The sequence below is a fragment of the Microcaecilia unicolor genome, chromosome 8, assembly GCF_901765095.1.
Source record: "Microcaecilia unicolor chromosome 8, aMicUni1.1, whole genome shotgun sequence".
NCBI lineage: Eukaryota > Metazoa > Chordata > Amphibia > Gymnophiona > Siphonopidae > Microcaecilia > Microcaecilia unicolor.
The window spans coordinates 27381913-27958628 of record NC_044038.1 but is presented as its reverse complement, the minus strand read 5'-3'; the positions used below and the strand labels follow the sequence as shown (position 1 = coordinate 27958628).

Genomic DNA, 576716 nt, shown 5'->3' with positions numbered 1-576716 from the left:
CCCTCGCTTCTAAACTAGGTAAGATCGTGCTCCGGGGGAGGGTGCGCGCTGGAGGAGGGGTGTGCGCTGAAGGGGGGGGCGCCGTGCTGCACCCGGGGGGGGTGCAGCGGCGACCCGCCCCGGGTGTCAGCCGCCCTCGCTACGGCACTGCCTTCACCCATAAGATTATTGTAGTGGCATACAGTTGGGGGTAGTGGGTTTTGGGTAGGTTTTGAAGGACTCAGCAGACAAGATAAGGGAGCAACGGTGAGATGTGTACCTGGAGCATTTATTTGAAAATCCAATGCAGTGCCCTCTAGGAGCCTCACTGCTCTCCTGGGATGTCTGGGGGACCAATCAAGTAAATATGCTGGTCCCTCTTACATCCCAACAGCTTGATTTTCTACGTTTTTAATTTCAATGAGTTGTTGTTTTTTTTAAATGGTCCAAAAAAAGAATACAAAGCGTAAAACCTTGTTTCGAAATAGTATTTTTGAAAAAAAATAGATGTTTCCTTTTTTCAAAAATGACCTCTCCCATTTGGATTGTGGACATTTTGTGCAAAACGTCCAAAGTCAAACTTAGGATCTCATATTGAAAATGCCCCCCTTTGTCTCCTTAGGTCATCAGAAACTATCACTGTAACTGAAGACTGCATGGTTCTTGCCGTTTGTAAATATGTTTTCTAATTATTTTGTAAATAATGGTTAATGTAAATAGTGGTTAGGGTGGTGGACTTTGGTCCTGGGGAACTGAGTTCGATTCCCGGCACAGGCAGCTCCTTGTGACTCTGGGCAAGTCACTTAACCCTCCATTGCCCCATGTAAGCCACACTGAGCCTACCATGAGTGGGAAAGCGCGGGGTACAAATATAACAAAAAAAAAAATACATTCAACGAAAGACTCAAATGACACATGAATGAGGAATAAGGAGAAATGCTGTGTGTTTATGCTACATGTTTAAGGATCCTTTTACTAAGGTGCGCTAACAGATTTAGGGCTTTTTTTTTATTAAACCACCCTAGTGATTCCCAGCGCGGCAAATGCAACACAGCCCAGAATTGGCTTTGTCACATTACCGTGCGGGAATCACTAGTGTGGTTTAGTAAAAAGGGCCCCGAGTGTGCACTTACGATTAGCTTGCGCTAAATGTTAAGAAGTCCATTTTATACTTATGGGCTTCTTAGCTTTTAGCGCATGCTAATCATTAGCTATATTCCCTTGATCAGATCAGTGCACAGCCACACTCCAGACAACTAATCACAAGTTAGTACAATTAAAACAAAATCTTTTTGATCTTCACCTCCTTCCCCCTACCTTTTACCCAGGAGGGTATTCCACCTCTAGCTACCAAAACATATATTATATATATATATATATATATATATATATATATATATATATATATATATATACAGAGTGAGGCAAAAAAAAAGTTTTGTGCTGTTTTCTCAGCAACCAATTGGAATTTCAAAATGAAATTAAACAGCTTTATTTCTTGTTACTATCTACATTTATGTGCCATGTGGAATGAGATTATAAACACGGTGAGGTTACAGACTTTTTAGCATGACCACACGGCGATTTTTGCGCATTCAAAAATGTTTTCACTGTAAAACTACCAGCCTACCATAGGGGACCAATTGACAAGGCTAAGAATTTCCCAAAGCGATGGAAGGCTTGGGCTGAAGCTTGGGGTGGCACCTTTGAGCACTCACAGTGACTGCAAAATTCTGACACATTGTTAACTGTATCATTTGAATGATGTCGTTTTACTGTGTTTTAGCTCAAACATTTTTAAAGTGCAAAAACTGCTAAGTAGTAACGTTGAAATGTCAGTAATATCAACATAGTTTAGGTAAGTATGACTACAAAAATATATACAATTTCTCATTGAAATTCAAAATGGTTGCTGAGAAAACAGCAAAAAATCGTAGGGGGGGTTACTTTTTTTGCCTCACCCTGTACATATATACAGGTATAAACATCTATATTTATAGACTGAGGCAAAAACAAGTCTATCAACTGTCTTGCAGATTAGGAACCTGGGATGAATCATGTGCATGTGACATGTATGGAAGCACGCTGGACTTTCTGGTATTGGTGTATAAAATGTCACTTCCTGTTCGGTACTATTACATTTTCCTGAACATTTTAAATATAAAAAAAAATCTCACAACTTATTTTGTGGATCGTTATTCCCATGTGTACCCACACCACAAACAATGTACTTCATTTAGCTGTGCAATAATGAAAGAAGCTTCCAAGTCAGGGTGTACTCACAGCTTTCAAAATGCCATTCCTGGGCTCAAACAGCAGAACAGTTGAGTGGTGGGAAGGAAAGGCAGGTGTTTCATTCTCATCCGCAGGTCTTTTATTCTCATAGAAAGTAACTACTTTTGTGGCTAGGGCGTCATCTGTTGCGCTGTAGGCAGGCATAACCCCTAAAAATCTAGAGGGGAGAAATGGTTCATTTGGCTTTGCCTATAATAATTCACTTCAGTTGTCACCTGTCAGTCACAGGATCTGCTTACTCAAGCCCAGACTAGACATCTGAGATACATTTTGGAATGTTGGCTACTAGGAGCCTGAGTAAGCTGCCATTATCCAGTTCCGGGAAGGACCTTTTAAGCCAGTCCTGGATTTCTGACAGTCCCACCTGGTGCATTATGGGATCTGTGGCACTGATTTCAATGAGTGGAATCAAGGACTATAAACTGCTTTGAGATGTAAGTTAAAAGGTAAGACTAGACAAAAAAAAAATAAGTCTCACTCCTGGAGCTGGGTAACTTGGCAGCTCTTAAGTGGTCTCCCTATCTTCCATTCAAAGCAGCTAGTAACTTTTAAGTTTATTTTCCTATTCTCTTTCTACCCATCTCTGGGAGCTGAGGGTTAGGCGATTACAACCCTCAAGCCCACCGTGATCTTTCTAGCCCTAAGGCCCTTTTTTAGTAGAATACTGCAAAATCTGCAAATGTGATTTCCTCCAACTACCTCTGGTATGCAGTTTGGAGACAGTTAAGTGACGTGCAGCTTTTGCAGTATGTTTGAGACACATAGGGAGGATGTCAGGTCCCACATATTTATCAGCTCAGCCTCTCTTCTGCCTAACCCTTACCCGCCGTAGGTGGCCACTGGCACGATGGTCCGAACTGGCTGGATAATTCCTCCTGTTCCCCCGGAAAAATTGATCAAAGCTGTTTTCAGCAGTGGGATTAAAGCTGTGCAAGTTAAAAACTTCTTCACTACCTCCGCCTCTAGGAAAGGGGGCCGATCGCTCATGATTGCCAGTTATGCACCTGTACTGGCCCGTGTCTGACTCTAGAGTCGGGAAATTACTTTCTGCCCGTCCGCTACTCCGAGCTCTCTAACGACCCAACCCTCCCACAGGCTGAGCTCAGCCTCCCGTAGTGTGGTGAGCAGAGCCCCCCCTGCTGGTCGGACTTTGCTACTATCCTTCAGTGGGTGCCAGCTCTCCTGCTGAGCAAAATTTTTGAGATTTCTTCCAGGAATCTTAAGAACTTAAGTATTGCCACACTGGGGCCCACCGAAGGTCCATCAAGCCCAGCATCCTGTTTCCAATAGTGGCCAATCCAGGTTACAAGTACCTGGCAAGGTCCCAAAACAGTACAATACATTTTATCAGGGGCAGATTGACCATTCAGGCAACCCGGACAGTGCCCGAGCGCCCAGAGGCTGTGCCCAGATGCCCGCCTGCACACTACAGCTCCTCACCGGTCTACCTTCCTGAGCCCTAATGCCAAGCCCCCTCCCCTGCCCATCTTCAAGTCTTGCTTAAACCCACCTCTTCAATGCTGCATTCGGCACATAACTCTTACCATTCACTAAATCCAGACTGCCCCATTTGACCGCCCCTATCGGACTGTCCGTCACTTGTCTCTTAGATTGTACGCTCTGAGCAGGACCGTCCCTCTATGTTAAATTGTACAGCGCTGCGTAACCCTAGTAGTGCTTTAGAAATGTTAAGTAGTATTAGTAATGTTGCTGTTGATCTAGTGGCCTCTGCAGGGGGAACATGTTTTTTTTTCCTACCCGTTGTGCTGCCGCTATTCCCCCTGCCTGGCACCACCGTACTTTAAAAATGGCAGCCGAGACTCCCTGCGGAAGTCTTCGCAAGGACTGTTGAGACTAGCGAGACTACCACGAGTTGTCTCAGCCACCATTTTGAAAACACAGCAGCCCCAGCAGGCGGGGGAACAGCGGCAGCATAGTGGGCAGGAAAGAACATGCTTCCCCCCCCCCCCCAGCAGAGACCACTAGACCAACAGGGCCCTTCAGGTAAGACCAGGGCAACGGGGGAATCGGCTGCGGCAGTAGGGGGCAGCAGCGCGACAGGAGGGGGTGTCGAGCAGCGGTTGGGCAGGGGGACCAGACCACTCTCAGAGCCCAGGGGCCAAGACCACTCTCAGTACATGGCAAATCCATGTGCCAATACTACCGCAGGGCCACTTTTACCACAGCTTGATAAAAGGGGTCCTTAGGTTGATCTTTTCGGAATACAACAGCCAGCCCGGTGGGATTTAAAGCATTTTTGAAAGAGCAGTCTTGATGGCAAAGTGTGTCATCTTGCAGTTGTGGTTGGTTGCGGATCGCCCAACCATATCCCACTGGAGGTCAGCAATGATTCAAGCCTGTGCGCTAGAGAAGAAAGGAATAAGGGACCTGGCCTCCAAGCGAGGTGAACAGTTTTGTGACATTTGGTCTCCATTTTGGGACTCTCTCACTCCAGTAGCAAGAAGCAAGATATTGAATTGTTAAAGTAAGGTTGGGAGGGTAGGGTGGGGGGGGGGGAAGGGGAGAAAGGGGGGGGGGGGTTTAGTTGAGACAAAATGGTTAAAAAAGTCAAGCAACTCAAACACTGTACTTGTTTATTGTTTATTCTGAGATTGATGTATATGGATACAGTTTGGATTGCAATAAATAAGAATTTATTTTTAAAAAAAAGGGGTCCTTAGGGGTCGTTGCAGTGCAGCTGATATTTGATTTTCCTGCTCAGGAGGGCCCTTTTACTAAGCTGTGGTAAGCACTACAGTGCACAGGACAGTAAAAAACACAAAGGGCTTTTCAAGAGCGTTTCAAGTGTGCTTTATTGGTGACCCAACATGGGCCGTGTTTTTCAGTGTAAAATACGCCTGCTTTCAGGGATCAATTCCACCAACCAAAACTATGTGCTTAGGTGGTGACTTTTTTGGCATGATCTTACAGAGTCCTGTTCTGTTCCTATTCACTGGTTTTAAACTTTTCAGTTTTCTCAGTAGAGTGGATCACCATTGTGCTTTGCTACCGCATATGTATCCTGTGTCACCCACCTGAGCATGTAGTTTTGGTTGGTGGAATTAATCCCTGAGGCAGGCGTTTTTTTTACTCTGAAACACGGGCTGTTTTGGGTTACCAATAAAGCACGCTTGTCCCACTCTTGAAAAGCCCTTTGTGCTTTTTTTTTTTTTTACTGTTTTTGTTGTGTATGTTGATACCACAGGACAGCTCAGGCGTCCTGCTGTGACTGTCAAATTGGTCCATACTAAAAATTATTTTTATTTTTTGCCCTGGAACAGGAAGTAACTGCAGAGGGAGCAGGGAACCAGCGGAGCCGACAGCTGCGCAGCTGCTCCCAGCACCCCAGCAGGTAGGAAGAATGCACCTAGTGGGGGAGGGGCTTGGAGGTGATGCACTGGGTAGGGGATGCTGCACCGGGGGGTGTGTCATGGTGCACCCAGGGGGATGGATGACGCTGCATGGGGGAGAGGGTGCGCAGCGGCGATCCGCCCTGGGTGGCAGCCGACCAAGGAACGCCACTGGTTGAAACGAATTTCATGAGTTATGCTCCATAGGTTTTTTTCCATCTGTTGAATGTCATGCCTGTTCAGGTCACCGTTTTTAGGGAATTCCCCACAACAACTCCAGAGTTTCTTTCCTAAAAGGACCAAACTAGAGTTCCTTACTACTGGCTATCCTTCAGCCTATTTATTATGAATAAGACTGCCAACTGGATCCAGATTCAAAGGCAGGGTTGATCCAGTCCTGGGTTTACCCTGGTGCTTGTAGGGACTTGTAGTCTTGCTTTTCTTAGAGAAGGCATTGGGGAAATCAGAACTACAAGTCCCTGCATACAACGGGGTAAACCCAGGACTGGCTCTATCCTGTCCTATAAATCGGGATCCAGTTGGCAGCCTTAATTACGAAGTGAGGCATTGAACTTCTGGCAAGTTTGATTACTATTTGAAATATTTTGGGAATCTTACATTAGAAACGAGTAACCCTTCATGAACCCTTCTTAAAACGCAACTAAATGTAATATATTCTTTGTTTTGAGGGATTTTGTTTTGGTTTGTTCAGCATAGAAAATGGGCATAATAATGGGTGCATTTTCCCCGCCGAGACAGAGGGAGGCGCTGATAAGTCTGGAGATTGCCGAGAGGCGCCCAGGAAAGAGTTAATACACCACCGCCCGGTGCATGCTGGGTAAGGAACTGGCTGCCGTCATTTTGTTTTCTAGGAGAGCTGGGGAGGATGAAGCTGATCTGCGGCTTCCGCTTTCTTTCGGTGAGTCCCCGGTTGTTTCTTGTCTGTGTTGGGGGAAGGGTGGGATCCTGTAGTAGTGACAGTGGGGGGGACCAGGCTTGCTTTATCCGTGGAGTTTCCTTGTCGAGGAGGGGGGGGCTGGCTGAATAGGCCTGGCTTTGGCTCTTCTCCTTTTACCCCAGGTATTGGGGGAGGGGGACATGGGGCCCCTGCCCTCATCACCGATCTCCCCTCGGCCCCTGTCACCCCTCTCCGGCCTGGTGTCTCCCAGACTTTCCCTGCTCAGGTGGTTCCGGCGGGACTGGTCGCTGAAGGTCATTATCACATCTCTCCCCATGTTATAGCTTTAGATTGCTTGAAATAAACTCTGGCCGTTACTGGTTTTAAAAGTCCGATTATTTAATGTGTGTTTAGCTGTAACCTCGTTTGTATGGTTGTTTTCTCGGTAATTAGTGTGGTTGAAATTGCTTGACATTGAACTGATATGCTATGCTGCTGTGCAGTATTCTGCTTCTGAAAGGAGCTGGTTTTTATCTTCGAGTGTTTTTTTTTTTTTTTTATTAAAAAGTTTTTATATACAGCCAATTGCTAAAATAGCATTAAGGCAGCAGTTTACAAACATAAGCACAAAAAAGTTAGGAAGTGCAAGAGTAAAAAAAAAAAAAAAATATATATATATATATATATATATATATATATATACATTCTCTAGTTTTCTTGTGGATTTATGATCACAGTGCTTGTGCTGGACATAATACTGCCAGATTTGCAGCTAACCAGCATCTATAACCGCCCTGCAGGATCTCTTCAAAGTTGGCACTGTCAGCGCAAATGGTAAAATATACCAAAGTTCAAAGCCAATTATTAAAAAAGAGTCTGCCTGAATCAGCTTGTGAACTGTATCATCTGAAAGAGAAAATTGTGTTCTACAACACTATGTTTTTGTTTTGCAATGCCACCATTAAGTAGGAAGTGACGTCACGGACAATCGATTGCTGCTTGATCTTTTAGCTCCGAAGCGTCCTCTCTAACAAATAAGCTGCATTAGCGATCATCTGCCCTGAATTGTGCTCTTCCCTCCTTTGGTGCTTGTAGCGGGTCTCGGGTGTTGATTTGGAGTGTCGGCAGGCGATCATGTCAGCGGCGCAGAAGGAGGTTGAGAAGCTGCAGGCTCAGTCTGCTGGTAAGCCCACGAGGCGCCATGTTTCCTCGGCTCGACTTTCTCACTCGGACTCTGACTCGGCTAGGTCTCTAACAGAAGCATGCTCAGTACCTCCAACCCGGGGTCTCTCTAAGGAGCTCAAGAAGTGCCTATCGGAAATCCGGGACAAAATAAAGACATCTAAGGAGGAAATACTGGAGCGAATGGATGCTATAAGTGTGGGCCTGCAGGAGCTGGGGGGGCCGCATGGAGGACTTTGAGGCTCGCATGGACGGGCATGAAGAACAGCTGAGTGGGGCTGAGGCTTGTCTCACGCAGATGCTGGCTTCCTATGATGACTTGCAGCATAAAATTGATGACTTAGAAAATCGTGGTCGTCGAAATAATCTCCGCCTCCGCGGTGTCCCTGAATCGGGAGACAAAGAGGATGTAGCTACCGTGGTGAGATCAATTTGTGGGAAATGGCGATTGAATGGGCACACAGGGCCTTGGGGAAACCTGTGGACAACCGCCCCCGGGACATTATAGTTTGTTTCGCTTCTTTTGGTTAAAGAGCAAGTGCTGCAACAAGCGCGTCAGGTTTCCTTTGTGGAATATAATGAAGCTAAAGTGGCGGTGTTCCAAGATTTGTCTCAGTAAACTCTGACTCAGAGGCGTGCTATGAAACCAGCTCTGGAAGTGTTGGTAAAGAATAAAATCCCATATCGCCGGGCTTTCCCATTTGCACTTTGTTTTACAGTGGAGGGGAAGCTGCATCGGAGTCGGCTGTTATCAGATGTTTGGAAGATATTGCATGGGGCTAGTCTGACGACCACTGCAGTCCCACCAGTCATCATGGGATCGACTGCAAGGGCTAAGCTTCAGAAGTGGAAGAGATGTGCCAGCAAGACCAAGAATGCTCAGGGAGCGGCCTGAATTGACTACGTATTTGGACAGGCTGTACATTTTCATTTGTGTTGGGTCTGTTAGTGCTGCCCTGAATCCTTTTAGGGGGGCGGTTTTAGCTATGTATGGCTGTTATTTGCTAAAGGGTTGGGAGTGGGAATTTTGGGGTGTGCGGATGGTGTAGGAGGGGAGCTAGTTGGGGACATGGAAGCGGGGAGGGAGTGGTCTGTTAGGATGGGGGACGAGTATGTTTGCATGGGGTGCGGTTGGGGTGTAGATTGGGTAGTGCTCGGGTTATGTGGGATTCTTCCTCCAGTGTTCCCAGTCAGTGGTATCACATAGCTACTGCCTGGTGGTATATGAGGTGGGGGATGTTTCTACTATGGGGGGCTGGTGGGGGGGTGTTTTTTTTTTTTTCTCCCTCTTCATCAGGTTTGGGTTTGCATTGGTTTCCCTGTTTTATTAGAGTTAACAAGCTAGTATTTAGAAGAATAAATGAGTGCTGATTTACACTTTTTGTCATATGTTAAGGGTCTGAACTCTCCTCAAAAGCGTCAAAAGATATTTAAGGAATTGTTGTTCCATAAACCACATGTGGTAGTTCTTCAAGAGACTCCATTTAAACCATATGGGCAAGGGATCTGATTCTTGACAGGACCAGCATTTGTAGTCAAGACTCTTGGTAATCCTGGCTACTCTAGCAGGTGTCCAATAGGCTCTGTGGAAAAGAAAATAAGAGGATTGGGATATCGCTGCCGATTTAGTAGGACGCATCGAGTGGACCCAAAAAGTGTACCAGTCAAACTCAGACGCATCCAGACTTAGATCCCTTTCCCAAGATAACCGTAAGGGAGCAACAGCATCGACACACGAATCCTGAAGTTTTTTATGAAGGACAGATGCTTTCTTCTTTGCAGCTACAATTTTGAGACAGAGGGCAACAAAATCAGAAGGAGTAGTGAGAAGGGAATTAGAGACCTGAAAGGTCGAGAGAAAAGTAGAGAGATCCTTCCACACGGGAGGGGCCAGTAAAGAAACATCATATAGTGCTTTGTAATGTCTCTCATTTCATTTAATAAAGACTTCTATAAATTATTTAAAAAAAATCCTGGGAGCATGCAATTCAGAAAAGCAGGTAAAGAAAAACAAAAAATTATTTAAAAAAAAGTTTTGTACAGAACAAATAGAGCATACTTTCTGGGATGTGTGCATCTAGATCTTTTCAGAATATAATGACATAAAATAGTATCTTAATGATTTTTAGAGTGGTTGGAAAATTTATGTGCCTAATTTTGTGTTCCCATTGGAGCACAACTGGAGAAAACCCTTGACAAATCAATCCCTGTGAAAGGTTAATAGGAAATGCATGCAGTTCTTTATTTAGTATGCTGGCATTGCTTTAACGTTGCTAGAGCACGGTGCCAAATTGAAATCCTAAAGCAAACAATCCCCAAACTTCTGAAGGTGTCTTATTTCATAGTCTGGTGTTACTTTACAAGGTTTCTCTGGTCTTGGCTTTATTTTTCCCCCCCAGATGATGGTTTTATAGCTCAGTTTAGTTTAAAGATGAGAGTCCAGTAGAGCACATTTAAGATCCAGGCAGGACATCTATCTTGCACCTAGAACCTCTCCTACTACTTAAGGTCTTTGTCTTTCACTTTGCAATTTCACCTTCCCCTTCCTCCTCCTCTTGGCTTCCAATTCAGTAGAACCAGCCTCGGGTTTTATCTCCTAGCTCCCTCCTTCTTGGAAGACTATGATTAGCTATGGGTTTTAACTCCTAGCTTTGGCTGTAGAAGTCATTCCCATGAAATACGCTATTAATTGGATTTACAATCTCTTGTTCTAGCGGAGGTGGTATTCTGCAAAAGCTGCTCCCAAACATGCAGCAGCAGAGCGAGGAAGACTACAGCCTGAGGAGCTCGAGGTGAGGAAACTAATGCTTCTTTAATATATGTGAAATGTTACTTGACTTTTCTCTCTAACACACCACTCTACTGATTAGTCACTGTCATGGATTACAAAGATCAGGAGAATAGATGATGCTGCTGTCTTCTGAAAGAATTGTCCTGAGTTTCCAGGTGTGTTTTGCTGAGCACCAATTAAATATGTAAATATAATTTGGTACCACTGAACTGAATATACAGCAGCCTTGCACCTTAAATTATATTTGGTTTTTCCAAAATGGTGAAATCATTTGTTATATTTCATTACCTGATCATTAGGGGATTGAGTTACGCATAAGCTGCTTAAACACACTTTAGTAAAAGGGACCCTTGTTCTGTGACAGGAATCCACACCTCAAAAAATTCATGCCTCAATAAATTATAGACTAACCGATTTATTGAGGCATGAGGTTTTTTGCGGTCTGGATTCCTGCTATAGACTGAGGGTCCCTTTTACTGAAGTGCGTTTAAGCAGTTTATGCATAATTCAGCCTCCTAATGATCAAGTATTGAAATACAGCATAAATAATTTCACCATTTTAGGAACGTCAAATATTATTATTATTTATAGCATTTGTATCCCACATTATCCCACCTTTTTGCAGACTCAATGTGGCTTACAATTCATCGTGGATGCTGAACATAGAAAAGAATTTACATTTGGTTTTACAACAGGTATTGGTGCATGGTGGAGAGATACATAGTGATGGAAGTAGAAAAGAATAGACATTTGTGTTAGCAGATATTTTGTGTGTATGATGGTGAGATACTTGATAGTGTTAATATTATGGGCATTAGGTACATGATAGTGAGAGCAAAAGGCATTAGAGAACGTTCCTTCATCTCTTAAAGAATGTAGAGTTACGCGTGTTGTCCATTGTGATATATTTTGTCGAAGAGATACGTTTTCAGGAGTTTGCGGAAATTGGTCATTTCGTAGACCGTTATTAGATTTCGTGGCAGTGTGTTCCAAAGCTGTGTGCTTGTATAAGAGAAGGTTGATGCATGCACTGATTTGTATTTCACACCTTTACAATTGGGAGGATGAAGGTTGAGGAATGTGCGGGAAGACTTTTTTACATTTCTGGGTGGTAATTCTATTAGGTCTGACATGTAGGCTGGGGCGTCACCATAGATGATTTTATGGACCAAGGTACAGAGTTTGAACGTGATACGTTCTTTGAGCGGGAGCCAGTGTAGTTTTTCTCGAAGGGGTGTTGCGCTTTCGTATTTTGGTTTGCCGAATATAAGTCTGGCTGCCGTGCTCTGGGCTGTCTGGAGTTTTTTTGAGTATTTGCTCTTTGCAGCCGGCATAGAGTGAGTTGCAATAGTCAAGGTGACTAAGTACCAATGATTGTACCAGGTAGCGGAAGACACTCCTTGGGAAAATGGTCTGACACTTTTTAGTTTCAACATTGAATGGAACATCTTTTTAGTTATGTTTTTTGCGTGGTTCTCAAGTGTTAGATGTCGATCAATGGTGACTCCAAGGATTTTCAGGGTGCCTGAGACTGGTAGACTTAAGTTGGGTGTGTTGATGGTGGTGAAATCCTTTTTGTTGTATTGCTAGGTGAGAACTAAGCATTGGGTTTTTTCAGCGTTTAGTTTCAGTCGGAATGCATCTGCCCAGGAGTTCATTACGTGTAGACTTTGGTTGATTTCATCGGAAATTTCTCTTAGATCGCGTTTGAACGGGATAAAGATTGTCACATCATCAGCATATATATATGGATTTAGATTCTGATTCGATAGGAGCTTAGCCAAGGACGTCATCATTAAGTTGAATATAATTTAAGAAAATATATCAATATATATAATATATAAATATAATTTAAGAAAATAGGTTCTGTGTTTAAAAGTATGTTCATCCTGTAAAGGACAGTTGAGCAAAAAACTTGTAAGCCTTTTTTTATAAGCCATTGAGGTCCCCTTAAGTGTACCCAAGCAAATAGGTTTTTATCGCTGAATGTTCTAAAATATTTTATTTATTGTGTGAAGTAAAATAGTATTGATTATTTTATTTAATACAGATCACAAAATTACCAAACGGTTTGGTGATTGCTTCGTTGGAAAACTATTCTCCAGTTTCGAAGGTTGCTGTGTTTGTTAAAGCAGGTAGCAGATATGAGACCAGCAGCAATCTGGGTATCAACCACGTGCTCCGCCTTTCTTCAAGTTTGGTACGTACCTTTTATTGTCTGAGTTCTGAGTTGCAAAGAGGGTAAAACCTTCACTTGTTAAACTAATTGTAGGTACTCTTTTTCCCTCCCTCCCCCCTCCAAGTCCCATAGCAGCTCTTTTGCTGTTTACCCTGACAAAATAGCCTTGTAATAAAATAGCCATTGACAAAATGGCCCTGAACAAAATAGCCCATCACAAAAATAAAAAGTCTACTAAAAATATATATATACTACATTGTTTATGGTAAAAAGAGGACTATTCTGTCACTTAAGGCACTTTAGGAAACTCCCAGTATAATAGTCTAGGGCAAGTCTAGCAATACACTATCAACGGATCTAAAGAATTAGTTCCTAATCTGGTCATTCTAGCAGTGGTCCTGAAGCCAGCAGCCAGGCACAAGACTCCTTTTAGAACCCTGTATTAAAGGGATCTAATCCTGGTCAGTACCAAGGGCTGTGAATAATATCTCTACAACAACCTAGACACTAGTCATACCAACTAGAAAGACCTGATTTGAGGACTATAGGGCACTTTAGGAAACTTGTGACAGCATAATAGACTAGGGCAAGTCTTGTTCTTCCACTGAGTTAACCCAAAACAAAAAAAAAAAAACAGTTAAGTCAGGAAACAAATGTCTGTCTTTGGAAAAGCTCTGTTGGGGCTTCTCCCACCCCCTAACCACAGGAAAATCTCCTCACACGGAAGTGCAGCAGAAAGAACAAATTAAAAATAGGTACATAGGCCATTTTGTCGGGAACCATTATGTGGGCGGGAGGGGGGGGCCGTTCGTCAGAGAATATTATGTCGGGGGGGGGGGGGGGGTCGTTAGGATTTTTTTTTTCTCAGCGGTATTTTGTCTAGGGGCTTTTTTGACCAGGTACCAATTGTACCCTGCACTACACACTACTATGTTGGGAGATGGTGAAGTCTGCCCTTGCAGTAACATTTGACCGTGAACTTGCATGCTTACAAGAAGCTGGAGGACCTGTGATGCTCTGCTGAAGGGGCACACTGAAGGAGTAGGGAATGGGACTTGATATACCGCCTTTCTGTGGTTTTTGTAACTATATTCAAAGCGGTTTACATAGTATATACGGGTACTTATTTGTACCTGGGGCAATGGAGGGTTAAGTGACTTGCCCAGAGTCACAAGGAACAGCGGTGGAAATCGAACTCAGTTCCCCAGGATCAAAGTCCACTGCACTAACCACTAGGCTACTCCTCCACTAACAACATTCTACGTCGAAGCCTGCTCTTGCAGATCAGTAATTCAGATGCACAGGCGTCTGTTTCTGTGAGTCTGACGTCCTGCACATATGTGCAGGACGTCACACTCACAGAAACAGAAGCCTGCACGGCCGCGTTGCTGATCTGCAAGGGCAGGCTTTTACATGGAATGTTGCTAGTGGAATAGCAAAATTTCATGTAGAATCTCAAATTGTAGCAACAGAATCTCAATAGTAGCAACATTCCATCTAGAGTCTCCAGTAGTAGCAACATTCCATGTAGAATCTCAAATAGGGAAAGGGAAGTGGGACTTGATATACCGCCTTTCTGTGGTTTTTGTAACTACATTCAAAGCGGTTTACATAGTATATACAGGTACTTATTTGTACCTGGGGCAATGGAGGGCTAAGTGACTGGCCCAGAGTCACAAGGAACTGCGGTGGGAATCGAACCCAGTTCCCCAGGATCAGAGTCTGCTGCACTAACCACTAGGCTACTCTTCCACTCCTGTTTGCTCACTCCTTTGTGCGATCGTCTGTGTAACTATCTGGGTGATACCGTGTTCATAATGAAGTTTTTGCTTAGTTTATTTGTATCAGGAGTTTAATATTGGTTGTAGATATTTGGGGATGAAATTTAGCAATTTTGTTTTGTATCGTGGATGTCCTGGAGATCAAATGAAACAGTTGATCCCAGTTATTACATGGTATGGACACTATGGTGGTTCTAAACCCATTTTTGAATCGTGTGTCGCAGGGGACCATCTGTCCGTGTCCTAGTGGGGAAAGATGTTACCTCCATAAGGGAGATTGAGATTAATGTAGTTAGGATGTTAGTTAGCCTTGACAATTGATTTATAAGGAACAAAATTGATTTTCTAGTAAATGGTGTACTTGTGTGGAATGTTTGATTTGTTTACCATTATTGAGACCTGGCTAAAGGATTTTGATGCCGCAATCCTTATTCGGTTAGGCCCCTCTGGTTATAAAGTTTGCCATCAAGGGGGTGCAGGGTGGGGGTGAATTATGTTTATTTAAAGAGGAATTGCAGCTACATTGTATAGAAGTGAGTTTTCTGAATACACCGAAGTTATTCTATTAGATGATGGGCATTGGGGTATTTGTGTACTTTGTATTCCCCTTTCCCTTAGCCCTTTATTATGATCTCTCTAAAATGGTGGTTGTGGGTAATTTTAAAATTCATTGGGAGTGTCTGCTGTCTTGTTTTGCCAATGATCAACTCCTCTACCTACATTGAAGGCAAAATGTTGGATCCTATTTTTGTAAATGAAAAAGTAGGGGAGGACCAATTAAAAAAATAAATAAATGGGAAAAAAAACAACTTAAAAATAAATAATAAAAAGGAACCTGGGAGTCAAGGAATGACAAACACAAAATTTATTGCAATAAAAACTAGACCGTCAAGTCTGTATAAAAACAGTTCAGAAGGTGACTCCTATTTTTGGTCCACCCTCAATAAGTACTAATTTATGTATCTTCTTAGCTAACTCTCCTGTTCCTTGGTCAGACCACCATTTACTGACTTTATTTTCACCTTTGTGGATTAGGGCTTAGAGGAATCATGAATTGTATGCTAAGAGAGCAGTACTAGATTAAAAAGAACTGAATGCAAACTGCCCATTCAGGTCTGAAGTGACTTAGATATAGATGAGCTTGTTCATCTTTGAAGTTTAAGTTCCGCCCCAGAGGTCATAGACATTAACTATAATGTGCCTCAAGTTGATGTTTCTGAACAAGCTCCATGATTTACTAGGACAGTGGCAGAAAAAAAAGCATAACTTATGCAACTTAGAGCTTGGTATAAAGTGGAAACACTGAAAGCACATCAGCAGTTTTTACATTGTGTGGAAGAATGTGGGCTTTTGATTGAAGGTGCTAAGAGAAATATTTTTTTCTCAAAGAGGATTCAAAACTCTTAGTCTAATCCCTGTGAGCTCTTTCGTTATGTGCAGGAATTACGAACTGTGCCGCAGTCTTCATGAAAGACTTCTTCACAGGGCTGTTGTAGAATTGTTTGCGCAAATGGTCGAGGAAATTCTTCTCTTCCCCCCCCCCCCCCCCCCCCCCCCCCCCCCCCCCCCCGAAGCTGATGATAATGAAGCTCCACTCACAATTGCCACCTCATTAAGAATTTATTGTCCAACATGCTCAGTGAATAATGTTATTTGATATACCTTCTTTCCATCAAATCGGGCTAGATCTATACCATTCTTCTATGGTTTATGTCAAGGTTTCACTTTTATAGAATGGACAGTCTCTTGAATTATGCACATTTCATTGTTGGTTTAATCATGAATGTGACTGTTGGGCAGACTGGAGGGACCATTCAGGTCTTTATCTGCCATCATTTACTATTTAAATTTGACTTTTGTTTTACTGATTTATATTTGATGCTTTTGGCTTTGTGATTCTATCTGAAGGTTTTTGTTTTTTTCCTTGCCCATTGGTTTTTATTACTTACATTTTTATGTTTTGTCTGATGTATTGTTTGTCCATTGTTACCAACAGACGTTTAGATAAGTAGGATACAATTATAATGAAATAAATTTTGAACGTAAGAATAACAATACTGGGTCAGACCAGTGGTCCATCTAGCCCAGTATCCTGTTTCCAACAGTGACCAGTCCTGGCAGCAACCCAAATAGTAGCAACACTCCATGCTACCAATCCCAGGGCAAGCAGTGGCTTTCCCATGTCTGTCTCAATAGCAGACTATGGACTTTTACTCCAGGAACTCGTCCAAACCTTTTTTGTAAACCCAGATACGCTAACCGCTGTTATCACATCTTCCGGCAATAAGTTCCAGAGTAACTATTTGCTGAGTGAAAAAATATTTCTTCCTGTTTGTTTTTAACTTCGAGTGTCATTGTACTTTTTGCAAGAGTAAAAAATGAGTTCACTTTTATCCGTTCTACACTACTCCTCAATCGTATCTCCCATCGTCTGTCTCTTTTTTTTTTTTTTTTTTATCATTTTGGTCGCTCTTCTTTGAACCTGTTCTAATTCCATTATATCTTTTTTGAGATAACGGCGACCACAACTGAATGTAATATTCAAGGTGAGGTTGCAGCATGGAGCAATACGGAGGCACTATAGTATTCTTGGTCTTATTTACCATCCCTTTCCTAATAATTCCTAGCATCCTGTTTGCTTTTTTGGCTGCCGCCACACAGTGAGCAGAAGACTTCAACATATTGTCTACAATGACACCTAGATCTTTTTCTAGGGTGCTGACTCCCAAGATGTTCCCTAGCATCAAGTAACTATGATTTAGCTTATTATTCCCAATGTGCATCACTTTGCATTTGTCCACCTTAAGGGCCCTTTTACTAAGGTGCACTAATGATTAGCATGTGGTACATGACAAAACTCCCATAGGAATATAATAGGCTTCTTATTTAGCACGCAGTAAATCCATTAGCACACCTTAGTAAAAGGACCCCTAAATTTCATCTGCCATTTGGATGCCCAGCCTTCCAGTTTCCTAAGGTCTTCCTGCAATTTTTCACAGTCCACATTCATTTTAACAGCTTTAGTTTTGTGTCATCTGCAAATTTAATCACCTCACTTGTCATTCTGATTTGCAGATCATTTGTAAATGTTAAATAGCACCAATCCCAGTACAGATCCCTGAAGCACTCCACTATTTACCCTCCTCCACTGAGAAAAATGGCTATTTAACCCAAACCTCTGTTTTCTGTCCAATAATCAGTTCCTATCCCGTGAATCTTTCTTTAATTTTCTCAGGAGCCTCTCCTGAGGAACTTTGTCAAAAGCTTTATGAAAATCTAGATCCACTACATCAGCTGGTTCAACATTATCGACATGTGAAGGAAATTGGTGAGGCAAGACATCCCTTTGCTGAATCCATTCTGACTGATCTAAAACTTTGCTGGGTATAAGTGCTAATGTTCCGTGCAGAACATACAGGATATTTTTCTTTAAAATATACTGTGTTCTGAATTTTATTCTTATTTGAAATCCGTGGCGAGCAAATTGTATGTAGCTGGAAACAAATTATGCCTTCTGGGAGGTAATAGGCATATATATTTTTTTGTCGGAGGGGAATGGGAGGAAAATTAAAACAATAGATGTGTGATATAAGTCTGTATGCTGCAGCATTTTGTTTTTGAATCTGACACAACCACTACATTTTTATCTTGCATACTACTTAACATTTCTAGAGCGCTACTAGGGTTACGCAGCGCTGTACAATTTAACAAAGAGAGACAGTCTCTGAGCAAAGAGCTTACAATCTAATAGATAAGAGTGAGACAAATATAGGACAATCAAGCCATTGTGACATCACTGATGAGGTTGGCTCTTAGGCATTGGTGGAATGAGGCATTATGACATCACAATCTCAGCTCTGGTTAAATCACTGCTATATGTAATACTACTACTACTACTTAACATTTCTAGAGCGCTACTAGGGTTACGCAGCGCTGTACAATTTAACAAAGAGAGACAGTCCCTGCTCAAAGAGCTTACAATCTAATAGAAGAAAATGTTCTTGAGCATGAGTGCCATTACCTTGGTGTTCCCTCATGTGACAGTTAAGTGCTTCAAATGTTTTTCAGTTTTATCCTTTCAGCTGACATACTTTGTATTTAGGTAAGGTTTCAAATAATATATGAAGGGTTGACCCCACGACTCAGGCCATCGCACAGTGCAGCATAGTGCAGGAAATGTTCAAACCAAATGTACAGTGGGGTTTGCAGGGATGTGCCCTGGAGGTTTGACCTGAACGGTGGTGATGGAGAAAAGTTGTTGGTCTCTACTGTGGCCCCTCATTCCTCAGTGTAAATGAGACTCTTTGAGTCACCTCAATTTGCCATCTGGGACAAAAGATTTAAAAAAGTAGTGAAAACTTAGGGAGAAAATAACACATTCTGTGTTTATTTTTTATATGTGATTTTTTTTTTTTTTACTATTTTGTTACCTTTGGAAAATGTGTGGAAACATGGGTGATGAAAAGCCTTTAATTTGTATATATTAATCGAATACATGAATTAATATAATTTGTCTTAACATTTTGTAGACTACAAAGGGAGCATCTTCCTTCAAGATTATCCGGGGCATTGAAGCTGTTGGTGGTAGCCTCAGGTGTGCAATACAGTTTTGTTTTTAAATCAATGAATCATGTGTACTAATGTTACAATCTAGGATGTAATTCAGTGAGTAATGGGAAGCCTGTTTTCAAAAATGGTATCCTATAATCCCATCTTTTTGCACTGTGGATAAGCTAACTTGCAGACGCCAGATACTAAGGTCTGAATGCCTTTGGAGAGCGAATTGCAATATACCACCAGAGAATGTACTAAAGAGCTTTTTGAGATGCTGATTGTATCAAATGGATGGTTTTCAACTTAAATAAATTAAAAGATAACTGAAAACATATGGGCCGTAAATAATAGGTCTGGATCAATGAGCACACTTAATATCAAAGAATTCATTTTGAGTAGTAGATATTGTCAACAGATTTCAGAGTTTTAACCTCCAGAGTGCCACTGTCCCGTAGCAGTAGGCATTGCCATGCTTCTTCACCACTAGTGGACAATACAGTTTCCATAGGACAGTGGCATGAGATCTGTTGACAGTAATATCTAATGGCTTTATATGTTATCACACTTGGTTACATTTTATTATTCCCAATCATGGTTCAGTCATTAGGTTTCACAGTACATAGCAGCTGTTAAGAAAGCTACACAATTCAGTTACTAGGTTTCACAGTTGCATGAAATGAAATGCACAATTGAATCACTAAGAGCTAGCCCTGTAGGGATAGGGGTATGGTCGCACTGGATGTGTACATGGTGGAGAAAGTAGGTAGATATTCCTTATGTAATTTCCAGTGTGTATGTCTATGATAAGGAGAGTGTAAAGACAATTTGAATGGAGCAAATTCCTTAATTGCAATGTTTTTTATAAATGCATTGGTCCATTTTTATTTTATTTATTTACTAGCCGTTGAGCCCGTAAAAACGGGCTGGTATTGGGGTTTTCCTTCCTTCCCCCTCCCTCCCCATGAGGTCGCCGCCGCCGCCATCCCTCCACCCGGCCCGGGCCCTCTCTCTCTCCGCTACTAAACTTACACATCCATTCGCCGGAACGCAGCAAGCACATCAGCTGAGCTGCCGTCGGCCCTTCCTTCTCTGCCTGTGTCCCGCCCTCCTGTGACGTAACGTCAGCGAGGGCGGGACACAGGCAGGGAAGGAAGGGCCGACGGCAGCTCAGCTGATGTGCGTGCTGCGTTCCGGCGAATGGATGTGTAAGTTTAGTAGCGGAGAGAGGGCCGGGTGGGGGGGGGGGGTAACGGTAGCGGCGACCTCGGGTGGGCGGGTGGGGGGGAGCGGTATCAACCTCGGCGGCGCAGTAGAGACTTCCCTCTCTGTCCCGCCCTCATCATCACGTATTGACGCGGGGGCGGGACAGAAAGGGAAGTCTCTACTGCGCATTTGCGAGTGAGTCGGTCACTCGCCATTTATATGTTTGATTTTGTGTGGGGGGGGTCTTATTTCTCTGGAACCCCCAGTCTGATGTAGCTCTCATTTTAGCACCTGATGTTTTTCACTAGTTTTAAGCTCAATCCAGATGTTTTGAGAGGGGGGCATTGATAACCTTATTTATAATTTTTTTTTTTAATATCCAGTTGATTGGAAAGAAAAAATATTATATTAACCAGTCTCCTTTTGCAGTGTGACGTCTACAAGGGAAAGCATGATTTACAGTGTGGAATGTCTGCGTGACCATATGTAAGTATATTGCTGAATAGCTTAGTGTGTGCAGACATTATGATCTCAATCATTTTGCCTGATCAGATACTCAACCCCGTCAGTATTCTTGGGATTACCCTCACTGATCATAATACTCAAGCCAGGATAAAATTGAAAGTGTTTCCATAGTAGCCTCCACTCAATAAATCCAACTTGTGATTAGCAGCAGGGCTTATGATCATGATTTCTAAAACGGGTCTTAATTTGTGTTTGCACAGTACTTAACAGTTACTGCTGTAGTAGAATGTAGATACCTAGCACACCCTACAGCTGCTTTGTTACACAGGCAGTGATGAGTTAAACCACAATTTCCTTTGTATCTTCCTCATCATAGTCTCATGGAAAGATTTTTCATTATACCTTAGAATTCAGTGTTTGGAATCAATTATAAAACTGATTTGTTTTGTTTTGTTTTTTTTTATTTCTTTTTGCTAAATTCAGATAATTGCATTCATGTACTCCCTTTTACAGGGATACTGTCATGGAATATCTGATTAACGTCACCACAGCCCCTGAATTCAGGCCTTGGGAAGTGTCTGACATTCAATCAAAATTAAAGCATGATAAAACAGTAGCCTTTCAGAATCTACAAGTTGGTAAGATATTACCTACACCAAAGTTGTAATTTTGATGAGTGAATCTTGAAACAGAAGTTCTTGCTTTTTTATAAATAAGTTTAACAATATCTAGACTATATTGCTGGGGAAGACCTTATTTTTGATTTTTTTGCATTATGTTGTGGTTTTTTTTTTTTTTACCTTTTTAAGCTTGACTTTGTCCTTTCGTACCCATGTCACAATCAACCTATTTCCCCCACTGGGTTCTGCAACTAGTTTTCAGGTGACAAATTTTGGGTTTCCTGACACCTGGGAATTTTTCTGCTACTGCCTAGAATTGAGTCTTAGTGGCACTTCAGATGGCATGCTTTTCCTTTTTTTTGGACACTAATATCTATAACAGTAGATATTCTAAGGGAATGTATAGAACAATACGTGATTAAGAAAGCTTAAGGGTTGCTTGAGTAATTTAATAGCTAAGCTATAAAGCACAAAAATGCAAAATTGTACATTTGAGGTGCAGAAATCGGAGGGAGAAGTACGTGATAGAGATGAGATGCTGGTACGCACTAAGCAGTAAACAGACTTCAGGATGATGAATCATGCTTTTTCGATATCTGAATAACGTAAAGAAGTAAACTTTTTTTTTTTAGAGAAAAGGAAATTGTAGAACAAAAAGTCACAATAGAGGGAGTACCATTAGAAACTATTCATGCAAAGAGTGGCGGAAGCATGGATTAGCCTCACAAGGAAGGTGATGGAGACAAAAACAGTAGTTGAATTCAAGGAGGTGTTAAATAGAAAGATGGTGATAAACTCTGGGGCCTGAAGTCATGCAATGGGGTATAAATTGGGCATATACAGTAGGCCTTGCGTCCTTATCTGTTACCACATTCTGTTTCTGTGATCTCCGTATAGAGCATTCACTTTGTCTAATGATTTAACTGTAGCAATGCCTACAGCATGACTCTTGCTGTCTGTCATATATGATTTTGAAATGAGGTTTAAAGTTTATTAATTTGACTGCCTTTTCATCTGTTAAAACAAATAGCAAAGCAGTTTACAAGAAAAAATACCTTTAGAGTACACTGAAGGCAGCCATTATATTGTAGGCAGGGTTTCAGTGTGTGGGAGGTAATACATAGAAGTAAAATAAAACAAAAGAAAATAAGATGATACCTTTTTTATTGAACTAACTTAATACATTTTTTCATTAGCTTTCAAAGGTAACGCCTTCTTCAGATCAGAAATTCAGAAATAAGCAAATTACTTTATTAGGATTTATATCAAAATGTATCTGTGAAACATAAAAGCATTCTAATGACAGTCTCATGGGGAAAGGTAGGAGGGGGGGGGGGAGGGAAACAGGGAGAGATGTACGGGTGATCAAAGGACGGTTTATAATGTGATAGGAACCCTAGATCTTAAATCTTGTGTGACGGCTATCAAAATATTTCATCATTTTAACTTCAAAGGTTTTATGTTCCTGGATGGTTTTGAAATTTCCTTTTAGTTTTCTCGCCATAGTCATTCCTGCAGTGCCCTGGTCTGGCAAAATGCTGATTAGTACTGTAGTGTTTAATATGGTGCCCATGTAAATTTGGCCTGTCTCTCCAACATAGCATTCTTCTTCAAGTTTTTGCATTGAATAATATACACTATATTTGAAGATGAGCATGTGTAGGATCCCCGTATGCTGAATGTTTTTCCCATGTGAGTTACTGTGGGGTCGTATGATATGTGTTGGCTTGATGTATTGCAGGGATGTGTGCCATTCTCTTTTTCAGTTCCTACTGATCTGTTTGTGAGGAAAACATTTTCTAGCAAATTATTCCTACCTCTTTGAACTGTTCTTGCTACATTTTGTTTCTATAGAAAGTATTTGTTGCCGTGAATAAAGACGTATGGTTTGAATATTTTTCAGGGTGAGATTTATTCCTCCCAGTGCAGCAAATCTGCCGCTGCTCTTTAGGGATGAAAGAATCCCATCCAAGGCTGCTTCTGGTTTATTTACCTCATTTATCGAAACTCCTTAATTAATTGATCTTAGTCTTCAATCTGCTACATTTTTTTTCTGTAGAAACTAATTGTTTTTTTGCCATGAATAAAGTTGTATGGTTGCTCTGTTGATCTACTCGGTCATCAATCAGCTACATTTTTTTAAAGGTGTGAATAAACATGGATAAAGGGGAACCTGTTGATGTAGTGTGTTTAGATTTTCAGAAAACTTTTAACAGAGGCCCTCATGAGAGACTGCTGAGGACATTAAAAAGCCATGGGATAGGAGGCAAATATTCTGTTGTGGATTTGGAACTGGTTAAAAGATAGAATACAGAGAATAGGGTTAAATGGACATTTGTAGATGGTATTGGATATGCAATTTTATTAATTCCTGGTCATCTGGCTATACTTAAATGATTAATTGGATGGAACGACTCTCATATTAGGAAACGCTAAAGAGGTTAGGACTCTTCAGCTTGGAGAAGAGACACAAGGGGAAGGAGGGGTATTGAAGAGGTCTACAAAGTCCAGAGAGGAGCGGAATGGGTAAATACGAATCGATTTGTTTTACTCTTTCAAAAAGTACAGAGACTAGGGGACATACCATGAACTTGGTAATTCTTTTAAAACAAATAGGAGACAATATTTTTTTCACTCAACACCGCTTGGAATTCATTGCCAGAGGATGTGGTAAAAGCAGTTAGCTGGGTTTTAAAAAGGTTTGGACAAATTTCTGGAGGTCAAGTCCATAAACTATTATTAAGGTCGACCTGGGGATTCTACTGTTTATTCCTAAGGGTAGGTGGCATAGAATCTTTTTACGGGATTCTGCTAGATACTTGTAACCTGGCATGGCCACTGTTAGAAGCAGGATACTGGTCTAGATGGACCCTTGGTCTGACCCTTTATGGCCATTCTTATATCTTATGTCAATCTTCAGCAGTTTTCTGGTTATATGTATGTAGAGCAGAATTTGATTCTATACCAAAAATCATCTGGAAAAGTGTATGTGTTCTTTCAGCTGTTTATTCCTGTGCTTTCAGTCCCCGTTTCACTGTTCTCATTTTGTTTTTCATATGTGAATGAGTGAACACAGGACAGCTATGGTGCTTGTCAATTGTTCTAGACTTCATGTGCTAATAGAGAGTTATTATCTAAAATTGTAGTTTAAGAAATAGCATTTATAATTTGTACAAATGTGTTGTTTTCAAAGTAATTGTATATACACATTTTGAAGGGCAATTAATGATCTATTCACCATTGTTAGTGAGCAAGAAACTGTTTTCTAAGCCCATTTATTTTTCTTTTATTAACCTTATAGGTGTTCTTGAGAATCTTCATGCAGCAGCTTACCGCAACACGCTTGCTAACTCCATATATTCCCCTGATTTCATGATTGGAAAATTCACTCCGGAGCAGGTAGAAATTCAGTTTTTAATCTGTGCTTTCAACTAGAAAGAGCACTTTGATATTCCGCTACTGTAATTTCGCTGAAGCAAATATACAGTCACAGAGGTGTATCTGGACTTCGGCGGGAGGGGGGGCCAGAGCCAGAGTGAGAGGGCACATTTTAGCCCCCCCCCCCCCCCGCCAACGTCGCCTACCTTTGCTGGCGGGGGACCCCAACCCCCACCAGCCGAGGTCCTTCCGTTGCAAAGCTGGCGGGGGACCCCAACCCCCGCCAGCCGAGGTCCTCCCTTCCGTTGCAGCAAAGCTTCCTTCAGTTTCAAATTCTGAGTCCAACGTCATGCACGTTGTACGTGCAGGACGTCAGACTCAGAACAGGAAGCTTTGCTGCAACGGAAGAGAGGACCGCGACTGGCGGGGGTTGGGGTCCCCCGCCAGCAAAGCTAGGCGACGGCGGGAGGGTGGGTGGAGAGGGTCATCAGCAGGGGTTCCAGGGCCCCGTGGCCCCACGCAGATACGCCCCTGTATAGTCGGCATTATGTTATGTATGTTACAATCAAATAGTGCGCATGCTTTTTCGCATCACTGCAATATTTTTCTTAGCTCTTTCAAAAGTCAGGTTGTCTTTGATTATAAGCACACCATGAAAAGAAATAAAATCAATAGTACATCACACATGTGTCCCTTTTATCAGCGGGCGGTAAGGCTGCCACTAGGGTAGCGCACGGCAAATCGGCCCTTTTTGCCTGCTGCAGTAAAAGGTGGGCTCGGCGTGCGGCAATCCCATGTACCATCGCGAGCTGCCTTTTACCACCACTTGTTAAAAGGGCCCCATAGAGATGATTAAAAATGTATTTTAAAACTACTATTGTCGGTAGCCCTGTTATAAGGGAATAAATGTTTTGAAATATTCACTAGCACATAATATTATGTACATAGTCTTAAATGCATTTTTTTATTTTAATATAGCTACATCAGTTTGTACAGAACAACTTTACAAGTCCTAGAATGGCGCTGGTAGGGCTGGGTATGTATTCATTAAGCATACACTTCTCATTATATATAATGGTCTGTGAGAGAGAGTTTTCTATAGTCAAGAGAATTATATATTTTATATTTTCCTCATATATAAAATATCCGCTGTTAAAGTAGTTGTGAACTACTTCAGAATAAACTATCATGTTATCTTCCTATGGGCTACCCAGACAAGAAAACAGTGACAGCCCAAGAAAGGAAGCCTGAACTGCAAATCCCACAAGGATACTTTATTATGGAATCTGAAAAATGTTAGTCCTGATGACCCACATTGTGTAAAGAAATCTGTTACCTGATGTGGCCACATTTTGGCAAAATGTTCATGCCAAGTGCAAACAGCCAAACAGACTTTTAAGTCTTTGTGTTACCCAAGTTGCTGATGGACACATTATTAATTTACATTTGGCTGTTTCCACTCAAGAGTTTTGGATCCCTGAGGCAGGCTTGTGCCAAAACGTGGCCACATCGGATTAGAGACTTCTATACAGTGTAAACCATCAGGATTATTTCATTTTTTTAAAACTCTGTAATTAAGTATCTTTGTGGAACTCTTGTAGTTCAGATTTCCTTTCCTGGGTTTGACTCTGTGGCCCCAGGACACAGGTTTGAATGTGTGTGTGTTGGGGGGGGGGGGGGGGGTGGGTTCTTTCTCCTTCCCTATTAAGTTATTTAAGTCTTCTGTGAGATATTTCATATTTTAGGTGTGGAACATCCTGTCCTAAAGCAGATTGGGGAGCAATTTCTGAATATTCGAGGTGGTGCTGGTTCTGTTGGTGAAAAGGCCAAGTATCGTGGAGGTAAATCGAGAAGCAGGGCTGCTATTTTTTTTTTAATTGTTCTTTTTTGTTATACTATTCATTTCCTCCCAACATCTTCATAGACTTTTCAGACAAGTGGTTTTTACTTTACATGACATTTGAGAGTGTAAGACTGAACACTGCAGAATTCCAAATAGTAATGGAACAGATTACATCTAATACTTATATGCTGTGAATAACCAAAAAAATGGATCAATGTGGCTAAATAGGACATAATCCTAGAATTACAGCATATTAAAAAACCTAAACAATAATATCCTAGTAACCTCAAGCAACAATGTCCAGAATAATCGTTAATGCAAGAAGAATACATGCAGATATCAAGACGGTGCCAACTTTTGAACTAGACAGGTTTTCAGAACTTTCCGAAAAATTACGTAATTGAATTGATGGCTGATGGAATTCAGTAATTTATTCCACCACTTGGCTGCTTGATAGGTAAAGGAAGTTTGTAATACAGTTTTATATTTAACACCTAGAAGTGAAAGGAATTGTAAGGTCAAATAATGTTGTGAACTGGATGCATAATTTTTAGCTAGTAACAAAATCAGTGGTAACATATACCAATTCAGCAAGCAAATATACTTGATGTGATATATGCAGCAGGCATTATGCTTCTTTTTCAAGGAAAACGAGAGAGAATGGTAGAATGCTCCTGAGCATTTTACTTTTGATATAACAGTAATTCTTACATCCCATTTCACTGGTAGAAATGTGGTTGGCTTTGTCTGCTGAATAACATTTGACATAGTAACATTCCTCTTCCTAGTTAGGTTAAAGAAAAATGTAGGAATAATCTTAGCAGCTAGCTCGTTTAAGCATCCAGACCCATTTTTATTGAAATGACAATGAATTCTCCTTTTGTGCTGTTGTTTTCTTTTCAGCTGAACTGCGCACACAAAATGGTGATAACCTGGTCCATGCTGCTATTGTAGCTGAAGGCGTTTCAACAGGAAGTGACGAGGCCTATGCTTTTAGCATCCTTCAGCATGTTCTAGGTGCAGGACCTTTCATTAAGAGAGGGAGTGGTGTTGGCAGCAAACTGGTACAGAGTGTAGCCAAAGCAACTAGTCAGCCTTTTGACGTAAGTTGCTGGATTTGCTCAAGGTCTTGTCTGTTGTGCCATCACACAAATAGTATGGAGAAAATTAAGCAATGCTTTTCTTGCATCCCATCATAAATTCTGGCAAGTTCTATAATATATTTAAACAGGCCAAGCCAATCCTAGGGCAGAATGATTTGAAGAATACTGGTTTTAGTGGCTACATTGTGCTTTTCCCAAGACTAATTTGCTAATTTGATAAAGCGCCTTTTACCCAAAGGTCAAGTATTTGGAAACTCCCATTTTAAAAATAAAATCCCTGTGGACTTTGGAGCATGGTCTGTTGTCCATTAAAAGTTCTGTTATCTGAAAATTGGTTGCCTTTGTATGCTACATTTATGTGGGAAAATATCCATAGCCTCAAATGTTTTTTGGTTTTTTTTTTTTTTTAAATCAGGAAAACTCCCACTATCTGGAACAAGCTTGGTCCCATCTATTCTGGATAATAGCGATTGTACTGTACCCATATTTTCCCTTTTGCTATTCAGCTCTGTATTTAATGTAGCCCAAAATCTGGGCTCAGCTGTGCTTCAGTTTCAGCTGAGAATGCCAGTGTATTTTTGGCTGAAATTGACCCCCCCCCCCCCCCCCACATGAGAACATTCTTCCCCCCCACATACACGTCCTCAAGCCTACCGTTAGAAGCGCTGGTGGTCTAGTTGCCTCTTCAGGCCGGGAGCCATCCCCAGTTGCTACTGCCCATGCTGGTTGTATAGTCAAAGTGGCTGCCACAACTTCCTGCAGCAATCTTGGCAGCCATTTTGAGATCGGAAGAACCAGCATGGGCAGAAGCAACTCTGGATCACTCCTGCCCTGAAGAGGCCAGTAAACCACCATGGCTTCCTAAGGTGGGGGGGGGGGGGGGGGGGGGAATGATGATTTTGGTGACACCTAAAACCCCTGTTTCAGTAGCCAAATTTAATAATCTGATTTTGTAGAGTGCATAACATTTGGAGAGTTATAAAATACCTGTGCAAACATAAGTCCCGCTGGTCCAGAATACAGTAGGTTCTTTTGAGTTGTTTACTCTTTATGAAACTTTGTAGTATGCTTGCAAATGAAAGTAGAATGTGATAGCACACAATTCAGAATTGCCTGCTCCAGTTTAGGGTTTTTTTTTCTAATGTTCATAAGACATTTATGTTGCATTTTATAGGTTTCAGCGTTCAATACTAATTATTCTGATTCAGGACTTTTTGGCATTTACACCATATCACAGTCTGCAGCTGCTGGCGATGTAAGTTACTGATTATAACTCACTGTGTGCTTTTTTTTTTTTTTTTTTTTTTTAATTATTGTCATAAACTGAATTCATACACTATCCAGTGCATTTTGAATTTGGATGTTAGCGTATGTTTTTGCAATTTTCAATAGCTTGTATAAATAGTCAAAATTTTTGCTATCATGAATCTGATTTCCTAGCACAGTGTTTGCTTTATAATGTTACTAGTAAAAAAAGGCCCGTTTCTGACACAAATGAAACGGGCGCTAGCAAGGTTTTCCTCGGAGTGTGTATGTTTGAGAGAGTGTGTGTGAGAGAGAGTGAGACTGGGTGCGAGTGTGTCTGTGAGAGAGAGAGAGAGTGTGTGTGAGCATGAGAGTGTGTTCGTCCCCTCCCTCCCTCACTGCCTCTGAGTTCCAGGGTCGTCCCCTCCCTGCCTCTCTCCGAGTTTCAGGGTCCCCTCCCTCCCCTGCATTCATCCATATGCAGGCAATGTCCTCTGTGTCCTGCCCCCTCCATCCATCCATGTGCAGCATCTCTCCCCTGCCTCCTCCACCTCCCTCCGAGTTCCAGGCCCCCCTCCAAGTTCCAGTGTCCCCCTCCCTCCCAGTTCCAGGGTCCCATGGAACTGGGAGGGAGGGGGGACGGAGAACGTTGGAGGAGTGACGTCAACAGGTGGTTACGATCCCAGTGAGACACATTGGAATGTTGGAGGAGCAAATTATTATATTAGATTTGAACTTGCACAGTATTATAGTAAATGATGATGGCAGATAAAGAACAAAATACTCTATCCAGGGTGCCTTGTTGAGAATTGCCCATTTTGGGTAAATTTACACATAGACTCTGATATAGTCCATATCACCCCTTCTCCCTATCTTTTACCTGAGTACTCAACACTTCTATCATTGCCTTTCATATATGTTGCAAGCATACCCAGAATCGTTACAGTGATGGTCGCTTCCACCTCTAGCATTAGGCTCCTTCAGGCCTTGCCATCCCCAGATTTGCTTCCTGCAAAACCAATATTTGAACCAACACCAGTCCCTTTTTCAAATGTCCCCACAGCCTTGAAGGTTAGTGATATAAAAATCCAGTCTTCCCATGCACTTTGAAGTTTGGGTTTTAACCATGATCCCAATATGCTAGTTAGCTCAGTCTTATCGGAAGCTCGATAACTGCATAAGCATCACCGTACCGGGACAGACCAAAGGTCTGTCAAGCCCAGCATCCTGTTTCCAACGGTAGCCAATCCAGGACAAGAATACCAGAGAGTTACACAGTGAGTGAATAAATATTTTCTTTGATTTAGTTTAAATTTACTAAGTAGCTTCATTGCATGCCCCCTAGTCCTTGTATTCTTGGAAAGAGTAAGCAAGCAATTCACGTCTACCACTCTATTCAGTATTTTATAGACGTCTATCATATCTCCCCTTATCTTTCTCTTCTCCAGCTGTCTTAGCCTTTCCTTATCTGTCTCTTCTCCAACTGTCTTTAGCCTTTACTCATTGGGAAGGGGGGAGAGAATCCCATCCATCCCCTTTATAATTTTGGTAAACCTTCTCTGTACCTTTTCTAATTATGCTATATCTTTTTTTAGATGCCATAACCAGAATTATACACAGTATTCGAGGTTCAGTCACACCATGGAGCGATACAGAAGCATTATGATTTTCTGTTTTATTCCCCATTCTTTTCCTAATCTTGATGTTTTGTTTGCTTTCATGGCCACTGCTCTACACTGAGGAGAGGATTTCAACATATCATCAGTAATACCTAGATCCTTTTCCTGGATGGTGACCCCTAATGTGGAACCCTACATGATGTATTTATAGTTTAGATTTGTGACAGAACAGTGTGTGTTGAGCCTGTAAAACTGCCTTATTTCCTGAAGTGTATTTCTTCTAGTAGCCAGCAGGTGGTGCATGTTTTATGTTAAAGCTGTTATAGAAAAGTGAATGCTCCCTCCTTAGTTTCACTCAGTGAGGAAGTGATCTACAGTACTGTGAGCAGTATTCTTTTAAAACTTGTTGTTTTGGGCTGGGATTGGCCCAGGAGCTCATTTTCATTTGGATTTTAATGGCTTTTTCACCAGTCTTAGCCCGGGAGAAGAGAGAGACGGATATCTTTGCTGAGGCCCTGTGAACAGTTGTATTTGATAATCTGTAAGCAGCATATTTCATGATCTCTCCAAATACTTTTTAGAAAGTAAACAAATGTTTAGTTAGTGTTATATTTGATCATATTTCAGTTACCTGTTATTGTTTGCTGATTGCACTTTTTCTGTTTGTTCGATTTTTCAGACAATAAATAATTTTCAGTTTGTTGACTCTGCCTGTTTGGACTGATAAAGAATCCTGGTGGTTTGTGTGTTCGGTCTGTGAATGCTTTCTGGGAACTGTGGTACCACTGGGAGTGTGGCTCCAGTAACCTAGAAATCACGGGGGATAATTTGAGAGTGGGAGACTCGCCCAGAGGCGGTTGTGACCCAGTCGGTGGGAGGAAGGTGCTAGTGTAGAGCATAAGCGGCAGGTGTAAGCAGACCTGAGCTGTGGATAGACCCTTTAAATGGCCGCAGAGTAACCCCAGGGTTTCTTGACAGGATTCCTCTTTCCTATATGCATCGGTTTGCACTTGCTCACATTAAATGTCATCTGCTGTTTGGACAGTTTTAGTCTCCTAAGGTTCTCTTTCAGTTACTCACAATTCTCTTGTGATTTAACAGCCTTGAATAACTTTGTGTTGTCACCAAATTTGATCACCACCTCGCTCGTTATTTCTGTTTACAGGTAATTTTATAAATATGCTAAAAATCAGCGGTCCCATCACCGATCCAAGGAACCCCACTATTTACCCTTCTCTACTGATAATATTGACCGTTTAATCCTACTTTTTATTTTCTATTTCTTAACCAGTTTTTAATCCACAGTAGGATACTGCCTCCTATCCCATGACTGCTTAATTTCCTCAAGAGTTGTTCATGACACATTTTGTCAAATGCTTTCTGAAAATCCAGATATACAACATCAGTTGGCTCACCTTCATCCAAATATTTATTCACCCCTTTGAAAAAACATAGCAGGTTAGTGAGGCAAGAATTCCCTTGGCTAAATCCATGTTGACTTTGTCCCATTAAGCCATGCCTCTGTGTATAATTGTTCTTTATAATTGTCTCTTATTTTGCCCAGAACCAACATCAGGCTCACAGGTCTGTAATTTAAATTTGTCATTATGTTGGCCACCCTCCATTCTTCAGGTACCACATTTGATTTTAAGGATAAACTACAAATTACTGAATAATAGATGAGCAGTTTATTTTTGTGTTTTATAAATACTCTCAAGAATATGCCACCCAGTCCAGGTGATTTTCTACTCTTTAGTTTGTCAGTTTGCCATATTAAATCCTCCAGGTCTACAGAGATTTGTTTTAGTTCTTGCGACTTATCACCAGTAAATATTATTTGTGGCATGGGTATCTCCCCTACATCTCCGAGAAGAACAAAGCGAAGAATTCATTTAGTCTCTCCGCTTTGGCCTTGTCCTCCTTGAGTGCCCCTTTTACCCTCTGATCATCTAGTGGTCCAATTGATTCTGTTATCAGATTCTTGCTTCGAATGTACCTTAAAAAAGTTTTTTACACTTATACCGCTGCCATTATCGTTTTAGATCACCATTAGATATTTAAAACCAAAGATTTCTTTTTAAGTAAATGTGTGTATATTGGACATTGCTTGTCCTTTTATTCTAAGGGTTGTATTTATTCTAAGGCTTGTATTTACATAATTGTCTCTCAGAAGTATGTTTGTGTACTGTCATCAGTTTATACAGCACTGTTAAAAGATAACTCAGAAAATTTCTTACCATATTTGGTTTAGCTTAGAAAGCAAATAACTTGAGGAAGGTGATATGGAAATCATTTGAATTTGTGAAATGGCCTCCCATTGGAGGTGGTGGAGATGAAAACTGTATCCAAATTCAAGAAAACTTGGAATAAGAACATAGGATCTCAAAGAAAGGATAGTAAATGGCATGGATAGACAGATTGAACAAGCCATATGGTCTTTATCTGCCTTCATTTTTCTATGGTAAGAGAATTGCATTGGTGTACCCAGATTTTGCAGTTCTTTGCATTAACCACACTACATAGCCCTCCAAAAAAAGTCTTGATGTAGAGGAACTAAGATTACTGTTTAAGAGGGGGAGAATACCAAACTGCGTTGTGCATGATTCCCCAAACAAGGATATCTGTTCCCATTAAACTTGATCCTGTTGGTATATGCTTCTGGTCTGGTATAAAGGTGAAGCCCAGCAATCTGTAGAACCTCATGGAAAAGAAAAATAACTACAGCTACTGTTTTAGGTCATCAAGGCTGCTCTGAACCAAATCCAGACAATTGCCCAGGGCAACATCACAGAGGCTGATGTCACAAGAGCCAAGTAAGTTCAAGTGTTATGAATTCATTTGTCGATGGTAAATTGATGATTGTTGTTCCATATACAGTGGAAACAAGTTCAAATCTTGAAAAATTATATTTGCATTTTATATATTTAGATGGCAGCACCTCATCCCTCTCTTAGGCTTGTGCTATTCAATATGTTTTCATACACGTACAAATCATTTGCTTTAAAGCTTAGAAAGCATAAGTGTGGACCTTTAGAGACTGGAGAGAGAAATATAATTTCTGTAAGACTAAAATACTAGTTACTGTAGCCATTTTTATTGAACTGTAGAGCCCAGCTGAAAACAAGATACTTGATGTCACTTGAAACTTCAGATGGATTCGTAGATGAAATTGGCTCTCAAGTATTGACGTCTGGAACTTATACATCACCTACTGCTGCGTGTCAAAAGATTGACTCTGTAGCCACAGCTGACATTGTAAAAGTAAGTGAAGAAGACATTAAAACACAGTTTGTACTTGTTCATAATGGAAGCATTTTGGGGGCATAATTTTGTCTATGGAAAGCTGTTGAGTGAATTTGATGCTTTACCTTCAAATAAGCAGTGCTAACATTTATAGCAAAGGTTATTTCCTTAGTATTAAATTCTCTTACCTTTAGTTCCTTAATAAGCTGAGAATAAGGGTTTTATCAAGTAAAGGAAGTAATTTTAGAATAGTTGTGCAGCATCTGCACATTCAAATGGCAGCATTTACATATTTGTAAATATCAGTTATTAATATGCTGCTATTTATGTGTTGTAGATGCTGTGGGGCAGATGGATTTTAAGGGAGAGTGGTTTGGGAAGGCCTAAAAAAAGGATTATATACACTGATAGATACTGTAACGTGGTTAAGGGGATTGCACCTCTTTAACTGCCGTCTTCTGTCCTAATCAGATACAAAGCACACACGCACAGACACAAACATGTACAGTGCAGTCCGCTTAAGTGCAAGGGTCTGGGACCAAAGAAATACATGCAGTTAACCGGAGAGTGCACTTAACCGTTGTGACCCAAAAAAGAAGCTTGGCATCTGATAAAATATGTACAGTACTGTTTATTATACGTTCAGTATACAGTCTCCGTTAACTGGCATTAGGCTTACTTGAAGTAATCAGTCATAGTCCTCTCTACACTCTTGTGTCTGTGAGTTTGATAGACTACGTTTGCCAGACGGTAAAAACTGTCATAGCACTGACATCCAGTGGCCTCCAGATAGGCCCGCACGGTGTTGAGACTCTCCAGCGCTCTTGCAAAAGTGACAGGAGGTTGTTGAATTTCGTCAGCATATGCCTCACTGCTCATTTCATTGTCTGTTTCATCATCAGTCGTTGCTGCGTGTAGGCGCGTATCTCGACATCAGTGCTGTCTTCAGCTGTTTGTAGATCGTAATCAACAGCTACGTAGTGATGAAACTCCTCTTCAGTAACACCGGCTGGGATGTCAATAGCCTGTTCATATGACGCGTTTGCAACAGCTGCATCTGTTTCATCCCTCTCCACATCCCTAACAAAGCTTGCCCGCTTGTAGCAGTTCACAATGGTTGCCTGTGTAACATGATTCCAGGCTTCTTTCTGCATATGTAGGGAATCCAACAGTGATTGATTACGAGCCAGTTCAACAGCACGTTTATCCTTGCCAGTCTGGTCATCCATAACGCTCATCAGACGACGTAGCACAAGAGCCCGATAATGTTTTTTGAAATTGGCTATTATGCCCTGATCCATAGGTTGGATCAGAGAGGTAGTGTTTGGTGGCAGGAAGACCACCTTGACGTTACACAGCCTGACATCCTCACTGTGTGCAGCACAATTATCACAGTGCAACAAAATCTGACGCTTTTGTGCCCGCTTTCTAGTGTCTAACTTCTTTAGCCACTGCTTCCAAATTTCCCCAGTCATCCATGAATTTGCATTAGCCTCATATGACACAGGAAGTCGCTTAACATTCTTGAAGCAATGGGGCTGTTTGCTCATTCCAATGACGAGTGGTTCCAACTTCTCACTCCCATCCACATTGCAGCAACTACTTCCTGTAGTTTCGGCTTGTTTGAATGCAAGTGTTCCATCAGGAATCGCTTGCCAGTAGAGTCCATTTTCATCAGCATTGAAAATGTCACGAGGTGCAAACTCGTTCAAGATGGTAGGAAGAACTGAAACAACCCAATTTTCAGCACCAAAGTCTTGTTTTTCACCATGCTGTTTCTTGAATTTTATGTTGTTCCTCTCCTGCCATCTTTCCAACCATCCAACAGTGGCTTTGAATTCAGTTAGTCCAAGACTTTCAGCTAGCTGATTAGCTTTCTCCATAAGCAGTGGACCACTGACAGGAAACTGTCTGCTCCTGACTTGAGAAAACCACTGAAGAAGAACATCTTCTAACTCAGCTTTTCCCGCCCGTTTTCATTTCTGGTGTGGATTTGTATTGTTTTGCCAGTCTTTCAGAAGCTTGTCTTTCTGCTTCAAGACACGTGAAATTTGACTGGGATTGACACCATATTCTATAGCAATAGATGCTTGACTTTGTTTTCTAATTTTTTAAAGAACTTCTATTCGTTCAGCCAGTGTAAAAGTCTTACAGTTGCACAACGACGACTCCTCCAGTGTACACTCTAACAACTTTCTTTTGCTTCTGCCTGTGGCAGTTAACCAACGAGATTTTAAATTTACTGCCCCTTTGTCACACGCCAATCGGCTTCCATATTCCGTGCATGCGCTTATGCAGAGTCTTTCCTGCAGAGAAGCGGTCTTAAACCATGCATATAAGCGAATCTTGCACTTATCAGTGGTGTGCTAAACTGAAGTTTGTCCCCATAGAAATTGATGGTGCCAAAAACGGGACCGAAGTACGGCATGCAGTTAAACAGAGCATGCCCTTATCCGACGTGAAAAATGGAGTGCACTGTATATCCGACACATGAGTGCACAGACGCACACAAACATGTACAACCCCATACATACCCACTAACCATCCCCTCCCACCACACACACACAGAGGTTGGAAAGAATTTCATGAGCCATGCTCTGTTTGCTTTCAAATAAGTACCTGTATATACTATGTAAACCGCTTTGAAAGTAGTTGCAGAAAACCCCCACAGAAAGGCGGTATATCAAGTCCCATTCCCTTTCCCCAGTTATTCAAGTCTCTGTGCCTTACAGTTTTATCACATACCAAGTTTTTGTCCCACTCCTTTAATGGAGAATTGTTTTGCTCCCAGACAGATGGATAGACGTTCCCACCCCACCCCCCCTTTTTTTTTTTTAATAATTCTTTCCAACTTCCATTGGGTTGGAAAGAATAGAAAACTATTTCACTCAGCTAATTGGTTCCTCTTGTACATGCAGTCTTGTGAAACCCGTCTCTTAACAGATGTAAAGCCCCATGTGTTGCCACTCAATTTTTTTAATGTGTTTCTTTGTGAAATCACTTCTCCCATTGTACGGACCAATAAATACACTTGTATGTGCTGATGTTCTTTTACATATTTGTGTTCAGCAGAGGCACTTGTAAAATACTGAAGGAACTGAAAATCCGGACCTGGACGTCCTGTGCAAAATGGGGCTTAGAATGTTTGATGTATTTTGTGTTGCCACTGTGCATATGTGGGGTAGGCAAACAGCTAATAATAAATTCCACAAACATTTTTGTGTATGCCTGATTTTGAGATCCTGCTGATTTGGTTTATTGCTGATGATACAATCACTAAAACATACTGGTTCATTATTTTCTCTCTCCTATTCCTTGTGTACCACTGTTTTGATTGTGAAATGGAAATCTAAGAGACAGATGTAATTTGATCACATGTTCTAATATGTAACTTGTGTTTTTCAGGCTGCAAAGATGTTTTGGATTGGCAAGAAATCGATGGCAGTCAGTGGGAACCTAGGGCAAACACCATTTTTGGATGAACTCTAATCCTGGCATAAGATTTGAAAATTAAAAAAAAAGTTGATCACAAGAGCTTTAATATAAGTCTTTACATTGTTACCTAGCAATGTGTATGCCTGTTTTTTATTTATGAAGTCAGGTGCTTCAGAACGTTCAACCAATTTAGATATAATTCTGGCCTTGCTCAACAGTAATAAAATGTTCTGTCACACCCTTTGATTTATCTGTGATTGGTTGTAACTACTGTACCATGGTCATATTTGCTTAATGTGAAATATGAAAATGTTAAGAGTAAACTGTACTTCAGAATTATACTAAGGCACCCACACCCCCCCCCCCCCCACTACATAGGTCTTCGCAGCACCCCCCCATGGGTCTTCTTTCCCTGTAACCCCCTTCTCTCACACCAGCACACCGCTACCTTCCTTCCTGCAGGTCCAGGATCGCTGCCGCTTCCTTCTCCTTCCCCTGCCACCGCTGCAATGCTTGTAGCTTATATTTTTGGGTCTTCCCAATCTGCTGTGTCTGGCGCTCTCTGATGCGACTTCCTGTTGCAAGGGCCGGACACAGCAGAGGGAAGTCTCCGCAGTGCCTGTGTGAATCTCGGATGACCCAAAAAATATAAGCTGCAAGCTCGGCAGCAGGGGAAGAAGCAGGAAGCGGCAGATGCCGGATCTGCAGGAGGAGAATGTAGGGAGCGATGCACCACGGCACCCCTGAGAGTTTGCTGCGGTGTACTAGGGTGCCACGGTGCATAGTATGGGAACCGCTGTACTAAGGGGTAAATAGGTGATTTGACTTTGAGCACCATCTAATGACCAATTAGAATGAGATACACGCATATTTTTACTCCTGGGAGAATTCTGCGCAAAAAAAACCCCCATTCTAAATTCTGTGCTCAATATTTGAAAAATCTCCACACTTTATTTGTAACTTTCTTGTGCAGAATTCCCCATTTTAAGGGCTGGTATCTCTTCTCCCCCCCCCCCCCCCCCCCCCTCAGGCACACATATCCCCCAACCACCTTTTTCTAGTCCTCCACCCCAAGGCGCACACTACCCCATCCACCTTGCTTCAGCCCCCCCCCCCCCCCCCCCATGGTATACACCTCCTCTTTCTCCTCCTCAGCTGTTTTGGTCCGACTGTTCCTTTGAGCCATGTGGGCCTCTGTCCAGTTGTGTGCCTTAAAGGAACCACTGGGAACCAAGATGGTAGAGAAGGCAGAAGCAGCCTGATGTGCATCTCCTCTCTTGCTGCACTGTAGTGGTGCGAGTGCAGGGAGGGAGGGAGGCAGCCAGCCAGAAAACAGAGCATATTCAGCAGACTGTACTGAATTTTGTGCAGTCTACCAAGGAGGAGAATTCACAAATTCTTGTGCAGTATCACATAATTCCCCCAGGAGTACATATTGTATCTGTTACTAGCCTCACTGGTTTTCACTAGTGTGTTGGATAGACATTCCAGACACTGGAGTATCATTTGACAAATTAGCAATTGCCCTAGAATGAAAAAAATAAAAAGTTCAGTGTTTCTGGACACTTGCTATGCCTTTGTAGAATTGAACAGTAATGGTACTGTTGTATTAATAATTAGTATTCATTTCTCTAGAGGGAGCATAATGTAGGAGTTATCCAGAAGAACTGTAAGTGGCAGTGATGACTGTATATCAAGACTAGCATTCATACCAAATGTGGAACTTACTTGTTGAACCAAGAAGTAAATATTAACCTGCACAAATGTATTTGGAAAGATTTGGAGATTTATATACCAAGGATTTGTGTAAGTATTAGAATGAGCAGGGGCCAACTTTGTAAATAATACCTTGTACTATTAAGAAGTGAAATTGCTTATAAGAATAATTCACTCTGTCCAGCACTGCTAAACTATATTTTGGTCAGGGAGCTCTGGAGTAATTGGTGTAATAGTAGTCTTGTTAAGCAGAGTTCTTCAGAGGCTGGTTTGTTTTTTGGGGGGTTTTTTCCCCTCCCTAAACTTAGAAGAACAGCTCTTGGTACAAGCCATTATTGCAAAAGTGGAATTAAAGAAATATACTAGCCATCATACACATATTAAGTCCTTGAAAGTATAGAAATATTGACGTTTCAGATGCCACTGATTAAAATAATATCAGTATATACAGAGCAAGTATGTTAACTAATTTAGAAGTCATTGCTAATCATCCATATTGTGAAGCGAGCTATCTGATGAGGATTTATTTAAAGCCGTAGAACAGTCTTCCAGCCAAAACATGTCGGAGAAAGAAGATGATGATGTTGATGCTATATCATCCCTCACCATAGTCCAATAGGGGGAGGTACATCTAAGGCAGAATCTATCAAAGTCAATAGTACAATCTGTTTTCAAAATCCTGTGAATTATAACGTCACATCCAATATCTGAACCCACAGTCAGCACTCTGATACTTTTTTTAAACGCATGCCATGCTTTGGATATTGGGGGGAGCTCCATGGAAGAGTCATTCCAAAAAGATTTGGCAGCCATGAATTGTCTAAAATTTGTATCAAAGTTTAACTCATCATCATTGTCGTCATCTTCGTCGTCGTCGTCACTGCTTGTCCTGTCTGTTTCGTCTGCCTCTGCTGTGATAACTGAGGGGCTGAAAAATACAAAGCTACTCTTAGTAGCAGCTATTTCTGATATGGTTATAAACAACTAAAATATTTTCTTTAAATTGCTGTATCTTCCAAACAAACATGTTTTAGACTAACATTAGAATGATCCAGACTTTGAGCTGTTGAATCACTTTGGTTTTGAATCCTTGTCACAACCCATAGGGTATATCTATAACATCCCTAGCTGATTCAAGGAGTGAAAAACCCAGCTCCGGAATCAACCTGGGGATTTTCTGTATTGCAGTGCATAGCACTTGCCACCTGAGCCTGGGTTAAACTAAGCACGTTTTAAGGGTATGCTTATATCTACAGTAAAACATTTGATTATAAACTGGATTCAGCTCTGGGACTTTTATTCTGCAAAATTCATGTGCTTCATTATATTCAGAATGCCTATCATGGCACACCTGAGTGGTTTACAGAATAGCATATGTACATAATCGTAAGATCTAATGATTTTAAAACAAAGAAAACATAATTCTGAAAATCTATGAGAGCATTATTAAGATCAACAAAAGTACTAATTATATAATAATATTATTTAAAAGCTCTCTTGAATAAATAAGTCTTTCATTTTAATATGGAGATTAATCTTTAATCTTATATAAGGGGATAAATACTAGAAGGTATTTGACACACAGCACTTTTTTCCTTGAAGCTGGAAACTACAATATGTGGCCCAGTACTATGGAGATTTACTGTTGTGCACCACAATTAGGGTTTCTGATTATAGGTGTTTATTTCATAGCTAATTTGGGGTTCTTTCAGGGTACAAAAATTGGTGTTTATGTGTATTAATGCAACAGATACTATTGTGCACCTTTCTGGTGAAAACAGATATGTACATTTGTGTCATTTAAAAAATTGCCAGTGCAGTGGGTCCGGGAATAGGAATGGGAAACCAACGCATAGCACACACCTCTGGTTCTACTACTACTCCTACTTATGATTTCTGTAGCACTACTAGATGTACGCAGCGCTGTACACTTGAACATGAAGAGACAGTCCCTGCTCAACAGAGCTTACAATCTAATTAGGACAGACAAACAGGACAAATAAGAGATAAGGGAATTGCTGAGGTGGGGATGATAGGGGTACTGAACAAGTGAGTATGGGTTAGGAGTTAAAAGCAACATCAAAAAGGTGGGCTTTTAGCCTAGATTTGAAGATGGCCAGAGATCAAATGTGGCAGAGGGAGGAGAGGGACCCATCCACCTTGGGTGTAACACCCCCAAGCCTAGGCCCCTGGGAACCTGTCCTTAGTGCAGCTGCTGTTAGCTGTAACTTCCTCTTTTTTTTTTTTTTTTTTTTAATACCTGCGAGGACTAAAACCAAGAAAACAAAGGAGAAAAGGGGAAAACTGCTCGAGCCACCTCCCAAAATTCTGAACTTATGGCCTACCTACAATGAGCTGGGCTGCACAGGCATCTACAGTCTGTGGGAGACTGAAACATGCTGCCTGGTACTGGGCTGCACAGAGTTACTTATAGGCTCCCTTTCAGGTTTGTGTTTCTCAGTCACCATCTGCTGGTAGGTGTGCATAACCCACTTGTCTGAACTGGTCTGGAGGAACTAAAGGAAAGAAAATTAGCAGGTAAAACCTAATATCTCTGGGTGAATCTCATGATAAAAAGGAGATAATATACAGCTATGTTGGGTACAAAACCCTACATTTACATTGAGAGTGTTCACAAACAGTGCATGCCTTAAACTGGAAGAAAGGCATACTATCGTAGGAAAGTTGTAAAAAGCAGCAGGCATAAATTTAAGAGCAGAGAACCAGCGAGCTGACACCCCCCCCCAGCGCGTGCACCCGGGGTGGACCGCCCTACTGCCCCCCCCCCCCTCCCACGCCACTGTTGAAAAGTGCTTTAGTGGTACAGAATAAGGTACACATTTGCAACATCTTTACTGTCATACAGCTTTCAAATTACAGACTGGCCTCAACGATATTACAAATGTGATGTAAGAATAGGAAAACTCCTCCATGACCACTAGGGAACCCTATAAGAGCCCATGTGTATGCAGAAATTGTACATCCTAAGAGCTGACGGTAGCATAGTAAATGATGACAGATAAAACCTGAACAGTCCATCCAGTCTACGTAACAGTCACACTCATCAATTAATGATTAAATAAACAATATTATATACTTGAACATGGTCTGTCTTTGGTATCTCTGAAACACAGACTGTAGAACATCCTTATGTTCCATGTACTGGATTTGCCATCGAAGGCCACTCCAGCCTATCAGAATCCGTCTTGTCATGTGGGGGACACGGACTGTAAAAGTCTGCCCAGCACTGTACTCGGGTTCCAGCTACTGAAGTTGCCATTGAAGCCCTTTACAGCCCATCCTAAACCGGATTGCCAGATACGGGACTCAGACCATACAAGTCTGTCCAGCACGGCCTTAGTTCATCACAGCCAGAGTCACCATCTAAGTGTCACTTGACACATCCACACACATGCAGCCATTTAAAGTTTTGGGGGGTTTTATACCATCATTTTCTAGTTAGAGATCCTCTGTGTTCATTCCATGCCCTTTTGAATTCCATCACCATTTGTTTCTCCACCACCTCCCTCAGGAGGACATTCCAGGCTTTGGCCACCGTCTCTGTGAAAAATAATTTCCTGATATTACTCCTAAGTCTACTATCCTGCAACCTCAGTTCATGTCCTCTAATTTTATCATTTCCCCTTCTCTGGAAGAGATTTGTTTCTATACTAATACCTTTCAACTATTTAAATGTCTGTATCATATCTCCCCTGTCCCTTCTTTCCTCAAAAGTATACATATTCATGTCTTTCAGTCTCTTCTCATATGTCTTTTGGTGAAAGCCAACAACTAAATGTTGTTTGGGAAAATGTGGGATATAACTGTCTAAATAAATAAATATTGTTTTTGTCACGTTCCTCTGGACTGCTTCTATTCTTTTTACATCCTTAGTAAGATACAGCCTGCATCTTTAAAGAAATGGGTTATGTACTACAATCAGGCTTCTAGGCAACATTAACTGCAGGCGTAGGCCCAAGTACTCGATCCTGAGAATCCATCAGCACATGTAGGGAAAGAAGTAAGAGCCAGACCAGAAAGTAAAAACCAGTGTTAAAGCATAAATACAGTAGAAAATACAAAGTTACTTCAGCAGGTAAAAGTAGATTGAAATGTGACAGAGAAATGTTTTCAAGAAGAACTAAACCTAAAGATGAGAGAATTGCAATACAGGGTTGTAGACATAGACAAGTGTTGCCTCGGGTACAAAATTAGTATCTGTATATAATATGTTATCAATAGAAATCAAACAAAATAAAACATGGAAAAGAAAATAAGATGATACCTTTTTTATTGGACATAACTTAATACATTTCTTGATTAGCTTTCGAAGGTTGCCCTTCTTCCTCAGATCGGAAATAAGCAAATGTGCTAGAAGAGGGTACTGCACTCCCAAACACCTAACTCTGAGCTGCCTCTATCTGTGGAACTACTTTTCTTATGTCTGCAATGAACTGATCCCACTTAAGCTTCTACCTTCTCTCCACTGATACAGCTCATGAAACTACAGGGTTCCTTTGTGCTTATGAACATCTAACTGTGAGTAATCATCTATGTTATTCAATAAAAGAACAAGAGATTTAGGTGTGTTGATGTGCTAGGGGTTTATACTTCAAGATATTGAGACTTACAGCTAAATAACTCTTAAGAAACAGCTATACAAGTCTCGAGAGACTTGTATATAATATGTAAACTGCTTTGTAACCACAGAAAGGCAGTATATCAAGTCCCATCCCCTTTCTCTTTTTTTTGTGAGTCACTGAAACATTACAATTAGTGGGGTATGAATTATATTAAATAAATACACAAATGTGGATTATGTAGCACCGGGATATGACCTTCTGATATCAGAAGCCCCGTGCACAGAAAGGCACAAGAAGGTAGCGCATCTCATCGCTAGAAACTATCTTAACGTAACAGTGCTATATCAGAAGAACAGTTGGCTTCCAGCCCTAAGAGAATTGTGGACAATGAAGAAGTTGTGATTGCTTGGTACATTCCCATCCCCACCAATTACACAAAATAAAAAAACAGAGAGCGAGACAAAGCGAAGAAAAGCTTGAAGCAAGAAAACCAGCCATAGTGGTAAAGGAGAAACTCAAAAGAATAAAAGTGTCAGTAGCAGCTGACTCTTCTGCACAACCAACAGTAAAAAGTTCCTTAAGTACTACTACTTAACATTTCTAAAGCGCTACTAGGGTTACGCAGCGCTGTACAATTTAACATAAAAGGACAGTCCCTGCTCAAAGAGCTTACAATCTAAAGGACAAGTGAATAGTCAGTTCGATAGGGGCAGTCAAATTGGGGCAGTCCGGATATCCTGAAGGTAAGAGTTAGGTGCCCAAGGCAGCATTGAAGAGGTGGGCTTTAAGCAAAGACTTGAAGATGGGCAGGGAGGGGGGCTTGACGTAAGGGCTCAGGAAGGTTGTTCCAGGCATAGGGTGAGGTGAGGCAGAATGGGCGGAGCCTGGAGTTGGCAGTGGTGGAGAAAGGTACTGAGAGGAGGGATTTGTCCTGTGAACGGAGGTTTCGGGTGGGAACATAAGGGGAGATGAGGGTAGAGAGGTAGTGAGGGGCAGCAGACTCAGTACATTTGTAGGTAAGAAGGAGAAGCTCGAACTGAATGCGGTACCAAAAAACTACAATCGGAGACCAAGAAAATGTGGTAGAAAACGACATCCCAATCGTATTAAGCACCAGCAGTCCGATTAAGGACAGCTTCCAAGCGGATCTTGCTCTATCGCCTACATATATTACACTCAATGAACTCCACCAAGAGGAACTATTTGTCACAATGCAACTGCTTGAGATTTTAGTTATACTTTATTAATTTGCTTAACTGCCTTTTGATACAAAATATCAAAAATATAAGCAGGTTCACAGAAAAAAGGGAGAAGTACAATACAAAGACAGTACACTGAGCAGGGTTACTAATAGGCACAGAAAATGAAAACAGAAATTATGTGACTGTTAATTATTGCACTGCAAATGCTGAAGCCAGATTACACATAATTTAATAAAGAAAAACAAGAATGAAATAAATTATAGCAATAATCAGAGCTGAAATAAAAATTAATACAGCAAAAGAAATAGGACAGTCCGCAGGAAGCTCCAGATTAACCCTCAAAGGCTGGATAGAGAAGCATAGTTTTAAAACCAGTCTTAAACCTTATACTGAACATCCTGAGACGGGAACAGAGGTCCAGAAAAGAGGGGGGGGGGGCAAGAAACTACAAAATTAATCCAGGTTGGAGAGGGAATGGCCAATCTATTATGCTGGGATGATCTTAACCACACCCCCAAAGGGTACGGGAAGAGGTCAAACAAGGTATGGAGAAGGGTCTTGAAACCTGAGGCAATTTATTGAAACTTTCTAGACTGTGAAGACAGTTATAGTAACATAGTAGATGACGGCAGAAAAAGACCTGCATGGTCCATCCAGTCTGCCCAAGACAAACTCATATGTGTATACCTTACCTTGAATTTGTACCTGTTCTTTTCAGGGCACAGACCATATAAGTCTGCCCAGCAGTATTTCCCGCCTCCCTACCACCAGCCCCGCCTCCCGATCTTGACTAAGCTCCTGAGGATCCATTCCTTCTGCACTGGATTCCTCTATGCATATCCCACGCATGTTTGAACTCCGTTACCGTTTTCATCTCCACCACCTCCTGCGGGTAATCTAACTGCCCTGCTACTATAATTTTAGCAATATGTTAGAAGTTAGTACTGTTAGTAGCTATCAGTAGTCACCAGAAGACATGTGGTTTAGGGACATAAGAGTAGCCACACTGGGTCAGACCAATGGTCCATCTAGCTCCTGTTTTCCAAACAGTGGCCAAGCCAGGTCACAAGTCCCTGGCAGAAACCCAATTAGCAGCAACATTCCATGCTACCAATCCTGGAACAAGCTGTTGTTTTTTTTAATTACTGTAATTTTTTTTTTTTTTGTTACATTTGTACCCCATGCTTTCTCACTCATGGCAGGCTCAATGCGGCTTACATGGGGCAATGGAGGGTTAAGTGACTTACCCAGAGTCATAAGGAGCTGCCTGTGCCTGAAGTGGGAATTGAACTCAGTTCCTCAGGACCAAAGTCCACCATCCTAACCACTCCTCCACTGTTGCTACTATTTGAGATTCTACATGGAATGTTGCTATTCCACTAGCAACATTCCATGTAGAAGTCGGCCCTTGCAGATCACCAATGTGGCCGCGCAGGCTTCTACATGGAATGTTGCTAGTGGAATAGCAACATTCCATGTAGAATGTCCAATAGTAGCAACATTCCATGTAGCATCTCCAATAGTATCTATTTTATTTTTTGTTACATTTGTACCCTGCGCTTTCCCACTCATGGCAGTCTCAATGCGGCTTACATGGGGCAATGGAGGGTTAAGTGACTTGCCCAGAGTCACAAGGAGCTGCCTGTGCCTGAAGTGGGAATCAAACTCAGTTCCTCAGGACCAAAGTCCACCACCCTAACCACTAGGCCACTCCTCCACTGTTGCTACTATTTGAGATTCTACATGGAATGTTGCTAATCCACTAGCAACATTCCATGTAGAAGTCGGCCCTTGCAGATCACCAATGTGGCCGTGCAGGCTTCTACATGGAATGTTGCTAGTGGAATAGCAACATTCCACGTAGAATCTCCAATAGTAGCAATGTTCCATGTAGAATCTCCAATAGTAGCAACATTCCATGTAGAATCTCCAATAGTATCTATTTTATTTTTGTTACATTTGTACCCTGCGCTTTCCCACTCATGCCAGGCTCAATGCGTCTTACTTGGGGCAATGGAGGGTTAAGTGACTTGCCCAGAGTCACAAGGAGCTGCCTGTGCCTGAAGTGGGAATTGAACTCAGTTCCTCAGTTCCCCAGGACCAAAGTCCACCACCCTAACCACTAGGCCACTCCTCCTCTCTGTTTTATTTGTGGGTCTTCCAGCAGTATAATGTAAGAAGCTACAGATAGTGCAGAAGATTAGTATTGGGGAGAAATAAGTAGGAAAGTGCTAAGCCTTTGAGTAAATTACATTGGCTTCCAAAGAAGGAGACAGCTATGTTTAAGTTGTTAACTTAGATTTTTAAGGTCTTGTACTATCAGAAACCCAGGTACTTAAAGAAGAAACAAGTCCTACGAACCCAACTGATCTCGGGGGGGAGGGGGGGGTAGGATTTGTTGGAAGTCCCAGGATTAGAAAAAATAAGGAAAGTAGGAAGGCAGTCTAAGGCCTTTAGGGTTATTCGAGCAGAATTACAGAAAAAAAATTGCCTACTGATTTGATTGGAATCTAGCCTTATGGCAATTAGAACAAAATTTAAAATGTAATTGTTCCCCCGTGTATAACAATTGGTTATATTGATTATGATTTATTCTGTAGTATTTGGCTCTATCTGTTGATTATTCTTTTTTCCTGCTTTTTATTATATTTGTACCATTTTGAGTGATATTTTGTGACCAGGGATATGGTATAAAAATTACAATAAATGCATCAAGTATTTAGAATTATCTGAAAAAAATCTTGAATTTCGTGCTATAAGAGGAGACGTCAATGCTGGTCCACTAGAAGGAGTGGCACTTTTCAAGCACTGTACAAAGATGTAATAGTTGTAGTAGTCAAGCCTGAGTGGCACATATTAACATGGTAGATGACGGCAGATAAAGACCTGTATGGTCCATCCGGTCTGCCCTGAATTTTTTGGCCCAAACATGAGTTGTGCATCAATACAAACACCAAATATGGTAACTGCTTCCTTGAGCCAAATGGGGATGCCTACGATGACTGCTGAAAGAGAGGGGAAAACTTCTAGTAAACTGATTGCTTCCGATTTTTGAGGGTTTAACTTGCATTTGTTAGATGACAGCCTTCCACTTATGATGGATGAGGAGTCTAATGGTTAGAGCATCAGGCTGAAAACCAGGGAAGTCCAGTTCAAATCCCACTGCTGTTCCTTGTGATCTTGAGCAAGTCACTTAACCTTCCATTGCCTCGGGTAGGGCGATTGTGAGCCCTCCAGGGACAGATAAACTATTGTACCTGAATGTATACCACTTCAATAGCTTTCAGGCTTGTAAGCAGTATATAAATAATAATTAAAATAAATACTGCATGTAGATATTAATTCAAAATTAGAGGCTGATCAAATTTCGGTATTGGCTTCAACACCAAAACAGGCCTGAAATTCATGTTTCAGTTTCACTCAAAAATACCAGTGCATTTGTGACTGAAACCAAAACTGTGGTGCACAGCCCCCTCTCCCTTCCTCCCGACCAGAAAGAGTCCCCATCCCAGACCCACCCCTCAACAGCAGTCCCCTTCCCAGGCCTACCGTGTCATTGGTGGCTAGTGGGGGCAAGATCAATCCCCACTTGTTCCTGCCCATGCCGGCTCCTGTGTCAAAATGGCTTCCGGACCTCCCGTGGCAATCTTACGAGATTGCCACTGGACGTCACAGCAGCCATTTTGAGACTGGAGCCAGCATGGGCAGGAGCTTAAACAGAGCAGGGGCTAGAACATCACAAGTCAATTAATAAAATTCAGAGAGATTAGAGTTCACATTCACATCCAGTATAACCTGGTTTATGAGTGAGGTTAATACATGTCATGGTATACAGAAACCTAGCTCATTTGGAGATCTCACCCTCATATGATCTTTGCCACTGAGTGTTAATACTTCAGGGCTGTGGTATTTATCTAGTACTAGTAAAAAAAGGCCCGTTTCTGACACAAATGAAACAGGCGCTAGCAAGGTTTTCCTCGGAGTGTGTATGTTTTAGAGAGTGGGTGTGTGAGAGTGACTGTGCGAGTGTGTGTGTGTGTGACAGAGAGTGAGACTGGGTGTGAGTGTGTCTGTGAGAGACAGTGTGCGTGTGAGAATGACAATGTGTGCAAGTGCGTATGTGAGAGACAGTGAGTGTGAGAGAGAGAGAGAGAGAGTGTTTCACACAGATACAGTGTGTGTGAGAGACAGTGAGTGTGAGAGTATGTGTGCGATACACAGACTCTTTGTGATACTGAGAGTGTATGAGACCGAGAGTGAGAATTATTATATAGGATTATAGGTCAACTGACCAAGTTTTCAGCAGGAAGTTCTGCATACGTCACTAAGTGGACATCTATTAAGTGTTACTGCCCATAGGAGCCAACTTTTCAAAATTATTGGGGGTGCTAAGCCCAATGGAAATAACCCCTCCCTGGACACATACAAGGAATTTTCTCAATATTGGGGGTGCTCAAGCACCCACAGCACCCACAGAGTCGGCTCCAATGTTACTGCCCATTACGTCATTGCAATGAACACTGCACTAGACAATGTTTTTGAACAATAATTATTCTCAGAATGTAAACCATATTTTGATTGTATTCAGGGGTGTGCTGGTAAATTTTTAACAGGCTCTTTCTCCGGACGTAGCCAGCTCTGCAGTTGGAAGGGCCAGGGGTGGCCGGGGGGGGGGGGGGGGTGGGAAGCAACACTTGCCTCTCTCTCCTCCCTCCCTTCGTGCGGGCACGCTAGGCATACCTTTGTTGGCAGCCAATAAATGGACTGCCACCACTCCCAACGTCTTGCTTTGAGCAGCATGCTGGAACTTCTCTCACATGCTGGAGAAGTCCCAGCCTGCTGCCCAGAACTAGAAACAAGGAGCGGGGAGCAGCAGTAGTCTATTTACTTGGCTGGCAGGGCTCAGCATCCCCACCAGCAAAGTAAAAGAGAATTCAGCAGGGGGCCCAAGCCCACATTTTGGGAGCCAGTTGTTAAAGTAGCCATGGAGGGCCCTACTTTAACAACCGGCTCCCAAAATTCTTAAAAACTTAACAACCGGCTCTTGCGAGCCTGTGAGAGCCTGCTCCAGCACACCACTGATTGTATTTCTCCTGGTTGAACTACTGAAGAATATAAACCAAAATATAACAGGATAGCTTATTTATATATCACTTACTCTCTAGGAGCTGTAAGAAATTTTATTTCAGGAACTAAATCGACATTTTGCCATTCTGGGGGTACATCAACAAGATCTCTGTAAACCATTATTTGCAGTTCAGTTCCAATGGGAATACCTTGCAAAAGCTTTCTGATTTCTCGGAGTGAGTATCCCAGGACATTAGCATGGCCAATCTTTATCAGAATATCCCCTGGAAGAAGAGTGGATTGCAGAGTTAACCAGCCATGTCAGAAAACATACAGTATTAAATATCTAGTTTCAAAAATCAGAAGATGGATTTTGTTTTCCTAACATAAATGAATTATTTTAAGTTATATGGTAGTCTTTATAAGTTGTGAAACATTTTCGAGGATCTCCAGTAAAACAGACCTCTCAGAGAATGTAGTAAAAGCAGTTAGCTTAATTGGGTTTTAAAAAGGTTTGGATAGCTTCCTAAAAGAAAAGTCCATAAGCTATTATTAAAATGGACGTGGGAAAAATCCATTTTATCTCTAGGATAAGCAGCATAAAATGTATTGTACTGTTTTGGGATCTTGCCAGCTACTTGTGACCTGGATTGGTCACTGTTGGAAACAGGATCTTTGGTCTGTCCTAGTATGGCAATATTTATGTTCTTATGTTAGGAACATGCTTACACTCCAAATAAAAGTTTTGCATACTTAGAACACATTAAGGGCCAGATTCAGTAAATGGTGATCAAAATGAGGTGCTCTGAGCTCAGAGCCCTTTATAGAATAGTGCTTAGCGTGGATTCCAGTGTCCAACTTAGGGCACAAGGACTTACACCTGCTGAAACCTGGTGTAAATCCTGGTGCACAAGTTGAGTGTGTAACCCTGGTATTCTATAACACTGCACTTAAATATGTGTAATGTGCCTGACCTACCCATGCCCCTCCCATGACCACGCCCCCTTTTGGTTTGTGCATGAGACACTTTGGATGTGCAGTGTTATTGAATAGCATGTAGGCAGATGCATGCATAAATTCAAATTAGTACCACTTCACTCCAATAATTGGTTGTTAGTGCTTAATTGGCTAATTAGTTGATGCGTGCATCTGGGTTCCCCGCGCCCAAATTCGGGTGACCTATATAGAAACTGGGGGTAGGTCTTTATCTCAGAAGGTACTGCTCTGATAAGTGGTTTTCAAACTCCTACTGCTAAGACCATGCTCAAATATTCCTCTATACAAGTCACAGAAGGAGTAAATAAGCCATTTTGCTTTATAAATTTAAAGCCCTTTTTACCAAGCTGCGGTAAAAGGGGGCCTGCGGTAGTGTCAGCTCACGTTTTTGATGCGCGCTGAGGCCTCCTTTTACCACAGCTAGTAAAAGGCTGTTTTTATTTCTTTTAAAGGAAATAGCCCTGCACTTATCACAGGGATTGGTGTGTGGCCATTTCTGGGGGGAGCCCTTACTGTCATCTATTTAGGTGATGGTAAAGGCTCCTGCAGTAACCAGGCAATTACCGCTGGGTAAGCCCCAATGCTAAGAAAATACAAAATATTTTTGTAGCCCCGGAAATGGGAACTACCACCAGGCTCCTGCAGTAGCCCGGCAGTAGTTCTGAATTGGCATGTGGCAAGCACTTTCTAAAAGGGCCCCTTAGAGAGAGAAGCTGGCTAATGTACAGTTCTAGTCATATGCACGAAAGCTTTTGAACTGTTTACTCAATTATGCAGCTTCTAGTTGGTAGTTACCTGAAATGGAAAGGGAACTGGTGTCATGCTATATTGCACTGATCTCTGATATGCTGCCCAGCGCAGTGCCTAATCATTAGTACATCCATTAATATGGCACCATAGCAGCACTGGAGACCAGCCATACAGCCTAAAATAACATAGTCTTAACTATTGTGTTGCCTGAGTTTATAGATAGGGAGGTCAAATGTTTCAAGGAGAGGTATGTGGTAGGTAGCACAACCCAGTTGAAAAATAGGCGTTTGACTTATTCTGGCTTCCCTTGTCAACTAATTAAAATATATTTGCCATAGTTCTCTGCAAATAAATGATGTTGTGTTCTATTTTCATCAGGGTTTACATCATTGTGTTAAGATAAACACATAGGTAAACAATATTCTATGAAAGGTTTACCTTACGCTGCTTTATAAGAGATGGTTTCCAACTCATAGCTGTATGCAAAGCAATATACTTCCACGCTCAGATAAAACACCAAGGTAAAGGCGCAAGTAACCTTTAGTCTTGAAATTAGCAATGGTTCAGGAAAATGTGAAAAGAACAGACAATGCCTCTCTTTTGACAAAGTCATTATCCAAATTCAAGTTGGGAGAATAAGGACCTCAGAAATGTTTTAATATAGTTATCAGGCTTGGAATGAAAACAAGTACACTTGATATATAGCACTCATTCAAATAAGTGGAAGGTTTTTTTTTACCTGGTTTTAGCCTCCCATTCCTTGCTGCAGAACCTTTCTCGACCAGATTTGTTATTTGGACATAGGGTCCATTTTTAATGATAACTAATCCTAAGCCTTTGGATCCCATGCGAAGGTTAGTCTTTAATGTAGCACTTAGGGTGTGTTCAGAAGTCTTTTCCTCACTAGACAATACTCCTTTGACAGAAACAAAAATGTGATCACATTAATTTGTAACCAAAGGTGGTGTTTCTAAACCTACATTAACATAGATTGGAGGGGAGGTGCTGTCTGAGCAGGGACCTGTTACAACATGTCTCTTATCTCCCAGCTGATGTTTGCTGCTGAAACATATTTCCCTGGGACCATATTCAGCATGCATCAAGCATTATTCAAGTGACATTTTTTTGTTCTGTTAGTAGAGAGGTGTGGTAGCCATGTTAGTCCACTCTTGAAGGTTATCAATAGAAATCAAACAAAATAAAACATGGAAAAGAAAATAAGATGATACCTTTTTTATTGGACATAACTTAATACATTTCTTGATTAGCTTTCGAAGGTTGCCCTTCTTCCTCAGATGGGAAATAAGCAAATGAAGTAGCAGATAGTATATATGAGAGAAACATCAAAGCATTACTTTGACTGTCTGACAGAGTGGGAGGGTGGGGGTATGCATGGGGACATCAAAGCATTTCATTGATATTCTAACAGAATGGGTGTTGGTAGGTGAGAGGAGGGTAATAAACAGAGAAATAAACAGAGAAATACAGCTTTATGTTTTATAATGAGTTAGAAAACCCAGATCCTTATTAAGTCCTGTTTGTTGGGTGTCAAAATATTCAATCATTCTTATTTCAAAGGTCTTACGTTCCTGTATTGTTTTAAAATTACCTTTCAGTATTCTTACTGTGAAATCACTGGTGCAGTGTTCTGGTCCTGTGAAATGTTGCACCTACCAACACCCATTCTGTTAAAATATCAATGAAATGCTTTGATGTCCCCATGCATACCCCCACCCTCCCACTGTCATACAGTCAAAGTAATGCTTTGATGTTTCTCTCATATATACTATCTGCTACCTCATTTGCTTATTTCCCATCTGAGCAAGAAGGGCAACCTTTGTTCTGTTAGAAACAGACCTTATCCCCTTTATTGCAATTTTCTGCTGTGGTGCTTGTAGTTTCAGGACACATTTATTTATTTTTAAAAAAACTTGATACACTGCTGTTCAAACTGGTGTACAAAAAGAAGACTCAGAGAGGAGTCAGAGGTAAAGAAAGAGAGAAAAGGAAAGTTAAAACGAAGAAAGACAGAAAGTTGTAGTCTGATATTAAATACCTGTTGAAAAAGCCAGGTTTTCAGGAATTTTGCTTTTAAACAAAAAAAGAAGGTTCGGACCTTAATTCCAAAGGTAACATGTTCTGGAATTTTGGTGCAGTGTATGAAAATGTCTCTCTAGTAATTTCCAAACTTACAACAGTGGGAGAAGGGAGATGTAATAATGCTTGCTGAGAAGAATGGAGGGTACATGATGGATGATATGCCTGTTTGAAATGTGAAATGTAATCAGGAGCAGAGGATTGTAAACCTTTATGTACCATTAGCAGTTTAAATTTAATACATGCAGAGACGGGTAACCAATGCTCAGCTTTGAGGACAGGTGTCACATGATCAAACTTATGTGAGTTATGTAGATGTTTAACTGCGGCGGACTGTACAAGTTAAAGTCGTTTAAGAGATGTTAACGGAAGACCTGAAAAGGGAGTGTTACAAAAATCTAAATGAGTGATAACCAGAGACAAGATAAGTAGACCTAAGCGGTTTACAATTTCATTTTGCAGGTACTGGGTCTGTCCCTAGTGGGTTCACAACCCACGTTGTAGTACTGTTGTACCTGGGGCAACGGAGGGTTAAGGGCCCCTTTACCGAGCTGTGGCAAAAGGGGGCCTGCGCTGGCGTCATGCACCGAGACTCCTTTTTACCACATTGGGTAAAAGGTAGGTCTTTCTTTTCTTCAGGAAATGGCCAAGCGACAAATAAAGCACTTGCCGTGCGGCCATTTCAGGGGGGGGGGGGCAGCCCTTACCGCCACCATTCAGGTGGCGGTAAGGGCTCTCACATTAGCCCAGCAGTAACCGGGCAGTGTGCAGCACTGCCTGATTACCACCTGATACACACCGGTGCTGGGGGCGGGAACTACCGCAGGGCTGCTGCAGTAGCCCGGCGGTACTTTCTTTTAGCAAGCAGTAAAAGGGGCCCTCAAAGAAGTAACGTTTATTCCTCTGAAACAGTTTTAAACATAAACGTCACCACCTGCTGGCTAAACTAGAGAAACACACTTCGAGAAATATTCAATACAATTTACAGGCTTAAAACACACTGTCCTGTCAGAACCTGAATCGGGGGAATTAGCGATCACCAAAATCTACAGATTAACATGGTAAAGCGCCATCTTTCACTCTGAGGGCTCAAGGTTTGATGAGTCTCTTTAAAATATATATATTTTTTCAAACCATAGGGCAACATTTTTGCAAATAACCTAACAAATACAACAAGGAGCATGTTTTTCCAAAAATGTTGGTTTGGAATTACCACAGTATTTCTTTACCCATTTCTTTCTCAGTGTTGATTTAGAGGGTGGGTTTTTGCTTTTCCCTTTTGCTCTTTTTCAGTAGTGGTTTTATACCACGTTGCTGACCTGGAACTTTTTGAGTTTGATTTATTTTTCCCATTGTAATTGTAGTGGAAGATGGAATGCCCTGTTCTCTACAACAACACATATCTATCTTTCCTCCCATGGCAAATGCATATCCAACTTGTGCACCTGTGATATACAAGCTTTTTCATGTTTCTGTGCTTTCAGATTGCCAACAGCAACTTGCACCCCTTGAATGCAAAGAGAATAATAATGAGTCTGTTTTACTGTTTGGAACATTTTTTTCAACCGTTCTTTCAGAGCCATTTTGCTTAGCACATCTGCTTGGAACATCTTCAGAGACATTCCATATAAGACATTCTCTTGGGACTTCTGTATACAGACACCTGTGCCAAGACCTGCACCAGACGTGCAGATGGGGTCTTGTGATTTCAGAGCCAGTGTTTGTAATCCTCCATTACTCCAGCAATTCCCTGGACACTAACCGGAGTGAGGGTACAAGCTGCTTCCTGTGTCTCTGTTGCTCTCTGATTATCCTCGGATGAAAAACAGCTGTGTTTGATTGCTATGATTCCCAGATTTATCAATTGTAGATAATTTATTTATTTATTTATTTGTTGCTTATATCCCACATTTTCCCACTCGTGCAGGCTCAATGTGGCTTACAGTAAGTTAAAATAAAAGTACAAACTTAAAGGTTATGCAAGCATCTAACAGAGTGAACTAGATAGGGAAGGGGACAAGGATACATTAATCAACATTGCAAGTTGAGGGGTAAGTCTTAGCAAAGAGGAATGTCTTTAACAACTTCTTAAAAAGGCCATGGTCTTCTTGAGTTTTAAGGTGATGAGGTAACATATTCCAGTCTTTGGGACTCCAGTAACGGAAGGACGAGGCAAAGAGCTAAGTATATAATTATACCAGTTCTGAGATGTCTGAGTGAGATTGTTTGCACCTAGCTGGGGAACAGTAGGCTGGTGCCCAACCTGCCTCAAGTAAAGTTTAATAAAAACAAATGAGTTAGGCCTAGCGCCTCAAGCCCCTACCCTGTACACCCCAGCTGTTTTTAGAGAATCATAGTTAATATTAGTTGAAAATTAGCATTCCACATATGCCCTACATTTCCTGTAAAATGGGTAGTTATATATATATATATATATATATATATATATATATATATATATATATAGGTGTTGTTTGTGTGAGTGGGGGGGAGGGAGGACAGAGAATTTGTAGTTCTGATTCCCTATTATTATTATTTATTGCATTTGTATCCCACATTTTCCCACCTCTTTGCAGGCTCAATGTGGCTTACAATACATCATGGATAGTGGAAATAAGAAGAGAATAGACATTTGATATTACAGAAGGATTTTGGGTTGCATGGTAATGGAATACATGATAGTAAAATAACAGAAGGCATTATTAAACATTTCTGGATATGTGTGGGGAGTTTCACATGTGTTGATCTTTGTGGTATATCTTGTCAAAGAGATGGGTCTTCAGTAGTTTGCGGAAGTTGGTCAGTTCATAGATCGCTTTTAGGTTGCATGGCAGCGCGTTCCAGAATTCGTGCTCATATAGGAAAAGGTTGATGCGTGCATTAATTTGTACATGCTTTGAACGTGATGCGTTCTTTGAGTGGGAGCCAGTGTAGCTTCTCTCGTAGGGGTTTTGCACTTTGTTCAGTCCTGAGCAATTTTGCAATAAAATCTTTTTCTGTTGCACTTTATCTCTGCCTGAAAGTGAAATTGCCCAACAACCTGTTTACTTGGTTATTTAACATAGTAACATAGTAGATGACGGCAGAAAAAGACCTGCATGGTCCATCCAGTCTGCCCAACAAGATAAACTCATATGTGCTACTATTTATGTATATCGTATCTTGATTTGTATCTGCCATTGTCAGGGCACAGACTGTATAAGTCTGCCTAGCACTAGCCCCACCTCCCAACCACCAGCCCCGCCTCCCCCGCCAGCTCTACCACTACTACTACTCAACATTTCCAAAGCGCTACCAGACTCACGCAGCCCTATACTGCCACCCCATCTCGGCTAAGCTTCTGAGGATCCCTTCCTTCTGAACAGGATTCCTTTATGTTTATCCCACGCACATATAAATATAAAGTATGCACCAGGAAATCCACACAGCAAATTGAAATTAAATCTCCACATCCGACACTTTTCCTGTGAGCAAAAGCACAGCCGCTCTGAAACAGCGCGTAGATAGAGCATTGGCGGAGGAGTAGCCTAGTGGTTAGTGTAGTGGACTTTGATCCTGGGGAACCTCCCCCTCAAAAAAAAAAAAAAAAAGCATCTACCCTCCCCCATCAGAATCCTTTTGAAGCCTCTGCTATGTCCTGGAATTTGATGTAGCTAGGACACCAGAAGGCAAACACTGTACAAGCCTTTTCTCTTTTGGGAAGTAGAATAAAAATGACCTAACGCATTGCTTCTTAACCCTCTCCTGAAGGTACACCTAGCCAGTTGGGTTTTCTGGATTATCATAATGAATAAGCATGAGAGAGATTTGCATACCATAGGTCTCCAATATATGTACATTTCAGGCATATAGGGCTAGATTCTATATATGGCACTGAAAAAATATATGCCTAAGAGTATTCTATAAACCACCTCAAGTGGAGTGCCAGCGGCCGATCCAAGATGGCATCTATATCAATCAAAAAATTATCAATGCTTTGAACCTAAACAGATTTCCTGATTTCTAACGAGATAGAGAATGTAAATGTGATAGTCCAGTAACAGAACGAAACACTGTATAAGATAGCTAGGAGGAAGATAAATTTATTTAAAAGTATTTTTCTTTTTCCTTTCTTGGATCGATATTTCATAATAATTTAGGACGAAAAGGATTAAGATATATTTCGACTTTGTTAAAAGTATTTTGATTAATGTAACATTTATTTTAGTTTCCAATATTATATTGTTTTGTGCTGTATAATAATATAACAATAAAGAAATAAATAATAAACCACCTAAAGTTAGGTGCAGTTTATAGAATACACCTAGGGCCTGTCTGTGTGACTAAATCTAGTCGCAAAAAATTACACTTGGTGTAAATGCCAATGCCTAAGTTGGGCGCAGAACGGGTGTATTCTATAACAGCGCACATAATTTTTAGAAATGCCCACGATCCGCCCATGGCTATGCCCTCTTTTTGCCCAGCGTGCATTAGAATGTATGCACATCACTATATAGAATAAGCTTAGCAAATTGTGCGTGTAAATTCTAATTCAAGCCAATTAAAGTCAATAATTGCTTGTTGATTGGTAATTATCAGCGCTGATTGGCTTGTTAAGATAATCAAGTCGCGCTATATAGAACCTGGGGATTAGTCCTTGAGGCAGTCCTGAAACCCCAACCAGCTGGGTATGCCTGCAGGAAAGAATTGAGGTTTACTGATCAAACAACAGAACCATACCGAGTCAGAATTGCGCCTTGTGCAACATGCCCCCGCCCCTCACAGCCAAGGATAGGAAACAATGGCTAGGGAGCTATTATGGTGCCCTGCCTTCATTATGCCCGGTGCGGCTACACTGCTTGCACAGCCCTCGGTATGGTGCTGTCAAATACAATGAAAATCACTTTTGTTTTAAAAATCCTGCAAAGTAAGTTGTTAGCAGTGAGGTTCAAGCCAGTCATTACACCTCATTGAGGGGTCCTTTTACTAAGCCGCAGTAAAAAGTGGCCCGCGGTAGTGTAGGCGCGTGTATTGGGTGCGCGCCGGGCCAGTTTTTACCGCATCTACAAAAAAATGTGTGTGTATTTTTTTTTTTTAATGGGATGGGAAAAGGGCCTGTGGTAAAAATGAAACTAGCACGCGCGCAAAACCAGCCTGAGCCATTAACGCCACCCATTAATCTAGCGGTAAAGGCTCATGTGCTATATGCACGGTGACCGGTTGGCACGTGCGAAGTGCCGATTGCCGCTGGAACCGGCGTGCTTAGAAGGAAATAAATAAATATTTCATCCAAGTGTTACGGGTGTGCACCAAATCTGAAATTACCGCCAGGTGGGTGTGCTGGCCTGGCGGTAGTTTCATTTTGGCGCGCACTGCGCATGCATAGAGCCTACCGTGGGCTTAGTAAAACGGCCCCTAAGGCAGGCAATCTTGGAGGGCCACAAACCACTCTAGTTGTCAAGATGTATGAAACGTACTTGCAAGCAATGAGGGCAGTGTGTGCAAATATCTCATGACTGTTCATTAAGGATATCCAGAAAACATGACTGGTTTATGGCCCTCGGAGATTGCAGTTTGACATCCCTGCATAAAGGGGATCGTTTAATTATAAGGTGTATATAGATGCCCATTATTTGTCGCAAGGCCTATTGCATGAAATGGGTCCTGCAGCAAATAATGAGCTTGAATGGCACTGATACATGCTGAAATGACCCTGTATATTTTACAGCTTGAATTAGATTTCGTAAGGTAGCTTAAACCGGTGGTTCTTCAACCCAGTCCTCAAGACACACTCAGCCACTCAGGATATCCACACTGAATATGCATGAAATAGATGTGCATACAATGGAGATAGTGGATGCACATTTACCCTACATTTGTTATCTGAGCATTGCTTTGGTACTAGCGTCTCTCTTCTGCTTTCCTCAGCTCCCTCCTGGGTCTCCTATCCTTCTTCTCTATGTCCACCATCCATCTTTCCTGTGTGTCCCTATTGTGCTATCCAGAGTCTCCCCTCTGTGTCCCTGTCCCTATCCTCCCCCCATGTTCAGCATCTTTCCTATGTGTCCCTATCTTACTCCATGCCCCTATCCCTTCCCTTGTGTCCAGTATTGCTTTTCTGAGTCCTTGTCCCTATGCTCCATCTACTGCCAGCATCTCTTCTGTGACCCTGCCCTCCCCATGTCCAGATTCTTTCCTCTCATATCCCTTTCTCCTGCACCTCCACTTTTGACCCCCCTACCCTCTGTGGTCTGGCATCACACACACTCTCTCTCTCCTGCCCACAGGAAATTACATCAGAGGCAGAACACACCAAAGAGCTGGGGCAGACGCAGGCTGTTTCAGTTGTTGTCTCTGCTGGTGATCTGTGGTGCATTTTGAGGATTGAGGAGAAGGGGGAGATGGGGTTACAGAGATGCTGGGCCTGAGCACAGGGCGGACTGAGGACCATAGAAAGAGAGGAATGCCAGAGCTGTATGGGAGGTGAGGTGTGAGGGAGGGTTCACCACTGCAGGCGGCCCTGAGCATTTTGTGTGGCTCACTCAATGGTAGCTACGCCACTGCAAAGGGAGTAATTTTAAAGGGATTTTTGCTTGGGTGGATATGGGTAAACATTATATACACACCTGGTTGCAGCTGGGCTTCAGCAGAGTTTGCACTTCTGTGTGTATTTTATAAAATAGGAAATTTGTGTATGCCTGAGAGAATGTGTAGTTGCCAGTGGATACCTCCTATGGGTATGTTAAAAAAGGGAACTCATGAGAATAGGTGTATTTTCAAAAGTGGGAGAACTTATTTACATACCCTATTAGCTATGGGACTTTTTAAAAAATAATTATCCTTAAAGTAACAAAGAAGGTGACTATTACCTTTACAAGACTAGATTGTTTCTTGTAAATTAGGACACATGCACTGCATAGTTCCCCTGAAGATAAAATATGAATATAATCCTTGTGCTAAAGATAAAAAGAGGTTTTAAATCAGTGATTCCCAAACCGCGTTCCATGAACTCTCTTCAGGGGCTCCTCCAGAAATTAGATTGTAGAAACTGTCTGTATGAACATATATATGTTTACATGAACCGAGGGTTCCTCGTGTATGAAAAAAATATATATTTTATGAGCTCTGCCATAGGGAAAAGTTTGGGAATCGCTGGATTAGATGTTCATCAACCAGTTTATTGAGAGCTTTCCACTTCCTAGTCTTAAAGCGGTAGAAGCAAGCTGGTTGAATCATCTTAGCCTGCCCTGGGCTTATGTTTGTAATAACGGATCTATAAGTTCGATTTCTGTACGTAATTGTTCATTTAAAACTGCATCAGGTATATAAACTTTAAGAATTAAAGAGCAACCAGAGGGATGAAGCTCTCTTCAAAAGCTCTACCTGGAGCAAGGTCAGAACTAGTGGAGGCAGCTGAGGCTGCATCTGTTTCCTCCTCCCGGGTCGATCCACGAAGCTGCTCGTCGTCGTTACCTCCTGACATAGGGTCAGTAGTTTGGGAAACCACAGCCCACGCTGGGCTGTGAAGAAATCAATTCGTCTCATCTGTCTCCAAACAGAAATAACAGTTTAGAACTTCCGGGCCTGTTAGATTCTTACAGCGAAACCAAACTCATCAGCTGACTGACCCTGGCAATAAGACCTTATTAAACGTCCTTGAACAGAGCCAGTTTCCGGGCCCTGGTCCTAGATGGTAGTAGCCTGTTTCTTCACTAGCTGACCTTTCTCTCGTGTTGGCTCCAAAAGCCTTAGGTTGTCTTGTTTAGTTCTGAAATCATTTTTGCTGCTTACGAAGTGGGGGGGGGGGGGGGACCAGATCTAGCTTTAAATTATTCTTAAATTGTTCAGACACTAACACCCCTCAACAGTGTTCAAAAATGATCTTGCACAATGGAACGGACGATATTTAACAGTTCCTAGAGGCCTCTCGCTTCATCAGACAAAATGACTTGCATTTTCTTCTTTCTTTATAAGATCTCCTTAAGAGGAGAGCGATGCACATTTCAGGCATAAAACACACACACAGCACAAATGGCTTCAGTTACTGTTCAGAGCCAGCTGTAGGAGGAGCTGTGACAGCTGAGTATGACAACAAACAGTACAACGTGCTCTAAAAGTCAAGAGGAGCTTTGTGGAACTGAAACCTCACTGCGTCTTCGTTTTTTTCCAAGGAGACGAGGCAAAAGATAAAAAACGGATCCTCGGGAAACTTTTAAAAGTTCATTTTTTTGGCAGTCGTTTAGATATGGACATTTTACATCTATCCTCCGATTTTTTTTGTGTTGTTTTCTCTGTTGCTGGTATTTAACGCTGGAGATGATTGATTAATTCTCTGTTTCCACTCCCCCGCGCGCCACCATACAGTGCTTGGATCGGGAAGATTCCGGGGATCCCGCAGATCTGGCTTTTACACCGTCCCAGGAGACGAGAACAGAGAAGGCAAGAAGAGAAATATGGGAAATCGAAATGGAAGGAAATGCATAAGTCTGGTTTCCCTGGAGAGAGGGGATTACCACCCCCTCCCCATGCTTGGCTCTCCTTCACCCACCTCCCTACTCATTTGTTCCCAGTCCATTAACTATGCAGGGAAACTGAGTCGATTAGGAAATGCATGTGGCCAGAGGCTAAACATTTATCTGGAAGTTCTCCCGGGACTGGATTTGCCTTATAGCTGGCCAGGGAGGGTTATTAAAGCTCCTTGTGTCTGACTGACGCGCCCAGCTGCACCAGTTTGAATGAACGCGCAAAGTTCTACCGCGCGCGCCGCCGGGGCTCGGCTGAACCACGCAGGCGCACTAGCCTTTTAAAGGCCGCCGACACTTCCAGCTGGAGGAAGGGGAATTCGCAAGCGCTTGGGAGGGAGAGGTAGAGGGGGTCGAGCAGGAAAGAAGAAGAAAAAAAAAAAAAGCGAGGTGTTTCCTTCCGGAGCCCTGTCCGATTCGGAATTTCACTTCCGGAACAGCGTTCCGGCGCTTTCCGGCCCGATCTCAGCCAAGAGATTCGTACACTGGAAAGCCCAGGAGGGGCTTTTACCCCTCCAGCCGCCCTGGCCCCCGTAGAGCCCCGTGGCGGGAGTGCTCGCTAGCCGCAGGGTACGAGGGATTATGGATAAACTGACCATCATTTCAGGATGTCTCTTTCTGGCAGCCGATATTTTCGCGATAGCCAGTATCGCCAACCCAGACTGGATCAATACTGGGGAATCTGCGGGTAAGGGATTCGCTTTATTTTGTACGTTTTCCCTTCCCCTCCAGGCAATCCCGAGGAACGGTGCAAAGAGCAGTTTAACTGGGCCCCTGTGTGTTAAAGAGCAACTTAGTCTGTAAAGGTTCTTTTTGCAGAGATGCAAGCAAATGTCATGGGTGGCTGCTGTGAGCTGTTGTGTGTCTTCCGTTGTAAGTGGATGTCCTGATGTTTTTGTGCTTTCTTTTTATTACCCTGTGTATTAGCAGCATCGTTATTATTATTTGTGGTAGTAGGCGCCACGTTCTGCTCGTTATATTAGAGGCACTCCAGGCAGTAGCCGTCATTTAAGTCTTCTAGGAAAGATCAGATGCAAATAAGGGGTTCTGATGTAGCTGCACGGGGAAACGTGTATCCCTAGTTGATTCTCCCGTTTTGATGATGGGAATATGATAGGTTTGTCGTGTAGTTGCTTGAATGTCAATTTAGATAACTTTAAAGTGCTTTTGCTTTAGAAATGCTTGGTCTTCTAAATGCTTTTCAGATTATGTGGGCTGGTGCTGAGCATATATGGAGGAAGAGATTACAGTCAAGCACCTAATAAAAGTGCAGTTGCCTTGTACGTGTAACTACGTGACTTATGGATCCGTACAATTCTTTTTTCATGTCTTTTGAGGGGGCGTATTTTTAAGGTAGCTAAAGTAGTTTCAAGTTCAAATTCCTGAAAATTAAAGCCATGGACAAATGCACTGGACACCAACTATAGGCACAGAATTATTTTAAAGTAATAAACTACTTGGCTTGTTCATATGATGATAGTTCACCTGAACCATGGTTTATATGAAGGGACTCTTTTCGAACGTGTAATGTTACTTTGATTATTGTTAATGAAATGGTTTGACTCTGTGGTTGCAGCCAAAGTAGTTTACATATTATATACAGTACTTATTTGTACCTGGAGCAATGGAGGGTTAAGTGACTTGTGCAGAATCACAAAGAACTGCTGAGGGAATCAAGCCTGGTTCCCAGGCCACTGCACTGACCATTAGGTTACTCCTCCACTCCTAAATAGCTAGTTAAGTCAATAGAATCTAATGCAAACATACAGAAAATGTATTTGATCTTTGAAGATTAGATGGACTTTTACAATAGGAAAATTGTACTGTTAATCTACAGATTTATTTAAGCTACAATTTTCTCATGTACTTAATGCATGATTCATAATGTACCTTGCCACACTTAAAAAAAAAAAAAATATATATATATATATATATATATATATATATGTAATGTTTCAGATCTGATGCAGTGAAGTAACTGAATGGCCAGAGTGATTTTTTTTAAATGATTCTGTGTTCATTGGATTAGGACAACATTATTCCAAATTGGGAACCAAGTAAATGGAGAATGGGCCCTTTGTCTCCTGCTGTTTCCACTTTGTCATGCTGCTTGTGGCAAGTAACTGGGTGCTTTTAATGAGATGCAGCCTTGCAAAGAGTGGGAAGTACTGACCTCTCATTTGTGAAGAGAAATGTGATTTGTTTTCTTATTTTTCAGGGAAGATAACATAAACTTTCTGTTAAAAACACTGAATGGTTATGAAGGGATAGAAAGTATTTAACATGTATAAGTATTTTGTTAATTAAGTTAATATTTGCTTGAAGTTGATTTTGGTCCATTTGTAATTTTAGCTAGGACAACAGGTAAAAATGTTTGGCCATTCGCTGTCTGTTTGCAGTACTCTTGTGCATCCTTTTTTCTGCAGATAACATTAACACGAAAGATACAGATTGGCATTATTTTCTAATCGTTCTAGGAATTTCCTTTGAGAATGCAGGGTTGAAACTAATCCGATCCATTTTACAAATGGCAGTATTTAGTGTCAAAGCTTCTTTGATTCCCGCTGCTGTGTTGCATATGGACATGGTGACATAAGCAGCGATTGTTTGTTCATTTACTATCTGCTACAGTAGCATTGAATATTGTAAGGTAACGAACACCATACATGGATATGCCCACTGTGTCGTTGTGTTTAGTAATTTTTCCTGATACTTTGGGTGCTAACTGTATTCGCACAGCAAACTGTACACACAGAAGTGCAGCTTTTCTTTTTCCTACCTTGTCAATTCCTTTTTGTACTAGTCATCGCAGGTATTCATAATCACCACCACCATTAATTCATCTACTTTTCAGGATTACTTGAAGATCTTGTCCTTTTGCACTCTGCTTCTGGTACTGGTATCTCAATTTGGGTTGTACAAAATTTACTTATTGTACACTTATTTGAACGTACTATATCTTTTTGCTCTGTCTGTGACATTTAGTTACAAGAGGAGAGCTCTCATGAGCAAACAGACAAAAGAAAACCTACCTGCTAGCAGAGGAACCACTGAGGTCCAGAAAGTAGGATTCCCTTGCCCCCAAAGTAGAACAGCTGATGGGATTCATCAGGAGCTACCAGTAGTCAAATGAGAGGTGGAGCTGCTTAACGGGGCCTGGAGAACCACAGCAAATATGTCTGCTGCCCCATCCCCTGTGTACATTCCTGTTCACTTCCCCAATATCTTAAAAAAAAAAAAAAAGTATAGCGGAATTAGAAAAGGTTCAAAGAAGAGCGACCAAAATGATAGAAGGGATGGAACTGCTCCCATATGAGGAAAGGATAGGGCTCTTCAGCTTGGAAAAGAGATGACTGAGGGGGAGATATGATTGAGGTTTACAAAATCCTGAGTGGTATGGAGCGGGTGGAGGTGAATCGATTTTTCACTCATTCAAAAAATACGAAGACCAGGGGACACTCAATGAAATTGCATGGAAATACTTTTAAAACAAGTAGGAGGAAATATTTTTTTCTCTCAAAGAATAGTTAAGCTCTGGAAATTTGTTGCCGGAGGATGTGGAAACAGCAGTTAGAGTATCTGGGTTTAAAAAAGGTTTGGGATTGGTACCATGGAATGGTACTACTAATTGGGTTTCTGCCAGCTACTTGTGACCTGGCTTGACCACTGCTGGAAGCAAGATACTGGGCTAGATGGACCTTTGGTCTGACCCAGTATGGCTATCCTTATGTTCTTATGTACATACAATCCTTCCTGCCACACTCAGAGCAGCTGCAAGATGTACACATGCACATGGAGCACATCTAAACACAGACTCGCATATACTTACACATTCTTACTTATTGCTCTGATCCTTCTATAGAGAAATAAAATTTACTGCAAAAGAATACAATTTAACTTTTAACATGTGGGCTCCTGGAATTCCTGTTACAGAAGGAGACCCCAGTTCGTCTCTAGTTTTTCCCTTCCTTTCTTGACAGCTAGGAATCCTCCGCCAATCCCAGGTTTTGTTGAATTTGGTTATGTTTGCTTCTACTGAAGACTTCATGAACCCACCGCCCTTGAGTCAGATTTGATCTTGAAGCACAAGGGTATGGCCATGTTTTCACCACGCCTAGCTTGACAACACTGGGTTCTGGTATCTGTCTCTTAAATACAAAGTTCCTATCTTAAAACGGTCAGTACTTCATACTGATAAGCCAGAAGCCGGTCTCTGTATCTAATTGTCTTGTTCTTATTTTTATTATTAGTGACATTTATATCCCACATTATCCCAAACAAGTGTGAGTTCAGTGTGGCTTACAATAAACAGTATTGGAGACATAACAAAGAATAATGCATAAGAAAGTGATTTGTTGTAAGAATCCAATTTTACAATACAGTATCATAAAGATACTGGGATAACTATGGATGTTTAACATTTAGAAAATCTATTATGAATGAGAAATTGTACATGAAGCAGAGAGAAAGTTCATGGTAAATAGAGTAATAACCAATTCAGGTAATTAATTGTTTGAGATATGGTTGTTTGAATAGATTTTGCGGAATCTAGTATATTCCTGTATATTTCTTATTTTGGGTGGCAAGGAGTTCCACCATTTGGTTCCTTGGTAAATGAAGTGTGCAGAGTGGACAGTTTTGCAGATCTCTTTTTTGCAATTTGGGAGGTGTAGTCTGAGAGAGTTTATTTGAGGTAAGCTTATTAATGGTACAAATATAATTAATTGTTTCATATGTACCCACTCAAACTCTTCTCAGGATTCGTTGCATGTTATACATTTTGCCATCTGCTTTGAGAGCTTGAAGTCTTAGCACTTCTTTATGGAACTCCCTGCTTTCGTCTCTATATCAGGAGCCCTCTTTTTCCATCTTTACAAAGGCACCTTTTTTTTTCCAACTGGCATTGACCGAGAGGTGAAACCTGCACTGACCCATTGACCCCCCTATATTTGCATGCATTGCCTTCTTGGTATGTAAATCTCTCATGCATATTCATTGCAAATATTGACTGTGCCCCAAAGACTGGGTGAGAACCACTTCTCTATGCTCTAGCTCCAAGGGTGATCAAACTTTTGTTTTTACGTCAACTTTTTTTCAATTTTTGGATTTTTAGCATGCCTTTCCACAAATGTTGCCCAAGGCTGGTTACTGCATTATTTGTATAACTAGTAAAAAAGGCCCGTTTCTGGAACGAATGAAACGGGCGCTAGCAAGGTTTTCCTGGGAGTGTGTATGTTTGAGAGAGAGAGCCAGAGTGACTGTGCGGGTGTGTGACAGAGTGAGACTGTCTGTGTGACAGTGTGTGTGTGAAAATGAGAGTGTGTGACAGGGCCCCTCACCCCGTTCCCTCCCCTCCTTTTCCTCCTCCTTCCCACACTTTGGGTTCCTTAAGGCTTTCAAAAGTCTATGTACCCCCGTGGCCCTAACGCCCAGTATCCGGATACCCCACCGCTTTCCTCCTCACCCCTCCCCCAAGATGTAATACTTTCACGTCCTTCATTTTTTTGTAAAAAAGTGTCCTATCTACCCTGTGTAGAAATGCTCGGCATTCAGATTGTGTTCCTGTCGTAAATTTTCATTTCTTTCATTCATTCAGAACTTGTCCCCCCCCCCCCCCCCCCCCCCCCGAACACTTTTGGTTCTTTCAGCCTTTTAAAACTCTCCTATGTACCCTGTGTGCTAATGGCCAGCATTGAGATTGTTTTCCTGTCCCAAATTTGAATATGTCTTTCAGTCGTTCAGAACTCCCCCCCCCCCCCCCATTTAACACTTTCAGTTCCTTCAGTCTTTTAAAACTCTCCTATCTACCCTGTGTCCTAATGGCCAGCATTCAGATTGTTTTCCTTTCCCAAATGTTCATGTCTTTCAGTGGTTCCGAACTCCCCCCTCCCCCCATTTAACACTTTCCGTTCCTTCAGTCTTTTAAAACTCTCCTATCTACCCTGTGTCCTAATGGCCAGCACTCAGATTGTTTTCCTTTCCCAAATGTTCATGTCTTTCAGTGGTTCCGAACTCCCCCCCTCCCCCCATTTAACACTTTCCGTTCCTTCAGTCTTTTAAAACTCTCCTATCTACCCTGTGTCCTAATGGCCAGCACTCAGATTGTTTTGCTTTGCCAAATTGTCTGTCACTGATGTCACTGAGGTCAGTTGTGCCTGCCTAGCAGACCACTTCTGGCAGGCACGGTCCCAAGCACATCCTGTTGGAGGTGAGAATTATTATATAGGAAGGATGTAAACTCTTTTAGAAGAGTTTTAATTCTTATTAGGCAATGTGAAGATAAAACAACTTACCCAAGATACGGATGACTTTTCACTGGTTCCCAGCCCCTGGCACAAACACCAGGCCAAGCTTTGTCCCTTTTCCCTAACCACTATGCCAGTCATTATCTAAAATGATTGCCACTAGAAGACTCAGTGGGTATGAGTTTGGAGAATTGCTTCCACCCAAGTTGGGCACATATTTTATCACTCTGAGCTCATTCTTCAATCATGGGATTAAAACTTCCATCCCCGGTTTCACCCTGTTCCATGTGAGCTAGTTTGGTTATCTCGGTATTTTGGCGTATGTCCGTTTCATATTGCATCCAGTTGACTTGCCTACATTCTCTGAGTGTGTGTGTGTTTTTGCCTTGTTAAAAGCATCAAGCAATTATCAGCACTAATTGGCATTCATGTGTGCAACTTTCAAAGCGTATTCTGTAAAGTGGTGCGTGGAAATTCTAAAGTGTGGCTCATAAAAGGGGTGTGGCCATGGGAGGGTCATGGGCATTCCTAAAAATTGAATGTACTGTTACAGACTATGCCTGATCCACGCCTAAATTAGGTGCGGGCATTTACATCCACTTTTAGGTGGTATAAATGGTTGCTACTAAATTTTAATCACGGGGACAGGAACTATGCGTATTCTATAAACCGTGCCTAACTTTAGGTGAGGTTTACAGAATAGCACTAAGTGAAGCTTTTTTTTGTCACCAATTTTTTTTAGGCGCCATTTATAGAGTTTATGTGCAAGTACTTCTTAGGGGCCAATGATCAGCGCTGATTAGCTTGTTAAGCAATTAAGTTGCACGCAAATCTGCTACGCGTGCTGATTTGTGCATGCAACTTTAGTCACCATTTATAGAATCTCGGAAATATATGTAAACCACTTTGTACCACAATATCAAATCTATGACCCTTTGCCTTTATCCTTTCAAATGTTGCACGGTGATTTGCTTGCTTTTCGCATTGTCCTAGTATGGCACCAGCCTGCATTAACTGCTCTGGCAAACAGACAATGTTGAAGCTGTAATATTGCTTTCTAGGCTGCAGGACAAAGCAAATTTGCCAGCATGATTCATTTATGAACTTTTTTAAGCATTTTATTAAAGGATATTCTATTTTGGGAGCCAGTTACAAATTAATTTACAATGCCGATGTTGGAACGTTGTAGAGAATGCTCTGTGCAGAGTGGTAATAATGGGAGATTATGGGACTAACTTTTATAAACAAATAATTCAACACGAGACAGTCATAAAGGCAAAAAGGAACCAGAGCTGTAACTTCATTGCCTAATAATATGATACAGTCTGAAGTATCTGTGCACAATTTAGGTTTTTCCTTTGTTTCATGTGGTCATCTTAGGTGCTTGAGATCCACTGCAGAATGATCTGTTCAATTTATTTGATATAGTGCCTATATATGTGAAAATCTAAGTGGTTTACATCCATGTTTCCCAAGTCCAGTCCTGAAGTACCCCTTGCCAGTCAGGCTTTCAAGATATCCACAATGAATATGCATAAGGGATTTGCATGCAGTAGGCATTGTATGCAAATCAATATCATGCATATTCATGGTATACATCCTGAAAACCTGATTTGGCAAGTTGATACTCCAGGACTGACTTGGGAAACACTGGTTTACATAATAAAATATTATTATTATTATTTAGCATTTGTAAAGCACTACAAGACGCACGCAGCGCTGAACACCTGACACAGAGAGACAGTCCCTGCTCAAAAGAGTTTACAATCTAAAAAAATACAGACAGACAAGGGCGAGGGAAGTACTGGGTGAGAAGGAGCAAGGGGAGGGCAATTGAGTAGTGGCTAGGAGCTAAAAGCAGTGGTGAAAAGGTGGGTTTTCAGCATAGATTTGAAAACAGGTAGAGATGGAGCTAAATAAAATAAATATTATAGCGAGGCAATGAATAGTACCACAACAAATCAAACATGAATGGACACAAGATGGCAAAAGGGAATAGAAAAGATTACAACCAAATAGGAGAGATGGGGAGGAAAGCATATGGCATTTGGATATTTGCATGCACCCCATCCCTCTTTAGTTAGTCTGTTTATTTTCAGTTAAGTACATAAGTAATGCCATACTGGGAAAAGACCAAGGGTCCATCGAGCCCAGCATCCTGTCCATGACACAAATATTCTGACTGTTTGTAGATAAACCCCTTTAAATATGGGCAGTAAGGAACTTGGGCAAAACTAAAGTCATTTCAATATGGACAACATGCTAGACCTGACGTCTTTGTTTTGATATATGCAAATTCAAAATGTAAAGCAAGGAAACTTCATACTGTCCCTGCGATATATAAAAGAGTAAGGTGCTAGAAAGCAGCATTTTCCATAGACATGGTGGGAGTCATCTTATGAAATCAAAGGGAATTAAAGCTGAACAGGAGGGCGAGAACTCCCCTTTTCCTTAAAGGGTAGAGGACACCTGGAACAGACCTCTCTACTAGAGGCTGTGGAAGACAAAATGATGCCAGAATTCAAGCTAGCATAGAATCTGCTGGAGAGAGGGAGAGGACCACATATTAAGACCCGAAAGAGCACATTGTGTAGATAAGAATGGGAAGACTTAGTAGGTGAAATGAACCTGTTCTGACAACATCTTCTATGTAAACCTACTTGATCTTTAGATGCTCGCGTCATATATCCACATTCCTTTCTATAGGGGGTTCAGGTTTAGTATTTTCAGTCTTTCTTTGTATGGCATATAGTGCAGGCATTGCACTATTTTGGTGGCCTTGCTTGGAATGCCAACATTTTTATTTATTTGTTGCATTTGTATCCCACATTTTCCCACCTTTTTGCAGGCTCAATGTGGCTTACATTATGCCGTAATGGCAATCGCCATTTCCAGAATGAGAAATACAAAGTGGTATTGCATTAAAGTTCATAAATGATAGAGTAAGTAACAGTACTCAAGGGCCGGGGTCAACAAACTTACTAATGACACCTCCAGTTAAGCTCCAAGGTATAGCTTTCTCACCATTTTCTAAAAATATTTTTTGGAACTTCCCTGACATGAAGAGGATTGTATGAGTGACTTGCTTGCTCTCTTCAAACTGCTCAGCCATCTGTATCCTGACCTGAAACTACTCTGATAATCTGGAAATAAAATAACCAATCGTAACATTATTAGCTGCAAATCTAAATGTCCGCAGTTCAACTCTAGTCTGTCTTTTAGGTATAGACCGCTGGATTCTATATAGGTTGCCCAAAGTTGAATGCACAATTTTGGGTGTGAATTGCAGAACCGCACATATACTAATTTAACCAATTAGGCGATAAAACTCAATTATTGGTATTAACTAGCAATTTGCAGTAATTAGGAGTTATGCGGAGATCTGCCCAACGCATCATTCCATAATATCTGTGCCTAAACTTCATAGCGTGCATCTCCAAAGGGGGTGTGGCTATGGGAGGAGCTTGAGTGGGTTTGGGGCATTCCCAGGATTTAGGTGTGATGTTAAAATACCTAGATTTTGCAAACCTAACTGCCATCCAATGGGCTTGAGGATTTATAAAGCCTTTGGCAGGCGTAACTGCTCACACCCAAAGTTAGGCACAAAACCCAGCTTCTATATAGCGTAACTTAAACTGCGTACGTGGATTTGCACATGCAATTTAATTAGTTAAGCCAATCTGCTCAATTGCCGTTTAACAAGCAATTATTGACCCTAATTGACATTAATTAGAATGTATGTGCAGAACTGTCTAAACGTATTATGTAACATGATGCAAGCAAATTCTATGTGGAGGAGTAGCCTAGTGGTTAGTGCAGTGGACTTTGATCCTGGGGAACTGAGTTCGATTCCCACTGCAACTCCTTGTGACTCTGGGCAAGTCACTTAACCCTCCATTGCCCCTGGTACAAAATAAATACCTGAATGTATGTAAACCGCTTTGAATGTAGTTGCAAAAACCTCAGAAAGACAGCATATCAAGTCCCATTTCCCTTTCCCTATTGGAGATTCTACATGGAATGTTGCTACTATTGGAGATTCTGTTGCTACTGTTTGAGATTCTACATGGAATGTTTCTGTTCCCCTAGCAACATTCCAGGTAGAAGCCTGCCCTTGCAGATCAGCAACGCGGCCGCGCAGGCTTCTGTTTCTGTGAGTCTGACGTCCTGCACATACGTGCAGGACGTCAGACTCACAGAAACAGAAGCCTGCGCGGCCGCGTTGCTGATCTGCAAGGGCAGGCTTCTACCTGGAATGTTGCTAATGGAGGAATAGCCTAGTGGTTAGTGCAGTGTACTTTGATTCTGGAGAACTGGGTTCAGTTCCCACTGCAGCTCCTTGTGACTCTGGGCAAGTCACTTAACCCAGGAGAATCGGTGAGAATACCAACACTTGTATATTTATTTAAAAATAAAAATTAAAAAATGGCAATGTACATTAAAATGACCCGACACGGCCGTGTTTCGGCCAAAAGGCCTGCCTCAGGGGTCTTTACGACCTTGTTAGATGTAACTCGGAATGTATACTTCAAGGGAACTGTCGAGACACAATCCTCTTAGGTCTCCTCTCTTCAAAAGGGTATATATAAGATATATAATAAAAAGCAAAACGGGCTTGTAATACTCCTCTCCGAAGAGCTGTCTACAATTGCGAGTTACATCTAACAAGGTCGTAAAGACCCCTGAGGCAGGCCTTTTGGCCGAAACACGGCCGTGTCGGGTCATTTTAATGTACATTGCCATTTTTTAATTTTTATTTTTAAATAAATATACAAGTGTTGGTATTCTCACCGATTCTCCTCACTTTTTGTTTTATATCCCACGGTTCCGTGAGGGTTTTCACCTCCTTTTTTTGTTTTTACAAGTCACTTAACCCTCCATTGCCCCTGGTACAAAATAAGTACCTGAATATATGTAAACTGCTTTGAATGTAGTTGCAAAAACCTCAGAAAGACAGCATATCAAGTCCCATTTCCCTTTCCCTATTGGAGATTCTACATGGAATGTTGCTACTATTGGAGATTCTGTTGCTACTGTTTGAGATTCTACATGGAATGTTGCTGTTCCACTAGCAACATTCCATGTAGAAGCCTGCCCTTGCAGATCAGCAACGCGGCCGCGTTGCTGATCTGCAAGGGCAGGCTTCTACCTGGAATGTTGCTAATGGAGGAGTAGCCTAGTGGTTAGTGCAGTGTACTTTGATTCTGGAGAACTGGGTTCAGTTCCCACTGCAGCTCCTTGTGACTCTGGGCAAGTCACTTAACCCTCCATTGTCTCTGGTACAAAATAAGTACCTGAATATATGTAATCTGCTTTGAATGTAGTTGCAAAAACCTCAGAAAGGCCGTATGTCAAGTCCCATTTCCCCCCCCAAAGTCACATAGTTGAAAAGGGGGCATGAGCAGGTCACTCACATTTCTAAAATCTATGCACGTTGTTAGAATACACCCAGTCTGCACCTAATTTAGGTGTCTGTATTTACACCAAGTTTTACCTGTGACTAAATTTTGTTGTGTGGATGTGCGCTCAACGTTTTCTATAATCCGCACGGATATTTAGGCGTTTATTTTTGTGTCTGTTTTTCAGACGCCATATATAGAATCTAGTCCAAAATGCACGGTAGTATTCTATAAAGGTCGTTCTGCGCAGAGCACCCTTAGTGCACATTATTTTGGTGCTTCCCGCGGAGAGCGCGCTTTACACAATACTAGCTCAGTGCAGATTATTTTGGTGCCTTTCTTTGGGCGCCATTTACAGACTGTAGCCCTTAGTGTGGATTGCCATCTGCCCACTAACTTGTGCCTTTTATTGGCCACTTTTTGAGTAGAGTACAACCACTGATTCCTGTTGACAGAAAGCAACACAGGGAGGAAGGCAGCACCCACAGAGGTGTGAAGAAGGTGGGTCAAAATAGAACAAGGACAGAGAAAACAAAATGGCCGATGCAGAACCCAACCGCGAGCTTAGCTGCGGAGTCACTTCGATTTGAACATGCCGAGTGATAATGTTTGGGTGTGGGAAGACACAGTGCAGGTCGGGAGCTAATTAATATGTTCCGTGCAATGCTGAGAGTATGCTGGCCACTTTTGATGCATGCACAACGTGAGAATTTTTTTCACCAGATCCAGGGCTGTGTGGAAGATTTTGTAGAGAGGATTTCTTGTCCATTTTTTTCACATTTAAGTGCTGGTCTTGTCTTGCTTTGCAAGCAGAAGGAAGCCTGTGCAAGTTTTAAAACACAGATGGTAATCAACAAACATATGCACATGTCCAAACAAAACCACAAGTGTCAGCAAACATTGATGTCTGCTCTTCTTCTGTACCTGAATATGAACCTTTCAAAAATTTAAAGTGCAAACAATTTATGCAAGGCTCATATTTAGGTGCAGAAGAAGAACAGGTGCCAATGTGTGCTAACACTTTTTCAGTTTTGGATCAGACATGAACGCAAGAAGCTGCGCTTACGCAAAATCTGTTGCACATGTGTCCGACATATTCTCCCCCCCCCCCCCCCCCCCCCCATTTGCCACAGGATTTCAGTGTATAAAAGTTGCCTATAACTGACTTCATTCTGTAGTATTAGGCTCACGGTGGAAGACACACACTGGGACATCTGTGTATAGCTCTACTATGAGCTTTCCTGCTTGAGCCTGAAAAAGAGAAAGGAATAGGCAAAACAGTTATACTGACTTCTCAGCAATAGATGTCCGAGAGGTTTCAGTCCTGCATGGTCACTTTAGTAGGGCACCCTAGTAGGAATTTTATAGATCTGTGTCAAATAGCCGATTAAAATCAACATCACGGTTGGAGTGGATGAGTGGCCTAGTGGTTAGGGTGGTGGACTTTGGTCCTGGGGAACTGAGGAACTGAGTTCGATTCCCACTTCAGGCACAGGCAGCTCCTTGTGACTCTGGACAAGTCACTTAACCCTCTATTGCCCCATGTAAGCCGCATTGAGCCTGCCATGAGTGGGAAAGCGCAGGGTACAAATGTAACAAAAATAAAATAGATACTATGGAGATTCTACATGGAATATTGCTACTATTGGAGATTCTACATGGAATGTTGCTACTATTGGAGATTCTAGGTGGAATGTTGCTACTATTGGAGATTCTACGTGGAATGTTGCTATTCCACTAGCAACATTCCATGTAGAAGGCTGCGCAGGCTTCTGTTTCTGTGAGACTCACAGAAGCAGAAGCCTGCGCGGCCACATTGGTGATCTGCAAGGGCCGACTTCTACATGGAATGTTGCTAGTGGAATAGCAACATTCCATGTAGAATCTCAAATAGTAGCAACAGTGGAGGAGTGGTCTAGTGGTTAGGGTGGTGGACTTTGGTCCTGAGGAACTGAGTTCGATTCCCACTTCAGGCACAGGCAGCTCCTTGTGACTCTGGGCAAGTCACTTAACCCTCCATTGCCCCATGTAAGCCGCATTGAGCCTGCCATGAGTGGGAAAGCGCGGGGTACAAATGTAACAAAAAATTTAAAAAGTCTGTGTGTGGGAGGGACGGACCGTGTCACACCACAGTTTGTCAATCTTCTCAAGCTCAAGGGACCTAGTGTTACAACACAATCTCCATCTGTATCTGGCTGTTTGCACTTTGGGGGAACTGTTTGCTCCCTGTCCCACAAAAACATCTGCTGCTGCATTCTCCATTGTCAGCTCCATCTCCACACCCCCCCCCCCAACTCCAGAACAGCTTGCACTCAGTGCTCCTGATATATATCCTCGTGTCTCCTTATTCACTTCCTGCTGGCCCATCACATTCCAAAGACTGTCAATGGGGGAAGCTACGCACCAACCTCTCAACCCTTTCAGAACTTGCCTGGGAGTTCAAACACAGCTTTCTTCCATCCATGCCCCCACAAGCCTCCCTTTCTTATTCCCTTCAGAAATGTTTCTGTTGCGGAAGCAGCCTTAAAAACCTTCAAACCCCATTATTGAGGACCAGAAGTTTCATTAGGTACCAAACACTTTGTATCTTGTTTGCTGGAGCAGATCTTTGTATTTATGCAGTTCCTAAATGGCAGATGACGTTTAATGTGAGCAAGTGCAAGGTGATGCATGTGGGAAAAAAGAACCCGAATTATAGCTACGTCATGCAAGGTTCCATGTTAATAGTTACGGACCAAGAAAGGGATCTGGTTGTCATCGTCGAAAATACGCTGAAACCTTCTGCTCAGTGTGCTGCTGCGACTAGGAAAGCGAATAGAATGTTGGGTATTATTAGGAAAGGTATGGCAAACAGGTGTGAGGATGTTATAATGCCATTGTATCGCTCCATGGTGCGACCGCACCTTGAGTCGCCGCATCTCAAGAAAGATATAGTAGAATTGGAAAAGGTGCAGCGAAGGGCGACTAAAATGATAGCGGGGATGGGACGACTTCCCTATGAAGAAAGATTAAGGAGGCTAGGGCTATTCAGCTTGGAGAAGAGACGGCTGAGGGGAGACATGATAGAGGTATATAAAATAATGAGTGGAATGGAACAGGTGGATGTGAAGCGTCTGTTCACACTTTCCAAAAATACTAGGACTAGGGGGCATGCAATGAAACTACAGTGTAGTAAATTTTAAACCGTAGAAAATTTTTCTTCACCCAACGTATAATTAAACTCTGGAATTCGTTGCCGGAGAAAGTGGTGAAGGCGGTTAGCTTATCAGAGTTTAAAAGGGGTTGGACGGTTTCCTAAAGGACAAGTCCATAAACCGCTACTAAATGGACTGGAGAAAAATCCACAATTCCAGGAATAACATGTATAGAATGTTTGTACGTTTGGGAAGCTTGCCAGGTGCCCTTGGCTGGGCTCGATGGACCCTTGGTCTTTTCCCAGTGTGGCATTACTTATGTACTTATGTACTTCAGTTTCTTTAAGGTTGGGGGCCACCTGTACCTTACTGCTTAGGCATAGAAGACCTAGCTTGTGGAGTACCAATCTTATAATATGTTGATGCTCAGGGAAGTAAAATAGAACTTGGGGTTCACCTTTCACTCACCATTTCTGGGTCTCTCAGTGGCCCCTTTCTCTTTCATATGGCAAGACTCTGGAGTTCTAAATATTCTGAAATTGCTCCTGCTGTCTCTGTTCTGGTCTTCTGCCCTGCAATGAAGAAGCTCCACATATACCACACCTTTGTCTAAAGTCGCACCATTATAACATACATTTGATTACAACACAGTAGCGATTATGGCTCCTGGAACTTTTGTACCTTTTGCTAGATTCTACTCTAAGCCTAGTATAAAATACACGGTTGGTGTGCGGTTCTGGCTCATAGCTCTTGAAAATGGCAAGCGGTTCATTGAAGTAAAAATCATATACATTGGAAGAGAAACTGTTCTGCCCCCATATTCACAGAGGCAGGTTGCATGTTTGTATACAGTTCAGTGCTTGTACCTTTAAGAGATGAAAGTGTGCCCTTGGACTACAAATCTATGCAATTTTGTAGTTCTTTCTGATGGGCTCCTTCTGGCTTGGCCACTGTTTGGAAACAGGATACTGGGCTAGATGGACCATTGGTCTGACCCAGTATGTTCTGTGTCAATGCATCGGGCAACCACAAACTTATACCTCTTAGCACTGGGAAGTACCAAAAACCTAATTGTTTCCACCGTGCTAACAAGTTCGTTACCTTTTTTTGTATAACATTTCCAGAAATTCATGGATGATGGCTTAAATTTTCCAGGACTGGTTCCATAATGATTTTGTTCCTTCTGTTCGAAAACGTTTGCAGGCTAGGCATCTGGAAGAGAAAGCAATACTGCTGTTGGATAACTGTCCTTCCCACTCTCCACCCGAAAGTCTGATATCACAGGATGGCAAAGTTAAGGTTGAATATCTGTCCAAAAATACAACGTCCAGGATCCAGCCATTGGACCAAGGGGTCATTTACATATTTAAGCAGCGCTATCAATGAGAGTTAGTACACAAAACAGCAACTTATATGTTCCCGGCTTTCTGAAAAGTTTATCTGTAAAGGACTTCTTTTACATTCCGCAGCCCCTCCTTACCTCTCTACCCTCATCTCCTACCCGTTCCTACCCGTAACCTCCGCTCTCTAGACAAATCCCTCCTTTCAGTACCCTTCTCCACCACCGCCAACTCCAGGCTCCGCCCTTTCTGCCTCGCCTCACCTCAAGCGTGGAACAAACTCCCTGAGCACATACGCCAAGCCCCCTCCCTGCCCATCTTCAAATCACTGCTCAAAGCCCACCTCTTCAATGTCGCCTTTGGCACCTAACCACCACACCTATACTCAGAAATCTAGACTACACCAACTTGACATTTTGTCCTTTAGATTGTAAGCTCACCTGAGCAGGGACCGTCCTTCTTTGTTAAATTGTACAGCGCTGCGTAACCCTAGTAGCGCTCTAGAAATGTTAAGTAGTAGTAGTAGTACATTGGTGCTGACGCACTGAGTCTAATAAGCCCAGAAACAATAAACTGTTGCTGGATGGCGGGTCTTTCAGAGGCATTTGGCTGAGCAGCACATGAAGTAAACAATTCAGATGACGGCAATGATTTTGAAGGGTTTTCAGAAGAGGAGTTAAGAAAGCCTGATGTTTATTTATTTATTACTAGCCGTTAAGCCCGTAAAAACGGGCGAGTATTGCAGCCCTCCTCTTTCCCTTGGCCTGCCCCCCTCCCCCCATGTCCAGCAACCCTCCTCTGTTCCCTTCTCTCACCCCAAGTCCAGCAACCATGGCCTCTCCCCCCTCCCCTCATTTCCAGCTACCCTCATTGCCGCCGCTCCCTCCCCCTGCCGTGCCGGGCCCCCTGCACTGACCTGACAGCGCCTCTCACCGCCATGTGAAAGCGCTACAGGCAGCAGCAGATCGCTCTGCTGCTGCCTGCAGCGCTTCCACACGGACGTGAGAGGCGCTGTCAGGTCAGTACAGGGGGGCCCGATACGGTGGGGGGGGGAGGGTGGAGGTTGTTTCATGCGATGTTCTTTTCAAGGCGGCGGCCTCCGACAATTCGACTCCGTTTCCCTCTCTGTTCCGCCCTCTGACGTCTTGACGCGAGGGCAGATCAGAGAGGGAAGTCTGTACTGCGCATTTGCAAGTGAGTATGGTCACTTGCCGTTTGTATGTTTGATGCAGGGGCGTATCTGGAATCCGGCGGTAGGGGGGGCCACAGCCAGAGAGGGGGGGCACATTTTTGCCTCCCTCCCCCCCCCCCCCCGCCGCCGCCGCCGCCTCTCTCCACCCCCTCCCCGCCGTCAACCCTCCCCCGCTACTTACTTTTGCTGGCGCCGAGGTCCAACCCGCAATCTCCGTTTTTCGTCTTCCTCCGTGGCCATGCTTCCAGGAAGTAACGCTGCAGTGCTGATTCGTTGAATCCAGTTCGACGTCTGACGTCAGACGCCGAACTGGATTCAACGAATCAGCACTGCAGCATTACTTCCTGGAAGCATGGCCACGGAGGAAGACGAAAAACGGAGATTGCGGGTCGGACCTCGGCGCCAGCAAAAGTAAGCAGCGGGGGAGGGTTGACGGCGGGGAGGGGGGCCAGGGCGAAATCTGCGGGGGCCCAGGCCCCTGTGGCCCCACGCAGATACGCCCCTGGTTTGATGGCATTTATATCCCACACTTTCCCGCCCATGGGCAGGCTCAATGTGGCTTACATTAGTTCAAAAAAACTATGTAAGCCACATTGAGCCTGCAAATAGGTGGGAAAATGTGGGATACAAATGCAATGAATAATAAAATAATAATCTGCCTACACTACCTCCACTGTGTGAAAATCTCACTATGGTTATCCTGAAAACTTGACTGGCTAAGTTTGCTCCACATCAGTGATTGTTTAGCTCTATATAGAGAGTTAGGTGATATTTGAAACATTTAACAAGCGTTTTTCTGGCTTCTGATGGATAATAATAATCTTGTTACTTCTTGGGGATTTTTTCCCCAAAACTTCTAAAATTCAGCAATTCTGTAAAAATAATGTAACATAATCACTTTCAGGCATAATGAATGAAACTACAATGCAAAAAAAATGTGTTTTCTCAAAAGATGCTGGATTTTTTTTTCCTTTTTAAAGAAGAATTCCTCCTTGACTACTGTAATAATGCAAAGTAATAAGAACTTTATTAATCCACAGAGGCCAAGGAACGCTTCAAGTTGCAGACATTGTCCAGATTTTTGCAGTGGTCAATACTTGTGGTAACATGGTGGTGTCTGTAGCTTTTGCCAACACAGCAGGTTCAAGAAATTGGTGATTCTGATAGCTCAGAGCTCTCCTCGGGCCAAATTTTAAAATCCACCAAAACCAGAAGCCATAAACATATGGCAGCCAGTATACCACTTACAGCCATATTCGTCACCTCTACTTTCTCTCCCCCACCCCCAGACACACACCCGGTCTGCATGTTCAGTTTGTCTTTATCAATTTTGGTTCTCAGCCAGTTAGCTGTCCCCAAACCAGTCAGTCAGCTGGTCTGCTTCCCTTTTTTCTCATCCAGCCAGCCTGCCTTCCCTCACTCCAAGGCAACAATTAAACTGCACCTCCCTTTTAAGCAGGTAACCAGTTCTGTTCAAATCCCACCCAAGCTGCCAGTCAGCCTGCCTGCCTCCCCACTCCATCCAACTAAATTGCTGGTTTGCTTCTCTCTCTCCCTCCCCCCCCCCCCCGCCCCCAAACAAGTGGCAACCAGCCAGCCATTTCTCGCCCAAAAGCAAACAGCTGTTTGCTCCCACTGAATTTGGCCTGCTGCCCAGCTCAGCAAAAGTAGAAGTGATGGGGCTCCTTAGCAGTTAGTTGCTGTATGGCAACAGTCTTCCGCAGCACCCAGAACAGCCCATATGTTCAGGTACCATTTCTCTTTTGGTGTGTTTTTGAGCCGTGCAGTGTCTGTACGCTGGCACCAAGCTCTCATTCTCACTCTCACAAGAGTGTACAGGCAATACAAGACTCAAACCGGGAGCCTGCTGGAAGACTACAGCCACAGAGCAACACAAAAACAACTAACCTGATTTTTTTTTTTTTTTTTTTGATTCAGGCAGATGGCCAAATTCTGCGGGAGATTGTAGAATTTGCACAAAATTTCTTTACAACTGCGTAGAGGAGTGTGGTAGCCGTGTTAGTCCACTCTTAAGGTTATCAATAGAAATCAAACAAAATAAAACATGGAAAAGAAAATAAGATGATACCTTTTTTATTGGACATAATACATTTCTTGATTAGCTTTCGAAGGTTGCTTCTTGTATATAGATGTTTGTGTACAGCCATCACTGAATGAGACCGTGGTGTCCAAAAAATTGACTTTTTCTGGGGAGTAGTCAATTTTGAATCTGATTGTAGGATGGTATGTATTGAAGGCAGAATAAAATTGTTTCAGAGTTTCTTCACCCTCCGTCCAAATCATAAAAATGTCATCGAACCTTAACAAGGATCTGGGGTTCTTAGCCCATTATAAACCATAAAGCTGTATGTCTCTGTTGATCACCCCATCCCTCACCTATCCACACCCATCCTGTTAGAATATCAATGATATGCTTTGATGTCCCCATGCATACCTCCTACCCACCCCCATCCTCCCACCCTGTCAGACTGTCATAGTAATGCTTGAATGTTTTCACTTATATACACTGTCAGCTAGCACATTTGCTTATTTCCGATCTGACGAAGAAGGGCAACCTTCGAAAGCTAATCAAGAAATGTATTAAGTTATGTCCAAGAAAAAAGGTATCATCTTATTTTCTTTTCCATGTTTTATTTTGTTTGATTTCTATTGATAACCTTTACAACTGCGCAAATCAGAATTCTCCCAGGAGTAATCCTGTATATAGGGAATCCAATTTAAAGCAAAACAAATTCCCCTTGAGCCTGGTATGGGTTTTCCCTTCCCCCTTCTTCATCTGCTTCTGTTTAAAAAAAAAAAAAAAAAATCTCCAGAAGGTTGGAAAGTTGTTTTAGGTTCACAGGGCTGTTTTGGGTAGCTGTAGTGGTTTTCCTCCCCCCCCCCCCCCCCCCCCCCCTCCCCAGCCTTATTAAGGTGTAAAAATGTGTGACAACATGCCATTAAAGGCCTTCTGTAGCCTAAACCGGTCATTAAGGGGTACTTTTCATAAAGGAATTGCTACATGTTAAACCTGTTCTATACTTGGAAAAAAGCCTTTTTTAATTTATTTTTTTCTTACCTAATGGTGTATTTATTCTGAGGGCATGATTTGGGCAGAGTTGTGAAGTATATGCACACTTATACCGGTTCCATAACTGCTGTAACATAGTAGATGATGGCACAAAAAGACCTGCACGGTCCATCCAGTCTGCCCAACAAGATAAACTCATATTTGCTGCTTTTTGTGTATACCCTACTTTGATTTGTACCTGTGCTCTTCAGGGCATAGACCGTATAAGTCTGCCCAGCACTATCCCCGCCTCCCAACTACCTGCCCTCATCCCAACCACCGGCTATGGCAAAGACCGTATAAGTCTGTCCAGCACTATCCCTGCCTCCCAACCACCAGTCCCGCTTCCCACCACCGGCTCTGGCACAGACCGTATAAGTCTGCCCAGCACTATCCCCGCCTCCCAACCACCAGCCCTGCCTCCCGATCTTGACTAAGCTCCTGAGGATCCATTCCTTCGGCACAGGATTCCTTTATGCTTATCCCACGCATGTTTGAATTCCGTTACCGTTTTCATTTCCACCACCTCCCGCGGGAGGGCATTCCAAGCATCCACTACTCTCTCCGTGAAAAAATACTTCCTGACATTTTCCTTGAGTCTGCCCCCCTTCAATCTCATTTCATGTCCTCTCGTTCTACCATCTTCCCATCTCCGGAAAAGGTTCGTTTGCGGATTAATACTTTTCAAATATTTGAACGTCTGTATCATATCACCCCTGTTTCTCCTTTCCTCCAGAGTATACATGTTTAGTTCTGCAAGTCTCTCCTCATACATCTTGTAACGCAAATCCCATACCATTCTCATAGCTTTTCTTTGCACTGCTTCAATTCTTTTTACATCCTTAACAAGATAAGGCCTCCAAAACTGAACACAATACTCCAGGTGGGGCCTCACCAACGACTTATACAGGGGCATGAACACCCCCTTTCTTCTGCTGGTCACACCTCTCTCTATACAGCCTAACAACCTTCTAGCTACGGCCACTGCCTTGTCACACTGTTTCGTCGCCTTCAAATCCTCAGATACTATCACCCCAAGATCCCTCTCTCCGCCCGTACCTATCAGACTCTCCCCGCCTAACACATGTGCATCAGCATTTGTGCACCAAAAGAGCTGGATCTGATAGCTTATTATTATTATTATTAGCATTTGTATAGTGCTACCAGACGCACGTAGCGCTGAACATCTGACACAAAGAGACAGTCCCTGCTCAAAAGAGCTTACAATCTAAACAATACAGACAGACAAGACAGATACCGGGGATGAAAGTAATGAGTAATGGATGAGAAGGAAGGAAGGGACAAGGGAGGGCAATTGAGTAGTAGGTAGGAGTTAAAAGCAGCAGTGAAAATGTGGGTTTTCAGCATAGATTTGAAAACAGGTAGAAATGGAGCTAAACGTATAGGTTCAGGAAGTCTATTCCAGGCATAAGGTGCCGCGAGAGAAAAGGAATGAAGCCTGGAGTTAGCTTAAGTTGCCTTCATAAAATACAAATGACACACACAGTCCCCCAGAGTCAAAATTTAAAATAAGATTATAGATGGACCATCAGATGTGGGATATATTCCTGCAATAAAATCACAGGCTTATCTTCACAAAGATATCATCAGTCCAGAAACTATAACAGTTTATTTTCTTCTGCATAGCCTTCACCATTTATATCCCTGAAATGATCAAAAATCAATTTCAGCACAAAAATTAAAAACATTCATCAAAGTAGAATCCCAGAGCCTAAAATGTCTCCAATTATAGCTCTTCAGTAAAGTTCTGCAGTGTGATACTTTCCATTAAGAAGTCACATGTCATCCTTTACTTCTTTGGTGTTCCTGGATTCCACGTAGACGTTCTCCTGCTTTGACTTTTTGGACTTCAACTGCAGTACCACAAAATGACAGGTGGCACAGTGGCCATTTTGGATCCCCAGCGCCTTCCTGGGCGGCAGTAGAGGAGCTTTGCTGTTGCCTGGGTGTCACTAGACCGCACGAGAAGCATCCAGTAGGTGCCCGGGGGGGGGGGGGGGGGGGGGGAAGAGTCAGGCAGTTGTGGGGGGTGGGCTGCCTTCTCTTTAAGAGGCCAGTTTGGAAGTGGGGGCAACAGATGCATTATGATGGGAGAGGGAGCATGCAATAGGGGCTGAGATGTTATGTTTGTGGAGCAGGGAGGGGAGTCACTGCTGTGATATGGGAAGGGACAGGGCAGCAGGGGAGAGTGTTCCACTGTAGTAAGGTCATATTCTACGGTTTCCTTGGGCCTGTACTGTATTATATACAGTGACTGCTCAAGTGCTCCTGTGCTATCTTGTCTCTTCATGTAATTATCTGACTGCCCTGTGCGGTAGATACAGAACACACCCCCTGCAATTTACCACATGGGTTTTGCACGCATGTTTTAATGCACAGTAGAAAAAGAGCCCTATGTGCATTATTTTGGCTGGAAAAATATCCACTATCAAAGTAACAATCTGCAAGGATGGACGTATGTAACATGTAGGCACACTAATGCAATCTACTGTAAGCATTCTTAGGGCCTTCATTTGGGTTGAACAGGTGCTGACTTTACCACATGCACATGACACACATTTACTTCTGTCTCTGAGCAGATGTAAACGCTTGCTGGAGCATTTGTGCACTGTTGCAGGTACTTCTGGGAGATTTTTTTAAAAATAGAAGTTCATTGGCACTTGCATTTCCCTTATTAAATGGATACTTGCTTCTTCTCTGACAACTGGTACAAAGTTTTCAAAACTGCTCCCTTTTGGGTTGCATTTAGGCTTCCATGTGGAAAAAGTACAAAAAAAAGCAGGGATTTCTGGCATTGTAAGAATTGAAAAAAATCCACAGGAAAATATTGAGGAAGTGACATCTTCTCCCAGAAGGGGTTATGAGAGAAGACTAGCCCTGTGGCTTGGGGTGTGGAATGGGAGGACCCAGACTCTGAATGGTCCCTATCTCAGATCGTGGATATGTGCCAGAGGTAGTGCTCTCAGCTCTGGGAAGAGAAGAGGGCGGCTGCTGCTACTGTGGTGGCCCTGTTGAGTGCCGAAAGTGTGTCCCTTGGGTCAGTGAGGATGCTTTGAGCTCCCCAGCATGCCATCTGAGGTAGGCTAAAGGACAGACATTTGAGGGAAGAAAACAGGAATAAGTGCTCTCTTTTTGTCAAAAGGATTTTTTTTTTTTTAGTTTCTAAATTAAGAATTGGCAAATGTTTCAGAGATCTTTAAAAACATTTTTTTTGTTTAACCCTTCCTAGAAGTTGTTGGAAATTTTAAATCTTTGAGCAAAAGACAAAAGGGTGAATTAGCACAAATGTGACAGGTGGAAGCAGTGGTGCCAGTCATCAAGGCTTCTGCCCTTATGTACCATTTATATAATTTTTATAAACAGGGTTTTGAAAAAACTAATCCACTCAGATAGTAGAAGCATTTCAGGGCCTGGTTGCAGGAGCAGGGGAAGGCAGCTAAAGGGTCTTTATCCTTGATAGGTACCCCAAAAGGCTAAAGAAGGCATCTTTTGATTCTTACCAGGGCCTGGGAAGGGGGAGAGAAAGAAGTAAGATTTGATGAGGCATATGGAAAGGAGAGAGGGCTGCTTTTAGGTAGAGGAAAGTGAGGGCTATACCAAGGTAGAGTATGGGGTATATAGTAGCCTTGTACTCATGCTGATGCTAAATCCATTCCCTAACCCCCCCCCCCCCCCAAAAAAAAAAAAAACAACTGAAGGATGTGGAAGGCAGAAGTACGTGGCAAGTCTTTCATCCCTGTCAAGCAAGTCATGGAGGAATTTTAGAATCTTAGTTCATAATTTACAACATTAAAAAAAATACTGTTCATTTCACCTTATCGTAAACCTAGGACCTTGGGACTGAGAAAGATCTGTGATTTTAAAAACTGGAATTTAAATCTCACTTGGGTGTGCCCATGCAGGAGGAAGATTGGGAGGGGGTTTTCAGGAAATTAACTTACGAATTGTGCAAGCAAAATGACTTGTAGGCTGCTTTCTATGTATGTATTTATTTGACCTGAAATTTAAATCTCACCCTTCCTTAGCGTCCCTCTGGACCGGCTCAAAATGACTGTTGGGTTATTCACACCTATCAGCAGGTGGAGACTGAGAAGACTGGTTTTGAGGCAGCCAATAAGAGCTGTGCTCAGCCCCCTAGAAACCTCAGTATTCTCAGTCTCCAGCAGGTGGTGGATGTGGTGAGCCCACTTGTTTGTCAGTAAAGCATTCCCCATGGTTTACAATGGCAGACTGCTCTTTTAGGGAATTAATGGGTTGCCTTGGCCTCTGGAGAAAAGAAGCTGCTTGTCCCAGGAAGGACTGTTGACTATTCAGTCTTGAGCCACTATGAAACGGGGTTAACAATAGTGCATTAAATACCCTCTGTGATGTCCAACATCAGGAAATAATTGTTATTAATAAGCCATCCCTGGACTTTTAAATCTCTGTAGGCTGGTTTTTCTGTTAGATAAAAGCAGGCAACTCATCCCATTTCATATCTTGCACTGATCAGCCCTAATCTGGGGGTGGAAGAGGCGAGGTGCTGCTTTCTCAGCAGAAGCCGCACAGATCAATGCAGTGTTTCTGAAAGATGACTTATGCTAAAAATATTCTTTTTGTTAAAATGATGATTTGCTTTCTTTCTCTGTAAATTAATCTTGCATAGCTGGCTTGAAAAGGCTTTTTATCTTGCACCTTCCTCCCTCCTGCCTCATTTATAAAAGCTTGTTTAGTGAGGCACTGCTTGACCCAGAGATACTGAGAAACACAAAGAAGTGAGAAAGGAAGGTAAAAGATAAAAGTAATGGGTGTGGGTTGAAATTTCTGCCTAATGCCAGCCAGACTGTGCTGCCGAACTTCATCATGTGCTCTGATATTGTGTGCACAAACAATGCTTGTCAAGGGGTCTTTGCTTACTATTGATTTATTTATAAGGCTTCTATTCTTAGGCGATCATAACTTATTTTCTGGCTAATAAGCAGTGCTTTGAAGGCACAGAAAATTGTATTTGTCAGTGTGTTCATATCGCAGGTAGTACCAGCTATAGGAAACAACGACAAATCAATCAATCGTATTGCCCAATCAAAACCGAGAGGCAGGCGGAACAGCCATGGTCACAATTAACCGCCATTAGCATATTCAATTTATCTTCCAGATCTTGAACAGATGCAGGTGTTGAATTTAAGTTTATCTTATTTTTCTCCTACCTGTTATGACTCATTTGAAGTGCGTAAACATTTACAGCGATTTTTTTTTTTGGTCACTCAGATTAAAAGTCCACTTTGCTGATTCTGAAGTAGTAAACCAAGGGGTGGTAATTTTACCACAAATGAAATCTACATGGATGCCTCCTGGTGGCTTAGATCCTGTTTTTGAAGCTTTTGAGCAGTTAGTTTTACAGGATGCTATGTATTTATTTATTTATTTATTATTACATTTGTATCCTGCGCTTTCCCACTCAAAGCAGGTTCAATGCGGCTTACACAGTAATAGGGAATACAGAATATTGTAGAGAGAGTAAAAATTAAGTATAACAGAGTAGTAGAATAGATAAGTGGGTAGAGATAGGCAATGGAGAAGCTTCAAACCGCTCAAAATACAGCAGCCAGATTGGAAAAGCGAAATACGAAAGCGTCAAACCCGTAAGAGAAAAACTGCACTGGCTCCCATTAAAAGAACGTATTGCGTTCAGAGTTTGCACCCTGGTCCACAAAATCGTTCACGGGGAAGCACCGACCTACATGTCAGATCTTATAGACTTGTCTACTAGGAACGCAAAAAGATCAGCACGCTCATTCCTCAGTCTCCACTGCCCCAACTGTAAAGGATTAAAATATAAATCCACATACACAACCAGTTTCTCCTACATTTGCACGCAACTATGGAACGCATTACCGAAGGCCATAAAAACAACGCAAGATTTAACTATCTTCCGAAGTCTACTGAAAACTGATCTATTCAAGAAGGTATACCAATAACATTCATCCTCAATACTAAATAATGAGACTACACATGAACAAGAAAAATCGAACTCTTATCACTTGACTGACTAACCTCTTTCACTTTAACCCTTATGTTGAATATGGTTTCTCTACAGTCGTTACAATGTATGTTACAATCCTATCTTTCACGCAGGAATCAATATGCACTACCACAATGTACTCTTCTTTACCATGTATGTATGCACCTTAATGCAACGACTTTTGTACTCTGTTACCCGGAAATGGCAATCGCCATTACGGCAAATGTAAGCCACATTGAGCCTGCAAATCGGTGGGAAAATGTGGGATACAAATGCTACTAATAATAATTAAGGTGGGAGATAATTAGAGCAACAGAATGACGTACCATATTTTAATTTAACAAAAAGATAGATACATAAAGAATTACAACAGGATCCTACTTTGCTGATCAAACGTGCAGACAAAGGGGGAGGAGTGGTATTAATGGATTGGCAGATGTACATTACAGAAGCATATATATTGACTTAGGGACAGTTGTGAGAGGTTCTGATTAAAGCTATCCAAGATGGAATTATTTCAATAAGGGAATGTAAATACCTTTATAGATCATTTCCCACTGTTCCCTGCATATATTTTGTGCCAAAAGTTACATAAATCTTTGCTTAATCCCCCTTGCTGACCAATAGTGGGGGTTATTGGTTCTTTAATGGACCCTCTATCTTGGTATATAGATGCCGATTTATAACTGTTGGTGTCTAAAATTAGTTCTTATTTTCGAGACACTACACATTTTTATTACAGGATTTCCAACTGCTGTCTACACAGTCTGATATAATGATTACAATGGATTTTAACATCACAGATGCCTTCAGAGTCATACACGCTAATTTGAACAAGTTATCTTTATCTGCAGAAAAAAAATGTATTTTTGATAATTGTTAGATTTTGTGTTGCAGAAAAATTATTTTCAATTTATGGATGAATTTTATTTGCAGATAAAAGGCACGGCAATGGGCTCTACAGTTGCTCCATCATTGGCTTACCTATTTATGGATGATTTTGAAAAAACACTTATTCTTCTTGGGGGGGGGGGGGGGGGGTTCAACACACATTTTGATCTGGAAGAGATTTATTGATGACATTTTCTTTGTATATTTTTTATTTTTGTTACATTTGTACCCTGCGCTTTCCCACTCATAGCAGTTCAATGCGGCTTACATATTATATAGGTACTTATTTGTACCTGGGACAATAGAGGGTTAAGTGACTTGCCCAGAGTCACAAGGAGCTGCTTGTGCCTGCAGTGGGAATCCAACCCAGTTCCCCAGGACCAAAGTCCACCACGCTAACCACTAGGCCACTCCTCCACTATAGACCGCCGAGCTGGAACGATTACAACAATTTTTACTATGGATCAACACCTGTGACCCAAATATTTAATTTACAGCACACTATGATGTTAAATCAATATCATTTTTGGATATAACTGTCCAATTTCAGAATGGACAATTTGGATCTACCATTTTTAGGAAACCCACAGACTGTAACTCTTTGCTGCATTACCATAGTTATTATCCAAGACAAGGGATAATATCCCACGGTTAAGAAGGCTTTGCTCCTCTATAATAGATTATGAATATCAAGCAGGTTTAATGAGTCAAAAATGTAGAGACTATAAGTATCCAGTTTGTTAAAAAAAAAAAAAGCTTACAAGGGGGCACTATATGCGGAATGACAATAGTTATTAAATGGTAGTCCAAATGATAAAACAACTAGAATCACGTGTGTTATTCCATATTTCACAAAACTTTTTAATGTGTAAAGAATTATATAAAAACATTGGACTGTATTGCAGTATATTCCAGTTTTACAGCAACCACTCCATTTGCCTATAGGAGACATTTGGCAGATATACTAATTCATTCTCATCTGCAAGATCCTGCACAGCATACACCACGGGATTATGGACATTATGCTTGTGGTCATTGCACTTACTGTGATTATGTATGGTGCACTGATAAGGTTCCTATACCACATAGTGACATTGTCTATTATTTAAATAGTAGAACAAATTGTGAGACAGTACAGGTGGTGTACTGTGTTAAATGGAAAACCCAAAAAAAGAAGAAAGAGGTCCAATACTTCCACAAACCAAACCAGAGAGACAAAACACACAAGAGTGGAAGAACGGCAAAATCCAAAAAGACCAGTCCAGAAGACACGGAAGCAAGAGCACCAAGGTAAAGTTTATTGGGACCCTACACGGTCTGTGTTTCGGCTATAAAGCCTTCATCAGGGGTCTAAAAACATAAAATCAAATAGTTTAAACATAGAAGTCATAATGCATCACACACATAAATACATAAATGTACAATTCATTGAAAACAAAATTATAAAAAATATATAATTGTATAATATATTGCACAGGACATATAATATGAATTGCCTAAAATATTATGAATTTGCATAGAAATATTATAAAAGATGTAAAATTATATGTGTGTGTGTGTGTATATATATATATATATATATATATATATATATATATATATATATATATATATATATATATATATATATATATATATATATACATACATACATAGACATGTAAAAGCTTAAAAACTTATAGCATCCATACCACATGCATTTCATATATGTGGTAAATTAAAAATGTATACTATGAAAATATAAATATATGTACATATATAGCCTCATACACGAATACGTTATGCAATTTCAAATGGAATAAAAACAGAAAATATTTCACAATTTTACATACCAATAATTTGACGTATACAGATTGGCTTCTTAATCTCTCAAAATGAGCAACGCATAAACTGCAAATGGAAATAAAAATGAAAAAGTGATAATAAGTAAAAAATAATGTGATAAAATGCAATCCTTGATGGTTTTACAGTGACATAGTGTCAGGCTTCTCTCGGAAGCTCAGGGTTTGTGAGCCCTTGGACCACTGCCGTGGAGCGGCAGTGGCAGGTAAAACCACCCCCAAACCAGAGGCAAGGCAGAACAGGACTGGAACCCCGGATTGGAGTTGCAGCAGAGGCAAACAAGCTTGGAAAGGCAGAGCAGGAACAGCTAGACTTCACCTGCGCTTGACTGCTGTTCCCCATGAGTTGAGCCCCTGGGTGAAGGCAGGACTTACAGGACAGGGCAGGAACTGGATACCAACAGGAAACACACAACAGAGTCAGGACTAAAAGCTGCCAGGCAGCCACTAAGACAGAAACACAGACACAAGACAAGGAAATGCAGACCAGAAACAAGACTAGGAACTAAGCAATAAAACCAAAGCTAACTACACACAAACAAACTAGAACCAGGCAAGAAACTCAGACTAGAACTGGACTAGGCAGAAGTGCACAGAGCACTCCCACATACCAGGGACCTTAGACGATGCAAAGGCAAACACAGAAGTTTCCAGGTGGCTAATAAAGCCCATCAGCAGCTGAAGTTTAGCTGCAGGAATCACAAGGCAGCTATGAGTGCTGTTCAGGCACAAACAAGAAAAGCAAGTCTGGCAGCCTGGAAGATCCAGACCGGACCAGACTGGGCTGAAGTCTGGAACGTGTGACAATTCTTAGTAGCCACCGGTTCAGGCCACCAGAGGGCGAGGTGAGCACAGACAAGGAAACAGTCACCACCGTGACACATAGAGAGGAGCCAAACATGATTGAGGGCTGAACGCAAAGACAAAAAGACAGAAGGAGGCAGCGTGCAGTATAAGTTCTGAGTGACATGAGATAAAACTCAGCGGTGTAACAAAGACACTGTTCTAAAACGCCAGAACCTTAAAATCGCCGCCAGAAAAGAAGGAACTCTCATGAAAGACAGTACTTACCAGCTTGGTGCAGTCGGCAAACCACAATGTGAAAGTCGACACGCAAAGATAAGATCCGTGTAACCGTCAAAGATTTAAAACAAAAACCATAATGACGTAAGCAACGTGATGATGAAACAAGTAAAACTTTATCTTGGTGCTCTTGCTTCCGTGTCTTCTGGACTGGTCTTTTTGGATTTTAGTGTTCTTCCACTCTTTTGTGTTTTGTCGTACTGTGTTAAATGCCCATGTCAAAAATACTATATAGGACAAACTAAAAGAAAAATTTAACTATAGAGTAGCCCAGCATCTCTGTAATATACGACCGGGCAAAATAGAAACTCCTATGGTACAACATTGGCATGCCCTGGGACATACGATAAATGATTTTAAAATTGTTATATTACAGCATGTGAATTTATAGAGAGGAGGAGTCGTTTCTTAAGTTTCAATTCAAAAGGAACAACTATTCATTTGTGACTGGAAAACGGCTCGTCCAAGCGGTCTCTACAAAGAAGTGGATTGGACAAATTGGAACACAGAAACATAGTCAACACACAGTCATAGAAAGAATAATAAAATTATAGTAACATCATGTAAAGTTGAAAACTGGCCCCGTTTCAAACAAGAGGAACATAAGGATGGGAAAGGACTAAGACAATGCATCAGGAGTAATGTCAGGAAGTATTTTTTCACAGAGAGGGTAGTGGATACGTGGAATGCCCTCCCGCGGGAGGTGGTGGAGATGAAAACGGCAATGTAATTCAAACATGCGTGGGATAAACACAAAGGAATCCTGTTTAGAAGGAATGGATCTATGGAATCTTAGCGGACATTGGGTGGCGATGCCGGTATTTGGAGAATAAAACCGGTGCAGGGCGGACTTCGACGGTCTGTGCCCTGAGAAAGGCAGGGACAAATCAAACTCGGATGTACATAAAAAGTATTACATACCATGTAAAATGAGTTTATCTAGTTGGGCAGACTGGATGGACCATTCAGGTCTTTATCTGCCGTCATTTACTATATTAGCTGTTATGACAATAAGCCAAATGCTTTCTCAAATATGTTTTCAAGGTGGACTTTACATTTTAACTAAAGAGAATTTTTACAGATTTACTCCGCCCTCACAGTGTAAATTGGACTGTAGCCATCACAAAGACCCATTTGTGCTTCAGATCCAAGGTAGAGCAGGATATGAAGCCGACGCCAGAGGAGAGGCTTTTGTTTGCCAAATCTCGATTAAATGTGCATTAATATCAACACGCTGCCTGTTTGGCAAATGAATAATTGATGACCAAAAAAATTAATTGGTCTGAGATAATTTATCCTATCTGGCTTTTCCTGCCTTCAGTGTGGCTGCAGTTGGGGACAAGAAAACGGACTTCTAGTGAACTAAAACAGCAAGCAGTAAATGATGGCAGATAAAGACCAGTTGGCTCATCAGTCTGCACAACTGGATGATTCTTCTGGTTTCTGTACCACTTTGCATAGATGAGCGTACAAATTTCCATATACCGATGAACACTAGGCCCTCCGCTTTGCTTATGTTTTCCCTCAGCCTCTCCACCTCCTGTTCAGTTGCAGCTTGTGATACAAGAGGCCTGGAGAGAGGAGTAAGAGTATTGTAGTTTTTGCTGAGGACTTCTCTGTGGGGAAGGTGAAATTGTATCCGGCAGCAGTTGCTATGCCAACATCTTTGTAAATATTTTGTATGTTGAAAGCTGTGGTGTGCTGTGGTGGGAGTTTTTTTGGTATCTGCCTTTAACAGAAGGTAGATTATGTTGTTTGTTTGTTTGTTTTTTGGGGGGGGGGAGGGGGAATGATGCAAAAAGGCACTTTCAAACAAGTACAAATTGATTTTAACCGCATGGATTTCTCCTTTGAAAATTTGCAGTATATCAAATAAATTGAACTTAAAGGGATACAGCCTTCCATCCTCCAGTAGAGACTAGCTCTTCCCTATTTTTGTGATTGAAGGATTTCTTCTTTAATTTTTTATCTACTACTGGCAGATACAGGAAATGCTACCAGAGGCTCACAGAGTTGTTCAGTAGCAGTACTGCGTACAGCTAAGCAGGAGACCACATTTGATTCTTGAGTAGTTTAGTTTCTGTTCCCTTGGACAACTTTTGGATGGGAGGAGGGAGCTGGAATCTCTGCCATTGCTCAGCAGTGACACCTACTGGTCAGATTAAAGTGAACATGTGCCAAATTCTGAGCAAGGCTATAGATAATGGTGGGGCCCAGTAGTTCCTCTCATATTTATGAATAATATTTTAACATACATTACAAGGACACCTTGCTGTGCTCATGTGGACAACATGCAATACAGCATAGAAAAAAGCAGGGCTGTGGAATCGGAATCAGAAGCAATTGTGAGTGGAGTCAGTAAAAATGTACCGATTCCACCTTAGGCTTCAAAATAAAAACTTAAAACTTTATAATATATAGTAAATGTATCTTTTTTTTTTTTTTTTTTTTTACTTGTGGTCTATTAGTCCTGATTTTGTTGAGAATAATTTTTGTAATTAAATTTTTCTTCAACTCCTACTAGAGAATGACGCTTGGACAAAGTTTGTCTCTGTCCCCATCCCCATCTGCTCTGTCGGATCCCATCCACACAAGTCTTGAACAGTTCTGATTTTTATATCATTTTATTAAAGTATAAAAAGAAACAATATTCTATACAACTGTCGTTTTATAAATCACAAACAATACAGAACAAGGATTAATAAAATTCTTTTCTCCCCTCACAAATATCCCCTCCACTATCAGGAAGACTGAACAAGCTAAATTACTACAGAATGCTACATAGAAAATGCATGCTAACAGAATACCTCGGTCACACACACATGGAACACAAATGCCAAATACATAATAGCTGACCAAAAATGATAAACATATATTAACTATAACTTAAAACCACAAGAAGCCACACCACAGAAATAGAAATATGTGCATTTTCTGTTAAACTGTGCAAAATATAAAGCTCACACATGCCAGAGATGGTGTTAGGGGGGGTGTAACTAGGACAACTGCCCCTGGGCTGAGAGAGCCCTAAGCCTGCTGAAGGCGGCATGGCCTGGTAATGGGCTTTGGGGTCCCCTCCCAAATTTCTGCCCTGGGCTGTAGCCACGTCTAACACCAGCTCTGGTAGGATATGCATTTCAAATCTGACATATTCTAATCACAAAATAGAAAATACATTTTTTTCTACCTTTTTTTTTTTTTTTTGTCCCATTTTATTTTTAAAATCATGTTGGTCCCAGACGCTGGTTTCTGTTTCTCTCTGTCTTCTCAACTCACTCACCAGGATCTCCTGCCCAATTGACATTTCTTCTTTCTCCATGCTCACCATCTGTTTTCCATCTCTGTGTCCCCATGTTCTGCATCTCTCTTCTGTGTCCCATATACTTCACTGTCTAGCATCTTCTCTGTGTCCATCTCCCCGCATTCATCAGCATCATTCTGTTCCTATCCTCTCCACCTATGTCCAGCACCTCTCCTCTGTTCCCCCCCCCCCCCCCACCACCAAGTCCAGCATCTCTTTTTTCTGCATTTTATTCTCTCCCATGTCTAGCGTTTTTCCTCTGATACACCCTCCAATGTCTGGCATTGCCCCTCTGTGTCCCTTCCCCTTCTTTCTCTCCCTTCCCTCCAGCAGCCGGGCAAGGGTCCAGCACTTCTGTCTCTTTCCAGCAGCCCCCCTCCCATGGGTCCAGTGCTTCTCTCTCCCTTCCTTCCAGCCTTCACCTCATGGGTCCAGCATCTCTCCCTTCCAGCCAGCTAGCTCTCCCTTCTCTCCAGCTCCCCCTTTGGGTCCAACAGTCTCTTTCATTTCTAGTGCCCCCTCTCTGCAGGTCCAGCAGCCCCCCTCCCATACTTCCAGCTCTCCCCCTTGGGTCTGACACTTTTGTTTTCCTGCCCCCTTCCCACCACAGTAGCTGTTATGCAGCAACAAGCTGAGCCGACGGTGATCTCTACAGGCCTGCTCCAGGGTCTTCTCTCTGCTGGAACCCGCCTTCTGATGGAACTTCCTGTTTGCACAAAACAGGAAGTTGCATTGGTAGGCAAGACCTGGCAGAGAGAAGGTCCTAGAGCAAGCCTGTGAGGATCGGTGTCTGCTCAGCTGGCTGTTGCATAAGGTAGAGCTACTGCGGGAGAGAGGAAGGAAGGCAGGCATGGTGATGCTGGACCCACGGGAGCAGTAACTGCAACTTTTTTTTTTTTTTTTTTTAACCATGGGTGCGAAGCTTTTTACTGTTTCCACGGGGCGGTAAAAAGATTTGCTCCTGCAGTAAATGGGCCAGATTTTTTTTTTTTCTTCTTTCTACTGCGGATATACCACAACTCCCCATCCCCATGTCATTCTCTAACTCCTACTATGTATAGTAAATCTGAGTTGGACAGTAGATAAATAAGAGGTCAGAGTCAAAGGTTTGGTGTACTGACTCATTATCAATAGAAATCGAACAAAATAAAACATGGAAAAGAAAATAAGATGATACCTTTTTTATTGGACATAACTTAATACAGTACTGACTCGACAGCCCTGGGAAAAAGACAGCAGAAGAAAATATCACCTCTCAATATTTCTGACTTGCCACTCCACTAATCTACTAAAAAAATTAGAAAAAATATTAGCGTAGGTGTTGTGTAAAAAGAAGAAAATGGCATCAAACGTTTTGCACTCGGGACATATTTTGTTAGATAAATGTTACCCTTGCTTCCACTGTCACAGGAGCCAATTTTTGAAAACAATTAGTTCTAGATTCAATGCACATTCCCTGCCTGGGTACATTGAATGAGCTTGGTTAATACTGGGGGAGCTCAGCACCCACAGAGCTGGCACCCACACCTATTATTGGACACCTGGATGGTGCCAGGAATCTTTTTGGAATCAATGAAGAAATTGACCCATGATCCCCAAGTTTTAACGGAGCTTAGGGTCTACACACCAATTCTGCCTTTTCATAGATTCTGTGACTGGTTGCAGGGGGTGTAGCTATTGTGGGGTGGGTCCCTTCGTGATCACCCCACCCCTGAAAGTTGGCCTGGCATTTGAGTACCAGCAACTTTTTACTAGAAAAAATGGACTGATCTTTACTGACTGACCTTCCATGACCAAGGTTGAGTCTAAAATATTTTGTAATATTTGCCTCGTCTGTCAAATTTCGACCTTATTTTACTGAAGATAATTTACTGCAGATTGTTCAAACGGTGACTATATATTCATATTATCATTTTTCAATATTTTTGATGATATGAACAGGCTAAGTTCCAGGCTTTAAATACTGGAAAATACTGCCCTAAATTGGTAACTGGGGGTAGGGATGGAAACGGCACAAATGGGAAATAGAGTAACTTTCTATTTAAAAAAAAAAAAAGAGAGAGAGAAAAATTCTATTCGTTGCCAATACAAAGCAGTGTAGTGCAGGGGTGTAGCCAGAACTCAATGGGAGGGGGGACATTTTGGCCCGACCTCCCGCGGCCGCTGCCGCCTTCAATTCCACCCCACCCCAACCGCCACTTCCCCTGACACCACCACTTCGAAGGTACCTTGGTTGACGGGAGTTCCCAACCCCCGCCAGTTAAAGCGTTTGTCCCGTACTGGTCTCGCATTGCCTGGCGCCCTGTTCTGTTTTCAGTCGCTGTGCACATTCGTTTTAACGAAACTGAGCATGCGCGAGCATAGCGACTGAAAACAGGACAGGGCGCCAGGCAATGTGAGACCAGTGCGGGACAAACGCTTTAGCTGGCGGGGGTTGAGTACCCCCCCATCAGCTAAACCGGGGGCTCCAGAGCCAATTTGGGGGGCCCAGGCCCCGTGGCCCCCCTCCCCCCGTAGCTACACCACTGGTGTAGTGCATGCAATTCTGTCTTATAAACAAGGATATCCTGAAAACTTGACTAGTTTGTGGCTCTCCAGAATTGCAGATTGATGCCCTTGACCTAAATTTACAAGGTATAAACATTCTAAGAACAGAAGCCCTAATTACGTTTGGGTGGAATAGGTTTTGGTACACCTTCATCCAAAAATGAGTGATCTTAGTTTAACTGAGCATACAAGCTGAGAACTTGGTGAATGACCGGCATTGATGCCAGTCTCTGGATATCCTTATGTGACCTTGAAACTTGTGGTTTCCCAAGCCAGAGTTTCTGTATGGAAGATCTGCAAGTGAGGCAATTTTATTATGTGTAGATCAAAGCCCCTCAAGTGATGTAATAGCTTTAATTAGAAATAACATCTATGCCTTTAGTGCTCACCCCTGACATTTACCATTTGTTAATCCATTTGCATCTCTAAAGTGCCTTTCATTCAAATGGGAATCAAACACACTTTGCATTTCAGTGTGCCAGAAATATTCATACAGCTGCCTTAAGGGTGGAAGACAGATTGCGTGAATTTTGATACTTGGGCAAGTTTCCAAACAGGATGGAGGGGAAAGAAAAAAAGTCATTACATATTAATTTTGATATTGGTGTTACTCTAGTAGGTTAGAACGCTAGAAAATATAATTAATTTTGAAATGGAATCTGCACGATCTTGTCACTTTTTTAATAAAAATTTTAAATTACATTTGTCCCTGTCTTGAAAATTGGAGTGTTTGGCAGTGCAGCTTTCATAGTTGAGCTCTTTTCTTTACAGATTGATTCTTAGTGAGAAGTGACTTAGTAATAGCAGCCTTGTTCATGCCTGCCTACTTCTGCTTCTGGGATGCTCCGGTGGTATCACTTTCACCTATTTTGTGTTATTGTTTTAAGAGTTGTACTGTGAATGCCAGGGAAAACTTAAGAAGCAACGTGGTACTGAGTTCAGAGAAAGCCTGCTGCTCTAGGATGTCAAACTGGATGAAATAAGAAACAGGTTTATGATTTTACATGAGGGGAAAACTGAGGGTTGGGGGATGGAATGTAAGAAAAAGGCCATGAATGATTCTACCACCTCCTGATGACCAAATGGTGGTTAAAAGTGTTTTATTTTTCCTTTTTTTTTCTACCGAAAGGAGCATAGAATAAAGCCATAAGTACGTCACATTTGATACGTTCTGCACTTTTACTTTGTTAACATGTTCCAGTGTACTTGCCCCCTATGTACCTGTGCCACTGATTAATACGGATCTGAAAATGCGGCAGACAGAACTCACGTGCACAGATCGTGTTGTAATGTTTGTAATATGTTTGCTGTATATTAATTGGGTTAATCCTGTTTGTTCTTTCTTGGGATGGAGTAGCACAGGCACATCTTTGAACGTTGGCATGTGTTCTTACCATCTTGAACAGATTAAATATTTAGTGCTTGTTATGCACCTGCTCGCTGGACTACAGTAGGTCAGAAGCAGGCACCCAGCTCTCAGTTGGCAAAGGGTTGCCTGCGTTGAATAGGATTTCCATACTTTGTGGTGAAATTGACAATTAGGGGAATAATGTCTAGCACCATCTAGTCGTATAAGGTTGTGCCTGGCTAGTATCATGATGGGAGACCACCAAAAGATAAGATGCTATGGGTTGCAGAAGGCAATTGTAGACTACTGCAGCATTCTGCCAAGAGTCACAATCTAGTGAGACCATGATCACTCACATCAGTAACAGCCAAGGCACTTACCGCCACTAGCAAAATGACTGAATTACACCAAAGACAGAGAGACAGTCAAAGCAAAAGTATGATCTTTTAAAAAAATGGGGTTATGAGATTGAAAAGATGGCAAGAACTGCTGTTTGGAAAGCATTAAGGAAAAAGCAGACATGCTAAACAAATACTTCCGTTTTATGTTCATGGAAGAAAATACTGGAGAAAGACCTTGGTTGGCTAACAAAGGGTATATAGGGGGATGGAGTAGATATGGCACTTTTAGAAAGTCAGACCCTAAAAGAGACTTTATAGGATGCCCCTTCCTCTCCCGCACTTGAACTTTGGTTGGTGATCATGGGGTATTGACAAGGAGTGAGAAGTGTCAGTCCTCTGGATCCTTTGCAGTTGGGCTGGCTCCTTGAGTATAAGAATGTTTGTCAAGGCCTGGACTAAATTGTACATTCACAGAACAGTGCCTGGCAAGGAAAATGATTCTCTTTTGCCCTCTGTGCCCTGAAAAAGACATACAAATCAAGGGGCTGGTGGTTGGGAGGCAGGGCTAGTGCTAGGCAGACTTATACGGTCTGTGCCCTGAAAAAGACAGATACAAATCAAGGTGTAAGGTATACACAAAAAGTAGCACATATGAGTTATCTTGTTGGGCAGACTGGATGGACCGTGCAGGTCTTTTTCTGCCATCATCTACTATGTTACTATGTTTTGCCCTCTGTTACTTTGGATAAACATTCTCACATTTCAGGACATTTCCTTATCAAATTTATAGAATAAGACCACAATTTTATCCATGGCCACCAGGTGGCACTGTTCCGTTGAAGGGGTTCAAGTAAATTGGGAAACCCATTTTCTCTTATAGTCTATTTTTTGCATTGTGTGTTAGTTTCTTCCGGTGCACTTCTTACCATAGAGGTTTAACTGGATTTTGCTTAGAAGATTTGCTACCCCAGCTGCAACAAGAAAACAAGCCCCATATACTAAGTTCTGCTTCAGATTCTTCTGCATCCTGCTCTTGAGTACACTAGAAAGAGCTCATTCTGTTACACATTCTGGGGAAAAAACCCATTCTGTTTCTATGAGAAGAGAAAGCTTAGTAAATTAGGATCCTAACACCACCACTGCACCGTACTGGTAGAAGCTAGCAGGCTTTCTTCCCCAAGTTTGCTGTCTTCATGCTTGTACTCTATCCTCCATAGCTGTACCAGAGATTATTCTCTTTGGTTCACTTATCAGCTGTGGCATGGGTCTCCCACCAGTTGTGTGTGTGTGTCTCTCCCCACCAACTCTCCTCATCTACTCTCCCTCCTTAGTCCCCTAGTTTAAAGTCCACCCCCTTTGTCCTCCTCAGTAGCCTCCCTCTCTCACCTCTGTAGTTTCAGCCTTTCCAGTTGTATCCCCTTCCCATTTAGCAGGCATGTTCCAGGAGGAATAAGGCTTGCCTCCCTTTTATCTGCCTTTTTGTGTCAATTTATTTCCATGTTATCTTTTTTTTCTTCTCATTTTCTTCCAGTTTCCCTCCTTGTCTAGTTTTTCCATTTCTCCTTGTAATCTCCCTCTTTTGATCCTTTCCCCTCTTTCTTTCTCCACTACCTCGTTTCAATCCTTTCTTTCATTTTGCTTTCTCATGCCCGCCTTTTATTTTCTATTGAATATATGCCCCCTGTAACCTTGCTGCCCAATTCTGCAGTTCTTGCTTTTGCCCTTGCCGCATTGCTACGGAGGTAGGCTTTCCTTTTCTGTCTGTACAACACAACTCAGCTCAAGTTTAAACTCATGAGACTTGAGACCATGAGGTTGGCATGAGTTCCTGCACTGGTCAGCTCAAATATGAGCTAAGTGTCGCTGTACAAACAGTTTTGACAGCAGTGGCTGGAAATATGAAAAAAAAAAAGCCATACAAGGTTAGTCAACTGGATCAGCTTAACTAGCAGAAATGACGTGCCTTCCCTACTAGCCACAACATGCTGTCCTCTGTCCAGGGGATGAAATAAGGACTGGCTCAGCCTGAGTAGCACAGATGAAGCCAGTTGGCCACCCCCTAATCCCCAGTGAGTCTGGTTAGGAAACAGGTGAGCTCTTCTGTTTGCCTTATGCTTGTTCCTTCTGTAACATACACCACTTGGACTTTCTCAGTGGTTCCCCATCCAGCTGCTTAGCTTCTAAAACATAACAAAGTTTAGACCAAGGGTTGTCAACCCAGTCATCGGGACACATCTAGCCAGTCAAGTTTTCAGGGTATCCATATTTACATGCACTATATCTCATACATATTCATTGTGGATATCCTGAAAAGCCAACTAGCTAGGACAACCTCTGGTTTAGAGTCTCCTAGACCAGTGTTAGTGGAGTATTACTTTGCATAGACAAATGAATAGTTCTTCTCCTGTTCTCCTAAAATTAGGGTATGTGACTAAAATTCCGAGGGCAATACCATCACTTTACAAATCTCGGATGTTGAGATGTTTTATGGCAGATTATGTGTGTGCATATGTAAGTGCTACTTAAGAGGCTCTCTTTGGAGAGAACATAATGCATCAAAAAATAAGTTCTGATGATGGTGTCACTTCCATGTCCCAGCAGATTAGCACCAGGTTGTAGTTCAAGTGTGTTTCATATCAGGCTGGCAGTCACAAACATAACATTTGCAAAATGCAGACTGATCTTCATTAGTGCCCGTCGATGCAGGGCAGTTATAGGGGAGTATGCTGGGGGGGGGGGGGGGAATATTACATCGTTCTTCTAAGTTAGTCCTTAACCCCTGGATTCTATATAGTGTGACTGTGTCACTCCATGGTGCAATCTCACCTTGAATATAACATTCAATTCCAGTCGCCATATCTCAAAAAAGATATAGCGTAATTTAGAAAAGGCTCAAAGAAGAGCGGCCAAAATGATAAAGGGGATAGAATTCTCTCATATGAGAAAAGGCTAAAGAGGTTAGGAAAAGATGGCTGAGGGGGGATATGATTGAGGTCTACAAAATTCTGAGTGGTTTAGAATGGGTAAAAGTGAATAGATTTGTTTTTACTCTTTTAAAAAGTACAAAGTGTAGGAGACACTCAATGAAGTTACATGGAAATACTTTTAAAACAAAATGGAAGGAAATAATTTTTCAGTCAATGACTAGTTAAGCTATGGCACTTGTTGCCAGAGGATGTTGTAACGGCGGTTTTCGTATCTTAAAAAAGGTTTGGACAAGTTTCTGGAGGAAAACTCCATAGTCTGCTATTGAGATAGACATAAGGGAAGCCACTGCTTGTCCTGGAATTGGTAGCATTGAATGTTGCTACTATTTGGGTTTCTGCTAGGTACTTGTGACCTGGGTTGGCCAGTGTTGGAAACAGGATACTGGGCTAGATGGACCATTGGTCTGACCCAGTATGGCTGCTTTATGTTCTCCTGTGGCAATTTAAAAAAAAAAATGGTTGCATGTTGATGCTAGCATTAGTGCACTGTCATCAATGAAAAAATTGAAAAAAAAAGCATTTTTGACAGCCGCACTAGAAATGGACTTAGTATGCAGGAAAGGCCCATTTATGCAATGCTCATTTCTTAGTGTGGCTTAGGAAAAGGGCCCCTTATTGTGCTACTTTCGAAGTTTGCATCAACAGTGTCCTAATGGCAAGTGGGATCCCAAGACACTGTGACTGAATAGGTCATGATTGATCCAGATAAGACCTTTAAGCCACCTTCCATTTAAAACTTTCCAGCTTGCGTAAGAAAGATCAGTAAGGAAAGTATAAAAAGTGGGCAATAAGAGGCAAGATTTGTTTTATAAATCTTTATGCAAAGTAATACAGTAAATGATAGCAGGTAAAGACCCGCATGGTCCATCAAGGTGGTCAGAGCCATGCCCACCACTCTGTGTGGGCCCATCACCCATACTTAAAACGTGCATACTTTTTTTTAAATGATTATTGCTAATTTTCAAAAGGTAGGCAAAGTAATGGCAAACGTACTAAAAGGGTTTTGACAAGCCAATAGCCCCACAAAAACATTGTCTATGCATCATCCAGTTCATACTTCATGAACCCTGGCCAAACAGCCTTAACTTTTGTGCTCTTCCTCATTTCCATTGCAGGAAAGGGTAGGATTTGACTGCAGACCTATTGCTTCATCTTACAAAAGTACCAAAACATCTTGCATGCCGCTGAGCAAGACTGGAACTGCAGGCAGCCAAAAAGGCAAACCAACAATTTAGTGTGGGTGGTCTGACTACATTTTCCATTAATTTAATTCTGCTGCAAATATAAAAATAGATGATTAAAGGTATTGTCTGCATGTGTTCAAAAATATCCTTTTGAGTGAAACACTCTTCCAGGTGTTCTCAACCCATTGGCTAAGAAAGATTTTAAGTGTTTGACAGAAGGTGCTTAAGGAGTGTCCCCTGTCACCTGCAGACTACTAGTCCTGCCTCGGATCTTCAAAATGTGTCCTCCTTGCCATGGTTTCCACTTTATCATCCTAATTTTAACCTCAAGTATGGGGACTAAACCAGTATGTAGAGACCCTACTTGTCCCCATATTCATTTATATGTGGCGGGGGGGGGGGGGGGCTCAGAGGTTCATCGAAGGTAATGTTACCAGCATTGATGGTGCCCAGGGATGGCATCTGCCTAAATTTGTAACTGCCAGTTGGCAGACAGCTCTGCTAGCATTGTTGAATTCCTTCGGGTGCTGCAGCACTCTCCATTTGTGCCCCATCGCTAGGTGATCCTGATAGTTCTCACGTAGAACTCGGTGTTATTAGGGCGTTTCCGTTGGCCTGTTGCTTCTTGCAACTTCAGGCTCCTTCTTAGGACCCTTTCTCCGTCTTTGTTTTGGAGACAGGGTCTCATTTCGGGCAGTACCGTCCTTCTTGCCCGACTGCTTGTTGGTTTCTTTTTATTTAGTCGTCTGTATGCCTCCTGCAGGCTCCTGAACTTTCACAGGGCTCCCTTGTGTTTTTTTCGAGGTTCCCGATGTCTTCCGCCTTTCGTATAGACCTTTTGGGCTGTTTGGTAAACAGCAGTTGAGTCTCATGGCTTCCAAGGCTTCCTTGGCCCAGTGGGTGAAGGTGGCCGTGGTCTCTGCTTGTATTCTGGGAGGCTCTTCTCGTGTTGGAAGGCACACTCTCCTGGGCGTGTGACTACATCTCGGACAACAGCTTTGTTGTCTTCTCTGATGGATATTTGTAGGGCAGAGGCATGGGCTTCTCTGCTTTCCTTCAGTAGCATGATGGTATAGCGGGGGCCACGCAGGCAGCGGCTACATTTGGGGTGTCAATTCTGCTTGTGGCAGGTTCGGCTTCCCACCTTCGTAGGGATAGCTTTTGAACATACCACTCGTCCTGGAATAGTGGGAATGAATGAAAGGAGAAATTCAGACTTGCCTGATAATTTTCTTTCCATTAGTTCCTCACACTATTCCAGGAGCCCTCCCTTGGTTCGACGCCCTGATTGGTGGCTCTATGCACGGTCTTTGTATCCTGTTTTCCAGGGACCTTGTCTTCGGATGGTTCTTGGGGCTGGATGTGTTGGTTGCTGACCATGCGCCTGATTGGGTATTCTTTCTTCCTTCCTTGAGGACTGATACTGAGGAGCTGAGCTGCTAGCAGGGAGCTATGTAGTGGTGCTCAGTTCCGTATTTTCTATCTCCACCTGCTGGTCGATGGACATAACTACCCACTCGTCCTGGATTAGTGTGAAGAACTAATGAAAAGAAAATTATCAGGTAAGTCCTAATTTCTCCATTTCTAAGCTCTCAAATGGTCTACTACAGTGTTCCCCAAGTCCAGTCCTGGAGTACCCCTTGCCAGTCAGTATTTCAGGATATCCACAATGAATATGCATGAAAAATATCTGTATATAATGGAGGCTGTGTATGCAAATCAAGTTCATGCATACTCATTGTGGATATCCTGAAAACCTGATTGCCAAGGGGGGGTACTCCAGGACTGGACTTGGGAAACACTGGTCAATCCTCGATTTTGTGTGTCGAGGTTTGCCACCTTTTTGTCTCTTTTGATTGTCCCATTTTTTATGGGCACCACTTTGCTACATCCCATTCGTCGACTGGTCTGGTATCATGACAAGGAAGGAAAAATTATGCCTTATCTGATAATTTTCTTTCTTTTAGTCAAACCAGACTAGTCCAATTTTTCCACTGGGTTCCTTTTCCTATCATGGGGTGTCCCTTTCTCTGTGGCTCTGTCAGATTTTGTACATTCTGTTTTCAGATGTTATCTAGGAGTTCAGTCTCACAAGTCTCCTGCATCAGTGAAATGCCTGTATACTAGTAGCATTGATTCCTCCTCTCTTCTTGGATTTAGTGGCTGATTAGGTTGAATTGATTGAATTTCATCACTGTCCGTCACCATGGTCAGGTGCACCACTGCTTGGCTATTTGAAATACTGAACTTTCCAGGCTGCATGATACCCTTAAGGGGCGAACCATGAGTTCTTTCCCCCCCCCCCCCCCCCCCCCCCCTCTGAACTTGTCTAGTAAGATTAAAGGAGAGAACATTTATTAGGTGAGAATATAATTTTTCTATAGATGTGACGCTATCTAGGGAAAACATGACTAAAGTATCTAGACTTTAGTCATGTTTTTCCAGAGACAGTCATATAAGAAAAATGGAAGTATGCTATGATCTGAACAGAAATTAATCTTCCATATGATTAAGGAACTGTAATGACCACTTTCTCAGATCTTTCTTGGGCAGGCCTGGACTTGTGCGTTGCTTCAGACATGAAAATGTAAAAGGCATGTGTGCAGTAAAGCGCTAATTTAGTATCCTACATGCTGACCATTTTGTGCTTTACATCAGCTCCTTTTGGAACTGGACTATTGAAAAAAAATCTTTATTTACCATCTACTGGTGTATTTTGAAAAATGTGACTCCACTACTGTAAACACTTTCTTTTATTTTCCAGAATTTTAATTAAAGCCCCAAATTGGCCCACAGAATTGTGGTAAAAAATTAACTTTATGGAAATAAATGCATCCATCACACCTTACCCTCCAAGGACAGCTTATTGAGCTCTAGCCCATTCAAGAAATGCCCTGGTTTAACTCATTCTGTGATTAGGATGTTGCTGACCACAAACACAAGCCACGGTCTTCATGGTTCCAGATTTGGCGTTTTCCTCAAGATGAACTCCTATAAGGATTTCTTTTGTTAACCCAACAGTGCCCCCCCCCCCCCCTTCCAAGAGCTCAGTACTTTGAGATCTTTGCTATGAATAGCTTTTATACTGCCAGCTTATATATACTCCTTGACATACCACATGGATACTCCAGCTGGGTTTATCCAGTCTTATCTCCACTACCTTAATATGTAGCGTTTCATTGACTGTCTTAGTCTTTCAGAGTGCTTCTAAAGATCCAATGGAAATACCTCTCCCACTCAAGAGTTGTCTTTTTGTTTTTGTTTTTTTTCCTTCTGACAGTAGTCTCCTTTTTTGGACAGAAGAGATCCTACTTTCTCTTTATCCTTCAGGCATCTTTCTCTTCCGGTCTTTTAGATCATTCTGTCTACACCCAAGATACAAGGGATGTGGCCTGAAACAGGTATTGCACATTGCAGTCCCAGTGTTAGGGTCAGTAATGGTGATTGAGAGCCTAGGGCAGTGTTCTTCACTGCAAGATCCGGGGGCCAGTGATGGCGCTCATCAACCTAAGTATGGGCCCCCTGACTCTTTCTCCAGTACACAATCTCCTCCCACCTTTTTCTCAGACTTGCTGCTGGCATACCTCCCTAAATTCTGTTAAAAACCTGTACCATGCAGTTCTTGGTGAGTTTGAGCTATGTGCAGCCCAAAATCCCACTCTGTTCTCACAGGCAGTCAAACTTACAGTGAGTTATGTGGTACTGGAAGAAAACAGAATAGCTGTTCAAACAAAGGCACCACAAACAAGTTAGCAAGCAAGAGTGATATAGACACATGTCCAAGGATACCAGTCCTTAGAAGCAATTATATTTTACTCCAGTTGCCCCACATCAGTGTTTTTGGAAATATGACTCAACATGGGCCGTGTTCAGCAATACTGCCAAAAAACGGCCAATGCCATCCAAGGTAAAAATGATAACCAAAAGTATTGTAAACATAAACGCACCACTGATTTTGTGGTATAGAAACAACAAACTGGCTTGGCACCTTCAATCTGCAGTGGTGCATTTGTCTCCTTGGACATTTGTCCGAGCATTAGGAAGTTGTTCTGCTGCGCTGTTCCGGTGCTATTTTTCCGGTTCTGTTTTCATACAGTTCTGGAGTTTTGAGCATTGGGGCCTTCGTTTCTGCCTCTCTCTAAGCTGGACCTGCGTATGTCAAAGCTGCACAGTCTTACAGCTCTGTGCTAAATACTCTGCTGTGAAGCAATTAGCAATCCATTAGGTGTGTGAAAATGAGCTGCTAAAAATATTAAAAAGTCAAGAAAATAAGTAGGAGCAGCTGAGTGTTTGCAAAGGATCGTGAGCTGCGCTAGCTGCGATCCAGAATTCATATACAGTGAGCAGGAGTTTGTTTCCAAATGTTAAGTTGGGGGGGGGGAGGAGGAGGGAGAGTCCCCCCCCCCCCCAAGGCTTATAGTACTTCTTTGACATAGAGGGAGAAAACAAGTTGTGATATATTTGGGAATTCTTTTGTTACAATAGAGAGAGAGGTGCCCCCCCCCCCCCAAGTTTAATAGTTAAAATTTTGATGCCCAGTTATACATCATCATGGGATTGTTCTTTCAAGTATCTTGTGATTTATTCATCATTCCGAGTAATCGCCTTATCTCCAATTGTACTTCTTTCTAGAGCCCTTTCCTTAATGAAGCACATCTCTTTGTTTGTTCCCTATGGCTTCACTTCTCTTCGTCTTCTGATGCATCTCTCTCCCCCCTTCTTCTCCTTTCTGCTCATATTAAAAACAAAAATGATTAGTATTATGCTAACGTATTATATCTCCAGTATCTGAATTCCAGGGCTGTTAAATGTGTATATTTTTGATACTATTTCACGGTAGCTCTATTATTAGGTTTCAGTTTACTGTTTTCAAGTTTACCTCATTTATTATATTTTAGTTGTTCTTGGTTATTTTACTATTGTTATGCTGTTCACTGCCTTGGGTGAATGTCTTCATAAAGGTGGTTTATATTATACACATCTTTGTCGACTGTCTTTTCTGTCCTGGCCACGGCTGTTGAGCTTGCATGATTTCTCTCTCTCATCCTGTCATCACTAGTCGCTCTGAGATTATTTAGCACTCTCTTGGGCTGTGGAGCGTAACCATTCTGACCATGGGACTTAATAGTTTTGGAATGAAGTGAAAATACTGTAGCCTCTATGTGTTCCATTTGAATGCACAACATAAAAGATCAACAAACAAAAGTAGCACTGTATAAAGCGATCACTTTTTTTTGGACTAATTTAATACATTTCTTGTGTAGCTTTTCTGGAGCTGATTGAGTTCCTGATGAGTGTTCAGATTTATTGAATTTCTAATTGGTAGGTGAAAGTAAGGGAGGAAGACATCTACATATCATGTAAAAATCTGTGAAAACTGGATAGGCTATGTAGGTTTTTATCTGCCATCATTTACTATGTTAATGTAGGCAGAGACAATGGGAAACACTTTGCAAACCAAGTGGTTTAAAAAACAAACCAAAAAAAAAAACTACATTTTTGGGTCAGGCTTTCATGCCCTGATGCACAAAACTCTGATGCTGTACTAAACAACGCCAGAGAAATACCGACGGACGCCCCAGAGCAACTCCCTAATGCTCAGTGCTAATGAGATGCTAATATAGGCACACTCATGGCGTTGAGCTTCAGGGAGTTGTTTGGGCATTAGGGGCAGGATGGTGTCTGGTGCATGCCCTCAAAAGTTGTGCATTAAGCACAACTTTTCAGTGCATGCCCAAAATGCTGGCAGTCACTAGCCCTGGAGGTCCCCAGATCCCCTCCCCCTCAAAAAGAGCTTCTAGCCCTGGAGGTCCAGTGGACCTCCAGACCCCACCCCACCCCCAAGACATGAGGTCCTGGTGGTTTGACCCCTCAGTACACCAAACCTTTTCATCTTTGGGGTGGTGGGGGGGGGGGGTCTGGGGTCCACTGGACCACTAGGGCTGGAAGTCTTTGGAGGAGTAGGAGGAGCTGTTCCTGACCCTTCCCGGTCTCTCCATTCCTCTCCAATAGTATGGCAAACCCTAGCGCTATAGTAGTAGTAGTAGTAGTGCTAGGTCTGAGCTGGTGTAGGGAGGAGCGCCCTTGTTAGGATTCTGCCCGCTAAGCATTGGGGAGGAATAGGGAATTAGCTCATTAGTATGCATTTGCATGCTGCTTGCACTGTCCCTCGGTGCACTCACTATTCCCCACTGTGGGTATCTCTGGGAATGGTGCACCAGCAAATGCGGGCACTGGTGCGGCACTAATGGCCTCTAGCGCCCGCATTTGCTTCTGATCATTGGAGTCTGTCTGCTGGACACAGTTTTACTCAGTGATTCCTGTCATTCTTTTGTGCATGCCTCTGACTTGCCATAGATGGTACAATTTTGCTGACAGCTCCTATGCTAATGTTTCTTTGACTCATGCCATCTATGCCAGTATACAAATGGGATGAGTGATGCTATGATTCTTGTGTTTTGACAGGAGCACTCACAGTGGGCCTTGTACAACAGTGTCAAACCATCCATGGACGTGACAGGACCTGTATTCCCCCCCGGCTCCCACCAGAGTGGGTCACCACTCTATTTTTCATCATCATGGGAATCATTTCATTGACTGTTACGTGTGGTTTGCTGGTGGCTTCCCACTGGCGAAGGGAAGCTACGAAGTATGCCCGATGGATAGCATTCACTGGAAGTAAGTGACCATGCACCAGTTGAAGAACAGTAGTTAATACTTTGCTGCAAGTATGTATGGTGACATGGTGTGGTCAGTCTCAGTCTAGCCCCTGTAACAGCAGAAAACCTCTTCCAAAGTAATAGAGAGCAGGCAACAATATAATAGTCAAGAGAGCTTGCAGTGGACGTGAATGATTAACCAAATATATGGAATACTAATTGCTTAGCGTCGGCTCCACCGTTCTGCGCAAATGGGTGTTATGCCTTCCTGCCAGCAGGTGGAGATAGAGAAAAAGTGAATTCTACCAGTGGCGTCACAGATATAGGCTGAGGTGCTCCCTGGAGCAATCCGCTATTTTTCTCTACCTTTAGCAGGCTGACTGTGCTCCTGGTCCCTGGCCTAGCTCCCATTCTGCTAGCTGCAGCTGCACAGCATGATATAGCCTAATGGCTACTCCCAGGTTCACAGCTTGGGTCCATTCTGGTTCATTAATGAACTTGGCTGCACGGCCCCCAGCCGCACTTCTCACTGCCACTACAAGAAGCGTTGGCTTGGTCCTGGAAACAATATGCTCGATCATTGCCTCAGTGAGGCCAGGGGAGTTCTTGACTTCCCTAGACCTCATGGAGACCCCCACATTCCTATCGCAGCTCTATGCTTCTGTTTGTTGGGACAGTGCTTTAGTTTTGGGCCTTGCCCTTTGACCTGGCTATGCTGCCTCGCATGTTTTCTAAGGTGATGTGGTGGCTGCGTGCCTCCAACGTCAGGATATGAGGGTTATTCCCTCCCTGGATGTCTGGCTGTTTTGGGCATACCTCGGCTTCAGGGCCAGTCTGGTTACCTCTTAGATCACTTTCCTCCTGCAATTCTTGGGCTGGGTGATCCGCCCAGGAGCCATCGAGCCCTGTCTAAGGCACCTCGGGCTAAGCTTTGACACAGCCAGAGGGATGGCTTTTCTTTTGAGGGAAGCAAGTGGTGAAGCTCCCAGGCGCAGTTACGCTGGTTGTGCAGTCTCCCTTTTACTATCCAGGGCGAGACCCTGTCTGTCCTGGTGAGGCATTCTGTTTCATCTGGTGAGAGGGGTACACCTGGATTCCTCACAGGGGGTTCTGGTCATCAACGGGTGCAGCTGCTTGGTTGGGGAGCTCCCTGCCTGGGTTGTGTGGCACTGAGAACCTAGTCTATCCAGGAGACATCCTGGGCGATCAATTGCCTGGAGTCCTGGGCGGTCTTCTGAGTTCTGTGGGAATTTGGGCCGCTCTTCGAGGTGAAAGTGATCAAAGTTATGTCATGCAATGCGTCAGCAGTGGCATACATAGTAACATAGTAAATGACAGCACATAAAGACCTGTACGGTCCATCCAGTCTGCCGAACAAGATAAACTCATTTTACATGGCATGTGATACTTTATATGTTTACCCGAGTTTGATTTGTCCTTGCCTTTCTCAGGGCACAGACCGTAGAAGTCTGCCCAGTAATGTTGTACTAAGTTCTGAAGCTAACGTCGAAGCCCCTTAAAATTTACACTCCAGCCCATCCCTATCTATTCAGTCACGATCAGGGTGTAGACTGTAGAATCAAGCATATGTAATCAAGCAGGGCAGCTCTAGGAGTTGGGCAGTGGCCCTGGAAGCAATGTGTCTGTCTGTGGTCAGAAACCCTTCTACATGCCCTTCAGTGGTTCACATTGTGGGCAAAGACTTTCTCAGTTGCTCTGTCCTGAATCCAGGAGAGTGGGAGTTGCGGCATCACACCTGTCAGCTCATTGTGGAGCACTGGGACCCTCTGCGGGTTAACTGGATAGAGTCCAGGATCAATGTAAAGGCAAAGTGCTGCTTCTGGCAGTGGAGGAAACTGCTTTTAACTCCTAACCCTTGTTCACTTGTTCAGAACCCTTATTTTATCATCCTCACTTTAATATTCCCTTATCTCTTGTTTGTCCTGTTTGTCTGTCCTAATTAGATTGTAAGCTCTGTCGAGCAGGGACTGTCTCTTCATGTTCAAGTGTACAGCGCTGCATATGTCTAGTAGCGCTATAGAAATGATAAGTAGTAGTAGGAAACCAGATTAGATACCCTGGTTCAACCATGGCCATTAGAGGAGCCCCTTTACATCTTCCCTCTGTGGCCCCTAATAGGCCATGTCTTGCATGGGATTGCATGTTATCCCATTTTGCTTCTAGTAGTTTCAGGCTGACCTTGCAGGCCCTGTTATGTGGGTCTCTGGCATTTTTCCTGGTAGAGGATACTCTTCCACTGCCAAGGACCCGTAGAAATGGCAGATCTGGATCCCTTCTGGCTTGCGGTTTAGCATTGAGGAGAGATGCTTAGAAGCATGGGTTCTCCCCTGTGGTGGTTTTGAGGTCTGTCTCGGTTTTTTTTTTTTTTTTTTAATTCTTTATTTATATTTTCCAAATATTTACATTACAAGATGATCTTGCTTAAGAAAAGCAGACCAAAAATAAACTTAGGAATAAATCATCCATAGTGAATATTATAACAAATTTAAATTTAAATGTCTTCTTTAAATCACAATAAACAAAATTAAAAAAGGAGGGGGCGTGTTTTAAGAATAAAAGGGAAATTTAACAAGTACAATTTATAACAAAATAGACTTAACACGCATTTTCACACCTATTTTAACACCTTCTTAATCAGTTGGTAGCAACCGCAGACAATTTCCTGGAATCAAGAAAAACTCTGAACTGTTCTGGCTGAAAAAATATATATTTCAAACCTTCATATTTCAAAACACATTTACTAGGATAGTTCAAAAAGAATGAGGCTCCCATTTCTAAAGTTTCCTTTCTCATGCACAAAAACATTTTTCTAGTTTCCTGTGTCTGCTTTGTGACATCTTGGTATATACGTACTGTTTTACCATAAAATAAGTCATTCATTTTTCGAAAATATAGTCTTTTTAACGCTTTTACATCCTGTTGGAAGACAAATTGAACAAATAAAGTCATTCTTTCTGAATGTTCTGATAGGGAGACTTCCAGCAATTCAGATACATTTAGTTTATCATTTGAGATTTTTCCTTCCGAGCGGTCTTTATTTTGTATATAGTAAATCTTATTTATCGGAGGTAAAACTTCAGAGAACTATTTCAATACTTCAATCAGGTAATTTTTAAAGGCATCCAATGGTGATATACTTATTTCTCTCGGAAAGTTTAAAATGCGCAGATTTAGTCTCCGATTGTAATTTTCTATTTGTTCAATCCTTCTTTTCATAATAGTTTTATCTTTTATCATCTCAGAGGATAAATCTTGTAGTTTTCTTACATCTTGATTAAGCTTTGTTGTTTGAGTTGTAAACTCCGTTTTAATAGTAGCCAGAGAGTCAGAGAAAGTATTCATTGTACTCACTAATGTGGAGATTTCTTTCGTGGATTTCTCTACGGTTACTGCCAGCTGTTGGAGAACTACCCACACGTTCTCCAACGACACCGTTCCCAGAGCAGCTCTCAATTGCTTCCATTCACTGCCCAGGCCAGTAAGGCCTTGCATTCCTTCAGAGTCCGCTTTTCCAGCACCTTCGAACGAGGTCCCCAGCACAAACACTTTGGTTTCGGGAGATCCTCTCTGAATCTGGCGGCCGTCTGGAGAGAGCGGTGGATGAAGCGCCGGAGGAGAAAGCATAACATCTAGGCCTCAAGGATTTCCCTCTCCTGGAGGACAGCCGGGCTCCTCTCGGCGTCCTGGGTGGAAATTCGCGAGGTGAACCTTTCAATCGACACCTGATGTGGAGAAGAGGTCCGGGTTGTCGAAGGTTTTTCCCGGACCGTTCCCTTCCTTTTGGTATGCGGCATCGAAGAAAATATTTTTAAAACAGAGTTTAGATTCAGGAAAGGCTCGAACCTCGGTCAACTGCGTGTCGCCATCTTGACACGCCCCAGGTCTGACTCGTTTTTGATTCCTGGTGTGGGGGAAAGTTCCTGTCTCCATGGAGAGCTGATTCCTGATATTTTGGTGTTTCTGTGGCCAGGCCTGGGTCAGGGATTGGCTTTGAGCTCACTAACCTGCTTATTTTCGAAGGAGAAGGGTGCCCATCTTCGGACACACATCCCTGGGGGAAGAGGTATGCGTTTGTCAGCAGAGGCATAACGAAGGCGTGGACGTCCTTCTTTCAAACATTTTGGACGTCCTCAACTGCCCCCCACAGGGATGGCCAAATTTCAAGGGAGTGGCAGAGTGGCCTAGTGGTTTAGAGCACTGGTCTTGCAATCTAGAGGTGGCCGGTTCAAATCCCACTGCTGCTACTTGTGATCCAAAATCCAAATAAATAAATAAAGAGGGTTTCGGAGGCATAGCAAAGGCATGGCTGTCCTTCTCACAGAAAAATCCTCATTTTGGATGTCCTCAACTGCCATTGCAGGGAAGGACGTCCTCAACTGCCGTCGCTTCCCCTCCTTAGAAAGGAAATCATGTGCAAATGAGCTAACCAGTGAGCAGCTCATTTGCATGCAATTTCCTTCATGCATGCCCGTTCCTTTCCGGACTGGTAAGGGAAGGGCTTTTTCCATTCAGTTAGTGGGACCAGTGCACTACGAATACTGGCTCCTCCCACGACTAAATGGCTTGGATTTGGCCGTTTCTGAGGTGGGCGTCCTCGCATTCCATTATCGCCAAAAACCGGGGACGACCATCTGTAAGGTCGACCTAAATTTCATGATTTGGGCATCCCCGATCGTATTATTGAAACAAAAGATGGACATCCATCTTGTTTCAATAATACGTGTTGCCCCGCCCCTGTACAGGGCCGTCCTTAGAGATGGGCGCTCCCGTTCGATTATCCCCCTCTAAGGGTCCATGTGGTTGCTTTGGCCAGTTTTGTGGGAAGGTGTGGGGTACCTCTTTCTTTGCATTGTCACTTGGTTCCTGAGGGGGAGCGGCTCATCTGCACCCTGTGATACCCCTTTCCTTCACTTCATGGGACCTCAGTCTGGTGTTCAGCAGAGGTTCCAGTTGAGCTCCAACACTTGGCTCCCATCAAAGACTTGACTACCCAGACGTGTTTGGTGTTTTTTCCCTTCTGCTTGTGGAATCTCGGAGCTGCAGGCACTGTATTGCCAGGACGCATATCTGTCTTTATGGAGGACTCAGTGTCCGTGCATATGGTTCCCTCCTTTCTGCTGAGAGTAGTCTGTCTGTTCCACATGAATCAGGAGGGCTACTTACCACCTTTTTAACCATGGTTTGGAGGCTCCACAAGATGGATCTCTGGAGTACGGTGCAGTGGTACCAGAGGGAGAGGACTGAATTTCGTAACTGTCCTCTTTTGTTCATCCATGGCCCTTGAAAGAGCCAGGCAGTCTCTAGAAGTCCATTGCGAGGTGGATCAAGGCAGCTATTCAGTCCATCTACATATGCAAGAATCGTCCGGTGCCTCAAGGGCTGATGGGCCACTCTGATAGGGCTTAGGCTGCTACCTAGACAGTGTCCCCTGAGGATGTTTGCAAGGGGCAACTTGGTTGTTGCTCCATTCCTTTGCTGTGCACTAAAGGTTGGACATGTTGGCCAGAGTCCATATGAATTTTGGCAGAGCAGTCATTCGGGGGGGGGGGGGGCACTTGTCTTCCCCTGCCCAATAGGCTTGTTCCGTGGAGCGCCTCAGCCTATATCTGTCATGTCACTGGTAGAATTCACTTTTTCTCTAACTCCACCTGCTGGTAGGAAGGGATAACATCCATTTGTGCAGAACAGTGTCATTGATTAAACAGAAAAAAAATTTCCGGTATGACACAATTTCTCCTTATGGTAGCCCATTGAACTTTACCACTGGTGATATACTGACAGCTCACCTCATACTAATGGGCCCTTTTACTAAAGCTTAGTATGCACTAAGTGCTATGGGACCCATAGCATTTAACACATGCTAATTCCATTAGCATGCTCTAAGCTTTAGTAAAAGGGCCCCTTAACTTTAATAGTATTCACACACTTATTTGATTCGGTGAAGGTATAGTGGGCCCTTTTGTCATTCACATTACAGTTGGTGAGATATCACACTGTAAATATGTAAAAACTGCTGTGAAAACTGCTTTTCACTAAAGCCAGGCCAAGGAACATATCTTAACTGGTCTGCAGCTTAAGGAGAATGAAACCACATGATCTGGGTTTGATTAGATTCTACATAGCATTTAAATATTTTAAAAATCCGTTTATACATGTCTATAAGTTGAGAAATGTTGACTTCAAAATATCACCAATAAAGTCGTCTTCATCAATAAAGGGTCATTCTCATCAGTGCCATAACGCTCTTGCTATTGCTAGTTTCATGTAAGTATGATGAACAGACTCTGGCTGTGCCAAAATTGCTTGATAGGATACAGACAGTGCTATATGCCTTGGTGTGGGAAGAACTTTTAAGTCACAGTGAACTTAAACAAATTAATGAGAAGAGGTTTTGGAGGGTGGTGTGAAAGTGAGACTGGGGAGTGATAAAAATGAATAGTAGTGGTTGTTTACAATCCTTTAAATGTTCTGGCTGGTTGAAAGTTTGTTCTGGGCATGTACACTGAGAGGAGGGTATGCATGTAGGGAAGTGTGCATAATTAGCAGGTGATCTGGAGACAGCTAAAAGCCATTTGATTGGCTGATGGCTCAAGTAGTAGATTCAAAGAGGAAATTTAGATGAGACAGTATTTAAAGAGTTGGTGAGTGAAATTGATTTGGGGGGGGGGGGGGGGTTGTTTTTTGATACAGGAATAAATAAAACATGCTCCTTGGATAGAAAAGGGTTTGTGATTTCTGATAATACATTTTGCTTTAGTGAATTTGCCAAAGTTTAGAGTGAGAGACCTATCAGTGAGGGATAAATAAATAATCCTCGCACACTGAAATCTGATGATTTAGCTGTTTCCATCTGGCTTTGTCTGTTTTGACCCTGTTGAAATCTGTGAAGCTGTGGCCTATGGAAAGGGGGATAGGGCTATGGAAGGGAGGCGGTTGAGAAAGGCAGGAGAGATGCTGGCAAGGAGGGAGAGAGAGGGAGTAATGTTGGACTTGGATCTGGGGGAGAGAGAAAGAGGAAGCAATGTGGGACCCAGCCTCGACTTATCTATGGGTCACAGCATTCTTAGCCATTTTAGTCCTAAATTTGCTTTCGACTTATACATGAGATCAACTTATAGACAAGTATATATGGTATATCTCGCCAGTCACTAGTGTTTCTAAGTGGTTCATATTTCTCGGGCCAGGAGTTAAATGATGCTTAGTACCATTGCACTTTTGGATATCTAATTCTCTCCAGTAATTATGCAGCAACTCCCCACCCACCTAATTTTGGAGGAATAAATTTGGGTGGGCTAGGGATGTCTAAAGGAAAGGAGGCAGAGTTCAGACCCTCCCAATCTTCAGTTATTTGCTTCATGCATTCAGATTTTTGCATGGATCTTTAATTGAGAAGCCACCTCTTGTATTTTTATATGTATACTAGTGAAACATGCCCATTTCTCATACAAATGAAAGGCGCTAGCAAGGTTATCCTCAGAGTTCCAGCTTGGCCCCCTCCCTGCCCCTCTCCTCCGAGTTCCAGACTCCTGCGCCTCCCTCCCTCTCTCCCCTCTGAGTGCAAGCCCGACCTACGTTGCCCGCCCTCTTTTCCCAGTCCTCCGCCTGCCCCTCGCCTTCCTGCGTGCCGCCCAGAATTGAAAAGTTCTTACCTCAGGGTCCAGCGGCAGCAGTGAAAGGCAAGCAGGCACGGCGCTTCAGCCTGCCTTCCCTTCTCTCTCAGCGCTGCCTCTGTTCCTGCCCTCATTTCCTGTTTCCGGAAGGGCGGGACCAGAGGCAGAGCTGAGAGAGAAAGGGAAGGCAGGCTGAAGCGCCATGCCTGCTTGCCTTTCACTGCTGCCGCCAGACCCTGAGGTAAGAACTTTTAAATTCTGGGCGGCACGCAGGAAGGCGAGGAGCAGGCGAAGGACTGGGAGAAGAGGGCGGGCAGCGCAGGTCGGGCTAGCACTCGGAGGAGAGGGAGGGAGGGGGGCCTGGAACTCGGAGGACAGAGGGGGAAGGGGGGAGTGATTCTCCCATGATTCTATCCTCACCTCCAACGTTCTGTGGCTGGCTGGTGCTGCCTTCCCTTCCCTCACTGATCCGCCCTCTGCCGTCATCATGTTTAGACACGAGGGCGGACCAATGGGAATTGTGTTACGAACCCAGGCATCCAGACGTAGAATGTTGGAGGTGCAAATTATTATATAGGATAGTTTTTTGTTTTAAGCAGAAAGTTTTTAAAAAAATGTACATTTGGTAGTGGCCATTTCATTGTGCTCACTGTGGGGTTTGGTAGCACAGTATTTAACCTTCCACTTCATATAGTGCTAAGTCACAGCCAAAGACCCTCTCACCACATGTATTGGAGTCTTCAACTAACTGAGCGGCACTCCAAAAGCCTTTAGCATTCTAGGTCTTCTGACCTTCATAGACATTTTCTGCCAAGTCTGTGTGTGGTGTTTTGAGAGCTGAAACCTTAACAGCCTTCTGTAGCAGATGGAAAAGACGTACTAAGTGCAGGATCTCTACTAGAAGGCTGCCCTGACTATTCCTACATAAACACAAGCCCCTTCGCTTCACCGTTTCTGAATGTTCCAAGCAGCTGGAATGTGCTGGCGACCTGCCAGTTCATTTGCTCATAAAGCAGGGTTGATCAGTTTTCATGCTTAAAACCAGATCACATTACAAAACAGAAACCTGGCATTCCTCACAGTATTTTCAAAGAAGTGTTTCCTATTTGCAAAAGCTGGTGAAAAGAGGTGATTTATAAACAAAACATAAGTAACTCTGAGTACCAGTATTTTCAATAAAACTGCAAACATTCTGATTTCAGAACATTTTTACACAGAAAGGAACAAGGTGGCACATATCATCCATTAGAAACTTTGTAAACATTACAGTATTACTGTACTGGAAAAGCACTGGGATCGCAACCCAAAGAGAATTATGGAGAATGAAAAGGTCTCTTCCTATACCAATTGATAAAAACTGGGATGGAAATAAGTTTACCAGAACAGCATTGATCATAATGACGTCATTTCCAAGTGATTATTCTGTGATTCTGATAGAAGATTCTGAAATGTGGTGCAAGACCAAGAAAATGTGGCTGAAAGATAAGAAAAAATTCCATTGCATTGGGTGCCCTTCAGTCTAGCTAACCCTCAATCCTTAGTGAATTTTCTCCAAACAAATAAGTGTAAAAGGATTACACCCAAAAACTGCATTGTACACCTGAGGGGGGTAGTGGTGGTCTTCTGTCACAGGTGGCTTTTCCAGTTTGACTGAGGCCCGGATGCTGAAAACTCGGCGCTATTCTGAATAGCGCTGTAAGAATATCACCAGAACAAAGCAGAACAAGAATGTCCTAATGCTCAACACTAATGAGATGCAAATATAGGCGCTCTCATAGCATTGAGCATTTGGGAGTTCAGTTGGGGGATTGTGCTTTGGCATGAGAGTCTTGTACTTGGTGCATGCACGGAAGAGTTCCGCCTTAAGCTTTGCTCTTGTGCGCACGCACCTGGAAAAACCCGAACATGAAGCAGACATTTGCGTCTGTTTTCTGCGGCTTAAGTATAAGCGTTTTTTAAATTTTTTGTTTGGATACTTATATTTAGACACAGGAAACAGATGCCAATGTGTGCTTTTGCTTGGGTCTGTGCATGGGCTTCCTTCTGCTTCCAAAAGCAATCAAAACTTGCAGGTTTTGCAGAAAGAGTCATGAGAGAAGTGCACGAATCATGAGAAGCCTGCTCCGACCTGGCCTTATTTTTTTGCAGTGGTAAAGCAGTTTTGTTTCGAGCGCTCTTTTCTGAGCATTGGGGAAGAATACAAAATGACCTCATTTTACTTGAGCTTGACTACATTAGCGTGCCACTTGCGCCATTTGTTGCCGTGCTCCGGGCCTCTGAACATTCTGCACTGGTAAATACGAACACTAGTACAGCGCTAATGGCCTCTAGTGTCCGCGTTTACTTTTGAGCATCAGGGTATTAGTCCATTAGTTGGATGATTTAGCTAATCGTTTCAGCAAACAATTCATGAGTCTGCTACAGGCCTGTCTGGTGGGAGGAAGTAAAGGGGAGTGTGCAGTTCATTAGGAAATGTCGAGATTTCCCATTCAGACTCCTCCCACTGTGGGCAGAAATGCATTGCTCTCAAGTGTGTTACAGTATAGGAAACCATGCAGAGGCCTGAAGAGCTTTTTTGAAGTATGTGGCCTTTTTTGTTCTAAACTAAACCTTCTTTTAAATCATCGATAAAATACTGTAAGAGGTTTATTAAGGCATTGATAAAAACATTATCAAAACTATGTTTGAAACTTTTAAATATGGAACCCCCCCCCCCCCCCATTGAGACAGGTATCTTATTAGTACACTGTAGGTCCTCGTGTAATGTAGACATTGGGGTCCAAGGTATCTGATTCTAAGTGAATCTGCATTATTTATCAACATTTATATTCTTCATTATCAATACAATCTAAGTGGGTTACAATAAAACATACATAAAATTGGAACAATAAAAAAAATATATATATATCCTATTCTATAACATAACCAGAATATAAAACTTCTCAAAAAAACATTTTTTTAAATCTGCCAACACAAGGTAATCCATCAGTTTTTGATTCCACCTAAGGTTAGCAATAGGGAAATTAAGCCAGTAATTTATCTACCAAAATAATATTATCCCCCTCAAAAAATGCTATTTGAAATAAGAGTTTTCAACTTCTCTTCCTTTATTTAGGAGACAGTTACCTGTTGCAATTCTAGAGGAAGATCGTTCCACAGAGTTGGACCAACTACAAAAACCATCCATGAGCAATCTTCCTGTAGTCGAACCTGGTGAAATGAGGGAATATCCAGCAAACATTTTTCCCTGAGGCCTCAAAGTTCTTGAAGAACAAACTTTTAAACAGGTTGAAATGGCTATAGGTGCATTATTATGCAAAGCCTTAAATACTAGCAATAATATTTTAAACCTGATTCGCCAAACAATTGTGAGCCAATGAAATTATGGACTCTACAGTGCTATATATAATAAGTAACAAAAAAAAAGTCCAAATAGCTGGAAGGCTTGACCACATTATAAGCTAACCTGTGTTATATCAATCCATGTTGTGTAGGTCATTTAGTTCATGCTAAATCTGTTAGCACACCTTAGTAAAAAGACCCCACAGCTTGGCAATGCAAAACAAAGTTCTGAATGTAAAAAGAGACTTTTACTAAAAGAAATTAGCGCATGTTAACTGCAAGAGGTTCCATAGAGATAATCTGGGTCCTGTGGCAGATAACATGCATTAATCTTTAGTAAAAGACCCCCAAAGTTAGTTATAAGCTAGGTATTATTATTTTACTACAAACAACAAATAAATAAATAAATAAAGTTTTTCGAGACTCCAAGGTGTGTTTAACAAGCGAGTCTGATGGGATAAACAGGTAAGGAAATATTTAAATTGAAAACATTGGAAAAGTTTCTCAGATTGTTAATTTGTTCTGTTTTCAGAGTACCTGATATTTAAGTCTTGAAAGCAGGGAGATTGTGTATTTTTTAATTAAAGTAAGTTTTTGTTTGTGGGGTTTTTCTTTGCGAAGTTCTGAACTCTTTGAAAAATGAGAGAAAAATAGGAGGTAGGAAGGGGAGAGAGTAAGAGTTTTCATAATCTCCATATATGAGACCAGGTGCGTCTGACCTGTGGAATAAAGGGATGTTCTTCAGGGGATCTCTTAGAAGAATTTTTAACAAATGTCAAATATAGGGGGTCTAATTTGTTGTGTAATAGGTTTTCCATTTGAATCCAAAGTACATCGGTTTCTGCACCAAAAGCACTGTGATAATAATAATCAATATTAGGAAATGCAAGACCCCCTTTTTCTTTCAGACATAGTCATTGATTTACATCTGATTTTTGGTTGTTTGCCACATCTTGGCTTATGTAGACCTTTCTGGAGAATAAAGTATAAGGTGATTCCTTGAAGTGTTTCAGCATGTTGACAACTAATACCTTTCTGTTCTTTTGCAGTGATCCTTTTCTGTATGGCAGCCCTAATATTCCCCATAGGATTTTACATTAATGAAGTTGGAGGTCAACCATATAAATTGCCCAATAATACTGTTGTGGGCTCGTCGTATGTACTTTTTGTCTTATCCATTTTCTTTACAATAGTGGGACTTCTGTTTGCCGGCAAAGTTTGTTTACCGGGCTGAATATATGAACTGCAAATCCATTGTTTTGGCTTTTTTTTTTTTTTTTTGGGGGGGGGGGGTTAATGAATGGAAATAAGACAGAATAAGTTGCATTCTCGGGAGGATGCCAAGAAGGGACTACTAAAAGCTGAATGTTTGGACTTGTTCTCACTATGCACTTTGGACAAAAGGGAGAGCCTTTTCCAGAACCAAATACAAACAGCATTGACTGAACTCCTGAGCACACTCATGCAGTCAGGGCTGCACTGTGATAGGAACCGATGAAGAATTGCTTTACACAGAGAAGCATATCTACTCCGTTAGTTACTGTAGCTAGTTTTCTTTTAAATGTCTAACGATTAATTTTGAAATGTCAGAGTATTTATAAACATTGTGGTACACGGATAAGGTTGCAAGGCAAGTCCAGGTGGGGCTGGCCTCACTGTTTAAAAGACTGGCTTTTTAATGTATTCAAGAGTCCTCTAGCATCAAAATGGACCGATCAGTCATTATGGCACCAGGAAGCCAACAGTTCAAAACCTGTTCTCAAAAATGTGTGAAAAAAAGTGTCCACCCTTCTGCTTTCTGTATAGGAAAAAGCATAAATAGTGTGTTGGGGAAGGGGTAAACAGGTTGGTCTCTTCCTTATATTTATATATAATTTTTTTTATTTTTTTTTTTGCTAATGTAGTATACTGTGTACATACTAACAATTCCTGGAAGAGAAAGCCGAATGCTTTGTTAGCAAAACACTGTGGTGTGTAAAATTAGAACTCGGCAGAAAAAAAAGCCATTTCTCTGAAGGCTGTATAGGTGAAAGAGTCTTCAAGAATACCTCATTCTTTGTAAAAAGAAACCTTTATGGGGGGGGGGGGGGGGACACACTGTGTGTTAGTCTGGAGTAACAAAAATGACAGAGACCTATGTGGCACCTTGTGGGATCAGTAAATTGGTTAATCTATAAGAGGCCACGTTTCTCATTCTCTGTAGCAATCCTTGATTTTGACTAGGTACCAATTTAATTTCATACCTTTCTAGGTGCAATTTTTAAGTTAAGTTAAATTCTTTCTAAGGTAATTTATTTGTATATGAGGGTTGAAAACAAGATCAGAGCTTACCTTTTAATGATTCGCCCCAGCTTTTGGGGCCCTGATGCTATTTAAATTATTAGCAACTATTGTGCAGAAATGTCTTTTCTACTTGGTTTGTCTGTTACATTAACAAGTGATGTGTTTTATATCTGTTCAACTCTAAGCACAGCTATTTAGCCAAGAAACAAATTCCACTAGTGAACAATGAAACACTACAGTTAACACATGACTCCAATGTGTAATAAAGCATTACATTTTGAACTAACTTATTCTTGGTTGGCTGTAAGCATTCTTACATGTTTGTGTCTTTGTTCTTTTTTTTTTTTTTTTAATTATTTTATTTTTATTAAACATAGCTGTCAGTGTTGGCCAGTGTGTCATGTGTACTTTTAAGCACGGGAACAATTCTACAGTGAAATTGGACATACTGTTTATGGATTAACTGCATATGGCAGCTAAAAGCCATAATAATGAATAATTTTGTTGGTATGTTTTATGTAAAATCTGTGTAATAACTTTCTACTTTTTAAGTAGAGCAAACCTTTTAAAATGGTGGATGTCTGCAGTGGAAGCTGTTGTATGTTTGCCTAGAAAGTAAATGCCCATTAATTTCCAAATTTACAGATAGCTCTTGCTTTTCTGCTGCTGTTACTGATCTAATTCAGAGGCCCTTTTACTAAGCTGCATTAGGCGCTAATGCGAGCCTAACACAGCTTAAAATGGCGTACTGCCGGATGCACTCATGTGTCCTGTAGTGTACCAATTTAGCTTGCGCTTATCCACCTGCTAAAAATTCTTTATATATCTATCTATCATATCGTATAGCGCTCTCTCTCTCTCGTTCTGTGTATGTGTATATGTATGTATCTGTCTATATATATCTCTAGCACTTTCGCTCTCTCTGTGTGTATATATATATATTTTTTTCTCTCGATTGATTGATAGATGGGGGGTAATCAAGGGCCATCCTCTGCTAATAAGTTAGCGTGTGGTAATGTAGCTCTGCTAACTGATTAGCGCAGTATTACCACATGAACCCTTACTGCCTGCAAAATGGGTGGCAGTGATTATAAATAAGCTAATTTTTTTAAATGCCCATGCACTAATAGTAACATTAGCATGCCGCCATTAATAAAAAAAAAAAACAGAAAATTGGCCATTTTCTGGTTGAAAAAACCCGCGCAAGAACATACTAAGGCCACTTTTTGCCGCAGCTTAGTGAAAGTGTCTGTCAGTATGGTGTCTCTTCTAGGGCCCTGTTTACTAAGCCACGCTGTAGGCATGCAAATGTTTTTTAGCGCGCGCTAATGTTAGAGACACCCATAGGAATATAATGGGTGTCTCTAGCATTAGCGCACTCTAAAAACTTTACGCACCTACAGCACAGCTTAGAAAACAGGGCTCCTAGTCTTTTAGTGATATTTTTGACATGGTTTTAAACTTTAAGGTATAGGGAGAATTTGCAAGTGGGGTAGATGATTGTCCTTTCTGTACCCACTGAAATTATTGTCTTTCTTTGTCCCACCTGTGTAAGCATTCACCAGTCAGCAGATGGGCATATTTCTTATGAGCAGGGAAACTGCAAAGTTGTGTTTATGGGAAATTTTGGGGATAAGTGAGATGGTTTTCTTTCTTTTTTATTTTTAAGGGCATTCATCTAAAATCTTTCCATTTGGATTAACTTTCCTGTTACATTCAGTCTGATCAGACACACATACTGTTAAAAGCAAACAAGTGGACACTTTTTTTATTTAACCAAAAAAATCTAAAATTGTGGAAGATTCACATTTGTTGAGTTGGTAGTTTTATTGTTGCCATAATTTGCAGACATACCCATGAAGCACGAATCTATCTAGAATAAAGAAACATAGTAATTCTTGCACTTATAGGAATCTGGATGTCATGCAATGTACAGAATACCTCTAAGAAAAGAAATGCATGTAATGAGTTGATTGTTTCCAGCTTCTACCCCATCTTACTCAACTAATCAAGCAGCAAAAGCAACGCAGGGTGGAATTTAATGTGGGTAACCACAGGTAATGATCGGGGGGAGAGGGGGAATAGAGTCCTTCCTGGAGAATGACATGGGGATAGAGGCACATGGTTAACCATGGGGACAAACTTTGTCCCCTTGTCATTCTCTAAAAGCTGAGACTGGCCTTTTAACAGATTATTCCAATTAGATGGAACAGCAACTATAAAAGGCTAGTCAATATGTAAAACTTAACACATCTTAGATAACTGGCAACTGAATTTAGAGATAAAAAAAACTGCAGAAGCTGCTTCTGGATTTAAATGAAGCACTGAAATCACATGTGTGTCTTGTCTGCCTTTGATGTGGCAGCAAGAGTCTTGTCTGCTGATCAAACTCCTATCATCTGCTACATCCCTCCATCACGTGCCCAGTTGCTCAAGCATCTTACTGCAACAGATTCATCCATTGTTGCTGGCATCAAGGAGCATTTCCAACACTTAATTGACACTTATTTTCCTGTTAATCCACTACACAGTGTTGGTTCTCTTTTACACCCATGGCTGAAAGACAATCAAATTATTTTCCCAGATGATGTATAAATGCAGGCGAATCTTTGAGAAGGCTGTACCAAAATCAGATTGAAATGGAAGGCTCAAGTCATCAATATCAACTCGGGATTCTCCACAATCCACATTCTCAGAAAGCATCATCTGTGGAAGAGCCCGTCTCCAAAAGAATGAAAATGAATGTTAGCAGTTTTCTGAGCAGCTTATAGAACAATGCCTCCTTTGAAGGCTATTGTTAATGAATTGGACAATTATTTATGTTTGAGTAATGCAGATGGCAATGTTGTGATTTTGTGGAAAAACAAGCAAAAGTGCTGGCCAAAACTTGCACAGGGGATCTGTGCATTCCTGCTACTAGCATGTCTTCTGAGAAGACATTTTCTATTGCGGAAAAGACTGTGGAAGACAGGAGAGCTAGACTGAATCCACAGATTTAAAAAGTCATAACAGTGCTTCATAGGGTATATTTCTCCCTCGCTAGAGCATACAGAGCAGGTTGTGTTTTGTCCCCCTGGACATTTTAATAGGGTGGATTAGGTTCCTTGGGATAGAAGTTGGATCTTGTTTTTTTTTTTTTTTTTTTGGGGGGGGGGGGGTATATCAGTTCATTATTGTTTTCTATTTGTGATTTATATTAAAAAGAAAAAGTTGTACAGAATATTGTTCCTTTTTATATTTTAATAAAAATATTTAAATATAAAATCATAAGTGTTTGAGGTTTGTGCAGATGAGGACAGAGACTAACTTTGTGTCATTCTCTAGTCCGTCCTTCTAGGACAAATGATCAAAACTAGGGGGTTCTTTTCTCTCCCTCCCCTGATGCTTATCTTTCCCTCTTCCAGCATTGTCCTACATATCGGACTCAGTCTCCTATGGTTTTGTTTAGTGAGGCCGCCCTGCAGTAGCAGCAGTTCTAGAAATTCAACTGTAGTTTGCAAGCCCTTGTGTGCTGACAAACCCTTTATCAGCCTAGTCCAGGGGTTCTCAACCCAGTCCTCGGGTCACACTTAGCCAGTCGGGTTTTCAGCATACCCATAATGAATATGCATTAGAGAGATTTGCATGCCTTACTTCCATTCACTCTAAACAGGGCCACCAAGAGGGGTAAAATTCCATGGGCCTGGTACTGAGGTCTCTCTATCTCTCCTGCTCCTGAAGAAAACTCCGGCGCCAGGTCCCCTCCCCCTTGGAGGCTGGAAAGGAGCAGACACAGAAGGGCTTCAGGACAGGGCTTTTGGTTTGGCTGATGAGGATCCCCCCCCAGGCCCCACCAGCAGAAGAAGTCTTCCTCCAGCACTGCTCTTTATGCTGCTGCATTGCCTGCCAAGTGGCTGCTTTTCCCCTCAGGCTGCACATGCTCGGTTTTGAAACCCAGCATGTGTGACGCGAGAGAAGGGACAGGGCAGGCAATTGTGGCAGAGTGAAGAGCAGGCTGGAGGAAGACTTCTGCTGGCGGGGCCTTGGGATCCCCGCCAGCCAAACCAAAGGCCCTGTCCTGAAGCCCTTCTATGTCTGCTCCTTCCGAACCTCCAGATGGTGGCCCTGACTCTAAATATTCTTCTAATGTGGAACCAAGGATTGAACAGAGTTATCACCAACCTTGTAGACACTGACGTGTGCTGGTTCTTTGGATATCTCTGAATGGGTTCAGCCTACTGTAAATAATACATACAGATTAAAATGGCGGACTTCATGTGATTATCAGTATGTGGTATATTTAATTATTTGCCTGTGTTCTAAAGTCTATGTAGGAAGCCATTAGAGTCAGATTACGTGAACATAGGAGCCGTCTACATACTAGAAATTTACAAGCTTCTCTTGTATCAGATTGTGTCAAATATCAGCATACGTTTGCAGATTTGAGATAATGCATTATCCACCACATACCTGAGACTTTTACTGGTGACAAAAGGGGATCACGTCCAACTCAGAGAACAATATTGGATCTTTGGACACAATGCAACCAAGTGAATTGAATGAATGTATTGAGCGGAACTCTATTTTACTACTATAACCGTTTTTGCAGATGCTTGTACTGTCTTTTCCTTAAGTTAAGGGTTTTCATGGTTAACTATATGGATCTCCATTTTTTTTTTTTAATTACAGTTGAACCAATTGATTAAGGGTTTGTTACTACATCACTTCTGGTGTAGATAAAGGATGGCAAAGGTGAATAAAAGTGGAGAAAGAACCAAAACTATAAAGGAAAAAAAACTAAATAAGACAGACATGTCTTAAGTATGTTAAAATTAACGGTATGAAAAATTCCAGATATATAAAGCTGGACAGAAATAAAGAATAACTAATAAAAACAATATGCCAGCTTATGGTGTGTGTGTATTTTTTTAAAAGAGCATTTATGCAGGAGTTGTATATGTTTTACTGCTGCAGCCTTGGCCAATCACGTACGGGAAGCCATAAGTACATTGCCATACTGGGACAGACCTTTCCTCATAGGGAAATATCCCATCCCCTTTATCATTTTCGTTGCCCTTCTCTGCATCTTTTCTAATTCCACTATATCTTTTTTTGAGATGCGGCGACCAGAATTCAACACAATATTCGAGGTGCGGTCACCCCATGGAGGATACAAAGGCATTATAACGTTCTCATTTTTGTTTTCCATTCCAAAATATCTAACATTCTATTTGCTTTCTTAGCCGCTGCCACACACTGAGCAGACAGTTTCAACATATCATCAACGATGATACCTAGATCCCTTTCTTGGTCATTGACTCCTAATTTGGAACCTTGCATTACGTAGCTATAGTTTGGGTTCCTCTTTCCCCACATGCATCACTTTGGATTTACTCACATTAAACGTCATCTGCCATTTAAATGCCCAGTCGCCCCCTTCTTGTAAGGTCCTCTTGTATTTTTTCACAATCCACTTGCAATTTAACAACTTTGAATAACTTGCTGTCATCAGCAAATGTAATTACCTCACTAGTTACTCCCATCTCTAGATCATTTATAAATATGTTTAAAAAGCAGCGTCCCAGCACAGACCCCTGAGGAACCCCATTATCTACCCTTCTCCTTTGAGAATACTGACCATTTAACCCTACTCTCTGTTTTCTATCTTTTAACCATTTTTAATTGACAATAGAACACTACCTCCTATCCCTTGGACCCCAGTTCATGTTTTGCTCTGCTCTGACAAAACAGAAGCCTGATATGTGCCAGGGCAGTGATTGACAGCTGGATTGTCCCCACACACTAACCTCACATTTTCTGGTATGACACTTTTCTTTTTACATTCCTCCAATACAGTGCTTGACAGTAGCATAACAGCTTCTAAAAAGGTTTTCAACCACTAAGAGTAATATTTTTATAACTGAGATAATATAAAACTGTCAGGAATTATCACAATTTTTGTTAAACCTCCCATCTCTTTGTTTTTAAGAGCTAGTGATGGGTTCTGCAGTGTTACCCATCTTTTTTAAAGACATTCCATGTATATAGAAAATCCCTCAGTATCTAATGCGTGAGCAAACATCTTCACAATGTATATTCTTCAGAACTTGTAATGGAAGTTACTTTTAGGAGGTCTTTTTTCTTGCATTTCAGTGTATATACTCAGTTGAAAACACATCTCTGGCTCTCATCAACATATTATATCATATCATCCTGGGGATCCAAAGGCAATGAATGGCTGTTATTTGTTTGACTTCCCTAATCCACTGCAAAATTCAACAAGAACACTGCCATCTACTGATTACACCAACCTCTGTAACCAATGCAGATGTACATATGTGGATTTATTGTCTGTCAAATACTATTTAAGCAGCCTTTGGACAGAATCACTGCAAAGCACAGTAGAACCACAAGCAATTCAAAAATCTTCAAGGCACTGAAGAGTTCATTCTTATGTTTATTCATTCAGAGATATGGATTTCTAATCTTATCAACTGCAGAATTTATAGAATCTAAGCTGAAAAGTAAGGCATGTTTGTGAATGAAAGATAAGAATTCACTTTTACCTGTTTATTTGCCTAAACTTGCATAAACAATGTTCATCAGAATTTTTTTTCCAATAAACAATGTTGTTAAAAAAAAAACAACAACCCACTAACAGTACATGACTTTAAATTGTATTGATTCCCTGCTGAATTGTTATAGAATAGGTTTACTCTGAAAAGAATCAGCAGATAAAACCGATATATCAGTAGAGGGACTTGAATCAATCTTTCTACAATATTTCCCTTTGAGGAGGTGTGCTCCTTTTTATTTATTTATTTATTACTGACAGTGTAGATTATAAATTCACTAATTATGGGGATGGGTCATAAAGAAGAGTATGAACCCCTGAAAAGAACGTTGCAGCTGCTGCAGATACTGAACACCCTTAAAGTACATTTCTCTTGGAAAGAATTCTCATCAACCGAGCATTTTCTCTTAGCTTGCAAATCGTTACTCTATAGATCCAGACTGATGAGCCTGTGCACTAAGCATTTTCCCACGGACATGAGATGGGGGAAGCTTTTAATGCTTTGGCCCTCTATTATTTATCTTGTTAACAGACCTCTACCTATACTGCAGGTAATTTGCAAGCTCTCTAGATTCACTGCAGCTTCTTCCCTATGAAGGAAGATCAGAGAAAAAAGTGGATTCTTCTCTGTTAATCTTGAAGTAATTTATCTCACCCAAGGAGGTTCTCTCTTAGATTATTTACTTCAAGAAGCAACTAATACTGGATTAAAAATCAGTGACTTGTTTTAGGATCACCTCTAGTATTGTATCAATACCAGAGGAGCCTAATCTCACCTTTCAACTGTAGGATGCAACAGAGAATGATTGAGATTTAAACTGAAGTATTACCCCCATGGCCAAGCAGTCTTAGTGTGCAAAGTGTGTGAGAGAAGCTGCATGCATGCTATCCTCTGTCGCTGCCATCCTGTAGAAGGATTTGATAAAATAATTACAATATTGTATTAGTCACTGTGAAAACACAGTGTGGCTTCATTTTGTAGGATGTGAATGCACAGAAGCAAGGTACAGAAACAGACCTTAAGCCCTTTCTATGCACACTAACTGTAAATCAAGAGCTGTGGACCGCTGTCAGCAGTTGCTTTTAATAATGTCTATATATTAAAGTATTACATAGTACAGCATTAATTTATAGCTGAAAAAACTTGTACATTGAAAACTGTATATACAACATTAAGGATTTTCATGGTGCAAAGTAAAATTGTATTAATTTTCCCCATGTAAGATCATCACTATAAAATCTGCAGATTATTATGTATGTTTTATTTGTACAGGGCTGTTTTGGGGTTTGTTTGTTTTTGAGTGACTATAAGCTTGAACATGCCTAAACCCTTAACTCCTTAAAATCAGATGATCATAATTCCTCTCCAGAGGTCATCCATTTTCTGTAAATGAATTTGTTTACTCTTCTCCCACCCACTGTTATTTTTTTTTTTAAGGGAATGTGCGCATTTTGTTTAATTCTTATCTTTTATAACCTGGTTTCATCTTGCAGTTCGTAGTCCTGGGATTTGGAGTTGCGGAAGAACTTTGTTGCAGGGGAATCAGAACACCTTTTGCTTGGAGAGGCCTGATAAGTGAATCTCTGGCTCTGCCCCCAAACTCTTTAGTTGCTGTTGCTGTGTTGAGCAAACTATTGGTAGGGCCATGGCCCCAGCGCTTATGCTTTGCTATAAAATGGAGGTACTTTCAGTGTGTTTAACAGAGTAAAATTTCCAAAAACTTCATTGAACCTCTTTTGGCTCAGATTGCACAAACAACAATCAGAATTGCACAAAAATACATTCAGTGGTTAGCCTTTGCTAAGACCATCATTATGCATTATCTGCCACAGGGCCCATAGAAATGTAATGGGTCCTACAGCAAGTAATGGCATTAGCAGCACATACTGTCACATTAACTGTTAGTAAATGATCCCCCTCAGAGGGTCTTGCAGACAATATTGGTGATTTGGTTGATGTGGAGGGGCATTTTCAAAAATGGATATTTGCTAGATGTTTTTGTGCTCTGTGCATTTATCTTTTTTTGTCCATTTTCAAAAAAAAAAAAGTCCAAGTAAAAAATGCACAAAATGAAGCCAGTGGGATGTAGGAGCACCCAGCAGTAGACTGGTCACACAGGCATCCCAGGAGAGCAATGGGGCACCCTAGGTAGCACTGCAGTGGACTTCAAATAAATGCTCCCAGGTACACATCTCACCGTTGCTCCCTGATATTGTCTGCTGAGCCCCCCAAAACCCACTACCCCAACTTTACTCCACTACAATAGTCCTTATCAAATTAACACTTATGTACTGCTAAAATCCCCTTTCCAGGGTTCAGGGTGGTTTACATAAGTTACATTACATTAGTTAGTAGGCATAAAATAATGCAGTTTCCAAAACAGATAGAGGATATCAAATCTCAAAAAGAACAGTCCTATGTGTTGTTAGAGGTTACAATACAGTAATGGTTGATTATATTGCTTCCAACTTTTTCCTAAAGCTATGATAACTCCTATCTGTTTTTATAATAATAGGCAGGGAGTTCCAAGAGATGTACCTGATAAAAGGAATAGAGAGCTATTAGATTGTAAGCTCTTTGAGCAGGGACTGTCTTTCTTCTATGTTTGTGCAGCGCTGCGTATGCCTTGTAGCGCTATAGAAATGCTAAATAGTAATAGTAGTAGTAGTAGAGCTAAATAGCTTCTGATACCGAATGCCCTTTTAAAATAGAGGTGATAAGAACAATTGTTCTTTTAGTCTATTAGAGCAAACCATACAGAATGATATATTGATCAACAGCTCAGAAGTGACGCCATATAGGATTTGAAAGATTATACAGGCAGCTTTAAACTTTATTCTTTCAGTTATAGGAAGCCAATGCAGTTTAACAAGACATAGTGAGACACTGCTGTATCTATAGGTGAAGGGGAGCACTTATGTGTGGGTGCAGTGGGTTTCTGGTGAGATTTGGAGGGCGCACAGTTTCCACCACAAGTGTAACAGGTAGGGGGAAGTATGGGTCTGGGTCTACCTGTTTGCTGTGCACTGAACCCACCACTAGACTCCAAGGATCTGCATGTTGCTCTGATGGACCTGAGTATAACATCTGAGTCTGGTAAGTAATGTTTTAATCAAATTTTGGGGGTGTGGGAGTGAGTGGCCACTGGGGGAGTAAGGGGAGGTCACCCCTGATTCCTTCCAGGAAGGAATCTGGTCATTTAGGGCACCTTTTTGTGCCTTTTTCATTATAAAAACATGTCTAGCTCAAAATGTCTTAGTTTTATGGACGGTTTTGTTTTGTTCCATTATAGTTGAAAAACATCAAAGTCGTAGGAATGCTCAAAAGTGTCAAAAATACCAGTTTGGATGTTTTTGTGAGAAAAATGTCCAAATGCTGAGTGGCGTAGCAGGGGGGGCTGCCGTTGCACCCCCCCCCCCCAGATGCAGCACAATGACATCCCCCCCTCGGCGCATCGACACCCCCCCCCCGACCAGCTCCCGCACCCTACCTTTAAAAAGAATATCGGAATCTGAGGCGCAGCGCCTCGCGCCTGCCCTGCACGTAAAAGAAATGTGGACTGTCGGGCCTTCCCTCGCTTTATCTGTCCCGCCCTTGTGGAAATAGGAAGTTGCATCAGCAGAGGGCGGGACAGATGGAGCGAGGGAAGGCCCGACAGTCCACATTTCTTTTACATGCAGGGCAGGTGCCAGGCGCTGCGCCTCACCTCGGATTCCAATATTCTTTTTAAAGGTAGGGTGCGGGAGCTGGTAGTGGGGGGCAGTGTCGATGCGCCGAGGGGGGGAGCTGACAGGGAGTACCCCCCCCCCCCCTGAGCTGACACCCGGGGTGGACCGCTACGCCACTGCAAATGCTGCTTTATGCCACTTTTTAGACGTTTCTCTCTTTTGAAAATGAGCCCCTTTGTGTTCAACAGTGACAACACTGAACACCACTTGACTGCACCACTAAACATTTCCTAAATATTATTTGAAATTATGTAAATCTGAGCCACCCTTTTTTTTCTTAATTTGAAAAATTGAGATCAATGGAAGAATATATGTAATGGGAGTGATTAGGTTGTCTTGTGTAGGTGTTGGAAGTTGCTTCACCTCAAGCAATTTTGGAGTTTATGCTTACATTTCAATATTTATATTCAAACTTTATGGAGAAATTAGACCTTACCTGCTAATTTGCTTTCCTTCAATCCCTCCAGAATGGCCTAGACAGATGGGTTATGCATTCCTACCAGCAGGTATGTGGAGAACAAGAACTACAGCATTCTGGCGGAGCCTATAAGTTAGCTCTGCAGTCCCTCCCAGGGTCAGTATAAACATAACAAGCAGAAAGAACTAACAAATAAAATAAGAACCAACAAATCCCCTAACCCTTCTCTCCCATGGCTTCAAAATCTCACACGGTGTGCAGGAATGCTACACCGCAAAGGAAGCAACTACCTCACAGCAAGAATGGTCACAGAGTTCTCCATGAAGAGAGCTCTCTATCACTTAGCAAGGGGGGGGGGTTGTGTATGTAACATTCTAAAAATGGCATAATCTTACCAATGGGGTGGAGCCCCATCAAATTGGTCTGCACAGGGCCCCGCACTTGCTAAGACCGGCCCTGACCTCAAGAGACAGTGAGGTACAAAAGTGCCTACAGACAGAATCAACCGTATAAGGAAAATATTGCATATTCTGTTGGTAGAAAAAATTGTAATGAAACACTGTACAGCTGAACCACCACATCAGCAGCTATTGAAGCGTGCTGAATTACAGCACTACCAATTAGGAGCTAGGGCCTAATTGCATAATCAAAACTTCCAGAAGGGAACTGGAAAATGTGCCAAAGAGAGAAGAAATAATGAAACTACAGTGCTAACTTAAATGCAAGATGTAGAGGCTGGCCGTATTATGAACCTCTATTCAAGGTACCACCAGAGTCTATTGGGGATGGTTTATGCTGGCTGTTTAAACTACACTATACTTTGCCTAGAACAGTCCATTTCTAATAATCTTTTGCTACGGATCTGACTGAACTAAAATGTCATCAAGCTCCGCCTACTGGCTTCAGCCCATATAATGAACTAGTTGCCATGATGCTGTCCCCTGTTTTCAATCTAACCACCTTGGTAATAAATACTGGTAGGTGTTTTTTTTTTTTTAAATATAGCAGGTACATGCTGTTTATAAGCAACTCCAACAGCTTTTGCTCTGGTTCTGATAACCTTTATGTATTAAGAAATCCTTTGCTCTAATTTTTTCTCAAAATCATGTCAGCAAACATTTTTCCCCTTAACCCCCACTTCAGTAATGAAGCCTTATTGCTAAAGTGGATTAAATTATCACAAACAACGGTCATATATCTTCAGTACTAGTCTGACTGTAATCTACTTCTTGTTTCTTTTCATATCACAATGGGGAAGATCTTACTATCTTAATCTTGAAAATATACTTCTCTCCTAAAGAAACCTCCAGATTCCCTAATTATTTCCCTGTCAGTTCACGCTTTCCAAAAATACTAGGGGGCATGCGATGAAACTACAGTGTAGTAAATTTAAAACAAATCGGAGAAAATTTTTTCTTCACCCAATGCTTAATTAAACTCTGGAATTCGTTGCCCGAGAATGTGGTGAAGGCGGTTAGCTTGGCAGAGTTTAAAAAGGGGTTTGACAGGTTCCTAAATGACAAGTCCATAAACTGCTACTAAATGGACGGGAAAAATCCACAATTCCAGGAATAACATGTATAGAATGTTTGTACGTTTGGGAAGCTTGCCAGGTGCCCTTGGCCTGGATTGGCCGCTGTCGTGGACAGGATGCTGGGCTCGATGGACCCTTGGTCTTTTCCCAGTGTGGCATTACTTATGTACTATCCCACCTTTTCATCAAAATTTCTTCCCTTATTCTCATACCTAGCCCTACTCTTTGACTATGCTCCCACACACTACCAGCTGAAGTATTCACACACGAGCTAAGCTAACTTTCCACCTCCTTCTTCTTCTTCTTCTTCTTCCTTCTTTACCTTCACGAGCCCGGAAACGGGCTGTACCATGAGCGCCCCAGAGCCATAAGAGGACCAAATTAAAAGCGAGGTTCCCTACTTATTTATATGTGACTTTTAGCCGAGATGTAAACAAAGTTTTACAAGCACAATTTTTTGGTTGGCGGGCTTTATTTTTGTAAACAGTGAAAGAAAGTGCAACGAGCTGTAATGGTTCATTCCGTTGCTAATGGATACGGAGCAACAGACAGACCTTGGGCTGCTCGCGCGACTGGGACGCAGAGAAGAGTTTTAGTCAACAGGAAGGTAGTGGATGACATTAAACGGTAGGTTCCGACCGGGAGGCTTCACGGCTCCCCCGGGGTGATCTTTGGGGGCGGGGATGTTTATAATAGAGGGGCTCGGATTTTAAATGCTTCCCTTGGGCGGGGGCTGGAGAAACGGCTTTGACTTTTTGATTTGCTGCAGCTCATCTGGGGCTGAAGTATTAATTGGGTTTGTTTGGTTGCCCTTTTTATAGCAGTGAGGGAAATGCTTGGTGCATCTCTCCCAGAGTGCATTCGAATGCATTTTGTTTTTTAATGTGACGAAGTGGGAAAATGTTAATATCGTTTTTAATGTTTCAAAAACGTGGAGACCTTAGAATGGATGGGGTGGGGGGAAGAGTGCTGAAGGGCTTGGCTTTAAATCCTTAAGTGATTAGTGTAAATGCAATACTTCATTGACAGTAAGGCGCCCCTGTGACATTCAAACAGTTCATTTATTTAAATGTCACTTTTTTTCTCTTTTACTTCTACTTTTACAGTATTATGTTTGCATTTATACTGTGCACTGGTACTAATTTATTTATTGCTATTTATTAACTAACTTTATGAAGTGTACAGCTTGACATAAATCTTACTTTTGTTAGGGCACAGCTTCCTAATAAACTTTTAGCTCCCCAATACACTAAGCAAATGGTATGCAAATTTTTGCTGTGTTAAAAAAGCATGCACTGTCAGAAAAGCAGTACACACAGCAGTAATATGCAGCTATTTGCTGCAAAAGGTCTTCCTTCTGGCAATGCTTAAGCGGGGATCGGCTCCCACGCTGACAGGAAGGGAGGTTAGAAAAAAAAAATTCAGGTGCTCTCCCAGACCACCTCCCCCCACCCCAACACACCCCAAAAGGTTGTTAGTGGCCTCCTCCTTCTCCCCCCCCCCCCCCCACAACATTGACTCAGTGGTATCCTAGTGGATTCCTCCCCGCCCCCACACACCTACCTGGAAGATGGGAGGCAAGAGCAATGTGCACTTGCTCCTGCCCTTGCGCTGCCATCTTCCAAAATGGCATTGCCTGACAAACAGCATCCTGAGATGCACAGCATGAAGTCAGTCTGACAAGTAAGTGCATTTTTGCATTTTATTTTCTTATAAATATTCCAGTCAAAATTCTTAACCTTTACTTTTGAGTTTTGAGTCTTTTTAAATAGATAGTGTCAAGGCTTGCTGTTGGTCTGTGGAAATAAACAAGAAAGGCAGATGTTTGAATCATGTTTCCAGGATGAGATGTCATCTTTTTGCATTTGTTTATAGGTTGCTGTTCAGGTGCTATCTGGCCAGCACGGGGATAAGTACATTTCAGGGACAAGGTAGTGTTTGCTATGTTTTGAACACTCACTTAAAATGAAATATATCCCCAGGGCACTCATGATGTGTGGATTGAGAGAGTGCTGCAGAGGCCTTAGATAAAGAAGGGTAAAATATTGCTAAACACACCTTCAGAGACAAATGTGCCTTGTGGACAGGCAGTACATTGGATATGTGGCCTTTTCTAAACATGTCCCTGGTAGTGATGTGAGATACGATGCAGAGGGAAACCTAGAGAGTGATCAGTATTGCTTAGTGTGCTGTGTCAGTTTTGTGCATGTGCTGCTATACACTGGATGTCAGCTTTCACTGTGGCACTGTGCTCAATGTACCTTTTGCATCTAGTGCTAGGGCAGGGTCAACTATGGTGACATCAGTCGTGTGGATTTACTCATTGTCTCGACATGCATGAGTGCTTGGTATTGTCCTACTTCCCCCATCATCCAGGCACAGACCCCCTTGAACCACTCTGGTCTCCAGTGGAACAGATCCCTGGCCTTCTTACTACTACTACTTATCATTTCTATAGCGCTACTAGATGTACGTAGCGCTGTACACTGGACATAAAGAGACAGTCCCTGCTCGACAGAACTTACAATCTAATTAAGACAGGCAAACAAGACAAGAGATAAGGGAATTACTAAGGTGGGAATGATAAAACATGAATATTGAACGAGTGGGTAAGGGTTAGGTGTTAAAAGCAGTATCAAAAAGGTGGGCTTTAGTCTAGTAAATGTACTCACTCTGCTGCTCCCCAGTATCTCTCCACACTCGTCCTTCCCTACACCCCTTCCCGTGCACTCTGCTCCATGGATAAATCCTTCTTATCTGTTCCCTTCTCCACTACTGCCAACTCCAGACTTCGCGCCTTCTGTCTCGCTGCACCCTACGCCTGGAATAAACTTCCTGAGCCCCTACGTCTTGCCCCATCCTTGGCCACCTTTAAATCTAGACTGAAAGCCCACCTCTTTAACATTGCTTTTGACTCGTAACCACTTGTAACCACTCGCCTCCACCTACCCTCCTCTCTTCCTTCCCGTTCACATTAATTGATTTGATTTGCTTACTTTATTTATTTTTTGTCTATTAGATTGCAAGCTCTTTGAGCAGGGACTGTCTTTCTTCTATGTTTGTGCAGCGCTGCGTATGCTTTGTAGCGCTATAGAAATGCTAAATAGTAGTAGTAGTAGTAGTAGTAGTAAATTTGAAGACGGCCAGAGATGGAGCTTGACGTACTGGCTCAGGAAGTCTATTCCAAGCATATGGTACAGTAAGGTAAAAGGAACAGAGTCTGGAGTTAGCGGTGGAGGAGAAGGGTGCAGATAAGAGAGATTTACTCAGTGAACGGAGTTCCCGGGGAGGAGTGTAGGGACAGATAAGAGTGGAGAGGTACTGAGGAGCTGCAGAGTGAATGCACTTGTAAGTCAATAAGAGGAGTTTGAACTGTATATGAAAACGGATAGGGAGCCATTGAAGTGACTTGAGAAGGCTAATATGAGCATAGCGACACTGGTAGAATATAAGTCATGTGGCAGAATTTTGAACAGATTGAAGAGGAGAGAGATGGCTAAGTAGGAGATGTATGAGAAGCAAGTTGCAATAGTCTAAGCAAGAGGTGATAAGAGTTCTGGTAGTGTGCTCAGAAAGGAAAAGATGAATTTTGTTGATGATATAGAGAAAGAAATTATAGGTTTTAGCAGTCTGTTAAATATGTGCAGAGAAGGAGAGAGAGGAGTCAAAGATGACCCCAAGGTTATGAGCTGATGAGAGTGTTATCCACAGAGACATACTGGGTCAGACCAATGGTCCATCTAGCCCAGTATCCTGCTTCCAACAGTGGCCAATCCAGGTCACATGTCCCTGGCAGAAACCCAATTAGAAGCAACATTTCATGCTACTAATCCCAGGGCAAGCAGTGGCATCCCCCATGTCTATCTCAATAACAGACTATGGACTTTTCCTTTAGGAATTTGTCCAAACCTTTCATGTTTGAGTTCTTTCAGTACCCTGGGGTGTGTGCCATCTGGTCCAGGTGATTTTTAGTTTGACTCAGTACGTTGTCCAGGTTCCCCAAGATTTCTCTCAGTTCCTCCGCATCATCACCCTTGAAACCATTTCTGGTACAGATAGATCTCTTACATGGTAAAGACTGAAGCAAAGAATTCATTTAGTCTCTCTACTATGGCCTTGTCCTCCCTGAATGCCCCTTTTTCTCCCACCTAGAAAAAATAATGCCAGCTTTTAACTACTGTTATTTTTCTAGGAGTAACGCTGCTTGCGCTGTTCACCACAAGTTCCGTTATCCAGTATACATAGTAATGAAGTGTTTTGCTTGCTTTTGCATGCTTTGCATGTTACTAGGTATCCATTAGTAATTTATTACCATAATGCAGGTTAATTATAAAGCATATTATTTGCCCTATAACGTGTATTAAGTGCCAGATAATGTATACTATGGTCGTAATGCACCTTAATAACCACCCCCTTAGCTTGGTGAAATCTTTTGAATATCAGCCTCTATAAAAATATATCGTATCATAATTTTACCTCTTGTTTATTTTTACACCATTTTCTTTTAGTAAAAGATCTGCACCCAACAAAAGATGGCTCAGGTTCCGGATGATCAGCTTTTCAAAAGAGTCTGGTGAGAATTTAGGAGAATTCAAGTGTAGATGTACAAATATATTACACAGAGCACTGTTTCTCAAGAGCTAGTTCTAGGCTAATGTGACCTAGGGCTTGCTTAAGGTGTTTTTTTATTATGTTGGTGGACGTTTGACTCCCACTGCTACCAAGCAAATATATGTGGGTAGTTAGTGATGACAAATTTAGGGCCTTAATAGTATCCCGAGTAAATGCACATTAATTTGAGTTAACTGTATAGTTAGTAAATAGATCCCTCTGAGAATAATAGGGCTTACATTTATATAACATTCTTTAATCTGAATTAATGCACCTTTAGTAAATGAGGCTATAAAGGTTTTACAGGAAGCCTAGTGATGATGTAATAACAATGATGCATTTTTAGTTTTTAAAGTTACTACATTTTTAGAGGAATCCTTCTTATTTTGCAGTTCAGATCCAGTATCACCTTCAGTTCCTCTGAGAGTCCGACCCTCCTGGCAAGACGTGACACTTACAGATTTAGAAACCGACAATGGGTTATTGGTTACCCATGTCAACCAGACGAGAGATCTGCTGGTAAAATGTGAACTCATCATGCAGTAACATCAGAATATCTGTATATATGTGGAATATGTCACACGGAGGCCAATTTTCAGACTCCCCATGGTGTTTATAGGTCCATTCTTCCTTTACTTGCAGGCTTACAAATCAAGTTCCCCTTTAAAAATCCCTTTGCCTACAGAGAATCCTTTTGAATATTTCCCCCGTTTTTATGAGAGTATAGTATGTAGTCATAAATATAAACAGTTCTTTACAGTGCTTGTGGTTTTTGATTCTGTCATTTCATTTTATATATTGACTTCAGAGCGGTAATGAAAATCCAGAGAAAGATGAAATGACATCCTTTTCTATTGCATGGGAAATAAAGCTGCTTTGTTCCTGTAAAAACAATGGGAACAGTGACATCTAGAGAACACTCGGGTTATATGTTGCCCATTGAAATTCCATAAAACTGTTACAAAAACCAACCTCTTCAAAATAGCATCTTATCTGTTTTGTTCATTGCTTTTCCTTACAGTCTTATATTTGGCCTAAAGCATAGAGGTTAGTTTTAAAGGCCCTTTCCCTGCATAAAAGTAAAGCTTTACCTGTGGAAATATTTTTTCAATAAAATTGTCATTGATATATACAAATACGGCCAAAGGAAGAGAGGCACCATGCTCACATAGACACCAGTGGAAGAGAATGTAAATGAATAAGTAAAAGCTCCTATAAATGTGTTTCCTTAGTCTCTGCAACAGATGAGTCCAGAAACAGATGGGCTGTGTCCATGAACCAGCAGGTGGACATAGAGATTACCAAACTGAAGGCAGTGGTACCAGGCCAGCTCCTTCTTCATTCAGTATATCTCTGTCTCCAGCAGGTGGTGGACGGCTTTTTATCAGCTCCTGGATTCTTCTGTTGTGGGACTCCTCCTGGGCTGCTTTGGCCAGTTGAGGTTTTGGAGGCGTTTGGCCAGTCGGAGCCAGCTTTAAAGGCATACTTGGGTCCCTGGTCCCCTGCCTCCCAGTCTGTTTGTACTGTGCAGGTCTTTAAGCCTTCCTCAAATAAATAAATAAAAAGACCGGCTTTGTTTTCTCCTATTGTTAAAAAAAAAAAAAGGCAAAGGAGAATGACAGGCTTTTCGCTGGGGGAAGCTGCTGCTGCCTCTGATTTGCTGCTTCTTCCCATGTGAGTAAGTGCCTTCCCTGGCTGTTTTTGTTTTCAGCAGTGGGAGGGAGCACGGTGCACATGGTGTCAGAGACGGTAAAAAAGCGTTTCCGCTGCGGTAAACGGAAATACCCAGTGGGACTTTGTCAGGATGTTCTGAGGCAACAGCAGCTGAGAGCGCTTCTTTCTCTCCTGAACAGTTTGTTTCCCGCTCAGAAGCTGCGGGGGCATGCACCATTTTGGAAGCACCGGCCGACGCAGTTCCCTCCAGTCAGATGATGGCGGTTTCAGAGACGTGACCTGGAGCGGATTGTAGCTCTTCTTTCTCTAGGGGTCCCTGCTGTTCGATAGGGGCTGCTGTCAGCGCCTGCAGGCTCTTCTGAATCGTTTTCTCTAGAGTTTGTCCTCCTACACCAGGCTTATTTGTTGAAGAGGACCTCGCCTAAGCCTCTGCCTATACCTTCTCCCTCTGGGGACTTGGGGCAGGTTTTACTACCCTCCGTAGAGGATCGAGCTCCAAAGAGGAGGCGGTTGGCCTCCATATCTGAAGTGGGGTGGTTTGGCTTTGGATCTGCCCCCCACTCACTAGCTACCTTTGCTGGGGAGTCCTTACGCCCATCTAGGGTGGATGAGCTGGAGGACGGGGAATTGCTCTATTAGGAGCCGGATGACCCTTCTGCGGTGCACCTTTTTCATCGCGAGGAATTGCCTGCGCTTATTTCCAGCGCCTAGGAGACCTTGAACATTGCAGACCTGGAGGTGTCTATTAGATTGTAAGCTCTTTGAGCAGGGACTGTCTTCTATGTTTGTGCAGCGCTGCGTACGCCTTGTAGCGCTATAGAAATACTAAGTAGTAGTAGGTACAAGCTGCAGCAGCAGTGAATCCTAAGATGGCTAGCACGAGGCGGCCCTCTAAGGCTTTTCCTGTAAATGAAGCCATTCAGGATCTCATTACAGCCCAGTGGGCCGAACCTGATGGGAGCCTGAAAATGGCCAGGGTGATGTTTCTCTAATATGCAGTTAGCATGTACCCGGGGGAAAAGCTTTCCCTGCCTAAGGTGGATTCCTTAGTGAAAGGCTGTGGACTAAGAAGACCACCCTACCGGTGGAGAGTGGGGTGGCGTTGAAGGACCATCAGAATCAGCATCTAGAGGCTTTGTTGAAACGTGCGTTTGAGGTGTTAGCTCTTCAGCCTTCTATTTGTAGCTCTTATGCTGCCAGAGCATGCCTTATTTGGTTACAACAGGCTCTAGAATAGGAGCAGGATTCGGGTACTGCCTTCGAGGTTTCTTTGCTCCACAAGGAGTCGGGCCTTTCCTTTTTGGCAGACTCCCTTTATGATTTGGTGCATGCCTCGGCCAAACAAGTGGCGTTGGCGGTCTCCTCCCGCTGGCTGTTAAAGGCTTTATCATTGAACAGCAGATTTGGCAACCAAGCAGCGCCTCATTCAGCTCCCTTTTTGCAGAAAACTCCTCTTCGATGAGTTTTACTTGATGTATCTGCCTGCGACTAAATTTAGTCATGCGCACGGGCACTCTGTGTATTCTATAAACTGTGTGGAAATTTATGCTTATTCTGTGATGTATGCGTACGTTATAGAATATGCCTAGGCGTATTTTGTTTCGACACTGAATTTTTTTAGGCATGATTATATAGAATCTAGTCCAAATTAAATTTTCAGGTTTTTTGGATTGAAAGATGTGTGCTACTTGTTTTAGTCAGATTTTTAAAAATACTGAGTCCACCCTTCAGCTATGTTCGCTATATTTACATTATACATACTGGTGGGGTTCCCCACAGGGCATTCTTAAAAATGGATCAGCACAATAGTACCAAGGTCTGATTTGATAGCTACGTAGATGGTGTTTACACAAATGTTAGAGGAGAATTTCTGCATATCTTTTATTAAGGTGATTTCTGCAAAGGAACACAGTAAGCAAATAATAATTTTGTAAGTAATTCCTTATGTATTCTTTATTGTCAGATTGCAGTAGCAGTGACATATGACTTGCTCTTTGTGGATTAGGAAAAGCTATAAAACAGCCAGGAGTTATGGACGATAGATTTTTTTTATATCAAGCCACAGAGTACCTACTGCTTTCTGATAGTTTTTAGTTTTCAGCTGCTAATGCTTGACTGTGTCAGGTAATACAGGAATTGGATAGGTCAGTGCATTATGGAGCATGTTTGTTAAACATTAGTGCATGCTACGCGTAATAGCGTGCATTATTTGCTGTCACCCCTATAGGAGCAGGGCTTTTTTTGAGGGGGTATTTGGGGGGTACTGAGTACCGGCACCTTTTCCAGTGTCTGCTAAAACTGACCCATGGACCACAAGTTTTAATGAAAGAGCTCAGGCTCAAGACACCAATTCTGCCTTTTCGTAGGTTCTATGACTGGTTGCAGGGGTCTGGCTATTGTGTAGTGAGTCCCTCAGTGATGACCCCACCCCTAAAGGGTGGCCTGGCATTTGAGTACCGGCACCTTTTTTGCTAGAAAAATTGTACTGTATAGGAGTAACCTGGTCACAGCAGCATAGTGTGAGCTAACATTTAATAAACATGTCCCTAAATGTTTCTGTTACTGGAAGATAAAGAAGGAGAGGCAACTTCTAAGGAAAAATGGAGAAATTGAAAAAGGAATGTCAGGAAAATGAACAGGTCCTCATAGTGGTATGTTAAGTAATAGTTAAGTAAATACTTCTGTTACATGAACATACAATACGGGCTGCATTTTTTTTTACATTTTAAATGTTCATTAAGACAGTACATCTAGGGTTGGCCTCCTAGTAATAACTTGGGTTTCCTGGCTTTCTGGGAGGAAGGGGAGGGAGTGTCTGATTACCTGCTGGCAGGTGAGAGCAGTACAGGGTTTAGCTTCTGTAAACTTCTCAGCCATCCTCAGTTCATAATATCCTCTAAGCCCTTTTCTCCAGATTCTTCTTTTCTCTGTTCTTTGTCTAAATACTGTTATCAAAGCAGTGATGTGGTGGTAAAAGAGCAGAGACTTGTCAGGTCTTTAGGGAAGGAGAGGAAAATGAAATTAGTGGACACCATTGTCGGAGACATACTGCTCAAGGATACAGTGTAGGAGGTTTAACAGCATTGTGGAGCTGTGTAAATTTTCAGTACATACTAGGCCTTTATGCTTACCGCAGTGCTGTCCTCTCCAAGTGAAAGCTTCAAAATTAGAGAACTGAAAGGTAACATACAAGGGGTAGAAGTTTTGTCATTGAGTGTAAGAAGGGTCCAAGTGCAAGAGACAGTTATTTCGGCATATAAACACTCAGCTGATATTTCAACCAGCTCCCTAATGACAGTTGCCTTAGGAAAGGATTTCTCTAGGACTAAGAAGTAAATGGAAAACTGAGGGGGACTTTTACTTAGGCGCGCTGGCGTTTTTAGCACGTGTTAAAATTAGGCGAGCACTAAACACTAAAGATGCCAATGTATTCCTATGGGCGTCTACGCGCGCGCTTGTTTTTAATGCACGCTAACAACACCAGCACGCCTAAGTAAAAGACCCCCTGAGGTAGGGAAAATTTCTAAAGGAGAAGAACTGAAATTACAAGTTGCACTTGGAGTTTTATTTACCTCGGATTTTTCTATATCTTTTTTTTTTTAATGCACAGAGAGTGCAAGGAAAAGCACAATCTCATGAAACACAAACATCAGAGGAATGGCTAAATAAGTACAGTTTACAATCCATGAAATTAACGATAGAAGATTTAATAAATCTGGGGGATATTGTCACGTGAGTATAAAATACATTTTTGGTCAGTTATGTTTATGTAGGTTATGAATTCTAAGTGTCCATGTGTTTCTTTTAGGGGCACAGATGACAAAGCCACAAAACATATTGAGTTTGCTTCAGAAACAATTAATGATTTTGAATCGAGATTATATCAGTAAGTATAATTATGCCTCCCTAAAGCCACTAGACTAGAAGATACATTTTTGATAGAAATCTATATTTTATAATTTTTCCATTCAAAAACTCTTTGAAATGTAAATGTAGGTAAAACTATCCTCTTCTAAAACTTACTTCATTGCAGTTTTATGTATATGAAATAAAATATCGTGAGATACGATATTAAGTGATCCATTAACATATTTGATACAGTGTTCTTAAAATAGCCTTCTAAGATATACACACTTGAAACTATATTTAATTAACATGTCAATAATTATAGCAACTGTCCCACAGTAAGTAATGTTAACCCCTGCCGATCTCAGCGGTGTAACTTGCCGGTATCTAGTTCAAACCGCAAGATTTACAACACCCACCTCTTCATCAATTAGGCAGTGAGAAAATACATTTAACTAATATACCAAATTTAACACATTTAGAGTGTTTTTCAAAATACTTTTAGTATATGTGAAATATTTATGTCCCATGCGACAATACTCCAAATTAATTTAAGATTAGTATTTCATATATACAAAAAGTTTTTTGAAAAACACTCTGTATATTAATTAAATGTATTTTCTCACTGCCTGATTGATGAGGAAGTGGGTGTTATAACTTAATTAACTAGCTAATCAGCACTGTCAATTGGATGTTTACAAGCAATTAGCACTAATTGGCATAAATTAAGATTTATGTGTACAACTCTCTAAGCGTATTCTGTAATGTATAGTATGCATAAATTCTAATTCACATAGTTGAAAAGGGGGTATGGCCATGGATGAGGCGTGGGCATTTCTAAAATCTATGCGTGACATTATAGAATACACCCGCTGTGCTCCTAATTTAGGTATCGTGATTTACACCAAGTTAAACGTGGGGTAAATGGTTGCGACTAAATTTGGTCACATGGAGAGATGCTCATTGTATTCTATAGCACGCAGAAATTTAAGCCCATTCTATAAAATTTAGGTGCACTTTAGAGAATATGCTTAGGTGTATTTTTTTTCCCCGTGCGGAATTTTCAGGTGCCATATATAGAATCTAGCCCTTTGCGCATGAGTATCACGGCAATTTATCAATCAATTATTGGCACTCATTGGCAACAATTTGAATTTACGTGCACATCTTGCTAGGCACTATTCTGTAAAGATGCGTGCAACTGAAAAGATGGTGGGAGGTGTTGGAGATGAAAACGGTAATGGAATTCAAACATGCGTGGGATAAACACAAAGGAATCCTGTTTAGAAGGAATAGTTCCGTGGATTCTTAGCGGAGATTGGGTGGCGACACCGGTAATTGGGAAACAAAATGGGAGCTGGGCAGACTTCTACGGTCTATGCCCTGATTGTGACTGAATAGAAAGGGATGGGCTGGAGTGTAAATTTTAAGGGGCTTCGACGTTAGCTTCAGAACTTAGTATAAGAATAGTACTGGGCAGACTTCTACGGTCTGTGCCCTGAGAAAGGCAAGGACAAATCAAACTCAGGTATACATAATAAAGTATCGCATACCATATAATTGAGTTTATCTTGTTGGGCAGACTAGATGGACCATACAGGTCTTTATCTGCCGTCATCCTATATAATAAAATGCACCTCCAACATTCTGAAGCTGACTGCATGGCTGAGGCATTCCTGCTCTCTGTATCCATCTCCTGAATTGACATCACATACTTCCGGGTTCGTCACAAGCAGAAGTGACCAACCACATGAGGTTTCTCGGCTTCAGAATGTTGGAGGTGCATTCTATTAAATAGGATTGGTCAGTTCCTTGAAGCACAGCCAGAGCTCAGCGTCCTGCACAGTAACGCTCAGACACCAGAGAGAGGGAGGAAGGGAGGGCGGGCCTGACACCAGAGAGGGGGGGGGAGGTATCTCTGTCACACACACACTCTCTCTCTCTCTCATCTCACACACTCTATGTCTCACACTGTATCACATTCACTCTCTATGTGTCACACAGTCACTCACACACTCTCTTGGTCTCATACACTCGGTCTCACAGAGAGTCTGTGTCTCACACACACTCTCACTCTCGCACACACTATATATGTGTGAAACACACACTCTCTCTCTCTCTCTCACACTGTGTCTCACATACGCACTTGCACACACTCTCATTCTCACACACACACACTCTCTCTCACAGACACACTCGCACCCACACTCACTCTTTCTGTCACACACACTCGCACATTCACTCTCTCTCACACAGTCACTCTCACACACACTCTCTGAAACATACACACTCCGAGGAAAACCTTGCTAGCGCCCGTTTCATTTGTGTCAGAAACTGGCCTTTTTTACTAGTTTACTATGTTATTATGTTACACAGTATTCTAAAATGTGGGAGATCAGTGCTTAATTTAGGCATAAGAATTTATACCGGGTTTCAGTTGGTTTTGGGCACAGATCCCGGTGCTAAGCACTATTCGATAAACAGCGCCCAACTCGGAGCACCGTTTTCAGAATAGCACTCAGCGCTCTTCTTTGTTTTTTTGTGACCAAATGCATATGTTGTCTTTATAAGATACCATAAAATGCAAGTGGTCTATATATTCACCATTCAAAGAATCAAATGTTTCAAAGAAGTTCAGAAAGATAAGTGAAAAAAAATATATATATAAAAGGAAGACCAGAGATGATTTGGGGTTATTACTTCAATGGACTATAAATATACTGTTCCATGAAATAACCCAGTTGAGGTCTTCATGAAAATAAAACCATTTCATTCTTTGGTGAATACATAGACCACTTGCATTTTATGGTGATTGTTGCTATATTGGATCTATGAGAATTAATATACATTGGCCAAGTAAGTTGTTCATTGGCCTTTATAAGATAGGCACTTCTTTGCACTTTTCACATAGGTATTCTGTTAGAAAATCAGACCCTCTGTCAAAGGGAAGTGGGGAATGGACCAATGACTCCAGAGAAACGGGATACCAGTATAAAATGAAGTACTTCATTTTATACTGGTATCCCGTTTCTCTGGAGTCATTGGTTCACTTCCCACTTCCCTTTGACAGTTTGTTTTTTTTCGTGGGAGTAAGTGTTCATCCACTTAGGTGGATCACCCCTTCTGAGAAAATCAGACCCAACATGTGTACAAGCAACAATGTTATATCTAATCTTTGTCAGTCAGCCCTCTATAAATTGTAATTTTATATTCTAGCTGTATAAAGAATGCATTTAAATGTTACTGCTTTATCTAGTCAACTTCAGTTCTGCATTTCATTTTGTTAGTGCCATTGAACGTTACCACCAGCGAATTGAGTGGCTTAAGAAAAACAGCAGGAAGGTAATGTTTGTTTTTCTCTAATGACTTTTTATTTGAGCAATAATGCTTTTAAAATAGAAGATTTTGGTAACAGCTTACACTGAAGTTCTCTGACCCTCAAATTCTATAAAGGGAACTAAAAATTGGGTGCACAGTTGGATACTTAGGGAACATTTATTCATGTAACTAAATTAGCTAATTAGCATTAATTTGTAGTTACACGCATAAATGATTTATACAGCAACTCTATAAATTTTGCACCTAATTTCAATGGCATAGACATGGGAGGAGCATGGGTGGATCAGGGACATGCTAAGTTAGAGAATACTGTCGGTTGCATGTGAACTGCCAGTATTTGGACGTGAGCATTTACAGCAGCCATTGACGTGGCATAAGTGCTCATTTGGGCAACAAAATATGGACTTACACTAGTAGTCTTATAACAGCAACTGCATGCAATATTGCCATTATAGAATTGGTGCTTGGTGCCTAAGATTTAGCGCCTTTTATTGAATTGATCCTTAAATGAATATTGGTGTTAATAATAGGCTCCAGGTCAAGTGGAAGGGACCGAGGGTCCTTTTACTAAACTACATTAAGAATATGTCCCCGGATTCTATATAGGTTGCTCAAATTTGGGTGCCCAGGGTAGATAATTGAAGTTAATTGGCAACAATTTGGTTTGCATATGCACCTGCCATAGTCGCTATTCGATAACATGTGCACCAAAATTTCATAACATGCAACTAAAAAAGGATCAAAGCTATGGGAGTATGGTCAGATCAGGGGGTGCTTTCAGAAGTTAGGTGCAATGTTATAAAGTAAAGTAATGTCATATCTACACTAAGCTAGTATTTTTCAAAGGGGTACGCCTTTTACGGAATACTAGATTAGCACAGACCTTTTTGGCACCGAACTTTGGGCCATACATTAAGGAGCTGAATGTTAAACAATAGATAAATCACCAAAAATACATTAAGACATACAACTAAAGATACATAAAGAAGCAGGGCCGCTGAGAGACTGACCCGGGGCAAGGCCACCCCTGGGGCCCCACCGCCCTCCCTCGAGGCTGCCACACCGCAGTCCCCAGTCTCCACCCCTGCATTCAAATCACAGCACCTCACCTCTGTATGAAAGCACAGCAGCGGCAGAACCTGCATTCAAATCACAGCGCCTCACCTCTGTATGAAAGCGCAGCAGCGGCAGATTGCCTCCCTTCGGGCCTTCCCTCCCTGTTTAGCTGCCTCCCCCTGACGCCGACCCCCCCCCCACCACTTTGGACCCCCCGCCACCGCAACCCCCCCTGCCTCCTCAACTGCAATCCCCCCCGCTGCCACCGCTGCCTACCCCCTGCTGCATCAGGTACCTTGTTTGCTGGCGGGGGTCCCCAATCCCCGCCAGCCGAAGAGTCTTCAGCGCCGGTCGACTCCAGTGCCTTCATTGTGTGATCATCTGTTTATGACGCCTTACGTCCTGCACCGTGCATGTAGCCCTGTGCAGGACGTAAGGCATCAGAAACAGATGATCACACAACGAAGGCGCTGGAGTCGACCGGCGCTGAAGAAGACTCTTCGGCTGGCAGGGATTGGGGACCCCGCCAGTAAACAAGGTACCTGATGATGGGGGGGGGGGGGAATGCAGAGGGGGCCAGGGCATAATCTGTGGGGGCCTGTGCCCCCGTGGCCCCACGTAGCTACGCCCCTGATTGGTACTGAACAAGTGAGTAAGGGTTAGGAGTTAACAGCAGCATCAAAAAGGTGGGCTTTTAGCCTAGATATGAAGACGACCAGAGATGGAGCTTGACGTACCGGCTCAGGAAGTCTATTCTAGGCATATGGTGCAGCAAGATAAAAGGAACAGAGTCTGGAGTTAAGAGTGATTTACCCAGTGAACGGAGATCCAGGGGAGGAGTGTAGGGAAAGGTAAGAGTGAAGAGGTACTGAACAGCTGCAGAATGAATGTACTTGTTAGAGGAGTTTGAACTGTATGCGGAAACAGATAGGGAGCCAATGAAGTGACTTGGAGAGGGCAAATATGAGTATAGCGACACTGGTGGAATATAAGTCATGCAGCAGAATTTTGAACAGATTGAAGGGGAGGGAGATGGCTTAGTGGGAGACCTGTGAGAAGCAAGTTGCAATAGTCTAAGTGAGAGGTGGTAAGAGTATGGATAAGGGTTCTGGTAGTGTGCTCAGAAAGGAAAGGACAAATTTTGGTGATATTATAGAGAAAGAAATGACAGGTTTTAGCAGTCTGTTGAATATGTCCAGAGAAGGAGAGAGAGGAGTCGAAGATGACCCCAAGGTTACAAGCTGATGAGACTGTTATCCACAGAGACAGAGAATGGGGGAAAGCTAAGAATCTCGGTCTTGGTCATGTTGAAAATATATTGATGAATTAAACATTAGCCTATGTATTATATGCATTTATAATAACTAAACACTTTATAGATGTGACAAAACAGTAACACTGTTGTTGTTTTTAGATTTTTGGCCTGATTAAAGGAGACAGAGTTGGTGTTCTAGTTGACACTTCGGATATAAACTTTGGACCTGGAAGACTTGATTTTCAAAGAGAAATTTTGGTAATTTGTGAGTTAAACTTTACACTGGAATTTGAAATCCATGTGAAAATGGCTTTAAAAGATTGAATCTCTTTAATAGCCATTTTAGGTTACATGTAAAAAATAATTGCTAATTTCTTAATGTTTCTTAATGTTCATTGTCTAAACAAACACAAATTTTTTGATGTATCTTTAAAGATGCAGATAAAATCAAATTAATACAGTCTTTCAAGCAAGCTGATCTAAAAGCTGACAATTACATATATGATACATATAGAGAGGCATTTTAGAAAGGACATCCAGCTCAGAATATGGATGTTCCAGTCAGTACGTCACAAATGGACGTCGATCTCACATGTACTTTAGAACAGGATAAAGCCTCTTCTAAAACGTCCACGTGCTGGAAACATCCAGCATGAACATCCATTTTATAAAGTGAAAAGTCCAAATTAATGAACTGGGCAAAATGAGGGACATGAGCAACAGAGGAGCATCCGTATTATAAAATGGCCACACAGAAGTCCATATGGAGGAATAGCTTAATGGTTAAAGGAGCCATCTGAGAGACAGAGCAGAGAACCAGAGGTTGCCAATTGAAGTCCCTCCATCTTTTTGTAATTTTTGTTTATTAGGTGTTTGTTTTTTTGTGGTTTTTTTTTGTACTTTTTTTAATTGTGAACACTCCATGGACAGAAAATTACCTACATTGACTTCTTTTATCTCCATTCAGTGGAGAACTGCCCAATCAGAGCACCTTTTCTGTAACCTGGATGTGCTAAATACTAAGTCTAAATACAGATGTCTATCTTTTTGAACATGGACATCTTTTTGAACTTCCTGTTCTGCAGTTCTAGCTGGATGTCCATCTTTTGGCCCCTCCCTAGACCCGCCCAAAACATGCTCACGTCACTCCCCCTTGCCATATGGGCATATTGCAGTGTTAGATGTCCATATTCTGGCTGTATAAAATCAGTATTTGGAGGTCCATGTAATATGGATGTCTAAATGCTGGTTTTCAGATGTCCAAAACACGAATAGAGCTTCTAAAATAAGCAGCATAGTGCAGCCTTTCCTATGTACAGACTATGGCTGCATGTGAAATGTACATTACACACTGCTAAATTCATTCCAGTATGCATTTATTCCTTAAACTGAGGGGCCCTTTTACTAAGCTGTGTGGTAAAATGGCTGCATTAGTATATTTTCCTGTAATGACCACATGCCAATTTCCCAATTAGCGCATGGCCATTACTGTGGGATCCCTTACCGGCATGTAAGAACTCCTGTGCTACTCCCATACTAATCGGGCAGTGCACGGCAGTGTACCTATGCGTTTTCTTCACACAACACGTAATTAAACTCTGGAATTCGCTGCTGGAAAAGGTGGTTAAGGCGGTTAACTTAGCGGACTTCAAAAAAGGGTTGGACGGCTTTCTGGAGGAAAAAGCCATAGAATGTTATTGAATGGACGAGGGAATACAGTATTTCTAGGATGGGCGGGACAAATTGCTTGTTCTTTTGGCCGCTGTCGGTGAAAGGGTGCTGGACTCGATGGACCCTTGGTCTGTCCCAGCATGGCGATGCTTATGTACTTATGTACCCAATTAGCACAAGGCATGCCTACTGTCCGCCCATAGACATTCTTCCCGCGCCAAAAAAATAAAAACTATTTATTAGCATGTGCTGATCAGCCCACTACTACAGGACGCCTGTCCCATGGCAGTGCTTTTTGGTGCATGGCAGGCATGCATTAGGTACCTACTGTGACTTAGTAAAAAATCCAGTTCATGGATTCTCTTTGCTTAAGCTTTCACTTTTGTGTTCGTTAATCTCTGTCAGATGGAAAGTTTCCTTCTTAATCATTTATAGAATTAATGAATGTTTATTGTTATCCACCAATTTTATTGGTCGTCTTTTAACTAAATTCAATTGTAAATTAAAATGTAAAAAACAGATGTCAATGCTGAGTAGAACAGCCAGTGTTGAAGTAATCCATATCACTTTAACCGAATATTCATTGGGGCTTAGACTGGTTTAAGTTTTGTTCTGCTAAATATAAAGCGATCCTGATGTTTAGAACATTCTGTTCATCTAGCTGAATTCTAACTGCACCCTCGGACCACCGCCAATAATGTCTCTCTGGTAGCGAGCAGTAGCGTAGCCGTGGTGGGGTCTGGGCTCCCTCCAAACCTGCAGCTTCCATTAAATGTCTGGTGTGGATGCCGAAGCTCCTCCAGCCAAAAAAAATCGTTGCAGAGCTGCTCCCCTCCTCCTTGCACCGCTGCAGTACAGAAGAAGTCAGCGGTGTACCTCCAGCTGCTGATGCCAGAACTCGTGCGAGAAACTTTCATGCCCGGGGAGTTCTGCGGCTGGCGGCATGCCGTTGACGACTTCTATACTCCATTAGTGCGAGGATAAGGTTCGGCTGGCAGGGCTTCAGAATCCCAGCCAGGAAATGTGTTATTTTTGGTGCGCTGGCGGATGGGGGAAGGGAGGGAGAGAATGTATTGCCTCCCTAGTCCACCTCTGAGAGCCCCCCCCCCCAAAAAAAAAAAATTAGAGGGTTGGCTATGCCCCTGGTAGCAACTATTTTTTAAATTTTGTTTTTTGGGGGGGTTCAGTTAAGCTTAGAAATTAACCCAGACCAACTGGACAAATCTTTGTGAATATTGGCCTTGTATATGTGTGCTATCTTGCTACATTATTGACATATAATTTATTCTAACATATTTCCTACACATATAACCTCTGTATATCTAATACATGTTGTTTATAAAAACATGCTTTCTTTCATGAAGTGTCTAATAGACGAGCAGCTGTGTTACAAGAAGCAGCTTTATTTCCTCTCATTTGCTACCGATTTTGCTTTTCTCTGGGAGCATGCAAGAAATGTTAATGTACGCACGTAAGTGTTCTTTCGTCAGTCTTTGATTCTAAACTATTAAAGCATTTATGTCCACATATTATTCCTTGTATATCCATCTTATGCACCAGGGTAGCAGTATTTTGTTTTTAACTAGTGCAATTAACCTATCTCTGTGACTGCTATTGGAGTAGATTGACAAAAGGGACACGTCATCTAGAAGCAATAGCATTTTCAGTGTTTGCCAACAAATTATGGCTCTTGATAAAGTGAACACGATATAAGATTAATTGAAGACGTTCAAGGAGAAGTAGAAGAGAATACACAACCAGCTTGCTGGAAGCAAAACAGAGGACATGGGTTCTATAATTGATGCTCAAAAATGGGCACCAGAAAAGACTGGCACAAAATGCTATAGTATTTTCCATGCCCAAACTCTGTAGACGTAAGCCTGCTGAAATCTGGTATAAATGCTGCACCCAAGTTGGGCATGGAGACACATTATTCTGTAACACTGAGCGCAACCTTTTGGAATGCCCCTGACCTGCCCATGGCCATGCTCCCTTTTGAGATGCACTCTATGGGATATAGGTGCCCAGCGTTATAGAATAATTAAGGAGACCTATTATGTCTAGTGTGGAGATTATTACTGTGTACAGTTTTAATATTATCTCAATCACTCTGTCATATTAATTTCATAAACAGTAAATGCTACCACAGTTATCTTTAAACGGGGATCCTCAGAAATTTTTGACAACATACACCATCCAGGAACCTTGTTCTAGTATATTAATGGTGTTGTTCACATCGTCATTGATCCACCCGTATGATTTTTCTCTATTACGATCTGGTATTTTTCAAGGATTTATTATTTAATTTTTCATAAAATTCACTTCGTGAATCGACATTTTCCAAGAACTCTTTTTGAAACTTTAACATTCAAATCAATTGTAATAGTATCACTTAGCTTTGAACGGCTTTAAGCAGCGATTTTTCTCCCAATTCAAAGGGTGGTAGGGGGGAGAGAGGGAGAAATGCAAGCCCCTGAGTAGAGTGAAGCAGAGGAGAAAGAGGGAGAGGCCCTAGGGTGGGGGTTGTTGGAGAAAGGGAAGAGAAAAGGGGAGAAGTTAGATATGTGGAAGGGACAGGAACACAGGGAAGAGATGCTGGGCATGGAGGGGGCATAGGAACAGGGACACAGAGGGGAAATACTGGATAGAACAGATACGGTACAAGAGGGAAAATGAATGGCAGACATAGAGAGAAAATGTCAAAAGGACAGAAGACTCCGAAAAGAGAGTTAAGAAAAAACCATTGGGAGATTGAGGAGGAAACTTTGGGCCCAATGTGGCCACCAGGTATTATTAAATCTGACAAGCCACAAGATAATTCCACCTCAAGAGGTGCCCTTGTCTTTCCACTAACACATGCCCTGATGCTCCCAGGGAGCAACTTAAAGGTGGAGGTATTTGGAAGGCAGGAGAAATTCCCAGACCCCTCCTGGCCTGGACTCCTAGCCTCAAAATGTTGGCCTGAGTATTTCTGTGATACTACCGCTAGAGGGTTAGGCTGCTTCGTATGTATCTTTTTGGTATAATTTGTTTTCAATTATGGCATTCTAAATGCCTCCTTTTGTTCTTATTTTAGTCTTCATGAAGCAAGACAGTGGGTACAGGAAATGAAGCCAAATGGGGGCTGCAATCTGCTTAAAGCAATAAAGAAGATCATTACAATAAAAGGACTGGATTCTTTAGTTATTATAGCAGGAAGCTGGTAGGTCTATTACATTCTCTGGCAACACAGAATTAATCTTTAGTAGAATGGCTAGAAATAACTGAGCAGATAGGATTGGTCTCTTCTATTTCTCAACTACAGCATTGTGTTTTACTGCTAAAAAATGTAATTGTCTTCAGATTGGGAACTTATAATTTCACGAACTGGCTCCAGCAAAATGTTTAGGATATATATACAAATTTCTTCTTCACTGTGGTCAATAATATCTTTTTCTTGTTAGTCCTGATCAAACATCAGAAGTTTTGTCTGACTATATTCAACAGTGTATGCTGGGAAGAAGTCTGCTAATCCATGTTGTGGCATATGAATGTAGCAATCAGGGAACTCGGGTAAGTGATTATAAAACTAAAATGATGGTATGTTTCCTAAGTATCGGTGATGGTCCAGGGCTCTTATTTATTTATTTATTTATTTGTTTATTTGTTTGTTGCATTTGTATCCCACATTTTCCCACCTATTTGTAGGCTCAATGTGGCTTACATTATGCCGTAATGGCGCTCGCCATTACCGGAATGAGAAATACAGAGTGGTATTGCATTAAAGTTCATAAGTGACAGAGTAATTTAAGCAATCGGGTATAGAGAGTTCATTTCCGGAATGAGAAATAAAGTGGTATTGCATTGAAGTTCATTAGTGACAGAGTAAATTAAGCAATCAAGTATAGACGGTTCGGTTTTGTCCAGTTCTGGAATAAGTTTCGTTGTCTGGTGTTTAGGATGGATCATTCTGGTATGCCTTTTTGAACAGGTTGGTTTTTAGTGATTTTTGGAAGTTTGTTAGGTCGTGCATTGTTTTTATGACGTTTGGTAGTGCATTCCATAGTTGCGTGCTTATGTAGGAGAAGCTGGATGCATATGTTGATTTATATTTTAGTCCTTTGCAGCTAGGATAGTGGAGATTCAGGAATGTGCGTGCTGACCTTTTTGTGTTCCTGTTTGCTAAGTCTATGAGGTCTGTCATGTAGACCAGGGCCTCGCCGTGAATAATTTTATTTATTTATTTGTAGCATTTGTATCCCACATTTTCCCACCCATTTGCAGGCTCAATGTGGCTTACAATTGTTCCGTAATGGTGATCACCAAATTCCGGAAAAAGAGAAATACAAAGTTAAAATATGGAGGTGACAGAGTGGAATTAGGTAGTCAAATAAATAAAGTTCATTATCGTAATAAGAAATAAAAGATAATTGGATAAAACTTCAATCGTAATAGATTAGACTTGAACAATCAGGAATAAATAGTTACGTTTTGTGTAGTTCTGGTGTAAATTTTGTTATTGGTATTTAGGACGGATCTTTGTGGTATGCCTTATTGAATAAGTTAGTTTTCAGTAATTTTCGGAAATTATTTACGTCGTGTGTTGTTTTTATTGATTTTGGTAATTTTATGAACCAGGGTGCAAATTTTAAACGCAATACGTTCTTTAAGTGAGAGCCAGTGGCCTTGATCCACACTTCTAGACTGTCTAGACCCAGAAGACGGAATATACCCAGCAGACAGAACCTGGACCGACTTCGAATTACTATCAGAAGACCTCATCTCTGAAACACTCAAAAGATTTGCCAAATCCCACTGCAAACTAGATATATGCCCAAACAACCTCATGAGATCAGCTCCTCAACAATTCATAATAGACCTAACGAACCACATAAACTTCATGTTACAAAACGGACTTTTCCCAAAGGAAAAATTCTACTCACCCCAATACCTAAAGATACAAAGAAAAGCGCAAGTGAAATAACCAATTACAGACCAGTAGCATCTATACCACTAATAACCAAAATAACTGAAGGGATAGTAACAAAACAACTCACAAACTATCTAAACAAGTTCTCAATACTGCATGATGCCCAATCAGGATTCCGGTCGAATCACAGCACAGAAACAGTATTAATTACCCTAATGACAAAATTTAAACAAATGATTGCAACCGGCAACAACATACTCCTCCTACAATTTGACATGTCAAGTGCCTTTGATATGGTTGACCACGGAATCCTACTACACATACTTGAATATTTTGGCATCGGAGGAAATGTCCTAAACTGGTTCAAGGGGTTCCTAACCCTGCGCTCATACCAAGTCACATCAAACTCAACTACGTCTGCTACATGGACACCTGAATGTGAAGTACCACAAGGATCACCCCTCTCACCAACTATTTTCAACCTATTGATGATCCCCTTGGCAAAACTTCTATCAAACCATAACCTCAACCCGTATATATACGCCGATGATGTAACAATATACATCCCTTTCAAACAAGACATTAAAGAAATCCTCAATGAAATCAACCAAAGTCTACACATCATGAACTCCTGGGCAGATGCATTTCGATTGAAACTAAACGCAGAAAAAACTCAATGCCTGATACTCATCTCCCAGTACAACACGAATGAATTCACTGCTATAAACACACCTAAACTAAACCTTCCAATCTCAGAAACTCTAAAAATCCTTGGCGTTACTATTGACTGCCACTTAACACTTGAAACTCATGCAAACAACACAACCAAGAAAATGTTCTACTGCATGTGGAAACTGAAAAGAATAAGACCATTCTTCCCGAGATCCGTCTTTCGCAGCCTAGTGCAATCCCTCGTACTCAGCCATCTGGATTACTGCAACTCACTATACGCAGGTTGCAAAGAGCAAATACTGAGGAAACTTCAAACAGCCCAGAACACAGCAGCCAGACTTATCTTCGGAAAACCAAAATACGAAAGTGCCAAACCCTTACGAGAGAAGCTACACTGGCTCCCACTCAAGGAACGCATTACTTTTAAAGTATGCACATTAGTCCACAAAATCATTCACGGTGAAGCCCCAGCTTACATGTCTGACTTAATAGACTTACCACCTAGAAACGCTAAAAGATCATCCCGAACTTTCCTCAACCTTCACTTCCCCAATTGCAAAGGCATAAAATACAAAATGCTACACGCATCAACCTTTTCTTATATGAGCACGCAATTCTGGAATACACTACCATGCAACCTGAAAACGATCTACGAACTAACCAACTTCCACAAATCATTGAAAACCCATCTCTTTGATAAAATTTACTGAAAGAATCAAAACACATTAAGTCCGCACACACTGTTAGTAATGCAACAGTACATTCTCTTCTGAATTCCCATCCCCCGTAATTTTTACCACATTTATACCTCTACTCATAGAAATATGTTATACCGAATTGTTCTCCTACTACTGTTTAGTTGCCCTATTAGTTCCCGTTGTTTCTTTCCATTTTTCCATTGTTCTTCTCCATTGTTGTATTCCCTTAACGACACTTTAACTTTGTTTTCGCATAACCCCTCACAATGTAATCCATAACCGAGTTGTAACAAACTGTATTTCCACCATTCACAATGTATTGTAAGCCACACTGAACCCGCAAATAGGTGGGAAAATGTGGGATACAAATGCAATAAATAAATAAATAAAATAAGACCGGGCAGTATGTCAAATTTTAATAAAATGTAACTGGAATAGATAGATGTTTCTGACTTCTGCATCTTCATTTGTGTTGTCCAGTTTCAGCAGTTCCCTCTATAGCAACCTTAACTGCAGTAGTTACATTATTGATTTTCATTGTATTAAAGTTCTGAAAAATTACAGTTTTATACAGTATAGATTTTTTTTCTCTTGATTGCAGTTCATTGTTATGCTGTACTGTCACCTAGATGTAGTCCTAGTAAAACATGAATAGTGAATTACATAACAGTTAGTAGAATGGGAGTGACTGGCTTTTGTTTATTTTGCTTTATGATTATGGCAACCAATACAAAACATGCTATACAATAAAACAAAGACATAAAAACATATATCATCCCCAAGAATAACAACATAAAATTATTATACATCATCAACAGAATGCCTCCCTAAACTAAAAGGTTTTCAACTTCCTTAAGTTTCCTATGTATATTTTCTATTTTGTTTCTGCACTCTCCTAATGATGTGTCTGGTGGAGAATAAGGAATTAGAATAGATATTTAGGACTTGTTTTTCCAAACTGCGCTGGCGATTCTCACACGAAGCCAATTCAAAGTGAATGGGTTTTGTCGGCATTGACACTCGCCGGGAATCGCTAGCATGATTTGGTAAAAGAGGCCCTTAGTGAGTTTACTTATTTCAAATTTTTTTTGTATTTCACTTATCTTTTGTGTATGTTTATTGAATTGTACGATTTTCAAGCTATGGCAATAAAAAATACAATAAAATAATTTGTTGATGACATGTTTGAAAATCATGCCCAACAATCTAAACAGAAACCTGGCTTCTCCGTCTCTTCATCTAGGCCATTTTAAAGAGCCTCGCAGAAACTGTTGGAGGACGTTACCACAGTTATTCTTCAAATAATGAGGTAAGCAGATAGAGCCAAAATTTGTGTGCATTTATTTTTAAGTTGATTTGTGCCCTCAAGCATGTACTATTTCAAGCACACATATTGCCATCCTAAGACACTTGTGAATATTATGGTGTGATGCCATTATCAGTCTTGGACTATAACAGTGTCTGTTTAGAAAGCAAACACGTATTCTCTTTGGCTTAATTTCAGCTTGCAGAGAAAGATAAAGCCAATGAAAGGGCAACTTGTCCCCCCCCCTCCCCCCCCGGTAACTTTCAGGTTCCTAGCCAGCTCTCCCCCCTCCCCTCCAACAGTCAAGATTTTGATAATGTAAATCCTGCAATCATAATTACCTCAACATGCATAACTGGGCATATTATCAAACATATAAACGGCGAGTGACCGTACTCACTGCAAATGCGCAGTAGAGACTTCCCCCTCTGTCCCGCCCCCGCGTCAATACGTGATGACGGGGGGGGGGGGGACAGAGAGGGAAACTGCGCCGCCGACGTTGCTACCGCTCCCCCCCCCCCACTCGGAGTCGCCGCCGCCACCCCTCCACCGGGCCCGGGCCCTCTCTTCCCTTCTGAACTTACAGATCCATTCGCCGAACGCAGCAACGCACATCAGCTGAGCTGCAGTGAGCCCTTCCTTCTTTGCCTGTGGCCCCGCCCTCCTGTGACGTAACGTCAGCAAGGGCGGGACACACACAGGCAGAGAAGGAAGGGGCAGCTCAGCTGATGTGCGTTGCTGCGTTCGGCGAATGGATCTGTAAGTTCAGAAGTGAAGAGAGGGCCCGGACCAGGTGGAGGGGTGGCGGCGGCGACGGCGACGACTTCGAGGGGGGGGAGCGGTGGTGACTTCGCGGGGGGGAGGGGAGCGGTGGTGACCGCGGGGGGAGGAAAACCTCTATACCAGCCCGTTTTTACGGGCTCAACGGCTAGTATACACATATACTCTCTCTCTCTCTCTCATACACACACATATCTGTTGTATTGTTTTGCTTGCTGCTGCCATAGGTGATTTCTTAGTCCAGGTCTTCCCAAGCCTGTCCTGTGGAGCCTACAGCCAATCAGGTTTTTGGGATCACTACCATGAATATGCATGAAATAAATCTGCATGCACTGGAGACCCAGCATATGGAAATTTATCTTATGCATATTCATTGTGCATATCCTGAAACCCTGACTAGGGATCACTAGGATAGGTTTTGGAAACCCTGTCCTAGTCTGCCCAATCATTAAGCCATGCCTTGAAGAAAAGAGAAATGCTGGACAGGCTGTCCATGGTGTATTTAAGCAGAAAGATCATTTGCACCAACACTTACCCTATTGATGGTGGCTTTGTTCTCATTTATGATGTGTTGCCTTTCTAAGGTACCCTTGACACCCTACAACATTTAGAAATAACACTTTATTGTCATTATTCTGATTTATTGAGTCTCATTTGTTACCTGTTTATTTTGCTTTAATGACTGGAAACCCAAAGTGTCTCAAACAAGAGACTTGAGCATTCTTCACCAATGCCATAATTCAAGCTCTTTTCTCAGCCTTCCATTTGTCAAATATTGCACCAAATAGGCATGTACTATAATTAGTACTGTCCAACAGTGGCTGTAGTTGAGCACACTTTAGTAAATAATTAATATTTCTGTGCATGAAAAAGCAATATTATGCTTCAAAAGGTATGGGAGAAAACCCGTAAGATGCCACCTGCTCCGTTTTGTAAGGAACAGACTAATCCAGCCATGATCTTACCGTATTACATGCATGATATATATTTTTTAGCAGCAGATGTAATCTTTCTGTTTTGGCCTCATCTCTCTGATGAGGTTGGCTGGTGTGGCAGTATCCATTTGTATTATAGAGTATTCCAAACTCAGCCAATAGACTAAAGAAGAAATTGTCTTCACCTTTTAGCTCAGATCCTGTGCTTAGCCAAAAGTGTGTTTTGTTTTGTTAATTTTTATTTATGAAATTTTTACATGTAACACCCAAGTATACAAACTTCTAAAGCAATGAGGAACAAACATAAAACTAAAACAATAATTAGGTAACAAAACAAACTTGAAGTAACATTTAAATTATCTGATACCATTAGCTGTTGGTTATGTAATAGTCAATATGATTTGTATTTTGGAAAAGCTTAATAAAAATGTTTATGTATAAAGTACATACTACCAAAAGACTGAATTTAATCCAAGTTCTCTGCATCTTAGATTTGTTGAGCTTCTGGTACTACTTTTTCTCTCAACAACTCATTCATTTACTAAATTTTTCATGATACTTCAAAAAAAAGAACTGTGTGCCCTGAAGAGCACAGGTACAAATCAAAGTAGGGTATACACAAAAAGTAGCACATATGAGTTATCTTGTTGGGCAGACTGGATGGACTGTCTTTTTCTGCCGTCATCTACTATGTATGTATATGTTTGCTAGCACACTATATAACTTAGACAATTCCTATAGAAAGTTTTCTGTAAAATGTACATTTGTGATTATGCTTACTCTTTGCTTTTATAGGATCAGCTATATACTAGCAGTGATGTACAGATGCTACTTCATGAATGGCAGAAAGCTTGGGATGTTCTCAGCAAGATCAAAGAAATGGCACAGGGAACTCTTGATGATGCACTCACCAGCATAATTCAGGAGGTAAGGGAGTCATTTTAGAAGCATCTTTACATTTAGAGGGGAAGTTATCAATGTGGGCTAGCATTAAGATGGGTTATTTTACCACAATTTGTGCTATTTTATGCAATGAGACCTAGTTACTAATAACCCAGGTTAACAATAAAATAACCTGTCTGAACGGTAGCCCACATGATAACTTCCCCCCTTAGATAGTGGCATTTACAAACGTAGATTAGCTACACATGTAAATAGTGACTTCAGAAAGACACTATCTACACATGTTGATGGCCGGGACACAGAGTTCAAACAGGGCGTGTCATAGTCCAGGTTTGGACGAATCAGAATACTATATCCCCTGGATTCTATATACGGTACTCAAAATTGCACATGTGTCCAATTTCTGTGCATGTGGAATAACAAACCAATTAGCACCGATAATAGGGTACAAATAATTATTGATGCTAATTGGCAACAATTAGAATGTACGTGCGCATCTTGCTAGGTGTTTTCTATAGATGCGTGTATCAATTCTAGTGCATGGATCTGAAAAGGGGGTGTGGCCATGGGAGGGGCATGGGCAGGGTATAAGCATTCCAAGAATTTGCATACATTGTTTCAGAATACACCTAATCCGCACCTAATTTAGGCACGGGGATTTACACCACATTTTGGCTGGTGTAAATTCTCAATGCCTAAACGTTATGCATGGTTCTTGGTGCTAGGCGCTATTCTATAAACGGTGCCCAACTCAGATTGCTGTTTATAGAGTAACTAGCCGTTGAGCCCGTAAAAACGGGCTGGTATTGGGGGTTTTCCTTCCCCCTCCCCGCGAGGTCGCCACCGCTACCGTCCCCACCCCCGGAGTTGCCGCCATCCCTCCACCCGGCCTGGGCCTTCTCTCCGCTACTAAACTTACACATTCATTCGCCGGAACGCAGCACGCACATCAGCTGAGCTGCCGTTGGCCCTTCCTTCTCTGCCTGTGTCCCGCCCTCCTGTGATGTAACGTCAGCGAGGGCGGGACACAGGCAGGGAAGGAAGGCCGACGGCAGCTCAGCTGATGTGCGTGCTGCGTTCCGGCGAATGCATGTGTAAGTTTAGTAGCGGAGAGAGAGGGCCCGGGCTGGGTGGGGGGGGGAGGAACGGTAGCGGCGATCTCAGGCGGGCGGGCGGGGGGAGCGGTATCAACCTCGGCGGCGCAGTTTTCCTCTCTGTCCCGCCCTCGTCATCACGTATTGACGCGGGGGCGGGACAGAGAGGGAAGTCTCTACTGCGCATTTGCAAGTGAGTCGGTCACTCGCCGTTTATATGTTTGATGCTTATTTTTTTGGCACCATATATAGAATCTAGTGTATGTGTATTTCCTGCACATGTATTTAGTTCCCCTTTGGCTTTTGCAGCTGCTCTAAAGTAAGTGCAACTTTTGTAGAAGTGCTCGTTTTGGCCAGAGCTAAATATGAGGGCTTGAGTGTGTTAATACCTTTAATCCCCATGTATTATTTTTAGCTTTAAAGTAAAAAAGAAAAAGCAACCTTTTATGTCTTCCTTTTCTCAATGGATGTCATTTATTGGTAACTAGGAAAAAATGCCCGTTTCTGAGCAGAATGAAACGGGCGCTAGCAAGGGGCCCCCTCCCTCTGTCCCTCGAAGCTACTTGCCTTGTTCGCTGTGGGCCGTTTCGGCCCTCGAGTGTCAATAGCTCCGCCCTCGACGTCATGACGTTTTGACGCGTCATGACGTTTTGACGCGAGGGCGGGTGCAGACACTCCAGGGCACACCGGATATCTCGGGCGCCTCAACTTCCGTGGAGGCTTCAGAACGTTGGGGTTGCCTTTTATATATATAGATTTTTTTTTTACATTTGGATTATTCTACATGCAAGTCAGCATTAATATGTGGAGGTTGTAAAATCATAATTTCCATGTATAAACGCAGCAATTATACAAGAAAGCTGCCAACTGAAGCTACTCATTTTTTTTTTCTACATTTATTTTTGTAAAATTGATGTCATCGCTGTACGTGCTGGCAAACACACATGTATTTGCTGGTGTCCTCCTGTATGTTTTACAAAAGGCTTCACATTCAGCAGAGCTTTTGGTAAAATATCAGGGGAATGGCAAAGGTCTCAACCTGGACATTCCACTTCCTCCTTCAATTAGCTACGCAAAATAGGGATTTAAGGCAGTATACAAGTATAAAATGGCTCTTATAAAATAGCACAGGAGCAGAGGGCGACAAAATTAGTTCTAGCCTGGGAGGAGATATTCAAAAGTTCTTTATTTATAAAGCACCAGTAGAATGACCCGGCACAGTTCCGTATTTCACAGACTCAGCTGCCTTCCTCAGGGGTCACAAGAAACACTTCCATGAGACATCAAAGGAAACAACACAGGAGCAGAAGGTGACAAAATGACTTCCAGCATGGCAGGAGATATTCGAAAGTTCTTTATTTATAAAGCACCAGTAGAATGACTCGACACAGTTCCGTGTTTCGGCAGACACAGGCCTGCCTCAGGGTCACAAGAGGGCAACAAAATGACTTCCAGCCTGGGAGGAGATATTCAAAAGTTCTTTATAAAATAGCACTATGCATAAAAATATACATGACGGCATGAATTCCTGTACTTTTATTGTAGGTATTTCCAGGGGTGTATTAGGCTGCGTTTGCATGCCATTCTCTACACAACTTATGAAATTTTATAAAATATTATAGAAAAAATGTACAGGAATTAGAGAGAATTAAAAGTCTTTTAATTGTTCACCGACCATCACAGCATCAGATATCAGGTATAAAGTTATAACAAAACTTACAAAATCTAACATCAGTATCTCTGGTAATTATAAGTAATTAGACTAATTATATAAAGAAGAGAAAAAGGAAGAAGAGTTTGTTCCTCGTGCAAAGGCCACAGAACAGAGAGAAAGCAGAGAAAGGAAGAATGAATGAAAGAAAGATTCTTAGATATAGAGAATTAGATTCTACGAAGGGGGGGGGGGGGGAAGCAAACCCCTTTGGGAAAAATCATAGGCCACTGGACAGATCTGAAACTCTCTTGCCAAGCTTGCCTAGTTTTTCAGAGTTCCTTTGTCTGCAGCATGGTTTTATAGGCTGTGGTGAGCATCCACCTCTCCTGTACCCTGGACCAATCATAGGTGCTGCATATGGGCTTGAGACTTGTAATTGGGACTTTCATATGTGCTGGAAGCTTGCAATTGGTGTCCTTGCCATTCCTGCTTTCAGTAAATTACTTTTCTAACAAGATATACCTGGTATCTGAGTTGCCAGTTGCCTTAGCAACATTTTCAGCATCAGAGCATGTGACCAGCCAGAAATTCCTTCATGTGGCTGATAGGAAGAGAGATGTGGGATGGGAAGTAATGCAGTATACCTGAAGTAAAACTTTATAGCTTATAGCTAAAATTATAGACAGGGGGCATGGTCTGGGCAGAGTGTGGGTGGTGTTCACAAGTACATGCAAAAATGTGTTAATCTGCTTGCATACTTGCAAACTTTATGTGTGAACAATTACACCTCCTCTTTTCTATCTACACTTCTTCCCTTGGTTCATTAATCTCATCCCATGGCTTTTCCTACCATCTCTATGCTGATGACTCCCAAATCTACCTTTCTACCCCTGATATCTCACCTTGCATCCAAACCAAAGTTTCAGCGTGCTTGTCTGACATTGCTGTCTGGATGTCTCAACGCCACCTGAAATTAAATATGACCAAAACCGAGCTTCTCATTTTCCCCCCCCAAACCCACCTCCCCGCTCCCCCCGTTTTCTATTTCTGTTGATGGCTCTCTCATTCTCCCTGTCTCCTCAGCTCGAAGCCTTGGGGTCATCTTTGACTCTTCTCTCTCCTTCTCTACTCATATCCAGCAGATTGCCAAGACCTGTCGTTTCTTTCTTTACAACATCCATAAAATCCGCCCCTTTCTTTCCGAGCACTCTACCAAAACCTTCATCCACACCCTTGTCACCTCTCGTTTAGACTACTGTAATCTGCTTTTTGCTGGCCTCCCACTCAGTCACCTCTCCCCTCTCCAGTCGTTTCAAAACTCTGCTGCCCGTCTCATCTTCCGCCAGGGTCGCTTTACTCATACTACCCCTCTCCTCAAGACCCTTCACTGGCTCCCTATCCGTTTTCGCATCCTGTTCAAACTTCTTCTACCAACCTATAAATGTACTCACTCTGCTGCTCCCCAGTATCTCTCCACACTCGTCCTTTCCTACACCCCTTCCCGTGCACTCCGCTCCATGGATAAATCCTTCTTATCTGTTCCCTTCTCCACTACTGCAACTCCAGACTTCGCGCCTTCTGTCTCGCTGCACCCTACGCCTGGAATAAACTTCCTGAGCCCCTACGTCTTGCCCCATCCTTGGCCACCTTTAAATCTAGACTGAAAGCCCACCTCTTTAACATTGCTTTTGACTCGTAACCACTTGTAACCACTCGCCTCCACCTACCCTCCTCTCTTCCTTCCCGTTCAAATTAATTGATTTGATTTGCTTACTTTATTTTTTTTTTTTTGTCTATTAGATTGTAAGCTCTTTGAGCAGGGACTGTCTTTCTTCTATGTTTGTGCAGCGCTGCGTACGCCTTGTAGCGCTATAGAAATGCTAAATAGTAGTAGTAGTAGTAGTATAAATGTCCACATCTGCATTCATGGTGCAGTTCCTGCCACTTATGCTTGCTTGTCCTCTTAACCTAGACACCTCATTATAAAATTATCTTCCACATGTCATCATTTATGGTTTATGATCTTTGTGATCATTTGCACACAGCAGTTATCCTGCAAATGTTTATAATGAAGTTTTTCAAAAAGCAAAAAAGTATTTGAAAATGTATTTAGTGTAAAGTAATCCTTTACTACTTTAAACTAAATGTGTTTGTACTATCTTGTGAGAACATGTGAGAATTCTTCCTTCTTCAGCTTTAATGAAAGCTACTCCAAAATGTGTTTTAAGTTATATCTGTCTTGAACTATCTGTTGACTCTTCTTTCGATATGTTTAAGTGGATTAACACAGCAGCCAAAATACTTTATTGTTCTGTATCTTGAAACTATTTCAGATCTCTACAGAAGTTGCAAAGTTGCCACCTATGCGAGTTCTACCCCAGCCTCCAAATCATGAAGGTCCCCTTAGTATAACAATACCAAGTTTCCTACCCAAAACTTCAGCAGACTGGCTACTGAAAAATGGATTGAAAGGTATGTCTGGCTAGTGGGCCAAGAAGAAATTAATGCAGCAGCAAGCAGGGGTACAGTCCTTATTCTCATAATGAAGGAGGATCGTGCAAACCACCTTTCCTAAAATCTTGTAATTTTTTTGAAATGGTATATTTGCATTTTTAGTTCATTCATATTTGTTTTTATAAACTGCTTTATCCCCACAGAGGATTCAGAGCGAGGTAACAGTAAGGAAACCAAGCAATATGCCTAAATTGGGATAATACAGCAAAAGTGACCATTGTAACAGAAACAGCTATTATAAAAGATGTTTACAAAACAAGTGGGTCTTCAAAAGTTTGCATAATCAAAGATAAGAATTACAAGGTCGTATTTCATACGGAAGAGAGTTCTGGATACTTAGTTGATTAGTAAAAGAAAATATTTAAGTCTCAATCCAGTCACAGAGGGAAAACTCAAAAGATGGCAATCTATGCTTTGATGTGAAAAACCTGTTACCTTCCTTTACCTTGTTTTACTACTTTGAAAGAGTAGTGGCCTACTGACTAGAACTCTGGGCTTTGGTATAGAAGTCCTGGGGGTTGTAAGTTCAAACCTTAACCCCATACCCTAAGATCTTGGCAAGTTAGTGCATCTCCGGCACACAGTTAAAAGCAAGCTGCTTGACTTTTATGTTTCAATAGTTTTTAATGATGATTCAGATTGCTATACATGAACATACAGTTCGATATGTGATTGTTTAAATATCATAACATACTTATATGCATAGAGCATGAACTTCTGTTATCTAGGTTTTCCCCCCATTTCTCCCCCCTTCCCCTCAAACCTTTGTTACTGTGAACATAATGTTTACAACTTTGTTGTTAAGTGAACTTCTAATTAAAATATTGAATTCAAATAGTAATTCTTGTTGCGCATTACTTACTATTACCCTATCCTGATCTGCTCCCTCCCCCTCCCTCCCTTACTTGGATACAATTTTTTATTGGAAAACATAGCTCATATTGCGCTCTTGTAATGCAACATTTTACCACTACTTATGTATAAACAATCGGTTATAAAGCCTTCAGACTAATACAGTGAATTGCTATTCCCTTTTATCTTGTGAACATTCCTATTGTCTCTCCCCCCTTCCCCCCCCTACTCCTACCCCTTATGCAGTTGCATCCAATCACCTGTGCATAGCCAATATACATTCTGCGCAACATTGAATCTATATTCCCTCCCTCCCTCCCACCCCACCCCTGCAATTAACATAACACCATATAATGACCATAAGCCCCCTCTAATCCCCCCTTAGCACGACCACCCCCCCCCCCCCCCCCGGCCCTCCATTCACTCTACATTCACCTCAACTCATTCAGTACCTGAAAGCTGCTTGACTTTTTTGGTCCATACATTAAGGAGCCGTTTTACTAAGCCGCGTAGGCGCCTACGCATGCTCAATGCACGTCAATTTTGAGTTACCACCTGGCTACCACGTGGCCCTTGCAGTAATTTCATTTTTGACGCATGTCCGCTACACGTGCCGGAAACTGTTTTTATTTTCTGGCGCAGGCGGTAATCGGCATTTTACGCGCACAGACCATTACCGCCAGCTTACTGCTAGGTCAATGGCTGGCAGTAAGGTCTCAGACCCAAAATGGACGCTTGGCAATTTTCATTTTGCCACACGTCCATTTTTGGCAAACATTTTAAAAAAGGCATTTTTTTTACAGGTGCGCTGAAAAATGATTCTGCGCACTCCCAAAACACGCATCTACACTACCGTAGGCCATTTGTTCAGCGCACCTTTGTAAAAGGACCCCTTAATGCAGTTTCTCAATTCATTTACTTTAATAAGCATTTTCTTATTAATGTCAAAATATTATATTAAGATTAGGAGACTTTGCTGCTTTAAGGTGAGCAATTGGTTTTAACTGTAGTAATACAATTCTGCACTAGCTAAGGTTATTGTTATATACAGAGGTGTATTGTATCTGACTCTGGCTTTTTTTGTTTTTTTACAGCCAAGAAACTAAGCCTTTACCAAATTCTGGCTCCTAATGCTTTCTCACTTGTAGAAGAATTTGTGCCTATTCTTCAAAAGACAGTGTCATCAACTGTACATGAGGTAATGTATTCAACCTCCTAGTACGAGGCCCACAGGGAACAGCCTTTCAGAGACTTTTATGTGGCTGCTTCAAGGGGTTTAGTGGTGTCACCCTTCTTTTTAAACTACATATTAGCAGTGGTGTTCCTAGCGTCGACGACACCTGGGGCGGATCGCTGATGCGCCCCCCCCCCGGGTGCAGCGCCCCCCCCCCCCCCCCCGGCGAAATGACACCCTCCCCCCCCGGGTGCATGCCGCTTGGGGGGGGGGGGTGCCGTGGCACGCGCCTGTCGGCTGCAAGTTCAAATCGCTACGCTAAATTCTCTTGTTCGCTGCAGCTCCCTCCCTCTGCCCCGGAACAGGAAGTAACCTGTTCCGGGGCAGAGGGAGGGAACTGCAGCGAACGAGAAAATTTAGCGTAGCGATTCGAACTCGCAGCCGACAGGCGCGCGCCACGGCACCCCCCAACAGCGTGCACCTGGGGCGGACCGCCCCCACCGCCCCCCCCTTGGTACGCCACTGCATATTAGAGCATTATTGCTTGAGAGAAGCAGCATGGAGGAAGCATAGCTCTTGAAGACTGTTTACAACCGTATTTAGGGCCAGATGTACTAAGGGGATGTTCTCATTTTGTATTTTGGGGGAATTGTTAATTTAATTTTAGTGTACTCTTTTGTATACTGCCTTTCTAAACACTAAAATCTAACCAAAGCAGTTTACAAAGGAGATGGCCTAAATCATCAACATAGCAGCGTACACCAGTCTTAAACATACAATAAAATCTATGTACCAAAGAGAGAGAAGAAAAGCCAAAGTTCCATCAAGCCCAAGATCCTGTCTCTGACAGTGGCCAGTCTGGGTCAGAAGTTCCAGGCAGATCACAAAACGAGACAATTAACTTGTTCATGGTGTTTCAGCCTCCAAACATTTTAACATTTTTTCCAGTCAGTCTCAAGTACCCTTTCAGAAAATCTGCAAGAAAAGGTAAGAAACCCTCTATACTGGACGGGAGGATAGAGACAGGGAGAGCTTAGAAAATGTTTAGAGCATTGTGGCCTTATTTTAGCAATGTCCCCATGCACGTTTACACATGTAGACTGGCATATATGTGTAAAAGCTAGCAAGTATGGTATGGGCAGGGGCAGAGAGCAATTTGGGCAGGCCTAACATACTGACGTGGATTCCCCATCTTACAAGGGGACTTCACGTTGATGAAAAAGTTGTAGACGTTCTCCAGCCTCCCAGGCACTCATAAGTGCCTGCTCTAGGGGCAAGTGCCAATGCTGAGGCCCTCCCATCCCCCTGATTCCCCCCTCTAATCATCTGCCAACCTCCGACTCGCCCATAACCCCTTCCTGCCACAAATGTACCTCCACCCTTATTTGGCAGACCGAACCCTAGCAGTTATAGCAGTATTACCTCTGGGAGTTGCAGTGGCCATTTTGGAACTCGGGACCATATGAAGTGACCCCTAGATGCCAGGGACCCCAGTAAAACCAGGGGTGGGGGGAATGGGTGGGATTCAGTGTTGCTGGGAGAGTTACAGGTGGGAGATTGAGGGTTGATCAGTGGGAGAATGGGTTCTGTAGGATCCAGGACACATAGAGAGAGGGATCAGCAATTTTAAAAAGCTCCCATATAGGGGGAAGGCATGTTGCACATTTGTTTTCCCCAAGTGCAGAATTTTGAAATCATTGCTCCTCCTGGATGTGGGGAGCCATCAAAGTGTTTTACAAGAGACAGTACATTTCACTGAGCCTTTTGTAAAATGCATAGGAATTCTCCACACCCTGACCTGTACATTTGAATTCCCCTCTTCCTTTCTCCAACTCCTTTCTAAAATAGGTCTCTCTGGCTTTAAATTAATCTAGTAAAGTGGGAGATGTAACTGAATGGCTCATGAAGTGAATGCGGAGTATTTCATGATAAAAGGGGGGAGGGGGGAAGGGGATGAAAGGGAGGGAGATATTAGATAAGGGGTTAACCGCGATACAAATACAAGTTATTATTCTTGGAAAGTGCAGATAGCGGGTAATGTTCATTGTTGTTTATTGTTCTATTTTGATACAAGGATTATGTTAAAGACAGTATTAAGGGGGGAAGGGGGGAATTGGGAAGGAAAATGTAAATCAAATTTGATGATAATGACCGCGGATTAGTGTACATATGACTGACAAAGTTTAAACGGTTAAGTACTTAATCAAATGATTGTGTTAATCTGTGGCATCATCAATAAAAACTTTGAAACATAAATATATAAAAGTTAAACATAGAGCACGGTAAAAGAAAAAAAGGGGGGAGGGGATAAAAGTTATATAAAAATTTGATGACTGTACGTAATGCTGTATTCTTGAACTGTTGCTCCACTGAGTTCTGTAAAATTGCATTGATGCCGCTATGTTAAGGTGGATTTGTACTTTTTGACTTGTCATCAATAAAAATCGTTGAAACATAAATTAATCTAGTAAAAGCAGAGCTGGTGCAAGGGTGTTGGGTGCCATAGGCGAATCTTCAACCTTATGCGCCCCCTTCCCCAATTGAGACCCTAATATGCCCCCAATGAAGACATTTATGATAAATATTAATAATAGCACACATACACAAATGAGGGCAATTTCCAGAAGTTGTTTATCCAGGTAAATGGGCTATTTGAACATTGTTCATCCTTCCTGCAGATATAAGTTCACTTGGATGGCTTTTTGAGTTTGTGTGGCTGTCAGGATCTGTTGTTTTGGTTGGCCCAGCCCTGAGTACAAGGATATAACCTGTTTGTCAACCTTTATTTTACATATTGCTCAAGAGACAATGAACGAAAAATGTGCTGAACTGTTCGTAAATTTAGAAAATTGTGGGGTCCTTTTACTAAGCCGCGTAAGCATCTACATGCGCCAAAATGGAGTACCGCCCGACTACCGCATGGCTCTTGCAGTAATTTCATTTTTGGTGTGCGTCTGATACTTGCGTCTGAAAAATATTTTTTTTTCGGACGTGCGCCAAGTGGCATTTGACTCATGGTCATTATCGCCGGATTCCTTACCGCTAGGTCAATGGCTGGCGGTAAGGTCTCAGACCCAAAATTGACACGCAGCAATTTTGATTTTGCCGCACATCCATTTTTGGCAAAAAAAAAAGGCCTTTATCACAGGTGCGCCCAAAACGTGCGCCTACACTACCGCAAGCCATTTTTCAGTGTGCCTTTGTTAAAGGACCCCCGTGTTAGGTGGCAATCTAAAGTGCATTATACATATGTTTGATTTTATCCTCTTAAGTACTTAAGAACAAAGGGCTTGATAGTCAAAAACAAAAACTGAGCTCTTAAATTTATGTGCCTAGATTTGTGCCCTATTTTCAGCTGAAAATTCAACTTAGTTTAGGAGCTTAAAAGCTATGCTTATAAATTTAGACCTATTATTCATTTGCCTTGATTTATGAGCCTAGTGCTGAAAATCAGTGCTAAGCTCCTAACTTCTTTCCCCGCCCTAAATCCACCTCTGTTGCCATCCATTTTTTATGCTCCTAAATTTTAGAAGTTCAGTGAAAGTTTTTGGCCTGAGTAAATTTTCAGAGAGACCAATTTATGATTAATAACTCTGTTAGAAGTATAAGCCCTTTGAAAATTGGCCCAAAGTAATTTCCCAACCCAATTCCTTTGTATTGTTTGAGAAATGCATGAAGTAGACACTCTCTTCATGATGCACTTCCTTCTCGGCTATGTAGTTAGCTTTGCTTTTAATAGTCATTTCATTTGTTACTCTATACATAGGGTTACCATATGTCCGGATTTAGCTGGATATGTCCTCTTTTTGAGGACCCTGCCAGCCTGCCCGTTTGTCCGGATTTGCGGACAAACGAGCAGGCAAGCCTCAGGGGTGTCCTATCCTCCCCTCCTCTCCTTTACCTCCTTAGTGTGGTGCCCTAGCAACCTCTTCGGGGCAGGAAAGAGCCCCCTCTTTCCTTCCCGGCGCAGCTGTAGACCTCTCTTGCTCCCAGCGCCGATTCAAAATGGGGGGGGCTCAAAGTGACAGGGGGCGGGGTGGGTGTGACATGGGCGGTGCATGTGCCCTCTTTTTTTTTTTCTTAGGGCAAATATGGTAACCCTATCTATACACATGCAATTTCTGTGCAGCATAAATTGCATGTTTAGTATTTCATGTGGTTTTACACATGCAGATAACTTTTACATTTGTGTATCATATTTGCAGAAAGCAATGATGCAGTTGGAGTGGCACGATGGTTCTATAAAAAATGTTCATGTGGATCCACCTATTTTATATGACTATCAGGTAACTATCTTAACTTTTGTTGCATTTAAGGGATAAGCACTGGAAATTGTAGCTGTAATACATTTTAGTAATAAGAGGAATCTATTGTTTAATACTGTTTAGGCGTTCAGTATAACCTCCCCTTGATTACTGTTTTCTGTCTTTGTTCTGCTAATAATCCATTTGGAAATAGGCTGTCTTGCTTACTTCACTTCTGTTCTTGCAAAATTCAGAGGTTTTCTTTAAAAACAAAAAAAAAAAACAACCTGAGGTGTAAATCAAGTATTGTCTGAGCTAGGACAAATATCTTTTTTGCAGCATGAGAAAAATGTCTTTGGTCCCTTATGCAAGTGAGAAATTTTGCAGATTGGGACTCTGCATAGTTTTCACTGTCCTTCATTTCACTAAATATACACAGTAATGATCTACATTCTATATTGATTCACAGAAACAACTTGGTAAAACTGTGAAAATGTATGAAAAACGAATTAACTGGCTTTCATCTGGCAGTCGAAGGATTTGGGGTACAGTCTGTGAACAGAGGTATCCTTAGCTTTACATTTTCAACATTGAAAATGTTTTTCATCTTTCTTTTATTATTGCTTCATCGCTGTCAAAGATCTGATACTGATCATTACTGTTAGAAGATAAACATTATTAAGAAGTATTTGTAATTTGAGTACTTTTTAATAGATGTCTAAAGTTATGTGTAATGAACAATTTTTTATGCTAAAGCATTTTTACCGAGGTTTTGTTTGCATTTTTTAGGGTTGTTATCTTAGTTGACATTTCAATAACAAACTCCATGTACATTATTCATATCCAACACTCACTGAGGCTTTTATTTGAGGAGCAGATTTCCAACAAGGATTTCTTCAATGTAATCGCGTGAGTTTTATCTTTTTATTTGTCTAGTAGCTTTCTCCTGCTCCTTTGTGCTTCCAGCCCAATTTGAACCTTCTCTAAACGGTGCACACAGGTTGTTGAAAACTGGCTAATAATGAAAAAGTGTCCCATTTCAACTCATGCTTTTCCATAATACTTATATTCTTTTCTCTTATTTCCTCTTCCTGGATATTGAGCACTTTCTCCAACTGCATCTTATAAATTGTCCAATGTGATCTTGGGTAACAGAGTTTGCTTCCTCTTCTGTCACCATGTTAAGAATCCCACGCAAATTCTCTCTTTTTTTTCTTGTTATATTGGATGGAATCCCAACTAATGTGTAAGGCATCTTCTGAGAGTCTCAAGCCAGCCTTCCCCTCTAAAATAGACATGTCAAAAAACACTGACCGCTACCGGCTGAATATTGACCAGAAAGGGTCAAGAATGTCTGTCTGTCTGGGGGCAAATTAACTCTTTGAAAACTTAATGGAACCAAATCCAAATTTTGGCTTGGAGAAAAATCAGTGAAAAGACACAGTGAGTTTTAAAAAAAATGGGCCAGATCAGACCAGGGACTCCTGAGAAATATGCTCCCCCCAAAATTGCCCAATGCAGTTATATGGGAGAATCAGTTCCAGCTTCTGCAGCACAGAAACTTAGATAAAATGAAACATCGCAGTCCTTTCAAACTGCCCCTCTCCAGTTCTCTTTACTCTCCCAGTCACACCCCCTAACCCCTCCCACTCCCCACTAGGCCATTGTGTTCAAACCAACCATTCTCACTCACAAGCTGCAGCTGCCATTGCTCCAGAGCTAGACCCTACATTTTTCCCAATTTTACATCTGGAGAGGTGAAATGTAGGGACGATAGCCATGAACAAAGCTGCTCCCACACCTCTCCTCCTGTAAGTCATAGACACAGACCATAAAGCTACAGCTAAACATACACATGCACAGAAAAGTTGGAGAGAATTCTATGAACCATGCTTTACCTGCTTGTTATTTAAAGTAAATTAAGTAATGCGGGGTAACAAATTAATGACTACAAGCCTTCTCTTCAGATAGTAATAGTATAGTATACCACTATCGGAAGGCTAAAAAAATAAAACATTTCTTCAAAATAATTACTAAATAATCTAAATGAAAAGTGAAAGGTGCTCATAAAAAGTGCAATCCTGCCACAGGGGGCTACTACTCAAAATCAGTTATTCCACCTTATTCTTGATGATTGCAATCATACAAACAAACTGTACTTAGAAAATAGAAACTATTAAAATGTTCACTTATATCTTCTTTACCACTAAAGACAAGCTTAAGAAATATTTAAACTTCAATATTTATAAACCTACATCTTTCTTATTGCTGTTTCAACTTGTTGCTATGCTTCAGAAGCATAGTTTTGTAATACTTTGCATATTTTCAAAGAGGCTAACTTAATTTGTGCTTCTCTTTTAGTTTTGGAAGTGATATTATTCCATGGAAGCCTGAAATGGTTCCCTCAGATCCAGAACATTTACAAAGTGCTTGGAAGTATGTACAGATATGTATGTAAAAATTACTTTCTAAACACAGTTGAGGTTTACCAGAAGATGTGAAGACCCATTTTGTATAGAATATAGAGATTGGAATTGAGATGTCCAGGTCAGGATATGCTCAATTCCAGCTGTATTTTCCAAAATACTTGCAGGAGTGCATATGTACAGTAATTGGCTCCATGTGCAATGGGAGTAACCATTTTACAAATAGATGTAAAAAAAAAATAAGGAACTGTACAAACTCAGCGGCTTCCATGTGGAAGTGTCGGCACATGTACACGGAAGCGGCAATTTTGCAACTTCCATTTGTAAGTGGTCCTACTTCCATCTATAGCTGACCTATTTTATGAAACTAGATGTGTAAGCACCATTGATTAAATACTACTACTTAACATTTCTAGAGCGCTACTAGGGTTATGTAGCGCTGTACAATTTAACAAAGAGAGACAGTCCCTGCTCAAAGAGCTTACAATCTAATAGATAAGAGTGAGACAAATATAGGACAATCAAGCCATTGTGACATCACTGATGAGGTTGGCTCTTAGGCATTGGTGGAATGAGGCATTATGACATCACAATCTCAGCTCTGGTTAAATCACTGCTATATGTAATACTACTACTACTACTTAACATTTCTAGAGCGCTACTAGGGTTATGTAGCGCTGTACAATTTAACAAAGAGAGACAGTCCCTGCTCAAAGAGCTTACAATCTAATAGACAAGTGAACGGTCGGTCCGATAGGGGCAGTCAAATTGGGGCAGTCTGGATTCACTGAACGGTAAGGGTTAGGTGCCGAACGCAGCATTGAAGAGGTGGGCTTTAAGCAAAGACTTGAAGACGGGCAGGGAGGGGACTTGGCGTAAGGGCTCAGGAAGGTTGTTCCAAGCATAGGGTGAGGCGAGGCAGAATGAGGCTGCAATTTTTGTTTTTCTTCATTTTGGAGGCCAAAACAAACAATGGGAGATTAAGAATTATTTTCTTAATCCCTCGTGTAAAGCCCTGGTCAAAACAAACGCTTTTTAAAAACCTGATGATCTGTTCAAATGGGATAAAATTCAGGTGGTCTAGATCAGTGTTTGCCTGCAGTGTCCTGGAGGTGCACCTAGTCAAGCAGGTTTTCAGGCTTTCCACAATGTATTTGCATGAGACAGATTTACATTTACTGGATTTCCAATGCATATTCACTTCAGATATTCTGAAAACCAGTTAGGTGTGTCACTAGGGTATAATTGGGAAACACTGGTTTCCAGTATGTAGCTTCCCACTATTCCAGAACTTGTGGGATAATTGTGTCCATCAACCAGCAGGTGGAGATAGAGAACTGAAAACTGAGATGAAACATATCTCTCTTAGCATCCAGACCAGCTCCTCAGTATTTTCTAACTCCTACAGGTGGGTGGAGACACTTTTCAGCCTCTGGTTCTGAGTGATTTGCTCCTAGTCCAGTTGGTCAGCTGGTCGCCATTTGAGCTTTGCAGGTGGCTTGAGTCTGCAGAGTTATATCTGGAGGAGAAGGAAAGAGGTTTACAGGAGAGCATGGGACAGAGTTTCAGCCCTGATTCTGTCTCATCTGGAGTAAGACATGTAGAGACTGTGAACTTGGGGGAGCAGAGGACAGTGGTAAGTCTAAATTTTGACTCGGAACCACTTGGAAGGCTTCAAGTTCTAGTCACTGCTTGGGACAGTCTGGGTGAATGGCAGCTCCCATGGAGGCAGTTAAGTGGTTTTCCTGCTGTGGGACCTGCCAGTCAGTGTTGGGGCATTGTAGTGTATGCAAGCCGGGAATACCTCGGATTTGATGTGGGGACTTCAGGCTCTCCGGCAGGGCCAGTGCACAGTTTGATTCAGGAGAGTGCGGGAGTGGGTGCCATTTTGTCGGGACCAACTAGCAATGTCTGAAAACGCATGGAGCACAGCCACCATTTTACAACCTCAGGGCCCGACAGATTATTCAGCTGCATCAGGATCTGTGTTTTCTCCTGAGTTTATATTGCGCTTACACCAGGTCTCTTGACTGAAGCAAGGACAGTTGGAGTTGCTGCAAGGTGCTTCAGTTTCTCATCCCGCTGCCCCTCCGCCTCCTAAGAGATCTCACTTAGACCTCCAGGAGTGGGCAGATGAGGCTCTCTGCTTCTCCCCCTTATCTGATGTAGCCTCAGTCTATTCAAACGAGCCATCATTGAAGGAGCCGTTAGAGGAAGGAGAACTCCCTCCTGAGGAGGAGGATGACTTGAAAGTACTGAGGTTGTTTCATAAAGAGGAGCTCGGTACTCTTATTTCTGAGGCACTGACGGTGCTTTCCATTGAGGAGCCTTTTGCTTAGGCAGGGGCGTAGCCAGACTTTGGTGGGAGGGGGGTCCAGCGCCCGAGGTGAGGGAGCACATTTTAGCCCCCCCCTCCGGCGCCATTGCCGACCCCCCCCCATTGCCCACCCACCGCCACTTTTGACAACCTCCCGCTCTCTCGACCCCCCCCCCCCGCGAACCCTCCCCCGCCATCGCCTACCTTTGGTTTTGCTGGCGAGGGACCCCAATCCCCGCCAGCCGACGTCCTCTTCATCCTGCAGTGAAAAAGTCTTCATTCTGTTGCATGCTGACGTCAACGGGACCCCAATCCCCGCCAGCCGACGTCCTCTTCGTCCTGCAATGAAAAAAGTCTTCGTTCTGTTGCATGCTGATGTCAACGGGACCCCAATCCCCGCCAGCCGACGTCCTCTTCGTCCTGCAGTGAAAAAAGTCTTCGTTCTGTTGCATGATGACGTCCTGCACGTTGATGTCAGCATGCAACAGAACGAAGACTTTTTTCATTGCAGGACGAAGAGGACGTCGGCTGGCAGGGATTGGGGTCCCCTGCCAGCAAAACCGAAGGTAGGCGATGGCGGGGGAGGGTTTGCGGGGGGAGAGGGTCATCGGGAGAGGGGTCCAGGAGGAAATCTACGGGGGCCCAGTCCCCCTCAAGCCCCACGTAGCTACGCCACTGTGCTTAGGCATCAGGGATTTGATTTTTGTTGATCGTGAGAGGACTTAGAGATGCTTCTAAGGCCTTCCCGATGCATCCTGCATTCAGGACCTGATTACAGCAGAATGGGTCTCGCAGGATGTGGGGCTGAGAATGGGAAGAGCCATGGCTCACAATCTACCCATTGGTTCTGGAGGAGAAAGAGAAATTGCAGCATCCCAGGATGGACTCCCTTGTTACGGCGGTGACTAAGAAAACCACCTTGCCGGTGGAAGGGGGCATTGTCCCAAATGACCTACAGGATAGGAAGCTAGAAGGCTCGCTGAAACAAGCCATTGAAGTGGCATCTTTCGTGACAAGAGCATGCTGAAGTGGCATCAGCAGTATGCAACACAAGACAGACTGGAAGAGGGTTTGGCCTACTTTTAAAGGGTTTACTGCCCACGGTATGTCTTTGGTTGTCAAGGTACAGCAGCAGCTTTGGTTGTGCCATTGGGCAGTGTATGCAGCATTGGTCACATCTAGTTAAACTGCCCTTTGTGGCAGGTGACTATTTGGAGAAGATCTCAGTAACTTGGTGAAAGAACTGGTTGCAACTAAGCCACAGCAGTTGCTGGAGGACAGAAAACAGTAGATGGTACTGGCCTGGTCATCAGCAATATGGTCCAAAATCCCACTTTCAGACACACCAGTCTTCTTTTTGTGCGAACAGGAAGTCCTTCTCTCAGTCAGCTAGAGTGCCCAATTCCTCCCGAGCTTCACAATGATGCAAGGCTGGTCCGCTCTTCTCTTCCTCTGGTGGGAGGATGTCTTCCGGAGTTTTGGGATGTGTGGGCCAAAATCACATCGGACCAGTGGGTTCTAGATATTTGAACAGAAGGTTACAAGTCAGGGTTCTCCCACCCGGTTCTGGAATAGTGGGAAGGCTAATGGAAAGAAAATCATCAGGTAAGACCTAATTTCTCCTTAGATAACCCTGCCTTATATTGCCACACAGGTATTAACATAGAAATAATAGACCATTTTTCTTTTTCTGAATTTAAAGCTAGAGTGGTGTATTTGTGTTTGATTCAATATTATAGAGGTAATTTTATAAGGGAGTGCCTAGTTACAGCATCATTTAAGTTTTGTGAGACCTATTTGTCTTTATAAAATACTAGCATATGTTGCAGGAATAGACATTTACATGAGCTCTAGAGCTCCTGTAAGTGTTCACACCAATATTTGTCAAGGGTGTATATAGATTATAGTATTTTATAATCTACATGTATACCTGCATGTTCTACCTATGGCCTGCCCAAATTCCCTCCTGTGTACACCCACTGGCAAAGTATATACCATCAATTCAAAGTGTGTACTTTTCTGCCAGTTAGTATTTTATAAGAGGTCTTTTACACACATAGATGCCACATCTTCTCATAAATGACTAAAATAATCCAAAGTAGGTGTGTAGTTACTACTTGAAATACATGCCTCTTTATAGAATTACTTCCTGTGGGGGCAATTCTATAACTAGGTGCTAGCACGAGGCGCGTGGTAATGGAGCCTGAACGCCTAGATTTTCTTATAGCATACAAGCGTAACCCAGTATCAGGACACCTAATATTTAGGTGCTAGTAGTTATACCAGCCATAAGTGCCTAAATGCACCAGGGATTTGCATAACTTACGGTATTCTAGAAGTTACATGCATAATAGGGAGCCCTGCCTTAGTCCCCATACACCCCAATGCAAATATATGCTGTGTAAGTTGAGCGGGCATTTGTAGAATAGCACCTAGCCACCCTGCTAGCACTTACACAGGTAGGTGCATATCTATATAAATAATTCTCACCTCAAACATTCTGAAGCTCACTCTGTGGCAGGGAAACACCGAAGCCCTGCACTTAGGTTGTCACCACTCACCTCTCACTGTCACTCATGCACCACTCACTCTCACTGATAGACCCGCCCGCAGCCACGCCCCTTCTGCACATAATTCGCTACCTCAACGTTCTAATGAAGCTGCAACTTCCGGTTTTTGAGGTGGCAGAGATCGGAATTTTTCCTGAGGTGGCAGAAATCGGAATTTTTCCCCATGACTGTTTGCTTTTGCTCCGCCCTCGCATCAAACGTGATGACGTCGAGGGCGGAGCAATGACACTCTACCAATCGCATCGCTCCGCCCTCAACGTCATCACGTTTGATGCGAGGGCGCCCTTTCGCCTGCAGGGCCGTCGGGCAACAGGGAGTCAGCTGTTCGCCCGAAACCACAAACGTCAGACGAACGCAAGGCGTGAGACAGCCAGCCTGAAGGTCGGAGGCAGTGAGGGAGCCAGCCAGCTAGCCCGGACGAACGGAGGGAGTGAGGCAGGCAGCCTGAAGGTCGGAGGCAGTGAGGGAGACAGCCAGCCAGTCTCCACGTGGCACTGCGGGGGGGGGGGGGGGCCCATGACCCTGAAGCACGGAGGGTAAGGCCAGGAAAAAGGGGAGGGGGATGGGAAGGAAAGGGCCTTGCTAGCGCCCATTTCATTGGCCTTAGAAACGGGCCTTTCTTACTAGTATATATATATATGCATAAGTTCTAGCATTCTAAATATTTGTGTACTTAAGGGACACTTCTGTAATCTAGGTACCCACATTTACGTTCCCCTTGCACACGTAAATGTCTATGATAGCACACGTGTATGTGTACACATACCAGCTAAAGAGCCAGCAGAGCGCCAGTTTGCTGTTCTGAAAATGCCCACGTAATGTACGTAATGTGTTTTTGCAAGGGAGGGGGTGTACACATGGATGTAGCATGGGCAGGGCTCCCATTTATGCATACAACTTACAGAATACTATAAGATATACCCTTCTCTGCCACATTTAGTTCTATGGCTGGTGTATATGTATATCCAATTGTTGATGCTGTGTTATTTATTGTTAGCCACATTGAACCTGAGAATACTTGGGATAATGTGGGATATAAATGTAATAAATAACTGCAGGAGCCTGAATGTTAGTGCCGAAACTGAGTTACGTTAGTATTCTATCATGGAAACTGGGCGCCCATGTTCCATTATAAAATAGGCTTCTACTGCACAGCCTTGGATACACCTAGTTGTAACATTGCACAATGGAGGCCATTCTACAATATATGTAACTGTACTGTAATGAAGTATTGCTTGACTAACTCTGAAGGTTCCAGTTTTTGGCCTTGTCTTTTAGATGGGTGTTAAGCTTGCAGTGTGGAGGCAGTAGAAATTTCTTGGGTGCCCTTAAAAGAGCAGTAGAGGTAGATTTCAAAGATGAAGATCAGCAAGAATCCCAAGGACTTTATCTGTTTACAAGTGGAGTTCCAGACCAGGAGATGGTGAGTAGCTATGAATGTTGTGCTCATGCTTGCTTTAACTTTTTGGTACTTTTCAAGGAGCTGGTGGTATTATTATCATTTCATGTTTTTCCCGTTCTGTAACTACATGCATAAAATCAGTAATAATCTGCACTTTCCATAGTAGTAACTGGTAGGCAATATGTAACTTTTGTTTTTGTGAACTTATTGGGCCTAATATTCAAAGGATTTTTCTCCTAACTGTTGAGAGTTATGCTAATAAATTGGCCTCTTTGAAAATTTACTCAAAATTCCACTAGACTGCAGAATTTAAGAGCATAAAAAGTGAGTGGCAACAGGGGTGGATTTAGGGTAGAGAAAAGCAGCTAGGAGCTTAGCACTGATTTTCAGTACTAGGCTCATAAATCTAGGCAAATGAATGGCAGTCCTAAATTTATAAATATACATTTTAAGCTCTTAAATTTAGATGAATTTTCAGTTGAAAAATTATGCTCCTAAGCCTTGCTGAAAATAGGGTACAAATTTAGGAACCTAATTTCGTAGCATAAATTTAGGAATTCCGCACATTTTGAATATTGGACCCGTTGTATCTTCAAAGATTTTATTTTAATTTCTGCTGTTAATGCATAGATTTTACTTTCCATCTTCCTTCCGCTTTTCATTCTGAAAGACTCAGAAAAGAATATTGCATCTGTTCATCAGGAAGAAATGTTTTTGATACAAAAAAAATTTTATACTATTTTTTAATATATATTGGAAGTTCAACCATAGTTCTTCAGAACATGGTATGATCAGTGTTGTGGCCTAAGTCCATAGTACCCAAAGTTACTTTCATTGGATGACAGAGATGTCAAGGGTGAATCATCCCCAAAGAGTGAGATTTACCATGCCAAGGAGTGAGAACGAAGGCCAAAGAATGAGATTTTTCAGATGGTACATCCAGGATATAAATCTAGAATGATTTAAGTGTAGTATTGCTTTGCAGATGAATCAAGGCAGCATTAAATTATATTGGCTCTTCTTCTGAAAGAATAGACAAAGGGGGGATCAATTTGGGTAAATATTTTGAGCTGAAAATTGTCTTCCACCCAGTAGTTAAAAAGTATCTACATCTGTTTCAGAACACATGTGCTTACAGTAAAGGGAAAGGACAAGGGGAAGCAGCAGTCAGTGATGAAGATCAATGCACTGGTACTGAAGCTCTGATGAGTGAGAAATAAGGCTCAAAGAGTGTGAGAGCTTTCAAATGAGTGTGGCACATCCTAATGAGTGAGACTTGGCATCTCTGGGATGACCTTTCATTGGTCTAAGTGAAATGAATTTGTAGTTTATAGATGTTCAGATCACCAACAAATGCCAGCACATTTAGCCGAAAATAGTATTTTGGAAAGAAATTTCAGGAGAAGCAGAAAATTCATGGAAATTGAACTTTTTACCCCTAAAAGTAATCTCTCCAGAGGCAAGGCAGCCTGTAACGTTTACACTGTTTTGGCCTATGAGGTACACCTGAAGATAGAGGGAAACCTTTAGCTCACATTGCTTTCAGTTTCACCTGATGAATTCAAAAGTATTATTCATATACAAATTACAAAAAAATACTTTTAACTATGAAGTATTTGTTTCTGGTTTTTCTGGCTTTTAAGCTTTAAAGAATTTCATGCGTACAAACAATTAACCTATATAACTATATAATCTTGGTCTTCACTCCAAGTATTTAATGACCACCAACAGGTGAGGGTTTCAGAATATCCCTAATGCAAATGCACAAGAGAAAATTGTATACAATAGAGGTCGTAGGCATGCAGCTTTCTCTCATGCATATGTATTAGGGATATCTTGAAACCCTGGCTCATTGACAGCACTCGAATACTGGGAGTGAAGACTCTAAGGCGCTTACTTTCAAAAGAGAAAACGTCTCAAAAGCGGTATAAAGCAGCAGATAGACTTTTTTCTCGCAAAAACGTCTAAGTTGTGATTTTTGAAACTCAGAATTTTTTTCCTCAGTTTTATAGCCAAGACGCTCTCTCGAGCGATCCGGCCAACATTTCAGTACAAAGGTCTTTTTCAAGACCACTGCAAAACAGTCTTCAATTTCCAGTATTGCTTTAATCTGGATCATCGCTATCATTCTCCACTCCGGCACCTAGACTCCTGATGTAGGCCTTTTGGCCGAAACACAACGTTGTGTCGAGTCGATATATTGATTAATAAAGTTTTGTTCATCTCCACTCTGGGACTCCTGGTTTTTTACCCACTGCCCTGTTGTATTGTACTCGGAATTGGGACATCTAAATTGCAAGAGGGGCATGTTGGAGGTTTGTTTTAGGTGGGACTTGGGTCAGCTTAAAATCTGGATGTTTTTCAGTGATAATGAAAAAGAAAAAAGGTCCAGGGCAAAAAAGAAGTATGTTTTTTTCTAGTCCTGTCATAACTAAGTCAGAAAAAGGTGCCCTAAATGACCAGCTGACCACTGGGAGGGTTTAAGACATGACCCCTTCTCAATCCCCCAGCGGTCATTGACCCTGTCGCACTCCCCCAAAGATGTGACTGTAGGTACCAGGCTGTATGTCAGCTCCAGCTAAGAAAGCAGCAAACAAGTGGATGGAGTAACCAAGTGGTCGGGGCAGTAGACAATGAACAACGGGACCAGGTTCAATTCCCACTTTAACTCTCATTTCAGTACAAATATGTGAGCCCTCCAGGAACATAAAAATACTTCCTGTACCTAAATATATAAGTGACCTGCAAGCATGAGGATTATTGTAGTGGTGGACCTTTAGGTACAGTAGGTTTTCTCTGTTCCTGGAAGGCTCATCATACCATATGAAGGGGTTTAGGTGGGATTTGTCCACTGCACTGACCACTAGGCTGCCTCTGCAGAGATGCCAAATCTCACTCAGGGGTGTGTCGCACTCATTTGAAAGCTTTCTCACTCTGACACTCTTTGAACCCTATTTCTCACTCATCAGAGCTTCAGTACCAGTGCACTGATCTTGAACACTGCTTTCATGGAGGGAAGCCTTAGAGATGTAAACCCAATAGTTCAGCCAGTAGGAAGAAATCTAAGCACACCTTCCTTCCTTCCTGCCTACTGCTTCTTGCCTTTTCCCTTTTCTGCAAATACATGTGCTCTGAAACCCATGTACGTACTTTACTGAATGGAAGACAAATTTCAGCTCAAAATATTTACCCAGACTACTCCCACTTTTTGTTCTTTCAGGGGCTCCAAAGAAAAGTCAATATCACTTAATGCTACCTTGATTCATTTGCAAAGCACTACTATATTTAAATCATTCTAGATTTATACCCTGGATATACTGTCTGAAAAATCTCACTCCTTGGTCTTCAATCTCACTCCTTGGAATGGTGATTCTCACTCTTTGGGATGGTTCACCCTTGGCATCTCTGCCTCTGTAATGCTGGGATGTCTCTGTGGCCAGTTTACTAGGAATGCTGCCAGACAGACGTCCCTATGGCTTGTTTTTCTACGTTTTTCCCTAAGACTTTTCAAAAATGGTATTTACAGATGGACATGTTGAGTATGAAAACTTCTGTCTCAAAGCCATAATCAAACCAAAAATTGAGACATTTTTCTGGTTCGATTATGGCTGAGCGCTAGACATCTTTTTATGGTATCCAATAAAACATCTCAATTCAGACTTTGATGTCATATTGAAAATGCCCCTCTACGGCTTTATAAATTCGAATTAGAGCAGGGAAGAGGCAAAGCTGTTTATCTCATGCATCATATTGGAGTTTTATTGTAGAGAGTTTAATTTTCTAAATATGTAAATTTTTGTATAGCTCTGAACGTTGTTACCCTTTGAGAATTAAATAAGTATTGCTTAGCTAATAGGAAGTATCTGATTTCCTTTTTTTCTTTCTAGCATACAGTTAGCGCTTACATTACCGAAGTCTGTGGAGGTTGTAGTTTGCAACTTCATGTATCTCTCTTCACCGTAAATAACTTCGACTTGGATGCTAATATTCCTCCTCGCTATGCCACTGTAAAAGACACAGCCAGTTGTTTGAAGCAAATAGCACATGCAAGCAATGGAAGGTTTCATTGGTTTGGAGAAACAGGTACCATTTCAAACCCTTTCTGGACGTTAGAAGAAGGCGGACACTGAGGGAACCAAGAGCGCGAAGGGAAGGGAGACGTCGGCAGCGCTCCGTTTTCACAGACGCTGCTGCGACTGCAAGTAAAAGATTTAAAGGCCCCCAGGGCGCGCAGCGATCATCTTCACGGGGGGGGGGGAGAGGGGCGCGCGCGCGCGCCAACTGTTCTTCTGCGGGGGGGGGAGGGGGGCGCCAACAGTTTGTCTGCGGGGGGGCGGCATAGACCCTTGGCACGGGCCTGACGACACCCCCCCCCCCGGGTGCATTTTTGTTGCTGCTGGGGTGCACGCTGCAGGAGGGGTGCAGGAAGCAGCCACGCGGCTGTCAGCTCCACCGGTTCCCTGCTCCCTCTGCCCCGGAACAGGAAGTAACAGCAGAGGGAGCAGGGAACCGGCGGAGCCGACAGCCACATGGTTGCTTCCTGCACCCCTCCTGCAGCGTGCACCCAGGGCAGACCGCCCCCACCACCCCGCCCTCGGTACGCCACTGGGACTGTGTTTCAGTTTAACAGCCTGCCTCAGGGGGTCTGCTGCTGATAAGTGCAGAAAAAGCATTGCTGAGATAGAGATCAATGTCAAGTCTAAAACAAATGTATTAAACTCCGCCGTCTGAAGAGTAAAGATTAAGTGGCAATACCAAACTATGGCCCCTGTTTACTAAGCCACACTAGAGACACATTAGCATTTTTAGCGCACCTTAGTAAACAGGGTTCTATGTGCGTCACTCTCTCAAGCGTGGGAAAAATGTAATAGCCACCATTATCACCCACATCACTGTGGCATGCTGTTGTCTAGTTTATTTTTTTATTATGCAGTGTTATTTTCTGATTACTTTCTGATTGGTTTCCAGGCATAATTGAAAGTGATGATATCAATACTATTTTGTCAGAAATGGAAAAAGCAGTCAACTACTCTAAAAAGGTATGTCTTAGAATAAATTTGTTTATATAGTTAATTACAGTTTTAGCAGATACAATCATAATAGATGTGTTCGTGGGTATCAGTTATCTCCTATAATATTTCATCCACAGAGATTCCTCACAACCTGTTTTGTACCAAGTAGAATTCCAAAAGGTGCCTCCAATATATTTTTTTGAGTTTATATCTTGTACTGTGACAGCTATTCTTTTCTAGATCTCTCTCATTTGGTGCTTGCTTTGTCCTTTTATATTTTCAAAAAAAATAACTTTATTTCAAAGCAACATTCATTTCTGCAGCATAAAGATTCAGAGAAAATGCTGGAAATTCTCTTGAAAATGTATTTTGTTGCTGTTTCCATGAAAAGACATTTTAAGCATATATGTATCCTTGCAGTGTGCCTTCCTATTGGAATCTCAAAAGCAAAGGTCTGGAGGTCAGGCAGATAATCAGGAAGATGAGGCACTGGCGGCGAATCTTCAGACCCAGAAAAACAGACGACAGAAATTATCTTCTCCAAAACCCACAGCGCTCACTCTGGCCAGAATGGTTTGATGTTTTTTTTTAACTAATAATTTAACAGGAAAATAGATTATTTAAAATAAATTATTTTCCATCCAGTGGCGTACCAAGGGGGGGCGGTGGGGGCGGTCCGCCCCGGGTGCACGCCGCTGGGGGGGGGGGTGCCGCACGTCTGTCGGCAGCGCTCGTTCCCTGCTCCCTCTGCTCCAGAACAGGTTACTTCCTGTTCCGGGGCAGAGGGAGCAGGGAACGAACGAAGTCGACAGACGCGAGGCACCCCCCCACCCAGCAGGTAAAGATGCACCCGGGGGGGGGTGTCGTTTCGCCGGGGGGAGGTCGTGTCCGTCATTTGCCGCTGGGGGGGTGCAGCGCGTCTGTCGGCAACGCTCGTTCCCTGCTCCCTCTGCCCCAGAACAGGAAGTAACCCGTTCTGGAGCAGAGGGAGCAGGGAACGAGCGTTGCCGACAGACGCGCGGCACCCCCCGGCAGCTAAAGATGCACCCGGGGGTGTCCATTGTTTCGCCGGGGGGGGGGGGGTCGCACTGCACCCGGGGGGGAGGCGCATAGGCACTCCGCCCCGGGTGTCAGCCACCCTAGGAACGCCACTGTTTCCATCTTCATATAGTTGTTAGGAAGAAACTCAGACAGATCAGTGTATACTACGGTAGTTAGTTTTAAGAGGCATGGTTCATTCTCTTTAGACATTTCCAGAGAGCAATGTAAATTTCATGTCATGATGTACTAAAGCTATAGTGTAGTATTGATTTTTCAGTTTTTATGTCTTAAAAAAAGATGATAATGTGACAGCAGAGTTTTTACCCAACCATTACAGCACAGGCATTACCAACCATCAGAATCTAAGGTCACACTGTATGAAAAACTGAACACAACAGACAGATAAAATTCTTATTGATTACTATGCCAATATAGTTCATGTTTAAGAAATTTTGCTTGCAGGCTCCAATGTTTTCATTTAATTTAATTTGTTGTGGAGTACATCTTCAATGTACACTGCTTTGATTGCTTTTGGACTTGCAAGCATTATATAAGAAAATAAATAAAGCAAGCAAGCTGCTCAGTAACTGCAATATAACTGATTAGATTTAAGTAACTTTTCAGCTGCAGCAAATTTTCATAAACCATCAGCTAAAATTGACTGTTCTTCATGCACATTAGCTAGCTAACTTTAGCCAGTTAGACAGTTAAGATTCTCCCCTAGCCTCAACTCCCCCACAGGAATACCTACAGCCAGGGGCGTAGCCACGGGTGGGCCTGGATGGGCCCAGGCCCAGCCACTTTTGCTCCAGGCCTGCCCAGCCTCTTCTGCCCGCTCTCCCTGTCCGCGTGGTCTGCTGACTTTTACTGCCCTGAAGTGCCGTTCTCCCTCCAGCACCGGCGATTCCCATAGCCAGCCTTCTGCCAGCGCACGTTGTCGGGGCCTCTTCTCAGGCGCGTCCCGCCTACTCTGCAACTTCCTGCATCCCACCTTTGCGGAAAACAGGAAGTTGCAGAGTAGGTGGGACACACCTGAGAAGAGGATCTGACGACGCGCGCTGGCAGAAGGCTGGCTATGGGAATCGCCGGTGCTGGAGGGAGAACGGTGCTTCAGGTCAGTAAAAATGACCAGAACTGACCATGTGCACCTGGGAGGGGGGTAGCGGGTGGAGAGGAAATGCAGCGGCAGCGGACGGATGGAGAGGAAATGCGGCAGGCGGGAGGTGGTAGCGGGTGGGGAGGAAATGCGAGGCCTGTGCCCACCCAGTCCACCTCCAGGCCCATCTAAAAATTGAACTCTGGCTACACTACTGCCTATAGCTAAACATAGCTGCCTTTTGCAAAACTATAGTTCCATTTTGGAAAGGGGATTTTTAGCCAGTTGGATCTAGCTGTCTAATTCCAAGCTTTGTAATAATCTAATCTGAATAAATATTAAAAGTAATGATAATGTTGCCCAAACATCCAGCCTCCTAAGACCCTATGGCCTTGCTGGATAGTATCTGATTACCACCAACTGGTAGTTTTCACATAGTTGATACCTTGAAAGTTTTAGCCTGCTGGTACCAACCTGGCTGCCTTATGAGCTGCTGATTCAGTTCTACAAGTGTTAAAAAGATTTGAGGTCATAATCTTCCTGTATGGTAGTACATGGCGCTTTGCTAGACCATTAGGCTCATTCAGTGAGTACATTTTATTTAAAAGGTAAAGAAATAAAAAAACGTCCTGATTAATATATCTATAGGCAGCACCTGCCTTAGAACATAAGAATAGCCATACCGGGTCAGACCAATGGTCCAGCTAGCCCAGTATACTGCTTCCAGTAGTGACCAATTCAGATCACAAGTTCCTGCAGAATCCCAAATAATAGCAAGATTCATGCTACTGATCCCAGGGACAAGCAGTGGCTTTCTCCATATCTGCTTCAATAGCAGACTATGGACTTTTCCTCCAGGAACTTGTCCAAACCTTTTTTTTTTAAACCCAGATACACTAATCACTGATACTACATCCACTGGAAGTTAGTTCAAGAGCTTAATTATTCATTGAGTGAAAAAAATATTTCTGTTCATTTTAAAATTATTCCCAATGTTCGTCACTGTGCACTTGTCCACATTAAATCTCATCTGCCATTTGGATGCCCAGTCTTCTAACTTCCGTAGGTCTTCCTGCAGTTTTTCACAATCCCACGCGTCTTAACAACTTTGAATAGTTTTATGTTGTCCGCAAATTTAATCACCTCATTCATCGTTCCCATTTCCAGATCACTTCTGCAGTGAGGACATAATGGAAGTCACATTTGCATGTATGTGGCCCCTTACATATGTAAATGGCCCTTTATCAAATACCAGTCAGCATAAAAGTTAGCGCAGTGACATGGTGGTGTGTATTTTGCCAGTAGGTATGTATAGGGATGGTACAGTAATCTATATGCAAATAAACTAGGTTAAGACATTTACTCTGGCTCAAGAGCAGGTGTGAGTGTCCACGTCAGCAGTAGGCATGATTTCTGCTACTTAGACTAAACAAATTTTTAAACACAAATAGATGCCTATTTCATTTGATATATTGACTTTATATACTGCTTAACACAACCAAGGCTTTAAAGTGGTTTGCAGAATAATTAATGTACTAATAGTTTAAAAACTCACCGTCACAGACTGAATGATAAAACCATGATTAATAGACTTTTTATAAAATAGCACCTACTTAAATCAGGTGCCCTGTTATAAAATTGCCAGTCTTTAAATTATTAATACATTAATTATTCTGCAAACCACTTTAAAATCTTTGTTGTGTTATTGTGGTGTTAAGCAGTATGACCCTTATCAACAGGGGCAGCCCAAGACAATCTGCCGCCTGAGGCAAGGAATGAGCAGCTGCCCTGGCTCCTTATCTGCCACTTCCCACCACGATCTGACATTTCCCCTCTTCCTTCCCCAAATTTATCTTTTTTTCTTTTCTTTCAAAAGGTGGAGGCAGCGGCAGCAATTCCCATAGGATGCCCTGCCGCCGGTCCCAGCCCCTTCTCTGTATTGCAGTCCGCCTCCAAGGAAACAGGAAGTTGCATTAGAGAGGCGGGCCACAGTAGAGAGAAGGGGCCAGAACCGGTGGTAGGGCAGCCTATGGGAATCGCTGTCACCATCACCTTCTAAAAAAACAAGGAAAGGAAAGGTAAGTTTGAGGAAGGGGGTTGAGGAAGAAGGGGCGAGGGGTGATGCCGCCTGAGACCCCGCCTCAGGTGGCCTAATGGTAGGGCCGCCGCTGCTTATCAACATACATACTCAGGAAGGTTTTATCTTTTAATTTAGTTATTATAGAAACAGCTGACCCAGCCTGGTGCCTCGCTCTAACACAATGCTTTCTGTATATCCCCCATTCCAGTACATTTATATGGGAGAAGCAGTTCTAACAGCCACAGTTGCATCAGGGGCGTAGCCAGACACCCAATTTTGGGTGGGCCTGGGCCCAAGATGGGTGGGCAGAAGAACCTCGCCCCGTCCCAAAGGTGATTTGGTCTCTCCTCTTGCCTGCATGCCATATGGTCTCTCAAACATCCCCCCTCTCCTGTATACCTTTTAAATAGCAGATTTTCACCAGCAACGACCAGCAACTAATACACACTGCTCATGTTGGCCCCACACCCTTCCCTCTGATGCAACTTCCTGTTTCTGCCTAGGCAGAAATACATCAGAGGGAAGGCTGTGGGGCCGGTGCAAGCAGTATGTATGTCACTGCTCACTGCAGGCGAAGATCTGCTACTTACAAGGTATGCAGGAGGGACACTTGTTGGGAATTTTCGGCTGGTGGGGCTTGGGGATCCCTGCCAGGCGCATCTTAGGTATGCTGCTACTGGGTGGGCCTGAACCCAAAGTGGGTGGGCCTAGGCCCACCTAAGCCCACCCTTGGCTACGCCACTGAGTTGCATACACTGATTCATTATAACATAATGATTAAGGTATTGCACAAGTACCAACATACACACATGTCCATATACACTCATGTATTTACATGCAGAAGGGTTAGAGAGAATTCTATGAGCTATGCTTTGCATGCTTTCCCCACTTGTTTGGTTTTATATTTTATAGCTCTTTATAATACCCATTCACAAAAAAAATAGTTTTGAACAAATAACTGCTGGGTAAGAGGGGTAGTTGAAATGTTCTCTTTTGGTTGTATAATTAATGTGTAAATTCAACAGATTGGACAAAGATGTGTTGAAAGTCTGAGTATCTATACAGTTATAATTTTCTGGCAGTCTCTTTCATTAGTGAAAAATATTCCATTGAGCTACTTTCTGCCAAAACTAGATTTTGTTATTTAAGATATTAAAGTAGCAGTAAAGGACAAAGCAGAACTGGGATAAACTGGAATGTGAGTAATATTTGTCCTGTGTGACCAAGACATGTGATGACAAATCATTTTTCATTTTAGAATATTAAGGAAGACCAGCATGGGGAGAAGAAAAATGCCATGAAAGCTCTGATGTGGCGACCAAATAGTGCCAAAGCTATAATTCCACCAGGTGCAGTTTTGTTGTTCAGCTCATGTGCAGATACTGGGAAAGTATATTATTACTGATGAACTTCTTCAGTAGGTTGCAGAACTAGTACTCAGAGCCACCAGAGAGAGTGCAGATTTCACTCTGTTGACAAGCAGAGGAAATGCAGGCACACTTGCTGGCAATGTTCTCCCCATGGATCCTATGTGCTTTTAAAGGTTGTTTAGCATTTGTGGGTGTTCCCGTGCTGAGCATAGCTCCTCCTCTCTCCTCAGTCTTTCTTCTCCACCAGACCGAGCAGACTCATTAGCTCTCCCAATTCCAGACAGAAATTTAAAGAAAAAAATAAACAAAAAATAAGATGAGAATTTTTTTTTGTAGAGGTCACCATCATGGCAGTACCCAGTCTGAACTCCCTTACGGGACTGACTGAGATAACCACAGGAGCAGAACCCTCCCAGCTGCAAGCTTCTGTCTCTCAACTGAGCCAAGACAGTGCAGCCATGGGGGAAAGTTTTTAAAAAAGAAGCAAAAGGGACCGGCCAACTGGGGATATTGACCACATTGGCACCACAGCAGACATGGAACTCATGGCCCTACAAACAGGGACTGCTTCTCCACCCCAAACTCCCCCCTCGCCATTCAGCCCCTCTCCCGGGGGAAACAACTGGCAAAAAAACTAACAAACACTAAGCAGACAATATGACGGTGAATCCGGAGCCCAGCCTGACAAACAGGCTGAATAACAAAGCAGCGCAGCCGCTAAACCTTTGAAAAAGGATGTGGATAAATAAAGATTGGCTGTGAGCTGTGTTGCTTCAAGTCCCCGTGATTAGATAAATGCCCCAGCTAGAAAAAAAACAACTTCCATTACATAGCTTCCTACTATTTTGTTTTAAAGGCTGTTTAGCATACTTGGGTGTTCCCACGCTGAACATAGCTCCTCCTCCCTCCTCAGTCTTCTCCACAAGACCGAGCAGACTCATTAGCTCTCCCAATTTCCTATGGGATAGTTGTGTGTATCAACCAGCAGGTGGAGATAGGTCTCAGCTCACTTTTCAGTTCTCAATATCTCTGGGCATCCAGTCCAAGTCCTCAGTGTTTTCTATCTACAGCAGGTGGATGCACACTCTTTTCAACCTCTGGTTCTGAGTGCTTTGCTCTTGATCCAGTTGGTCAGCTGGTCCCCAGTTGAGCTGTGTGGGTGGCTTGAGTCTGTCGAGGCATAGCTAGAGGTCTTAAGATCCTGTCTCTGGTGCCCTGCAAATTTACTTCTTCCCTCCCTTCACCTCTCTCCTCTGTTTCCTGTGGACCTCTCTTTTTCCAGCACAACAACCTTAAACAAAAAAAATGAAAGAAGGAAGAGGTTTACTGGAGAGTGTGGGACAGAGTATCCGTTCTGATTCTTTCTCATCTGGGGTAAGACTTGTGGAGACTGTGAGCTTGGGGGAAACAGCAGTCAGTGGTAAGTCCAACTAAAGTTTGATTTGGAACTGCTTGGAGGGCTGCAGGTTCTACTTGGTGCAGGGAAGGTATCCTGACTCACTGGTTGGGACCGCTTGGTGCAGCACTTGTGACACTTGGGATGAATGAAGACTCCCACGGAGGCAGTTTCCTGCTGTGGGTCCCACTGTCCAGCATTGGGGCATTGCAGGATGTGGGGGAAATGGTTGGCAGCAGCACGCCTTTGGATTTCACACAGCACCCGAATATGCCTGGGACTTCAGGCTCTCCGACAGGACCAGTGTGCAGTTTGATGAAGGAGAGAGCATGGGAACAGATGCCATTTTGTCAGGGCTGACTGGCAGTGAGGAACAGCCTCTGATCACATGCTTGTCTATGTAAATACTGAGGAGCTGGACTGGATGCCAAGAGAGAGATGCCTCGGCTCAGTTTTCAGTTCTCTATCTCCACCTGCTGTTTGATGGACACAACAATCCCACAGGTTCTGGAATACTGGGAAGGAGTAATAGAAAGTATAAGGGTAACACTTAATTTCTACAAAGTACCTGCATATAATTTGTACAGTTCTGTGTCTAGTAGCACTACCTCTAATAGCGCTATAGATATGATAAGTAGTAGCAGTAGTAGTATCTTATGTCTTGGTCCAACCACTGTCAACAAACGCCAAAAAGAAAGACATGGCCCCATTGGACTAGCTTTTTCTTCATCCATCAAAAATTGGAAAGTCCGCTCCTCCTCTCACCTCTCACGTCACTGCTCCTGGAGGAGCTCAGCGACGTGAGAGGTGAGAGGAGGAGCGGATGCAGAGCTGACAGCCGATGGCTGCCTGTGGTGCCCCGCTTCCTTTTTGAAAGCATTTTTGCAGGTTTAAGTTGATTTTTTTTGTTTTTGTACCGGCCGCTGCTGCTTAACAGGAGAAGCAGCAGTGGCCGGAAATGGCAGCTGAGCTGATGTCGGACGGAGGGGGGGAGTGGTGGTGACCTGGGGGGGAGGGGGGAGGAGCAGCGACCTCGGGGGGCGTGGCGAAGGGCTGAAACTGCTCCTCCAACGTTCCGAACGCTGCTGTGTTTTGATTGGGCACTTTCGCTGCTGATGCACCCGGAAGTGGGAGGCGTCAACAGAAGCACGAATGCCTCAAGGCTTGTGTCCACGCAGTCAGCTTCAGAACGTTGGAGGTGGGTTTTATTATATAGGATGTCCCAGGTGTCAGAAGGCAGTCCTAATACAGGGGTGGTGCATGTTGTGATTAACTTCTTCCTTAGCCAATGAGGAAACAAAAGAGGACAGGAAAAGGCGGGACTGAGCGCCAGCTGACACACTTACAGTGGTGGAAATAAGTATTTGATACCTTGCTGATTTTGTAAGTTTGCCCACTGACAAAGACATGAGCAGCCCATAATTGAAGGGTAGGTTATTGGTAACAGTGAGAGATAGCACATCACAAATTAAATCCGGAAAATCACATTGTGGAAAGTATATGAATTTATTTGCATTCTGCAGAGGGAAATAAGTATTTGATCCCCCACCAACCAGTAAGAGATCTGGCCCCTACAGACCAGGTAGATGCTCCAAATCAACTCGTTACCTGCATGACAGACAGCTGTCGGCAATGGTCACCTGTATGAAAGACACCTGTCCACAGACTCAGTGAATCAGTCAGACTCTAACCTGTACAAAATGGCCAAGAGCAAGGAGCTGTCTAAGGATGTCAGGGACAAGATCATACACCTGCACAAGGCTGGAATGGGCTACAAAACCATCAGTAAGACGCTGGGCGAGAAGGAGACAACTGTTGGTGCCATAGTAAGAAAATGGAAGAAGTACAAAATGACTGTCAATCGACAAAGATCTGGGGCTCCACGCAAAATCTCACCTCGTGGGGTATCCTTGATCATGAGGAAGGTTAGAAATCAGCCTACAACTACAAGGGGGGAACTTGTCAATGATCTCAAGGCAGCTGGGACCACTGTCACCACGAAAACCATTGGTAACACATTACGACATAACGGATTGCAATCCTGCAGTGCCCGCAAGGTCCCCCTGCTCCGGAAGGCACATGTGACGGCCCGTCTGAAGTTTGCCAGTGAACACCTGGATGATGCCGAGAGTGATTGGGAGAAGGTGCTGTGGTCAGATGAGACAAAAATTGAGCTCTTTGGCATGAACTCAACTCGCCGTGTTTGGAGGAAGAGAAATGCTGCCTATGACCCAAAGAACACCGTCCCCACTGTCAAGCATGGAGGTGGAAATGTTATGTTTTGGGGGTGTTTCTCTGCTAAGGGCACAGGACTACTTCACCGCATCAATGGGAGAATGGATGGGGCCATGTACCGTACAATTCTGAGTGACAACCTCCTTCCCTCCGCCAGGGCCTTAAAAATGGGTCGTGGCTGGGTCTTCCAGCACGACAATGACCCAAAACATACAGCCAAGGCAACAAAGGAGTGGCTCAGGAAGAAGCACATTAGGGTCATGGAGTGGCCTAGCCAGTCACCAGACCTTAATCCCATTGAAAACTTATGGAGGGAGCTGAAGCTGCGAGTTGCCAAGCGACAGCCCAGAACTCTTAATGATTTAGAGATGATCTGCAAAGAGGAGTGGACCAAAATTCCTCCTGACATGTGTGCAAACCTCATCATCAACTACAGAAGACGTCTGACCGCTGTGCTTGCCAACAAGGGTTTTGCCACCAAGTATTAGGTCTTGTTTGCCAGAGGGATTAAATACTTATTTCCCTCTGCAGAATGCAAATAAATTCATATACTTTCCACAATGTGATTTTCCGGATTTAATTTGTGATGTGCTATCTCTCACTGTTACCAATAACCTACCCTTCAATTATGGGCTGCTCATGTCTTTGTCAGTGGGCACACTTACAAAATCAGCAAGGGATCAAATACTTATTTCCACCACTGTACTTGCAATGTCATCACAGTGACGATTGTGGGCGATCGGCAGTATATCAAGTCAAATAAAAGAAAAAAAGAACAAGCCCAAAAACAAGCTACACATAAGTTCAGGAAAATAAAAACTGCAACTTCAAATAATAACAAGCCCAAATTCGTTGGAAATAAGCTACATTGGCAACACTGCTAGAATGTTGACTGAGGAAGGAGGAGGAGCTACGTTCAGCACGGGAACATCCACACATACTCAAAGAGAGGTTCCATGAGCTAGAAGAGAGCACTGCACACATGATCCATCTAGAGGACATCACCAGCAAGTGCGGTTGGCATTCCCCTGCTGTCTATGGAGAACCCCCCTCACAAGTAAGCAACTAAACTTTCTCTGGCAAACACCTAGGTAACTGTCAGTTGGCTGCCCGTACTGCAGGGATTTAATTTCTTTCTCCTGTAATTGTACATGGAGAGAGCTGGCCCATTGTGAGTGGTTCGTGCTTAATTATCCATTCTGTCTCTTTATTTTAACATTTGAACAAGAGATGGGTATGGCTTTTAGTGCTTCCCTAGCTTTTCTTTTGACCACATGAGTCTCTTCCATGTCCACACTACTTACTCCATAGAGTATGATGTGCTACACAATATTTTTGCTAATGTAGGTGTGCCTTGGGCTTGAAAGGATTGCTTCTTCCCAAACCCCAATGGAGATTCTCTATAAACAGCAGGGAAATGCAACCACATTTTCCCTCTACTCAGCCCCACTCAGTTAATTGAATGGAATAAAATGGCAATGTTACTGACTGGGGTATTGGGACATAAAGCTTTCTCTCCACACTCGTCCTTCCCTACACCCCTTCCCGTGCACTCCGCTCCATGGATAAATCCTTCTTATCTGTTCCCATCTCCGCTACTGCCAACTCCAGACTTTGCGCCTTCTGTCTCGCTGCACCCTACGCCTGGAATAAACTTCCTGAGCCCCTACGTCTTGCCCCATCCTTGGCCACCTTTAAATCTAGACTGAAAGCCCACCTCTTTAACATTGCTTTTGACTCGTAACCACTTGTAACCACTCGCCTCCACCTACCCTCCTCTCTTCCTTCCCGTTCACATTAATTGATTTGATTTGCTTACTTTATTTTTTGTCTATTAGATTGTAAGCTCTTTGAGCAGGGACTGTCTTTCTTCTATGTTTGTGCAGCGCTGCGTACGCCTTGTAGTGCTATAGAAATGCTAAATAGTAGTAGTAAAGCTTTGAAGAGCATCCAAAAGGAGCAGTCGTCGGATGATGTCACCTCTGCATGTGGATTGGTAAGCAACCTCACATTCAATTAAATAAAAGGAATTTATTATGTAGTGATATGGATGTTTTCAGTATTCAGATTTGTCTATTTTATTTGCCTCAAAATATGAATCATAATTTTCTTCTCTGTTTTGGTTGACTTTAAGGTGGGGGAGTGGGGATCTCTAAACTCTTGTTCAAAAATCCTAGGAGTATTTTGTTAGCGATTGCCTTCGCCTTGGGGAATTACTCCGCGGTATCCTTGTATCTAGTGCCATTTTGTTGTTGTATGGACTTATAGTTGCATTGTATTTACAGATGCTATTGGCTGTAATTTATTTGCCTCTGTTATATCTCTCAATTTTCAATAAAGACTTCTGCAAATTAAAAAAAATATATACAGACCAAAAAGAGAGCATTACACATTGGGGCCCTTTAACAGAACGACAGTAAGCCCAATGCGGGCTTACCGCTTGCTCTTCCAACGTGGCTGCCGACAGTTGTCCCAACCCAATTGTGCGCCATTTCCAGGAAAATAAGACCCCCCCCCCCCCCGGAAATGGCTTGCATGGAGGTAACCTGGCAGTAATCGGGCATTGCCGCATGCTGGATAGCATGGGAACCCTTATCCCCACCTCAATGGGTGGCGGTAAGGGCTCCCCATCGCATGGCCATGCGATAAGAGTTCTGTTACCGCATGGCCATGTGTGCCTGGGGTCTTTTTTCCGCAGTGGTAAAAAGGGCCCTGGTGCGCGGGAAAAATGGCACCTGCTTCTAGCGCAGGACCCTTTTTCACGCAGCTTGGTAAAAGGACATAAGTACATAAGCATTGCCATACTGGGAAAGACCAAAGGTCCATCAAGCCCAGCATCCAGTTTCCAACAGTGGCCAATCCAGGTCACAAATACCCGGCAAGATCCCAAAAATGTACAAATCATTTTATACTGCTTACACCATTGTAGTTTAAAATTATAGTCCTATATTTATTACTTATTTGTTCATTACATCTGTAGCTGGAAGCATTAATCAAATAAAGCTGGTTTCTTTTAAAGCTCAACCAGTGAAAGAATGGTTTCAGACTGGTGAAGTTAAAACAAAGAAGCCATCAAAGACCTCTCTCTCTGTGTTTTACACTGACAAAGGAAAGAGTGTAGGTAAGTATTCTATGGTGAGAGTAACCAAAATAACTTTAGTGTTTTTCTTTAATGTGATTTATCTCTTGAGTATATGTATGTATCTGTGTGTGTGTATATATATATATATATATATATATATACATACACATACATAGGCGCCGACTCCGTGGGTGCTCAAGCACCCCCAATATTTCACCCACCGGAAGTTCCCTTCCAGCCCAGAATTTTAAAAGTCCCTCCCTTCGTTCGAGTTCCACCGTAACCCCGACAAGGTAAGAAGATGGCTTTTAAAATTCGGAGAGAGGGACCCTGGAACTCGGAGGGAGGGGGGGAGACCCTGGAACTCGGAGGTCGACCCTGGAACTCATAAGGAGGGAGGGAGGGAGACCCTGGAACTTGGAGGGAGGGAGGGGTCCTTGGAACTTGAAGGGAGAGAGGGGGGCCTTGGAACTCGAAGAGAGGGAGGGAGGGAGACCCTGGAACTCGGATGGAAGGAGGGGGGCCTTGGAACTCGAAGGGAGAGAGGGAGAGAGGGAGGGAGGGGGCCTTGGAACTCGAAGGGAGAGAGGGAGGGAGGGGGCCTTGGAACTCGAGGGGAGAGAGGGGGGCCTGGAACTGGGAGAGAGGGAGGGGGCCTGGAATTGGGAGAGAGGGAGGGGGGCCTGGACCTGAGAGGGAGGGGAGGGGGCCTTGGAACTCAAAGGGAGAGAGAGAGGGAGGGAGGGAGAGGGGCCTTGGAACTCGAAGGGAGAGAGGGAGGGGGGCCTTGGAACTCGAAGGGAGGGAGGGAAAGGAGAGAGAGAGGGGAGGGAGGGGGGCCTTGGAACTGGGAGGGAGTGGGGAGGGCCGCACTGGAACTCTGAGGGAGGGAGGGGGGACAAGAGAGAGAGAGGGAGGGCAGAGAGGGGGGAGGAGGGGAGGGGTAATGCACCACCTGTAAAAAAACATTTTCAGCACCTCCAATCATTTTGAAAAGTTGGCTCCTATGTATGTGTGTGTGTGTGTGTGTGTGTGTGTGTGTGTGTGTGTGTGTGTGTGTGTGTGTGTGTGTGTGTGTGTGTGTGTGTGTGTGTGTGTGTGTGTGTGTGTGTGTGTGTGTGTGTGTGTGTGTGTGTTTACACACACAAAACAAAATTTAATATTTAAAGGCAAGATAACTTTGGGAAGTTTTTTTTTGAGGGGGGGGTGGCAGATTAGGCCCTGAAAGATAATGAAAGGGACATAAGGCTGAAGGCCCTACTTAGGGAAGTACTGTGATCTTTGCAAGCTATAGCCACTTAGTAGGTGTAGGTGGTCTACAGTAGCATCACCTTGTCCCTAATCAGGAGTTGTTTCACCAGATTAACATTATGATTTTTTTTATAATGCTAGTTTTCTCTAGCAGTTTGTAAACTTCTTGCTGCTTGCTGGAAGACTTGGCTAGGATTATAGGAAAAGCTGTAATTCAGTGGATATATTGACCAAAATTGCCCTCCTGAAAATAGTTTCCTACTCAGAAATACCCATCCTCCTGATAGTGCCAACGTTCCTAACATTCCAATGGTTTCTGGAACTTGGTTTTCCCTCTTTTGGCACTTTTACAGTGCTGGATTACTAAGAGCCTGTCATTCAATCAGTACAACTCCTACACGGAGCGACATCCACAAGCCCCATGAAGCAGTGGCGTTCCTAGGGAGGGGCGGTAGGTGCGGTCCGCCCCGGGTGCACGCCACAGGGGGGGGGGGTGCCGTGCGCGCGCTTGTCCTCCGTTGTTCCATGCTTCTTCTCTGCCCGGGGCAGAGAAAAAGCATGGAACAACGGAGGACAGGCGCGCGCGGCCCCCCTCCAGCGGAGTGCACCCGGGGGGAGGGTCCTTGGCATGGGGTGTCCTTTCGCCGGAGGGGTCCGCGCTCCATTCGGGGGGGTGGGGCACTGTACCCGGGGGGCGGGGCGCATCGGCGATCCGCCCCGGGTGTCAGCCCCCCTAGGAACGCCACTGCCATGAAGTGCCACCATCCATGCATTGTAATGTGATAGAGAGAAAGCCTTAAAGAATGAAGTTACCTCACCAGTGAGCAGTTATATTAATGGGGGTTAAGTCTTGATATTCTGTCACCTAGACTCTAGCAGCTAGAAGAAAATTTTTCAGGATAAAGCTGTCATGTAACTTCTCTATACTATCTCTAGCATCCACCTGGAGTTAACCCTGTAGCCACCTGGAGGGTCTGTCCCAGCACTGCCCAGGTCTGCCTGCACCTGTGCATGTGCACCTACACTGGCATACCCTCTACCTATCTGCTAGGTCCCACTTGCATCTGGGCAAGTCTCGCTGCCCACAAGTTAATTCCCCTGTGGTTTCTAAGGTCACTGGGGCCACAATCCTAGGGGGCCCACAGTTCCTAGAAAACACCCACAGACCGATAACACAAACTACCAGGATTCTGAGTCAGTCCAGGACAACAGAGCTTAACAAACTATTAGGTTTATTATCATAAAGGTAGAACAGTGAAAAGGTGTAAACAGCAAACAGTAACTAGTAAAAATAGGAATCAACATTAAAACTAACTAAGCACTTTCTTACTACTTAAGTAGTACCTGGGGAGTTCAGGAAAAATAATTGTGCACAGGTTTTGAACCGGGTCTCGGTGCATAGGTCGTCACTCTCCACCAGTGGCGTACCAAGGTGGGGGTGGTCCGCCCCGGGTGCACGCCGCTGGGGGGTGCCGTGGCGCGCGCCTGCTGCGCGAGTTCACTAACTTCTCTCGTTCGCTGCAGCTCCCTCTGTTCCGGGGCAGAGGGAGCTACAGCGAACGAGCAAAGTTAGTAAACTCGCAGCAGGTGCACGCTGCGGCACCCCCCCCAGCGGCATGCACCCGGGGGGGCTCTTTCGTGGGGGGGTGTCTTTCGCCGGGGGGGGGTCCTCGCTGCATCGGGGGGGCGCTGCACCCAGGGGGCGGGGCGCCGCCCCGGGTGTCCGCCCCCCCTAGGAACGCCACTGCTCTCCACACTCCCACTCTGAGACTAGGGAATTCCAGTACATTCTGGCTAGATCTCAGGCTTCAGGACCAATCAGGGTCCAGAGCATTAACACTAAGAAGTTTCTGACCAATGGCACTACAGGTTGCTCTCCAGGGTTTTTTTCTCTTTTCCTGTGGAAAGATAGAGGTCTCTCTTCTTTTCAGCTTGTTACACTATAAAGCAGAGGACAGACACTACCTGATGGCCAAACAAGGGAAATGCACTGAGGGAGGAAAAAGATGTCATACAGAAACATAATAAATAGCAGACATAAGTCCCCTGTTTCTAGGGTTACCATATGGCTCCAGAAAAAGGAGGACGGATTGAGCCAGCCGGGTTTTACTTCCATTGCTTTCCATTGAAAGCAATGGAAGTAAAACCCGGCTGGCGCAATTGCTTTCCATTGAAAGCAATGGAAGTAAAACCCGGCTGGCTCAATCCGTCCTCCTTTTTCTGGAGCCATATGGTAACCCTACCTGTTTCACCACAGCTACATAATCTGGGAGCCCCATTTTCATTAAATACCCAGTACCTTCAGTCATGTGATACTCTTAAGTGTGAAACAGTTTAGTGAATATATCCACTGTGTAATAATTTGCACAATATAGACTGCCTTTGACTTTTTTTTTCTGTTTATTTACATTTTACTTGTTAGGTGTAATTTTCAAGAAGTATCCAAAGATGAGGCCTGTGAGAAAGTCTATCCCTTTTGTTACTTTACCAAGTGAAGAGGAAATGTGCTCAACAAAAGAGGTGTTAATAATAGAAAAAAATTGTAATCAGAAATGTAAAGTTACCTTTGTTAGTTGAAATGACAGTAATTATAAAGGGCTTGATATTCAGAACAATTTAATGGGATAAATCGCAGTGAATGGGCCATCCTTGGATTTTCAGTGGCACTTAACTGCACAGAGCCACTGAAAATTCAATGCGATTACTGCGGCACTCAACAGATAGTGCTGGGTGGTCCAGGGACGGAGTTGGGAGTTATGGGGGCAATGGTAATATTCAGCGCCGGTGTCAGTATAGCTAACTGAGCACAAAAAGGAGGCCTAACTTTGCCCAGTTACTGTAGCTATATGGAACCAGCTTTGAATATTGGCTGCACCCGCATAATTAACAGGCACCACCAAATACCTTGAACGTTCAGCTCCACTGTCCAGATAGGGAGTGGAGGAATAGCATAATGGTTAGCACATTGGGATGAGAACCAGGGAAATGGGGTTTGAGTCCCACTGCGGCTACTTGTGAACCTGAAAAAAATCACTTAACCCCTTTGTTGCCCCAGGTACTAAACTTAGTTTGTGAGTCCACTAGGGACAGACAAATTACCTGCATATTTATTTATTTATGAACATTTATACCCCACTTTTTTCCACATGAAGCAGACTCAAAGTGGCTTACAATGCACAGATAAATCAATTACAATTACATTAGATAGGGGAGAAAGAACAGGGTAAGAAGGGACTCTGGGCAAGTCACTTAACCCTCCATTGCCCCATGTAAGCCGCATTGAGCCTGCCATGAGTGGGAAAGCGCGGGGTACAAATGTAACAAAAAAAAAAAGGGAGGAGAGACTAAGATGGATGGTGTAAATCCAGGTGGACCAAGATGGATGATGGAAATCCAGACGGACCAGAGTGGCTCGAACAGTTTCCCGGCAAGGTGATCCACAATTTGGATAATTTATATAAACCACTTTGGTCATACCACAGAAAGGTTGGATATGAAGAATCTAATAAAAATAAACCCTCAAATGCTGCCACTCTAGGTGAACACCTAATCCACCTAACGGCAGAGATATTCCTGCAATTACGCTTCTACTTTTATTATGTATGCTTTTGCACATAAATTTAAATGGAAAAAATTGTGCACACAAATAATGTGTGTGCATATTTTTCCCAAGTCAGTTGTCAAAGGGAAAATGTGTCCCTTGAAAATCAGTTTAGAGCAGGGGCGTAGCCAGCCTTCCGTGGGAGAGGGGTCCGGAGCCCGGGGGGAGGGGGCACATTTTAGCCCTCCCCCCGGCGCCGCCCCCCCACCGCCGACATTGCCGCCCCCCCCCCTCCCACCGCGAACCCGCCGCCGCTGCAGCCTACCTTTACTTTTGCTGGCGGGGATCCCACTCCCCGCCAGCCGACGTCTTCTTCTTAGTCGCTTCCTGCTCTTCAATTTGTTTGCTGACGTCCTGCACGTACAATTACGTGCAGGACGTCAGCAAACAAATTGAAGTGCAGGAAGGACTGAGAAGACGTCGGCTGGCGGGGAGTGGGATCCCCCGCCAGCAAAAGTAAAGGTAGGCGGCGGCGGGGGCGGGTTCGCCGGGAGGGGGGTCCTGGGGTGAATCTGCGGGGGCCCCGGCCCCCTCAGGCCCCACGTAGCTACGCCACTGGTTTAGAGTGTGCAGGTAAACTTCCCAGAGATTTTACTCTTAAACACAAAGTCTGAAAATAGTCCCCAGAGAGAATATCCACGTAGGACTTGGCTCTAGCCTGTTTATGATTTTGCTAGTCAAATTAGCTGGTTTTGTGTAGCTGCTTTAACCAAAGAGAATATAATGAGAACTTGTTACCTGTTTACCATCGCTAATGCTGTAGTTTACTCTTCCAAAATATAACCTAAATCTGTTCAGACACGGCATGGATAATCAGGTGTGTTGATGTATTATTCCACTTGTTCGTTTGATAGTATGCAGAGAAAATTCAATCTATACGAACATTTCTGTTTTGTGTGCCTCATTTTCTGTATTGGTATGTATTATAATCCAGTATATATTTTTTCTTTTCCTATAAAGTGGTTGAAAAAGTACAGTTTAAAGAAGTTAAAATTAGATCTGCCTAGTCTGATGTTCGGGCCAGATTGCATCCATCAGAAAAAAATGGTGCAGTCCTTAAACAAGAAAGTATCTGCAAAATACTGTACCATCTTTCCAAGTGTGATGATCAATGTGAGTCTGTGCAGGATCCCTGCATGAGTTTTGTCCTGATTAGTTAGATCTTTTTTAATAGAAACGTTTGCTTTTGCTAGTCCAATAAACAAGGCATCATCTTCTTTTCTTTGTCTTGTTTTATTTCTATTTATTACCTTTAAAAGTGGACTAACATGGCTACCCTACCACTTTACCTACCTTTCTTTTTTAACAACTCCATTTCAAAATACTGAAAGTGAATAATAAAAGTATATAGCATGGCCAGTACTTAGTCTTACAGACCAAGAGAAGGGTTAGAAACTGTGTTTCTGTTCTCGGCTCATTTCAGGGTGTTGTGAAACATCTGCAGTTTCAGCCCAAAGAACTGGAGGAGTATATTGAACAAACTGAGAAAGTACTGCGGCGATATATACATCGAATGCAGTGGCTCTTATCAGGTAAACCATAAATTCTCTTTGAGGCGATCGTTTGCATTCTGTTATTGCTGGTGAGGAATAAAAGGTCTTGCAGGTGCACATATGCATACGGGGGTACAGCCCGAAACTTCACCCTGGAACCTGCTGGATATACTGCTTTCTCCCATGCCCGATTTCCACAGCAATGGTAGAAAAGATTCCAGTAGTACCAGTATCCGTCATGATAAAACACGGCCGCTAAAAAGGTATAAACAAATACGTATGCTTTTGTTGAGATGACACAGTTTGAGAATTTCTTAAGATAAAAATGTTTGGCCATCTATCTGGATTATTATATTGGTTAGTCTTAGTGAGGTGCGTTGGAGCTCATTAATGGGAGGTACAGATTGACTGAGAGTAGGGGCCAACCAAAACTGCTTTTTTTCAGTTTCTGATGAAACCGAAACTGCAGCCCAAACTCATCACCTGGTTTCAGCCAAAACCAAGAACTCTCATTCCTAGGCAGCCAACCCTGGAATGCTCTCCCCAGATCTATCCGATCAATCTGCGACTACCTACCCTTCCGGAAAGCACTAAAAATCCATCTAGTCAAGCAAGCCTATCCAAATGATCCTGATTAATCTAATGAACCATCTACCTACACCTACCCCATGATAACGACATTACCCTAACTATATCTCCCACCTCACTCCTCTCTCCATTGCCTATTTCTACCTATTCATCTTGCCTTTTATTCTGATATATTTTACTTTTACCCTCTAATAATATTCTGTATTCCTTTTACTATGTAAGCCACATTGAACCTGCTTTGAGTGGGAAAGTGTGGGATACAAATGTAATAATAATAATAATTACTTGCAATCACAGTACACAAAAAACAAAGAATACCCCCCCCCCCAGATTACCTTACCTGGTGGTGTAATGGTGTGGGCAGGAGCGACACCCCAGTCATGGCAGCCATTATGAGAGCAGAATCAGAGTGGGCAGGAATAACTGGGGATGGCTAGGGTTACCAGATGGCTCCAGGTTATGAAGGACAGATTGAGTTAGTCCAAGTTTTACTTCCGTTGTTTTCAATGGAGGTAAAACCTGGACTGGTGTAGTCTGTCCTCTATGATCTAGAACCGTCTGGTAACCCTATTGCTCGTGCCCCAACTACACTCCTAGAACCACCAAGGACTGTAAAATAGACCTTGGGGGGGCTAAAGGTTGGGGGGAGGCACTTAGGGGAGTCCTAGCATAGGGGCAGCTCCTATTCTGGTGAGAGGGGGAAGGAAGGGAGGGAGACAAATAAGGTAAAGCACAAATTTTTAGCTTCCACTGAAAACACATGGTCATTTTTGGCTGAAAATTAAAATAACCTTGCAGCCAAAATGGTAACTGGGCAGAAAAAGGATTTGGACCCAGTTTCGGCACCATAACCAAAACTCGGTCAGCCTCTAGGCAGAAGCTTTTGGATTTTCTTTTACTGATTTTTTGGATCATGTGTTTAATTTCTTTTTCTCTTTCATTCAATAATGGGGACTACGTGATTATAGTTTATTTGGTTTTGGTATATGATTTCTTGGAATGTTTATTTTATAATTTCTTTAAATGCTTGGTATTATTTCACATATTAAAGCATTGAACATATCACAAATAAATTCATACATATGAAGTAACCATTGTTTTATAATAGGGAGTCACCGTTTGTTTGGTGCTGTTTTGGAAACAAAAGTGTGTGTTCTGCTTGACACATCTGGTTCTATGGACCCTTATTTACCAGAGGTTAAGAAGGAGTTTACCTCATTGATATGGGAGCAACTGAGAAAAAATTGTGTCAGGTATGTGGAAAGCTATCAATAGTTGCATAGCAAAAACTCTAAATAGTCTTGTTCCAATGTTCAAAAAAATTACACTCTGGGGTCAATATTCAAAGCAATTTAACCAACCAGGAGAGGCTCCTGGCCGGTTAAATCACTTGTATGAGGGGCTCTCTGGTGATATTCAGCAGCACTCGGTTAGTGCCGCTGAATATCAGCACTAACCATCAGCACTAACCACTAAAGCTGTAGCCAGCTATTTTGTGGATAAGTTAAGTCGGACTGCCTAAAACTTAGTTCTATGTTCGTCTGGCTTCACTTAGGCGGCTATGTGCTGAATATCAAATTTAACCGCATAAGGGATAGCCAGCTGAAACTTTACCCCTCTGTTTTTTGAGTTGTGTTTTATGAATTTAATCAACTTATTGTGGAAAAGTAGCCTTTGATTCTGGCAACCTGAGTTCAATTCCCACTGCAGCTCCTTGTGACCTTGGCCAAGTCACTTAACCCTCCATTTTCCCGGGTACAAAACTTAGCTTGTGAGCCCTTGGTGACTGCAGTGTTTTGGGCCTGATCATACCCCTGCAAGAGCTAACACAGTTGGCAAGAGAGGCTCAGAGAGTAAAGTTTTTTGGAGCCAGGTCTGAAGCCTCGATGTCAGTGTCTTCTACGTCAGCACTGGGTATTGCATCGGATGTGTCGGTCCATGTGGCTGTGAAACCCTTGTACACTGGGAGTGACCTACATCGAGTGGGTCTCCCACCTGCCTTGATGCTCATGGGACTCAGAAGAGGATCCATGGTACTTCTCGGAGGAGGAGTCCTACGGCATCCATCTGATCCCATCCCTCCATAGTAAAGGACGAAGTCTCCTGAGAGCCTTTTCTTCCCACCTTTTGTGAAGGATATGGCGGCTGCCATCCCAATTCCTTTGGAAGTGGAGGATGAGCCCAGGGCTAACATGTTCAAGGTCCTGGACTACGACTTTCGTCCTAGAGAGGCTGGGATGGTCCTGCTTCACAAGATCTTATGGGACGTTCAGGTGAAGAACTGGGAGTCCCTTCTGTCAAACCCTCTCCACTTCAAAAAGATTGACACCATGTACTGGAGTCAATATTCCCACAGATGCTTTCTGCGCCTGCCTCTTCCTCTAGGAAGTTTTTTTTTTTGCGTCGAAGAGGAGTACTTATAACTTGCAGAGGCGTAGGTACACCCCTTCTTCTCGCCATTCTCAGTAGGCTCAGCCCCAGGGCACACTTTCTTGTCAAGAGTGTGTGCCTAAGATCCAGGCAGCTTCCTAGTCAAAGCAGGAGGGCAAGCTTCTGACTGGGTCTAGCAGAGCATAGCCACTGTAAAAGTGACCACCCAGGATGACTTGCCGATCGGGAAGAGGCTGAAGTTTTACCAAGAAAGGTGGCCCCTTGTAACATCTGACTGGTGGGTTCTTCAGATAGTCCGTGCCGATTACGCCCTTCATTGGCTACATTTAGAGACCACCAGATTGCTCACTGAAAGCACATCACTTCAGTTCTCAGCACAAGCTGGTACTTTAAGAGGAACTCTCCGCCCTTCTCAAGGCCAATGTAGTCGAACCCATTCCACCAGGGAAAGAAGAGAAGGGATTCTATTCCAGGTACTTCTTTGTGCAAAAGAAGATGGGGATGCGTCCCATCCTGGACCTAAGGGGCTTAACAAATTTCTGGTCAAATAAAAGTTCAGGATGGTTTCCCTGGGCACCCTTCTTCCCATGCTTCAGGAAAATGATTGGCTGTGCTTTCTGGACTTAAAGGATGCTTATATTTGTATCCTGATACTTCCAGCTCACAGGAAATATCTCCCAGGGTTTTCACCTAGTGTCTTGCAGTAGTCGCAGCATCAATGCGCAGACTGGGAGCCCATATGTGTCCCTATCTCAATGACTGGCTGGTGAAAAGCATGTCAAAGGACGGTGCTCAGGAGTCCATGCAAAGGATTAGTTGGGTGTTAGAGCTACTATGGTTCGTTTTAAACTACCCCAAGTCTCATCTGCTCCCTGTCCAACGATTGGAGGTCACTGGAGCCCTGCTAGACACTTAGCTGGTTTAGGCTTTTCTCCCTGTAGAGCAGGCAGACACTTTTGTCGCCCTTGCCACTCTAGTCCAAGCAACTCAGCATGTCACAGTCCAGCAGATGTTGTTGGGCCACATGGCCTCTACTGTTCATGTGACACCCATGGCACATCTTCACATGAGAACTGCTCAGTAGACCCTAGTTTCCCAGTGTTAGGCCATGGAAAACCTATACACATGTATATATTTGGAAGATAATTTTATAAAGGCTTTTTATATGACAGCATACACATGAAAATGCTTCTTATAGACTTATTCCACATGTACATGTATGCTCAATGACTTGAATACACAAACTTTTATACAACCCAGGGGTTTGAGGAGGGTGTGAGTGAAGTGTGGGCCATATACATGCATAGTTTAGTCATGAACATTTGCACCTGCTCCCTAATTTCTGTAGTTTCTCTAGGGCACTTTTTATATAGAAACCCTTTAATTACATTTCATCCTGAGCTGAGCAGTGGTGTTGCTTGTGACAGTCCCTGAGCCCTTCTTCTAATTAAGTCATTTTTTTCCTTCCCAGCTTCAACTTGATAACATTTGCAGACACTGTGGAAGCCTGGCGAGAATGCCTAGCTGATGTATCAGATGATACCTGTCGTGATGCTGTGCAGTGGGTGTCAAACGTTCAAGCTCATGGTAATACCTGTATCCTGAAAGCTGTGCAGGTTAGTTTAGCTACAACACATTGTAGAGAGAAAGCGCTTTGGCTAATCATAAATAATAAACCTCTGGCAGGGTAAAGTAACTAAAGACAAACTTATTCAAAGAGACTTATAACAAGAATCCTTCATAAAAGACTTGACATCAAAAATGCACCAGATCAAACCAACATTGATTCCTTCAACCTGGTTACTTTAATTACATTGACATTATTGAACGTTTTACCTTGTTCTTATATACCTGTAATGAATTATTTATTTATTTATTTACTTCTAATTCACTTGATATTTTATCTTTAACATCTAATTTGCTTGATATTCTTAAGTAGAGGAGTGTGGTAGCCGTGTTAGTCCACTCTTAAGGTTATCAATAGAAATCAAACAAAATAAAACATGGAAAAGAAAATAAAATGATACCTTTTTTATTGGACATAACTTAATACATTTCTTGATATTACATTTGCTTGATATTCTTATAAGCTTTTTCTATTTAAGCGCACAATTATGGAAAGCACTGCCAAAAGTAGTAAAATCTACGCTCGACCGCTTAAATTTCCGTAAGGCCCTAAAAACAAACCTGTTCAGAAAGGCATACCCCACCGAACCAACATAAAAAACCTGGATATCTGCGACATAATGAAACCAAAGACCGTAAACTCTCCCTCTTCCCCCCTAAACTCCCCCAAAGTATTCATCATACTTGAACCTTATTCTACCATAATATCACCTTGTATTTGTTCATACCAGAACTGGCAAGCGCTGTTACGGTACTATGTAAGGCACATTGAGCCTGCTAATAAGTGGGAAAATGTGGGATACAAATGTAACAAATAAAAATATACCTTAATTGTAACTCTTCTCTGTACTTATCATTCCGTTAATGGTTATCGCCATTGCGGCATAATGTAAGCCACATTGAGCCTGCAAATGTGTGGGAAAATGTGAGATACAAATGCAGCACAGTTGCTGAGGTTGAAAGACCAGAGGTCTATCACGTCCTCCCTTCTTATCTTTTTGCAGGGACAGTTGGTACTTGCTGCCTCTCCCTGGATATAGTAGTACTACTACTTCTCATTTCTATAATGCTACTAAATGTATGCAGTGCTGTTTTGTTTGTTTTTTATTTTTTTTTATAGACCTGCTTGAAAACTATGTTTGTGTTTTTACATAATCAGCATTGACAGGGCCGTGCCTAGGGTCTCCGGCGCCCCCCTGCAGTTGGCCCCGCTGGCGCCCCCCCCCCCCCCCGAAAACGATCGCTACACTACCCGCCCTCTTCTCCCCAGATCCTTTTTTTTTTGTTTAAATTTACCTCTCCGGCGCGTGGCAGTGTAGCGTTAGTGAGGAGGCGGCGCTCCCCCGCCCCGACGTGTCTTCTTCCCTTCGCTCAGTGTCCCGCCTTCTTCTGACATCATTTCTGACGTCAGAAGAAGGCGGAACCGAGCGAAGGGAAGAGACTGACACGTCGGGGCGGGGGAGCGCCGCCTCCTCACTAACGCTACGCTGCCACGCGCCGGAGAGGTAAATTTAAACAAAAAAAAAAAGGACAAGGATCTGGGGAGAAGAGGGCGAGGTAAGCATGGTGCGGCGGGGCGCCCCCCCAGAGGATGGCGCCCTCCTGCCATGCTTACCTCGCTTACCGTGTCGGCACGGCCCTGAGCATTGACAGGTTTTAGTTTCAAGCCTCAGTGCGGTTGTGTCTCATCAACTTTTATATTTCTATGGTGACAAATCAAACTCTTGATGTAAGCCGAAACACAGCTGTGTCAAGTCATATGAACGTTATTAATTAAAATATTTCCTGCTATTCTTTGTTATCTCCACTATGTTGTCTGTCTGTGTGCTGTACACAAACACATAAGAGACAGTCCCTGCTTCACAGAACTTGCAATCTATTCAAGAGAGGCAAACGGGAGACTAGGGAGTTTCATTTACTGTGGGAATGATTAAAACTAGAGACCGACCAAAATTGTTTTTTTGTTTGTTTGTTTGTTTTTTGGTTTCGGCTGTAACCGAAACTGCCACTGAAACTATTTATTCATTTTCTGTCAAAACCGAAAATGTGCCTGAAACCAAAACAAAAGAAAAGGTCCCCATCTTGCTGGCCTGGGAGGTGGACAGGGAAGGCTGAGGGGTGGGTGTTGGAATTTAGAATGGGATCCTGACTATATCAGAACTTCCTGTTAGAGAGAGACACTTTGGGCCAGGTGAGAAGCACACTGTTTTCACTGCAGCAGTGAGGGGCAGGGAGAAGGAGCACGCAGAGGAGGGGGGGAGGGAGCTGCTGGAGTGTTGGGTTCATAAAATGGGGACTCAGTTTCTACCAAACCGCAGAAACTCAAGACAGCAGTTTCTAGTGGACCAAAACCTGCCAAAAACAGCTGTTCGGGTCAGTTTCCACACCATGAAACAAAACTGAAAACCTCTGTCATATTTTTCTGGAGTAGGATATCATGTCTGTAGTGGGGGTTTCCTTGCAGTCTGAAGCAGTGAAGAAACAGTGAGGCAGCAGCAGGATAGTGCTGGGGAACAAAGTGGATTGTACATTTTCAAGCCAGGATGGAAGGTGACACAAGTTTCAGTTACATGTGGCCTGGACTTGGCCACTGGGAAATAAATAAAGGGCACTCAAACTGTCACAAAGATGTAACATCTCAAAACTGGTTTCCGCTGAAAAGCGTTTTTCAGCTGGACCAGATCCAGGAAGTAAATGGTTACCACAAAGATCACCAACATCTGGTTACCACTTATTACGGATGCAAAACTCTGAGATTCAATATAGATCTCAGTACAGGGGGGTGCTGTAATGAGTGTGAAAATTTCCCAAAAGGTGGTAACAGTGTGAATGGTTCAGTAACAGTAGATGAAAGCCATTAATCAGCCAAAGCTGACAAATGCCATCTACTAGCTCAGCTAGAGAAGTTACATCTTTAGCCTAGTGAAGACCTTAGTATGGAACAAAAAAAAATTGGAAACTCATATCTTGAGAAGCCTTAATTAAAAGATACTGCAGGAAGTATGTGAACAATGTGAAAAAGGCTCACACATAGTTCAAGAGTCAGTAACTTTACTATTTATGCCCAGAATCCACTTATTTGACTAAACTGAAGTGTTCTGGAATACTCTGGCATGTAGTCCTGGTCTTTCAGATAATAAGAACTTTCCTGTATTCACACACAAATCCTCTTTTCTTTCCTTGTTATCATGAACATGCTAAACAATAATTCAAGAAAATATACACATATACCAATGATATTAATACAAAAAAGTGATAAGGTGTTCTAACAGATGTAGCACGCTAACAGTGCACGCTAAATGATAAGACGCCAGTAGGAATATAATGGACTTCTAATCATTAGCTTGCACTGAATCTATTAACGCACCTTAGCAAAAGGACCCCATAATGTTTTAAGCATATTAATTATGGGGTTTTGCTTTCCAGAAAGCTTTTCAGTACAAGGATGTGAAGGGACTGTATCTCCTAACTGATGGAAAGCCAGATACCAGCTGTAATCGTGTTCTGAATGAAGTTGAAAGTCTTGGGAAGGAAAAGGACATCACAATTCATACCATTTCTTTTAACTGCTCTGACAGGTATTTCGTCCACAGCAGAAAAACTGTCTAAATTGTAGTTCCCCCAAAGATGTACAACTCTAGTGTCAGGACTATGTATCTTTTTCATATACAGATATATTCTCTCTGATGTTGGGCCTGTGTGCCTTCAGAACTAGGTATTCTCTCCACTGCAGCACTGCTGAGCCTGGTACTTGGGAGACACCTCAAATCAGCCGTGTCAAAATACCTCCTTTCCAGTATTTAGAATTTTATTTCTTGGCCCAGTCATTTACTCCTACTCCTTCCAGCCCAGTTGGAACTGGCCATCATTTTGATATGGTGCCATGAACGTTTATTGTCACAGACATTGGTAAAGAACTAGAAACTGTTTCCTATAGAATTCAGCTATGTCTGGCCTCTAGGTATACTATTGAGCAATGGCTGAGAATCCCACCCCTCCAGGAGCCCCAGCGAGATCATAGAACAGTAGACCCGATGTAAAAATCAAATCTAGGTCTTCCACATAGAAGAGTGCAGCACTAAACTGGCCCTTGTGTTCAGGTATTTGACATTTTTAACCATCTTTTATTCCCTTATCAAACATACATGAAATGAATAACTGTATGCAAAACAAAAAAAAATTATTCCACAAAGAGTGTTCAGAAGAAATTGCTTTTAATGCCATTGGTGTCACACTTACATCTATTAGCAGCTTCCGTTTTCTCCTTTCAGCTTCCAGCTCATTTGGAATCTGCTCCAGAAACCTTCATTTGCTACTACCCATTAAAACCATTACTTTAGCTTTAGTTCCCCCCAGGGGCGTAGCCAGACCTCATGGTGGGAGGGGGCCAGAGCCCGAAGTTGGGGGCACATTTTGAGTGCTACCCCGCCCCCCCACCGCCAAGCCTCGCCTCCCCCCTACCGCCTCGCCTTCCCTCGTCACTTCCCCTCACAAATAAATACCTTTGCTGGCAGGGGTCCCCAACCCCCGCCAGCCGAAGCCTTCTTCAGTGCTGGTCATTCGCTGCCTGCCCCCTGCTCTTCTTTCTTCTTGCGCCTCCTGGGCACACTGACACTGAACGTCAGCGTGCACAGGAGGAGCAAGAAGAAAGAAGAGCAGGGGAGGAAGCGAACGCATCTGCCCCGTTGATCGGCGCTGAAGAAGGCTTTGGCCGGCGGGGGTTCGGGATCCCCACCAGCCAAACCAGGGGCCCAGACGAAATTTGCGGGGGCCAGGCCCCCGTGGACCCCCGTAGCTACGCCCCTGGTTCCCCCATTGCAGCAAAAGTCCTTTGGCTGAGAGGCTTAGCCAATAATTTGTCTCAGAATCCAGCACAGATGCTCTTTTAACCCATCCAGCAGGTGTTACTATTGCTCTGTGGTTAGGACTGTCTTCCTCCTGGGGATTATAAATGCTGCTTTTGAGGCCCGCTCAGCCTTTGCCAAAATGAGGAATAGGAGTCAAACCTGGGTCTTCCACACCATAGTGTACAGTTCTACAGCTGAGACAAATTTCATAAAGTCAGCCTTTACAAATTCATCTGTTAAAATTTCTGCTCCTGTAAGCAAACAGTTCATGTCATGTCCTCAGATAGGCAGTGTAGAGTTTTAGGATAAGCATTTGGATTGGGGCAGTATATGTTGAAAGATTTGCTGAAAGACCCTTTGTTTTGTGTTTAGTTGTTCTGCACACTGTCTATCCTCTTGTGCACAGTCTTCAAACTAAACTTTGTAGCATTCCACTGAGATGGTGGCTGGGGTCGGGATACAACCTCATCATGGACTCTAGATTATCTTGATTCTAGTCCTGATAGTGTGCATGTGTTCAGAGTGAGAAGGTAATCATCACAGCTCAGGCCAATGTGTGTTTTGGTTTGGGTTTTTAAAATATTGCATCAGCTTTATAGACAGATTGCATATAATGCCTTTCGCCTTTTTTTCCCCTTAAATCGTAGAACAGCTAATGAATTTCTGAAGAAGCTAGCCTGGCAGACGGGAGGACGCTATCATTGTTGTCACGGAGATGTGGATGGGCACTTTGTAGCACACAGGATGTTGACTGAGGGATTTACTGACGAAGATGTATGGTTTTTATTCAGATCCTACATGCACACTTTACACTAATCTTTGCTTCTTACAGGCGTTCGTTTTATTTATTTATTTGGAGTATGAATTTTGTCTCTTCCATGTGGAAAGACTTGAATGAAGTAATTACATGGGGGTTGGGGACCTGCTTACTCATTCTGATCCCAAATTAAGCAGATTAAAACACAACTCACTATGGCATATATTGTTTATTGGTTATTTGACACTGATCACAGAGACCTGTTGTTTTCATCGTTCATAGACATACAGGAGGTGATTGTATAAGGAGCTGCCTAAAGTTAGGTACTCTACTCATTCATGTATGTATGTGAATATTGAGTAAATAATAATCCGGCTATGCACTTTGTTGTGTGCAGAGTGAGGAGGTAATCATCTAGACCATTTTTCTTATGCACAAAACGTTGAACAATGAAGCACCATTAGCACAGGCTTCATCCCTTCTCATAGCCTATGATCCACTGATAAAATGCTACTGGACATACGTTCGTTCAAATGAATTAGACTTGATATTTCTCATACAGCAGTTTTCTATGTTGTAGGTGCCCAATTGTGGAATGCTTTACCTTGTAAGTTGTGTTGCAGTAGCTCATTATTACAATTTAGAAAACAGTTGAAAGCTTATTTGTTTGCTCAAACTTTCTGCTTGTTAAAGTTAATCATATAATAAAATAAAGTAAAATGCTCTTTTCCTCAGCAACCCTCCAGACCGGTCAAGACGCTTGGGTTATGCATTCCTACCAGCAGAGGGAGACTGAGAACACTAACTTCAAACTGAGTACATATAACCTGTGCTAGCCCTCTATCTCCAGTATTTTCTCAGTCTCAGCAGAGGGTAGACATGCAGCCTGTGCAGCTTGTCCGGTCTGGTAGGATTTAGGTTCCGTTTGTGAGACTAGTTAATTTTAAGTTGTGTTGCAGTAGCTCATTATTACAATTTAGAAAACAGTTGAAAGCTTATTTGTTTGCTCAAACTTTCTGCTTGTTAAAGTTAATCATATAATAAAATAAAGTAAAATGCTCTTTTATTATGACACAGGCTGTCAATTATATATGGAGGCTTACTGATTTGTTTTAGTTTTTGTATATTATGTAATTTCATTTGTTTGCTATTATGTATGTTTTAATTTTTGTACCCCATCTAGAATCACAACATTAGAATGGGTTATAAATATTTAAAATAAATGAATGTAACTGATTATGTGCATTTTTAGCAAGCTTTGAAGCCTTGGTTATTCCAAAAGTATTTGTCTTATTGATTTGATGTTCTTATGTATGTTTAAACTGATTTAATATGAGTTGGGTTTTTTTTTTTAACTGTAGGACTGTATTTTATCTTATTGTAACCCACTTTGAACCTTATGGTTAAGCAGGATATAAATGCTGGAATTAAATTAAATTAACCTTTAGAATACTATCCAGCTTATAATTGAAAAAGAAAAACGCCTATATTGCGACCCAAATCGGGAGATAGACGTTTATCTCACAAAAACGAATAAAGCGGTATAATCGAAAGCCGAATTTGGACGTTTTCAACTGCACTCCGTCGCGGATGCGGACAAAGTTGATGGGGGCGTGTCGAAGGCGTGGTGAAGGCGGAACTGGGGCGTGGTTATCGGGCGATCAGAGATAGGCGCCTTTCGCCGATAATGGAAGAAAAATATGCGTTTTTAGCGAGAATTTAGGGCACTTTTCCTGGACCCTGTTTTTCCACGAATAAGGCCCCAAAAAGTGCCCTAAATGACCAGATTACCCCCAGAGGGAATCGGGGATGACCTCCCCTGACTCCCCCAGTGGTCACAAACTCCCTCCCACCACAAAATATGCCGTTTCACAACTTTTTATTTTCACCCTCAAATGTCATACCCACCTCCCTGGCAGCAGTATGCAGGTCACTGGAGCAGTTATTAGGGGGTGCAGTGGACTTCAGGCAGGTGGACCCAGGCCCATTCCCCCCCCCCCCACCTGTTACACTTGTGCTGGTAAATGGGAGCCCTCCAAACCGCCCCCAAACCCACTGTACCCACATGTAGATGCCCCCCTTCACCCCTTAGGGCTATAGTAATGGTGTAGTCTTGTGGGTGGTGGGTTTTGAGGAGGATTTGAGGGGCTCAACACCCAAGGGAAGGGTGCTATGCACCTGGGAGCTCTTTTACCTTTTTTTTTTGTTTTTGTAAAAGTGCCCCCTAGGGTGCCCGGTTGGTGTCCTGGTATGTGAGGGGGACCAGTGCACTACGACTCCTGGCCCCTCCCACGAACAAATGCCTTGCATTTATTCGTTTTTGAGCTGGGCGCTTTCATTTTCCATTATCACTGAAAAACAAAAACGCCCAGCTCACAAATTGTCGAATAAAACATGGACGTCTATTTTTTTCGAAAATACGGTTCGGTCCGCCCCTTCACGGACCCGTTCTCGGAGATAAACGCCCATGGAGATAGACGTTTTTGTTCAATTATGCCCCTCCACGAGGCATATTTTCAAAGCAGTTCGACTTACAAAGTTCCATAGGTTACTATGGAACTTTGTAAGTCTATGTGCTTTGAAAATGAGCTCCTATATACTAAAAATTATGTGTATATCTCCTGAATGTAGGCCAAATATTTACATCAGCTCTATAATTGGCGTAAGGCCTCGCACCTAAACCTACAGACATGTATGTATCCAGTTACACTAGTATTTCTTTATAGAGGATCATCAAAATAGATGCTTCTTTATAAAATTTTGTGTTAACTGGCAGGTGTTCGATCAAAACAGTTCTTTCATTAATTGAAATGTGTTCTGTGGTTTGATCTGGGCAATGATGCCTATAAATTAAATGTTAAGAAATATTTGTTTCTCTTGTCTTTAAAGGATCCAGTTCTTCCATTATTTGAAGGGGATGACCTAAAGAAACTCACTAAGGAAATAACAAAAGCTAGATGCTTCCTAACACAAGCCAGATCCTTTCAGTGGGTACCTTTCTGCAGTATTTGTTCACAAATCTTGTCTAATCATTTTTATTTTTGCTTCCAGCTCTATGGTGGTCACATTAAGCAGCCAGTCATGAAGAGGCTGATTTTCAAACGGTTTAGGCACATAATTTTAGTACTGATGTACCAGGGGCGTAGCCAGACACCCAATTTTGGGTGGGCCTGGGCCCAAGATGGGTGGGCAGAAGAACCTCGCCCCGTCCCAAAGGTGATTTGGTCTCTCCTCTTGCCTGCATGCCATATGGTCTCTCAAACATCCCCCCTCTCCTGTATACCTTTTAAATAGCAGATTTTCACCAGCAGCGAGCAGCAACTAATACACACTGCTCATGTTGGCCCCACACCCTTCCCTCTGAAGCAACTTCCTGTTTCCGCCTAGGCAGAAATACATCAGAGGGAAGGCTGTGGGGCCGGTGCAAGCAGTATGTATGTCACTGCTCACTGCAGGTGAAGATCTGCTACTTACAAGGTATGCAGGAGGGACACTTGTTGGGAATTTTCGGCTGGTGGGGCTTGGGGATCCCTGCCAGCCACATCATAGGTATGCTGCTACTGGGTGGGCCTGAACCCAAAGTGGGTGGGCCTGGGCCCACCCAAGCCCACCCTTGGCTACGCCACTGTGATGTACTGAACTGAAGTGTTGTTTGTTTGTTTGTTTTTTGCAAAAAACACCTTTGCACAGTGGCATATTTATTCAAGGTTTTGCATACGCACCCCCTGTCAGACCCGTGCCCCCAGCCATGCCTTAAAATCATCTCTGTTCCAGTCTGCGCCCAGGTAACAGCACTGATAGGCTGCCTGCACCAGGACGTTCTCTCTGAACTGGCCTGTCCTTCACAAAACAGGAAGTTGCATCAGAAGGAGTGGAACGGTTCAGAGAGAAAGTCCTGGTGCAGGCCACAGGCAGCCTGTGAGTGCCGCTACCCGAGCAAAAACTGGAATGGAGGTGATTTTAAGGTACCAGGGTTGGAGGTACGGGAGATGCACCCCCTGTAAAAAATTCATGGCTATGCCACTGTCTTTGCATATTAAAATATTCAAATAGTTCAATGCTTTTACACTAAAGACTGATGAAGCCAATTATGAGCAATATTTTGCAGAAATCTGGACACTTTAAACTTTTGTGTTAATGTTAAATGTTGTGAAACAGATTTTTAAAAGTGCTTCACAAGCACATTTTCACAAGAAAAGAGAACTACAATTAATTGAAGTAGTGTTATTTATTTATTTATTTATTTATTTATTTATTTACTTATTAGGATTTATTTACCGCCTTTTTGAAATAATTCACTCAAGGCAGTGTACAGTAAGAATAAATCAAACATAAGCAATAGACAATTACAGCAGTAAAAATATTCAGATAACAAAGTAAAGTATGGCATTGTATACTACTTACAATGTCAACATAATATGTAATAGAACATTTTAATAGACAGCGTTAGGGTATAAGTCCCTGCAGCTGGCCCTTTTGTGTGCCAGTGGCTTTAAGTTAATGGGCTTCCCCCCATGGCCCAACCAAGGATTTGGGGGCAGGGCCCATAGAGGCCCAGCTGTAGTGAGAAATGTATAAAATGTCTGTTCTACTGCTAAGCCTTGCACCCATTGAAACCCGCACCCCTGTTTAAAAGCTCCCTGCTCCTGGTGGGTCCCCCAACCTTCACATACGTAAGTTTACCCCAAGAGGTTCCTTTTGAGGTAGAAGTGATGTTTGAGTTCTTGGTGGGAGTCTGGGCACTTCAGTTCAATGAAAAAATCTTGCTGCATCAGTGACCCTTCTTAGTACATAATAGTGCCAAAATTTCCTTCAGACATGGAGAAAACTTTCCATCTTTGTCCCTCAGTCAACAAGGGGAAATAGATCTGCATAGCCTGGGATGCTGGGCAGATGAAAGGTATTCTGATTCAATCTAATATTGTAATTCATCTTTTTCAATTTAGTCAATAAAGTTTTCCTTACTGCTCTCTGGTTTGAGTTCATTTTATAGCGATAAATGTGTGTGTTATTTATTTTATTTTTGGATAATGGTGCGATGGCACATGAGAAATAAGTGTTCTTTTCTGTCAAAGGTTAATGAGGTGGTTTCGTTTGTTACTTACCTTCATCTAGGTCATTGCTATTAGAAAAACAAATGAAACTATACTCAAAGGACATTGCACTTGAAGGAAGTGATCTCTCAGGTATGAAGAATGTTTATTGATTTCAGATTGTGCTAATGGAAACACTAAAATTAAAAAAAACATTTTTCAAAGTGTTCAATACTGTTTGCCTAGATTGAAATCTTCTTTCACCCAAGTTAACTGTATGATATAGAGAATACCTTAGTATGGGTCGTGTAGATGGGGAAATGGGCATTTAAATCTGCCATTTACAACTGCACTAATATTTTATAGAAGTCTTGGGGGATGCTGCATCTTTTATGAAAGACATTATAGGGCCTTATTCTATAAACGTTATGCTCCTAATTTTATGTTCCTAAATTAGGAGCATACTCTATGCTCCAAAATAGATTATGCTTGTAATTTAGGAGAGTAAATTATGCTCATAAATTAGGTGCATAAATTTTAGGAGCGTAAATTTAGAAGCATACCCTTTATAGAATACTAGTTAAAAAGGCCCGTTTCTGTAGGCAAGGAAACGGGCCTTAGGCAGGCAATTTCCCCCCTCCCCCCCTCGAACCCCCCCTTCCGCGAGCCTGTCGTTCCCCCCCCCCCGTGCGAGCGAAAACTGCCGCCACCGCCGCCGTGTTGTTCTTCCCTTCCCGTAGGTTCTTCAATCATCTTGTCTGGAAGTTCCTCTGACTGCGTCTGGCGTCAGACGCACGGAGTTAAACTTTCTGAGAAGATGATTGAGGAACCCACCCGAAGGTAGTGCACAACAGCAGCGGGGGGGGGGGGGGGGTGCGGTTTTCGGCGTTCCGGGGGGGGGATCGACAGGTTCGCGGGAGGGGGTGGGTTTCGAGGGGGGCGTAGCGCGGGGGGGTGACAGCTGATTCCGAGGCAGTAGGAGGAGTAGGGAAACACGCTGCACGTGTTTCCCTACTCCTCCCCTTGCCTTGGAATCAGCTGTGTTGACGTCAGTGACATCCGTGCGTGTCTGCCTCGCAGACCACTTGCAGCCAGGGAGCCACGGTCCCAAGCATAGAACGTTGGAGGTGAGAATTATTATATAGGAAGGCCCATAATGCTGCCAAAGACATACCTGTACATTTCGCTCCACACACAATAGGGAGAGTTATTTTATAAACATAATACACAAAAAAGAGTGGCATCTCGGTGGGAACATATAGATATAGGCAGTGCTGCATACATTTATATGCTGTGATTTTATAAATGGCCGTAACATATGCACAAAGGCAGTCGATGATAGCTGCTTGGGGAGGCTAAAGTGGGGTGGGGCTAGGTTGGTTTATGGGGCAAGGCAGAATGGAATGAAGCAAGTAAAATCCTTGGGATGCGGGAGTGACACCTGTGTTGTCAGTAAAGAGAGAGTGATGCACTTTTGAACAGTAAAGGAAGAGTCTTTCATTGTGTAGCTTTTCTGCAGCTATACTAGCTGTCTTCCCCTCTCAGTACCTCTGTTACTGATAGTAATATGCACACTGAATACACTCCAGGAATTATGCACCAAAATAAGATATTAAACAGAACAATATTTGCAGTACACGGCAGCCAGACTAATATTCGGCAAATCAAAATACGAAAGCGCGAAGCCCCTACAAGAAAAACTCCACTGGCTCCCACTTAAAGAACGCATCACGTTCAAACTTTGTACCCTAGTCCATAAAATCATCCATGGTGACGCCCCAGCCTACATGTCACACCTAATAGAACTACCACCCGGGAACGCAAAAAATCTTCTCGCACATTCCTTAATCTTCATCCTCCCAAGTGCAAAGGTCTGAAATACAAATCAATGCACGCATTTACCTTTTCCTATGTGAGCACGCAGCTCTGGAACGCGTTACCACGCAACCTGAAAACGGTCTATGAACTGACCAGTTTCCGAAAGCTACTGAAAACCTATCTCTTCGACAAGATATATCACAAAGATCAGCACGTGTAACTGTATAATCTTTAATATATCCAGAAATGTCTTATATCGTCTTTTGCTTTAACACTATCATGTATTTCACTACCATGTAACCCAAAACCCTCTGTAAAACCAAATGTATATTCTCTTCTACTTCCAGTATCCATGATGAATTGTAAGCCACATTGAGCCTGCAAAGAGGTGGGATACAAATGCAATAAATAAATAAGTACTTTGGAAGTATATTCAGGTACTTTAACACTTAGCTCCCCACTCCATCATCTTCCTGTTGGCCGTGTGAGCAGTGGTGTTCCAGACCATTCTGTTTCATACGTTTATATTCTGCTCCTTTCCAAAAGGAGTCTGAGCAGAGCGAAATTCAAAAAGAAGTCAACATAATTAGCTGAGAATTACAATGATTTCCATTCAACAATGTATATTAAATTCTAAAACTATCTCAAAATTAGATAAGATTTTAACAACTTATGAAAAGAAATATATGAAGGTAACATCTTCCACACCTTTGTTCCTTGAAACTTAAAAGCGTTATCTAAAATACTTTTAAAACAAACCTCTTTATTCGTCGGATACTTCAAAGTAAATAGGGTTGACATGCAGAATGAACATTTAGTGGCTGAAGGGACAAGAATCTGGGCAAGGTAAGAAAAGGTTGCACCTTGTAACATTTTAACAACCAAACAAGCTAATTTAAAATCAACACATGCCTTTATAGGCAGCCAATGCAAATCCATCAAGAAAGGGGTGTGTACTAAAATCTCCTCCTCAAGAATTGGACCCTCTTGGTAGCCCTGGTTCAAGTAGCAAATTTTTTAGATGTGCACATGGAATTTATGGAGCCTTTCTCTAAAAAAAAGTCACGTGGCCCCAGGAGTAATGGATTTACCTGTCAGAAACCTCCGAGTCCCAGGTCTGAAAAGCAAACTTCATTGGGGTTACTTATGTGTGACTGTGAGCAGATGTAAACCCTAGTGGATACAATTTCCAAGATATTTGTATATTGACATTGTAAAATACAGATGTATTCTGAGGGCCTATCCAGAGCATGTACCTCCTTTTCCTATGTTTAAATCCCTGCATCGTACCATCGCTGTATATTAGAAACACCCCTTCTAAATTCACTATTTATATGCATATATTTGTTTAATTACATTAACTGCCTTTCCAATTAAACCATCAAGGTAGTGTACCTGGAGAAATCTAGAGCAAAATATCAATGAGCAGCAGGTGATAAGTGATACATAAGTGACTCTGGGCAAGCCACTTAACCCTCCATTGCCCCATGTAAGCCGCATTGAGCCTGCCATGAGTGGGAAAGCGCAGGGTACAAATGTAACAAAAATAAAATAGATACTATTGGAGATTCTACATGGCATGTTGCTACTATTGGAGATTCTACATGGAATGTTGCTACTATTGGAAATTCTACATGGAATGTTGCTAGCAACATTCCATGTAGAAGGCTGCGCAGGCTTCTGTTTCTGTGAGTCTGACGTCCTGCATGTACGTGCAGGACGTCAGACTCACAGAAGCAGAAGCCTGCGCGGCCACATTGGTGATCTGCAAGGGCCGACTTCCTTCTACATGGACTGTTGCTAGTGGAACAGCAACATTCCATGTAGAATCTCAAATAGTAGCAACAGTGGAGGAGTGGCCTAGTGGTTAGGGTGGTGGACTTTGGTCCTGGGGAACTGAGGAACTGAGTTTGATTCCCACTTCAGGCACAGGCATCTCCTTGTGACCCTGGGCAAGTCACTTAACCCTCCATGCCCCATGTAAGCCGCATTGAGCCTGCCATGAGTGGGAAAGCGCAGGGTACAAATGTAACAAAAATAAAATAGATACTATTGGAGATTCTACATGGAATGTTGCTACTATTGGAAATTCTACATGGAATGTTGCTAGCAACATTCCATGTAGAAGGCTGCGCAGGCTTCTGTTTCTGTGAGTCTGTTGTGGTAATGAGAAGCAGTCAGCTGATGTCTTGAACAGATTTTCTACACCACCTTGGGTGAAGCTTTTCATAAAGATGATCAAGCCACGCGGCAGTGCTGACGGAGCCTGTTCAAAGGGAATGAGTTTTGTCGGCTTTGCTGCGCCAGGAGCCGCTAGCGCAGCTTAATGAAAGAGGCCCTTTATCAGTTTAAATGTTTGATTAAATAATAGATGAATATAATTATAACTAAAGTTGTCTTGATTGGCTTTATGTAGTAGTAAGAATGTATATTTTTCGTACTCTTTATTCTAATGTTTGGTTTTAACAGGGCAAGCAAATAAGATTACTGCGGAGAATGTTCCAAGCTGAGAATTTTTGAAGGGCAACAGCCAAAAAAATAACTTTCATCAGATCAATTCACAGTCACGCCAAGAAATAGCATTTTCACCAAAGCTGAAGCTGACATTGATTAATATGCTACGATATTTGTAAACTTCCGTTTTCAGTTCCAGTGCTTTTTTTGTGAATAGAAATGCGATAATTCTGAAATCAGCACCAAAGTGAAGAAGACAGAGGAAAAAAAAGTGACTGTGATGACTTATGAGTTCCTCAAATATTGGAAAATGTTCTGGGGCTTTCGGGCCCAACAAGCTTCCTCCAGCATTTTTGGGCTTCTATCTCAATCAAAACTGGTTTCTGTTGTGCTGTGGCCTCATGGACCTTACTTCATAACGACTTGGATATTAATCCCATTATTATCGTCTGCCAACTCACTTAGCTGAGTTGTTACAGCAGCGGTCCTTGGCCAGGGTCCATGACCCCAAGGCTCCTTCTAGAACCCTAAGTCTGGCCACTGCTTAGTGCTTGGACTTTTCCCTGCCCTCAGGAGCAGCAGCAGCCCTGGCCTTTGCTCATCCTGGGAGCGAATGACCTGGCTTGGGAATCAAACTCAGATTCGCTATTGAACCACTGGGCCAGACCAGAAAAGGTATTTTGAGTGGATCTTGCTTTGTCAAGGTGATGTAAATTCCTAACTTCTTCACTCGTCAGGATCCTGCAGATATCACTGTTAATATACCTCTGTACTGTGCTAAAGGAATTTATTTGTAAAATTAAATGAACTTTATTTTTCAAAATAAGTTAATACAATAGGTCTTGCTATCCTAGACATTCACAATTGTGATTTATCAAGATGGTATTTAGCCTAATAAGTTTAGGATAGAAAAATTATTAAAATTGCTAGTCACTCTGTGCAAATTAATTAATATATATGTTTCAGTTCCATAATAAACCTTCATCCTTATGAGCTCAACAGATATGTTTTAATATAGTTCTTCCTCCTAATATTCATTATTATTTTAATTGTTTTTGTTCTGAACAGAGGTAATTTTTCAGTGAGGGGATATACATATAACTGTATATAGTCAAACTATCTGTATAAAGTTATACATGATAGACATATAAGTGCAGCCACTGATTGGACACGCTATAGAGGTACAAACTTAGATTTTAAGCTCTCCATGAACAGAAATATACTTTGTGTACCTGAATGTAACTCACCTTGAGCTCCTACTGAAAAGGTGTGAGCTGACCCTAAATGTGTAAATATCAGCATTTAATTGTATACCCTGACTAGATGTAGATGACCTAATCTTAGAAAATCAGGTTTATATATGTAAATCTGAACTACATGTATATGGCAAGGAGGTGGGCTGTGGGCGGAACTAAAGTGGATTCAAAAGCTACCTATTCCAGCTGCTCCTGGGTACATACAGGTTTTGTATATGTGCTCATTTTGGGAGCACTGTATAGGAAGGATTAGGGAAAGTCGCCCCCCTTAACCCTCTAGTTTGTTTTTTTTCCCCTCTAAAATTGATTGTGGGAGCATTTAGACATGTAGGTTTCCCAAATGGAAGAAGTGGAGGAGTGGCCTAGTGGTTAGGGTGGTGGACTTTGGTCCTGAGGAACTGAGTTCGATTCCCACTACAGGCACAGGCAGCTCCTTGTGACTCTGGGCAAGTCACTTAACCCTCCATTGCCCCATGTAAGCCGCATTGAGCCTGCCATGAGTGGGAAAGCGCAGGGTACAAATGTAACAAAAATAAAATAGATACTATCTACATGGAATGTTGCTACTATTGGAGATTCTACATAGAATGTTGCTATTCCACTAGCAACATTCCATGTAGAAGGCTGCGCAGGCTTCTGTTTCTGTGAGTCTGACGTGCAGGACGTCAGACTCATAGAAGCAGAAGCCTGCGCGGCCACATTGGTGATCTGCAAGGGCCAACTTCTACATGGAATGTTGCTAGCAACATTCCATGTAGAATCTCAAATAGTAGCAACAGTGGAGGAGTGGCCTAGTGGTTAGGGTGGTGGACTTTGGTCCTGAGGAACTGAGTTCAATTCCCACTTCAGACACAGGCAGCTCCTTGTGACTGGGCAACTCACTTAACCCTCCATTGCCCCAGGTACAAATAAGTACCTGTATACAATATGTAAGCTGCATTGAGCCTGCCATGAGTGGGAAAGCGCAGGGTACAAATGTAAAAAAAAAAAAAAAGTTTGTATCTTAAGGATCAGCATGTACATGTCTGCATTCTGAAAAAAACCACGTATGTAATTGCCAATACTTAAGATGTGTGTGTTGTTGATTTGCCTCTGTTGTGGCTTTAGATTCTTGCTGGTGCATAAATGTTCATTCAAAACGTCTATGCTGGTAGATCCTGTTCTTAACTACTACTAAACTTAATAAATAGAAATGTCCTGACCTGGGCATCTCAATTCTGATTTCTATGTTCTGTCTAAAACGGGGCTGATAGCTTATTAAGATAACAGCTGAATTATCCCTGCTATCCATGTATATTTTTGCTCCTCCCTGGCTCACCCTTAATCCTAACCAATTTCAACTGCATAACATTTGGCCTTATGAGGGATAATTTCACACAGTGGCGTAGGAAGGGGGGGCGGTGGGGCTCTCCGCCCTGGGTGCACGCCGCTGGGGGGGGGTGTCAGCTCCACTGGTTTCCTGCTCCCTCTGCCCCGGAACAGGTTACTTCCTGTTCCGGGGCAGAGAGAGCAGGGAACCAGCGGAGCCGACGCAGCTCCCAGCGATGTGCACTCGGGGCGGGGCGGATCAGTGTTCCCGCCCGCCCCCCCCCCTTCGTATGGCAGTAAGAATGCGCTCCAGGGGGGGTGCGCCATGCTGCACCCGGGGGGGGGGGGGGTGTGCGGCAGCGACCCGCCCTGGGTGTCAGCCGCCCTCGCTACAGCACTGATTTCACAACTGTGTACTTAACGTAAAATGGTAAAAATAAAAAAGCACCTGTTTTATGCCTTTTTTCTAAAGGTGCCTTTTAGCATAGCTTCTTGGAAACTAACCCAAAAAAGTTCACAGATTATCTCACGAGTTTATACCTTCTCCAAACCAGGTGTAAATACATTCTATGTATGCGGACCTGCTTATTTTATAAAATGTTTGTGTGTATTGCACCTCAACCCCAGATCTGCCCATTCCAAATTGTGTAAACACTATTTTATATTAGCCATTTTCCATGTGTAAAACATGTTTTACACACAGAAAAGACTTTCTACAATTGCTCCCATCAAGAGTGCATACCTGCCTGCTGCTGACTACATAGCTACTTTTGAATTATGGGCCTCGTTGACTAGCAAATTTCTTCACCACCGACATGACTGCACCAGAAAGGTACAATTCTCATTTCCAAGGCCTTCGCTGTGCACTTCACATGCTCGTTTGTGGAATGGATTACCTAAATCTGTAAAAACTACACCCGATCATCTGACCTTCAGAAAAACCCTCAAGACCACCTTATTTGGAATAGCTTACGCAAAAGTCCCGCCATTGCATCCATAACTACTGAACTGTAACAATCTTAACAACATCATCAACTCTATTACCCCTTCCCCTTCTCTGTAATTACTCACTGATCTCTCCTACTTCCATGTACTTGATTGTTTGTGCTGGATTGATGTATGCCTTTTCAGACTGATGTAAGGCCACATTGGGCCTGCCCGTGGTGGAAAATGTGGGATATAAATGCTATAAATAAATATAGCTGTTTCAGCTGGGGCCTCTTCCCTTGTTGTAGATAGAGGGGTCAGTTTCTGCACTCATACACCAGTAGGATTGCAACAGGTAAATTGTACTGAAGCAGTACAACAAAACTCTGTAAAAATGTTGATATACATGAGACAAGAAGTTTCCATACAATTTAAATTAAAAAAAACAACAACAACAACATTATTTCCTTATCCATGCCAAACCAATCTAGATGAGTGGGGTATGTCCCTCTTCCAGCAGATGAAACCAAAGGAAAACAACTCTGAGCTGACTTCACTCCCTTTATAGGGGAATGGTGCTGCTCTCTTTCTACTTATCATTTCTATAACTCTACTAGACGTACGCAGCGCTGTACACTTGAACATGAAGAGACAGTCCCTGCTCGACAGAGCTTACAATCTAATTAGGACAGACAAACAGGACAAACAAGAGATAAAGGAATATTAAAGTGAGGATGGTAAAATAAGGGCTCGGAACAAGTGAATAAGGGTTAGGAGTTAAAAGCAGCATCAAAAAGGTGGGCTTTTAGCTTAGATTTGAAGACGACCAGCGATGGAGCTTGACTACTGGCTCAGGAAGTCTATGCCAGGCATATGGTGCAGCAAGATAAAAAGAACAGAGTCTGGAGTTAGCTAACTTAGCAGTGGAGGAGAAGGGTGCAGATAAGAGAGATTTACCCAGTGAACAGAGTTCCCGGGAGGAATGTAGGGAGAGATGAAGGTGGAGAGGTACTGAGGAGCTTATTTATGGTCACTTATTCTGTGTTTGGTGAAAGAGGTGAGGTAGTCTATATGTGCAGTGGCTTGTAGCAAGGGATCTGTACCCTATACCAGCATTGGTGCAACTGGTAAATCAAAGGACTAGCCTGCCCTAGTGGATTTAGGAGAAATGGGACGCTGTAGTTTAAGGAAACAATAATCTACATGTACGCTGCTTAGCCACAAGGAAAAGCCATAAATAAGCAACTAGCAATTTTCTTATTGTATTTTTTTTTTTTTTTAACCATCCAACTGAGTGGGGATGAGACTAGTGGGCTATAAAAGAAAAGGGATCTATTTAGAAAGCACGGGAAAAAATATTTGGCAGCGGTGGGATTCGAACCCACGCCATCGAAATGACTGGAGCCTAAATCCAGCGCCTTAGACCACTCGGCCACGCTACCGTCCGAGAGTTGGTGCGATCGAGAACTGTATAATTGATTGTGAAAGTAATACAGACTTCTTTTATTTGTATTATTATATTGATGTTTGATCATAGCTACATTTTCATAATGCCATGTCACTTTATTCTTGAATCGATCGGAATTTTTTCTTTTTCTGGGAAGAAGACGGAAAACGAAGTCTTCCTTTTTTTTTTTTTTTCTTTTGCCTACTATGGAAATATATATATATTTTTAAGACCTTTGTTAAATGTCAGGTCGATCGTTATTGAGTAACCCTAATATCAAGTTAAAAAAAAAATAACTAGCGTATAGTGGGTGTAGAAGAGTGCTGCCGGGAGCAGTTCAGCAGTTCGTAGTTTTTCATCTCCAGCAATGCAACAAACCGTAACATAAGTAACCATTCTGAAGCTTGAAGTTCGAAATCTGAACACGAGAGAGCGCTGCTGCTCAATGCTTGAAGGCGGTGCACGTGGCATTTACTTGAGCCTCCGACGTTTTTTCTGCTTTTCCTGTCTCTTTAAATAATACACTAGCCCCTCCCCCTCTTGTCGGGGGTAGGGGAGGGTTAGTACTCTGAGTTTATTGGAAGAGAATTCATTACACACGTGCAAGTTTTCCACGATCTCTGTTTTATGTTGTTCGCTAAATGCAACAGACGATTGCTCCAGAACAAATTATTGAACGTTGTTGTCTCCTTTCAGTGGCATGTTTAGCCCAGTATATCTAGGTGAAAGCGCTGCTTTAACAAGTCTCAGGGTACTGAAGCTGTGGAGACTAACCTGGCTACGTCTTAGTCAAGATCATGGGACAGTGCTGGCATATAACACAGAAAAAGAAACGCCTGAAATTCGAGAGAGACAAAATCCACAAGGAAATCAGTGCCAGCTTGTATGCCTGTTACAGCACAGGCCAGGATATACCGGTCTTTCAGGTTTCTAATGCACTTGAGCACTGTTAGAAATTATTTGCCTATAATATTCTATACCATGTTGCTTGCCATTGTAAAAATCAACTGCTAATAGGAACCTACTCAATTAATCAAATATATTGATGTGTGTAGGAAGAATATTCAAAAAGGATTCACTGGAGTCCAAGAGCTTCATATATGAGATCATTTAAAATTGCTCATAATAGAGATCACTTGACGCCTAGAACAAGAGTGAAGGCTGCCTGTTCAGGCAATATGGATTTAGTGAAGGGAAATCTTGACTCCTCAACAATCTATTACATTTCTTTGAAGGGGTGAATAAACGTGCTGATAAAGGTGAGCCGTTGATATTGTGTATCTGGATTTTCAAAGGGCATTTGACAAAGTACCTCATGAAAGACTCCAGAGGAAATTGGAGAGTCAGTGTCCTATTGTGGTTTAAAAACTGGTTAGAAGATAGAAAACAGAAAGTAGGGTTAAATGGTCAGTATTCTCAATGGAGAAGGGTAGAGAGTGGGGTTCCCCAGGGGTCTATGCTGGGACTGCTGCTTTTTAACATATTTATAAATGACCTAGAGATAGATGGGAGTAACTAGTGAGGTAATTTAATTTGCTGATGACACAAAGTTATTGAAAGTCATTAAATTGCGGGAGGATTGTGAAAAATTACAAGAGGACCTTACAAGACTGGGAGACTGGGCGTCTAAATGGCAGATGATGTTTAATGTGAGCAAGTGCAAAGTGATGCATGTGGGAAAGAGGAACCTGCATTATAGCTATGTAATGCAAGGTTCCACATTAGGAGTCACCGACCAGGAAAGGGATCTAGGCGTCGTCATTGATGATACATTGAAACCCTCTGCTCAGTGTGCAGCAGCGGCTAAGAAAGCAAATAGAATGTTAGGTATTATTAGAAAAGGAATGGAAAACAAAAATTAGGACCTTTTAATGCCTTTGTTTTGCTCCATAGGAACCATTGAAATAGCAGAACTCCTGGCATTTCACTACTGCTGATATCGGAGCTGCCAAGTTATCCAATTCGAGGAGGGAGACGTTTTGCCCAGTCCTGGTTTTAAACTTACATCCCAAAGCAGTGTGGTATTTGTAGTCCCTGATTCTACTCATTGAAATCAGTGCTACAGGTGATGAATGGCAGAAATCCAGGACTGTAACTTAGAAGCCCCTTTCCCAGCATTGCTCACACAGATTAAGGTTGCCAGCTGGATCCAGATTCACACAACAGGGTTAATCCAGTCCCGAGTTTACTCCATTGCACGCATGGACTTTGCAGTCTTGCTTTGCTTAGGTCATGCAATGGGGACATTAGAAGTCCCTACATTCAGTGGGATAAACCCAGGACTGGATCCAGTTGGTAATCTTAACATAGATGCAACGGAAGATTTTTAAGAAAATAGAATTTCTCTTACTTGAAATTGTAATGCTTTGAGTTGGGGAAGTATTATAGGCATGAGGGCATTGGAGACCTCTCTAGATGTAGACTGTCAGGAGGGCCCTGGCACATTGTCCTCTGTTCTTTCAGTCCCCTCTCAGATTTTAAATATTATGTGAAATAAAGTCAATGTTTGTTTTACTGCTGCTGTTATTACTGGAAACAGTTCAGAAGAAAGGAGAGAGCTTACTGTATGAGTGCTCTTAACGGATTAAATGTGACACGTGGCAGTTGTCATATGATTTAAATGAAGCCCTTTAGTTTCCTGGTTCTCCTGAACACTGAGTTTGGATTTGCTGTGTGGGCCATTTTTATATTTACCACTTTTGCATTTCCATGGTGCCTTAGTCCAGGCCACGTACCAGCAATTCACAGCGGTACAAAATAAGGGGTGAACGCAGAGGAGTTTAGCTACTTTGGAAAGATGTGTTTTGAGACTAGATGTGAGGGAGATAGTTTGCTGCTGACCTGAATATCTTGAGCAACGTTACTGAGAAGACATCAATGGAAGATGGCGATTGAGGAGCATTTGGGGGCTGCCCCCCCAGTTAGAGGGGTAGGAGAAGGGGGAGGAAGATAGAACAACACCATATAAATATTTGAACATGAGAAGCCTGGGGATCTTAAACTGACAGAGAGATTAGATAGGCCATAAAAATGTGAAACAAAATGAACAAAAAATGTAAAGACTTCTAAAAAGCAGTGCACATACATATAGCCAGAGCCTGTGTCTTACCCATTTTGTTTGTCGGTCTGTCACATGTATGTATGTTCCCTCCGCTGCCTATTAAGATGTTTCATTGTATTGTGCTGACATGCTTCTTACTCATATTTGTCTCACATTTCTGTTATAGGATATATATTTTTTTTTTGTTACAGTTGTACCCCACGCTTTCCCACTCATGGCAGGCTCAATGCGGCTTACATGGGGCAATGGAGGGTTAAGTGACTTGCCCAGAGTCACTTGTGCCTGAAGTAGGAATCAAACTCAGTTCCTCAGGACCAAAGTCCACCACCCTAACCACTAGGCCACTCCTCCACTGTTGCTACTATTTGAGATTCTACATGGAATGTTGCTATTCCACTAGCAACATTCCATGTAGAAGTTGGCCCTTGCAGATCACCAATGTAGCCGCGCAGGCTTCTGCTTCTGTGAGTCTGACGTCCTGCAAGTAGGTACAGGACGTCAGACTCACAGAAACAGAAGCCTACGCAGCCTTCTACATGGAATGTTGCTAGTGGAATAGCAACATTCCATGTAGAATCTCCAATAGTATCTATTTTATTTTTGTTACATTTGTACCCTGCGCTTTCCCACTCATGGCAGGCTCAATGCGGCTTACGTGGGGCAATGGAGGGTTAAGTGACTTGCCCAGAGTCACAAGGAGCTGCCTGTGCCTGAAGTGGGAATTGAACTCAGTTCCTCAGGACCAAAGTCCACCACCCTAACCACTAGGCCACTCCTCCACGCTATTACTCAGATTTAAGTGAACAGGTCGAGCTGCTGTTTTAATTTAGTTTATTTACTCTGTTTAAAAACACATCCCAGTGACTATGGCATCGCCAGGCTGTTTTCTCAAAGAGATGTCTCTTCTATTTCTGTAGAAATGTTCCTAACAGTTTGCTCAGCATTCCTGTGATCAGATTTATGACCATCTTCAAGGAAAACAACTAGCCCAGTCTGCATGAGAGGTCGGGGTTGAAATGTTTGTGTTGCTGTATCTGTTCCTTATGTTAAAAAGGCAGCATATGTCATATGATACTTTTTTTTACAAAATCGTTTAATTTCTTCTGCCTGAGCTTTTTTTCAGTGCATAAAATTCTTCCCTCAAATGGTTTATTGATATAGGGACTGATGTAATAAAGGGCTTTGTGCTTAGATCATCTTCTGTTCACAAATTTCTGCACTGCCATGATGGCCCAGTGCTGAAAGGAGTTTAGTGCATGAGCAACCTGTGTGCAACACTTACACTGATAAAAGTGCACAGCTCATTTAAAGCCCATGGTAATGAAACTATGAAACTCAGATGCAAAGAAGTGTGCAAGACTTGAAAGTCAAGCACACCATTTTTTTTTTCCAACGTCAGGACTTTAATGTCAGATCTGAGGAGTGTTAACAAGTTAGCTTGCTCTTTATGTTTATCCCACGCATGTTTGAATTCCGTTACCATTTTCATCTCCACCACCTCCCGCGGGAGGGCATTCCAAGCATCCACCACTCTCTCCGTGAAAAAATACTTCCTGACATTTTTTGTGAGTCTGCCCCCCTTCAATCTCATTTCATGTCCTCTCGTTCTACCGCCTTCCCATCTCTGGAAAAGGTTCCTTTGCGGATTAATACCTTTCAAATATTTGAACGTCTGTATCATATCACCCCTGTTTCTTCTTTCCTCCAGAGTATACATGTTCAGGTCAGCAAGTCTCTTTGTGTTACAAGACGTATGAGGAGAGATGAAAACGGTAACGGAATTCAAACATGCGTGGGATAAACATAAAGGAATCCTGTTCAGAAGAAATGGATCCTCAGGAGCTTAGCCGAGATTGGATAACAGAGCCGGTAGTGGGAGGCGGGGCTGGTGGTTGGGAGGCGGGGATAGTGCCGGGCAGACATATACGGTCTGTGCCAGAGCCAACGGTGGGAGGCGGGGATAGTGCTGGGCAGACTTGTACGGTCTGTGCCCTGAAAAAGACAGGTACAAATCAAGGTAATGTATACACAAAAAAGTGGCACATTTCTTGGGCAGACTGGATGGACCTTGCAGATCTTTTTCTGCCGTCATCTACTATGTTACTATGTTCTGTAGCTGGTGTTAATGAGGATTTCGTACCTGCTTCTTCTTCCTTCTGCGAGCATGGAGGACTTGCAAGTTTTATCTTAATTAGTTGAAATGCATAGATAAAATAAACAGCAAGGGACGAGGAGCTGAGGGGAAGATACTTTGGCTATGACTTGTAAAGCACTAGATTGCACATTTCTACACAGAATAGCTTTCCAGGACATGTGTGTTTGAATGTGTATGCAACTCTGAGTGCTGATTCCAGCACTTGCACATATTTACGAATATAATGTTTTTTTTTTAATTCTCACTTTTATAACAAAAAAAAAAGAAAACAAATTTCAAGTTCCATTTAAACATTATTATTTATTTGGATTTTGCTCACACCTTTTCGGTAGTAGCTCAAGGCGAATTACATTGAGTGTTCCCCTGTACCTGGAGGGCTTACGATCTAAGTTTGTATCTGAGGCAATGGAGGGTTAAATGACTTGCCCAGGATCAGAGGGAGAAGCAGTGGGATTTGAACTGGCCACCTCTGGTTGTCAAGATCAGTGCTCTAACTGCTAGGCCACTCCTCCACTACCAGTGCCCCCCCCCCCCCCAATGTTCCAGTACTATGCTTGATTTTAAAGATAAATTACATATTACTATTGATAGCTCTGCAAGTTCATTTTTCATTCTATCAGTACTCTGGGTGTATACCACCCGGTCCAGGTGATTTGCTACTCTTCAATTTGTCAAATTGCTCTATTACATTACAGAGATTTGTTTCAGTTTCTCTGACTCAACAGCACTGAATACCATTTCTGATATTGGTATCTCTTCCACATCTTCCTCAGTGAAGACCGAAGCAAAGAATTAATTTAATCTCTCCACTATAGCCTTGTCTTCCATGATTGCCCCTTTTATCCCTCAGTCAACTAGCAATCCAACTGATCCTTTTGCTGGCTTCTTGCTTCTAATATACCTTAAAAAATTATTATTATGTTTTTGCCTCTAACGCAGTCTTCTTTTCAAAGTCTCTCTTTGCCTTCCTTATCAGCGCTTTGCATTTGACTTTCCATTCCTTATGCGGTTTCCTATTACTTTTGTCAGATTCTTCTTCCATTTTCTGAAAGATTTTCTTTTAGCTCTAATAGCTTCCTTCACCTCACTTTTTAACCATGCTGGCTGTCATTTGCCCTTTTTAAATACATGGAATATGTCTGGTCTGGGCTTCCAGGATGGTATTTTTGAAAAGCATCCACACCTTATGTAAAATTTTGACCTTTGCTGCTGCTCCTGTAATTTTTTTTTTGTTTTAACCCTTCTCATTTTATCATAGTCCTTTTTGAAAGTTAAATTCTAACGTATTGGATTTCCTGTGTTGCAGAGATGATATCAAATCTGATCATATTATGATCACTGTTATCAAGTGGCTCCTGTACTAGACCATGCGCTCCACTAAGGACTAGGTCTAGAATTTTTCCCCCCTCTTGTTGGTTCCTGAACCTGCTGCTCTATAAAGCAGTCATTGATTTAATTGAGGAATTTTACCTCCTTAGCGTGCCCTGATGTTACATTTACCCAGTCAGTATATAGCAGGGTAATTGAAATCACCCTTTATTATTGTGTTGCCCAGTTTGTTAGCCTCCCTAATTTCTGATAACATTTCTACATCCGTCTGTTCATCCTGGCCAGGTGGACAGTAGTACACTACTATCTTATACGGTCTGTGCCCTGAAGAGCACAGGTACAAATCAAAGTAGGGTATACACAAAAAGTAGCACATATGAGTTATCTTGTTGGGCAGACTGGATAGACCGTGTAGTTCTTTTTCTGCCGTCATCTACTATGTTATCACTATCCTTTTCCCCTTTACACATGGAATTTCTATCCATAGGGATGCCAAGATGTATTTCGCCTCATCGTGTCTAACTTGTAAATATGAAACTATCAGCTTGTGAAAAAGGTGATATAAATTTCTAAAATGTCTAAGAAAATAACTTTATCTTCTTCAGCAACACAATGTTTTATCATAGAAATTCCCTTAGTCGCCTAAGTCTCAAAAGATTTACTTGTGAGGCCTAGTGGGAGGGGCTGTAAATTGCCATGCAGTGGCAACCAAGTAGTAATTCTCCTATTGAGTTGCTTATTTTTACAAAGCCGTAGCCATGCCCATACTCTTTGCAGAGGAGCTATTAAACAGCTAACTTTAATGTGTTTTGATAAAACACCTGGAGCTGCATGTAAAAACACAGCTTGTTGTTAGTGGGCAAAAAGAGCTTTCTCATATAATATCAGAGTACAACAATCCGTCTGTTTCATCTGATCTGTAACCTGTTGAAGATGACAGGCTTTACGGTAAAGATCAAAATCTGGTAAGCCCAAGCCTCCCTAACACGGGGTGTAAGTTAACTGTTATATTTAAACCTGGCTTTATTCCCTTTCCATCAGAATCTTTGAACTAAACACTGAATCGGTAATTTATCACATCTATGGAGACATAATGGGGTTGTTTGGAAAATGTAGAGTCTCGATCTCAGTTGATAACACCCTTATCCTCCCCGTCTCATCCGCCCGCAACCTCGGAGTCATCTTCGACTCCTCCCTCTCCTTCTCTGCGCATATCCAACAGACAGCCAAGACCTGTCATTTCTTCCTCTTTAACATCAGCAAAATTCGCCCTTTCCTCTCTGAGCACACCACCCGGACTCTCATCCACTCTCTCATTACCTCTCGCCTTGACTACTGCAACCTACTCCTCACTGGCCTCCCACTTAACCATCTATCCTCCCTTCAATCCGTTCAGAGCTCTGCTGCACGTCTTATATTCCACCTGAACCGATATACTCATATCACCCCTCTCCTCAGGTCACTTCACTGGCTTCCAATCAGATACCGCATTCAGTTCAAGCTTCTCCTCACCTACAAATGCACTCAGTCTGCAGCCCCTTATTACCTCATCTCCCCTTATGTTCCCACCCGAAACCTCTGCTCACAGGACAAATCCCTCCTCTCAGTACCCTTCTCCACCACCGCCAACTCCAGGCTCCGTCCATTCTGCCTCGCCTCACCCTATGCTTGGAATAAGCTTCCTGAGCCCTTACGCCAAGCCCCCTCCCTACCCATCTTCAAATCCTTGCTCAAAGCCCACCTCTTCAATGTTGCTTTCGGCACCTAACCTTTATACCTTTCAGGAAATCTAGACTGCCCCAATTTGACTGCCCCTACTTGACTGACTGTACATTTGTCCTTTAGATTGTAAGCTCTTTGAGCAGGGACTGTCCTTTTTATTTTAAATTGTACAGCGCTGCGTAACCCTAGTAGCGCTTTAGAAATGTTAAGTAGTAGTAGTAGTTTAGGCAGAATCACCATTCTAAAAAGTGCCAATTGGCCCATCACTGTGTATTGCTATTAATTTACAGCCTGTCTCACTGACACAGACTACTCAATAATTACCGTGGATTCTTTTGGATTCGTATTAGATAAATGAAACCTTTAGAGGTGCTAAAATCTACAATGATTAGCTATATACACAATCATTACATCACTGGTCTCTACATCTAAGCAATGCTAAGAGTTCTTAGACCAGGAAAAGAAGCAAACAATCATTACACTATACATATTATACATACAACATTACTGGTCCTTACATCATTCAGGCTCTTATCATCAGCTGGGGGGGGGGGGGGGGGGAGGCGTTACAGTGAAAGCCAGGAGCTTTTTAGACCAGGAACAAGTCCTCTGCGCAGTACATATGTTACTCACAGATGAGCTCCCGATTTTACTGAAAGAAACTCCCCTTTTTATTAGGCTCACAACTCATGTTCAGAGCTAAGGAAAATAACAGAATGCTTCTCTGTTTAGGTAAACAAGCCATACTGTGGGAACGTGGTCACATGGTTTCCAAGTCCAGGTGGCTAGGCTGAACTTCTGAAACCAAGAACCATCCTCCCCTTTGCATACTACTACTACTTAACATTTCTAGAGCGCTACTAGGATTATGCAGTGCTGTACAGTTTAACAAAAGGACAGTCTCTGCTCAAAAGAGCCTACAATCTAATAGGCGAAATGTCAAGTGGGGGCAATCTAGATTTCCTGAGTAGAGGTATGGTGGTTAGGTGCCGAAGGCGACATTGAAGAGGTGGGCTTTGAGCAAGGCTTTGAAGATAGGCAGGGAGGGGGGCCTGGCGTATGGGCTCAGGGAGTTTATTCCAGGCATGGAGTGAGGCGAGGCAGAAAGGGCGGAGCCTGGAGTTGGCGGTGGTGGAGAAGGGTACTGAAAGGAGGGATTTGTCGAGAGCGGAGGTTACAGGTAGGAACGTAAGGGGAGATGAGGGTAGAGAAGTAAGGAGGGGCTGCAGATCGAGTGCATTTGTAGGTTAATAGAAGCTTGAACTGTATGCGGTACCTGATCGGAAGCCAGTGAAGCGTCTTGAGGAGAGGGGTGATATGAGTATATCAGTCCAGGCAGAACATAAGACGTCTAGCAGAGTTCTGAACGGACTGAAGGGGGGATAGATGGCAAAGTGGAAGGCCAGTGAGGAGTAGGTTGCAGTAGGCAAGGCAAGAGGTAATTAGAGAGTGGATGAGAGTTCAGGTGGTGTGCTCAGAGAGGAAAGGGAGAATTTTGCTAACGTTATAGAGGAAGAAGCGACAGGTCTTGGCAATCTGCTGGATATGCGCAGAGAAGGAGAGGGAGGAGTCGAAGATGACTCCGAGGTTGCGGGCAGATGAGACGGGAATGATTTGCATACCAAATTAATTCTTATCTTCCAACTTCTTTTTGTATTTACAAGGAAAGTTACTTTCAGTCAAAGACAGAAGATTTCAGAGTTGATTATCGATCAAAGCAGGGTTGAAAACCAATCCTTTACATCTTTCATTACACACTGTCAAAAGCAGGTCAGACCAAGTAGTCAAAAGATTTCTAATAAAGGTCAATAGGGGTTTTATGTTTACCTCATAGAGTTCATGTAATGATCTGGGCAACTGCACATCTAGATACTGGGTAGCTTTGCTCCCCCACTGAAAAGGGAGATTTGCTCCCGCAAAAGCTGCAGGTGTGCCATTTACTGGGTTTGAATCCTTCATCAGACCCAAACGAATCAAGGAACTGAAGAAGAATTGAGGCAGACTCTAGGGGCCTAGTCAGTATTTGAAAATATCATTAGCAAAGGCCATTGTTTTAAGCGTTAATGTCACGTTTTCACAACAGGAACTAGGTTGTGAGCCCTTGGGCCACTGCCGAGGAGCGGCAGTGGCAGGCAAACCACCCCACACCGGAGACTAGGCAAATCTCAGGCAAGCAGTTAGGCTTCACCTGCACTTGGCCACTTTTCGCCCAGAGTTGAGCTCTGGGCTTCAGGTGGCCGGCAAGACTTGCTGGACAGGGCAGGACTGGATAACAGCAAGGCAGCACAGGGACTGAGGGTCAGAGGGGAGAGGGAGGAACATGGGCAGCAAGGCAGGAGACTGGGCAAGGAAGGGAAAGCTAAAGGGCAGAACAGAAAGCTGCAGAACAGCCACTAAACCGGGAACAAACACTGACTAACAAGACACAGAACTAAGAGCTGCAAGCAGCCCCAAAGCCAGAACACAGACAAACAGAAACTAAACACATAATTACAAACAAGAAACCAGGCAAGGAAAGCAAGCAAAACCTAAACTAAACACAGACTAACTAGAAACAGGCAAGAATCTCAGGCAAACACTGGACTAGCAGAAGTGCAACAAGCACCAACATACCAGGGCCTTAGACGCAATGCAAAGGCAAAGGCAGAGAGGTTCCAAATGGCTAATAAGCCCAGCAGGCAGCTGAAACTCAGGTGCAACAATCACCAGGCAACTAAGGGTCGGGCAGCCTGGAAGATCCGGACTGGACTGAGCTGAAATCTGGAACGGGTGACAGCACACTGACAATCTAATACAGCCAGCACACAGAGACAGAGACAGAACGAACTCACAAAGAACAGACAGAAGCCAGCTCAGAAGCTGACCCCAGGAAATAAGGTGAGTCTGAGAGGGGTCACGGCCACAGACGTGACAGTTAAACCCATAGGTTCACATCAAATATCCCTGGATGCAAACAAATGCTCTGCAATAAGTAGAAGAAAGTACTCCATTAACCAAAACTGCCACTTTGGGGGTCACTGTATACAGTTTGCATAACTCGTAAAAACTATCCTGTAAAACCAAATTATTGAAGCATACGAAAAGAAGAAAAGGCCAAGAGACTAAATCAAAAGCCTTTTCAGTGTCACAACTAAGAGCTAATGCTTCTTGTTTATGCAACAGTCAATACTCCCAGGCTGTCAGAATCTTCCGAACATTAAAAATAGGGTGTGTACAGGGGCGTAGCTACGGGTGGGCCTGGGTGGGCCCAGGCCCACCCAGTTTTGTCTCAGGCCCATCCTCACCTTCTCCCACCCCCGCCGTAGCGCTGCCTCCTCTCCTGCACTTCACGGTCTCTGTCTCCCACCCTCGCGGCAGCGCTTTCAATTTGCTATCAGCGCTGCCTGCCTGACAGCTGACAGACGCGGCGCGACGTCCTCCTGCTCCGGGGCCTTCCCTCTGCCGCCTTGATTCAACTTCCTGTTTACGCAGGGTGGATTGCACGCGGCAGAGGGAAGGTCCCGGAGCAGGATGTCATCGTGCCGCTTCTGTCAGCTGTCAGGCAGGCAGCGCCGATAGAGTGCTGCCGCGGGGGTGGGAGATGAAGACAATGAAGTGCAGGAGAGGAGGCAGCGCCATGGTGGGAGAAGGTGAGTGGAGGCAGCGCCGATAACTTGAAATGTGCTGGACCGTGTGTGTGTGGGGGGGGGGGGGTTGTAGTGCCCACCCATCCAACCTGCTGGCCCACCCAAAAATTGTCTTCTGCCTACGCCACTGGGTGTGTATGTGTAACAAAGACCACTTGATCATTACAGGTAAGGCGGGGTAAAATATCACTGAGATGTAAGGCCATGATTTTCGCCAGAACTTGAAAATCCACCTTCAATAAGGAAATTGGTCTGTAGGAGGTTTCGGAATAGTAGTGATTAATGCCTGATTAGCCTCTGAGGGAAAAGTTCCCCTGACCAGCACATGCACAAAAAAGGACTCCAACACTGGAGCCAGCTGAGACTCAAGCAAATGATACAATTCGTCTGAGAACCCATCAGGACCAGCAGATTTATTCAGTACCAGGGAACAAAGCACTGTTTTGATTCCTCCTTCTGTGATCAGAGTATTAAGGGTTTCCAACTCCACCTCTGTTAAATGAGAAAGCACTAAATGATCTAAATTAAATCAGTAGAGATACTCATCTGCAGCTGGAGCTGAGTAAAAGCTGCTGACATTTTGTTTGCAAACAATTAGCAATAGCTGTAAGGTTGGTATGCTGTCACGAAATGCCTAGCCACTCACCACAGCTCTGGTCCGTCTGTGCATGGGCATGTGCTCTACAGTAGTACCCTCCTCTCACCAACTGGGTCCCAACCACCTCTGGGTGAATATCCTGCTCTCAACTTATCCCCTGTGACTTCTAGGTGACTGGGACCATACTTCCAGTGGTTCCACAGTTCCTAGAAAGCATTCACAGAACCAACACACAAACCACCAGGATTCTTAGTCCAGACAAGCAAAGTCAATAAACTAAAAGAGGTTTATTGTCATAAAAGAAAATTGAACAGTGAACTATAAGAACAGATGAGAAATAACAGGTAAAAGAATAAGGATCAATTATAAAACTATCTAAAATTTTTATTACTACCTGGATGGTGCCTGGGAAGTACAGGAAATATAGCTTCTCACAGATTACAGAATATAACTGCTCACAATATATCAGTAAAGAGGTCTTTTCTCTCTCTACTTCCAAACTGAGACTGGAGAAAAAGCCAGTATTTCCAGCTAGGTGAATCAGAGCCCAGAACATTTTTTTTTAAGTAGCTGGCCACATCACTGCAGATTACTTCCTCTTTGTGTTAAACTAAAGATAATTTAGAGGGATATTGTTTTGGGTTGCAAGTGCGGGCAGAGGAGCTGTTCAAAATGATTGGGGGTGCTAGAAATTTACCACTCTCTACACACAGTTTGCTCGATATTGGGGAAGGGTGAGGCTCAGGCACACACACATTTCAATACAGGCTACCAGTGCACCATCTAATGGGTGAAGTACTGTGGTGGTTTTGTTATAGTTAGTGTTAACGGGTGGCACTATAGTGCAAGTAGGAATAGTCTTAATATTAGAGCGAGGAAGTTCAATTTCGATATACCATATAGGTTGCATGTTGCATGTTTTAGACATAGTAGTTCAAGAAATGATGGGAACCACATGAAACAAGAGCAGTATAGCATGGTTTATCAGGCCTCTGATGCCAGCAAGCTTGATATGTTTTTTTTAACTTGTAACTTTTTAAAGTCATGAAAGCTCCATATATCCTAATCTGGATGTGTGTGTTGGGGGATGGTGTATTATTAAAGGAATACTTGAACTAACAGTAATATCCGAATATCTTACTCTGTTTATGATTATACCTTTTGCAACATAGTGTAAGCCACATTGAGCCTGCAAATAGGTGGGAAATGTGGGGTACAAATGCAGCAAATAAATAAATAAAAACAATACCGATGTTAGATACTTATACAAGTTCCACTTTCTCTTACTACATGTTATCTAATGTGGGGGGGGGATGCAAAATAAAATAGAAAGACCGGACGCCTTCAATGTAAAGCAGATCCCACAGCCTTCATCCATTTCCAGCCTCCGCCAGCCAACCAGCGCCTGGGTGGAGAAGGGGGAAGATGCCATCGCCGAGGAGTTGGTGACGTCAGGGCGGGGGCGTGGCTTGTCTCAATCTCTGCCCAGGAACGTTCGGCGGGAGGGGCTGTGCACGCGCCGCTGGTTGTGAGATACTGTGAGATGCATTGCCTGGAAAGGTGCAGAAATTCCGTGTAAGGTTCTTGCTCCAGTCTCAGCTTAATCCCCGTCTGACCGCATTTGTTCGTGGACAGAACGTGGCAGGAACAGCCGCTCCCTCTGAGGGTAGGTTATGTTGCATAGGCCGCCGCCGCCGCTGCTGCAGTGCTTCTCCGCTTCCTATCAGAGGCCTGTTGCGGGTCTCATCAAATGCATCGTGTCACTGTGCAACTATCAGATTTAAGAAGTCTTTTGCAGTTTTTTTTGCTTTAGTTGTCTCTTGCGTACGTTGAATGACATGGAATTGTTTATAAGCGTAAAATGGGCGGAAGATCACTGAAAAAGTAATTCTAAACGCACGAAATAAAATGAATACTGTTTATTGTTTCCTTCCCCTTTCAAGCCTTGTGTGTGTGTATGGGGGTGGAGGGGGCGTTGTTTCACATCTTAATTGTTTTATATACATTTATCAGTTGAAACAATCCAATCCTTGTAATTTGTTCTGATTGCAGTTTGTTTTAAAGGAGTTGAACATTGCAGCGTTGCGCTAGAGCTAATGTTTACTGTAGTGTAAAAATAGCGAAAGCTCTACAGAGCTTGGGAGACAGAACAGATGAAGCACCTGGGGTCATGTTGTGCATTATTTGTAGGATCGCTGTGCAGATACAGTAATTCCAGCACTGTAGGAAAAACTTTTTGTAGTTGAAGATGATCGGACGTCAGACCATGATTAAGATAAACTGCACTCGGATGCTCCGAGCAAAGGTCGTTTTGCAAAACACCATGGCCTTGTTTATCCTTCAGCAATAATAAAAAATAACCCAGAAGTTTTGCATAGTACTGTTTGTTTGACACCGCTATGAGGATTGTGTTTGAGGAATCATTAGTTCTTGTGATAATCTCCATGTCCCAAACCCAGTGTTATGTATTGATCATAGGAGCTTTAAAATAGGTCCTTTTGATGTGGTTCACTAGTCTCCACCCAACCCCTCCTCTCCTCCTCCCCCCCCCCCCCCGTCTTGAATTCAGATGTTTGAGCTAAAGTGAACAGTTTCAGAGAAATTAGTGAAGGGTTGCTTAAAAAAAAAAAGTGCTGTTCAAACAGGCTGTAATATTTGCAGTGAACTTCAGGCATGTACATAATATATTAATCCTCAGGTTAATTTGCTGGAAGAATGGGGAGGAGTTAAAATAGCAACCAAGTAACTTAGTTACATATTTGGTGTTCAATCCATATTTATTAACAGTTCAAACATAATAAGAGCATGCTTCAAACATGACAGTACAATGAAGACCCTCCTCCCTCCCCCTCCCATAACAATTGCATTAAGTATCTCACTGCCACACCTTGGAGTTATCATAAAGCACTAAATTGCTTAAAAGTGCCTCCTCTTTACCAAACTTGCAATGAAAGCGGTCAGTTGCTCCAAACTTAATACATGCATCAGTATTCTCCATCCCTATAGTAAGTGGGTCATTCCCAATCCAATGAATTATAAAACACTGGGTTTTACTGAAAAAAATGCCTGACAAAAACTGTACTACTTGCTCCCAAAGGCATGTCACTGTCACACACCCCAGTACTGTGTGTGTAACGTACCCTCGGGCTCAGCCCACCTTAAGCACATTCTGCAGCCAACCCATATTTGCTTTGCATGCCCATATAAAGTGCATAAGAACCCTATGAAAAACGGAAACTGCAGTGTCCATCAAAGCACGCTCTGCACCTTCTCACCCACCCCAGACACGCACACAAATCATCCTGTCCATGTCCACACAAGTCACGTTTCCACTTTGAGCTGTAGCCAAGTAAATATTCCTCTTGGGAGTCCCAAGCTCAGCTCCTGTATGCTGTATACCACCTTGGGTGAATCTCTTCATAAAGGCAGTTAATAAATCCCAATAAATAAATGTAGAGCCATGATACCAGTCCCATTTGGTATCCACAATGATGCTATCAAATTTCCCCTCTTCAAAAGCTCACAGGCCTTCCCGCATTCTCTGCTCTATATGGTGTCTTACCTGCAGAAAACAAAAACATTTGTTATCCCCCAAACCGTACTCTTTGTAAAGAACTACAAAACTCTTTGATGCTCAACCTTTCCCAGACTCATAAAGAGTGTATATCCCAGCTGGAAATCCCCATTCTCAGGTAGAGATAACTTTACCCAATTGTTTTGTACACCACTGTGATCTGCATGACAAGCAATGACAGTATATCAAAACTAAAGAAACATAAAGAGGCTGAGAATGACAGGCCCAGCATCTTCCTCACCCAAATCGAAGCTTACCTAGTAGCTCCGACCAGCAAACTTCGTGAGCCCCCCTCTAAGCACGTGATAGTGAATAAGTGCTCACCAGTTCAGACTCCGGCTGCCCATCTGCATTCTCTACAAAATTCCCCAACTAGTCTCTACTATAATAATTTCCACCGCCAACGTTCTGAAGCTGACTCAGTGGCTTCACTGAAGTGAAGGGTTCGTAAGGTTCGTCAATCTGTCACCATCTCTCTCTGTCCCGCCCTCGCGTCAAAACATGATGACGAGGGCGGAACAGTGAGAGGTAAGGCAACCAACCAACGCAAATAGTTGTAAGCAACCCTGCGCACTGCCTACCCTCTCTGTGTCTCGCGGTTGGCGGCCGAGCAAGCGAAGAACTCGGGAAAACAAGAAAGGCGGTATGGCGGTGAAAGCCGCACAGAAATACCTGACAGCTGCAAACGCGCAGAAAAAAACCGGGAGCCGAACTTTATTTTGCTGAGTGCCCGTGGCTTTGTCAGCCCTGCTGTTGCCTCTCAATGTCTGTGAGTGAGACAGTATGAGGGAGCTCCTGCTGGCTGTGGGTCAGGCCAGGACTTAGCTGGTGGACGGCAGAAGCACTGTGGTAGGGAGGGAGGGAAGGGACCCTGGAACTGGGTGGGTGGAACGCAGAAACTTGGAGGGAGAGTGGGAGGGGACCCTGAAACTCTGAGGGAGGGAGGGGACCCTGAAACTCGGAGGGAGGGGGTGGGGACCCCTGGCACACACTCATTCTCACACACACACTCACACCCAGTCTCACTCTCTCTCTGTCACACACACACACTCGCACTTTCACTGTCTCTCACACAGTCTCTCTCACATACACTCTCTCAAACATATACACTCCGAGGAAAACCTTGCTAGGGCCCGTTTCTGACTGAATTGGCAACATACACTGTGAGGGCTGATAATTAAGCCCTTGGAAGGCAGCCTGCATAAATGCTGCGATCGGTGCTGATCCGTTTCTGGTGACTGGTATTAAATATCTGGCTCAAACTTAACCAGCCATGTCAATATTCAGCGCTTGCTGGTTAAGTTTTTATAGCGGGCAAAGATAGGCCTGCTATTTAGGTGGTCTGATTTATTTATTTATTATTATTAGGATTTATTTACCGCCTTTTTGAAGGAATTCTGTCAAGGCGATGTACATTAAGAATAGATCAAACATGAGCAATAGGCAATTTCAGCAGTAAAAATATTCAAATAGCAATACAACGTGTGGCATAGTATTATACTTACAATGTCAACACAATACGTAATAGAACATTTTAATTGACAGTGAAGGGTATAAGCAAAGATGGGACATATAGATAGGTAAGAGAGTAAGAAGAGTTAGAGCGTAAGGTGACTAAAGAAAGTTGAGCATAAGGTCAGAGAGATGGTTAAATATTATCTCAGCTGGGGGAGTGGATAAACATGTCCTGCTGCAGTATGTGCAGCCCGGGTCACTCCTTGTGTGTGTGTATGAGTGAGACTAACTAGTTAGTTACTTGTTCCATTAAAGGCCTGGTTGAAGAGCTAAGCTTTCACCTGCTTCCTGAAGTAGAGAGAGCCTTGTGTTAAGCGGAGCCTTTCAGGCAGTGCATTCCACAGTGTGGGGGTTACTCTGGAGAAGGCTTGCTTGCTGTCTTTTGGAGAGGGTGTGGTTAGTGATAGCCCTTGAGAGGACCTTAGTGTCCTTGGAAGTGTGTAGAGGATCATCTTATTGTTCAGGCACTCAGGGTCACTTCCTATGAGGGCCTTGAAGATCAGACATGGAGTTTTAAATGTAGCCCTGTATTGTACTGGTAGCCAATGAAGTTTTTGCAAAAATAGTTTTGTTATTGCAACTGTGTTTGCTATGATTCAGTTAATGACATTAAACTATTTAAACAAATCTCAGTCCTCTGTGTAATTACTTCATAAGGGCCCTGTTTATTAAGCCGCGTTAGTGTTTTAGTAAACAGGGGCATAAGTATTTTAACAAACTATTCTACCCCCACATTCCCTGCATTGTGTACCCTACTCATAAGACGTTTCAGCACTCTTGTCACATAACTGCTTTTACTGTTTGTGTACTGCTACCGCAAATCTATTTACTTTTATCTAGTCAACAGAAAGGGGTTAATATCGCTATTAGGTGGATTTTTGTAAAGGTCTACCATGGGACATTACATTAATTTTATACAAAAATTCTCTTTATTGGTGACTACTATCTTTGGAATTGGACATCTTGCTCGGTATTTCCTAGACCTGATGCATATTATAAAAAGATAAGACATTTATAAATTTACAATTTGAAAAAAAAAAAATCCTATTTTCCTGTGCTTAAAGACTTCACGGAATTCATATTCATTTATAATGTTATGTTCCTTAAAACAACTTAATGAAAAAAAAAAGATGATTTGGTATGTTAAACTTTATAGTAGTTACAAATTTGCTATTGGACCAGAGATTTAGAACATAACATTACAGACTCTAGTTTTTCAATGTTAACGTAGAGATTAAAGGGGTTGTTTACTAAAGCTTAGCTCGAGTTATCTTCAGCAGGACCCATTTTATTCCTAGGGGCCCTGCTGCAGATAACTCGAGCTAAGCTTTAGTAAACAACCTCTTTAAAATGTATTACTTCATGCTCAGTCATACTGGTTTAGCTGGATTGCTGATTGAGATGGGGTAATTTATAAGATTATGTCTTGAGAAAAACATTACCATGTTTTTTTTTGTTTTATGAATCCCTTAATAATCCATTATTACATGTTTAAAAATAATTTAGGGGCCCTTTTACTAAGCTGTGTCAGGCACCAACACACGCCTAACACAGAACATAAGTACAGCGCTGCGTACGTCTAGTAGCGCTATAGAAATGATGATTAGTAGTAGTAGTAACAGCCATACTGGGGTGCAGAGGATCAGAAGCCCTGCGCTGTTCCAAACAGTGCTCAAAAATTAGCACCGGAACAGCGTGGGGCATTAACAGCCCTATGATCTGAGTAAATAGAATGCAATTTTAGGCGTGCTATTAGCAGTGATCATAGGGTACTTCTACGGGAGGCACAATCCTCCCACAGAAGTTGTTTGACAGGTCCGGGATGTAAAAAAAAAAAAAGACCTGGACCTGTCAAATAGCAGAAGAGGTTTGACAGGCCTAGGATTTTCTCCCAGACAAGTCAAACCTAAGCCCCCCCCCAAAAAAACAAAACAAAACACTAAAAAGACCCTGGTGGTCCAGTGGGACTGCTAGCCCCTCCCCAACACTAAAAAGACCCTGATAGTCCAATGGGATCGCTAGCCTTCCACACCTGCACCCCTCCCTCCTCTGTGGATGCCTCCTCAAAATGGCAGTGCCCTGCCCGGTGCATCCTGGGATGCTCTGGGCAGGGCTTAACTTCCATATAAGGGTTAAGTGCATCCCAGAATGCACCAAGCAGGGCAGGGCACATTTTGAGGAGGCACCCACAGAGGAGGGAGGGAGGGAGGGAGTGCTAGTTCCTCTCTCCTCTGACTACAAGGTAGGCTGCAAGGGGAGGGGTGCTGGTGCAGGTGTGGAGGGCTAGCGGTTCCACTGGACCACCAGGGTCTTTTTAGTGTTTGGGGGGTGGGGGCAGACTTAGCTTGAAAGTCCTGGGAGAAAATCCCGGATCCGTCAAGTCTCTTCTGTTTGTCTCCCCCATTCTTTTCTTGCTGACAAGCCCTAACGCCAGCTCTGAGCTGGAGTAGGGTTTGCAGCAAGAGCAGTGCCCTTGTTTGGTGCGTTGCCCGCTGATCAGAAGGGAGGAATACGGGAGACCCTTGTTTGCATGCAATCAGTGATCAGACCCGGCGAGCACATGGTTCTGATCCTGGGGTGCAGGCATTAATCCAGTGCTGATGGCCTCTAGTGCCTGCGTTTTTGCTTCTGATCATCGACCCCTGGGTCAGACCAATGGTCCATCTAACCCAGTATCCTGTTTCCAACAGTGGCCAATCCAGCTCACAAGTACCCAGCAGAAACCCAAATAATAGCAAGATTCCATGCTACCAATCCCAGAGCAAGCAGTGGCTTCCCCCATCTTTATCTCAATAACAGACTATGGACTTTTCCTCCAGGAACTTGTCCAAACCTTTTTTTTTTTAACCCAGATATGCTAACAGCTGTTACCACATCCTCCGGCAATGAGTTCCAGAGCTTAACTATTCGCCGAGTGAAAACAAATGGCTGAACGTAGGATGCGGTAAAGCATTCTGCGTTAGTTTTTCTAAAACTATCTGTGTGCGCTGTGTGCGATATTTATGTTTTCCTTTTGTTTTGGAGGGAGCATGTCAGAGGCAGAGAATGGGTGCACTAATCAGCTAATACACCGACATTACCACCCCCATAACACAGGAGCCATTAATGCCACCTAAATAGGAGGCTGTAAGTGCTCGGCCAGAAATGCAATAAATAGAAAACAGGAAAGATCCGGATGTGCCAAGCCTATTTACTAGGGCAGTTTAGTAAAAGGGCCCCATAATAAAAAGAAGCGTTTTGAAGCATCCTCCTCATCAGGGAGAGATGGTTAATGTAAAAAAAATCTGTAATATTGGCACAGTAGGATTGCCAGTTCGTATCACAATTTCTTTTTATGTAGTTTCATGCCACCATGATGACATCAGGTTGTCAGACATGAGATGGGAAAGTAATTTTAAAATGGCATCTTTTGTGCTGTGTACAGACTACTCTCTGTGCTGTGCAAAATGCTGCCAAAGCTTAGGGTGTTCAGGACTAAGGTCTGTGAAGATTAAAATACAATGGCAGGGCAAAGGTATGAAGTGAAAATAAGGCAGCAAGACACAGTGGACACAAAGGAAATTATTACTGTTTAATAGTGATATTATCCCCTTTCTGCCGACTAGATAAAAGTAAAGATGCAAATAGTAAACGCAGTTATGTGACAAGAGAGTGTTGATACGTCTTATGGTCTAGGATGGATAATGTAAGAATGTAGGATATACAATTTATTAAAATAGTAAGGAAGTGATTAACATACAGAAGTGAGACTGAATCACAGCAAACACAGTTGTTATACGACTATTTAAAATAGGTTCATGTCATTACCATGAGTAATTACATACCTTACGGACTACGATGGAATTAATGGAATGTATTTTAAGTTGTCTGATCTACTGCTGTTGTATTTCTTTGTTCCAAGCAAGGGCCCTGTTTCCTAAGCGTACGCTAACGCTAGAGACACCCATAGGAATATAATGGGTGTCTCTATTTTTAGCAAGTGCTAATTTTTAGTGTACGCTAAAAACAGGGCTCCAAGGTAGTTTGGTTGTTTTGTCCCGAGATCTCTTGCAGTCTGATTTGTGGGGGGTGTGGGTTTATCATTTTTTATTACTATTCATTTCAAAGTTGTCATAAATTTTTAGAATGTACATTCACTTATGTTTTACTGTTTGTGATCATTTTTTTATGTGTATGCATATTATTTTTATGTTGAATAGTTAAATAAAATGAATCAGTATTCCTTAAAAAATATGAGGCTGCTTTTTACAAAGCTGCACTAGCGATTCCCACACAGAAAATGCTTCATCGCACTTGCTGCGCCAGAATCACTAGCAAGGCTTTATAAAAGGAGCCCATGATTTGGTATATGCAATTCATATTAATTATTTTATATATTATTGCGCTCTATTCGGTGTGTGTTATGTATTTAGGAATGTAGTTAAAGATAACTACTAAATCAATATGATCCACTCAGTATAAAAAAAAAAGAAAGAGAGAAGGAAAAGCCTCAAAGAGCTCCAAATTAAAAGATTTAGGGCCCCTTTTACCAAGTAGCGGCAAAAGGGGGCCTGCGCTGGTGTCGGCTTGTGTGTTTGACATGCACAGAGGCCCCCTTTTACCGCAGCTGATAAAAGGGTAGCCTCTTTTCTGCAGGAAATGGCCATCCAGCAAGTGAAGCACTTGCCACACAGCCATTTTCTTTTTTTTTTTGGGGGGGGGGAGCCCTTACCGCCACCCATGGAGGTGGCGGTAAGGGCTCCCACGCTAACTCAGCGGTAAACAGGCAGTGATTACTGCTGGATACACCCTGGCACTACAAAAATAAATATATATATTTTTGTAGTGCTGGATATGACGGCGTGCTGTTGGTAGGAAGTACCACCAGCGATACTTCCTGTTTAGTGAGTGGTAAGCCCGTGTTGGGGTTTACCGCCGCTTTGTAAAAGGGGCCCTTTATAGAGCTAAATGTGATCATTGAGATCCTACTGTTCGCCATTGGCGAAAACTTTCCATACAAACAATTTAATTCTTGGTTCAGTAGTATTGAAAGTATTTTATACTGAACAAGATAGAGCCATAGATTGCTTTCACTTAAAGAAATGACTCAAACATTAGTATACACTGAGATGTTTTATGAAATTGGAAGATGAGAAACGTTGAATCATATGAAAATTTGTAATCAATTTGGAAACATGTGTATGTTGACTGTTTACCATCCAAGACACGTACTGCGGTCAGAAACTGCTACGAGACTTTCAACTGATACAGTAACTTGGCTACGGTATGCAAATACACGGGCCACAGCTTTTATACCAGCAGTAGGGATTATGACAGTTCTCAGTCTTGAGGTCCCCCTCACAGGTGTGAGTCTCTGTCTTCCAACTTAGCCTGCACCTCTTCCGACATTGTCTCTAGTCTGTCCATGCATTTACTAATCACGGCCACCTCATTCTCCACTTGCTGCTCTGCTTCCAGTGTTCCCTCTAAGCTGTGCGGGAGTCCTGCCAGTGGGGGGTGCTGTTTCAGTATCACACTTTCAATAGCGAGGGACAGGCAAGCTCTGCAGGTCTCCTTGGAACCTGTCTGTCAATTGGAAACACGATATTGAAGCACCACCCTCTACATGCACGAATGCAGTTGGAGGACTCGCGCACAGCTTAGAGGGAACATTGCTACCTCCCCAAGTCAACAATGTTGTCATTCAGCTTAGAGATGAGTTCTCTTGTCTCAACAACCCTCTGAGAAAATATCTGCTTTCAGTTTCCCCCTTTAGCTCAGTCAACGTGTCTTTCTGGCTTCCTGTCACCACATCTATCTGACACTGAATCAGCCTTGCTGTCCAAGGCGTGCTCAGAGCTGCCACATGCTTCCCTAACAACCTCTTTTGCTGCTCAAGTGGAAGAACATTTTGGTGTCGCCCAATTTTTTAAGAACATCACAGCTCCAGACAATATATTTATTTATTAGGATTTATTTACTGCCTTTTTGAAAGAATTCACTCAAGGAGGTTACAGTAAGGATTGATCAAACATGAGCTATAGGCAATTACAGCAGTAAAAATATTCAAATAACAATACAAAGTATGGCATAGTATACTACCTACAATGTCAACAAAAGACGTAATTGAACATTTTAATAGACAGCGTAGGGTATAAAAAAAGACATAGTTATAAAGCTTGTGGGGCTGGGCCAGCCTGAGCCAACTTGCTTTGGCGGCACCCCCCCCCCCCCCCCCCCCGCAAGTTCAGCATCTCTTCCTTGGCCAGCATCTCTTCCAGACCTCCAATCCAGTTTGTTTCCCCCTCCGTGCAGGTCCCACACTGCGCTCTCATGTCACCGCTGTCACTTCCCCACAGCCCTGCAAAGCCCACACTTGTTGCAAGCAGCAGCACGATAGGCTGCCTTCAGCCAGCTCCCGGACCCTCCCCCTGCCGCATCCTGCCCTTTCTGAAACAATTTCCTGTGGGATGGGGTTGTGGCAGAGGGAAGACCCGGGGGCTGGCCAAAGGCAGCCCGATATGCTGTTGCCTCCGCTGGCAACCAATTGCAAACTCCAGCTGTGGATGGTATGAGGGATTTTAAAACGGTTCTCAGAACTCTCCAACTAAGCTGTTTGTCTTCTAATGTGACAAGGATTTATTTATTTTGATATTTATACCCTACGTTATCCCGAACATACTCAAAGTCAATGTGGCTTACAATAAATAAAACATCAAGTAAGAGCAGAGTAGCACAAATAAGATACGACTAAGAACTAAATAATAAACCATTGATGGCCAGTCGCAATCTTGACAAACTCCATCAATGGGTAGAAACCTCTCAAAGAGGAAAGTGTTCAGTCTTTTGTGAAATACCAAGTAATCAGGGTGACCCTTGACTGCCATTGACAGTGAGTTCCACCACTTAGGATCCTGGTATCTAAAGTCTGTGGTGTGCACTGACTTACAACGCATTGTCTTGCAATCTGGAAGATGAAGTCTAAGGTAGTCCCTAGAACCAGAGGTTATATTGCGTAGGGGAATAATTATTAAGGGCTGCACGTAATCTGGTATCGTGCCATATAATATATGAAATACAAAAACACATAATTTAAATGAGCCTGGCTTTAATAGTAACATAGTAGATGACTGCAGAAAAAGACCTGCACGGTCCATCCAGTCTGCCCAACAAGATAACTCCTATGTGCCACATTTTGTGTATACCCTACCTTGATTTGTACCTGTCTTTTTCAGGGCACTGACCGTACAAGTCTGCCCAGCACTATCCCCGCCTCCCAACCACCAGTCCCACCTCCCACCACCGGCTCTGGCACAGACTGTATAAGTCTATCCCCGCCTCCCACTACCGGCTCTTGCCATCCAATCTCAGCTAAGCTCCTGAGGATCCATTCCTTCTGAACAGGATTCCTTTATGTTTATCCCACGCATGTTTGAATTCCGTTACCTTTTTCATTTCCACCACCTCCCGCGGGAGGGCATTCCAAGCATCCACTACTCTCTCCGTAAAAAAATACTTCCTGACATTTTTCTTGAGTCTGCCCCCCTTCAATCTCAGCCAGTGCAACTTACATAACAATGGAGTGGCTCTATCAGAACGCAATACTTTGAGGACAAGCCTAGCTGCAGCCTCACTTCCCCCTGTTCAATGATTGTGATCTATTGATTGTGCTATTCCATTGTGATGTTTTCATTTGTGAGAAAAGAAATGCTAGAGCAAGGGATGAGATTGGAGGGGGTGAATTCAGGAGTGGGGTAAGGGAATGCGGTTTCATGTGTAGTAGGGTAGTTAGAAGCACGAAACAGCCTCCTAATGAGGGAACTGGAGACAAAAACAGTCGAAGAATGAAAATGCAAAAGATGAGTACAATAAATTCTGAGCTCTGGGGAAGTGAGGGTTAAACTGGGTTTCCCCTTAGGTCTGTGGTATTTCAGTAGGTAGGGGAGTGTGTGTGGGCCTTGTCATTCTCTGCTGCCTAAACTTAGCTTGAGGACACCAGATATTTGGGGTAGGGATTTCACTAGTTTTTATGTGTGTATTATTAGAAAGCTTGGTAATAAGACATAGAAGGGGGCTCCGGGTGCTAAATTTAGTGGGGGCCTTGAAAGAATCAGAGAGGAAGGAGAAAAGGCCTTGTATGATACTGGCTGTACTTAGGGTTGATATTTCATTTTGTTTAATATACCGCCTGCAAGCTATTGAAGTGGTATACATTGAGGTACAGTAGGTATTTTTTCTGTTACTGGAGGACTCACAAGCTATGTTTATATTTGAGGCAATGGAAGATTAAGTGAGTTGCCCAGGGTCACAAGGAGCTGCAATGGGATTTGAACTGGACGTCCCTGGTTCACAGCCTTCTGTTCTAAGCATTAGGTTATTCCTCCACTTTATGACTGGGAGTGGTAGGTAAACAGTTCAAATTTCAGGTAAAAGACATGGGAAGGAGAGTAAGGAGCTGGTGTTTCTTTGAGTTTGGGGAATTTATGGGTTTGATTTTTTTTTTTTATGTCTTTGGAGAAGTCCAAAAAGGCACTTGTTTTTTGACGGTAACATAGAGGGGCATAATCGAACGGGGGCGCCCATCTCTAAGGACGGCCTCGTAAAGCGGCATCCCCGACCGTATTATCGAAATGAAAGATGGGCGGCCATCTTTCGTTTCGATAATACGGTCGGGGACGGCTAAATCTCAACATTTGGGTCAACCTTAGAGATGGCCACCTTTGGTTTTCGCCAATAATGGAAACTGAGGACAGTCATCTCAAAACCAGCCAAATCCAAGCCATTTGGTTGTGGGAGGAGCCAGTATTTGTAGCACACTGGTCCCCCTGACATGCCAGGACACCAACCGGGCACCCTAGGGGGCAGTGCAGTGGACTTCACAAATTTCTCCCAGGTGCATAGCTCCCTTACCTTGTGTGCTGAGCCCCCCAAAACCCACTACCCACAACTGTACAACACTACCATAGCCCTTAAAGGGTAATGGGGGGGCACCTAGATGTGGGTACAGTGGGTTTCGGGTGGGTTTTGGAGGGCTCCCATTTACCACCACGAGTGTAACAGGTGGGGGGGATGGGCCTGGGCCCGCCTGCCTGCCTGAAGTGCACTGCAGTACCCACTAAAAACTGCTCTAGGAACCTGCATAGTACTGTGATGGAGCTGGGTATGACATTTGAGGCTGGCATAGAGGCTGGCAAAAAAATGTTTTTAAATTTGGTTTTTTTGGGGTGGGAGGGTGTTGGTGACAACTGGGGGAGTAAGGGGAGGTGATCCCCAATTCCCTCCGGTGGTCATCTGGTCAGTTTGGGCACCTTTTCAAGGCTTGGTCGTGAACAAAAAGGGACCAAGTAAAGTCGGCCAAATGCTCATCAGGTCCGCCTTTCTTTTTTACTTTATCAGCCGAGGACGGCCATCGCTTAAGCATGCCCCCGTCCCGCCTTCGGTACACTACCGACACGCCCCCTTGAACTTTGGCCGTCCCTGCGACAGAAAGCAGTTGAGGCCGGCCAAAATCGGCTTTCGATTATGCCGATTTGGCCGGCCCTGAGAGAAAGCCGCCTATCTCCCGATTTGTGTCGGAAGATGGGCGCCCTTCTGTTTCAAAAATTAGCTGGATAGCCTCCCATGTGTTTTTGTAGCGTAGACTTCCTGTAACGTGTAAATGTGTATGGGTGTTTTTTAAAACATGCAAGAATATGACGGTTCTATGCATATAGCAAAAGGCCCTTTATGCCTATGAAAGGTTTTTGTAAAATTACCCTGGGGCTATGTACAAAAAAGTATGCACTTTGAAAAGAAGGTGCGTACGTGTACATGACCCAGATGTAATGCTGTTGGGCAGCGTTTGGGTGGATTCACAGTTTCTGTGCACTGTTTATGAAACTAAATGTGTGCTTTAGGTATAGACATTTTCACTTGCCCCAGAGCTTCCACTTGAAAAGCACATTTGGGGAATTCTGAGGGTAGATCAGAGTAAGGAAGGGACAGGATCTCTGGACGTGACATTTTGGTTTTCTGTGGGTAGGTCTTCTCTGCTCTTGTGCACCTCATGGTGTCGAGCCACAGAGCAGCATGTCGGTGCTGTGCACTTCTGTCATGGTTGTATCTCCACGAGGATTAGTTTAGCACAGAGATAAAGATGGGGCTAATATCCAATTTCAGGTACCTTAGGTCAAACCCTAAGTTACAAAAAAAGGATCCAGTAGGTAGGGTAAGAAAACAAAAATATTTAAGCAACTCAAACAGTATAGAGGCCCTTTTACTAAGCTGTGTAGGCGCCTACGCGCACCCACCATGCGCCAATTTGGAATTACCGCCTGGCTACTATGGGGCTCATTTTCAAAGCACTTAGCCTCCCAAAGTTCCATAGAAACCTATGGAACTTAGCCTCCAAAAGTGCTTTGAAAATATGCCTCTATGTGACCCGGTTGGTAATTTCATTATTTATGCGCGCCAGACAATTTCCGGTGCACTGTGCTAACTAGGCGGTAATTGGATTGTACACGCGCTGACGATTACCGCACGGTTAACGCATGAGACTTTACCACTAAGTCAGCGGGGGGGGGGGGGGTGGGGTGGTAAGGTCTCAGGCCCAAAATAGACGCGCACTAATCTTCATTTTACCGCATGACCATTTTCGGCCAAAAAAGGCCCTTTTTGCAGGTGTGCTGAAAAAATGAACCTGCACGTGTCCAATACAGGTGTCTACACCAGCGCAGGCCACTTTTCTGCGCACCTTAGTAAAAGGACCCCATAAAAAGCAAGACAGTTCTTGCACTGTGGGTGATAATTCTTGGCAAGTACACAGAGTGGGAAGTTGGTGTGTTTCATGCTATTTCCACCCTTTCTTTAGAAATCAGGAGAGGCGGGTGATCAGTTTGTCTCTGGATAAAAAATAGGACCGTTTACCCTGAAATATCTTTTTTCCCAGTTTTTCTTGGATGAAGGTGCAACTTACTTTACGTTTCCAACAAACTTTTTATATCTTAAGACATCTGTTGAAGACTTTATCGAGTAAGAGCTTGGGACTCTTTTATAAAGGAAGTAGAGAAGGTGCAGAGAAGGGCGACGAAAATGATAAAGGGAATGGAACGACTTCCCTATGAGGAAAGGCTGAGAAGGTTAGGGCTCTTCAGCTTGGAGAAAAGGCGGCTGAGGGATGAAATGATAGAAGTCTACAAGATAATGAGCGGATTAGAGCAAACAGATGTGAAGCGATTGTTTACACTTTCAAACAACAACAAAACCAGGGGACACAAGATGAAGCTAGAATATGGTAGATTTAAAACAAATAGGAGAAAGTTTTTCTTTACTCAGCGTGTAGTTAGACTTTGGAACTCATTGCTGGAGAATGTAGTGACAGCAGCTGGCCTTATGGAATTTAAAGGGGGTTTGGACAGATTCCTGAGGGAAAAGTCCATTGAACATTATTAATTTTTTTTTTTTTGGGGGGGGGGGGGGGGTTGCCGGGTTCTTGAAGCCTGGATTGGCCGCTGTCAGAGACAGGATGCTGGGCTTGATGAACCCTTGGTCTTTTCCCAGTATGGCGGTGCTTATGTACTTACGTACTAAGGTGCAGTAAAATTTGCAGTTAAATGTGTTTTAATGTAGGGTTTACTATGCCATAACTGCAAACTTTACTCTGCACGGGCTTTCTCACTTGTGTTTTTTTGCAGGTCGTGGTTCCCATTAGTGCTTGTTAACCTGCCAAATGTTAAAGCAGGAGAACTTACTACTTCCTATTTAGGAAGCAGTAAATGCTCCCGCATTAACCTTGTGTTAGCGTGCAATAATTATAACATGCTAGCTGGCTAACACTTCCACACCTGTTCTCCTCCCTTGCCGTGTCCCCAGATAGAAAAATTCTTAAAAATTCAATAACGCACGGTATAGTGCACTTAAACAGGGAAAATACTGCAAAATTCTTTGGGCCCTGTTTACTTAGGCGCCCTAGCATTTTTAGCATGCACTAAAAATTAACGCACACTAACGCTAGAGACACCCTTAGGGGTGTCTCTCTAGTGTTGGCACGCAAATTTTTAGCGCGGCTTAGTAAACAGGGCCCTCTGATGTGTTTGCGCAGAAGCCTTTTTTTGCATGTTAACCATACGTTAAGTGGTCCTTTTACCAGGCTGCGCTAAAAAGTGGCCGGCACTGGTGTCGGCACGTGGCTTTTCTGCATGCTGCAGCCACTTTTGGCACGTCAGCAAAATGGCCACCTTGCCATATTTTTCTGTAATGGCCATGTGCTAATTTCCCCACTAGTATAGCCATTACCACGGGAGACCTCATCGCCACCTATTTAGGAGATGGTAAAGGCTCCCGCGCTACTGCTGAGCTAATTGGGTAGCTTTTGGTAATGTCCCTGTTCTACTTGATTAGCGCAGCCATTCCTACACTCCACCCATGGGCACATCTCCTAGGACTGCCCAGGTAACTTGGGTTTCTTCTAGAACTAAAGACCCCAACACTATCCATTGACTATAAGGTTTGGCCTGTGTATGTTACCTCGGTGATGTAGCCAACTCACCAACCCCAGTAAACTTATTTCTTTGTTAAGGTAAATCAGGCTCTGGCTGAGGTTAACGTTTCTTTATTTCTTGGAGCTAGCTGTGGAATATGTTTGCTGAGCTACATAAACACATTAGTCACACACGAAGCCAAGATGTAATATTAGCCAGTGACAGAATATGTTAAACATCTGTTAAAGTGGCAGTATGCAGCGTTTAAGTGTGTCTAAATTCTTGACTGTGTTGAAGTGTTGTCTGTGGTGGTGTGGTTCCTTTTACACAGTGAGCTTTTCTAGGTGAATGGGGTGATAGGACACAAAGACAAGGTCGTCATCAGATGAATCCGATCAATTTCTTTGACCTAGTGACCAGAGAGTTGGATCAGGGGACAGCGCTAGATGCTTTGCACTTAGATTTCACCAGGCATTGGACTCAGTTTTATATGGGTGACCTATAAATAAACCAAACGGACATGGGGAAACATTGGGATAGGCATCTACTGTAATTTTCTCTGTTTATATTTGTTTAATTTCTGGCCTTGATTGTTTCGGAAATAAAACATTTGGTGGTTTATTGCATCTTTGTGTCTTTTTTAAAGCGTGGGTGTTATTATTTTATTTTATGTCTTAAAAACTTGCTATACTGCTTTTAGCTAACACAATGTAGGTCAAAACAGTTTATAATCTAAGTACAATACATAAAAGAAAAAGAACTTCAATAAAACCAATAAAAGGAGGAAGTGACGTCACCAAACAGCATGGACGCTTGAATTGATAGCTCCGGTGGCCTCGCGGCGAAAACGACTATAATTGCAATTTAAGACAACGCTGGAGTGTTAAAAATACCAGCAGCACTACCCGGTGTAACGGTGCTTCGATAGCATATGACTTACTGTCGGACAACAGCTGATCTTTCACGATTCGCATTCGCGGGAAGCGCGACAACGCCGAAAAACAAAATGGCGGACGCACGAAAAGTGAGAGATTCGGCGAACACGGAAAAGCTCAAAATACAGGAGCTGCAAGTGGAACAACAAGTGATGACAGACCCCGCAGAGGAAGAGCAACCTGGCTTGCAAGTATGGCTGCAAAACATTAGCGCAGAACTTAAAGCGCTGCGCACAGAGGTGGCAAAGCTGGGCACTGATCTAAGAAGCGAGATTAGAGAGCTGGGAGTACGGCTGGAGGAAACGGAGACGCAAATAGAGGTCCACAGCGAGGCCCTGAGCTCGCTGGATCAGAACATCGCTGAACTGCGGGGCGATCAACAACTGTTATTAGACAAAATAGAGGACTTGGAGAATCGAGGCCGCCGTAGCAATCTGAGGTTTCGAGGCTTGCCTGAAACACCACTTTATCAAGATAGTGAGCAAGTAGTTCAACAAATTGTGCAAGAATTGTTCACTAACAGCGGAGCTACGAAGGAAAATGTGACAGTGCAGCTGGAAAGAGCACACCGGGCGTTGGGACCGATAAGAGGCAATAAACCCAAAGATATTATAGCCTGCTTCACAAGCTACAAACTAAAAGAACAAATACTAAAACTGGCGCGACAAACTCAGGATTTTAAATGGGACTCTTACAACATTGAAATATACCAAGACCTGGCAGCAGCGACGCTGCGACGGAGAGGAGATTTGAGACCCTTCACGAGACACCTTAGAGAACTTAAAATACAATACAGATGGAGGCACCCCTTTGCCCTGGTATTTTACAAAGATGGAAAAATGCACCAAATCCGGTCAATCGCAGAAGCTAGAGTAATCTGCCCGGAAACGGCTGAGTTGGAGGAGAGGCGAGAGGCAGGCCCGGGAGTAAGATCCAATACTCGAACTCTCCCGCCGAAATGGCAGAGAGTAGGGAAGGGCCCGAAAAGACTACAACGCCAGCACTCCGCATCGCAGATCACATGAGGAGGAAAAGGGCATGCTACAGGGAATGCTAATAACTCTAAAGTTGTTGTTGAAGTTGAAGTTGACTATGTGAAATACCACTCCAGCGTTGGACATGAGGTAGTTTCAAAAATGTTGTTGCGGTGAGGCCCCGAGGAAGCGCCAGCTGTTCCTTCCTCTGAGTAGGCACACGAGTAGGTTGTAAAGTGATGCCTAGAATGCACGGGGGGAGGCTGGGAGGGGGGAGAGGGGAGGTTGTGGGGGGGATAGAAGGGAACAAAAGCAGACTATGTGTGGCGCAAGTAATGGGTATGGAAGATGCTGCTGGCCAAATTAAAAACATGGTGGAAGAGCGTAAGATTACATGATAAGTATTAATGGGGGATATTAAGTGTATGCTGCTAAATGTCAGGGGGCTGAATATACCCAGAAAACGACAACTACTGTTTCGTGAACTAAAGCGACTTGGGGTAGACATAGGATTGGTACAAGAGACTCATTTTAAACCTAGATACGAATACTTATGCACCAATAAGAAATATCCTATCATCCATTTTGCCTCGAGTACAGACAATACAAAAAGCAAAGGGGTACTGGTGGCATTTCGCAGTGGTAAGCCCCGGGAAATAAAAAAGGTCATAAAAGATAAAGAGGGGAGATATCTGTTGATAGTATTTGCACTGGGGGAGAGAACATATACACTAGTGAATATATACTGTCCCAACACAAATCAGGGGGACTTTCTCCAGAAGGTGGACCAGATTCTAGCCAGGCATGTTGAGGGATCTTTACTGGTGGGAGGTGACTTTAATCTTACTTTAAACCCTTTGTTAGACAATACAGCAAGCAAGGCGAGTTATGCCAAACAAGATAGGCGAAAACTACATGAGTTCATAACACGTTGGCAGCTTATAGATTACTGGCGAAAAGATAACCCTGCTCAGCGAGCATACACATACAACTCCATAGTACATCAATCGTCTTCTAGAATAGATATGTGGCTGGGGGATGCCTCCTTGCTGGGATCAATAGGTGAGCAATCTATATTTCCACATACCTGGTCGGATCACTCACCGGTGACGCTAACAATCAAGGACCCAGTCCCTAGTAAGAAGAAACGGCAGTGGCGCCTTGATGACGCCCTACTGGCGGATCCATCTAACATATCCCAGATAGAAACGAAAATTCAGGAATATATCCAGTTTAATGATAATGGGGAGGTCTCCCCAATAGTGCTCTGGGAGGGATTTAAAGCGGTAATAAGAGGACATTTGATAGCCCTACGGTCAAAGAGATGGAAGGAAAGATGTGCTAGAGAAACTGAATTACGCCAATTACTTACTCAGACTGAGCAGTTAATTCAAGAGGGGAAAGAGCAGAACCAACTGGAACTCAGGGGACAGGCACATAACATCCGCACACAGATACAGGACCTAGAGCTAGCAGATGTGGCAGAAAAATTGCAACGGGTGCGTCAATTATATTTTGAATTTGGGAATAAACCCAGCAGATTACTGGCTCATAAACTAGCCCAACACACTAGCAGAAATATGATAAGTGGCCTTAGAGATGCAGAGGGAAGGATACACACTGAATCAGAATTTATAGAAACAGCTTTTAGCAGATATTACCAGCACTTATACAGCGCTGAGGGGAGCAGCGAAACAGAAGAAATTAGGGCCTACCTAACGAGTGTAGACCTCCCACGACTCCCAGAAGCGGCAAATCAAATATTAGGGGAACCCATAACACAAGAAGAGGTAGAACTAACGATCAAGGGGCTATCCATTCATAAAGCTCCGGGGCCAGATGGGTTCACAAATAAATTTTATAAAACGTTTGGAAAATAATTGGCCCCTCTATTGGTGCGGGTGTTTAACTCATTGGATGAGAATACAGGCCTCCCACCGACATGGAACCTGGCTACGATCACGGTTCTTCATAAACAGGGCAAAGACCCACAGCAGTGCAGCTCCTACAGACCCATCTCATTGCTAGGAGTAGATTATAAAATATTCTCCAAAATTATGGCCATTAGGCTGCAAAGATATCTCCCACAACTTATACATGAAGACCAGGCAGGTTTTGTGCAAGAACGACAAACATTTGATAATATTAGAAGGACCCTGCAGGTCATCCAGGGGGCCCGAACACTCCAATCACCTCTATGTATATTATCTTTAGATGCGGAGAAGGCCTTTGACCGGGTCAGTTGGCCATTTCTTTTTGCAGTATTAAAAGAGGCAGGGGTGGGAGGGCGCTTTGCGGAATGGCTACATCTAATATATAAGACCCCCAGTGCAGCAGTGCGGGTTAATGGCACATTGACCAGCCCTTTTCCTCTATATAGAGGCACTAGACAGGGGTGCGCATTGTCGCCCCTGCTATTTGCTCTAGTAATGGAGCCATTGGCAATTAGGATACGAGCACACCAAGGAATACGGGGCCTTGTGGGAGGGGGCATTGAAACAAAGATACTACTCTTTGCAGACGACATTTTACTTCTTTTGAGGGATCCCCTGACTGCTTTCCCAGCGCTAGAAGATGAAATTCAGACATATGGAGCGCTATCGGGCTTTAAGATTAATTTCGAAAAGTCTGAGGCGCTTGATATAAATCTACCTAAAACTTCTTTAGACATATTAAGAAAACAATTTCCATATAGATGGGCAGCTAAGTATATTAGATACCTTGGGGTCAACATACCACGTCAGGTGGAAGAAATATTTGAATATAACTTTCCGAGTAAGGTGCGGGAACTATTCCGGGAATTAGAACGATGGGAGGGGCTGACTATATCTTGGGTGGGCAGAGTGAATGCAATAAAGATGATAATACTCCCGAAATTGTTATACTTATTCACGGCCCTCCCAGTCGAGATACCGGACGCCTTTTTCCGGGGCTTGCAAGGTAGAATATTCTCATTTATTTGGAAAAAAGACCACCCCGGGTAAGGCGTGAAATGATGTACCAATTTCGAGACAGGGGGGGCATGGGGGTTCCATCTTTTCAAGACTACCATATGGCAGCCCACTTACGAATCCTAGCAATTTGGTCCCAGAACACAGGGAAAATCTGGACAGATATAGAACAAAGCTGGCTAGAGCCGTACCCACTTAAAGCTATACCATGGTTACCAAAACATACTTTGCGAGGCCTGATTAAGAGAAGTCCCCCTCTTTTGCAGGGGCCCTTGAAAATCTGGTATAAGGTTAGAGAACAATTTTTCCCCGAACGCAAATACTTCAAACATACATATCTCAGATATGCACCCCAATTTGGCCCAGGAACTGCAAACAGTGTATATAAAGATTGGGAAGATATGGGATTGTATGCATTAGGACAGACGTGCGAGGAGGGGGAGATCCCCTCCTATTCGCACTTATGCCAGGAACATGGACTTTCTCCCATACAGGCCTTTCATTATCATCAGGTGCAGAACTTTATTAAATGTAAAGCGAGAGAAGAACTTGAGTTGACTGAGACACAACTTGAAAAAGGAATGACAAGCGGGGGAAATAAGGGAGGTATATCTAGAATATATAAGGCACTCATGGCCCGAGAAAACCCGGTAGAACGATATACACATAAGTGGGAGATGGCAATAGGTACTATATTTGAGCCAGCACAATGGAAAAGGGCGCTTAAATCCTTACTTAGAGTATCAATCTCTAGCACCATGGTAGAGAATGGGCATAAAATTTTGTATGGTTGGTACCATACCCCGAGTCGCTTAGTTAAGATGTTTGGGTCGGGCTCCTCCCAATGCTGGCGGGAATGTGGAAGTGAGGGTGATATGTATCATGTATGGTGGTCATGTGTACACGCACAGAGATACTGGAAGACAATTGTGGACTATATAAATCTAGTGACTGCCACACACTTTCAGCTAAAGGCAGAATATTGCCTACTTCATTTTAAACCACCAGCAATCCAGTCACATGTGCATCAGTTTGCCACGCAAGTGTTTGTGGCAGGTAAGCTAGTACTGGCGGCGGCATGGAAAAAACCTAGCTTGCCTGACATTTCAAGGGTACAGGAAAAACTGAAATATATACAATTGATGTCTAAGCTCACAGCTATGAATAAAGGACGAATGGCCCAACACCAAAAGATTTGGGAAGCATATCTCACTTGGTCAGCATCATCAGTGAACATACAAGGACATAAAGACTGCTAATAAGGGAAGGGGGGGGGGGAAAGAGGGGAGGGGAGGGGAGGATGGGAATTGGGGATTAGTTTAATGATGTTAAAAGCGGAAGTGACAAAGCATTGTAAAAAGCAATCATTTCAAAAGTTATTTACTCTGTGGAAGTATAATTGTTTAATGTTGATAGTTATGAAAACACTATAAATAAAAAATAAAAAAAAAAATAAAACCAATAAAAAAAAGTAATATCCAAACATTCCAGTCCAAAAGAAATACAAACGTATTGCAGGGAATGTCGCCTGTCCCCATTTCCAGCCAGCATCAATTTCCATAAGCGTGTTGGAAAAGCCAGACCTTTATGGCGCTGTTAAGTTGTTTCAGAGATAATTCTCCTCTAATGGTTAGTGAAAGCAAATTCCATATAGCAGGGACCATAAAGAAAAATGCACTATGTCATGTATTCTCTATGCTTTTCCTTTGCTGGCCTCTAACACCAAACCAAAAAAAAAAAAAAAGTGTGTATTTTAGGAACTGAACTTTGCATGCGGTTGCACAGAAACCAATGTACATGTGATATGTTTTTGAAATGTTGGCCAAAGCAACAGTAAGTCAGGAGAGACTTAGGGCAGATGAGGCTGTAAATAAGAACTCTAGTCCTTCCCTCCAGAAAGGCATGCAAAGAACTGAAATGCCCACCTGCTGCATGTGGTGCCCTATGGAAATCTTTTGCTTACTGCTCACTTCACATTCTGCTCTTATCTATAAGAAGGGAGCTGTCTGCAAGGTATAATAGGGATGTACATTTGTTTGAAACAACAGGAAATGTCAGTGGAGGAGTGGCCTAGTGGTTAGGGTGGTGGACTCGGGTCCTGGGGAACTGAGTTCGATTCCCACTTCAGGCACAGGCAGCTCCTTGTGACTCTGGGCAAGTCACTTAACCCTCCATTGCCCCATGTAAGCCGCATTGAGCCTGCCATGAGTGGGAAAGCGCGGGGTACAAATGTAACAAAAATAAAATAGATACTATTGGAGATTCTACATGGAATGTTGCTATTCCACTAGCAACATTCCATGTAGAAGGCTGCGCAGGCTTCTGTTTCTGTGAGTCTGACGTGCAGGACGTCAGACTAACAGAAGCAAAAGCCTGCGCGGCCACATTGGTGATCTGCAAGGGCCAACTTCTACATGGAATGTTGCTAGTGGAATAGCAACATTCCATGTAGAATCTCAAATAGTAGCAACAGTGGAGGAGTGGCCTAGTGGTTAGGGTGGTGGACTTTGGTCCTGGGGAACTGAGGAACTGAGTTTGATTCCCACTTCAGGCACTTGTGACTCTGGGCAAGTCACTTAACCCTCCATTGCCCCATGTAAGCCGCATTGAGCCTGCCAAGAGTGGGAAAGCGTGGGGTACAAATGTAACAACAAAAAAAAAAAGGGTAAAACCTGAAATTTTTTTTTGCTGTGAGTAGTTCTGACTATTCCTCTTTGATGTGACCTATTTATGAATAGATGTTCCACTGAAGAATAAGACCAACTGTTGACAGCTTTGCCCCTGAAACACAAGAACATCTTTAAAAACCCAAATGAAAAGAAAAATCATATAAATGGCAGAGGAAGCTAAACAAAAATGCTTGGCCTGTGCACCCCTTGACTCCAGCGGGTCATCTGATAATTACCGATTTTGTATGTTTTTCTTTTGTTTTTGCTGTATTCTATGATGTATGTATTGCATGATGCATCTTGTCTATTATATTGTAGTTTTTTGGGCTGTAAACTGCTTTGGGTTGAACTTTTATTGGTTTCCCTTTATACTGTACATCAAAGCGGTTAACAAAACTGAAGTAAAATAGCATCAATCGCAAATTAAATGCAAAAAAACCATAAAATAGAGATGGAAAGTGGTCCTATAAATGTAAATACATGTGCTGTCATAGTATTCTTGTGACAGGGTGACTCATTTGAGAGTTTTTTCATTGCTGGCTTGCTTGTGACATTGGTGTTCTTCTTTCGGCAGGCTTCCTTCCTTCCCCCTTTCGCGCAGCGTACCGTAATTCTGGCGGCTTCCAGCACTAAGCGAATACACCTCTACTTTAACCATGGCAGAAGAAGAGCTTATTTTTGGCATGGAGGGCATCGAGAATGCCCAGCCAACCAGAGGAGGCTCTGCAGATTACAGCCATTCCGATAGCGAGGAAGAGGAGGATAGCTATTATATTTGCCCCATAACAGATGACCCAGTGGCCAACAAGGCGGCTGACGGCAGAATCTCCGACTATTACAACAACTTGGTGAGGAACGAGCAGTATGGAAGCAGCTCTTCTCCTAGGAATTCTTTTCAATTTAGGGTAAGCTCTTCATTAAAAAAAAAAAAAAAAAACACACCTCTCTGCTTGGCCAGCACGAGAATCAGACATTCGCGTAAAACTTTCTTGCTCCTTGTGCTGCTTGTCCTACTAACAAGACTGTGCATTGTTGCATTTGCTTTTTCCAAACTTGCAGTTCATTGGGTTCTCTAATATAAGGGCTTCATTGGGTATATGTGGATTTGATTTGTGCTCCTTGCCCGTTTGATGTACCATGAGGTAGAATTAAAGATATGGAGAAAGGCTGTGCCGAGATGTTGGCATGGAATTTACTTGGCAAAAGTAACAAGTTGTGTGGCCCAGGAGAGGAGGCGAGGTCGGAAGGAAATCACCAGTTTTGCTGACCTTCAAATATATATATTTTTTGTGGCGATGGCCCTGTCCCGGCTCTGACTCTTGGTGTCCTTGAGTGAAAAGGTACCAAAAGTGGGGTATGTGACTTATTTATACCACAAGAAAGATGGATATCAACCGCATAATCCTGCAAAATTTCAGCCTCTGGTATAGACTTTAAAAAAACGAGAAATGTTTATCATTAAAAAGTAATTAGGCTCAGAAATCACTTACCTCACTTTGGGTACCTACAGTTTTTAGGCTATAGAACCTGAAAAACATCAAACTTGTGGAAAACAAATTACATAGTTCCTTTCTACTGACCTTATATTATATTAAGGTTACCATATGTCCGGATTTACCCGGACATGTCCTGTTTTTGAGGACATGTCCGGATGGGTTTTGCCAGTCTGGCCGTTTGTCCGGATTTCTGGACAAGGGGGCGGGCGGTGGGCCTATCCTAGCCTCCCCTTCCCTTACTTACTATCTACTGCCCTGGTGGTCTAGTGACCTCTTCGGAGCAGGAAAGAGCCCTGCCCTTGCCCTGCATTCTATTGCTTTGACGGTCTCGGGATTCAAAATGGCCGCCGAGAGTTGAAGCGGCCTCGCGAGACTTCAACTCTCTGCGGCCATTTTGAATCCAGAGACCGTTACAGCAACAGGATGCAGGGCAAGGACAGCTCCGGGCAGGAACGAGGGGGCGAGGATGCAAAAGGGGTGGGACGTGGGCGGAGCAGGGGGCAGGACATGTGTCCTCTTTTTGAGAGGACAAAATATGGTAACCCTATAGTATATAAAACTTTCAAAATGAAAGTTGCGCTTCCTTACTTTCATAGCCTTTATCTCTGTTATTTGCAGCCCCACTTTTGATACCTTTTCTCTCAGTGGCCCACATATGTTGTAAGTTTTTATTTTGAAGCTGGAGTCAGTCGGTACATTTTTACCAACCCCCAACTCCACCCAAAATTGCTTCCAACTCTGACTCCACAGCCCTGCAAAGAAGAATCCAGACTTAAAATATGTAATTAAAATAGCATTTCAAGTGTGGGGTTTATAGCTGCATTAATTTAAACAGTATTACCAGGAATTAACTGAATATTGCAAATAAGTAAGTTACCAGTTGAATTAGAGATCTCAGAAATCAAGAGTACATAATAAAAGCCAAATGCCTGGGTAAGAAAGCAGCCCCCTCTGCAGCTGGGGAGGAGAACTGCAGGAAAATCATTTTAACTAATTACTGGCTGAAGCAGTGAGGGCCCGAAAAGATTAAAAGCTTGTTTAGGTCGACAGCCAGAAGTTCATAGATATACAGTTTCTATGTCTCTCATTTCCATAATGTCTTCAAGGTGTTAAGCTTTCTTTTGTTTTTTTTTTAATTGTACTTTGATTTTAGGATTGAGGAAATATATTACTGAACACCAGCAGCTGTACTTCGAATAGAGGGAAATGTGAACTTATTTTTAACTTGCACTTTTCACATGAATTTGCTTCCTTTTAATGTTTTTCGTGTGCTCTCCAGACTGACAAACAGATGCCTAAGCTGGGTTCTTTGGTTGAACAAGGTCGGGTACGTTAAATGCAACTGAATAATCACTTTTCATAACCCATTCTTCTAATTCTCTCATTTCTAGTGTAGCCGCGTAGGCTGTAAACAATTCCTATCCATTCTTAATATTTGTTTTTCTCTGCCTGCACATTTCTGCTGATGATAGTGAAGGAAATGGAACATATATGCTGTTCCATAGTGTCATCACAGCAGTGTCCACCGCCTATTCACCATTTGCACAATCTGACCTTGGTGCCCTAGCAAACTGGCCAAGGGCTGTTCCTTGATGCAGAATATTTCAAGGTGGATAAATCTGCTTTGAGATGTCAATAAAAAGCAGAATTTCAAGTTCAAATTTGAATGTGAACATTTTAGCCATTTTGCTTTTGATTTTTATTTGCCTGTAGCTAAAAGTGCAAAGAAATAAAATAGTAGTTTTACAGATTTTCATCACAAAATGTACAAATGGAACATTCCAGGAGGTGAGGGTTTGTGTCAGGAAAATGTCCACTACACCTCTTGAAATTCATTCAGTGCCCCTCAGGACACCAACTTTCAGGGATTAATCTCTTGTGGCTTGACGGAAATTTAAATAAATATCTGTCTGGAATTTACCCTTCAGGTAACAAATTATAGGGGCCCTTTTACAAAGCTGCGGGAAAAAGTGGCCTTAGCACGCCCTCATGTAGGTTTTTCCTACGCGCTAAGGCCACATTTTCCACAGTCAGAAAATGACTCCGGACTTGTTGCTGAACGTAGCAGACTGGATGCAATGTAATCATTGAAATGAATGATACCATCCTTTGACATTCACATTCGTCGATGCACAGCCCCTGAGGAAGCCGTGAGAGTGAAACGGGTCTGGCCACCGTCGGGTGTTAGCTAAGTGTTTGACTTTTTTGCTATTATTAAATAAGTTTAACGCAAAAGTTATGATTGATTGAGCAGATCGAATGTTGTCTTCTGAGAAAAATTGAGAAGAAAATAATAGAGAAAGTTGAATATTTTTAATTAAGGTTCAAGAATCAATAAATAAAACCTATTTAAAAAAAAAAAAACCCACAAGGTTTTTAGACCGATGATGAACACTACAATCCCAGTGAATCACGCACGAACGTTGCCATTAGTGTGTGAACCTTTGCTGCTCATGTGCTAATCAGCACACGGGAATGCAGATGCGCTAACTGATTTAGCATAGCCATGACTATTCTTTGCCTCCCAGACATGTCCCTCGGTGAAGAAATTGAAATATTTTTTTACGCGCATTTTGTACGCTTAGGTTTCAAAATTGCCACGGGACGCCTCATCACACCCCACGGTAAGCCCTTTAATGCTGCAGTAAGACAAGTTAGTGCTTACCGCAGCAGTGTAAAAGGACCCCTATATAATTGCCCTGCTATTGCATGTTGAGGTGAACCTGGTGTTGGCGCACAGGTGATGGCAAAATCTGCACTGATTCTCTCCCTGTGATGTCTGGCTGTTTACTAACCAGAGAATGCTCAGAGTGCCGGTAACCCGACAAGTAACCCTCCATGTGTCATTTTACACGCACAAGAATGAGATTGGCCATGAAAAATAATTAATAACGATTTGTGGCAAGCAAAATTCATGTTATTGCCCATGATTTGATTGTTTAACTTTAATTATATGGCGCTCCTTTCTTTTTCTGTTTTGTATTATTTTTAAATTGTAAACCGCTTTGATTTACTCTGTTGAAAGTCGGTATATCAAGTTTTTAATAAAGATAAAAGATAAAGATATGTTGGTAATCTGTGTTGCTTCTCTAGGAGGCCTGGAAACATGCAATTCAGAAAGCCAAGCAGATGCCCGACCCCTGGGCAGAATTCCACTTGGAAGACGTTGCCACAGAACATGCTACTCGTCACAGGTCTGTAGCGTCTCTCTCCTGTGCTTCTCATAACACTAAGTGTGTCCAAGAGATGTATCCACACCTGGTGCGTCCGGGCTGTATCCATGCTGAAACTTTCAGACAACTTGTTTCCACACCTTTCAGCCTTAAGCATGTTTGACTATATTCAAATGTATTTAATTGAATTCTTTCTAGATAGATATCTATGTGTTTTGTTTAATTCAGATCGTGGCAGGCACAGTCTCTGGGCTTCTGATTAATCAGTTAAGAAGGGATAACAGCAGTGGCATTGCTACGTGGGGCCAGGGGGGGCCTGGGCCCCCGTAGATTTGGCCCTGGACCCCCCGCTGACGACCCTCTCAACCCCCCCTCTCGCCGTCTCCGTGGGCTACCGTTGCTGGCGGGGGACCCCAATCCCCACCAGCCGAGGTCCTCTTCTTCCCGCAAAGGCTTCGTTCTGTTTTTGACGTCCAGCACGTTGTACGTGCAGGACGTCAGACTCACAGAAACAGGACGAAGCCTTGCAGATCAGCTGATCTGTAAGGCTTCGTTCTGTTCTGTGAGTCTGACGTCCTGCACCTACAACGTGCTGGACGTCAGAAACAGAACGGAGCCTTGTGCGGGAAGAAAAGGACCTTGGCTGGTGGGGATTGGGGTCCCCCACCAGCAAAGGTAGGCGACGACGACGGCAGCGGGAGGGGGGGTCAAGAGGGTCATTGACGGGAGGGGGGTCGTCAGAGTTATTGGTGGTGGTGGCGCTGGGGGGGGGGGAGCTAAAATATGCCCCCTCACATCGGGCTCTGGACCCTCCTCCCACCGAAGTCTGGCTACACCCCTGGATAACAGTAAATATGTGAAAGAGAAATGAGGTGGTGCAGGGATAGGGTCTGATAGATTTGGTTGTTAAATGGTATTTTATGCTCTAACTGGGAGAGTGTGAAACCCAGCAGGGCCATTTAGCTGTGGTGAGATTTAGTTATAACCAATGTAGGCAACTGCCTTGCACATAAGATGCGTGATAGTAGCTGAGGCTTGACTGCCCCTGTCATGTGCAGTCCCAGACCTGCAGCAGGAAAATTTGGAGTGGAGTCTGCAAACCCTGAGGCACCGACATGCCTGAAATTCCCCACCCTTTACCTTGATTTCCATGGTAACAGGGCATCCATGCTGGAGGGAGGGGGGAAGCACACCCCACTGTAAATGTTCTTGTTTAATCTGCGGCTGTGGAGCCAGCTGCTCAGTGGTTCAGTGTTGGAAGTGAGGTGGGAGGCTGGGAGAGGAGTGGATTTGGACAATTGGGGAGAGGGACACTCCTTCCTATGACTTGTGGGTGGGAACCTTCACCTTGCATGTTCCTTGTGGGTGCCCACCATTTAAATCTGGCCCTGGTGGGAATGATTGCTCTTGTAAAACCGAATCAATATATATTTTTATAAGGAGGAGGTTCAGATTTTATTTCAAAGCAGTTGATACAAGCAGCCGCTCCTAATAGTTGGTTAGCAGGGAGTAGCACAGTGCCCTGCTCAGCCTGGTTTCTTAAGTTTAGCTTAGAACTTGGATGAATTTGTACTTTCTAGTTTGGGCACAAATGTTTCCATTGTGGGATGTGAGTGGTTTGCAGCTATGTCTAGCTTGGTATCTTCTCGGAGCAGCTGTGTGCTTGCTCTGTGTGGCCACTGCTCTGCTTTTATATAGAAAGGATACCCTCAGAGGACCATAACACACCAGCAAGGTTAAATTCACACCTGGCCTCTGCACGCGCTGTTCAGGCTTGCACATGGCAGTTTGCCAATGGCTCTGGGTAGAAATCAGTTTAAAGCATTACCTTGTTTCAGAAGTTTTCTCATGAGGCATCCCATCAAAGCAATAATCACCTTCAAATTATGTACCTTTTTAAATACTAAATGGCACAGCTCCAGACTATATGGTACCATTAATAAATTTACCTCAAAGAAACACTAAATAACAGGCAAGAAACTATCTCAGACTACACCTCCCCAATTGCAAAAAAGTAATCTACGAAACTGTCCACTCTGCAGCTTTCACTTACCAAGGAACCAAATGGTGGAACTCCTTACCACCCAAAATAAGAAATATACAGGAATATACTGGATTCCGCAAAATCCTCAAATTGTTCCTGTTCAAACAAACCCTCACAAAGAGCAACCATATCTCAAACAACTAATTATTATTTGAATTGGTTATTACTCTATTTACCATTAACCTTCTCTTTGCTTCATGTACAATTTCTCATTCATAATAGATTTTCTAAATGTTAAGCATCCATAGTTATCCCAGTATGTTTACGATACTGTATTGTAAAATTGGATTCTTTCTTATGCTTTATTCTTGGTTATGTTTCCAATATTGTTTATTGTAAGCCACATTGAACTTTGGGCTTTATGATTAAAGTCATCCGTCTCCTGGATTGGACTATATAACAGGCGGTCTTTGCTCCAGTGGTAGAAGCTAAGTGACGGTTTTTCATATATGTATGTGTTGCACCTGGCTTTAATTATTGTTATATTCTTCCAGTTTTTTGAAATATATTATGGATAGGGGACTTTTCTATTAAACAGATTCCTCCATTTTTTTGCCACAGTGTTTTTTCTCTGTTAGTGAGTTTTTCACACTGGTTGGTTTCGGAGGTTGGTAAGAAACCTATGATGGTGAGTTTGTTAAAGGGTAGACCGTCTCTGTAGGCACCCTGGATTCTTGAGGTTTCATTTATTTAAATTGAATTATTTTATTTTATTTATAGAATTTTAAATTGTGTGTCTTCCTCGGGAAAGATACGTCAGCGCTTCCAGGAGTTCTACCAAGAGCTGTACTCCTCTGATATTAATCCGTCTATGGAGGAGATGAGTAACTTTCTCTTGGTCCACTCCCTTCCGCAACTATCTGTGGCTCAGCAAGAAGGTTTGGACGGTCAGGTCACTGTGGAGGAAGTATCGCGGGTTATTAAAGCTTTGCCATCTGGGAAATCACCGGGTCTCGATGGCCTGCCTAACGAATTTTACAAGACCTTCCGGGGGGAGATGGCCCCTCTGCTGACCGAGCTTATTAATGCAGTTTTATCGGGAGAGGACTTTCCTTCTTCCATGCGGGAAGCTTGGATTGCAGTGCTCCCAAAGCCTGGTAAGGACAAGACGGAATGTGCATCCTACCGTCCAATTTCTATATTAAACTCTGATGTAAAGATCATAGCGAAGGTGTTAGCCAACCGACTAGCAAAGGTCTTGCCCTATTTAATACATCCAGATCAGGTAGGCTTTGTCCCTGGCAGACAAGCTATGGATAATGTTCGTCGGATGGTCCATCTGATCCATATATCAAAGAAGAATAAACTCCCGGTCTGCTTGTTGGGCCTGGATGCAGAGAAGGCCTTTGACCGTGTTCATTGGCCTTTCATGCTCCAGGTTTTAGATAGGTTTGGGGTGGGGCCGGGGTTTCGCAGGTGGGTGGAGGCTCTTTATCATCTCCCGAGCGCGTGTGTCCGTATAAACGGTGGCAATTCGCAGGGGTTTTCACTTTACCGTGGTACTCGACAGGGGTGCCCACTATCCCCGATGTTGTTTGCCTTGGTGATGGAGCCTCTGGCGGTTTCTATCCGTTTGGATCCCAACATAACAGGAATTGTGGTGGGTCACCAGGAGTATAAATTAGCCCTTTTCGCGGATGACGTCATGCTCTCTTTGACTAGGCCCTTGTTTTCCCTCCCGAACCTTATGCAGAAGTTGAGCGCTTACTCCAAGGTTTCGGGGTTTAAATTAAATTTGAGTAAAACTGAGGCCTTGGCTATGGGGATTGCGTCTCCGGTTTTGGACTCTTTAAAAGCAAATTTTTCTTTTCGTTGGGTTACAAAAGGTCTCAAATACTTGGGGGTTACCATTACGCCTGGGCTCGAGAACTTGTTCTCGGCCAATTACCCTCCTTTGTTAACATCCATCTATAAGGACCTGGATAGGTGGGAGAATATTGATTTATCCTGGTTAGGCAGGATTGCTTCGCTAAAGATGAATGTTTTGCCTAGATTATTATATATCTTTCAGGTATTACCGTTGCGGATTTCCAGGAGCTACTTATCCAAGTTGCAGGATCGGTTGATTCGGTTTGTCTGGTCCAATAAGCGTCCACGCCTGCCTCGGGCGTTGCTGTATGGGGCACGGAAGAAGGGAGGGTTGGGCGTTCCTAATATCTTGTGGTATTATAAGGCTGCTCAGGCGCGATCGGCCCTTGAGTGGTTTCAGGCTCACCCTCAAAAGTTGTGGGTACATATGGAGCAGGCCGAGATAGGGCCTCGCTCTCTTCGCTCCTTGATATGGCTTCCTAATAGGTTTAGAGGCTTGGGCGGCGATCTGAGTCCTTCCATCGGGTCCACCTTTTATTACTGGGATGGCCTTTTCACTAAGTCTGAGGGGAGGCTTTCTCGGTTCTCGCCTATAGCTAATAACCCGCTTTTTTCTCCTGGGCTTCAGCCCGGGCCTTTTACTCGCTGGGCCTCCCTGGGATTGGTGTCTTGGGGCCAGCTTTTTGAAGATGAGCGCTTGATTTCATTTGACTCACTCAGGGAACAGTTTTCGCTTTTGCCCCAAGACCAGTTTGCGTATACACAGCTACGACATTTTCTGTCTTCTCGAGAGATTCGCTCGATAGTATTGCGAGATGATTCTTTTCTTGAAGATCTTTGCGAAGATTCCCGGACTACCAGAGGTCTCATTACTTGCCTTTATTCTCACCTGAGTCAGCAACTTCGCCCCAGCTTACTTCATAGGGAGCGCTGGCACCAAGAGCTAGGGGTTACCTTTGACGAGGCTGATTGGGCGGTATGGGAGAACGGTTGGGCGAGGGTATCGATAGCTGTTCCCTTTCAGGAAAATGTGCTAAAAGTGCTTTATAGATGGTACTTGACACCTGCGAGGCTGCGCCACATGTTCCCGGATGCATCTCCCTTGTGTTGGCGAGGATGCGGCCAGAGAGGAACTATGGGTCATATTTGGTGGTCTTGCCCAAAAGTTAGGGCATATTGGAAATCTATCCAATATAGATTACAACGCTGGTTCCGGAGGCCGGTTAAGTGGTCTCCGGAATATTTTCTTTTTTCTAAAAAACCACCAGGCCTTACCAAATCTCAGGGGCTATTGACCAGGCAGGCCATGTTGGCGGCGAGAGTGGTGTTGGCAACACATTGGAAGTCTCCCGAGGTCCCTTCAAAAGTGCGTTGGCTGAACAAGCTGTGGTATATTTGTGAGCGGGAGAGACTTCGCTCTGAGCAAAGTCGTACTGTGGCGAAGTGGGAGATCTTGTGGGAGCCCTTCCTGAAGAACTGTTCTTGTTAACAGGCCCGGCGGGGTGGAGGTGGGGGAATGAGGAGATGACAAGGTTAGTGGGGGTTTTGATGCTCTGAGGGGTGTGGGGGGTTGAGGGGGGGGGGTGGACTTTGTGGGTAAGGGTTGTGGGGATATTCCTAAAACTGTTGAAAAAGTTGAAGATACTGATTGTTTAGGGTATCTTGTTGACATTTGGTATCAAATATTTTCCTCGGGCTGAGGAGATAAGTCCTCGTTGGATCTCATGTACTGATTTTGTTCGATGGTTTTTGCTGATGTTTGTACATTTGTCAATGTTCAATAAAATCTTCCAGAAATTAAAAAAAAGAATTTTAAATAGAATTTAACATTTGGGAAAGTCCTTTATCCATTATGATATAGTGAGAACATTCTTATGTTTAAATCGTTTTTATTAAGTTTCAAAAGCAACAAGACATAACGGAGAAAACAATCTGCAAAAGCTTATTTTCATAACAGGTAGAAACAACCTTCCCAATATTATCCCCTCCCCCAAAGTCCTCCCTTCCCCCCCCATACTATCTCGGTTCTTTGCAAAGAGTCCACGTCACATGGATCACGTCCAACAGCGAATTCAATTCAGTATTCTGCTTCTTGCCGCTGGCTGCAGGGTATCCCAAAAGTTCGCCCACGTTTTCTCTAGGCTCCTGCCCTCTTTAGAGGCGAAATCTTTAACTCCACAAGTGAGAACATTCTTAATTGTGTAGTTTCTATTATTTTTGCTCCTCTAGCTCTAAAGTTTGACATTTTGATAAAATAAATTTTAAAAAGTAGAAAAAGTTTGGGACAAATATTGGTTCAGTGAAAGAAATGACCTTTTGTTACCTGCTTTTTTTAATTTTATATAACAGAATGTCATCTGGTTTAGAAGTGAATGAACCTTTATGCTAAAGATATAGTCATACATTTCTTGGTGGCTTGGATTAACTTCTTTGATTCTGGATTTTGCAGGTATAACGCTGTTACTGGAGAGTGGGTGGAAGATGAAGTTCTTATTAAAATGGCTGCACAGGTGAGAGGAGGCCCTTGGCTAATTCTGGGGTGGGAGGTGGCTTTTCTAATTCTGGGACTACTCTTAAGTCCAACTTAATCATTAAGCAGACTAAGTGGTTGCTTAGGATGGCAGCATCCGGGAGTGGCAAAGAGAAGTTGCAGTCAGAGCAAACCAATAGATCCTGACAGCCACAAAACTCAAAGAAGCATCAACGCATACATTTGACCCATGGAAAAGGTAAACCAAGTTCAGAAGCTGCCCTCCTAAAATGTGTATGTGTGTGTTTTGTGTGTACATAAATATACACGTGAAAAAAAGTTTAATGTTTAGGAGTGCGACGTCCAGTTAGACGTCTGCTACGTGATTATTTTGGGAGGGGTGGTTTTTGGGATAATCATCATTGTTGAGTTTAATCTAGAGGGGACACAAGGTTGAAGGTTTGCCTGGGGTGCCTAAAACTCTTGCACCAGCCCTGAGGAGACCGTGTTTTGTTTTTACATTTGTACCCCGCGCTTTCCCACTCATGGCAGGCTCAATGCGGCTTACATGGGGCAATGGAGGGTTAAGTGACTTGCCCAGAGTCACAAGGAGCTGCCTGTGCCTGAAGTGGGAATCCAACTCAGTTCCTCAGTTCCCTAGGACCAAAGTCCACCTCCCTAACCACTAGGCCAGTCCTCCACTGTTGCTACTATTTGAGATTGAAGTCGGCCCTTGCAGATCACCAATGTGGCCGCGCAGGCTTCTGCTTCTGTGAGTCTGACGTCCTGCACGTACGTGCAGGACGTCAGACTCACAGAAACAGAAGCCTGCGCAGCCTTCTACATGGAATGTTGCTAGTGGAATACCACCAACAGAAAGCGAATTCACAATATCAATGTCTCTGGTAACATTCAACAACTTGTGTACACAAACCAGGACTCTTAGCCACCAACTTCAAGAAAGTGCTAGCAAAACAGTTCACACCAGTATAATATGGCAAATATATAATTTATGTGTATAGAGTACCCTCAGATATAAACCACTATAACTGCAGTCAATAATGCTGCTAAAAAGTGGCATAGCACTTCTTTCATTAGGTAACTCTAACAATTTTTTGGGAGAGCAACATATGCTCATTTTTTTATGCGTCCCAATCACCACAGTGCTATAAAATCACTTGTTACTTTTAAAATGGTATATACTAGGTGAAAACTGTGCACTTATCTTTTAAGTTCTTGCCTCCCAGGTAGAACTATCTTGCCTTGCTGAAACATTTATCAGTTGCCTTCCCCTGGAACTGCCCGACACCGCGGGGTTTCAATTGCTTTCCTCAGGGACCAGGGTTAAGGCTGCATAGATCTTATCTTCCTCCTTCTTTGTTGCTTCTTTTCTTTGTTCAAGCAATCCACAAAACAAGGCAAAGCCTGCTTGTCTCTTGTGGCTTATAAGGCATCCGCATCCATGTAAGGTCGGAAATGACATCACAATGTTCAACTAACTTTATGCAAGCTGTTCAAAAACAAACAAAAAGACGAATAGGAAAGGCAGAACAGGAACATCTCTGTAAGTCACTGCAGGTCAGATTATAGTGTTCCATTCCACATTTTCATTAAGTCCCTGAGGATTCATTGTCTGCAAAGTAAAAATCCACCACTGTTCTCGTCTAGCTAGTGCAGTGGTCCGATCCATGCTGTTAGTCCAAGCAGGGACATGATCAATAATGAACCACCTTAAATCTGCAAATGTGTGTTTAAATTGTTCACAATGGGCTACCATAGGGGCTGTCATAGTTTTTGTAGACAATCTGCTTTTGTGTTCTATTAACCTCACTCTCATATGTCTAATGGTGCGCCCTACATAATACAAATGACAGGGGCACTCAATAATGTATACTACAAACGATGTAGTACATGTGGTATTATATCTCAGTTTAAATATTCTGGACGTCTGTTGATAGGTCCACTGTGTCATGCGATAGGTTTGACTGCAAAATTGGCAAGTACCGCAAGGTTGGTGTATGCCCCCCTCTCTGTTATTGTTATTATCTCCAATAGAAGTATGCACTAGTCGGTCCCTAAGATTCTGTCCTCGCGTATATGCAATACATGGCTGTTCTGAAAAAATAGTATGAAAAGTCAACACCTGCCAGTGACTGTTGATGATTTGGGCAATTTGAGGGGCCATGGTGGAAAAGCCTAACACGCATACCATCCTATTTAATGGTTCCTTAGGCTTATCTGCTAGCAATAACGATCTCTGTGTGAACCATGCTCGTTTGTACGCTTGACGAATACACTTCTCAGGGTACCCACGAATCCGTAATTTGTCCATTAGTAAAGCAGCTTGATGTTTAAAAGATATATCGGTGGAACAAATTCTCCGTAATCGTAAGAACTGGCCCACCGGTAATGACCACTTTAACCTGTGGGGGTGATGACTGTTGAACTGCAGTAAAGTGTTTCTGTCCGTAGGTTTATGATGAACTGTGGTGTGTAAACTACCATTACTCTTAAATATTTCCGTATCCAAAAATATAGCGTGGAGTCTATGTTTGTTCATAGTAAATTTCAAATGGACATCTCTGCTGTTCAACCAGTCAAAAAACTGATTTAAATGATTTTCAGTGGATGACCAAATGAAAAAAATATCGTCTATAAATCTGCCCCAATATTTAATGTGGGTAATCCATTGGGAATTGTATAAATTCGTTACCTCGAAATCACTGACATATAAGTTGGCAATGCTGGGGGCTGCTGCTGTGCCCATAGCCACTCCAGTGATTTGCAAATAAAATGTTGACTCAAATTTAAAATAGTTTGATTTTAGAACGAGTCTAGACAAAGCCTGTAAGAAAGTGGATGGTATGCGTTCAGTGACAGGGCGCCTAGCCATCGTATTCTCCACGATATTGAGGGCAAGATCCTGGGGGATGTTAGAATACAACGATTCAATATCCAGAGTGACTAAAAATGCGTCCTCTGGAACTTCCTTTATCTCAGCTAACTGGCGCAAAAAATGGGGAGTATCACGTATGTAGGACCTAGCCAGAATGACATAAGACTGTAAAAAATAATCCAAAAATTTGGATAAAGGTTCCAAAATGGTTCCGCATAACGATACAATGGGGCGCCCAGGAGGTTTTAAAAGATCTTTATGAATCTTAGGGACCGTGTAAAACACTGGATTCCTGGGATTGGTAACTTTCAAAAAGCGTGCTTCAGCTTTTGTTAAAAACCCATTTTGTATAGCTCGATCTACTATATCAGCAATTTCTCTTTGTAATATTGGATCTGGATCTTCTAATAATTGTTGGTAATATCTAATATCAGAAAGTTGCCGATGTACCTCTTCCATATATGTGTCCTTATCCTGAATTACTACCGACCCGCCCTTGTCCGCGGCACATATCATAATCATGGAATCTTTGGATAAGGTTTCTAGCTCTTTCCGTTCTACTTTTGTCAAATTATCATACCGTTTTCTATATTGAGTACTGACGTTTTCATTAGAATAAACATTTCTATAAAGGATGATATACACGTCACGCCAGGTGATTGCCAGCGAACGCTAAGCTGTTTTGCAGCTATTCTAGTGAGACATATATATTTTCCGAACCAGAGTCTTCTATAACGATTTTTGTCAGATCATGCACACAGCCTTTTTAAAGGTAGAGTGATTTTGAGTAAAGGTGCGTTTGATTGAATACTCTTCAAGGACTGATATTACCAGAAAATACATACATGGTGTAACAGACTCCTGATGCAGGCCAGTTGGGCCGAAGCACAGCTGTGTCAAGTCATATCACCTCAATAAATTCATTTAGTTTTTTCCATTTTGCTTGTCGTCCTTTTTTTTTTATTTTTGTATTTCATTTTTTCTTCCATTTGTGCATTTTGCATTTTTCACTTATTAATTTTTATTTTCCACTGTCCCCCTTTTTTTATCTTTGGCTTTTTTCTTTTTTTCTTTTTTTCCTTCTTTCCGTTTTGTTGCGTCATCTTCACTGTTTTTTATTACGGGTTAAGTGACTTGCCCAGAGTCACAAGGAGCTGCCTGTGCCTGAAGTGGGAATCGAACTCGGTTCCTCAGTTCCCCAGGACCAAAGTCCACCACCCTAACCACTAGGCCACTCCTCCACTCTGGAGGATCTGGAGGGGGCAGAGAGCAATCTTTAGCAATAGTAAGGAGCTTTGAGGGTCTAAGGGTGGTTTATTCATACACACGTTGACCTTCGTAGCTGTATTTGTATTGGGCTTTTGTCTTATATGGGAATAGCAAGTATGGTTCATAGATGGTTTGCAGGATTTTTGCGACATTGTAGTTTACAAGTGGTCTGGAATGGTTCTCTTTCCAAGCCACGGAATATGGCTCCCTGTTGTCTCCCGTTTTATTTAATGTTTATTTGAGAAAATTTCATCAGCTATTGAGATAATTTAAGATTACTTATTTTTCTTATGCTGTCAACATCACATTGCTATTCCCACTTTCACTAGGTTTTCAAGCGAGCGCTAGACGAATGTCGTCTTTGTTTAATAAGATCTTGCAGTGGATGTTAATAAATGACCTGAAAATTAATCCAAGTAAACCAAATATCCTGTGGGTGGGGGGAAAAGATGATGTAATTCCTTGTACAACCGTTAAGCTGTCAGGTGTTTATCTCCCTTCCGTCTAGTATTACAATTCTCGGGGTCACCATAGATTTCTAAGTTGAGTATGGAGCTGCATATAAAACAGTTTTTGGAAAGCCTTCTTTAAACTAAAGCTCCTTCGTAGAATGAAACCTTTTTTGGAGCTATCTCATTTGAGAATAATTTTATACTTCTAACTTCAGGCTTCGTTCCTTTTATCTCGCGGCACCTTATGCCTGGAATAAACTTCCTGACTTGTACGTCTAGCTCCATCTCTACCTGTTTTCAAATCTATGCTGAAAGCCCACCTTTTCACTGCTGCTTTTGGCTCCTAGCCACTACTCATTTGCCTCCCCCTTGTTCCTTCTCACCCAGTACTTCCCTCGCCCTTATTGTCTAGTCTGTATTTTTAGATTGTAAGCTCTATTGAGCAGGGACTGTCTCTCTGTGTCAGGTGTTCAACGCTGCGTGTGTCTGGTAGTGCTATACAAATGCTATTAATAATAATAATAGGCTATTATTGTTAGACGTTCTGTTGGGCCTGCCCAGTTCTCAAATTCACTGCCTATTACACATTCAAAATGCAACTGCTTAGTTTAGGTAGTAGATCTATTGATCATCCAACACCGTATCCATTTTAATTGCATTGGTTGCTCGTACAAGCCAAAACCAGACTTGTGTATTTCAAGAGGACATTGAGGGACCATTTATTTTGTTTGGCCTTTTTTTTTGTGCTCTCTAGATTCTGCTGTGCTCTGAGCTGATATTTTGCTGCTACTATGGGTTTTCTTTATCTGAGTCTGTGTTTTTAGTATTTATGGTTTTTTTTGTATTTGCGCCTTGGATAAAGGCTGTGTATAAATAAATATTCTAATTTTAAATTATTGCTATTTCTGTTTAAAATCCTATATGGTCTGGCACTGGATTATCTTTCTGATGCAGTTTTGTTATATTCTGCTGCTAGAGCTTTCCGTTCTTTGAAAGAGATTAGATTGCGCCATCTGTGTTATAGGAGTGGCCTAGTGGTTAGGGTGGTGGACTTTGGTCCTGGGGAACTGAGGAACTGAGTTCGATTCCCACTTCAGGCACAGGCAGCTCCTTGTGACTCTGGGCAAGTCACTTAACCCTCCATTGCCCCATGTAAGCCGCATTGAGCCTGCCATGAGTGGGAAAGTGCAGGCTACAAATGTAACTAAAATAAAATGGATACTATTGGAGATTCTACATGGAATGTTGCTACTATTGAAGATTCTACATGGAATGTTGCTACTATTGGAGATTCTACATGGAATGTTGCTATTCCACTAGCAACATTCCATGTAGAAGGCTGCGCAGGCTTCTGTTTCTGTGAGTCTGACGTCCTGCATGTACGTGCAGGACGTCAGACTCACAGAAGCAGAAGCCTGCGCGGCCACATTGGTGATCTGCAAGGGCCGACTTCCTTCTACATGGACTGTTGCTAGTGGAACAGCAACATTCCATGTAGAATCTCAAATAGTAGCAACAGTGGAGGAGTGGCCTAGTGGTTAGGGTGGTGGACTTTGGTCCTGGGGAACTGAGGAACTGAGTTCGATTCCCACTTCAGGCACAGGCAGCTCCTTGTGACTCTGGGCAAGTCACTTAACCCTCCATTGCCCCATGTAAGCCGCATTGAGCCTGCCATGAGTGGGAAAGTGCAGGCTACAAATGTAACTAAAATAAAATGGATACTATTGGAGATTCTACATGGAATGTTGCTACTATTGAAGATTCTACATGGAATGTTGCTACTATTGGAGATTCTACATGGAATGTTGCTATTCCACTAGCAACATTCCATGTAGAAGGCTGCGCAGGCTTCTGTTTCTGTGAGTCTGTCAGACTCACAGAAGCAGAAGCCTGCGCGGCCACATTGGTGATCTGCAAGGGCCGACTTCTAGTGGAATAGCAACATTCCATGTAGAATCTCAAATAGTAGCAACAGTGGAGGAGTGGCCTAGTGGTTAGGGTGGTGGACTTTGGTCCTGGGGAACTGAGGAACTGAGTTGGATTCCCACTTCAGGCACAGGCAGCTCCTTGTGACTCTGGGCAACTCACTTAACCCTCCGTTGCCCCATGTAAGCCGCATTGAGCCTGCCATGAGTGGGAAAGCGCGGGGTACAAATGTAACATAAATAAAAAATAGTACTGCAGGATAATCATGAGAAATAGGTCTATCATCAGCCGAGGACCAGAGCTTTGGCATAAGCTACCTAAGAACATTAGGAAGATTACTTGTTACACCACTTTTAGGAAAGCAATTTTATCTTGTTCAATCAATATCTGGTGGATTTGTAAGCCAGAAGTTAGATTTATTTTATTGATCTGATTGTATTTCTGGGGGATTTGTCCACACTCTTTGTTTTTGTGATCCGCCTTGAGCCTTCCGAGGTTCAGCAGAAGAGAAATGACCAGGTTAGATTAGAGCAACATTTTAAATGTGTCTTGCCTCTTCCAAATCTAGTGCCCAATCTGTTTCCAGTTTTAATAGATTTAGTTTTCCCATAGACATAAAAATGGGAGAAGGTACGTGGTACATAAGCCTCATAGTTCGATTTTTTTTTTTCTCCCGTCCTTTCCTTTCCTGCCTCCCACCCTTTTGTTGAGTTTAATTTTTTTGTATGTGTGTTTTCCTCCTGCCCTGAAATGTTTGGTCTTGTTGTAGTTGTCATACATGTCGCATAACACAAAGAAAGATTTGTCTGGTATCACTAGAGAATGTGAGCTTCATCTAGAAGCTTAAGAATTATCCAGGTATCAACGTAAAATGTGTCTTGAACCCAGCAAGACTGTCATTTGTAAGTCCACTGTTGTCAAATCCAATCTTTTAACACCCAACAGAAAGGACTTAACAAGGATCTGGGGTTCCTAGCCCATTATAAACCATAAAGCTGTATGTCTCTGTTGATCACCCCACCCCTCACCTAAGCACACCCATCCTGTTAGTGTATCAATGATATGCTTTGATGTCCCCATGCATACCCCGTACCCACCGCCATCCTCCCACCCTATCAGACTGTCATAGTAATGCTTGAATGTTTTCACTTATATACACTGTCAGCTAGCACATTTGCTTATTTCCGATCGGAGGAAGAAGGGCAACCTTCGAAAGCTAATCAAGAAATGTATTAAGTTATGTCCAATAAAAAAGGTATCATCTTATTTTCTTTTCCATGTTTTATTTTGTTTGATTTCTATTGATAACCTTAAGAGTGGACTAACACGGCTACCACACTCCTCTACTCAAGGTTTTGTAGAAACTTGTCCAGCCTTGTTGTAGGAGCCTTAGGCAGCATTTCACAGGTAGGAATAATCCGACATAGCTTGTTCCAGAATCTTGCTATTGCTGTGGTTAGGTCTTGATACTTCGTTAATTTTTCCAGTTCTTTGTCTTTAATTCTTATAAGTATTGCCATAAGTACATAAGTATTGCCATACTGGGAAAGACCAAAGGTCCATCGAGCCCAGCATCCTGTTTTCAACAGTGGCCAATCCAGGTCACAAATACCTGGCAAGATCCCAAAAAAGTACAAAACATTTTATACTGCTTATCCCAGAAATAGTGGATTTTCTTGTGTCTACTGATACCACAGTGTCAATGAAATCACAATATTATTTTCGATTACTGTGGTATCGGGTATGTGGTGTTCCAAATGTCGGTCCATTTGAATTTGAAAGTCCCATAAAATCTTGACTTTTTTTTTTTTTTCATTTTCTGTGACTTGAGGGTACCTAGTCACAGCATTGCCAATGCTGCCCACATTGTTCTCAATTTTTCTAAGATGCTGTGCATGTAAAGCTTTGTTTTTTCCAGTTAGCCAAATGGGTCATTCAGTTTTGTACTGATTTTTCTACTCTTATCAGCTTGATGAAGTTCTCCCTTCAATTTATTTTCTCATTGCTGGTCTTGATGTAATCATTCAGTCCTCATTTTTCCTTCTCAACAGTCTAACTCGGAGCAGTCCCCAACCACCAGTTAGTTTTTTGTGATTAAATATAGCTGGTCAGTGTCACTTCATGGATGCAATGCATGGTGCATTGTCATTGGCTTCTGAGTTTTCCAATCTAATTGGACCCAACTAGAATTGGATAAATCTACAATTCCAGCTGTGTATCTGGCTAATGGAATGGCCCAGATATTTATGGCCCTTGATAGTGTTTCCATCATTTAGTTTTGAGTTTAGAACTTTCCGGACCCTCTTTAGGTATTCCGATTTTGTTTTATTTCTAACTGCTTCATGTAATGTTCTATCCAGTTTCCTTGTCTCGCAGAAGCACATGGTTATTGCATATTGTCACCTTTCTCTCAGTGTCTGCTTGTCAGAACCGCACCTATCCAGTGACAGGTACCAACCAGACAGAATCCATGTACTGAATGCGGACGTATTTCAATCCCCTTGTGAAAACCTGTTCATTTCCTGGTGGGGGGGGGAAGGCGGGGTTTGTACTTGTTTGCCAAAAATGTGTTTCTGGGAGAGTCGGCAATACGTTGACTTGTGAATTTATCCACCAAGGTTATACTGTTTCTTTACTTTTCCTAGGCATTTGGTCGTGGGGCGATGAGGGAATGTTACAGAACGTAAGTATCAAAGACTGTGCTTCTATTTTGTTATTAAACTGCCATTTTCACATCCGACATAAATCTAGTGCAATAATCGTTCCCTCAACTACGTACTGGTACGAGCCCTCTCCATAGGGTTTTCATAAGACTTGTTATACGTAGGGGATGCAGCATTTTCTGTCAGAGTAAAATGGATAGATTTGAGTGCTGTATTTTGAGGTGAAAAATAATAGATGGAGAGAAACCTTGACACTCAGTATTAATATATCTACTTTCCTGATTTGTGTTTCCCACAGAGACAAAAAAAACAAAAAATGGAAAATAAAAATATGAAAAAGACGACACTTCAAAAAATATGAAACTTAAAAATCTTTATTAAACACAAAAATATATTGCAGGGTAAAAGAGAATAGGACTCGACACAGCTGTGTTTCAGCCGGAGAGGCCTGCGTCAGGAGTCTTCTCACCATGCAGAGTCTCTTACTTGAATTGTGTACCAGATAGTTCTAGTCGATATATGAAACAGCTTGTAGAAAAGGTCTATTTGAAAATGTTTGTATTGCTGAATCTTCAATTTTCAAATACACCTTTTCTACAAGCTGTTTCATATATCGACTAGAACTATCTGGTACACAAATTCAAGTAGGAGACTCTGCATGGTGAGAAGACTCCTGACGCAGGCCTCTCCGGCCGAAACACAGCTGTGTCGAGTCCTATTCTCTTTTACCCTGCAATATATTTTTGTGTTTAATAAAGATTTTTAAGTTTTATATTTTTTGAAGTGTCGTCTTTTTTCATATTTTTATTTTCCATTTTTTGGTTTTCTTGTCATCTTCGCTGTTTTGTCTACTGTGTTTTTTCTGCGAAGACTGGTTTCTTCTGTTTCTTTCCCACAGAGACACCATATAGGGGGGTGGGTGTGGTGGCACACATTAGATCAGGGTTGTCCAACCTTGGTCCTCGAGGGCTGCAATCCAGTCAGGTTTTCAGGATTCCCCCAAATGAATATGCATGAGCTCTATTTGCATGCACTACCTCCATTGTATTCAAATAGATCTCATGCATATTCATTGGGGAAATCCTGAAAACCTGACTGGATTGCAGCCCTCGAGGACCAAGGATGGACAACAGATGCATACAGTGTTGCAGAATAGCGGGGGATCCATGCCCAATTCACGTGCCAGGATTTACACCCGGTTTCAGTCACCCTAAGTCCTTGCGCCCAAAGTTGAGTGCCGAATCTGGTGCCCAAATGTCAGTGCTGAATTTGGCGCTCAGAGTTATTCATGTTTAAACAATTTTATTGAGAAAGTCAATGAAACACTTATCAACAACGTATCTGTGTTTTACATATACGCAAAAGAAAACTTCCCCACCTGAAACATTCCAATCCCTCCCTCTCCGCCACTCCCCTTTACCCCACTCAATCCTAGATGGCTCAGAAGACCTGTACTCTTATGACCCTCCGAGCTGAAAACAAGGAAACAATTTCAAAATCCCCCCCCCCTCCTCCGTGCCCTTTAATACCATTCACTCTTGCACCAGCCCTGAGGAGACCGTGTTGATCTGGAGGGGGCAGAGAGCAATCTTTAGCAATAGTAAGGGGCTTTGTGGGTCTAAGGGTGGTTTATTCAAACACACGTTGACCTTCGTAGCTGTATTTGCATTGGGCTTTTGTCTGATATGGGAGTAGCAGGTATGGTCCATAGATGGTTTGCAGGATTTTTGCAACATTGTAATTTACAAGTGGTCCGGAATGGTTCTCTTTCCAAGCCGTGGAATATGGGCCGGGGAGTCCCACAGGGCATTCACAGTCCATAAAAACACAACAGATGTTCTTAGGTATTAATGATCAAACCACGCCCTTTTGGGTGCAGAGATTGAAGGTATGGCTCCCACACCTGGATGAATTGCTTCCATCTCTTGGGGAATCCTTTAGCATCTTGGCTCACAGGTGCTATTATAGAATCGGCACTCACCATGCACCATTGGCATTCCTAACAAGAGGCAGCCGGTGATGGAAATGCTCTGTAGCTCCGTAGAAGATGGCAAATGCAGATGGAGCTTTTAAACACTCCAGGGTCCTTTTACTAAGGCGCGCTAACAGATTTAGCACACACTAACAATTAGCATGCACTAATTGATAAGACGCCCATAGGAATATAATGGGCACACTAATCGTTGGGTCACATTAAATCTGTTAGTGTGCCTTAGTAAAAGGACCCTGGAGTGTTTTATCTCATAAAACATTCCACTGCCAAAATTGAGTGGGCCTTTTACAAAGGCACTGGTGTTTTATGTTTCAACGGCTTTTATTGAAAACACAGCAAGAAATAGTAGTCCACCTCATCATGTTGGCTATAGTACAGTTTTGCAACATTTAAGAGAACAACATAACTGATATACAACATGATGTTCAGTCATCAAACTTTGGCACTAGCGTTTTTAGTGTTCACTAAACACTAGAAACGCCCATATATTCCTATGGCCATCTAGCATTTAGCGTGTTCTAAAAACCCTACCGCACCTTTGTAAAAGACCCCCTGAGTGAACCCAGGAAAATGTTAACAGCTCTCAGAATTTTCCTACCTTCTGGGAGCAATTTGGTCTTTAAGGTCAGATTTACAGCCTGCCAGGAAAAAGCTTGGTGAGCCGTGGCAGGGGACTCTCGCTCATTAGGGTGGTGGGAAGGAATTATGATTGCTGCTCTCACAGGCTGTGCCCTTGGTGTGAGACGTTTTTCCACAGAAGGTGGTATTTCTTACCCAGAATCTCCTCTTGTGAGCTTACCGGACTGTGTCTACCAAAACCCTCATCCACACCCTTGTCACCTCTCGTTTAGACTACTGCAATCTGCTTCTTGCTGGCCTCCCACTTAGTCACCTCTCCCCTCTCCAGTCGGTTCAAAACTCTGCTGCCCGTCTCATCTTCCGCCAGGGTCGCTTTACTCATACTACCCCTCTCCTCAAGACCCTTCACTGGCTCCCTATCCGTTTTTGCATCCTGTTCAAACTTCTTCTACTAACCTATAAATGTATTCACTCTGCTGCTCCCCAGTATCTCTCCACACTCGTCCTTCCCTACACCCCTTTCCGTGCACTCCGCTCCATGGATAAATCCTTCTTATCTGTTCCCTTCTCCACTACTGCCAACTCCAGACTTCGCGCCTTCTGTCTCGCTGCACCCTACGCCTGGAATAAACTTCCTGAGCCCCTACGTCTTGCCCCATCCTTGGCCACCTTTAAATCTAGACTGAAAGCCCACCTCTTTAACATTGCTTTTGACTCGTAACCACTTGTAACCACTCGCCTCCACCTACCCTCCTCTCTTCCTTCCCGTTCACATTAATTGATTTGCTTACATTTATTTATTTTTTGTCTATTAGATTGTAAGCTCTTTGAGCAGGGACTGTCTTTTTTCTATGTTTGTGCAGCGCTGCGTATGCCTTGTAGCGCTATAGAAATGCTAAATAGTAGTAGTAGTAGGGAGGTAGATAAAGGCAATGGTCAATGCTGGTGTGTTTTGTGCATTCTGTTGATTTGAATAATGCTAAGACTAGACATGATGCCACTGCATTTAGCAGCAAAGGCCAAAAATAACCAGATAATCTTTCTTGGGTGAGATGTGTTCAAGGTATGTTACTGCATAAAATGTTATGATTGGCAAGAGAGGCACAAGTAGAATTTGAGTCCTGCGTTTCTGGGTTAACAGGGTGCTTTTATTTCTCCCCCTCCCAGGAAAAAACTCTCAAATTTCTCGCACAAGCAACAGTGGAAGGGAGCCTCCAACTACGTGGCAAAGCGTTACATAGAGACAGTGGACAGGGATGTCTACTTCGAGGATGTCCGGCTTCAGATGGAAGCGAAGTTATGGGGCGAGGAGTTCAACAGGCACAAGCCGCCAAAGCAGGTATTGGCAGCCTGAATCGGCTTCAGGCGCCCAATCTGTTATCTTTGGGTGGCATGGCAGATTCTGGAAGAGTAATGCATTAAACACTAGGGCCCTGATGCGCTGCTGCTGTTAAACCCAGAAATTCAATGCCGGGCCACGTTCAGGGACCAACATTGCCAGCTAACGCATAGTTGGTTAAGGGCGGTATTCAGCACTTAACCAGCTATGGGTTGCCACGTAAAGACAGAACTGACTTCTGTGCGGTTCTATTTATGTGTTAACCTGGCCATTTAAGTTCTGAATATCGGCGCTTAACTGGCCAAGTGCTGACTCCACCCCCAAAATAGCTGTATTTGAGTTCCCCGCAAGCAGCAATAGCAAGGCGGTTTCCTTCTGCTGCGTCCCCGCAAGAGCAAGGCAGAAAGGGCTTTTTTCTGTTTCGTATGGAAAGGGCCGGAAAAGGAAAGGGCAGGGCTTTTCTCTGCACGGACCTTGAGTGTTGGTGGATAATGGGTCTGGATAATTGGCATTCTACTGTACTTCAGGTGATTTATCCATGCAAATGTTTTCTAAAAAAACATCAGCTAAGGAAGTTGCCAACAAATGCCCCATTTATATTTTAGATTTTTAGATTAAGTATTTGTGAGGGAATTATAATAGACAGGTCGATGCACTGCTTCCATATCAGAAGACATGAGGAAAGCACAAGCTTTTTTTTCTTTTGAGAGTGGAGCATTTTTACAGCCACTTGTGATAAGCCAGGCCCAAGCCTAGCTGTGATCTCCAGTTGTTAGGGATATTGGAGAGTGTTTCAGAGAGGATTGTCCTGTCCTGCCACCCTGTCAGCATCCTGTATGGGACATGCCCACCCGCAGAGGGTCCTCTGAAAACCTGTAAGTTTTTCCGCGGTGCTTGTTAGTGCTTTTAAGAATTATGTTAGGATTAATAGGCCTGTAAACCACCCCCTACCCCAGTGTGATTGCCATTAACATGCATCGTAGTCACCTGTTTTGTCATTTAGCAAGGTTAGAATGTACTCTTTGGTGTGTATAGCGCTCTTCTGCAGTGGTGAGTAGAACTCGGTGCAGATATGCTGCAAGATTGCACCCAGGCCTGTGCAGCAGTTCAGCTGGATTTCCTGCTGGGATCAGCCCGGAGACCCTGGGATGTATTATAAGCATTCCAGACCTGTGAAATGGTCCTAGTGCCTTGTGCTGTGCTATGCTATGAGGCTCTAGCCAGAATCTTCTGTCCAGTGTGCTGCTTAGGGTAGAAAGGAATGAGCATATTACATTAAATAAATAAATGGATCAGTGTGGCTTACAATCAGGAAAGAAGTAGGACGTAATCCTAGAATTATATCAATATAAAAGAGTAATGCTACTTAATAACGCCTAGTTTATAAATTACCAAGGCGAGGACCATAAGAAGTACTATATTTAAAACAACTTCTGAAATTAGGGGGGTTTATAACAGAGGTTATGGACGCAAGAGAGAAAGGGAGGAGGTGACTCTTCCATGGTAAACCATTTGGTACTAGAGCAGTGCTTACTCATTCACTGGGGAAATAGTTCTCCAAAAATATGGCCTAGGAAGGCGGATTATATAGGTAGAACTGATGGGCTCATAGCTAGGGGTGTTCGTTCAGATAGAAGAAATGTTTTGTTCTGTTATTATTTTGTTTCGTTACAGTGTTCTTTGCCGAAGTTTTCATATCGTTGTGTTTAATTTGCTCTAATTTTTTCTTACCTAGCATGAAATAATATGGTGTAGCACTTATTAAAATTTTTTAGCGCATGCTGTAAATGACACAAAAGAAAAATGTGCACCTCTAGCAGGGTGGGCCAGCACTGATGGTGCTAGTGGTGCCAGTCATGGTAAGCTTGAAATTTGGAATGTAAACAGTTTGTATGTTGCACATCCCAGGAGACGTGCATTAGTAAAGTGCCAAATTCATTCTACAAGGTGATAGAGAACTGAGTGTTTTTTCTTTAGTTTGACACAAACAGGAAGCAAGAAGCAGTATATATTTGAAATCTTGTTGACTGGGCTCCGATTGGCCCATGAGCTCATCTCATTTGGATTTTACTGGTTCTGAGTTCAGTTTCAGCTCGGGAAAAGAGAGAGAGAGCTTGTTGCTGAAGCCCTGTAAAAAAAAAACAAACAGTTATATTTGATAACTAGTGAACAGCTATATATGTTCTGTTCTCCCCAGGTACTTTCTTGGAAGTATGCAAATGTTTAAATAGTTTTCTAATTGATCCATTTTTTAGTTACTGTTTACTAAATACACATTTTTGTCCAGTGTTCCAAGTTCTGAGAATAAACACATTTGTTTGTTTTGCCTGTCTGGACTGAAATAATCCTGGTGGTTTGTGTGTTGGGTCTGTGAGTGCTTTCTGGGAATTGTGGGACCACTGGGATTGTGGCCACAGTAACCTAGAAATCACTGGGGATAATTTGAGAGCGGGAGACTTGCCCAGAGGCGGTTGTGACCTAGGAGGAGGGTGCTAGTGTAGTGCACAAGCAACAGGTGCAGGCAGACCTGAGCTGTGCTGGGGATAGACCCTCTAAGTGGCTGTGGGATAACCCCAGGTGGGAGACAAGGCATTTTGTGACGAGCAGGTTTTTTAAACCCATTATGCACTAGTTTCTTTTTAAATAAAATGGTGTTTGGCTAAGTAGGTTAATATTGTGGAAAGGATTATGTTTGAAGGAGGTATTTAACAGGCTGTAGATGCCCTCTTGCCATGCATTAAGTTGGTCTGTAACACTTCCAGGCACTACTCAGTTCTGGGGAGTCCCTACATGGACATCAAATGGAGTCTTGTCCTATCTGATCTCCCTCTGCCTCTGCTATTTACAGCCCTCTGCCTTGTAGTGTAAGTTATCCATGGAAAACCTGCCTAAAAGCAGAGAAGGGAACCCATTGATTCAGATGTCTGTTGTGCTATAATTCATATATGAATTTAGTTCCTTCAGAGCAGCACTGTGTGTAACCAAATACATCAAATATGTGTAAATGAGACCAGTGGAGTTGTGGTGATTTTTTTTCCCCAGATCTTGAATGTCTTTAATATCAGCAAGCTCATTTTCAAACAGAAGCTCCCCATGGAGTTTCCCTTTGAAAGTTTAGTCCAGCAAGAGCCTCAGATACAAACTTCCTCGAAAGGCATGCACATTAAGAGTTAAATATGGAGGAGTAGGAGCATTGATCGCTTGTGGAAATTACCTGTACCTGTAGCTTTTGTCCAGGCTCAGTGTTTGTATACTGTTTGCAGTGGCGTTCCTAGGGGGGGGGGGTGGGGGCAGTCCGCCCTGCCCCGGGTGCACACCGCTGGGGGGGTGCCATGCGCGCGCGCGCCTGTCCTCCGTTGGTCCATGGTTCTTCTCTGCCCCGGAACAGGTTACTTCCTGTTCCGGGGCAGAGAAGAAGCATGGAACAACGGAGGGCAGGCGCGCGCGGCACCCCCCCCAGCGGCGTGCACCCGGCGGGGGGGTTCCTTCGCGGGGGTGTCCTTTCATCGGGGGGGGGGTGCTGCACCCGGGGGGTGGGGCGCATCGGCGATCCGCCCCGGGTGCCAGCCCCCCCAGGAACGCCATTGACTGTTTGCAAGTTAACAGTAGAAATCCCCTTTTTGTCCTATAGACGCCTTTCCATGTACCTCACCCCCCCCCCCTTATTCTTTCATCTTTCCCACCAAATAACTGATTGATTCTGAGCGAAATGGCTGTTTGCATCTTGCGGTGCTGCCGTCTTTGATCCTATGCAGCACTGTTCTTTAGTACTATAAATACAATCTGTTAAAAACAGCTACTTTAGTTCTGTGGTTTTTGAGACTCTTTTTGCTTCTGTGAGCTTTGCTGAACTTTCTGAAGTAGGAGCTGTATTTAGAACAGGGAGTGGAGGCCACGTCTGGGAGGAGAAGCTGGGAGAAATGTGATCTATTTGCTGCCCATAACATTAAGGACTGTGTAGTCCTGCCAGACACTAGGTGCCAGCACTGGAACTGGTTCCAGAGAGACATCTGTAGCAGAGTTGGATAGGCCTGCCAGATCTCTTCCTCTATATGAGTTGAATAGGTGATGCGTATTGGTCAGATTTTTTGCATTTGGAGAGACCTCGGTTAATGTTGCAGACTGCTGCTGTTACTTTTGATGACCACGTTTTCTCCTAGTCCCACCCAGAAACTCATAAAGGTTCCTGCATTCTTGGAACATAAGAATAGCCATACTGGGTCAAACCAAAAGTCCATCTAGCCCAGTATCATGTTTCCAGCAGTGGCCAGTCTAGGTCTGAAGTAGCTGGCAAAAATCCAAATAGTAGCAACATTCCATGTTACCAATCCCAGAGTAAACAGTGGCTTCCCCATGTTTATCTCAATAGCAGACTATGGACATTTCCTCCAGGAACTTGTCCAAACTCATACGCTAATATCTGTTACCACATCCTCTATTAACGAATTTCAGAGCTTAACTGTTCGTTGAGTGAAAAAATATTTCCTCCTATTTGTTTTAATAGTATTTCCATGTAACTTCATTGAAAATCCCCTTGTTTGTACTTTTTGAAAGAGTAAAAAATTGGTTCATTTCTACTTCTTCCACGCCACTCAGGGTTTTTGTAGACCTCAATCATATCTCCCCTCAGCTTTCTCTTTTCCAAGCTGAAGAACCCAAACCTCTTTAGCCTTTCCTCATATGGGAGGAGTTCCATCCCCTTTATTATTTTGGTTGCTCTTCTTTGAACCTTTCCTTATTCCACTATATATATATATTTTTGAGATACTGTGTTTTCAGAGGTCTTTGTTTTTTCTAGTGACCTTGCATCACCTACAAAAATATATATCATGCACAAAGACTTATGCATGGTGAGAGCCTTTGCTGAAAATGGTTGTTAATCATTGATAGAAATTGAGTGTTAACATCAGGGGCGTATCTGAGGTTCGGCGGTAGGGGGGGCAGGGGCTAGAGTGAGGGGGCATATTATAACTCCCCCCCGGCTGCCGTCCCCCCCCACCGCCGTTAACCCTCCCCCGCCTACCGCCAACCCTTTCCCCACCTACCGCGGTCACCTACCCCCCGAGGTCCGCTCCTGCCGGTTTTTTAAAATATTACTTCAGCTGGCGGGGACCCCAACCCCCGCCAGCCCAGCCGAGGTCTTTAACTTCTTCATCCTCGTGCTGTTAAACCTGCAATGCGTCCTTCCAGTTGTACGGAGTTTGACGTCGCAGCACGTTGACGTCCTGCACGTACAACGTGCTGCGACGTCAAACTCCGTCCAACTGGAAGGATGCATTGCAGGTTTAACAGCATGAGGATGAAGAAGTTAAAGACCTCGGCTGGGCTGGCGGGGGTTAGGGTCCCCCGCCAGCTGAAGTAATATTTTAAAAAACCGGCAGGAGCGGATCTCGGGGGGTAGGTGACCGCGGTAGGTGGGGAAAGGGTTGGCGGTAGGCGGGGGAGGGTTAACGGCGGTAGGGGGTCCAGGGCGAAATCTGCGGGGGCCCAGGCCCCTGTGGCCCCACGCAGATACGCCCCTGGTTAACATGCTTGCACTTTCTTCTTCACCTGTACGTCTTGTGTCTGATAATTACACTTCCAAAATATATTTTACATGAGCTAATTTTGTTGGAAGTAATTTCAATTATATCAGCTAGAATCTTGGAGGACAGGAATGATTCCAGGCAAGCTTTTGTATTCCAAAGGGAAACGTCCTGTGGCCTTTGAAAATGAAGGTGATGTACATTGTGGATATGGAATACTAGTGAACTCTGAGTAGTCTAGTGGTTAGTGCAGCGGCCTGAGAACCTGGGGAACTGAGTTCGATTCCCACTGCAGCTCCTCCTGACTCTGGGCAAGTCACTCAACCCTCCATTGCCCCAGGTACAAATAAGTATGTAAACTGCTTTGAATGTAGTTGCAAAAACCATTAAGAAGATTCCATGCACAATCTCAAAGAGTAGCAACATTCCATGTAGAACCCCAAAGAATTGCAAGATTCTGGAATCCCAAAGAGTAAGGAGTGGAGGAATAGCCTAGTGGTTAGTGCAGTGGATTTTGATCCTAGTTAACTGGATTCAGTTCCCACTGCAGCTTCTTGTGACTCTGGGCAAGTCACTTAACCCTCCATTGCCCCAGGTACAAAATAAGTACCTGTAGATAATATGTAAGCCATTTTTGATTGTAACCACAGAAAGGCAGTATTTCAATTCCCATCCCCTTTCCCTTCGGCACTAGAAGGTATTCGTGGTAATCTCAGTTTCATGGACTATACTTCATCTCTCCTGATATAACCCCACCCACTTCTATTCATAATAAAGGGGGGGGGGGTGGAATAATCAGTCTGCATTTTTACAGAGGTAAATATCTTTACCCACTTTATCTAGGTTATTGTCCCCTTTATTATATAAATGCCAATGAATTCCCATCTGACTGCTCTTTCCTAACAGTCCAGTGTTCAACACCCTCTATCCCGGTCTTCAGGAATAACTTTCTTGCCTGTGCTAATGGAGTGCTGAGTCCCTCCGATCATAGAGCAATCTCACGCTTGGTTTTAGGCTTTGAGAGCACCATTGTCCTATGCAGTGGCGTTCCTAGGGGGGCTGACACCCAGGGCGGATCGCCAATGCACCCTGCCCCCCGGGTGCAGCACGACCCCTCCCTGGCGAAAGCCCCCCCCCCCCGGGTGCACGCCGCTGGGGGGGGGGGGGGGTGCCGCGCGCCTGTCTGCTTCGTTCGTTTCCATGCTCCCTCTGCCCCAGAACAGGAAGTAACCTGTTCCGGGGCAGAGGGAGCACAGAACGAATGTAGCGGACAGGCGCGCAACACCCCCCCACCCCCCTGTGGCGTGCACCCGGGGCGGACCGCCCCCACCTTGGTACGCCACTGTTCCTATGAGTAAGGGAAGGGGAAGATTAGCAAGGTTAAAAAAAAACACTCCCCCTGAATATTGTATGGACTTTGTCATTTATTCCAATGGTCAGTTAGCTTATACAGGAACTTTCTACAACCCACACAAGGTTTTACTGCACAAGCTGATAAAGTTGTTTAGCTGACATTTTTACTGGGTTCAGTTAACTCTCCAATAATCCTTAGTGCAGCAAATTGTAACCATCAGAGCCAGGTTACTGTTTACCATTTATGACTGCTTTATTTACTCCTTTTTAACTAGGTTGACATTGTCCAGATGTGTGTTATCGAGATGAAAAACAGACCTGGAAAACCTTTGTTTCATTTGGAACATTACATAGAAGGGAAATACATCAAATATAATTCTAATTCGGGATTTGTGCGGGACGACAACATCCGCCTCACACCACAGGTGAGAGATTCTGATGATGTGCATTTGGAATACCTTTTTTGGGGGTTTGCTCCATGTTACTGGAGTGTTTTCCTTCACTTTGTGCAGGATTATAATGGCTCATACGTTCTCCCCACTGGCAGTTAAGTACGTAATTGATTTTTGTCTCTAATTATATAATATGTCAGACGTGGGGGGGGGGGGGTTCATTGTACTTATCTCTTAGTTTTATTCATAAATAGGTAGAGATAAGGGGCGAATTGAGTTCCTACATATGAATTCAAGGCCGTTTTTGGCACTTTTTCTTTAAACAAGTAGACCAATAGATGCTGCCCTCAAAATAAATTAGAAACACATGTAGGCCATCTCTTGGGGCCTATATGTTAAGGAAAGCTTCCAATAGGGAATAGAAAATGACTTGTTCTTTCTACATATTTGGATAACCTGAGACCTAAGGAGATAAAGAGATTTGACAAGTTTTACAGCGTCAGTAGTAGAGCTTGGGCTTAGAATTAGAACTCGCATCCTTAGATTTCATTTGTGTGACCTTAGATAATTTCAGAACAAGGCACCTAAAAAGATTTTTTTTTTTTAAAGGACCTATTTTATGCCTATATGGCATAGGCAGTGGAACAGTGTGGGCCACAGCATCAGTAACCCTACCAACGTTTTGCCCCACACAGCATCAGCAACCAGGAAGCTAGGGGGATAGCGACAGTGTTTGGTTTGTGTGGCCCTCCCAAGCACAAAGATGGTCCACTGCCTCTGGCCTATGGCCAATATAAAACGGGCTCTCGGTAGTTCACTAATGATCTTGCAAAATTATACCCCTGCTCCAAAAATACTTCTGTTGAACCATTCCATCACCAGGGAATTCAATAAAGATCAAAAAGTCCAGTTGCCCAACACCATCTCTGTTGCTAATTGGTTTTTAGCCGGGGTCCACATTCTTTTTATAGTAAATAAGGATCTCTCTAGAACTCGCTTATGCAACCTTCCTTAAAATAGCAGCGAGTGCGTATAAAACTTACAGGTTTACAGTTCAGTGTTAGATTGTTGGACCGATTGATATGTATGAAATTCACTGGTGACTGAATGCTTCAAGATAAGTATTTTGCTCTAACTTTTGTTTTGGGGATTTTTATGTTGAAAAGACACATAATTCACGTTAACCAGGGTTGGGACCAAGCTGCTGACATCAACATTTAAAAAGGAGATTTGCAAGAGGACCTTATGAGACTGGGAGACTGGGCATCCAAATGGCAGATGACGTTTAATGTGAGCAAGTGCAAAGTGATGCATGTGGGAAGGAGGAACCTGAACTATAGCTACACGATGCAAGGTTCCACATTAGGAGTCACCGCCCAGGAAAAGGATCCAGGTGTTATCGTTGACGATACGTTGAAACCCTCTCCTCATTGTGCAGTGGTGGCGAAGAAATCAAATAAATGTTAGGTATTATTAGTAAAGGAATTGAAAACAAAAATGAGGATGTTATAATGCCTTTGTATCAGTCCATGGTGCGACCGCACCTTGAATACTGTGTGCATTTCTGGTCACCGCATCTCAAAAAAGATATAGTGGAATTAGAAAAGGTGCAGAAAAGGGCGACGAAAATGATAAAAAAGATGGGACGATTTCCCTATAAGGAAGTGCTGAAGTGGCTAGGGTTCTTCAACTTGGAGAAGATAGCTGAAGGAAGATATGATAGAGGTATATAAAATAATGAGTGGAGTAGAACAGGTAGACATGAATCGCTTGTTTATTCTTTCCAAAAGTACTAGGACTAGGGGGCATGCAATGAAGCTACAAAGTAGTAAATTTAAAACAAATTGTAGAAAATATTTCTTTACTCAATGTGTAATTAAACTCTGGAATTCGTTGCCAGAAAATGTGGGAAAAGCAGTTAGCTTAGCGGGGTTTTAAAAAGGTTTGGATATCTTTCTAAAAGAAATGTCCATAAGCCATTATTAAGATGGACTTGGGAAAATCCACTGCTTATTATTTCTAGGATAAGAAACATAAAATGTACTGTTTTGGGATCTTGCCAGGTACTTGTGACCTGGATTGGCCACTGTTAGAAACAGGATGCTGGGCTTGATGGCAGAATGGCAATGCTTTAAAAAAAAAAAAAAAAAGTCATTGGATATGTTTTGAATTTTAAATGGAAATGATATTATGTAATTGCTTTATAGAAAAATAGATATTTATTTGAGATAAATGACAGTATATAAGGTCAGCCTGGGGAATATTAACCGGGGTCTTTGTTCAGTCCTTGCTGTGACCTATGTCTTAATGCTTACGTGGAATTTGATATCTTTAAAAATAAGTAAAAGTCCAAGAAGTGCTTTGTTGATGGTTTTGTTTGAATTGTCACACAGTAGTGTATATAGTCTTTACTCCACTTTATTTACTTTTCTGCAGGGTTACACAAATTCAGTCTTCAAAGACAGGTTGGATTTTCAGTATACTCTTTCCATTACATTTAAATCTATTTTATGAATATTCATTCATTAAGGATATCCTGAAAATCCAGCATATCTGCATCCTTTGAGGACTAAACTTGTACACCCTTGCTTCACAGCCATAGTACTGGTACTTTTTTTTGGGGGGGGGGGGAGGAGGGGTCTTGGATTAATTTATTATAGAATTACCCTCATGTAGCTGGATTTGAAAGAAGTAGCTTCAAGTTACCTCTGTGAATTCCTGCCTAAGAACAGTCTCATGTGTGCACATGCCTGATAAATCAAACATCCCTCTTGGGGAAGTAATGAGTTTTTTGGTTCTGCCTAATCACAGGCAGAAGAGAATGAATCGGTAACTTTGGCACAAACCTTTAAAGTCTCCTGACAGTGTTTTTCTGCTCTTGTGCTCCTACAGTGAAATTCCATAACACTTTGTTCCTTGTCCTGGGCAAAGTGTTTAGGCAGCATCATTATCTCCTCTGTCTCTGAAGTTCGTTTAACTGTTACAGGCCTTCAGTCACTTTACCTTCGAGCGCTCAGGGCATCAGCTGATTGTCGTTGATATTCAAGGAGTTGGTGATCTCTACACGGATCCACAGATCCACACAGACAGAGGAACAGACTTTGGAGATGGCAACTTAGGTAAAGACTGGCAGCCCAGCACGGCCTGGTGATTGTTTTAGACTTGGAGTTGTTGTAGAGTGGTTGACGGTCCAGTGGCATAGCTAGTCATTTATTTACAGGGGTGCATTTTCCCCACGCCATCCCATACCTTAAAATCCTCTTTGTTACAGTCTTCACCCCAGCAGCAGCAGTGGCACTCATAGGCTTCCTCCTTGAACCATCCCATCCTTCACAAAACAGGAAGGGAGGAAGTCCCGGTGCAGGCCGCAGGCAGCCTATGAGTGCCACTGCTGATGCCGGGGTGAAGACTGCAGTAGAGAGGATTTTAAGGTGGTGTGGCAAGGGGCCGGGTCTGACGAGGGGGTACATACACAACAGGCGCACCTAGTTTAAATATGCCACTGTGACAGTCAGAAGCCGAAGAGCTGTTGGCAGGTATTACAATAAACTTTTTCCAAAATACTAAAGATGACAAAATCAGGTGCCTAGTGTTTTTTTAAAAGACTTGAAGGGCAGTTCATATAACTGGGCACCCGTGTTTATGCGCCATGTGTGCCTGTGAATGTACAGATTGCTGGCACTAAAGCTGTGCCATGCACATGTGTCAAAGGCGCCATTGAATTGGTAGTTAGGTGCCTATGTGCAATAGGTATTCTTCTGTAAGGTAGCGCCTAATTGCAACGGGCACTACACATGGACAGAGCATGGGTGGGCCGTGGGCATATGACCTAGTTAGGCACCTAGATTATGGAATGCTATAAACCAGTGGTTCCCAATGAATATTCATGAGAGAGATTTGCATGCATTGCCTCCACTGCATGCAAATCTCTATCATGAATATTCATTGTGGATATCCTGAAATCCTGACTGGCTGGGGTGCCTCCAGGACCAGGTTTGGGAATCACGGCTATAAGCTATGCATGTCAAGTGACACACCTAAGCACGCCAACTTACACCTTTCAATGATATGGACATGCCAATGCTGACCTTATGCCATGTTTTATAGTGGAATCTTGGCACCAAGATGCCATCATAGGGCTTTGGGCTTAGCGCAGTTCTTTCTTGTGCCTTTGGCAGTCTTGTTTGATATGAGCACTTTTGATCTGTTTAAAGGATTATTACAGTGACTTGTAATGTCGAAGATACGAGGTTCCTTGTTGTAGATTTATTAATGAACATTTCTTTCCCCGTAATAGTTATGTTTTTATCCCACAAGTTGGGTTTTTTTTGTCTACACTGTATGCATTTATTACCTAAAATCCTTTGCTTTGGAATTTTTAGGGGTGCGAGGCATGGCCTTATTTTTTCATTCGCACGCCTGCAATAGGATTTGCAAAAGCATGAAACTCACACCCTTTGACCTTTCACCCAGGGAGAAAGCTGCCTTAGACCATTCTAGTAAGCTTCTGGTAAGTATTGTTTTCTGCTTATTTTCCTAGCAAGAGTTTAGGCCAGTGGAAATGCTGGCATCCGACTTCCTAAGTGCCAAAAAAACCCAACATGAGAGGCTGCGTTTTGATAGTTTACACCAGGGCTGTGCAATGCTGTGTGAAGGGTCTGGTTTGATGCTTGGCTGTTCGGTGGGATGGGAGAGGCTGGCATAATTATGCAGCAGTGACTAGAGAGATCAAAACTCAATCCCTACCAAAGGCGTACAGGCAATACAGAGTATTGTAAGTAGGCTCATCCAAAAACCACGAAGGAAACGCCGAGATTCCTATAGGTGAAATTTATTTTAAAAATTGCACCAATACGACTTGACATAGCGGCCGTGTTTCGGCGCTAAGGCGCCTGCCTCAGGACTTTTGAATTTTGATGTAAGCTTTAGTTCTACAATCTGTCCAATTCGGCGTATAGGAAGTGGAACTGGTTGCTAAGCAACCATGTGCTCTATAGAAGCAAAACTCAAATGTCCAAGTGAAAGATCAATTGCAGTTTTTCAAGTAAACTTGCAAAGAAAGCCGACCTGTATCCTACTCTTTGTGTTGCCCATGCAACAGTGACTTCCAGGGTTCCAGAAAGAGCGCTGGTGCATAGCTTCCAGCCGAGGACATAGCTGTGATGACTCGACTGTATCAGGGGTTCTCAACCTAGTCCTTGGAACACACCCAGCCAGTCGGGTTTTTAGGGTATCCATAATGAATATGCATGAGACAAATTAGCGGGCGCTACCTTCATTGTGTGCACATCTATCTCATGCATATTCATTGTGGATATCTTAAAACCTGGTGTATCCCAAGGGCTGAGCTTGAGAGTACCTGGATTTAATAGTAAGCAAGGAAGAGGATACAAATGGGGGGGGAAAAATTCTCTGAAAGAGGCTTATGGCACCTGGTCATACCCCTGCTTTCAACTGAGCTGGATACCTAAAGGAGCAAGTGGAAGCTGCTTGGTTTAAAAAAAAGTTAATTCAGAATTTGGATAATTAATAACCTCTCTGTATCAAGACACTGACAGTGCAGTTCTGATTGTCCAGGCAATGAAACGACTTGCTTCTGGTATTCATAGAAGCATAAAACATGTTGGCAGATAAAAACATACAGCCCATCGAGCAAGCTTACCCCCAAAACATATTTTACTGATCAGTCTTTACAGTATCCTGTTTGGTGTCTGCTTAGTAAACCTGTGTTGCATAAGTAATGGAATTGTCCTGTTCTTTATGCTAAAGCAATCTGCCCAGACTGTTCTTCGGGGCTCAGAGGAGAAGTGCGGCAGCAACCGGGTGAGGACCGTGTCAGGGAGCCGCCCGCCAATGCTCTCGCGCCTCTCCGAGAACTCTGGAGATGAGACTATGAGCGACGTGGCCTTTGACTCCCTGCCCTGCTCCCCCTCCTCCGCAACACCACAGGGCCATAAGTTCGACTTGCTTGGTAAGCAAGCCAGGGATTACTGTTTTGACATTTCATTGAGTTTTTCTGGAGCACGTCAAGCAATCATTTAATTGTGCTGATTCTGAACTCTGCACTGTGTCCCCTTAATTGGGGAAATAAGCAGTTTGGTAGGTGTCTGGGGCTTTGTTTACTCCAGATGAACCCTAAGTTAAATCTGCAATTTGTCCCCGCTCCTGTTCAGGAGAGCCCTTGTTCCTTTGCTGGTACTGTCGCTTCTGGCCACACACCAGTCTGCAACCAGTCTGCAACCATAGTTTGCCCATCTCTTGGTTGGGAGTATTTAGTGCAGAACATCTTGTTTTTTTTTTTTTTTTTTCTTAGGCTGGCCTGTCTTCAATGAAGTTGACAACTTGGTTCATGACGACAGTGATACCTTGGATAATCAGAGAGTAAGTACTGGGTAGCAACAGCTGTAAAACTGTTTATATCTGTTCTTAAATAACCATTATGGCTTCAAGAAGGTGGTGCCAAAGGCAGGAGTGAGTGGGCATCACTCCTGCCTCTGGTGGTCAGGTATGGTGAGTGGGCTCAGGCACTTCTGGAGAAGGGATTAGGGGGTGGGAAGGTACTACTAGACACTAGGGATTTAATTTTCTTTAATTGGGGAAAAGAGGGTGAGGGAGGGCCATTAGACTACCAGGCACTTTTTATTTTAATTTTTAAATTCAGATTGGGCAGGGGAGGGGGGAGGGGATGCCACTAAACACCTCAGTGCAGAAATCCTTTTAGCATGCAGCAGGCATTAACTAAACATAGTAAAATGAAGGCAGATAAAGACCAATTCTGGTCGCTGTATCTCAAAAAAAGATATTGCGGAATTAGAAAAGGATCAAAGAAGAGCAACCAAAATGATAAGGGGAATGGAACTCTTCCCTTATGAGAAAAGGCTAAAGAGGTTAGGGCTCTTCAGCTTGGAAAAGAGGCGGCTGAGGGGGGGATATGATTGAGGTCTATAAAATCACTCTTTCAAAAAGAGACCAGGGGACACTCAATGAAATGACATGGAAATACTTTTAAAACAAATAGGAGGAAATAGTTTTTCACTCAAAAAAGAGTTAAGCTCTGAAACTCGCTGCTGGAGGATGTGGTCATGGTGGTTAGTATATTTGGGTTTAAAAAAAGGTTTGGACAAGTTCCTGGAGGAAAAGTCCATAGTCTGTTATTTGAGATGGACATGGGGGAAGACACTGCTTGCCCTGGGATTGGTAGCATGGAATGTTGTTACTAATTGGGTTTCTGCCAGCCAGGTACTTGTGACCTGGATTGGCCACCATTGGAAGTAGGATACTGAGCTAGATGGACCATTGGTCTGATCTAGTATGGCTATTCTTATGTTCTTATAGGCCTATCCAGTCTGCCCATCCATGTCAGCTACTCTCCCTTTCACTCAGAGATCCTATATACTTTTACCAAGCTTTCTTGAATTCAGATACAGTTTTTGTCTCCACCACCTCCACTAGGAGGCCATTCCACGAATTCACCTCACTTTCCATGAAGAATTGTTTCCTCAGGTTACTCCTGAGTCTATCCCTTTTCACCTTCATCGTATGCCCCTCATTCCAGAGCTTATTTTCATTTGAAAGAGACTCATCTCCTGTGTATTTGTGTCACATAGGTATTTAAACACCTCTATCATATTACCCCTCTTTTGCTTTTCTTCCAAAATATACATATACATAATATAATATACAAAATATACATATACCCTATGCTTGGAACAACCTTCCTGAGCCCTTACGCCAAGCCCCCTCCCTGCCCGTCTTCAAGTCTTTGCTTAAAGCCCACCTCTTCAATGCTGCGTTCGGCACCTAACCCTTACCGTTCAGTGAATCCAGACTGCCCCAATTTGACTGCCCCTATCGGACCGACCGTTCACTTGTCTATTAGATTGTAATCTCTTTGAACAGGTACGGTCTCCCTTTGTTAAATTGTACAGCGCTGCGTAACCCTAGTAGCGCTCTAGAAATGTTAAGTAGTAGTAGTAGTATTACATATAGCAGTGATTTAACCAGAGCTGAGATTGTGATGTCATAATACCTCATTCCACCAATGCCTAAGAGCCAACCTCATCAGTGATGTCATAATGGCTTGATTGTCCTATATTTGTCTCACTCTTATCTGTTAGATTGTAAGCTCTTTGAGCAGGGACTGTCTCTCTTTGTTAAATTGTACAGCGCTGCGTAACCCTAGTAGCGCTCTAGAAATGTTAAGTAGTAGTAGTAGTAGTAGTAATATTGATATCTTTAAGTCTGTCCACTTACACTTTGATGAAGACCACTGACCATTTTAGTAGCCGCCCTCTGGACTGATTCCATCCTGTTTATACCTTTTGAAGGTGTGGTCTCCAGAATTATACACAATATTCTAAATGAGGTCTTGCCAGAGTCTTATATAGGGCTATCATCTCCTCCTTTTTCCTACTGGCCATTCCTCGCCTTATGCACCCAAGCATCCTTCTAGCTTTTACTGTCACCTTTTCTACCTGCTCATTGCGGGTGTGCTGTAGCCCACGGTAGGTTTCTGCATCTGCCCTTCAGTGATGAATTGTGAGCTGAAGCAGGTCTAGAACTCACCCCTACAAGGAACGAAGCCAAGGCTCAAATGTGCTATGGCAGTGGATACCATAGTTGTAACACAGCACCGTATTATTTATTTATTTATGGCATTTATATCCCACATTATTCCCGCCCATGGACAGGCTCAATGTGGCGTACAATAGTCTATTAAACAACATTAATACAAAATACAGGAATTAGCGTCAGAGAAGGAACAACAGGAGGGAGAGGGAGAGAGGGGAAGGTGACAATTTGTCGATGTGGCTGCCGTGGCTCAGAGGGATGTAACACCAGGAGGGCCCACAGCGTATGCTCTACCGAAAAGGAAGGTATTGAGCCGCTTATTAAAGGTCGGGTGATCTGGGGTGAATTTGACCACTTGGGGCAGCCCGTTCCAGGATTGAGTGCTAAGATAAGAAAAAGAGGAAGCATAGACAGTCTTATATTTGAGGCCACTAAGAGCTGGATAGTGGAGATTGAGATACGTGCGAGCTGACTTGCGGGAGTTCCTGGGCGGCAAGTTAATGAGAGTGTCCATGTAAGCAGGAGCATCTCCATAGATGATTTTGTGCACCAATGCGCAGATCTTGAAAACGATACGGTCCTTCACAGGAAGCCAATGCAACCTCTCATGTAATGGGCTTGAACTTTCAAATCTCGATTTGCTGAAGATAACATATCTCACAGTAACCTATTTTATTTTCACAGGACTCTGAAAATGGCGGCGACAGTGGGTGCCCAAGTGAACGGAGAAGTGAATCGGAAGAGATGGACCCCAAAGAGAAAGTAGGAACTGACATAGTTTGTATACCTTGATTTCCTCAGATCCCCCATTCACTGGGAAAGAAGGATTTGTATTTTAGTTTTTTGTGTTGATATGAAATGTACTTGAAAACTACACTACTTTTTTTTTTCTTCTTAATCTAAAGAAAAGACTGATTCCAATTGTGAATTGAACTGGATTTTGGTAGGATCTCACCTGTTTTTGGGTAATAGTGGCTCTCAGCACGTTACAAAGGTGAATAAATACATCTAAGCGTTAAGAGCCCAACCGAACCCAAGATCTTCGGTTTCTGTTGAAATCAAATCTGTGACTGAAATTGGACACTGTTTCAGCAGAAACCGAAACTGCCCCCATCCCACCTGACACCCGTAGGCCGTCCCTGGGCCTACCTTACAAAACCCTGGTGGTCCAGTGGCTTCTTCGGGGGCAGGAACAAACCCCACTTGTTCCTGCCCCATGCCGCTACTCCATTACAATAGCTGCTGAGTCTTCATCACCTTCACCACCACCATCACTGGGAAGCCATGCCATGAATTCACCATTCTTTCCATGAAGATGTATTTCCTCAGGTTACTCTTTGAGTCTGTCCCCTTTCACCTTCATCCTATTCCCCTCATTGCAGAGCTTCTTTTCGGTTGAAAGAGACTCATCTCTTGTGCATTTATGCCACAGAGATATTTATTTTATTTATTTATTTATTTTATTTTTGTTACATTTGTACCCCGCACTTTCCCACTCATGGCAGGCTCAATGCGGCTTTCATGGGGCAATGGAGGGTTAAGTGACTTGCCCAGAGTCACAAGGAGCTGCCTGTGCCTGAAGTGGGAATCAAACTCAGTTCCTCAGTTCCCCAGGACCAAAGTCCACCACCCTAACCACTAGACCACTCCTCCACTGTTGCTACTATTTGAGATTCTACATGGAATGTTGCTATTCCACTAGCAACATTCCATGTAGAAGTCGGCCCTTGCAGATCACCAATGTGGCCGCGCAGGCTTCTGCTTCTGTGAGTCTGACGTCCTGCACGTACGTGCAGGACGTCAGACTCACAGAAACAGAAGCCTGCGCAGCCTTCTACATGGAATGTTGCTAGTGGAATAGCAACATTCCATGTAGAATCTCCAATAGTAGCAACATTCCATGTAGAATCTCCAATAGTAGCAACATTCCACGTAGAATCTCCAATAGTAGCAACATTCCATGTAGAATCTCCAATAGTATCTATTTTATTGTTGTAACATTTGTACCCTGCGCTTTCCCACTCATGGCAGGCTCAATGCGGCTTTCATGGGGCAATGGAGGGTTATTTAATTGTCTGTATCATATATCCCCTCTCCCATATAATTTTCAAAATGCAAAATTGAGTGTAATATTACCGCCCCCAACCTAAGTCCACCCCAAGCCCACTGTCTTTCCCCACATTTACTTCCACCTGGAGAAGAGGTAGTCAGTATTCGGGCAGGTAAATGATTTGTGAAGATTCCCTCCAGATGTGCTGCTCTGTACGCCTTACTGTTATGGGAGACGACATGTACCCAGTGCTCTTCCGATACCACGGTGTGTTTTACAGTTTTATGTTCGGCTGCCTGGGTTTAAAGGTTTACAGCGTAATTCGTTTTGTTTGTTGCTGTGTCAGTACTGCATTGACCAGTCTCACATACTCTCCGTGTCATGTTAATACAGGGTCATTTGCACTACTTCAGAAGACAATGTGAATCTGATGATGACAGTTTTGGAAAGGTAATAGAAAGCAGAAAGAAGTCCATTCCGCTCTTCCTACCATCCTGTGCCACAGTAAACATTTCATTTTCACTTCTCATTTCCTGAATTAATCTCATTCCTAATAATCATCTGTGTTCCTTTTTTTTCAACTAGAGAAAAGCTGACCTAAATAAACCCCCTGTGATTTCTAAAAACAGTCCCCGGCATAATCTGGTGATTCTGCATGGATGCCTGATCCTCCTTCCCATTTCCCATCTGCACAGCTCTCTGTCCTGTCTGCACCGGTGCTCTCTGACCCTCCTGCCTCTGTTCTGTCTGCACGGGTGCTCTCTGACCCTCCTGCCTCTTTCTCATCTGCATAGGTGCTCTCTGACCCTCCTGCCTCTGTCCTGTCTGCATGGGTGCTCTCTGACCCTCCTGCCTCTGTCCTGTCTGCATGGGTGCTCTCTGACCCTCCTGCCTCTTTCTCATCTGCATGGGTGCTCTCTGACCCTCCTGCCTCTTTCTCATCTGCATGGGTGCTCTCTGGTCCTCCTGCCTCTTTCTCATCTGCATGGGTGCTCTCTGGCCCTCCTGCCTCTGTCCTGTCTGCACCGGTGCTCTCTGACCCTCCTGCCTCTTTCTCATCTGCATGGGTGCTCTCTGACCCTCCTGCCTCTGTCCTGTCTGCATGGGTGCTCTCTGACCCTCCTGCCTCTTTCTCATCTGCATGGGTGCTCTCTGACCCTCCTGCCTCTGTCCTGTCTGCATGGGTTCTCTCTGACCCTCCTGCCTCTTTCTCATCTGCATGGGTGCTCTCTGACCCTCCTGCCTCTTTCTCATCTGCATGGGTGCTCTCTGACCCTCCTGCCTCTGTCCTGTCTGCATGGGTGCTCTCTGACCCTCCTGCCTCTGTTCTGTCTGCACCGGTGCTCTCTGACCCTCCTGCCTCTGTCCTGTCTGCATGGGTGCTCTCTGACCCTCCTGCCTCTTTCTCATCTGCATGGGTGCTCTCTGACCCTCCTGCCTCTTTCTCATCTGCATGGGTGATCTCTGGCCCTCCTGCCTCTTTCTCATGTGCATGGGTGCTCTCTGGTCCTCCTGCCTCTTTCTCATGTGCATGGGTGCTCTCTGGTCCTCCTGCCTCTTTCTCATCTGCATGGGTGCTCTCTGGCCCTCCTGCCTCTGTCCTGTCTGCACCGGTGCTCTCTGACCCTCCTGCCTCTTTCTCATCTGCATGGGTGCTCTCTGACCCTCCTGCCTCTTTCTCACCTGCATGGGTGCTCTCTGACCCTCCTGCCTCTTTCTCATCTGCATGGGTGCTCTCTGACCCTCCTGCCTCTGTCCTGTCTGCATGGGTGCTCTCTGACCCTGCTTCTTTCTCATCTGCATGGGTGCTCTCTGACCCTCCTGCCTCTTTCTCATCTGCATGGGTGCTCTCTGACCCTCCTGCCTCTGTCCTGTCTGCATGGGTGCTCTCTGACCCTCCTGCCTCTGTCCTGTCTGCACCGGTGCTCTCTGACCCTCCTGCCTCTGTCCTGTCTGCATGGGTGCTCTCTGACCCTCCTGCCTCTGTCCTGTCTGCATGGGTGCTCTCTGACCCTCCTGCCTCTTTCTGAGCTGCATGAGTGCTCTCTGACCCTCCTGCCTCTGTTCTGTCTGCACGGGTGCTCTCTGACCCTCCTGCCTCTGTTCTGTCTGCACGGGTGCTCTCTGACCCTCCTGCCTCTTTCTCATCTGCGTGGGTGCTCTCTGACCCTCCTGCCTCTTTCTCATCTGCATGGGTGCTCTCTGGCCCTCCTGCCTCTTTCTCATCTGCATGGGTGCTCTCTGGTCCTCCTGCCTCTTTCTCATCTGCATGGGTGCTCTCTGGCCCTCCTGCCTCTGTCCTGTCTGCACCGGTGCTCTCTGACCCTCCTGCCTCTTTCTCATCTGCATGGGTGCTCTCTGACCCTCCTGCCTCTTTCTCATCTGCATGGGTGCTCTCTGACCCTCCTGCCTCTGTCCTGTCTGCATGGGTGCTCTCTGACCCTCCTGCCTCTTTCTCATCTGCATGGGTGCTCTCTGACCCTCCTGCCTCTTTCTCATCTGCATGGGTGCTCTCTGGTCCTCCTGCCTCTTTCTCATCTGCATGGGTGCTCTCTGGCCCTCCTGCCTCTGTCCTGTCTGCATGGGTGCTCTCTGACCCTCCTGCCTCTGTCCTGTCTGCATGGGTGCTCTCTGACCCTCCTGCCTCTGTCCTGTCTGCACCGGTGCTCTCTGACCCTCCTGCCTCTGTCCTGTCTGCATGGGTGCTCTCTGACCCTCCTGCCTCTGTCCTGTCTGCATGGGTGCTCTCTGACCCTCCTGCCTCTTTCTGAGCTGCATGAGTGCTCTCTGACCCTCCTGCCTCTGTTCTGTCTGCACGGGTGCTCTCTGACCCTCCTGCCTCTGTTCTGTCTGCATGGGTGCTCTCTGACCCTCCTGCCTCTTTCTGATCTGCATGAGTGCTCTCTGACCCTCCTGCCTCTGTTCTGTCTGCACGGGTGCTCTCTGACCCTCCTGCCTCTTTCTCATCTGCATGGGTGCTCTCTGACCCTCCTGCCTCTTTCTCATCTGCATTGGTGCTATCTGACCCTCCTGCCTCTGTTCTGTCTGCACCGGTGCTCTCTGACCCTCCTGCCTCTTTCTCATCTGCATGGGTGCTCTCTGACCCTCCTGCCTCTTTCTCATCTGCATGGGTGCTCTCTGACCCTCCTGCCTCTGTCCTGTCTGCATGGGTGCTCTCTGACCCTCCTGCCTCTTTCTCATCTGCATGGGTGCTCTCTGACCCTCCTGCCTCTTTCTCATCTGCATGGGTGCTCTCTGGTCCTCCTGCCTCTTTCTCATCTGCATGGGTGCTCTCTGGCCCTCCTGCCTCTGTCCTGTCTGCACCGGTGCTCTCTGACCCTCTTGCCTCTTTCTCATCTGCATGGGTGCTCTCTGACCCTCCTGCCTCTGTCCTGTCTGCATGGGTGCTCTCTGACCCTCCTGCCTCTTTCTCATCTGCATGGGTGCTCTCTGACCCTCCTGCCTCTGTCCTGTCTGCATGGGTGCTCTCTGACCCTCCTGCCTCTTTCTCATCTGCATGGGTGCTCTCTGACCCTCCTGCCTCTGTCCTGTCTGCATGGGTGCTCTCTGACCCTCCTGCTTCTGTCCTGTCTGCATGGGTGCTCTCTGACCCTCCTGCCTCTTTCTCATCTGCATGGGTGCTCTCTGACCCTCCTGCCTCTGTCCTGTCTGCATGGGTGCTCTCTGACCCTCCTGCTTCTGTCCTGTCTGCATGGGTGCTCTCTGACCATCCTGCCTCTTTCTCATCTGCATGGGTGCTTTCTGACCCTCCTGCCTCTGTCCTGTCTGCATGGGTGCTCTCTGACCCTCCTGCCTCTTTCTGATCTGCATGAGTGCTCTCTGACCCTCCTGCCTCTGTTCTGTCTGCACGGGTGCTCTCTGACCCTCCTGCCTCTTTCTCATCTGCATGGGTGCTCTCTGACCCTCCTGCCTCTTTCTCATCTGCATTGGTGCTATCTGACCCTCCTGCCTCTGTTCTGTCTGCACGGGTGCTCTCTGACCTACCTGTCTGCATGGACTCTGTCTAACCTTTCTGTCTCATTTGATCAGGGGGCTCTCTGACCCTCCTGCCTCCGTCCTGTCTGCACGAGTGCTCTCTGACGCTTGCCTTTTCTCACTGCATTATGTAACAAATTTTGGAAGGTTTCTCTTCTTATTGATTTGACTATTCCTAAGCACATGGATTCGTTTTCTATGCTGTGGAGTCTGAAATTACACCTAGCACCATGGAATAGTCTTCGATTTTTAAGACTTCCCCTGAAGATAGTATAACTGTTGTACTTGGAACTTTAGCTATGTCACCAAACCAGAGTATCTTTGTTTTCTGTTTGATCGATTTAAAAAAAAATCATTTGTAGCCCAGCTATCTATAACAGAAATATGATATACATAATCAAAACTCTCTAAAACAGGGCCCAGGAGAAAAATATCATCTGCATCTGTAAAAGTCACTTAGAGAAGTCAAATACATATTGAACAGCGAGGGGGAGAGTGGAGAACCTGTGGAACCCACAACCAGGGTTCTAACTAGGAGATCTACCACCCTTCCCGACACTCTAACGCCTATTCTTTAGAAATTGTTCAAACCACTCAAGTGCTTTTTCAGTAATGCCCAATTCATTTAATTTGAAAAGAAGAACTGCTTAATTATTAGCATCAAACGCCGCTGATGTATCAAACTGTATCAATAAGGCTTGTTGACCTTTATTAAGAAAATTTCTTATTTTTGTGGTGAGAACAAGAAGCAATGTTTCTGTACTGTGTTGCGATCTAAAACCACCCTCCTTGTCCTTCTTACCTTCTCTCTTGTTTGACATCACTTCTTCCCCTTACCCTCCTCATCCATCTCTCCCCTGAATCTGACATCTCCCCCTCGATTCTAACATTTCTCCCTCCCTCCCTCCCTTCCATTACCCCATCCCCATCCAACATCTCTGTCTCCTTTCTTTCTAGCCCCCTCCCCCAGTCCAACATCTCTCCCTTCACACACACACACACACACTCTCTCTCTCCCCCCTCCCCCTCCCACCACCCTCCAGCCATGATCTGGCATCTCCTCCCTTCCTTCCTCAACCCCCTTCCCCGAGTCTGCCTTCCTTCCTTTGTTTTCCAAAAGTCGGCAGTGGCAGCAATTCCCATACGATGCCTTGTCGCCGACAACAGCCTCTGAGGAAACAGGAACTTACGTCAGACAGGCGAGCTGCAGTAGAGAGAGAAGGCTAGTGCCAGTGGCAGGACAGCATATGGAAATTACTGCCACCACCGCCTTTTGGAAAACAAAGAAGGAAGGCAGATTCGGGGAAGGAGGAGATGCTGGCTCGGGAGGAAAGGGGGAAAGAGAGATGCTGGCCTGGGAGGAAGGGGATGGAAGGAAGGTTGCAAGCAGGTGGTAGGCAGCCAGCAGTGGCAAGATGCTCCATGAAAAGTGCTGCCTGCAGCCCCCACCTCAGTTGGCCTAATGATAGGCCACCCCTGGGCCTCCACTGCTTTTTCCTTTTGTCATCCATTCTCTAACCTTCCCACACCTCACAGGGCCCCAGTGTATAGGCCTCGTATTTGGGAGGACTGCTAAATCTGGGGATGGGGACAGTGTGAGAAATAAACAGAAGAGGAAGAGACAAGTTTGGGAAAGGGAGGAGAGAAGAAGGCATAGACATGGTTTGAGAGGCTGAGTTAGGAACTGGAGGGAAAGCGTTGCATTGAAAAAGAGGAGGAGACTGGGTTGTGTGAAGGCAGAGGGTGAGAGACAAATTGAGTTAAAGAAAGAAGAGACATTGAATGGAGGTTTGAGGTTTGTGTGAAAGTGGGGAAGGGTCAGAAGAGACTACATGGGAGGGTAGAGTACCCCAGTGGGTTCCACTTCTGTGTACCTGATGAAAATGGCTCCTAGGAGCTGTGTTAAGATTCCAGTCCCTAACACACCAATGCTAAATTCAAGGGTGAAGAAAAGTTCCAAGAGCTGCCAGGGTGTTTTGGGGGGGGTTTTTTTTTTTTGAGTGCATTTCTTAAAAAGTGTTTCATAACTTACAATGGGAAGAGAGTCTTTCCTTAGAAAAATTGTGCAAGCAAAATACTTACACATTGCAAAAAGCCCTACAGTGCTTTTTACAAAAGCTTTTGTGTTAGATTTTCATGGAATTGTTTGTAGTCCATGACTTTGCAAGAAATTAAACCTTTGGGCAAATAATATGCTGTTTTCAAATTATGCAAAAGAAAAACTAACTAGCAGACTTTTGGGTCTCTCTTTAGCCCACTTTGCCTGATCTTTAAATCTGGCCCTTAATATTTTGGTCCACTTGTGCTGTGCAGTAAAGTATCTGCTGCCTGCCTTGTCTCTGGGGTTGAAGCCGGAACGACCCCCGTATGTGTGTTTGTGCTTAAACTGTTGATTCATTTGTCTTATTTCTGAGACACTAACTGAAGTCCGCAGTGTACTAATTTGCAGATAGTTGACAATCTTGGCTGGCTGGCTGGCTTTGTGTGAGAAAAAGCCTGTGGCAGTGTGAATCCTATGAAACCGTAATGTAAATGCTGCTCTCCCTTAGGTCAGCGTGGAGAAGTGGAATCTGTATCATTCCTCACGGGTTCACATCCATCGACCCTCCTGTGTTGCTGTGGAGGTGCAGAGGCTCAATGCGCTGGAACTGGAAAAGAAAATTGGAAAGTCCATTCTCGGGAAGGTGACGAGCTTCTCTGATCTTTCTTAGTTGCAAAAAGGTGGAGCTATAAAGACTCTCCACAAAAATTCTTCGTGTTTTTATCGTCTTGCTTATTTTCAACCTATTAACAAGAAAAATCATGTGGAGGAAAAGAACTCAGCAGTCGGCTTTGCAATTAGACATCTGGTAGTCACCAAACTAATATATTGCTTCCAGTGGACTTCTGTTGTTTCTATTGGGATATACCAAAACCAAAAAGAGAAGGAAGCAGTGGCGTAGCTACGTGGGGCCTGAGGGGGCCTGGGCCCCCGTAGATTTCAGTGGGGACCCCCCTCCCGGCAAACCCGCCGCCGCCTACCTTCCGTTTTGCTGGCGGGGGACCCCACTCCCCGCCAGCCGACGTCCCCTCCCGTAGATCGCAGCGGCACTGTCTGGCAGAGAACGTTGTACGTGCAGGACGTCAGCATGCAAGAAAGAAGACTTTTCTCTGCCAGACAGTGCCGCTGCGATCTACGGGAGGGGACGTCGGCTGGCGGGCAGTGGGGTCCCCCGCCAGCAAAACGGAAGGTAGGCGGCGGCGGCGGGTTCGTGGAGGGAGGGGGGTCGGCAGAGACGGGGGGGGGGCAACAATGGCGGCGGGAGGGGGGCGGCAGCAGGGGGGGGGCTAAAATGTGCCCCTCCCCTCGAGCTGTGGACCCCCCTCCCACGCAAGTCTGGCTACGCCCCTGGAAGGAAGTACTGTGTCCTGGTACTGTTGTTGTTTCTGTTTTTCTGATCTTACATTATTGTATTGTGTCTGGATTCTCAATAAACTACTTCTATAAATTAAACAACAACAATAAAAATTTGCGGAGAGTCTTTAGAACTCCACTATTTTGAGCATTGTATGAGTACTTTGGGTATTGGAGAGTTTCTTCAAATGTTTTTGGTTGCAAAAAGAGCAATTCTATAACCAGGCACTTGTAAGCGGTGTCTTAATTAGTACTAGGCCCTATTCTGTAAGTTAGCACCTAAGTGCTATAATAATGCAACTGCAAGGGGACAAACACAAGCGGGGAGCATGGGCACGTTGCCAAGCAACTTAAAGAATACTGCCGGTTGTGTGTGTGCCAACTTAAGGGGCCCTTTTACAAAGCAGCGGTAAGCCCCAACGCTGGCTTAACACTCGCTGAAAGGGGAAGTACCGCCGGGTTGCTGCGTGAGTTTTTACGGCTAGGTTAGGGTGGCGTTAAGGGCTCAGGCTGGTTTTGGGCGTGCGCTGGTTTCATTTTTACCGTAGGCCCTTTTTCTATCCCATTAAAAAAAAAAAAAGAGCCATTTTTTGTAGATACGGTAAAAACGGGCCTGGTGTGTGCCCAATACATACACCTACACTACCGTAGGCCACTTTTTACCGCGGCTTAGTAAAACGATCCCAAAGAAATTTTTTTAAAGTTCATTTTACTTAAAAAAAAAAAAAATAATAATAATTAATATGTATTTGAACTGGGAGAAGTAGTTGCTTTTTCGGCAGTTTTGAAATGATGGTATTTTTTTTCCTCATAGTTTCCACACAGTAACGATGCTAGTTCTGTTCTTAGGTTCACTTGGCTATGGTTCGCTACCATGAAGGTGGACGCTTCTGCGACAAAGACGAAGAGTGGGACCAAGAATCCGCCGTCTTTCACCTGGAGCATGCGGCCCATTGCGGAGAACTGGAAGCCATAGTTGGCCTGGGGCTCATGTATTCCCAACTCCCACATCACATTCTTACAGATGTCAACGTTGAGGTACATTGCAATACTTCGCAAAAGTATTGTGTCTTGTCTTTATTTTTGGTTTTCCCCTCCAGGCTCCTTCCTCGTTTGGGGTTTTCAAGCCAGTCAGAGCCTTCCCCGTTGTGGCTATGACAGATGATTAAGAAATATAAATAAATTAGCCAGCCTTCATTTGCCGTTACCTGAGGTCTTTCCCTTTTATTGCCTCTTGCACCTCCTGTTTTGAACCAACTGTACGATGATGTTTCGTTTTAATTTTGTAAAACCACTTATACCAATCATCAAATTAGATTGTCACAAAAACCTGAAATTTGACAGTTTTCTAGCTTAGAAACACACATTGCAGCTCACAAGTGTTGCTGTTGTGGTCTGTGGGTTGACCTTACTCTTGAGGACTGTGATGACTTTATATTTTGCTGTAAATTATCCGGAAGAGAACGGCGATGTAGGGCTACCATCAGACCAGATCATCTCAGGTTGAGCCAGTTCACTTTTATAATCATGTTCAAATTGGAATAAATTGAGTGGGTTGCAAAATACATTTTTTCACCAAATTTGTGTTGCGCCTACATTATACTTTTTTAAGTTCCATAATGTATTGACTGAGCTTGTTTTGACTTTTTTTTTTTTCATCCATCAAAGTGCATACGAAGATATCTAAAGGCTCCAGATGTTCACCACAAGGTTTTTGTGTGTGTGTGTGTGTGAATCTTCTCTCGATTCTGGAGAATCTTCTATACGATTCTGGAGTTCCTTTCTGTTTCCATCATGTTGGATTGTTAACTGTTAGTCCTGCATGTCAGACAAAGCGGTATAGAAAGTATGATTCCGTGTTATCCAGCTGGACAAGTGCACACCAGTGGGTTCTATCCCTCAACCAGCAGATGGAGGTAGAGAGAAAACAATTCCAGTGACTTGAACAGTATAACAGCAGATGCAGCCTGGAGCTAGTCAGTATTTCTCTACCTCCAGCAGATAGTGTAGGTTGTACTGGTGCAGCTGTTTTTGTTATTTTTCGGCCCGACTCCCATGGATCCAGAGTATGTCTGGGGTCTTGCTGGTCGAGTCCCTGTGGCTGGTGGGTTTTTTTTTCTCTCCCAGGCTTGGTCTATGACTGCTGCCTGGTTGAGTTTGGGATATTTTCACTCAGGACTTTTGCCGGTGGGTTGGGTCCCTTGAGTGTCTGGCACAGGCCCTGCAGGGCCCCTGTCAGCCTGGGCTGGGCCCTTGCCCCTCCCTTTCCTTCTCCCTTCTTTGAAGCCTCTGTTCAGAGTGGAAGAGTAGCCTAATAGTTAATGTAGTGACCCAAGAACCGGGGAACTGGGTTTAATTCCTAGTGCATTTTCTTGTGACTCGGGGCAAGTCACTTAACCCTCTATTGTCTCATTTGGGTTTGCCATGCAACAGCCAAAGTTATCTATTGACAGATTTGGTCAGTTTCAGTATTTTCTGGTTTTTGCTTCTGTAGGCTACAGAGGAAAATACGATAAAAGGATTCAACTATTTGCTGATGGCAGCAGAAGCTGGAGACAGGCCATCTATGATCCATGTAGCCAGAGCGTACGATACTGGTGTAAACCTTGGCTCAGACAGGTATCGCAACCATAATGATTCAATTCGGGGAAACAGGGACCTGTTGCTTTCTTTCTGTATTTAATGAGGCAAAAAAGGGTAGAAACTATGCATTAATGTCTTTGAACAGCTGCAACTAGCTTAACCAAACTTTGTGGGAAGGTAGGCCATTGAGGGAACTTTACTTTCATGATTTTCTAGGTTTGGGTGGGGGATTCTGGGAGGGGAGCAAAGTTTAAAGTTATTTACTGTAGGACAGAAACTAAGGCTACATAGAAAATATATATATATATATATTTTTTTTTTTTACCTCAGTTAAGAGACAAGTCACCTGCACTACCACAGGGAGGAAAAGTGGCTTGTTAGAACAGTATTTTAGCATAGTCCATCAAATGGCTATTTTAGCATAGTGTCATTGTATAGCCTTACACATTTTGTTGACAGGAGAAGGTGTTGCATGCCAAAACCATCTATCTCCTCTCTGACCCCCACCCCCAGTTCATGGCTTGGTTATACTGTCCTGCTCTCAGGACCCTGTCATCCAAAAGCAGTTGATCCAACAAAGAAGGCCATAATATTTGAAGTCTTTTCACTGGATTTTTGTGGCCCAGTTATTCAGTAACAGTAATATAAGGGATCTTGCCAGGTACTCGTGACCTGGATTGGCCACTGTTAGAAACAGAATACTGGGATTGATGGACCTTCAGTTTGTCCCAGTATGGCAACGCTTATGTTCTTAAGTCTGTTCTGCACCTCTGCCAGAGAATAGTCATATAGCTGACTTTTTTGCTGGTTTCTATAAAAGAGTTAATATGCTGATTGTACATACCCAGGGGCAGGCCAAGGCAATTTGCCACCTGACACTCCCCCCACCCAAGTCCAACATCTCTCTGTTCACACTTTCTCTCCCAGTTCCATCCCCCCCCCCCCCCCCCCAGCCACGGTTTGGCATCTCCCCCTTCCTTAACCCCCCGAATCTACCTTCTTTTCTTGTTTTCCAAAAGTCAGCAGTGGAAATGATTCCCATAGATTGCCCTGCCGCTGGCACCAGCCTCTTCTCTGTACTGCAGGCCCACTTCTGAGGAAACAGGAAGTTATGGTAGAGAGGTGGTCCGCAGAAGAGAGAAGAGGGCAGTGCTGGTGCCAGGCCAGCCTATGGGAATCATTTCCACTGCTGACGTTTGGAAAACAAGAAAAGAAGGTAAATTCAGGGAAGGGGGTTGAGGAAGAAGGGAGGGAGAGATGCCAAACTGCGGTCAGTATGGGGGAGGATGTCACTCCACGATGAGTGCTGCCTGAGGCCCCGCCTCTGTTGGCCTAATGGTATATACTGTATATACTTGTACTTGAGTCCAGGGGCGTAGCCAGACTTCCGTGGGAGGGGGGTCCAGAGCTCGAGGGGAGGGGGCACATTTTAGCCCCCCCTCCGCTGCCGCCCCCCTCCCGCCGCCATTGTCGCCCCCCCCCCCGTCTCTGCCGACCCCCCTCCCGCCGCGAACCCTCCCCCGCCGCCGCCTACCTTCCGTTTTGCTGGCGGGGGACCCCACTCCCCGCCAGCCGACGTCCTCTCCGACTGTTCTGCTGCAGAGAAAAAAGTCTTCTTCCTTGCATGCTGCAGGACGTCAGCAGTATGCAAGGAAGAAGACTTTTCTCTGCAGCAGAACGGTCGGAGAGGACGTCGGCTGGCGGGGAGTGGGGTCCCCCGCCAGCAAAACGGAAGGTAAGCGGGGGTGGGTTCGCCGGGAGGGGGGGTCCCGACTGAAATCTACGGGGGCCAGGCCCCCTCAGGCCCCACGTAGCTACGCCACTGCTTGAGTCCCTTGACAGATTGTCAGAAAGGTGGCACATACCCTGGTGGTAAAAGCAAAATGTATGCAAAAGATACTTTGTGCTCTTTTTTTTTAATAGGGGTGGGATCAGGAGTGCAGGTTATAGCAGGTCTGTTCAGAATCCAATAACCAGATAAAATGAGCATAACTGTGTATATTTCTAACCCCAAAATCAGTTTAAAAAAAATGACTATTGAGTTTTCAGGTTTCAGCACTGATTTATTTCCATTTATCTCTCTCTAATAAAACAGAATGAAAGACTGGCAGGAGGCACTGTACTGGTACAACTTGGCCCTGAACATGACAGATTATGACGAGGGCGGCGAGTATGATGGGACCCAGGATGAGCCCAAGTACCTTCTCCTGGCACGGGAAGCAGATATGTTAATGACTGGAGGGTTCAACTTAGAAAAGGACCCCCAGAGATCAGGTACAGTATTTACATAAGAACATAAGCGTTGCCATACTGGGACAGACCGAAGGTCCGTCAAGCCCAGTATCCTGTTTCCAACAGTGGCCGATCCAGGTCACAAGTACCTGGCAAGATCCCAAAACAGTACAATATATTTTATGCTGCTTGTCCCAGAAATAAGCAGTGGGTTTTTCCCAAGTCCATCTTAATAATGGCTTATGGACTTTTCTTGTAGGAAGATATCCAAACCTTTTTTAAACCCTGCTAAGCTAACGGCTTTTGCCACATTCTCTGGCATTTTCACAGCATTTATTTGGCCCTTGTCTTCATTTTTAATAAATTAATTTCTGTATACATTTTTAACCATTCAAACAGTGAAGCTGTTGTACAGATGTGGGATGAAACTTGACACGAGAGAAAACCCAATAAAAGACACGAGTTCAAAAAAATGGGTCAAATTGGGCTAGGGGTTCCAGAGGTATAAGCCCCGCCCCCTCCCAGAAAAAAATAACCCAGTGCATTTGTATGGGAGAAGCAGTTCGAACTCCTATAGCAGAGGAACAGAACTCGGCATACAGGAGAACCACACCAAATTCAAAATGAGCCAAATCGGACCAGGGGTTCCAGTGAAACGAGCCTACTGGCCAATATTCGGCCAGTGGCAGTCAGCAATTTTTTTAAGCACCGTCTGTACTGGCTAAATTAGATCTGGATATTCAGACGTTGAATATCCAGGTCGGTCTGGCCAGGAGCTAGCTGCTGGTACTTGTGTGGATCCTGGTTGAATTTTGGCTGGAACTCAGATAAGGGGGGAGGGGTCTGTCAATCTGACCCTTCTTCTCTCCCCCTCCCCCCCCCCGCTTGCCCGGTAGTGGTCTCCCCTCCATCCCTCCCCTTCAAACCCCACTCCTGGGAATTACCCAGAGGTGATCCTGGTAGTCTTGTGGGAGGGGAGAGAGACAGTCCCTTTCCGCTCTTGTCCTGTCAGCTCTGGATTCAAAATGGCAGCACTGCTGACCCCTAGCTGGCATTATTGCTCAGGATCAACCTTCCATATATCTTGTGGTATTATCGCCAGGGGTTATTTTTCTATATAAGTGCAAACTGTAAGCCCCATAAGAACATAAGAAGAGCCATACTGGGTCAGACCTGTGGTCCATGCAGCCCAGTATCCTGCTTCCAGTGGCCAATCCAGGTCACAGGTACCTGGCAGAAACTCAAATAGTAGCAATATTCCATACTACCATGGAAGGCTTGGTTCAGAGAAGGAGGGTTAAGCAACTTGCCCAAGTTTACAAAGTGGGATTTGAACCCTGGTTGCCCTGATTCTCAGCCCAGTACTTTAACCACTAGGCTACTTCTCCGTTCCACCTAACAAAAACTACTACTACTTATCATTTCTATAGCGCTACTAGATGTATGCAGCGCTCTACACTTCAACATGAAGAGACAGTCCCTGCTCGACAGAGCTTACAATCTAATGAACTACTACTAATAATCATTGTATAGCGCTACTAGACGTACGCAGCAGTGTACACATATGCAGGTACTTTCTCTGGCTCTAGAGGGCTGGCTCACAATATAAGGTTTTTTGGGGGGGTACCTGGGGCAATGGAGGGTTAAGTGACTTGCCCAAGGTCACAAGGAGCTGCAGTGGGAATTGAACCCAGGTCGCCAGGATCAAAGCCTCCTGCACTAACCATTAGGCCACTCCTCCATTCCCAAGTACTCTGTTGTGAGCTTAGTAATTTATTAGCTCTTACAGTGCAGGCAGATGTTGCCAGCAGTAACTTATATGAGCTAAAATCTGAATTTTAAGGAAGCAATGTGTGGAAGTAAAGGATTCCGCCAGTTGTTATTCTCAGCCATGTTGATGTGGTTTTCAGCATCACATGTTGGCTGTTTGCCTTTGCAGCACTTGAGTAAAGAGGTGGTTGGCACCCAGTGCTGGAACTAGGTCAAGCAATGCAGAACTAGATTTTTAAAATGCACCCCGTTTAAGTAGGCAGCAAATAAACCCTTTACATATCCAGACTGATTTCTGGTGTGCATGCTTACACTTGCCCGGCTTTACTAAAGCAGGATGGAGGGGTCATGGGTTGTGCATTGTTCTCAGAATTTTCCTTATCAGAGCTCTTTATTAAACAGAAAACATTTGCCTTTACTTGGTTTCAATAATGTGTGAAACGCTTTGTATCCAAAACTGTTTGTGAAAGGGGCCGTTTATTTTGGCACAAGGAGGTTAAGTGCTTGCTGAAGGTCAGATGTTTCCTGAGGAATAAAGGAACCAAATCTGTGCCTCCAGATGTTGAACTTTCTGTTGCTTAAAGTTACAGATCTCATGTCCATAGGCTGCTAAGGAAAGAGAGAGGAAGTAACTTGTGTTAACTCGCCAGCAAAATACAATTATATGATTTTTTTTTTTCTTTTGAAACTCTCAATGGGGAAGTTATCAACATGGGCTCCTGTTAAGTCAAATAGGGTCCTATTTTATGTAATAACTAGTAAAAAAGGCCCGTTTCTGCCTGTGATGAAATGGGCTCTAGCGGGCACGGGACTCCCTTCCCCTCCCCTTACGCTAGTATCCCTGGTGGTCTAGAGGTACCTGTTCGCTCGGGGCAGGAAAGAAAGAGCCCCCTCTTTCCTGGCCATAGCGCTGCTGCTAGCTGCCCTGCTGCATCCTGTGCGAGTCCGGCTCTCGGTGTTTCAAAATGGCCGCCGAGAGTTGAAGTCTCGCGAGGCTGCTTCAACTCTCGGCGGCCATTTTGAAACAACGAGAGCCCGACTCACAGAGGATGCATCAGGGCAGCTAGCAGCAGCGCTCCGGGCAGGAAAGCAGGGGCTCTTTCTCTCCTGCCCCGAGCGAACAGGTACCTCTAGACCACCAGGGATAGTAGCGTAAGGGGAGGGGAGGTGACAGGGGGGAGGGAAGGTGATGGGGGGAAGAGGGGGCGACCGGGGGCGGGGTGCTAGCGTTAAAGGGGCGGGGCGATGGCGCGAAAGGGGCGGGGTGATGGGCACGTCCTCGGCGGCTGCGATTCGTTGGAAGGGGAGGAGTGTTTCCCTACTCCTCCCCGTTCGTTCATTTGCATGGTTGTGTACATGTTCCGCCCTCGACGTCATCACATGTGACACGAGGGCGGGGCATGGAGACATGGTGAGTGTTCTGGCTTCACCATCATTAACTTACGAACCGGTGTCTGAGTGCCTGCAGTGACGTCAGTGTCCTCAGAACGTTGAGGGTGCGTTTTATTGTAGTAGATCTGATTTGTGGTAAAATAACCCGACTTAACAGTAGCCCCCTCACTGTAGTCACACAGGTCCTATAAGTTCTTAATGAATGAAGGTGCAGAATTTTGCTGAGCTGTGTCTCCTGTTAGTTTCTTCATGGAGGATTTTCTTTGCCTTCCCTATGATGTAAGATCTGGCAGGATCTTGCCCAGACTCACTCCAGAGGCTTTGCATTTGTCAAGACACGTTCAAGATTAAGACAAAGAACTAATGACTGAAATTGAGAAGAACATACTTAATACAAGTCACATAGTCACTAAGACCGAGGTGGCTTCTGTTTTTATTACACTGTGTGCAGGTTGTGTGACACCTTTCTTATAGGATCAGTTTATTAGTGTTTTAAAGACCAAAGAGGGATCTGCATTCAAATGTGTGGATGCAAGATATAGGGAATCAGTGCCCAACTTTTATGAACAAAGATTTGCACCAACTGAAATATGGAGGCATATTTTCAAAGTACTTAGACTTACAAAGTTTCATAGTGACCTACTACTACTACTTATCACTTCTATAGCGCTACAAGGCATACGCAGCGCTGTACACCATACACATAAAGACCGTCCCTGCTCAAAGAGCTTACAGTCTAAATAAGACAGGTAACAGACAGAACAACTAAGAGGTAAGGGGAATTAAAAAGGAGGGGATAAAAGGTACAGGCAAGTGAGCAGTGGTTAGGACTCAAAAGCAGCGTCAAAGAGGTGGGCTATGGAACTTTGTAAGTCTAAGTGCTTTGAAAATGAGCCCCATGGTGTAAATCCCCGAGCCTAAATTAGGTATGGATTAGTGAACGCCCCAACCCATCCATGCCCCTCCCATGGCCACACACCCTTTTCAGTTGCATGCTAAACATAGTAACATAGTAGATGACGGCAGAAAAAGACCTGCACGGTCCATCCAGTCTGCCCAACAAGATAAATTCATATGTGCTACTTTTTATTTGTACCTGTCCTCTTCAGGGCACAGACCGAATAAGTCTGGCCAGCACTAGCCCCGCCTCCCAACCACCAGCCCTGCCTCCCACCACCAGCTCTGGCAAATCTTTGTAGAATAACTCTTAGCAAGATGCACACGTTAATCTGAATTGTTGCCAGTTAACACTAGTAAGTGATTATTAGCACTCAGTTATTGGTGCTAATAGGCTCGTTAATTTGCACAGTTTTAAGCGCCATTTATAGAATTCCCCTGAAAATGCTGATTAACACAAGTAAAGGGGTTCTTATAAAATGAGGCCATCCTAAAAGTACACATGGTAGACCTATTTGGGGCTGGAACTGGGTAGATATTATTTTGTCTGATGAATATAAGCATAAGGAGGCTTATTCTATAAAGGTTATGCTCCTACATTAGGAGCATAAGTACATAAGTAATGCCATACACTTAACCGTCCATTGCCCCATGTAAGCCGCATTCAGCCTGCCATGAGTGGGAAAGCGCGGGGTACAAATGTAACAAAAATAAAATAGATACTATTGGAGATTCTACATGGAATGTTGCTACTATTGGAGATTCTACATGGAATGTTGCTATTCCACTAGCAACATTCCATGTAGAAGGCTGCGCAGACTCACAGAAGCAGAAGCCTGCGCAGCCACATTGGTGATCTGCAAGGGCCGACTTCTACATGGAATGTTGCTAGTGGAATAGCAACATTCCATGTAGAATCTCAAATAGTAGCAACAGTGGAGGAGTGGCCTAGTGGTTAGGGTGGTGGACTTTGGTCCTGAGGAACTGAGTTCGATTCCCACTTCAGGCACAGGCAGCTCCTTGTGACTCTGGGCAAGTCACTTAACCCTCCATTGCCCCATGTAAGCCGCATTGAGCCTGCCATGAGTGGGAAAGCACAGGGTACAAATGTAACAAAAATAAATAAATAAAAAATACTGGAAAAAGACCAAGGGTCCATCGAGCCCAGCATCCTGTCCCTGACAGCAGCCAATCCAGGTCAAGGGCACCTGGCAAGCTACCCAAACGTACAAAACATTTTATACATGTTATTTGCGAAAATTGTGGATTTTTCCCAAGTCCATTTAGTAGCGGTTTATGAACTTGTCCTTTAGGAAACCGTCCAACCCCTTTTTAAACTCTGCCAAGCTAACCGCCTTCACTACGTTCTCCGGCAACGAATTCCAGAGTTTAATTACGCGTTGGGTGAAGAAAACTTTTCTCCCATTTGTTTTAAATTTACTACACTGTAGCTTCATCGCATTCCCCCTAGTCCTAGTATTTTTGGAAAGCGTGAACAGACGCTTCACATCCACCTGTTCCACTCCACACATTATTTTATATACCTCTATCATGTTTCCCCTCAGCCGTCTCTTCTCCAAGCTGAAAAGCCCTAGCCTCCTTAGTCTTTCTTCATAGGGAGCATAAATTTAGGAGTGTAACCTTTATAGAATAAGGCCCTAGATTTTTTTTACATTGCTAGTCCAGTTCATTGGACTAGGTTACCTTTAAGACATAGGAATATTACAGATTTTAAAGAATTTAAAATGGAACTTAAAGTGTTGTTTATGCGAGCATACAGCTGGAGTATAGATAACCGTGCCTGTTTTAAAAACCTGATTGATTTTATTTGTAATGGTGTTATGTTATGTGGGAAGTTTGTTTTGTTTGTTATATTATCAGTGTAATCTTGTGATCCGCTAGGAACTATGGATTAAGCAGAATATAAGTTTTGTAATATATGTGAATATTCATACACTCTACACGTTAATATTTAGGCCTGTTCCTGAGCAGGCATAGCTGTCAGCAGCCACAATCTAGACGCCACTGATGCTGCTTTGCCGCTAGTGTTTTATAAAGTTGGCTAAAAATAGGTGCCTTTCTGCACAATGAATCTGCCAAAATCAGTATTCGGCCTTGTTTCGGATGAAATTGCCGGTGTGTTTTCAATTGAAACTGAAACTCTGAGCACTCGCTCCCCTGACCCCACTCATAAGCTTCCTGGGCCTACTTTACAAGATCTCCAGTCACGCCTGCCCATACCATTTCCACTGACAAAATGCCACTAGAGGTCGCTGCAGCCAATCTTGCAAGACTAACACTAGAGCATTATGGCAACCATTTTGAGATTGGAGCTGGCATGGGCAGGAGCAATTGGGGATCTCTCCGGCTCATTCCTGCTCCAATTTCCAAATGGCTGCTGTGACCTTAAGCGGCAGTCTCGCAACAGCCATTTTGACAGCGGAGATGGATGGCTTCTGCCCAGACTATGCCATTAGACCATCAGGACTTGTAAGGGATCCGGGAGTGGGGGCTACTCCTCTTTGAGGACAGGGCAGGCTGAGTCAGAGACCAAAACTGAGCAGTAGATTTCAGCCACAGATTCGGTTTTTGCAGAAACAAAAACAAAAGTTTTTGGTCACCCCTCTAAGAGACTTGTCTTTTCGGTCATGATGCCTTTAATTTGTTCTGCTTAATGAAGAGTGGAGGGTTTTGCAACCCAGTAGGAACAGAACTGTGATTGATCTCTCTCCCCCTTTGCTCTTTGCAGGTGACCTGTTTACAGAAGCAGCAGAGGCAGCCATGGAAGCCTTGAAGGGCAGATTAGCCAATCAGTACTACCAGAAAGCTGACGAGGCCTGGGCGATGATGGAGGAGTAGCTCTGCAGCTCATCTCTTGTATACAGTGAAAAAAACAGACTCTTTTGATTGGGGGAAGGGGGGTTATTTTTTGTGTTGTGTTTAAATTTGTGTTTGTACTTGTCCAAATTTTCTAATTCTGGTTTACTTTGAGAGGAAATGTATTCAAGGGCAAACTGGAGGAGGGGGAATAATATATTTTTACATGCATGGGGCAATGCATTTCAATGCTGCAATACCTACTAACTTGACTTTTGATATTATGTATATTTAACTTTTAGAAATGAGGGTCCTGCGTTACTTAGGGGCAAAAAAAAATCTTATGTAAGGGAAGTTAACCTTTATTTTGGCTTGTATAATAGCAAGTTTTTTGTTTGTTTTTTTTAAACCAGCGGGCAAGAGTCAGCTGCCAGTTGGCATTTTTGATTAAATACCAGCTGTAGCAGCCGAATATAATCTTTGTGTTTTTGTTTTATATTGAGCTGTAATATGCTTCAGCTATTTGCTGAGGCATATCATGAAGTTTTGGAAATCTATAAGTTAAAATATTTAGTGCCGATCTTCAGATAGTGGGTGGTGCCAAATATCCGGATAGCCTTTTTGCTATCGGGCTGTATATCACCACTATCCAGATAACTCCAAGGGCTGCTTGTGCTCCACCCACAGACTGTGCCAAGGTGGTCAGGACAGCTGTGGCACATGTGTGAGTATCAGGTGCTGGTTTGACTATTTATTGAACAAATAGGGTTTGCTTTCACATGGGAAAACTTGCAGATGTTTCCTTCAACACTGACCATGCCAATATTCACAGTAAAGAGGTGTGAAATAAAACTTTGGTGTACACACAGCGAAATGATGGCAATCTTCCAGTGCTCTGTGATGTGGGGTGGGGGAACAGTATCTGGTGCCAGTGAAATAGAGTGTGAAGAAGAGAATATTTATATACCAGAGGCTGACTGAATTTTGGATTTGGCACCGAAACTGACCCGAAATCTGAATTTGGCTTTGGCTTGGTTTTGGCTGAACGTGCAGTGCAATATGTACACTTCCAGCCGCTTCCCTGAACAGAAGTGGGCTTGATGGCACCTTCTCTCTGCTTCCCCCCCCCCCCCCCCGAACAGGAGTAGGCTTAAACCCACTAGAGGTCATTGCAGCCATTTTGAGAATGGAGTCGGCTTAGAATACAGATTATCTATTTGGGGGGGGGGGGGGGGGGAGGAGGGATGGAGGGTTGTGACCAGTTTAGGACAGAGCTAGTTTCAGTATCTGCTGAAACTGAGCAGCAAAATCGGTCCAGTTGCTTTTGTTGCTACAAACCGCTTTGCCACAGACAAAAACAGAGACCTCATTCCTTTGGATGCCCAAGTTGGCTACATGACATGTCCTGGCATCTTGTTTTCCTGTTTTGTCAGTCTTGGTACTGTATAGTCAATTTTTTTTTAATGTGAGAACTAAAGGTCAGCAAACCCACAGTAGGTGATACTTAACTGAACAAATGTAATGCATTTTTGGCTAATAAGTCAGTCTAAATAGAGCCCAAGGCTGCTGTGGAAGAGGGAAATCCTGCTACAATCTAGTCATCCCACAGGCATGGTACCCTGGCTTCTGAGTGCTGTGTGATATAGGGAGCATGACTTTGGAAAGCTAGGAAAAGTTGAAATAGTGCAAGAAGGAATTGCTGTAGCTTATTTGACCTTCTATTTCATATACTGAAGTGGACTGACAGCAACCATGTTTTTTATTCTTAAGTTAAATGTCAGTACGATTTGGTGAGCCCTTAAATTGGAGCTTTCCATAAAGTGGTGTGTGTTTGTATAGCTGTCTTGACTCAAACTCCACTTACAAAGTGATGGAAAAAGTGAGCATGGAGTGGCTTAGAAATGCCATTGGCTGTACACTGGTATGCTCTGGCTCACACCATATACTCATGGCTGGCCCGAGGGTATGTAATGCTGTAAGCAAACTTTCAGCTGGGGGCAGCATCTCTCGTTCCCCTCTTCCTGCCTGCCATGTCCAGTGTCTCTCGTTCTCCTCTTCCTCCCTGCCACAACATTACTTCTGTCCTTCACGCTCAAATATGAAGCACAATGCCATGCCTTTGACTCATGTTTCCTGTCTTAGCAGGTGGGACAGAGCTGGCCTTAAGTGCACATGGATATTCAAAGGCTTGCTGCTGCACTGCTGGGTAGATGCCTAGTTTATCTAGTAGCAGGGAGGGCCCTGTACATACCTGAACAGTTTATCACATGTGCTATCAATTCAGCCATTGCAAAGGAGTTGCTAACTCTGCTATGTGAAAAATACTTTGCTGAACTGGTTCCATCAGCAGTGAAGAAGCAAACTAAGGGGTCCTTTTTTACTAAAGTGTGTTAAGCACTTAGCACATGGTTAATGGCCAGAAACAGGCTACCGCGTCAAGCGGTTTTACAGTAGTGTGCCTGTTTTCATGTGCTAAACTGCACGTTACTGAATTTTTCATTATGTTTTTGTCGGGGAGATGTGCGATGGAAGCATTGGCTAACTAGTGTGTTACACTTAACTGTGCATTGGCCAGTTAGCACGTGGTAACATGGGACCACTTACCGCCTCCTAAATAAGAGGGGTAAATAGTCCTACATTAACTCTCAGCAGGTACCTAAAAATGACTGCAAAAGCTCCTCCTTGATGCAGTGTTAGTTTTAGGCTTACCCTGCATTATAATCCTGCTTTATAACACGTTAAGCCCAAAACTTAATGCACTTTTAAGAAAAGGGTTCTTACATTTTGTTATTTCCTTGCCAAATGATCATTTATCTCATAATTTAGCAGTTAGCTTTGCTGTGAACGATTTCCTCAGGTACGACTTAAATTGTAAGCCTCCTTGTGCAGGGATCTACAAGCTGTACTCGAATATGGAAAACGTGTGTAATTAAATATCAAATCTAAATGACTGTTACTGTGAGGGGAAGAGCTAGCATAAGGTGGTTTACCCTGCACCTGCTTTTCGTCTTCCGTCCCAAACCCCATTCCCACATGGCTGCCAGGACACATTCATTTCCTAGGTAGCGAGCAGAGAATGTTCTAAAGAATCTCCTCAGCTCCGACTGTCATCTTATTGATGTACTCCCCACCTATGGAAGGATGGACTCCCTGAAGAGCAATCTCTTATCTCTCATATGGTAGTTTAGAAAGCACCACCTGATGGTTATATATCTAGCTAGCTGATGCTAGTTGTAGAATATAACTTAATTGCAATTTTATTGATCATTAATTTTATCAGTTCTTTAATGCAGTTCAAAATTTAAGTTTTTTTTTTTTTTTTTTGCAGGTACAGAACAACCCTGTTTCCATGCAGGGAAATAGTTGCATAACACTTATAACAGTGTAGGATTACAAAAACAAATGTATATGTTTACAAAAATATACACAGTTTCTCATGGGAAATGAAGTGTATTTAGTAAAAAAAAAATGGAATGGTGATATATAGGTATTGCTACATGTACTATATTCTATAGAAAATTTAAAAAATCAAACATTTGAAGTGTGCAGAATCTGAAATGATACTGAATTTGCACGTAGGCAGTGCATGGACGCTGCAGCTGTCTTTGCATTTTTGATTTATGCTGTTGGAATTCTCTCTTTGTTTCTTTTGCTTTGCCAAATAAAGCTGTTCCTTCTCTCAGGTTCCACTGTGTACATCTGTTCATTTATTTACAGAACTGGTGAATTGTTCTTTATGCTTCAAATGTTTGAAATATTTGAAAGGTATTAATCCGCAAACAAACCTTTTCCGGAGATGGGAAGATGGTAGAACGAGAGGACATGAAATGAGATTGAAGGGGGGCAGACTCAAGAAAAATGTCAGGAAGTATTTTTTCACGGAGAGAGTAGAGGATGCTTGGAATGCCCTCCCGCGGGAGGTGGTGGAAATGAAAACGGTAACGGAATTCAAACATGCGTGGGATAAGCATAAAGGAATCCTGTGCCGAAGGAATGGATCCTCAGGAACTTAGTCAAGATCGGGAGGCGGGGCTGGTGGTTGGGAGGCGGGGATAGTGCTGGGCAGACTTATATGGTCTGTGCCAGAGCCGGTGGTGGGCAGCGGGACTGGTGGTTGGGAGGCGGGGATAGTGCTGGGCAGATTTGTACGGTCTGTGCCGGGGCTGGTGGTTGGGAGGCGAGGATAGTGCTGGGCAGACTTATATGGTCTGTGCCAGAGCCGGTGGTTGGGAGGCGGGGATAGTGCTGGGCAGACTTATACGGTCTGTGCCCTGAAGAGCACAGGTACAAATCAAAGTAGGGTATACACAAAAAGTAGCACATATGAGTTATCTTGTTGGGCAGACTGGATGGACGGTGCAGGTCTTTTTCTGCCGTCATCTACTATGTTACTATAAATGTACTGTGATACATGTGTATAGATATATACATATATCTAGCTAATCTATGTTAATGTATTATTTTCAGTATTGTTCAAAGTACTTAAGTAAAAGTACAGTGAAGAACACGTTAAAACATTTACTTAAAGCAAAAGTAAAAAAAAAAAAGTTGTTGCCTAATCTACAGAGTAAAAAGTAAAAGTACCACAGCTATAATGAATGCAACTATTGTTAACGTTTTTATCCCATCAACTGTGCTCTACGATTCAATCCACTTTTAGTAAAAGTTTTTGAAAATGACTGTCACCTATGTGAGTGCGCTTATGAGTCATTTGTCAGGACAGCTAGAAAGGTGCACTAGTAGAAAGTGGATTGTTTCATCTGATAAAAAGTTCCTTCGAATCAGGCCAGGTTGTAATATTACTAATGTCTTCTGACTGGGTCATTCCCGAATGAGAGCCTGAAAATAAAAAGATAAGTGTTGAATTAAGGAAGATTGATTTACTCTGAAAAAAACGAGATAAAATCGTAAAGTAAAGATATCTAAGACTAATGAGGATTCCCGCTAGAAAACGCAAGGGGAGATAGATACCCAGCAATATAGCGGAGCGGTACTGTTAAAAAAAAAAAGCTATAACAGAACCGGGGATCTGAAGTCTAATTTATCTTTAAATATAATATATTTAAAGAAAGCTGTGTGGATGTTCATATTGCACGACAGTGTTATTAAAAGGTTAAGTTGAAGAGATTTTCCATATAGCAAAGAATATTTTATCGCATCTTCCTTTTTGGTGTCATTATCATGCAGTCCAATTACAAAGAAGGCTTTCACAAAGTTGGAATCGTATGTTATAACAATTTTTAATCTGATGGCAAACTCTATTTGAATATCTTTGAGAACTGATGCAAGAACGTCAATTGTATGGGAACCCAGACAAGCAGACTTCCTCTCCAAAGACGATCAAACCAGTGGACAGTCGCCCAGATGTAACATTTTTCATGAGATGACCAGCAGTCTGTTGTGATAGAGACATATGTCTGTTCAGCAAGAACTGCTACCAGCTTCAGTTCTGCTTTAAAGTGACCCAACTCATCATGGTTCTGTTAGGCTGGAGACCAGTAACCAGTTCAACAAACACAAGCAACTCCTATAGCCTTGACGTTGTGTAAACCTTTGTCATTACTTTTTGAAAAGTGGTATATTAAACCCAATAAACCATAAATCCAGTGAAGAACAAAATATAAAATGAGAAGATCCCACTGTTTGTGTGACACGGTTTGCCATAGCAAAATCCTGTTCCCAGTTTTGCTGTCTCATTTGGTTTTACTGATGAATCATCATTTACATCTGGCTTCTGCTTTTAACTGCAAGCATCGGCTGTAACTGAGTAAAAGTAGTAAAAATTATTACTTCAATAAAAGTAACAAATGTTATCCTGTACTTCTTTACAAGTAAAAGTGACTAAACGTAAGTACAGTAACTAGTTACATTTACTTAGTTACTATACAACACCGATTATATTTGTAGTGTGTGATACTGAAAAATCCTTCCTTTAAACCGGCCAACCATCTTTTGGGGTCATAGACACTAACCATAATGGAGGGTAATTTTCTAAGTGAGTGGAGGGGTAGACTAGTGGTTAGTGAAGCAGGATGGTGAAGCGCTGCGTACGACTGGTAGCACTATAGAAATGATTTGTAGTAGTAGATGGGGGGAGCCAGTGTTCAAATCCTGCTTCTTCCATTGACAGAGAGGGAAGAGGAAGAGATGTGAAAAGGACTTGAACAGGAAACGGTTTGAGAGACAATTTAAAAGGCGGTAAGAACTACTATACAAGGTTAAACCAGGGCTTCTCAACCCAGTTCTCGGGACACAGCCAGTCAGGTTTTCAGAATATTCACAATATACATGTGATAAATTTGAATGCATTTCCTCCACTGTATGCAAATGTCATGCATATTCATTGTGGGTATCCTGAAAACCTTACAGACTAGATGCATCCCAAGGACTGGGTTGAGAACCCCTGGGTTAGACCACAAAGTCTGTGAAGCCTGGTATGCTGTTTCCACCCATGACCAATTCAGGTCACAAGTAACTGGCAGGATCCCATCGTACTCCAGGGAGAAAGAAGCCTGACATGCATGTACCTCGCCCGATTGTGGCCAGGCTTCTCCGTTTCACTCAGACTCTTCAAATCCTCTTAGCGGCCCACCACTCCTCTCTTCTGTTTAATGGTCGGAATATCCTGATCGTTGCGGATCTTGCTAAAACACCTGCTATTAAAAGGAAGCAGTTTCTCTCCATGCGACCAAAGCTTAAAGATCTTGGCGCAAAATATGGTCTGCACTATCCAGCAAAAATGATAATCACTCTAAATAATTGTACACATGTTTTCCATGATCCTGCAATTCTCCAGTCTTTCATCGATCAACAAATTCTAACATGATCGTCTGAAATTTGTGCACTCTAAATGTTCCTGGGATATGCTCAATATGTACTGATACTGTATTTAACTGTTTATCTCAATTTCTTTTTACTTCTTGCTTTTAGTAAGATTGTGTTTTAAAGGTGGTCTGGTTCTCATATGCCATATCCTGCCACAATCGGGCGAGGTACATGCATGTCGTGCTTCTTTCTCCCTGGAGTACGATGGGCGCGCTGTATTTCGAGCGGTTTTTCAAACTGTATGTTCAGAGTGTTTGGGAGCCAGTTTTCAAGAAATTGAATAATATTTACTCCTTCATCCCCTTCGCGCACCCCTAAAATTCGGATATTGTTTCTGCAAATTTCTGTTTGAGGAATCCTCTATCGCTGCTTCCATAGTCGCCAGTCTGGCCTCTGAAACTGCGTGAAAATCCAAGAAATCCTTTTCAGTCTGATGCAATTTAGACTCTGCTGTTTCAAGACATATTTTAAATTCACTCAAGAGGCAGAAAGGTTATTGATTTCAGTACTTAGCTCATGTCTTCTCATAGTGACGCACATTTAAATCGTTTATGTTTTTCAACTCTTCCATTACAGCGTCGTTAGAGTGTAACTGAACTTTTCCAGACGCCATTTTATCTGGACTCAAGAAATCACTTTTAAGTCTTTTTGATCCCGGTAAAGAGGGTCGCAGACGGATCTTGTGACGAAGGTTTGGAGAATGGCATGGCGGAGATAGAAGGAAGGAGATTTGTAGATGATGGGAAACGTTAATAAGTTCTGATTTACTTTCCACGTGAGGGGAGTGATAAGCCTAAGCTGCCATCTTGTCCGGCGTCCTCACGAGACCCCCATTTTATAATTATTTCCTTCTGTTCTACTAGCTCTTATCTTTATGCTCATATTAATTTAAATTGCTACACTTAGTATATATGGATAAAGTGGTGTGACTGCCAGTTAGTCTATTTTTAAAGCATGGAAACAGATGATAGTAAATGAAAACAAAAAGAATAAAGTGATATTTGGACTAAATAAATCCATATAAGTGCTATCTTTGTCACTACTCATGCATAGTAACATAGTAAATGACAGCAGAAAAAGACCTGCACGGTCCATCCAGTCTGCCCAACAAGATAAACTCATATGTGCTACTTTTTCTGTATACCTTACCTTGATTTGTACCTGTCCTTTTCAGGGCACAGACCGTGTAAGTCTGCCCCAGCACTGTCCCCGCCTCCCACCACCGGCACAGACCGTATAAGTCTGCCCAGCACTATCCCCGCCTCCCGCCACCGGCTCTGCCACCCAATCTCGGCTAAGCTCCTTAGGATCCATTCCTTCTGAACAGGAGTCCTTTATGCTTATCCCTATTAGATTAATAGATTAATCTATTAGATTGTAAGCTCTTTGAGCAGGGACTGTCTTTCTTCTATGTTTGTGCAGCACTGTGTACGCCTTGTAGCGCTATAGAAATGCTAAATAGTAGTAGTAGTTTATCCCACGCGTGTTTGAATTCTGTTACCGTTTTCATTTCCACCACCTCCCGCGGGAGGGCATTCCAAGCATCCACCACTCTCTCCGTGAAAAAATACTTCCTGACATTTTTCTTGAGTCTGCCCCCCTTCAATCTCATTTCATGTCCTCTCGTTCTACCGCCTTCGCACCTCCGGAAAAGGTTTGTTTGCGGATTTATACTTTTCAAATATTTGAACGTCTGTATCATATCACCCCTGTTTCTCCTTTCTTCCAGAGTATACATGTTCAGTTCATCAAGTCTCTCCTCATACGTCTTGTAACACAAATCCCTTACCATTCTCGTAGCTTTTCTACAAGAATGGTAAAAATCTGTGTGAAAAAAAATGACTAGGCATACTTTATAGAATAAACCAAACCTCCAGTGCAGATTATAGAATATGCAGAGCACCTGTCCTCGCAACTAAATGTAGTCACGGGCAGTTGTGCAACATAAAACCTGGTCTAAATCCCAAAGCCTAAATTAGGCATGGACCAGGTGTATTTCATAATGGTGCGCATAGATTTGTGAAATGCCCACAACCCATCCATTCCACACCCCCTTTTCAACTATTTGACTTAGAATTTACATGCATCACTTTACAGAATATGCTTAGACAGTTGTGCAGGTAATTAATGCCATATGGTCAATTTTTTGCTAAGTGGCAATTATCGGTGCTGATTGGCTTGTTAATTAAGTTGCATGCACAAATCTAGAATGTGACTGGATTTGCACAGGCACCTTAAGTCCTGCTATACAGAATCCAGGGGTTTATTCATAAAATTATTTGCAGAACCACTGCAAATTAAAAAAAAAAAAAGACGACGTGATCAGCATCAGTACCGATCTTGTAACTCCCTGTACAAAACATTTACTGTTTTGGTAATAAACCACAGTTAACCAGTGGCATAGCCACAGGTGGGCAGCCCGCCCACTTAGGGCTCAGACCCACCCAACAGTAGCACATGTTTACCAGTAGCTGGTAGGGATCCCAAGTGCCGCCAGCTGAAGACTTCCCCCTGATGGAAACTAAAACATTACTCTCCACGATACTGGTACCAGCGCACATAGGCGCTCACTCCGTGGGTGCTCGAGCACCCCCAATATTTCACCCACTGGAAGATCGATCCCCCCCTCCGAGTTCCAGGGTTGCCCCCCCCCTCCCTCCGAATTTTAAAAGTCATCTTGACTTACCTCATTGGGGTTATGGGGGCTGGCAGCAGTGGTAAAAAGCATGCAGGCTTGGCGCTTACTTCAGTTTTCCTTTCTCTCTCAGCTCTGGTCCCACCCTCATTTCCTGTTTCTGCAAGGGTGGGACCAGAGCTGAGAGAGAAAGGAAAACTGAAGTAAGCGCTGAGCCTACACTCTTTTTACCACTGCTGCCGGCCGCCGTAACCCTGACGAGGTAAGTCAAGAAGACTTTTAAAATTCGGAGGCAGCCTGGACCTCGAAGGGAGGGAGGGATGACGACCCTGTGGAACGGGGAGGGAGGGACCCTGTGGAACTGGGAGGGGGGACTGGAACTTGGGGGGGAGGGAAAGGAGGGGGAGCGCCTGGAACTTGGAGGGAGGTGGATGGGGAGATGGGGAGGGGGGGAATGCACCACCTGTAAAAAAAAAAAAAAAAAAATTCAGCATCCCCAATCATACATAGTAGATGACGGTAGAAAAAGACCTGCACGGTCCATCCAGTCTGCCCAACAAGACAAACATATGTGTATACCTTACCTTGATTTGTACCTGCCTTACTCAGGGCACTGACCGTACAAGTCTGGCCAGCAGTATTTCCCGCCTCCCCCATCACCGGCTCTGGCACAGACCGTATAAGTCTGCCCTCCACTATCCTCGCCTCCCAACCACCAACCCCTCTTCCCCCCACCTGCTCCGCCACCCAATTTCGGCTAAGCTTCTGAGGATCCATTCCTTCTGCACAGGATTCCTTTACGCATATCCCACGCATGTTTGAATTCCGTTACCGTTTTCATCTCCACCACCAATCATTTTGAAAAGTTGGCTCCTATGCCTGTGCATGCTGACTGCCACAGAGGAAGCGCTTTCCCATCAGCTGGGGTATTTTTTTGGCGGGTGGGGGGAAAACACTACTAGGTGTCCACCCACTTCTTGCCTCCGTTGTGTGGCCACGCCCCTCAGTTAACTAGTACTGTGCAGCCAGTTCTCTCACGCATTAGAGATCATCCCTTGATTTACTGACGCGTGGGTGTGGCGACCTCTACACGTGTGTACCAGTAAATCAGGGGATGATGACCTGACCTCTGATGCTGCTGGCCCGTGCACGTGCGTTAGCGAGCGTAATCCTCGCTGATTCAGCCGAGCCGGGCAGATAGAAACTGCGGCTGCGCTGAATTATTGGCGGACCCTGGGTACGTGGTTGATCACAGAGGCTCGTACGCTGGCATGTGAATCACGCAGGAACTACTGCATCTTCGAAAACCCCGTTCCTGTACAGGAATCCACTTCGTGTTTGAGATAGACGGCCGCTTAGCGCTACAGGGAGTCCCAGCGTTCCTCTCCGGCGTCCCGCCCACCTCTGACGCAACTTCCTGTTTCCAGCAAGGCGGGACGCACCGAGGGAGAGAGTTTGTGTCGGTGGGGAGGGGGGGGGCACCGGAGAAGCAAAAGCTGTGGCATTGGTGGTGGGCGACCTCAGGTATGAGTTTGACGGTAGGATATTTGGGGGGAGGGGGCGCTTGAGGGCGAGGCCACCCCTTCTCCTAGCTGTTCGCGATTCGGCACATGTTGGATCGGGGAGAGCGAAAGAGATGTTAAATAGTAGTAGTAGAGATGGCAGATCACGGGAAAGGGGGGGGAAGACCTGTCCCTTGCTTTCCCAATGCGTGTCAAGAGGTGTGCTCGGCGCGTGAGGGCAGCCGAATGCGGCGTGACAGTAGACACGTAATTCAGTGCTTTTTTGGAAAGTAGGTGAAAATTTAGGAATTTATAGTGTCTAATGCCAGAGGTTAACAAACCGACAAAGGTGGGTGGAGCAGTTTAAAGGGCAACTCTGGTCCCATATTCCTTAAAGTAGGCCTGGACTTGGTTTCGGTGGGGGGGCAGTCCCCCCACCAGAGTTCCCAAGGAGCCTTTAGAAAGCGTTTTAGGCTTGATTTTGCTGCATGAGACCTATTAAAATATATTTGGCATAGGTGTAGTTTGGGGTGGGCATGAAGGAGGGGGCAGTATCCCAAATGTTGGAGCTACTAATGCTGAATTGGTCCCCCTTTCCCTTCCCCCTACAAATATGACTTCATTACCATCACTACTCCTCCCCCCCCCCCCCAACAAAATTAAGTACGTAAGCTACCCAGGTGCTTCTTGGCCACTTCCTGGTTTCTATTCTTTGACACCTGATCTCACAAGTACCTATATTTTTGCCTACATATTTTGGTACAAAGGATCTTTCCTCGTGAATAAATTAAGCAAACATCTGTGGTATTACAGAAGGAAGCAAGATGGGCTTACTGCAGAAACATTTTTAGTGCTTTGATGGCATTGTGTTCTGTTTCTACCAGGTGCAGCCCGTGTGAGATGGCTCGGCAGCCTTTTGCATTATCTTGCTTGTCTTAACTATGGACCCCTGTTTGCCCAATCTCTCTGCCCTCCAGACATGTCTTAATACAGTTGGATCATTGGATTGGTTCTGTTTGGTCCTTAGTCCATCAAAATCAGTAGCATTCTGGATTACATGTCATGCCATGCACCCTACAGTTCTCTCCTTCTGGAGTACTCTTATTGTGGTGGACTCTCTTAAATACCTTGGAGTGCTTTTGTACTCGCAGCTTTCCTTTGCCCCTCAGGTTACATCAGTGGCTTGGCCTACTTTCTAGCTCTGCTATTATGAGGCTCATTTTTTTAAAGCACATAGACATACAAAAGTTACATAAGTTTCTTTCTTTGTTGAAGCATTTATGTAAAAATGGCTGTTACAGTGGTGCAGTTTTGATGCAAGTCAAGGATATGAGACATCGATGGTAGTTTATGTGCTCCATGTATTTTATTGATTTTATTGTTGGTGTTGTATGTATTCTATGTTTTTCTGTAAACCGCTTTGATTTAAGTGGTCTATAAATGTGCAAAATATGAATCATATTTTCAAAGCGCATAGGCTTACAAAGTTACATAGGTTTCTTTCTTTGTTAAAGCATTTATGTAAAGATAGCTGTTTCTACAGTGGCACAGTACCTATGGGACTTTGTAAGTCTATGTGCTTTGATAATGAGCACCTGTATGTTCCATCTGTCCCTTTCTGGACTCTGACGCTTGTCACCCTCCAAACTTTACTGCTATAATGTCGTTCATGCTAGTCTTCCTGCCTTGCTCTTCAAAAAATTTCAGATGGTTCAAAACACTTCAGTTCATTTACTTTCTGGTGCTCGTCATTTTGACCATGTTTCACCCCTTCTGAAACACTACTTGTGATGCCTGATCCCATACCAAATCCATCACAAGATTCTGATGATAAATCATAAAGTCCTCGACTCAGGGATTCCCTCCGATATCTCCTTACATTGTTCCTTATAGGCCACTGCAAACTCTGCACTCTCGTACTGGTAACATGTATCCATCCCTTCGATCGCATGTTCCAGGTTCGAGTCTACATGTCACTCTACTTTTTTTCTTCTGCTGTCTGTATCTCTCTTCCACCTGAACTTGGACCCAAAGCATCATACCTTGGATTCAAGACTTCCATAAAAAAAACTCTTTTTTTCCCCCTTGGCATTTGGCAATGTTTTGTGAGTTAAGTGATTATCATTCAGTGGTGTAGCTCGTCCTCACCTTATCCCTTCCCCCTCATCCTGTCTTTCCCTCCCTCTCTTCACTTTTCAGCTTTTCTATCAGCAGGTTGTAGTTCCTTTCCTTTTCACATTTGTTTTTATCCTTGGTAAACCGCTTTGATTCTTGTTTAGAAAGGCGGTATAAACGTGCAGAGATGTCATTGCAGAGTCTCATTTGCTTAAGTTTGGAGGAGCTGAAATGTGGGGAAAAGTTTGGTTCATGTACAGAAATCATAATTGCCTAATGGTAGGGACAGTCCTGGTTTCTACATGTCTTTTAGGTGCTTTGAGTTCTTCTGGTAAATGCAGCAGGTTCATAAAAAACAATTCTATCTGTTGTAATAAATCTTTTCTTTGTAGGTATTCAGTTGTTGGTAATGAGTTTGTTAATTAGGGGACTTAATTGTAGATGCATTATGTGTCTTTTAGCAAGAAAGTATAGATACCTTGAGATACCAACAGTTTCGTGCATTCTGAAATTTGTTAATGTTAAAATATGTTAAGTGAATTTAGTAAAGACTTTTATAATAAATGTAACCAGTTATTTGACCTGGTTTGTGTACTGGATATGATTTTATTTCAGTGTTTTATTGTGTGGATTTTTATTATTAAAGCTTACTATTTAAGATATAGCAAACTATATGGTTTGTTTTTGGTTGATTTAGTCCTTCTGCTAGAGAGTTGATTCTTCTGTGAACTTATAGTTGAACAATCTTAGGAGAGTAGTTCCAGTCTTTCAGCCAAGCTTACGGTACAGTCATCCTATTGAGAAAAAAGTTTAAAACATGGTTATTTGAATTTTTGTTGTATGGTCTTTGAAGATGGGCATTTTGGAGGCCTTGTGTCTTTTTATAAAATAGGCTAAAGAGAGCTGACTTCCCACCCTGTTGATCTAGGTGCCCTGTTATAAAATTACCCTCTCATTTTGACTGAGTCAAAAAATTGACAGTGTACAAGATACATCATTGTAGGCAACAACAGCAAACATTGGTCTCAAAAGTAACTAAGCAAATGGAGCCTCTAGCCCTTTAAGGTTTTTAACATAATGAACAACCCAGAAGGGGGGGATGGAGAGGGGGAAGGGAAATGGAGAAATAAAGCTGTAAATAGGAGAATAAAGGTACTTTGTTAGTCTCAAAAGAAAAATAACCAGTCCATGCAAGCGGTTCAGAGGCTTAAAAAAAAAACTAGTTTATCCTGCAAAGGCCCCTATATCTTAGTCCACTTAGAACGTGAATGACGCCAAACTGCAGTGAGATATTCCATATCATAGATGTATTGCAGCTTACAAACCATTTACGCACTGAAGGTACATCTGGATCCTTCCATGAAGCTGTTATGACCAAATGAGCTGTGCCAAAACAAAACACATCAGTGCAGATCGAATCGAAGGATAGCCTGGAATTGCCTTGAGTAAAAAAAACAAAACAAAACCCAAACAAACAAAAAACAGGATCCCAGGGGACCAAAAATCCAGTGAGCAATTTAAGCTGAAATCTGACACTTTTCCAAAAAGCTTGAGCTTTAGGACAAGTCCACCAAATATACAGCATTGTTCCAATATATGAACAGCCTCCCTAGCAGTTTGAAGAGGCTATAGGATACCATTTGTGGAATCTGTCTGGCGTTAAGTACCAATGATACACCATTTTAACATGATTCTCCTGAAGGTGTGAGGACACCGCCACCTTGGGCAACAAAGCTTCAATGGCAAACCAGTCAGTTTCATCTTAATCCACCCCATGCTCCCTCCCCCATTTAACCCTTTGGTCCAACCCTGGAGGATCTGCGTCAGTCAACCATCTATACAAAGCAGAAAACAAAAATTTAGTAGTATTAAAATCTTCACAAATATCCTCAAGCTCTGTGGCCTCTCTAGTCTGCTTATCCGAAATAGCCATACAGGTCAGCAAGTAATTGTAAGTAAGCAAATGTTATGAGGAGGGGGCAGCTTCAAACAACAACAAAGTGAAGTCATCCTAGAGATCTCCACAGACAACTCCTTACTTTCCCAGTTTAAATAGGTGAGAGGAGCCCTGGAGGAAACATAGGGTTGTATCTTATGGAAGTAAACCCGAGAGAGTTGAAAGTCAGTTTCCTTGCTTATACCATCCCATTGCTGCAAAGTGTGTAAAGTGATTGCACTGGCCGGAGATAATGTTCTTCTATAATTCTTGGGGAGCCAAAGAAAATACCTTAATGGCACGTCCATGGCCAAAGAGTGTTCAAAAACACCCATAATTCGTGGGGCTGTGGATGGCTCCACTCTATTGCTGCCCACACCTGGGCTTCTCTGTAATAGTGGAGTATATTAGAGACCCGCAGACCACCATGTTCTCTACTTCTACAAAGGATCTTTTGGGAGAACTGGAGGTCTCCTATCAAGCCACACAAACTGACAAAAATCAGACTGTACAGCCCTAAGGAACTTGTTGGGGACTGCTACAAGCAGGACCTGAAAAGTGTAGCGAAACCTAGGGAGAGCCATTATTTTAAGGGTAGTAATTCTACTGAACCAAGTTAAATCCAAGCCCTTCCACCTACAAAAGTCCTCCCTCATGGATTTACAAAGTCTAGGGGTAGTTGGGAGCAAAAAGATCTGAAGGCCGAGCAGTAAGTTATATCCCCAAGTATCGCGAACTACCCATCACCCACTTAGAAGGGAAAGAATCCCACAAATGGTCTACTAAAGTCTGTACTGATGTAATATTGAAGGCTTCAGTTTTTCCCAAAGGCATCCAGCTCCTGTATAAGGTTAGGCACAGTGGTCCGATGGGAGGAGAGGGTCAGCAGTATGTCATCCGCAAATAAACTGACCTTATAAACCGTTTTCACCCACCCTAACCCCCCTGATAGCAGGATTTTTCCAGATTGTCTCAGCCAAGGGCTCCATAAACAAGGCAAAAAGAAGTAGGGATAGGGGCAACCCTGCCTTGTCCCTCTTTCCAGAACAAAAAGACTAGAGTTTCTCCCATTAACCCACACACAAGCCTTAGGTTCAGTATGTAGGCCTCTAATCCATCGCATAAAATAATTACCAAACCCCATCTTGCCCATAACTCCCTCCAAAAATGCCCATTGAACCCTATTAAAGGCCTTTTCTGCATCGATTCCCAATAGAGTGGAGAGAGTAGCCTAGTGGTTAGATCATCAGTCTTGACATCCAGTTCAAATCCCACTGCTCCTTGTGATCTTGGGAAGTCACTTAACCCTCCATTGCCTCAGTTACACAATTAGAGTGTGAGCCCTCTAGGGACAGAGAAATACCCAGTGTGCCTGAATGTAACACACCCTGAACTACTACTGAAAAAGGTGTGAGCAAATCTGAAAATAAATAGAAACAAAGGAAAGGACTGGACATAGGCCAAGGAAATCAAATTGACTATCCTACAAATATTATCAGCCGCTTTCCTTTTCATTGCAGACCCAACCTGGTCAGGATGAACCAGAGAAGGCAGAGTGTGACTCAACTTAACTGCAAGCACTTTTCTGATATCTTCAGCATTCAATAGTCAATTACCTAATGAGTTTTCTAGATCAAACTGCATACACCTATTAATATATTACTTATCAGTTCTCACTCATAAAGTTATCAGTGTACCTGTATTTATTGTAATAGCTTGTCTTGTTACTGTGTGCAGCATTCAATAGTGAGATAAGCCTATAGGAAGCATATTCCATTGGGTCTTTACTTTCCTTAGGGATCATAGTGATCCAGGCCTCTCGCATTGTATCTGGGAGTTGCTGTCCTTTCCACAGCCGGTTAAACACCTCAGCAAGTAAAGGGGACAGCTCCCCAGCAAAGGTCTTATAATATTCTACTGGGAAGTCATCCATCCTGGGAGATTTATCAGATGGCAAGGAGCAGAGTGAATTGCCTTGACCACCTCCAACGGAGAAACGGGCCTCTCCAGTCTCTTTGTTTTGATTGGACAAAGTAGGCAGAGTACAGGTATTCAGGTAGTCAGCAATCTCTGAGGTTGCTGTATGTGCGGATCTCGAGTGTAAAGCTCTCGCAAAAAGCAACAAAAGTGCTCATGAATTTGTTGAGCGTTATAGAGCAACCTACCCACCTCATCCTTAACTTTAGCAATGGTGTGAAAAACTCGCTGTTGTCTCAAGCGAAAGGCCAAGATCCTACTCGCCTACTCGCCTTCACAGAATACTCATAATGCTTTTGCTTAAGCTAAGTCAAATTAAAAGCTAAGACCTCTTGATGGATGCTGTCCAGGGAGAGGTGAGCATTCTGCAGAGACCGCCAGATCACTGGAGAATCGGTTTGCGTATGTTTAGCTTCCAAATCTGCTATGGTGACCAAAGGCCGCTCCCGCTGGGCATCTCTTGTTTAAATCTAGCAGCTTGCCCTAGAACCCCCCCCCCCTCCCCCAGGAGACTGCTTTAAAAGCGTCCCAGATGACATGAAGTTATGACTCGGGAGTTGTCTCCAGATAATCCTTGGTAAGAGTTCTATGATCTAAAAGTAGCTGCTCGTCCTTTAGAAGACACACATTAAGAGTCCACCTAGATTTCCTACGCTCAATCTGAAAACCAGCCAAGTCCAACCAATAGGGAGCATGGTCTGAAAAAGTAATGTTACCAATTTTACTAGTAAGTTCCTCCCCCCCTTAAGGATGTGTCCAGCAAATGTAATCCTACCTAGTATAGGTGTGGTGAACCACAGAAAAAAAAAGAATAATAATCCCTTTCCCTCGTATGATCCTCCCTCCACAGAGCCACCACCTCCATATCCTGAAAAAACTCCCTCAGGGTCCGTGAGTGCCTATTATCATGTAGTGGGCTTAGTCCTGTGGAGCACAAATTTGGAGAAATACAAACACTAAAATTCCCTCCTTTTGATTAGCAGACCAGTGGAGAAAGCATAGAGTGACATCTGAACTTCCTTTAAAAAACTGGATTAATTAGCATTTGGCACATATACAGATTAGCAATAATAACCTTCCTAGTATCAATAATCACAAGCGACCACCTAGGTCTCTTTTAAACTTGAATTGCATGGTGTTTGTGGGAACCCCCCCCCCCCCTGCCTTAAGGCTTAGCCAAATCGGAGGCAAAAAATTGTGTAAGGTAAGCTTTGGGAGTGAGCAAGTGTTCATGACACCTTTTGAAATATCTCCTGGAGCAAAACAATATCGGCTTTTTTGGAGAGCACCTCTTGCAACACCAATGAGCACTTATGAGGGGAATTTAACCCCTTGACATTGAGGGTGAGTATCCTAAGAGGAGACATTGCGGTTTAATGAGGAATACAGTGTATAGGCCACTCCAGTAGGATAAAAAGCTGCCATGACCATAAAATGAGACCTCAAGATATAGTTTCTCACAGACTAATTCAACCACACTACCAACCTAAACAAAACCCAACATAGAAAACCACCCACACCAAAACTACAAAAGCAGCTCCCAAGTCCAATACTCAAGGATTCAAACGTCCTTGGTTTATTGTTGTCAAGCTTGAAACATGACTCCTCATAGTGCTCTGCATGAATCACACTTCGCCTTAACATCGAGCATCGCCGCCTCTTGGTCATCCACCCGGGTCTCTAATGCCTCCACCTGACCTCCAAGCTCCTTCATGGTCTGATGCAACAATTCCATCTTATCAGTATGTTCCTGCCGCATCTCTTTCCCCAGGTCAGCAAAGCAACGCTTCAACTCCAAACTCACACCAATGCCGCCACCACTAAACACATCCATCTCCTTGGTGCAGGCTGTCCTGCTCTCGCTGCCCTCCATGTCGGGCGAACTAGGCCACACCGACGCCACTATTGTAATGCTTCATTGCATCGTGCAGTTCAACTTAATTTAATTTCTGAGCCATCTGTAGGGCAAAGATGCTTGCAAGCCTTTATAAATAGGAGGAAAATCCCATCAATTACAGGGATGTGGCAATAGTAGCAGAGGGTTTACAGGAGCAGCAGATTCAGGTGGCCATCTTGGGGTCTGACATCACTTCCTCTCCAAAATTACCATCTTGGAGTTATACTTAGATACTTTTAATATCTCACTTTATTTTTTAATGTGTGTGTGTGTCTTTTTTTTTTTTTACTTTGCCTTGTATTGTTTTGTATTTAGCTTGATTGTATTGGCTACCAAGATTCCCCTGATTGGGGCTTTTGTATCAGTTATAAATGCTAAATGAAATTAAATGTTATCTTTTTATTTTAGCTATAACTTTTGCTGATTGTCTAACAAGAAATGTTTGCATCAAACTGGTTGACCAGGTCACATTCTTAATCCAGAGGAAAAACAAAGTTATACTGGATACTGAATTATATAAAATGACCTAGGTTGGCTTTATAATGTTTGAAATAAACTTCTGATGACATCTTTATGCATTTTCTTTCAGATATTCCTCAGTGAAGATAGCTCAAAGCTGAAAATTTTTTTAAATCCCTTTTAGCATGGCAAATGAGGAAGATGATCCAATTATACAGGAAGTAAACATATTTTTTTAATTGTGTGTGCTGTAGTTAGTATTTGGATAAATATACAAATATGGCTACTTTTAAAAACAATATGAATTACTCTAGAACTAGAAGCATCTGATCTAAAAGTCATAATTACTGGAAAGTACAAATTTGACTAGATTAGCATAATTTCTTTCCATCACCCTTTTGGTGAAAACAGAAATGTCTGCATACAGGAAACTGTGATGTCGATAAATTTATTAGCTAATGACTTTGTTTTTAGTCTGTCAGATATAGGATCATTTTGACTAATGTTGTAACCTTTCCCTGTATAAGTCTCTGGTGAGACCACATTTGGAGTATGCCTTTGAAAAAATATAAACAGGATGGACTTGGGCAAGAAGGTGGCTACTAAAATGGCCAGTGATATTTGTCATTGAGCATATGAGGACAGACTGAAAGATCTCAGTATATATATCAATACTTTGGAAGAATGACAAGAGAGAGGGAGATGTGATAGACATTTAAATACCTCTAAGGCAGGCTTCTCCAAGTTCAGTTCTTGAGGACCATCAACAGGCCAGGTTTTTAGGATATCCCTAATGGATATTGTCATGAAACACCTAGCCCCCACCTGCGGCCACTAAAGGGTCTGTCCTCAGCTTGTGCCCTACATTAGCACCGTCCTCCCACCGACTGGGTCCTGCTCACCTGTGGGCAAGTTTCCCTCTCTGAAATTATTCCACGGTGATTTCTAAGTTACTGGGGCCACACTCTCAGGGGGTCCTACAGTTCCTAGAAAGCAACCACAGACCCAACATACAAACCATCAAGATTCTTAGTCCAGGACAACAGAGTTAATAAACTAGCAGGTTTATTATCACAAAATTAGAACAGTGAACCATATAAAACAGGTGGAAAAGCAACAGGCAATAACAGGTAACTGAATAAGGATCAATATTAAAACTAACACTTGTTACTACCTGGGTAGCACCTGGGGAGTTTCAGGAAATTAACTGACCATAAGTCTTGAACAGCGTCTCAGGGCAGAGATGTTCACCCTCTGCTTTCTCTAGCTGAGACTGTGGAAAATCCATTCTCCGAGGACAAGCAGGCTGCTTGTTCTCACGACTGGGTGACGTCCGCGGCAGCCCCCACCAACCGGAAAAGGCTTTGCGGGACGGTCGGCACGCAGGGCACGCCCACCGCGCATGCGCGGCCGTCTTCCCGCCCGTGCGCGACCGCTCCCGCCAGTTCCTTTTTTTCCGCGTCTAGAGAGAGTCATGCTTTGCCGCTCTCTCTGCTTTCAGCCGCCGGAAAGTCGATCGCGTTTACGCGGATCGTTATTTTTTCTATTTAGTTTTTGCTAACGCCGGTTTCCTTTTCTTTTAAAAAAAAAAAAAAAAACCTGTGCGTGTGGAGCACGCGCTCCCTTTTTCCCTCGCTTCCAGCGGGGACGCCGCATTGCGGCCTAGTGGCCGCACGGTTGTTTCCTTTTTCGAGGTGTGATTTTCGCCACCATTGACGACTTTGACTTCGCCGACGCGATTTTTCCGTCGATGTCCTCGAAGGTCCCGAGTGGATTTAAAAAGTGTGGTCGCTGCGGCCGGCCGATCTCGCAGACCGACACCCACGCTTGGTGCCTCCAGTGCCTCGGGCCGGAGCACAATTTCAAGTCGTGTTCCCTGTGTCTCGGTCTCCGGAAACGGACTCAAGTTGCGAGGCAAGTTCTGCGGGACCGTCTTTTTGGAACTTGCGCCGGCCCCTCGACGACCTCGACGGCATCGGTATCGACGCCCGGTCCTTCGGTACCGGTATCGATGCCCGAGACATCGGCACCGATGGCATCGACCCCAGGAGAACAGGTCCCGTCGGCCCGCCGGTCCGCCGGCGAGGGTGGAGGTGAGCGGCCGCGTGGGCAGTCGGCCCCGGTCACTCCCTCAGCCCGTGGTCCACGGGACCGAACCCTGTCTGACCCGGCTCCTCGAGACCGAGGGGGATCGTCCTCCTCCTCCTCCATACCTCCCGGCGCCGGTGACGCGCATCGGAAGAAGGACAAGAAGCGTCGTCACCGGTCGCCCTCGGTGCATCCGGACATCGGAGAGGAGGCGACGCCGAAGCGTCATCGCCAAGAGGAGAGGTCCCCGTCGGTTGTGGAGGTACCGACGCGTCGGGGTTCCGGCACCTCGGTGCCGTCTCCTGGCCCCCATCAGCTTCTGGCACCGACACCCCTACCGGCCCCACCGCCTTTCCCGGCAGCGGGCCTGGACGAGTGCCTCAGAGCCATCATTCCGGGGATCCTGGAAGGGCTGATGCGCCAGGCTGTGCCGGCGCCGGGGGTGCTTGCGCCCTCGGCGCCGATGTCTGTGGCGCCGGCGAGCTCTAGCCCGGCGCCGGGGCCATCGACACCGCCGCCGCTTGCGGCGCCGGTCTCGACCGCCACGCAGGTGGAGTCCCCGTCGACGTCGATGGAGGGAGCTCCGTCCCCGCCGACGCGGGAGTCCACCGCTCGACGACACCGAGACCTCGGTGCCTCGACGTCGAGCCGGGCCCGGTTCAGGACTCAGCTACATGAGCTTATGTCCGATACTGAGGATGAGGCCTCGTGGGGGGAAGAGGAGGACCCTAGATATTTCTCCTCAGAGGAGTCTACGGGCCTTCCCTCGGACCCCACGCCTTCACCGGAGAGGAAGCTCTCACCTCCTGAGAGTCTCTCCTTTGCCTCCTTTGTGCGGGATATGTCTATTAGCATTCCCTTTCCCGTGGTCTCTGTGGAAGAGCCGAGGGCCGAGATGCTCGAGGTCCTCGACTATCCATCACCACCTAGAGAGTCCTCCACGGTGCCGCTGCACAATGTCCTCAAGGAGACACTGCTTCGGAACTGGGTGCGACCGTTAACTAACCCAACCATTCCCAAGAAAGCAGAGTCCCAGTACAGGATCCACTCTGACCCAGAGTTAATGCGGCCCCAACTGCCCCATGACTCGGCGGTCGTGGATTCTGCTCTCAAGAGGGCACGGAGTTCGAGGGATACCGCCTCGGCGCCCCCGGGGCGGGAGTCTCGCACTCTGGACTCGTTTGGGAGGAAGGCCTACCAATCCTCCATGCTCGTGACCCGCATCCAGTCATACCTGCTCTATATGAGCATCCACATGCGGACCAATGTGCAACAACTGGCGGACCTGGTCGATAAGCTCCCGCCGGAGCAGTCCAGGCCTTATCAGGAGGTGGTCAGGCAGCTGAAGGCGTGCAGAAAGTTCCTGTCCAGGGGTATCTATGACACCTGTGACGTGGCATCTCGTGCTGCGGCCCAAGGTATAGTGATGCGCAGGCTCTCATGGCTGCGTGCCTCTGACCTGGACAACCGCACCCAGCAGAGACTGGCCGACGTCCCTTGCCGGGGGGATAACATTTTTGGTGAGAAGGTCGAGCAGCTGGTGGACCAACTGCATCAGCGGGAAACCGCCCTCGACAAGCTCTCCCACCGGGCGCCTTCAGCATCCACCTCAGCAGGTGGACGTTTTTCCCGGGCCCGGCAGGCTGCGCCCTATTCTTTTGCAAAGCGTAGGTACAACCAGCCGGCCCGAAGGCCTCGCCAGGCACAGGGACAGCCCCAGCGCGCTCGTTCTCGTCAACAGCGTGCGCCTAAGGAGCCCCCTGTGCCTCCACAGCAAAAGCCGGGGACGGGCTTTTGACTGGATCCTCGGGAACATAGCCGCCCTCAAAGTGTCCGTACCGGACGATCTGCCGGTCGGGGGGAGGTTAAGTTTTTTTCACCAAAGGTGGCCTCTCATAACCTCCGACCAGTGGGTTCTCCAAATAGTGCGGTGCGGATACGCCCTGAATTTGGCCTCCCTGCCTCCAAATTGTCCTCCGGGAGCTCAATCTTTCAGCTCCCATCACAAGCAGGTACTTGCAGAGGAACTCTCCGCCCTTCTCAGCGCCAATGCGGTCGAGCCCGTACCACCCGGGCAGGAAGGGCAGGGATTCTATTCCAGTTACTTCCTTGTGGAAAAGAAAACAGGGGGGATGCGTCCCATCCTAGACCTGAGAGGCCTGAACAAATTCCTGGTCAAAGAAAAGTTCAGGATGCTTTCCTTGGGCACCCTTCTGCCAATGATTCAGAAAAACGACTGGCTATGTTCCCTGGATTTAAAGGACGCATATACTCACATACCGATACTGCCAGCTCACAGACAGTATCTCAGATTCCGCCTGGGCGCACGGCACTTTCAGTATTGTGTGCTGCCCTTTGGGCTCGCCTCTGCCCCACGAGTGTTTACCAAGTGCCTCGTGGTGGTAGCGGCCTACCTACGCAAGCTGGGAGTGCACGTGTTCCCATATCTCGACGATTGGCTGGTCAAGAACACCTCGGAGGCGGGAGCCCTCCGATCTATGCAGTGCACTACTCGACTTCTGGAGCTGCTGGGGTTTGTGATAAATTACCCAAAGTCCCATCTCCAGCCAACACAGTCTCTGGAATTCATAGGAGCTCTGCTGAATGCCCAGACGGCTCAGGCCTACCTTCCCGAAGCGAGGGCCACCAATCTCCTGGCCCTGGCTTCGCAGACCAGAGCGTCTCAGCAGGTCACAGCTCGGCAGATGTTGAGACTTCTGGGTCATATGGCCTCCACAGTTCATGTGACTCCCATGGCTCGTCTTCACATGAGATCTGCTCAATGGACCCTAACTTCCCAGTGGTTTCAAGCCACCGGGAATCTAGAAGATGTCATCCGCCTCTCCACCAGTTGCCGCACTTCACTGCTCTGGTGGACCATCCGGACCAATTTGACCCTGGGACGTCCATTCCAAATTCCGCAGCCCACGAAAGTGCTGACGACGGATGCATCTCGCCTGGGTGGGGAGCTCATGTCGATGGGCTTCACACCCAGGGTCTGTGGTCCCTCCAGGAAAAGGATCTGCAGATCAACCTCCTGGAGCTCCGAGCGATCTGGAACGCACTGAAGGCTTTCAGAGATCGGCTGTCCTACCAAATTATCCAAATTCGGACAGACAATCAGGTTGCAATGTATTACGTCAACAAGCAGGGGGGCACCGGATCTCGCCCCCTGTGTCAGGAAGCCGTCGGGATGTGGCGTTGGGCGTGCCGGTTCGGCATGCTCCTCCAAGCCACGTACCTGGCAGGCGTAAACAACAGTCTGGCCGACAGACTGAGCAGAGTCATGCAACCGCACGAGTGGTCGCTCCATTCCAGAGTGGTACGCAAGATCTTCCGAGAGTGGGGCACCCCCTCGGTGGATCTTTTCGCCTCTCAGACCAACCACAAGCTGCCTCTGTTCTGTTCCAGACTTCAGACACACGGCAGGCTAGCGTCAGATGCCTTTCTCCTTCATTGGGGGACCGGCCTCCTGTATGCTTATCCTCCCATACCTTTGGTGGGGAAGACCTTACTGAAGCTCAAGCAAGACCGCGGCACCATGATTCTGATAGCGCCCTTTTGGCCCCGTCAGATCTGGTTCCCTCTTCTCCTGGAGTTGTCCTCAGAAGAACCGTGGAGATTGGAGTGTTTTCCAACTCTCATTTCGCAGAACGACGGAGCGTTGCTGCACCCCAACCTTCAATCCCTGGCTCTCACGGCCTGGATGTTGAGGGCGTAGACTTCGCTGCGTTGGGTCTGTCTGAGGGTGTCTCCCGGGTCTTGCTTGCCTCTAGGAAGGATTCCACTAAAAAGAGTTACCTTTTCAAGTGGAGGAGGTTTGTCGTTTGGTGTGAGAGCAAGGCCCTAGAACCTCGTTCTTGCCCTGCACAGAACCTGCTTGAATACCTTCTGCACTTATCAGAGTCTGGCCTCAAGACCAACTCAGTAAGGAATCACCTTAGTGCGATTAGTGCTTACCATTATCGTGTGGAAGGTAAAGCCATCTCTGGAGAGCCTTTAGTCGTTCGATTCATGAGAGGCTTGCTTTTGTCAAAGCCCCCTATCAAGCCTCCTACAGTGTCATGGGATCTCAACGTCGTCCTCACCCAGCTGATGAAACCTCCTTTTGAGCCACTGAATTCCTGCCATCTGAAGCACTTGACCTGGAAGGTCATTTTCTTGGTGGCAGTTACTTCAGCTCGTAGGGTCAGTGAGCTTCAAGCCCTAGTAGCTCATGCTCCATATACCAAATTTCATCATAACAGAGTAGTGCTCCGCACCCACCCAAAGTTCCTGCCGAAGGTGGTGTCGGAGTTCCATCTTAACCAGTCAATTGTCTTGCCAACATTCTTTCCCAGGCCGCATACCCGCCCTGCTGAACGTCAGTTGCACACATTGGACTGCAAGAGAGCATTGGCCTTCTATTTGGAGCGGACACAGCCCCACAGACAGTCCGCCCAATTGTTTGTTTCTTTCGACCCTAACAGGCTAGGGGTCGCTGTTGGGAAACGCACCATCTCCAATTGGCTAGCAGATTGCATTTCCTTCACTTACGCCCAGGCTGGGCTGGCTCTTGAGGGTCATGTCACGGCTCATAGTGTCAGAGCCATGGCAGCGTCAGTGGCCCACTTGAAGTCAGCCACTATTGAAGAGATTTGCAAGGCTGCGACGTGGTCATCTGTCCACACATTCACATCACATTACTGCCTCCAGCAGGATACCCGACGCGACAGTCGGTTCGGGCAGTCGGTGCTGCAGAATCTGTTTGGGGTGTAAATCCAACTCCACCCTCCAGGACCCGAATTTATTCTGGTCAGGCTGCACTCTCAATTAGTTGTTCTTCGTAGGTCAATTTTCTGTTGTACCCTCGCCGTTGCGAGGTTCAATTGACCTGGGTTCTTGTTTTGAGTGAGCCTGAGAGCTAGGGATACCCCAGTCGTGAGAACAAGCAGCCTGCTTGTCCTCGGAGAAAGTGAATGATACATACCTGTAGCAGGTGTTCTCCGAGGACAGCAGGCTGATTGTTCTCACCTACCCTCCCTCCTCCCCTTTGGAGTTGTGTTTCATATTTTATTGCTTGTCATTCAACTGGCGGGAGCGGTCGCGCACGGGCGGGAAGACGGCCGCGCATGCGCGGTGGGCGTGCCCTGCGTGCCGACCGTCCCGCGAAGCCTTTTCCGGTTGGTGGGGGCTGCCGCGGACGTCACCCAGTCGTGAGAACAATCAGCCTGCTGTCCTCGTAGAACACCTGCTACAGGTATGTATCATTCACTGTATCTCATGGCGCCAACTTTGAAAGTATCTGGCCAGTGGTATTGCAGATTGCCTTTCTATAAGCTTAAACTGGAAAAGAAAACGGCTTTCTCTGCAACAGGTTAGAACACAAAACAAAGTAGAAATACAGTTCATGAAATTATTATTACAATTGGTAGTCTTGAAAACCCATGGTTTTTGCCACAGATATACATGAGAGAGCTTTGCATGCCCACTGCACCCCCCCCCCTCCCCCAGCACATCAGCTCCCCCACCCTGGCACATTTCTCTTACCTCCTTGGGGTGCTTGGAGCAGTCATGTGGCTGTTGATTCCGCTGGTTCCCTGCTCTGGAATAGGAAGTAACATCAGAGGGAGCAGGGGAACCTGATTGTATGCAAATCTCTCTCATACATACTCATTGGTGATATCTTGAAAACCTGGCTTGTTTGTGGCCCCAAGGACTGAACTTGAACAAGCCTGCCCTAAAGTAGGTCTGTGTCAATGGGAAGGTGCCTCTGGGTTGTAGAATGAAAGTGAAAGGAGATGGATTTGGGAACATTTTTGTATGAAAAGGGTAATGGATGCATGGAACAACCACCCAGTGGAAGCGATGGAGATAGGGACGTTATCTGAAAACAAGAAAGAATGTGTTGAGCATAGAGGATTTCCGAGACAGATGACGGGATTATAGAACTGATGGATAGATTACGGCCCTTGTAGTGTTCTATTTCAATGCTAGTTCGTAGTAAGATTGGTTAATTATAGTCATGCCAGTGATCTCATGCGTTTACACAGTTATAGTGGTGTAATATCCTCTATCAGGAGTTTCATACTTGGCTTATGTTTATGGGGTATGCTTTCAAACAAATTGCTGAAAAAGTATGCACACCTGGAAGCATTCCCGGGGATGGAGAAAGCCTTTTGTGTACTCAGTTAAAAGTGGGCCTCAATTTAGCCAATTCTTTTATCTTGCTAGATTTAAGATGCTTTCATCTGCAGTCTAGCTAGCAGTTGAAGTGGAGCAGTGGCCTAGTGGTTAGTGCAGTGGACTTTGATTCTGGGGAACTGGATTCAATTCCCACTGTGACTCTGGGCAAGTCACGTAACCCTCTGTTGCCCCAGGTACAAAATAAGTACCTGTATATAATATGTAAAGTGCTTTCATTGTAACCACAGAAAGGCACTATATTAAGTCCCATCCCCTTTTCCTTTGGTAGTGGCTGAAAGTTATCCTTGGGTGTCCAGGAACAAGCTGAAAATACCTCCCAAGGGTCTGAATAGAGGGAGAAATTGAAATATGATAAGGGAAAGAATGCAGGTTCTTTGATTAGCAAGAGGAGATCCATTTCCTAATTTCCACCCCCCCTCTTCCTTGGCTTTTCTGAAATGTGTTCTGTACTTATAAAACTGTATTCCATTGCTGTCTGACACACTTGTTCTGGCTGTCAGGCACTCAAACTGGCTCCTGCACTGGGCCAGTACATTGTAACTGGGCCTGGTAGTGGTCCTGACTTGCACAGACCCAGGGGCTCCTCTTTATGGGGCTGTTATACATTCACTGCTGTTTCTATTGCTATGACAGGAGCCGTCTGCTATATTGTGAAGTCACATTTTTGTAAAAATCAGAGCCCAGGTGATGTCGGTCCAGGGTAGACATATTTAGATCCTTAGGTCTGTCCTTGGAGGTTAAACATTTGACATTGTTTGGAAAGCTAATGCTGATTTTCATTGAGAAGTTGTGGTGGCTGACACTGGCGAAAGCCCTTTAGAGAATTTGTTATTTTTTAATTTCCTTTTATTTTGATAAGATGAAATCTAATTATTATTTTTTTTTTCTGTTTTAGATTGATGTCTATTTGGCTAAAAGCCTGGCAGAAAAGCTGTACTTGTTCCAGGTACTACAGTAGTTACTGTATATGTTAAAATTGTATGTGTTTTTATTTTTAAAATTTAGGCATATACTGCACATGTATGTTAAGTAATAGGATGTAGTGCCGGGATCCGCACCCAAATTTGGGCATAAGGGTTTACACCAAATGAAACTTGCTGTAAATCCTTACACGTAAATTAGGCGCAGATCCCCCAAATTGTATAATAGTGCACGTGTGTTCTGTGAATGCCTCCATGACCCACCCATGGCCACACCCCCTTTTCAGTTGCAGGCTAAAACTTCTACGCACACACCTTTATAGAATAGCGCCTAGAAAATGTGCACATAAATCCAAATTGTTGTCAATTAGCGCTAATTGCTAGCACTCAATTATTGGTGTTAATTGGCTCATTAAATTGTGTGCGCGCCATTTATAGAATGAGAGTAAGCGCGTTTGCCTTTAGGACAAGAGTTAAATGCCTCCGCCCTCGCTGTAAAGTAATGTGTGCAATCTCAGTGCATGTTCTGTGTCTGTGTTCCACCTATTTCCCCTCACCCCCGCCCTCCAATAACGTGGAATGCAATTAGTGCACACTCTTATGCTAGCACAAGAAGTTTGTGCTAACGGTGCACACTGATTCATGCTGTTAGCACACTTTAGTGAGCAGGCCCTTTAATGCAGAGAAAGTTAGATTTGGGGTTTTTTTTCTTTCTCGTCTTCAGTTTGCTGAATTTTAATTTGCTGAGTGAGGTAGAAATGAGGACCATAACAGCACAAGGGAGGGTAGTGCCTGTTTTTGTTGTTGCTATCGGGCTAACTGAGATATCCCACCTATTTGCAGGCTCAGTGTGGCTTACATTATGCCGTAATTGCGATCGCCAGTCGGTTGGTAACAAATACAAGGTTGTATCGTGGTCAGTTGAGGTAGGTGTGTGTCAGACACCGTGAAGGTAGAAGGGAATGAGGATTGTATATTAGTCAGTACGATCATTGGTTGTGCTGTGTTGCTGGATGTGGGGATTTACGTTGGATCGGTGGGGTAAGCCTTTTTGAAGAAGTTGGTTTTTAGTGATTTTCTGAAGTTTAGATGGTTATGGATTGCTCTTACAGCTTTTGGGAGTCCGTTCCACAGTTGTGCACTTACGTAGGAGAAGCTGGATGCGTAAGTTGTTTTGTATTTAAGTCCTTTGCAATTTGGGTAGTGTAAGTTGAGGTATGATCGTGAAGATCCGATTCTGTTTCTGGTTGGTAGGTCTATGAGGTCTGTCATGTATCCTGGGACTACGCCGTAGATGATTTTGTGGACAAAGGTGCAGATTTTGAAGACGATCCGTTCTTTGATTGGGAGCCAGTGCAACTTTTCTCAGAGGGGTTTAGCACTATCGAAGTGTGATTTACCAAATATCAGCCTGGCAGCTGTGTTTTGGGCTGTCTGGAGTTTTTTTTGCGAGTTCTTTACATCCCGCATAGATTGCGTTGCAGTAATCTGCATGTCTTAGGACCATTGATTGTATTTAGGTTTCGAAAGATTTCCCTCGGGAAGAAAGGTTTTATTCGTTTAAATCCCCACATTGAATAGAACATTTTCTTTATTACGGAGTTTACTTGGCTCTCAAGGGTAAGGTTGTGGTCAATTGTGACTCCGAGAATTTTTAGGCTGTCTGAGGTAGGGAGGGAGTGTTCCAGGGTGTGTTTGGTTGTGGGTTTGTACTTGTTATGTGGAGATGAGTGATAGTGATAGATGATAGTGGTGGGTCTGGTTTTCAAAAACAGGCCAAGATCTCACTTCATCAGTTTTGAAAAGGCATGAAGCAAAATGTGTGCAGTAATTTATGTACAGTAGTATTAACATTAGTCATTACTGGTGCACGGAGTGAAGGAGTGGCCTAGTGGTTAGAGAACCGGTCTTGCAATCCAGAGGTGGCCTATTCAAATCCCACTACTGCTCCTTGTGATCTTGGGCAAGTCACTTAACCCTCTATTGCCTCAGGTACAAACTTAGATTGTGAGCCTTCCTGGGACAGAGAAATATGCAGAGTACCTGAATGTAACTCACCTTGAACTACTACTGAAAAAGGTGTGAGCAAACTCTAAATATATGGAATGTTGCTACTATTGAAGATTCTACATGGAATGTTGCTACTATTGAAGATTCTACATGGAATGTTGCTACTATTTGAGATTCTAGATGGAATGTTGCTATAGTGGAGGAGTGGCCTAGTGGTTAGAGCACCGGTCTTGCAATCCAGAGGTGGCCTATTCAAATCCCACTACTGCTCCTTGTGATCTTGGGCAAGTCACTTAACCCTCTATTGCCTCAGGTTCAAACTTAGATTGTGAGCCTTCCTGGGACAGAGAAATATGCAGAGTACCTGAATGTAACTCACCTTGAGCTACTACTGAAAAGATGTGAGCAAAATCTAAATAAATAAATATCGCCTTTTGATTCACTGGTTTGGTGCTTGCCCCTTCTTACCCATTAATTTACATACACCTTTCTTTGCCTGGCATCCAAGAGCTTGTGTTGCCAGCTTCCTGCATTGTGAAGTGTGCTTTATCTTATGCTTTCAGCTTTCCTCAAGTTGAGGAAGGTGTGGATGGCAAATATTTTGCTGTGACTTTGGTTACAGCAAATATTTTGCTGTGACCTTGGTTACACCCTTTTCAAAGATTAGTAGCTTTCTTGTGCTTTTAAGGAACATCACCCCCAGTGTGTGGTTTCAGGAGTGAACTTCAGGATGTACAGGCTTGGCTTTCTGGGGGGCTCTGATTTGTACAGGTTTGATATGATCTCAGAATGCTCCTGGTCACACATGGAACAAGGTGTAATTTACTATCTCTGTCGGGTGCACAAGTTCAGTCCTCAAGGGCTAAAAACAGGTCAGGTTTCAGCAAATCCCTAATGAACCTAGTAACATAGTAAATCAGCAGATAAAGACCAGCAGGGTCCATTTGGCCTGCCCATTACAGTGGCTAGAATTCAGTGGAGGTATGTATATTTATTTTAAAGCCGAATTTAAAATTTTTAATTGCAATTACATGACCAATATCAGAAGCACCTCCCACACACCAGCTAACAAATTCCACATGGTTCTGCTTTATGTGGATGACAGTAGACAGAACTCAGATCAAAAAGAAGAACTTTTAGTTCACTGTGTAAAATCAGTGTGTAGCTTCCATGCGTATTAAAATTCAGCATAATTTAAACAAAATACCTTTTGGCTTTTCTCAAAAATAATGTGCAGCTACATGCTACCTTCCTGCTCCCTCTCTCCGTCTCTCCCTCTTTCTTTCCTCCTATTGTACAAATCTCTTCCACCCTCCCCTCATTTCCCCCAAGTCCATTATCTCTCTCCCATCTCTCCCATTGTCTTGCATTTATCTCTCTCTCCTGCCTGCCTCCAAGTCCCAATTTCTCTCTCTTCCCTCCCTCCTTCCTGTCCTTTATCCAGCATCTCTCCCACCCTTCCTTCCACACCTGTTTTTTACAGGTTCAGTATCTCTCCATCTCTCTTTCCCACCCCCACTCCATTCCCTCCACCTTCAGGTCTAAAATCACTCCCTTTCCATCCTACCCTCCCTCCCATTGTCCATCATATCTGTCTTCCTCACTCCCTGCCAGTGGCGTAGCCAGAAGTCAATTTTGGGGTGGGCCAACAGGTTGGATGGGTGGGCACTAGACAGTGGTGTGCTAGTAAATGTTTAACAACAGGCTCTCTCCCCGGTCCACCTCTGCGCCCGTCCACCTCCCCCCCCCGGTCCACCTCCCCTCAAAATTGCAGAGCTGGCTATAGCCGGGGAGAGAGCCTGGGGGGGGGGGGGGGGGGGGGCAATGCATTACTGTCTCCAGGAAAAAAAAAATTAAATGATCCCAGGTTCCAATTTAATTCATGTTTAATGTGGGATAAAATGCCATAAATAAGTAAATAAATATAAACTTTTAATGTTGAGCACCTGATTCTCAAAGTGGACATGTTCCAAACACTATAATGAAAATAAAATGATTTTTTTCTACCTTTGTTGTCTGGTGACTGTTTTTCTGATCATGCTGGCCCAGTATCCGATTCTGCTGCTATATGTCCTCTTAACTCCGTTTCCAGGGCTTCCTTTCCATTTATTTCTTTACTTTCCTCCTTTCTTCTTCATTTCTTGCTCTATATCCATAAGTAAAAGCTGGGTCCTCTGCAGACTTGACTGTCTAGTGGATCCAGGTTCTGCCTATTTTCTTCATCCATGTGCAGTTTTTCTCCTCTCTTCCTTTTCCCTCATCTCATCTCCTTCCTCACTCTTCCATCCCCTCCATCCATGTCCAACATTTCTTCTCTCTCCCTTCCCTCTCTTCCATCCATGTCCAGCAACCCTCCTCTCCCCTTCCCTACATCCAGCAACCCTCCTCTCCCCTGCCCTCTCCTCTCCCCTTCTTCCACCATGTCCAGCAACCCTCCTCTCCCCTTCCCTCTCCTCTCCCCTTCTTCCACCATGTCCAGCAACCCTCCTCTTCCCTTCCCTCCATCCGGCAACCCTCCTCTCCCCTGCCCGCTCCTCTCCCCTTCTTCCACCATGTCCAGCAACCCTCCTCTCCCCTTCCCTCCATCCAGCAACCCTCCTCTCCCCTGCCCTCTCCTCTCCCCTTCTTCCACCATGTCCAGCAACCCTCCTCTTCCCTCCATCCAGCAACCCTCCTCTCCCCTTCTTCCACCATGTCCAGCAACCCTCCTCTCCCCTTCCCTCCATCCAGCAACCCTCCTCTCCCCTTCTTCCACCATGTCCAGCAACCCTCCTCTCCCCTTCCCTCCATCCAGCAACCCTCCTCTCCCCTGCCCTCTCCTCTCCCCTTCTTCCACCATATCCAGCAACCCTCCTCTTCCCTCCATCCAGCAACCCTTCTCTCCTCTTCTTCCACCATGTCCAGCAACCCTCCTCTCCCCTTCCCTCCATCCAGCAACCCTCCTCTCCCCTGCCCTCTCCTCTTCTTCCACCATGTCCAGCAACCCTCCTCTTCCCTCCATCCAGCAACCCTCCTCTCCCCTTCTTCCACCATGTCCAGCAACCCTCCTCTCCCCTTCTTCCACCATGTCCAGCAACCCTCCTCTTCCCTCCATCCAGCAACCCTCCTCTCCCCTTCTTCCACCATGTCCAGCAACCCTCCTCTTCCCTCCATCCAGCAACCCTCCTCTCCCCTTCTTCCACCATGTCCAGCAACCCTCCTCTTCCCTCCATCCAGCAACCCTCCTCTCCCCTTCTTCCACCATGTGCAGCAAACCTCCTCTCCCGTCTGCCCTGTTTCCTTCCTGCCCCCCCCCCCCCCCACCGTACCTTTAAATATTATAGTTTTGCTGGAGTCGCGGGCAGCCGGCATTGAAGACATCGGCAGGCTTACGCCGGTTCTAGCAGCCTTCCCTTCCCTCGTTGCAAGTCGGATGATGGCTCCGCCCTCTTCTGACATATTTCCTGTTTCTACGAGGGCGGAGCCATCATCCGACTTGCAACGAGGGAAGGGAAGGCTGCTGGAACCGGCGTAAGCCTGCCGATGTCTTCAATGCTGGCTGCCCGCGACTCCAGCAAAACTGTAATATTTAAAGGTACGGCGGGCGGCGGCGGCGGGCTGGGGAGGCAGATGCAGGATCGGAGCTCAGCCTGCTCCCTCCGCTCCGCTGCCTCCACTGCTGGGTGGGCCTGAACCAAAACTGGGTGGGCCTGGGCCCACCCAGGCCCACCTGTGGCTACGCCCCTGCTCCCTGCCCCCCCCCCCAATCTACCTTAAAACTCCTCTTCTAGAGGTCCCCAATAGTGGCAGGTAAACAAGAAATTGGGTCAGAAGAAATGCTCCGGAGATGGCTCCTTTGAATATGTTTATCCATGTACTTGGCCATCTTTGCTTCTCTTTAGACTGTGTTTCCTATGGAGGTCGGTTCTTCTTGTCTCTTTCAATCAGATCTTGCATGAGAACCACACACAATGATAATGAGGGTCTCTCGTCAGAGAGAGACTAAGAACAAAGGCCTGTGGTTTTATTTTTATTTTTTATATCTTGTGCATGTTCGTTAGGAAAATGCTGAAGACTGAACCTTTGCCCTCTGACCTCTGTGTTAGCCCTGTGCAGAGCCTCGAGAATGTTTGTGTATCTTTCTTTTGAATTGGTTATGTTGCAATGGTGCTCAGTTTCAAAGTACATAGACTTAACAAAGTTACGTGGAGGGTCATAATCGAAAGGGACGCCCAAGTTTTGCTGAGGACGTCCTCACAAAACGTCCCGGTGGAGGGGCGGGGAAACCAGTATTATCGAAACAAGATGGATGTCCATCTTTCGTTTCGATAATACGGTCGGGGACGCTCAAATCTTGACATTTAGGTTGTCCTTAGAGATGGTCGTTTCTGATTTTTGGCGATAATGGAAACCAAGGACGCCCATCTCATAAATGACCAAAAGCAAGCCCTTTGGTCGTGGGAGGAGCCAGCATTCATAGTGCACTGGTCCCCCTGACATGCTAGGACACCAACCGGGCACCATAGGGGGTACTGCAGTGGACTTCATAAATTGCTCCCAGGTACATAGCTCCCTTACTTTGTGTGCTGAGCCCCCCCAACCTCCCCCCCCCAAAAAAAAAACCCACTAACCACAACTGTACACCACTACCATAGCCCTTACGGGTGAAGGGGGGCACCTTGATGTGGGTACAGTGGGTTTCTGGTGGGTTTTGGAAGGCTCACATTTACCACCACTCACATTTACCACCACAAGTGTAACAGGTAGGGGGGGGATGGGCCTTGGTCTGGCTGCCTGAAGTGCACTGCACCCACTAAAACTGCTCCAGGGACCTGCATACTGCTGTGATGGACCTGAGTATGACATTAGAGGCTGGCACAAAATATTTTTAAAGATGTTTTTTGAGGGTGGGAGGGGGTTAGTGACCACTGGGGGAGTAAGGGGAAGTGATCCCAGATTCTCTCCGGTGGTGATCTGCTCATTTTGGCCACCTTTTTGTGGCTTGGTTGTAAGAAAAACAGGACCAGGTAAAGTCGTCCATATGCTCGTCAGGGACGCCTTTTTTTTTTTTTCCATTATGGGTCGAGGACGCCCATGTGTTAGGCGTGCCCAAGTCCCGCCTTCGCTACACCTCTGACATGCCCCCATGAAATGTGGTCGTCCCCGCGACGGAAAGCAGTTGGGGATGCCCAAAATCGGCTTTCGATTATGCCGATTTGGGCGACCCTGTGAGAAGGACTCCCATCTTCCGATTTGTGTCGAAAGATGGGCTTCCTCTTTCGAAAATAAGCCTGATAGTAACCTATATAACTTTGTAAGTCTCTGTGTTTTGAAAATGAGCCTCAACATCTCTTTCAGATTTAGAGAATTATGTGAAAAGCAGCTTCATTTGAAACTGAGGTGCGGTATGGGTCAGGATCTTGCCCAGAATAAAATTGGATACCTTCCACACCAAGTTATATCTGTCATATAGGTTTGAATGCCACCAATACGTGAGCAGTTGTACGCTGAATCAGTCCTGCTAATTTTCCCTTCTCCCTTCTCGTCATGACTAATGTTCAACTTCATTCTTTCTCTTTCAGTATCCCATCCGACCTTCCTCTATGACCTATGGTGATGTGACCCATCTGTCAGCTAAAATTAAACCAAAGCAGCAAAAGGTTAGGCACTGTTGAAGATGAATCTGAGAAAGCTCCTACTTACACAAAGTATTTTGTACAGAGAGTCATCTTGGCTTCTGTTCTGCAAAAATTGAGCTGTACAAATCCTCCATTATTTCTATTGACGAAGGCAAGTGGTACCTTATAGATTAACCAATTTATTCAGGCATAAGCTTTTGAGGACTGGAGTGGAGTCCACGTTGTCAGAAAGCCTGAGCCTCACTAAATTGGTTAACCTATAACGTTCCACCTGCCTCTGCCAGTTTTCTTACACGGCTACCCCTTTTAAATGCTTAAGATATATTTGGTTGTGCTCTACAACTTATTCCTGTGAATGACTTTTTGGACTTTGCCAAAGTTTACCAATTTAAAGCCTAGGAGAACTTGTGTGGTAGAGAATAAAGGTTTCCATAGCTTCAAGCTCACACATGCTTGAGCAGTTGTCATGCCCAGTGCTTGTCTATCTGTTTTACATAGCTAAGATGTTTGAGAGTTAAGATGATTGTTTATCTTTAAACTCTCATTTGACATTAAATTTCTCAAATACTTAATTTAAGTTTTCTTTCGCTAGGCCGTCTTTGTTGTATTTACAATCTTCTAGATTTCCCTTCACTTCATATGCTCACACATGCATTTTTAGTTTCCCGGCTGGATTGTTGTAATCCTATCATAAGTACATACGTAAGTATTGCCATACTGGGACAGACCGAAGGTCCATCAAGCCCAGCATCCTGTTTCCAACAGTGGCCAATCCAGGTCACAAATAACCTGGCAAGATCCCCAAAAAAGTACAATATATTTTACGCTGCTTATCCTAGAAATAAGCAGAGGATTTTCCCCAAGTCCATTTTAATAATGGTCTATGGACATTTCCTTTAGGAAGCCATTCAAACCTTTTATAAACCCCACTAAGCTAACTGCTTTTGCTTCATTCTCTGGAACGAATTCTAGAGTTTAATTACACACTGAGTGAAGAAATATTTCCTCCTATTTGTTTTAAATTTACTACTTTGTAGCTTCAATGCGTGCCCCCTAGTCCTAGTATTTTTTTGGAAATAGTAAACAAGCGATTCACGATGGTGGAATTGCTAAATGTCAACGTCGGTATCTTCAGATCTTACAAAATTCCGCTGCCTGTTTTGTGTGTGGGGCTCAGAAACACGATCGTTATATTGGTTACCAGTACTTTATCGTACATGCATCACTCGTAAAGCACCCCATATTTTGTCTTCATTAATTATCATATACTCCATCGTTCTCTTTGTTCTGTCATTGTGCATCGCCTTGTCCCTACCTTCTCCAAAAAAAAAAGCACACCGAGTTAACCAGAAACTCTTCTTTCTAGCCCCCAAATTCTGGAAAGACTTACCTCCCCTAGTTCAATCTGAACTCTTTTATCAAATTCAAATCACTTCTCAAAACTCATTTTTTGCAGTTTGCTTTTGGAGTAGCCCCCCCCCCCCCCCCCCCCCCCCCAAAAAAAAAAAAATATTTTTTTCATAAATTTTAATTTTTTTCCAGTTATTTTAATGTTAGATTTTATTTCTAAGGTATGAATGAGTCCTATTTTTAATGGTGCTCTTTTCCTCTTCTTTGTTTTGTGTTTATTAATTTTGTAAAATGCTTTGATCAGTATGTCAGAAATGGCAATATAACAAACAGAATAAACATAAACACATTTAATCCCCCCCCCCCCAAAAAAAAACCCCAAAACATTAATTCAGAGCATTATATTTCAACGGTTTTTATTAATGATGTACCACGTCAAACAAAACCAATAAAGTCAAACATTTTGTAAACATTCAGTCATGCCATAATTGTACATGTGCATCTAGTCTAACATCATCATCATTATTTTACATCCTTTCCTCCCCCCCCCCCCCCCCCAACCTCCCTTTATTTTACTCCTTTACCTTTATCTACTTATTTCATGGTAATTATACTAGCAATATCTATTAGGTCTTAACCGGTCCAGAATCCGGAGCAAATATCTGCTGGATGTCTCACTATCTAGGACGTATCCAATTTGTTAAGCACTGCACTTCTAGCCTTGTGGGAGATATTTTGTAAATATTTAGACCATATATTAACAAAGATCTTTATTAATTCAGAGCATTAATGAATATAGTCCTCTTGTGATGTTGCCTTAGGTATTAACCTGGGTTTAATAATCTGCAGGTGGAGCTTGAAATGGCCATCAATACCATAAGTCCCAACTATTGTCGCAGCAAAGGGGAGCAGATTGCACTCAATGTGGATGGAACCTGCACTGATGAAAGTAGCACCTACTCAACGTAAGCATGCTCGTTATGTGGTCTGCGCTCTGCTTTGTGTGCTGAAAAGAATTCTGAGTACGCCAGATGTGCGGCTGTATGATAGGTACAGCACACTCCTGTCTCTTAATCAGCTTATCACATGCTTAGGGCAGTCCGGGAGAATTCAGCCCAGCCACAGCCTTCCTGAATTAGCAGGTTTCTCTTTACGGTTGGACTGGGCCCTCAGGCCATGCTTGCAAAAGGAGAAACAGTGAAAGTGGTTATCAAATGGGATCTCAAAGCAGAACAAAACTGTTCCTGCTTTTTTTCTTCTTATGTTGATTTTAAGATGATATTTATTTATTTTAATAATCATTTTTATTAAAATTTTCAAACAAGTAACAAACCACCAAGAAATACAATGGATATCAGAGCAATAGAAATTACAGCAATTGTAGTAAATATAAAATTTTTTTTTAAAAGGGGGGGTGGGGAGGCCTGGTCTCTTGCAGCCTCCCTCCCCATCCTAACAAAATTCTCTAATACCTAGAACAGACTGGCCTTCCCTTCCCTTATCCTTTCTATTACAACATAAATCCCTTGGTACACCCACAATCGAGAAAGAAAGCAAAAAACGAACCTACACCACATCAGGATCTAAAGAGAATTGAGAATACCACTACGGGCCCTGTATGTAACCCTCCCAAGTGGACAGAAACAATTTCCTACACTTGGGTGATGTGAGTTTAAGATCTTTATAAAAAAAGATGTAACTCTAGGTATTCTGTATAATCTGTGTTTACTCCTTGATTCTGTACAGGAAGCTTATGGATAAGCAAATGTTCACATCCATACAGGCTGCCAGTAACACCTCCCGCTATGCAGCTGCTGTCTACAGAAAAGGTGACTCTCTCTCTCTCTCGTCATAGTACAGATAGGAGGGCATTTTATGATCTTACAAATTGTATTGAATTCTGTGCACACACAGTGTGATAAGCAGGGCTGTAGAGAGGGGGGGGGGCAAAATTCCCCGGACCCAGCGCTGGGGTCAGGCCGCCAGCGCTGCAGTCCCCAGTCTCCTCACCTGCCTGCCTCCTCGGCTCTGGGCCCCCTTCATTTAAAGCGGCAGTCGCAGATCGCGTCTCTTCTGGCTTTCCCTCCCTGTGTCCCGCCCTCGTGGAAACCGGAAGTTACATCAGACGAGGGCGGGACACAGGGAGGGAAGGCCAGAAGAGAGGCGATCTGCGACTGCCGCTTTGAATGCAGGGGGCCCGGAGCCGTGGAAGCAGGCAGGTGAGACCATGGACTGCGGGGGGGGGGGGGGGGGGGGCAGAGGCGGGGCAGCCTTGCCCCGGGCCCGGCCTAGTCTCTTGGAAGCCCTGGTGATAAGGGGCACCAAGATGGGAAGTGCACAGATGCTGTTAGAGAATACTAGCAGTGTTAGGTGCATTCACTTACCCCACATCAGTGGTAGGCATGAGTGTGCCTAAACACTACAGATCACGCACATAACTTTTCCTGTTAATGCACTGCCCACGTGTGCAGCTTCTTGCAGTTGCACACTTTTTTACAGAATGGTGCATAACTACATGCATGTGGTTCTGGAATCATCTTTTAAATGCCTAGGCTTCTCCTGGGGCAGGGGTTGTGAGTTATAAAATACACGGAGCTTTGGAGGAAACGTTACAGGTGTCTTGGAACAGGTTTTAACGTTACACAGAAGCTTTTGGGGAGCCAGTCTTTATAAAGGCACCTAGACGTGTGCGTCGCATGTATAAAACATTTATACAACAAAAAGATCAGTGAAAAATACCAAGACAAATTCAAAACAATTTGAGACATTTTATAATCTATAATCAAGAGAGATCTTCTGAAAAAAAAAAACAGTCATATAGTAACATAGTAGATGACGGCAGAAAAAGACCTGCACGGTCCATCCAGTCTGCCCAACAAGACAACTCATGTGTGCTACTTTTGTGTATACCCTACTTTGATTTGTACCTGTGCTCTTCAGGGCACAGACCGTATAAGTCTGCCCAGCACTAGCCCCGCCTCCCAACCACCGGCTCTGGCATAGACCGTATAAGTCTGCCCAGCACTATCCCCGCCTCCCAACCACCGGCTCTGGCACAGACCGTATAAGTCTGCCCAGCGCTATCCCTGCCTCCCAACCTCAAGTCCCGCCTCCCACCACTGGCTCTGGCACAGACCGTATAAGTCTGCCCCGCCTCCCACTACCGGCTCTGCTATCCAATCTCTGTTAAGCTCCTGAGGATCCTTTCCTTCTGAACAGGATTCCTTTATGTTTATCCCACGCATGTTTGAATTCCGTTACCGTTTTCCTCTCATATGTTATCTGATGATATTTTTGCAAAATCTTTAAATGGTCTGCTGCTGTTTTTCATGAAAAAGTCATTCAGACCCCCCTCAAACACCCAGTTCCACATGAATTTCATTTGCTTGAGCAACTGCTTCAGGGACTCGGGTTGATGTGCTGCACTGAGGCAAATCTCTGAAGAGGGAACCCGGGGGAATTGTGTTCAATTCCCACTGCAGCTCCTCGTCACCCTGGGAAAGTCACTTAACTCTCCATTGCCCCAGGTACAGAAACAGTTTGGGAGCCCAGTAGGGACAGAGAAAGTACAATATGTAAACTGCTTTGGTTGTACCACAGAAAAGTGGTACAACAAGTCCATGACTCTTTACCTTTACAAAGTTGTAAAACAAAAGATCAGCTGAATTTCATAGATGACAACATGGTGTTCTACTCCCTTTGTGGCATGGACACTGCCTAAAAAAAAATTAATAACGTAACAGACTTTAATATTAGAGGATATTCATGCTACAGAATCACTGTGCATATCATGTAAAAGCAGAGTAGAAGTAGTCACAGAGAATAATACAAATCTTACTGAATAAAGAAACCCATGGGGGGGGGGGGGTACGAGTGGCTTTTTGAAGATAAATGACAAACTTTGAAGAACAAATGGCAGGATAGCCATTTAAAAACACTTGGCATTTTTGTTTGTATAGATTTTTTTTATTTTATAAAGCAGAGTGTAGGTGCCTTGTTAAAGAATTTACCATCCAAGATGTAAAGTTACACCTGTCTGTAGCCTGTAGACTCCTTCTCTACATTCTTTCAAGAACACTTTTTAATAGTCCATCTAAAAGGGTGTCATTTAGTGGGAGACTGACCTGTCCATGTTTTCACATTTCATGCATGTAGGAAGTAGGATCTTGGGCACATTGATAACTACTACTACTATTTAGCATTTCTATAGCGCTACAAGGCGTACGCAGTGCTGCACAAACATAGAAGAAAGACAGTCCCTGCTCAAAGAGCTTTCAATCTAATAGACAAAAAATAAATAAAGTAATCAAATCAATTAATGTGAACGGGAAGGAAGAGAGGAGGGTAGGTGGAGGCGAGTGGTTACGAGTCAAAAGCAATGTTAAAGAGGTGGGCTTTCAGTCTAGATTTGCAGGTGGCTTGATAACAAATGTGCTTTTCCATTACGTAGCTTCCCACTATTCTAGAACCTGTGGGATAGTTGTGTCCATCAACCAGCAGATGGAGATAGAGAACTGAAAACTGAGCTGAGACATATCTCTCTTGGCATCCAGTCTAGCTGCTTAGTATTTTCTATGTCCAGCAGGTGGATGGACACCCTTTTCAGTCTTTGGTTCTGAGTGATTTGCTCCTGGTCCAGTTGGTCAACTGGTCTCTGGTTGAGCTTTGCAGGTGGCTTGAGTGTGCATAGTCATATCTGGAGGTCTTCAGATCCCGGTCTCTGGTGCCCCACAAATGTACTGTACTTCTTCCTTTCCTTCACCTCTATTCTTAAGCTTCATTATAGGGGGTGTGACATGTTACCGGAGACAATACAGCTGAATGTAATGAGAGAACTACTTATCCATCAGTTTGTATTTGCCTCACTTTCAGAATGCCACCTTTGCAGATAATGTTTTGACCTATATTTTGGCAGGTGAGCTACATTTAACACCATTGCATGGAATTCTGCAGTTGCGACCCAGTTTCTCCTACCTGGATAAAGCTGACGCCAAACACCGAGAGAGAGAAGCAGCAAATGAAGGCAGGTGATACCCGACAGGATTTCTTTTCATGTGTGGACCCAGTAATGACTCCTGGGCTTCCTTCAGTCTCTTGAGTTAGTTTACTCTTTTGGAAGCAGGAAACAAACTTAATCTGTGGCAAAATGCTCATTCATGAGAAATGTTGTTTTTCTGGTTGAGTCAGTGGATGGCAGCATAGACCTGAAGTAGCAGTTGCCTGTCTTTCACCTTTAGAACAAACAGCTGTTTACTTGATGTCCAGGACCAAGGACTGCAGGTGTTAAATAACTTTAAATTTCCTCAAGCCTGTAGTTGCTCTACAGTCAAACAATGCAGCTTGGCCGAGTCTTTTTTTTTTTTTGAGGTTTACGGAGTGCTAAGCAGGATTTAAAAATGTAATTCATGTGGAGTTTGTATTGATATGGTACTAGAAAAAACGAACTCTTAACACTTGACTGACTGACCTCTTTCACTTTAACCCTTATGCTGAATATAGTGTCACTTTAACCCTTATGTTGAATAACTTCTCTACAATCGATGACCCAATGTATGTTACATTCCTATCTATCACACAGAAATTAATAATGCACTACCACAATGTATTCCTCTCTACCACGTATGCATGCACCTTAATGCAGCGACTTTTGTATTCTGTGACCCGGAAATGGCAATAGCCATTACGGCAAATGTAAGCCACATTGAGCCTGCGAATTGGTGGGAAAATGTGGGATACAAATGCTAATAATAATAATAGTATAGCAATACCCAAAAAATAAAAATAGCATGTTTAAAAAAAATTTGGTAAATCTTTTTTTTTTTTTTTTTTTAAATTAAAAATTACTAAACTGTGGGTACTAATACGAGATATACAGAGCGCCCAGTAGAACTTGACCAGGTTACAGATGTTTATAAAATTTTACAATATTTACACTTTTTCAACAACTACAAAGTTACCATATCCCCCATCATGCCAATCCCCAACCCAAGATGAAAGGAGAGAGAAAAAGTAGTAATCAGAAAGATAGACTGGGCTCTTTATAACCTCCCACTCAGCTCCTCCCCCTCCAATATCTGTTCCCCTCTATTGGTCAGGCTTACTAAAACTTGTACCCTCAGAACCAGTTTTAAAGCTACAGTCCATGTGAGCCAGGCATTGGCTGAGACCTGGAATGTGATTGCTTGTTCTGCAATCTTCAGGAAACCTTATCACCTTCTGAAATATGTTGTGATGACGAATCAGGAAATGATGCAGGTTTTAACTGTATTCCGATTGGTTAGTTCATAGTGTAAAGAGAAAAGTGGGTTATTGGTGGCCTTGAGGCCAATTGAGTTTGGCAGTGAAACTGGCCCGATATCTGGGTTTGGTCATTCTTCGCTTTTAGCTGAAAATGCCAATGCATTTTTGCCTGAAACTGATGTTCCCCCTCCCCCCCCCCCCCCCCCCCCCCCCCACAACCAGTCTCTGCCTGCTCCCATTGGCACCACCAGAGAGCGGGTTCTGCCCATGCTGGTTCAAATCTCCCCTAATCACTGCTGCCCATGCTGGTTCCAATCGGCCCTTATCGCTGCTGCCCATGCTGGTTCCAATCTCAAAATGGCTGCTAGGACCTCCTGTGGCAGTCTCGACAGCCATTTTGACTGTGGAACCGGCAGGGGCAGGACTGACTGAGGATCGTCCTTCCCAGAAGAAGCCACTAGACTACCAGGGTATTTAAAGGTGGTCCTGGGAAGGGTCTTCAGGTGGTGAGAGGGTGAGGGGTGACCAGCCTTGTGGGACTCGCTTTCTCTGCTGAGGGGGGGAGGTTGGGGTGGTAGCGGCGGCCCGGGAGGAACCGTTCTCTCTCCTGGAGGGGTCGGGAGTGGTGGTGACTTGGGAGGACTTGCTTTCTCTGCAGGGTTGGGGGGAGGCGCTGGTTTTGGTTTCAGCCAAAACTTAAGTGGCAAATTTCAGCTGCTGATTCAGTTTTGTTCACCCTCTGTGGTGGCCTTTGTGCAGTTGAGAGTACGTTCCAGAGCAGGGTATGTACAGTGATATTCTTGACTCTTCCTGTTACAATTTGACCTAGAGCTAGTCTGTAACTTTCTCCTTGCTAATGTGCCTTTCCATTTTGTAGCTTCCCACTATTCCAGGAATGTGGGATAGTTGTGTTCATCAACCAGCAGGTAGAGATAGAAAACTAAGCTGAGACATCTCTCTCTTGGCATCCAATCCAGCTGCTTGATATTTTGTATCTCCGGCAGGTGGATGAACACACTTTTCAGCCTCGTGATTTGCTCCTGATCCAGTTCAGCTTGCAGATGGCTTGAGTCTGCAGAATATCTGGAGGTCTTCAGATCCCTCTCTCTAGTGCCCTGTTTACTTCTTCCCTCCCTTCACCTCTCCCCTGTTTCCTGTGGGCTCTCCTTTTCCAGCACAACAAAAAAGAGAATGGGACAGAGCATCAGTCCTGATCGTTTCTCATCTGGAGTAAGACTTGTGGAGACTGTGAGTTTGGGGAGAGCAGCCGGCAGTGTTAAGTCCGACTAAAGTTTGACTTGGGATTGCTTGGAGGGCCACAAGTTCTACTTGGTGCAGGGGATGAATTATGGCTCACCGCTTGGGATACATTGTTCTGTGTTGGTGACGGTTGAGGTGAATGATGACTCCCGCAGGGGCAGTTAAGCGGTGTTCCCGCTGTTGGACCCGCCAGCCAGTGTCAGGGTATTGCAGTGCGTGCAACCAGGAATCCCGTGGGATGCGGAAGAAGATGTCAGCGGCAGCACATCTTCAGGGGTTTTCAGGCTCTCCGACAGAGCCGATGCGCAGTTTGATGAAGAGAGCGGGAATGGGTGCCATTTAATCGGGGCGGACTAGCAGTGAAGAGCAGTCTCTGGCTGATCACAGAGCACAGTTGTCATTGTACAGCCTCGGGGCCCAACAGAGCATTCAGCTGCATCTTTGTTTTCTCAAGAGTTTATATTGTTCTTACACCAGGCCTATTTACTGAAGCAGGGACAGTCAGATGCTGCAAGGTGCTTCAGTTTCTCACCCCGCTGCCTCTTGTTTAGACCTCGAGGAGTGGCCAGTTAAGGCTATCTCTTCTTCTCTCTCCTTATCTGATATGGCTTCAGTCTATTCAGAGGAGCCATTAGGGGAGGGGGATGATCTGAAAGTACTGAGGTGGTTTCATAAAGAAGATCTCAGTACTCTTATTTCTGAAGCACTGGCAGTGCTTTCCATTGAGGATCTTTCTGCTTCAGCATCAGGAATTCCATTGTCTTTGACCATGAAGGGGTTTAGAGGTCCTTTTAAGGCCTTCCTGATGCATCCAGACATTCAGGACATGATTACAGCAGAATGGGACTTGCTGGACCCAGGGCTGAGAGTGGGGAAGTGCCATGGCTTGCCTCTACCTGTTCCGGAGGAGAAAGATAAATTGCAGCTTCCCAGGGTGGGCTCCCTAGTTACAGCGCTGACTAAGAAGAACACCTTGCTGGTGGAAGGGAGGCTTTGCCATAGGATAGGAAGCTAGAAGGCTCGCTGAAACAAGCCTTTGAAATGGTCTCTTTTGGCCCTCAAGCCAGGGGCGTATCTGCGTGGGGCCTCAGGGGCCTGGGCCCCCGCAGATTTCGCCCTGGACCCCCCTACCGCTGCCAACCCTCCCCCTCCGTTGCTCGCCTACCTTCGCTGGCGGGGGACCCCAACCCCCGCCAGCCGAGGTCCGCGTCCTCCTGCCGCTGCCGGCTGCCTTTGGTCCTTTAATTCTTCCATTGAAGCTGGCGCCGACGAAAGTTTCTTTTGAGTCTGACGTCGCTGCACGTTGTACGTGCAGGACGTCAGACTCAGAAATTGTTTCTGAGTCTGACGTCCTGTACGTGCAACGTGCAGCGACGTCAGATTCAAAAGAAACTTTTTCGTCGGCGCCAGCTTCAATGGAAGAATGAAAGGACCAAAGGCAGCCGGCAGCGGCAGGAGGACGCGGACCTCGGCTGGCGGGGGTTGGGGTCCCCCGCCAGCGAAGGTAGGCGAGCAACGGAGGGGGAGGGGGATCGGCAATGGCGGCGGCGGCGGCGGGGGGGGGGGGGCTATAATGTGCCCCCCCTCTCTGGCCCTGGCCCCCCCTACCGCCGCAGTTCAGATACGCCCCTGCCTCAAGCGACTGTGTGGAGCTTGTTCATAGCAAGAGCATGCCTTCAGGAGTTTCAGTCTGGTTACTATTAGGTTAGCCAATTTGTTGTGTTAGTATTCTGAGTTTCTCCTTACTGCTTGTCTACACAAATACTGAGGAGCTGTACTGGATGCCAAGAGAGAGAGAGATCTCAGCTCAGTTTTCAGTTCTCTATCTCCACCTGCTGGTTGATTAGCACAACTATCCCACATGCTCTGGAATAGTGGGAAGGACTAATGGAAAGAAAATTATCAGGTAAGACCTAATTTCTCCTTAACAGAGCTTGTAAGAAATAGGTGGAGGAGTGGCCTAGTGGTTAGGGTGGTGGACTTTGGTCTTGAGGAACTGAGTTCGATTCCCACTTCAGGCACAGGCAGCTCCTTGTGACTCTGGGCAAGTCACTTAACCCTCCATTGCCCCATGTAAGCCGCATTGAGCCTGCCATGAGTGGGAAAGCGCAGGGTACAAATGTAACAAAAATAAAAGAGATACGATTGGAGATTCTACATGGAATGTTGCTACTATTGGAGATTCTACATGGAATGTTGCTATTCCACTAGCAACATTCCATGTAGAAGCCTTCTACATGGAATGTTGCTATTCCACTAGCAACATTCCATGTAGAAGGCTGCGCAGGCTTCTTTTTCTGCGAGTCTGACATCCTGCACGTATGTGCAGGACGTCAGACTCGCAGAAGCCTGCGCGGCCACATTGGTGATCTGCAAGGGCCGACTTCTACATGGAATGTTGCTAGTGGAATAGCAACATTCCATGTAGATTCTCAAATAGTAGCAAGACTGGAGGAGTGGCCTAGTGGTTAGGGTGGTGGACTTTGGTGCTGAGGAACTGAGTTCGATTCCCACTTCAGGCACAGGCAGCTCCTTGTGACTCTGGGCAAGTCACTTAACCCTCCATTGCCCCATGTAAGCCGCATTGAGCCTGCCATGAGTGGGAAAGCGCAGGGTACAAATGTAACAAAAATAAAATAGATACTATTGGAGATTCTACATGGAATGTTGCTACTATTGGAGATTCTACATGGAATGTTGCTATTCCACTAGCAACATTCCATGTAGAAGGCTGCGCAGGCTTCTTTTTCTGCGAGTCTGAACTGCACATACGTGCAGGACGTCAGACTCGCAGAAGCCTTCGCGGCCACATTGGTGGAATAGCAACATTCCATCTAGAATCTCAAATAGTAGCAACAGTGGAGGAGTGGCCTAGTGGTTAGGGTGGTGGACTTTGGTCCTGGGGAACTGAGGAACTGAGTTTGATTCCCACTTCAGGCACAGGCATCTCCTTGTGACTCTGGGCAAGTCACTTAACCCTCCATTGCCCCATGTAAGCTGCATTGAGCCTGCCATGAGTGGGAAAGCGCAGGGTACAAATGTAACAAAAATAAAAGAGATACGATTGGAGATTCTACATGGAATGTTGCTACTATTGGAGATTCTACATGGAATGTTGCTATTCCACTAGCAACATTCCATGTAGAAGGCTGCGCAGGCTTCTTTTTCTGCGAGTCTGAACTGCACATACGTGCAGGACGTCAGACTCACAGAAGCAGAAGCCTTCGCGGCCACATTGGTGGAATAGCAACATTCCATCTAGAATCTCAAATAGTAGCAACAGTGGAGGAGTGGCCTAGTGGTTAGGGTGGTGGACTTTGGTCCTGGGGAACTGAGGAACTGATTTCGATTCCCACTTCAGGCACAGGCAGCTCCTTGTGACTCTGGGCAAGTCACTTAACCCTCCATTGCCCCATGTAAGCCGCATTGAGCCTGCCATGAGTGGGAAAGCACGGGGTACAAATGTAAATAAAAATAAATATTCTGGAGAGAGACATGTTAAAAGCAGCAAGCAGGACTGTTGTTGTGTTTTTAAAAGCTCCAGTAGTGCACAAATATACCATATCATTGTGTTCTACCCTTTTTTTTTTCAGCTGGTGATTCCTCACAAGATGAGGCAGAGGATGATGTTAAGCAGATCACTGTAAGTCAAAGTCCCTCTTGTGAAGATCATGGTTACCATGTCCCCTCTCCAGAGACCTTACTAAGATAAGTTGAGACAGTGGGGAGTTAAGCAACTTCTTGCAAAGTCACACAACAGCTGGAGACCAGCATTTTTGGGATGTCCCACACCAAACCCATAAAGACTGCTGGGAACATTTTGTGATGATGATATTTGATGTGAATCATCAGACTGTCTTTAATTCATGAGACAAATCATAGACCTAAACCACACTTGTGTACCAATTTAGCCCACTGCATTCAGCAGCTTTATTTCAGATTCTTTGAGTATCCAAAGGCATGAGAAGCGTAGGTCATATATCAGCCTTGGTGCCTAGCTTGGTAGTTAGTCATGAAGTTTTTGGAGAAATTTATTAACCTATTTGTGTCTAATATAGGCGTTTAAGTTTTGCCGTACTGGGACAGACTGAAGGTCCGTCAAACCCAGCATCCTGTTTCCAACAGTGGCCAATCCGGGCTACAAGTACCTGGCAAGATCCCAAAACAGTACAATACATTTTATGCTGTTTATCCTAGAAATGCAGTGGATTTTACCCAAGTCCATCTTATGGACTTTTCATTTAGGAAGTTATCCAAACCTTTTTTTTTTTTTTAACCCCGGTAAGCTAACTGGTTTTACCAAGTTCTCTGGCATCGAATTCCAGAGTTTAATTACACGTTGAGTGACTAAATATTTTCTCCTATTTGTTTTAAATTTACTACTTTGTAGCTTCATTGTGTGCCCCCTAGTCCTAGTATTTTTGGAAAGAGTAAACGAGCGATTCACGTCTACTCGTTCCACTACATTAATTTATAGACCTCTATCATATCTCCCCTCAGCCGTCTTTTCTCCAAACTGAAGAGCCTTAGCCGTTTTAGCCTTTCCTCATAGGGATGTCGTTCCATCCCCTTTATCATTGTTGTCACCCTTCTCTGGACCTTTTCTAATTTTTGTTGGTGAGCTGTGGTGCTTAGGAGCCCCTCAAGCTTTCAATCCACATGCACAAAATAAGAGAAATCTCATATTATGATCATAATTATCCAAATTTATGTCTCTACCGTTTTAGTTCAGATTGAACTCTGTAAGGAATGTGTGCTCATTGCGTGCATGTGGAGACTTTTTCAAAGCTTTAAATTGTTGCTTTGGGGAAGTGAAGATGGGGGAGGATACAGTGGGTTGGAAGTGATGTAAAATGCTTATTCTGTTAATCGTTTAATAAAGATGATGTCTTAAAAAAAAAAAAAAAAAAGTGTTGCTTCAGGGAAAGGCATGAACCGTGTTTGATGTTTGCAGGTACGCTTTTCTCGTCCAGAGTCGGAGCAGGCACGTCAGCGGCGTGTACAGTCCTACGAGTTCCTGCAGAAAAAGAAGGCAGAAGAGCCCTGGGTTCACCTGCATTACTATGGCATGAAGGTGAGAGCATGTGACAGGGCCAGTATCTTGTCCCCCCATATGTCGTAGTGAAGAGCTGGGAAATGTTGAAAGAGATACGAGCGTGGCTGACAGGCTTCAAGTACTACTACTACTCAACATTTCTAAAGCGCTACCAGAATTACGCAGCGCTGTACAGTCAAACACGAAGAGAGACAGTCCCTGCTCAAAAGAGCTTACAATCTAGAGGTCATAACAACAGAGACAATCAAATTAGGACAGCATAGTAGAAGAAACACTGAGGGCAACTCTGTAAAGGGGTGCCTCTCTGGAACCTATTTTAAAAAGAAAAGAAGGCATCTATTTTCCTTTATAGAATACAAGTGTAACAGGTCATATACCTGCCTATATGTTATGCATGGTGTAAATGCTTATAGTTTATAGATTTAGGGTTTTTTTTTTTAATACTGCTTGGCTTTGTTAAGGAACACAGTGGTGTACGTTATAAATATAAATCAATCAACATAAAAGAAAAGAAACTACAAAAATCGACATGAAAGCCCCCACACAAAACGAAAATAAAAATTACCTAAAGTCATAGTTAAAAACAGATAACTATCTCGGTAACGATCCCACTAATCTCCTAGAAGGGTGACTTCAAAAGCAATCATAAAATAACGGGCTTTTAAAAGATGTTTTAGTGACGTCTCCTCTCTTAAGGCCAGTGGAAACACATTCCATAGAGAAGGAGCCAAATAAAAATAAGGTCCCTTTCCTAGTGGATGACAAACCCCATCTAAAGAGGAGACTGTCAGCTTTGATGCAGTCAGTGACGTGGGGACATAGGGTGTGATGAGTCTCTATTTCATTGGTGGACCTTCTCAATATAAGCCCTGTGCATCAAAACCAATAGTTAAAATAAAATTTTATACTGGACAGGTAACCGATGATGATGCAAATAAAGTGGGGTGATATATTTCCAAGCCTTTGCACTAGACAGCCCTGTCAACACAGCATTTGCATAATCCAATTGAGAAACAAAAAGGGCATGCAAGAGACTATGAAAACTACTTTCATCAAAATCTATATTAATAATTCTCACCTCAAACATTCTGAAGCTCACTCTGTGGCAGGGAAACCCTGGAGCCCTGCACTTAGGCTGTCACCACTCACTGTCACTCATGCACCACTCTCACTGATAGACCCACCCACAGCCACACCCCTTCCGCACATAATTGCCTACCTCAACGTTCTAATGAAGCTGCAACTTCCGGTTTGTGAGGTGCCAGAGATCGGAATTTAGCCCCATTACTATTTGCCCCGCCCTCGCGTCTAACGTGATGACGTTGAGGGTGGAGCTATGACACTTGACCAATCGCATTTCGCTCCGCCCTCAACGTCATCACGTTTGACGCGAGGGCGGGGCATACATTGATGTACTACGCGATGACGATTGGAGGGAGTAAGCCAGGCAGGCTGTACGTCACAGGCAGCGAGGGAGCCAGCCAGCCACTCTCTACGTCACGGGGTGGGTCGCCGGCCGGGGAGGGGCGGGCCGACCACGACCACCCTGAAGCACGGAGGGTAAGTCCAGCATCAAGGGGAGGGGGATGGGAACGAAAGCGCCTTGCTAGCGCCTGTTTCATTGGCCTCAGAAACGGGCCTTTCTTACTAGTAATTTCATATTGCTCACAATTTTTGGAGAGTCGCATTTCTCCTACAAACCATGGCAGAAACCTGATTATCAAAAGTTAACTGAAAATCTATTAACACCCCTAGATATTTAAAGATATCAACCACTGAGATTGAATCATCCAACAAAGTCAAAGATGTAGAAGGATGGACCTCCCTCCCTGCCACCTAACGTAGTGGTTTTACCCTTATTCAGGACCAAATGGTGGTTACTCAACCTTCAGGACACAGAACATAAACAGCCTTTTAGTATACGGTACTGAAATACTCAATAGTTCTAGGAACCTCAGCCACCCAAAAAAATCTCCTTGCACCATTATAATTTTTGTGGTTGGTTATTTATATTTATATCTCGCTCTCTCTCAATATATATATTTACGTAACTGTGTGCCCCACCCGTACACTTAGGCACCATGCTATAGTGTGTAGCAGGAATATTGGCATATATGTGTGTATATGCTGGTTTTGTGGTGTTTGCGCCTGAATGCTGGCGCTCTCCTTACAGAATGACCCCCATAAGGACTGAAGCTTCTCTTTGTTCAGCTGAATCTTTCTTTTCCTCAGGACAGTCGCTCGGAGCACGAAAGGCAGTATCTTTTTTGTCAGTCTTCAGGCATGGCAGAGAGCACAGAGTTAATTAAATCTCCCAGGTAAAATAACATACTTCTGGATTCGTTTGTTCAAATGGCAGGACTGCCTCTGACACTTTGAATGGAGTGTGGAGAGATGGGACTTTGTAGTTGAGGCTTCCCACTTGTATAGAGACAGGTTCTGAGCTCAGTATTCTGGTCCTTGGCTTAAAAAGGGCTGATGGTGCTGCTGAAGCCTTGGATAGAGAGCACCACTTAGTGATTGGCTAAGAAGTAGCATTAGAATTGGCTGTGGGGTGAGGAGCATCCTGCCACAGCCTGTATAAAAGAAAACGGGGGAAATCGTAAAGGCTGCACATGGTGGATCTTTGAGGAAAGTCTGACAGAAAGGTGTAATGGAGTATAGGGAGGGGCCTTGTAGGGTAATAGAGAGATGGGCCTGAAAAGTACAAGCAGAGCAATGTGACACCTGAGTTAGTTTCCCGAGTACCAGTGTAAATGTAAGTGGAGGAGTGGCCTAGTGGTTAGTGTGGTGGACTTTGGTCCTCGGGAACTGGGTTCAATTCCCACTGCAGGCACAGGCAGCTCCTTGTGACTCTGGGCAAGTCACCTAACCCTCCATTGCCCCAGGTAGAAATAAGTACCTGTAGATAATATGTAAGCCGCATTGAACCTGCTATGAGTGGGAAAGCGCAGGGTACAAATGTAACAAAAAAAAAATGTAATATGGAAAATCTTGATTGCTCATATCAGAGTATTTTCAAGGTTCTTTTTTTTGTTTTCTCTGCAGTGAGTACCTGACAATGCTGATGCCTCCAAGCATAGAGGAGGAAATGTAAGTGTCCTTGGCAAATCTTAACATCTCAAACGAGAACTTCCTTAGTGTCCCTCTGGACCAGTCCAGAGAAGATTAATGGTTGTCCACATCTACCAACAGGTGGAGACTGAGAATTCTGGTTCTTGAGTGAGCCAATAAGAACCCTATACACTAGTTTCTGCTAGAATCAGTATTCTCAGTCTCCAGCGGGTGGTAGTTGTGGTGAGCCTTTCAGTCTCTGTGCTCCATCAGGTTATTCATTTTGCTGGCTGAGGCCTGTGGGGGTTCTCAATTGCCTCAGGGTGGGGTGTTACACTCGGGGTGGCAGAGTACCTCCCCTTCTTCCTCCCAGTCTTCCCCTAGGTCCCTGTGGGGCCTGGGATGGTTAGACTAGTTTTCTGTGCAGTGGCCCCTTTGTGGGAAGGAACAATTCCTGTTTTGTACTGGCACTTGTGCTCCAGGCATGGTATTCTGGGTTGTTTTCCCGCAGAATCTCTGGTTTCTTTCTCGGGAGAATTGTGTGTCTGTTTGGACCCACGATTTCAGCACTTTAAGCTTGGATAAATTAAGAAAGAGTTCCGCTTGTCAGAATTGAGATCTTAACCACTGCCAGAGTCTGCAAATATTGTGCGGCTTCGGAGGTGGTGGGGTCCTCAGCGTTTGGGGAAGCTGTGATTTCTCGGGCCCCAGGGCGAACTTGTCCATAAGTGCGTGCACGGAGCCAGTTTCCGACAGACCAGCACCTCCTGTTTCGGTGGGAACCACTGCCACTTTGGATCCTTCATCGCCGTCGTTGGAGCAGCCTCTGCGGCTCACTGCGCAGACTTCATTATCCAATTCAGGCCCTGGGGATGTGCAAGGGGGGTCTCGCTAGAGGCGATTTTTCTCCAGTTCGTTCTGACCTTCCGTGGGGAGGGAGGAGAGTTCTCTCCCTAAACGTCAGAGGGTAGTTTGGGATGAGGAAGAGGAGGATAAAGCTCTCATGGATTGTTTAGATTCTGAGTCCCTGTGTGAGAAAGGTGACGGAGCGGGGAGGGTCCTGGAAGACAGGGAGCGGGAAGGTCCTGGAGAGGCTTTCCTTTCTTCGGATGACTTGCCCGCAGGTGAGGAGCTCTCTGTTAGTTTCATAAGGAGGATTTGCTGAAACTTACTACTTTGGTTTCTTCTATGCTGAATTTTGATGAGGAACCTATATCTCAGGATGTAAAGAAAGTAGACCCCCGGTGAAAGGCATATGGGAGACCGGTAGGTCCTTTCCCACGCATTAGGATATTCAAGATATAGTTGAAGGCCAGTGGGAAGTTCTGATGCTCCCTGTCAGTTGTTTAGGTCCATGATCAGAAGTGTTAAAGCTGCCTGTAGTGGATGCGGTTGTTTCTGCTGTCACCAAGAAAACTACAGGGCTTGTAGATGGTGGTATGGCCCTAAAGAATCCTCAGGACCACAGGAGGATTCTCCCTCAGAGTAGCCAGACTTCGGCAGGAGGGGGGTCTAGAGCCCAGGTGAGGGGGCACATTTTGTGGGCCCCCCCCCCCGCCATTGCCGGCCGACCCCGCCACCACCACTTTTACCTCCCCTCCCTGCCGACGACCCTCTCGACACCCCCTCCCACCGCCAACCCTCCCCCGCCATCGTCGCCTACCTTTGTTGGCGAGGGACCCCAATCCCCGTCAGCCGAGGTCCTCTTGCTTTCCACGTTGTACATGCAGGACATCAGAAACAGAACGAAGCCTTGCGCGGGAAGCAAGAGGACCTCGGCTGGCGGGGATTGGGGTCCCTCGCCAGCAAAGGTAGGCGACGACGATGGCAGCGGGGGAGAGTTGGCGGCAGGAGGGGGTGTCGAGAGGGTCGGCGGCGGGGGGGCAAAGTTGGTGGTGGCGGCGGGGTCGGCAGTGGCGGGCGGGGAGGGTCGGCGGTGCCGGGGAGGGGGCTAAAATGTGCCCCCTCACCTGGGCTCTGGACCCCCCTCCCGCCGAAGTCTGGCAGTAAAAAAGAGGTGATAGCTCCCTTGTATAAGTCTCTGGTGAGGTCCCATTTAGAATACTGTGTGCAATTCTGGAGACCGCACCTAAAAAAAAGATTTAAACAGGATGGAGTCGGTCCAGAGGGTGGCTAAAAAATTGTTTAGTGGTCTCCGTCACAAAGCTTATGGGGATAGACTTATAGACCTCAATATGTATACTCTGGAAGAATGGCAGGAGAGAGGGGATATGATAGAGACTTTTAAATACTTCCATGGCATTAATGTACAGGAGGTGAGCCTTTTTTCAAATGAAGGAAAAATGAGAGGGCATAGGATAAAATTAAGAGGAAATAGACTTGGGAGAATGCAGTTTTTAGAGAGCATGTTCTTACTGCAGGGTTCTTTTGGTCCCTCCCTTGATTTCACTGCTTTGTTACTTCCCATCAATATTCCTTGGGCCGGTCCAGAGGGATGCTAAGGAAGGAGAAATTAGATCTTACCTACTAATTTGCTTTCTTTTAGTCCCTCTGAACTGGCCCTGATCCTACCCTGTATGCTCTATTCTGAGAGTGGATGTTGCTGGTGCGTTGAGCGGTTCTTGTTTCTTCGCAGGAGCTACTCTGTGGGGAGCAGTTTGTTCTTTTTCTGTTTCTTGTTTAAATAAAGCTAAAAAACAAACAAACCCAAAGGCCAGCACTTCTTGGCATTTATAGGTGGCTATAGTGGAGCCGACTCTAGTAGAGACTGTATAGGGTTCTTATTGGCTCACTCAAGAATCGGAATTCTCAGTCTCCACCTTCTAGTAGGGTGGACAACCATCAATCTTCTTTGGGCCAGTCCAGAGGGATTAAAGGAAAGCAACTTAGGTAAGACCTAATTTCTCAACTGTGCTTTTGAAAACAATTATTCTTTGGTTATGAGTTGTACCTTTTTCAGTCCATCCTGTTTGTTTGTTTTTTTCTCTTTTTAAGAGAAAAACCTATGGCTCCAAGCAATGTACTGTCTATGGCACAACTGAGGACTCTGCCTCTTGCAGATCAAATCCGCATCCTGATGAAGAATGGTAAGTATGTGTCTGTACCATTTGATGGCTTTATTTCATGACTGATGTGCAAAGAGGCAGCCAGGGTTTGTGGAGTGTGATCTCAGTTTCTCTAATGTACTGCCAAAGATGCACTACGTATAGGCAAGCTGTCCAGGTGTGCTTGGAAATTCATTTTTATCAAGCCCACAGCACCCAATACAATGGGAAATATTTCTGCATCTTTCTGCCACATTGTCTTGGTCTCTGCATTTCTGGATATTTGTGGATTTCCACTCCGTTCACAGAATAATTTCTGGAACTGATAGCTCTATAATCGGTGCCTTTCTGGCAGTTTTCTCCTTCCTTTGTTGTCTTTGCAATCTGTAAACAGTCTTTTAGAAAGAGCCAAGAACTGTGGCAGATATCTGAAACTGTAAGACTCCCTTCTTTTAACCTCTGGCTGCTCTCTGTTCACTTGGTTTAACTTTAGTTGGGTTTGAGTTAATTTCTGATGGAAGAGGAGAGATGGGTTGATAAAACTGCGATCTTTACAGATTGTGATAACTCTGATTGTATTAAGCCACAAAGATTTGGAATTTTTATTGGATGTGATGGTTGTCATACTTTTGAAAATAATGAAACTACACTAATCAAAGCCCCAAACCGGTGCCATCAGATGCAGAGAAATTTGCTGTACTGCTGTTTGTGCTATTCTGATTCCGTGCCTCTAAGCCGTTAGATTGGAGCCCCGATGTTTGGGGAAACGTAAAGGTTTTCGTTAAACCGAGATTGATTTTTGCCTCTTGCTGTTTGTTCTGTTTTAGTAAAAGTCATGCCCTTTGCCAACCTCATGGGCCTGGTGGCTGCTGGAACAGATTCAACTGCTGTCTTGCGCTGTATACAGCAGGTGGCGCTGTTGGTTCAGGGAAACTGGGTTGTGAAAAGGTACTGTAACTGCAGCCCTTCGGAGCGAGAGTGCTCCAGGGGCAACTGTGATCATGAAACCAGTGGCCCATGAATTAGGGAAACATCTTTCCCTCTTAAACATTCACCCCCTCACTTTATAACGTGGGAGCCTAAATGTATGCACCATTTGCATGCTCAGATTATTGAATACTAGAACTTGAGATTTGTATGTAAATGCTAGATGGGCGCTAAGCAGTTTTTGGTAATCTTAGTGTTGCATAGTGTGCAAACGTAAGAGGGCATTCATGTGGGCAGGGCATGGGCATCTCCCACAGTTAGGTGTGTATGTTATAGAATAGTGTGATTTACATGCTAAAGTGCCACATGTATACCTTCCATAGACATGGCATAAGTGGGCACGCCTAAATGTTGATGTATAAATGCCAACTTAAAGTTAGTATTCTATAATGGAATTTGGGCACCCATATCCTGTTATAGAATTCGCATTTAGTGTCCAGAATTTTAGCGTCTAACATTTTTTGCACTTTACAGGATTGCCCCCTTGGGGTTTGCTGAAAGTAACAGGCCAAGGAGATTTTTTTAGAGACACATACCACCTCTAACTGGTCATCTTAACACCAGCATTCATATTGGGAATGACACTTGAAATAAAAGACAAGTAGGACTTTGTTTTGGATTAGAGGCTGTTTATTGTTGATTTTGACTGCCTGAAAATGCAGTGGTTTTGTAACTTCTCAGCTGTCCATTTAATTCAGGACTAAGACTGCTCGTTCATGTCACATAGGCCACCTAGCACAGTAAAGATTTTCTCACTTCTGGTCTGGTCAGGGTTGACCTAGTGACCTGGAAGTGAAAAGCTCTAGCAGTTTTGTGTCAGTTAGCTGAGCCACCCAGCATCTGTCCAGCAGAAACAGTCATAAATGAATCTTTAAAAATGTATCTTTCCTTCATTTTTATTTGAGATATGTAATTATGTATATGGAATCATTAGGGGGAAAAAAAACATGGTTTTCTTATAAAAACCAACGTTGTTCTGTTAACCATCTATTTAAAAGGTCAGCCTGGTGGCTCACAGTAAGTGTTGTGCAGTGCCATACAGAAGAATGGGGGCTGCGGATACTGTAGAGGCAGCATTTGGAGCACTTGTGGGCAAGAATCTCTGCCATCATTCAGTGACACCCAGTAGTCGTTCTAAGTTCACGTTGATTGGGTTTTGGGGGGGGGGGGGGGGACGACAGTGTTTGGTGGCACCTGGATGTGCACGGTTGCTACATTGAGCTAAGTTGGGAGTGAGACGTGGAAAACGGGGGAATAAAAATCCTAAGTCAGTGGGTCCCAAACCTGGTCCTGGAGGCACCCCAGCCAGTCAGTTTTCAGGATATCCACAATGAATATTCATGAGAGATTTGCATGCAGTGGAGGTAATGCAAGCAGATCTCTCTCATGAATATTCCTTCTGGATATCCTGAAAACCTGACTGACTAGGGTGCCTCCAGGACCAGGTTTGGGAACCACTACCCTAAGTGGTTGCAAATGAAGCCTGATGGTGTTCTAACCTTTAAAAAGAAAACCTGCCTGATGTTGGCAGACTTTTGCGGGGTACTCCCCCCCCCCCCCCAAAGTTATAGAGAATGCACCCTGGATGTGCCAGAGGTCACAGATTCATTGATAAACCTTTCTTTGCTCCTTCTAATTAGCGTTAGTTTAATCATATTTCACTGCACTCATGGCTGTGTGATATTTGAGCTATCATCTCCTATTTCACCTCAGTGTAACTTGAATTGTTAGTACTGAAAAGGTGCAAACCAACTATATAAAAATAAAGTTTCCCAGATTTCAACAGGAAAGAACCTGTGGTGCATTTAAAATGTTTCTTAACTGAGATAGATGGACTAAAAGCCTGTAGCCTCCCATATTTAAGTGCATCTTGCTGCAGCTTCTGTTACTGTACATTTTAGTCTGACTCATTCTTTAACAGTGCTCTACCTGAACATTGAGCTAGATGCTAGTAGCAGCAGGATTCAAGTCCTCTGCGCACAAGCCTGGATAACACAAAGCAAAGCCACTTACTAAGGTGGTAAACCAGGAATGTGTAAGGGGCAAGCATTTTATGGCATCATTAGGATTTATCTTTCTCTGTCTGGCACTGTTTAATCATCAGATTGTTTGAAAGGAAATGAAATGTTGACTTCAACTTTTTACTGTGGCTAACTAGGCAAAACGTAAAACATGGCTTCCATTATGTAGCGTCCTACTATTCCAGAACATGTGGGATAGTTGTGTCTGTCAACCAGCAGGTGGAGGTAGAGAACTGAAAACTGAACTGAGACATATTTCTCATGGTATCCAGTCCAGCTGCTCAGTATTTTCTATGTGCAGCATGTAAATACACAGTTTTTTCAGCCTCTGGTTTATTGGAGAGCGAGGAACAGTGTATCAGTCCTGATTCTTTCTCATCTGGGGTAAGATTTGTGGAGACTGTGAACTGGGGGTGGGGGGGGGAGAGCAGCTGACTAAATTTTGACTCTGAATCACTTGCAGGGCTGCAAATTCTACTTGGTGCAGGAGAGGCATCCTGACTTTTACTTGGGACTGCATTCTACTGCACTTTTGCCATCTGGGGTGAAGGGGACGAGGCAGTTAAGTGGTTTTCCTGCTGTGGGACCCATTGGCTGGCGTCAGGGCGTTGCAGTGCATGCAAGCTGGGAATCCCATGGGGCATGGGAGGAACGGTCAGCGGCAGCACGTCTTCAGATTTGGTGCAGTATCTGAATTTGCCAAGGACTTCAGCCTCTCCGGCAGGACCAGTTCGCAGTTTGACCCAGGAAAGCACAGGAACAGATGTCATTTTTCAGGGTTGACTGGCAGTGAGGAACAGGTTCTGACTGATCACGTGCAGAGCACATTTTATAGTCTTGGGGCCTAACAGCATTCAGCTGCATCGGAATCTTTGTTTTCTACGTATTGGTTTTACACCAGGCCTATTTACTGAAGCAGGGACGGTCAGAGTTTGCTACAAGGTGCTTCTTTTTCTTGTCCCACTGCCCTCCGGCTCCTAAGAGATTTCATTTAGCTTCATCAGTCCACTCTGGAGGTCTCTTTGCTTCTCCTTCCTTATCTGATTTGGCCTTGGTCTATTCAGAGGAGCTATAATTGAAGGAGCTGTAGGAGAACGGAGAGCTCCCTCCTGAGGAGGGGGATGATCTGAAAGTACTGAGGTTGTTTCGTAAAGAGGAGCTCGGTACTCTTATTTCTGAGGAACTGGTGCTACTTTCCATTGAGGAGTCTTACACTTCACCATCAGGCGTTCCATCTTCGATCGTGATTTGGCTTAGAGGTTCTTCTAAGGCCTTCCTGATGCACCCAAACATTCAAGACCTGATTACAGCAGAAGGGGTCCCACCAGACGTGGGGCTGAGAGTGGGAAAAGCCATGGCTTGCCTCTACCCATTGCTTCTATTTGGGTTTCTGACAGGTACTTATGACCTGGATTGGCCATTGTTGGAAACAGGATATTGGGCTAGATAGACCAGACCATTTGTCTGACCCAGTATGGCTATTTTTTAAGTTCTTAGAATGATAAATTGCAGCTTCCCAGGGGGACTTCCTTGTTAACAGCAGTGACTAAGAAGACCACCTTGCCATTGGAACGGGGCATTGCCTAAATTATTTACAGGATAGGAAGCTAGAAGGCTTTTTGAAATGGCCTCTCTGGTCCTTCAAGTAACAGTGTGCAGTTCGTTCGTGGCTAAAGCATGCCTGAAGAGGCATTAGCAGTGTGCCACACAAGACAGGCACCATAACGCCCAGCTGGAAGTAGTGTTGGCCTACTTGGTGGGTGCTATTTATGCAATGCTGCGGGTTATGGACTGCAGTATTCCTTTGGCTGTCATAGCACATTTTCAATGCTGGTTGTGGCATTGGATAGTGGATGCAGCATCAAGTCGTCTAATTAGACACTTCCCCCTAAAGGGCAGTTTATTTGGAGAAGATCTCAGTAACTTGATGAAAGAACTGGAGGAAACTATGCCATAGTGGTTATCAGAGGATATGTCGAAAGCCTTTGGTTGTCCTTCGGAGGGCTCTCAATCTTGATTTTGAAACAGAAGACAGTGGTAGTCAGCAATATATTTGGAAGTCCCGCTTTCAGGCATGCCAATCTTCCTTTCATGTGACAGAAAGTACTCTGTCAGCTAGCACACCCAATGCCTCCCGTGCTTTGCAATGATGGCCGATCTGTTCTTCTTTTCCTCCAGTAGGCGGACGTCTTCAGGAGTTCAAATGGAGTGGGCCAAAAGCACATCGGACCACTGGGTTCTGGATATTCTTACTGAACATTACAAGTTGGAGTTTTCCCCCCTGGCCACTCCTCTCTTTTTGAAGTCTCCTTGTTGAAGGGAACCTGGGTGGTCTAGGTTCAGGCCACTGTAGATTCCTTACTGGCACTCCAGGCCATTGTTCCAATTCCCTAAGCTGAACAGGGACAAGTCAGTTACTTTGTCTACTTCATGTCCCAACTGCTGCTTCTGAATGTCCCATCAGTAGCCTCAAGGTCCTCTTTGGTAAGCAGAGAAGGATACTGTATATAGATATGCATAGCATTGATATTTTTGTTCAAGGTGAGCTATACCCTGAGCTATATGGCGGTTCTGAGCTACTACATAAGAAATAAGATCACCCCCTTACCTTAGCTGTGTCCCAAAATAGTCCCAGGGCATTTATATGTTGTGTATTGTTCATCACAAAGGCTTTCTATTTGTCCCGCAAATAATTCTGGAAATGGCGATCCTCATACAGGTGGAGGGGAAAGCACCATTGTACGCCCGGACCGCCATGTGGTCTCAAATCTAAGCCAACCGATATCATTGCATGGTCCGTCACCATAGCAGTAGGCTCAGTCTCTGCCTTGGCCAACTGAACAAAAACAAGTTGGGGGAGCAAAATATAATCCAGGCGGGATAAAGTGCTGGGTGCCCTAGAAACATGGGTGTAGTTCCACTCTGTCGGATGGAGAATTCTTCAGGCATCCACCCACCCCAGAGACGAACATAGGGCAGTCTGCAAGCTACCCCCACTGAAGTAGGTCTGCCATCCACAGAGTGGTCCATCCTAGGATCCATAACCTGGTTAAATTTGCCCACCATAATCAGTGGTAGAGAAAGATCTTGTGCGAATAGATGTACTAATTTTTTGAAAACGTTTCATACCGGTTTGGTGCATAAACTTTGGCATGATAAAATGTTAAGCCTGGCAAAACATATCACATCGATCATGAATATTGCACAACATTTTTCTAATAAGAATTGCATTCCCCTGCCCTCTTTCGGGGAGACGCTGAAAAATGGACCCCTCCCACCCAACCTCAGCTCAACTTTTGGTGCTGTAACGCAGACAACTTAGTTTCTTATAAACAATATCTGCCTGATACCGATTAAGTTGCACCAGAATTTTACTGCATTTAATTGGGGACGTTATACCTGACATGTTCCAGGAAAGCACATAGATACCTTGCTTGGAGCCCATGTCAGGCATACCCACCTACATCCCACAGATAATTCAACAAACAGAATACAAGTAGGTCTCAGGGCGCCCAGCCCTCACCCTGTAAAAATACACACACAGCACAAAAGACAGACCCAGGAGTTCTGGAGGTGATGTAAACCCCACTTAAGCTCAAAACACAATAAAAAATTAAAAGTACTAAACGGAACCAAAATCTGTACCAACAACATCCACAGTCCCACAAATAAGAACATAAGAACATCCTGTCCGTCCCTCCTTTCCTCATCCAAACACTCCCCAAGCGTCCACTGTTATTAAGAGAAGGATCACAAGCCAACATCCCACCCCACTGTAGGAAGAGATGTAGCCACTTATGTTACTGATGCCTTCCAAGGCACCACTCCTATTAAACATACTGTATCAGGCCAGATTAACTACAGTAAGTTACAAGGCCAGAAAAATGAGAAAATCACAGGAACACCGCTTAAAAATCCCTTCCTTAGCGTCCCTCCGGACCGGACCAGGATTGGACTGATGGGTTGTGCTCGCCTACCAGCAGGTGGAGACTGAGAAAAACTCTGACTCTAGAGAGCCAATAGGAGCCCTGGCCATGTGACCTTAGCCTCAGTATTTTCTCAGTCTCCCAGCAGGTAGGAAGCGAGCCCATTAGTCTCTCTCTTTCTCTTTTAGAGGTTTACAATAAGAACAGCATTGCTACCTCTTCTTCTGTGCCTAGGAATTCTCTGTTAGACGCTGGTCAGGTAGGGACTTCTTTTCCTTTCTTTTACAGCCTCTGGGGGTGTCAAACTCGGATGTCTCCGGGTCCCTCCCCCCTTCCTCCCCATCTCCCATACATAGCTGGGAAGGACTACCCTTTGTTTAGAAAGGTGTATGTCTTTGGGAGAGGCAGCCACTATAGAAAATTAAATCTGATAAGCTACATCCCCCGGCTTCTAACGAGCAGACAGCTATGTGTTGTTCTATTACTCTTCAGCGGAGTTTTCCCCATTACTTTAACGAGCAGGCAGCTCTGGTGGCTGTTTTAGGTGTCTATATTATCTAGCTGGTTAAAAAAAAAAAAAAAGATTTTGGCGCGAATCGGGTACGCGCGTGCACGCGCACGCGTGTTACCGTCATGTCCGAGAAGCTGAGACGCGCTGTATGCCAGCGTCGGGGATCTCCTCTTCCGGCTCCTGTAAATATTGTGCGCCGCTGGGGGGTGCGTCGGGACTTTCTTTTTCGCCGTCTTCGGGCCGTTTGGGGCTGATCTTTCTCAGGAGTCGCCTATGTTCTTTAGGGGGGTCATTTCTTTGCTTTTTATGTTTTTAATGTTGAGTAGCTGGTTGCTGTAGCCTAATAGTCAGCACTACAGTCTCTGAAGCTGCTACTACTACTGTTTATCATTTCTAAAGCGCTACTAGAAAAACGCAGCGCTGTACACTTGAATATGAAGAGACAGTCCCTGCTCCTCAGATCTTACAATCTCATTAGGACAGACAGAACAAACAAGAGATAAGGAGATTTTAAAGTGAGCAGGTTTAAAATAAGGGTCCTGAACAGAGTGAATAAGGGTTAGGAGTTAAAAGCAGCATCAAAAGGTGGGCTACAGAACTGGGTGCAGGTCCCAGTTTTAGTAATTTATTTCTCTTTCTGGGACTCCTGTATGTCTATGTCCCACTATATATACATTACTTGGCCAGCCTGTTTGATGTTTGTTTCTTTATAATCTCGGGTGGCGTTTGTCTGTGGGCTAGGAGCCAACTTTTCAAAATTATTGGGGGTGCTAAGTCCAATGAAAATGACCCCTCCCTGGACATATACATGAGTTTTTCTCAATATCGGGGGTGCTCAAGCACCCACAGCACCCACAGAGTCGGCTCCAATGTGACTGTGGGAAGGTAGTTCACAGTTGTGTTTTTTTTTGTTATAGCATTTTTCGAAAAGGTTTATTTATTTATTTGCATTTGTATCCCACTGCCGCGTGGCAGTGCGTTCCAGAGTTGCGTGCTCTTGTAGGAGAAGGTTGATGCATGTAGTACTTTATACTTTATGCCTTTGCACTTAGGTTGCTTTCCATACCAGGATATTTCCTATATGTTAGCTGTACGTTTGTTCTTCCACAGGCATGGGGGCAGTAAGGATGTTATCATAGGTACATGCCACTCTCACCTGTTTAACTTTGGGTCATGAAATCATAGTTGCAGGCTACTCTTACATGACAGTCATTTTCTTATTTCCTCTGTCCAGGAGTTCTTGTGGTTTTATTTTTAGATGGTTATGCTTTTCATTTTGCCTCCTTTCTCTATCTATCTCATGGCAAGGCATGTGAAGTAGGGGTCTCCCTACATAGACTCTTGGATCTTAGACCATTTTCTCTCTTGATTCTTCCGAATGCAATTTTAATTTCTAGTTCCTAAGAATGGATCTCCCTTCCTCCTATTTGGAATCTCACTGCCGTCATGCGCACTCTCAATGTCTCAAATCTTTATCACAAGAACCTAGTTCCTAAGAAGGAATTTTCCTTCCTCCTATTTCAATTCTAAATGCTGTCAAGAGCGCTCTCAAAGTCTCAAGTCTTTTTCATGAAAGCCTTCGATCCATAGTGAAGCTTCGTGCAGCACATTTTTTGATACAAACTTTTCTACATATTTCTCTTAGGAGAGTTTCTGAGAAGGATAGAGCCCGGTGTGAAGGAAGCTAAGCAGGGTCCGCCCGGGCTGGGTCCTGGAAGGGTGACCAGCTCACAATGCGCAATAATGTCCCTTCACAACACTGTTTTCCAGTCTCTAAAAGTTCATCATAGTTATGCTACCCCTCAGAAAAGGGGAGATTCTTCTTCACTCATGGCGAGTCAGCTAGCTATTTAAAAAACAAACAAAAAAAAAAAAAAAACCTCTTTTCGACAAGTCAGCAAGTCGCAGACCGAGAAGTGCAATTTTTATGGTTCTCAGGATGCCTAGTACTGGTGGTCAAGAGTCGTCTAAATATTTCGCAGTCTCCACAATATTTTGGGGTTACATGCGACATAGTTGCAAGGTTTTTTCCCTGGGCAATTGCCTTTTGCAGTCTCATGAGCTGCACTCCCGTGCTCTTTATCTTTTTGAGTGTTCTGAAGCATTTGCAGCTTCCCTTTTGTTTTTTTCCCCGAGACTGCTGCTCTTCTTTTCGGCATTAGTTGAGTAGGACATTCCTCCTGGCATTTGGTTTTACTTCCAGGACTACCATGTGGTCTCTACATTGCAACTAGGGGACTGTCAGTCGCTCTCGGAGCAAGGAGGTATCCCTGAGGGCTAGCGTTTTATTCTGAGCACTCTGTCTTTGGTCAGCATTGTTGCCATGTTATGTTAGTTCGGAATGCTCTTTCTGTACTCATAGGACTGTTATCATCTTAGGTTACTTCAAAGACTCAATCCTGCTCTCTGGCAGGACTGTTTCTAGCTTATGTTCTTTCAGAATGGTCTTCGGTCTCCTGGTAGGTCTGTTGCCTTCTTAGGCTACGTATTGAGGCCCCTGGTAGGTCTCTGGTCTTCTTGTGTATTGAAGGTACATCCTTTCCTCGGACAGTTCTACTATCTGGTCATTCTGTTTCTTTACAGGGCTTGCATGTGCCCTCCTTTACACGATTGACATGTATGTCATTTTATTTTTGCATGTTTTCACTTTTCTCTGTAAGCTGCCTAAGGGGTAATCTAGCGAACAGTGCAGTGAGATGTCATCGGGGAGGCCCAGCTTCGGTTCTCACTCTGACTCTAATCGTCCTGCCTCCTAGGTGGGTTCACATCCGCACTGACGTTTGGTTTATTTCATGGCTGATGTCTGTTTTATTCAAGGGGAGTCATTTGTATGGATCTACCATCTGACCAGCCCTGTAGCATGCCATCCCCTTCTGGCATGGTGGCCTTCTCTTCAGGTCGGGCATTTTGCTTAGATATTTGGATCTCAGGGGCGTAACCCTTATGTTTTTTGTTTTTCCTTGCAGATATACCAGGCTGCCTTTTAGGTTGTCATCTTGACTTTTTATGGAGCCGAGGGGGTTTTCTGTTTTCTCTAGAGGACCTTCTCTCTGCCCCAGTCCGGCCTCTTTGTTTCTCTCTTGCTCAGGCTGGTGCATGCTCTGTCTGGGACAGGCATTCAGCCTTGCTAAGCAGGATGGCATCTTTTGTAGTTGCAGTATTCTCTTCTCAGCTTTTAGCCTCTGTGCCTTAGTGACATTGTCAGAGGGACAGGGTGTTATTCTTCTTCGCACGATGATTCAAAATCATCTTGTTTCCTTTAAGGTTTCTTTCTCCTTTCAGACACTGTTGTTAGTAGCCATGGCTTCAGCTAGCAGGGTCAGGACTGCAAGTTTCTCTCTTACAGGTTTTCTTTTTTCCAATCAGCTAGTACGTCTAGGTAAGAGGTACTTCTTCACCTGGGTATTTCTTTTTCACTCTACCTTAGTTTCCCATTTTTCATCTTTTCCAATCACTTTTTTCTTACTGGTCTGGACTCTTCTACTGGCGTTCAAGATCACAGGAAATTATATGCTTTATATATGCTTTACATATTAAAACAGATCTTATATATTTAGAGAACTGTTACAAGCTATTTGGTCCTTCCTTTTGGTACTTCTAGTCAAGGTAAGGTTGCCATTGTTTCGGCCTCACTATATCTCGACGTATTAAGGAATTCATACCTTCTATTTGTCTACTCACTGGGGGACCATTTCCTGAGAGTGTTATAACATATGCTCCATCTTGAGAAGCGGGGTTCGTTCCTTCGCACAGCGATTTTTGGTGCACTAGGTGCACATTTTGTACGGTGCCATTTTGAGCTTATCTTCATTCTCTTTTGATTGATATACACTCTACATGTTCATTGTTGCCAGGAGGTGATCTATGCAACTCGGAGATGCTTAGGGGTTTGAAAGGGTCCCTCCCTTAAGGTTACTGCTTTGGTACTTCCCATCAGTCCAATCCTGGTCCGGTCCGGAGGGACGCTAAGGAAGGAGAAATTAGATCTTACCTGCTAATTTGCTTTCCTTTAGTCCCTCCGGACCGGACCAGGCCCCTCCCATATTTTGTCACTTTTTCAACGGGGTATTAAAAAAAAAAAAAAAAGACGCTTGTACATATATAGGACTTTAAGTGGACCATGCCACGTCTCTGGTCGGAGTTGCTGGTGGGTTCAGTTGCTGGAATATATGTGTATGTATGTATTTATATATCTATCTATATATGTATGTATATATTTATATATCTATATATGTATAGAACTTTGAGGTCCTTAGCACTTCTGTGCTGAGAGTTGCTGGTGAGTTCTAATTCAAGTGAGCCATACCACTTCTCTGGTAGGAGTTGCTGGTGAGCTTTCCTACAAAAGGGACATACCACTTCTCTGGTGAGAGTTGCTGGGGTACCCAATTGCTGGTATATATATATGTGAACTTTTAAGTAAGCCATGCTAGTATATATATGTGAAACTTTAAGTAAGCCATATCACTTCTCTGGTGAGAGTTGCTGGTGAGCTATAAGACAAGTGAGCCATACCACTTCTCTGGTGAGAGTTGCTGGTGAGCTATAATACAAGGGAGCCATACCACTTCTCTGGTGAGAGTTGCTGGTGAGCTGTAGTACAAATCGGGCCATACCACTTCTCTGGTAAGAGTTGTTGGTGAGCTCTGATACTTGGCATTGCCGAGTGCTTTGTGGCTGCTAGGATTCCATACGGCACAGATGGTCTTTCTTTCTTTCTTTCCTGCTTTGTTATTCAAATACTGAGGCTAAGGTCACATGGCCAGGGCTCCTATTGGCTCTCTAGAGTCAGAGTTTTTCTCAGTCTCCACCTGCTGGTAGGCGAGCACAACCCATCAGTCCAATCCTGGTCCGGTCCGGAGGGACTAAAGGAAAGCAAATTAGCAGGTAAGATCTAATTTCTCCTTTATGCAAACAAGTGATCCCTGCCTTCTGAGTAACAACCCAGATGTGGCGTTACCAGTGACAGCCTTAAGTGTCCAGGGGTTCAGCAGCCAGTGTTGTGTTAATGAAGTCCTGGGCAGTGGTAGGAGACTTGAAGACATGCCATTTCCCAGCATGGTAAATCTTTAAAATTGCTGGGTAAAGAAACATGAAGCGCACTTTACAGGCTGAAGAGTAGCCCAAATAACTTGGGCTTTTCCAGCAGCGCTTCTGAGTAGTCTTGAAAGTCTCTCACTTGCGCCCCCTCATAGGTCAAAGAGTCTTGGTTTGTCCTATACTTTTGCAATATTCCTACCTTTATGTATGTAATTATGAAACTTAGCAATGACGATTCGGGGATGATGGTCACTAGGGTTTCTTCTTCCCACTCGGTGGGGTACGTTCAAGGCGTACCGGGCCTACTCCGTCCCATGAAAGCAGTGATTTTTCCAGCCAAGACTCCATTTCTGACAACAAATGAATGTCGGACACAGTGTCTGGAATACCCAAAAATCTGAAGTTACTGCGCCTTGACCTGTTCTTGAGATCTTCCAGTTTCATTGTGCGTTCATCCAAAAGCTCCTGCGTGCATTTTACATCCACAGTGGACATATGAGCGTCATCCTTGAGATTTGAGACACGTGCCTCTAACTCTGCAGTTCTTTTATTCGTCTCGGTCAATAACGTCTCCAGTTGTTTTATTTGGCCCGATAACCCCTCCAGTCGGGGCACCAGCTCTCGTTCCACCATGCGCTGCAAATCTGCGAGAGCGCTTCTGTAAACTGAGTGACAGCCCCAGCCACTGGCATCACCATATTGTCCTCTGCTACCTTGCCCCACTGGCGTTCCGTGCATACTGGTTTTCCCGACATCACTCCACCTGAGCACTCTGCCAGGTCTAAGAACTTCTGGACTGTAAGTAGATGCCCGCTTAACAATAAAATGCCAACAGTATGCTGTGGGGACCTCAGATCAGGTCTGACTCGCATCCGTCTGCCCTCACAGCATCACATGACCTCCAAGGTTGTTGTGTTTGTTCTGAGTTTATCCTTACTGCTTGTCTACTACCTAAATACTGAGGAGCTGCAGTGGTGTTCCTGGGGGGGGGGGGGGGCGGTAGGTGCGGTCTGCCCCGGGTGCACGCCGCTGGGGGGGGGGGGGGGGGGGGGGGGGGTGCCGCGCGCCTGTCCTCCGTTGTTCCATGCTTCTTCTCTGCCCCGGAACAGGTTACTTCCTGTTCCGGGGCAGAGAAGAAGCATGGAACAACGGAGGACAGGCGCGCGCGGCACCCCCCCAGCGGCGTGTACCCGGGGGGGGTTCCTTCGCGGGGGGTGTCCTTTCCGCGCTGCACCCAGGGGGCGGGGCGCATCGGCGATCCGCCCCGGGTGTCAGCCCCCCTAGGAACGCCACTGAGGAGCTGGACTTGGATGCCAAGAAAGAGATGTCTTGGAGAACTGAAAACTGAGCTATCTCCACTTGCTGGTTGATGGACACAACTATCCCACAGGTTCTGGAATATTGGAAAGGACTAATAGAAAATTATCAGGTAAAACGTAAGTTCTCCTTACTGTCTGTTTTCCCTACACAGTGACATCTTGTATCCGAAAGATACATCAAGCCCCCACAGTGGAGTTCCCGCAGAAGTACTGTGCAGGGCTAGAGATTTTGTAGTAAGTATGAAAGTGTGACTGGGGTGTCAAGTGTGTGTTCTGGTGGATTAGTCGCTCAGTTCCTGAATGTTTGCACACTGAAATTGTGCGGTGTGCTTTTTAATCAATTGTTTTAGTTTGAAATCTGTTTGTTAAAACCATAGGTAATAAGCATGGCAGAACATCTGCAAAACTGCCAAAAGCTTTGCAGATTGCTAACAGTACACATTTATAGCAGAAAATTGTTTATATATACCGTATTTTTCGGACTATAAGACGCACCGGACCATAAGATGCACCTAGGTTTTAGAGGAGGGAAATAGGAAAATTTTTTTTTCCTTTTTCCCTCCTCTAAAACCTAGGTGCTCCGGTGCGTCTTGTCCGAGTTCGGGATCGCCCTCCCCCCCCCCCCCCCGGCCCTGTCACCACTTCTCCCCTACTCACGTCACGCGATGTTCCCTGGTGGTCTAGTGACGTCGGGGCAGGAAAGAGCCCCCTCTTTCCTGCCCAGCGCGCTGCTCTCTGTCCTCCTGTATGCTGCCTGACGGTCTCGGCGAGATTCAAAATGGCCGCCGAGAATTGAAGTCTTGGCGGCCATTTTGAATCTCGCCAAGACCTCCCAAGTCTGAAAAATACGGTACTTTCTGTACAAACCTGCCTCTTACCCTTATTATCCTTAAAGCATCCTAAAGAAACAGCCTTGAGTTTTATGGTTCCCTGGAGTAATTGCCCTCTCCCTTCACCCCTCAACCCATCCATGTTGCAGATAAATTAGTGGGTGTCTAAAAAATCATTAACAGCCCACTAAATTACAAATCTAAGTAATTCAGTATTAAAACTTTAGACCAACTAGAGAGAGAGAAAAATGTTTTATTTTCAAGATTAGTTTTGCATCTTGTAATTCCAGCATAAAAAGGGTTTGAAGTTTATTGCGCCAATAATAAAATGTTTTCAGAAGCAATTGTTTTTTAATTGGTTCCAGCAGAGATGCCAACTGAAGGAATAGTGGGGGAGGGAAATGTCCTGTGCATGATGGAAGCGAGTGGGACTGGGATAGATTGGTGGCATCTGGTGGCCTTGGATCAGTGGTTGACCACCAGAATCAGGATCAAAGTTAAAATGAAGTGTGAGTGTGTTTTGTTTTTCCCTCTGGCTTCTTCCCTGCTGGGTTTTCTATCCTTCAGCACTAATAAAAGCATTTCTCCTTCTGTCCTTAAGATGTGGAAGTTCACAGGTAGTCGTTGGGTGGTGAGGAAGGAAGTTGCAGCTGTCACCAAGGTAAGGACCAGCGCCTGTGTGTTCATTCTCTGAGGCAAGCTATGCTGACCAGTTCATTAAAAGGCAGTTCTGCAGTACAGTCCTCCTTTTTTAATAATGAGACGGGATCTTCCCCTAACCTTCCCCTTTAAATATTTCAATACTTGTGGTGAGAGAATAAAACTGGCTCTTCAGACTTGCTCTTAAATGAGGCCGTGTGGCTGAAGCAGACTTTTGTATCCTGGATAGGAGCTTTGTAAGGTCCTGTAGATTGTTTCGTAAATGAAATCCTTGCCTTTGACTTTAGTACAAGGCACAGAGTGTGGAAACCACCTGAGTTCTGAGCTGGCTAGTGGCAGTCTATGCTTGTGACATTATAGCGTATTGGGGCAGATACAGCCTCAAGAGTCACGAGAAACAGACAGTTTGGCTCATGGCCAGTTGTGAAGTAAGTGTCTCATAGGATGAGGGGATCATTTTATAAAGATTTCCAAAATTATGCCTATTTTTATAAAAGGCAACATTGCTACCTGTGCAGTTTTTTTTATAAAATAGGCTTCCAGAGCGCTATCCCTTGTAGCACAGAAATTTGACACCTGCTCCTAGGCAAGTTCAGCTATGTCTGTGGGCTCTCTGCAGGTACACACGTAAGTTTCAAATCCTCCTCTGCCCCACTTAGACGGTGCTCTGGAGTCTACCTTTGCACCTATGCTCCACTTGCAGTATTCCAGAGTCTGCCTGTGTTTGTCCACTTCTTCCCCACTTAGACAGCGTTCCAGTCTGTGTTTATGTCCACTTCTGCCCCACTCATACTGTGTTTTGGAGTCTGCCAGTGTTTGTGTGCCCACATTTATGTGCATATACTTCACAATTATAGAAGCCATTTTCCATATGTAAAACGCTTTATAAAATGATCCCATATTGTCTTTCAATTTTACTTTTTTTTTTTCCTGGTCTGTGGTTATTGACTGGCTTCTGATGAAAGTTTGACAGCACTATCTGTATAGAAATGGTTTTGAGTATGGCTGTGGCTGGCTGCTCTCCCGTGGGACATGCTTAAACAACCATAAAACTGTACAGAAAATGAAAGTTAGAACTGGCAACTGTAAAAGCTTACACAAAGTACAAGCTGCTATTTCTGGGGGTACAGCCTGGAACGCAAATCCTCCACATCTTTTCAAATTCCAGAGCAGCAGAGTGGTTCTGCTCTATCCCCTTCCTTTCTGCAGCAAAGAGGAGAGGAGGGACTGAGCCTGGAACAGAGCAGATAATTCACTCTAGTCCTTAACCCAGTCCCCCTTCTGTTTCTTGTCTGCCCTCCCCCCCCCCCCCCCCCCCCCCCCCCGGCTTCCCTGTTCCACTTTTTTTGGTCTACAAATTAAACCCTGTCTAGAACCAAGAATTGTAAAAGCCTAAACAAAATGAAAGCTAGAGCCTAAATTGTATGGAAAAAACCTGCTGCAAAATCTGTTCTCTCTCCCTTGGCTTATTTTGTGTCAAAGGCTAGTAGATCCATAGCTCCATGGGCACAAGACGGGACATTAGCATTGTTTTCTGCTGTCTTCCTCAAGGATGAGTTATGCCATTAACTCCTGTTGGTGAATGAGACTGAAAGGGAAGGAAAACAAGATAGTTCAGTCCCCCCCCCCCCCCCCCCCCCCACCAAAAAAAAAAAAGATGGCAGACTGCATGTTAGTTATTTATGAGGTTTCTGTGATGGTCTTTTCTCTCTCAGCTTTGCCCAGAAGACGTGAAGGAGTTCTTGGAACATGTGGCCATGCCCAGAATAAATCGGGGCTGGGAGTTCCTCCTGCCATTTGATGAAGACTTTGTGAGGAAGCACCCGGACGTGGTTCAGAGGCAGCACATGCTCTGGATGGGGATTCAGGCCAAGTATGGGCTCCACCTGACGTCCTAACATGAGCACTCGCACGTGTTTTCCTCAAAAGTAGATTTTCTGGCTGCATATCCCTTCTAGATGAGTTTTGAAATCCTTTTACAATATCAAAAACAGTACAAGTACTTACACAACATGCACTTTTTAACTCCAGACAGTGCTACTGTGGGAATTTAAATCTGCCCAGCTACTGATTAAAGGAGGGAGGGCAGATCAGGTATGAGCATGGCATCTCTCCTATTGCAAATGTTCTTGGCAAGAGCTGAAAAGTGCTGCCGAGTCAAGCACAGCCATGGTTTATTCTTCTTGTTTGATCTAGGTAAAGGTGATGCAGAGATGGCGAGAGTAGCGGTGTGTTGCGCTCATATTACACAAAGTACAAGCTGCAGATTTTATTTTATTTTTATTTTTGTTATATTTGTACCCCGCGCTTTCCCACTCATGGCAGGCTCAATGCGGCAGGCAATGGAGGGTTAAGTGACTTGCCCAGAGTCACAAGGAGCTGCCTGTGCCTGAAGTGGGAATCGAACTCAGTTCCTCAGTTCCCCAGGACCAAAGTCCACCACCCTAACCACTAGGCCACTCCTCCACTGTTGCTACTATTTGAGATTCTACATGGAATGTTGCTATTCCACTAGCAACATTCCATGTAGAAGTCGGCCCTTGCAGATCACCAATGTGGCCACGCAGGCTCCTACATGGAATGTTGCTATTGGAATAGCAACATTCCATGTAGAATCTCCAATAGTATCTATTTTATTTTTGTTACAGTTGTACCTTGCGCTTTCCCACTCATGGCAGGCTCAATGCGGCTTACATGGGGCAATGGAGGGTTACGTAGCCTAGTGGTTAGTGCAGCAGACTTTGATCCTGGGGAACTGGGATCAATTCCCACTGCAGCTCCTTGTGACTCTGGGCAAGTCACTTAACCCTCCATTGCCCCTGGTACAAAAATAAGTACCTGAATATATGTAAACCGCTTTGAATGTAGTTGCAAAAATCTCAGAAAGGCGGTATATCAAGTCCCATTTCCATTTCCCAGTGACTTGCCCAGAGTCACAAGGAGCTGCCTGTGCCGGGAATCGAACTCAGTTCCTCAGTTCCCCAGGACCAAAGTCCACCACCCTAACCACTAGGCCACTCCTCCACTCCATTGTATTAGGTAGCCCCAGGTACCTAATACAATCTGCTCCCCACCGCTTCATAACAGATGTCACATCCCACTTAAACTTCATGCTTCAGCAGGGTATTTTTCCTAAAGACACCAAGAAAACAAACAAACAATATCCCTAACTACCGCCCAGTGGCATCTATCCCATTAGCAGTCAAACTAATGGAAGGACTAGTGAACAAACAACTCAATGACTACATGAACAAATTCACTATTCTACATGAGTCATAATAAGGATTTTGACCCCTACACGGCACTGAAATAGTACTACTTACTTTCCTAACTAAATTCAAGCAGGAGATAGCCGTAGGCAAAAGCATTCTCCTCCTCCAATTTGACATGTCCAGTGCGTTCGACATGGTTAACCATAACATACTACTAAGACTCCTAGATTACTACGGAATCGGTGGCAACACTCTCAACTGGATCAAAGGGTTTCTAACCACCAGAACATACCAAGTGAAATCAAGCACAAACATCGTCACCCTGGAAACCAGATTGCAGAGTACCGCAAGGATCACCACTATCACCGATCCTTTTCAACCTCATGATGGTCCCACTAGCCAAGGCCTTATCCATCCAAGGCCTTAACCTATTCATCTACTCTGATGACGTTACACTATACATCCCCTACAAACATGATCTGACAGGAATCACCAATGAAATCAAGCTCAGCCTAGACATGAACTCATGGGCAGATGCATTCCTACTAAAACTCAACACAGAAAAAACACATTCTCATCACATCCCAATACAACACATACAAACCCACAAACATCAACACCCCAGAATACACCCTCCCTATATCAGACAGCCTGAAAATCCTCGGAGTAACAATCGACCGAAACCTCTCACTAGAGACCCAAGCTAAATCCACTATACAGAAAATGTTTCTCTCAATGTGGAAACTCAAACACGTGAGACCATTCTTCCCGAGGGAAATATTTCACAACCTGATAGTCAGTGGTACTAAGCCACGCAGACTACTGCAATGGAATCTATGCGGGATGCAAAGAACAAATAAACTGCAGACCGCCCAAAACACAGCAGCTAGGCTTATATTTGGAAAAAATGCGTTTTGACAACGCCAAACCGCTCCGAGAAAAACTGCACTGGCTTCCAATTAAGGAACGTATCGCTTTCAAAATCTGCACGACAGTTCACAAAATTATCTATGGCGGAGCACCAGGGTACATGACAGACCTCATCGACCTGCCAACCAGAAACACCATAAAATCAGCATGATCATACCTAAACCTCCACTACCCAAGCATCAAAGGACTCAAATACAAATCCACTTATGCATCTAGCTTTTCCTACCTGAACGCGCTACCAAAAGTAGTAAAAACTACGCTCGACCACACAAATTTCTGGAAAGTACTAAAGACAGACCTGTTCAGAAAAGCATACCCCACCTACCCAACATAAAAACCTGGATACCTGCGACACAACGTAATCGAAGACCGTAATGGACATATCCTAACTCTTCCCCTCCCTCTCTAAGTTCCTCCAATTGTATTTACCATACATGTAACCCATTCTACCACAATTTCACCTTGTATTATTCATACCTGTATTTGTTCAAACCGGAATCAGCTAACGCCGTTTATGGTACTATGTAAGCCACATTGAGCCTGCAACAAGGTGGGAAAATGTGGGATACAAATGAAACAAATAAATAAATAAATATGAAGGCTCTTTCACACTCGACAGATCCTCGATACCAGAGCACTGATCCTGACGGCTGCCCGGAGGAGAAGAGCCAGGTGGCCACCAGTGGGAGGAAATCAGAACACACCTTTCTGCCTCTGGTGGCTGATTTCCAGGAGCCAAGGGTGCCAGTTAGTTCTGAGGGTTGGGAATTTAGGAGTTCTATTGAGAAGCACTTTCCAAAGACGCACAAGATGAGAAGGGAGTGTTGAAAGAGGGAAGAGATTATTCTCCAAATTTATATTAACAGTCCTGGGTGTCCTTCACTTTATTTGTTTATTTTATTTATTGGGTTTATTAATCACCTTTATGGAGAAATTGTCCCATGGCTGTGTACAACAGATGGAGCGTAACATAAAACTTTATTTTGTTAACAGCATAACAGTAGTAAAATGGTCATATATACCTACAATCAATGAGGCAAACTTAGAGACAGGCAAACTAAATCATAATAATAGGAATACCACGATGCAGTGTCCGAAATATAAATATTTAACAGCACTGTAAAACAATCATATAACAGAAATATGATAAAGGTCAGCAGGGTACAAATTATAAATGAATGCTGCTCCATGCTGCCTATTATGATACAACACAGACGTGATACTTTTGATGTCAGCACTATACAAACAAAGCCCCTTAATAGGCAATATATTGGAATAGTCATATAACGTAGATATGATAAACACGATATCGGCACCATACAAGAGACATACTTCAATAGGCACACAGAGCAATCAGATAGCACAGATATGCTCATAATGTCAGAATGATGCAATGAAACAGCAGAGAGGGCAGGGGCAAGTACAATTGAGACACATAGACAGGTAGAACAAAGTCTTTGGGATAATAAACCGAAGGCAAATTATACGTACAGTTGAATAAGACATGCGGACCTGGTCTTAGTTACAGGCTATGCGACAAGCTAGTCTAGAAGCAGGGTGAGTGGGTAGTAGTTCCATCTGTGTCTACCTCTCTTTCCATCGGTCTACTTGTGTCTTGACTTTCTCTCTCTGTTTTCATGTGTGTCTTAGTTCTCTCTGCCTGTGTCTCTCACCATGTGATTTGTCATTCCCTACTATGTGAATCTTTCTCCTTCTGTTATCTGTGAGTATGTCTCTTTCTTTGTCTTCTTTTGTGTACTTGTACTTCTCAGGAGGGGATAATGTCATATAAATTTCCCTTTCAAAAAAAGTCCACAGGTGCAAACTATATGTGGACTTTGTACCTGCTTTGCTGTAGTTAAAAAGCCCACCAAGTGCAGGCAGAGAATTCAGAACCGAATCCCCATGCATACTTTGGTCTCTCCCCCCATACCAGTGGCGTAGCTATGGGGGGGGGGCCATGGGGGTCTGTGCCCCCCAAAATTGGCTCTGGGGCCCCTGGTTTGGCTGGCAGAGGTCCCCATTCCCTGCCAGCTGAAGCATTTGTCCCATGCTGGTCTCACTGCATTGTCTACCCTGCTCTTCTCAGTCGAGCCATGCACATTCATTTTAGTGAAACTGAGCATTAAAACGAGCATTCACAGCGAAACTGAGAACAGGATATGCAATGCGAGACCAGCACGGGACAAACGTTTCAGCTGTCGGGGGTTGGAGATCCCCGCCAGCTAAGGTACCTTCGTGTAGCGGTGTCGGGGAGGTTTGGCTACACCCCTGCCCCGTACAGTTCCTTTTCTCCATAGCTAGCATGCACAATCTGTAAAACACATGCACATACTTTCGACTACTGAGTGGAGGGCAGTTTTCAGTTGGAAAAATTTACCCAGGTTTAACTTTAGTTATCCATAGATAGACATTCCCTTGAAAATGGTCCTCGTATTGTCTCCAGTCTGTCTATATCCTGTTAGACACGCCAAAGGAAGCTAAATATCATTTGTAAAGCAATGTGATGCTTAAACTTTTATAGACTCATACCCTGTATGCACAGTCAGAACAAGTTCACCCTTGGGGGCTATTATTCTTTGGGTAGTTCACCTTTGGCATATACGGGTGATGGTCGCTCACCATCGCCTCAGAAGGACCTTGAAGTCGGACCTTGTTTAAAAAGTATCTAATAGACACCCTATTATAAAGTATCTACCGGTAATAAAGGTTTTCTTGTTATTCAGATTGGAGAAAGTATTTAATCTTTCTAAGGAGGATTTGATGCCAAAGAAACTAGAAGCACAATCAGGTAAGTTGAGAGAGCTGCTTTTTTTTTTTTTTTAATTTAAAGTGAATGAGATGAGAGCATTAGCCTATCAATTTGTAATTTTAATTGGACTTTATTTTATGTTTAAATCTTTTTTTATTAGCAACTACATGAACAACATATATTCTTTTGGAGTGTACACAAGTTTAGCAGTCATCACACAGTTAGATCACTGTATATTTTCCATTTTGTATATCCCCAGATACCAAATCCTCTTAACAACCTATTTTATTCCTATGCACATTCTTTACTCCATCTAAGTATCCTATGTCGTTATTGTAACACTGAAAGTATACATTCCTCATCGATGCTAGTCAAAGCTTTCTTCTATAACCATATTATAAACCTCTTTCCCCCCTTTAACCATCTAACTTCCCTACTCTCCCTTAACTACCCTCCCCTCCCTACCTTTCCCCTTATCCCTCAAGTTCTGGAATATAGCCAGTTAGTTACCCTAAAGGTTAATAGCTTTAAAAGTTCAACAGGTGACTCCTAGAAGCAGGGGGGTGTGTCTCCAAAAATGGCCTCCATCTGTTTAAAAATTGTTGTAGATCAGGGTCAGGTTTACCCTGACACATCAGCCTTTCCAAACGCATCAGAGTCACCATTTGTATTCTCCACTTCTGAGTTGAGGGCCCATCAGGAGAGAGCCAATCTGTAAGTATTGTTGCCTTTGCTACGATAATCGCTCGTTTCACAAAGGCTATGCATCCTCCTGGAACTGGGGGACTCAGCTTAGGTCTGCCAAACAACAGTAACTGAGAATAACACCAGACTGTAGCCCACAGTTTGGAGATCTGTTCCAAAATACTCTTTCAGAATTTCTTGGACTTTATTTTAATAAGTGTATTTTCTAGTTAATCATCCCTAACAGTAGTTGATGGGTGTTTCCCCTAAAAACAGATGGCTCTGAATAATCCGAAGACTTGACCCAGTTTTTGCTGGGTGTGTCTTGCTGTGATAAGGAAATACCTTGGGCACAGGCTTGATGTGTTTCGGGACTAGGAAAGGAGATTGATTGGGGAAAGCAGAATAAGGAAGACATATTGAAGATAGTAATTTTGCAGATTTAACATTTGTGGTCCTGGATGAAGGAACTCCTCCATATTGTCCACATATTCAGAAGAGTGCAGGGAACACTGGTATGGGGAATGGCTGTATCACTCAGCCTGGTGGTCAGGAATGCACATCTAAATATTAATCAGCTCATTTGCATGTGATTCCCATTGACTTCCACCATAGACGGAAAACAACCCGCAGAACCCCTTTGTGCATCGCCTTCATGAATACAGTGGTCGGTAAACCGGCTGAAGCTGGTCAAAAACACACGGTGGTGGTCCGGTAATTTTCATGCATCTGCCTCTGGGTCAGACCAAAAGTCCATCAAGCCCAGTGTCATGCTTCCAACAGTGGTCAGTGGCAGGATCCCAAAAAGGTGAAATTAGATCTTACCTGCTAATTTTCTTTCCTCTAGACCCTCCAGACCGGTCAAGACGCGTGGGTTATGTCCTCCTACCAGCAGAGGGAGACTGAGAAACACTGAGCTTTTGAATGCTGTATATATAACCTGTGCAGTACATCCACTAGCCAGTATAACACTAACAAAGCAGAGAAACCATAACACTAACTATAAAGAGCAACCCTGTACGTGGTCACTGCCAACTGGACACTTTCTTTATTTCTCTTACTGTGTCCCTTTTTTTTTTTTTTTTTCGTGTGTGCTTCCACAGGTGGACTACCAAACACTGTCACACCTGTTCAGACTCCAACCAACAAAAACTGGTAAAACAGAGTCTGAATCCATAGACACAACAATCAACAGCTGCCAAGAAATAACAACAGACCAACCATACCTCCTGGCCTACAATACATACAGACATATAGACAGGGCGGGCCTTGACCGGTCTGGAGGGTCTAGAGGAAAGAAAATTAGCAGGTAAGATCTAATTTCACCTTCCTCCACGACCCTCCAGACCGGTCAAGACGCGTGGGACGTACCAAAGCAGTAAATATCCTACGGGCGGGATCCACGAAGGCCAGAGGTCAACACTGCAGCCCCAAAACCTGCCTCTTCCTTGGCATGCACATCAATCCTATAATGCTTAACAAAAGAATGCAAAGAAGACCAAACCGCCGCTCGACAAATATCCAACGGAGGAATCATGCTACATTCCGCCCAAGAGGCCGCCATTCCCCTGGTAGAATGGGCCGAAAACTCCTTAGGAGCCAAGCGACCCTTTAGCAAATAAGCCGAAACAATCGCCTCCTTTAACCACCTTGCTATCGTTGCCTTGGAAGCTGCCGCGCCCTTCTTTGCACCACCATGCAGAACGAACAAACGATCAGAAACTCTATACTCCCGAGTTCTGGAAATATAACAGCGCAAGACTCTCCGCACATCTAGCTTTGCCAGATGACGCTGCTCCGTATCCCCCGCCAAATTACCTAAGACTGGCAAGGAAATGACTTGATTAACATGAAACTCTGAGACCACCTTGGGCAAAAAGGACGGTACTGGCCGCAATGAAACCTTTTCCTTGGAAAAAATCAAAAAGGGTTCTCTACAAGACAAAGCATGAAGCTCCGACACCCTCCGAGCTGAAGTAATGGCCACCAAGAAAACCGTCTTTAATGAAAGGTCCTTGTCCGAAACAGCAACCAAGGGCTCAAACGGCGGCCTAACCAAAGCATCCAGAACGAGATTCAAATCCCACGGAGGCACCATCCGCCGCCGAGGCGGTCGCAGCAACTTCACGCCCTTCAAAAAACGAACCACATCAGGACTAGAAGCTAAAGACTTCCCCTGAACCTTCCCCCGAAAACAGGACAAAGCTGCCACTTGTACTTTTAAAGAGGACAAGGCCAGACCCCTGTCCATACCATCCTGTAGGAACTCCAATACATCAGACACAGACGCACGAAAAGGAAGAACCTGTCTGCCTGCGCACCAATGCTCAAAAACTCTCCACACCCGGACGTAAGCCAACGAAGTGGATTGCCTACGAGAGCTCAACATGGTGGCGATAACTCTGGCTGAAAAGCCCTTCTTCTTTAACCTGTGCCTCTCAAGAGCCAGGCCGTAAGCGAGAACCGAGCCGGATCTGGCATCACTATTGGGCCCTGACACAACACCACTGAATCTGACAACGGAAGAGGGTCTGCTACCGCCAGCCGTACCAGATCTCCGAACCACGGCCGACGCGGCCAATTCGGGGCTATCAAAATCACCCGTCCGGGGTGCCGAGCTATGCGTTGAACTACGCGTCCGACTAACGGCCATGGAGGAAAAACATACAGCAACTCCTGAGGCCAGGGCACCAGCAGAGCGTCGATCCCTTCCGCTCGAGGGTCCCTCCAACGACTGAAAAACCTCGGCACTTGAGCATTGTGGGCCGTAGCCATCAGGTCCACCTCGGGAAGACCCCAGACCGACACAATGCGCTCGAACACCAACCGATGCAGAGACCACTCTCCGGGGTCTAGAGTATGCCTGCTCAGGTAATCTGCGTCCACATTGTCCACTCCGGCCACATGTGCCGCGGAGAGCGCTAGCAGGTGACTCTCCGCCCATTGGCACAACAGCGCCGCCTCCTCCGCGACCGCCTGACTCTTTGTGCCCCCCTGACGGTTGACATAAGCTACGGCGGTGGCGTTGTCGCAGAACACCCTGACTGCTTTCCGGCACAGGAGACTCTGAAAAGCCTGAAGCGCGAGCCGAATGGCCCGAGTTTCCAAACGATTGATGGACCACTGAGCCTCTAACTGAGTCCACCGACCTTGAGCCACTTGTCCGAGACAATGAGCTCCCCAGCCTTGCAGACTGGCATCTGTGACGAGGACCACCCACTGCGGGGCCTCCAACGGCATTCCCTTTTCCAGATTTTCTGTGTCTAGCCACCACCGGAGACTGAGGCGTGGGCCTACCGCCAGCTGAAGACGACTGTCCAACTCCTGACTCAGTGGTGACCAACGACTGAGAAGAGCTGACTGCAACTGCCGCATGTGTGCCCGGGCCCACGGAACTACCTCTATGGTGGCCGCCATCAATCCCAGGACTTGCAGATACTCCCGGGCCGTCGGTGCTGAGTCCGCCAGAAACCGACGAATCTGACCCTGCAACTTGCGAATCCGGGGACCCGGCAAGAATACTCGACCCTTCTTGGTATCGAAAAGCACCCCCAGATATTCCAGCGACTGCGCCGGCCCCAGATGACTCTTGCCGAAGTTCACTACCCAGCCCAGAGACTGAAGAAACTGAACCACTCGAGCAGTAGCCAGCTCGCTCTCCGACCTGGACTTGGCCCGAATCAGCCAATCGTCCAGGTATGGGTGCACTAGAACCCCCTGCTTCCGCAAGGCCGCTGCCACTACTACCATAACCTTGGAAAACGTTCGGGGGGCCGTTGCTAGTCCGAAAGGAAGAGCACAGAACTGAAAGTGCTTCCCTAACACCGAAAAGCGAAGAAATCGCTGATGAGCAGCACGAATAGGAATGTGGAGATAAGCTTCTGTCAAATCCAAAGACGTTAGAAACTCTCCGTCCTGAACCGCGACAATGACCGACCGCAACGTTTCCATGCGAAACGAGGGAACCTTGAGAGCTGCATTGACCCTCTTTAGATCTAAGATAGGCCGAAAGGCATCCTCCTTCTTTGGGACCACAAAATAGATCGAATAGCAGCCCGAGCCGCGCTGAGCGAGGGGAACCGGTACCACCGCTCCCAGCCTGATCAGACGAGCCAACGTATCCCGCACAGCTGCCCGCTTGAGCCTCGAATGACAAGGGGACTCCAAGAACCTTTCGGGAGGTGAACTGTCGAACTCCAGGGCATAGCCGTCTCGCACCACCTCGAGAACCCACTGATCTGAAGTGATTTGGGCCCAGTTCTGGTAAAAAAGACTCAACCGAGCCCCGACCCGAACCAGAGCCTGGGCCCGCACACCTTCATTGTGCATTACGCCCCAGGACCTGACTTCCCGTGGAAAAGTCACGCCCTCCGCGACGACTCCCACGAAAGGACTGGGTGCGCTGGAAGAAACGACCCCTAGGAGCCCCACTAGACCTCCCTGGCCTATACCGACGAGCCTCCTTAAACCGACCTCGGGAGGAAGAACCCCTGGAAGCCGCCTTGGAACGAAAATCTGGAAGCCTAGGGGCCTTGGCATCACTGAGACCTTTCACCAACTTATCCAATTCCTCACCAAAAAGCATGGACCCTTTGAAGGGAAGCGAACACAGCTTAGCCTTAGAGGCCGCGTCCGCGACCCAACCGCGTAACCAAAGGACCCTACGCGCTCCCACTACCATAGCCATATTCTTCGCCGAAGCCCGCAACAAATCATAAAGAGCATCCGACAAAAAGGACGATCCCATTTCCAGCTTGGCTAACTCCTGGACCCCCGATGAACCAACATCCACCGAATCATCCAGAAGCTTCTCGGCCCAACGAAAACACGCCCGAGCTACCAGGCCCCCACACACCGAGGCCTGCAAGGCGAGAGCTGACAGATCAAAACTACGCTTGAGAAATGATTCCAGCCTTCTATCCTGGGGGTCCCGGAGAGCGGTACCTCCGTCTACCGGGATCGCCGTGGCTTTAGTAACAGCTGTCACCACGGCATCCACAGTGGGAGCCTTAAAAGAATCCCTATCTTCCTGCGGAAGAGGATAAAGCCTCGCCATGGCTTTCGCTACTTTACATGGCGCATCCGGAACATTCCACTCCTGAAAAACCATATCCCGGAGGTCCTTGTTCATGGGGAAGGACCGGGCCTTCCTCTGGATACCTTTAACTAAGGGGTCCACCTGTCTAGCCTCCCCCATGGCTACCTCTGGCTGATCAAACTTGAGGGTGGCCGACACCTGATCTATAAGCTCAGACAGCTCATCCCTGTGAAAAATACGAACCACCGAGGGATCCTCACCAGGAATTAGGCACTCCGCCTCCTGCGAACCTTCAAACCCCTCTGGGTCCCCCAATTCACTAAGCGCTCCGTCAGAACCACCCGGAGAAAAAAACTCCCCGTCCTCTGACCAATCCACCCGTGGTCTTTTAGCCAACGAGGTACTAGCCCCCTCCTCCAACTGAGGGGGTCCCGTCCTCCATGCCTGATAGAGGGTCCACACGAACTCAGGGGGGAAACCAACCCCTCCAGGAGCCTCAGACGGGCCTTTTGCAACCAAAATGGGGGAAGCGGGCCCAAAAACTGCTGAGTCCGCAGTGCGCGCCGCTGACAAAATGGCGGCCGTTCCCGCCAAAACCGGAACCGCCGACGCTGTCCCGAGCGGCGTCCCCACTGCCCCAGCAACACCCGAAACTGCCGGGACCTCCGCAGTTAACTCGGGGGGAGCCGCTGCTACCGGCACCTGTTTCGGTTCGCCGCAAAGACGGCACTGAGCTCCCGGGGATTCCACACCGCGGCACGCGCGACACCGTAGAAGTTTACCCGCCATCCAAACACGAGGGCAAACCAAAAACAATGTCGCGTGAGTCGGATCCAAACAACTTTCACTCAACACACTCGCGCTGCTCTCACGCTCTACCAACGAACTGCACCTCCGTTCGTTCTGAGCAGGAGAAAGTTCACTGTTACCCTTAAAGAGACAGTAACATCAAATTGGCAGCTGAAAATTGTAAGGCACTCAAGGCTACAGTACCAGGAAAGCAGCCGAGGCACAAAGCTGCCAAGTTCTCATACAGAGAGCAGCACAGGGGGAGGGACCCAAAATAGGTGCAACACCCCAGGGGGAAAACACTGGGCCCCACCGGACCCAGGGCCCCGAAGCACTTATTATTATTTTTTTTTTTTTTTTTTTTTTTTTTTAAACACACGTACAGGGTATGCCAAGAAACAGACAATGGTCAGGAAACCCACCAGTCCCCGTGACCTAATATCCAAACTACCTCACCAGACCATCGAAGACTGCACAGGCTGTCCTTCTACCTCTGCTGAGACTGAGAAAATACTGGCTAGTGGATGTACTGCACAGGTTATATATACAGCATTCAAAAGCTCAGTGTTTCTCAGTCTCCCTCTGCTGGTAGGAGGACATAACCCACGCGTCTTGACCGGTCTGGAGGGTCGTGGAGGAAGTAGATAGTTTCCATTCTAGTTAGCCCTGTGAATAAGCAGAGGTTTCCCCAATGTCTGCCTTAATAATGGTGTATGGAGTTTTCCTCCTTTTTGATGTACAAATCTACACTTGCAACCAGTTTCACATACATCTGCACCAAAACATGGAACTCTCTACCGAAAGATTTACAATGCATGAGCAACTATCTAACCTTCTGAAACCATAGGAAAGCACATCTCTTCAGGAAATTCCTTTCTGACAAAATCACGTAGCCAAGGAGATCCTGGCCTATCACACTGCAGCATATGACTACGGACATAACTGAACCAGGCTTATGTTGACCTTCAGAACTTGATATTTTCTACCCAAGTTAATTGTAAGCCAGATTGAATTTACCACTAGGTTGGAAAATGTGAGATTCAAATTCATAAATAAAGGAATTTGCCCAAATCTTTTTTTTTTTTTTTAACCTGTCTACACTAACTGCTCTTATCACACCATCTGGCAGCAAGTGCCAGAGTAGAACTCTGTTGAGTTAAAAATATTTTCTGTTTGTTTTAAATGAACTACTTTGTAATTTCATGGAGTGAACACTAGTCTTTGTATTTTTGAAAAAAGTAACTAATTGATTCGCATTTACCCATTCCATTCCACTCAGGATTTTATAGACCTCTCATCTCCCCTCAGCTGTCTCTTCTAGTTGAAGATCCCTAACATCTTAGCATTTCCTCATATTGAGAGGTGTTCCATGCCCTCTGTCATTTTGTTCACGCTTCTCTATACCTTTTCTAATTCCACCGTATCTTTTTTTGGTGGTGGTAGTTTTTTGAGATATGTTAACCAACATTGCGCACAAGGTGTGGTCATCCCATGGAGCCATCTAGAAGCATTATATTTATTTTATTTTATTTTCTAATCACTTCCTAATAATTCCTAACATTTTGTTTGCTTTTCTTGGCCACTGCCACACAGAGCAGAAGATTTCAAAATGTCTACAATGACACCTAGATTCTTTTCCTGAGCGATCCTTCTCATATGGAACCTAATATTGTGTATCTGTAATTAGGATTATTCTTCCCAGGACCTAGGCAGAATGGGGGGGGGGGGGGGGGGGGGGGGGTTGAGCTGCACAGCTTTAGCATGTGGGAAATCCTCCCTCGGCTTTCCATCCAACAGCCGTTCCTACCTCCTCCTAAGTCAGCCAAAAGCTTAAATGAAACTGCTTTGTAGGCCCTGTAAGTATAGAACTGTGCTGAACCATTCTCATGTTGTCGTGCCCCCCCCCCCCCAAACAGGAAGTCTGCCTCAGAGGGGAGGGGGAAAGATACAGCAACACTTGATTGCTGGCCTGTGTTTAAGGGCCTACGCAGCACTATGCCCAGGAGAAGGTTAGGCAGTGGCCTGTAAGCAGGAAGGAAAGGGTAGAATGCTGGATGTGGGGGGGTAGGGAAATGGATATGAGATGCTGGCAACCTGGGGGAGCAAGGAAAAGAAGGGAAGGGAGAGATGCTGGCCACCCAGGGGGAAGGGAAGTTGGCAACCTGGAGGGCGAGTAGTAAGGGGAGATGCTGAATTATAGGGTAGGACCTTGAGCCGCCCCTTGATGGGGGGGGGGGGGGCAGGGAGCATGGTTAAAAGTTTACCCAGGGTGTCAGATACCCTAGGACTGGCCTTGATTCTTCCCTATGTACATTACTTTGCATTTGTCCACATCAAAATTCATTTGTGTGCAGGGAACTGGCTGGGTTGTAGGTATCCATAAGGAATAGCAGTGCATGATACAACAAGTTGAAGGCAATTCTTCACTAGCCTCACAATACATTGGTTAAATATATGCAGACTATGGTGCACTGAGCATGTTGCCTTCATTCACCTTTTGTAGAAGCCTATGGGAAGGCACAGAACATGAAGCACAGCCCATAGGCAGGAGCCCTGATGATAACTCCCGCAGGACGCGGAGGAAATAGTCGGCAGCGGCATGTCTTCAGATTTGGTGCAGCATCCAAATATGCCTGGGATTTCGGGCTCTTCAGCAGGGCCAGTGCACAGTTTGATGCAGAAGAGTGCGGAAACAGGCACCATTGAGGAACAGCCTCTATCTGATCACGCACAGAGCACAACCGCCATTTTACAGCCTCAAGGCTTGACAGACCATTTAGCTACATCAGGATCTTTGTTTTCTCCAGAATTTATATTGCTCTTGCACCAGGACTCTTTACTGAAGCAGGGACAGAGTTGCTGTAAGTTGCTTCAGTTTCTCACCTTGCTGTCCCTCTGGCTACTAAGAGATCTTATTTAGCCTCATCTGCCCACTCCAGGAGGTCTATCTCTGCTTCTCCCTCCTTATGTGATGAGGCCTTAGTCTGTTTAGAGGAGTCATCATTGAAGGATCTGTTAGAGGGGGAATGATCCAAAAATACCGTGGGCTTGGCCTCGTGACTTCCAAGCCCACAGTTGCTAGATGTGTCAGCTTATTTGCTTGCGGGGAAGCAGGCTTCTCAGGCCTTGCGGGCTTATTCTACGAGGTGTACAGTGACGTCCTAGGTGGCGACTAGCTTACTGTCTCCAGTGGATATTTGCAAGGCGCTGACGTGGTTGATGCTGCATACCTTTGCCAAGCACTACAGGGTGGATGTTGCAACACGCTCAGAAACCAGTTTTTGGGCTTCAGTCCTCAGGGCAGTGGCCAGGATCCCATCCAATCTAGGGATTACTTTTAAACATCCCACAGGTTCTGGAATAGTGAGAAGCTCTGTAAAGGAAGGAGAAATTAGGATTTATCTGATAATTTTCTTTCTATTAGTCCTTCCCACTATTCCAGAGACCAACCCGAGGTTTCTGAGATGTTTAGTCAGTGCAGAGTCAAATAACGCTGGTGGTAATTTTCAAAGCACTTAGCCTTACAAAGTTCCATAGGTTACTATGGAACTTTGTAAGGCTAAGTGCTTTGAAAATGAGCCCCACTGTCACCTTGCATTGTGCTTCCTGCATGTCTCTTGTTTTCTACAAGTTGTCCAGAGATGAGAGAGGTCCACACATGTTTGATCATCTGGTTAATGTTAGGTTAGCAAATTGTTTAAGGTTGTAGTGTTTATTCTGAGTTTATCCTTACTGCTTGTCTATGTAAATACTGTGGAGCTGGACTGGATGCCAAGAGAGAGATATCTCAGCTCGGTTTTCAGTTCTCTGTCGCCACCTTCTGGTTGATGAACACAACTATCCCACAGGTTCTGGAACAGTGAGAAGAACCAATGGAAAGAAAATTATCAGGCAAGACCTAATTTCTCCTTTGTTTCCTGGATCAGACCTTTAACTGTTTTTAAAAAGTATTATGTGGCCACCCTCCAGGTACTGTAAATGATTTTAATGATAGGTTACAGATGACTAATTGTAGATCTGCAATTTCATTTTTGAGTTCCATTAGTACTAGGGTGTGTATACGATCCAGTCCAGGTGATTTGCTACTCTTTAGTTTATTTGGCCTATTAATATCGTCCATGTTTACTGAGACTCTGAATCACCACCACTGAATATCATTTCTGGAACAGGTAGCTCCCTTACATCTTTCTTGGTAAAGACCGAAGCAAAGAATTCACTTGTTCTCTCTGTTTTACCTTGTTCTCTCTGAGTTCTCCTTTTTGCCACAATAATCTAATGGTCCAGCTGACTCCCTTACAGGCTTCTTGCTTTGAATATACCTGAAAAAGATTTTATGATGATTGTTTTGCCTGAATGTCAAGGTTTTTTTCAATTTTTTCTCTTATTAATGCTTTTCACCTTATTTATCAGTTCTTATGCTGTTTCATGATCCTTTTATTCATTTTTTTGAAAGATTCTTTTGGCTATAATAGCCTCTGGCACTTCAGCTTTTAACCATGCCACTTACTGTTTGGTCTTCCTTCTGCTTTTTTAATATGTAGTATACATCTGGCCTGAGCTTCCAAGATGTATTTTTAGACAAAAATCCAGTCCTGACATAAACCTGTAACTTTTACAGCTTCTCCTTTTAGCTTTGTATTTTCCTCATTTTATCATGATTGTACTTTTGATGTTAATGCAGTAGCTTTTTTTTAGTGTCTTCATTCCAGTTAAGTCACATAGATGCTCATTTTCAAAGCACTTAGCCTTCCAAAGTTCCATAGAAACCTATGGAACTTTGGAAGGCTAAGTGCTTTGAAAATATGTGCGATAGCCTTTCTTCAGAAGTCCTGATGTGCTTTGTTCTGAAACCTAAGTTGCTTGTGTTTGTACCTGGCGGATCCCTCCTCTTTTGTGCTTAATCTCGGTCAAAATACGGCTGGGATCTGACTCACTAGGCTTCATTTGCAATGACCTAGCGTTTGTGTCCTCCCATCCACATGCCCAGTTCCTTCCAGGGTTTGCAGCAATGATCCTGGGCTCCTTTTAGAACTCTGCAGTTGTGGGCCCTGTATCCCTACCGCTAGATGTCATCCTTAAGTATTAACTGCAACTCCCAGGAGCTGTGAACCACTGCCTCTGTAGCCTCCTTAACCACCATGGGGATGGAATCGGGGAGAGACTCTTCTGCATAGCAGTGCATGTCACTTGCTACCAGGCTTGCTTTGCTTATATCTGTAGGCACATTTTTCTTTCCAGATTTATGTGTAGTAAAGGTTCAATCAGGATTTGAGCCTCAACCTTCAGACTAAAACTCAACAAGGAAGAAAAAACCCAAATATCTAGAAATCATGACCACACACGATAGTTTCATGATTGGTCAAACTGGTATCCACTAGAAAGAAACCTAAAAGTCCTAGGAATTATAATAGACCAGCACCTAATGTTCGACAATCAAATAGCAGTCACCAAACATACTTTCAAAACACTATGGAAACTGAGAAGAACTAGGGATCTCTTCTCGCTAAAAACATTCTGCCTTTTAGTACAAATGTAGATGCTGTCCAAGATTGATCATTGTAATGGGGTATATGCAGGATGCAAGACTTTGAGCCTAAAGAAACTTCAAACTGCCAGAACACCGCAGCTTGCTTAATTTTGAAGGCCTCGCGGTACCAAAGAGCTACCCCACTACTGCAGTCTCTACACTGGCTACCAGTGAAAGCCAGAATCTACTTCAAAACCATTATTCTTGCCTTCCAGATACTAAACGGCCCCTGGCTATGTGAAATCTCTAATTTACCGTTAAGGAATACTTCAAATTGATCCCGGAACTTCCTTTTACTCCATCTTCTCATTTGTAGGGACATTACAAATCCATACATGTCGAGGGGTTTTCATACCTCGCGGCAAAGACATGGAACTCACTACCTTTAGCAATGCAGAAAATAACCTGTCGTTTTGAAAAACACTCAAATCATACCTTTACAAACTATTCTTGGCAGAAGAAGGCTAAGTGACATCGAACCAAACACCACCCAGCGAACATACATAATCCATCCACCTAAACACTATGCACTAGAATCCACATGTTTGCTAAATGTGAACAAGGTAATCCCAGTATCAAATGGTCCAATCTGCAAATATTACTCCTTTCGATGCTTCACTGGCTAAAAGCAGGCCCCCAAGAAATAATTCTCTATCACGTATCCATCTCTCCTTCATTGTTAAACTGTGAGCCAACTCTCATGTAATACTTCTGAGGTTATCATGTTCTCTCGTCCTTGTTAAACTATTGAGCCTATACACAATGGCACTCATGTGCACTTAATGTTTATTTTCACCAGGTAAACCTTCTTTGGGAATCCTGTTTTCTTCAGGTTTCAGGTTTCTTGCTTTGTTAATTATTGCGCCATTGGAGGAAATTCTACAATTAAGATTTTGTTATATTGGTATTTTGGAGGGTGTTTATTTTTGTTGAGTAAATAAGATATCCCAATTTCCAAAATATACCCGAGAGCCATGTAGATTTTCATTGGTATTAGTTAAAATCTTGGTCAACTTTCTGAAGTGCAGTAGATCTCCCAAAGATCGCAGTTGCTTCTTCACTTTGCTTTTAACATGCTTGTCCTGAGACACATTTACAGATATGTCCTGCAGTAAGAGGATGACTGTACGTTAAAATTATTTTTTTGTTTGTTTCTTAATAGCTCAACCTTCATTTGTTTCTGGAGAACAGAGGGTTAATATGGCCAGAACAAAGGTGAAGGAGAACTGTCAGTCGCTAGAGCGAGACATGCAGAGGCAAAAAGCTCAGAATCGGCCCAGCCTCACTTCTGAAAGAGCCGAGCTCTCAAACGTCCACATTAAGGAGGAGCCCATGAGCGACGAGGAACCCATGGACACGTCCTCGGACAGTATTCTAAATAATGGTATTGTGAACGGGATCCACTCAGATGAGAACTCCCTGGACTCCCTGAACGGTCACCTGCCACGGGGCAGTGTGGAGGCTGCTGTAGCACAGGAACTGAAAGCATTTGTCACTGCCACGTTTAAAAAACAGTATGTGCTGACACTGAGTGAGTTGAAACGCTTATTTAACCTGTACGTGGCCAGCCTGCCCCCAGGACACAAACTCTTCAGCAGTATTTCAGACAAGGTGCTGCAGGAAACGGTTTTGGATGCCGGCTGCAAACAGATCTTGGTGCCTGTGAGTATGCTGCATGTATGTTTGGTTTTGGATAAGGATAGAGGGTTGAGCTCAGCAGTTTCCATCTGCTTTTTTTTATATCCATAGCGCTCAGTTGGTACCAGTCCGGGTTAAGGGATCGTGGGCCCTCACTTATAACTACTCTATTATTTTTCCCTTTTTATTTATATCCTTCCCAGCTTCACTTTATTCCAGCCATCACACTGTTCATGATCATGCACTGAGGCTTGTGTGCAGCATATGACTGTGTACTTATTTGGTCACTGGGTAGAGGTAGTGGGATTGTGGTTTCCCATCCTCTGGGGGCTGTAAAAATCCCTCTGCAGCATCCTTGTCTAGCCAGGGATCGGAGTTCTGGCCTGGGAATTGAACCCATGTTCTCAGATCTCTAATGAAACTATCAGATTAGCCCCTCCCTATTCCCGTTCATCTTTTATAACAGATTGTCTGTAATTCGCGAAGAAAAGCATGTGCAGTGTATAATATCAATGTTAGATTCTGCTGTAAAGGTCCGTCTCTGTAGACAAAAAAAAAATCTGGGTGCTGCGGGGAGGATAAAGGGGTTGGTGAATAGTATTTTTTTGACTTCTAAGCAGTGACAATAGTGTTGCACCTATTCTAGTGAATGGTGTCTGCATAGTTCTCGGGGGGGGGGGGGGGGGGTCTGCTGGGTCACTGCCAGAGCTTCCCACTCCCTGCATTGGAGAAGGCACTTTTGAATCCAGTCTAGCCACCCCAGAAATAGGCACATAAAAAGCAAATTATATTGCAAACTCAATGATGAATGTAACTAAAATCGGAGAATTTATGCAGAAAGTGAAAACAGAAGTCTTACAAGTAAATTTCCTAAGGTTGAAAGTTCCAGCTTTTAGTACTTTTGGTTTGAAAATTGTCTTAGTTTGGCGCAGGCAGCAGTCTCTGGCTGGAAGGGGTGAGACTCCTTGTTTGTTATGGTCCCCAGAGGTCACAAATAGGCTTTGGCTTCCTTTCTTTGCTACCAGGTCCACTTCTCTGGGGCAGTGGTTTTGGTAGCACAGTAATACAACACACAGGTGTGGCTTGGGGAAAATATATTTTATATAGAAACTAGTAAAAGAGGCCCGTTTCAGAGCAAATGAAACGGGCGCTAGCAAGGTGTTCGTCGCCAACACCCCTCCCTCCCTCCCTGGCCAACCCCTTCGTTATTCTTCCATTGCTCCGCCCCCAATGTCATGACGTTTGACGCGAGGGCGGGGCCCGGAGCGATTTCCCCCCCCACGCCTCCCTCCCTGCCAACCCCTTCGTTGTTCTGCCATTGTTTCACCCTTGAGGGCGGGGCCCGGAGCGATTTTGGTGGCTTCACCACGAACATGCAAACCTTTTTGAAGGAAGTCAGGGCTTGGCTTCACTGACGTCAGTGTCCTCAGAACGTTGAGGGTGAGTTTTATTATAGTAGATAGGCTTACAGCACTTAGGGCAAAAAAGTATCAAAGAGCTGCTTCTGTGTGTCAGTGAATGAATGTCTGTCCTTCTGTCAGGACTGAGAAGGGGTGTATGTGTGTGTGGCTATCAAGAAAGTTGGTCTGCGGGTTATGATGGAGGGGTGACCTTGTCTTGTGGCTGAATGTGGGGATATCTGAAAGTGTGGGGTGTGTCTGAGGATGTGTGTGTGTCCTGTGTGGGAATGTCTGTGTCCCTTTATATCTCTGAACTCTCTCTTTTTCCAGCATCATCCTGTGTTATAATTTGGTTTGTTTGATCTGATGTCTCCTGCTTACCATGGAGGTGTGAATTATTTTGGAGGTTCAGTACTTAGAGGGAGTCAGTCAGTCTGGCCTCCTTTTGTTGTGTTTGAGCATTGGTTCTGGTCTCTTTTGGTTGTTCTGAAGCACAGGTGAAACACGCAAACTAAGCCCCAGAGGCTGGAGACATCCTGTCTACCTGTACTGACATCACCAGAGATCAGACCAGGGAGGGAGGAGGAATGTCATTGCTGCTTGCATTATCTCCAAGAGGCCTCTAGTGAACTCTTTGAGTAGGCCCTGAATCTTAGGGTCACTTTCAGGTTGGCTCTGAACAGCACAATGTAATACTGACACTTCCTCTCTTGGCTGTCTCAGTGTGATCTGTGCACAGGAAACTGCTGTTAGTTTGGAGCAGATAGCAGTCTCTGGCTGCAAGGAGTGAGACACTCTGACACTCTTCTCATGGCTTTCACAGTGTGATCACTGCACAGGGCACTGCCCCATGAGTGAAACAAGAAGGCTGGGCACGATGCATTTCCTCTCCACACCTTGCTTCTCCACCCCCTGGTCATCCTGTTCCCCACCAAACAAAAATTGAGACTTAGATATTCAATCTGTGGTGGTCAGCAGTGTTTAAGCTGCTGACAGTCACCGGGTGAATTAATGTTGATATTCAGTGCCAGGCCATGTCCAGGCTCTGGCATTGAATATCTGGGTATGTGTGATCACTCAGAAGTTACCCAAGCATTGGTTGATATTCAGACCAGTGCCCAGTTAGCTCAGTTACTTAGCTGGTTAACGGACTGACTATCGCTGCTAACTGGTTAAATCCTGGCTCTGCCCAGGCTCTTCTAGACCACCCTGACCCTGAATGTTACCAGATGGCCAAATTGGCAGGATTTAACCAGGCAGGAGGGGGAGGAACTGGAGAGTATGTGTGCTTCCAAAGGTCAAGAAAAGGGAAGTTTCCAAAGCACACAATGTACACATACTTGTATACCACCGGCCAGGGGTTCCCAAACCTGTCTTGGGGGAACTCCTGCCAGTCAGGTTTTTAGGATATTGTTAATATTCTACAATATCCAGTCTCATGCATATTCATTATGATTCGCATACCAAGGAGCTTCAGGCTACCAGCATTGACATCACTTCTGGGTGTGGGTGAGGGGGGACGGAGCTGAAAGCACCATGTTCACGGCTAACCAGGGAAAGCCCAAGTAGCAGTGCAGAATCGACACTGATGCCACTTCCAGGTGCTTAAATTTAAGAGGAGTAATCTAATGGATAATACAGTGGCCTGAGCACCAGGGAAACTGGGTTCAGTTCCCACTGCAGCTCCTTGTGATCCTGGGTAAATTACTTAACTCACCATTGTCCCAAGTACAACCCCCCCCCCCCCCCCCCCCCCACAAAAAAAACAGATTGTGAGCCCATTAGGGACAGAAAAAGTACCTATCTATATAATTTGTAATCTACTTTGATTGCACCACAGAAAGATGGTATATCAAAATCCTTTCACCAATATGATAGTATGTAAATCAAGCTCATGAATATTCATTGTGTAATCCTGAAAACCTGATTGGCTGGGGTTCCCCCAGGACTGGTTTGGGAGTCACTGCTCTTGGCAATTCACAACTCAAAATCTTAAAACACTGAAACAAATAATGTGCACCATGACAAGCATACCACGTACACTGCAATTTCCATAACCTTGTTCTCCAGCTTACTAGCCCTTCACAACTGCTCAGGTGCCTTCTTTAGTTCCCAAAGGCCTGCTGAAGAAAGAAAGCAGGCCTTAAGTTTTTTCCAGAATAACTTTGTGTCTCCTTTACAGCCAGCCTGTGAGGATACCAGTGAGGCTGAAGGGAGCAGGTAGTATAAGAAAAGAGTAGACCACCAAGAAGGGTGGTGAAGGCAAAAACCAGTAAAAGAATGTAAGAAGGTCTAAAACAAACAGAGAGAGTCTTTAGTGCTGGGAAAGTGAGAGTAAAACCAAAGGTCAAATCCGCTCTGTGTATTGTAACCAAAAAAAAGCACAGGCTTATTTACCTTCCTTCAAGCTAGCCTCAGTTTTAGAGGGGTCTGTTTTATATGTGCTTTGGAAATGTTTTTGTCTGCTAGCGACAGCCGAATTTATACACAGTTGGAGGGAAGGGGAAGGATTACAGCAGCAGGCTGCAATGACTCTGCAAGGTCTGATCTCGTATCCCTTTACCTGTCTCTTCTTTTTCCTGGAAAATGTTCAGGTGGACTAACACAGAAATCTCTGCTCTGTGGGGAGTCGACTTAAGTGTTTATTATACATTGTGCCAGACGGACATTAAATTAAAAAGAGGACATCCACGTTTAACTTCTTTCCTTTTAATTCTAATCTGAGGAGCTTCCTGAGGGGGGGGGGGGGGGCAGGTGGCGACTGCTCAGGTGCCTGAGTAGTGCACTTCTGTTGAAAGGAGTGGTATATTTATGGTATGTAATATTGGAAGGGGCAGTGAAATAAATGTGACTGTCCAGTTGTACCTCTGACTCCCAGATCATAAGTGAATAGCTCAGTGGTGCACTCCACATGCATTGTGAATGTATATTCAGTGTCCAGCACTTAAGTGAACAGCACAGGCTGTGGCTGTAGGAGGTGTTTCCCTTCCTGTCCTCAGACTGATGGGGGTTCCTGTGGCTGCACATGTGTGGCATCTGGGGAAGAAGGGAGAAAGGCAAATGAAAATAAAAGTTGGTATGGAAAGTCTGGGACTTGCTGCAAATATGATTATCCAACCTTAAGCTGTAAGGACTGGCTTCACTTTATTTTGTGATTTAAACCATGTCCTCCTGTGCACTAGACACGCCCCTCCCCCACCCCCTACTGCACTGCTTCACTGGCAGGGATTTTCCCACTGTCTTTCTGCTTTCATTGAAGGAAACTTCATTGAGACCAGTGCACAGAGCCTCTTATAGGTTGCATCTGATTGGTTGGCACTGTGATGTCACATAGAGCATGACCCAATCAGATTCCCTTTCTTGTTAGACAATTCGTAGCATTTCAAAAGTGGCCTCTCCCAGGAGGAGCAGCAGCTTAGGGAGTTTGACTTGAAGGTAAATTTTGGGATAGATACAGGGTGGGATGGGCTTTTGGACTTTCTGCAGGTTGTAACAGTCTGTGTTTCTCACAATACCCAGGGGTGCCCTCAGCTTTGTACAGATGTCCATGCAGATTCCATGTCGGCTGTTTAGCCAAGATGCAGAAAGGGCTGTGCATAAAAGCTTACCCTTATAATCTTTTCAGTTTTCTCCTCAGACCACTGCTTCGCCTGATGAACAAAAAGTTTTTGCCCTGTGGGAATGTGGAGATACATATGATCAGGTAATGTGGGCTTTAGAATAAGCAAGTTAAGAGAGTGAATGTTTCGGTACAGGATATCTCTCAAGGATTTTTTTTTTTTTTTTTTTGGGAACCTGTTCATGTCAGCTATGCTCTTCATTCCTATTACGGTTTCCAGCATTTACTGTGCACAGAAGGTTTCTTCTCTAGAGTGGTGTAGCCACAGGTGGTTTACCTCTCAGGATATGAGAGCAGTGGCTCTCAGCATGAAAGCTGAAACTTCTAACCACTGTGGAACAGGAACCTTCAGATACTTCCAGACTAGAGAGCTGCACAGGAATGGGGTTAGCGGAAATCCTGTGAGGATGGACCCATGTCCTCCCGAGCCTCAGGGTGCCCTCTTCGGGATAGGAAAGATCCCCACTCTTTCCTGCCCACTGCTGCTGATCCGCTCGCTACCATCGCTTCATCAAAATGGCTGCCATCACTTGAATAATAAGGATAAATTAGATCTTACCTGCTAATTTGCTTTCCTTTAGGTCCTCCTGACTGGCACAGATGGTTATATGCACTCTGACCAGCAGCTGGAGACCGAGAACCACTAACTTCTGAGTTTTGGCTGTAAGCCTGCTGTGCAGCCCCTCAGAAAGCCAGTAACTGAATATCCAAGCAGAATAAACTCTAACCCTTGACTGAAGCCAGGATTCTCTCTCAGGCACTAAATCATCAACTCCTGAACCAAGAATGCAGTGCAGTACCATGCAATGCACTGCTGCTCTGCAAAGACCACTGGCTTGCACTGCAATTGAATTGAAGTGCAACTAGGCACAAATTCCACTCATTTATTTGTCTCTGGTCTTCATCCTTTTTTTTCCTTTGTGGAGCCCAATCGAAATCTCGCTTCCTCTGAAATGCATCTCGGACAACCTTTCGCAGCCAAAACTACCCATCACAACAACAACAGACTAGGGCGGACTCTGTGCTGGTCTGAAGGGACTAAAGGAAAGCAAATTAGCAGGTAAGATCTAATTTCTCCTTTTATAGTGTCCCTCCAGACTGGCACAGATGGGAAGTACCAAAGCAGTGACTATCAAAGGTGGGCCCCCCTAAGACTAGCTTCCAACACCCACTCTCCAAACATAGCATCCTGACACATGTGCACATCCAAACAATAATAGTTTTCAAAAGAATGTAAGGAAGACCAGACTGCCGCCTTACAAATGTCCACGGACGGCACTAAAGAGCTTGCTGCCCACAGCACTGCCTGACCTTTAGTGGAATGTGCCTTCAACCCCGGGGACACCTGCCTCCTCTGCAAAATGTAGGCAGACTCAATAGCCTCCTTAATTCACAAGACCTCACAAGAGTCACCTTAGACACTGCCTCGCCTTTCCTATGTCGGGAAATTCTTTTTCACAGAGAGGGTGGTCGAAGCCTAGAGTGCCCTCCCGAGGGAGGCGGTACAGACAAAAACGGTGACGGAATTCAAAATGACGTGGGATGAACACAGAGGATCTCTAATTAGAAAATGGTTGATATGAAAAAAAAAAAACCTAAACTTAAATGGCTGCATGTGTGTGGCTGTGTTGAGTGATGCTTATATGGCGACTCAGACTGTGATGAGCTAGGGACGGTGCCGGGCAGACTTGTATGGTCTGTGTCCCATGTATGACAATCCAGTTTAGGATGTGCTGGAAAGGGCTTCGACAGCAACTTCAGTGGCTGCAAACTGAGGACGGTGCCGGGCAGACTTGTATGGTCTGTGTCCCATGTATGACAATCCAGTTTAGGATGTGCTGGAAAGGGCTTCGACAGCAACTTCAGTGGCTGCAAACTGAGGACAGTGCTGGACAGATTTGTACGGGCTGTGTCCCACAAATGACAAGACTGATAGACTGGAGTGGGCTTCAACAGCAACTCTAGTAGTTTAAACATAAGGACAGGGCCGGGTGGACTTCTATGGTCAGTGTCCCAGAAATGCCAAAGAAGGACCATGATTAATTATTTTACATCATATTCATTGTTGATTTAATCATGAATTGATAATTAGTGTGAAAGATGGGCAGACTGGATGGACGGTTCAGGTTTTTATCTGTTGTCACTGTGTTACTTGCTCCATAGCCTTACTGCTCTCCTGACAGGATTTTGCCCAGATCAGCCAATCGTCAAGCTAGGGTGTACCAAGATACCTTCCATCCACAGCACTGCCATGACTATCATCATCTCCTTGGAAAAAGTGCGAGAAGCTGTAGCTAGACCAAAAGAGAGTGCACAAAACTGATAGTGCCTCCCCAAAACTGTGAAGTGAAGGAATCTTTGATGCCCTTGCCAAATAGGAATATGAAGATAAGCTTCCATCAGATCCCAATGACTTGAGGAACTCTCCAGGCCACACAGCTACAATAACCGAATGCAGAGTTTCCATGTGAAAATAAGGCATCTTGAGGGCCTGATTCCCCCCCAAAATAGGCCAGAAGGAGCCCTTCTTTTTGGAACTACAAAGTAAATATAATATCTCCCGGTGCTTAGCTCGTTGTGAAACTGGAAGCAAGCTTGAAGACGGATTAACCCTGTCCAGAGTCTCCTTGACAGCTCTTGCTTTCCACCTCATCCGACAGGGAGACTCCACAAAGGCATCTGAGAGGAGACAACTGAACTCCTGGGAATACCCATCGTACACAATCTCCAGAACCCACTAATCGTCAGTAATTTGGATCCAGTTCTGGTAAAACTCTCTCAACCTGCGACTGGACCTGGACGCCTTCGTTGAGTAGAATGCCCGCACAAGGAAGAAGAGGGACCCGAGTCCCGGCCTCAATGACATTCCCCACAATAGGACTGCATTCTCTGAAAAAAAGACTGTGCTAGCCTATACTAATGAACGTTCCTAACGTGCCCTCTACTAGAAGCTCCTCAGCCTATCCTCTGCCAGTCTGGGAACTTCATCTCCCCTAGATTCTTGACAAGCTTGTTTAGCTCCTCACTGAACAGCAGAGAACCTTTAAAGGGAAACTTCCCCCAACTTCAATTTAGAGGCCACATCTGCCACCAGCTCCGCAACCATAAGGATCTGGTTGTGACATTCAGAGCCATGGACTTAGACGTTTCTTGAAATAGGTCATAAAGAATATCACATGAAAAGGACAAACCCATCTCGAGCTTCGCAATCTGATCCACCAGAGCCAAATTATCTGACATTTGGTCCAACACACGCTCGGACCAATGAAAACATGGCCTGGCTACCAAACCTCCTCAGAGATATGCCTGAACTGCCAACCCTGCTACATTATTATTTCTTACGTTTGTATCCCGCGCTTTCCCACTCAAAGCAGGTTCAATGCGGCTTACACAGTAAAAGGAATACACAATATTGTTAGAGAGGGTAAAAGTTAAGTATACCAGAATAATAGATGAGTAGGTAGAAATAGGCAATAGAAAGGGGAGTAAGGTGGGAGATGTGGTCTGGGTCAATGTCGCTATCATGGGGGTATGTGTTAGGTAGATGGTTCATAAGATTAATCTGGATCGTTTGGATAGGCTTGCTTGAATAAATGGGTTTTCAGTGTTTTCCGGAAGGGTAGGTAGTCGCAGATGGATAGGATAGACCTAGGGAGAGCATTCCAGAGTTGGCTGCCCAGGAAGGAGAAGTTAGATCCATAGTAGGTCTTGTACTTGATTTCTTTGCAGTTGGGGTAATGCAGGTTGAGGTAGTTTCGTGAAGATTCAGACATGTTTCTGGTAGGGAGGTCAATCAGATTGAACATATAGTCCGGAGATTCACCATGGATCTTGTAGATTAATGTGTGGACCTTGAAGTTGATTCATTCTTTGACAGGGAGCCAGTGAAGTTTTGCACAAAGAGGGGTTACGCACTCAAAACGTGATTTGCCAAAAATGAGTCTCGCTGCCGTATTCTGGGCAGTCTGAAGTTTTTCATTATATGGGCCCTGCAGTCAAGAAAAATGCTATTACAGTAGTCGACATGGGTAAGTACCGTGGGTTGTCCTAAATTCCGGAAAGTTTTCAGGGTAAGATAGGGTTTTACGCGTTTCAATATCCACATCATATTGAACATTTTCTTTATAGTGGATATAGCGTGATTTTCAAGTGAAAGGTGGTTGTCTAGAATCGCTCCAAGGATCTTCAGATTGTCAGAAATGGGAATTGTGATGTCTGAGGTTTTAAGAATAGATGGGAGGGGCGCAGAGTGTTGAGATGAGAGAATTAGGCTTTGTGTTTTTTCTTTGTTCAATTTCATCCTAAAGGCATTAGCCCAAGAAGTCAAGATGTTCATGCCCGTGGATATTTTGTTGGAGATTTCAGTAAGATTATATTTGAAGGGAATGAATATGATGATGCCATCAGCGTAAATGAAAGTGTTGAGAGCATGTCTGAACAGAGCTTTGGCAAGTGGGATCATCATAAGATTAAAGAGTATCGTCGATAAAGGGGATCCTTGAGGTACACCGCAATCTGGCGTCCAGGGAGATGAGATGTTTGATGATGATTTAACTTGGTAAGATCTTGAGGTGATGAAGCCGTCTATCCAATTAATAATATTTCCACCGATTCCAAGTTTATTTCCATGGATTCCAAGTTTATCCAGTAGTTTGGTTAGAATGTTATGATTTACCATATCAAATGCACTGGATAAGTCAAACTGTAGAAGGAGGATGCTCTTTTCAAATGAAATTTCTTGTTTGAATTTGGATATTAGAGTGAGTAGGACGGTTTCTGTACTGTGGGCTGGGCGGAAACCCGATTGCGACTCATGTAGAATGAGAGGTCACCCTGTTTTCCATCAATTTAATTAGCAGAGGAATGGAGGCGACAGGGCGGTACACCAAAATTTTGCTTGAGAAGCGCCTCCATTTTGCGATCCTGAGGATCTCTTAAAGCTGTACCACCATCGTTTAGAACAGTGTTATGCATAGTGACTGTAGACACCACGGCATCAACCACCAGGGTATGAAGAGACTATTCTGTACTGGCAATGGATGCAATTGGATCATAGATCTCACCAGTCGGAAAGGAACATCTGGGAATTCCAGTGTGTCTGAATAATATCCCAATACATAGGGAAGGACCTCACAGATTTAAGGATCCCCTTAATCGACGGATCTACTGTGTGAGGAGTCTCCTGAGGGTGGTCCTTAAACTTCAAGACCAAGGACACCTGACTGATGAGTTCCTGCAACTTAGTTCGATGAAACACACACACCATAGTTACAGGATGCAAGGTTCCACAACAGGAGTCACTGCCCAGGAAAAGGATCTAGGTGTTGTCGATAATAGTTGAAATCCTCAGCTCAATGTGCAGCGGCAGGTAGGAAAGCAAATAGAATGTTAGGAATTATTAGGAAAGGAATGGAAAACAAAACTGAGAATGTTGTTATGCCTTTGTATCGCTCCATGGTGTGACTGCACCTCGAATACTGTGTACAGTTATGGTCACCATGTCTCAAAAATGATATATGGCAAATAGAAAAGGTATAAAAAAGAGTGACGAAAATGATAAAGGGGATGGGACGACTTCCCTATGAGGAAAGGCTAAAGCGGCTAGGGCTCTTCAGATTGGAGAACACAGCCGAGGGGAGAGATGATAGAGGTTTATAAAATACTGAGTGGAGTGGAATAGGTAAATGTGAATCACTTATTTACTCTTTCTAAGAATACTAGCACTGGGGGGGCACACAAAGAAGCTACTAAGTAGTAAGTTTAAAACGAATCGGAGAAAATATTTCTTCACTCAACAAGTAATTAAACTCTGGAATTTGTTGCCAGAGAATGTGGTAAAAGCAATTGGCTTAACAGGCTTTAAAAAAGGTTTGGATAATTTTCCTTTAAAAAAAAAAAAAAGTCCATAAGCCATTATTAAGATAGACTTGGGAAAATTCACTGCATATTCTAGGATAAGCAACATAAAACCTGTTTTGCTGTTCTGGGATCTTGCCAGGTACTTGTGATCTGGATTAGCCACTGTTGGAAACAGGATACTGGGATTGATGGACCTTCGGTCTGTCCAAGTATGGAAATGCTTATGTTCCTTTGTTCTTAGGAATCCTGGCGTTGTTAAAGCAAAGAGGAGGAGGAGGTGGCACTCAAATAACTTGGTAGGTGAGAGGCTGGCACAGGTACAGCTTATACTTCCATGGGAACCCTGCAGGAACTGCTTCCATCCCTGTGGGAACCCCACAGCCACAGAGGGGATTCCCGTGAACCTTGTTCCTGTGCATTTTTCTAGACTGCACAGCAGGCTTATAGCCAAAACTCAGAAGCTAGTGGTTCTCAGTCTCCACCTGCAGGTCGGAGTTCATATAACCATCTGTGCCGATCTGGAGGGATGTTATGGAAATTGCACTTCTCTACTGCTTAAGAATTGAAAACCTTTCTGTGTGCAGTGGTTGGATATGGTGGCAGTGTTTTTCTCATTGGAAAGTTAATACTCTGAGCACCCATTTTTTGCCTGAATGAAGTAAGTAAGTAACCGTTTTTAAATATGCTTTCGTTTGCTTTACTTAGCATTAATGTTGAATGGACCTGATTTTTCTTGGCTGTTGTCATTCATTTCTATTTTGATTTTTCTTTTTTTGTTGTTCATTAAAACCTCCCAAGTCATAAAACAAGCTGTGATTTTTATTATTTTGTCTTTTAAGCATCGGCAGGCTTTGCTTGACATCTTTTCCAAGAATTACCGTGTACGCAGAAACGTGATTCAGGCACGGCTGAATGAGGAGAGTGGGGGGGAGCTCAATAAGCAATCAGTGGATAAATTGTTAAAGGTAGGTTGCTCCTTGCAGTAGTTATCACAGCCCCTAAGAGGCTTTGGGTGTCTCTTGGCATCACTTACGTTGTGCTTAGGAAAATAGCTATCCAAAATGCAAGCCTTTTTGGGGGGGAGGGGGTGGGGGGTGCTCAGCCAGTCGTTTTGAAAGTGGGAAAGTATATTTGACTCCAGTTGTATTTAAAGATAGTATAGTTGATGAGGGGGGGGGGAGTTGGGTCTCTAAGTGATTGTTCTGGCTGCAACTGGTTAGACTTGTGCAGACATTGTAAGTCAGTGATATTCACACCCAGTCCTCAACGGCTGTAGATTGGTCAGTTTTTCAGGATACCTCTGATACATATGATGGAGGTGGCATGGATGCAGATCTCTCTAATGAATATTCATTAGGTATATCCTTAAAGCCTGACCCAGTTGCAGCCTTTGGACTAAGACTGAATATCACTGTTCCGAGGGAATGTCTGGGTGGCAGTGTGTGGTTTGTTTTACTGTATGCTTTTAAAAACCTGATTTAAAGCACTTGTTTCTATATAGTTTTGTCTTTGCACCCCCCCCCCCCCCCCTCTTACTTAAAGAAAGCTTTTTAAATAGATGAACCACTGGTGTGGCTTCTCTCCAGAGAAGAGAGTATGTGTGTGTGAGAGAAGTTCTCTCTCTTTGGGACCTAATCTAAACCAGGTCCAAAGAAGAAGCTTAAATCACAACCTACATATCTGGAAGCTCTGTTTTATACACAATGCCTCATATTAGTGTATTCTAAAGTGATTGTGTGCTGTTTAATAAAATAATATGTGTTAAAAATTAATAAGAGAACATTCTTTACTCTTGAATCAAAGACTAGCATCTCCTTGTCCAACCCTCCACTTGCAACTTCCAGTGTCGGTGCTGATTTAAGCTTGAAGCTTGTTTGCACCTTGTGCCGGTAGGCTGTTCAGCGGGAACCTGTACATCACAGGTCTTTGGTGTGTCCAATAGGGGCTGAAGCGTAACATTCAGCATCCTCATGGTACTTAGGTGCCTGGGTAGGAGTTTCCAGTAGTGCCAATGGAAAGAGGAGCCCTTGGTTGTAGAGCTTTTTTTGAAAATAAAGATATTTTTCAAACTTTGTGCAAACTATACTTGGAGAGAAGCTCCTGGGAAGAGGGCTGAGGAAAAGGTGATGATACTTGTAATTCTCATACTTCCAGTCTGCTTTCATTCCTGCTTTGCATCCAGTGAAGCTTTTCTGTGAATATAAAAGCTGAGCAGGGCATTTAAAGGTCCTTTGGCACCGGTGCAGTCGCAGGGCATTTGAAGAATGTGGAAGACTGCTCATAGGAAAAGGGCATTTAAAGGTTTTTTTGGCATCAGTGCGGTGCTGTCACAGGGTTTATCTGTAAAGTATCTGGAGGAAGCAGGTGCGTAGCCAGATGGCCAATTTTGGGTGGGCCTGAGCCCAAGGTGGATGGGCATGGAATTTGCCCCCCCCCCCCCCCCCCCCCACTGTACCCCTCCAGTTTGCTCCTCTCTCCACCACTCCCTGCCCACAAACCCCAAATATTAAATACTTGAGCTGGCAGGGATCCCCAAACCCTGCCAGCTGAAGATTTCCGCCGCCTCCACGAGCAGCCAGCACTCTTCCAAATGGCAGCCAGCAGCACTTGCCTCAGACTAATGCTGTTGCCTGCAGGCTGTGCATGCTCAGTGCTTTTGCATGTGTGAAAACTGAGCATGTGCAGAAGGACCGGTCTCAGTGTCAGTTCAAGGCAAGTGCTGCTGGCTGACATTTAGAAGAGCGCTGGGTGCCCAAGGAGAGAAAATCTTCAGCTGGCAAGGTTTGGGGATCCCCACCAGCCACAGCAAGAGTGTCACAATTTTGGGTGGGCCAGAGTCCAAAGTGGGTGGGCCCTGGCCCACCTGTGGCTACGCCACTGGGAAGAAGAGGACTCATATGAATACTACTAGTCTCATGTACTCACTAGTGCCTGGAGACAAGTGTGGTTAGATTGAACCAGTCACCGGCCTCCTCTCTTGTTATGGAATTTGTTATTTGCATTTCCCGAACTGTAAAGGTCTAAAATACAAACTAATGCACGCGACAAACTTTACCTACCTGAGCACACAGTTATGGAATGCACTACCGCGCAACTTAAAAACGATCTACGAAATAGCGAACTTCCGCAAACTACTGAAGACCTGTCTCTTTAACAAAGCATACCACAAAGATCAACCAATATGAATATACATAACTCCCCCACATCTATTTAGAACTGTATTGTAATATCTGCTTGTTATCCTATTATTATGTTTTATCATTGTCATGTTGTACAAGATCCTTCTGTACCATTAAATGTCTTTTTAGTATATTTCCACTACTCATGATGTATTGTAAGCCACACTGAGCCTGCAAAAAGGTGGGAAAATGTGGGATACAAATGCAATAAATAAATAAACTATACTTCTTTGTACCAGTTTGCAGATAAAACCGTTATCAGGCCTCTGGCTACACTGAACAGGATGTGCTGAAGTCTGTTGTAACAAACTGCAGAACAAGCAATCACCGAGGACAAAGAAGTATAGTTGCATGACAAATTCCATAACACTCTGCACCTTATTTTTCCTCTTTCTGTCTCCCATCTCACTGGGATAAGAACTGGAGCATAGGGTGTCTGCAGTGAGTGTTCACAAGATTCGGTTGCATGTGCTGGCTGTAATTTATGGTTAATTTTACATATTATAGTCATCCTGAATGCTAATCCCTCTTCAGATCCTCTAGGACATGTTTGCTCTCCGTTAAGAAAAGATAAAAGTGTCCGCCTTGCAGAGGTACAGCTAAGTTCTCTGTGATGACAAAAAATTGCTCTCTATGCCATCTTGATCTTGGGAATGCTGGTTTGTCAAGCATTGTTAAATAAACAGTTGATAGCATGTGGGGCAAGGGAAGTTGACAGATGATGCAAGATACAACCTGGGGATGTACCGCCTCCAGCTGGAGTGTGGATCTAACCTTGGGTTATCCTGTAGTGGGGCCTTGCCATTGTAATACCTGAGCACCCTGGCATCTTGGCTCTTTCACAATTAAATAAGACTTGTGTTGTTTGAAATAGCCAGGGCTTTTTTGAGGGGGTACTGAGTACCGGCACCTTTTCCGTTGTCTGCTAAAATTGACCCATGGACCCCAAGTTTTAATGAAAGAGCTGAGGCTCTACACACCAATTCTGCCTTGTCATAGATTCTGTGACTGGTTGCAGGGGCCTTGGCTATTGTGGGATGGGTCCCTCAGTGATTACCCCACCCCTGAAGAGTGGCCTAGCATTTGAGTATCGGCACCTTTTTTTACTAGGAAATACGCACTGGAAATAGCATAAACATCTTCTTCTGTTCTGTGACTGACATTTTTCTTTTTTGATGTTTTAGGACTGCTGTGTGAGCCACGGAGGAATGTGGTATCTTAAAGGCACTGTCCAGTCCTGACCGTAGGCCTTCACTGGGTACACTCAAAATCCCTCCAGGGCATGGCAGGAATACCGGAGCGGTATGGACAGTTGGAGGTGTTTGCTTAGAGTGCAGGAGCACACAATGAAATTACACAGGATGGCTGCAGGAGTCCCATCCCATTCCCGCTCATCATCCCAACCTTCTGAAGGCAGAGTCCATGCAAAAAAAAAAAAAAATGTGGTCTGCTTTGCCAGCTCATAATTAATTTGGAATCTCAAATGCATTTTTATTTAAATTCTCATTCTCTGGCATTCTGGAAGTACAATAAAATGGAAGCTGACACCAGATGATTTAAAAAAATGGTTTAATTTTGTAACCTCTGCCAAGGAATGAGGTTTGCTGGATAGCTTATTAAAATGCAACTGAAAGCTGATTTTTGTCAGCATGAAACTAATTACTCAATGGAATGTCTGAGATGACAGCTCATGTCGTTTAAAGTAATGCCCATGAAGACATGCAGAGTTATAACAAGAGTGGAACAGATTCAGTGTGTTGGAGAACAGAACACATGACAGCTGCCTCCAAGCTGGAATGAGACAGCAGCTGGGTTTTGCATCAGATCAGTATGGCACCTGTTAGGTTGATGGTGGTATTAGTCTTCTTTTCTTGTCACTTTAGTGCAATGGCTGGGTGTAAAGTTTTGGAAGGCAATGTCCCATCAATACAGCTCCTTCCTTTGTGACGTTTAACCCGCCACTCATGGGAGATCTGGGTGTAGTCTGTGTGACATTAATTCATAGGGTCATTGGTATAGCTGAGCAGGCTGCAACATGTTTGACCCTCTGCTGTGGGCTCCCTTATTTGTGCTGCACCTTTTTGGTTTGCACACAGAATCCAAAATATGATGTCATGTGCACTTTGCTTGGAATTTTAAAAAGGAAACATCTATAGATGCGGAGACATTAGTTTGGTTTTTGTTGTCATCTATAGTAACTTATTTAGACTTTTTACAAATAATTTCCTTTCAAAAATAAAAGTTTCCCAACCTTTTATTGCCTGAATCTCTCTCTGCTTTCTCTCTTTTGTTATTTCTTAATTTTATTTTTTGTTTTACCTGTTTCTTGGCCTTCTGGTTTCCTCCTCCTCCTCTGGTCATTCCAGCTCAGTTGCAACAAGTCTCTATTGAGCTAGGGTGCCGTAAACTGGCCAAGATTTTTTTTTTTCTTGTTTTATATCTGCTTCCAGTAGGGGCAGACTGACAGTGATTTGGGCTCCCAGCTCCACTTGCCTTTTCCTTTAGTCTGGCTGCTGCAAGACCAGCTAAGCTCATCGCCAGGTACTTCAAAGCCTTCTTTCCTCTGTCCAAGCGGCAGTACCAGCAGCTACATTGGCCATCTGCGGAGCTTCCCTCTGCCTGTCCTTGTCGAACAAGGAAGTTATGTCAGAAGGGGGTGGGGCTGTGGCAGAGAGATGTTCCAGCAGCAGACAGCCAGTGTAGCTGCCAGTGCCCCTACCTGCAAGGAGAAAAGGGGGCTTCCTGGTCCCAGACCTGAGGGGAGAGGGGGAGGTTGGGCATGTGGGAGAGAAGTACTGTGCCTCCATTGCCCTGGGCCCTTGGGTGCTGCCCTGTTACTCATATGGGCAGTCTGCCCCTGGCATCTGGATGCTGGTTCACTGAATTTTAATCTGCCATGATGATTGAGCTTTTCCCTGATATACAAAATAGTTATATGCAGTCAGATAGCTGAGGGGTCAAGACTGGTAGCCCAGTGCTCTAATTTGAAATAGTCCCACTAATCATGGAATCTCATGGTTTTTATTCCACTTCTCTAAGTGACATCCAGATTTTGTAAATAAAAAAAAATACATAAAAAATTTGGCACAGTAAGGCTTTTCCTGTTCCTTTTTGGGAATCTAGCCATGTGACTAGAATTAAAGTTAAAGTGTAGTACCTTTAGATCTTACAATGGAAGGAGCATACTGGTGCCCGGGAAACCTTGGGCCATGTCCTATGTTCCTTTTTTTAGCACAGAGTAAACATGCTTAAAACAAATTTACTGGAAAATAATCCCACTCCCTTAGGCCAACACTAGATCTACTCTGCAGGACATTTAGAGTTTTTAGTTAAAAAAAAAAAAAAAAAAGTTACATTAAAATAAAGCTCTGTCACTGTAACAATTCTCCTACCTCCCTGTACACTGCTTAGATCTGCCAGTTAGTGTAGGCGGTATATTGTCTTAAACATGCCAAGCTCCCACTGCAGGGGTATTCATATCAGTAGAACCAGGGGCCAGCTTTCAACATCACACCTTAAGAAATGAAACCAAAGAACAGAATTAACATATGACACTTGAAGAATACAACCTGGGGATTTGTACATGGAACCAAATCCCTGCTAGCCAGGTCAAGATCTCTGTGCCAGCTCTTGGCTGGATATTTCTGCTTTAAATTGCATAGGAAGTAGTAGTTTCTCCCCAATACCTCATTTAGAATTGAAGCATTAATTGACATCTTGTTTCCAAAAGTGTCATGCAATGAATATTGATGCCCCTGTATGGGATCATTATGGTGCAGAAGCAGCCTGTAAAGGTTAGCCTACCTTTTTATTTATAATCATAGTTTCCATTATGTAACTTCCCACTATTCCAGAACCTGTGGGAGAGTTGTGTTCCAGCAACCAGCAGATGGAGATAGAGAACTGAAAACTGAGCTGGGACATAGCTCTTGGCATTCAGTCCAGCTCTTCAATATTTTCTGTCTCCAGCAGGTGTATGGACACACTTTTCAGCCTCCAGTTCTGAGTGATTTGCTCCTGGTCCAGTTGGTCAGCTGGTCCCCAGTCGAGCTTTGTGGGTGGCTTGAGCCTGCAGAGTTATATCTGGAGGTTTTCAGATCTTTGGTGCCCTGCAAATTTACTACTTCTCTCCCTTCACCCCTCCCATGTTTCCTCTCGAGCTCTCCTTTTCCAACATAACCTTTAAAAAAAAAAAGATGGAAAAGGAAAGAGGTTTATTAGAGAGTGTAGGATGGAGCATCACTCCTGAGCCTTTTTCGTTTGTGGTAAGGCTTGTGGAGACCGCGCTTGGGGGTGAGCAGCAGCCAGCCGTGGTAAATCTGACTAAAGTTTGACTCAGAACTACTTGGAGGGCTGCAAGTTCTATTTTGTGCAGGGGAGGGGTCCTGCCACCACTTGGGGCATGTTGTGCTGGGTTGGAGACAATTGGGGTGAATGGGGACCCTTATGGAAACAGTGGTTTCCTGCCGGCTGGGGCATTACAGTGTATGCAAGCAGGGAATCCCACAGGACACAGAGGAAATGGTTGGCAGCAGCACATCTTCAGATTCAGCGCAGCATCCAAATAGGCCAGCGTCTTCGTGTAATTTGATGCAGGAGAGTGTGCAAACAGTCACCATTTTGTCAGGGCCGGCTCGCAATGAGGCACAGCCTCTGGCTGCTCATGCATGGCATACAGCCACCATTTTACAGCTTCAGGGCCTGACAAGAGCATTCAGCTGCTTCAGGATCTTTGACATAACGTATCAGGCCTGTTTATTTAAGCAGGTGCTTCTCACCTTGCTGCCCCTCCAGCTCATAAGAGATCAGATCTCCAGGAGTGGGCAGATGAGTCTAGCTCTGCTTCTCCCTCCTTAGCTGATGTGGCCTTGGTCTATTCAGAAGAGCCATCATTGAAGGAGTCATTAGAGGAAAGCAATAATCCAAGTACTGAGGTGGTTTCAGAAAGAGGAGCTCAATCTTGCCAGTGTCCTAACTATACCCATTTAGCTATGTGGGTGCAGCACCAAATATGTGCCCCCCCCCCCCCCCCCCCCATTATTGAGGTGGGTGCCTCCTCATAACGATGGCCTAAATGCCTTGGTGATTAGAACAGCAGTAGCCAGAATTCAGGCCTGCTGCGAGTGGTTTTGGCAATAGCCTCACAGTTAAGTACTGCTGCCCTGCTCCCCTTACAAATTATGAGGACACAACATGGCTATGGTAGGTAATGGCTTATCAGTCATTACTGTGGTTTTCAGTTACTCTTATGCTCTGGCTTTGTTACAAGTTATAGCATTTTGGTTGGCTATTCCATTTCTGAGATAACATTTATAGTGAAAAAAAAAGATGTTAAGTTTTAAATAAGCTACTGCAGAGCATACTTCCTGAAGAACCCCTTGCAAAAAGAGCAAGGCTTTTGAATATCAGCAACCCTGCATTTAGCACACAGCCCCTGTACTATATGCCTGGGATGACTGTAAGAAAGATCTACCCTGCTATTAACGTACTGCATGACAGCTAACTACCTCAGGAGGGCTAGCTTTCCCCCTCCAAAACTTACACTGACAATATCTGCAGCTACTAGAGTTAAACAAAGCGTTATAATTCTTGCTCCATTAAAAAAAAAAATCCAGGGCCCAGTCTACAGTCAGTCAGTCTGGCTGTAGTTGTTGACCAATGTATTTTTACATTTACTGGAATTGTATGGAAGATACAGTTGGATATCCACTTTGTAATTTCAAGGCCAAAGAGGCCCACTGCAGCTCTGCCACACTTATAGGTTACTCCAGGGTTGCCAGGTGGAAAAATTTTTTCCCACCCAAACGAGCCCAAATCCAGCCCAAAGTCAAACCCCGCCCCTGACACCCCACCCCCACCATCAGCCCCACCCAGCACATCAATAACCCCGCCCCCCACAGCCAAAAAAACCACTTAAAAAAAAACCACCCAAAAGACCCCAAACAAGCCCAAAAAACCGCAACCTGCCGCAGGCAAAAATTTCCCATGGCGCGTCACAGAAAACCGCCCACCTGGCAACACTGGTTTACGCATGGGACAGTGTCTTACAGTAGGGAATTCAGCTGTCCCTTACCATGTGATTCTGGTGCAAGGAAGAGGAGGCTCATTTACAGAACAGTTTCTTCCTAACAGAGCCCAAATGCATTACAAATTAGAACAGGTAATCTAATATAAGTATGTCAGTCTTCCCAAGACCTAGTTTCCACATTCAGTACCCAATCAAATGTGAAAATACTCCTGGTTAATAGCATTCAGTAGCTTATAGACAAGATCTACTGTACACCATCAAAATGCAATTAAGTGCTCCACTTCTCATAATATACCTATAATCTGCCCCAAGAGCCAGAAATAGTGCAGCACTCTTACAGGGGACGATTTGTATGTGTTAGCCTACACAGGCCCCCTGCGACCAGTAACAGAACCTATGATAAGGCAGTATTGTTATGTAGAGCCTGATCTCTTTCATTAAAACTTGGAGACCATAGGTCAATTTTAGTAGACAATGGAAAAGGTGCCAGTATTCAGTACCCCTAAGTACCCCCTCAAAAAAAAAAGCCCCGAGTCTACACAAAATGGATATAGGCAGCTATGATGAATAATATGCTCTAGTTATTTCTCTTTTAAACTCACCCCTTCACCTTCTACAACTCGTTAGAGGCTGGACAGACACAAAGATCTTCTTCACGCTCCCCTCCCAAGCCCACCCACCTTCAAAGCAGGTGCTGAAGGGGGAGGGGGGGGAAGGAAACAAGCTAAAGTTTCATCCCTTCTTGCCCTCTTGTGATCCTGCCTCTTCCAGGTACTACAGGCCCCAACCCTTACTTCTCCTTTTGGCCTCTGCAGTTGGAGAAAAAGCAGACTGTTCATTTCCCAGCCGGTGTACCAGCCCTCTAGCTGGTGGGGGAAGGGGTTAGTTGTAGGTAGAACCAAAAATGTTCAAAAAGACAAGAGCAGCACAAAGTAGGCACAGTTGTAAGACACTATCCAGCTTATAATTGAAAAGAAAAACAACTATATTTCGATCCAAATCGGGAGATGGGTGGTTTTTCTCACAAAGGCGCCTAAATTGGTATAATCGAAAGCCGATTTTGGGCGTTTCCAACTGCACTCCGTTGCAGAAATGAATAAAGTTGATGGGGGCGTCTCAGAGGCATGGTGGAGGCAGGACTGGGGCGTGGTTATCAACTGAGGAGAGATGGGAACCTTTAGCTGATAATTGGGGAAAAAAATAAGGCGTTTTGACTGCAATTTTGGGTCACTTTTTTTGGACCCTTTTTTCTCACGAACAAGTCCCAAAAAGTGCCCCAACTGCCCAGATGACCACTGAAGGGAATCAGGGATGACCTCCCCAGATTCCCCCAGTGGTCACTAACCCCCTCCCACAAAAAAAAAAACCCCACTTTAAAAAAAAAATTTCCAGCCTGTATGCCAGCCTCAAATACCGTACCCACCTCCATGACAGCAGAATGTGTTAGATCCTGTCACAGCCTGTCCCTGGGTCAGATGTGGCTCTCGGGTGCAGTACAGGGTCACAGCCTTGCATTGTGGTGGGTGTAGGGTATTGGGCTCCGTGATTGCATTAGCTTGTGTTACAGGCTCTTCTCCCATGGTGCTTTTCCCCCTGCCTACTGGGTCAGAGTGTGCCCTGTTGTAGTCCATGCAGTAGTGGCCATTTTTGTAAGCCAGTTTTAGTTCCCTTTTCTGTGTTAGCCACGTTAGAGAACTTAGTTCTTACCTTGAATGTGGCTCAAAGAGGGCATTGTACAGCATTCTGCCAGCTCTGACCTACTGCTAATCTCAGTACCAGGGAGACTCGTTGCCAGTGGGTCACGACCTCTGATTTGCAGTTAACTGTGAGTAAACGCGGTTATTCCAATAAAGGGCGTTTTCAGAGAGATTAGTCTTCAGGTGTCAACTGGTGTGCCAATGTTATACAGCAGCAACAAGTCCTAGAGGCCTGCATATATGCAGGTCCCTGGAGCACTTTTAGTGGGTACCGCAGTACACTTCAGCCAGGTGGCCCCAGGCCCAATCCCCCCCCCCCCCCCCCCCACCTGTAACACTTGTGCTGGTAAATGGGAGGCCTCCAAAACCCACTGTACCCACATGTAGGTGCCCCCTTCACCCCTAAGAGCTATGGTAGTGTTGTACATTTGTGGGTAGTGGGTTGGGAGCTCAGCACCCATGGTAAGGGAGCTATGCATATGGGAGTGTTGTCTGAAGTCCACCGCACTGACCTAGGGTGCCCAGTTGGTGTCCTGGCATATCAGGGGGGCCAGTGTACTACGAATCCTGGCCCCGCCCATGACCAAATGGCTTGGATTAGGACGTTTTTGAGCTGGGCGTTTTTTTTTTTTTTAGCGATAATGGAAAATAAAACGCCCAGCTCAAAAACGTCCATTTTTTTTTCAAAAATACGGTTCGGCCCGCCCCTTCACAGACCCGTTCTCAGAGATAAACGCCCATGGAGATAGGCATTTGCGTTAGATTATGCCCCTCCACATGACTGTTTAATACAATTCTACAAGTGGCCCTAGTACACTCTTTTTGCAGGAATGGACACAAATTTTGCCATTAGCACATGAGCCCTTACTGCCACCCACATGCTAATCAGGTAGCATGTGGCAATGTAGCTGTGTTAACAGATTATCGCAGAACATGCCCACTCTGCACCCCCTGCATCAAAAAAAATAAGTTTAGCTTACTATGGACACTTAAGCAAAAAAAAAAAAAAATGGCACACAGTGGAGCTGAAGATAATCTGTTAGTGCTCATTGCAGTTTTGTAAAAGGGCCCCTAAATATTTTACATAAAATTTCTCATGTCTGAGAATGATACTTCGAGTACAGCCCCCCACCTTTCAGGACAGTTACAAGCAGTGGCGTAGCGAGGGGGGCTGCCACCCGAGGCAGGGCGGTTCGCCATTGCACCCTCCTCCCCCCCCCCCCCCCCCCCCCCCCCCCCCCCAGGTGCAGCACGCTGACACCCCCCCCCCCCCCAGTGCCTACCCTCTTCCGTCCAACCAGCTCCCTACCTTTAAAAAAATATCGGAATCCGAAGCGAGGCGCAGCGCCTCACGCCTGCACGTAAAAGAAATGTGCACCGTCTTATCGGGCCTTCCCTCGCTCTGTCTGTCCCGCCCTCCGCTGATGCAACTTCCTATTTCCGCAAGGGCGGGACAGAGAGCGAGATAAGGTCCGATGAGACAGTGCACATTTCTTTTACGTGCAGGCGCGAGGCGCTGCGCCTCGCTTCGGATTCTGATATTTTTTTAAAGGTAGGTGGAGCTGGCAGGGAGCACCCCCCGCCCCGAGCTGAGACCCGGGGAGCACCGCCCCTCCCTTGCTACGCTACTGGTTACAAGCTGCAATGATTACAGCACAAAACAAAATCAATCTTTTTAAGAGGCTATAGGTTGCTTCCTTTTTTCCCATTAACAAACCCAGGTGCTTACATTGCAGTATAGAGCCAAAAGATTCCAGGACACGCTAGGTCTTAGGTGCACAGTGGTTTATAGACAAACAAAGTTTATTTTTCTACAGTTTAGCTTGCAACACAGTAAGTGTATGAACAAAAGCATGCATCCTCTTACCAGCCAGAAATACCAGCTTTGCTTTTATAATTGTGTTTGGAATGAAAGCTGCTATCTTGCGAGCCTGTAAAATTGCTGCTCTCCCTTGTACCCAAAGTTGACTGGTTATGTCATTCCATCACTGAACCTGTATCCTAAACAACATCTACATGGAGACTGGCAGTTATCCAGGCACTATGACAGACCTGGATCAGTATTAAATATTTTTCACAAAGGGCCCTGAACTAACATTAAAGGGTTTGTCCACATCACTTAATACATGCAAAATCCACACCCACTCCTTTTATTCAAGTGACAAACAATGTTGAATTAACACAAGTTTTAAGGTTGTGCTAATTTAATACCTTTTGGTTTTTTGTAGGTCTCACTATTCAAAATGGTGTAACTTCAGTTAGAGACATGCAAATGCAGATTAGAAAACAAGAATCTACAGACTAAAGAAGAAATCATATGTTGGTAGTTTTGTTAATAGCTAAAATGTCTGCTTCCTTCAACAAGAACTTACAACCCAGAGGGCAGAGCCCAACAAGGAGACCTTTGGCCAAAGAGGAAGTGGTAAAAAAAGATTTTATATGTAGCTATTAATTTTTACAAGTCTACGGCTGGGTAGAAAAATATTTGTACTTCATTCTTTGTTCATGTATTTCTTCCTTTGTTTTCCTAATACTGTTAAAGATTTCTTCAAAAAGTGCTTTATATTCTGGCTGTATATTTTGAGACAGGTCAACAAGTCTGTTCCCTACAGATTCCTGGCTTCTGGTTAGCGGAAGGGCCTCAGGTTTTGGGCTTCTGATACAGTCTTTGGTGGTCTGAACTGCTTTGTGGCTCAGGGAGTCATTGTCCCCGTGACACTTCTGAAGCAGCTCTTCATATTTTACCTTCAGCGCAACGTACTGTGCGTCCACCTCATTCAGCAGAGAGATGCCCCTCTGCTTCACAGCCTCAGTCCTTCTTATACAGGTTTCTTCATGGCCATGGAGAATTTCTTCCGCTGTGGCACTGCTGAGAAGCGTTTGACTGGTGCTTCTCTTTAGAGAGGTATGGACAGCCTCTGGCCCAGTCAGCCGGGGCTCCAGAAGACAGGGATTCCACTCTTTCCCTAGCGAGTCCTTCAAAGACAGAAAAAAGCTTTCAGCAGCCAAGTTTTGCACACTAACAGATGTGTTCTCCGACTGGCACGCCTGCCGCATTTCTGCCACTTCAGCTTCCAGCTCCTGCGCCCGTGCTCTGTACGCGTCAGAGTTGGAGAGCCTCTCCTCAAGGTGGGTATTCTCCTTCAGAACCAGGTTATAGTCCTCTTCTATTGTTTTCCTCTTTCTCCTTTCCAGGTTCAGCTGAGTTTGCAATGCCGACAGAGTCTTTCTCAAAGTGGCATTTTCTTCATCCAGGGTATTCTGTTCAGACTGAAGGGATACAATTCTTGCTGCAAAAGCATGATCGTACACAAAGTTCCTGAGGGGATTGGAGAGGAGGCAGTGGGGGGGTGGGGGGGGAAGAGAGAGGAAGAAAAAAAAAATAGATGTTATTGTGTTGACAGCAGTTTTTTTTCCACACCATTGAAATTGAATTTGAAAGTGGCAACTCTTATGCGTACCTAGAACCATGTTAAAAATTAAGTACCAACACCAACCGATTTCATTATTCACCATCTTTAGCACTCTTAGGGCCCTGTTTACTAAGCCGTACTAGCGTTAACACTAACCATGTAGATGACTAATATTCCGATGGGCATCTACACAGTTCTCATGATAAAAACACTAGCGCACCTTAGTAAACTGAATTACTGCTAGCTACACACAGACACAAGCATATAAAAACAAAGTAATCTCCAGATACACTTCAGGAAGACAGTAAAGGCTTGGCCTTATAGAATGCCACCCTTGAAGTTGCATTTTTCAATCCTGTCAGATACTGCTTGCCACCAGGCAAACCAACATTTTTTTTTTAATCAGTTTAAATCTACTTTGCACAATGGCCATTGAAACCTTAGAAGGTTCCCCTGAATCAGGACTAATTGCTGAAACTGACCTGTTTTGGTTATATTCTTCCATTAAATCATATACTAAATTATTATTATTTTTTAAGTATATGGCCTTACAAGGGACTATTGGTCTTTTTTTGGGTGGGGGGGGGGGAGTGCTTTTAGTAACTACTTAGATAAAATGTGTGTTCAAAAAACAGATGCACGCAGGCTTTAAAAAAAAAAAAAAAAAGTTTTTACTAAGATTATTTTACCACTTTATACATTATTCACATTAAATAAATAAAAAAAAAACAAAAAAAAACTGAGGCTGGGTTCACTACGAGTATGATTTGCTGCAGTGAACACAGGAGAAAGTGGCGTTTGAAAAGCAGCACAATGGAGTTATTTTTTCTCTGGTGTACTGCTTTTCACATGGATACGACTTTGTCCTGTGTTCACTGCAGCAAAGTGTACTCTGCCATCTCAGCTTCTGGTACCTTTAGAGGCGTATTTTCAAAGCCCTTATACAAAAGTTATAGGATCAGATGATCAATTCCCCGCATTGTTAAAAAAAAAAAAAAAAAAAGCTATAAAAAGTAGTGCCTGAACAGCACAGGGAATTAACTCCCCAAAGATTGATGCTAACAACATGCAAATTTATGCACATTAGTTTGATCGGGGGGGGGGGGGGGGAAGAGAAGTGTGGCAGGATTGTGCCTGGGCATGTGCTCAGGGACAATCCTCCAGCACTTGTTAGCCAGGTCCGGGCTGTCAAAAAAAAAAAAAAGTTCAGACCTGTTAAACATTCAAAGGATCCCTAGACCCCCCCCCCCCCCCAAACTCCTACACCCCCTCCTGGACACTGATACTTTTAAGTCTCATCTACTTCTAATTTCTGCTACATAATCATAACAATAGTGCCACCTTTATCTGCTTGTTTGACAACGGTTGGATCATTCCCGAGGGAGGTGGAGGAGATGAAAACGGTAACGGAATTCAAACATGCGTGGGATAAACAAAGGAATCCTGTTCAGAAGGAATGGATCCTCAGGAGCTTAACAGAGATTGGATAGCGGGGCTGGAGGTTGGGAGGCAGGGATAGTGCTGGGCAGACTTACACAGTCTGTGCCAGAGCCGGTGGTGGGAGGCGGGGATAGTGCTGGGCAGACTTATATGGTCTGTGCCCTGAAGAGCATAGGTACAGGTCAAGGTACGGTATGCACGGAAGGTAGCACACATGAGTTGTCTTGTTGGGCAGACTGGATGAACCGTGCAGGTCTTTTTCTGTCGTCATCTACTATGTTACTATGTAAATAGCTATCATGTACTCTTTGGTAAGACTAGAATGTCTCTTGTTTTTCCCCAATGCAGAGAGTTCTTGTAAAACCAAAACGTCCATAGGTATGAATAAAAGGATTAGTATTCCCAGGGCTATTCCATCTACTATCACTTTTGATTGAAAAATCAGCATTGGGTAGTTCTAGTGAAAAAGCAATCCATTATTTTCAATTTTTGAATTTAAGTAGTTTGACCCTCATATTGCAGATTTAGGGGTTGAGACAAAGGAAAGCGTTAAAGAACAGATATTTCATTTGCTCAGTGCTCCAACAGATATATTGGAGCTAACACTATCTGTTCTGAAATCTTTCTTGTATCCTGTTTGGATCCGATCTCCCTCACTTTGACCCCCTCGGTGTATTACTTGATTGCTCTTGAATCTCTCCATTTGTGTTTGCAACTTCTCTATCTCCCTTATATTGTATGGAAGCCCCAGCAGCCAGGGAAGGGAGGTGGCGCTGGAAAGAGGAGGGAGTGCTACTCCCTCCTCTGGCATCTAAAGTACATATGGGGGGGGGGGGGGGGGTTGGAGCCACTAAACCACGTTTGTTTAGGAGGGGGGAGGTGTTAGGGAAGCTGGAAGTCTACCGGACCACCAACCCCCCTCATGTCAGTGTCAGGGGGGGGGGGGTGCAGCTGGAGGGGGAGGAATTAGTGCCTTATTCTATCAGCAGCTCTGAGCTGGTGTAGGGTTAACGTGAAATTCCACCTTTAAGATCAGAGCACAGTGCTCTGATCATATGGGTGGAATACTACAGCGGGTCATTTAAATGAGCTCCGCAGTATTCTCAACCTTAAATGAAGCTTGACGAGGATTAAAAGAATACTTTTAATTGTCATACATATGAGCATTTGGCAATTGTCTCATCACTCCTTATGTGGCTTGCCTTTCAGCAAGTGGGAGATGTTGCCAGACCAGGGGCAGATCGGGGTGGGGGGAGAGGAGGAGGAGGATGAGAGTGTTGCCTTAATCACTCCTTATGTGGCTTGGGCTGTCATGTGTTCAGTTGTTAGCCTTCCACAAAAGATCATATACTTGGGTATAAATGATGTTAGCTGAAAGTCATGGCAAAGACATAGGCAGGCAGCCATCAGTCATGGCTTTGGCTGACCCCAGTACTATACTAATTCCTGTTTGGTCACCTACACCACTGAGCTCCTGATCGCTGAGCCATGAATCAGCCAAGTATTTTGTGTAGTCTTGTGTTCAGATCACATTTTCATTGAGAAACAATGGGGGGAGGGGGGAGGAGAGAAGAGAAAAGAAAAGAAAAGCAAAGTGTCAATGCTATGCAGCACCACTTGGGTGATTCCACTTTGCAGTATAGCGGCCTAACAGTGCAGCAGCTGAGGGAAGTCAGGGTTCAAATCCTACTACTGTTATCTTCAAAGTACCCACCACCACTTTCAGGCATAGCTCAAACCATTCAGCAAGCCCTGAACTAAATCTAATTCCTTTCCAATTCAGCTGCGCTTCCCATGCGCAATTGGCCCATTACATAGTTTTTCTTTTCTTTAGGAACTATTCCTACAATCCAGGATATGGCCCCTGCCAGTTCCCCCCTTTCTCCCCAGTTAATGCTAACCCCCCCCCCCCCAAGCAATGAATACTAAGCCATATCACTACTTCAGCAGCCCCAAACAAAATAGCTCCATTACATAAATACAAGCTAAATATCTGAAAAGACCCGACACACTGAACAGATCATGGTAGAAGCGAGAGAGATTAACACAGCTTAAGTATATCAAGCAGTACAATTGCGCTTCTTTTTAAAATAAATAGTACAACTGTAAACAGCCAAAAAAATATAGAAAGGCACTCACCATTAACTCATACACTGGGCTATATACTAATTTTAAAAAATGGCACGTTTAAGCTGAACCATGTATTCTAAACAACTGGTAGCAGTTATACTGGGTAAGTGATTACTGCCTGATCGGGCTCTTGTCGCTGTATCCACTACGTCATACTCCAATTATTCCCTGTCTGTTCTCCTGCCCCTGGGGCTGTTTAGACCCACACAGTACTGGCACTAATTCTATGGTCTTATAATAAAATGCAACTAGTGCCAGCCATACAGACTGCAGCAAAAGATGCAAGTGGCAAGGGCTCCGATAGCAGGATGTGCCATCTGGAGCTTAGATTATAAATATTTGCGGAGTTGCTGCTTAATGGCTAGTACTGTGAGAACTGGGTTAAAATTCTCATTGCAGCTCCTTGTGGTCCTGGGCAAGTCACTTAACCATCCATTGCCCTAAGTACAAAACAGGGTGTGCGCCCACTCCAGACAGAGACAGTACCTGCATGTAATATGTAAAATACTTTGGGTTGTACTACAAGAAAGGCACGAGTCTTAAAAATATCTGGCCGATATCTAAACATTCACTGTTCATTTAACTTACTGGCGAAGGTCATACAGCTCCTTCAGACAAGAGACACTGTGCACAGATAACGATTTGGACTGTTCCAGCCTCCCTTGATGCTGACCAGCTTGAGCGGACCTCTTTAGGTCCTCCACTTGCTGCTGCAGGTCCTCCACTTGTGACTGCAGACCTTCAATTGTCTCGGTCAGGCTGCAAATAGGGGAATGTGACAACACGATCAGTTTCTCCAACTCCACCATGACAACTAAATTCAACAAAAAGCATCTGATACGTTAAGTCTGGTCTTGGTGACTGACTTTCTTCCACAGTTTAAAGTTACTGTATGAGCTTACAATATATAAAACAAGCCTCCATCCCCTAGCTAAAACAGAAGAAATAGTGCCCAGCATTCTAGGGACAGATTGCATTTTAACATGTCAAATGCACACTAGTGCAGGTTAACTAAATGGTGGTGCAGTAATGGGTAGCATGAATCGGGTAATGAAGTGTTCACGTAAATGCGGCATCTATCAAATTGCTAAAAAGGCAACTGAATAGAAAAATTTCATATTTGAAAACGAAAACCTCTTAATGCTCTTGGAAAAAGCGTGTTATCCCCAGGTTCTGTGAAGCCAACTTCCATCTACCACTCATGAAAAGTAGAGCAAACACTGCTAACAGGATGTAGGAAAAAGCTAGTCACCCTTACTGCAGGCCAATGGTACCAAGCTCCTGGATGACAACAATCCCATTTTGAACGTAATAGCCATACTGGGTCAGACCAATGATCCATTTAGTCTCGTATCCTGCTTCCAACATTTGCCAATCTTTGTCACAAGTACCTGGCAGAAACCCAATTAGTAGCAACATTCCATACTACCAATCCCAGGCAAGCAGTGGCTTCCCCCATGTCTAGCTCAACAGGACTATGGAACTTTCCTCCAGGAACTTGTTCAAACTTTTGTAAAAACCCAGATATGCTAACTGCTTTTACCACATCCTCCAGCAATGAGTTCCAAAACTTCTATTCTTTGAGTGAAAAAAATATTGCCTCCTGTTTTAAAGAATTTCCATGCAATTTCATTGAGTGTCACCTGGTCTTTGTACTTTTTGAAAGAGTAAAAAATTGATTCACTTTTACCTGTTCTAACACCACTCAGGATTTTAGACTTCAATCATATCCCTCCTCAGCTGGCTCTTTTCCACACTGAAGAGCCCCAGCCTCCTCACACAGGAGGAGTTCCATCCCCTTTTATCATTTTGGTCGCTCTTTTGAGCCTTTTCTAATTCTATCTTTTGAGATATGGTGACCAGAATTGAATGCAATTCTCAAGGTGAGGTCGCACCATGGAGTAATGGTCGCACCTGGGCAGGTCTATGTTTTATTTTCTCATAAAATAAATTAGATCAAAAGTCTAGAGCTTGCTCATTCTTTAAGGTTGTGTTTCAGAGTCTACAGCCTACCTTAGCATCTTGTGCTGCGATGCTCTGCTGTCTGCCACCATCTTCTGGTTGGCCTCCTCCAGGTCTCGTGCCGTCACATCCAGCTGCTCATAGACTTTGGCATGCTGTTCGTTCACCTGCCGCAGCAGCTCCACCTGTTTTGTCAGGTACTGACCAAAATACAAACACAGAATATTAGGAACCACTAACTAAACCCTGCAAAACCCCTTCCATGTGTTGCAGTACTGTAATGATATTGTCCGAGCCTCCTATCACTAAGCGTATGTATGGCGAGAAGCAGGGGCGTATCTGAGGTTCGGCGGTAGGGGGGGCAGGGGCTAGAGTGAGGGGGCACATTATAGCCCCCCCCCACCGCCGTTAACACTCCCTCCCTCCCCCACCGCCGTCACCTACCCCGAGGTCCGCTTCCTCCAGCTTTTTAAAATATTGCTTCAGCTGGCGAGGGACCCCCAACCCCCCCCCCGCCAGCCCAGCCGCGATCTTTAACTTTTTCATCCTCGTCATGCGGCGCGCAGTGAAAGCTGCATGCATCTTTAGTTCCAGTTGGATGGAGTCTGACGTCGCAGCACGTTGTAACGTCAACGTGCTGCGACGTCAGACTCCATCCAACAGGAACTAAAGATGCATGCAGCTTTCACGGCGCGCTGCACGACGAGGATGAAAAAGTTAAAGATCGCGGCTGGGCTGGCGGGGGGTTGGGGTCCCCCGCCAGCTGAAGCAATATTTTAAAAAGCCGGAGGAAGCGGACCTCGGGGTAGGTGACGGCGGTAGGAGAGGAAGGGAGGGTTAACGGCGGTAGGGGGTCCGGGGCAAAATCTGCGGGGGCCCAGGCCCCTGTGGCCCCACGCAGATATGCCCCTGGCGAGAAGGCCAGATCCCTGCAGCTGAAATTCGGTCTCTGGTGGTATACACTGGTACTTCATACCAGTGCCTTTACCACTATTCCAGAACTAAACAGTTGCCAGTTTCCACACTACATCAGCAACACTTGGGGTTAGTCTTGCAGATCATACTTTGGAACGATCAACATTTCTTCAGAGAGTGAGACCCATTAAGTACCACTTCCACTGCAGTTTCTGGTGGGAGAATTGGGATAGAAATGTTCCAAGCTGTACTTTTTTTTTGGGATAGGGCTGGCCACAGTTATATGTGCCTGGTGGGGTGGGGGAGAAGAGGAATGAAGGTTAAAGGAAAAACACCTACAGAGAGAGAAGCAAGGAAAAATGAGGGGAGTGACAGGATTCTGAGTAGGTTGGCATGGAAGTGAGAGAAGGGAAGAGGGAGAAAGGTGTGTGAAGGAGAGGAGACCCAAAAGTAGTTAAAGGTTTTGGAGACAAAGGAGAGGAAAAAAAACCCAAGAGAGGAAAGGGAGTAGGTTGGGATTTAGAAGAGCAGAGACTAACTTATTCGGTTTCAGTGATGAGAGTCAAATCACACGAGGGTAGGAAGAGGTCGAGTGGATTATATGAAGGACCAGGAGAGGCTGTGTAAATGGATGGGATTGCAGAACTGAGAAATAGGAAAGGGACAGAAAAGTGTACATGGTTTAGGGAGGAGAGGGAATGGGAAGCAGGGCAGGGGTAAGAATGAACGAAAGAAAAACAAATAGAATGGGTGAGTCATTGTGGGGGGGGGGGGGGGGGGGAGGTAAAATAGTAGAAAAACAGAAGTTGGTAGGCAGGTAAGATGTAAAAACACACACACAAAAAAAGGGCAGAAGAGAGGAAAAAGGTCCAAGAGACAGGCAAAATTGAACAGCTACTAAAATGTTTTATTTGCCACAAATAATTTGTGGCACAAACATTTTAGTAGCTCTTATTTCTATTTTGCCTGCCTCTTAGAACTTTTTGCTCCCTTCCACCCTTGTTTTGCACTAAGATGTGAAAAGAGAAATCCTGGAGGGCTACAGGCGAAGGCTAAGAAGAGGTGCAACCTAGCTATGAGTGGATAGGGATAAGAGAGAAATGATTGATAAAAAAATTGGGGGGGGGGAGGAGGAGGAGGAGGAAGGGAATGCAGGCAACTCTTGAGAAAAGTAAAAAAAAAAAAAAAAAAATGAAAATATCCCAATCAGAAAGCCTTAATGCGGAAGCAATAAATCACAGATACAAAGTAGCCCAGCAAAACAACAAAAGATATTGAAGGTAAGCAAAGTGACGCACAAGACCTTGGCAGTGGCTCGTTTCATGCCAGGAGCACTGCCTGACAACTCCGTAGTATTATCAGTCTCAACGTGCCACAAAAACATTTCTCAAAATACAAAAAAAAAACTTGAATAGGTACTCTTTAGTAGAAAATGCACTCTTAGTCAACTTAAGTGTTTCACTGTCTTGGACCCACAGTTGATTTTAAGAAATATTTACGGATCTTTCTACTAGAAAGTATCTTAAAAGTAAGTTTGTGGCACGTCGCGAGACCACTGATACTAGCGAGTTGTTGGGCAGTGCTCCCAGCATGAAATGAAATCACTGCCAAGGTCTCCTGTGTCAGGGTTTGCTCATTTTCTTTAGGGCTGAGAAAAGAGCACCAAGTAAAAAAAATTTTACTGCATTACCAAGTGAAAGTCTGTTCACCACAAATTCAACTTTGCTAGGTTTCCACTCATGAATTCCACCCCCCTCCCCCCCCCCCCCCTAAAACCATGAGATGAGATCAGGGAGCCCAGGGAAAAGGTGTAGATTGAGAAGAGAAGGGGTCCAAGGACAGATCCATGGGGGACACCAACAGATAAGGGGATGGGGGTGGAGGAAGATCCATGAGAGAACTTTGTAGGTGCGGTGGGAGAGATAGGAGGAGAACCAGGAGACGACAGAGCCCTGGAACCCAAATGAGGACAGTGTGGCAAGAAGTAAGTCATGATTGACAGTGTCAAAAGCAGCGGATAGATCGAGGAGGATGAGGATGGAGTAGTGGCCTCTGGATTTGGCAAGGAACAAAGAAGTAGGCCAAAATCTCACCAGATGAAGTTAAGGCCCTCTATTGGCCAGCTCACTTATGCTCTGACTCCACCCTGAATGTGTCAAATGCCCAACACTGACGACATCAGCCAAGGTAATATCTGAATTTCCCCTATGTTTTGGCACCGATTTCACTGAAAGGGGGAAGGGGAAGCCAGCTGCTGTGGAAAAAGCTCCTAGCAGCAGTGGCGTTCCTGGGGGGGGGGGGGGGGGGGGGGGTGCCGCGCGTACCTGTCCTCCGTTGTTCCATGCTTCTTCTCTGCCCCGGAAGAAATTACTTCCTGTTCCGGGGCAGAGAAGCAGCATGGAACAACGGAGGACAGGTACGCGCGGCGGCGGCACCCCCCCCCCCCCCCCCCCCCCGGGCGCATCGGTGATCCCAGGGCCATGCCGATGCGGTAAGCGCCGCAGAGGGGCGCCCACCTCTGGAGGGCGCTGCCGCGGTGCTTACCCTCGCCCCGGCGCCCCAGCCCAATCGTGGACTTCCCTGCTGCCCTCACAAGCGTAGCGCTTTTGCGAGGCAGCTCGGGCTCTCCCTCCTTCCTTCCTTGGTTCCCGCTCTGGCTCCCCGATCAGCAGCCCCCCCCCCGCCCCGCGTGTTTTAACCTTTACGCGATGTCAATCAATGAAGAACGCACAACAGACTCATTTCCAGCTTCTCTCTTCACACAGTGTCCCGCCTTCAGAGTCAGCGATGATGCATTTTCTGTTCCCGCGAGGGCGGGACACTGTGTGAAGAGAGAAGCTGGAAGCGAGTCTGTTGTACGTTCTTCATTGATTGACATCGCTGCCACGTCGGAGAGTAAAGGTTAAAACACGCGGGGGGGGGGGGGGGCTGCTGATCGGGGAGCCAGAGCGGGAACCAAGGAAGGAAGGAGGAAGAGCCAGAGCTGCCTCGCAAAACCGCTGCAGCCTGCCACATGTAGGGGGAGGGCAGGGGAGAGGAGAATTGTTGGCCATGTATGGATGCAGGGCAGGGAGAGAGAAGAAATCACGGGACAGGAGGGGAGAGGGCAGAGCAGGGGAGATAATTGCTGACATGGATGGAGGGGAGGGCAGGGCAGGGAAGAGAGGAGAATTGCTGGGCATAGATCGAGGGGACAGGGGAGAGAGGAAATTATCTGGAGATAGATGGAGGAGAGGGCAGGGGAGAATGGAGAGTTCCTGGACATGGATGGATGGAGGGGAGGGCAAGGGAGAGAGGAGAATTCTGGACATGGATGATGGGAGATGGGATGGCGGTAGAACAAGAGGACATGAAATGAGATTGAAGGGGGGCAGACTCAAAAAAGATGTCAGGAAGTATTTTTTCACGGAGAGGGTGGTGGATGCTTGGAATGCCCTCCCGCGGGAGGTGGTGGAGATGAAAACGGTAACAGAATTCAAACATGCATGGGATATGCATAAAGGAATCCTGTGCAGAAGGAATGGATCCTCAGAAGCTTAGCCGAAATTGGGTGGCGGAGCAGGTGGGGGGAAGAGGGGTTGGTGGTTGGGAGGCTAGGATAGGGGAGGGCAGACTTATACGGTCTGTACCAGAGCCGGTGATGGGAGACGGGACTGGTGGTTGGGAGGCGGGAAATACTGCTGGGCAGACTTATACGGTCTGTGCCCTGAAAAAGACAGGTACAAATTCAAGATAAACTCATATCTTGGGCAGACTAGATGGACCATGCAGGTCTTTTTCTGCCGTCATCTACTATGTTACTATGGATGGATGAATGGGGACAGGGGAGAGAGGAAATTTTCTGGAGATGGATGAGGAGAGGGCAGGGGAGAACGGAGAGTTCCTGGACATGGATGGAGGGGAGGGCAAGGGAGAGAGGAGAATTCTGGACATGGATGGATGAATGGGGACAGGGGAGAGAGGAAATTTGCAGGATATGGGTGGATGGATGGAGGAGAGGGAAGGGGAGAATGGAGAGTTGTTGGACATGGATGGATGGAGGGGAGGGACGTCAGGAAGGAGATGCACATGGATGGAGGGGAGGGAAGAGAGGAGAAATGCTGGACATGGATGGAGTGGAGGGCAGGGAAGAGAGGAGAAATGTTGGACAAGGATGGGGGGGGAAGGAAAGAAAGAAAGGAGATGCACACGGATGGAGTGGAAGGGAGAGAGGAGAAATGCTGGACATGGATGGAGGGGAGAGAAGACAAAGGTTGTAGATGCACATGGATGGAGGGGAGGGGAGTGAGGAGAAATGCTTTATATGGATGGAGGGGAAATTGCTGAATTTAAAGGCTGGATTGGAACACTGAGGGCAGATGTTGAAACTGGAGAAAGGATAGGGTGGTAGACAGGACGCATAAGGACACAGAAAGATGGTGGACATGGTGAGAGAAAAAATATCAAATGGAAAGAAGACACTGGGACCAAAGCTAATAGAAAAACTAAATGCTCTGACAGCAAAGGTAGAAAACATATTTTATTCAAAATTTATTAATTGGAATATGTCAGCTTTTGGAAATGTACATCTGTGATATTTTGCATGTAAGTTTCAATGTTTCTAGTATTGCTGCATGCTGAGTCTGACTTCTTGTATTTTGCCTTCATATCTGTTGTCATGTGTTTTTCATGTGTGATCAAGATGCAGTATTCTGCTAGCGTGAAGTATTTGCAGCCCTTTTTGTTTTATTTTGGTTTCACTAGGTTATGTACTGGTGTTTTAGAGCCCGGTGTAATTATAGTGCTGCCTTTCCACACAAAGGTTGTAGCTCATCCTGTCCTTGGAATTAGTGCTGTTATGGTTTGGTAAGGCTATGAGTGTGTTTTTGCACAAGTTTGTATATAGTGTTTTGCAGTGGAGAGATTGTGTGTTGGCCTTACTGAGGTGGCACCAAAACACCAGAAAGGGTGTACAGCGTAAATCATGACACACTACCTCTTGAAGGATCTACATATGGTCGTTAATAAAAGGAGCTCATTGTGAACACTAGCCACCCTAAAAGGGTGTTTTTTGGCTCTACACGTATCATGATATTATGATCCCTTGTTTCATATTGTTGACGGTCTGCATTTTCCGTATGGGTGGTATATTGGTGTATTAGGTCTGCCCAGTGTAATATTTATGGTATAGTAAGGTTCTGAGTGTGTTTTTGCACAAAGTTGTGCATAGTGTTTTGCAGTTGAGCGATTGTGTTTAGTATATGCTTTGAGCAACTACTTTATTCTTTGACATATGATACATATCTAATATCTAAATTTAATAAAAGGTATTAACTGTGACTTATTTTTACTTATTTTTTTTCTGTGTGTTGTCAAACACTTATGGAGGTAAGCTCCGCCCCTGGCCCACCCATAACCCCGCCCCCTTTAGCCTCCCCAAACAGTTGGGCCACCGACCGCCTATGGCAGGCATGGATGGGAGGGCAGCAGCAGGGCCCAGGGAGAGGCAAATTGCTGGAAGGGGAGGGGAGAGAGGATTGCTAGCTATGGATGCAGCAGGGAAGGGCAGAGAGGAACAAGGATGGACATGGGGGCCCAGGGAGAGGACAATTTGCTGGAGGGGAGGGGAGAGAGGAGGATTGCTGGCTATGGATGGAGGAGGGAAGGGCAGAGAGGGACAAGGATGGACATGGGGGCCCAGGGAGAGGACAATTTGCTGGAAATGGAGGGGAGGGGAGAGAGAGGAGGATTGCTGGCTATGGATGGAGGAGGGAAGGGCAGAGAGGGACAAGGATGGACGTGGATGGGAGGACAGGACCCAGGGAGAGAGAAGAAATTGCTGGAAATGGATATAGAGCAAGAAATGAAGAAGAAAGGAGGAAAGTAAAGAAATACATGGAAAGGAAGCCCTGGAAATGGAGTTAAGAGGACAGATAGCAGCAGACTCAGATACTGGGCCAGCATGATCGGAAAAAGAAAGTCACCAGACAACAAAGGTAGAAAAAAAAATAATTTTATTTTCATTTTAGCGTTTGGAATATGTCCACTTTGAGAATTTACATCTGCTATCTTATTTTGCAATGTATAGCAATTTGTTTCTAAGAATATTGCTGACAATTCCTGTCAGTGTGGCAAGTGGTGAGCGATCATTTTCACCGGGGGGGGGGGGGGGGGCGCCAACTGATAGTCTGCAGGGGGGCGCCAGAGACCCTAGGCACGGCCCTGGGTGATCCGCCCCGGGTGTCAGCCCCCCTAGGAACGCCACTGCCTAGCAGTCCAACCAGATAAAAGCTTAAAGGGAGGAGGATCTGAGTAGAGAATGACACAGAGACCTGCAGTAACCGCAGGGATGGAGACAGAGCCCTAGCCACTTCAGCCTTTCCTCACAGTTGACCCATCCCCTTTATCATTTTTATCACCCTTCTCTGCACCTTTTCCAATTCCACTACATCTTTTTTGAGATGCGGCGACCAGAACTAAACAATATTTGACGTGTGGTCACATCATGGCGCGAAACAAAGGTATTATAACGTCCTCAACTTTTGTTTTCCATTCCTAATACCTAACATTCTATTTGCTTTCTTAGCCACCGCAGCACATAGAGCAGAAGGTTTCAACGTATCAACGACACCTAGATCCCTTTCTTGGTCAGTGACTCCTAATGTGGAACCTTGCATTACGTAGCTATAATTCTGGTTCCTCTTTCCCCACGTGCATCACATTAAATGTCATCTGCCATTTAGACGCCCGGTCTCGTAAGGTCCTCTTGTAATTTTTCACAATCCTCCCGCGATTTAACAACTTTGAATAACTGTCGTCAGCAAATACTAGTTACTCTCATCTCTAGGTCATTTATAAACATGTTGAAAAAGCAGCGGTCCCAGCACAGACCCCTGGGGAATCCCACTAACTACTCTTCTCCAGAATTTTCATGTGGTTTTGCAAAGTTGTGCGTTACCACTCCAACGCCTTGTTTTGTGGATTACTGTGTGGCATGTTGCAAGCTCTGCAGATGGTGCAGAATGCTGCAGCTCAACTGCTTACTAGAACAAGTTTGAGCATATTACCCCACATTCAAAAAAAAACTTGTTTGCCCATTGCCTGGAGGGATTCAAATTAAACTACAGGTATTGGTTTTTAAGACACTGCATGAGGCGGCTCCATATGCTATGGTTCAAAAGCTGCAGAAGTATTATCCTACAAGATCCTTGCGATTGCAGATCAAGAATTGACGACTGTTCCCTCTATCCATAGTATTGGACTGCAGACTGTTCCTATGCAAATGCTTTCTGTTGTTGGACCTCAATTGCTGAATGCTTTTCCTCTTTATGTACAATTGACTTATTTGGCAGTGTTTAACAGATAAAGGCTTTGCAGTTTCACAGAGCATTTTCTGAAGTATAGTTTTTTTGGGGGGGAGGGGCTTGGGCTTCAAGATTATAATGTTCTGTTTATGTTTTGAGTGTATTGATAGACTCATATTTGGAAAAACAAAATACAAAAGCGCCAAACCCCTAAGAGAAAAACTACACTGGCTCCCACTTGAACATATTACGTTCAAAATTTGCACTCTGGTTCATAAAATCATTCACAGCGAGGCCCCGGTCTACATGTCAGACCTCACAGACTTACCAACCAGGAACACAAAAAGATCAGCACGCACATTCCTGGATCTCCACTACCCCAGCTGCAAAGGACTAAAATATAAATCAACACACTCATCCAGCTTCTCCTACATAAGCACGCAACTATGGAATGCACTACCAAACGCCATAAAAACAATGCATGACCTAACTAACTTTTGAAAATCATGGAGTGGAGGAGTGGCCTAGTGGTTAGGGTGGTGGACTTTGGTCCTGGGGAACTGAGGAACTGAGTTCGACTCCAGGCAAGTCACTTAACCCTCCATTGCCCCATGTAAGCCACGTTGAGCCTGCCATGAGTGGGAAAGCGCAGGGTACAAATGTAACAAAAATAAAATAGATACATGGAATGTTGCTACTATTGGAGATTCTACATGAAATGTTGCTACTATTGGAGATTGTACATGGAATGTTGCTATTCCACTAGCAACATTCCATGTAGAAGCCTGCGCGGCCACATTGGTGATCTGCAAAGGCCGACTTCAATCTCAAATAGTAGCAACAGTGGAGGAGTGGCCTAGTGGTTAGGGTGGTGGACTTTGGTCCTGGGGAACTGAGTTTGATTCCCACTTCAGGCACAGGCAGCTCCTTGTGACTCTGGGCAAGTCACTTAACCCTCCATTGCCTGCCGCATTGAGCCTGCCATGAGTGGGAAAGCACAGGATACAAATGTAACAAAAATAAAATAAAAATTCAAAGCCAACCTGTTCAATAAGGCATATCACAATGATCCAGACAACGAAACTCATACCAGAACTGGACAAAACCAAACTCTATACTTCACTGCCTCAGTTACTCTGTCACTTATGAACTTTAATGCAATACCACTTTGTATTTCTCACTCCGGAAATGGCGATTGCCATTACGGAATAATGTAAGCCACATTGAGCCTGCAAATAGGTAGGAAAACGTGGGATACAAATGCTACAAAATAAGTGTTAATTTGATTTTTGTTTTATTATATTCCATCCAGATTTTTGGATGTGTGGGTTATACATTTTTCTAAACAAAATCTTAACTGGAATTGGCAATTCAGGACCTCTCCTTATTCCGCTAAGGGTCACATGGCAGGAGGTTTAGAATCTTGGCAACCAAGGAAAATTTTCCCACATTTTCTCACTCTCTCTATCTGCAGCTCTGCAAGTCAGGTCACCTTCTTGTTAAAAATGTTTAATCATAACTTTCCCTGGACTGGGCTCCCTCCCACCCAGGACTTCTATCAAATAATCTCCATTCTAACCAAGGGTTAAAAGTGCAGTTCCCAAAATGAGCAATGTGGAACCTCCACTAGGCAGCAGGCCCAGAACTTCAGCCACTTCCTGCATGATGTAATCGAGCTGCAACACTTGCGAACCTGAGACAGGGAATTAACGCTGCACTTGTACAATGCAGAACTGCCGTGGACACAAGTCAGGTTTTACTGTAAAACCCAGCAGAGCACAGACCTTCTGCTACCTCTGGGACCAGAATTAATGCTGCTATCAAAAACCTTGATGCAGATACTTCTCTAGTCGGAAATCTATTCCTGTAGATGTAGTTACCCAAACAGAAAATTTATCTGTACCGAACCCACAGCAGAAAAAGCACTATCCCTCCCTCCCCATATCAACATGACAAAACCACCTTTCAGAGTTAAAAGCTCTTTGGACAAACTGCATCTCTCAAATCCGATTCTGCCCTTGAAAAACCAGTCACTTGGGTGTCTGGCTCTCTTTACTGATTAGGCAGGCAGTAGAGCCTGACTAACCTCGTTCACACACTGTGGTAACCTTTAAAGCGTCCGATCACAGTATCAGTAAATTATAAAATTCATTTGTGACAATTTCTATTCTTTGAGGGCCAGATGCATCAACCAAACATTTAAAAAAATCTAAAACGTTAAAAGTCCTTAACGAATTTTAAAAAATACGAAGAATGCACCAAAAAAAACAAGTCGCACAAGTTCGGTGCGGTACTGTAAAGTAGAATGCATCAAACTGGTGTAATCCCCGTCGGTAATCGGCAAGCGTTATGCTGGCTGCTCTGCGCATGCCACAAACGTCAAAACAACCAAAAAAAGAAAACCAAACACAAACACGTTGCATGGATCGGGAGGGAGCAAAGGCGCTCTCAGAAGCATCCTTCATGGACTGCCTTGCCCGCCCGAGTTCGCCGCTGCTCCCCGCATCAAAACAAAAATCAAAACTTAAGGCTGCCCCGGCCCCCCTTCCTTCCTCTCTTTCCCAGCTGCGCCTCCCGCCATCCTCCGTCCCCTGCCCCCGCCGCCCCCCCCCTTGAGGTCATCGCTGCCGCTCCCCCCTCCTTCTTACTGGGCCCGCGCAGCGCCTCTCACCTCTGTGTGAAGGCGCTGCACAGGCAGAAACAGCTGATGCCTCTTCGCGTCTCTCCTTTCCTCTTGGGCCCGCCCTTGTCTGACTAAGTTACTTACATCAGACAAGGGCTTTAGTGCATGCAACAGTTAAAAAATTCTTCGTTAAAGGCTCATTTAAGGCTTGTTAAAGTTTAGTGCATCTGGCCCTAAGTCTTTTGCCTGCCCTAGTTTAAAATGGGGAGGGGGCTGATTAGAGAGCAACTGTCTCAGTCATTGAGGTGCCAGCTTTTTTTTTTTTTTATGTGACTGGTCTGGTTTACCTCTGTTGGAGAATGGCCATTGCACTTCTGGCTGGCCCCAGCACCCAAAAGGAACAGCTTTTTCAGTAGCAGTTAAAAGGTCGAGTTATAAGTCAGCCTGTACCCGAGGCAGACCAAAACTGAAAATGTCTTGCCTGCCTCCACTATACTACTACTAAATCATTTCTATAGCGCTACAAGGCATATGCAGCGCTGTACACTGCCTAGATAAATTTAGCTTCATGTGTTTTAAACACTATCTCCCAGATTCTATATATTGTGCGGGATTTACATGCGGAGAAAAAAAAAATCCAAGCATATTCCATAGCAATGACCATAACTTAATTGGTTAACAAGCCAAATCAGTGCTGATAATTGCCTACAATTGGAATTAGAATTTAAACACAGAATTGTCTACGTGTAAATTCTAAGCCACATAGTTGAAAAGGGGACGTGGAATGGGCATTTAATATCTAAGCGCATGGTTATAGAATATACCCAGTCTGCGCATAATTTAGGCATCAGCATTTAAACCAGGTTTTACATGGTGTCTGGCTACGCCACTGACAGCCAATTTTGGGTGGGCACAAAATATTCTGCCCCACCCCAAAATATACTTTAGCTAATGAGGACCCCCTACACGCTGCCAGCTAAAGACTCTCTCTAAAAGGTGGCCAGAACTCCCTTTTACCAAGTTTGGCAGGCAGCAGCACGGCCCTTAAGCCACTAATGCTGGCACCCCATGCATGCCATCGCCAACTGCAGAGCTTGGTAGAAGAGTTCTTGCCATCTCTGGAGAAGTCCTCAGCTGGGGATCCCCACAAGCTATACAGCAAGGTCAGAAAATTAAAAAAAACCCACTAAATAAAGGAGCCCCCCCCCACTCCCAATCCCCTCTCCTACGATTTCCCCACCTGCCATTACCCTTACCAAATATACAACAAGGGATCACAATGCAATTCCTTTTCTACAAAACACCAATACAAGGACATTTGCTATGCACATTTCCCACAGCTACATATTTCATATAAAATATTCAAAATAAAATGCTTTCTTCTACCTTTGTTTTCTGGACAGTTTATTTTTCCATCATGTTGGTTCCAGTTTCTTTTTATGCTTTCCTGTCATCTGCTAATTCTCTTTCAAGCAGCTGCTGCCCATTTCTTTTCCCCTCTCTCCCGTCTATTCTCACTACACCTGCCTCCGACATACTGTTCATTCCTTTCACCCTCTTCTCCTACCTATCAAGTCTCCATCTTTTCTCAGCTATTTCCCATCTCACTTCTTCCTCAGCCCTCCATTCCTATTACCATATTTCTACCCTATGTAAACACTATCTTCATTCATTACCTCCCCCCCCCCCTTCGTCCAGCATCTCTCCTTCCCTCTCACCCCCTCCCCCATACAGCATCTCTTCATTCCTTCCCTCACCCATCCCACGACTCACCTTGCTTCAGTGGGTCCCCAGTAGCAATTCCCATTTGCTGCCTGCCCCTCCCCTGTGAAGCATCTCTATTCCCCCCCCCCCCCCGAATGCAGCATCTCTTCTTTTTCCTTCCCTCGCTCATCCCATGAAGTCTCCTTGCTTCAGCGGGTCCCCAGCAGAGATTCCTATTTGCTGCCTGCCACTAACCTGGAAGCCTCCCCTCTGTTGTGTTTCGCCCAGGCAGAGAAACAGGACGCTGCAATAGAGAAGCTTCCGGGTTAGCGGCAGGCAGTGTATAGTAATTGCTGCCGGGGACCCTCTAAAAGCAAGGAGAGTTGTGGGATGGGCAAGGAACGAACAGATGCTGCACAGGCCCCATTGGAAGAAAGCGACTTAGGACAGGGAAGCCCAGCCTGATCTGCCAACACTTAAGATGCACCTGCTTCAGCGGGTCCCCAGCAGCAATTCCAATTTGCTGCCTGCCACTAACCCGGAAGAATCTCTCCTTCCCTTTCTCGCCTGCACCTGTGCTTGACGTATCTGCCCATGACTAAATGTAGTTGTGGACTGGCGGTCGGCATACTCTAAACAGCATGGAAACTTAGGCGAATTTCAAGGTGCAATATAATCTAGTCCTATACTAGCATTTTAGAAAAAGCTCAGTAAATTCCCTTTATAAAATATGCACCTGATGCTACAGACGAAGCCGGCAAACAGAAGCAGGTATTAATTAAGTTTAAAAAGCAGCTTCATTAGGGAGCTTCAATAGTAAATGGAACTACACTACACCATTAGAGCCGACTCTGTGGGTGCTTGAACACCCCCAATATTGAGAAAATTCCCTGTATATGTCCAGGGAGGGGTCATTTCCATTGGGCTTATTTTGAAGAGTTGGCTCCTATGACATACACCCACATATATAAACCCAAGTGCTGCCACTTAAGTTAAGGCTCTTCTATGTACACGTTTCAAAAAAATCCATTAGATAACAGCTCTGAAACGCAGAACATATGGCAAAACGAGGTGCTTTTGAACAGCAGAAGTTAGCACATTCCTTCTCCTCCTCCTCACGCATTTTCAAATGAGATTAACTATGGATTGTGCGTAACTCAATGCAACTGGAGAAGTTTTGTGAGCCACACGTACGTATACATTGTACATGCAGGTCTAAAATACAGGTAAAAATTTCAAGATCACCCAGACCGCACCTCTTTACATCTCCACATACTGCCACACAAGTAGCACCCGTTCTAAAACCATGACATATGCTGTAAACTGTGCAGTTCTCAAATGGTTAATAGTATTTATAGCTGTGCACAGATATCCTGAGTGAAATGTTCCTGTATCGTTTTGGCTAATATACATAGAGAATATATCTTTCAATCGTTTAGAAGTGATCATTCTGTTTGTGGGACTTTGATATAACATATTTTGGAATTTATTTTCAATTTTATCATGGGATATTGGTATCATATAGGTTTTTATTTTTTAAAAATGCATTTATAATTAAGTTCGACGTACATTTTTATATGTAGTCATTGATATATATTTTATATTTGAACAATATATGTGGTTTGTTTCAAGTGTTTTATATTATTTCATATTATCTCTTTTGTAGTCCCTGAAGCAGCCCTGTCTGGCGAAACACGGCCTGTGTCGGGCTATGAATATATAACTTCAGGTTTTAATAATAAATTACTGTTTTATTTTTGCGATCTGCTTCGTTTGTTTTCCATCTTGGAGCTTGCAGACAGTTTGCCCTTGTGTTTTCTTACACACACAGTTATGGCATCTGAGCGAAAGAGTTATGCTACGTCCATTTCGTGCTTTGGGTTCATTGTGTTGCAGAGTCCAGGCAATTAGGTTGGGTCGGTAGGGTAGGCCTTTTTGAACAGGTTGGTTTTTAGTGATTTCCGGACATTTAAGTGGTCATACGTTGTTTTCACAGCGTTTTGGTAGTGCGTTCCACAATTACATAGTAACATAGTAGATGACGGCAGAAAAAGACCTGCACGGTCCATCCAGTCTGCCCAAGAAGATAAATACATATGTGCTACTTTTTTATTTGTACTGTCCTCTTCAGGGCACAGACCGTATAAGTCTGGCCAGCCCTATCCCCGCCTCAATTGTGTGCTTATGTAGGAAAAGCTGGATGCATAGGTAGATTTGTATTTACGTCCTTTGCAGCTTGGGTAGTGGAGATTTAGGTATGTTCATGAACAATGAAAATTCAGCAAATTTTGTTTTAACAAAAACTAACTCAGGTTTACTAAGCAGCACTAGCAGCTGTCCATGCGCTTTGAATGGGCCGTGTCAGCACTAGTGCTCCTTCGTAAACAGACCCCTAAAGTTTTGGCCTTGAACTGGCTGCAGAAATGCATGATATTTGAAGACTCCTGGGTCTTCATGCTAATCCAATGACAGAAACTGCTTCTATCCAACGCCTACACAGAGTAAGATTAAAACCACAACCCAAATACTACCTCTATTTCCTGTAGCTGCTCCTGGTTAGTTGTATACATCTGCTGCAGAGACTCCTCCAGTTCAGTATTTCGGTCTAGCAAGGTCTTTCCCAGCTCAGCAGCTAGATACAGATCTGGGGGAGGAAAAAAAAAAAAAAAAAAAAAAAAATTTAGGACATGGTAAAACCCTGCTTTTTACTGTAGGCAGGAAGAGCTAGAACATGCTCTGTACAAAAAACTGTAACATACTGTTAACTTATAAGACCCTTGGACGTTTGAGTACATTTGAAAAAGCAACTAAATGCACTGTGAACCAGGGGCGTATCTGCGTGGGGCCACAGGGGCCTGGGCCCCCGCAGATTTCGCCCTGGCCCCCCTCCCCGCCGTCAACCCTCCCCCGCTGCTTACTTTTGCCAGCCGAGGTCCGACCCGCAATCTCCATATTTCGTCTTCCTCCATGGCCATGTGCTTCAAGGAAGTAACGCTGCAGCCTGCAGTGCTGATTGGTTGAATCCAGTTCGGCGTCTGACGTCGCAGCGACGTCAGACGCCGAACTGGATTCAACCAATCAGCACTGCAGCGTTACTTCCTTGAAGCACATGGCCACGGAGGAAGACGAAATATGGAGATTGCGGGTCGGACCTCGGCTGGCGGGGGTTGGGGCCCCCCGCCAGCAAAAGTAAGCAGCGGGGGAGGGTTGACGGCGGGGAGGGGGTGGAGAGAGGCGGCGGCGGGAGGGAGGCAAAAATGTGCCCCCCCTCTCTGGCTCTGGCCCCCCCTACCGCCGGATTCCAGATACGCCCCTGCTGTGAACTCAACACATTTCAACCCATTGAGGGTAGCAAACTTTCCAACCAGGTCAAAGGCTCTGAAAATCATCCCAAGGATAAATTTTTCAAAGGCTGTTGATCCATGTAAATGGGAGGGAGGGGGGCGGAGCTTGAGAGCCATCCACCTATATGAGGGTAAAATATGGGCCTGGATGAGAGGCTGAGCACAATGTAATCCAGACAAGAATGCCGGTTCAAGTTTAGCAGAGATCTCACTGTCACACAGGTTTTCGTCCCTGTGGTGAAAATGGAGACAAATTACTCGCCAGGTACTTGTGACCTGGCTTGGCCATTGTTGGAATCAGAATACTGCGCTACATGGACCACTGGTCTGACCCAGTATGGCTATTATGTTCTTAAGCCACACATGCTGTGGAAACCCACATCTTCTCACACAGACTAAGCCAGAGGAGGCAACGCTGGCAGAGTTTGGCCTCAAAACATACCAAAAATCAAAGACATGCTGTTCTGTGCTGGTTCTTTTCATCGGCAATTTTCAGAAGAAAATGCTCATACTTCCCTTTTGAGAAACTGGGCCAAATCTACGAGTTAAAAAAAAAAGTACCTGCAGGCTCAGTTTGACCCCCATTAAATATGTACAGTTTGCTTTCAATTTCAGCTACAGTTTTCAGATCCTTGATCAGCAAGGCCACACGGAGCCACAGGGTAACAGAGTTTAGAAAACAGCTTCTATGCTGCAGTGAACTTTGGGGGGGGGGGGGGGGTACCACGCAGGAAACTTCCCACAGTTAACACGGACATAGCATAGCTTTACCACAGGATAGTGACACAGAAAAAGGGTTTCAGCGCAAGTGTTAACTTGAGTAGACCACATTAAAATGCATGTTAATACAGTCAGTTATCCTGCAGCTGCATAGGGGAACCATGCCCCCCCCCCCAAAAGGATTATATATATATGCACACACACACCTGGTGGTCTAGTGGGCCCCCCACAACAGTCTGCCATATAAGGTAATCTTGCCTTTATATGGCAGAGACCCCACCCAATGCATGGGGCAGGGCGCTGCCATTTTGAAGATGTCAATACCAGATGCATCACTCCTGTTTTGTTTGTTTCAGGCATGGTATGGGGGTGGGGGGGCTGTTAGCCACCGTGGATTTTCTTTTAAAAACTGGTGACAGGAAATCTGGTCAGGGGCCCACTAGACCAGATTTTTTTTTCTCTTGGGGGACTGGGGGAGGGGAGTGAGGTTGCTAAAGGGCCCTGCAGAAAACTGGTTCAGGACACTGGCAGGAAGGATGCCACTGAAAGGGGGGGGGGGAACCCTCACACAACCACTGACAGAAAAGGTGACATTATCAATGAGCTGAAGATTACTGCCACGGATTTTAATGTGGTAGTCCTTTCCATACTCACCGACTTACTGCTAAAAAAAAACACAGTGGCATGCTATAATTTTGAGTACAGGCTGCACCGCAAAGCTTTCTGCTTAGGCCCCTGTGTAACCAAACCACATCCAGAGTCAAATGGATTCCATTACAGATATGGAACACTCACTACCTGCTACATCAGACATCAAAAAAAGTTTGCTTTGGTCCCAAAACTGCAGGTTTAGGTTAGTAGCCATCATGAGGCTCATATCTACAGGAATGGAGCACAGTGGTTGCTGGCTCTAGGTACAATCTGCCTTATGCCAATGAAAAGGTACACCGTGCTAGAATCCTCACCAATAGCCTACTGATTAATGGAACAGGAATCTAGCACTGTGTTCGTATGAAAGACCATTGCCTTTTACCTACTATCATAAAATTTTATGACTGGTTGATCTAGCGTACTAACAGCCAACGAATCACTGATCATAATCGATGGGCTGAGATACGTACTAAGCAAAGGCCATTTCAGACTATTTCAGAGGAAGGGGAAGAGACTAAACACAAGGATTAACCCTTTTAGCACCTATATTATTAACAGATCAAGCTTTAATGCAGTAAGAGCACTGAAATTAAAGCTTAATTTTTTTTTTATTTTAATCACAGAAAATGCACATTCACAATATAAATGTGTTAACAGTTAACTAGAAGAGATTGTCTGCAACAATTACATATCGTCATCAATCGTTTAACCTTTATCCCCCCTCCCCACTATAAAGCTTAATCTTAAAAAAAAAAAAAAAAAGCACCTGTAAGTAAATGGAGACATATCAGTTAGAAATCTAATTGTACAAGAGCAGCAGATGCCACATTGAAAGTGCTCTCTGATCACTTATAAAACCAGCAACGAGATGGCTTGAACTCTGTCACCAGATTATCATCCCATCATTATGTCACTCGGGTGTCATTCTACGCCATTAATAGAAAAGTTCGTATGAAAGACCATTGCCTTTTACCTACTATCATAAACTTTTATGACTGGTTGATCTAGCGCACTAACGTTTCCAACATAGCCAACGAAATGAATCATTGATCATAATCGATGGGCTGAGATACGTACTAAGCAAAGGCCATTTCAGACTATTTCAGAGGAAGGGGAAGAGACTAAACACAAGGATGAACCCTTTTAGCACCTATATTATTAACGGATCAAGCTTTAATGCAGTAAGAGCACTGACATTAAAGCTTAAAAAAAAAAAAAAAAGTACCTGTAAGTAAATGGAGACATAGCAGTTAGAAATCTAATTATACAAGAATAGCAGACGCCACATTGAAAGTGCTCTCTGATCACTTATAAAACCAGTACAGAGATGGCTTGAACTCAGTTACCAGACTATCATCCCATCATTATGTCACTCAGGTGTCATTCTGCTCCATTAATAGAAATAAGTCATTTCTGAACGATTACTGTGCAGATGCAGAACATCCTGTGTCTGGAAAAAAATAGGCTACTAGGAAACGTTGGCACAGTTAGATGCACAATTATCTGGAGATTGTCGAACTGTACTAGAGTACTTTAGTACAACAAGGAGTCCTTGAGTTAAAACAATTTGGATTTAACACTTTTTTTTTTTTTTAAGAAGTTAACTCAAAGCCAGTGTACAGTAAGTATAACCTGGACACAAGCAGACTGTGCACACTATACTTAAGTGAGTTTACCCACTCTGATTTCCCCTATTGTTTCTGATCTTTAAAAGATAAAAAGTGTTAGTATTGAGAAAACTACTACAGAAACCATTCAGCATGATACAAAGCAGCTGTTCCCAACCCTGGAAGCACCCCAGAGTTAGGTTTTCAGGATATTCACAATGAATATTCATGAGAGAGACTTGCATACAATAGAGGCAGTATATGCAAATCTCCCATGAATATTTATTGTGGATATCCTGACAACCTGACTGGCTGGGGCGCCTCTAGGACCAGGTTTGGGAACCATTGCGATAGGGGAAATCCGGAGGGGGTAAATACTTTTCACACCACATACAAATATCAGACAGCAACAGCAGAACATGCAGAGTTGGGACAGACAAAACCAGGAGTTACAATAGCAAGTTCCAGAGTAGGGGGCTGCTCCTGTGAAGGCTCATAGGTGGTGTCACATAGTGAGAAATTCCTATTGAAGAAAAGTGTGGTTAGGCGCAGGGATGTCTCAAACAGGACAAATGTTAGAATTGCACAGATCTTTCATGCATATTACCTGATCATAAAGGAACAGTTAAGTATTTATTTATTTATTTGTGACTTGTATCCCACATTTTCCCACACATGCAGGCGCAATGTGGCTTACAGAGAATTAAATAAGAGTACAGACTTAACAGCTTAGGCAAGCATAAAGAAATACACAGGAGGGAAGAAACTAACAAAGTGAACTAAGTAGGGAAGGGACAAGGGATGCTTTAATCAACATGGTAAATTGAGGGGTAAGTCTTAGCAAAGAGGAATGTCTTTAATAACTTCTTAAAAAGGGCATGGTCCACTTGGGTTTTAAGGTGACGAGGTAACGTGTTCCAGTATTTGGGACTCCAATAACGGAAAGACGAGGCGAAGATTTTCTTATACTTAACTCCCTTACAATTCGGAAAATGGAGGTGGAGATAGGACCGAGCAGCAGGGTTGGCATTTCTAGGCGGAAGATCGATCAAGGGGAGCATGTATTCCGGAGCAGCCCCATAGATGATTTTATGTGTTAGGGAGCAGATCTTAAAAGCAATGCGCTCCTGTACCGGCAGCCAATGAAGTTTATTAGATTGTAAGCTCTTTGAGCAGGGACTGTCTTTCTTCTATGTTTGTGCAGCGCTGCGTATGCCTTGTAGCGCTATAGAAATGCTAAATAGTAGTAGTAGTTTAAATCGCAGGGGGTCGGCGTGTGCGAATCTCCTTTCGTTTAGGATGAGCCTCGCCGCAGTGTTCTGAGCCGTTTGGAAAGTTTTCAATAAGGAGGCCTGGCAGCCCACATAAATACCACTACAATAATCCAGGTGGGATAGGACGAGCCAATGGACAAGGGTACGAAACAAGTCTCTGGGAAGGAGGTATCTGATGCGTCGAATCCTCCACATGGCCTGGAACATTTTTTTGGAGACCAAGTGTACATGATCAACCAGCTGGAGATGTGAATCCAGATGCACTCCTAAAAGTCTCAGGCTGTTTGCAATCGGGAGAGCAGAGCCCAGGACTGGAAGTACATTGGTGTATATAATCAACATGTGGCATTTGAATGTATAGATAACTGGGGAAGTCACAGCAGTTCTCTCAACGTAAGAGATGATTTTGTATTATTTGAACAAATGTATATGTGGGTTTTATAAGGTGTAATTTTGATATGTGAAGAAAATATGATACATGTTAGTACAGGGTTATGATTGTTCTACAGTGCTGTTAAATGTGTATATTTCTGAGACCCTTTCATGTTAGTCCTATTACTAGGTTTCAATTTTCCATTTCCCAGTTTACCTCAATTGCATTTATGCTTATGTTTGGTCATTTTATGTTAAACTGTGTAACACCTAGGGTGAATCTCTTCAGAGCTAATAAGTCCCAATAAAAATTTTGTATGACCACCACAATATAAATCACATCACTTACACAATCTCAGAGCTGTAGCTTTTGGATTCAATAAAGAGCAAAGTGACTTGCTAAGGCCACAGAGTACCAGTGGAAGAAGCAGGGCTTGAACCCTGGTTTTCCAGAATCACAAACTGGATTTCTGTATACTTCCTCTAGTGTTCTCTGCTGGTCCACATACACCAGCCCCCCCCCTCCCCCCCCCCACCCCCGGCATAAAACTCCTGTTTACATGTATCCCAAAATTCACCTCTAGCTTTTTTTTTTTAGGTCACTTCTCATTGTCTCTTTTGCAGTGTCCGCTTTGCTGCAATTGTTTTTAGAGTGACATGAAAATTTGCAATTCCTATAGGAAAAAAAAAAGATGAAAACCTTCCCCACCCCCCTCGATTATAATTTTAGCAAATCTGTTCATTGGGAAAAGAAGCCTGAACGCGATGTTTCAGTATCCAGACAACCATAGGCACAAACTTCATGAATCTAAGGAAGAGCAGCTATTACACTACCATTGCATGTGTGTCAGCTGTAGAACACTGAATGTTGCTGCAGCTATGGCTTAGTCTGATATCCAGCTTTTTAAAAAAAAAAAAAAAGTATATATATATATATATATATATATATATATATATATATATATATATAAGGATTTTATTATACTGCCCTAACCGTTCCCTATAAATAAATATACTCCTAATACCATTTGGGTCAGAAGTTGTACCAGTGACCTTTTGAATTTGGAGAGTTCCTATATTAAGTTCAAAGCCAGGTCACCCACTGGCACCTGAAAATAGGATAACCAGGTAGCAGAACAGGATCCCACCCGGCCAGAATTCACCCTACAGAGCTTCCTAATCTGTGGGGACACAACCTTGGTGGCCTCTCCATAGGCACATTATTCTGCACCTCCGGTAGCAGGGGGGGGGGGGGGCACAGTTTTATTTGGCCACAATCATAGCGTCATGGCCACAAGACATCATAGAGGAATGTTCTATGGTCACCAAGTCTGAACAGTAAGCTCTGCATTCATTATGTGCAGATGAAAGTAGATACGTGGACATTAAAAAGCTTGCACAAGCGAGTTGTCTTCCTGTTGAGTAATGTCTGCCTTCTCCCAGTTAGTTTCCTACTAAGGCAGGACATGCACCACAAGCCAGAGGATGAAATGTTTTACATTGCAGCAGGATAAAACCCGTTAGAATGTTATTACTGAGGGGGGAGAGAAAAAAAAGCGACACAGCCACACATCAAGGTCAACCTTTAGTCATTCAAAAGCCTTACAATATAACAGCTCTCTGGAGATTACAGAGGCTCTTGTGTACACAGTCTCCTTTCATGAGTGTGTTCATAACAGTACATTCATTGTAGTGCTGCAACTCAAGAGAATTTAGATAAGCTACTAATAACCCTTCACCCTACCCATTAGACTCACAGTCACTATAGTCCTTTGACAAAAAAAAAAAAAAAACGCTGAATGAGCACCTTTAACCCTAAACCACCTGTTACATTATCTACAAAGCTGCCCAGACCTCTAACCAAACATGAACTTGAAGATAGACAAACTAAGCAGATTATTACACTGGATTTGGCTTTGAAAAAACAAACGCTGCAGGCAACATCCATAAACAAACACCCATCATGTAAAATGCTTAATATCCAATTATGTTACTAAAAAAAAAAACTTCCTAAAGTGTGCAAAATGTTTTCAACAAGAACCAATTCTGTTTCTGTAATAGTTAATGTTCTCAAGTGATAAAAGGCAAACTTTCCTGTAACCTTACCAAGGTTTGTCTCCAAAGCCCAGCACCTTACAAAGTGACAGACAATTCTGGGGCCCTTTTACTAAGCCACATAGGCGCAGTTCGGAACTACCGCACGGCTATCGTGTGGCCCAGGCGGCAATTTCATTTTTTATGTGCACCCGCTACATGCGCCGGAAAATTTGCGGCGTGCAGCACTAACCGGGTGTTAAATCGGCATTGTACAAGCGCTTGACGATTACCGCCTGGTTAATGCGCGAGACCTTACTGCTAAGTCAGTGGGTGGCGGTAAGGTCTCAGGCCCAAAATAGACATGCGCCAATTTTCGTTTTGCTGCATCAGAGTCGCTGAGGGGGGGGGGGCAAAGGGGACAAAATTCCACAGGCCTCCAAGGGGGGCCCAGTGCCAGGGTCAGGCCGCCGGTGCTGCAGTCCCTGGTCTCACCTGCCTGCCCTCAGCTCCGTCCGCCACCAGGCCCCTGCATTAAGATTGGCAGCGCCTCAGCTCCGTTTGGAAAGGCAGATCACCTCCCTTCGGGCCCTCCCTGTGTCCCGCCCTTGCGGAAACCGGAAGTTACATCATATGAGGGCGGGACACATTGAGGGAAGGCCCGAAGAGAGGCGATATGCCTTTCCAAATGGAGCAGAGGCGCTGCCAATTTTAATGCAAGGGGGCCGGTGGCGGATGGAGCCGAGGGCAGGCAGGTGAGACCGGACACTACAGCAGTGAGGGGAGGGGGGGCCTTGCCCCGGCTTAATCTCTCGGCAGCCCTGTGTTGCATGTCCTTTTTCAGTCCCAAAAAAAAAAAATTTTTGCAGGTGCGCTGAAAAATGAACCTGCATGCGTCCAATACACACGTCTACACCAGCGCAGGCCACTTTTCAGTGCACCTTAGTAAAGGGATCCCTCTAAAAGGTATTTTTAGAACCACATTTGACCTTACTCTTCACCTGTCAGATCAGGCTGATGACATCCCTTGCCCCTGCCTGTATCTGACTAGCTTATGTGGGCTTAGCTCCCTTCAGTGGACAGTCTAAGTAGGTTTTCAGAGCTAAGCTATCAAGTGGTTTGAGACCCTTTTATTCTACGTCTGAGAGGACTAACAGCAACTGCAAGATTTGATGTGTGAACAAACCGACTGAGGTGGGCGAAAGATTTCGCCACACATCCAGCAGGGGAAGCAGAAAGGCGGTAAAGTCAAGCCCCCTTACATCTCTACCTGGTAAGTCACTTCACTGCCTTCCTATCCATTTCCGCATACAGTTCAAACTCCTCTTATTGACCTATAAGTGCATTCACTCTGCAGCTCCTCAGTACCTCTCCACTCATCTCTCCCTACATTCCTCCCAGGGAACTCCATTCACTGGGTAAATCTCTCTTATCTGCACCCTTCTCCTCCATCGCTAACTCCAGACTCCGTTCCTTTTATCTTGCTGCACCATATGCCTGGAATAGACTTCCTGAGCCAGTACGTCAAGCTCCATCTCTGGTCGTCTTCAAATCTAAGCTAAAAGCCCACCTTTTTGATGCTGCTTTTAACTCCTAACCCTTATTCACTTGTTCAGAACCCTTATTTTATCATCCTCACTTTAATATTCCCTTATCTCTTGTTTCCTAATTAGATTGTAAGCTCTGTCGAGCAGGGATTGTCTCTTCATGTTCAAGCGTACGTCTAGTAGCGCTTTAGAAATTATAAGTAGTAGTAAGTATAGTAAGAACAAGAAGCTAGGAGACATATTTTCAAAGCACTTAAGCTTTCAAAGTAAAAACTGTTACTATATAAAAGTCTATGTGCTTTGAAAATGAGCCCCTAGAGACTGGCAGTAGGTGGAAAGAGTCCTAACATGCTTATCTGAAAGAACATAGCTATTCAGATGAGATGTACAGTAAAACATCCCCCCTTGCAACCCTTTAGGATCTCTTCCTTTGATATTTTAATAATATCTTACAAACGTTCAAACTTTGAATTAGAAAGCACCATAAAATGACAATTCAGCTATAAGAGAACTTTAAGAGTTTACAATTCAAGGGGGTCTTTTACCAAAGTTTAGCTCGAGTTACCCCCCAAGATTTTGAGCATAGGGAGGAACAGAGATTTACTCAGTCACAAGACACTGGAGGAGGTGGTGGGGTGAAGAGACCTGCATAACTGTTTGTAACAGTTCAAAAACTGTCAAGACACATTGGTATCAACTTCACCTGTTTCTTTTGTGATCTGCCCCCCCCCCAATTGAAATGTAAAGCTTTTAAACCCATGTAGTATGTGCAAGGTAGATCATGACAATGTAATTTGCAGACTGAGTGTCACAACCATTTTTTTTACATGCTTGCCAACAGAATCAATGAACACCTCATTAGCTCCATTAATGATTATTTTTCAAGCAAGACAAAGAATTCAGTTTACATTTTAAGAAAGAATGGTTAGACCTATAGCTTCACTTCAGTAGCATATTAAATAACATATCACTTAATGAGAAAAACACAGGGATTTCCAGAATACCAGCCAGCTTGAGATCAAGATTCCATTTAACTTCTCTCAGCTGTGCATGAATCGAGTGCAGTGTCTTCCTGGACATTGCTTTTTTTTTTTTTTTTTTTAGTAGCTAAAGAGAAAAAAAAAAAGAAAAACAAAAACCAGCCCTGTATCTGGGAATACAGCCACATCTACTCTGAAACCACTCCATATTGTTATCGAAATTCTTCCAGACAAGAAAAATTAAAAATACAGCTCCTTCCAGGTTTCCACTACACTATCCTACAAAGTACTTCTTTGACTGTTTTCCTGTTTACTCAAAGCTGGCGTTCGGGTCTTTAGACAAATATGCACAAAACGTATAAGCCTATACAGTATTAAATAAATTATAACCATTACGCTGCCCCATTAGAGTTAAGCTTTCAAACGTCAGCCCTAGTTTTATTGATCTCTCCAATCAATACAATGCCTTCTATACACTGGAAAAAGAGATATTCTTAATCTGGTCAAAGTGGATATTTTCTCACAACAGAGGGGGGGGGGGGGGGGGGGGTGGGAAGATAAGGAAGCAAAAGCACATCCAGTTTCGGTAATATCAGTAACGCATCTTATTTTTTTTTTCTAAGGTAAGATGAACAAGTTATTCCTGATGTAAAAGGGGCATCACTCATTGCACTTGAATAGTAAAAAAAACAAAGCACGACTTGATACGATACCGGAATGGAGCAGCTCCAGAAGCAGAATAAAGTCTGACCAAAAAGGTGGGCTTCCCCCCCAAAAGGTCATAGAGGCCAATTTTTCAAAATAAATTGTGAATACTAAACTCAACGGAAGTTATCCATCCGAGGGCACTGAGTTAAGGAGTTTTGCTTAATATTGGGAGTGCTCAACAGCCACAGAACCGGCTCCTTTGCCAAAGGCAAGCACCAGCGTGATGCTCTGCCACCCGTACCTCGTTCCATCCACGCATTCTGATCTTATCCTTTATGGCCCAGGCCACTGGACATTTACACTCACTCCATTACCCTACTACTAGTTGGCATTTCTATAGCGCTACAAAGCGTACGCAGCGCTGCACAAACACAGAAGACAGTCCCTGCTCAAAGAGCTTACAATCTAATAGACAAAAAATAAAGCAAGCAAATCAATTGTGTAGAGGCGAGTGGTTACAAATCAAAGGCAAAGGAGGTGGGCTTTCAATCTAGATTTAAAGATGGTCAACCAGATTAGAAATATATTTTTTCCCTAGCGAACAAGAAAAGAGATTAATAAAATTAAGTTCCTTTAGAAGTCTTGGCAGTGTTAATGGCTTAATTATGGCCCAGTGCAAGCACGAGTGTCATGTTATTTCTCAAACACAAAGACCCCCTTACATACACTTGCTCAAATCTCCTGCCTGCAGCTGCGGATGCTGTTAATGGGACAGCATTCCTCCTCCTCCCAGGTCCCAAGTTACAGGAAGGGCGAGTCGTGCTAACACACAGCCAAGCATCTTCCAGCACTCACCCTGCTGCAGGTCCTGGTGATCGTACCAGGGCTCATCGTCCTTGATTTCAAACTCCTCCACGATGCTGTCCGTCAACATGTTAGCCACAGTTAGAGATGAAGAGACACTGCGGAAAAAAACTCACACACACGCTGACAGCCTCCTCGGACTCCGCTCTCACAGAAGCCGCTAAGTCGCTCCGCCCACTTCCGAAAAGTCCCGAACAACTTGCCCCCGAGCCGAAGGGGCCGCAACGTGGCACTGCTTAACTCTCAAGAAGCGTCGCTACAAAACCCGTTTTGCTGGTCGGCCGTGCGCAGCGACCAATCCCCGACGAGGATTTCTTTTATGGGTGGGGCAGATGAACGTAGACCGAAGGAAATAGCCTATGCCTGAGCTCGAGGGCTGGACGCGTTGCGCGAACAGTAAGTTCTATTGGGTACTGGTAAAAGGCTCATTCATCGGCCTCGCCCCTAGTGGGTGTGGCGCGCAGGTGTTGTGTATTGTTTCCTGGTTTTGCAGCAGGTGACACTGGGAGATGTTGGTGCGGGGCGCTGGAAGTCTCGATTAAAGCAGACCCGCTTCATTTCTTGGCAGAATCCGTCAGTATACATACTGCATCTTAAAAGTATATAAAATAGTAGCTGATATAGTATTGGTGGTGGTCTGGAATGTTAAATAGCCTCTTTTTTTTAGTTGAACGTGATTTTGGTGACTTTATATTTCTTATACTTTAGCCAGTTATAGGTATTGCTTTCCGGCTTTAACCTAGAGTCTCCAGGTACTGAGACGTGATCCTGGCTGTTCAGCAGAGCATTCAGGATCACCAGATTTTGCAAATCACATTCCTTCTTATTCTATCCTAGCTGCCTCTTTTCTTCATGTAGGTTGAGCACTAGACAGACAATAGGCTAGAGCTAAGCTGAAGGAGGAGGGGAGTTTAATCTTTCTGCAGCTAATAATCAGCTCCGCCCTCCCTTTGATCAATTCAGTCTACTGGCCAGAATCAATTAGCGCCGAGAGGCGGGGAAACAGTTCTGCTTGGACCACTTGTGTACGAATGGGTTACAGCAGAGTGGGAGGGGAGAGAGGAGGGTAAGGTAAGAGCATGGATGAGGGAGAGCAGAAAGCAAGACAGACTGTGGGGAAGGACAGTGAGGAAAAAGTAAAAAAAAAAAAAATATATATATATATATATATTTAAACATTTCTATAGTGCTACTAGACTTATGCAGCGCTGTACAAATTAACATGAAAAGACAGTCCCTGCTCAACAGAGCTTACAATCTAAATTGGACAGACGAACAGACAGCTAGGGGTGGGGAAATTGCAGTGGTAGGGGTGATAAGTGAGGGTGTTGAGTAAGAGAGTCATGGTTAGGAGTCGAAAGCAGTAGCAAAGAGGTGGGCTTTAAGCCTAGACTTGAAGACAGCCAGAGACTGAGCCTGATGTACTGGCTCAGGGAGTCTATTCCAGGCATAGGGAATATATATATGTATGTATGAGAGAAGAAAAAGAAGGGGAAGAGAATATAAGAACTTACATTCAAGAACTGCCATACTGGGTGAGACCTAAAGCCCATTAAGCTCAGTATGGGTCAGGGGCGTAGCCAGACAACAGATTTTGGGTGAGCCTAGGGAAGAAGTGGGTGGGCACCAATTGTTCTCCCCCCCCCCCCCCCCAACCAGCACCCAAAAAATATCTCAGCTGGTGGGAAAACGCTTCTTTCCACCTTGGCAGTCTGCAGCAGGCATGCGCTGAAAATGAACAGACGCAGGTGCCGGTATCATGGAGAGTAGCGTTTTCGTTACCATCTGGAGGAAGTCTTCAGCTGGCCGAGCTTGGGATCCCACAGCTACCACCAAACGTGTGCTACTGCTGGGTGGGCCTGAGCCCTAAGCGGGTGGGCCCCGGCCCACCTGTGGTTACGCCACTGGTATGGGTTGATGTTAGGGAGTGGTAACTAGGGCAGTCACCCAGGGCTCCCATGTCACAGGGGGCCTGAACCTGCCTTACTTTGAAGGAGGAATATTCTGAAATGGGTTTTGGGAGTCCTCTCGCTTGGTTCAGCCATGGGCCTCTATATGTCTCATACCACTCTGGCTGTATTCTGTTTTCAGCTGTGGCTGTTCCAGGTCTCAAGTACCTGGCAGAATCCCAAAAAGTAGATAGCGTCCATGCTGCCTATTCTCATGGATAAGCAGTGGCTCCCCAGATCAACTTGGCTAGTAAGTCTATGCTCCTTTAGAAAGGAGGTGGAGGTGAAGAAGCCTAACTGCTTTTATTCCACTCTCTGGCACCAAATTCCACAGCTTAACTGTATGATCAGCTTTCTCCAATGTGTTTTAAATGTCCTGCTTAAAGGCTTATTTTCAAAAGCACTGGGTAACTTTGTAAGTCTAAGTGCTTTGAAAATACACCTCTTAGTAACTTAATGAAGCATCCCCTAGCCTTTGTATGTTTTGAAACAAAAAAAGTATGGACTGGGTATGGCTATCACAGAACACAAAAGGCAAAAAGGACTAAAGGAAAGATGTCTGTTTGTAAAGTAGCAACAATGGAGTAAGATGCCAAAACATGGACTGTCAGGTTCTTGCTTTCATTGTTGGTGCTTTTGTAAATAAACAAGGACGCAACACAGTCCGTGTTTCAGGGCCTTGCTTCCATTGTTGGTACTTTGCAAATATTTTTCCTTTAGTCCTTTTTAGCCTTTTGCGTTCAGCGATAGCCATTGCCTGTCTTTACTTTTTGTTTGTTTGGTTCTTTGTACGGATTTTTTCTGCTTCACTTTGTGTTGATTCACAATCAGTAAACAACTGATTCACATTTACCTATTACACTCCACTCAAGATTTTGTAAACCTCTATCGTTGCTCCCCTCAGCTGTCTCTTTTTCAAGGTGATGAGCCCTAACCTGTTTACCTTTTCCTCATGGAGAGCTGTTCCATCCCTTTTATCATTCCAGTTGCCCTTTTCTATACGTTTGCTAGTTCTGCTACATTATGGTTGAGATGCAAGGATCATTCAAGGTGCAGTTGCACCAGGGAGAGATACAGATACATTAAGCTATAGGCAAACTCAGCATGTGCCTTGGGCCCAAAAGTGTAAGGGCGGGGACTGTGTTAGATACGCTCAGGAGGCTAGGATTGCCAACTGTCTAGATTTTTTTCAGGATTCTAAAAATTCGTCTCGGAGCCAGAAGGATGGCTAAGTGTGTGGATATTTTTTTTTTTTTAGAGTTTAGCCCACTACAGCTCTCCAATATTCCCCTCCCCCTTCCAGTACAGAAACTGTGGTAGAATCCAGCCAAGGCCCAATGGAAAGGCTTCTAGTCACAGGTGGGGGGTGGGGCTGAGCCCTGCAAAGGGTCTTTAGAGAGAATCAGTGGAATCAACGAATGTTGTGGGGAGGGGGGAGATTGTTGCAAAGGAATGGGGGAAAGTGTGAAGAGTCTGCTGCCAGCTGAGAAAAATGACCTAGCAAATGCCAGAATTGTATATGATGGGCTAACCTGGGGGTGGAGGAGGGAGGTAGCACTGCCTGTGAGCACATGAGCAGCTGAACAGCACTAGAAAAGACCTAGAAAGTGCATGTACTTGTGTATGTTTCTGTGTATCTGGTGAGGATAGTCTCATAAATAAAGATTCCCTTTGAAAATCTGGGCCGGCATGAAGAAGTTCAGTAAAGAGAAATCCACTGCTTTTTTCTGGGATAAGCAGCATAAAAATGTATTGAACTTTTTTGGGATCTTGCGAGGGGTCTGTGCTGGGACTGCCTTTTTTTTTTTTTTTTTTTTTAAGTATTTATACATGATCTAGAGATAGGAGTAACTAGTGAGCTAATTACATTTGTTGATGAGGCAAAGTTATTCAAAATTGTTAAATCGCAAGAGGATTGTGAAAAATTACAAGAGGACCTTATGTGACTGGGATACTGGGCATCCAAATGGCAGATGACGTTTAGTGTGAGCAAGTGCAAAGTGATGCATGTGGGAAAGATGAACCCAAACTATAGTTATGTTTTTTATTTATTGCATTTGTATCCCACATTGAGCCTGCAAAGAGGTGGGATAATGTGGCTTACAATTCATCATGGATACTGGAAGTAGAAGAGAATATACATTTGGTTACAGAGGATTAGGTGTTATATGGTGGTGAAATACATGATAGTATTAAGCAGCAGACATAAGACAATACTGGAAATTTTAGAGGTTATGAAGTTACTCATGTTGATCTTTGTGATATATCTTGTCGAAGAGATAGGTTTTCAGTAGTGATGCAAGGTTCCACATTGAGTCACCAACCAGGCAAGGGATCTAGGTGTCATAATTGATTTAAAACCCTCTGCTCAGTGTGCGGCGGCAGTGACTAAGAAAGCAAATAGAATGTTAGGTATAATAAGGAAAGGAAAACAAAAGTGAGGATGTTATAATGCCTTTATATTGCTCCATGGTGTGACCGTACCTCAGATACTGTGTGCAATTCTGGTCACCGCATCTCAAAAAAGATATAGTGGAATTAGAAAAGGTACAGAGAAGGGCAACGAAAATGATAAAGGGGGATAAGACAACTTCCCTTTGAGGAAAGGCTGAAGCATCTACGGCTGTTCAGCTTGGAGAAAAATTGGCTGAGGGGAGATATGACAGAGTTCTATAAAATAATGAGTGGAGTGGAACAGGTAGATGTGAATCGCTTGTTTACTCTTTCCAAAAATACTAGTACTAGGGGGCATGCAATGAAGCTACAAATTAGTCAATTTAAAACAAATCAGAGAAAATATTTCTTAACTCAATGTGTAATTAAACTCTGGAAATCATTGCCAGAGAATGTGGTAAAAGTAGTTAGCGGGGTTTAGGTTTTAACAATTTTTATTGATGATTTAAACAATGTTTACATAACCAATAATAGGACCAGGTAAGAAAACATCATATTTGGTTACATTCATCCATCCTTTTTATCATCAATGATTTTATCCTTTTGTCCCTCCCCCCCTTTCCCCAACCATAGCATTATATCCAATGTGTTTGCATGCACTATGTGATATGAATATCAAGAAAGATAACATTTAAATCTGTTAATTGTACTGCTCATGTAATACTTATGCTGACTTCTCCTAAATCCCCTCTCTTCCCCTCCCCCCATCTGTACCAACTACCGGAAACATATAACTGTTGGCAGCCCCACAGTTAGCGGGGTTTAAAAAAAGGTTTGGATAACTTCCTAAAAGAAAATTCCATAAGCCATTATTAAGATGGACTTGGGGAAAATCCACTTCTTATTTCTAGGATAAGCAGCATAAAATGTTAATGTTTTGGGATCTTGCCAGGTACTTGTGACCTGGATTAGCCACTTTTGGAAACAGGATGCTGGGCTTGATGGACACTCCTCACCGGCCTCCCACTTAGCCATCTATCCCCCCTTCAATCCATTCAGAACGCTGCCGCACGTCTTATATTCCGCCAGAACCGATATACTCATATCACCCCTCTCCTCAGGTCACTTCACTGGCTTCCGATCAGATACCGCATACAATTCAAGCTTCTCCTCCTTACCTACAAATGCACCCGGGTCTGCGGCTCCTCACTACCTCTCTACCCTCATCTCCCCTTATGTTCCCGCCCGTAACCTCCGCTCTCAGGACAAATCCCTCCTTTCAGTACCCTTCTCCACCACTGCCAACTCCAGGCTCCGCTCATTCTGCCTTGCCTCACCCTATGCCTGGAACACTCTTCCTCAACCCCTACGCCAAGCCCCCTCCCTACCCATCTTCAAATCTCTGCTTAAAACTCACCTCTTCAATGCTGCTTTCGGCACCTAACCTTTCGAGAAATATAGTATGCCCCCCAATCTATCTGCCCTATCAGATTGACTCTACATTTGTCTTTTAGATTGTAAGCTCCTTGAGCAGGGACTGTCCTTCCATGTTGAATTGTACAGCGCTGCGTAACCCTAGTAGCGCTTTAGAAATGTTAAGTAGTAGTAGTATCCCAGTATGGTAACGCTTATATTCTTATGTTATGTTCTTACAATAACACAGGACATTTTTGATGGCAAAAATCCAAGCCACAGTTTTATTAACCTACAACCGAGTAACCTAATAGAGTACCTGAGCCAGGAACGATCAGTAGATGTTAAGACCTACTGTGGGAAGCGACAGGGCTGCTGTCGGGGGGGGGGGGGGGGGGGGGGGGAAGGGGAGCTCCATGCTATGCAGCAAGATAAACCAGACCCAGTGTGAGCCTTATAATAAAATTAAAATATTTAATTGTACAAAAGTATTAAAATCTCCACTGCTGAAAGAAAGAGACAAAGCAGGAAGAGAAAGAACTGTAACAGAAAAGAAAAAGGAGAGAGAAAAGAGGCACTGAGCTAAAAAGTTCAAGACCAAGACACCATTGGTTGGAAATTATTCATGTGATCCGATAGAGAATATCACTTAAAGAAGTAGCGTTCCAGAATTTTTTTTTTTTTTTTTTTTGGGGGGTGGGGGGGGGAGGATTATATGGAGGAAGGGAGAGACTCTTTGCATCCTCCACCCCTATCTCTGCTAATTTATTTTTAAGTGATTTTTGCAAGTGCCCGTCATTCTCAAGCAAAAATAATTCACATGTATCATAACAGTTGATCACATCTAAATGATGTCTGACCAAATTACACTGTTGCTAGCTAGAACTTGATCAGAAGTGGTGTAGGCCATCCAAGAGGTATTTTCAGGATTGTTTTGGGTTGTACATTGCTTGTTGTTTTTGAGAATGATTTTATTGGGAGATTTATAGTCTGTATTGATGCAGGAAAAGCAAGTTCTATATTAATCCAGATGATGCTGAAGAATGAACGAGGGAGTAGTGCTTGATCAAGTCAGGGTGGGTGGATTTCAGGTTAGGTAAAAGGGGTGAGGTTGGGTAGGTTGGATAGAGGGTGTGAGAAAGAAGTTGAACACTGGGATGTGGTCAATCCCTGCTAATTTCAGGGTGAGCAGAACTCAAAAGTACTCGTGTGTAGCTATAGTTGATAAGTTGTATTAATGCATATGGTTCTTGCTTTTGGAATTTTAGTTCAAATGATACTTATTAACTGTGGGTCTGCTGTTTTTTTTCCCCTGTCTCAGATATTTTTTAATGGATACAAGGTGATATCTTTTTATTGGACCAGCTTTCAGGTGCTGCACTTCTTTCATCAGCTGAAAACATAAAGGGGCATTTTAAAATTAATTTATTTCTCTGCATGAAGCGGCACTTCCCAAACTGAATATCTGATGTGCATATATATAATAATGTGCATGCAACCAGAACACACAGGACATTACTCCACCTGAGTGGAGACACCTTCTGGGGAGGGGTTTGCATTTATACGCGTACTTTTTATGTATTTATTTAAAAACTAGGAAAAAAGGCCCATTTCTGACACAAATGAAACGGGTGCTAGCAAGGTTTTCCTCGGAGTGTGTGTGTTTTATAGAGTGTGTGACAGAGTGAGTGTTTGTGAGAGTGAGAGTGAGTGTGTGACAGAGAGAGAGTGAATGTGTGAGTGTGTGTGACAGAGAGAGTGAGACTGTGTTCGTGAGAGTGTGTGTGTGTGTGTGTGAGAGAGAGTGTGTGCCAGGGGCCTCATCCCTCCCTCCCAGTTTCAGGGTCCACCCGCCCCCCTCCACCCACCCACCCACCCAGTTCCAGGGTTGTTGCCCCCCCCTCCAGCCACTCTGTGATGTTCAAGTGAAAAATTAGGGAGCTGTAAGTGTGGGTGTGTGAGAATGAGAGTGTGTGCCAGGGGCCCCCTCCCAGTTTCAGGGTCCGCCCGCCTCCCCCTCCAAGTTCCAGGGTCATTGCCCCCCCCTCTCCCTCCCTCCCAGTTCCAGGATAGTTGCCCCCCCTCTCCCCCCCCCCCCCCCCTTCCAGCCACCCTGCGATGTTTAAGTGAAAAATTAGGGAGCTGTGTAGTGTAACAAAACGCCCCTGCAACGTTGTGAAGCTGACTCCATGGCTTCATTGAAGTGAAGGGTTGGTAAGGTTCGTCAGGTTCGTGAGTCTGTAACCATCTCTCTCGGCCCTGCCCTCACGCCTCTGATAGGTCCGCCGCCCTCGACGGCAAAACGTGATGACGTCGAGGGCAGCGAACCTATCAGAGGCGTGAGGGCGGGGCCGAGAGAGATGGTTACAGACTCACGAATCTGACGAACCTTACCAACCCTTCAGTGAAATTGTTTTATCTTTTTTCTTCATTCAGAACAGCTTGAGAATGAAAATAAGGACTGCTGAATTTCATTAGATCGAAAATTAGAACATTCCCTGTCCTTGATTTTTTTTTTTAAGTTATAAGATGAAATTTTAGATTTTGCTTGGAGAGGTGTGGTAGCCATGTTGGTCCACTTTTAAAGGTAATCAATAGAAATAAAACATGGAAAAGAAAATAAGATGATACCTTTTTTACTGGACATAATACATTTCTTGATTAGATTTTGCCTGATAGCTGTGTAGACAGAGATTAAATCTGACATGATACGGCCTGCTTCCTGTATTTTCTAATGCACAAATTGTGGGTGTCCTTACTGTGCTCAGTCTATTAAACGTGTCATTCCTGCTGCCCGGATGCTCATTACCGAGCTGTCAGCCATAATTTTATAGCAGAAAGGAGCATATGTTACCATTGATGTAGGGTAAACCATGAATCTGCTTCAGTACAGTAATTCCAATATGGTCATCAGTAAATAACATAATACCAGAATCCCAGTGACACTGTGATATACATAGTAACATAGTAGATGACGGCAGAAAAAGACCTGCATGGTCCATCCAGTTTGCCCACAAGATAAATTCATATGTGTATACCTTACCTTGATTTGTAGTTGTCTTTTTTAGGGCACAGACCGTATAAGTCTGCCCAGCAGGATTCCCCGCCTCCCAACCACCAGTCCTGCCTCCCATCACCGGCTCTGGCACAGACCGTATAAGTCTGCCCTCCACTATCCTCGCCTCCCAACCACCAACCCCTTTTCCCCCGACCTGCTCCACCACCCAATTTTGGCTAAGCTTCTGAGGATCCATTCCACCCAATTTTGGCTAAGCTTCTGAGGATCCATTCCACCCAATTTTGGCTAAGCTTCTGAGGATCCATTCCTTCTGCACAGGATTCCTTTATGTATATCCCATGCTGAAGAAAAAGACAAGCAACCAAGTGGTTGCTATGGTGGCATGTTCTGTATTAGCAGCATTTGAGACCCTAGGCATGAAATAACCCAGCTCAGTTGAAACTGGCCTCTGTTGAGCATTCATTTGCAAGTACTTGGGTCCCCCAATTTTCTCTCTCTTGCCCTGCCAAGAAAGCCACAGTCTGGGTGACCCCTTCCTGAACCCAGAAAACATGGTCCTTAAGTCCAGCTCCTAGGTGTGAGTCTCTTGCGACTCCTAGGATGTCTTACCAGGGCCTGTGGCTGCTGGCTCTGCATCACCCCTAGCCCTGCCAACACAGAAGTAGAGGACTGAACTGGGAATTGGCTGTTTTCTCTGTATAGCAGTGCACAGCACTACCACTGAGCTCCCAGACCACCTATTTTTGTGTAAAAACCAAACGTTCAGATGAATAGAACTGGCAACTGAAATGTTCGCTTTCTCTACAGCCCATCAGCAGCAGTATAGGCTTCCGTCCACTGTTCTGCTGACATGCCTCTATCTACCAGTTTGTGCCAGGTAGTATTTTGGCGATAGGGACACCAGTACTTTGCCAAGTGCACTGAGAACGCCAACAGCTTTCACATGAAGAAGGCTTTGAGCCATTCTTGACTTGAGGTAAATTAAGATTGATAACCTAGAAATGAAAAAATGGCTAATAGTCTTGTGTCCAACTTTGCCATTCATTGCAGAGGAGGACTTTTACTTTTCTAGGTCATCTGGATTCCAAAATGCCGTACGTGGCTTTTGGAGCCTCAAGAAGGGTAAAAGCAGCTCATCTTAAAAAAAGGAGAGCGCCTGGGTAAGGAAATGTCTCCATGATTAATCTGTTATCTACTGCAGTTTCATAGAGCACCTTCAGACGTCTTTGACTGTACTCATCCAGCCAGCCCACAGGAATTCTTGTGATAAGCGTGTGTTTGCCGTTTGCTATTATTTCCATCTTTTGGTTTTAACTAGGAAGAGGTGGTGGATTGTTTTGAATTTGGAGAATGAAGCTCTCGAGCATCCATCAGAACGCCCTGGCGTACTGCACCACCACGCTAGGTGCTGGAATGATGAACAGTGTCTTTAACTTTTACTATGTTAAACTTTTCCTAAATCGGTACAGAATTTCAGAAGGGGCATTTCATCAAGCACAGGTGAGTTTGTGATTATCTTTCCTCTCTTCTCTTTTGTATTTGTCCTTCATTATACTAAAACGGCGTTGTAAATAATAGTGGGTTAAATAATTATAGTTAAAGTAGAAATGCCTTATGCTTAGGCAGTGCGTATTTCCTAGTAAAAAAAAGGTGCCGGTACTCAAATGCTAGGCCACTCTTCGGGGGTGAAGTAATCACTGGGGGACCCATCCCACAATAGCCAAGCCCCCTGCAACTGGTCACAGAATGTATGACAAGGCAGAATTGGTGTGTAGAGCCTCAGCTCTTTCATTAAAACTTGGGGTCCATAGGTCAATTTTAGCAGACAACAGAAAAGGTGCCAAGTACCCCCAAGTACCCCCTCAAAAAAAGCCCTGTACGTAGGGCAGTTTATTGACGTGCTTAATATTATCCACAGTAGTCGCACATAAAAATTCAATGGTCAGTATTCAAAGTGATTTAACAGCTGAATACTGGCTCTGCCCTCCATGGCACTTGCAGAGACGAGGAAGAATTAGGAGTCACGCAGGCCCCAGCAGGGTTCATATAGCTAATTGAGCACTCAGGATGGCATAAAAAGCAGTCCTGACTGTGCCCGGTCAGCTATGTGAGTATGGCACTGAATATTGGATGCTCCCACATAACTTCCATGCACTAGCAAAGGCATGGATACTCTGTGGCGGTGCCCGAAAAAGGCCTGGCACTGAAATCTGGGTCCGCCACCCACTCAGTATTGACTGGTCAGAAAATTTCATCTGGGAGATGTTTAATGATTGGGTTAGGACAGGGGTAGGCAACTCCGGTCCTCGAGAGCCGCAAGCGGGTCAGGTTTTCAGGATATCCACAATGAATATGCAGGAGATAGGTTTGCATACCATGGAGGCAGTGCTTGCAAATCTATCTCCTGCATATTCATTGTGGATATCCTGAAAACCTGACCTGCCTGTGGCTCTCGAGGACTGGAATTGCCTACCTCTGCACTAGGCTACTCCTCCACTGGCAACATTCCATGTGGAGGCAATGCGGCCGCGCAGGACGTCAGACTCGCAGAAACAGAAGCCTGCGCGGCCGCGTTGCTGATCTGCAAGGCTAGGCTTCTATGTGGAATGTTGCTAGTGGAATAGCAACATTAACATTCCATGTAGAATCTCCAATAGTAGCAACAGACTCTCAATAGTAGCAACATTCCATGTAGAATCTCCAATAGTAGCAACAGAATCTCCAACAGTAGCTAACATTCCATGTTCCACTGCACTAACCACTAGGCCAGGGGTAGGCAACTCCGGTCCTCGAGAGCCGCAGGCAGGTCAGGTTTTCAGGATATCCACAATGAATATGCCAGGAGATAGGTTTGCATACCATGGAGGCAGTGCTTGCAAATCTATCTCCTGCATATTCATTGTGGATATCCTGAAAACCTGACCTGCCTGTGGCTCTCGAGGACTGGAATTGCCTACCTCTGCACTAGGCTACTTCTCCACTGGCAACATTCCATGTGGAGGCAATGCGGCCGCGCAGGCTTCTGTTTCTGTGAGTCTGACGTCCTGCACGCAGACTCACAGAAACAGAAGCCTGTGCAGCCGCGTTGCTGATCTGCAAGGGTAGGCTTCTATGTGGAATGTTGCTAGTGGAATAGCAACATTAACATTCCATGTAGAATCTCCAATAGTAGCAACAGACTCTCAATAGTAGCAACATTCCATGTAGAATCTCCAATAGTAGCAACAGAATCTCAATAGTAGCAACATTCCATCTAGAATCTCCAATAGTAGCAACAGAATCTCCAACAGTAGCTAACATTCCATGTTCCACTGCACTAACCACTAGGCCAGGGGTAGGCAACTCCGGTCCTCGAGAGCCGCAGGCAGGTCAGGTTTTTAGGATATCCACAATGAATATGCAGGAGATAGGTTTGCATACCATGGAGGCAGTGCTTGCAAATCTATCTCCTGCATATTCATTGTGGATATCCTGAAAACCTGACCTGCCTGCGGCTCTCGAGGAACGGCGTTGCCTACCCCTGGGTTAGGAGTATCCAGCAGAGGGTATCTTTAATGAGCATGCTTGAGAGAGCTTTGCATGCAGTTCAAGCAATATGTATGCAAAGTTGTGGCATGCAGAAACTGAGAAAACTGTACTAGCTTGAAGCCCTGCCTTGAGGGTTGCAACTGGATTGCGACAGTTTTTGATAACTAAAATGTCAGTCAAGGTATAGTAATTTGGCTATATTGAATTTTTTTTGTTGTGCTTTTGAAACTGTACCGCATTGCCACTTGACCACTAAAATGTGCTAATGCCAAGCAAGTTTGACCGTCAGGATTGAAAAATTGGCATGCAAGCTAATGGATGAACTGACTCTCTTTGAATTTCTTTGGTTGTGGTGGCGCTTTATGCTTTCTTTCCCCCCTTTTCTCCTGGATAACGTGCTTTCAATTTTGTTTTGTTAGTAACTGAAGGTGCCAGACTAGAACATTACACTGGTACTTAGGCAGGTTTTTTTTCTTGCTCTAATGGAACATTCTGGTCTTTTCTCAGATAGTTTACATGCTCTGGAATGCCATTAATGACCCTCTCTTCGGATACCTTCAGGACAACTCCCGAGTTCAGTGTTGCTCCAGACGGCGATATTCTATCTTATATGGCGCTCCTTTTTATGCACTGGCTTTTCTGCTTCCCTGGTTTCCTTGGAAACAGTACCAGGAGGGTGATTGGCTGAGTGGCCTCCATCTTATTGTGGCATTGTGCGCCTTTGACGGCATGCTTACGTTTGTGCTGCTAGCCCAGTGTGCGCTGTTTGCAGAGATTTCCACAAAACACGAAAATCGACTTCAGCTTATTAGATATAACCAGGTGGCATCCTTAGTTGGCTCAACCAGCATCCTCTTCTGTGGTCTGCTCTCAAATAATATGGAAAACTTTGTAGCCTTTCAGAGTTTTACTGTTCTCCTCGCTGTGCTAGCCACTGGTTGCATGTCTTACACTGGGGTGTACAGCACCAGCCAGTATGACCAGAGAGAAAAGCTGTCAGAGCTTGGTGGTTTGGAAAATCAAGCAGTTTCTTCCAGGGCCTCTGTGTTTTCACTGACCAAACAGATCCTGACGCAGAAAAACTTTGTGTTCTTTGTCGCCATGAATTTCTTTCAAGTCTTCCATCTGACCTTCTACAGTAATTTCATGATGATTTTTGCGGACAATCTCATCCCAAAGGAAGCTCTGCCCTCCTTTGTCAGAAGCATCATGTATGGTGCTGGCTTTATCTGTCCTCAGGTAGGTAGTAAAACCTTTCAGTACATGTATGGATGAGCCATGTGGCGTGTTCTTGCTTTGAATTGGTTTAAGCATTCACTGATGGGAAAATCCAGTAGCCTCATTTGGTTTCAAGTTTCATATTTATTTGATATAATGCCTGTTAGAAAACTAGGCAGTTTTACATAAAACTATACAATTTAAAAATTAAAAATAGACCTAGTATACATAAAATAAGAGTCAAATTATCACATTTTTAAAATTGAAAATTCCACATTTTGAGGCGTATTTTCAAAGCACTTAGACCTACAAAGTTACATAGGGCCCTGTTTACTAAGCCGCATTATAGGTGCATTAGCGTCTTTAACGCGCGTTAACCGTGTACGTGCCTACAATATCCCTATAGGCGCCTACATGTTAGCACCTTAGTAAACAGGGCCCATAGTAACCTATGGAACTTTGTAAATCTAAGGGCCAGATACACAGAACTTACCGTGCCAGCAACATGCGATCTTGACTGGTTCAGTATTCAGTGAGAAATGCACAAAGGGGTTCTGTGTGCTTTTTTACTGTTCGCTGTAGCAGCCAACAAGAATTCTATGTAAATGTATTACAATTAGCTGATTTGTATTCCAGTGCGCAGTCCGAGCGATGCACAGAAAGGAGCGCCCACCCTTAACAAGAGAAATTTTACCCACGCGAATTTCATACGCAGCTTTTAAACACAGGCTTCATACACTGCTTTTGCACATGGCTTCCATACATGCGCATAAAACCAATAAAGCCCTTGGGGCATGAAAGTTGCTGTGAAACCTTACAAAAAGAAGTCGCCGTGGAACACTGGTGGTGCGTCCACAGTGCACGCAGTTCTGGGCATGTGTATAGCATCCACGCTTTGCAAGTTATTGTTCTACGCATGTGCTAGGCACTTCCCCTACCGGGCTGCTTGTTCAAATTGCGTGCAGCTCATTTGTATGAGGTTTCTTTCCAGCATCGCTTTCTATTTAGAAATCGGTAACTTTTACTGGGGATCAAAAATCACATGTTTTTTTACGGGGACTTTTGTGCATCGGCACCTAAGTGCTTTGAAAATGAGCCCCTTTATAATTATTTATTTATTTATTGGGATTTGTTAACCGCTTAGCCTAGAATGGGTGGCAGAGCTGGTGGTTGGGAGGCGGGGCTAGTGCTGGGCAGACTTATACGGTCTGTGCCGGGGCTGGTGGTTGGGAGGCGGGACTAGTGCTGGGCAGACTTATACGGTCTGTGCCGGGGCTGGTGGTTGGGAGACGGGACTAGTGCTGGGCAGACTTATACGGTCTGTGCCGGGGCTGGTGGTTGGGCGGCGGGGATAGTGCTGGGCAGACTTATACGGTCTGTGCTGGGGCTGATGGTTGGGAGGCGGGGATAGTGCTGGGCAGACTTATACGGTCTGTGCCAGAGCCGGTGGTGGGAGGCAGGGATAGTGCTGGGCAGACTTATACGGTCTGTGCCAGAGCCAGTGGTGGGAGGCGGGACTGGAGGTTGGGAGGCAGGGATAATGCTGGGCAGACTTATACCGTCTGTGCCAGAGCCGGTGGTGGGAGACAGGGATAGTGCTGGGCAGACTTATACGGTCTGTGCCAGAGCCGGTGGTGGGAGGCAGGGATAGTGCTGGGCAGACTTATACAGTCTGTGCCAGAGCTGGTGGTGGGAGGCAGGACTGGTAGTTGGGAGGTGAGGATAGTGCTGGGCAGACTTATACAGTCTGTGCCAGAGCTGGTGGTGGGAGGCGAGGTTGGTAGTTGGGGGGTGGGGATAGTGCTGGGCAGACTTATACGGTCTGTGCACTGAAGAGGACAGTACAAATAAAAAAGTAGCACATATGAATTTATCTTCTTGGGCAGACTGGATGGACCGTGCAGGTCTTCTTCTGCCGTCATCTACTATGTTTACTATGCTTTTATGGAGAGATTCACCCAAGGCGGTGTACAGATAGAAAAAAATACATATAAACAGGAAGGAAACAACACACGCCAAAGGAAAAAGAAATTTACAAAATGTTTCATAAAATCCACATCTAGGAGAGAAAGTATGAGAGAGAAAACAATGAAAGCAAATAATTGGGATCAATTCTCCTTATGTATCTTAAGCCTTAACCCCTAATTCCCCCTAGTTCTTTATCTTATCTTGTTACAAAACAAATTTCTCCAATTGGTCAAATAAAATATATCGCTTTCCCTGCAGATGGCTTGCACATCTGCAAGGAAAGCGCAAAAAAAAAAAAAAAAGTAGCCCTTAAGGCCAGACCCCTAGATTTCAGAGCTAAGAATTGCTTCCTATGATCTTGAATAATCCTGTCAGCTGCCTGCAAAAAATAATTCTTATACTTGAAATAAGTTTTAAAAATTACAGACTTCTCTTTTTCTGACAGAAAAATCCACCAGCAATATCACTTGAGTAGTAATAATATCCTGAGTCTCTTCCAGGAAGGTGGGCAGTTCGCCCGCTTTCCAGACAGGCCCTAAATCTGCCACTCCTCCTGGGAGATTCACTCCAACCTTTGGTAAATAAATAGATTTAACAATAGAAATGGAGTCGGCAGTTTCCAAAAGCAAAATTTCCCCTTAAAATACTTCCTACGTAATATTTCAGATAAAAGTAAAAGTGTCATAGGAAAGTTTAGAACCCTTAAGTGGCTTTCCAATAATTACAATTTATGATGCATCAAGAGGCTAGCCTACACGGCTGAGTTACTAACAGCCTGTAAAGAATATACCTGGGTCTGCAACCTATCAGAAACAAAGTTTAACTTTGTGACTTCAATCTGCATATCAGAAAAATTTGAAACATCTGAGGTAAATGAACATAGCTGTGCAACTTTTCCTTTCAGTAAGCTCTTGGTTCTAGCAACTACCTGCCAAATATCTTTTAAAGAAATATAACACCTTGAGTAATCATTTGCAGAGGTAATTCTAAATCCTTGTCAAAACTGACAGGTTGTAGCTTTGGTGGTCTACTTTCACTCAAGAGCTCCATTGGTGCTAATTGCAAGATTTCATACTTGTTCTGCAACCCTAGAGGTACAGACTCCGACTGAAAATTAACATTTGCAGGCTGCTGAGGAGGAGTTCATAGATCAGCACTCAATGACACTTCATCAGAGGAAACTAGTGAAGTACTCACTGTTGAAGCAGACCCAACCAGATGTTTGCTATAGAGCCTCTTGTGACAAGTGGCGAAGTTGTGTATTTCTTCACTATGCCTCTCCGCTTACCCATAATGTCCAAAAGCAACTCAGTCACCAAACTTAGTTGTTATCCTTCAAAGTCCTTTGAAGTGCTTCAAAGGGGCATACCCCTTGGGCACACTTGATGTTCTGGGGTGAGGGGACGGAGCCACTGATGTCACCACTGTCCACAATGGAAGGCCTCTGTCCTCTGATAAGGTCAGCAGTTCCCGATCACCACTAGGCTCATGCTGCAAAGGCTTTCTCCAAATTATGGTTTATGGTTTGTTAGAACTTACTGAATATCCTTTCCTCAATAAGATAACAAGGTGATGTACATCAGTAAAAAATAGAGAAGTCGGAAAGAGCACCATCAAATTATAGAGGAAAGAAGAGAGCAGGAAAGTGAGGAGACATTGATAGACAGAATTATGGATTAGTGGAACCCTTGGGGACCATCAGGTCTCGGTTGAACAGCATAGGCTTTTTCAAATAAATGAGTCTTTAGTAATATTGTACATTTGGCGTAATATCGTTCAAGACGGATTGCAGAGGGAAGGGAATTCCAGAGTGATAGAGCTTTCCAAAAAAAGGCACATTCTCTAGTAGAGGCATACTGGGCTTCCTTCAGGGGTGGAATCCATAAGCAATTATCATTGAGGGAATGGAGAGCTCTTGTTGGAGTATAGGGTACGATGGGATGTCTAAGTAGAAGACCTTGTGGGTAAGAGCCAGAATTTATATTGGATGCGAGAGGAGATGGGAAGAAAGTATTGCTGGACGTGAAGAGGAGTGATATGATCAAATCTGGTGGCATATCTTGGAGCCATGTTTTGGATTGTCTGAAGATGACGTAGAGAGTATGGAGAAAGGCCTGAGTAAATGGTGTAGCAGTAGTCTAGATGTGATACAAGTAGAGCATGGAGAAGTGTAATCTGTGAGGAAGAGTCAAGATAGGATCTAATGCCATTTAAATTGGCATAGAGAGAGGAAACACGTTTGGCTAGGATAGAAATGTATTGAGTAAAAGAGAGTCCTTGGTCAAGGTTAATCCCCAGGTACTTAAAATGAGCTCTCTAGCTAGCTCTTATGTACCATCTAGAACAGTGTTCTTCAGTGCAAGGCCCGGAGACCAATGGCAGTGCCTGAAAACCTCTGGGGTGACCCCTATCCTCTTTCGTTTTTTTCTTCTTCTCCTCTTTCCCCATCTACCCAAGCTCACAAATGAAAGGGGATGAGTAGTATGCTTGAACGACAAGGCAATTCTCAGTAGACGAAGAAAATGCATTTGCAGGCAGTAACAGAACAGCGGCTAAATTCAAACATACGTGGCACAGATGAAGAAGGCAGTGATAAAAGCAGGGCAGGGAGATGGCTGGAGTTTGGACAGGGACTGCAGTGACCCCCATAGGCAGAAGGCAGCTGGGCAGAACAGGTGAGCTAAGGAGTTCAGTATGTGCTCATTATTACGTATGGATGCAATGTGGTGCAGAACGCAGGGGTCTTCACCATGATACAGCCTTTGGGTGATAACATAAGCTTATGTCAGATAAGAGTCCCTTCTGACACCAGGGGCGTAGCCATAAAACAGATTTTGGGTGGGCCTAGGCAAGAAGTGGGTGGGCACCAAGTGTTCTCCCCCCCCCCCAACCCAACCACCACCAAAATAAAATCTCAGCCGGCAGGAAAACGCTTCTTTCCACCTTGGCAGTCTGCAGCACGCATTCGCTGAAAACTAATATGCAAGTGCTGGTATCGTGGAGAGCAGCATTTTCATTTCCATCAGGTGGAAGTCTTCAGCTGGTGGATTTTGGGATCCCCACCAGCTACCGCTAAATGTGTGCTACTGTTGGGTGGGCCTGAGCCCTAATTGGGTGGGCCCTGGCCCATCCAGGCCCACCTGTGGCTACGCCACCGTCTGACACTCTTTGAAAAAAATGAATAGAAAGTTTCTTTCATAAAAATGTTTTCTTAACATTAATAAGAGTACTTTAAGAATAATTTAAAAATATTTTTTTAAACAGGGTATTGGAATCAATGCTGATTGAAGTGCAGTTAGCACTAAAGAATGAATGCTAACGCTGTACATCCGATGATCCGGTATATATTTGTAAAAGTTGATTACTTAGAAAACTAACATCTGGGTACCATTAATACTGCATACCATAAATGGGTAGTTCCCCCCCCCCATATGCAAATACAGAATCATGAACGACTTAAGGGGACTGCCACGTGTGTGACGGTTTCTTGGTGTGCCATTGCCTTCCCCAGTCATACCGTATGTATTTACTCCTTTCATAACTATACAGATGCAGAAATATATACATATAAACATCTGTATAGTTGGGAGCAATTTTCAGCACTACCAGTGGGTATTTTCCCCCCGTAGAGTTTGTAGCAATTCTTGAGGGAAGATGTGCCCTTTTCCCTTTTGAAAATTACTGGGGGGGGGGGGGGGGGGGAAGGACCCACAAAGCAGAGTTTCTCAACCCTCTCCAAAGGCAACACCCAGCCTGTCAGATTTTTAGGATTAGCATATTGAATATGCATGAGACATTTACATACAGTGGATCTCCAATATAGGCTCATCTCTCTCATGTATATTCATTGTGGCAATCCTGAAAACCCAATCGGCTAGGTGTGCTTCTGAGAGGTTTGAGGTTTGCACCCACTTTTCCCCTAGGGTTGCCAGCTAGATCCAGATTCGCCCGACAGGGTTGATCCAGCCCTGGGCTTATCCATTGCATGCAGGGACTTGTGGTTCTGATTTCCCCATTGGATTCCCTAAGCAAAGCATGCGTGCGGACTGGATCAGTCCTGTCTGGTGAATCTGGATCTAGTTGGCAACCCTGTTTTCGCCTGGTACACTCTTTAATACATCTAGCCCTATTACACAACGCAACAATGATTTTGCTACTGAGAGAAAAACATGTGATTTATACTAAATTGAACCCGCCGATTCCAAATATGAACTCTGAATTTGCCTGACACATCTAGATTTTAAGCCTATTCACTTATTATATTAATGCATTATATATTGGAAACATGGAGAGAGGTTCCATAAAGACATTTCTACAATGGAGAACAGGTATCAAGGCCACTGGAATCCCAACATGGTGGGGGACTACTGCTGGTTTTTGCAACGGGAAAATATAACCGGTCACAAATGCAAAAGCAGATGCCTGAAGCACTTTTAACAGTACTGGGCCTTGCTGAAGTAAGACTTTTAAAGTGGAATACGAGACTTTTTTGAAATTTTGTTATTCCATTACGTTTTCATATACTGTTTACTATGAAAACTTTGATGTAGATCAGGTAATTGTTGGAATAAAACTCGTTCTGTAAAAAATTATTCAGTGCTTTCCAAATGCTTAATTCATTTGGGCAAACTTATGCATAACAAACTTTCCTGACGTGTTACAACAATTCTGGACTTCGGATTTGGAATACGCACACTGAATTTAGTATAGGAGAAATGGTTTTTGCCCAGTAGCACACGAAAATTTTTTTTTTGTTGTGCTGTGTTATTGAACATTTACTTGCATTAACCCGTGTTATTTACCACAGATCCCACCTCTTTACTAATAATGCGCATTAACCATATCAGGGCACTGTAACCCATAGTCTTGAAAATGCAAAACTCTTCACATTGTTGCCTCTCTCCCTGACTTAACTCATGTGGGTGAAAGTACCTGTATTGATCCTCGCACACACTTTTTACCCATGCTTTTGGCTTTTGTAATGGAACCAACTCACTGTGTTTGTTTTCTTACTGGATCCTGCATATAATAAATGCATTGTTTGTACCATGGAAAGGTGGCGTATCAAATCCACAACCCTTTACCTCTTTATCCATCTAAATTTGAATTCCGTGTTCTTGCCCTCCCTTTTTCCTTTCCATTCCAGTTTCTCGTGCTGGTCAGTCATGCTTTATTGAAGAAAGCTGGTTATTACAGGGTCATCTTGTTCACCTTTTATCTGGAAGGAGCTGCCGCAGCGGTGATGTTTCTTATAGGGCCAGAGCACTATTACCTCCTGGCTGCGTTTCTCACAGCAAACATGTAAGTAATTGTCTTAGGGTTGGATTCACCTCTGATGTCTTCCTAGGGTCAGGCACTGGACAGGACTGGAGTCTTCTCCAAGGCTGAAAGGGTGGGAGATGGGTCCTCTTGGAAACTGCAACATCAGGGCAAAGAGGAGGGGGACACTGAGATGCACTCGATGTGACCAGTAGGTTTTGCTAGGGAAGGGAGTATTTGGGGATGTGTTTTGTGATGTTTTTTGGTTGCAAGTTTTCTCCCTCCGTCCCCACCACTTCCAGGTCCACCATCTATCCCTTCCTCATCCCAACTTCTCTCCCTCCCACTCTCCCTACCACTCCCAGGGCCACCATTTCTCCCTTTCTCTTCCCAACTTCTCTTTATCCCTCCCCGCCACCCCCCGAGAACACCACTTCTCCCTTTCTCTTGAAACTGCCCTCCCATCCAGTCTCTCTCTCTCTCTCTCCCTTTCTGTTCCCTCCCTCCATCCTGTTGTCCACTATCTCTCTCCCTCTCCTCTGTTTCTGGGCCTATTATTCTCCCCCCCCCCTCCCCCCCCCGCGGTTTGGTGTTTTCCTCACATTCGTGGTAAATGCATTTTTCTTTGCAGAGGATTGCTGGCACGACAGCAATTCAGACATGCTGCTTTTGGCCTCCTTGGTGCTCTTCCTCCACCGCAATCCACCCCAACTCTGACCCAACTTCCTGTTTTTACCTGTGGAGACTACAGCAGAGGGAGAGCACCGAGGAGGCCACAAGCAGCATGTCTGAATCGCTGCTGCACTGGCAACCCTCTGCAAAGTAAATGCACACCACCCGAACTCTCATCCAAGCTCTCATTACCTCTCGCCTTGACTACTGCAACCTTCTCCTCACTGGCCTCCCACTTAGCCATCTATCCCCCCTTCAATCCATTCAGAACTCTGCTGCACGTCTTATATTCCGCCTGAACCGATATACTCCTATCACCCCTCTCCTCAGGTCGCTTCACTGGCTTCCGATCAGATACCGCATACAGTTTCTCCTTCTCACCTACAAATGCACTCAGTCTGCAGCCCCTCATTTCCTTTCCACCCTCATCTCCCCCTACATTCCCGCCCGAAACCTCCGCTCACAGGACAAATCCCTCCTCTCAGTACCCTTCTCCACCACCGCCAACTCCAGGCTCCACCCATTCTGCCTCGCCTCACCCTATGCGTGGAATCAACTTCCTGAGCCCCTACGCCTAGCCCCCTCCCTACCCATCTTCAAATCCTTGCTCAAAGCCCACCTCTTCAATGTTGCCTTTGGCACCTAACCTTTATACCTTTCAGGAAATCTAGACTGCCCAATTTGACTGCCCCTACTTGACAGACTGTACATTTGTCCATTAGATTGTAAGCTCTTTGAGCAGGGACTGTCCTTCTGTGTTAACTTGTACAACGCTGCGTAACCCTAGTAGCGCTTTAGAAATGTTAAATAGTAGTAGTAGTAGTAAATGCATTTACTGAGAAGGTGGGGAAGAGATCAGACTGGAGTAGAGAGAAGGGAAAGACATGCTGGCCCTGGCCTAATGGGGGGCCCAGGGCAGCTGCCCTGTTTGCCCTCCTCCCTAACGCTGGCCCTGTGAATAGCACACCAGCATCACCTAAGCAAGAGTTGAGAACGTGGTTAGATCTTCCTTAGAAATGAAAAGAAACATGCAGGTAATTTCTCTAAAAACTGACTTTGTAGCAGGTTAATTAAACAAAGTATGATAATATCAAGAACCAGAGAAATGCTTTATTATTGTGCTAAGTGTTGGTCACATTCTTTGTTCAGGTGCATTTCAGAAGGATGAAAATGTGCCTGTAGCCTTCCTGTGTCTGTCTGTCTTATTTGCATCCCGTTACATGTGTATGGGTGGACAGATGGACAAATACAGGTACTGTGGCGGTGGAGATTAGCACTGTGTGTTGCATAGCCAGGATGAGCTGATAAGCCTCCAATTCAATGGCTCCCAGACTCTGAATCATGACCTGCTGCTGTCTCTCCCTCCCCCCCATGAGCCGCCCTTCCTCCGAATCTCCCTTCTGACCTGCCACAGGCTGCAGCCGTCAGTATGGATTCACAGGCAGCACATGGGCTTCCTGAGAAATCGGTCCTGGAGCTGAGATCTGGAAATGTATAGTGACTGACAGACCCTGTGTTGGCTGCTGCTACTAATTGGGGGAGGGAAGGGAGGAAAAATGGAAGCCTGCTGAGAAAGCAGAGAAGGGTCCGATTTTCGTTGTGGTCTGCATGTGGGGGGTCATGTGGGTTTTCAAGACTTAAAATGAGGTCATACTGGATTAAAGGCTGGGAAGTATTGGTCTAATTCACGCTATGCACCATTTTTACTTCCTCATGCTTCTAAAGTCTCTTACCGTTTTCTCTTATTGCATTGTCATTTTTAATTCTCCTATGTAAGCCACATTGTGCCTGCGTGTGTGGGAAAATGTGGTGTAGAAATGTATTATAAATAAATAAATAAATGAAGTTACATGTATGCTCTGCCACTAATTATCACATTGTTTGTCTGGGTTCCCCCCATTGCAGGGTGATTGTTAATGCTTCATTCAGTCTATTTAATTTGCCTTTGGCTGACATCGTTGATGCAGATTTGGAAAAGTACACACGCAGGTATGTTGATTTTAAACTGGCTGTAGACTGCTGCTAAAGGTGTATACAGGCCAGAAGATGGACTTACAGCCAGATGATTGTAAGCTCTCTTGAGCAGGGACTGTCCTTCCCCATGTCTTAACTTGTACAGCGCTGCGTAACCCTTGTAGCGCTATAGAAATGCTAAGTAGTAGGAGTAGTACTAACTCCACAGAAAGAGCCCTTCCCTTACCGATCCATTAGTGAATCGGTAAAAAACGGTCATGCATGAAGGAAATCACATGCAAATGAGCTGCTCGCTGTTAGCTCATTTGTACGCGATTTCCTTCCTAAGAAGGGGAAGCCAGTTGGCCAGCTGAGCATGCGCAGAGCAGCCAATCGTTATGCTTGGCTGCTTTGCACATGCCAAAGATGGCTTCATACACGTCACTCTAAAAAAAAAAAAAAAAAAAGACGTGCCTGACGAGCACTTGGGACGTTTTTTTCTTCAGATCTTGTGATGGGCGTCCTTTTTGGACGTGTTTTTCGTACGTGCCCAAAATGACCACAGCCGGGGAGAATCGGGGATCGGGACATGCGAGGACGTCCAAATCAAAACTATTTGGACATCCCTTTCGATTATACCCCTCCAGGTCTCTCTCAGCCAATCACAGCGCATTTAGTTATTTTTATTTTTGTTACATTTGTACCCCGTGCTTTCCCACTCATGGCAGGCTCAATGCGGCGGGCAATGGAGGGTTAAGTGACTTGCCCAGAGTCACAAGGAGCTGCCTGTGCCGGGAATCAAACTCAGTTCCTCAGTTCCCCAGGACCAAAGTCCACCACCCTAACCACTAGGCCACTCCTCCACTCCACTGGTGTCAGCTAAACATGCTGTGATTGGCTGAGAGAGGGGCATAATCAAAAGGGACGTCCAGATAGTTTTGATGTGAACGTCCTCGCACGTCCCGATCCCCGATTCTCGCCGGCGGTGGTCATTTCGGGCACATAAGAAAAACACATCCAAAAAGGACGCCCATCACAAAATCTGAAGAAAAAAGACGTCCAAGTGTTCGTCAGGGACATCATTTTTTTTTTTTTTTGAGTGAAGGACGTCCAAGTGTTAGCACTTGAAAGGACTTCTCTGACGAGCACTTGGACTTTTTTTCTTCCGATTTTTGCGATGGGCGTCCTCCTCTGCATGGGTCCCGCTCACAGCAGCCCCAACGAGAGGTGCAGACCTCCCGTTAGGTTTTCCACGGTGCATGGGGTCGGAAACGATAGTGCATCGCATTCACATTATAATAGTAATTAGCTCATTTGCATTCCGTTTTCATTAGCTGCTACCGTGACAGGAAAATGGCTCGGAGAACCCTTTTGTGCATGTCCTGGTTTACTACTTGCGTGCTAAACTGGCTAGAACCAGTTTAAAAACCACGTTGCTGGCTCGTTAAGTTTAGTGCATCTGACCCTTAATGTTGTTAGGTGATTAGCTGGCCTTAAGTGAATAAAGACTTAAAACCAGTGTGTTTCACAGAAGCCTAAATTATTGCAAGTATGAAAGAAAATCCTTGTTGATATAGCATCATAAGTGTTAAACTGTACAGCGCTGCGTAACCCTAGTAGCGCTTTAGAAATGTTAAGTAGTAGTAGTAATATGAAGAAACAAATCTTTGTCTAAAAAAGAAAAAAGGATTTTCTGACTGTGTCACCTAGAATATTGGGGGCAGCCCTATAAAGGGACACCTAATTGGTGCCTGGAGTGGAGAAGTAGCCTAATGGTTAGAGCTGCAGGCTGGGGACTTGAAAAGCCCAGGTTCAAATCCCACGGCAAGTCACTTAGCCTGTAGCGTACCAAGGTGCAGGCAGGGTTGTTTTTGGGTTTTGGGTTTTTTTGCCTCCCCCCTATATGTGCCACTGTTCTAGTCATTTATACATGTAAGTGGTGGGCATATGTTAACAACTTGTTTATAAATTTACCTCAGTAGTGTCCACTTTTGGAGGTCATTCCTCCAAACAGATGTAGGCAGGGTGGAGGTGATCCAGAGAAAAGCTACCAAAATGGTGCAAGGCCATGAAATGAAACTTTTGGACCTAAATGTGTATATCCTAGAGAAGAGGAGAGATAAGGGTAGGACAGAGACACGCACCATTGATTTTGTTCTGTACATGAATAGAGGAGCATACAACGGAGAGGGTCAAAGTACACAGACCTCTGACGCAGGCGCAGTATCACCGAAACATGGCCCATGTCGGGTCTTTAATAAAGCACATTTGTACCACTGAGACTGGCCCGGGGCAGGGCCGCCACTGTTGCCTCCCCCCCCACCCCCCGGGATGCAGCTGCCACCGCTTCCTGCCCCCTACCTTCCTGTGTCAGTGTGTCTGCTCCTCCCCGGCCTAGAAGTGGGCCCAGTGCCGGGGTCTGCTTCTGTGTGCTGGGACCGGGTTATTGCGTTAACGCAATCACCTGGATCACGACAGGAGCAGGAGAGAGACTGAGCCCGGTGCTGGGACACCCCTCCCCCCCCTGGCAGCCCTGATTGGGCCATTAGCTTGCTTGCAGTGGCGTAGCCACAGGTGGGCTTGGGTGGGCCAGGGCCCACCCATTTATGGCTCAGGCCCACCCAACAGTAGCATACGTTTAGTGGTAGCTGGTAGGAATCCCAAACTCCGCCAGCTGAAGATTTCCCCCTGATGGTAACGAAAATGCTATTCTTCACAGCATTTGCGCATGCTCAGTTTTCAGTGCTTGCCTGTTGCCAAGGTAGAAAGAAGTGTTTTCCCACCAGCCGAGAGAATTTTTTTTGGAGGGGGGGAGAGCACTTGGTGCCCACCCAATTCTTGCCTAGGCCCACCCAAAATCTGTTGTCTGGCTACGCCCCTGCTTGCTTGTGCTTCATACAGTTTCAGATTTTGAGGATGCTTCTCTTGTTTTGGCACACAATGTTACACCTGCTTTGACACCTCACGATGTCGTCATTTTTGAATTTTCTAGGTCACCACTTTCCTCTATGGTTTTTGGTACCAATGCTTTATTTACAAAGCCTGCCCAGTCTTTGGCGCCAATGCTTGTTGTAATGACATTAAATCAATTTGGATATGAAAACCTGAACAGTGGTGTCCAGCCCGATCCAAGGTGAGATTAAAAGTAAACTCTTCATCTAAGAGAGCGGGTAAGGAGGGCACTGGGAACACCACCTGCTCCTGAAGAGAGCTTGCACATTATTTTAACCTTCTTCAGACCAACATAAGAGTCACCTGAAGATCTGTTTTGCGAACCTGGTGTGGCCCTCCTTTTCTTGATACGCAGTTAGCATACTCCAACACCTTTAACATGCATGATTTTACCTCGGGTCCCGTTTCATGTAATAGAACCTAGTTACTAACAACACATTTCAGCAATATTAGCATTTGCAAATGTGGTAACACATTTGAGTATATGACAAAATAAGAGAAGCCATGCTGAGCATCCTGTCTCTGACAGTGGCCAGTCTGGGTCACAAGTACCAGGCACATCCCAAAGAGTAGATCTGCTTTCTATGGTTCATTTCCAGGGATGAACAATCACTCTTCCGAGTCTACCAACTAATAATTTTTATGAACTTTTCCTCCAGAATCTTGTTCAGTCTTTTGAATCTTGCTGTATTATTTGTCTCAACTACATCCCTCTGGCAACAGTTTTCACAGCTTTCTGCTTAACACAACAACAACAACAACAACAACATCACTTTCTATGGTTTGTTTTCTATCTGCAGTTTTTATAGAGCACCCTTTTGTTTTTGTGTAGTGTTTGAAAGCTTAATCGATGTCCCCTATTTAACTGTTCCACCTCACTCATGATTTTATTACTGTCATATTACCTCTGATAGTTGCTTCACCCCACAAGTTCACGCATAATGTCATTTGTGGGTGATGCTTCTGTTGGTCCAATAAAAAGGTATCACAGGAGATCAGAAAGATATAAAACTCCCCCCCTGTCAGTGTGCTAGACAGCCCCAAAAGGGAGATCAGCGGTACCATCAATGAAGGACACAACAATCCTCGCTCTGTAAATGAGAAACTAGCTAAAAATCCTCCTAATTTATAAAATAGCAGTCTATATAAGAGAGGGATCCGCAGCCTGTGGAGAACCAATATTGGAGATCAAGAATTGGTATTTTTTAGCAGTACAAGCAAAGTACTTTGTCAGCTGGTATCACAGACTTGTAAATATAAAAAAACTATTCCAAAGCTAATGTGTTTAGAAAGCAGATTGAACTTTTAAAAAGATTAATGTTTTAGGGGTGATTTATGCTGATGAAAAATAGAGTATAGTAAGGGGGGGGAGGGTGAATAGTAATATCATTCTTTGGTCCAGTACAACGTATAGATGGTTGATGGATGCCCTTCTCTGGCAATCTCAAGTAACTGCATTCATTACATTTGAACGTGAGTTCATTCCCTTTCATGTAAGGCTCAGTGGCGTAGCCACAGGTGGGCTTGGGTGGGCCAGGGCCCACCCATTTATGGCTCAGGCCCACCCAACAGTAGCACATGTTTAGCGGTAACTGGTGGGAATCCCAAGCTCCGTCAGCTGAAGATTTCCACCTGATGGTAACGAAAACGCTACTCTCCACAACACTGGCACCTGCGCATGCTCAGTTTTCAGTGCATTCCTGCTGTCAAGGTGGAAAGAAGCGTTTTCCCACCAGCTGAGATTTTTTTTTGGGGGGGTGGGGGGAGAACAATTGGTGCCCACCTAATTCTTGCCTAGGCCCACCCAAAATCTGTTCTCTGGCTTCGCCCCTGGTAAGGCTGCTCTTGTCATTGAAAAACAAAGACTGAACAAGTCATTGTGAATAGACTGTCATGTTAAATAACCAGAGTGGAGGGTCAGATCCAAAGGAGGTGGGTTTAAGCCTTCTCTCTGTTAGGGTAGACATATTTTGTGTGCTGTAATGAGGAATAATGCCCATACAGAGCAGGAGAGGTCACATAAGGGTTTTGGTCTCTGAGGATGTGCCTTGGTGTGAGCCCTGGCTTGGAGCAGGTGGAATTACTTTGAATTCTGCTTTCATTAGGATAACAGTGTACAAATTGTTTAAAGAGTTTTAGATTTTTCCTAGCTAAGCTGTTATGTAAAGATGGGGGGGGGGGGGGTTGACTGGAAACATACAGGTAGTATCTTATCTCTAATTTTTGAATTAAGTGTTTTGTAAAGTGCTGCACTCATTGTTTCACCTTTTCCCCCACAGTTTGTTTTCAGGTCTTCATGATGCCATGTTCTCTTTGGTCTGCCTGGTCCCCCTGTGCATTGCAATTATTCAGATTGTTGTATGGACTCCGTACTCGATTCGGAACAGTCACGTGGCTTCAGTATACTGAATCTCGAACACTCGGGGCCTTATGTTAGTCAAGAGAATTTTTTTTCCCAGATTCACTGCTAGTAGAAAATGCCCCACTTAATAAGGTTCCTGTGCCTAGATTTTGCTTGCATTATTCTACTGTAAGGACAGAAGATGTGTGGGGTAAGTATTCTGTAAATCTGCTTCCTGGGTGCTCCATATGACTTCCTCTTTAGCTTCCTTTTGATATAGCAGACTGCAAAAGAATGAATGTGGGGTATTTTTAAAGTTATATTCTTAGACATGGCATGGTACAACATAGCCAGCAGTATGGGGTAGGCCACAGGGTGGACCATGGACCTACCAATTTTTTGCCCTGCACAGCATCAGAACCAGGGAGAGGGGAAGAAGGCAGTGGCAGCTTGTTTTGCTTGATTCTGCCAAGTGAAAAGATATTCCACCTTCCCTCTCAGTGTAGCTGTGCCCCTACATAATAACTTGGCTCACATGAATGGCTAGGATGGCTTTCTGTGCTGAAATAAACTCAAAGACATAGAAAGAAACAGCCCCTTAGATTAATATGTCAAACCACGAGTAGACTGAAATTGAACTGGAACCCTTGGCAACAAGGGTCATGGGCCCCTCATCACCTATCAAAAGTGATTTGAACTAGATGGAAGCTAGAGGAGAGTTGGCTCTACTTTTGGGCACTGCCTTATTGTCCCAATGGCCAGTCCACCCCTGTGTCAAATTGTCCCACCATGTAGCACACTTTTTGCCCCTTTTTAATTGTACATGTTTGGAAGTAGCTGTACTGACCTGGTTTTACAGCCTACCTCACTGACCCAGACTACTCAATAATTACTGTGGATTCTTTTGGATTCGTATTAGGTAAATTAGACTTTTATTAGAAGTTCACTTTAAATGGCGAGTGTATAAGTTATTATTATCTAAGATACACAATGATTAAGATATATACACAATGATTAAGCTATATAACTGAAAAGAAACAATAATAAAGAAATATTACATCACTGGTTATTAATTACTACATCCAAGCAAAGCCAGGAGTCTCTTGACCAGGAGAAGAAGCAATAATAAACTATACATCATAATATACATACATCACTGGTCATTAATCAGTACATCCTGGCTCTTGTCATTAGCTGGGGGTAGCTGGGGGGGGGGGCGCTTACAGCGATAGCCAGGAGTCTCTTGACCAAGAAATATAGTTCTCTGTACAGTATGTATGTTTACTCACAGATGAGCTCCCCCTTTCACTGTCAAAGATTCCCCTTGTTATTAGGCTTAGAACGTGTATTCAGAGCTAAGGAAAACTACAGAATGCTTGAGAATGTGGGAATGTGGTCACATGTTCCTCTGTCCAGGTGGCCAGCCTGAACTCGAAACATGCTCCACCTCCCCCTTCACATGCCAATTTAATTAGAGCCGTGTCTTCTTCCACATTCCAGATCATTTTCACACAAATCAAAAATACAGACCCAGAGTGTAGTCGGTCACTCAGACAGAGTTGAAAAGCAATCTTTAAAATCCTTTACAGTAGCAAGCTACTTTTAAGAACTGTACTGAAAGCTGTCTAACCTTCAGTTTTTAGCAAGCTGCGAGGCACTGTTTTACCGTGTTTTTAAGATGAAAATCTGATGAGTGCCTCAGCCTTCCAGTTGTGTTTCTTGGGTTATTATTCCCAAATCGCGACTGGAACTTCTAACTTGCTAACACTCCATTCCAGGAATTTATATTTTTATAGAAATATTTTGTTTATAAGGTTTTGGGACAAGTTATGCAGCGTTTGTTTAAAATTCTGCCATATTGATTTGATCGTTCTAAACACTACAGCTGCTAGGCAGGCTATATCAATCACTAGAGCAGGTAGACAAGAACAGCTGAGCAGACCGGTTGGATCAGCTTGTTTATATCTTTCATCATCTACTTTGTATATACATATTCTATCTGTGCACTAATACAGCGTGATGGCTGTGGGTAGAGTTGATGCTATCTGTGACAATCAAAGTATGCAAGCCAGGATCTGGGCATGGCTGAAGCTGGGGTCTGGCATACATTATTTTTGTTAGTGCAGTAAAATGCATCAGAAGCTGAAAAAAACATCCAAAACATGAATAAGAAAATAGCAACTCCATCTGAAATGAGTGATGTAATTTTCATAGCTAAGCTGGTTAAAAGCAATGCACCGTACTAAATACGAGTACAATAGGGTATAGTATTAACTCAGATTGGAGCATTTAATTTATTTTTTGTTATCTTACCTGGCAGTTTCTGCTTCTTTCGGCTCAGTCAGAACTAAAATGGGGATCTGGCACCATGAGCCTTCATTCACATCTCCCTGGGGACTTTTTCCCCCCCAATTTTATATCATCTCCCAGTTTACTTTAATCTGGTCATTGTAAGAACAGCTCTTGGCAGGAGTCTGTGTGCCATATATCCTAAATTCAACCACCAGATGTCGCTATTGTGCAGTGACTAGGACTCCCTCCTCACAGGACAAAGTTCCCAGTCAGCCTAGGGAGCAGGAATGGAGGAGCCCTGGATTCTCTGCATGGTAGTGTGCAGGCTGGTCCTTCCTTTGATGATCTTAGTACTGTATCTGTAATATTGTAAGGCACAAAGTACAAATCAGCAGCAATATAGAATGCATCGTGTATACTGTTTTAACTTGTAATATAATAAACCTGTAAATAAAGGCTTTGATTTAAAAAAAAATGTGCAACTCCTATTTTGGTGCTAAAAAGGAATTCCATCATGTCTCTTGCTGTAATTTTGAGAATAATGAAGCTTGACCCTAATTTTTAAAAGCCTTGTTCACATTTGAGACATGCATAAACCAGCACTTAAAACATTGATCTTGCATAAACGTCTTAACTCCCCATTTTATAATGCCAGGATATGCATGTCTCAAACCCAGGTGTGTGCAGATGGCAAGAGAGCGTGTCTAAGGATCAAGGGCATTTTAGAGGGGTCTAAATATCTGTGTCTTGAAAGATCAATATCAGGAGTTACACCTGGTATCAAGCATGGTTAGGATTTTGGAAACAACTGCTATTGAGCAGAACTCCACTGGAGTTAATCCTCCAGCAGTCCCCACCCCCTCCACACACACACCAAATTCAGTCTGTAAAGAGAAACCTGTCATTGTAACAGCGTCAGGATAATAACCTGTTGTGTTGATATTCAATACGTTTATTTTTCTAAAATGGATGTTTATGCCACCCACAACTGGCACTTAAAACGTCCATCTCTCTGTATTTTAAAACAGCTTGTACATTGCAGATTCTGTTCTAAAATACTGCTGAAACTGGAGATGTCCTGATCTGGCCGTCTCAAGACTGACTTCTACATCTTTTCTAAAATGGAGCTTTTGTATGAGGTGGCCCAAAGGCACATGGCTGCCCAGGTCATTACCAACAGGGGCCATCTATGTGCCATGCATATCTAGACATCGCTGCAGCCAGAGCCTGTACGGATAACGCTATACGTATAGCGACACACGTGTAGTGCCAGTGCAGGAACCCTGCTAGATGTTTTTTCATGCAGGCACTAGATAGGCGAGGGGACCTCATGAAAGCTAATTACTGTATGTGTTGGAGCAGGGAGTGCACGTGAGTGAACAAAGTGTGTTTTAAGCCTGTAAAATGTATTGGATATTTTCCTGTTTAATTATGCCTGAAGTGTATTTATCTTGTTTGGCCAGCAGATGGTGCCACTTTTCTTTCTTTTATTTGGCACACAGATGAATAGCAAGTGCTGTGCAGTGATGTAACCAGTTTTTATTTGTACATAAGTATTGCCATGCTGGGAAAGACCAAAGGTCCATCAAGCCCAGCATCCTGTCTCCAACAGTGACCAATCCAGGTCACAAATACCTGGCAAGATCCAAAAAAAAAAATGTACAAAACATGTTATACTGCTTATCCCAGAAATAGTGGATTTTCCCCAAATCCATTTAATAATGGTCTATGGACTTTTCCTTTAGGAAGCCGTCCAAACCTTTTTAAAACTCCGCTAAGCTAACTGCCTTTACCACATTCTCTGGCAACTAATTCCAGAGTTTAATTACACATTGAGTGAAGAAAAATTTTCTCCGATTCATTTTAAATTTACTACATTGTAGCTTCATCGCATGCCCCCTAGACCTAGTATTTTTGGAAAGCGTAAACAGACGCTTCACATCTACCCGTTCAACTCCACTCATTATTTTATAGACCTCTATCATATCTCCCCTCAGCCGCCTTTTCTCCAAGCTGAAGAGCCCTATCCACGTTAGCCTTTCTTCCAGTGGTGTGCTGGAGCCGGCCTGCAAGAGGCGGTTGTTAAATTTTTTAAGATCTTGCAAGCTGGTTGTTCTGCACAGCGAGCCGGCTCTGGTAAATGAGGTAAGCATGGCAGGAGGGCGCCACAAGCTAACCTCACCTCCCAAAGCCCTCGTTTGCCTGCGCCCGCCCCGCGCTACCCTGGGGTGGTTTAAATCTTTTTTTTATTACCTCCATCAAAGCGGCCGCGTGATTGAAAGCCCTGCCCGTCTCTAGCCTTCCCTTCGTGAGTTCGTTCCCTCAGAGTCCTGTCTTTTGACGTCTTCCTCTTTGAACCAACTATGTTTTGCAGATCCTAAAAGGATAAGATCAGAGACTTTTTACTTCCTTCTTTTTGTATGAAGCAGCTAAAGCTTGGAATGTACTATGAGAATTTAAGAACAGAAAATAATTTTATGCTATTTAGGAAAATGATAAAAACTACGTGCAGGACGTCAGACAAACAGAAGCCTGCGCAGCCGCATTGCTGATTTGCAAGGGCAGGCTTCTACTACTACTATTTATCATTTCTATAGCTACATGGTATGTCGCTCGTGGAGGAGTAGCCTAGTGGTTAGTGCAGTGAACTTTGATCCTGGGGAACTGAGTTCAATTCCCACTGCAGCTCCTTGTGACTCTGGGCAAGTCACTTAACCCTCCATTGCCCCTGGTGCAAAATAAGTACCTGAATATAATATGTAAGCTGCATTGAACCTGCTCTCATTGGGAAAGCGCGGGGTACAAATGTAACAAAAAAAATAAATAAGAGTTGAAGTGAGATTTGAACCTGGGTCCCTTGGTTTACAGTCTACTACACTAACCGCTAGGCTGCTCCTCTGACCAGCTTCCTGCTCTGTTCAGAACGCTCTATGTCAGCGGCAGGTGTTATGGCCATTCTGAGCAAAGCAGCAAGCAGGTCAGAGGAGTAACCTACTGGTAAGTGCAGTGAACTGTAAACCAAGGGGCACAGGTTCAAATCCCACTGTAACTAAAAAAATATTTCCCCTGGGGCTCCCTTCAGGAACAGAAAAATTCTTATTGTATGTAAAGATAAGACACCTACAAGCCTGAAGGATATTGAAGTGGTGTACAGGTACAGTAGACATTTTTTGTTCCTGGAGGGATCAAACATTTCCAAAAGAAAAAATCGCAGTGGGATTTGAACCCTGTGTCCCTTGGTTTATAGTCCCCTGCACTAACCACTAGGCTTCTGTTCTGCAAGGCCATCCGGGTGGCCATTTTCATAAGAATGCTGCTAGACAGATGTCCCTGTGTTTTGTTTTCTCTCGTTTATAATTGAAAACATTTCAATTTGTAAAATGGTTGTTCAGGAATAGGCATCACTTACTTTCAAACAGGAAATCTGGATGTCTTTCCTGTTTGAAAATTGCTGTGAGATGGACATTTTTTTTATTTTTTGAATGATATGAGCAGGATGTCCCAATTCAGACTTGGACATTCTTTCCAAAGTGCTCCTTTATGTGCATGTCTGTACCCAGAACTCACCTTTGTAAAAGGTTTTGTGATTTTCATGGTGTCTGAAGGAACAATAGAATCATGTCGTTTTGCTGCTTCTGCTGTAAGACACCTTGAAGAACTTGATTTCTCTCTTTTTCCTTAAGAACATTATGAAAGCTTGAAGGAAATGCATTTTACCTTGAGAGAGGATTTGCCTTTGTCATTTTTTTGTTTGATAAAAAATCTGTACTATTTTCAGTTCTCTTTGCATTAGTCTTTCTTGGGATTTTGTTTTCTGATATTTTCTTTCCACCAAAAGCCCCTGCAGTATTCCAGTGTTTCCGAAGATTCTCTTGGAGGCACATATAGCCATTTGCCTTTTCAGCACTGTCACAGTGAATATTCAAGAGAACTGCACAGCCAGAATATGCAAATGTATTTTGTGACTATTTCATATCCTGAGAACTTGATTGGCAAGGAAAGGGTAGGGAAATGCTATTCAGTTCAATATTTATTTGTTAACCATATTCCAGCACAATTCCACTATTCAAATTGTACAGTTTGTACGGTTGTCATTAGATTAGTACATGGGGGGGGGGGGGGGGGGGGGGGGGGGGAGATAAGGAAGCATAATTTTCTATCAGTCTACTTTGCCAAAACTAACCCCTGAAAATAACATTTAAAAAAACCAGCATTGAGAAAGCTCAAAGTTGAGACCAATGCAATAGTACTGTATAGAAAACCCACATGAGCAGTAACAGAATACACAATCCATTCTGTAGTATTAGCCCAATTCTGTTAAAGTGTCTGGCTGGTAATATAAGCTGCCTTGTAATTTTGATTCCTCTGCACAGTGGTGTGGCTAGGATTCAGTGGGCCCCTATAACACCATCTCTCCCAAGGTAGTGGAAATTGGGGTGGGAGGACAGACCCCTTCAGAGCTTCAGTAACCAAACCGTGTAAAAAAGCACATTCCAGACCTATATTGGTAATAAATGAAAATAAGATGAGGTTGGGGAGTGGCCAAGATGGCGAGACCGTTTGGTTGGGACTGCTGAAGTCTTTCTTTTCCTACTTGCTCCGTTATGCCTTATACTAAAAGAAAGGGGGCAGTAAGGGCTTTACTATTACCTGCCCTTGCTTCCTCCCCGAAACAGCAAACACTAGACGGCTTTGCACTCCGGCGCCCACAGATTAGTACCGGAGTGGGTTCTGCTCTGACCATTGAGGGAGGAACCTCAACGCTCCAGGAACATGAGACAATGCTCTCGCCTCCGGATGCTGAAGCACCACCATGTCCCGCTATGACACGGGAAGAGAAGACGGGCCCCAACCTTGCGGAGGTCGCTCAGATTGGGGCCAGTAGTAATGGCTTTTCCTTGGAGCGATCTGCGGCGGGATTTGTGACTTCTGATAGGAAGGGAATGTTGAACCCTCCTGCGGTGGTTACGCTAGACGCCCTCTGGCAGGCAATTGAGAGATTGAACTCCTCGGTTACAAAATCAACACAGGAAACTGTGAATCTTGTTTCTACAGTGGAGCAACTCTCCATGTCGATGAATAAATTAAAGAAGGACTTTAATGATCAGGTACAAAAATCTCAAACTGATGTTTCCAAGATTAAAGATAATATGGCAGCTGTTATGAAAGATAACTTGATTAAACATCAGAAAATTGAACAAATTGAAAACTTTAATGGATGTTTGAATCTGAGGATATTAAATTTTCCAAGGCCAATTGGAGTCCTTCTATTAAAATTGTTTAAGAAATATCTTAATGAAAATGTAAAGATTCCTTCTCAAAATATTCCTCCTATAAATAAGATATATTTCCTCTCTATGAAGAAGAAGTTAGGAGGGTCTCCTGAAGATCTAGAACAGGCTCAAGAGGAAGAAAAATCTAATGATTTAAGAGACACTTCCTTGATTTTAGAAGATTCGTAATCAGAAGTTACTAACAGGGCTACTTTATTGGTTTCATTTGTATTTGAGCAAGATTTCAATGCGCTTTTTAAATTATCCTATATAATAAAACGCACCTCCAACATTCTGAAGCTGACTGCATGGCTGAGGCATTCCTGCTCTCTGTATCCATCTCCTGAATTGACATCACAAGCAGAAGTGACCAACCACACGAGGTTTCTCGGCTTCAGAATGTTGGAGGTGCATTCTATTAAATAGGATTGGTCAGTTCCTTGAAGCACAGCCAGAGCTCAGCGTCCTGCACAGTAACGCTCAGACACCAGAGCGAGGGAGGGAGGGAGGGGGGCATGACACCAGAGAGGGGAGGTATCTCTGTCACACACAAACTCTCTCTCACACAGTCAATGTCTTTCTCTCTCTCACTCTCACACACTGTCTCTCACACACTCTATGTGTCACACTGTATCACATTCACTATGTGTCACACAGTCTCGCACACACTGTATCTGTGTGAAACACTCTCTCTCACAGTGTCTCACATACGCACTTGCACACACTCTCATTCTCACACACACACACTCTCTCTCTCTCTCTCTCACACACACACACACACATACATACACACTCCAAGGAAAACCTTGCTAGCGCCCGTTTTATTTGTGTCAGAAACGGGCCATTTTTACTAGTACTTTAAGAATGCCTATCAAAGGTTTTGTGGGCAAAAGTTGTGGATATTTCCTGATGTTACCAGATCCACTCAAGATAGACGAAAAGGTTTTCTGGACATGAGAGAAGAAGTAAAGACTTTGGGGGCTACTTTTTTTTTCTAGCCTATCCCTGTAAATGTATAGTGTAGTATTTGGGAGTAAAATATGTTTTCTTTGTACAGAATCAGCTTAAAGCTTTCATAGACCTAAAGAGGGTGACTGGGAATATAACATCTGCTTAATTAGCTGTACGTGGAAATGTATCTGTGAGTAACTGGCTCAGGCTTTACTTATTAATTATATACCTATTGATGTTTTTTTTTTAAATATTACTAGCCACTCTCCCACTATTGGTGGTCTAAGGAAGGGATAAATGCGCAGCTATGTAGTTTCTTAATAATTGCTTTTCTTTTCTTACTCTGTAAAAGAGAATATGCTGTATTTTCCCTAAGTTGCATGTAACAAGTTTATGCTGGTGTATTATAAATTGAAAGAATAAATTACAAATAATAACAAAATAAATACATGAAAATAAAGAAAAGAAAATACATTTTTTAGTTAGCTTTGGAAGGCAATACCTTCTTCAGGTCAGAAATAAGCAAATGATGATAAATATCAGAATATGTACGTGAAACATTAAAAACATTCCAATGATAGTCTCATGGGGAAAGGTAAGGGTGAGACTGTAAGGCCCCAGGCCCATTTTTCTTTCACAAGCCCCTGTATCAGTCCAGCATCAGCAAAATTCCCTTCAACCTACCCTATTCTCAGCATTGGCCCCTTCCCCACCTCTCCAGTGCTTTTAAACCTTCTACAGCCCAGTAGAAGTTTATTTGCTCCCATTTCTCTGTTTGTTCTCTGTTGGCTCTGGCTGCTGGCACCACATAGGAGTTGATCAACAACCCCTGCAGTGCCAGCAGCCAGAGCCAATAGTGGAAGCAAATTCCCACTGCCCTGGACAGGTTACCTCAATCAGTGGATGGCCCCAGGCTTTTTGCCAGGCTTACTCAACAATAGCTACTGTGTCTCCATCTGATATGTACCTAGGCAACTAGTCAAACTTTTGCTCACCTGGCTACTGGCTATTTTCAGTATATTCTTTACACATCCATTCAACAGAAAAGAAAATTAGTTGGATTATTTTAGTGACCTAGGAGTCCTTTTACTAAGGTGCGCTAACAAATTAGTGTTCTTTAAGTGTCATGGATCTACGGAATCTTAGCGGAGATTGGGTGGCAATGCTGGCCAGTTGGGAAGCAAAACCGGTGCTGGGCAGACATCTATGGTCTACACCCTGACCGTAACTGAATAGATATGGAAAGTTCAAGAACAGTGCTGGGCAGACTTTTGCGGTCTGTGCCTGAGAAAGGCAAGGACAAATTACATACCATGTAAAATGAGTTTATCTTGTTGGGCAGACTGGATGGACCATACAGTTCTTTATCTGCTGTCATTTACTAGTATCTTGGAGAGGAAGGGTAGGAGGGAAATTGGGCGGTAGTTGGAGGGACAGGTAGGGTCGTGATGGTTTTTTCAAGGGGGGGAGGGGAAGCACTGCCACTCATTGAGGTGCTGGTAAGATCTCCCGTGCTAGCCCAGCGGTAACCTATTACTGCTGGGTAACCTGAGCAGATAATTTTACAAAAATTCTGGCAGTGCCGGAAATGCTGCACGCTTGGGGTGGTAGTTCCAGGTTGCCACGCGGCAACCCTTTAGTAAAAGCTAGTGGTACATACATAAATACATAAGTATTGCCATACTGGAACAGACCAAAGGTCCATCAAGCCCAACATCCTGTTTCCAACAGTGACCAATCCAGGTCTCAAATACCTGGCAAGATCCCAAAAAAGTACAAAACATTTTATGCTGCTTATCCCAGAAATATTTTCCCCAAGTCCAATTTAATAATGGTCTATGGACTTTTCCTTTAGGAAGCCGTCCAAACGTTTTTTTAAACTCTGCTGAGCTAATCACCTTTACCAAATTTTCTGGCAATAAATTCCAGAGTTTAATTACACGTTGAGTGAAGAAAAATTTTCTCCGATTCATTTTAAATCTACTACTTTGTAGCTTAATCGCATGCCCCCCAGTCCTAGTATTTTTGGAAAGGGTAAACAGATGCTTTACGTCTACCTGTTCCACTCCACTCATTATTTTATAGACCTCTATCATATCTCCCCTCAGCCGTCTTTTCTCCAAGCTGAAGAGCCATAGCTGCTTTAGCCTTTCCTCATAGGGAAGTCGTCCCATCCCCTTTATCATTTTCTTTGCCCTTCTCTGCACCTTTTCTAATTCCACTATATCTTTTTTGAGATGCGGCGACCAGAATTGAGCACAATATTCGAGTTGCAGTCGCACCAAGGAGCGATACAAAGGCATTATAACGTCCTCATTTATGTTTTCCATTCCTTTCCTAATAATACCTAACATTCTATTTGCTTTCTTAGCCACTGCAGCACACTGAGCAGAAGGTTTCAATATATCATCAACGAAGACACCTAGATCCCTTTCTTGGTCGGTGACTCCTAATGTGGAACCTTGCATGATGTAGCTATAATTTGGGTTCCTCTTTGCCACATGCATCACTTTGCACTTGCTTACATTAAACGTCATCTGCCAGTTAAACGCCCAGTCTCGTAAGATCCTCTTGTAATCTTTTACAATCCTCCCGCGATTTAACTACTTTGAATAACTTTGTGTCTTCAGCAAATTTAATTACCTCACTAGTTACCCCCATCTCTAGGTCATTTATAAATATGTTAAAAAGTTTCCAGCATTAAGCATTTGTTTCTGCGCTGTTCTCTAAGCATTGGAATACCAGATTACTTCCTTAGCATCCATTTTACATTTAAATACAATTTGTGGCCATTTTTGGCACTCATGCTAGAGCCCTCTGAACATTCTCTTCTCTGTGTCCATATCTGTCTCCTCCCTCCCCATTCCCAGCATTACCCTTCTTGTCCCTATCCCTCCCCATGTCCAGCTTCTCCCCTCATTCTTCCCTTCCCCCATACCACCTCTTTCTCTGGGACTAGCATCTCTCTCTCTCTTCCTTCTCCCTCCTATCGCCCCCTACCACCTTCAGGAAGCTTTGGCGGGTCATCTCCCGCACTCTCGCCAAAGCGGAAAAGTCTCCTGCTGCGATCCGCTGCTGCAATTGCTTCTCGAGCAGCTTTAACTGCAGCAAAAGAAGAATAACAAACGCGGGGCCACAGCAGCCTTCAGGTATGCGCTGTCGGTTCTGCCAGTCCTCTGCCCTCGGAACTGGAAATTGACGGCAGCAGGGGCAGAGGATGGTAGAGCCGACAGTGCATGCCTGAAGGCTGCCATGGCCACATGCTTGTTTTTCTTGTTTTGCTGGTGGTGCTGCTGCTGCAACATAGGGAGAGAGAGGAAACACGAGGTACTAGGTGGAAAGGGGAAAGGGTGTCGAGAGGGCGGCAGGAGGTGATAAATGAAGAGAGTAGAGGGGAGAAAAAGAAGAGTGAGGAAGCTGGAGGGTACAGAGAGAGAGAGAAAGATGGGGAGAGAAAGAGGGGACATGAAAAGGGCAGGGGTGAGACAAGCTGCTGGGGAGCAGGAAGGGTAGCAAGGGGGAGACCCTGGCTGGTCATATGGAGAGAGAAAGAGGAGAAATGCTGGATGAATGGAGGGAGAGTAAGAGGAAAAATACTAGAAGGAGGGGGCAGGAAGAGGGAAGATGCTGGATGGAAGAGGGGTACAGAGAGAGAGTTGAGTGGAAAGATGGAGAAAGAGGGGACATGGAAAGGGGCAGGAGAAGCTGCTGGGGAGAAACTGGGGGAGACCCTAGCTACTCAGATGGAGAAATGCTGGATGAAAGGAGGGAGAGAGAGGGAAAATGCTGGAAGGGGGCACTGGATGGAAGGGTAGGGAGCGAAAGAGGAAGGATGGGGAGAGATGTCATGCTGAATGGAAAAGGGTTGAGAGAGAGAACTGGCTAGAAGGAAGGGGAGAAAGAGGGAGACAGATGGAAGGATGGGGAGAGGGTAATGGGTGGAAGGATGAGAGAAAGGGATGACACTGGTTGGAAGGGTAGAAGAGAGAGGGAAGGTGCTGGATGGAAGGATGCAGAGAGAAAGAGGGGGAGACACTGGAAGGTGTATTAGGCTATTAAATAAAATATTTTCTGAAATGGCCGTGGGATTGAGGTGTGCCGGGGGCAGAGCCATGTTTATTTACTGCTAACTCAGTCTATGTTAGGGTACCAGTCCTCAGTTTTATTTTGAGTTTTCTTTCCTTCACTTCATTAATTTCACTTGTTTGGGTTGGATAAAGGCAATTTTTTTGCCTCCCTGTTTCTTTTCAAGAAAACACCCATTCTCTTTGCTTGTAATCTGAGCTGGCTCTACAACAAAGCTTCCAGTGATGTGCATCAATTGGATCATCAAAGGACATCAATATCAGAAACTGCAAAATGACAAAACCATAACTACAATCTGTGAGTTGAAGGTCATATAAAAAAACATAGTAACATAGTAGATGACTGCAGAAAAAGACCTGCACAGTCCATCCAGTCTGCCCAACAAGACAACATATGTGTAAACCTTACCTTGATTTGTACCTGCCTTATTCAGGGCACAGACCGTACAAGTCTGCGCAGCAGTGCTTCCCGCCTCCCAACCACCAGTCCCACCTCCCATCACCGGCTTTGGCACAGACCATATAAGTCTGCTCTCCACTATCCTCGCCTCTCAACCACCAACCCCTCTTCCCCCCACCTGCTCCGCCACCCAATTTCGGCTAGGCTTCTGAGGATCCATTCCTTCTGCACAGGATTCCTTTATACATATCCCACGCATGTTTGAATTCTGTTACCGTTTTCATCTCCACCACCTCCCGCGGGAGGGCATTCCAAGCATCCACCACCCTCTCCGTGAAAAAATACTTCCTGACATCTTTCCTGAGGCTGCCCCCCTTCAACCTCATTTCATGTCCTCTCGTTCTATCGTCTTCCCATCTCCGGAAAAGATTTGTTTGCGGATTAATACCTTTCAAATATTTGAACGTCTGTATCATATCACCCCTGTTCCTCCTTTCCTCCAAGGTTTACATGTTCAGGTCAGCAAGTCTCTCCTCATACGTCTTGGAACGCAAATCCTGTACCATTCTCGTAGCTTTTCTTTGCACCGCTTCCATTTTTTTAACATCCTTCGCAAGGTACGGCCTCCAAAACTGAACTCAATACTCCAGGTGGGGCCTGACCAACGACTTGTACAGCGGCATCAACACTTCCTTTCTTCTGCTGATCACACCTCTCTCTATACAGCCTAGCAACCTTCTCGCTACAGCCACCGCCTTGTCACACTGTTTCGTCGCCTTCAGATCCTCGGGTACTATCACCCCAAGATCCCTCTCCCCCTCAGTACCTATCAGACTCTCACCGCCTAACACATAAGTCTCTCTTGGGTTTCTACTCCCTAAGTTCATTACTTTGCATTTCTTCGCATTGAATTTCAATTGCCAAACCTTAGACCATTCTTGTAGCTTCCTCAGATCCTTTTTTTTTTTTTTATATTTTTATTGAAGTTTTTACATATATAAGACAAATGTTACTAATCATATCTTAATCATACTTCTAACACATTCCCTCCCTCCCCCCCCATTGTCCCTTATTACAGTTGCTGACCAGTATAGGTTTATGATATGTCTTTATTTCATGTCCAGATCATGGGGCCGTCATTAGTCTGGGGGCGTCCAAGTCCACCCCATCCTTCAGCCTCCAGATCGAATATTGGTCCCATTGTTTGTAGAATTGTGTAATCCTTCCTGCCTTTATTGCTGTCAACTTAGACATTTGATACACATAGTCCATTTTATGCACCACTCGTACCACCGGTGGTAAAAAAGATTGTTTCCATGCTGATGCTAATACAATTTTTCCTGCTACCAGCCACATCGACGCCAAGCGATGTGTTATTGATTTTATGCCTGCCGGTTGGAATTGCAATAGGCATACCTCCATCTTCATTGGATACCGGCTCCCCAAAAATTTCTCCAATGTCTTAATTAGTTCTAGCCAGTATGTCTGTGCTTTGGGGCATGTCCACCATATATGTGCCATATCTCCAGTCTCTTTACACCCTCTCCAACACTGGCTACTTTCTTTGTTATACATTCTCGCTATCTTATTAGGCGTCAAATACCACTGGTATAGCATTTTGTATCCGTTCTCAACCAAAGAGCTAGAAATAGATGTTTTAAGCAGATAGTTCAATGCTTTTTCCCATTCTTTACTATCATACTTCTGCTGCATATCCTTTTCCCATCTCTGAATGTATCGTTCTATTGGGTTTGTGTGGGAATTCATCGCTCTATATAAACGGGAAATACATCCCCTCTGACTTCCCCCTCCTATAGCCTGTTCTAGGGCTGTTTCGTCAAGGGTTAGTTCTTTCTTAGCTTTTCGTTGTATGTAATCCTTAACCCTCTGGTAGTGATATAAGTGGGATATAGGGAGTTCAAATTCCTCTTGGAGTTCTGCAAATGGGATCATATTCCCCTCTTCCCATATCTGATGTATTGTTACCAGCCCTTTTTGTTTCCAGAGTCGAAATACATTGTCTGTCATCTCTATCGGACTTCCCATAGCTGTCTGTATTTTCATTCGTTTAAAGTGTTTCCTGCCTGGGAGGTGTTTCTGTCGTAACCTATTCCAAGTCTGGAGGGGAAATCTTATTGCGGGTGGTGCCCGCCGAATGCTTGTTAATAATTGATCTTGTGGAGCCCATAGTATGGCTTCTGGTTGCTCTATCTTCAACCAGTGTTTTTCGATTTGTAGCCAAGGAGGTGAGAGATGGGATCCCCACCCCGCCAATACTCTCAATTGGGCTGCTTGATAATACTGTTTAAAGTGTGGTACCCCCATGCCCCCTCTATCCTTTGGTTGATACATAATGTCTGCCCTCACCCTGGGTGGCTTATGCTGCCAGATATATGCGAAAACTTTACGCTGTAGTTGACGAAAAAAATGGTTCGGAATAGGTAGGGGCAATGCTATGAATAAATATAAAATCTTTGGTAAGAGCATCATTTTTACTGCCGATATCCTTCCCAGCCATGATAATTCTAACCCTTCCCATCTTTCCAGTTCCTTCATTAGTTCCTTGATTTTTTGTGGGAAGTTAGCTTCATATAAATCTTCTAATTTGGGTGTAAGATTAATTCCTAGGTATCGCAGGCTTCGACTGACCCACCGAAAGGGATATCTTCGACTCAACGCTAATGTCATCTCATTGGCGAGACCTACCCCCATAATCTCTGACTTGTCCATGTTCACCCGGAATCCCGCCATCCTCCCATATGTTTGCAAACACTGCATTACCTCTGGTAGTGATTCCTGTGGGGATGTCAGTGTAAGCAGGATGTCATCTGCAAATAGCATAATCTTATGTGTCTCCTCTCCTATGGTTAAACCCTGTATGTCCACATGTTGTCTAATATGTTGGGCTAGCGGTTCCATTGTAAGTGCGAATAGTAATGGAGATAACGCACATCCCTGTCGAGTCCCCCTCTCAAGCTGGATCAAATCGGATCTGGATCCATTAACTCGCAAAAAGGCTATTGGGTTCAAATATATTAATGTCAGCCATGAGATGAATCTTCCTGTAATACCTATTTTTTCTAATACTGAAAACAGGAATTTCCATTGCACCCGATCGAACGCTTTTTCAGCGTCGAGGGACAATATCAACATCGGCTGTTCTGTATCTCTTGCCTCATATATCAGATGTATGGCTCTTCGGATATTATCGAAGGTCTGTCTACCATTTATGAAACCCGTTTGGTCTCCATGTATTAGTTTCGGCATGACCTGTTGCAGTCGATGGGCTAGGATTTTTGTGAAAATCTTGTAGTCCGTCCCCAGTAGGGAAATCGGACGGTATGACTCACATCTCTGGGGATTTTTACCTGGTTTCAGAATAAGTGTTATGCCTGCTAGTCGCCATGAATATGGCAGTTCCATATGGGGTTCCATTTCATTAAATATTCGGACTAACAGCGGTGCCAGAATGTTACTATATTTTTTATAGAATTTATTTGTGTAGCCATCGGGTCCCGGGGCTTTCCCACTTGGTAGGTCTCCGATAGCCCATTGTACCTCTTCTAAGGTGATTGCATCAGATAACACCTTTACCTCCCCAGTTGTCAATTTTGGGAGTGTTACCTGTGCCAAGTATTCCCGGGTGGCTTGTGGGGTCGCTAGTTCTTCCGCCTGGTATAACCGTTGATAGTATTTGTAAAAAGTGTCTTTTATGTCTTCCAATTTAGTGCCCATTGCGCCCCCTTCCATTTGAATCGTATGTATGTATGAATTTAGGCTACGTTTTTTAAGTTTGTGTGCTAACAGTCTCGAGGGCCTATTACCAAATTCAAAGTAAGTTTGTCTGGCTTGTTGTAGTTGTTCTGCCACTTCTACTAGTTGTAGCTCTCTAAGCGCTAATCGAATACTATGTATCCTATCTTGTGACTGTTGTGATAAGGGATATTGCTGGGCTTGTATGGTTAGCCTTAACAGTTCCTCATGTAGTGTTTGTGTCTGGGCCTTTGCTTTCTTTTTCATATGTATTTGTATTGTTATTATTTTCCCCCTGATCACTGCTTTCAATCCTTCCCAAAGTATCTGTGAGGTTACTTCTCCATTGTCATTATGATCTAAGTATTCCTTTATCTCCCCTTCCAATTGCAAAAGCATCTTAGGGTCCGCCAATAATCCATCCGGGAATCTCCAAGCTGGGATCTCCAGAGATCTGACTGTCCATTCTATTTCCAATAGAACGGGTGCATGATCTGACCATGTTCTTGGAAGTATCTGTATCTCTATTACTTTAGAGAATATATCTGGTGGCCCCAACCACATATCTATACGAGACTGGGAATCATGGACCGCCGAATAGTATGTATAACCTCTGGATTTCGGATGCATCTGTCTCCAGATGTCCATTACCTGCCACTTATCTAAAAATTTATGCAGTTGTGCTCTTTCAGATTGGGCATATCGTACCCCTCCTGTTGTGTTATCTAACATTGGGTGTAGTGTCAGATTGAAGTCCCCTCCTATTAGTAAAATGCCTTTAACATGTTTACTCAGGGTCTTAGATATTTCTTTATAAAAGGCTCCCTGTTGAGTGTTAGGTGCGTAAATGTTTAAAAGGGACAGTGTTTCATTTCCCAACTGAACTATTAGCAATAGGTATCGTCCCTCTCTATCTCTTATTATCTCTTGTACCTGCCATGGGAGCCTATTGGTCATTATTATAAGGACTCCCTTTTTCTTATTCTCTTTGTGGTTGGATGCAAAATATATGGAATTACTCCTCCCCCCTTGGCACAGGTGTTCTTTAGTTGGCTGCAGATGTGTTTCCTGTATGAAAGACACATCTGCTTTTAGGCGTTGCATTTCTCTAAACATCAACTGTCTCTTCGTGGGAGAATTTAATCCCTTAACATTAAGGGTCATGCAGGTCATATTATGCATTGTTTTTTGTTACACATTCATCTTCTAAGTTTATATGTGGGCTGCTCCCCCATTTCCCTATTTTTCTTCCACCCATTCCGGACATCCGTATTTTCTGCTTTTCCCTTCTATTACCCACCCCTTCCTCCCTCCCCCCTTCTCCCTCCCTGGTATTATACACATCTGTTATTATTACACAGGTGTGTTTTCGGGGAAGGGACCTCACCCCCATTATTTATTCTTGCATATCTTTGATATTTTTCCACCTTCAAGTGTTAACCTATTAATCCCCTCCTAGGGCCTTCCTTATCACATTCTTTTCATAGAATAACAGTATATAACTTTTCATAACTTATAACATGTCAAATCTACTAAACAGTTCCTAAACAGTGTGTCTCACTCTTCCATGGATCCTCTCGTTTCAGGTTCTGGTCTGCTTTTAATTCCAACGTTGTCTTTCTGAGGTTTTGTTCAAGACCCATGTGCCTCTAAATCGTGTCGAAGTCTGGGGTCTGATTGCTGTCGAGAGAGTCGCCCCTTGCCTCTAGTCACTCTCTGCCATCGTGGTTTTGGTAGATTAGTCTTAGTAGCTTGCTGCGTTGTGCCCTCAAAAGCTTTTGGTAGTTGTTCTTTTGCGTCTTCCAGTTGTCGTATTTGATGAAGTTTCCCCTCTTTATAGAAGCGTAGAGCAAAAGGGTAGCTCCATCGGTAACGAATACCTTCTGCCTGCAAAAATTGAGTTATGGGTTTCAACTCCGCTCTTCTTTTCAAAGTGGCGGCTGCCAGGTCTTGGTAGCAAGCAATTTTGTAGGATTCCCATTGAAAATCTGGGGATTCCCTAGCCGCCTGCATAATCTGTTCTTTTATTTTAAAGTCACCAAAACAGGCTATTATGTCTCGTGGTGTATTAGCTCTGGGCGTTCCCAACGCCCGATGAGCCCGCACTATTTGTATATCCAAGGGGCTTTTATTGACTTTCATTGTTGCCAGCCATGCGCTCGCTATTTTTTGCACCACAGTCTCACTATCTGAGTATAATGGTACTTCTGGCAGTCCTCTGAACCTCAGATTATTTCTTCGATTGCGATTCTCGAGATCCTCTAATTTGTCCCATATTTGCTGAAGTTCTTGTTTAGATTTGCTTGCCTGCTCATTTAGGCTCTGTACGGCCTCCGCTTGTTCTTCTAGCCTGTCTTCAGTCTCTGCCACGCGGACTCCCAAGGCCCCAATCTCACCTTTCAGATCCGTCCCCAGTAACGTGAGATCAGATCGCATGGCTTTGAGATCTGTCTGAATCTCCTTTATCCAGGATCCGATATCCTGTAGCGTGGTTTCCTCAGGTTCCGGGACATCTCCTGTTTCGAATAGAGGTGGGGAGTCATGCAGTTGCTGCTCCGGTGTTAGATTGGGCCGCTGTTCCGTCGGAGCGCCGCCATGTTTTTTTTTCCCTGCTGATGCGCTCTCGAACGCGAACGCCGACAGAGCCTGCATAGCTGTTTGCGATGTCGATGTCATTCTTTCCGCTCTTCTTTTATCTCGCTGCTCCGTATTTTCTGCTGCAGATTGAAGCTCTTTCTTAGGATTAATGTGCTTTAGTTGCTCGGGGTGTGACGGAGCTTTCAGCTCATGCTGCCATCTCCGTCGATGACGTCACTTCCTCCTCAGATCCTTTTTCATGCTTTCCACTCCCTCCCGGGTGTCCACTCTGTTACAAATCTTAGTATCATCCGCAAATAGGCAAACTTTACCTTCTAACCCTACGGCAATGTCACTCACAAATATATTGAACAGAATCGGCCCCAGCACCGATCCCTGAGGCACTCCACTACTCACCTTTCCCTCCTCCGAGCGAACTCCATTTACCACCACCCTCTGTCGTCTGTCCGTCAACCAGTTCCTAATCCAGTTCACCACTTCGGGACCTATCTTCAGCCCATCGAGTTTATTTAAGAGCCTCCTGTGGGGAACCGTGTCAAAAGCTTTGCTAAAATCTAAGTAGATTACGTCTATAGCATGTCGATGATTCAATTCTCCAGTTACCCAATCAAAGAATTCAATGAGATTCGTTTGGCACAATTTCCCTCTGGTAAAACCATGTTGTCTCGGATCTTGCAACTTATTGGCTTCCAGGAAATTCACTATCCTTTCCTTCAGCATGGCTTCCATTACTTTTCCAATAACCGAAGTGAGGCTTACCGGCCTGTAGTTTCCAGCTTCTTCCCTATCACCACTTTTGTGACGAGGGACCACATCCGCTGTTCTCCAATCCCTCGGAACCTCTCCCGTCTCCAAGGATTTATTAAACAAATCTTTAAGAGGACCCGCCAGAACCTCTCTGAGCTCCCTCAATATTCTGGGGTCCCATGGCTTTGTCCATCTTTAGCTTTTCAAGTTGTTGATACACACTCTCTTCCATGAACGGTGCTCTATCCACTCCATTCTCAGGTGTACTTTTGCCAGTCCCTCTCGGTCCTTCTCCAGGATTTTCTTCAGTGAAAACAGAACAAAAGTATCTATTTAGCAAATTGGCTTTTTCTTCATCATTTTCTACATAGCGTTTCGCTGTATCTTTTAGTCTCACAATTCCCTTTTTAGTCATTCTCCTTTCACTAATATACCTGAAGAAATTTTTGTCTCCCCTCCTTACATTTCTAGCCATTTGTTCTTCCACTTGCGCCTTCGCCAGATGTATCTCTCTCTTGGCTTCTTTCAGTTTCACCCGGTATTCCTCCCCGTGTTCCTCTTCTTGAGATTTTCTATATTTCTGGAACGCTAACTCTTTAGCCTTTATTTTCTCAGCCACTTTCTTGGAGAACCATATCAGTTTCCTTTTTCTCTTGCTTTTATTTACTCTCCTTACATAAAGGTCTGTGGCCCTATTTATTACTTCCTTCAGCCTGGACCACTGTCCTTCCACTTCTTGTACGTCCTCCCAGCCCATCAGCTCCTTCCTCAGGTATTCCCCCATTTTACTAAAGTCAGCACCTTTGATGGTCACTGCTTCCCAGGTGTGCACCCACTCGGACATTTGACACACTATCCCCATTTGTGAGCACCAGATGTAGTGTCGCTCCCTCCCTCGTGGGTTCCGTCACCATTTGTCTGAGCAGAGCACTTTGGAAGGCATCCACAATCTCTCTACTTCTTTCTGATTTTGCAGACGGAACCTTCCAATCTACATCCGGCAGATTGAAATCTCCCATCAAGAGAACCTCTTTTTTTCTTTCCTAATTTTTGAATATCTGCGATCAGATCTGTATCTAATTCAGCAGGATATCTTTCTGATATCCTGCTGAATTTTCCTCTGCATTAAAAGTTTCAAATAAGGTCACAGGAGTGAAATAGAGGCATTCGATTTATGTCTGTAGTGAACAGTTTGTCCCCATGAGTTTTGTCCCCATTCCCATCCATGATGCAAGCTCTGACTCCAGCAGCTAATGGATTTCACCAATGAAATGTCCTGAAGAGGAGGAGGAGGAAGAGCTGACAGAGATGGTGGGGGCAGGCGGGGCCTACATTGTAGCGGCGGAGGGCGAGCCCGGAGTTCAGGGTGCTGAAGGATGGCAGGTGTACCTGCTTCACCACGTAAGTAGCAGCACCTTACTCTCACCCTCCGGAGCCCCGATCGGTCTGGGGTTGCCAAGCTGCGAAATGCCTCAGGTGATCCGAGGCTCAGTGTCTGTTGAATAAAAACCCCTCTCCCTTCTCTTCCTCCTCATCATGGGTATTACATTTTCCTGCAGCGATTCAGTCACAGGCTGACTCCATTGCCTTCCTTCTGCAGCAGGAGGAAGAATAGGGAGCCAGCCTGTGACTGTGAATCACTGCCTGCTGCAGGAAAACGTAAGTGACGTCCGAGGTGAGGAAGACAGGAATGGAGGAAAGGATTTTTTACTGTGGGAACAAGGCTTTTTACCGTTACCAATGGGTGGTAAGGCATCTGCGGTGATTCCAGTTAGCTTTTCCGGGGCTTCTATATTGGTCCAATTTGGTCCAATAGAAGCTTTTCCGGGGCTTCTATTGGTCCAATTTGGTCCAGTAGAAGCTTTTCCGGGGCTTCTATTGGTCCAATTTGGTCCAGTAGAAGCTTTTCCGGGGCTTCTATTGGTCCAATTTGGTCCAATAGAAGCTTTTCCGGGGCTTCTATTGGTCCAATTTGGTCCAGTAGAAGCTTTTCCGGGGCTTCTATTGGTCCAATTTGGTCCAATAGAAGCTTTTCCGGGGCTTCTATTGGTCCAATTTGGTCCAATAGAAGCTTTTCCGGGGTTTCTATTGGTCCAATTTGGTCCAGTAGAAGCTTTTCCGGGGCTTCTATTGATCCAATTTGGTCCAATAGAAGCTTTTCCGGGGCTTCTATTGGTCCAATTTGGTGCAATAGAAGCTTTTCCGGGGCTTCTATTGGTCCAATTTGGTCCAGTAGAAGCTTTTCCGGGGCTTCTATTGGTCCAATTTGGTCCAATAGAAGCTTTTCAGGGGCGGGGTTGCCGTCAGGGGCGGGATTAGTGACGCAGGAGGCGGGGTTTGGCTTCAGGCGGTTTTTGGGCGGGTTTACGGCTGGTTTTTGGGCTGCGGCAGGCCACAGGCTTTTTTTCCACTACCACCACCCGAAGCCAGCGTGCACTGCGGGGCTGCCTAGCCATGGCGAGCACCTACGGGCTCACTGCACGCCGACGGCCGCGCCCCGGGTCGCACAGATGAAATTGTTCCTGTGCTGGCTTTCGTGCTACGTGCTGTCTCTGTGCCTCCTGAGGAAGATGATGTGGAGCGGCCGCTACCTCCGGAGTCCGGTGACCAGGTCCCTGTACGCTAGCATGATGAGCCAAGGCGAAGTCAACCACTGGAAGGACAGCCAGGAGGTAGGGGGGGAGGAGGGCAGCTTGCGTGGGCCGCCCCTCAGGCAGGCAGCGCTCTTCCATTGAAACCGAAGGAGGGGGAGGGGAGAAGGTGGAGAGAATCGCATCTGGCCGTGGACGGGACATGGTGGTACCGGTCCTGCTCGCGTAATAAGCGAGACTGGTCAGGCCGCTGATATCCAGGGGGCCGGGGGGGGGGGGGGGGGGCGTGAGGGCTGTAAGAGGCGCTGCTCTTGTCCCTCCTCCCCCCCCCCTCCCGCCGTCTCTGTCTCACAATACATAACATCGATCTCTCGCAGAGATCTGAAACCCCCCTCTTCACCTTCCATCACAAGTTGATAGCTCTGGGTAATTACTACTGGGCCAATGCAAGGTATCAATAAAAATGCAAGCTGGCATTTCAGAAGCAATTTCTCTGCACACTTATTTCTCTCTCTTTAATATGTAACTGCTTTTCTTTTTCGTTCTTTGTTGTATCCTGATGCACACTACTCAGATTACTATTGGGTGGTGTATTAATTTTTATTAAACTTGACATTTAAAAGGCTTTATCTCCAGTCAGGAGATGCACAAACATGTTTAGTTACAAGTATGTTAAATACTTAAGGGGGCCCTTTTACTAAGCTGCCTTAAGAAATGGGCATAGCGTTTTCCTGTGCGCTAAGCCCATTTCTAGTGCTGCTGTCAAAAGGGCCTTTTTTTTTTTTGTTTGTTTGTTTCTGGCCATGCACTAATGCCAACATTAGCATGTGGTCATTAAAGGAAATTACCACGGGAGCACTTATGGGCATGCTAACCAGTTAGCATGGCAGTAATGTCAGTATGCTTCCATTCTCTGACCCTGATTCACCCCCTCAAAAAAAAAAAATACTGCACATTAGCAGCCCTGTTTACTAAAGTGTGCTACTGTTTTTAGTGCATGTTCCTCGCACTAACGCTAGAAACGCCCATAGGAATATATGGGTGTCTCTAGCATTAGCACATGCTGAAAATGCTAGTGCGCCTACAGCGCAGCTTAGAAAGCAGGGCCCTTAGCGCGCACAGATCACAAATATAATGCACAACACTTTAGTGCTTCCTGCTTTGTAATTTTTTCTATTCTAGGAGTGTGTTGGTGCCTGACACAGGCCTCTAAGTGTCCTATAGTTGCTCTGTGATATACTTTTCCCAATCTCTCTAAAGTAGGTGACTCATGCACGTGGCCAGTTTTATTGTTTTAGTACAGCCTACCACAATTCTTAAAGTATTTGTTTTCTGTCTGCTGCAATACTGGTTCCCTGTTTTGGCAGAAGTTCATATACTGCACTATGATTTTAAGTGTGGCAGATTGCTGTATCTTCAATGCTCATATTGCTCCTCCATTTTAATTTCCTAGTCCAAAATAGTAGCTGAAAGGTTTTGAAACAATAGTGTTTGGCAGCTCCACCTTAGACAAGTGGTTGAGAAACTATAGATAGTGTGGGAGATGTCCAATGCTCTGCACTGCTATGTGGATAGTCTGGTCTCAGTTTCTGTTAACTTAGCGGACTTCAAAAAAAGGGTTGGACTGCTTCCTGGAGGAAAAAGCCATAGAATGTTATTGAATGGACGAGGGAATACAGTATTTCTAGGATGGGCGGGACAAATTGCTTGTTCTTTTGGCCGCTGTCGGTGACGGGGTGCTGGGCTCGATGGACCCTTGGTCTGTCCCAGCATGGCGATGCTTATGTACTTCATTCCCTGGTTTGGTGGGGGTTGGGAAGCTATGACATTGCTCGTTGGTGTCGTGTATAGGACCAGCTTAGGGTTTACATACCAGGTTCATGTAGTAGGTCAAGCAGGAGTAAGGGATTGTTGTAAAGAGGGTGGAAAACAGGTAACTTGAAATCTTCAGGGTGTCACAGCGCTATAGAGACTGATGGAGCTGGAAGCTCAGAGGAGCAGGAGGAAACAGTTGAAATGAATGATGCAAAAACTAAATGATTTATGGAACAAAATACCAAATGAAAAAGATAACAGAACAAACATAGTAGATGACGGCAGATAAAGACCTGCATGGTCCATCCAGTCTGCCCAAGACAAACTCACATGTGTATACCTTACCTTGCATTTGTACCTGTCCTTTTCAGGGCACAGACCATATAAGTCTGCCCAGCAGTATTTCCCACCTCCCAACCACCAGTCCTGCCTCCCATCACCGGCTCTGGTACAGACCGTATAAGTCTGCCCTCCCCTATCCTCGCCTCCCAACCACCACCCCCTCTTACCCCCAACTGCTCCGCCACCCAATTTCGGCTAAGCTTCTGAGGATCCATTCCTTCTGCACAGGATTCCTTTACGCATATCCCACGCATGTTTGAACGAAGAAAAGAGGGAAGAAATAGCCTGGGAAAGGTATAAAAATAATAAAATATAGATTGGAAAATAAGGTTAATAAGTACATGGTATTGGTCCTGCTCATGGGGGATGCGTAGTGTTATAAGCGAGATTGGTCACGCAGCTGATATCCAGGCTGGGGGCGTGAGGACTGTAAGAGACGCAGCTCTTGTCCCTCCTCCCTCCGTCTCTGTCTCACAATACAGGAGAATACACCAAGGGGTCCTTGTACTAAGCTGCAATAAGCGCTAACACACATATACACAACTTAAAATGGCTTACCGTAGGATGTGCTCATGTCTTGCAGTAGTGTGGTCTGTGTGCAAATCGTGTGCTAAATTTTTTAAATTTTATTGTACTAATCAGTGCCGCTAACGTTACCATGCACTAAATAATTAGTTCAGGATTACACGAGACCTTATTTACTACAAAATAGGTATCAGTAAGTGCTCACACTAGTGGAGGAAAAAGAAAAGTGTCCAGTTTACGGCTGGGGTAAAAATGGCATTAGCGCTTGGGAAAAATCCTATGTAAGGGAAATGCTAAAGCCACTTTCTACCACAGCTTAGTTAAATACCCCCAAGAAAAGAGGCTTGTGAATCATATTTTATTGAAAACTAATATGTTGACAAGTGCAAAGTGATGCATGTGGGTAAGAGGAACCCGAATTATAGCTACGTCTTGCAAGGTTCCGCGTTAGGAGTTACGGATGAAGAAAGGGATCTGGGTGTCGTCGTCGATGATACGCTGAAACCTTCTGCTCAGTGTGCTGCTGCGGCTAGGAAAGCGAATAGAATGTTGGGTGTTATTAGGAAGGGTATGGAGTCCAGGTGTGCGGATGTTATAATGCCGTTGTATCGCTCCATGGTGCGACCGCACCTGGAGTATTGTGTTCAGTACTGGTCTCCGTATCTCAAAAAAGATATAGTAGAATTGGAAAAGGTACAGCGAAGGGCGACGAAAATGATAGTGGGGATGGGACGACTTTCCTACGAAGAGAGGCTGAGAAGGCTAGGGCTTTTCAGCTTGGAGAAGAGACGGCTGAGGGGAGATATGATAGAAGTGTATAAAATAATGAGTGGAATGGATCGGGTGGATGTGAAGCGACTGTTCACGCTATCCAAAAATACTAGGACTAGAGGGCATGAGTTGAAGCTACAGTGTGGTAAATTTAAAACGAATCGGAGAAAATTTTTCTTCACCCAACGTGTAATTAGACTCTGGAATTCGTTGCCGGAGAACGTGGTACGGGCGGTTAGCTTGACGGAGTTTAAAAAGGGGTTAGATAGATTCCTAAAGGACAAGTCCATAGACCGCTATTAAATGGACTTGGAAAAATTCCGCATTTTTAGGTATAACTTGTCTGGAATGTTTTTACGTTTGGGGAGCGTGCCAGGTGCCCTTGACCTGGATTGGCCACTGTCGGTGACAGGATGCTGGGCTAGATGGACCTTTGGTCTTTCCCAGTATGGCACTACTTATGTACTTATGTACTTATGAATTTATGAAGCGAGGATCAAGCCTTTTAGGAAGTTCTACAAAAAACCCCCCCAACAACCCTTAGTTCAATACTTCGCCAGCTGCCGTTAATTAGAATTATTTGCTGTTGAGCGCTTCCAGTGCTGTGCTGCTTCTAGAAATGGATGTCTACAAGTACACTGTGAACTTATCAAACTTTTAAACACTTAAGGTGTGTAGTTGCCAAAACAGGTGTAAAGAAAAAAAATGTTGCTTCTGCTGCCCAATCTACAAAGCAAAAGTATGCAACTTGCCTGTGGGCAAAAAATATGCAGTAACGTGAGGGAGCACATTGGACACATTCACACAGAGGGTCTTCTCTAATGGGCAGCTATATCTGGCACACACAGTTGTATCTGAAGTTCCATGTGCTGGAATGGTTATGCTTTATTTAACGTGATATACCACCCTTTCTGTAAACAGTAGTAATCTATGCATACAGTTTTTGCAATACCAACAAAAATGTCAGGGGGGCAGACTCAAGATAAATGTCAGGAAGTATTTCTTCACGGAGAGAGTGGTGGATGCTTGGAATGCCCTCCCGCGGGAGGTGCTGGAAATGAAAACGGTAACGGAATTCAAACAATGGATCCTAAGCAGCTTAGCCAAGATTGGGTGGCAGAGCCGGTGGTGGGAGGCGGGGCTGCTGGTTGGGAGGCGGGGATAGTGCTGGGCAGACTTATACGGTCTGTGCCCTGAAAAGGACAGGTACAAATCAAGGTAAGGTATACACAAAAAGTAGCACACATGAGTTTATCTTGTTGGGCAGACTGGATGGACCATGCAGGTCTTTTTCTACCGTCATCTACTATCTTACATGTTACAGCACTATTTGTATGCAGAGTAGCATTTCAGCACATGCAACTTCAGGTGCACAAAACAATTTTTGTAGTATCAACAATATTTATTGGCACATGCAAGAGTTGCATCTGCATTGTAGGCACGGGCCGGAATACTGTTTCACGCGTAAACAATATTCTGGTCATTTCTCAGCAGTCCAGTACTTCTAACGCACTTCCTACTCAGCTTCTTATCCCTGATTTTTATATCCAGCCCCTTCAAGGAAGCCAGAAAATAATTGCAGGTCCTGTATGCTTACAATAAAGAGAAGAAGCAGGCACAATATCCTCACTAACACTGAATGCCAAGAAGCAAGCTAACTTTTATTTTTTTATAACACTCCTAAGCGCAAGCATTAAAGTCATGCACTTAGCCTTTGGGTCTTCTGGGCATTTCTATGATCGGCCTTGAATAGCTAATGTCTTCCTTACCGTGGGATTTAAATGAACTGTGTATTGATGTCAGCACAAGTGTTTGTACACAGCTTATGTGCAAAACTTTTTTTAACATCAACAAAATTGTGTGCAAAAGCCGAGCTACACTTATTGCATTGGCTTCTCGGTATATCTTTTGAGATTGCTGCTGAACATGGTTTCAAGACATCAAGCATATTTCAGTGTTGTGATTCTCAGCAGTTTGATGTAGTGATGCTTGTTCAGTTCTCGCAGGGCTGGCCTTAAACGGGCAACAGGGTCAGCCGCAGAGAACCCATCATTTGACTGAATCAGTTTTGCAACTGGTGGCTAACCAAAAGTTAAAGCCACTTTCCCCTCTCCATCTCCCTCCCCGTCAGTAATTGTGTTTCTCAGCACAGATGCTCTAGATTCCTCCCAACAGCAGTGCTCAAAGGGGTATACCATTTTATTGCCTTTATGACTTCAGCTCCGCACACATATTTTGTGGGTGGGCCTTGCAGTAGCTCCATCCTTTCCAAGTGTGAGTTAGGACCCCGGGAAACGATCACTCTCACTTTTCTCAGCCAGCCGTAATCACTCATATTAGAAGAACAGAAGTTACTGGAAGCATCATTGATTCAAGTTATGCTGGTGCTGGGAACTAGCCTGCTATCCCATACAGGCTCCCTCTCAGGTACTGTGGAGAGGAAGACGTGGGGGGTGGGGGGGGGTGGGGAGATTCTGCCATTCTGTTGTTGTCTTTCTAACCTTTTGTTGTATTGGTCCTTTTACCGTGTAGTGGTACGTGTGTGACACCGAGAAGTTGTGCGAGTCCCTCAAGCTGGTGTTTGTCCAGAGCTATTTAGATGATGGAACACGGGTCTTCCTTCACCGAAGCATTGAGAAATCTGGCTGGTTGTCCATCCAGCTCTACCACTCTGTTATGTCCTCTCTGTTCAGCATGTTTATGTCCCGGACATCTATTAATGGGTGAGTGGCACAGTGGTATCTGTACCTTTTGCTTTGTTTGGGTTTTTACACATCAGTAACTGCCCTGTGGTCAGCTGAAAAGAGAGATTATAAGTCACACCATTTGTATTCTTAGTCTCTTTAGTAGATTGAAATCTTAGATGTGTCCATGTAGCATGAAGAGGGTGTTTGGGTTTGATTCAATAAACTCTTCCTTGTGTAAATACCCAAACCATAAACAAGGTTTACACTTGCCACAGAGTTAGCCACACGGATTCCTTGTGCTTCTGGGCTTGATGTGATGAAATCAGCTTTGCATTGCCACAAGGGAAGAGGTAAATTGAATTTCACTTTCATTCCTCTATAGAAATTTTTCTCTCTAGAGCAGTAGAGGGTGTCCTCTTCTGTATAGAATTTCAGTTTACTTCATTTTAAAGTGGCCTGCTCAGAATAGAAAAAGTTCAGCTTTTAAAGTGTTTCTTTTGCTCAGCAGTTTTCCTTACAGCTGAATAAGAACCAGGGGTTCTGGTGCCTACTGCTACTGTTCCATATTTCTGTAGCGCTACTAGATATACACAGTACTGTACGCAAAACACATATAAGGCAGTCTCTCCTTGATATTTACACTATTTAAAGCAAACAGGACCAGCAAGGGATTAGGGGATTACTTATTAAACAAACATGAGTACTGAACAGGGGAATAGGGGTTAAAAGCATCTTCAAAAAAAGTGGTCTTTTTAAACTTCATTCACAATAGGATGGGTTTTATTTAATTATTTATCTATTTATAGTAATAGGGGGGAGTCCTCCACAAACAGGATCTGAAAGATTTTGCCAGGCTACTGTTGCCATGGTCCTGGTTTTCTGCTGCCTTCGCACTCAGGGTGAACAAATAAGGTCACATCTGGGTAACAGCCCAGACACTTTCCAGCCCTAGATAAGTGTCATGAGCAGTCTGTCTAATAATTTCAAATTTGTAAAGTCTTAAGCAACATATAATTCCAAAGATTTAAGTAGACCACAAGGTATATGCAGGTGAGGCTGTAAGGAAGCACAACTGTTTATTGTCCTGCTTTCTGGCTTCCAGCCCAGCCCATGGTTGCTCTCAACAGTCCTTTACTATGGCATTTCTCCGTCCCAGTATATTAGTGAAAATACAGTCCTCAGCTTCCCTCACTCTGGCTGATACTTCTTATTTCCCCACAGTATCTCCAGTGTTCAGGACTCCTTCAGTCTTAGAAGCCCTGGGGCCCCTCACAGCTTTTCCCATTGGGATAGTTTCAATTTAAGCAGTTGGCAATATACCCAACACCATTGCTGTCAAACACTGGTAAAATAGCATATAAATTTCTCCCTTCCCAACAAAAATAGCTTCAACTGTATCCCCCTTTCACATCTGTACACCTTGGGGTTCAAACTCAGCTTCCAAATCGGTGAGGTGCATATGTTCAGGAATTCTGTCTCTATTGGAGTGGGTGCCTCCAGATTCTCAAGAATAGGCAGGAGCTACACATCTCTGGTCCTACTGGGAGCCATTATATAATGCTTGTGCACCCAGGCAGGTTCTTCTCCCCAGGGCTCCTCCCCTTGTTAGCCCCCCCACCACACACACAGAAAAACTTCCTAGGCACCTGAGGTAATTCCTCTCTTTTAGTCCTGCTCCAGCATGGGATTTTCCAGTTCCCTTGTACGCCTATTTTTTCCGGAAAGTCTACTTTTATCTAAGGCTTATTCAGAAGCTGGGGTCTGGGCACCCTCCTGATTGACTCTATCTAGTCTATTTCAAATACATTATTCGTATGCAGCCGAATAGTGGTTTAAATGTTGAATATGCGTAATCTGGAGCTCTAGTGTTCTAAATTGTACTGAAATACTGATTTCACGTTGCGTCTTAATTTTTATTCTAAAGCTCAGTGCCCATTACTTGCATTTGTATTTGACCAAATAGTAAAATATTTGGTGCAGCTCTAGTGTGTATGCATAAGAACTGGGACAGACAGAAGGTCCAGCAAGCCTAGTATCCTGTTTCCAACAGTGGCTGATCCAGGTCACGGGCCTGGCAAGCTCCCAGAACAGTGAAACAGATTTTATACTGCTTATCCTAGAAGTAAGCAGTGGATTTTCTCAAGTCCATCTTAATAATGGCTTATGGACTTTTCTTTTTGGAAATTATCCAAACCTGCTAACCTAGCTGGTGTTACCAAATTCTTTGGCAACAAATTCCAGAGTTTAATTACACTTTGAGTGAATAAATATTTTCTCTGGTTTGTTTTAAATGCATTTCTTAGTAGCTTCATTGTGTGTCCTCCTAGTCATAATACTTTTGGAAAGGGTAAACAAGCAATTCACATCTACCCATTTCACTCCACTCAGTATTTTATAGACCTCTATCATATCTCCCTTTATATGTCTCTTCTCCATGCTGAAGAGCCATAGGTGCTTTAGCCTTTTCGTGGTAGCGGAGAAGTCCCATCCGCTTATTATTTTTGTCTCCCTTTCTGTACACACACCACACACACACACCTCTCCGATGATCCCATGGCTTGCTGTAGAGTCTGGGAACCTATTTTGTGTTCTGAGTTTTGACCTGTCTGTGGAATGGCTCAGTTTTTATGTCTCCTGCCCCCCCCCCCCCCCCCCCCCCCAGCACTTTCTCTGCAGAATCTATAGACCAGGGGGCAGAAACCAAGCCTTGTAAATGAATGCAGGCCTTTCACATGTATTGTCACTGTTCTTTTTCCTTAAATCTTTTTTTTTTTTTTTTTAGTTTTTCTATTAGAATAAGGGTGGTTATGTCATAGAACTAACTGACAGTTTCTTTACAGTAACATATGAGATAATTGCTGTATTTAGATGTAGGGGTGGATGTCTCCCTACTCTGTGCAGCTAGCCCACCACTGGAAGTCTGTACCTATCACTGGAAGTGGTGATCTACACAGGTCCATGCTTGCTGAGATAACACTGAGAAAAACCTGCTGGGCCTGCTGCAACCCCAAATATTGAAGGGGCACCCTCTCCTGGCTGGAAGGAGTAGCCAAAAGATTAGATCTGAATCTGTTTAGATGCATGAAGTTTGCCTCGAGAAGTGGTTGTGACATATATAACCTTTTATTTGCTTTTGCTTAATGAAATACATTGGTTTTGTTGATTAATGAGGAGGAGCTTTGTGTAGATTTGCAGTTAAACTATTCTAGGAAAACCCCAGGCCTAACCTCCCAGCTTTCCCCCTGCAGTTCTTATTTAGGGATTCTAAGAGGCATGGGATCTTCTATTTCCGAGCCTTTCTGGGTCAGCAGCTTAAGCTTTATAGGTACCATCTTTGTGGGACCATATGGGGATGGATTTCTCTTTTTCAGTACCAGATTGCAGGTAAACAAGTCTCCTTTAACTGGGACTTGCAAGCTTTACAGTTGAGAAATAGAATAGACTGAGAAGCTACGGTCTAATTTTTAACCTTTTCCTGAATCCAAAGAGGATCTTGAGGGTGGGGCCTTCTCCTATTTTCTGAGGATTTTATTATCTTGACTAGTAAGAAATGCCCGTTTCGGGAAAAAATGAAACGGGCGCTAGCAAGGTAATCCCTCCCCCCACCATCCTCCCTCCCGAGTTCTAGGCCCCCCCCCCCCATCCTTCCCTTCAGAGTTCCACACCCCCCCCCTCCCTCCCTTGGTTGCGAGTTTGTGATGAAAGTTCGCAGCGCTCTCCCCGCTGCTGTGCTGTCTGGAATCTCTGAAACTCGTGCGTTGTGCCTTCACCACCCCGCCCTCGACGTCATCGCTTTTTGACGCGAGGGCGGAGCTACAGTGACTGCAGGCCAAACCGGATATCTCGGGCGCCTCATCCGGCTTGAGGCTTCATTGGAACGTTGGCGATGCCTTTTATATATATAGATTGGATAAATCCCACCTGTGAGAAAATCCCTTGTTTATGGTTGGAGGCTTGTGGTCGTAGTCTGAAGTGGTAAATGTGTTGGCCAGTGTCTTATTAATAATGATGAAAATATAAACATGGGATAATTGAGTCAGATAAGCTTCTTCTCCCTGTTAGCGATTTCAGTGCATCTAAATCCTGTTGTACAGGAACCACATCTAGTGGTGAGAGACCTTTGCTTCCACTTCCGTTGACCCAGGGCCTTTCTACTGAGAACCATTTATGAGATAATGTGATGTGGATTCTTTAACCACAGGGTTCTGCATTTAAACACAAGTTTGTTTTGGATAAGGAGTGTCTAAGCTGACTCATGTTCAGATTGACATAGGGCATAAGATTCAAAACCTCTTACCAGGAATCACTTATTGAGGTTTTTTCCCTAGTATTTAGAGATTTTACTGTAAACTCTCCGTACAAAGCTGAGGCTCAGAGAGTTAACATGGACCAATCCAGCCATTTTGCATTGGTGACACATGGTGGTCAGACTCCATTTTTAGCAGGTTTGCGAGGGCATGGTGGTCTGTGGAGGAGTAGCCTAGTGGTTAGTGCAGCAGACGCTGATCCTGGGGAACTGGGTTCGATTCCCACTGCAGCTCCTTGTGACTCTGGGCAAGTCACTTAACCCTCCATTGCCCCTGGTAGACAATAAGTACCTGAATATGTATGTAAACTGCTTTGAATGTAGTTGCAAAAACCTCAGAACGGTGGTATATCAAGTCCCATTTTCCTTTCCCTATTTGAGATTCTACATGGAATGTTGCTACTATTGGAGATTCTAGATGGAATGTTAATGTTGCTATTCCACTAGCAATATTCCATATAGAAGCCTGCCCCTGCAGATCAGCAATGCAGCCGCACAGGCTTCTGTTTCTGTGATCTGGCGTCCTGCACGTATGTGCAGGACGTCAGACTCACAGAAACGGAAGCCTGCGCGGCCGCATTGCTGATCTGCAAGGGCAGGCTTCTACATGGAATGTTGCTAGTGGAGGAGTAGCCTAGTGGTTAGTGCAGCGGACTCTGATCCTGGGGAACTGGGTTCGATTCCCACTGCAGCTCCTTGTGACAATGGGTAAGTCACTTAACCCTCCATTGCCCCAGGTACAAAATAAGTACCTGAATATATGTAAACTGCTTTGAATGTTGTTGCAAAATACCAACCACAGAAAGGCGGTATATCAAGTCCATTTCCCTTTCCCTATTTGAGATTCTACATGGAATGTTGCTACTATTGGAGATTCTAGATGGAATGTTGCTACTATTGAGATTCTGTTGCTACTACTTGAGATTCTACATGGAATATTGCTTTCCACTTGCAACATTCCATGTAGAAGCCTGCCCGTGCAGGTCAGCAATGCAGCCGCGCAGGCTTCTGTTTCTGTGATCTGGCGTCCTGCACGTATGTGCAGGACGTCAGACTCACAAAAACAGAAGCCTGCGCGGCCGCATTGCTGATCTGCAAGGGCAGGCTTTTACATGGCATGTTGCTAGTGGAGTAGCCTAGTGGTTAGTGCAGCGGACTCTGATCCTGGGGAACTGGGTTCGATTCCCACTGCAGCTCCTTGTGACTCTGGGTAAGTCACTTAACCCTCCATTGCCCCAGGTACAAAATAAGTACCTGTATATACTATGTAAACCGTTTTGAATGTAGTTGGGAAAAACCACAGAAAGGCGGTATATAAGTCCCATTCCCTTCCCCCTCCACTGATTGAATTAGATGGAACTGGGGGTGGGGGGAGAGGGGAATAGAGGGAACCCCATCATCTTAAGTGAAAGTTTATGGTGCTGCAGCTTCAGTGGGGGCCACTTATGGAGCTTGGATTTATTTCCCTGCAGCCTCTAAAATCCTCTTTAGATGGCGCATGATGACTGCTACCAAGCCCTCTAGCTACCCAGCTTATCTACATTTCTACTGATTGAATTGCCAACTACAATGATAGTTATAACTAAACCCTTCCTTCTTTGGCACACACCCTTGAAGAAAGATTTTCAGTATTAGATCAACTAAAGCAAATGTGAAGACAAAAGCATAACTAACTGACTTTTGTTTGAACTGGATACCATCCAGCTATCATACTCAATACTGTGTATTCAGGAGCTGTGTGGTGGCCTCTCTGCTTTGATTTTTAAAAACCTGTGGAGTGTGAGTGTGGCCACCATCAGAGGAAGGGCAGTAATACTGGCTGAGTAGTTCTGTTCCTGACTTGAGAAGGTCAAGCAGGGACTATTTCTTCTTCTTGAATGGTGTGGGATTTGCGTTACAAGACGTATGAGGAGACACTTGCTGACCTGAACATATATACCCTAGAGGAAAGGAGAAACAGGGGTGATATGATACAGACGTTCAAATATTTGAAAGGTATTAATCCGCAAACGAACCTTTTCCGGAGCTGGGAAGGCGGTAGAACTAGAGGACATGATACGAGATTGAAGGGGGGCAGACTCAAGAAAAATGTCAGGAAGTATTTTTTCACGGAGAGAGTGGTAGATACCTGGAATGTCCTCCCGCGGGAGGTGGTGGAGATGAAAACGGTAGCAGAATTCAAGCATGCATGGGATAAACATAAAGGAATCCTGTTCAGAAGGAATGGATCCTCAGAAGCTTAGCTGAGATTGGGAGGCGGGGCTAGTGCTCGGCAAGACTTCTACGGTCTGTGCCCTGAAAATGGCAGATACAAATCAAGGTAAGGTATACATAAGAAGTAGCACATATGAGTTTATCTTGTTGGGCAGACTGGATGGACCGTGCAGGTCTTTTTCTGCCGTCATCTACTATGTTACTATGTATGAATGCCATATACAGAGGAGGCAATTCGGTAAATAGCGCCTAAAAGTTAGGTGTCGGGAAGATCCACGCTAAGATATTCTGTGAAGGTCGCTCTGTGCCGAGTGACCTTTGTAGAATACTAGCTTAGCACGGATCTCGCACCTAACTTTGGGCGCAGCACATACGTCTGCTGAAACCTGTTGTAAATTCTGGCGTGCAACTAATAGCAGTTGGGCACATAAATGACCCTGTTCTCTAACATCATGCCTAATTTCTAGGAATGCCCCTCCCATGGCCACACTCCAGTTTGAGTTAAGTGCTATAAAATGTAAGCGTGCATTTTTATAGAATAGGGCACGGGGCAGATCATGTGTAAATCCAAATGACTGCCGATTATCACCAATTACTGATTAACTTCTCATTAATTAGTTTACACTGTGATTTGTGCCCAGCTTTGTGCAACCTATATAGAATCTGGGTGTTGAATGTGTATGTAGTGTTCTCAGTTTAGAGAGAGCAGAAACCAACCTGGGCAGTGGGAGAGAAACTTTCAGTAGGGGAATTGGCATGTATCTAGCCATTTGGCTGGATGTCAGTTTTGTTTAATTTTGTGTTTAGAGCATCTGTTTTCACTTAGACTTTTCTTATTTTAGGACTGTTTTATTACACACAAGCACCTATTTGGCAGTATATATATATATATATTTTTTTTTTTGTTATATTTGTACCCCGCGCTTTCCCACTCATGGCAGGCTCAATGCGGCTTACATATTGTATACAGGTACTTATTTGTACCTGGGGTAATGAAGGGTTAAGTGACTTGCTCAGAGTCACAAGGAGCTGCCTGTGCCTGAAGTTGGAATCGAACTCAGTTCCCCAGGACCAGAGATCACCACCCTAACCACTAGGCCACTCCTGACCACCTTTCTTTATCAAATGACTATCACTGTAAAAATGAGTTGTAAAATATAAGGAATTTGAAAGCTAGAAGTGATTTTTATCTGCGATAGACTGATCACATTGGGCTCTTTTTAAAGTTTGGAACCTATTTGTAGTCTAATCATGTGTGTAGAGCTTTTACATTGTTGTCTGCTGGTATTTCCTAATCCTCAGTGGGGCTGGGCCAAACTTTACTTTTTGTCATTATTTTTGATTTTATGCTCTCATTTCAAAGTGTGTCTCCTTAACCTTTCCTACTTTCTCATTGCCCTCACCGCTTATTTTTTTTTTTTTTTTTAATTCTATTTCAGACTGCTTGGAAGAGGCTCGATGTTCGTGTTTTCCCCAGAACAATTTCAGAGACTCCTTAGAATAAACCCTGACTGGAAGTCTCGCAGACTTCTTGACTTGGGCGCTGGAGATGGAGAAGTCACCAAAATTATGAGCCCACACTTTGAGGAAATCTATGTCACAGAGATGTCTCAAACCATGATCTGGCAGCTACAGAAAAAGAAGTACAGGTGTGATATTAGCCTGGCTTAAAGTCAGCTGTTAACATCTCTACAAATTCATCTGAGCTGTAAAAGTTTCCATCTCTCCAGTTTATGTATAAATATGACTGTGAAGTGAGACGATCATGGTGAGGACAATGTGTGTATAAACTATTCTATGAATATCGTGACAACTTACATTTATACACATTCTTTCTTGACTTGGGTCATAGTTTAGACTTTGGGGCTCAAAGAGGGCCTCATATTTTGGGATTAAGAATTTCAAATCTGCCTCTTCATTACAAGTGGAGTACTGTAAAATGCGTATAACAGCAAGATATAAATACAACAAACTATATCTTAAAAAAAAAAAAAACTAGGTAAACTTGTTTTTACTTGTCAATTCATCAGTGGTCCACTATATGAGACCTGTATAAGGAAAATAGTGCTGTACATTGAGTTTCTTTTGCTGTTGAGGGCTTTCATTATTGTCTATGCTACTATATCACTACAATAACTCACATGGATCAGTTTTGGCATTTTTCACTTTTCACATGAAAAATGTGAATTCTTTACCTAACTGCATGTAATCTCCAATTTCTATAAGATACATTGCCATTGCCTCCTGATCATTGGGTATTTCATTGGTAGTGTAGTAAATGATGGTAAATGCAGACCACAGTTACCCATCTGGTTTGCCCAGTTAGGGGATTAACTCTGTATCTGCTCCTCCTCCACCTCCATGACTTCATTTAGGGGCCTTATTTACTAAGCTGCATTAGCTGTTAATGCAGCGTGTTAACTGTAGCATGTGCTGTTGCTCTTAGCCTACGTGTAAGAGGACGTGGGGTGGGTAGAGAATAGGTGGTGTTGCAGTTAATGCAGAGGAAGTTAACCGATTGCATGACAGAGAATGCAGCACACTTAAGGCCACCTTAATGACATTGCAGTAATGGCATTTCCTCTGCATTTACTGTATGGTAAGCTACTGAGAAACCATCCAAAATTTAATGCATAGTTTCTGTAGTTATTGTGTGCTGATTTTTGCAGTTGAGATGTAACTACAAAATCTGAATGCAGTTTAGTAAGTAAGGCATTTGGGGTTTTTTTTCCCCCTTGCTCTAGGAGTTTTCTGTGTATATTCCATTATTTTATGAATTTATCACCATTTGTGTTTCCGCCACTACCTTTTGGGAGGGCATTCCAAGGCGTATGCTTTAGATTTAAATCTTACCCCTTAAGTGCTGATAGCCACATGGAATTAGATATTTCTTCATTCATTTAATATTAGTCAAAATTCAGTAACAAAAATTGGCAGCACTTGGATGAACTATTCTGCAAAAAATGTAGGGGGGAAAACAACTTAAAGCACTGGAGAAAGAGGACAACTGGGCAGACTACTACTACTATTTAGCATTTCTATAGCGCTACAAGGCGTACGCAGCGCTGCACAAACATAGAAGAAAGACAGTCCCTGCTCAAAGAGCTTACAACCTTGGGTCAACTAGTTATCTACCACCTTTATTGTATTACTAATCAAGTGAACTGAAAATGCACTTGGGGATAACTTCCTTATTGATTATATATGCTGCCAAAATGCACCTAAAGAGGGAATAGGAAGAATTTTATCTTTTCATGTCCTCTGTGGCATAAATACAAATAAGTCCTTTTTCTGTTAGAACTATGTCAGCAAGTCTCAGGTTGCTCTAAGAAATAACTGGAGATATGCCCCTCAGGTACTCTGTTTATAATCTTGGCGATTATATGACCTGACTGGGCAGAGATTGCATTACACTATAATTTATCACAATAGTAATAGAGTGAAGTCTCTTTATATGGCGCCGGTTAAGTTGATCCCATCTTGGCTGAGCTACATACCTAAAACGCTGCTTTATTCACTATTGTTGCACGTCGAGAAGTAGAATAGAAAGTTTAGGATGTGTTTCTGCAGTAGATATCAAATGGTAGGTCAAATATCGCATGATGTAGGCCTTTTTTTCTATGAACGGACCTTGCAACCTGTATAGCATTCGCACAGCTTTATAGAGATTTCCTTCCATTTCAGTCAGTGAGTTTCTTGATCTTCCAGGGTGCTTGAGGTGGATCAGTGGCAGAAAACGGGATTCCAGTATGATGTTATCAGCTGCTTGAATCTGCTGGATCGGTGTGACCAGCCTGTGACTTTACTGAAGGAAATGAGAACTGTAGTGGAACCAACTCAAGGCAGAGTCATCCTTGCACTGGTCCTGCCCTTTCATCCGTATGTGGAGAATGGTATGTACAAAACAGGTGTGGTTAGCAGATTGCAAAACCTTGTGTTTGGAAAAGTGCTTCTGACCCTACCATTCACAACTGTGCCCGTTTGTATGATGTAAACACACTTAACTTTCTCTCACTCCATGTTAACGTAATGGAATTCTATGGGTTTCCCCAAATCGGCTTTGAAAAGGATTGGAATTCTGTCAGGAAAGGACCAGTATTCTACAGATGTATTGCAAACAGCAGATTAGAGAGAGATCTTCCTTCAGCCATATTGAACTTTCAGCTTGTGCTGTGCATGTATTCAGGAGAACAGCAGCCTAGCAGTCTAGAATGCACCATTATGAAATCTTTTTTAAATCCAGCATTAGTATTTAAGAGGTTGGGTTTTTTTTTTCTTAATGAACCTATACAAAGATTACTATGAGGCTCATTTTCAAAGCACTTAGCCTCCCAAAGTTCCATAGAAACCTATGGAACTTAGCCTCCCAAAGTGCTTTGAAAATATGCCTCTTTGCGTACATGACTGAAAGGTGGTGTAAGAATTCATAGTTTGTGAAAGAATTACCCTTATTTCTGAAGCACATACAGTTACAGTTTTCTGAAAAGCATGCCTAGTTTTATGTAAAAAAAAGTTTCATAAAATGTAACTGTTTAAAAAATACCCCAAAAGAATGGTAGCACATGGCTACAAATTAAAAAAAAAAAAAAGTCTTTTTTCCTATTTTAATTCAGATTTGTTTTTTTAATAATTCTTTCCTTGTACTGAATTTTTTTGCAGTAGATTTCAGGTCTTATCTCTCCCAGTCATTTTTAGTTTTAGTAGTAATATTATTCTGACTTCAGTGGTGGCTGTTCATCTGTTTTGGTAAATAGTATCATCTGTTTCTGAATTACCCTGCAAAAGAACCACACAATTAGGTCATTTTTAAATGTCCCATTATGTTAAACCCAGAAAAAGAAACTTTGGTTTTTTAAAGAACTGTTCTGCTTACAGTGCTGTGAGGTTATGGAACTTGTCTAGCAAGGTTACACATGCAGTGGTGATTAACTTCTTTGTCACCTTGCTAAGGAGCAGAAGGTCTTCTGTAAAGTTGTTCTGGCTCTTTTTCCCCTTCTCAAATTTGTAGATTTGTTTATCTAATGGCTTTGCTGGAAAATGTAGCGTACCAGCAAGGGTAGGGTTGTAAAATGCTGAAAATCTAGGGGTCGGTATTCAGCTGTGAGATGTTAATCAGGTTATCTTTTAACTGGATATTCAAATAATATAACCAGTTGATGATAAATGCTCATAGTTAACCATATTAATTAATCTAGTTAACTTTGGGATAATGAAACTTCCAGCCAGTTTTAACTGGTTATTTTTAACTGGATAGTACTGGTTATCAGTTTTGGTTGAAAGATAACCACTCCGCCAAAATGTCTCTGACAATTTTCTCTGTGATAGTACGAGCAGGTTTGGATGCGGAGCCTCCACACCCAGGCAGACCACAGTATAAAAGTAAGCGAGACACTTTATTAATGGGTTCAAACAAATATATACTGAAGCCTGTTCTCTTTATGGATGTGGTACCAGTAACAATGAAGATAAAGCCTTGTGCAAGTCAGTTACAATTTTCACAAGAGACTGGCTTCTGCTAGGCCCCACAATTATAATTAGTATTAAAGAAAGGCCTGGCTCTGGTCTGCATCAAAGGTCAGGACTGAGAACTTTTTCATACCTTAGCCAGTCTTCTGATACTTTACACATAAATTGTGAAAGCGTATTCTGGAGAGCTGTTTGTTTTCTCTGGGCCTCCCTGGCTTGTCTGTACTCAGGGCCTTTGGCTGAACCATGGCTTCCCTGCTGAGTGCTGTAGAGCTGGGCCTGTGAGGGAGTGTGCTTAATGAGGACTAACAGTTCCCCTGTACCGTTCCATCACATCATCAAGGTAACTTAAATTTGGTCCAGACAACTGATGGTCATTTGAATGTTGGCCCCATCCTTCCCTTACCACAGTGTTTTAATAGACTAGAGCTGATGGGAAGTTTTTAAAAATATTCTCTCACACCAGCAGAGAAGATGGGGGCAGCAGTTCAACATACATTGGCCTATGTACACAAATCAAGTGTCTTTATAGAAAGAAGGAATATTCATTTTCAACAGCGACAGTCTCTGCCATGGAAATTAAATGTGTAAACTAATCAGTATTAGAAAGTTATGTGCATAAGTTGACATGGACATGCAAACTCACACATTTGCCCCTCCTCACACACAGACCTTCCCTTTCTGACACCCTTAGACAATCCAGAGCTACAAAGAGAAAAATCATAAAACACCTACAACCACGACACCAGGAGGATGCGTTACTTAGAGAGATTCCCAGACCTACCAACAACTATCAAATCTGAAGCCACCACATATCACAGGACCTCATTTACCTACATGGGAAAACCAGTCAACATATGGAGATCCTACTGATGTAGCTCAAATATAGTATATATTCCGTTCAAAAATATGAAGAAGGGTCAGATGCTAAAGACAAGAAAAAAAACTCACAGAGCACTACATAAGACACTGCCTCAGACACCACAATGCAAACCAAGGTGATATGTCTGTGGCCATAGGAGCCAACTTTTCAAAATTATTGGGGGTGCTAAGCCCAATGGAAATAACCCCTCCCTGGACACATACAAGAAAGTTCTCAATATTGGGGGTGCTCAAGCACCCATTGCACCCACAGAGTCGGCTCCTATGTCTGTGCATTTTTCAGGTCTAGAGCACTGCATTAATGATTTTATGGTCTGAGAAGTGTAAGACCTTTGAAGGAATGGATCCTCAGGAGCTTAACCGAGATTGGATAACAAAGCCGGTAGTGGGAGGCGGGGCTGGAGGTTGGGAGGCGGGGATAGTGCTGGGCAGACTTATACGGTCTGTGCCAGAGCCAGTGGTGGGAGACGGGACTGGAGGTTGGGAGGCAGGCTGGGCAGACTTATACCGTCTGTGCCAGAGCCGGTGGTGGGAGACGGGGATAGTGCTGGGCAGACTTATACGGTCTGTGCCAGAGCCAGTGGTGGGAGACGGGACTGGAGGTTTGGAGGCAGGGATAGTGCTGGGCAGACTTATACGGTCTGTGCCAGAGCCAGTGGTGGGAGACGGGACTGGAGGTTTGGAGGCAGAGATAGTGCTGGGCAGACTTATACCGTCTGTGCCAGAGCCGGTGGTGGGAGGCGGGGATAGTGCTGGGCAGACTTATACCGTCTGTGCCAGAGCCGGTGGTGGGAGGCGGGGATAGTGCTGGGCACACTTATACGGTCTGTGCCAGAGCCGGTGGTGGGAGACAGGGATAGTGCTGGGCACACTTATACGGTCTGTGCCCTGAAGAGCATAGGTACAAATCAAAGTAGGGTATAAACAAAAAGTAGGACACATGAGTTGTCTTGTTGGGCAGACTGGATGGACTGTGCAGGTCTTTTTCTGCCGTCATCTACTATGTTACTATGTAAGTTAAAATGAGATAACACTAACAAAGGATTAAACACAAATCTGGGTTTCCTATCACATTCTAAACAGCAAAATTATACTGCTTTGTCACTTTGTGTTCACCTGTCCATCTCTCCTTGTTTGTCATCTCACCCTTACCTTCCCCTTGAGATGATTATTGGAACGCTTTTATGATTCAGTTATATATTTTGATATGGTCATCTTTTGTTCTAGCTAGTCAAAAAAACATTGTTAAACCAATATAAAAGTTATCGTCATTTTAAAATTCTGTTTATTAACCTGTTTATATACATACACTAGCAACATATTTAATCAAAACACACACAAGTTCAAGCTATCTTTAAAATACTCATGGCTTTAATTTTACATGCATATACTCAGAGCCTCCATCTGTCATAAACAGTAAACCTCTTTCTCTCATAAACACATACAAAACAGTCTTGGTCACACTCGCACAGTCTCTCTATGTCTCTCTAACACATATTGGGACATGTGGAGGGGCATTTTTGATATGTCGTCCAAATGGTGAAATAAACGTTTACAGGAAAATGTTTAAAAACGCGAGGCCATAATGGAAATGGAAATGGAAAAAATAAATGTGTTCGATATTCAAAAGTACACCAGAAAAATGTTTAGAAAGAGGGATGCACACAAGCAGCAGCAACACAAAGCATAGTGACAATGTGGGAGTGGACAAACACAGGAGCCATGAGAGATAGAAGACAAGCAGGTAGGGGGTTTGAATGGGAGGTGTGGGAGTTTGGGGACAGTAAGTGTGGTGGGGGAAGGGGGCGAGATACAGAGCAGGGGAAGGGTGTGCTTGGGGGGCTGGCAAGTGTGGTCAAGAACTTGAGGAGGTGAGACGCAGGAGACAAGGCTGGAAATGTGAGGGTCGAAAGATTCAGATGGGGGCAAAAAAGGTAACAGACCACTAGCAACTCTCTGCCCTTTTTCACAAACCAAGAATTCCATCTCTCTACTCTCCCAACTCTGCAAAATCACAAATGGGTCCAAAGACAAGTTTAATCTTGATCTAGTCGCTTTTAAAGCAGGACTAATTCACAACAATTTTTTTTTTCCCGGCACAAGGAAATCATTTTGCTATCCGTTATTGGAAAAAAAAAAAAAAAAATCACGTAATGCCAATTTCATGCCCATGACGCCCCCCAAATGCCCACTTTTAACCCTCCTTTTTTTCTGGTTGAATATCAGACCTATGCATATTTTGGGGTTTTTCTTTTTTAATTTGATTATATAGTTTAAACTTCATGGGAGAAAAATGTCTGTCTTCCATTACGTCCATTCCCACTGTTCCAGGACGAGTGGGTAGTTATGTCCATTGACCAGCAGGTGGAGATAGAAAATACAGAACTGAGCACCACTACATAGCTCCCTGCTAGCAGCTCAGCTCCTCAGTATCTTCTATCTCCAGCAGGTGGATGGACATCCTCTGTCTCAGGTTCTGAGGCCTTGCTCCTGGTTCAGTTGGTCAACTGGTTCCCAGTTGAACAGACATACCTGGTGGTGCTGGGTCCCTGTCGTGCCTTCCCCCTGGGGTGTTCTGCGCCTTTTCCCTGTTTTCCCTCTGTGTGAGAACCTGCTCAGAAGATGAGGAGTCACAGGCAACACAGTGAGTCTGGCAGGCCGATGCTGCTGCCGTGCCCTGCTCTGAAAGGAGGGGGTGACTGTGTCCCCGGGTAGCGTGGACCCAGGGTGGTGGGTCCTTTCTGCTGTGCTTCAGGCCTTGGGACATCGATGTGTGTCGGTGCTACAAAAAATATAAATAAAACCATGGAGGAAATGGAGGAGCAGTTTAATGATTAGATCAGTGGAGTGAGAACCAGGGGAGCCTGGTTGAAATCTCACAACTGTTCCTTGAGTTCTTTGGCAGATACAAACAGGCTGTGATTCCTCCGAAGACAGCAAACTACCTGATCTACCTGAATGTTAAAAAAAAAAAAAAAAAAAAAAAAGACATATTTTTGCTTGTTTGTGCTGTTTCTCCAGTTTAAAAAAAAAAAGTGGGTGTGTAGTGTAGCGCGGTGTGCCACGTTTTCCCGTGCAGCGGCAGTCTCTGGCCATGACAACCCCCGCTTAGTGTGTGACCTGCTGCCCGTCTTGCAGTGAGCGGTGTTCCTCCTTGGGCCGCTGCATGATGTTCAGTCCTGTTCCCAAGTGGAGGAGCTGATTCGGGGCTCGCACATACAGGGCACGCTCGGTCACAGCAGCGCGTTTCTTTCGGCTCTGGTCCCCGGTGCAGGGCCTTTGGTGCTTCGCCTCAGAAGGAGGCGGGAATGGTGGCCATTTTGGGAGGGTTTTGGCAGAAGCGAAGCCCCTGCGCAGGCAGCTGTGTAGATGGGGGTCCCCTTGGGGGGGGGGGGGGGGCTGGGTCACAGTCAACCTTTTGTGTGCTCCACCGGGCCTTGGGCTGGTGCTAGGATCCTTTTCTCCAGCAGGCCTGGCAGCTCCGGGGAGAGAGAGGAGATGGGGATCTCCCTGCCTGTTCCCAGGGGAGGCTTAGTCTCAGATTTCGCTGCAGTTGGGCTGCTAGGAGGTGGCCCCCTGGTTTTAGAGGCACTTGCAGCGCTCCCTTGGGGAGTTTCCAGAAGGTAGTCATGTGGCTAGCCTTATGAAGAGCCTCAGGGGACCGTCCAGGGTATTTCTCCATTCACCTGGACATTCGGGTCCTGCTTGCTGCAAGGTGGAGTGCGTCTGAGACAGGCCTACAGGTTGGGAGGACCGTGGCCCGTCCTTTTTCTCTGGTGCCAGAAGGAGGAGGTGTTCCCTTACCTAAGTTGGACTCGGTGTCTGCAGTCACCTAGAGTACCACCCCTCCCGGTGGTTGGCGGCAGGTCTGCTAGATAGGAAGCCAAAATGGGCTTTCCAGCACACCTTGAGGTGACTGCTTTGGAGCTGTAGGCTTCTATTTGTAGCCCTTTGGTGGCACAGCCTGTTTGCAGTGACATCAGCAGTCCTTTTTTCCGGGGCAGTCCCGGGCTGCCTGGATGGAGGCGGGCTTAGCCTGTCTGATGGCCACTGTGTATGCCAGTTTTTCAGCCACAGGCATGTCTTTGATGCTCTCCGCGAGGTGTCAGTTCTGGCTGTGGGCGTGGGTGGCCGTTGCCACTTCAAAGGCCTGTGTGGGCAGGTTACCCTTTTGAGACACATTTCTTTTTGGGAATGACCTCAGCAATTTGGTTCAGGAGCTGGGTGGGCGGGCGGGCCCCAGTGTCCTCCAGAAGACGCTCCTTGTTCCTCTGCTTGCCTTGTGGGCTTAGCAGGTGCCCTGTTTCATGACAACTCCTTGTGTAGGTCTGGTTGTCAGACCTTTGGCCAGAAGGCTCAGTTTCGGGCCTGGCAATCTTCCGTGGGACTGAGAGCCGGCAGAGCACTCAGAGTGAGTGGCTGCTTTCTCCCGGCAATCCCAATATAGCCAGGCCGGATGGTCCCTCTGGGCCTACAGGGGGCCGCTTCAGGCCTTTCCGGGACGTGTGGTCTACCTTTTCCTCAGCTCTGTCGCTGGTTATTCTGGGTGACGGCTTCCAGTTGGAGTTCTCCCCTCCAGCAGCTCCTCTCTTCTTACAGTCTCCTTGTAGTGGTGCTCAGTTCTGTATTTTATTTATTTGTTACATTTGTATCCCACATTTTCCCACCTATTTGCAGGCTCAATGTGGCTTACAGAACACTGTACAGGCGATCGCCAAGTCCGGTATGGAAACAAATACAATTTGGTATTAGGGTCTGGTAAGGATATCTCCACCTGCTGGTCAGTGGACATAACTACCCACTCGTCCTGGAATAGTGTGAAGAACTAATGGAAAGAAAATTATCAGGTAAGTCCTAATTTCTCCTTTTCCTTACGCCATTTTTTTGCACGTTTTTTTTTTTTTCTTATGAAAATGAGCCTCATTGTATACCTCATGGGGTACACCTATCCACTCGTGACCAAATTAAAATGGAGTAGGCTGGTGACATTAATGACTTTGTTCATTTTTCTGTATAAGCTGCTGCAAATTAAGACCTGGTTTGACAATTAGAGCAGTGAGCTGCTAGGAAATATGCTCTCACATTGACTTTGTGTGAACTTGAGCAAAGTTACTTTATCTCCGTATTGAAGCCTATCCAGTTCTCATTGGACAGTAGAAATTGTTTTCTCTCCTTTTGTGTATTGGACGGAAACAGACATATATAACTGATCATAGAGGTGCATATTATAACACTTTGGCATGCAGTTTTGGATTAAAAGTGCAATATACAAGGGACAGACAAGCTGGTACTTACAAGCTGGTGACATTTGTGGGCATATCTTTGAATGTATAATTCTTGTGCAATGGCTCGAAAATTGTACGCCCTCTGCTGTGTTTCTGAAGAGGAAAAATGGTGAAATTGTGTTTTGTTAGTATCTGAAAACAAAACCTATATTGAATTAGTTTTCGGTTTTGTATTTTTTTTTTTTTTTTTGGGGGGGGGGGGTACTTAGCAACTTCCTCTTTCTATTTTGGGCATCTAGCTCAATCAGAACTGCAATGCTATCTTCTCCCTGCTTTCCCTCTCCCTCACCTTAGCTTAACATTTTTAAATGCAGGGGTCCCCAAGTCCCACAAGGTGAGACATCCAAAGGCCACTAAACTCTCCCTAGCCAACCTTGGTAGTTAGTGGCATCCTGAGTATGCACAAAAACAAAAGCATTAACGGGGTGCTGGTATTGGTGGCTTAGAACACTATCGCTGACTGCTGAGGTTGGCTGAGGGAAGTTCTGGGAGCCTTCCGATGTGGGATCCCTGCTAGCTACATCAAGGGTGCACTGTTGCTTGGTGGGCCTGAACCAAGAGTGGATAGTCCTAGACCCTCCTGGGTCCTCCCATGATGGTTAACATGATGCTGAAACTCTATTCCCTCCATGGTGACACTCTGGCCTCTGAGCATGGAGCATATGCTAGAACAGCCCTCTTCCAGCCCTTGTAGGGACTTCCCTAGAGAACCATTGAGAAGAAAACTAATCCTAGCCTATGATATTCCCAAAATATGAAGATCTTTCATAATCGGCTTTGTGCTATAAAATGGTGCTATACACAGTATAGCCTGTTGGCATGGTGACAGAATTTAAGGATAGAGTGAAGGATTAGCCTGGCAATTATGTTTAAATCTGTTTATTAGCAATCCGACATCAAGACAAAGATCCACACCATGATAAATAAAAACATTCTCCATGAGGCCAAACACAAATTAACTACATATATCAATAATGGAGTGGAGGAGTGGCCTAGTAGTTAGGGTGGTGGACTTTGGTCCTGAGGAACTGAGCTCGATTCCCACTTCAGGCACAGGCAGCTCCTTGTGACTCTGGGCAAGTCACTTAACCCTCCATTGCCCCTGCCATGAGTGGGAAAGCGCGGGGTATAACTGTAAAAAAAAAAAAAATAGATACTATTGGAGATTCTACATGGAATGTTGCTACTATTGGAGATTCTACATGGAATGTTGCTAGCAACATTCCATGTAGAAGGTTGCGCAGGCTTCTGTTTCTGTGAGTCTGACGTCCTGCACGTAAGACGTCAGACTCACAGAAGCAGAAGCCTGCACGGCCACATTGGTGATCTGCAAGGGCCGACTTCTACATGGAATGGAATGTTGCTAGTGGAATAGCAACATTCCATGTAGAATCTCAAATAGTAGCAACAGTGGAGGAGTGGCCTAGTGGTTAGGGTGGTGGACTTTGGTCCTGGGGAACTGAGGAACTTGAGTTTGATTCCCACTTCAGGCACAGGCAGCTCCTTGTGACTCTGGGCAAGTACCTTAACCCTCCATTGCCCCATGTAAGCCGCATTGAGCCTGCCATGAGTGGGAAAGCGCAGGGTACAAATGTTACAACAATAAAATAGATACTATTGGAGATTCTACATGGAATGTTGCTACTATTGGAGATTCTACATGGAATGTTGCTATTCCACTAGCAACATTCCATGTAGAAGACTGCGCAGGCTTCTGTTTCTGTGAGTCTGACGTCCTGCACGTATGTGCAGGACGTCAGACTCGCAGAAGGCGTGGCCACATTGGTGATCTGTAAGGGCTGACTTCTACATGGAATGTTGCTAGTGGAATGGCAACATTCCATGTAGAATCTCAAATAGTAGCAACAGTGGAGGAGTGGCCTAGTGGTTAGGGTGGTGGACTTTGGTCCTGAGGAACTGAGTTTGATTCCAACTTCAGGCACAGGCAGCTCCTTGTGACTCTGGGCAAGTACCTTAACCCTCCATTGCCCCATGTAAGCCGCATTGAGCCTGCCATGAGTGGGAAAGCGCGGGGTACAAATGTAACAAAAAAAATAAGGGGGGGCCTTTGTTCTTATAGCCCCTCAGCAATACTCAACGCCTCTGCTTTGGACAGCTGAGCCTAGCTCAGGATGATGGTTAGTCACCTTCAAACTTGCAAAAAGTTCTTCCATTCTCCTTGTGTGGTCTCCCTTAACACTATGTTACAACATTTTCATTGTAAACACATCCATATAACACTTCTAAAAAGGAAAACTTCTAACATATCACACAAAGATAAATAACGTAACTGCACTTGCTTCAGTACAACAGCCAAGCACTTGTCTTATCAAAAACGTGTTACAAATTTTTACTTTTCTCCCCCACCTCCCCAGCCCTTCTCTGTGTTTAGCCTGGCAGTTAAAGAAGCAGGCTAAGAACCAGGGAATCCAGGGTTCAGATCCTGCTGCAATTCCTTGTGACCTTGGAAAAGTCACTTCACCCTCTGTTGCCCACTATAAGTGACAATAACTGCCCTTGAGCTACCACTAAAGATGTGAACTAGAATAAAAGGTAAGAGTGTTAGTAGGAACAGGCTTGGGAGATTGGATTTAAAGGCATTAGGAGGAGCCGGTGTTGGTGTTAGCTTAACTATTGTAATTCATGTGCTTATTTACTCAGTGGTAGAGAATTGGTGAGAGACAAATAAGTCAATTATTTCTTTATCTGCCATCCGTGACTATGGTTTAGGCGTACCTCTGTTTCCTTTGGTGTTTGTCTTCCTTCTAGGTTTTTGAATTCCTTGGATTTTGACTAGAAAAAAAAACCAGTTTTAAGGTTATAAATCCAAGTTTTTAGTCCATATGTAACATTAAAACTGAACAGTCTTTTAACTTTTTACTTAAAGCCTAATTATTGCTGAGTGTGGTTTTCTGTCCGTGGTTTATGTAGAGTTACTCTGTCGCTCACAGATTCTGTTTATGGTAATGAACTTCTCCGATCCACTCATTTTGTATAGATTTTTCTGGTGATTTGTGCCTGTCTGTTAGCTATTTTTATAACATAGGTGACTGGCCTGGAGCAGAAGTGTAGCTTAGTGGTTAGAGCAGCAAGTTAAAAACCAGAGAAGCCAGGGTTCAAATCTCCTTGTGATGTCTGTCGCCTCAGGTGCAACTTATTTCTTTGCCCATATGGTCTTTCAATCTTAATTATATACCGGATTTTAATTTGTCTTGAGTCTTTTATCAAACCTCGAACCGGCTGTTGAAGCAAATTTTGTTTTTCTTTCCCTTAGAAAACTGCCTCCTGCTGCACTTGCAATCATATGTGTAAAATACTAATGCACTCATGAACTATATTGCAACTGTTTTCAAGATTGTGCATTGGATTCTAGTGTACAACGTAACTGACACTTAGATCAGTTATCTGTTTAATATTAAAATTCCTGTTTGCAAAGCTGCACTAGTGGCTGCCGGTGTGCTAATTCTGACACAGCCCGAACACTTTGAATGTGCTGTGTCAGCATTGCCGCATGGCTTTGTAAATGGGGGGGGGGGTCAGTGTCTTGCTGACATGCACCGTGTCTCGCTTTTTAATAAGTTGGTTCTCTCTTATCCTTTTGAACTGTAATCGTAGTACATATGAGCAGAGAAAGTGAAACACTGTCACCCCTGTGGGCACACCGTGAAGGAGATTCGGGAGTTTTCATCTTATATTGAAAACTACAATCTTGAAATCTAGACAGCCAAAGTAGTTTTATTTGCGTTAGTGTACTTTTGTCACCTGAGAAATATTCAGGAATAAATATGCAAAGTGACTATTATCAATCACGGTAAATAGAATTTAATTTGACACACTTCTAAGTGCTGAGCATGTACCACAGCAGTGGGTAAAGAAAATGGAGCTCACCTGGTAAATGAATAAAAAAATGGAAAGCAGAGCAGCGCAGTATACGAACAGCAGCAGCATGAGGACCATAAGTAGGATGTTTTCTGTATCAAGGTAGCCTGGAGGGTCTTCAGAATAAGAAGAATAATGGTTGAGATTTTTAAGTATAAAACACGCATTCCTAGTCACAAAGAAGAAATGTGCATAAGAATATAAAGCATGGAATGAACTACAACAGGGTCAGCAACTTTAAATGGGCAGAGTGCCAAAACTCTAGTGTCTACTTGCAAGATATTGGCATATCTGACTAACAAAATGCTATACTTTCCCACAACTCTTGCTTTCTCCCTGCTTGGCACTCTTCCACAACTTGCACGCTCTCAAATGCCTGTGATCTTGCTGTGGCTTAGTGCGGAGTAGTCTTTTCCTCACATTTATTTATTTATTGTACATTTCTACCCCACATTTTCCCACACATGCTAGAGGCCCTGTCTCTTCTGCTCACCTTCCTTCTTGCTCTGTGTGAGACTGAAGCCTTCCTTTAAGTCCTTGAGTAAGGCATTGAATACAGGCTCTGACTCAGTGCCTCCTCTCAAGGCTGGCCCTGGAGTGTGCTTTTCCCTCTATCATATCCCAGTTGCTGGAAGTGGAAATAGCTTGCTGGAGGGCTAGAATTAGACAAGTGGTCCTAATGGCACTGTGAAGCGCAGGGAGACAGGATTCTGTCAAAAGTTCCCAAATTCCAGGTCAGGCGGTTGCTGATACCTTAGTAGGATTGTCCATGATTCCAGTTAAGGTGATAGAACATGCTACTACATACATACAGCAGGGCATCTTAAAACTTGTCTCGTTGATCCTACAGCTGGTCATGTTTTCAGGATATCTCCAACAAATATGAGAGATTTATGTACATTGGAGACCCAATATATGCAAACTTATCTCAAGCATATTCATTGTAGATAGTCAAAAGCAGGACTGACTCTGTGACCAGTGTTGCCAGGTGGAAAATTTTTTTCCCACCCAAACGAGCCCAAATCCAGCCCAAAACCCGCCCAAACTCAAACCCCGCCCCTGACACCCCCACCCCCGCGTCATCACCCCCGCCCAAAACGTCACTAACCCCGCCCAAAACGTCACTAACCCCGCCCCCCGCGGCCGAAAAAACCGCCCGAAAAACCGCGGAAAAGAAAAAAAAGAAGCCCAAAAAACCGCGACCCGCCGCAGGCAAAAATTTCCCGCGGCGGGTCGCGGAAAACCGCCCAATTGGGCGGTAAAACTGCCCACCTGGCAACACTGTCTGTGACCAGTAAAGACGTGTTTGGAGACCACTGCATTATAGACTAAATCAGTTGTTCCCAAACTGCAGGTTATAACCCTAAATGGAGCTGCGGTCATATCTGTACTATATTTTAAAAAAATCAGGACTGCAAAGCCACCTGTCGCCATGTTGAGCATTTTTTTGCTGTCTGACTATGATTCACACTTAATCATTGAAGGTTGCTCAGTGCTCAGCATTTTTACACACCATAAATCCCAGCACAGACTCCTGGGGCAGGTGCTTAGCTCCAAAACACAGTTCTTTGTCAGTTCTTCAAGGTGTGAAGAACTTTTTGACTCTGTGCCGTTCTTTTACCCTACTCCTTTAGACTGTTCCATCAGAGATGGTGCAACAGACTTCAAGGACCCAAGGCCTTGTGTTTGATACTCAGAACGGCAGGCTATATCTACTGCATTCCCTACATCTTTGAACCTTCAAGGAGCTGATAGAAGGCTTTGATCAGTATGATGCAGCTTCAGCATGGTTGATTTTGAGACACGGATTTCCAGCCAGTCCTTGAGACTCTCACTGTCTGGAAAGGAGGCATCAACACTGAGGCCTTGAAGGGTCTTGGGTTTGAGGTTGACTGCATCGATGTTGATCTCCAGCCCATTGGGTTAGGAAGCTTGTGAGACTGCCGCTGGAATTCCCTGAAGCAATTTTCCGGAGTAGGAGTGAGTGGGGATGCTCCTACTACCCACCAACAAAAAGGTAGGCCCAGGAGGGGGCTGCCACGGGGGTGGGGGATGGAGGCTTGGGAGGTGAGAGCTGCCATCGGGGGGGGGGGGGGGGGGAGGAGTAACTTTTTTTTTGTTGTTGTTTTCGGTTTCTACCAAAGCCGAGCAGGCAATTTTAGTGGCCTAGTGGTTAGGGTGGTGGACTTTGGTCCTGGGGAACTGAGGAACCGAGTTCAATTCCCACTTCAGGCACAGGCAGCTCCTTGTGACTCTGGGCAAGTCACTTAACCCTCCATTGCCCCCCATGTAAGCCGCATTGAGCCTGCCATGAGTGGGAAAGCGCGGGGTACAAATATAAAAAAAATAATAAAATAGTCATAGATTCTGTTTGGAAAGAAACAGAATATCTTGGTTTTGGTTGGGCTCTATAGTAGATTTACAGAGCTGCAACATAGACATCCCACAACTTGTTTGGAACAGGACTCCAACACCACGTTAAGTTTGGTTAGTCAGCTCTCTAGTATCTCTTGGGGTTATACTCCAACTCCAGTTCTCTAGGCTCATATTTCAGTTCCAGACTGCCTACTAAAAATAAATAAATAAAAAAGGGGTTATTGTGCCCAAATCTGTGCTGATGTCTACCTGTGTCAGTACTATTAATTTGTATTTTCCCTTTTTATGGTTGAAAGTAGCCTGTGAAGACTTGTCGTCCTATTTGTCCTCGGAGAAAACCAAGGCAAGCTGTGGGTCAAGATAACTTTCCCTGATCAGTTCATTAACATGAGGCAGTTCTTTCCATTTTGGTGTACTGGGAGACAGCTGAGAATAAAGCTGGCAGCCCCCCTGTGCTCTATTCCTCCCCTTCCTTTCCCCTTAGTTCCTTGGACAGGGAGCTAAGGCTCTGGTGGGCCCCTGGGTGGATTCTTCACTCAACTGCATCGCTACATGATCCTTGTTGGAAACAACCCCTCCCCAAATGAGGAGGGGAAAGACCTTGCTCATCCCTGGTACTAAGGTTTTTATACTTCCCTCCAAAAGCTAAAGTTTCAAGGTTATTGGGCATTTTTTTCTGAATAGACCTCCTACATATCTTCTGTAGAGCAAGAGCCTAGAATTCTCTTCCTGCTCACACATAGGAAAGAAAATGTTGGCAGTCTGCTACATAAAATTCTACCTAGAATGAAATGACTCTTTCTCATTAATCCTGTAAAAACCCAGTCGTCTACATAAAGCCTGATCTTTTTAAAGAAGGAATAAAAAGATGTAATATGTACTTTTGAGATCTCAAAAGTTCTTCAGAAAGAAGAGAATTTTGTGATCGCTAAATCACATATAGTCTAACTTCTATTTTCTTGGTCCTTTAAAAGAGATTACAGCCCAGATAAACTAGGACAGTGGATATTGATACTTTTATGGCTGAGACACCATGATTACAGTCTAATAAACTTGTATGACCCCTGGAGGTGCAGAATAATGACGTACCTATGGAGAGCCCACCCGGGTCACAACCCCAAATGCAAGTTTTGCGATCTTATTTGTGGTCCTGAACCCCAATTCGTGAAGCTCTGCTCTAGGACCAATACACCTACTAGAAAGCAACATCAATTTCTGGTAAATATGGTCTACAGTTTAGACTAAAACTCCCTAAATTCCTTACAAATAAAGCTGAATGGTTTTGACTCTCCAAAAGCTGTGACGGACCTCCTACCACTAGAGTGGTTCCTTTCCCTGTTCTCTTCAGTGTTGAACTGGAATTGTAGAATTCCACACCACAGATATAAATTCCACTGTCATTTAAGTGAAGACTATGGACTTCAAGCGAAGAGCCTCGTGGCAACGCTGTCGCTGTAAACTTTCTGGAGATATTGCATTTGGGCACACACAGATCTTCAGGTTCGTTGGCAAGGTAGCGAAACCAGAAAACTTGATGAGATAAAGGACACTCGGTAGCAGAGAAATTACATGTTATAGTAGCAGTAGCCAGAGTGGCGGCTACTTTAATCAATGGATCTTGCACGACAGAAACTCTGCAGGATGTTTCGATATTGCCTGTGAAGAGAAATGGAAGCTTGCGTTAGGTAGTTTTACTTCTCTGTTGCATTTTTAGTAGTTTTCCCAACCTATTTCCCTATATTGATCTTCTAGAAAATCCTTCTGCCTCCTCCTTAGCTCAGCTTGAATAGTGGGATGTTGTTGTTTTTTTTGTTAAATTTTTTATTTTAATCCAGTTCACTTTGCTGATGCTGATCAAACAATGAGCACCATGTATCAAAGTGCATTATTTGGCATGTAATTTTTGACCATGGTAGAAAAAGCTGGTAGTGGGAGGCGGGGCGGAGGAGGTGGGAGGCGGGGATAGTGCTGGGCAGACTTATACGGTCTGTGCCAGAGCCGGTGGTTGGGAAGCGGGGATAGTGCTGAGCAGACTTATACGGTCTGTGCCAGAGCCAGTGGTTGGGAGGCGGGGCTGGTGGTTGGGAGGCGGGGCTAGTGCTGGGCAGACTTATACGGTCTTTGCCCTGAAGAGCACAGGTACAAATCAAAGTAGGGTATACACAAAAGTAGCACACATGAGTTGTCTTTTTGGGCAGACTGGATGGACCGTGCAGGTCTTTTTCTGCAGTCATCTACTATGTTACTATGTAACACTGCAATTGGCAATATATCAAGTGCTGTTAAAATAAGTGTATTAATTTTAGCTACTCCAAAATTCTGTGCACATAGTTTGACATGCGTACGTCTAGTAGCACTATAGAAATAAGTAGTAGTAATACTTAGGGGTCCTTACACTTCACATTTAACAGCAAAAGTTAATCTGCGGTAGTGCAAAAGCCTTTACAGTAAATGTAGAGGGCATGTCAAGCATACTACACAGAACAGACACTTAATGCGTGACACAACACTGCGTTACATGCGGTGGCAGCACAGGTGCTCCCATGCCATTTGCCACCGCATGTAACGAGCCCAGAAAAAAAAAGTAATGGTGCCATTGATGCCTTGGCACTCCCCCTCCCCCCCCCCCCCCCCCCCCCCGATACAAACGTATGGTTTCCCCCTCCCAATAATCACAACCCCTTTTCAATACCCACCCGGTCCAAAAACCCCAGCCCCCTAGAGCAAGCCTCTCTTCCCCAGAGGCTGCCCCCCCCCCCCCCCCCTCTTTCCCTGGGTCCTATAAAAAGTCTTCATGATGCCTGAGTGGCAAACAGGCGTCAGCTGAACCTCTTTATTGCTGCCTAAAACTTCACTTGGATCCAAAATTGCCGTGACTATTAGCGGACATCGTGCGGAGGATACTTCGCTGTCGTTGGGTAGATATCGGGTGGAGGGGGAGGGTTGGCCTCTGCTGGAACAGGAATCGATGATAGGTGCGGAGGAGATTGGATGGTGACTGCCAATCTCAAAATGGGCTGCTGGGACCTCCTATGGAAGTCTTGGCAGCCATCTTGATTCAGTAGTAGCAGCAGCAAGCAGGAACAAGTGAGCTCCATTTCTGCGCTCGGAGAGGCCACCAGGATTTAAGATAGGCCCAGAGAGTGCCTACATGGTGATTGAGGGGCCAGGTCTGTGCTGGGAGAGGGGCTAGGGTAGTAGCCTGACCTGTTTTCAGCGGGTGGGGGTGCAGTGTTGTGCTGTTTCTGCTGGGAGGGCACGTTGCTTGTTTTTTCGGTTCTGGTTGAAACCTAGTGGCAATTTGGCCATGGACTCAGTTTCAGCTGCAACTGAATATACAGATTTTGGTTGGCCTCTAATATGCCACCAACTGTGAACTGTGTGAAAACGCTGCATGATCATCAGGACTTTAGGCGCTCTTTTTAAAGACCTATCTGTTTTGTAAGGCCTACCCCACTGATGCTACTCAATAGACTACATTATATTGCCTCAAAGGACCATTTTATTCCTTATTATTTTGTATCTAATTTTACACATGTACCTCCTCCCTTACCTGTCCCTATTTCTTATTGACTTGTAAGCCACATTGAGCTTGCTTGTGTGTGGGAAAATGTGGGATACAAATGCGGCAAATAAATAAATGCATACATATATCTTGTAACCTATGTGCATACATTACAAATTGGCTCCTGGGATTCCTGTATACAGGCCACATAAATGTATATGTGCTGTTGTTGGTAAGGGTACTTGTACATTTGTGTACACTCACATAATTTAAAAGCCATTTTCTGTGTACTTTGTACAGAAAATGCTTTCTAAAATTACCTCCACTGTGTGTACACCACTCCTAAAACTCCCAGCCAGTGTTCACTGCCTTGGGTGAATCTCTTCATAAAGGCAGTTAATAAATCCCAATAAATAAAAATGCAAAATATATTCTCTATGAAAGCTAATATTTTAATTGGCGAACGTAGATAAGAGTACTACAGCTTTGGTATTTAATGTTTTTCAAAATTACTTTTGCAAGATTTTTCATGCTTGTTTGCAAATATATTTATGAGGGATCTTTTTTCAGAAAAATAACAAGCCTTACCAGCACCACATAGAACAAGGATGAGATCCAGCCTCCAAAAGTTCAAACGGCCGAGGGGGGCCATCTTCTGTCTCAAGATATGATGCTGTCGTTTTATTCCACAGAAGGAAGTGTATCGAAGCTGAGGAAGTTGCACAGAACCTTTAGATGTTGTCAACAGGACATAAATCCTATTTACATGTCGGGATGAATGACAGTTTTCTTGCTGTAACTATCAGTTGTAGTTAATCTGTCCCAAATTGCAATGTGAGGTACAAGGAACCCAAAACATCTCCCTGCTTTAATTCTGGAGAGCTAGTTTTCTTCACATTTGCAAATGTATGAGGAGCAAATCTCCCAAGCAGTTTAAAAGCTGGAAGGGGAAGTGGTCAGAACATGTGATTCAGATGAGGCCTGGGCATCTGATTTGATGATAAACTTAAGCAATAGGGTATAAAAGTTGAGCAGTGTTTGGGATGCACCCTTGCACGTATGTGAGGGGAAGTAGCAAATGACAGAATGATCTCTGCACAAAGTTCAGCAGTATAAAGTAAAATTCTTAGTAAAGGGATGGAAGGTGATCAGAAAAAAGCAACAGGCTTTCTAAAAGTAAAAAAAAAAAAAGCATTGGTTAAGGGGATGTGATAAAAGTATTGAACTGGTCCCTTCTAGATATTATTGTGAGGCACTGTTTAGGGTAGGACTATGGGGGTACAAGTCATGCATTTGATCTGATATAGTGCCTTTCTGTGGAGTGGTTGACACATTATATAGTTACTTGTAGAACTGGCAGAACCAAAGAGGCACAGTGATAACTGGTTCAATCAAGGTAAGAGTTTATCAGCGGAAGGGAAGCTCAGGAACAAGAGGACTTAATAAAGACTCAGGAGAGACCTGGGAGCAGTATTAGAATGTGTTTCACAGATGGATGGATGGTGGATGCATGGAACAGCTTCTTTGAGGAAGTGCTGGAAACAAAATAAAAGTTACTAGTAAAACAGGCCCGTTTCTGACACACATGAAACGGGCGCTAGCAAGGTTTTCCTCGGAGTGTGTATGTTTGAGAGTGAGTGTGGGTGAGAGATGGAGTGTGTATGTGAGAGAGACAGAGTGTGTGTGTGTGTGTGTCAGAGAGAGAGAGTGTGTGAGGGACAGTGTGTGTGTGTGTGTGTGTGTGTGTGTGTGAGAGAAAGTGAAGCCTTGAAGCATTTGTGCGCTCTGTAAGGCTCCATGTCCTCAGTTGACGACACATAGTTCCGGAACGTTGCAGGAATGCTTCAAGGCTTGAAGGCTTCCCTTTCTCGGCTTCAGAATGTTGGAGGTGTGTTTTATTATATAGGATGAGGTGAACTTGTGCACCAGTTTTTGATTAGTGGAGAGAAAGCCAGAGGTCTGTTGGGATCTGTGGCATTTACTAAAGGAGGCAAATAGGGAGCACAAGGCCCATCTAGTTTGCCCAATCTGTTGTTTTCTGTTTCATAATGTTCTTTTGGTATGCTTAACAGAATTAGTAGCAGACATGCAAAAGTGTTGCATTATTGAAAGGAAAAGTTGTCATGATTATCCTCCTCTTTGCAGTAAAGGCATGCTCATATTTCTGCAACATGGAGGAACCACTTCATTCCCTGTTTTGGAGAAGGAAGCGTTGCCAACAGATTCTTAAATGTTGCTGGTGCTTATAGCCAGTTGGGTGATCTGCTAGTCAAACGTGGCAAGGCCAGCTGTCGGTTAATTTATCTTTCTTAGAGGTAGCCTTGGACAGATATCTAAAATGTTTTGTAGGGTTGTTGATCAAGTATTGCACCCATGGCCAAGTATGAGATTTCTTCACAGCTTTGAGCAGAAGGTGATTCTTAAGGCATAAAAGGAAGAAAAGTCTGAATTATAGAATGATAAACCAGTGGCGTAGCCAAGGGTGGACCCAGGCCCACCCAGTAGCAGCACACCTATGATGTGACTGGCAGGGATCCCCAAGCCCCACCAGCTGAAAACTCCCAACAACTGTCCCTCCGGAATACCTTGTAAATAGAAGATCCTTGCCTGTAGCGAGCAGCGACTGACACATACTGTTCACACCAGCCCCACAGCCTCCCCTTTGATGTATTCCTGCCTATGAGGAAACAGGAAGAGAGAGAAGGCTGTGGAGCCAACATGAACAGTGCGTATTAGTTGCTGTTTGCTGCCGGTGAAAATCTGCTATTTAAAAGGTATGCAGTTAAGGTGGGATGTTTGAGAGACCATATCGCATGCAGGCGAGAGAGGGAGAGACCACATCATTCGTGGGACAGAGTTCCCACCTATCTTGGCCCCCAAATTGGGTGTCTGGCTACGCCCCTGTGATAAACTGACGTGATAAAGGGTGCACAGCTAACAGTGCTCTAAACCAGGGGTTCTCAGCCCAGTCCTAAGGACACATGCAGCTAGTCTGGTTTTCAGGCTATCTACAATGCCTCTGTATTCAGGTCTCTCTCATGCATATTCATTGGGGATTTTTTGTAAACCTGATGGGCTGGGTGTGACCCAAGTACTGGGCTTAAACTAGTTTACTTGTCTTGCATCGCTCGTTTCCTGGGCTAGTAAAATGAATCTAAACAAGAGCACCAATGTTTATAGCAGTTCAGTCCATTCCTCAGGACACACCCATCCAGTCAGGTTCTCAGGATATTCACAGTGCACATGCAATGAATATGCTTAGACTTGATTTGCATATACTGTCTCTGTTGTATGCAAATCTTCATATTCATTGTGGGTATCTGAAAACTTGACTGGCAAGGAGGTACTCCAGGACCGGACTTTGGAAGCACTGTGCTAGAGCATTGCACTGCACACTTGGGCTTTTGCTTCTGCATTGTTAAACAGTTGTCACCTTGGTTCTTTTCTTTCTGTGGAGACCAGTGGGATTTTTAAAGTAGAAAGGTATGACTTGTACTATGTTGACTTGTCCTCAATAAAATAAATACATAAAAAGTGCATTGGGACGGTTTTGGCTTCAGTCCTCTCCACCTTAGAATAATTCTACTTCAGATTGTGGGGTTTTTTGTTTGTTTGTACAGTTTACTTGTTTTTGCAGAGCTGTGAGGTAGCACCAATACCAATGCATCAAACATCAATCAAATTTTTTTCCATCATGCTATTGGTTTCACATTGGCTATTTTATTTTTTCTACTGATGCCTCAAAAACAGAACACTCTCAGTGATTTCAAGAAATGCTGATGTTAGGCATCCGTAAATTGCACTTTGGTCCCGACGACATTATCCCTAATTGCATCTCCTGTCAAAAGATGATGCCTAGGGGTCTTCATAGCTGTTATGGCAGATACAAATCAAGGTCAGGTATACACAAAAGTAGCACATATGAGTATCTTGTTGGGCAGACTGGATGGACCGTGCAGGTCTTTTTTTCTGCCGTCATCTACTATGTTACTATGTAAGAGCAGAAGGAAAAGTTCTTTGGTTTGACCAAGTCTAGTCCCAAGGGCATTGTTGCCAGAAGAGCAGACCCCTAAGGGCCCTAGGACTGCACGAGACATTGGGAATATATTAACATCAAGAAACCATTGGAAAGCACCCCTTGAGCCCCTGGACCTTTTTTGGTGGCATTCACTTTAGTGTGCAGAATCATTAAGCTCCAGGCCTTAGTGACTTCTCCATGTTATAGAAGATTTCGTCAATAGAGTAGTTCTGCGCATGCGTTCAAACTTTCTGTTGGATTTCCACATTAATGGGTCACTTGTCCTTTTCAACATTTTTCCCCAGTCCATGAAGGTAAACATGTGGTTCGTAAAACAGCCCTAGCCTTCTGCTTAAAGCAGACTAAAAGCCCTAAAAATCCACCCTGAGTTTTGTTTTTGTTCCCAGTAAACTTGAGACTACTGAACCAAGCCTGCACACAGTGCATCTCTTTCATTTATGACTAGTTAGGCTTGATCTGGAACCATAGTGAATTCTCTGGCCTAGCAGCCGCACCACAGTGGAGGAGACTAAAAAAAAAAAAAAGTCCTCAATAGTGGTTTCCAGAAAAGTACTTTATTGAAGTCTTTACCAAGACCCGGCCTGCCTCAAGGGTCTGGCTCTGCTGCCTCTTCTCTCTGCTTTTTCTCCCAGCTCTCTGTTCTGTTGCTTTGGTCCTAATTGTTTTAAAAGCTTCTTCAAACTCCAGTCTGAGATCAGCCATAACCAACTCCACAGCTGTCCTCCACTGTTGTGCGCTTGCTATGCTGTATCTGTGCAGGGCCGCTGAGAGGGAGGGGGGACAAAATTCCCCGGGCCTCTGGGGGGGGGGGCCCGCCGCCGCAGTCCGGCCCGCCCTCCCTCTGTCGCTCCCTGGCATTGAACTTAAGCGCCTCACCTTCAAAAGCGCAGCAAGCAGTGGCAGACCACTCCTTCGTTCCGTGTCCCACCCTCGCCTGACATAACTTCCGCAAGGGCGGGACAGTAGAAAAAAAGGTCAGTGCAGAGGGCCCGGAGGTGGGGGTGGGGGGGGCCCGGCCCGGCGACCTCGGGTGGGGGGCCCCGGGGGCAGCCTTGTCCCAGGCCTGGCCCAGTCTCTCGGCGGCCCTGTATCTGTGGAGGATAGTACTTGTGTCCTTGTGAAGTCTCTGGCCCACCAGAGATCAGCCTCCTTGGCAGAGATTTGCATTCTTTCCAGATTTCTGTATTTGTTTTTCTTTTTCTTCAACAAAGGCTTGTTTCCTGTTGGCACTCTCCCCCCCCCCCCCCCCCCCCCCCCCAACAAAGTTTTTCTGTGTGTTTGTTTTGTTGAAGGCAGCCTTTAGGTAGGGTTCCCATGTGTGAGCTAGCCTGCTTGTGCTTGGAAAAAGCAAAGTTGCTTATTTTTATAACAGGTGTTCTCTGAGGAGATAATATTGGTTCTCACAAATTCACCAGCCTCTACTTGGGGTTGGCTTCTGCAGTAATAGCTTTATATGGAACGGAGATTGCCCTGTGCAATGACGTAGAAGCATTGCTCTAGAAAGCTATGAAAACTTTGTTCATATTTGACAGACCTAGACACCTGTGCGTGAGGGCTTGATATCCTTTTGTCCTTGCAGAATGCCTGTTATAGGTAAGCTTCCTTAGAATAGTAAGCCCCATTGCTGCAAATTTCTGCTGCAAGAAGTAGGCACAGCTGCTTCCAAAGCAACATTTTATAAAGTGTGCTAAACTGCTGTTTTTGTTTTGTTTAACAGGTGGCAAATGGGAAACCCCTTCTGAAGTTTTGGAAGTGAAGGGGAACGTTTGGGAGGAGCAGGTGAACAGCCTGACAGAAGTGTTTCAGGCAGCAGGTTTCGCTGTAGAGGCAGTCACCAGACTGCCGTATTTATGTGAAGGCGACATGTACAATGACTACTACGTATTAGACGATGCAGTGTTTGTTCTCAGGCCCGTGTAAATATTTGCCAAAGCCTAGAGTCCAGGATGCAGTCTGACAGTGGGTGCTTAAATGGGGGAACTTAAATGATTCTTCTAAACGGATCTCGCGTATGGATTTTAAATGTTAATGCTTGTGGACATAGTCTTTGATATACGGAACATTCAACTGACAATTTTTACTAGCTTGCAGCTCTTCAGGTGCAGGCCCCAGTCCAAAAATTATGGAACTATTTTTTTATACTTGACTGTGCTACAAATCGGAACCCAGCTGGTACAGTGAGTGAGTGATACAACAGGGAGAAGGTTTGTTTGTTTTTGTTTTTTTTAAATACATGAAGACTGTCAATTACAGACACATCAAAAGATCCTTAAATGAAGTGTTTTCAGCGAAAGATTTCTTCAATGTTAGTGTTTTATTCTTTGAAAAAATGCTGGAGAATGAGTATTGATCATGCCAATAAATGGTTTGGAGACTAAGATTTTAGGCTTACTATTTCCATTTTTATTTTTTTTTATTTTTTTGTCTTTTTGAATCTCGCCAGATTCAGTCCTTGGGAGCTGCAGATCATTTGGGTTTTCAGGATTTCCACAGTGAATATATATGAGAGATTATTGTGCATTCCTTCCACTGTATAAAACTATACCTTACGCATATTCTTTATTGAAATCCTGAAAAACAGACTGGATTTTGGGACCTGCATTGCAGAACGAGGCATATTTTCAAAGCACTTAGCCTTCCAAAGTTCCATAGGTTTCTATGGAACTTTGGAAGGCTAAGTGCTTTGAAAATATGCCTCAATGCCAAGTGTCCAGCAAAGCCGGGGATGTGCTCAGTCTGGGCTGCCCTATGTGAATTGCTCATGGAATAAAGACAGTTTGCTATTTGGTGCTGCTTGTGTGCACAGAAGCTGCTCTTAGCATTAAAAAGGTCATCCTTTTTCTTCCTCAAGGCTGGTTAATAGCAGGAGATTGACCAACAATTGCTCAGCTCATTGTATCATGAAGTAGAGATGGGCTGTCATTTTCAAATGAATGTTTCCAAATAGTGAACAGTGCACACTTCCCTTAGAGTATAGGACACGTACTCCTGATACTGCATGCACACGCTATTGGGAAAAGTGCATAAGACCCCCCCCCCTTTCCTGTGCACCCATTATAGCATAACTTAATTGTTTGTTTAATCTGAATTTGATATACTGCTTAATTCTGGTGACTGGGTCAAGGTAGCTTACATTTTTAAAAACAGAGGAAAAAGGTCACAATTCAAAACAGAGCAGACTCATTCACAGCAGAAGACAGAGTGCAAATACAAGCAGGCAACCAGTCCAGCATACCTAACCCCCACTGAAAGAAATGAGTTTTTAGAGCAGCTTTAATGCCCTGATGCTCAAAACGTAATGCTGGCGTTAGCGTGCCGCCCAATGCTCTTAATGGTTGCAGTGCAGCCCATATTTAAATGCATTTAAGGCCCAGATGCTCAAAGAATCACAGTAGAATGATATTCTGTTGCAGTTCCAGCGCAGCAAAATTACAGCAGCATGTTCAGAATGAGTATGCAAATTAATGCGTTAAATCGCAGTATGTATTAGATGCTCACTATTCTGTGCTAATTTTCCTGTCAGTGCCTGAGTGCTGATTTGGCTCAGGCACTGACAGGAAAGTTGACATTAAAAAAAAAAAAAAAAAATGCCCTGGCCTGAATCTCCTTCCACCTCCTTTGAACCCCTCCAGCCTTAAAAAAAAAAAAAAAATCCCCTCCTGACCCCCCTCCCAAAAGGCCCTGTGCGCAGGCACTAACTAAAGTTGAAGTAAAAAAAACCAAAAAACACCATGCCCTGGCCCAAATCTCCCTCCAATTCCTCTCTCCCACCCACCCCCCCGAACATTGGGTGACCACCTGCCCGCCTCACAAAAGGCCTGGCTCAGCCAAACCCCCACCCTGTCAGCTCTGGTGGTCCAGCAGATTGGTGGCCCGGCCTTGACCCCCCCCCCCCCCCCCCCCAGCAGTATGATCAGTTGGTGGCCCCCAACTCTGCCTAGTGCATTCTGGGATGCAGAGGGCAGGGCCTAATATATAAGGGGAAAAACTCCTTATATGATAGTTAGGCCTTGCCTAGTGCATCCCAGATGCACAGGGCAGGGCGCTGTCACTTTGACGCCGCCCGGGAGGGAGGAGAGAAGGATACTTGCTCCCTCCTCCCTTCTTTCTATGGTAGTTAGGTCCTGCCCAGTACATCCCAGATGCACAGGGCAGGGTGCTGTCATTTTGATGACGCCTTGTGGGAGGGGAGTAGGGAAGGATGCCTGCTCCCTTCTCCCTGCTATCTAAAGATAAGTGTGTTGGGGGGGGGGGGAGGGGGTCTAGCTGGGCCAGGAGTCCCACTGGACCACCAGGGTCTTGGCTAAATTTTTTGGGGTTGGGGTCACTGGACCACTAGGGCGTTTGTGAGAGGGGGGCACAGGAAGTCAATTCAGGGCAGGGTGGGTGGCACACTAATGCTGGCATTAGGTTTTGAGCATCTGGGCATAAATGCATTTAAATGAGGTCATTGGGTATTCCTGTGGCATGTTAAAAAAAAAAAAAAAAAAAAAAAAGCTGTCAGACATGTTAGCACTGACAAAAACATCAGGTCTGGGGCAGAAGAGTTGGTTGAGAGAAGGGTTGTCTATGGACATCCCTTCTTTCCCACCAACCTGACCACCCTGCCCCAAACTGGCTTCCTGTGCCTCCCCCTTGCCCCTCACAGAGGGCCCTGGTGGTCCAGTGGATCCCGACACCCAAAAAATGTATCCAAGGCCCTGATGGTCCAGTGCGACCCCTTGCCCAGTGCAACCCCTGGCTGGGCCAGAACCCCCTACCCTTGAGGTCAGCCCTGGTGGTCTAGGCCTGCCCTATGCCCTGGTATACTTTTAGATAGCTCCCTTCTCCTCGCTATGTAAAGGGGTGGGGGGTGGGAGGGCATAGACCACTGGGGCTGACTGGGTGCGGAGCGGCCAGAGGTCCCACTGGACCACTAAGGATGACTTTTGGGCATGGAGGGGGTCTGGCTGGACTAGGGATCCCATTGGACCACCAGGGCTGAAGGGATGGGGGTTTGGCTGGGCCTGGGGTCCACTGGACCACCAGAGCCTTTTATGAGGTGGGCAGGAGGGGATTTTTCTTTTTTGTAAGACAGGAGGGGGTCGCCCGATGTTCTTGGGTGGGTGGGGGAGAGAAGTTGGAGGGAGGTTTGGGCCAGGGCATGGTGACTCTTTTTTTTTTTTTTTTTTTTTTAACTTCAACTTTCCTGTTAGTGCCTGATCACTGACAGGAAAATTTAGCACAGAATAGTGAGCAGCTAATTAATACCGTGATTTTCAACATAATTTTGTTGTGCTAGAACTGCGGTAGAATTTGATTCCACCTTGATTTTTGAGCATCAAGGCCTAAATGTCTGAAATATCTGCTCTGCACAGATGTGGCGGGGGGCAGCTCATTCCAAAGTTTAGGGGCTAATTTTAAAAAAAAAAAAACTGTCCCCCCCCCCCTTCCCCCTGTTTATTAAGCCTTGTGCTAATGCTGACACAGCATATTCACGTTGGCTGGGCTGTGTCGGCATTGCACAAGGCTTAATAATGTCTTATCGATTCATCATAGGTTAAATTACTACTTACTACTAACATTTCTAAAGCGCTACTAGGGTTACGCAGCGCTGTACAATTTAACATGGAAGGACAGTCCCTGCTCAAGGAGCTTACATTCTAAAAGACAGGTGTACAATCTAAAGACAAGTGTACAATCTAAAAGACAGGTGTAGAGTCGATCTGAAAGGGCGCATACTATATTTCTCGAAAGGTTAGGTGCCGAAAGCAGCATTGAAGAGGTGAGTTTTAAGCAGAGATTGGAAGATGGGTAGGGAGGGGGCTAAATTAGATCCTAATTGGCTTTAACTGGAGTTAATTGGTCCTTAATTTACAGTTATGCGCATAACTGCACTTAGTATTCTATAATCTTACGCCCTATAAAAGTTGCAGGTGCAAATTTGGGAGCATCCAATTTAATTGAATAACAAGCTAAATAGTGCCAATAATTGGCTTTTTAACAAGTAATTATTGGCACTAATTTAATTTTAATTGGCATTTAGGCACAATCTGAAAAGGGGATGTGGAAATGGGACATTCCTAAAATTAATGCGTGTGGTTATAGAATAGCGGGGGATATGTAGGCGCATATATTTGCAGCACCTTTCAGAAGAAATGGATCCTCAGGAGCTTAGCCGAGATTGGATAACAGCCGGTAGTGGGAGGCGGGGCTGGTGGTTGGGAGGTGGGGATAGTGCTGGGCAGACTTGTACGGTCTGTGCCCTGAAAAAGACAGGTACAAATCAAGGTAAGGTATACACAAAAAAGTGGCACAGTGGGAGGCGGGGCTGGTGGTTGGGAGGCGGGGATAGTGCTGGGCAGACTTGTACGGTCTGTGCCCTGAAAAAGACAGGTACAAATCAAGGTAAGGTATACACAAAAAAGTGGCACATTTCTTGGGCAGACTGGATGGACCGTGCAGGTCTTTTTCTGCTATCATCTACTATGTTACTATGTTATAGAATGGTTGCTTTTTTTTGTGTGTGTGTGGGAGGGGGGGGGGGGGGGGGGAGATTGTGGATGTAGGGGGGGCATGGGTGGTTAGGGATGTGTCTAGCACTTAACGCACTGAAGTCATAGAATATTGTCAGTAAAACGCCTGACTGATGTGAGCATTTACACCAGCCACTGAACTAGCATAAATATTCGCACTTAAAGTGAGGCATGTAGTTGTGAACTTGCGCTTTTATTCTCTAACAAAAATCGTGTGTAATTTCCATTATTGAATTTGCACTTAGTGCAACACACTTTAGTTTAGGTGACCTTTTGAGAATTGCCCCGTATGTGTATATAAGTTCACTCTTAATGACATTTTTTTTTCAATGTTCTGGCTGCCCGACTGTATTATGAAAGGGTGCTGAGTGTCATCCTGCCTTGCCCTGAAATACTGAAGCTAATAACAGAAAAAAAGAGAAACTTTTTTTCTTCTGTGGCCATTTCTTGGTCGCCTTGCCTATAGTTCACAGTCTTGCATCTAATCACTTCCACAGTCTTAAGCTTTTCAGACTATTTTTGGACCTAGCAATTTCCTTCTGCCTCTTTGGGCTTCCAGCAGATTCAGAGCTGGCCTCTAGGTGTGGCTACAGCACCAGCCGTTTCCATTTGCAACTGCCCAAATTCACCCAGCTCAGTTATAGCATTGACAGTCCTTATGGAAGGGAGGGGGGAC

At 44.0% G+C, this 576716-nt stretch overlaps 11 protein-coding genes and 1 non-coding gene across 20 annotated transcripts in view; 7 read left to right on the top strand and 5 right to left on the bottom strand.

The window, feature by feature from the left end:
* Positions 1-3336, bottom strand: part of CRYM (crystallin mu) — a 20265-nt gene extending 16929 nt beyond the window's left edge. Inside the window, exons 1-2 of the mRNA XM_030212726.1 lie at positions 3098-3336; positions 2263-2431 (exon numbers count right to left, since the gene is read on the bottom strand). Of these exons, the coding sequence (XP_030068586.1) occupies positions 2263-2431; positions 3098-3261 (333 nt within the window). The 5' untranslated portion in view covers positions 3262-3336. The remainder of the gene's footprint in view (positions 1-2262; positions 2432-3097) is intronic.
* Positions 3337-6443: 3107 nt separating this feature from the next.
* LOC115476190 (cytochrome b-c1 complex subunit 2, mitochondrial) lies at positions 6444-37409 on the top strand. The gene is made up of 14 exons (XM_030212425.1): positions 6444-6543; positions 10419-10496; positions 12546-12695; positions 18985-19049; positions 20642-20698; positions 21191-21315; positions 24599-24696; positions 25654-25711; positions 26421-26516; positions 27422-27621; positions 28796-28876; positions 33222-33298; positions 33593-33746; positions 37134-37409. The coding sequence occupies exons 1-14, from the start codon at positions 6511-6513 to the stop codon at positions 37215-37217; spliced, it is 1356 nt and encodes a 451-aa protein (XP_030068285.1). The 5' UTR covers positions 6444-6510; the 3' UTR covers positions 37218-37409.
* Positions 37410-37563: 154 nt separating this feature from the next.
* PDZD9 (PDZ domain containing 9) lies at positions 37564-61036 on the bottom strand. The gene is made up of 5 exons (XM_030212065.1): positions 60937-61036; positions 55119-55184; positions 52217-52393; positions 49823-50015; positions 37564-39807 (listed from the first exon to the last, which is right to left on the bottom strand). Exons 1-5 carry the CDS (start codon positions 61034-61036, stop codon positions 39363-39365), a joined length of 981 nt encoding a protein of 326 aa, XP_030067925.1. The 3' UTR covers positions 37564-39362.
* A 1483-nt stretch (positions 61037-62519) lies between these two features.
* Positions 62520-122921, top strand: MOSMO (modulator of smoothened). Its single transcript, XM_030213262.1, has 3 exons — positions 62520-62763; positions 110466-110678; positions 122682-122921. Exons 1-3 carry the CDS (start codon positions 62658-62660, stop codon positions 122864-122866), a joined length of 504 nt encoding a protein of 167 aa, XP_030069122.1. The 5' UTR covers positions 62520-62657; the 3' UTR covers positions 122867-122921.
* A 13774-nt stretch (positions 122922-136695) lies between these two features.
* VWA3A (von Willebrand factor A domain containing 3A) lies at positions 136696-228853 on the top strand. Of its 2 annotated transcripts, XM_030213162.1 has the most exons (34): positions 136696-136776; positions 140658-140722; positions 141153-141279; positions 146045-146166; positions 146243-146320; positions 149568-149622; positions 152090-152188; positions 154966-155072; positions 156678-156803; positions 157045-157153; positions 161124-161189; positions 163697-163828; positions 168886-169024; positions 171013-171116; positions 175298-175378; positions 175806-175900; positions 176126-176245; positions 177698-177772; positions 183928-184072; positions 187939-188134; positions 189020-189090; positions 189484-189636; positions 194539-194629; positions 201301-201402; positions 205037-205134; positions 207176-207328; positions 207639-207747; positions 209405-209549; positions 212159-212303; positions 215740-215891; positions 217808-217934; positions 220807-220904; positions 223033-223103; positions 227238-228853. In XM_030213162.1, exons 2-34 carry the CDS (start codon positions 140682-140684, stop codon positions 227276-227278), a joined length of 3573 nt encoding a protein of 1190 aa, XP_030069022.1. In that variant the 5' UTR covers positions 136696-136776; positions 140658-140681; the 3' UTR covers positions 227279-228853. The 2 variants fall into 2 exon arrangements, 1 of the variants encoding a protein (XP_030069022.1); XR_003943212.1 differs by lacking the exons at positions 217808-217934; positions 227238-228853.
* A 3220-nt stretch (positions 228854-232073) lies between these two features.
* On the bottom strand, positions 232074-232155 carry TRNAL-UAG. Its single transcript has one exon. It is a non-coding gene; the product is annotated as a tRNA-Leu (tRNA).
* A 13988-nt stretch (positions 232156-246143) lies between these two features.
* EEF2K (eukaryotic elongation factor 2 kinase) lies at positions 246144-334246 on the top strand. 4 transcript variants are annotated; one of them, XM_030211667.1, is made up of 20 exons: positions 246144-246317; positions 270281-270611; positions 272482-272529; positions 274296-274396; positions 280678-280738; positions 289887-289924; positions 293644-293815; positions 300969-301118; positions 304072-304204; positions 305468-305595; positions 306855-307056; positions 307399-307466; positions 310341-310418; positions 312100-312156; positions 312292-312351; positions 318252-318386; positions 319946-320134; positions 321591-321715; positions 323775-323953; positions 330720-334246. In XM_030211667.1, exons 2-20 carry the CDS (start codon positions 270363-270365, stop codon positions 330827-330829), a joined length of 2283 nt encoding a protein of 760 aa, XP_030067527.1. In that variant the 5' UTR covers positions 246144-246317; positions 270281-270362; the 3' UTR covers positions 330830-334246. The 4 variants fall into 4 exon arrangements, with proteins under 4 accessions (XP_030067527.1, XP_030067528.1, XP_030067529.1 ...); XM_030211668.1 differs by lacking the exon at positions 272482-272529; XM_030211669.1 differs by lacking the exon at positions 312292-312351.
* Positions 334247-340487: 6241 nt separating this feature from the next.
* On the top strand, positions 340488-439102 carry POLR3E (RNA polymerase III subunit E). Of its 2 annotated transcripts, none has more exons than XM_030211672.1 (21): positions 340488-340509; positions 350264-350354; positions 359303-359353; positions 366899-366976; positions 369155-369270; positions 370052-370134; positions 373221-373328; positions 379399-379448; positions 380760-380879; positions 383094-383179; positions 383910-383954; positions 386871-386962; positions 387748-387868; positions 400877-400958; positions 402156-402215; positions 403930-404087; positions 409083-409147; positions 422309-422808; positions 427810-427887; positions 434502-434627; positions 438026-439102. In XM_030211672.1, exons 2-21 carry the CDS (start codon positions 350319-350321, stop codon positions 438080-438082), a joined length of 2112 nt encoding a protein of 703 aa, XP_030067532.1. In that variant the 5' UTR covers positions 340488-340509; positions 350264-350318; the 3' UTR covers positions 438083-439102. The 2 variants fall into 2 exon arrangements, with proteins under 2 accessions (XP_030067532.1, XP_030067531.1); XM_030211671.1 differs by lacking the exon at positions 340488-340509 and adding an exon at positions 341673-341771.
* A 7234-nt stretch (positions 439103-446336) lies between these two features.
* Positions 446337-480387, bottom strand: CDR2 (cerebellar degeneration related protein 2). Its single transcript, XM_030213278.1, has 5 exons — positions 480069-480387; positions 468568-468680; positions 453563-453711; positions 452138-452308; positions 446337-447885 (listed from the first exon to the last, which is right to left on the bottom strand). Exons 1-5 carry the CDS (start codon positions 480145-480147, stop codon positions 447030-447032), a joined length of 1368 nt encoding a protein of 455 aa, XP_030069138.1. The 5' UTR covers positions 480148-480387; the 3' UTR covers positions 446337-447029.
* A 180-nt stretch (positions 480388-480567) lies between these two features.
* On the top strand, positions 480568-511487 carry LOC115476301 (transmembrane protein 180-like). Of its 4 annotated transcripts, none has more exons than XM_030212592.1 (7): positions 480568-480650; positions 490171-490352; positions 492888-493619; positions 500713-500867; positions 503403-503486; positions 506443-506583; positions 508682-511487. In XM_030212592.1, exons 2-7 carry the CDS (start codon positions 490203-490205, stop codon positions 508809-508811), a joined length of 1392 nt encoding a protein of 463 aa, XP_030068452.1. In that variant the 5' UTR covers positions 480568-480650; positions 490171-490202; the 3' UTR covers positions 508812-511487. The 4 variants fall into 4 exon arrangements, with proteins under 4 accessions (XP_030068452.1, XP_030068455.1, XP_030068453.1 ...); XM_030212595.1 differs by lacking the exon at positions 490171-490352 and adding an exon at positions 489903-490012 and having other exon boundaries at positions 480574-480650; XM_030212593.1 differs by having other exon boundaries at positions 480574-480654.
* Positions 511488-531204: 19717 nt separating this feature from the next.
* Positions 531205-571905, top strand: METTL9 (methyltransferase like 9). The gene is made up of 5 exons (XM_030211691.1): positions 531205-531514; positions 537419-537609; positions 545533-545742; positions 547802-547986; positions 571243-571905. The coding sequence occupies exons 1-5, from the start codon at positions 531353-531355 to the stop codon at positions 571443-571445; spliced, it is 951 nt and encodes a 316-aa protein (XP_030067551.1). The 5' UTR covers positions 531205-531352; the 3' UTR covers positions 571446-571905.
* IGSF6 (immunoglobulin superfamily member 6) lies at positions 548721-567041 on the bottom strand. Its single transcript, XM_030211692.1, has 6 exons — positions 566075-567041; positions 563290-563637; positions 559615-559721; positions 558463-558519; positions 555737-555819; positions 548721-548869 (listed from the first exon to the last, which is right to left on the bottom strand). The coding sequence occupies exons 1-6, from the start codon at positions 566136-566138 to the stop codon at positions 548803-548805; spliced, it is 726 nt and encodes a 241-aa protein (XP_030067552.1). The 5' UTR covers positions 566139-567041; the 3' UTR covers positions 548721-548802.
* Positions 571906-576716: the final 4811 nt, after the last annotated feature.

Coding starts and splice junctions, on each gene's coding strand:
- EEF2K (XM_030211667.1), top strand. CDS start 270,363: ATGGCAGAAGAAGAGCTTATTTTTGGCATGGAGGGCATCGAGAATGCC. Junction 320,135..321,590: donor TTACAGATGTCAACGTTGAG/GTACATTGCAAT, acceptor TTGCTTCTGTAG/GCTACAGAGGAAAATACGAT. Junction 321,716..323,774: donor GTAAACCTTGGCTCAGACAG/GTATCGCAACCA, acceptor CTAATAAAACAG/AATGAAAGACTGGCAGGAGG.
- IGSF6 (XM_030211692.1), bottom strand. CDS start 566,138: ATGGCCCCCCTCGGCCGTTTGAACTTTTGGAGGCTGGATCTCATCCTT. Junction 563,638..566,074: donor CCTTGTTCTATGTGGTGCTG/GTAAGGCTTGTT, acceptor TTCTCTTCACAG/GCAATATCGAAACATCCTGC. Junction 555,820..558,462: donor AAACACCAAAGGAAACAGAG/GTACGCCTAAAC, acceptor TTTCCTCTTCAG/AAACACAGCAGAGGGCGTAC.
- METTL9 (XM_030211691.1), top strand. CDS start 531,353: ATGAAATTGTTCCTGTGCTGGCTTTCGTGCTACGTGCTGTCTCTGTGC. Junction 531,515..537,418: donor ACTGGAAGGACAGCCAGGAG/GTAGGGGGGGAG, acceptor TTTACCGTGTAG/TGGTACGTGTGTGACACCGA. Junction 545,743..547,801: donor CTACAGAAAAAGAAGTACAG/GTGTGATATTAG, acceptor TTGATCTTCCAG/GGTGCTTGAGGTGGATCAGT.
- LOC115476301 (XM_030212592.1), top strand. CDS start 490,203: ATGAAGCTCTCGAGCATCCATCAGAACGCCCTGGCGTACTGCACCACC. Junction 493,620..500,712: donor CTGGCTTTATCTGTCCTCAG/GTAGGTAGTAAA, acceptor TTTCCATTCCAG/TTTCTCGTGCTGGTCAGTCA. Junction 503,487..506,442: donor TTGGAAAAGTACACACGCAG/GTATGTTGATTT, acceptor TGAATTTTCTAG/GTCACCACTTTCCTCTATGG.
- VWA3A (XM_030213162.1), top strand. CDS start 140,682: ATGGCTCAGGTTCCGGATGATCAGCTTTTCAAAAGAGTCTG. Junction 146,167..146,242: donor AATCTGGGGGATATTGTCAC/GTGAGTATAAAA, acceptor TGTTTCTTTTAG/GGGCACAGATGACAAAGCCA. Junction 189,637..194,538: donor CGCTCACTCTGGCCAGAATG/GTTTGATGTTTT, acceptor TTTTCATTTTAG/AATATTAAGGAAGACCAGCA.
- PDZD9 (XM_030212065.1), bottom strand. CDS start 61,036: ATGTCAGGAGGTAACGACGACGAGCAGCTTCGTGGATCGACCCGGGAG. Junction 55,185..60,936: donor TAGTTCTGACCTTGCTCCAG/GTAGAGCTTTTG, acceptor ATGTCTCTGAAG/ATGTTCCAAGCAGATGTGCT. Junction 39,808..49,822: donor TTTCTTACAGCTCCTAGAGA/GTAAGTGATATA, acceptor TGTATTTTTCAG/CCCCTCAGTTATCACAGCAG.
- MOSMO (XM_030213262.1), top strand. CDS start 62,658: ATGGATAAACTGACCATCATTTCAGGATGTCTCTTTCTGGCAGCCGAT. Junction 62,764..110,465: donor CAATACTGGGGAATCTGCGG/GTAAGGGATTCG, acceptor GTGTTTTGACAG/GAGCACTCACAGTGGGCCTT. Junction 110,679..122,681: donor ATGGATAGCATTCACTGGAA/GTAAGTGACCAT, acceptor GTTCTTTTGCAG/TGATCCTTTTCTGTATGGCA.
- CDR2 (XM_030213278.1), bottom strand. CDS start 480,147: ATGTTGACGGACAGCATCGTGGAGGAGTTTGAAATCAAGGACGATGAG. Junction 468,681..480,068: donor TCACCAGGACCTGCAGCAGG/GTGAGTGCTGGA, acceptor TTCCTCCCCCAG/ATCTGTATCTAGCTGCTGAG. Junction 447,886..452,137: donor GAGCTGTATGACCTTCGCCA/GTAAGTTAAATG, acceptor CAATCCCCTCAG/GAACTTTGTGTACGATCATG.
- POLR3E (XM_030211672.1), top strand. CDS start 350,319: ATGGCAAATGAGGAAGATGATCCAATTATACAGGAA. Junction 350,355..359,302: donor ATGATCCAATTATACAGGAA/GTAAACATATTT, acceptor TTTCTGTTTTAG/ATTGATGTCTATTTGGCTAA. Junction 409,148..422,308: donor GAAACTAGAAGCACAATCAG/GTAAGTTGAGAG, acceptor GTTTCTTAATAG/CTCAACCTTCATTTGTTTCT.
- LOC115476190 (XM_030212425.1), top strand. CDS start 6,511: ATGAAGCTGATCTGCGGCTTCCGCTTTCTTTCG. Junction 12,696..18,984: donor TCCGCCTTTCTTCAAGTTTG/GTACGTACCTTT, acceptor AACATTTTGTAG/ACTACAAAGGGAGCATCTTC. Junction 28,877..33,221: donor AGTCTGCAGCTGCTGGCGAT/GTAAGTTACTGA, acceptor CTACTGTTTTAG/GTCATCAAGGCTGCTCTGAA.